The 576,716-nt window shown below is 42.8% G+C and overlaps 1 protein-coding gene and 1 long non-coding RNA gene across 4 annotated transcripts; one reads left to right on the top strand and one right to left on the bottom strand.

The window, feature by feature from the left end:
* Positions 1-116,528: 116,528 nt before the first annotated feature.
* LOC133230258 (uncharacterized) lies at positions 116,529-384,777 on the bottom strand. Of its 2 annotated transcripts, none has more exons than XR_009730801.1 (4): positions 384,647-384,777; positions 206,009-206,119; positions 201,243-201,349; positions 116,529-117,183 (listed from the first exon to the last, which is right to left on the bottom strand). It is a non-coding gene; the product is annotated as an uncharacterized LOC133230258 (long non-coding RNA). The 2 variants fall into 2 exon arrangements; XR_009730802.1 differs by lacking the exon at positions 384,647-384,777 and adding an exon at positions 277,223-277,288.
* Positions 384,778-421,786: 37,009 nt separating this feature from the next.
* Positions 421,787-576,094, top strand: CDH11 (cadherin 11). 2 transcript variants are annotated; one of them, XM_061387410.1, is made up of 13 exons: positions 421,787-421,878; positions 486,377-486,504; positions 524,786-525,186; positions 529,756-530,050; positions 533,053-533,172; positions 535,155-535,322; positions 538,802-538,989; positions 545,750-546,003; positions 554,611-554,747; positions 555,774-555,907; positions 556,133-556,250; positions 571,987-572,238; positions 574,768-576,094. In XM_061387410.1, exons 3-13 carry the CDS (start codon positions 524,959-524,961, stop codon positions 575,262-575,264), a joined length of 2,391 nt encoding a protein of 796 aa, XP_061243394.1. In that variant the 5' UTR covers positions 421,787-421,878; positions 486,377-486,504; positions 524,786-524,958; the 3' UTR covers positions 575,265-576,094. The 2 variants fall into 2 exon arrangements, with proteins under 2 accessions (XP_061243394.1, XP_061243395.1); XM_061387411.1 differs by lacking the exon at positions 421,787-421,878 and adding an exon at positions 465,998-466,223.
* Positions 576,095-576,716: the final 622 nt, after the last annotated feature.

The raw sequence follows: 576,716 nt of genomic DNA, 5'->3' as shown, positions 1-576,716 counted from the left end.
TTAATTCTCATAACTATCATGAGCCCCATTTTACAGAAGAGGAAGATGAAGCAAAGAGAGGTTATCCTGTTCAAAATCAGAGCTGGAAAGTGGGAGAGCCGGGATTTAGTGCCATCTGATAAACTGTTCTTGCCTGGAGAATCCCAGGGATGGGGGAGCCTGGTGGGCTGCCATCTATGGGATTGCACAGAGTCCGACACGACTGAAGTGACTTAGCAGTAGCAGTAGCAGATAAACCGTTAAATGTGCAAATTCCCCACCCCAGTGGCTGAATCAGAATCTCTGAGAATGGGTCCCAGCAACCTGTGATGGAACAAGCTTTCCAGACATCAGGTCAGAGAGGCCCTGCTCTAAGCCAGTTTGCTTCCCCAGGCACACTATTTCTAAAGGAAACACAAAACTCTATTAGCTGTTGAGAGACTGTGCTTAGAAGAGGGGGTGGGGAAGATGGTCACTTTAACTTTGTTACTTACTGAACTCCTCAGATTGTCTAGACCTACCTGTATTGTATTACTTCCATTTTGATTGGTTTTAAAGGTCAAATGAACTCACTGGGTAGGCGGATTATGAGCCATTTTTATGTCTACTTCTCTTTATTGAGACAATAAGAAAACAAAGTTAACCAATATATGCTTTAAGAAATTTTTTTTTTTTTTTTTTTTACAAAGTCCCCCTTGGAAACATCCCAGGGAAGATGCCAGGAGAACTCTCCCACCGGAGATCCGAACCTTGCATCTGCCTAAGGGAAAGCATCTCCTGGCAAAACAAATGATTCTTTCACCACCTGAGGAGCTGCCCTCCACCCCTTAAATTGGTCGCATCCATCACCGTCAGCCCAGACGTGGTTGCTGTTCAATCCTGAGCCCCTGTGTGATAATTGGCATAATTTCCCCGAGATAATGTGGAGGTTAATGAGCTACAGGAAGCTTCAGGCCATCCACTGTCATTTTCAGCTCAGGCAACTGGGGTTTGATGAGAGTGGGGGGAAATCTACCAAAAACAAGAATGAAGAGGTCACAGGAGAATGTGGGTGCAGAGTGGAGACCAGAGTGGGAGAGAGGGGTCCTCCCAGCCCATCAGTGATGACACTGCTCTGGATGGAAGCCCCCCCTCCTCTCAGCTTTGTGGGAGAGTCTCCATCCAGGAGGCAGTGCGGTGCACCCCAGCATATTCCAACCCTGTACGAGGCTTAGTATTTTTTGTTGTTGTTTGCTCATTAAGTCATATCTGACTCTTTGCGACTCCATGGACTGTAGCCTGCCAGGCTCGTCTGTCCATAGGATTTTCCAGGCAAGAACACTGGAGTGGGTTGCCATTTCCTTCTCCAGGGGCTCTTCCCAACCCAGGAATTGAACCCGTGTCTCCCATGCTGGCAGGTGGATTCTTTACCATTGAGCCATCAGGGAAGCCCTAGTATTTTTTAGGACTGTTCAAAAAATTAAAAAATAAAAATGAAATATCCAGAAGATGATCTACCTTCTTAGAATTTCTGAAGCACATGAGAATGTTTAAGGCTCTGTGAAATTCAGCAGTAAGGAAGTAGGTTTAGTGTTGATTAATCTAGAGTAGTAATCTAGCTTAGAGTCATCCAGGCTAAATTCACTATGGAAAAATATTTTAAAATTTTTAAGTTCAGCTTCCGGTTGCTTCTAAGAGAGTCAGAGAGTTGTATTGTATTCACTGCAGTATAACCTGGGAAATTCTAATACAAACAACAGTAAGGTCTCTAGACTAGACTGTTAAAACCATGAATGCATTCATTTATTTAACAATCGACAGGCTGTGTGTGCCCTGCAGGTAGGTATTGGGGCTGGGAACCCAGAGATGAAAGCAACTCTCTATCTACCCTGAAAGCCTTCACCGTCTAGAAGGAGAAGGGGATATAAGCAAACAGGAAGGATGCCAGAGAAAAGGCTGTGGGAGAGGCAAGTGCCTCCAGCTATGAGAGCACAGGGCGGAGCTCCTGCCACAAGAACTAAGGACAGGCACTGGCAGCTCAGTAAGGGGTGGGGGAGTCCCCAGGGAACAGGAGCTAAGCACGGCTTTCCCCTCAGATGACCAGGCTCTGTCATCTATCAGCTCTGTACTTTAAGGCACTGTATTTATCCTTCTGAACTCAGGTTTCTTTAACTGGAAATGGATCAGTAAGAATACGGAGCTTATAGGTCTGGCCCAAGGACTGAACACACATCACTCAATTAAATATGGTGCTGTGGGGTAGAGGAGAAGGTTTCGAGTGCAAAGGTGGATTCCTCAGGTCAAGTACTGAGGAGGCACAGGTGGCTGACATGGCTGTGCAGGGGGCGAGGGACCACTAACGAGTGTCTGATGAGTGCCCGGACAACGGGGAGGGGAGAGAGAAGAGGGCATACGGCAGGTTCCTTTGCCCCTTTCTACTTTTGGGGGTAATGTGTATGAATATGGGGCTTCCACGGAGTGTATGAATATAATTAACTTTCCATCAAACCAGGGTAAAGTAGGTTGAATAAAGTGCAAAGTGAAAGTTCTCAGTCACATGGTCATTAATTTGACTCTTTGCAACCCTATGGACTGTAGCCCACCAGGCTTCTCTGTCCATGGGATTCTCCAGGCAAGAATACTGACATGGGTAGCAATCCCCTTCTTCAGGGGATCTTCCTGACCCAGGTCACCTGCATTGCATGTAGATTGTTAGGTTGAACAGTGTCTCCTAAAAAGATATGTCCCAGGAGTGCAAAGTGGGCCTTCGGAAGCATCACTACAGACAAAGCTAGTGGGAGTGATGGAATTCCAGCTGGGCTATTTCAAATCCTAAAAGATAATGCTGTGAAAGTGCTTCACTTAATATGCCAGCAAATTTGGAAAACTCAGCAGTGGCCACAGGACTGGAATAGGCCTGTTTTCATTCCAATCCCAAAGAAAGGCAATGCCAAAGAATGCTCAAACTACTGCACAATTGCACTCTTCTCACGTGCTTGCAAAGTAATGCTCGAAATTCTCCAAACTAGACTTCAAAACTGTATGAACTGAGAACTTCCAGATGTTCAAGCTGGATTTAGAAAAGGCAGAAGAACCAGAGATCAAATCGCCAACATCCACTGGGTCATAGAGAATTCCAGAAAAGCATCTACTTCTGTCTCATTGACTCTGCTAAAGCCTTTGACTGTGCAGAACACAACAAAGAGTGGAAAATTCTGAAAGAGATGGGAATACCAGACCACCTTACCTGCCTCCTGAGAAACCTGTATGCAGGTCAAGAAGCAACAGTTAGAACTGGACATGGAACAATGGACTGGTTCCATATTAGGAAAGGAGTACATCAAGGCTGTATATTGTCACCCTGCTTATTTAAGTTATATGCAGAGTACATCATGCAAAATGCCAGGCTGGATGAAGCACAAGCTGGAATTAAGATTGCAGGGAGAACTATCAATAACCTCAGATATGCAGATGACACCACCCTTATGGCAGAAAATGAAGAGGAACTAAAGAGCCTTTTGATGAAAATTAAAGAGGGGAGTGAAAATGTTGGTTTAAAACACAACATTTAAAAAACTAAGATCATGGCATCTGGTCCCATCACTTCATGGCAAATAAATGGGAAAACAATGAAAACAGTGACAGTTTCTTTTCTTGGGCTCCAAAATCACTGCAGATGGTGACTGCAGCCATGAAATTAAGACACTTGCTTCTTGGAAGAAAAGCTATGACCAACCTAGACAGCATACTAAAAAGCAGAGACAGTACTTCACTGACAAAGGTCCATCTAGTCAAAGCTATAGTTTTTCCAGTAGTCATGTATGGATGTGAGAGTTGGACTACAAAGAAAGCTGAGGGCTGAAGAATTGATGCTTTTCAACTGTGGTGTTGGAGAAGACTCTTGAGAGTCCCTTGGACTGCAAGGAGATCCAACCAGTCCATCCTAAAGGAGATCAGTCCTGAATATTCATTGGAATATTGGATCTGAACCTCCAATACTTTGGCCACCTGATGCAAAGAACTGACTCATTAGCAAAGACCTGATGCTGGGAAAGAGTGAAGGCAGGAGGAGAAGGGGACGATAGAGGATGAGATGGTTGGATGCCATCACTGACTCAACGGACATGAGTTTGGGCAAGCCCCAGTAGTTGGTGATGGACAGGGGGCCTGACATGCTGCAGTCCATGGGGTTGCAAAGAGTCAGACAGGACTGAGTGACTGAACTGAACTGAGTTTGAACCCCAGTACCTGTGAAGGTAACAGTATTCAGAAATAGGGCCTTTGCAGTTGTAGTAACTAATTAAGATGAAGTCATTAAGTTAGGCCCCAAATCCAATGTCTGGTACCCTTATAGGAAGAGGAGAAAAATAGACACCTTGGGAAGGAGGCTGTATGAAGATAAGAGGCAGAGATCAGAGAGGCAGGCAGCTGTGAGCCAAGAACACTCAAGACTCTCTGCCACCAGCAGAAGCCACCAGAGAATCAAGGAACTGACTTCTTCTCAGGCCTTCTAGAGGGGACCAGCCCTACCAACACCTTGATTTTGGACTCCTGGCTTCTTCAACTGTACTCAACTCCATTTCTGTTGTTTTAAATCACTCAGTTTGTAGTGCTTTGTTCAGCAGCCCTAGGAAAGAACTTTCTAGGGTTTCTCAACTTCGACACTGTTGACATTTGGGTGGAACACACTCTCTGCTGGGAGGTGGGGGCCGCTGCTCTGTGCAGGTTATCTGACAGCACCCCAGCCTCTCTCCACTGAATGCCAGTAGCACCACCATGGCATGACGAGTGAGAATGTCTCAAAATATTGCCAATATATCCTGGGAAGGGGGAGCTCGAGGGGCAAATCTCCCCTGGGTGAGAACCATGGCTTGCTTGCTCACTCATTTATCTATTTGTCCATTCATTCATTCATGCATTCACTTATATTTGATTATTTTCTATAATATTTACATAGAAATGAGTATGGACCAGGTTATCTCTTTAGGCTCTGGGAATGCAATGGAAACAACAGTCTTTATGTTCATGAAGCTTACAGTGGAGTACAGAGTCTAAGCAAATAATCCACAAACCCTTACAAAGTGGGATAAATACCCCAAATCAAGTGACCATGGTTCTAGACAAAGGAGCCTGACTTAGATGGTGGGCCCAGGGGGTTTGATGGAGGTCTGAGAAATGAAAGGTTGCCTAGGCACAGATGACAGGGGCAGATGAGATTCCCACGTAGAGCTAAGGCCCTGGGGTAGAAGGAGCATGGGGAAGGGCAGGAAGATGGTGGCTGAGGGAAGGTGAGGGCAGGGCCCAGGATCTGGTCGGTATCCCAGAATCAGATCTGGTTACAGGGCAGAAGGAAAGAAATGCCCCAGCAAAAGACAGAAAAGGCCCCCTGGGAACTACGTCATTGATCTCCAAGGTAATTCTGAGACAACTGGCCGTTGATTTCCACCCACTCCCCACCCCCTGCAACGAAGTGGGGCCCTTTCTGCCATACGGCTGCAATCCCCCACGTCTATATGGGACACAGGTAGACGCACAGTTTCTGGGAAGGGCTGTCTGGCTTTTTATGGTTTAAAGAAGAGATGTGCAGGGACCATCAAGTCAGGTAATAAAAAATGCTCAGAAATCTATATTTATGCCCTGTAGCTCTCTGGCAAAAATAGCATATTGTCCTACAAGAAGGATGCAGCCCGCTCCTTCCAGGAAGTACCATGTTCCCTAGAAGGCCCTTCGGAGATGGATGTGCTGCCTGGTGGCCCGGAGCTGAGCTCTGGGGAGGAGCCCTGCTCAGCAGGCACTGGATCTGGAACAGCGTGCACCCCCGTTCCTACCACCCCCATCTCCACTGCCCTCATTCTGCACTGTTGAACGGACACAAGTCTGACCACAAGGCTCCTGGGCAGAGGACTTAGCATGAAACACTGGTGCCCGTCCTCTGGGTCTGCAGCTCATGAGGAAGGACCCACCACTCCTTGGATTCTTAGCTTTCTTTTCTGTAAAATGGCGTGAACAATCTCTGCCCTAGATTTGCCAAACCTCTGCTCTAGGTCAGAGAAGAGTCCAGTGTATGAACTACTCCAGAAATCATGACATGCTTCACAATACAGGTGGCCACGGACCCTGGTGTATGTGTGGACATGGCATCCAGAGTCCATATAGATTCAGGGGTAAAGCTTAATCTCCTCAGCTACCAGCTTTGAGACTCAACTCATCTATAAAAAGGGAATAATCATGCTGTCATAAGAATGTGTCCAAAGGAGTACATATTTAAATATGGAGGCCTCCTAGCACATTCTTGACTCAATGCCTAGCTGCAATTACTAATGTAACTGTGGACTTTGGGAAGTTGTAAAGGATGGGAAGGGCTTCCCAGGTGGCCCCATGGTAAAGAATCTGCCTGCCAATGCAGGAGATGTGGGTTCAGTCCTTGAGTTGGGAAGATCCCCTAGAGGAGGAAATGGCAACTTGCTCTAGTACTCTTGCCTGAAGAATCCCATGGACAAAGAAACCTGGTGGACTACAGTCCATGGGGTCGCAAGGAGTCGGACACAACTAAGCAACTGAGCACACACATAGAGGATGGAAAGGAATATAGATTAACCTCCTGGAGGCTGCGGAACTGGTGTCCAGGGCCCTGTACACTGAGGGCCTCTGATGGTCACCTGGGCAGGCTCCCAGCTTGAAGCCCCTGCAGCCTCTTCCATCCCCAGCACACACAGCAGCATCCCCCACCCGTCCATGGGCCTTCCCCATGACGCCTCTCATACCTGCTCCATCCTCTCCTCCTTCCCTTACTGTCTCTCACGAAGGCTGTGCCATGGAGCGGGCCTCCTCCCCTCCATTCAGGGGACTTGGTCACAGCTGTCCCCCTGGGCAGAATCTCCCCATCCCTGCCAGCGGACGTCAGCTCCTGCATTTCTCTGCTCCCTGAGGATGCTGTCTGCCTTTTCTTACAATTTCTTACACGTCCTTCTTAACCCTTCCATCCGTGTGGTACAGCCTCCCCAGAACCTTCTCCATTTACCTGTCCACCTGCCTAGACTGTGAGCTGGTGGGGGCTGGGTCTGAGCGGGTTCTCACCACATCCCTCTCAGGGTCTCTCCTCCTTTCTCCCTTCCTCTAAGATCATCTCATCATCTCGGCACCCTTACCTGCCAAGAGCTGTGCTGGGGATAGATTCAGAAGTAAGCCTGGCTGTCAGCCCTGCCCTCACGGAGCTCACATCCCCTTATGTATGGGTGGTGAGGAGTGGCGGTGGTGGGGAGTTACTACAGGAAAAGATGAGATATTATCAGGTCACTACAGGCTCCATGCTGAAAAATAAAGCAGGATAATCCTGTAGGGACTTCCGTTGGTGGTCTAGTGGCTAAGACTCTGAGTTCCCAATACAGGGGGCCCGGATTCGATCCCTGGTCGGGGAACTAGATCTCCCATGCTGCAACTAAGACCCAGTGCAGCCTAATAATCAAATCTTTAAAAAAAAAAAAAAGAAAAAAAAGAATAAGCCTGCAGAGAGTATCATGAGACGCTACTTCAGAAAAGGGAAACCAGGGCCCACCCAGTGTGTTGGGGACCTGGCAGGGCGTCCTGGATGGGCTGTCCAATCTCTTTTCAAATCCCAGACTCTGCCCCTGGCCCAGGAAGTCAATTCAAGGCAACCTGTGCCTCTTCAGCAAGAGTGTTTGTTTCCTGTGTGTTAGTCACTCAGTTGTGTCTAAATGTTTGAGACCCCATGGACTGTAGCCTGCCAGGCTTCTCTGTCCAGGGAATTCTCCAGGCAGGAATACTGGAGTGGCTTGCAATTTCCTTGTCAGGGGATCTTCCTGACCCAGGGATCAACCCTAGGTCTTCCGCATTGCAGGCAGATTCTTTACCTGCTGAGCCACCAGGGAAGCCCTTTGTTTCCTAGCCTGCTGTAATAATTACCACCATCTTCATGGCTCAAAACAAGACAAGGTAACAAAGGTCTGACATGCCCTGATCCTGGAGCTATTATTATCCTGGAGCTGGACCTGGGCCAGCCCAGCAGTTCAGTCGCTCAGTCATGTATGCCTCTTTGAGTCTGCAGCACACCAGGCTTCCCTGTCCATAGCCAACTCCTGGAGCTTGCCCAAACTCATGTCCATTGAGTCAGTGATGGTATACAATCATCTCATCCTCTGTCGTCCCCTTCTCCTCCTGCCTTCACTCTTTTCCAGCATCAGGGTCTTTTCTAAATGAGTCAGTTCATCACATCAGGTGGCCAAAGGATTGGAGTTTCAATTTCAGCATCAGTCCTTCCAATAAATATTCAGGACTCATTTCCTTGAGAATGGACTGCTTGGATCTCTTTGCAGTCCAAGGACTCTCAAGAGTCTTCTCCAGCACCATAGTTCAAAAGCATCAATTCTTTGGCACTAAGCTTTCTTTATGGTCCAACTCTCACATCCATACATGACTACTAGAAAAACCATAGCTTTGACTAGACGAACCTTTGTTGGCAAAGTAATGTCTCCGCTTGGAAAATCCCATGGATGGAGGGGCCTGGTGGGCTGCAGTCCATGGGGTCGCTAGGAGTCAGACACGACTGAGCGACTTCACTTTATTTTTTCACTTTCATGCATTGGAGAGGGAAATGGCAACCTCCTCCAGTGTTCTTGCCTGGAGAATCCCAAGGACGGGGGAGCCTGGTGGGCTGCCGTCTATGGGGTTGCACAGGGTCGGACACGACTGAAGTGACTTAGCAGCAGCAGCAGGTTGATAATAGCTTTTCTTCCAAGGAGCAAGCATCTTTTAATTTCATGGCTGCAGTCACCATCTGCAGTGATTTTTGAGCCCAGGAAAATAAATTCTATTACTATTTCCATTGTTTTCCCATTTATTTGCCATGAAGTGATGGGACTGGATGCCATGATCTTAGTTTTTTGAATGTTGAGTTTTAAGCCTGCTTTTTCACTCTCCTTTCACTTTCATCAAGCGGTTCTTCAGTTCCTCTTCACTTTCTGCCATAAGGGTGTTGTTATCTGCTTTTCAGGTTATTGTTATTTCTCCTGGCATCTTGATTCCAGCTTGTGCTTCATCCAGCCTGGCATTTTGCATGATGTACTCTGCATATAAGTTAAATAAACAGGGTGACAATATACAGCCTTGACATACTCCTTTCCCAATTTGGAACCAGTTCATTGTTCCATGTCCCATTCTAACTATTGCTTCTTGACCTGCATGCAGGTTTCTCAGGAGGCAGGTAAGGTGATCTGGTATTCCCACCTCTTTAAGAATTTTCCACCGTTTGTGGTGATCTATATAGTCAAAGGCTTTGGCATAGTCAATAAAGCAGATGTTTTTCTGAAATTCTTTTGCTTTTTCTATGATCCAGTGGATGCTGGCAATTTGATCTCTGGTTCTTCTGCCTTTTCTAAATCCAGCTTGAATATTTGGAAGTTCACAGTTCACATACTGTTGAAGCCTGGCTTGGAGAATTTTGAGCATTACTTTGCTAGCATATGAGATACATGCAATTGTGCGGTAGTTTGAGCATTCTTTGGCACTGCCCTTCTTTGGAATTGGAATGAAAACTGACCTTTTCCAGTCCTGTGGCCCCTGCTGAGTTTTCCAAATTTTCTGGCATTTTGAGTGCAGCATTTTAACAGCGTCATCCTTTAGGGTTTAAAATAGCTCAACTGGCATTCCATCACCTCTGCTAGCTTTGTTTGTAGTGATGCTTCCTAAGGCAAATTTGACTTTGCATTCCAGGAAGTCTGGCTCTACATGGGTGATCACACCATCATGATATCTGGGTCATGAAAATCTTTTTTGTATAGTTCTGTGTATTCTTGCCACCTGTTCTTAATATCTTCTGCTTCTGTTAGGTCCATACCATTTCTGTCCTTTATTGTGCCCATCTTTGCATGAAATGTTCCCTTGGTATCCCTAATTTTCTTGAAGTGATCTCTAGAGTTTCCATTGTATTATTTTCCTCTATTTTTTTGCATTGATCAGTGAGGAAAGCTTTCTTATCTTTCCTTGCTAGTCTTTGGAACTCTGCTTTCAAATAGGTGTAGCTTTCCTTTTCTCCTTTGCCTTTGTTTTTCCAGCTGGGAATCATTTCATCCTCTTGCCCTAAATCCTGGGAGAGCCCAGATCCAGCAGGAACTGACAAGGGCCTGGTCTGAGGCAGGACAGCCACCCCCTCCTTGTCTAGCGGTGTTTTTAAATATGAGCACACTGGTGAGTGTATCTGGGGAGTGCTGGGGAGGAGCTGAACAAGGCTTCAGAGGAGGAGGATAAACTGGTGTTAAGGAAACCCACATGGTCTGGCACTAAAGTTTCAAATGCTGTAAAAGAAAACCAGAAGTAAACTTAATTCTAAGTGAAAGGCTGCTATAAATCTGTGCAGGGAAGCAGGAATCCTCTGGGTGAATGGATACCAACTTTGGGGCTGGTTCTTCTCACCTGCTGTAAGGTACTAAACCCCCAAACATACATTAATATCCGAACCCCAGAACCTGTGAACACAACCTTATTTGGGATGAGGTCTTTGTGAATGTCAATAAGGATTTCCAAATGAGATTATCGTGGATAACCCAGATGGGCCCTGAACCCGATGGCAAGTGTTCTCATGAGACATTTCTAAAAGATTGAAGGGGAGAGGACAATGGCCTCCCAGTTCTAGAGGTCAGCAGTCTGAAGTTTAGGTACTGGCAGAGCTGGGCCCCTCCAAAGGCTCTGGGGGAGTGTCCTCTTTTGCTTCTTTAGGCTTCTGGTGACTCCAGGTGTTTCTTTTTTTTAATTTAACTTTACAATATTGTATTGGTTTTGCCATATATCAGAATGAATCTGCCACAGGTATACTTGTGTTCCCCATCCTGAACCCTCCTCCCTCCCCATACCATCCCTCTGGGTCGTCCCAGTGCACCAGCCCCAAGCATCCAGTATCGTGCATCGAACCTGGACTGGCGACTCGTTTCATATATGATATTATACGTATTTCAATGCCAAGGTGTTCCTTAGGTTGCGGCTGCAGCCCTGTAGCCTCTGTCTCCATTTTTCACGTATCTCCTCCTTTGTGTCTGTGTCCTCTCCCCTCCTGTCTTACAGAAATATCTCATGAGAGCACTCGCCATTGGATTCAGGGCCCATCTGGATAATTCAGGATAATCTCATTTGGAAATCCTTATTCACATTCACAAAGACCTGTTCCCAAATAAGGTTGTGTTCACAGGTTCTGGCTGGTGGCTCAGGTGGTAAAGAATCTGCCTGCAATGCAGGAGACCTAAGTTCAACCCCTCAGGGGTTGGGAAGATCCCCTGGAAAAGGGAATGGCAACCCACTCCAGTATTCTTGCCTGGAAAATCCCATGGACAGAGAAGCCTGGTGGGTTACAGTTCATGGGGTCACAAAGATTCGGCACAACTGAGTGACTTTCACTCATAGGTTCTGGGGTTAGGGTTAGGTATCTTTGGGAATGGTCGTTTAGTACCTTATAGCAGGTGAGGGGAAGAACCAGTCTCAAAATTGGTATCCATTCACCCAGAGGATTTCTGCTTCCTTGCATGGATTTAAAGCAGCCTTTACTTTGATTTAAATTTATTTCTGGTTTTCTTTTACAGCATTTGAAACTTTAGTGTCAGACATGTGGGTTTCCTTATTAGGCACGTCACTTTCTCCTCCTCCTCCTCTGAAGCCTCGTTCAGCTCCTCCCTACCACTCCCCAGACACACCCACCAGTGTGCTCATACTTAAAAACACCAACAGACATGGAGAGGTGGCTGACCGGCCTGGGACCAGGCCTTTGTCAACTCCCACTGGATCTGGGTTCGCACAGGATTTAGGGAGAGAGGATGAAATGATTCCCAGCTGGAAAAACAACCCTGTCTGCTGGGCTGGCCCAGATTACAGAGAAAGAACTGGAGTCTCAGGGCGAGTTCTGCTTTTGTTTTCTTTTCCATTTTAACTCAAACTCCTTGTTTCTGTTACTGAAACTCAGACACACACACAGACACACATGCAAACAAGTTCAGCTGAGTATGAAATAAGTAGAAAATATAAAATGAAATGAAAAATCTTCTTCCCTTTTCCTTTTGCCAAATTCCACCTTTCTAACTTTCTCCAGAAATGCATTTTCTTCAGAAGAGAAGCACGTCCCCACAAGGATATGCACTTGTGCATGCCCAGCTAGAGTCGGTTTCTATTTTTACACTTTATATATGTACTTATTTATATGTAAATGCTTTTCATTATGTAAAAGGGCTATCCTTTCTCACGCCTCTGCACTTGGCTCTTCCTCCTGGTGGTCTATCTTGGACAGCTTTGCTTATTGGGTTACGTGGATTTATCTCATTTTTAACAGCTGCAAAGTACTCCATTCAATGGATGTACCATCAAGTACTCCAACGGGCTACTGACTTGAATTACCAAGAGCTTAGCCTCTGACTCAGCCTGGTGCTCGCTCACTGTAGCTGTGCATAAAACAAATACACATATCAATAATAGGATATATAAAATAATATTTATACACGAAATACTGGGTTGGCCAAAAAGTTGTATTTCTCAATAACATCTTATGGAAAAACCCAAGTGAAATATTCGGCCCACCCAATATTATAATATTACAGCATATATTATTTTATATATAATTTGAATAATTATATATTAATATAACATATATCATAGGGCTTCCCAGGTGGCTCTAGTGGTAAAGAACCCATGTGCCCATGCAGGAGATGCATGCAGGTTTGATCCCTGCGACAGGAAGATCCCCTGGAGGAGGGCATGGTAACCCACTCCAGTATTCTTGCCTGGAGAGTTCCATGGACAGAGTAGCCTGGCAGGCTACAGTCTATAGGTTCATAAAGACTCAGACACAACTGAATAGACTTGGCATGCATACATAATATATACCATACTTATATCATAAATTACATATCATTTAATTATCACAATTATAGGTGATTGTTATCCTTACTCTAGAGATCAGGGCCTGAAGTTTTCATCTCCGACATGAAGCTTGGTTAGCTAAGGCTGAAGGAGGTAAGGCGCTTTATGCAGAGTCCAGGGGAGTGAGATTCCAAATGCTTTATTCTTTACACTGTGCCACATTCCCCACTGTTTTCCTTTCTTTGGACCATCTGGCACAAGCCCCACCCTTTGGTTTCCTTCCTGCCCTTCCGAGTCAGTTCACAGTTCCTAAAGCCCAGCGGGAATGTAGACCGGCTTGTGTCTGAGTAGGGCAGCGGGAAGGACCCTGTATGGAGCCTGGCTGGCTCCTTGATGGGCTGTGAACCCTACGCCCTCCAGGGCCCGTGTGTATCTGCATTACTTCCCCTGCAGTCTTCTCCAGTGATCACACTCGACAAGAAAGAAAAATAAACTTGGCCTGGAGTCAGCCCATCCTGATTCTTGGGTGGGCCTGAGAGCTGTGGGGTCAAGTCACTTTGCTCAGGGCCCCAATGACAACACCCTGCTCTTTGAAGTGGGCCCAGGAGAAGGGTGTGCTGGGTGAGTGTAATGGGTGCAGCAGCTGCCAACCTGCTTAAGCCCCAGGCTGGCCTATGGTGGCCTCACTGTCGAATTAAGTCCCATTTTGCAACATTTACTGACTCACTGTGATATAATGCTGGCTTTGGAACATGTAACCTTCTAGCCCGAGACTTTGTGCTCCTGGGAAAGCCCTGAGCTCTTTGAGCCTCTGTTTCAATCACCACTAATGTCCTCATGGTTGGGTTGCTGGTGAGCAACTGGGAATGAGAGACAAGAAGTTTTCAGTGCTGAGCTTCTCAATTCACTCTGCTGTGAATTCAGTGCACCTGGGGCGGGGCGGGGTGGTGGTGGCTTGCAAACCCCAATGCACAGGCCATACTCTCGATCAATTAAGTCAGGCTACCTGGGCTGGGGCCCAGGAACCAGCGCTTAAAAAACAACCAACAAACCAACCACCCAGAGCTTCCAAGTGTAGCCACTTCTGAGAACCAGAGAGCAAGTGGCAAGGCCCACCCCATACATAGTCATCACTCAGCAAATGCTCACGGCCGCCTCCTCTTCCCTAAAATCTAAAGACAACATAAATCTCCAAATGCTTTTGAAGAAACCTCTGGAACTTTAAGCCAAACAGCCAAGGTAAGGCCAGGGCCACCGTGTCCATGAAGCTCCCTGACTCGCTGTCTACTTTCTTAAAGAGCAAGGGCAGTTTGAGGTCAGGGTGTAATGTTTGGAAAACTTCTGGGAAGTGAAGCAATGGCATTTCTGAAATTCCTGCCCTCCCTTCTTATCACCTTCTCTTTATCAGCTTTGCCCTGAGCCACTGTTGGTGCCTCAGGAGGGAGTGCTGAACCAGAGCGCCTCTAACAAAGCCTGGTGGGGTGGGGTGAGGCGGGTGTGTGGGGGCAGGGACCTTGTGCAATCCTCCGTGAGACTCAGAACCCAATGGACTCCAGGCCCCACTAAATCTGTTTGGACTCACCTCCGAAAGTCAACTTTCCTTGGTTGCTTAATTTGGGGCCTGTGCATTAAGATACTGAAATTAATCATAAACATGGGCAAAGCTATAAGGACTCATGGCCAACCACCCCACTTAGAGAAATTACCCAGACCACCAAGTCCTCGAAGAACATCTTGGTCACACCTGAGTGGGCCACCATGGTCCCCCCAGTTGACGCATCCCCCCATCAACAGCCCCCCGCCATTCCAGTGTCCACCAGGCCTTCACAAGGTTTTCTCCAACTACGGCCCACTGGCATACAACCACGTCAGGGCTGACCCAGCCAACTGGGCTTAACACAGGCCCTCGAGGCAGCCGTGGGCTCGCTCACACATGAAAATCCTTCTCTAAGGCTTTCTCAGAGCTTGCTGCCTGGTGTTTCTGTTTCTCTGCTTTTCAAGAAGCAAAGACCAGGAAAGGAAGCTGAGTGGCGTTCTCTGTGATTTATGGTACCCTTCTCTGTTTTGTTCTGGATACCCAAGTGTCTGCTCCACTAAGCCACGAATGCCCACCCAAAGGCACACAGGCAACCTACCTGGATAGAGCAGCGGGGACTCGAGCTTGGCGTGGGCGAGTTCCTGAACTGAACTGCTTACAGGAAGGAGGTGACTACCCACAGAGGATCTCCTGACTTGCCTTGAACCACCTGGAATTACTTCAACCTGTGTGAAAACTTTGCTTAAAGGCCCAGAATCTGTTCTCTCTTCCTCTTTGCAAGTTCTTTTCCCCAAAGTGTGGTACAGAACCTTGTTTCCTGGGATGTTGATAGAGGGAGAAAAACATCCTGTTGTCAAAAGAGCATGTTAATTACAAGATACCAAATTTATCTTTCACATAGTCAAAATGCACATTAGTCTCTTAAAGGTGCCGAGAAATTCTGCAGTTAAAAAAAAAATGTTGAAAAAATAATTTTTAACATTGTTTATGCCAAGATTTCCCAGAATTATTTGACGAAGGAATGCTTTTTCTTTTCTTTTCTCTCCTTCCAACTCTCTTTCCAGTCTAACTCACTAGCAGACCATAGAAATAATGCTCTTCAGAGAAAACTTCAGGAGATGCTATCCTGAAAGAGGGAGTCCTTCATTCAATGTGCGGATGGAGTAATGAGCCCCTAGCAATTCCCCTTTCAACAGGTACACCCTCCTCTCCTAAGCCAGCGACCTCCACCTCTGCAGAGTCTCTGCTCCTGCCTAAAGCACCAGAAAGCTAACCTGACCGGAAGGAGTTTCCCAGGCTTGGTGTCAAATGTTTTCACGTGACCACCATTGGTCAGGGCAGGGAGCCTCAGGATTCGGATCCACATGTTTCTTCTGCCAATGCAGTGAATGCTTATGGGATTAACGTGGTGTGTGTGAGTGGTGGTGAGAAAAGTTGGTGCTTCAGCTGTAGGCCTGGAAAATTCAGACTATTTGATTTAGGGCGCCAGCGACCAGGTGCCAGCCATTTGTTTATATTAGTGGTGATTGACTGGAGACTCATCCCAGGATGCTCAGGGGTCTCTGTGATGTGAGAAAAACCAGGCAGGATTGGAATGTCTTTCTGGCGCCAGGTCCCTCAGAAAGCTGTGCCTCCATGCTCTCTGAGATGGGCCCCCAACTTACTGATGGGGAACCCAGGGCGCAGGGATGAGAGGTAACAGGCCAAGGTCACTTGAAAATGACACATCTGAAGCATCTGCCGGTTCTGGGGTGGGTCCCATTGTGACTGCCAGCTGCCAGAACCCCACATGCCTGCCACTCCTCCTCCCCATGGGCGCTGGAGCTGGGATGCAAAGCCATGCATACCTCATAAAAAATAACAATAACAGTCTGCGTGTGTGCGCACACACACGTGCACGCGCGAGCATGCAGGAGCCTGTTTCTGCAGGCATTTAACAAATATTTGCAAGTATGTGCCAGAGACTAGGGACATGAGAGGGAACAAGGCAGGCAGCCCTCTTGTCCTGAAGGTGAAGCATCTGGGTAAAATAGTGAAAGACAAACCACTGCGTTTGAAATCCACAAGTGACTCTGGCTCAAAATGAGCAAAATGATGTGTGGAATTAAACAGGAAAATCCTTCCCCTTGCTTCTGTCACATTCTTACAGGTCACATCAACCTCAGCTGCCTTAAGGGAAAGATTCCAGCAGAAGAGAATGAGAAAAAGAAAAGAATCTCCTAAGAATCAAAACTAATTTACAACTTCTGCCAGACACCCCGAGAGGGACTTTAACAGATCTGGTGACTATTGGGTAAAAGTGGGAGGTGTGGTTTTCACAAGTGCACACATCAGTCACAAACACACACACCTAAACACATACACACTCAGCCGGCCTGATGCGTGCTCCAGGCAGTCCCCAAATTTTTAACGCAGACCATCCTCTTTAACATTGTTCGTCAACTCAACAATCCACTGTTAATATGCCCATTTCACAAATCAGGAAAACGGAGTTTCAGTAACTTAGCTCAGGTCAGACTCTAACCGACAGCAGCCGGGGTCAAGCCTGGACTCCTCACTCTTGGTTCCATTGCTATAAGGGACTCCAGCAAACTTCATAAGCCACAAAGAAGACAGGGGCAAACTTGGAAACCTGGTGGCTGGAGGGTCAGGAAGCCTGGCTTCCATTCTCCTCTTCCCGTCAGCCCTGTGCCTCCCAGGGCATCTCAAGTCAGAGAACTAATTCGAGAAAGTGGGGCTGAGTGCGAAAGCGCCAAAACCAAAGCCACTCCCAGACTGTGGGATGCTTCCCTTTTGTCCTTCTCTTTCTTTCCAACCAAGGCGCCCCATCCTTGAGAAAGGTTTTACTTTCTTTGGCTGGAGAGCAACGTCTGCGGGAAGTCAACAATCCCAAGACGAGGGAGACAGCCAGGCAGAAGAAGACAAACAAAACTGACACCGAGCAAAAATGCAAAGGTATTCACAATGCGAGCTCTAATGCGCTCTCCCCTGCCTGAAGCCTGCCAGACACAGGGCTTTGAGAAAGAAAGAAAGAAAGAAAACAATCTGATTTGTATGAAAGGGGCCAAAAATAACCTTGCATTCTCCTGCAGAAGAAAACAGAAAACTCGGCGGTTTCCTCCTATTTGGATGTTCTTTTCCTTGGGTTGCGGTCAGCAGGGTGAACCTCTTAGCTCAAGACCTGCAAAGAGACAAGAGGCCAAGACACTCAGGCAGGAGGGAGACAATGGGAATCCGGCTGAGAAGGGGACTCCTAGAGTCTGATTTAAAGCCCTGGCTTCTCCAGGGGCAAGTGGGGCTGGAGGTGGGGGAAAAAGGCCTTCATTTGCATATGTTAATTTAAAGCTATTTTTAATCAGTAATAGGCCTGTTTTTTCAGCCTTCTAAAAAAAATTACACTGTGTCCCTACTTCCCATCCCTATTTCCTCTGTATGCTTCTGACTTGTTTTGGTAGAAGCCTAATCCCTGTTGCTTCCAGGCTATTCCTTTCTGCCCCACATTTTCTAAAATACAACTGTGATGTCCATCCTTGCTTCAAAGCGTCCAGTGATGTCTCATCAACCACAGAGAGCCATCTATATCAGGTCCCAAGCTTATTTTATCCCTGTCTCCCTCTAACCTCCGCCAGCTCCCTGAGTAGTCCATGCTTTCCCGACTCTTGCTTCCCTCGGTCAATAAATCTCGTTCACTCCTCCTTCCTGAGTCCTTGCCTTTGTCCATTCTTTACAGCAGAACTCCTGTGTCTCCTCCTCTAGCCCCAAGCGGTCCCTTTTCTCGAAGGAAGAACTCTTTCCACAAATGCTCTTTCAGTGGGTTGTTGCATTTGCCCTAAAAACAAAGTACAGTTTTCCCCAACCTATTCATGGGGATGGCTTCCCTGGTGGCTCAGCAGTGAAGAATCAACCTGCCAATGCAGGAGAACTTGGGATCAATTTCTGGGTCAGGAAAATCCTCCGGAGAAGGAAATAGCAACCCACTCCTGTATTCTTGCCTGGAAAAATCCCATGGACAGAGGAACCTGGCAGGCTACAATCCATGGGGTCACGAAGGGTAGGTCACGACTTAGTGACTAAACAACAGCTGATGAGGAACCAGGGCCCAGAGAGGAGAGAGAACATGCCCAAGGTCACATAGCTCATAAGTGATGAACTTGACACACCTCAGCTTCTGGGCTGGATCCCGTGGTGATTGGCAGCTGCCAAAACCACACTTGAGGCCCCTGACGTTATTCCTGAAACGTCTAAATTGCACCATTGCTTCTGAAATAATTAAATAGTGATTCCAGGTGTTTCTGCTGCTGGAGAGATAACTGATGTTGCTCTGGACTCTTTTGGCCTCTGGTTTCTCCACAATGCAGAGAAGCTATTTTTAGCTCAGAAATCAAGCAGGGTATGATTATCCCTGCCAAGTTTTTTTTCTTTTCAAGTGCATACCCCACTGCCAAACACACTGGAGAACTCTGAGCAGGCCAAAGAGAACACAAATGCAGACACGGAAAACCCAGGACAGAGCAAGGGGACCCATGATGAGCAGGTCCAGGGATTATGTGAGGGCTGTTGAAGGTCTGTTGGAATGCTTTGATGGATGAAGACTCTGTCAGTGATGGTGAGAACAGAGACCCAAGGTGGGGAGTCCTAAAGTTGGAAATGAGTGTCTCCAGTGCTCAGACTCCCTGGGCCCCCACCTTGCAGCCTTGAACTTGCAGAGGAGGGGCCACTGCTCTAGGTACTCCCCCAGCCTCATGGATAGTGAGTCTTGCCAGCTCCCTTGAGAAAGCACTGGCCCTAAGCACTGTCTCCCCCAGGCTCACAGTCTACCCAGAGACCTGGTGAAGGGGTCAGCCTCCTTTCAGAGAGACGTGGGCTGACTTGGTCCTTCCCAGCAGTCCTCAGGAGTGAATTGCTGAGATAGAGAATCCAGAACCTTGGCGGTCTGTGTTAGAAACTGGACCTTCCCTAAGACCAGGTGGCTGTGGTCAATGAGCTATGATGCAGATATACTGGAAAGCTTTCTCATAAGAGACACATGGAGGGAGGCAAAAGCTCCTTTCTGCCTGTTTCAAATGCCTGGGACTGCAGCAGCCATCTAGGCACAAGCTAACCCCTTGGGGATGGTGGAGTGGAGGCTGGGAAGAGCTTAGGTCACAGAAGATGTTGTGAGTCCCTAATTATTCAACTCTGAACACCCCCTTCCATGTTTACCATTTTTGTGGCTTTGGGCATACCAACTAAGTCTCATTTGCTTTTTTCTTTTTTGTAAAGTAAGGATAAAAACCCCATCTCATAGTGGAGATTGATGAAATATGAATTAATTCATCTGATATGCTTAGCAGAAGGCTTTACACTAAAAAACGATGACTATAGTAATAATACCATAGTTAATAGTAACAATAATGCTGCTGGTGATGCCATTTATCCTGGGGAGAGTGTACTCATCACCTGAAAGTGAAAGTCACTCAGTTGTGTCTGACTCTCTGTGACCCTATGGACTATACAATCCGTGGAATTCTCCAGGCCAGAATACTGGAATGGGTGGCCTTTTCTCTTCTCCAGGGTATCTTCCCAACCCAGGGATTGAACCCAGGTCTCCCTCACTGCAGGTGGGTTCTTTTACCAGCTGAGCCACTACGGAAGCGCAAGGAAATTAGAGTGTGTAGCCTATCCCTTCTCCAGAGGATCTTTCTGACGCAGGACTTGAACTGGGGTCCACTGAATTGTAGGCGGATTCTTTACCAGCTGAGCTACCAGGGAAGCGCAAAGAAACTAGAGTGTGTAGCCTATCCCTTCTCCAGCAGATCTTCCCAACCCAGGAATCGAACCAGGGTCTCCTGAATTGTAGGCAGATTCTTTACCAACTGAGCTACCAGGGAAGCCCCAATCATCATCACCTATCATATCCCTACTTTGGATACTCTGATTTTCTTAGTGCACTTTGAGACTATGTTAGGGTTTTGCTTGTCTGTGGTTTTGTCCTTTAAAGTTTTAACAATGATCCCTAGAATATATCCATGTCCATTTTTTTTTTCTAGTGAATTATACCATAGATATGTCTCTAGGGTAAGGTCGAGTTAGGTCTTTCTCCTATGAGCTGCTGTTGGGCCAGCTCTCCTCTGCATTCTGCTTCCTCGGTGGGTTTGTGAGCAGAACCAGGACTGGGCGCCAGTGGTCCACCCGGGCTGGACTGCACTGGATGCTGTGACTGATGGTGCCCCCAGGCGTTGGCAGCCTCATCCCCTGCCTGTGCCACTTTAACCAGACACACTGATGCTCAGTTGTAATGACCATGACCATGAGATATGAACCCCCAGAAGATAGTTCAGGACAACTCCCCTTCAGAGGCGTCTCCAGCTCCCTCAGGGGTAGGCTCAGCCAGTGAGGGTTCTGGCAGGTCCTCTCATCTGCGTGGTCTAGAGCATCTCAGGGCGACTGGCAAACTTCTCAACATGGCCCAGAAGGTGAGACTTACACAACGCTGTGGTTGTGGAGAAGGCTCTGGAGACAGATCCTCTGGGTCTGAATTCACCCATTCGTATTTGGTGACCTTAAGTGAGGTATGTGACCTCCTGGGTCCTTTCATTGGCACTTCCACTTTTAAAATGAGGCTGTCAGACTCTGGGGCTTCGAGACTTGAAACTGCTGGAAACATCTATTTCTTATGAGGCATGTATTAATTTATTTATTTTCCCATAAAGAGGCTTCTTCTAGGGTGAAGGTTCTTAGAGTTTGAATAAAATAATTCTTCTCAATTTTTTTTTTAGTAATATTCAATTGTTTTCATTTCTGGATGAAAAGGCCCCAAATTTTACACAGTAAAATTTCACATCAATCTTTTATTTCTACCAGATAGCTCAAGGTTATGATGTTCTCTTGTCTCTGAAAGAAAACAAGGCCAGACGAAGCAGAATACGTGAATCGGCTCAGCGTTCCCCTCGCAGGAGCGGGAGGGGCAGACGGACGCTGCAGCCCTTTTCCTGTAGTTCATAATTCATTACTGTAGAGATTTATAAAAGCCTTTTCAGAAGCGCTTCTCAAAACCTACTGGAACAGAAACTCCATATACCATAGTTAAACCTACTAAATTGCTGTTACAAGGGGACAGCTGGGTTGGGTTTGAGGAACCAAATGTGACCAGTGATATGATCCTCCGAGACACAAGACTCTACCTTGGCAGGGGCTGATGGGCACCATCCTGAACTCCTGGCGTTCAGAAGACCAGCAGGGAACCCAAGATTCTTTTTGATGGCTTCCCCTTTCAGGAGTCTTTCAGTGGGAACCCCTCCACTCCTGCCTCCATTCCCCTTGCTAAATTGCTGAGTGTGCTTCTCAACCCTCATTTCCGATTCTTTCTAGGCTGTTCCCTCCATGCCTTACTTCTTCCAGAAATCAACCCTTGACCAGGTCAGGAGCCCCTCCTCTGTGCCCGCACTGTGCTGTACTCGACCTGCTGGTCACTGCTGGAATCACCCATTTGTTCGTCTGAATCCTTCCTTAGCCCGGGAGCGTCAAACAAAGGAGGTCTCACCTCCTGGCTTCCCACTGGATGTTCAGCACCTAGCGCAAGGACCAGCATTCTGAAAAGTGCAAGTGTTGGTCTTCCAGTCGAGTCTGATTCTTTGCGACCCCATGGAGTATAGCCCTTCAGGCTCCTCTGTCTATGGAATTCTCCAGGCAAGAATACTGGAGTGGGTAGCCATTCCCTTCTCCAGGGGATCTTCCTGACCGAAGCATCGAACCCAGGTCTCCTGCATTGCAGGAAGATTCTTTACTGTCTGAGTCACCAGGGTAGCCCCTGGCACTCTGTGGAGATGTTAAATAAATAGTTCTTAATGGACTTCCCTGGCAGTCCAGTGGTTAAGAATCTGCCGGCCAATGCAGGGGGCACAGGTTCAAGCCCTGATCCGGGAAGATTCTACATGCTGTAGGCAACTAAGCTTGTGTGCCACAACCACTGAACCCCATGCGCCTAGAGCCCACGGTCCTCAACAAGTGAAGCCGCTGCAGTGAGAAGCCCGCACCCTGCAACTGGAGAGCAGCCTTTCACTCACCGCAGCCAGAGAACTCCTGTGTGTAGCAATGAAGATCTAGTGCAGCCCAAAATAAATATACATAGGAAACCAGCTCTTGAAAAAACAAATGGATTTCTACTCCTCATTTTCACTGGAAAAAGTAAAAGTGAAACTCGTTCAGTCATGTCTGACTCTTTGTGACCCCATGGACTATACAGCCCATAGAACTCTCCAGGCCAGAATACCGGAGTGGGTAGCTTTTCCCTTCTCCAGGGGATCTTCCCGACTCAGGAATCAAACCAGGGTCTCCTGCATTTTGGGTGGATTCTTTACCAACTGAGCTATCAGGAAAGCCCCACTTGCACTGGGGTGATTTAACTCAAATCCTGTTTTCCACCAGACACATCCAGAAACCTCCACTCACCCACTTCCACCCAATTCACCTCACACCCATCGATCAGGTCTCTGAAATCCTCATTATGCACACTACAGTGTAGGGTTTAAGATGATGAATTCTGGACTGACATTTTCTGAGTTCAAATTCAGAATTCCTCAAATACTATCTGTGAGATCTTGGGCAAGTAAAATGGAAATGTTAGTACCTATCCCTCAGTATTGTTGGGAGGATTAAATGAGGTAATATCTGTAAAGCACTTTGCCTGACTCAATCCAAGGGTTTTTTGAAATGAAATAACCAACAACTTAACTGTAACTTGGGGTTTCTGGAATGTTCACTCAATGTTCATTCTGCTACTGGGAAGAATCTGGGCTCTTGGAACTTTTTCTCAAAAGACCGGACATCCAGACCACCATCCTGGAGGCACTGAGTCTTGACATCCAGACCACCATCCTGGAGGCACTGAGTCTCGTACTGAGACTTTGCCCACACTACCCTTAGAGCTGGTGCTGGCCTGGCCTGTAATGGTGTTTGAATGTCTTTCTCCCAGTTAGGGAAGAAGTTCTCCCAAGACAGGCTTCACGGCATTGTATCTCTGTGTCTCAACATTTCACAAAATGTTTGGACCAAAGCTAGTGCCCAGTAACTGTTTGTTGAATGGATAAATGAAAACAATAGACACATAGCCACCTAAGATTGGTACCCATTGCTCCTTAGTGAGCTCTGAGCATCACACAGCTTTCACTGTCCTAGGATGCTGGCTTTTACTCTAGGACTAGTTCACATAGCTGGCTTTTTTTCTCGGAGGCCTGCCTCAGGTTTCCAACCATGTACTAAACCCAAGCCCACAAAAGCTGATGTTCCATCTGGGGCCTGACACTGGTTGCATCCTCTCTCCACCCACAATTTGGCAAGTATTTCTAGAAAACCAGTGTTCTGGGCTCTGTGCTGGACACTGTGGACATAGGTGTGGGTCTTGTCCATGAACCACATCTCAAGTGTGACTGCTCCCTGGAGAATTCTGATGTTTGGTTACTGTGGATATAAGCACTGGGCTGAGACCAGATTTGAGTACATCATGCCTGCTAGGACACCAAGCCTCTGCAGGTTAGTTCTCTAACCTGGACTCAGCCCAATCCCATCTCCATTCTGCCTCTTCTCGGCAGCCGGCAGCCAACACCCACTCATTATGCTCTGCACTCGAGTCTCCTGCCATCTCTCAGAAAATAAATTCAAGTAGCATTGCTGTCAGCTCTCCCTAACCCTGGACTTTCGTGGAAATTGGTCACCTACTAGGCTAAAGGGAGTTTCTAGATGTAAACATTCATCACTCCCCACACTATTCTAAAATAATTTCCTCTTAAATTCCAACAGTACTGTATGATGATGATACCCCCTTACACACAAAAAATTAATATGGTCCAACTGGTTATAAATTTTGTACTCACTTCCTCCATATTTACAGGTAGTCATAAAAAATGGACAAGTCTCATGAGCTATATAGATGGGTCGCTGTATAATTGCCTACAAAGAGAGAGAAAAGCGTATTAAGGATATAGAAGTAAAAGAATAATATATAATTCATAATATGGAGATGAAAGGTGGGTGAATATGAAGTGGCCCTTCTCTTGAAAATGTTTAATCGTTTTTTAAATACCAACACACCTTACTATAAAGACAACATGGCTTATACAAATACAATCAGTAAAATCCTACAGTCTTTAATCAAAAGATTATGAAATTCTCAAATAGTCCCTAGGATAGGGCATTTATGAATTTGGTCTGAATATATCAGTTAAATACAGATTTCTTAATAGTTTATCCATTATGTAATGAAATAATATTTATATAATGACAATTGCATACTCCATAAGTGTAAGTTAGATTTAATGAGACGTTTATTGGCACAAATGATTAATAATAAAACTCTCCCTGTGGAAGGTAATTCATACACATGCAATATGGCCAAGAAGAAAAGCTCCTTTTAATGCTTACCTTGTGTGCCATGTCCAATTGAAATCAATTCCTTGTTAAAAAACATCAGCCTAAGACTCCAGGGCAACAGTCGTTTGGAGTGAGACAATGGACAAAGGCACCCTTTTAAACATGTTGAACTTACAGCAGATTTGTGTCAAGATTTAAACTTTATTTTGCCAGTAAATTGGTACTTTTTCTTCAGTAATTTATGGAAATGTCTCAGGGGCCAAAATAAGCATTTAAAATTTTTTTGGGGTGCACACTTGAAAAGTAGACAGTGTGGTAATTATGTGATCATCATCTCAAAGGTGACAAGTGCAGGATTACATGATATATGTCAAGCTCTTGTCAAGTGCCAAACACTGTGCTAGGCGCTCTACCCCACAATTTCAGAGAAAAGAAAAAAGAGTTTGTTTGGGGCTTATAGCTAGAAGAACATCCTGGCTGCTAACTGTCATGACGATCCTGAAGCAAGTAATCAGGAAAGCAGTACTAGGCAGACTGGGACTTGCAGCGTTTAAGGTATAATGTGTCTAAATGCCCATGTATAGCTACTTACGTTGCCCTGTTTACATTAGGCGCATCATAAACATGGGTTTGAGTTCTAGACTGACTCCTTTCTACTTGTGCTTCACCCTCAATTAAGCCACAAAATGCTTTAAAGTCTCTGTTTTCCTTCTCAGCAAACTGGTGACATTGAGGTGTCCCTTTTACTTCCCATACTTAAGAGAAACAAACCACTTATTGTCCAAGGGCTGGACTCCCATTGTCCCTTTCCCGACTCCAAAGAGAAAGCACACCAGAAGATACAGTTTTATATGTGTGGTATCCTTCATACCTGCTACAGCAACTTGTGCAGAGAACACACTAATTAATATTGGAGGAATGAATGGGTGTGTCTATTGAACTCTACTTAAAATTTCCTCAATTATTTCTTTTATTCCATAGTAAGATAAAAAGGAGAGATGTCACAATACTTGAATTCAATGTACATGTGTTAATAACAGTGTACTTAGAGCACCCAACTGCCATGATTTTGGTCCCTCCTGGAGAACTGCTGTATCACTGGGAAACTGTCATGGGCCAGACCGCCTTTCCTGAAATGAATCTCTTATGAGCAGTGTCATCCCTCAGCCTGTAGTTTTCAAAATTGCTATTCTGCATTGGAAAACATACTTCTCAAGAAAAACACAATCTGGACTAACCCTGAGGTTTATTTGATTTCTCTAAGTCCAAGCTTACAGAAGATACTAAGGATGATTCAAAAGTACAAAGAAGGGACTTCCCCGGTTCTCCGGTGGTTAAGAATCTGCCTGCCAATGCAGGGGACATGGGTTTGAGCCCTGTTCTGGGAAGATTCTACATGCCCATGTGATAGCTAAGCCAGTGAGCCAAAACTACTGAAGCCCACGCACCGCTGAGCCCTTCTCCACAAGAGAAACCACCGCAGTGAGAAGCCTGCGTACCGCAACTAGAGTGGCCCCAACTTGCTGCAGCTAGAGAAAACCTGCACACAGCAACGAAGACCCAGTGCAGCCAAATATAGATAAACAAATACACCAAAAAGTGTAAGGAAGAAAGACTGAACAGAGTTAGTCATTTACCAAGAACAATTTTGAGGAGTGAGGTGCTTAATACATATCTTCTGTTCTAATTTTTGCTACAATTTTAACCACGATTATAGTTGGGTAGAGGGGCTATGGATTTTGTTTATTCTGTGCGTGAGTGCTAAGTCGCTTCAGTCGTGTCCAACTCTATGCGACTCCATGGACTGTAGCCCGCCAGGCTCTTCTGTCCATGGGATTCTCCAGGCAAGAGTACTGGACTCGGTTGCCATGCCCTCCTCCAGGGGATCTTCCTGACCCAGGGATGGAACCCCATCTCTTATGTCTCCTTCATTGGCAGGCGGGTTCTTTACCACTGGGTGCCACCTGGGAAGCCCCTTTGTTTATTTCACTCCACTCCAAATTTTCAGGCAGTAACATGGAATGGTTATAAATGATTTATATGCATTTTTCCTAAAATGTGCAAATAACTGCAAGAGGTTTGGGAAACTCTGTGCTGAGCATAGGCTCTCATCGGATTTGGAGGGTGAGGATTTTCAATCCTACCTCCACCATTTAGTAGCTGCATAACCTTGAAAGGGAATTCTTAACACCTCTGAGTCTGGCTGACTTGCTGTTAAATGAAGATGATGATAATAACAATCTAATAAGATTCCTGACCTTGGAGACTCAACTTTGTTCTTAAGAAAGAGAAAATCACATCAGTTCCAACAACTCTACAGTACAGCCTTTCTAAGACACGGAAACTGAGGACATGCTATCACTTGTATCTCAAAATCGCCTCTTCCAAGGCTTTTGGGATGCACACACAGAGTGTGGACAAATAACACACACATACACACACACACACACACACACACGAGACACACAGTTTCTCTCTCTCTCTCTCTCTCTCTCTTTTTTTTTTTTTTGCCAAAGAGTAAGTCCATTCCTTGAACATCAGTAATTTTTGGACCTTATATTTCCTAAAGTGAGAAAGGTGTTTTGGATACACATTCTCCAGTAACTCCTAAAATGAACACATTTCTGTGAGTCAAATTCCAGTTCAATGTGTCCAACAGACTTTTCATTGTCAACTGAAAAGCAGAAAAGATGATCTTGCCCAGAAAAGTAAATTCAGACCACATTTCAGTAACCGATAGGGAAGGCCATCTTTGACTACCTTCTCACGCCCCCTATCCCCAAACCCCTGATCCTTTCAAATGTGCCTTGAAAAGTATGGGAGAAAAGTCTAGGTCTTCACAAAATCTTGTTATCTTTTCTGCCTGGGAACACAGCAGGACCACGGCTCTCAGGCTCCCTTGCATTTCAGTGGAGCATGGAGCTGAGTTATGACTGATGGTATGCGAGCAGAAACAGCAGACTTCCCTGGGGAGCCAGGCCAACCTCCCATGCAACCTGCAAGGCTTGTCCCCACTGCACTGGGAGGAAGGGTGCAGAGCATCCATGGGGGCTCTGGAAACTTAGGAGATGACAGGACCACTAGGTTGAAGAGCTCTGTGTCTCTGAATCACAGTATTGGAAGACCACCCCTCAAATGTCCAACTCCATACAACCTTAGCAGGGGATACACTTTTTGTAAATTAAGCCACTGAAGTTTTGGGGTTGTTAGTTACAGCACTCAGCCTCACCGTGATACAGGAAACAAATCTGAATCTCAGTCCATGATGACAGCTGATAGACAATTCCACAAATCCATCCCAGCGGTAAGGATATTTACAAATGAAAACAGAATCTGTTGACAATCAGAGGTACAGATCTTGAAGGACAGAAGTTGAGTTCAGAACTCAGGAGGCTCTGCTGGGGAGGCATCTGCTCTGTACCTGCCCCCCAGCCCCTGAGGACCAACACAACCTCAACAGACAAGAAACTCCCGGGCCATCCTCTTTCCCACCCCTGCCACCCTAATCCCCGCCTCCAGAAAATGAGAGAACCTCCACAGTATTTTTAGATCAGCCTAATTTCTAGAAGCAGCCACATGTGGGAACTGGACTTCCATGCTCCTGCTGATACCTTTACTATTTAGTGTGTGTGCTAAGTCACTTTAGTAGTGTCCGACTCTGTCCAACTCTATGGACTGTAACCTTCCAGACTCCTCTGTCCGTGGGATTCTCCAGGCAGGAATACTGGAGTGGGTTGCCATACCCTCTTCCAGGGGATCTTCCTGAGCCAGGGATTGAACCCACGTCTCTTACATCTCTGGCAGGCTGGTTCTTTACCACTGGAAAGCCCTGCTATTCAGTATTGCTATTCAAATAGTATTAGTATTTACAACAATATAATAAGTCTGTTTCTGAGCCTCCATCTTATAGGGCATTATAACTTTTCCAGCTATCAAGTCCAGGAAGTAGACCTTATATTCTGCCTCTCTCAATAATCCCACAGACTCCTGGGGTATGTGCACTCTTCCCTTGGGTTCTGTGTCCTTGATGATCAGGCTTTGGGATCACTCCCCTGGGAAGCTTTCCCGGGGTACCCTTTAGCTGGGTTCAGTGCCCTTTCCCATGCTCTCATAACATCCAATGCTACTGAATGACATTGATTTCAGTGAGAGTATATTAGAAATATTTCACTTTGATTCTCTCGGAATGTGAGGGTTGAGTCAAAACAGTTTCATTTCCAGCACTGGGGGGACACAGCCTGGTGTATCCTTTAGTTCACTTCAGAAAGATTCATTGAGCACCTGGCTGTGTACCAGGTGCTAGGTAGTCAATGGGGACTAACAGCTGTTAGGGTCCCTGCTCTTGTGGTGGTAATGGTCTAAAGATGGGAGACGGACAGTGAGCACAGACTGGCTCTAATAAACACACAGGCATGGGTGGTGGTGGTGATCTGCAAGAAGCAAGCATGTTTCTGTGACATTATCTTTGTCTTTCCCCAAACAGACCTTTTAGACAAGAGTTTGGGTGCAAGTTGTTTATTTGGGAGGTGATTTCTGGGAGAGCAGTGAGAGAGTGGAGAAGTGAGACAAGGAATTGAGGCATGTGAGTAAAAGTTCACAGCAGATGATTGCTGTAGGTGACAGTCACTCAGCCTTCCTGGCAGCTCTGAGACTGTATGGACCATGCCTGAGAACTGCACCCTGTGGGGCAAGACCACAGTCTTAGGAAAGATCAGAGGCAAAAATCAAACACAAATGGATGGATGGATGGATGGATGGGTCCTGTATTCTAGGATTAAACAAGAGGATTGAAGGAGGTAATGGATAAGAAAATAAGGAGCAGATGGGGAATAAATCATTGCTGGATGCATGGTGATATCCACTGGCCTCTGTGAGGGAATGCCTGATTGTCACCCACAGTGTATTTCTGCACTGGGAGCTTCGAGAGAATACGAATATGCTAGTTACACATGCAAGGAGATGGAAACCCAGCCTGAGTTTTCTCATGCGTGCCAGTGGACCTCTGAAGAAATTTCAAATGTATTCAGAATCAATTACCTTCAGCCGAATGATGCTGTGTCCCATAGACTCCTCATGGTCTGGAAACAAGTGGTTCTAACTCAACCTTCCTAGAAGTCTTTGATCCATCCCAGAAATGCTGACATGGCACAGCCAGGCCTGTAGACAGAAGCATCCTGACAAGTGAAGAAAGGAATGCAGGAGGTCCCTGGAGCAGCCTGAATATGGCGCAAGAGTGAGCTATTTACACAGATGTGAACACTTGAATATTTCTTTTACCTCTTGGAATTGTTCACATGTATACATTAACAAGCACACATTCATTTCTATTCACTCACTTATTCATTTAGTACATATTTATTGAGCATCTACTAGGAACTAGCTGCCAGCGATCCCATGGTGGATAGAGACACCATGTCTCCTTCTCAGAGATTTCCCTAGTGGAGGCTGAGGGTGTTCAGTGTGTGCATATGTGCTAAGTCGCTTTGGTGGTGTCCAACTCTTTGCGACCCCGGGGGCTGTAGCCCACCAGGCTCATCTGTCTATGGGATTCTCCAGGCAAGAATATTGGGGTGGGTTGCCATTTTCTTCTCCAGGGGATCTTCCCAACCCAGGGATCAAACTCAGATCTCCTGCATTGTAGGCACATTCTTTACTGCTGAGCCACCAGGGGAAGCCCAAAGATGTTCAGTACATATACAGAGTTATGATATGGTAAAGAAGGAAATCATACAGCCCCCCATGCGATGACATCTATGGACATACAATTTACCTCAAATGCCTCCTTGAAGAAAGGGTGGATGAGTAGGAAGTAGGAGGTAAAGGTGTGAGAGACGAGAAGAGTGTCCAGCCAGGGGGAAGAGCCCCTGTCAAGACCACGACCAGGCAAATGACTGTGGTCCATTCAAGGATAAGGTGAAATGCTGGGGAGGCAGGAACACAGAAAGACAGCGAGACCCCGGCAGAAGGCGAGGCCGTAGAAATGGGCAGGGGACAGATACACAAAGTTTCCTGCCCATACTGTCTTACATATTTCAAAACGTGTTTGTGGGCAGTAGATTAAGCAGATTTTACAGATTAACCAACTGAGGTTCAGAAAACATTTGCATAAAAGAAAGAGAAGCTGTATGACCCAAGGAGCTCAACCAAGTGCTCTGTGACAACCTAGAGGGGTGGGATGGGGTGGGAGTTGGGAGGAGGATTCACAAAGGAGGGGACATATGTATACCTGTGGCTGATTCAGTGTTGATGTGTGGCACAGGCCAACACAACATTGTAAAGCAATTACCCTCCAATTAAAAAAAAAAAAAGAAAAAGAGAAGACACCTCAAGGAATTTCCTTATTTCCCTTAGATCAGCAGCAGACACTTCTTTAGTGACTTCCCTAAGTAGCTCCACTGGTAAAGAATCTGCCTCCAATGCAGGAGAATCCGGTTCGATTCCTGTATCTGGATGATATGCTGGAAAAAGGATAGGCTACCCACTCCAGTATTCTTGGCCTTCGCTGGTGGTTCAGCTGGTGAAGAATCTGCCTGCAATGTGGAGACCTGGGTTTGATTCCTGGGTCAGGAAGATCCCCTGTTGAAGTGAACCTACTCCTGTATTCTGGCCTGAAGAATTCCACAGACTGTATAGTCCATGCGGTTGCAAAGAGTCGGACACAACTGAGCGAGCAGATTCTGCTGCCTCCTCAGATACTTCTCTAAAAAGTCTTTTGGTCATGCCACACACCATGTAAGATCTTAGTTCTCCGACCAGGGGACCAGGGATTGGACCCACACTCCCTGCATTGACAGCACTGAGTCTTAACCATCTGACCACCCAGGAAGTCCCAGCACATAATTCCTGAGTGCTCAGTATGTGCTAGGTCCTAGCAGGCACAGGATTAGAAGAGGGTGGGTGGCCAGATGAACACTAGAGTCTGGAGGCCACAGGACGCAGAGGCTCCCATGTGCCAGTCAGGGATTTCAGGGGACCCTGCAGATTAGAGAGACCACCCGCCTTCTCCTCATGCTCTGCAGTCTATGTAAGGGCCAGCAGGGGATACTGAGTCAGAGACCTATTTTGAACCTCATCTCTGTTGCTTACCATCAATGTGACCTACCTGTCCTAACTGAAGTCTCACTAATCTCTACAAAATGGGAATCTTGATAATTCCTGCCTGACATAATATGTGAGGGGAGGCCAAGCAGAAGAGGCTGCCTGACCTTGTAGATGGTATGTAGTCACTGCCATACAGGAGGAGCGGGGACTGGATCCCCACTTATCAGATCCACATTCCCCCACATCCACAGCCTCTCCATCTTCTCACTGTAACCACTGTGGAGATGCTAGACAATCTCATGCCTCAGCCCCTGGATCCTAAGATCCTTAAATGCTCCAGGTCTGCTCGAGCCCGCATCTTGGCCAGGGGTGGCTCCAGGCAGTCGCCACCAGCTGCTGTGGACTAAGCATGGATTCCCCACACTGGTTCCTCCTGCAGGCAGGGATCCAGCTCCAGGCAGGCAGACTCTCGCATCCCGCTGTGCTGAGAACACAGGGCCGTCTTCCTTGTGCTCCCTCGGGCCTTTCTCCTGAAGCTCTGATGCCTCTGAGCATCTGAGATGGCTCGGTCCAGCTGCCCATGTGGAAGCCGGGCCCTGTGGCTCTGAAGGAGGTTTTCCGGGTGGCAGCCTTGTACGTCTGGGAGCACCTGATTTTCTGCTGAGAATTTCAGGTCAGATGGATTCCCTGGGTGCTTTCCAGACTCATCCCCAAATGACTGAGATGATGAAAATGGTAACTGTGCCTCTTGTTCCTCTCTCCCACGATGGAGCACTATCCCCTCGCAGTGCCTGGAGCCCGAAGACTCCTTCAAAGCCTGCTCTGCCCCTCAAAGTCTCCTTGCTAAACCCCGGCTCAAGCTGCCCAGAGGGAGGCACCCGAGCAGCATTTCCTGCGACAATCACGTGACAGATGACGTCCCAGGAATGACAGAGCTATGGCAACAAAAGCCAGAGCCCTGGGGACATGTTCTTTGGAAGAAGTTGGCAGTGAGAAGGCGTGAGAAGGTGAAAGCTGATACCAATATCTATCTATCTATCTATCTATCTATCTATATATATTTCAAGTAAGTCTATACAGAGGTCTTGAAGAATTTTAGATATTTGGGATTCTCTTCTCTTCCATCGGGCTTCCCTCATGGCTCAAATGATAAAGAATCTGCCTGCAATAAGAGAGACCTGGGTTTGATCCCTGGGTTGGGACGATCCCCTGGAAAAGGACATGGCAACCCACTCCAGGATTCCTGCCTGGGAAATCCCATGGAAAGAGGAGCCTGGTGGGTTACAGTCCATAGGTTCGCAGAGTCAAACACAACTGAACGACTAACACTTTCACTTTTCTCTTCCAGCAGAACTAAAATTTCAGCCCAGATATTTACTACTTGTGTTAGCTGACTCCTCTGTTCTCCTGTTTCTTCACCTGAAAATAAGGAATCATATTTTAGCTTTCTGTATGAAGGGCTATTAGGGGAAATTCAATTAAAAAAAATTCAAAACATTTGACACATGGTAGGTGCTTCATAAACATAAGTTTACTTTGTATTACTTTATCTTTTGCTTGAATTTAGAATGTGTGCAGATCTGCTTTGACTGTTCATTTGTTTATTCATCAAATGTTAACCTCTCACCTCCAATGTTCTAAGCCACAAGCTGAGAACAAGGGGTAGAAAAACATGATCCTTGCCTGGGGCCCCAGGTCTATCGCTCACTTGAGCCTCTGGTTATGATGAAAAGTCTCAGGTGTCAGGCAGAGTTCAGAGATTCTATTTCCTCTGGTAGCTTTATGACTTTCGGGCTGTTCCCCTCCAAATTGCACTCAGTTTTAACTTCATTAACTTCCTGTTCTGTCACAACAGTTGAACAAGAATTTCTCCATGAGCAGTATTCAAATCAGCTTTTAATGAGCTATTTAATTAAAGGCTAATTGAGGTGAATTCATTAAAGATTTCTAAATTATGCTTATCAGGGTAGCTATGTTTTAAGATAAGTTTTAAATATTTGTTTTATATTGCATTGTTTGATCATAAAAGTATGTATAAAATTACTTTTTAAAATTACTAATTAGAATGTGGGTACATTTTTCTCCCTTAATACTTGAGTGGGGCAGTTAGCAAATCAATTTAATATATGTCCAGGGTTGGGCTGAGGCAATAAGAGATTACTAGTGATTACAGCTGAGGCTGTGTTTGGTCCATGAAGAATGCTCAAGACTCTTGAGAAGAGGTTTTGTTGGACTGTCTTTGATCTGGTGTTCCAACTGCAGTGTAAATCATAACTGCTTAGATGCAGGGTTCTCACCAAGCCCTGAGGACTCCTGGGTTTCAAGTTGACTCTGTAGAGAATGGGACTACATCTTTCTTATGCTCAGTACCACTTGCAAAATGAATATGTGAAACAAGTCACGGTCTCCCCAGACACACCAGGGCAGCCCTAACCTTTTGAATCCCATTCGCTGGGGCTGAAAGTTTAGCCCAATAAACATGCACTGAACATCTCCTCTGTGCTAGCTATGGCCCCAGACACCAACATACAGATGAATCAAGGTCCATGGTTCAGTGAGAGGGATACACATGTCAGCAGACAGCTACACTCCACTGTGATATGTCTGTGCTTTGAGACCAGGGAAAAGCCTCAGGAGAGAAGGACAGTGTGCTAGCCTGACTCAGGACTTCCCATGAGGGATAAGACTAATTCTTGATGGACAAGTAAATGCTGCCCCAGCAAAGAAGTGGAGAAGGTCATCACTGGCACAGCAAGTCCAACTAAGTGGAAGAGTCTGATGAGCATTAACATGGAATTCAAAATTGCTGAATGGAGATGGGAACGGGACAGAGGGTTAGCTAGGAAGTCAGGTGATGGACAGATCATGAAGTGCAGGGTAGGAATTTGAAGTTTGAACTTGAACTTTAAGGTGCGTAGCATGGAAGTGTGGAAGTGAAAGTCACTCGGTCATGTCCAGCTCTTTACCACCCAGTGGACTGTACCTCTCTCCATGGGATTCTCCAGGCAAGAATACTGGAGTGAGTTGCCATTCCCTTCTCCAGGGGATCTTCCCAACCCAGGGATCTAACCCAGGTCTCCTGCATCGCAGGCAGATTCTTTACTGTCTGAACCACTCTCTCTATGCATAAGGGTGTAGAGCCATAGAAAATCTGTCCCCCTCACCCCTCCCCCCTACACACTGAAGACTTTAAGAAAGGAAAGGGCAAGCACAGACTACAATTTATAGCCCCTGGGGCAGTGTTATAATGTCAGGGCAAGAGACGAAGATTTAAGGCAGGTATTATAGTTTCACTGGCGATTTTTGCACTCTTTAGGCGAGAGGGTGGATAGCTAGTGGGTTGTAAACAGATTAAGGAAGGAAAATCCAAGAAAAAACTAAGATATAAATATCCTGAGGCTGTGTAATTTGCATGGAGCAAGAGAATGGTCTTAGCTGAGCTGCTTTAAAAAAGTACCAGAGACTGGGTGGCTTATGAACAATAGATATTTATCTCTTACAGGTCTGGAAGCTGGAAGTCTGAGATCAGGGTGCCAGCATGGTTGTGTTCCTGTGTTGGGGGTGGGGGACTGCTTTGGGCTTGCAGGCTTCAGACTTATCTTCTTCTCCCACGAGGGTGGGAGAGCTTTCTGAGGTCTCTTTTATAAGAACACTAGTTTCATTATGATGGAGAAGGCAATGGCACCCCACTCCAGTACTCTTGCCTGGAAAATCCCATGGATGGAGGAGCCTGGTAGGCTGCAGTCCATGGGGTCGCTAGAGTCGGACGCGACTGAGTGACTTCACTTTCACTTTTCACTTTCATGCATTGGAGAAGGAAATGGCAACCCACTCCAGTGTTCTTGCCTGGAGAATCCCAGGGACAGGAAGCCTGGTGGGTTGCCGTCTACGGGTCACACAGAGTTGGACACGACTGAAGCGACTTAGCAGCAGTTTCATTATGAAGGCTCTACCCTCACAAATAATTGTGTCCCAAGGCCCCACCTCTAATACCATCACACTGGAGGTTAGGATTTCAGTATATGAAATTTAAGGCCAGGGGTGGGGCAGGGATCTCTTCGGTGGTCCAGTGGCTAAGACACTTCCAATGCAGGGGGCCTGGGTTCGATCCCTGGTCAGGGAACTAGATCCCACATACCGCAACTAAGAGTTCATGTGCTACAATTAAACATCCCCAGTACTGCAAAGAAAGTGGAAGACCTGGCACAGCCTAAATAAGTAAATACATATTTTTAAAAAAAGAAATGTAAGGGGACACAAATATTCATCTCTAACAACAGGGGAAAGGAGAACGGGAGGAAGTGCCCAGATTTAGGTCTTAGGTATCAGACTGAGTGGTGGTTCCAGGAGCCAAGACAGAGACTTTCAGTCAATACACACCTGGAACACTCTGATGCCTGCATTTCATTTTAGGAGAGATAATACCCAACTTCAGGAAGATATACAACCAGGCTGGTGGAGGATCTGAATCAGCTGCTGTGTGCAGCTGCTAAAGGAAATGGGGCTGCTGAATAAGGAGCCTCAAACTGGTGGGTGGCTGTCCCAGGATAGAAGGGGGCAAGCCATGTGCCTAAGGGGAGGACAACCTTATTTTCTTGTTTATATGGACACTAACAGAGTGAGTGAATCAACAGTGGAATGGAGGAGAGTGCTATTGAGTGGTGAGCTCCTTCTTCTAGGGAGGCTACAAGAATAAGCTGGGGTACCTGCCATAGCTTTTGTAAAGGAGATTCTTTGGAATCCGGATGGAGTGAGGGGGTGGCTGGTGGCACTAAGGCTGCAACTGAATGGCTCCCTGAATCCCTGATTGCACTAATTAATCAATCATTTGGCCCTCTCTTGCCAAGACTAGCTCCCTCATCCTGCGTGTGCACACGTGAGGTGAATGAAGAAAACTCCCACTATAAATACTGTGGAAAATGGTGCTTGGCTAATATCACAAACACTATTGAGTAAAACCACTTTCTTTTTAAAAAGTTACTTTGCAATTTACGTTGTAAAAGCATTCCCAAGGACGGGGTGGTCTAAGAAGTAGAAAGGCTGACATGAATCAGAAACGCCAATCCCAGGGTCCCTAGTAGGTTCAGCAAGGGGAAGGTAGGCCCTTTCCTTGCACGCTTCCTCCTGACACAGTGCCTGCGGACCACCTGGTGTGTGGCAGGCCAGGGGAGAGCAGTGTTTATCCCCTGGCACACAGATTAAGAGGCTCCCTTACACAAACTCACCAGCAGTTTAGAGAAGTCTCTCACCTACATAGGACAGACAAGAAAGATAAGTGTCACTCTACTGATGTTAGGGCAAAACCAGGGTTTTCACAGGGATTGGGGGAATGGATTGACTCATTCGTTGGTTTCATAAACATGCATGCATTCATTCACTCTTCTACTCATTCAGAACTGGCTTTCCCAGTTCCATCTTGATGTTCTCTCCTCTCCTCTAGACCTCACTTCCCCTGTCTTCTCCTGCTTGGGCAACCACCATAGCTCCTAACTGATCTCCCTACATTTATTTCTGCCACCCCATGAGCTCTTCTGCACCCTTCTCTCAAAGTGACAGCTTTGAAAGCCAAGCAGCCCTGTGCCTCACTAGTTTATTGCCTTCGATCGCTCTTCTACACTTTGAAAGATCCTATCCAACTGGCCTTCAACAAGTGCTGTGGGCTGAACTGTGCCCCTTTCCCCCAATTCATATGTTGCCGTCCTAACCCCCAGGATCTGAGGCTGTGACTGTACCTGGAATCAATGTCTTTAAAGAGACTTTAAAGAACCACCTTTAAAGGGGTGGTAAACTACAATGAGGTCATTTGAGGGAATTCCCTGGTGGTCTAGTGGTTAAGACTCCACACTTACACTACCAAGGGCCTGGGTTCAATATCTGGTTGGGGAACTAAGATTCCCACCTGTCGTAAAAAAAAAAAAAATTAACAAATAAAAATATGAATAGAAAATGAGGTCATGTGAGTGGCCCTGATCCATTATGACTGGTGTCTTTATAAGACAAGGACCTTTGGACACAGATGGTTACAGAGGAAAGACCACGTGGAGACACAGAGGGAAGACAACGGCCATGTGCAGGCCAGGGAGAGACGCACCAGAAGAAACCAACCCCGACACTCTCATCTCAGACTTCCAGCCTCCAGATCAGATCAGATCAGATCAGTGGCTCAGTCATGTCCAACTCTTTGCGACCCCATGAATTGTAGCACGCCAGGCCTCCCTGTCCATCACCAACTCCCGGAGTTCACCCAGACTCACGTCCATCCAGCCATCTCATCCTCTGTCGTCCCCTTCTCCTCTTGCCCACAATCCCTCCCAGCATCAGAGTCTTTTCCAATGAGTCAACTCTTCCCATGAGGTGGCCAAAGTACTGGAGTTTCAGCTTTAGCATCATTGCTTCCAAAGAAATCCCAGGGCTGATCTCCTTCAGAATGGACTGGTTGGATCTCCTTGCAGTCCAAGAGACTCTCAAGAGTCTTCTCCAACACCACAGTTCAAAAGCATCAATTCTTCGGCACTCAGCCTTCTTCACAGTCCAACTCTCACATCCATACATGACCACAGGAAAAACCATAGACTTGACTAGACGAACCTTTGCTGGCAAAGTAATGTCTCTATTTTGAATATGCTATCTAGGTTGGTCATAACTTTCCTTCCAAGGAGTAAGTGTCTTTTAATTTCATGGCTGCAGTCACCATCTGTAGTGATTTTGGAGCCCAGAAAAATAAAGTCTGACACTGTTTCCACTGTTTCCCCATCTATTTCCCATGAAGTGATGGGACCGGATGCCATGATCTTTGTTTTCTGAATGTTGAGTTTTAAGCCAACTTTTTCACTCTCCACTTTCACTTTCATCAAGAGGCTTTTTAGTTCCTCTACACTTTCTGCCATAAGGGTGGTGTCATCTGCATCCAGAATCCTGAGGAAATACCTTCCTGCTGTTGAAGCCTCCAGTCTGGGGTACTCTGTTATGCAGGCCCTGGTAAACTAACATGCAGAGAGTTTCCCAAACATGCAGAGTTCTGACAAAGCAGAGCCTTCTTGGTTTCAAGAGAGTTCGCTGCTCACCCTCTGTACACCTGAGTCCTTCTCAGTCCCTAGTGCCAACTGCGTGTGTGTGTGTGTGTGTGTGTGTGCGTGCTCCGTCACTAAGTGTGTCCAACTGTTTTGTGACTCCATGGACTGCAGCCTGCCAGGCTCCTCTGTCCATGGGTATTCTCCAGGCAAGGATACTAGAGTGGGTTGCCATAGCCTCCTCCAGGGGATCTTCCCGACGCAGGGATAGAATTTGTGTCTCAGGTTTCCTGCACTGGCAGGCAGGTTCTGCACCATGAGGACCACCTGAGATGACACCTTTTCAGAAATGCTTCCCTGCCCATATGGAAAGCAGCTCCCTCCTCTCATTCGTCTCTCAGGTACCTGTTCACTTCCTTTCTCCTGCTGTCTAGAATTACCAGCTAAGTCAAGCCTCCTCTACATAGTGTAAGCTCTCTGAGTGCAGAAGCCACACCTCCTTTGTTTATTGCTGGCTCCGAGTAGACCCTCAGCTGATTTGTCAAAGGAATGAATGAATGCAACAGTGATTGAGCAGCTCTCACAACCTGTCCTTTACCTGACATGCAGAAGAAAGAGACGAACACATCAGTCCTGGGCGCTCTCAGTGTGGGACATAAAATCCTACAGGTAAGACTGAAACCAACCAGGTAAATAGAATAAAGTACAGTAAGGTCGGGGCTTCCCTGGTGGCTCAGTTGGTAAAGAATCTGCCTGCAATGCACAAGACCCGGGTTCAAACCCTGGGTGGGGAAGATCCCCTGGAGAAGGGAATGGCAACTCACTCCAATACTCTTGCCTGGAGAATCCCATGGACATAAGAGCCTGGAAGGCCACAGTCCATGGGGTCGAAAAGAGTTGGACATGACTGAAGCATCTAAGCACAGCACACCATAGTAAGGTTGACATACAAGTAGCTCGCCCAAATTCTACAAACTCAGACATCTTTCTCATACGCCAGGGACTTTCCGCAGATGACTGGTGAAGAGGATGTCTTACTGAGTAATTTCTGGTGAGCTGCAATGGAATGAAACATCAGGACTTTCAATAAGCTGCTTTTTCACTGAGAAACAATTCAGCCTCAGATTGGTGGGCTTGCACTCAGGCGCCCCTCACTCTCCTAGCAGCAAACATGCAGATTCTATTTCCCAGGAGAGTCCCTAATGGAAGCAGCACGAGGCAGAGGATCCATCATGCTCCAGCTGGAGCAGAGTTGAGTGGAGAGAAGGCCAGGGAGAATTTACTACCTCTAGAGGCAGATTGATTAGAAAGAACTGCCAGGCAATTTCCATTTGCATTTTTGCCCTGGTAGGATTGGGGAAAGGGAGATGGTTCTGAATGAGCACAGCCCCATCATTTTCTCCTAAAACTTGTTCCAATTTGTCTCCCTGCTCCCAGAAGTTACTACCTTGCATAATCCAGGGAGCGAGGTAATCAGCACTTTGAGTTACATCAGTTTTGCCTGTTCCCTTGATAAAATGGCAAAATTCGCCTGTGAAATTCTGGAGTTCATTATGGTGTCACTTTCTCTCCCCTTAAATCAAAGCCATTTTATCAACCTTCGGTCGAACCAGGTTCCAGAAATGGCATCTTCGCTTCCTCTTGCTTTCAGTGATTCAAACTCGTTTGCTGATTAAAAAAAAAAACCCAGGCAGTACCATCTCTGGGTGAGATTTTAGCTCAGGCTTTGCCAACTGCTCACTAGAGGCGGACCTGAATTCCCACCACTCACCACCAAATGGAAAACAGTTGCCCAAAGGACAGTTGTGGCACCGCGAAGCCGCTACCGAGTTGGGGACACATGTGGACACAAACTCTCACACAGGCAGACCTTAATTGAAAAATAAAACAATTAGCTTTTACTACTTCTGAAATAACAGAGGGAAGCCCATTTATAGGATGACTGGGAAGAAACAGCCATACGCTGTTTCTTTTTTAATAACATTGAGTTGTGTTCACAGTTAAGCTTATTAAAACACGAGAGCGGAACAGAGCGGGGACGCCAGCATGCCAGTTCATTGATTATCCGGGAGCAGTCCCTGCTTCTTATTCTCTTCTCAAAAACAAAACAAAAGTCTTAAACTGGAGAAAAGACTTCCTGTCAGTAGGGGCTTGTGTTTCAATCTGTCCCAAGGGCAGGTCATGCAAGGCTGTGCACCGAGGGCTTTTGAGATCTGCAAGAAGAGAGTAAGGGTTCTGGCCGCTGTGTGTCGGCGGGTCTATGGGGGAGGTGGTTTACAGACGGGTCTGCAGTAACACTGCATGTCTGGTGGGGGTGCCCCCACGGGGCTCCAAACTCGAGGCGAGCCTCCAGCCAGTGAGCCTATTTCCACAGCAACTCTGCACCTGCCGGGTTTTCCTTTGTATTCATAGGTGCTCGTGTGAGGTACGGGGACCCTTATCGGGCTGTGAATGGGAAGATCTCTGCTCTCTCCTGGCACTTAGCCACCCACAGTGTATCCGGGGGCCCCGCAGCTCCTCAGTGTGGCTTACAAAGCCCTCTAAGAAATGGCCCCCAGAATCTGTCTTCCTTGCTAGCTACCCTCACCCACAATTCACACCTAAGCACACACATCGGCCTGTGCTGCTTCTACATCTCTATGCCTTTGCACACAGTTCCCCCCAAATTCAGCTATATCCTTCCTCTTCTGGTACATTCTACATTATCCTAACAGTTTCCACTTGGTTTAATCCTCCTTGGTGAAGCCCCTGACACAGTGTTTCCTCGTCTCAAATTCCGGCAGTTCTCTGCGGGTTCTTCTCTATAGCTATTATGGTTTCTGTCTTTTCACTCACTAGCGTATCTTAAGAGCAGAGAAAGTCTCAGCTCAGGCATCTGGCACATAGTAGGTGCCCAACAATATCTGCTGAATGAAGTGGAAACCAATGAGACACACTGGTGTGCCCTGCTGCGGGGAGGAGATGCTGGTGCAGGAGAAAGGAGTCTTGTGGGTAGTTTCATTGTTTTTCTCATCCAACCTGTAGAGCTCCATAGGGATATGACCACAGTGCAATATGCATCTCCATTTTATTATCATTTGCCTTTTTAAAATGATATGGATAAAATTATGAATCAGGTGAAAGAAGTTTTTAAGAGTTAAAGCTCCCCTTAACCAGAAACCAGTGATTTTATCTCTCTAATGTCTGTCCATACGGACATGTGCTTTGCATAACTGTGGTCAAAAGTCACAATCAGGCATTTTGCTTTTCTCAATTTTAAAATAACTGATTGAGTTTTCCCTTCTCATAGTTCTTCAAAGTGTCCAAGCAGACACTTGTATTTTCTTTTTCACAGATCAGTAAATGTCCCATTGCTGCATATTCTTCACACTTGCTTCCTAAAGAATGGGGAAATGTGTACAAATGTAGCTATCCAGTGTCCAACTACCTAGGTTAAAATCTCAGCTCTATCACTTTCCAGATCTGTGACATTAATGAAGCTATTTAACCTCTTGAAACTTCAGTTTCTTTTTTTCTGTAAAATGGTCATAATCGTAGCATTTAATAAATATTATTAACATTTTAAATATTAATGAGAAACTGTCTAAGCGTAATTCCTGGAACATAATAATAGATCAGTAAATGTTAACTGTCTTATCACTGCAGTTGTTATTGGTAGAAGAAGATGGTAATTTAAACTAAAATTTTACATCTATCATCTATAAAATAGAATTAACCCCTGAATAACATGTTTTTAATTGTTATTTTTGTTTCCAGAAGGATTAAAAAAAAGATGGTAATAGTTAAGATGTCTATATTTCTGAAAATAATTGAACAAATGTCTGGTAATCTGATTAGAGGTCTGTGCATATGCGTGTAATTAGAGAGAAATTTACACTAATTTTTAACCACTGTGTGACTCCACTTATATACATGTCTGAAGTTGAGAGTAACTGGGTAATTATGACATCAAATTACAGTTGATTGTTGGTTTAGTAGAATAGGGATGGTTCTATTAATAAACTGTTTTCTGATGATTCTATTAATAAAATTGTTTATTCTGTGGTGGCCAAGTCTTGGCCCTATTTGGGCTTTAGTTTTCTCACAGCTACATCAGGCTGGTAGACCAGATGATCGGCAGAGCCAATTATAGTTCTAAAAGTTATTTCTATTCCCTACACATCTGCCTTTGGCACATGAATGGATTTTCAATGAAGAGTCTTTTTGCTTTTGGTTGTTCCTTCTATTTTCTATACCTCTGTTGGCTCAGATGGTAAAGAATCCGCCTGCAATGCAGGAGACCTGAGTTCGATCACTGGGTTGGGCAGATCACTGGGAGGACATGACAACCCACTCCAGTATTCTTGCCTGGCAGGCTGCTGTCCATGGGGTTGCAAAGAATGGGACATGACTGAGCAACTAAGGACACATACATAGTGAATAGAAAGTTTTAGAAGGAACTGTTATCATGAAAGTATTTGATATTCTACTGAGTTGCCATATTGAAGAAATATGTAGTAATATATAAAAGAGTGAGCCACTTTGGGGAATAATGTTTATGTCTCCTAACAAATTCCACTAGGCATTATGGTGCCTTGGAGTCCCGGAGAAGATGCCTAAAGTATCCCATTGGGGTGGGCTTGATGACCCCGGAGGACACTTTTGTAAACTTAGAGTTTGTAAAAATGCATCTTCCGTACTCTAGAAAGACGCTTCACGTGAGGAACTGCAACAGTGAACTCTTATTTTCACTTAGTCAACTCCTTTTTTAAGCTAAAGGAAAGGTAGTGTCTGACTGCTTCTTCCCTGAAGCTGAGGCAGAGACCTGGGCGTACAGACACTGCGGGTTTGTTTCTCTGAAAAAATGCAGGGTATGCACAGTTCATAGATGGAATCCATACATTGGTCCCTCAGTCTGCCCCTTGCCAGGATTTATGTACCAGCCACCTGCCATGTAGACAACAGTGGGCCATTATGGTGCTAAAGTTAAGCCCCTCTCAGAGCCAAAGTAAAGAAAGGCAACTGTGTTTATTTGAAATACATAATCAATCATAACCTTGTGAATAGCCACTTTTCTATTAACGCCTTCATATATCATCTGAAGCCCTCTTGATTCTACATAATTCTCTTTTGTCTGGTTCCTTGTCTTACACTTCACTGTTCCATTCAGGGGGCAATGCAGAACTGCTACTCAGAACAAGTATTTCCTCTATATTCACTCTTTAGGTCCAGTGTTAGCAAGAGAAACATTTTCTGTAAATAACGTAGAGGGGAATGACTCATAAATACTTCACTTACAAGGGATTTGTGAGCAGGGAAAAGATCAAATGACTTTTGAGGACTGAGTCTCAGGGTTTAAATGCTAACTTGGCCATTTAGTATCTGCGTGAGCACAGGCTAATCATTACTTTTCTGAACCGCAGTTTCCTCAGCTGTAAAACAGGAGCCTCATAGGGCTGCGTGTAAGTCTACACACAGCCAAGTAGTTGGCTACCCAATGGTTCATGAGCATGATGCCCACAGGAGAATCTGTTGATGTTATTTCCCATCCGTGCATGCTCAGTCATTTAGTCACGTCCAACTCTTTGTGATCCCCCAGACTGTAGCCTGCCCGGCTCCTGTGTCCATGGGATTTCCCAGGCAAGAATACTGGAGTGAGAGTGAGTTGCCATTTTGTTCTCCAGGGGGTCTTCCTGACCCAGGGATCAAGCCCACGTCTCCTGCGTTGGCAGGTGATTCTTTCCTGCTGAACCACCTGGAAAGCCCATTCTGTTACTGTTGTTCAGTCGCTAAGTTGTGTCCGACTCTTTGAGACCCCGTGGACTGAAGGACGCCAGGCTCCTCTGTCCATGGAATTCTCCAGGCAAGAATACTGGAGTGGGTTGCCAGTCCCTTCTCCAGGGGATCTTCCAGACCCAGAGATCAAACCTGGGATTCCTGCATTGCAGGCAGATTCTTTACTGTCTGAGCCAGCAGGGAAGCTCTGATGATGTTGTTAATATCTTACTATTATTCAAATTACCTACATTCGTAAAGAAAGGAGGAAAGACTCTGCCATTTATTGAATTTATACTATGCACCAGATATTGGATATTTATGTCAAGCTAATAACATTTCGACCTCATAGCACATAGTACACAGCCAGGTACCAAACAGGCTATCAGCAAATATCTGTCAAAAGAATGAAGACATAAATAAACGACCCTCTAAAATGTATTATTGTCCACATGTACAAATGAGAAAAGGCAGTTTATGAAAAAGTAGCCTTTGCCAGTGGTCTCAACAAATATGCCCACAATTTTATAACATCTTTGAGGATGAGTTTTAATCAGCAATATTCAGAAAGTCAAGTTTTATTTCTTCTTAGTGGAGAATTTTGAGCTGCAAAATCAGCAGTTTAGAGAATCCTGCTGTTTATCAAATGTTAGAATGCCAGCCATCAGCAGACAGGACAACTGTACTAATGAAAATGTATGGCTTTTATTCTTAGGTCAATTTACACAATGCAACTGGAATTAAGCTGCAACAACTACAAGCCTTGTACAAAACACTAGGATAATTTTTAATGTTACAATTACCATAAACCTTCAATATCCTGTATTTACAAATAGGTCATGGAGAAAAAAAGTTTCCAGCAGGTGTAATGTTAATACCCTTCTATAAGTAACTTAAAAAGGCACCTAGACCAGATGCTAAACCAAATAAAATCCATAAGTTCATTTTCTACTTCCCATAACTAGGAGAGATTTTCTATGAACTCCTGTTGGTCTTCTCTGTAAGTCAGAAGAACAGGGTCTCCCACCCTTTACAGTGTTATCTTCAGAACAGTCTCTATCCTTAGGAGTCTACTCCAGTGATGATTTCCAGAATTACTCTCAAACAAACTTCAGATTAGAACTGCCTAGCCCTGTGAAGTGAAGTGAAGTGAAGTCGCTCAGTCATGTCTGACTCTTTGCGACCCCGTGGACTGCAGCCTACCAGGCTTCTCCATCCATGGGATTCTCCAGGCAAGAGTGCTGGAGTGGGTTACCATTTCCTTCTCAATAGCGAGATTAAAAACAGATGCAAAGACTGGAATTCACCATCCTTCCCCCGTCCCAAGTTTAGCAAACAGGGGAACACTCGCAGCTCCAGATGTTAAGGGGCTGCTGAGGCAGGAGCCTGTTGGCTTATCCCCAAACCATTTTCTTTTTTCATAAGTAGTTAACTTTGCTTATTATTGTTGTTTAGTCTCTAAGTCCTGTACAACTCTTGTGTGACCCCATGGACTGTAGCCTCCTCTGTCCAGGGGATTCCCCAGGCAAGAATACTGGAGTGGGTTGCCAGTCCCTTCTCCAGGGGATCTTCCAGACCCAGGGATTGAACCTGGGTCTCCTGCATTGCAGCTGGATTCTTTACCGTCTGAGCCATTGGGGAAGCCCAACTCTGTATACAACATGGGGTTAAAAAATGAAGAAAGCAGAAGGCAGCTCATGATGAAAAATGGATTTTCTTTTTTTTTTTTTTCCTATTGAAAGCCTGTGTAGCAATTTGGGCACTACTAGATTGAAAACTTGACAGTGAATTGGAGAAAAGTGGTTTTTGTGGGTCGTCTATTAATTTACTGAGTTGTACAAATGTGTAGCCTCTAATTGGGATGTTGAGTGCCTTTCAAAGGTCAGTGTTAAAGTCAAGAGTAAAACTGCAGTGACTCTCAACTTGCTGAATTCTGCCAAGTTGAGTAATCTACCAACAAGTTTAAATTTTTCTTGGATATCCCAAAAAGGCACATTGGACATTCAATTGTTGTCCTCAGTCACTAAGTCAGGAATTCTTAGCAGCAAATTAAAGAGAATTGAGCTTTTTTGGGTGTGTGTGGAATGTGTGAGTAGGGGTTGAGGGGAGTCCACTGCTTATATTTTCTCATTTCTTTTTTCAGTGAATATTCATGAGTATACTTAATATGTCCCATGCTCTGGAATTAAACACTGGGAATACAGAACTAAATAAGAAAAATATGTTGCCTTTTTGAAAGTGTTTATGGTCTATTTGGGAATGAGGACCATACAAACAAGTCAACATGAGTATTCATAGCTATGACCAACTTAGACAGCATATTAAAAAGCAGAAACATGACTTTGCTGACAAAGGTCAGTCTAGTCAAAGCTATGGTTTTTCCAGTAGTCATGTATGAATGTGAGCGTTGGACCATAAAGAAAGCTGAGTACCGAAGAACTGATGCTTTTGAACTGTGGTATTGGAGAAGACTCTTGAGAGCCCCTTGGACTTCAAGGAGATCAAACCAGTCAATCCTCAAGGAAATCAGCCCTGAATATTCATTTTAAGGACTGATGCTGAGGCTGAAGCTCCAATACTTTGGCCAACTGATGCGAAGAACTGACTCACTGGAAAAGACCCTGATGCTGGGAAAGACTGAAGGCAGGATGTGATGGGGACGACAGAGGATGAGATGGTGGGTGGCATCACTGACTCAATAGGCATGAGTTTGAGCAAGCTCTGGGAGTTGGTGATGGACAGGAGAGCCTGGCATGCTGCAGTCCATGGGGTCTCAAAGAGTCAGACACGACTGAGTGACTGAACTAAACTGAGTAGTGTAGTGAAAGTCACTCAGTCATGTCCAACTCTTTGCAACCCCATGGACTGTAGCCCACCAGGCTCCTCTGTCTATGGAATTTTCCAGGCAAGAATACTGGAGTGGATTACCCTGCCCTGCTCCAGGAGATCTCCCTGAACCAGGAATGAAACCTGGGTCTCCTGCATTGCAGGTAGATTCTTTACCATTTGAGCCACGAGGGAAGCTCTTAGTAAAGTAATTATAGATTATAATTATGATTTGTCCTTTGCAATTCATCAAATAGTTACTAAACTAATTGTCATTTCTTGATTTTAAAGTTTCACTTTGTATTTACCTAAGTATTCGTGAGAAGACCCCATGTGGAGAAAGTTGAGAGCCTGTGATGAATCTCATAGACAAAGATCCAGAGTAGAATGTTGATGGTATGAAGGTGCTGATGAAGGGTGCTGAGGGAATTAAAGGCACTTCCTGGAGGAAATGGCATTGAGTTGGGTCTTGAAAGCTAGTGCAGGGATCTGTGAGCAGAAAGTGAGGGTGAGGAGGCAATTGCAGGAAGAGGAGGTGCCTTTGGCAGAGGCATGATGTAAGAAAAAGAGCATGAAGCGTTATGAAATGAGGAGAAATTTGGAATGACAGTATCACCTTGCATGGGAGGATGATAATGGGGTGAGATAAGTCTGAACTGGTGAGTTAGAGGCTTTTGACAAAAAACTCCGGAATGTGTACTTTATAGTCTGGGTAACGGGGAGTCCAAAAGTTCCATGAGCAGCCAAGGACCCCACTGTCCAGACAGAGAGTAGTTCGGTCAGCTGCAGCTTTCAACTGAGGGTGGGGATTAGAGGATATCAATAATTGTCATGATCTGGCCCTAGTTGACTCTGTAGCTGCCTTCCTCACCATTGTCCCCCTGGATTCCAAGTACAAAAAATTCCCAGATTTCTTTCACTGCACTATTTTTGGTTTCTGGATCTTCAAACACTGGAGCGTGTGGGTGTCATACTCTCTCCTCCCTGGCTATCTGGCTCTTCACATACTCTTCAGGTTTCAACCCGGATACTAGTTCCTCCGAAAAGTATTATTTGATTCAGCAAATTTGAGTTAGGCCCTGCTGTGGGTTCCTCCAACTCTTGGTTCTTCTTTAATGAGGCTATGTGTCACATTTATGTCACTGCTTGGTTATTTATAAACAGTCTACCTCCCCTTCCCCTCAGCATCTACATATATAAGTGGTCTGTGAGCTCATATGGACAGGAACTCAGGGAATAAATTAATGAAGCATTCAATCTGGCTTATGTTCCTATGGTTCCAATGGCTTTAAAAGACTTAATTTTTTAAAATTACTTATATATTTACTGGAATACAATCCACGAAAGTCCTTGTTAAGGTAGACACATTACGAAATGTGGTCGTGCGGCCGCCTTTTAACCCATGTCCCCAGCTTTCTGATCCCAAAATGGTAACAGCTGTAGGACCACGGACTGCCCCATCCCTCCCCACCCTTGCTGTTTCTTGCATTCCTGCCATTATGAGAGGATTTACTAGGGTCCTTTTCAAAGGAAGGGGATCAGGGAGAGCTTTGGCAGAGGTGTAAAAATAGTGCTGGAGCTGAGTGAATAGAAGAAGCCTGATCCTGAGCTGCTGTGAAATAGAAGATGTGACGAGCGCAGAGCCGCAAGGGCGCAGGCCGCACACAGCTGCCACGCCTGCACCTCGGGCCGCCCGGCCCGTCATGAGTGACACCTGCTTTGGCTCAATCTTAGCTGTTGTGGGATTACAAGCAAACAGAGATCAATTAGAGTCTTTGGGTGAAGAAGTGGATTTTTTCAGCTGAAATGTCTGTCCAAATTCTAGATGTCCAGAAGGGGAAGGTGCAGAACCATCCAAATCTGAAGAGGGCTAAAAACAGAAATGGAAGCTGAAGTACGAAGTTGGGGGGCAGGTTGCAGGTGAGTGGCCAGACTGAAGATGGGGTGCAGGGAAGGGTGTCACGTGGGGTTATTTCATAGAAAAGTCATTATCTGGGTTGCTTTTCTGGCCTCATCTTTCCTGGGTAGTATGCGCCAGGCAAGACTAGGCTCCAATCATTTTGTTTTCCTGCATTGCCTTACCTTACTACCACCACCACTAATGCACATAGACATACTCACAGACACACAAACACACACACACCCTTCTCTTCTGTACCTGCATTTCCTGGATCATCCTGAGGTCAAGGTTGATCCCCAGGGCTGACAGAACAGTATGCTCTCCCAAGTCACATTTTACTGTAATCATTATCTAGGTCACCAGGAAGAGCAATCAATAGCCACAAAATATCAGAGAAAGGCTGCAGAGGTCCAGAGCAAGGAGTACATATGAAGCCCTGTCTAGGTCTGACTCAGGGATTGACTGCTCTGGTCTCAGGCACTTCCCACACTGAGTTTAAGAGAAAAGGGCCACTGCCTATTATAAGACCCCTAACCCAGCAGAACACAGAACACGATTCTTCACAGATGGGACACTAGAAACATCCTGAAGAGAACCTTTTCATTCCAGAAGAAACCCTCAGCACCTATGAAGCCTACATATAATTAGAAACTCACCTCATATAATTAGAAACGCTATTCATCTTTACTTAGAATTCAAGTCTACTTATTTTATGCTGCCAGATACTTGTTACATTTGATTACAAGTGAAGAACTCGTAAGTTGTAAGTCAGTGTTAAAGGAGGCATTCGTATTTCTCTGTTCTTCAAGTATTGTCCTGTGTGTTCCTTGGACCATTCATCTATCTCTTTTCTCTAATGTCTCTGAAGAAGGGACCGAGAAAGGAAAAAGTGAACCATGCCATTTGATTTCGGCGTGTTATACATTATAAAAAGAAAGTAGTTTTTATTTTGAACATACTTTATTAACTCTAATGCCTGGTGTAAATGTACAAATCATAAGATTCTGCCACGTAGGGACTTTTCCTAAATGCCTACTATATTCCCTCACCCGAGGGATCATCAGCTCCTTCAATCCAAATGACCTGCTTCTTCCTCTCATGGGCTGGAAGATGGAGCTCTTGATCAAGGACTAGCCACTGGGCAGAGCTGATGGTAAAGAAGTGGGAGGCAGAGTTATAAAATATGGGATGCTGGGATTGGGAACTAGGAATGTGCCCCTGAGAAATGGGAGACTCTTGGGGCAACAGCAAACAAAGCTGAAATCTTATGATAAAGCTGAGAGAAGTTCTAGAGGGGGAAAAAAAAAAATATATATATATATGCATATATATACACATATGCATACACACACACACACATACACACACACACACACATATATATATATATATATATATATATATATATATATATATATATATAAAAGAATGCCCAACTCCGCATCAGGTAAAAACAGACAGGGAGAGGAGGGGTTTAAGAGTACATCTACGATGGTTGTCTTGGACATCTGCCCTTCATCAGATATTTACAGACCATATGCTTTGAATCCGGTCCTATACTAGATGATGGGACTTCCCAGGTGGCACAGTGGGAAAGAATCTGCCTACCAGTGCAGGAGACACAAGAGACCTCCGCTTGATCCCTGTCTTGGGAACATGCCCAGTAGGAAATGGCAACCCACTCCAGTATTCTTGCCAGGAGAACCCCATGGACAGAGGAGCCTGGTGGGCTACAGTCCATGGGGTCGCGGAGAGTGGGACACAACTGAGCGACTGAGCGCAATACAACGCCTCCACTGGATGGTGAGGTTACAGCAGTGAGCAGAAAAGACTCTCACTCCCTGACTGGCATTTATATTCCGACATCGGTGCTCAGGAGGCAGAATGCAACTGGGGTTTAGCTAGTTTCAAGCCTTGGTTTAGCTGCTCACTGGCCATGTGCCTTAGGGCAAATCACTTAATCTCTCTGAATCTGTTTTTTTTTCTTTTTTTCATCTGCGAAGTGGGAGTGGAATCATATGATGCACGAGCCATGCATGCAGCATGCACTGCACTGTCAGAAGCTATGCTCCCAGTACGTGGAAGCTCACAGATGTGTCTTTGGGCTCCCAAGGGTGGCTCAGCCTCTGGAGTAAAGCAGACACTTATGCTCAAGGGCCGACTGATTTAACATTCTTTGATGGTACATTAGCATATGGTGCTATCCATTAAGATCTTCCTATTCCCCACTTGCCATCATAAGAGGAAACTCAATTCCTGGTCACCAAGGTATATTTGGGACCCAAAAGCACCCAGAAAACCCTTCACAGCTTCCATATGAAAACTGATAAACATTATCGGACAAGCATTTAACTGAGTCATTTTTAGTAGTTGATGTTAATCTTAGTAGCAGCCAACTACCTTGTCTTCCTTATGGTAAATATGTTCCCAACCTTTGGGACTCAAGGGGAGAGAATGTCTACAGGGCATGTGGGCCAGAACCGAATAAAGCAAAGCTCTGGGTCTGTAAATAGCAGATCAATGGGAATGAATTCTCCTTTAGAAATTTCTTGAGAAAACACGATCCTACCCATTTTTTACTTGGCTGCCTGTTTTTCCAGTATCAATCATTCACCCTTCAGTGAAGATATTAAGGGATTCATAAGTGCTGAGATGCCTATGGGGTCACAGTTGTTTATTGACTTAAGGTTATTTCCTTCAGTCAATGTTTTTTGCTGTTTTTACATGAAAAATGCATCACAAACTGATAATATCCAGCATGGTAACATCAGCATAGGATGCTGGGAGGCCCATTGTTGGCTCCTGGCCCTATTCTTTCTCCCCAGCTCCCGTTCCTTTGGCATTCTGACCCTTTAACAATATGACAACAGGAACTGGAAAAGTGATTCCTGCTTCTGATGCAGGCAGATCCCTTCTGATCTGATGGTACCAGTTTGAGTATAGAACCAGCATTACAAGCTGTCCTGACTGAATTGCTGAACTTTCAGTTGTATTATTTTATGTGTATATTGTAAGCCTTCATCTGTATGTGGTCTTTATCACAAATGTTTCTTTGGGAATTTTCAAATTGAAAGAATTAACTACTCAACTCAAGATTAGATTCTATCCTGTACATTTTAAGACATTTTTCTATGAATTAAACTATTTAATATTGTTTTGACAACATCCTACGTGTATGAGTGAGTGTTACTTTCTCAGGTGGGTCTAACTCTTTGCGAACCCATGGACTGTAGCCAGTCAAAGTATTCTGTCCTCTGTCCATGGGATTCTCCAGGCCAGAATACTGGAGTGGGTTGCCATTTCCTTCTCCAGGGGATCTTCCTGACCCAGGAATTGAACCTGGGTGTCCCGCATCGCAGGCAGATTCTTTACCATCGAAGCCACCGGGAAAGCTCTACCACATGGGTAGCAGATATTAAAATAGCAACCCAACACAGGCAGATAATATTATGGCTACTTTCTGATGAGAAAAAGGAACCTCAGACACTGTCACCAAATGCATGGTGAACAGATCCAATCCAAGCCAACCTGGAATTCCTTTTAATCCAAGCCAATCCAAGACAAGGTACCTCTTGTCTTTTGTTTCAAGTTTCTGCATGTGGATAACTTGAAGCCTGCAAAGGGGTGTCATCAGTCTCTTCTTGTGCTGTGGGTTTCTAATCAGTTCTGAGTCAACGTCGGGATGGTGTTGATCTGTATCGGAAGCTGAGAGCTTGAGCCAGCTGGAGTCCCCATGGCGATGAATGATGGGACCAACCTTCGAACTTGCCATTAATAAACTGAGCTGTTCATGTTTCTCTGTGGCACAGCCTGACATTTAGACTGAAGGTTTGTAATTCCAATAAACAGCTCAGGATGTGGTGTGTGTGTGTATTTGTCACACAATTAAAAGCTAAACTGAGGAGGCTAAGGCCTTCATTAAAAGCCATCCACTTTTATTTATTTAGTGTTTCGGGCACCTAGAGAGAGTAAAAATCAGGAATAGGCCTCCAGGGGACAGCTTTTTACGTACTAGCCGGTGATACCGGCCTAACTGTTGGACTGCAGACAACCTGATTGTTAGGTTTTTTAAAAATGAACCAAAGAATGTAGTCTTTTGAAGAAATCAGACATGCGATTATTTTCCCCGGATACAAAAAGACCTGAGAGATCTCCCAGCCCCTTCTTTGATTAATACTGCTTGCGGTGGTTACACACTGCTCAACTTGGCATTGCATTTATCAAAATTTGCCAGAGCAGACAGGCATTGCCGCATGAGAAGGATGATTATAATGGGCCCCTGTGCTCCGTAGGGAGTATCTGGGTCCCATGAATGCAAGAGGTGGGCAAGTCAGGATGAGTTTGTGTCTTGGGCTCTTGTTCCTTCTTCCCAAACTGAAATGGTCCCATATGCAGCTCTTAAGATGAAGGTTTGGGGACTTCCCTGGTGGTCTAGTGGGGCTAAAACTCTGTGCTCCCAATGAAAGGGACCAGGGAATGATCCCTGGTCTGGGAACTAGATCCCACATGCCACAACTAAAGATTCTCCCATACTACAGTGAAGATCGAAGATACCACATGCCACAGCTAAGACCTGGCATGGCCAAATAAAAACAAATCAAACTCTTTAAAAAAAAAAAGATGAAGATTTCATCCTCATCTTCCACATCTACGTGGCAGATGTTCCTCAGGGACCCCAGTCTCTTCTCCTTTGCCCCCTCGCTCCTGCCAAAGGCTGGAAGAGAGAGAAGGGCTTCAGGAGGTGCCACCTGGACCACCTGTTTCCAGATGCTGGCCCAAACTATCTGCTGGTGATTCATTTGGAGAGTGACATTTAAAACACATACACATTCCTGAGCACTATCCCCCCAGTGTTTCTGTTTCAGTGTATTAAATGGTGGATCCCAACCTTTTTGACACCAGGGACTGGTTTTGCAGAAGACAATTTTGCCACAGACCCAGGTGGGGTGATAGATTCACGATGATTCAAATACATTACATTGATTGTGCTAAGGATTACCTGTATTTGCAGCTACTCCATAGCGCTAGGCTTACCATCTCAGCTGCACCTATCAGCAGCCACTAGATTCTCATAAGGAGTGTGCAACCTAGATCCCTCGCATGTGCAGCTCATCATAGGGTTCACTCTCCTATGAGAATCTAACGCCACGGCTGATCTGACAGGAGGTGGAGCTCGGGCAGTAATGCCAGTGACGGGGAGCAGTTGTAAATATGGATGAAGTTTCATTTGCTCTCCTGTTGCTCACTGCCTGCTGTGTGGCCTGGTTTCTAACAGGCCACAGACCACTACTGCTTCATGGCCTGTGTGTTGGGGACCCTGGTATTAAAACACACACACACACACACACGATTCTGATGTTGAATCGGTTTTGTGAAACACTGATTTTTTTAATGCCATGCTGACCTTGACTTTCCATGCCCAACCTTTGTCTGCATAGACCCTGAGCTCAAAGGGCATTCCCTGGAAACTTGAACAGGAGAGAGGTCTTCGAGGTCCTCTTCTTACAAACCTGAAATATATCATCCTAGTCCTCACACAATTGCCATCGCTGAACTGGATGGCAGCCAACTCCTCTAACTTTAATTGAAGGTTGTGCTAAAAGCTGAAAGAATGAATTCAACTTTGGCGTTTGCAGTAAAATTTTGGCAGATAATGTTGACCTTCATATTATTCCATGGCCCTTTCAAAATGGCCCAGAAAAGAAGTTTCACTCAGAAATCAAGGTTCTCTTTGACTCAGTTACAGAGTCAGGAGGATTTCTCACGTCACAGGAAAAGCATCGCGTTTCCTTCTTTATCTTGGATGCCAGGGAGCTCATAGCGCCAGCATTTGGTGACTCACAGAAACACTTTAACCCTTATTATGCTATATCTGTTTCCTTCTTACCCAATTATTCTCCTTTTAAAATTTCTACACTGTCTGTCATTTTAATAAAAATTTGAAAATATTTTGAGAAAAAAAAACAAACATTAAAATTGAGGATTTAGAGAGTACAATATGACACCTGTGGGAAGAAGAGTGCAGGTTTTTGAAGTCCCCACTGGAGGCAAATACAGAAAATGAGATGGCAACATCCCTTCTTCCTTTCTTTGTCTGTTGCAAAATTTCCCTGCCTTAAACTCTTTCTTGTGCCCTTCAAGAAAATCGTTGTGCTATTGGACAAGTCTTTCTCCACACCCAGGCCACATCATAGATCTTCTTAGACTGCGAGTATTATTCATCAGCATGAGCTACGTTTTTAATATTTCCAGGTTCACACACATAAAACTTTAAAATTATATAGGTCTATAGATTTCTCTTATTACTTTTTATATTCAAATCCATTAATATGAAAAATTTCAAAGCCATTTTAGATTGGAAGTAATTCAGCCAGATACGATTTGAATATGAAGTCTGATTTTAGCTGGTTTAGAAATAGTGAGAGGGTGTTGCATATGGCTGCCCCTATTTCAAGAGCCTGGCTAAGCTCAAAACCATAAAGTTCACCTTCCATAGAACTGCCTCTCTCTCTGAATCCAAAGTGCTCGCATAGGCCAGAGCTAGGCATGAGGGACAAAGCTTTCCTGACCTTTCCCCAAATAACCTTGCAACACACACACACACACACACACACACACACTCACACACATAGAGGAATGAATAAAAGAAAAGAAAAGAACAACAAGCTAAAAATAATCTCTGGAAGTGAAATTTCTAATTTTTAAAAGGAAGAACTTGGGAAGCATTTTTCACAGGGCTTAAACATGTCCAAATCTGTATACCTAGTTATTCTATTTATAGAAATTAATTCCACTAACTTACTGGAGATATTCCAAAAAGAGAGGGGAAAAAAAAAGACTATGTTCAAACATCTCACTGTAATGATATTTATAGCATTAAAAGTTAGAAAAAATCCAGCATCAGTGGAGTAGGAGTGATTACAAAATTCAACATACGTCCATTAATGGATGCTTAAAGACAACAGCTTCACTAACTAGCACAGAGGTGTCATGAGCGAGCAATTTCTCATTCAGTTTAATAGTCATTAATATTATATTAATATTGTTTTGGCAGGGAAGGGCATTTTAATTTAAATAATTTGCTTCTGGAAGCAAAAGTGGAAGTGTATCCACAGAACAGAAATTTAGATTCTTTAACTGTATTACCGGAGAAGGCAATGGCACCCCGCTCCAGTACTCTCGCCTGGAAAATCCCATGGACGGAGCAGCCTTTGAGGAGATCATTTTATTGTTTCTCAATGGCTTCAACTTGGCATGAGGAGAGGAGTATGAATATTCCTTAATCACTTCTTGTCCACAATTTCTTACAAGTGTTTTGGGATAAAGTCATCATAAAACATGTCAAAATATGTTTCTTTGTTGTCACCAGCTTGAGGGGGGAAGCGGGATTACGGCAACTTTTAAAATATGGTTTAATTTTCTAAGTGCACTAACCGCATTTTGTAGTAGGGCCAGGGTGTCCCAAACTCTCCCTAAAATTTTCCTGAGGATCTTTAGATGAGAGATGCTCACACACGTGGGCTCCAATGAGTGGTTCATGGCCTCACATACAGTCTCCCAGTGTCTGGGCTTCTGTGGCCTGGGAGGAACTTGTACCCCTGCTGCCGCCCAGTGAAGACCCCCTGGGGTGGGGGGTTCTGAGGGTTCTGGTGCCAGGGCACAATGGTCCACGTCTGCTGAAGCCACACACTCTGAATCCGCTCAACGCCTCACAGAGACATGGGAAGTCAGTGCTTTAGACTTAAGTAAACTATTTTGGGGGAAAGAATAACATATATACAGAAAAGTGCATGGATCATAAATTTAGAGCCCAAAGGAGTTTTGTAAAATGAAAACACCTGTGTATCCACCACTTGGATCAAGAAATAGAACATTCCAGCACTACAACACGGAAGGACCTAGAGATTATCAAACTAAGTGAAATAAGCCACAGAAAGACAAATATCATATGATATTGCTTATACGAGGAATCTAAAAAACATGATGCACATGAACTTATATACAAAACAGAAACAGACTCACAGACATAGAAAACAAACCTACAGCTACCAAAGGGGAAAGAGAGAGGAATAAATTAGGAATACAGGATTAATACACACAACTTCATATCGTGTTCCCTGGTGGCTCAGATGGTAAAGAATCCCCCTGCAATGCCGGAGACCTAGGTTCAGTCCCTGGGTTGGGAAGATCCCCTGGAGGAGATCTTCCAAACCACCCCAGTATTTTTGCCTAGAAAAGCCCCACAAACAGAGGAGCCTGGCGGGTTACAGTGCATGGGGTTGCAGAGTCGGATACGACTGAACAGCTGAGCGCAGCATACAACTTCATATAAAATAGATAACCAATACAGACCTCCTGTATAGCACAGGGATATAAACTCAGTATTGTGTAATAAACTATAAGGGATATAATTTGAAAAACATCTGAAAAAAGTTATCATTTTGCTATACACCTGAAACTAACACACCATTGTAAGTCAAATATACTTCAACGAAAAAAAAAAGAAAGAAATAGAACATTCCAGGACCCCTTTTCTACCTTGTCCCAGTCACTCCCCTCACACGGTAACTAATATTCTCATATGTATACCCATCAACTTGTTTGGCTGAATTTTGAACTTTACATAAGTGAAATCATATGTAGCACATTCATCATTGTACTGTTGATGGACATTTAGACATTTCCAGTTTGAATCCATTGTGAATCAAATCAGATCAGATCAGTCACTCAGTCGTGTCTGACTCTTTGCGACCCCATGAATCGCAGCACGCCAGGCCTCCCTGTCCATCACCAACTCCCGGAGTTCACTGAGACTCATGTCCATCGAGTCAATGATGCCATCCAGCCATCTCATCCTCTGTCGTCCCCTTCTCCTCCTGCCCCCGATCCCTCCCAGCATCAGAGTCTTTTCCAATGAGTCAACTCTTCGCATGAGGTGGCCAAAGTACTGGAGTTTCAGCTTTACCATCATTCCTTCCAAAGAAATCCCAGGGCTGATCTCCTTCAGAATGGACTGGTTGGATCTCCTTGCAGTCCAAGGGACTCTCAAGAGTCTTCTCCAACACCACAGTTCAAAGCATCAATTCTTCCGTGCTCAGCCTTCTTCACAGTCCAACTCTCACATCCATACATGACCACAGGAAAAACCATAGCCTTGACTAACCTTTGTTGGCAAAGTAATGTCTCTGCTTTTGAATATGCTATCTAGGTTGGTCATAACTTTCCTTCCAAGGAGTAAGCGTCTTTTAATTTCATGGCTGCAGTCACCATCTGCAGTGATTTTGGAGCCCAGAAAAATAAAGTCTGACACTGTTTCCACTGTTTCCCCATCTATTTCCCATGAAGTGATGGGACTGGATGCCATGATCTTCGTTTTCTGAATGTTGAACTTTAAGCCAACTTTTTCACTCTTCACTTTCACTTTCATCAAGAGGCTTTTGAGTTCCTCTTCACTTTCTGCCATAAGGGTGGTGTCATCTGCATATCTGAGGTTATTGATATTTCTCCCGGCAATCTTGATTCCAGCTTGTGTTTCTTCCAGTCCAGCGTTTCTCATGATGTACTCTGCATATAAGTTAAATGAATCAGATAGGTATGAATATTCTTTTCTTGTCTCAGCCTTTAGGTTTTCCTTGCCATAAAAGCTTTCTTTAAATTCCTGGCCTTAGTGACATGGCTCCCAACCTCCCTCCAGCCCACCTCTGCCATCCAGAACAAAGTCACAAGTCATCACTGTCACTGAAATAATCAGTGCTTTCTAGAGCAAGGAGTCTCAAATGCAGGGAGGACACCTCACTAGGCATGTCCTTTGAAAGCGTCTCCTGGGAAGGCACCCTTAACCTGCACAGTGAATCAGACACTCAAGGGACCCATGCTGGAGGCACCCAGATTCTCTCCAAACCCCCTTCCTTTCTCCTCCCACAAGCACCCATGGGTGGACCTCATTTCTGTCTCCTCTGGGTGGTATACATTCTCCAGGGCTTTGGAGTACTCTCCCTGCTACAACTGGGATAAATACAGCTTCGATTCAAGCCAGGACTCCAGATCAGTACTGGAAGTGGGTCCTGATGAGAAAAAGGTTAAGAAAAAGTAAGTTAGCTGTTGACAGTCGTTAGCATTTGCTCCCCTCCTCCTGGGGGAGATCAGTACAGCAATGGAATTCTCTGCTTTGCATAAGACAGTGATTCCAGTAAGAATAAGAGTTGAAAAATATTGAACATTCGCTGTCTGCAGGTACTGTGTTATTGCAGAACTTCCCAAACACCCAGGCCATACCTTAGTTCTTAACACACATATACCATATACTCCCCAGTGGCTTTATGACATAAATATTGTTATGTCCACTTTCCAGACAGGAAGGCTGAGGGCCTCACTCTCCAAGTCACTTTCCTAAGGTCACTCAATTAGGAAGTCTTGGAGGAAAGGCTAAACTTGGGTTTGTGTGGCTTCAGAGAATACGGTCTTTTTCTCCTTGCTACTTTGCTTCCTACTGAGGGATGTCTATAAAATGCTTTTCTTAGGGAACTCTCTTGCACTGGGTTGGTGAGAATTTAAACTGATATAGCCACTGTGGAAGACAGTATTGAGAGTCCTTAAAAATCTAGGAATAAAACTACCATATGACCTACCTGTGGTGTTGGAGAAGACTCTTGAGAGTCCCTGGGACTACAAGGAGATCCAACCAGTCTATCCTAAAGTAAATCGGTCCTGAATATTCATTGGAAGGACTGATGCTGAAGTTGAAAGTCCAATATTTTGGCCACATGATTCAAAGAACTGACTCCTTGGAAAAGACCCTGATGCTGGGAAAGATTGAAGGCAGGAGGAAGCCTGGCATACTGCAGTCCATGGGGTCGCAAAGAGTTGGACACGACTGAGTGATTGAACTGAACTGATGACCTAACAGTCCCACTACTGGGCATATATCCTGAGAAAACCATAATGAAAAAAGGCACATATACCCCAATGTTCATTGCAGCACTATTTACAATAGCTAGGATATGGAAGCAACCTATATGTCCTTGACAGATGAATGGATAAAGAAACTGCGGTACATATATACAATGGAATATTACCCGACCATAAAGATGAAGGCATTTGAGTCAGTTCTATTGAGATGGATGAGCCTAGAATGTATTATGGGACTTTCCTGTTAGCTCAGCTGGTAAAGAATCTGCCTGCAATGCAGGAGACCCCAGTTTGATTACTGGATCGGGAGATCCCCTAGAGAAGGGACAGGCTGCTCATTACGGTATTCTTGGACTTTCCTGGTGGCTCAGACAGTAAAGATCTACCTGCAGTGCTGGAGACCTGGGTTCAGTCCCTGGGCTGGGCAGACTCCCTGGAGGAGGGCATGGCAACCCACTCCAGTATTCTTGCCTGGAGAATCCCCATGGACAGAGGAGCCTGGCGGGCTAAAGTCCATGAGATCACAAAGAGTCAGACACAACTGAGTGACTAAGCACAGCACAGCACAGAGCCTATTATACAAAGTGAAGTAAGTCAGAAAGTGAAAAACAAATATCACATATTAATGCATACATATGAAATTTAGAAAGATGGTACTGATGACCTATTTGCAGGGCAGCAATGGAGACGCAGACATGGAGAACAGGCTTGTGGACACGGGGGCAAAGAAGAGGGTGGGACTAATGGAGGGAGAGACATATACCTACCATATTTAAAATAGATAGCCAGGTAGGTATTTGCTGTATGGTGCAGGGAGCTCAAATTGGGGTTCTGTGATAACCTAGAGGTGTGGGATGATGTGGGAGGTGGGACGGAGGTTCAAGAGGGAGGGGATACATGTATACCTATGGCTGATTCACGTTTACATTTGGCAGAAATTAACACACTATCGTAAAGCAATTGTCTTCCAATTAAAAATAAATAAATGTTTTGTTTTGTTTTAAAGAAACAAAGAAAGCTTTTCTTTTTAGTAATGACAGGTAACGATGCCCAGCACTGGGCTCCATAGTAACTGACTTGCAGGATAGTATTATTGGAGATGAGAATACAAAGAATGCTGCTTGCCTAAGTCTGCTGTGTTTATTTATCATGGTTCTGAGCCCTCCTTCTTGTACTGGATCTTTGTGCAAGTGGATGGCAGCGGTGCTTATCCGTGTGAGGGTCAGAGGAAGCAGAGCCCACATTAATGGGATCAGAGCACCTTCTCCGCAAAGCCACACCAACAGGCCTGGCCCGTGTTGACCCCACAGCACATAACGTCAAGCTGTTAATAGGAAACAGTGCGATTTCCAACTTGCTTTCAAGTCGACTGTCATCCAGCGTGGAAGGATCCTCATTACCTTCTCAGCAACAGAGCTCTGGGATTGTAACTCTTTCTCCCTCCTGCGGATACAGGAAGTAGACTCAAGTCTCCCTTCCCTGGGATTGATGACTGCAATTTGTCTTTCTGGGGCTTCCACCAGGCTCCGGCAGGCAGTAGCCTGGCCGGAGAAGCCCTCCCCATGCTTCCGAGTCAGCAGATTGTTTCTTGGCTGGCCACGCTTCAGCACCTTCCTGATAAATATTGTATTGATTTCAGGGCCTTTTTCCTTCCATGTGGCTGACAATCCTTGGTTGGCTGAGGTAGGAGAATGGGGAAGATGGTGTAATGATAGCCACTCAGCAGGTCCACACACACAGCCTTAAGCCACCTGATGCTACTCATTTATTTATTTAACAAATGTAATAAGACACGGATACCTCTGGTACCAAAGAGGACTCAGCAGGAGGAGAGGCCTAGAGATGAATCAGTGGGTACAAGGATATTGATGGGAAAAGGCAAAAGAGGTAGCGTGAAGGACCGACAAGGCATCCACTGAACGGAATTCCATTCCTCTTTGAATGACATCTCTGGTTCCTTCCTCTCAGAGTCTCCTTCTACTGAAGATGTCATCTCCTTCTTCAGTCTCCTTCTTAACTATTAATAATTCTCCATCAATTGTTAGGCATTCTTTTTTATTGCAATAGAAGACAGACAATATAAAACTGACCATTTTAGCCATCAGGTGCATTAAATATTGATGCATTCACATGAGTGTAGAACCATCACCGCTACCTAGTTCCAGAGTTTAGGTTGAGAGCTCTAATTCATCACGCCCAAAGGAAACCTTGCACCTGTCAAGAAGTCCTTCCCCATTTCCCCTACTCCTCAACCATTGACGACCACCAGTCTGCCTTCTGTCTGTATGGATTTTTACCTGTCCTGGAGATTTCATATAAACATAGCCATATGATTAAAGGACTTTTGTGCCTGAGTTTTTCATTAGCATACTATATTCAAGCTTCATCCTTGCTATAGCATGTAGAGGATGTGGAGAGATTAGAATTCTCATACATAGATGTGGGAAGGCAGAACAATGCAGCTACTGGGGGAGATTTTGGCAGTCCCTTGAGAAGCTTAATGTTTAATTAATATACAATCCAGCAATTCCACTCCTAGGTATATATATTCCAAAGAACTGAAAATAGGTGTTCAAACAAAAACTTGTCTGTGACTGTTCATAACAGTACTATTCACAATAAACAAAAGATAGAAACAACCCAAATATCTATCAACTGATGAAAGGATGAAAAATGTGGTACTGTAGCCATACACCAGGGATCCAACGGGGATCACTCTCCTGCTTCAATCCTTCCTCGGCTTTCCATCACCTCCCATGTGAAACTGCAACGCACCATCCACGGCCACAAGGTACCAGGTCATGAAGCCCATCCTGCCTTTCCAACTCGGTCTCACATTACTCCTCCCCTTTCTCATCACCTTCTCACTTTGATCTGTGGCTTCATGAAGACGCCAAGCCCTTCCGTGACTCAGGGTCTTTGGGGGATTCTTTGTCCTTGGTTTTCAGGTTTTTTAGATTCATGTATGCTAACACCTCTGTTATTTTCCCAATTTCAGGTCCTGTTAGTTTCCTTTCAAAACACTTCCTAGCATTACTTACTTATATTTTTAATGGCTGTCTCCCCAAGCTCTGCCTGAGTAGCAGATTATGTATGCTCTTGTTCCATCACAGGGTACGAGCACCTAGAACAGAGCTGGGTGCCCAGCAGGTGCTCAGTAAATGCCTAACGTTGTTGTTCAGTTGCTCAGTCCTGTCTGTCTGTGACCTCATGGACTGCAGCACACCAGGCTTCTCTGTCCTTCACTATCTCCCAGAGATTACTCAAACTCATGGAATCATTGATGCCATCCAACCATTTCATCCTCTCTTGTCCCTTTTTCCTCCTGCCCTCGATCTTTCCCAGAATCCGGGTGTTTTTCCAGCAAGTCGGCTCTTTGCATAACATGGCAAAAGTATAGAGCTTCAGCTTCAGCATGAATGAATAATTTTTTTAAGTTTTTGGTGAATGACGCGTGACCAGTTAGGCAATAGCTACCATGTGATATGTGGACATCTAGGAGCAAAAAAAATCAAGAGATTTGAGACTAGTTCATACCTGAGGAGGCAGTGCCAGCATCTAGGTGGAGGAGCAATGAAAGTTCAATGGAGCAAAAAAATATTTATTTTCATCATGGCACTTAAGACTCAGTGTGACTGTGGACTCCTCTGAAGCATTAGAGGTGTGAAGGCAGCAGTGGCTGCTGGCCTTGCATGGGCACCTACAGAAGCACCATGGGGGTAGGAGGGACTGGGTTTCTTACCAACTCAGATTTGGAGCCTAAAACTTCATTTTGCACAGAACCAGATGACTCTTTTGGGAGCCCCGTGAGGAATCTCGACCTGCGCACTCTGCCTCCCTGCTACCTCCCCCATTTTTTTTTCTTCCAGATTTTACTTTAGTAGCATGAGAATCCCCCTCACTTTCTTTTTAACTTGCTGCCGCAGAGCTTTGGTGATAGCCATCCATTTGTATTTATGCCTAAGTCTTCCTGCTTTAATTTGGTCTTTACCTCGTTTTCAAGTTCATGTGATTATGTTCTCAGCTCCAGGTTGGTTTTGTTGTTGTTTTCCCAGGGCCCCTCGTGAGCAGTGCAGGGGGTGAGGAAACAAGCCGCTGGCTCCTCTCCCTGGAGCCACAGCAAAAAGACTACAGGGTATCCCTCTGCTCCTCTTCCTGCAGCACCCCCTTTTTCTCTCTCCCTGAGACTTGTGTCTAGAGAGAGTTTGCTTTCATCATTAATGTTCAAACTAGGTGATTTCAGTTTGAAATCAGATATCAGTTGAGTTCAGTTCAGTTGCTCAGTCGTGTCTGACTCTGCAACCCCATGAACTGCAGCATGCCAGGCTTCCCTGTCCATCACCAACTCCCAAGGCTTACTCAAACTTGTGTCCATCAAGTCAATGATGCCATCCAACCATCTCATCCTCTGTTGTCCCCTTCTCCTCCCACCTTCAATCTTTCCCAGCATCAGGGTCTTTTCCAGTGAGTCAGTTCTTCACATGAGGTGGCCAAAGTATTGGAATTTCAGCTTCAGCATCAGTCCTTCCAATGAATAGTCAGGACTGATTTCCTTTAGGACGGACTGGTTGGATCTCGTTGCAGTCCAAGGGACTCTCAAGAATCTTCAAAACCACAGTTCAAAAGCATCAGTTCTTCGGTGCTCAGCTTTCTTTATGGTTCAACTCTCACATCCATACATGACTCCTGGAAAAACCATAGCTTTGACTAGACGATCTTTGTTGGCAAAGTAATGTCTCTGCTTTTTAATATGCTGTCTAGGTATATGAAAGAATCTAATTTGAAATGTCTACAAGATGGTGGCTTTATGTGTCTTGTTGTAGCTTCTCTGCAGTGGGCAAGCACACGAGAGTGGGAATTAAGAAAGAAACTGGGCAGCCTGGCAAGCCATGGGATGGGAGACAGGGCTCATTCAAAGGTCACACAGTGACCTGGTAGCTAACTGGATTTCATATCTCTGGGTTCAGTATGCCTGATGCTGTGAGAGGCCTGGTGATTTCTAGCCTAGGTTGCGTGGAGTACAGGGAAGAGTGAAAAGGGGTTGAAAGAAGAATATTCAAACTATAGCTCTGCCACTTATCGACTATACAGGCAAGCCACTGAACTTTCTGACCCTTAGTATTTGCATCAGTAGAGTAATAGTTTCTACATGGTAAGATCACGGTGAGAATTAAATGACTTCTTATGAGATTTAGATAAAATTATATGTGTGAGGGCTTATAGCATCATATACAGTCAGCCCTCCATATCCACAGAGTCAACCAACTACAGATTGAAAATATTTGGGGGGAAAAAAAGTTTCAGAATGTTCTAAAAAGCAAAACTTGAATTTGCCACATGCTGGTAACTATTTACATAGCATTTACATTGTATCAGGTTTCATAAGTAATCTCGAGGTTATTTAAAGCACACAAGAGGGGCCTTCCTTGGTGGTCCAGGACTAAGATTCTGAGCTTCCAATGCAGGGTACATTGATCCCTGGTCAGGGAAGTAGATCCCACATGCTGCAACTAAGGGTTCACATGTCACAGCTAAGAGTTCACATGTCACAGCTAAGAGTTCACATGTCACAACTAGAGATCCTGCATGCTGCACCTAAGACCTGGCACAGCCAAATCAATCAACATTTTTTTTTTTAAGGCACACAGAAGGATGTGCTTAGGTTATACGCAAATAATGTGCCATTTGATGTAAGGGAGCATCTGTGAATTTTGGTATCAATGGGGGTCCTGAAACCAATCCTCCTACCCCCAAAAATTGACGACTCTACTTCCCTGGTAGCTCAGATGGTAAAGAATCTGCCTGCAATGCCGGAGACTTGGGTTTGATCCCTGGGTGAAGAAGAGCCCCTGAAATAGGAAATGGCCACCCACTCCACTATTCTTGCCTGGAAAACTTCATGGATGGAGGAGCCTGGAGGGCTACAGTCTAGGGGATTGCAAGGAGTCAGACATGATTGAGCAACTTTCACTTTCAATATTAAAAAAAATATTATTACTAATATTAACCATATTATTATTACTGTTATTCATATTATTATTAACACAGAGAGAGGCAATGCAGTATGAATTATGCTTTGCCTGGGTTTGAATCTCAGCTCTGATATCAGTAACGGAGGGATCTTTGGCAAGTTGCAGATTCCTCTTCTCTCATGTGAAAACAACTCTTGTCATCAGAGCAAAGCTCAATGAAAATGATGGGTACTGAAAGCAAATTATTGTTCTTGAAAGCAAGTACCCCCTGCGCCTCAATCACTCTTTAAGATCAAATGCTAGTCGGGTAAAGACTGATACCCAACCTCAGCCATGGCTGCCTAGACTTAGCCTTCTCTGATACCAATACTGGATATGATTATTTTATTGTGGTAGCAAGAGAGTAAAAGCTGACTCTCTGGTGCACTTAAAGCCAATGCAATGTTATTTGCAGGTGCATTTCCATTGTCAGAAAACAATGGAGAGGGAGAAAAATATTACCGTTCCCCGACACCTAACAGCTATTTCCCAAAGAGCTGACACAGGTGACTCATTGTTATCAACATAAGTGTTACTGCTTCTGCCGGCAGAGGGCTGGCCTGGTCCTCTGTGTCTCCTCCAGGGCACGCTGTGGGCTGGGGGTCAGCCCAGCTCATGGCCCTCCATTATTGATAACAACGAGAACTGACTGAAGAAGGTGAACCACCATCTGATTATTCCAATTTTCAAAGAATGTGTCTCCCACAGTTATACCAGGCACCACGTTCTTCCACAGGGCCCGCTTCCATTTGGTTTTTAATGAAAGGCCTGAGCAGAGAAATTAGCTGTCTGAACATTCCTTTTTTTTTTTTTTTTTCTTCTCCTCTAGCATGGTGTAATAAATGGTTTAGGGTCTGGAAGCATAATTTACTGACTTCATTTAAACTGGACTGGAGGTGATGCTATTTACACAGCTGGTCTTGTACTGTGCCTACTCACGTACTCCTTGCACATCACAGAAGGTAAACTCCTATCACCAAGTTTCAGGTTCCTTATTAGGAACGGTATGTTTTTTTTCTAACCTTATGTGTTTAAACATGTATGAACAGAGTGAAAGCAGAAATGGTCAATTCGAAGGTATTATAAAAACTGATGAATCTTGAATCCAAACATTGGGGTTCAAATATTAATATCAATATTAATACACTTATATGGCTGAGGATTTATCACCTTAACCCTCTGAGTTTATTCAATCTCCTCCATTCATTTATTCCAGCAATATTTGTTGAAACAGATACCCTTCCAAACACTGAAGATATGGTAGCGAAGAATCGTATGCTGTCTGGGCCCTTCATTTAAATGGTGTTAAGACCAACAAAACACACATTTCAGCAAATATATAATCACAGTTGTAAAACATGCTTCCAAAGAGATAAAGCAAAGAGATCAGTGAGGATGACACTGAGAATCACTTCAGATGACGAGGCCAAAGATGTGCCGTTAGAAGAGGAAACATTTGGGCTGAGACCTGAAGGGTGCTACCGGGTCAACCACATGAAAAGTTGCTAAAAGAAGCATCTGGGGGACTTCCCTGGTAGTCCAGTAGTTAAGAATCCACCTGGCAAGATAGGGGACACAGGTTCAATTCGTAGTTGGGGAACTAAGATCCCATGTGCTTCAGGGTAATTAAGTCCGAGGGCGGCAACTGCTAAGCCCGTGTGCTCTGGGGTCCATGCACAGCAACTGGGGGTCCAGGTGCCACACAGCCAAATAAATGAATATGTAAAAGTAAGGAAAGAAGCGTCCTGGCAGGAGGAACAACAATTGCAAAGGCCTGGAAGTGATGAAGCCATTGAAATACAGCTGAGGAACAGAAAGAGACCAGGATGCTAAGCCCTGGAAAGAAGGAACAGGACATGTTTCAACAAGTAGGTAGGAGCCAGAGCATTTAAGCGTTTGTAGGCGACACTAAGGAGACCGGAGTGTGATTGTCCAAATGGAATGTGCATTGGAACCATCTGGAAGACTTTAAAAAACACCAGGCCCATCCCCCCAGGGATTCTAACTGGTCTGGGGTCAGGGCTGAACATCAGGATTTTAAATCCCCCAGGTGTTCTAATGCGCAACCACAGCTGAGACACACTGTTATAGATTGATGGACATTAACTGAAAGATTTGAAGCAAGAGAGTGACCATGACCATGATTACATGAGAAACTAAGTTTTCCTCCTTGAGCAAAATGAGAAGGAAAAAACCAAGTCTGTACCTTTGTTATGAGGATTGAATGCAATAACGTATGGAAAATAGTGTTGACAGTACATTCGATGATGTTTATCAAAAGGGTTGTGATTCTTACATTTTAAATAGTTCTTTATTGTTTAAAAAATCCTTGCCTATTTTATCTGTGTGCATAATTTTTTAAATGGGGCAACATCCCTAATGGGTCAAAAGTCTACTAGGACACCCTCACTGGTTTCCAACTGAAGCCAGGTGAATTGTGCTGAATATATTTTCTCATAGCAGTTAGGGTCATGCAAGTCATCGCTTTGAATGTCTGTCCTGTGGCTTGTCACAGAGCGGGAGAATGCTCAGAGTAGAGGTGGCAAAGATGTCTTTTCTTTCTCTTGAGGGTTTGGGGTCTCACAGGGACCACATGAGATGGTGGGAGGCACATCCTACTCAAAGAAAGTGGGCTGTCCCACAGAGGCAACTGACCTGGACCTGCATGCTGGAAATCGCATCCCTTGGTACCCCTAATACCCTCAAATGCACTGTGCGTGCAAGAAAGATGTATTTGGGGTTTCCAGGGAGAACCACTGTGATAATGACTCTGAGAGGGCTTTGCAGGCTTCCAATCAGTGCATTAAACATGCATTTGAATCATATGAAAGACTTGTGAAAACATATTTCTGGCCCCACTTCCAGTTTCTGATTAGGTAGGTTGCAATGCAGGAGACCTGGGTTTGATCCCTGGGTGGGGAAGATCCCCTGGAGGAGGGAAACCCCCTCCAGTATTTTTACCTGAAGGATCCCCACGGACAGAAGGAACCTGGTGGGATACAGTCCATGGGGTTTTGAAGAGTCAGACACGACTGAGCGATTAAGCACAGCACAGCACAGGTTGGAGTGGAGCCCAAGAATCTGTATTTCTAACAAGTTCTCAGATGATGCTGATGGTCCTGAGACCACACTTTGAGACCCACAACTTTGGAGTATAGATAATTAGAACACTTGCTAAGTCAAAGAAGGCTACAGGGTCCTGAGAGCACTACGGGCTTTTTAATTTTTGACCTTTCTGTTTTCAGGCTTTCAATTATTACAAACTTTTTTTTTCTTTTCCCAAATGAAGCTGTCAAGGCAAGCTCTGGCCCCTGTGACCATGGTTCCTAAGAAACCTCGGTTTTATGAACTAACTGGGCAGAGGAGCCTATGATGAAGCCACACCAGCCACCCTCTGCCTGCAGCTCATACTCTTCTGGCCTCAGGAAGTGACGCAAAAGCATTTTGGAGGCACTTCCTTATCTCCCCATGTTCATCCATGAATTCCAAGCTAGAAACTGCTGCATGTCCTCGTCACCTGTCCTTCTCACCTTCCACCCATCCCTCCCGGTTTCCAACCTCCCCCAGCGCAGGTCTTTAGTCAGTTTCTCTAACACATGATGCTCCACTCGATCCACCTCTTCCCAGCCCGCCACCAGATCTTTTCTCATGCTGTTTTTCTGCCCAGACACCCTCACCCTCTCTCTCCATCTAGGAAGTTAATCCCAGATGCCCTTCCGATTCCACTCTGATACGTTATGTCAAGTCACAGACACGTGGACAGGGTGCTGGAGGAGCCCAGGCAGGGCTGGAGAAACAGCTTCTCCAGAGGATGTGGCATTTGATGAGGGCCTTGATGAACAGGATTTTGTTAGGTGGATCTAAAGAAGGAGAGAGTAAATAATAAGAACCAACAACACAGCATAGGGAACTCTATCAATACTCTGTAATGACTTCTATGGCGGTAGAATCTTAAAAAAAAAAGTGGATATATGTATATGTGTAGCTAATTCATTCTGCTGTACAGCAGAAACTAACACAACACTGTAAATTAACTGCACACCAATAAAAAAGTAATTATAATATCTTTTTAGATTCCATATACATGTGTTAATATGCAATATTTATTTTTTTCCTTCTGACTTACTTCAGTCTGTACAATAGACTCTAGAAAGATGGTACAGATGGGCCTGTTTGCAGGGAAGGAATAGAGATGCAGACCTAGGGAATGGAACGTGGACAAACAGGGGAAAGGGAGGGTGAGGCATATTGGGACAGCAGCCTTGACATGTATACAGCAGTGTGTAAAACAGACAGCTCGTGGGAACCTTCTGTGTAGCACAGGGAGCTCAGCTCAGCTGTGGTGACCTAGGGGGTGGGCTGGGGGGATATATGAATGGGGATATATCCCTATTCATATATGAGTAGGGGATATATCCCCCAACAAGGAGGAGATATATGAAAACATATAACTGATTCCCCTGTACAGCAGAACATTGTAAAGCAATTATACTCCAACACAAAAAGTAATTATAAAAATAAAAATAATAAAGGAGCTTACAAAAAATAAAATAAAGTAGGGGAGAATCTTTCATTCAGTCCAAGAATCACAGGTAAAGGGACAACACTGAGCAAGTGCCTGCGTGGATGGGGGCTGTGATGACGTTAAGTGGTCGCAGGAAATGAAGGTGTCTGCGCCCGAGGTGGGAGATGAAGTGGGACATGTATAATGAGGTGACCGGGTCAAGGGCCCTAAATCAGCCTTCCCTGGTGGACAGCCCATAGGTCAGGGGTTAAACCCTCAAATGCCTTCACGGATAGGGCAGAGAAGGTCAGTAAACAAAACAGGATGAAAATAAACCAGAAGGAAGTGGTAAAAACCAAGTCACATTAGTAAATGCAGTTTAAAAATACTCAGTTTGAAATTTAAATATGACAAGCAATATTTGAAATCTAAATTTGGCAAAGTGGAGTGTCTTAGGTCAGGCCTCAAGAAGTAAATCCTGAGATGAGGATTCGTATGCAAGGTGTTTATTTAGAAGGTGCTGCACCCAGAAGACAATCTGGAAATGGAGGAAGCAGGGCGGGCCCGGCAAGAATCCAAGCAGGGGAGGGATTACAACAGCTTCCAGCTCACCTGCAGGAGCTTTGGGAGTGGAAGTGACGTCTCAGTTATCCTGACCTGAAGCGAGGGGGCTTGCTTTTAGCGTTCTTGCTCTCATGTCCATCAGTCATGGTTTAGGGCCACCCTACACAATGGAAACCTCTAGGCACTTTGAACTCCCTGTGCAAGTAGGTGACGACAGCCCAGTCACCAACTGCAGGACGCCAAGAGAGGGTCAAGCAGAGACTGCAAACAGATACACAAAAATCTGTGAGGAGTCTCATCCATATCCTTTACAGGGGTCTCACTTATAACCTCTGCTTCAAATAACAAGGCAACTGCTCAGGAGTTTTAAACCAAGGAGGTCAAGCCAAGCTCACCTCCAATGCAGACCCCTGATTCTGGACAATGTAGAGGATGGCCTGGAAGCGGACAAGAATGAAGGCAAGATCAGGTTGCTTTCTCCTTGAATATGGACATTTATATTTATTAGATATGGATACTTATGTAAATACTTATATTTATATGTAGATATCCTCCATTTAGGGCTTCCCAGGTGGAGCTGGTGGTAAAGAACATGCCTGCCAATGCAGGAGGCATAAGAGATGTGGGTTTGATCCCTGGGTCTGTGAGATCCCCTGGAGGAGGGCATGGCAACCAACTCCAGTATTCTTGCCTGGAGAATGCCATCAACAGAGGTGCCTGGTGAGCTACAGTTCATAGGCTCGTAAAGAGCTGGGCACAACTGAAGCAACTTGGTATGCACGCATCCTCCATTTAATTATGACTCCCTTAATTTCTCTCAAAAAATCTGAATTATGATGAATTTTCCAAATTTTTGTCCCTGGAACACAATTTGCTTTTACATTTTGACCTTGTATTCAGAAACCTTACTAATTTCACTAACTAGTAGTTTATGTGTTGAGTCCTTTGGTTTTTCTATATATCTAATCATGTCATTTGTGAATAAAAACAACAATAAAATTTACTTTTCTAATGGTATGTCTTTCATTTATTTTTTCTTGCCTTCGTTTCCCTGACTAGAGCCTCCAGCGCAATGTTGACTGGATGAAATAAGAGTGAATATATTTCTCTTGTTTCTATGCATAGAGGGTAAAACATTAAATATTTAGTAAAAAGTTATTATGGTTATTATGTTAGTTGTACTTTGTTTAATGTCCTTTATCAGATTAAAGAGCTTACCTCTATTCCTAATATACTGAATGTTTTTCCCCACTTATCACAAATAGTTATTGACTTTAACAGAAGCTTTCTCTGCATTTATTGAAATGTTCATATGTTTTTTTCCCCTCTCCTTTATTCTGCTTAAGTGGTGAGTTCAGTGGATAAATACATGTTGACTGACCTGTCCATTATAGTAATTGCTTTTTTTCCCTCCTAAATTATAGGCTATTTCAATATACAGAAAAGTACAAAAAGTTACAAAAAGATATTACAATACCTATTGACCACATTATTAAACTGTTTGTATTTTGCCATGTTTCTTATTTTTTTGCAAAGAGATAGAATATTAGAGATACAGCTAAAGACCTCCCATATCCTCCCTTCCACAATCCTAAAATGGATGAGAAATCTTCCCATGAATGTTTTTACACTGTAAGTTCATATATGTGTCCCTGTACTACTTTTAGGCAGAGAAGGCAATGGCACCCCACTCCAGTACTCTTGCCTGGAAAATCCCATGGGTGGAGGAGCCTGGTGGGCTGCAGTCCATGGGGTCTCGAAGAGTCAGACACAACTGAGCAACTTTCCTTTCACTTTTCACTTTCATGCATTGGAGAGGGAAATGGCAACTCACTCCAGTGTTCTTGCCTGGAGAATCTCAGGGACGGGGAGCCTGGTGATTGCTTCTTGTGTTTGTAACATGTAGATTGGTGGCATCCAACTGTATTGTTACTTTTGTGTGTCCAGTATAAAACAAGTATCTAAATGTATTTGATTTTGTAAAGGAATGATCACTTTCACCTCCTCAAACTCAGTATCATTATTGAAGTGTCTACCATCACTCACTGATTATACATATGTGAAATACAGAAAGTACTCATTTATATGCAACCATGTTTTGGGACTCTCATTCCAACAATGTAACAATGGTACATAGAAAGACTGACCTATTTGACTATCTGCACCAATACCACTCTGAAATAATTATTATAGATTCCAATTAAATGTTGCTACTTGTTAGAGTAATCTTTACCTTTTTTCTCTCACCTTTACTCATCTGTAATAATTTCAGGTTAAACTTATCCAGTGCTCAAAAGAAATCCTTTGGGATTTTGATAATATATGAGAGTAAACTTTGACTATGCCAACACCTTTGACTATGTGGATCACAAAAAACTGTGGAAAATTCTGAAAGAGATGGGAATGCCAGACCACTTGACCTGCCTCTTGAGAAACCTGTATACAGGTCAGGAAGCAACAGTTAGCACTGGACATGGAACAACAGACTGGTTCCAGATAGGAAAAGGAGTACGTCAAGGGTGTATATTGTCACCCTGCTTATTTAACTTATATGCGGAGTACATCATGAGACACGCTGGGCTGGAAGAAGCACAAGCTGGAATCAAGATTGCCAGGAGAAATATCAATAACCTCAGATATGCAGATGATACCACCTTTATGGCAGAAAGTGAAGAAGAACTAAAGAGCCTCTTGATGAAAGTGAAAGTGGAGAGTGAAAAAGTTGGCTTAAAGCTAGCTCAACATTCAGAAAACTAAGATCATGGTATCTGGTCCCATCACTTCATGGGAAATAGATGGGGAAACAGTGGAAACAGTGGCTGACTTTACTTTTCTGGGCTCCAAAATCACTGCGGATGGTGATTGCTGCCATGAAATTAAAAGATGCTTGCTCCTTGGAAGGAAAGTTATGACCAACCTAGATAGCATATTCAAAAGCAGAGACATTACTTTGCCAACAAAGGTCCGTCCAGTCAAGGTTATGGTTTTTCCAGTAGTCATGTATGGATGTGAGAGTTGGACTATAAAGAAACCTGAGCGCCAAAGAATTGATGCTTTTGAACTGTGGTGTTGGAGAAGACTCTTGAGAGCCCCTTGGACTGCAATGAGATCCAACCAGTCCATCCTAAAGGAGGTCAGTCCTGGGTGTTCTTTGGAAGGAATGATGCTAAAGCTGAAACTCCAATATTTTGGCCACCTCATGTGGAGAGCTGACTCATTGTAAAAGACCCTGATGCTGGGAAAGATTGAGGGCAGGAGGAGAAGGGGATGACAGAGGATGAGATGGCTGGATGGCATCACCGACACAATGGATATGGGTTTTGGTGGACTCCGGGAGTTGGTGATGGACAGGGAGGCCTGGCGTGCTACGGTTCATGGGGTCACAAAGAGTCAGACACAACTGAGCGACTGAACTGAACTGATAGAGTAAACAATCTATTTTAGCATAAGTAAAAATTCACATCAGATTAATTGAAGTATATATGGTATATTTGAAATAGTAAAGCCTCCCATTCATCAATATGGTCTATTTCATCTTTTATGTAGGTCTTATTTTATATCTTCCTGTACATTTTAAGAAATTTCTTATAATATTTTATATAACTTTTGCTATTGTGAGTCTTTAAAAATTACACCTCCTAATTTGTTTTTACTAGTTATAGGACACTGTTGCCTTAAATATTTTGTGTATTCTCAAATTGATCTATTACCTAACAGTACTGATAAACATTCTCGTTATTTCTAATACAACACCTGTCAATATTCATGCCCTTTCATTTGCAACAAGGGCACTATGATTTGTGAAGACTTTTGATTTTTTTCCTTGTGGCTCAGCTGGTAAAGAATCCACCTGCAATGTGGTAGACCTGGGTTCAATCCCTAGGTTGGGAAGATCCCCTGGCAAAGGGAAAGACTACCCACTCCAGTATGCTGGCCTGGAGAATTTCATGGACTATATAATCCATGGTGTTGCAAAGAGTTGGAAATGACTGAGTGACTTTCACTTTCACTTTTTCACTTTGATTCTTTCCTTACAGTTGTTTTTCTTCCTTCTTTTCCCCTTTCTTCCTTCCCTCCTTCCTTAGCTTGCTAGTTAAGATCTGCAGAGTAGAGTTAAATACAAGATATAATAATGGAATCCATACCTTGATCCTGAGTTTAATAGAAAAGGTACTAAATCTTCATCATTTACAGGTAAATTTTGTTAGGGTAAGGATATTTCTTTTCATGGCTAGTTTCCCAAAAGTTCGTTTGTTTCAAAATCATAACTTGGTGCTAAATTTTCCTATATTTTTGAGAGGATTATATAATTGTTTTTACATTAGGTTTTCTAATATTTGACTATTGTTCAAATTCTTCCATAAGTCCTATTTAGTCATAACAGTCCTGAATTCCTTTTGCTAACACATAAGGCAGGGTGCTATTACTCAATAACATCTATATTATTGAGTAAGACCAGTCTATAATTTCCCTCTGAATTGTTGGAAACAGAAATTTTTACAAATTACAAATATGAAGTAAGAGGTGTGTCATATAAGTAGGTACCCTGTGACTGAACTGTTACTATATTTCTAAAATGTTGATGGCTGCAAATGGGATCAGATTTAATTTAAAAACCAGGGGCACCATTAAAACTTTTGCTTTGCAGTTCTTGAGAAGGACTGCCAGGGAGATCCCCCTGTCTAAGGGCTTCAGGAAAATGTGGGTTAGATTCTTGGGGGTGTGGGCAACATGTGCAAAACCTTAATCCAACAAGGGGTCTCATATGGCCCCTGCAGCATGATGGCAGACCAGGGGCTGAGTGGGAGGACCTGAAGAGCTCAGAGTCCACAACTGAGCTCTTAGATTTACATGCCTTTATTATATTACCTTTGTAAAGTCCTGAAGCTCATTTTTGAACAGCCTGGTTTCAGCTGTGCTTTAAGGGGATTAAGGGAGAGCCTAACACCCACTCCTTGGGCTCAGAGGAATGGGTAGCTCAGTAGCACGAAGAAGCACTGAGATGAGGCAACAGGTGATTGGTGAGAACAGAAAACAGCTGTCACCAGAGTGGTAACCAGAGATTGACATGTGTCAGCTGGCCCAGAACTGAGCAGAAAATATGAGTATGCCCATTAGACCTCTGAAAGAAAATCCAACTTGAGGAATCTTAAACAAAAAATAGAATTGACTTTATCACATTAGTTGAAAGATCTAAGGACGAAAGGCAAGGCCAGCTATAGAATATGCAGGATCTGCTGCTGCTGCTACTGCTAAGTCGCTTCAGTCGTGTCTGATTCTGTGCAACCCCATAGATGGCAGCCCACCAGGCTCCCCGTCCCTGGGATTCTCCAGGCAAGAACACTGGAATGGGTTGCCATTGCCTTCTCCAATGTGTGAAAGTGAAAAGTGAAAGTGAAGTCTCTCAGTCGTGTCCGACTCTTCGCGACCCCATGGACTGCAGCCTACTAGGCTCCTCCGTCCATGGGATTTTCCAGGCAAGAGTACTGGAGTGGGGTGCCATCGCCTTCTCTAATGCAGGATCTAGTGAAAAATACATTAGGAGTCCTCTGGAGGAGGCAAAATCAACCTCTTTTTCCACTGCCCCATCCATGGTGAACATGTTTACCAACCCCCGATGCAAGAACTGCAACTTCCACTCTGGGACCCCACTTAGGTCCTGCTGAGTTGAATGACTGCTGAACACACTTTGGTGCTCCCAGCCTGGGGTAGAATGCCCACCACTTAGCCCCACTCTAGGATATTTCAGGGCGCCTGCCAACACAACCCTCTTCCTAATTGCATCCAGGTCCTTGCTGGGGGTTAAGGGTAATGGTGTATTGAGACCCCCATTCTGTCTCACTTCCATGCTACCCCAAGATGGAACATGGCAGAGGACAACAGCTATTGAAGAAGGGCCAAAGAGTATAGGGGTCAGGGGACCTCCCTGGTGGTCAGGTGGTTAAGAATCTGCCTGCTAATGCAGGGGACACGAGTTTGATCCTTGGTCTGGGAACTAAGATCCCACATGCTGCAGGGCAACTAAACCTGTGCACCGCAACTATTGAGCCTGCGCTCTAAAGCTTGTGAGCAGCAACTACAGAAGCCTGCATACCTGAGAGCCCCCACTCTGCAATAAGAGAAGCCACTGCAATGAGAAGCTCGTGCACGACAACTAGAGAGTAGCCCCTGCCCTCCCCAACTAGAGAAAGCTGGCACACAGCAATGAAGAGACTGTACTCCGCAACAAAGACTCAGTGCAGCAAAAAAAAAAAAAAAAAAAGTACAGGGATCAGGAACTGGGGTGGTGCCCAAGGCATAGGAACCCGGGAGCAAGCAGGTGAGAGCTTGCCCTAGGGAGGGAAGGAGCTGGCAGGAGGCAGAACCACTCATGGGCTTCTACACTTGCTCTACTGTCCCACTGGACTTCACTCACACTTTGAAGATACAATCATTAACAATTCAAAAGAGTGATTTCAAAGCATTAAACTTTGTAGGGCCCTGTGTGATTGCACTAATGCTCTGGCTTGTGAACCACTCCTGGTAATGAGATGCAAAGGCAATATTATCTGTCTGTTGTGGCTCATCCCTCTCTCCTAGGCGGGATGAATTCTCACATAACACTCAGTGACAGAGTGGCTGCCAGCACCTGAGCACTTGCATCTCTCCAGATTCCAGTTCAGGAGGAAAGAGCCACCTCACCCCACAAAATGTGAAAAAATTCCTAAGACTGATGAGAGTTCTAGAACTGCCCACTTTTGAACTAATCACTGTGCCCAAGGAGTTCAACTTCAGCAGATCCTGGAGACCTGAGTTTATCCTCAAGAGATGAGAAGGAGGAAACTTCACCAAAACCATGTAGACCTTGGCTTCTCATCCTCAAGAGATGAGAAGGAGGAAACTTCACCAAAACCATGTAGACCACAATAGAGGAAGTGATTGGTATCCAAGGAAAGCTGACTTTTAAAATCTGAGAATGGTGTCATTAGGATGTTTAAAAAGTTTTATTGCTAAAGACATGAAATAAAGTCAAAAGATTATAAAAGTGTAGAAGACTAGGTACAAAGAGGTGGGTAGGATCAAGTGTTTAAAAAAAAAAAAAAAAGCCATAATGTAACTGAAGTCTAAGAAGAAACTATTACATTTGGGAAAGAAAGAATGACTTGTGATCCTTGAGATACAGAATTTAAAAGTTACAAAGTTAGCATATATCACATTGAAAAGGTTGTTCAGTAATAATAAACTATTGCTATTTCAGATTCTGTTGATTTCCTGGGGATAATTCCAGTATGAAAATAATTCCACTAAGGGCATGGGATTCATCCACCAAGGCCAGTAGAGATGAAAACTGAAAACATTTCACCACTGAGACTGTGAACAGAAAAGTAACATCGAATTAAGCCCGTATGAATGGCAGGCTGTAGAAACAAGACCCTTCTTTTGAGAATAAGTTTCCAAACTCTGCATGAGTGTGTGCTTAGTTACTCAGCCATGTCTGAGTCTTTGTGATCCTACGGACTGTAGCCCACCAGTCTCCTCTTAACATGGGATTCCTCAGGCAAGAATACTGGAGTGCATAGTCATTCCCTTGTCCACTGGATCTTTGCAACTGTGCTCTTTCTAAAAGAATGCAACTTAACTCATATCGTGTACTACTCACAAAGAAGGCTTACATGTAAGTCCTAAGACCTTGAAACTCCTAGAAGAAATCAGAGGAAAAAAGCTTCCGTAATGTGGGTCTTTTTTAGAGCTTTTTGGAAATCACACCTAAAGCACAGCAACAAAATAAAAAATAAACAAGTGGAACTAAACCAAACTAAAAAACTTCTGCATAGCAAAGAAACTACCAAAAAAGTGGAAAGATAACCTATGGAATGGGAAAAAATATTAATATTTGTAAACCACATATCAGATAAGGAGTTAACACTGAAACTATGCAGATAACTCATTCAACTCAACAGAAAAGAAAATCCAATTAAGACTAGGAAGAGGATTTGAATAGACATTTTTCCAAGAAGATATTCATATGATCAACAGATATATGAAAAGATGTTCGATATTACAAGTTACTAGGGAAGTGCAAATTAAAACCACAAAGAGATATCACTCTATGCCGGTTAGAATGGCCATCAATGAACAGACAAGAGACAACAAATTCTGGCATGGATGTTGAGAAAAGGGAAACTTTGTGCACTGGTGGTGGGATTGTAAGTTGGTACAGCTACTATGGAAAACAATATGCAGGTTCTACCTAATAACTCAGCAATTTCACTACTGGATATATATGCAGAGGAAATGAAAATACTAACTCAAAAAGATATCTGCACTCCCTTGTTTATAATAGCCAAGACATAGAAACAGCCTAAGTGTTCATCAATGAATAAATGGACAAAGAAATTGCAGTGATTATATCAGTGGAATATTATTTAGCCATAAAAAATGAGGGAATCCTATCATTTGCAGCAACATGGCATTACACTAAGTGAAATTAGTCAAAGACAAATACTGAGTGATCTCACTTAAATGTAGAATCTAAAAACAAAAAGAAACACCCAACTCATAGAAAAAGAGAACATATTTCCAATCACCAGAGGCATGTGTGAGGTCAGAGGAGAGATTGCAAGAAGGTACAAACTTTCATTTAAAAGATAACTAAGTACTGTGGAAAATTCTGAAAGAGATGGGAATACCAGACCACCTGACCTGCCTCTTGAGAAATTTGTATGCAGGTCAGGAAGCAACAGTTAGAACTGGACATGGAACAACAGACTGGTTCCAAATAGGAAAAGGAGTACGTCAAGGCTGTATATTGTCACCCTACTTATTTAACTTATATGCAGAGTACATCATGAGAAATGCTGGGCTGGAAGAAGCACAAGCTGGAATAAAGATTTCTGGGAGAAATATCAATAATCTCAGATATGCAGATGACACCACCCTTATGGCAGAAAGTGAAGAAAAACTAAAGAGCTTCTTGATGAAAGTGAAAGTGGAGAGTGAAAAAGTTGGCTTAAAGCCCAACATTCAAAAAACAAAGATCATGGCATCCGGTCCCATCACTTCATGGGAAATAGATGGGGAAACAGTGGAAACAGTGTCAGACTTTATTTTTTGGGGCTCCAAAATCACTGCAGATGGTGATTGCAGCCATGAAATTAAAAGATGCTTACTCCTTGGAAGGAAAGTTATGACCAACCTAGATAGCATATTCAAAAGCAGAGACATTACTTTGCCAACAAAGGTTCGTCTAGTCAAGGCTATGGTTTTTCCTGTGGTCATGTATGGATGTGAGAGTTGGACTGTGAAGAAGGCTGAGCACTGAAGAATTGATGCCTTTGAACTGTGGTGTTGGAGAAGACTCTTGAGAGTCCCTTGGACTGCAAGGAGATCCAACCAGTGCATTCTGAAGGAGATCAGCCCTGGGATTTCTTTGGAAGGAATGATGCTAAAGCTGAAACTCCAGTACTTTGGCCACCTCATGTGAAGAGTTGACTCATTGGAAAAGACTCTGATGCTGGGAGGGATTGGGGGCAAGAGGAGAAGGGGATGACAGAGGATGAGATGGCTGGATGGCATCACTGACTCGATGGACGTGAGTCCGGGTGAACTCCGGGAGTTGGTGATGGACAGGGAGGCCTGGCATGCTGCGATTTATGGGGTCGCAAAGAGTTGGACATGACTGAGCGACTGAACTGAAGTACTAGACATGCAATGTATAATGGGAGGATTATAGTTAACACTACTATATGATAGGATACGTGGAAAAGTTGTTGAAAGAGTAGATCCGAAGAGTTCTAACTACAAGGAGAAGTTTTTTCTTTTCTTTTTATTGTATCTATATGAGAAGATGGATATTAACTAAATCAATTCTGGTAATTATTTCATAATATATTTAAATCAAACCACAGTAATGCATAATTAAACTTATATAATGATGTATGTCAATAATTTCTCAATAAAACTGGAAAAATGTGTATAAGATCATAAAAATGTACATGCATATATGCTTATGTATATATGCATATTTATGTGCGTATGTTCAGAAACACAAAAGAATTAGTATGTTTTATAAAGAATAGTTTCTATTAAAATTTCTTCCCCTTTGTTTCTATGTCTTTAGTCTTTGTCTCTCTCTTTCTTCGTGACTTTTCCCCATCTCTGTTTATAGTATGTTTTTCTTTTCTTCTGGGTAGGATAAATTTAAGATGGAGCATATGAGCTGGAGAAAGTTCATTCTGGATTTGAATTTTTGCTAGCTACTTGCTAATTGTTATGACTTTGGACAATCGGCTTCAGGGTTGCTAAGATCTCTGTCTCCTCCTCTGTAAAGTGAAGATCAGTAGGTTTCCACCTCCAGTGCTTGTTCTGAGGATTAAACAAATTTCTATATATGAAATTCTTAGCACACTGACTTTCATGTAAGAACTGAATCTGTATATGATACTGTGTATAAGCTCCCTCTCATTCTATATTTTTAAAGCTGTTTGGACCATTATTTTTCTGAATGACAGTGTATTGCTCTCAGCTTTGACTTATGAAGTATCTTACTCCTTGATGGCTAAGGGAGGAACCTACGTGAGGACAGAATCCTCAAATGGACTCTGTGGAGTTCACAAGAGCATCCCTATTGTTGACGGAGAGTGAGTCCCAATGGTTCTAGGGCATAATGCTGGTGTGTGTGGGAGAAAAGAACTGGAACAAGCCTGACTCATCAGTTTGCAGTACCATCTTCCTCTCCTTAAAACTCTTCAAAATTACTCAGCTCGCTTTGGGATCATGAAAATAGATATGGGAACCAGCATGTATTAGAAGTCAACCATGTGCTGGAAAATACATGCAGGGCATTTTTTTAAATAATACTTTCACATACCCCCTCCATCTCTATGAACTTGCATAACCTACACATTATGTATAGTTAGCTTCCTTTTCTAGATAAGAAATGATCTACTCAAGGTTATTGAGTCAGAAAGAGATCAGGATATGTGAGTCTTGGGCTGGCTGACTGCCAAGTCTCTGCTTTCTCTACTTCCATTGTTGTACGTGATGCTGTTGTTGTTATTACTGTTACTATCATCATGATAATGTTTTGTCATGGTGGTTGCTGAAGGAGGTGATGATTCATACTGGTACAATGTACCAGTACTACTTTTTCCATCATGATGCTGACAGACATTTCTTCAAGATATTAAACGTTGCCATACCAACGGGCTCAATTGACAGGAAAACTATGCTTCATGTCAATGTGAATAGTATTAAAAATGTCACAAAGAAAACAGGGATGGGAGAAGTAGATTTTAGTTTATCAAATTATTATATAAAAGATTGACAAGAATGCCTCCTCTTACAAAAGTGTAAAAAAAGCACAGCATATCAGTGTAACATTTATCCTTCTCACGGGCAGAGAAATGGGCCTAATAACCTTTCAATGACATTTCAGTCTTTCACTGAATATTTTTTTGAGAAATATGCATATGGTACTTCCCTACAGGCTCCTTTCCATGCCAACATTGTGCTTTGCCACCAGACCGACCCATTCATAGCCCACTCATTCATCAGCCAGGACAACGGAACTCTGGACCCCCCAGGACATGTCCAAGTGCACATCTAGAACATGTGATTTTATTTATTACCTTTCCTTACTTGATTCTACAGCCCAGTGACCCCTGAGTACTTGCTTGGCTTCTTTTCCCTGTTACTCACCTGCCCTTGGAACCAAAGCCTACACTGAGTTCTCTGATTTGACAGCCGGTATTGCAAATTTGGAAGAGGAAACGCCAGTTACTAGACCTCTCTGGCCATTCTTAGTTTAAAAAATGTAACACAATTCTAGTGATTTCTGAGCATCACTTTGTGATACTGTGTGTAGCTGTGTAGCAAATGCCCACGTTCAGGTCAGGACTGACTCACCATTCTTCCTTCCCTTCCATATTCCCGAAGGAGAATCTGAGCGCTGTCTCAGTGGAAGAAATGTTTGTGAACAGCACAAGGGTAAGTGCTGATATTTCGAACAGTGCTTTCATATCAGTTCAGGCTAAACACAGCAGGTGGTTTGGTTGTGGTGGAAGCACTGTGAACATTAATACATGTCTGTGTGTGTGCCTGCATACTCTGCCTCACGTGATTTTTATCCCTTGAAAATCCAGAGGGTGAATTGTTGTTGTTCAGTCGCTCAGTCGTGTCTGACTCTTTGTGACCCCATGGACTGCAGCATGCCAGGATTCCTATCCTTCACCATCTCTCAGAGCTTGTTCAAACTCATGTGCATTGAGTCAGTGATGCCATCCAACCATCTCATCCTCTGTCATCCCCTTCTCCTGTTGCCTTCAGTCTTTCCCAGCATCAGGTCTTTTCTAATGAGTCAGCTCTTCACATCAGGTGGCCAAAGTATTGAAGCTTCAGCATCAGTCCTTCTAATGAATATTCAGGACTGATTTCCTTTAGGATTGACTGGTTTGATCTCCTTGCAGTCCAAGGGACTCTCAAGAATATTCTCCAACACCACAGTTCAAAAGCATCAATTCTTCAGTGCTCAGCTTTCTTTATGGTCCAAATCTCTCATATATACATGACTACTGGGAAAACCATAGCTTTGACTATATGGACTTTTGTCGGCAAAGCAATGTCTCTGCTTTTTAATATGCTATCTAGGTTTGTCATGGCTCTTCTTTCAAGGAGCAAGCGTCTTTTAATTTCTTGGCTGCAGTCACCATCTGCAGTGAGTTTGGAGTCCAAGAAAATAAATTTTGTCACTGTTTCCATTGTTTCCCCATCTATTTGCCATAAAGTTATAGGTCCAGATGCCATGATCTTAGTTTTTGAATGTTGAGTTTTAAGCCAGTTTTTTCACTCTCCTCTTTCATTTTCATCAAGAGGCTCTTTAGTTCTTCGCTTTCTGCCATAAGGGTGGTGTCATCTGTGTATCTGAGGTTATTGATATTTCTCCCGCAATCTTGATTCCAGCTTGTGCTTCATCTAGTCTGCTATTTCACATGATGTACTCTGTATATTTGTTAAATAAGCAGGGTGACAATATACAGCCTTGATGTACTTCTTTCCTGATTTGGAACCAGTCTGTTGTTCCATGTTTGGTTTTAATTGTTGCTTCTTGACCTTCATCTGGATTTTTTAGGAGGCAGGTAAGGTGGTCTGGTATTCCCATCTCTTTGAGAATTTTCCACAGCTTGTTGTGGATCTCTCTAAAACATGATTTTCATTTCCTTACTATTTTGTACAATTGTATGGAATGGCAGCCCACTCCAGCATTCTTGCCTGGAGAATCTCACGGACAAAGGAGCCGGGCAGGCTTCAGTCCATGGGGTGGCAAAGAGTCGGACATGACTGAGCGACTAACAGTTTCAAATCTTCACTTTCATGTCATTACTAGGGGTTTTCTGAGGTTATAGATACTCATTTCTCTCTAACTAGTGTTTAAAAGACAAGGTCTGAAAGAATGCTGACTTGTAAGTTAAAGAGGACTCACATTTTCTTTCCATTTCTCACTTTCTGTCTGTCACATTTCTCAATCTCCAAACTATGTTGAAATGTAGTTTGTTCATACTCAACGCATAGAAGTCAAATAAAGCAGAGACACAAGATTCTGATGATTAGAAATGAAGTTGTCCCATACCTACTTTAGAAAGTTTGGTTTGTGCTCTGTTTCTCTGCAGAGCCATTTCAATGTGGAGTTATGGACATTGACCCTGCAGCTGATAATCTTACAGTTCAGTTCATTTCAGTCGCTCAGTCGTGTCTGACTCTTTGCGACCCCATGAATTGCAGCACGCCAGGCCTCACTGTCCATCACCAACACCCGGAGTTCACTCAAACTCACATCCATCGAGTCGGTGATGCCATCCAGCCATCTCATCCTCTGTCGTCCCCTTTTCCCTCCCAGCATCAGAGTCTTTTCCAATGAGTCAACTCTTCGCATGAGGTGGTAGGGGGTTCCCAAATGGATTGTCAAAATCTCGAGGGTAATGGCAAAACTTGTTTTCCCATTATATCACCAGAAGAGGGTTTGAAACATTTTTATTTGAGATATCGACAGAAAAATTGACCCTGAAGTCTAGAGAATTTGGGGACCTCAGCCAGTCAAATAGTAAATTTGTAAATAAATGGTGAAATTAAAAGGTACCCATTATTCAAGACACAGACACTCAGGCAGTAAGGAGCTTCACGAAGAGAGGGATGAGTAGTTGACATCAAATGGTTCAGCAACTTACAGGAAAATGATGGCTGAGAAGAGACCATTAGTTTTGGATGAGTAAAGGATCATCTGTGATTTCTGAAAAAGGAATTTCAAGGTCGTGGTGGGAACAGATAAACAATTGCAAGTGATTGCAGAATGATTGCATGCAATCTGTACTCACAGCTTTGCTGAACTCTTGGTAGGAGATTCCAGGACAAGAAATGATTGCATTAGTAGGGCTACTTTGAATGCTAAGGCTAGCGTTATATACAGATCTATTCATAAATCTAAACAGAAAACATCCTACAGAGATGAAAGAGGCGTCACGGTCTGCCATGCCGCCATGGCAGTGCAATTAAGAATATTGTTTTGAAACTAAAAGCTTGAACAAACATTAAAGTAAATTCTTATATTGTAAATTACACATAATTTGTCACTAAGCAGGGGGTTAGTCTTTTCTCAGGTTTTTTTTTTTTTTTTTTTTTTAAGTACTTAACATCTCAAGGCACTTTGAATAGATATTATTGAAACAATGAGCCTTAAGGAAAAGTTGGGATATAGAGCAGCCTAATTATTTAAACTACTCAGGAAATTATGTCCCTTCCTGCTTTCTCTGTATCTGCCTCATTCTCTCCTCATTTAGTGTGTTCTCTCTATCTGTCTGTTAGCAGAGAAGACATAAAATGCCAGTTGAATTTTGAGGGCTCTGGGGAAAGCCTCCATGGCTCTGAACACCAGATTCATCACTTCCCAGCTAGGTCACCTTGGGTAAGCTTTCTTCTTTTTTTTTTTTAATTTTATTTTATTTTTAAAGTTTACATAATTGTATTAGTTTTGCCAAATATCAAAATGAATCCATCACAGGTATACATGTGCTCCCCATCCTGAACCCTCCTCCCTCCTCCCTCCCCATACCATCCCTCTGGGTCGTCCCAGTGCACTAGCCCCAAGCATCCAGTATCGTGCATTGAACCTGGACTGGCATCTCATTTCATACATGATATTTTACATCTTTCAATGCCATTCTCCCAAATCTTCCCACCCTCTCCCTCTCCCACAGAGTCCATAAGACTGTTCCATACATCAGCGTCACTTTTGCTGTCTCGTACACAGGGTTATTGTTATCATCTTTCTAAATTCCATATGTATGCATTAATATACTGTATTGGTGTTTTTCCTTCTGGCTTACTTCACTCTGTATAATAGGCTCCAGTTTCATCCACCTCATTAGAACTGATTCAAATGTATTCTTTTTAATGGCTGAGTAAAGTCAGAATGGCTGCGATCCAAAAGTCTACAAATAATAAATGTTGGGTAAGCTTCTTAACATCTCGGACGCCTGGTTTTTCTGCGCCTTTAAAATTGAGTAACAAGTGTCCTTTTCTCACAGGGTAAGTTTTAGTGAGGCAATCTATGTAAAGTGAATGTTGGAGTGCCTGATATATATTCACCATCTAGTGACAGTCCCTTGAATGGCACCAAAACCCATAGTGAATCCACATCTGAATGACAAATGTAGGTGGTCAAGCAGGAACCACTTGTGTGAACCTGTGCACTCAGCTGTGTTCGACTTTTTGTAATCCCATGACTGTAGCTTGCCAGGCTCCTCTGTCTATGGGATTTTCCAGGCAAGAATACTGGAGTGGGTTGCTTTTTCCTTTTCCAGGGATCTTCCTGACCCAGGGATCGAATCTGCATCTCTTGTGTCTCCTGCATTGGCAGTGGGATTCTCTACCTCTGCACCACCTGGACATCAGGATTATGCTATTTTGTGATGATCAGATTAAACCTATAATTTCTGAGTTGCATTATTGATTCATTTCATCCTTCTTTTAGTATCTGTTTTGTACCTCTCTGATAGGCACTGACTAAACTTCGTGGTATTAGTACCCCTTCAAACCAAGGGGAGCTCATTGCCAAGGTATGTGTGTGCTTAGTCACTCAGTCATGTCCTACTCTTTTTGACTCCAAAAAGACTGGTGGACTATAGCTCACCAGTTTCCTCTGTCCATGGAATTCTTCAGGCAAGAATACTGAAGTGGGTTGCCATTCCTTTCTCCAGGGGATCTTCCCAAGCCAGAGATTGAACCTGGGTCTCCCGCTTTGCAGGTAGATTCTTTACTATCTGAGCCACCAGGGAAGCCCTTGCCAAGGTGTGTGCTAAGTTGTTTCAGTCATGTATGACTCTTTGTGACCCCATGGGCTATAGCCCACCAGGCTCCTCTGTCCGTGAGGATTCTCCAGGCAAGAATACTGGAGTGTGTATAAATGGAGTGACCCATAAATGACCTCTCTGTGCCTCAGTTTCTCCTTTAAAATAGAGGCAATAACAGTAGCTTCTTCCTGGGATTACTATGAGGACCAAATGTTTAATACACGTGACATGCTTGGCAAAGTGCCTAGTCATAGTGAGTACTTGTCAAACAACATCTATTTATTGTCATTGTTATTCTTGCTATTGTTATTTTTAAAGACTAAAATAAAATGTGACAAGAGGTAGTGAATATATACGTACAAAGTATCAAGTGAATAAATAGGCAGAAACACCTAATTCAGGATCAGACATTTGAGAACATTTTTCAGACAATGGTACTTTTGGATTAAGATTTTGACAACAAGAAGAAATTTTCCTGATAGAAAAGGATATTCCAGGGTTGGTAACAGCAAGATCAAAAGTATGAATGCTAGATGTTGGATTTGGAGGCTGGAGAGACATTTGATGCTATTAAAACTGAGACCCTTAAAAATGAGTTCTGAAGCAAGAATCATATCCCTAGACAAATGAGGATTGACATATACACACTATGTGGAAAACAGATAACTAATGAGAATCTACTGCACAGCACAGGGAACTCGACTCAATGCTCTGTGGTGATCTAAATGGGAAGGAAATCTAAAACAGAAGGGAGATATTACCTGATTTACTTTGCTGTAGAGCAGACACTAAGACAACATTGCAAAGCAACTATAGTCCAATAAAAAATTTTTTAATGAGTTCCTCTGTCAAGTTTATGATTAACCTCTCTATCCAAAATGTTATTTTCTTTTTTTGTCTAACATCTGTTCCCCCTCAAGATTGAGGGGTATTGAAGAAAAGGGGGGGATTGAACCTGGATCCACGCCCCAGTGTCCCTGTCCTTTAAGGTAAAAGGCCTCTGCTAAGGTCCATCTAGTCAAGGCTATGGTTTTTCCAGTAGTCATGTATAGATGTAAGAGTTGAACTATAAAGAAGGCTGAGCGCCAAAGAATTGATGCTTTTGAACTGTGGTATTGTAGAAGACTCTTGAGAGGCCCTTGGACTACAAGGAGTTCCAATCAGTCCATCCTAAAGGAGATCAGTCCTGGGTGTTCATTGGAAGGAATGATGCTGAAGCTGAAACTCCAGTACTTTAGCTACCTGATGCAAAGAGCTGACTCATTTGAAAAGACTCTGATGCTGGGAAAGATTGAGGGCAGGAGGAGAAGTGGACGACAGAAGATGAGATGGTTGGATGGCATCACCACCTCAATGGACAGGGTTTGGGTGGACTCCGGGAGTTGGTGATGGGCATGGAGGCCTGGCATGCTGCGATTCATGGGGTCACAAAGAGTCGGACATGACTGAGCAACTGAACAAACCGAACTTAGTCTCCCAGGCCTCATCTGAGTCTCAAAAGGATGGCTCAAGAGTTCATTTTTAGGAAATGGGAAGATGTAGAAACAAATAATAGCTGTTGGTTGGGGAAACCAATAACAATTTAGATTATAAGCTAGCTGCATAGAACAGTCACCAAACTTCCTCCTCCCTGAAAGATACAGATAAAAAGTCTGATACATATTCGTAAGCTGTTTTTACAGGAAGCAAACCCCCACCAGATGAAAACTGCTGACCACAAGCAGAGACCCCAGACTGGCTAAAACCAGATTGGTGAAGCTTGAAACTTCACCTTGATGCCAGTCAATCTGAGAATTGTGCACAAGCTGATCATGTGCCCTGCAGCCTCTCTCTCACACTGCCTTGAAAACTTTTGTCTTCTAACCTCCAACATGGAGATGGTCTTATGATATTAATCCACCATCTTCCCAGGTTGTAGGCCCCCTGAATAATGCAACTTTTCCTTTTCCTCCAACACTGGTCTGTCAGTTATTAGCTTTTTGAGTGGCAAGCAGCTGAACTTGGGTTTGGCATCAACCTCTCTAGATATACCATGAAATAATTCTTTCATTTTGCTAATCCATGATTCTTAGCATAGTGTCTGATATGTAACGGTTGACTGGATGGATGGATGGGTGGAAAAGACGGATGAAAGGATGGAAGGGAAGAAGCAGGAACACATTGAGGGAAGGAAAAATGGCTCCAAGGGTGTGAGGAGGGAAGGAGGGATGGAGGGAGAGTTGGGTGGGTGGATGGATGGATAAATGGATGGAGGGTGAGATGGATGTTACTGTCGTCCCAGCCTCCTTTCCAATGATGGCTGTTAGTGGCACATTTGGGATGACTATTTTGTACTTTAGTCTGGTTTAAACATCCCCTCCCAGGGCTTCCTGCACTTTGCTCAAAAAGGCCAAGTCTAATCGATGAGCAAACTTGATCCTACCACCCTCAAAAGGCAGCTGTGTGAAGAGTGCCTTTGAATTTGTGGTAATACTACAGACCTCAAGATTCTCATAATGAATCTGGCTGTCAAATTTTAGAGGTTGCCAGAACACATGGCAGAAGAGAGTCCTTACTTGCAAAGAGTCTCACCTAAATATGTTTTCTACCTTCTAGGAGTCAGCCAAGCATTGACGATATAAAACCACAGACTCACATTCCTATTCTGGTACTGCCTCCAGCCTTAAACTGTCACCTCTGCTTACAAGAGCCATCAAGGAAAGGGTCCTAGTTTTGCTCCATTTTGGAGCATAAGCATCTGGAAACTGACTACAGTGGACAGTGCTAAATTCCTCAATTGGGTGCATGTTTTCTCTTTTTCTTTCCCATTTTGATTTTTTTTTAAACTGCCTTTTGGATGTTTGGTGCCAAGTTAAAAAAAAAAATCAATAAACCCAACATTAGAGCAGCAAGTTTAATATAGCTCACCTTCCTGGAACACAGACCTCAGGGAAAGCAAGAAACATCATGTTGAAATGGTGCTGAGCTCAGACCGCGAAAGATGTTTGGGATGGAGAGGACTTGCTCAGCAAGATTTTGATACCTTCAGATGCAAATGAGACAACTCCTGCAGGAGCAGTCTTGGCATGAGAGCATGTTGAGATATTTGTGGGAGACGATAGCCCAGTGAGCTTCATCGGCCGTGCTGGGAGTACAAAGGCAGCACGCAATGCAAGAAGATCACAGCTCTGCCGTCACTGGAGGTCTGCTGGAAGGTTAAAGGCAGAACTCGTCATTTGAGTCCTGTGGAGACCGGTCTCGCCACAGAGAACAGATTGCTGCAATTCTTACCACCCCCAACAGTTCATTTCATGAGAAACAGATGATCATTTGAGTTCGGGTTTTTAGAACACACATTCAGAGGCCCAAATACATTGGGCAATTTGAACAACCAACATCAATGACTTCACTCATCCGTTCACAGGTTAAACAAATGTTTGCTGAAGGTCAGCACTGAGATACATTGGTGAGCAAAACCGGCTTCTGGTCCTGCCTTTGTCAGGTCTGCAGTCTGGGGTGGGGAAGAAAGACAGTGGTCAGACAACTGCCCAAATCAATGTGAAATTACAATTGTGATAGAAGGGCTGTGGCCAACGACTGTTGGATATTTAGGCCCCCCAGCCCTTCATACGTAAGCTGTCATTTAAGTCTCAACAACAGCACTTTCATTTGATACGTTCATCCAGACTGTCAATCAACAAAACACAAAGTTCACAGCAGCCAACTTTAGCAGCAAGGGGACTTTGAACAGGAACTGAGATGACTTAGATATTACAGACTTCACAGACCCTGTCACCTTCTCATCCTTGTGCTTCTCCCATTAGCTCCCACTCTGTCTTTGTAGTAAGTAATGATTCTCTAGTTGCTGACTATGTGAAAAGAGCTAGGGAGGCAAATGCCTGTGTTCCTCCTTGGTCCAGCCCTCTTGCCTGTGAGCCCAGTAGAGGTGGTACTTAGAGTCCAGACAAAAATCAAGCAAGTCATTACCCTTTCCTATTCCATCTGACTCTCTGGGTGTCTACTAAGTAAAAATGAAATGTTATGAATAAAGTGCCATGACCACAGTGTTTAAAAAAAGCCAATCACTAAAGCCCATAATTGATTATTAATTTTTACTAAAACGGTACGAGGCTATCTTACTGCAATAAGATATTGACATAATGCGAAAGAAGAGACACTTTATAAATAGGAGGCTCCATCACTACACTGATTAGTTGGACCAGCACTTCATGCAATACGATTTTTGTTTAATAAGTCACATTATAAATCATCTTCTGAAATGTTAATTAAGTGGTAAAACATTTGCTGAAAGTTAAAAGTTACCAAGAATTTAATTATAACCTTGTGGATGCCATTTCCAGTCAATTATGGATCCTTCTTATAGTCTTGATAAACCACAAAATGCATCCCATTAATGATCAATTGGTACTAAATTAGCTAGAATTAGTTTTTATTAAATCTAAATTAGATTTTTATTTGTGATACAATAAAATAGTGCACCCAGCCCTTTCCACTATGACTGGGGATATTTCTGTAGAGAGTGATCACCAGATGTCTAATTGGGCCATTAATAGATACAGTTCCCAAATTAACATAATCGGGGGACCTGAAAAGAAAACAAAATGATTATTCAGCCAGCAGACCATCTTTTTTGCATCCTGCCTTTCAGTTGTGGATGTCAACCAACCCCTCATTCTTCTGGAAAACCATGCTTGTCAGGGCTGGATTCCTACCAAAAATGGTCATTGCGACCCCAAAACCACCAGCTTCAAAGTTCGCCAGCACAGAGATGGCAGTCACGGAGACTGCCCAGAAGTTCCCTCTCCCACAGGCGGCTCTTCCAGGCTGTGCTGCGCCTTCAGGCAGGTATATCGAGCCTGTGCGGGGCGTACAGAACACAGAGGTAACGGGGTGCTTACACAGCTGAACGGGAGTCCAAACGCTCAAGCCCATCTCCTTCCAAAACCAATTTTCCAGATGAGTTTAGTTTGCTGTTCCAAAGCTTTTTCACTTCACTGTTTAATATACCACAGAAGGGATTGCAACTTAACCTCTCCATTTATGCCATCTACTTAAAACACTTTATAATTTCTTTCCCAACATGTTCAGTTCATAGTCTCAAAGTGTGTCCGCTGCCATCTGTGTTCTCTTAAGAGATAGTTCTGCGCCCCCTCATATAAATAGGCTCTGTTCAGCTTTCATCTGTAGAAGGGGATGAGGGGTGTCAGCTACACTGCTCACTCTGGTACCCAAGCTTCACTCTCTGATTCCTGTTCGTCCAATAGTTTTCTTAAAACTCAGGAAACTATACCAACAAACAAGCAAAAATAGGTGAAATATAAAATAAAATTAAAAAGTAAGAGCTCTTTATATATAGTTCTTAAAACTTACTTTTAATTGGAGAGTAATTGCTTTCCAATGTTGTGTTGGTTTCTGCCATACAACAACATAAATCAGCCATACGGATACCTACGTCCCCTCCCTCCCCACCCCCATCCCACTCTAGATCATCACAGAGCACCAGGCTGAGCTCCCTATGTTATACAGCAACTTCCCATTAGCTCTCTATTTTCCATAGGATAATGCATATGCATCAATGCTACTTTCAAGAGAGACTACCCATGAATGAATTATATAAAGCTTATAAGAAGGCAGTGAGGAGTGCGTCAGCTTCCATCAGCATCTGCAGTCTTCTTAGTGATGCCGTGCCATCCACCTCCTCCAGGAGCAATGGGGAAGCTCTGTACAGGATGGACCATAGCTGTTCAGGACTGCTTTTATTATTGGCATCGTTCTCTTAACTGCTTCCTGAGTGTAGGCTGGCCCATCCCAACCCTCACTCAGTCAAGGAATCTGTATTTCCAATCACTCTTTCTTTAGGAACTCATTCATTTAGCAAACAGTCAGGAACTGCTTTTCTGCAGAGCTGGGCACTTAGACACCAGGATGCAATGGTAAAATTGACTGACAACGGTCCCTGTTCTCGAGGGGTGCCATCCAAGTGGGAGAAACAGACTATAAGTGGAACTATATATAATTGCAAATTGCCACAAATGCTATGCAAGGCAAGAAAGAGTGAGAGCTGTAAGGAAAATAATGGGCTTTCCTGTGCTTCAGATGGTAAAGAATCTGCCTGCAATGCAGGAGATCCGGGTTCGACCCCTGGCTGGGAACAGCCCCTGGAGAAAGGAATGGCAACCCACTCCAGTATTCTTGCCTGGGGAATTCCATGGACAGAGGAACCTGGCAGGCTACAGTCCATGGAATCACAAAGAGTCAGACATGACTGAGCAAAAATAATGGAGGCTTCTTTAATTAGGTGGACAAGATGGGTATCTTTGAAGACTGGTGATTTAAACTGAAACCCGAGTGGGATTAAGTCCAGAGGAAAAACACTGAAACAGATCTTGCAGGGGAAGGAGTTGGGTTATTGAAAAAATGTAGGAGGCCTGGAAGAAGAGCAATCATGGCATGGTGAATGAGGGGGAAGGTGGCATGGGCAGAGAACTAGGAGGCCATAGGAGGTGGTAGTCAACACAGGCCATTAAGGAGCGTGAGAAGAGATGAGGCAGTTGGAGAAATCAGGCAAGAGAACAAGCTGATACGCTTGGGCTCTCAGGTCATCACTCTTGCTGATTGATGGAGAATGCATAGGAAGAGGCTGAGATAAGGGAAGCATGAATGGAGGCTGCTGAAATTCTCCAGACAAGAGAGTTGGGGGGATGGAGGGATAGGAGGTGGAAGGGAGAGAGGTGATAGATGGAGATGCATTTTAAGAAAGAACCAGAGGGAGGGGTTGGTTATGAAGCTGAGGCTAGAGAAGACTCAAGAAGGCGCCTAGGTTTCTGGCCCGAGCACCTGAGTTTACTAGTTCATTCAGCTTGTAGTCCTTGAGCACTTAAAGCACTTAGTATACGCCAGACCTGGATATGACAGAGGCGGGCCCGACAGCAAAGGTTCATGCTCTCATGGAGTTAACATCCCTTGAGAGGAGAGCTGACAAGCTAATTGCAGAGAATTCCTTCCCTTTCCAGTCATTCAGAATCTGGTTTTTGGAGGACAGGACATTCGTCAGCTACAATTCTAAGACAATTTGCTTTGGCGATGACTGTGACTTGCTCTCATCCAATATAAATTCAGTTTCTTCCAAAATGACTTTGCTTGTCTCCTGCTGGGTCAGGACAGATTTCAGAGACCTCTTTGGTGCTGTTATATTACAAATGATTACTAGGTCTAGGGTTTCCTCTATGGGTGTGATTCAAGAGGCACCATGAAATGCCTTTCGCTTTACCCCCAACCTGCTGAAGACACGTGGAAGTCTATATTTGGGGCTTCATCCATGATTTATCATATAATGACCTCACAATCAATTCCATTTTTTTATATAAGGTCTCCTCCTAATTATTACAGTAATATGGATTACCTATATAAAATCTGGGAAAGAAAAAGGAAAAGGAAAAAAGTATAATCAGTCATGATGCTATTCAAGTTTTATAAAGCAGTTTTATAATTCTGGTGCTCTCTTTATATGCATACTTCAATGAAGCTTTTATTATGAAATTTTTTATTTTGAATTTAACAATAAGACAAATCTGTTTTTCAACTGTTTTTCAGAGCTACGACTCTAATACCCCGGACGCATAGGTTGTTTCAGTGTATCACTAATCTAAGCATAATTTCCATAAAGTGTGCATGCACTTCTTGTGCTAGTCAGGATTAGTTCATCTCTGTTTGTATCCTGGAAGTAGAATTAATGGGCCAAAACGTAGGAATGTTTTAAAGGCCCGTGATACATACTGTTAAAATGCTTCTAAAAGGTTTGTGCTAATTAATGCTCCCTAGAGAAATGCAGGAAAGAAAGTTAAGCCAAACTCTTTTAAGCATCATTTTCTCTTCTCTCCCGTCTATTAAATTTTTAATGTGTGTTAATTAGATGGGTGAAAAATTTCCTCTCGTTTTTGTAACAGCCTCCTTTTTAATTTTTATTAGAGGTTGGAACCTACCTACTACCCTACATGGTCCTATAAGTCATTTATAATTCCTTTTTTGTGAATTGTTTTGTTCATGTCCTTTACTCCTATACTGGGTCTTAGCTTTAAGTTTTTCTGTCCTTATTTATTTCTATGAAATCTGTATATCTGTACCACCACTGCGTTCTCTTCTCCTTTGCTGGCTTTTTCTTTCCTAGCCTACCCCCTGGCAAGAAGAGAGTCTTTAAATATTCATCACATACATAGATTTTTAAAAAAATGATCACTATAATCAAGAGAAAGTTTTTTTTTTTTTTTCCCAATTAATCACTCCCCTATTTTAAAAACCCTAAAAATCAGAAGTCTACACCACAGAGAACTGTAGGGAAGCACAAACAGTGAGCTTCCTCCTATTACTGATTCCCTGTGGGATCCAGGTGGACCCTGCTCTGGAATTCAGTCTCTCCTGCACTGACCATGGAAGGACACTGATGGAGCTGAGTCAGGGCTCGAGATGGAACCAGAGAAGCAGAAAGAGGAGGAGAGGGTGTGGCTTCAGAAAGTACACTCCCCTAAAGCCGTGAAAACCAACAAGCAAGCAAACACCACCAACAAAATGCGTGCATACATAGTGAAAGTGAAAGTATTACACCCTCAGTTACGTCTGACTTTAACAAAATGCATGCATACATAGTGAAAGCAAAAGTATTACACCCTCAGTCACGTCTGACTTTAACAAAATGCATGCATACATAGTGAAAGTGAAAGTATTACACCCTCAGTCACGTCTGACTTTTTGTGACCCCATGGACTGCAGCCCGCCAGATCCTCGGTGCATGGAATTCTACTGGCAAGAAAACTGGAGTGGGTAGCCATTCCCTTCTCCGGGGTATCTTTCCAATCCAGGGATTGAACTCGGGTCTCCTTCACTGCAGACAGATTCTTTACAGTCTGAGCCACCAGAGAAGCCCCATGCATACATAAGCTAAGAGCTATCTGCAACTGTCTTCTAATCACAAAGCCATTTCATGATTGGCTACTGGCCATTAGTATTTTCTCCAGGAATGGATGAATCTAAATATCCTTCCAATCATGCTGCCCATAGTAGCTCCTCTTTGTCCAAATCAAGCAAAAGCTGCTACTGTTGATTGCAATTTTCTTTTATATATATATATATATATATATATATATATATATATATATATTTCTACACAGAGAGATAGAGTCACAGTTCTCTAGTAAAACTTATATATAAGTTTTACTTATATATATGCAATATATATATATATATATGTTTACTTATATATAAACATATAAGAGAGAGAACTGTGACTCTGTCTCTCTGTCATGAGTGTATTTAACCATGCCACTACTCCTCAGCCACAACCATATTGATTCATTTATTGATCTCAGCACAATCTGTTCAACCTTCCTTATTGACAGGTCACTCTATTTTGTTGATGATTTATTCATAAATGTCATATTCATAAAGGTGTGTGCTCTGAGTGTTTATGTTCCAGATGTGGTGTCATTTAGGTTAAAACCCAATGTTATTTATACCCTAGCTCCAAGGAGAGAACCCTGACTCTTGTGAGGGTAACTGGCTGCTGCCATATGGCAGGGCTGGAATCACGGTTTCACAGCCTCCTAAACCCTGTGTCAAATGATTCCTACTAAGCCCACCATGCAACTTCAAATGCATTGTTCTTACAAAATGTATTATCACAAATATGGTGACTCCACATGAATTTTTTTAATCTTACAGTTTCATACACTAGAAGTCCAACACAGGTCTATCTGAGCTAAAAGCATGATGTTAGCAAGGCAGTGTTCCTTCTGGAGCTGCAGGAGAGAATCTGTTTCCTTGACTCTTCCAGATTCTATGACTGCTCACATTGTTTGGCTCCTAGCTCCCTTCCTGTGTCTGCAAAGACAGTTAACACGGCAACCCTCTGACCATACTTCCATTGTCACATCTCTGTCTGCCCACAGCCAGAAAAGATTCTTCACTTCCAAAAGCTCATGTCATTAGACTGAACTTACCCAGATAATCCCAATGATCTCTGTCTCGAAGTCTTTCATCACATTTGCCAAGTCCCTTCTGCCATGTAAGGTAATGTATTCAGAGTTCCCTGGAATTACGATGTGGACTTTTCAGGGGGAGGTGTGTTTCATTCTTCCTATTTGTCTTAGTCGGTTCTAGCTGCTATAACAAAATGCCACAGACTGGGTGGCTATAGACAATGGGAATTATTCTCTCACAATTCTGGAGGCTAGAACATCAGGGTGCCACTGTGGTCAGTTCTGGAGAGGGTCTTCTTCTGGACTGCAGACTGCTGACCTCTTGTTGTGTCCTCACATGGCAGAGGGCAGACAGAAGCAACAGGCATTCCACTGACACTTACAAAGGCACTAATCCCATTCATGAGAGCTCCACCCTCATGATCTCATTTAATTATAATTACCAAAGCCCCAGCTCCTAATAACATCATCACACTGGGGACTAGAGTTTTGACATGTGGATATTTGGACAGATACTACTGCAGGAGAACTTGTCAATTCCAGAAAAATAAACAACCCAGTCAAAAAATGGGCCAAAGAACTAAACAGACATTTCTCCAAAGAAGACATACAGATGGCTAACAAACACATGAAAAGATGCTCAACATCACTCATTATCAGAGAAATGCAAATCAAACCCACAATGAGATACCACTTCACGCCAGTCAGAATGGTTGCTATCCAAAAGTCTATAGGCAATAAATGCTGGAGAGGGTGTGGAGAAAAGGGAACCCTCTTACACTGTTAGTGGGAATGCAAACTAGTACAGCCACTATGGAGAACAGTTGTGGAGATTCCTTAAAAAAACTGGCCATATGACCCAGCAATCCCACTGCTGGGCATACACACTGAGGAAACCAGAAGGGAAAGAGACACGTGTACCCCAATGTTCATCGCAGCACTGTTTATAATAGCCAGGACATGGAAGCAACCTAGATGTCCATCAGCAGACGAATGGATAAGAAAGCTGTGGTACATATACACAATGGAGTATTACTCAGCCATTAAAAAGAATACATTTGAATCAGTTCTAATGAGGTGGATGAAATGGAGCCTATTATACAGAGTGAAGTAAACCAGAAAGAAAAACACCAATACAGTATACTAATGCATATATATGGAATTTAGAAAGATGGTAACTATAACCCTGTATGCGAGACAGCAAAAGAGACACAGATGTATAGAACAGTCTTTTGGACTCTGTGGGAGAGGGTGAGGGTGGGATGATTTGGGAGAATGGCAATGAAACATGTATATTATCATATGTGAAACGAATCGCCAGTCCAGGTTTGATGCATGATACAGGGTGCTCAGGGCTGGTGCACTGGGATGACCCAGAGGGATGGGATGGGGAGGGAGGTGGGAGGAGGGTTCAGGATGGGGAACACGTGTACACCTGTGGCAGATTCATGTTGATGTATAGCAAAACCAATACAATATTGTAAAGTAATTAGCCTCCAATTAAAATAAATAAATAAAAGCACATTTAAAAAAAGAAAAGAAAAACAAACGCAGTCTAAACTTAGGGTGAATTCTTGGTTGTAAGCTCATCAACTTCCCATCCTGGGCAAGACTTCTGGTCTCCTAAGGTTATATGTACTAGAGGTCTAAATATGATAGAGAAGAAAAGTATAGAGATGATTCATAAGCCACTCTGGAAATTTTTTTCTGGGTGGCGTTAGAAGTGAGGCATCACCATCATCAGCTTCTGGTCTTCCCTGCAGTCGGGGAATCGACCTGCTCATACAAGCTTCCTAGGAAGCCAGAGTCTCAGAACTGTGATGCAGCCCCCCACTTATCCCACAGGACTCCATTCCCCTTCCAGCAACCCTGGATCATAGGCAAAGATGCTCCTACATTACTGCCTATACACTTACACCCTCCTTAATCTCCCAGAGAAGAGACAACCTTGGGAACTTGGATTATCTCAACTCAATGATTACAATTTATACATACTTTGAAATATCATTTATTTACCTGGCATTCTACTCAGTATATCAAATCCACCTCAAGTCTCCATGTTCAAAATTAAATTCATCATCTTCCTCACATTACTTGCCTAGAACTTGTCTCCTTTTGGCGTTTCCTATTACAGCTAATGGCACTAGCGATCACCTTTAACTCCCATGGGTCAACTGACCTCCTAAGTAATAGTTGAATTCTTCCCCTTCACCAACAATACCTGGTTTAAGCACAACCACCATCTGCTATCTTCAGTGGTCACCCAGCAGATGCCTTATGCACTCTCTTTAGAATTTAGGTGTAAGTCACTCAGTTGTGTCTGACTCTTTGCAACCCCATGGACTGTAGCCTGCCAGGCTCTCTGTCCATGGAATTCTGCAGGCAAGAAACTCTTCTCAAACCAATTTTTTTTTTTTCAGGGGAAAAAAAAAAAAAAACTACAGGACAATCTTTTCAAAATAATCAACCGGTTGCGCTATCCTGTCTCGTCTTCACCATGAGGAGCTGTGCTTGGTCCACCCCGGCCCTGGACTCATCTTCAGCAAGCATCCCTTCACTTAAAACTTTCACCCACCCAGAACCTGGTGTGCAGCTCACAGAATGTCCTGTGTTTCTCACTAAGAAAAGGCTTCTGAATGGGTTCTTCCCTCTGTCTGATACACATGTCCACTACCCTCATCTTCTGCCAACTCTGTTTATCTAAAGAGCTCATTTGCCCTTCAAGTTTTGAGTCAGATACCTAGTTCTCACCAAAGCCTTTCTTCACCCCACTCAGCCACATCAGATTTCACTGCCTTTCCTGCAGTTTGTGATGTATATCATCTGCCTAATAAATGCATGAAATCTACAATTTCAACTAAGGTTGCCCTATTTCAGCTTCACATATATTACTGCACATTCATTATTTCAATAGTTTGGTAACTGATTTCCCTTTCTCCAGCTTTCTCTTCCTCTTCCACTTTCCACAGTATCACAAGTATGATCCCTCACACGTGTAACTCTGATGATGCCAGGCCCCTGTTACTTATTTATTTATTAGTTTATTTATTTAATTGGTATGCCCATTGCCTACTGAGAGAATTCCAACACTCTTTAGCTTTATTCATAGCCCTTCCAAATTTAGGCATCTCCTACTGGACTCCCCTCCTTTCTCCTCCACATCTTCACACTTACGGTCAATCTGAGCTGGTCACTGTGGTTGGGATTTGAGGCTCTATTTGCAGGCTTGCTGTCCCCTCAATTGCTGTTTTCCAGCTCTGCTTGCCTTGGGCTTGCTCAGCCCAAGCTGCTGGCTGGCTTCGATACCAGTCTTTATTCATCCCGTCCAGGTAGTCATGCTCTCTCCACCCCGTCAATGCTCACTCCTCTCTCCACCACTCACATAGCACAGCAAGACTAGAGCTGTAACACACAGATGTCCTCCTCATGCGTGTCTTCTTCCAGTTAATACCTTTTCATTGTTGTTGTTGTTCAGTCGCTCAGTCACGTCCAACTCTTTGTGACCCCATGGACTGCAGCACACCAGGCTTCCCTGTCCTTCACCATTTCCCAGAGCTTGCTCAAACTCATGTCCATTGAGTTGGTGATGCTCTCCAACCACCTTGTCCTCTGCTGTCCCCTTCTCTTCTTGCCTTCTATCTTTCCCAGCATGAGGGTCTTTTCCAGAGTTGGCTCTTTGCATCAGGTGGCCAAAGTATTGGAGCTTCAGCTTCAGCATCAGCCCTTCCAATGAAAATTTAGGTTTTATTTCCTTTACGATTGACTGGCTTGATCTCCTTGCATTTTGACTGAGCTTCTATTATACTCCAGGCACTATGGACATGAGGATGAATAAGACATAATGTCTGCCCTCTGGGAGTTTGTACTCTGATGAGCAAGAGACAGGAGAGTAGTAACTGAATGTAGCCTTCAAAGTATTATGGTCAGCCCAAATGATCTATAAACTCCAGAAGGAAAAAAAAAATCCTATCTTTGACATCCTTTTAACTCTCATATATTTTAATGAAAACGTGTTGTTCCAACAATCATCAAGGCCTCTAGGGCTTGGGGTAGAAAATGTGACTGTCCGTGTCTAAACACAAGAAGATGTAGCAAAGACCATAGCATTCTATAAATCCTGCCTATTAAGAGTATTTTCTGCATCAGGAATGGAGCCAGATCGAGTCTCTGCAGACCCATCCCATGTCTGTCATTAAGAGCCAAATGACTACACTCTTTACCCAGAATAATGAGCAGCAGTGCTGTTTGCCATTATAACTTATGACAGCCAACACCATTCAGAGAGGCACTTTGAGAATACAGCCTTAATGTGGTGTTGTCTTAATCAAATACTTCTTTATCGATTGCTTATGGTTCAAAAAAAGAGAGATAGGTTTGCATAACTGCCCCTAAGGAGAGGTATTAGCTGCAGCAGCTTTATTATGTCTTTGCACAAATCGACCATGATGACCCAGATCCTGCTGGATTCATTTTTAGAGAAATAGTAATAACTCCAAAACATGGTCAACCAATTTGGTTACATATATGCTTTTAAAAATATTAAATATTGGGTTTCCTTAGTGGCCCAGTGGTTAAGAATCAGCCTGCTAAACATAGGGGACATGGGTTCAATCCCTGGTCTGGGAAGATCCCACACGCCTCAGAGCCACTAAGCCTGAGCGTCACAACTACCAAACCCTCATGCAAAAATTAATGAAGCCCATGTACCCTAGAGCCCGTGCTCTGCAACAAGAGAAGTGAAGTGAAGTGAAGTAGCTCAGTCGTGTCCAACTCTTTTCGACCCCACGGACTGTAGCCTACCAGGCTCTTCCCTCCATGGGATTCTCCAGGCAAGAGTACTGGAGTGGGTTGCCATTTCCTTCTCCAGGGGATCTTCCCAACCCAGGGATCAAACCCAGGTCTCCTGCATTGCAGGCAGACCCTTTAACCTCTGAGCCACCAGGGAAGCCACCGCAATGAGAAGCCCAGGCATCACAAAGAAGCGCGGCGCCTACTGGCTGCAACTAAAAGCTTGCGGGCATCAACGAAGACCCAGTGCAGTCAAAAATAAATAAATGAATAAATAAATACAAGAAAAAATAAAACATTGAGTTGTCTTTAAAAACATATTAAGTATTTTTAAGGGCAAAAGTGAGAAAAGCTGTTTGCACCAAAAATGGGAGATAAGACAATAAATATCTCTGTTTCTTGAATTTTCTAAATATTTGCCTCCCTGCCTTTGATTCTCCTGTTCCATCTATCTAGACTTTCTCTCTATACTGTTCCCCAGGCAAGCGTATGGCTTCCTCAGCCATGCCCTCCTCCTGACAGCATCACATGCTGAGCTCATTACAGCCTAACCCCCACTAGCTTGTGAACCCAAAGAAGGCAAAGGTTGGGTCCCATTCTGGGTGTCTGTCCAGTGAAGGAAGAGTTCATTCCAGTTGGTTAGAAAACTATTAACTAAGTGGTTAAAGAAGAGAAAATCTAAATACATCCTACAATAGATGATGTGATTTCATAGTAAACATCGTCAATAAAATACTTAAAGTCATCAATAAAAAATAACTAAAACTCATCACTACTAAATAAACATATTTTTAAAAATGATAATGCCAAATGCAGTAATAACTTGTAGTAAAACCGGAATAGACCACCCACAGCAGTAGCTCAATGATATGCACAGAATTTTATTTATGCTAGGGAAGCAACTGGGAATGAATTAGTAAGCTATGGTGTATCAATCCAATAGGAAATTCCACAGCAATTAAAAGTGATAGTTACGAAGACAATTCAGACATGAAACTGTTATGAAATTGTATGTTTTATAATAAACAAAAGCTGCAAAGAAAACAGAAACAGTTTGACTTTGGATGTCACAGTGAGGGTGAATCTTTAGTATGTTTTATTTTTATTTTTATTAGTGTGCTCTACTGCTTCAGCAGCATAAAAATTGATCATCTTTTTTAGGGCCATGTTCTAAAGTTCTGTATTAAAATGCAATATGATCTCTAGCAATTTCAGTTTTGTATAACACTGTGACTCAACACCTTTTTTATTACAATTTGAAAATATCCCTTTCACCTCCTCACACAAATACTGTATTGATATGTTTGGGCATCTGGGTGACTGTTTTGACATTCTTGCATTTATGTAAAAAAAAAGTCACAGGAGGAGTCTAGGTAAAGGTGATAAACTGAAGACACACACATTTTCTCTCCGTCTCAGAATCTCCTTTAAACAACAATATAGGGTTTCTTTTTGTTTGTTTGTTTCATTTCCATTATGGTTTATTACAGGATATTGAATATAGTTCCCCATGCTATATGGTAAGATCTTATTATTTATCTATTTATATAGCATATATATATGCTATATATATCTATATAGCAGTGTTTTTATCTACTAGTCTCAAACTACCAATCCTTCCCTCCCCTACTCAGGGTTTCTTTAAAAAGCCTGAACAACAAGAACGGAGAATGAAAGAGCGGGGAACGTCTACAAAATTTGGGAAGTTCAAAAGCAGATGGATAAATTACCTGACTAGTACTGAGAAAAATGAAACAAGCTGGTAGTAGGGAAAGTTGACAAGCAACTCTATGGCAGAAACCAACACAATATTGTGAAGCAAATATACTCCAATTAAATTTTTTTTTTAAATCAAAGGAGAAGCAACCCAATTGAGACCATAGGACCCCTGAGTGGATCAGGATTAGACATCACCTCTGAAAGTGAGGGTGAAGGTGAAGATGGTGCTTTCTGTTTTTTTCTTTGGCTGCAACATATTGCTCGTGGGATCTTAGTTCCCCGACCGCAGACTGAACCCAGGTCCTTGGCAGTAAAAGCATAGAGTTCTAACCACTGGACCACTATGGTATTCCCAAAGATGGTGCTTTTAAGGAGCAGGACCCCTGTGGAATGCATACCCGAGAAACATTTTGATTTCCAGAACTGCTGCCCCCACTCAGCTGGACAACCTTCTTTCTTGAACGCCAACATGTAACTGGAGGTTTTTTTCTCTACAGAAGATAAAGCTTGTGCTTTGTAATGTAAGGAACTTTATCAAATAAATGTGTCTATCTGTCTTTTAGAACCATCACACTGGTCCCTGGAGTGAAGGGTATGAAGGGTGAGATAGAGCCAGAAGGCAGGGAAACCAGTGAGTCAACTTGTGAAAACTGGGTAGGAGATCGCTGGCAGCAGAAGCACTGGAGAGAGATGTTTTTGGGAAACAGAAATCACAAGGCTTAGTTAAGTGATTTGATGTAGAGGAGAGGCAGAGGAGAGTAAGTCAAGGACGATTCCCAGTTCTTCCTACTGGATGACTTCTATATGGTCTCTATATGGCTCTGTCTCCTCCCTGCTCATTGTTTTATTTATCTCAGGATTTTTGTCATAAACCCTGGTAGCTCACGGGGGCTTCCCTGTGGCTCAGACTTTAAAGAACCTGCCTGCAAGGTGGGAGACCTGGGTTCGATCCCTGGGTCAGGAAGATCCCCTAGAGAAGGAAATGGCAATCCACTCTAGTATGCTTGCCTGGAGAATTCCATGGACAGACAACTTGGTGAGCTATAGCCCATGGGGTTGCACAGAGTCGGATACGACTGAGCCACAAACACACTGGTAACTCAAATCTTTGGGGAAGGAAGTGGAGAAAACCTTCCTCAGCAATGATTTCTCCATCCTTCTTCTACTCCATGCTCCAGAGCAGAAGCAAGTTTTAAGGAAACTGGGGATAAAAAGCAGGCTGCCATTTGTGTGAGGTGCTTACAAACCAGGTAGTAGTAATTTAGGTGTCCACACAGTAGATGTGTAAATGCAGAATGATGTCATTTTCTGTGCAAACTAGCCATCATCTGGAGCAACGATTCTATTTGTCTTTGCCATTCAAATCATTTGGGGAATAACAACTCACCCTAGCATCACTGGGCTTCCCTGGTGGCTCAAACAGTAAAGAATCTGCCTGCAATGCAGGAGACCCAGGTTTGATCCCTGGGTAGCGAAGTACCCTGGAGAAGGGAGTGGCTACCCACTCCAGTATTCTTGCCTGAAGAATTCCATAGACAGAGGAGCCTGGCAGGCTACAGCCCATGGGGTTGCATAGAATCGGACACAACTGAGCAACAAATACTAGCATCAAACCTGTCCCAATACACGTCTCCATCTAAGCTGTTGATAATTCTTGGATGATATTGTGGAAAAGTTGTGCATAGGAAAAGGGTGAGATGAAATGAATTCTTGCTTTTCTTTATCTGGGCAATGCTTCTTTTAAGTGATACCTACTGGTGTTTGACAGTAGAATGAAGCACATTTTAATGTCATGCAACCTTTTAAAAAACCCTATTCTCTTCTTTTTCCTGTCTTACTGTAATTGTAGAAGGAATCAATAAATAAAGACATTGACCTTGACAATGGATAAATATGGCACCTAGACTCAGTTTAGCCATTACAAAGTTACATGTCTCATTATCCTGGCAAGTTCCTGGAAGCCACATGCAGTTGAGCCTAAAAAAATCCTATAAAATCCTTTTCATTATGACCAAGGAACAACTGCAGAGTATCTGCGTGGATAATACTGCCACATCTTTTTTAGGAGAACAGCTGGTAGCTCAATGGCCTTCTTTCTTTAAAAAAAAAAAAAGTGCCTCTTGCTCTGAAGTTTCAGCAGGAAACTGCTGCTTCATCATCGAGTCATGTCACATATTTTATGGTGCTAAACTTTGCCGTAGGAGTTGAGAAACAAAAATGAAAGAAAATTGATGCACTGTATGAATCGGTGCCAGTGAACAGAGAGTAATGGGTGAGCATAAAACTCAGCATCTACCGAGAGTGAAGGGTACACAGTCCGTTGACATTCGGAACTTGAACATGAGCACCCTTTCAGATGCCTGGAGGGAAGATAACGCTCAGCGGAGGGTTTATCGGTGGTGGTGCAATCTGATCGTGGGTTCTGGTACAATTTCAGGGGGAAGAAGTGTGTAGGAGAATGGACTCAGATGAAAAGGCTCTGACTCTGAAAGATCAGAAATGATGTGACAGACTCCTTAGAAATGAGGAACAAGAGTTGGCTAGAATACTTCCCACATGGACACAGGCATGGATGCAAAAAAATGCACCTGCCCTTGGCGTGTAAGAGGAGAAATAACTCGTTTCCTGATTTTCAAAGGGAGACAGTACACCAGAGTAATTAATGAAAAATAGTATTAATGCAGTTTATATACAGAGTCCTCAATAAATCATTAAGAAAGAACATCCCAATTACACATAAAGAAATGACACCAACACTGAGCATTATGCAAGAAGAAATCCATCCAGTGAACAAGCATTTAAAAGGTTTATCCTGAATAATAAACAGACTGCTAAGAACAGCCATGACATATTATTTTGCATCTTTTATTTTGATAGAAAAAGATAACACAAAAGATGCATTGACATGGCCATACTTTTATATTGCTGATGGCACTAAATTTTTATAAGTCTCTTTTTGGAAGCAATCTGTCAATAGGTATAAATACATTCCTATCTGGTAAACAACATTCTTGAAAGCTTTTCTGGGTTTAACAGTCTGAAATGCAGGAGAAAGTGCATATATGAAGATGTTAATTTGTGTGTGTGTTTCAAGTTGGAATTCTCCAGGCAAGAATACTGGAGTGGGTAGCTATTAGCTTCTCCAGGGGATCTTCCTGACTCAATGATTGACTCTGGGTTTCCTGTGTTACAGGCAGATTCCTTGCTCTCTGAGCCACCAGGGAAGCCCCTTTAAATGGAGGCAGTCTTAACGTCCAACGTAGGGCAAGTTAAATAAATAGTGACATATCCATTGCCTACATGACTTACTAAACATTCTAATTATGATAACTTCATAGCAATGTAGAATATATAGTAAGCAATTATATATTCAATTAAAGGGAAAATAAATAAGAGGAATATTTAATGGGAAATATACTGTATTAGAAACATGAAAAATAATAGCTAACATTTAAATAGCATTCTTCATTGCTATCCACTTTGTTAAGCACTTTGCATTGATTATCCTATTGAATCTCCATAACAGCCCCATGAGGTTAGCATCCCGTTCACAGATGTGCAAACTTTGACTTGGAGATATAAAGTTACTTGTCTAAAGTGACAGAGCTGGTAAGCAGACTTAGATATTCTGGCCTCTGCTCTGGAGCTCTTAACCAATGCTCCGTAGCACCCTTTCTGAAGGAATGAAAGAAAAGAACTGGACAAGAACATGAAAAAAATCAACATAAGTATATTCAGCGAGTGGGATTACCACCCACAGTTTCTGGATATTAGAGTTTTGTTTCAATAATATAAACTATTCTCTAAAACCTCTATTTCTGATGAAAAGGAGATGGATACAAATGACTATACTAAATAGATATCATGAAGGGAAATGGCAACGTGGTCTCTCATTCAATCTTCCTTCTTCAATCTTTACTGGGGAAAAAGAGGCTCTAACCATCCGCCTTCACCATATGTTATAGTGAGGACAGGTGGGTCAGCTTATTACCCCACTGCTGGGATCTTGGGGTCAGCATTATGACATTTTGAGTTGGCTATTTCTTTGTTGTGGGCACTGTCCTGTGGATTACAGGATATCTAGCAGCATTCTCAGCCTCTATCCATCAAATACCACCAGCACACTCCCTCCAAGTTGTGATGACCAAAAATGTCTCCAGACATTGCCAAGTGTCTCCTGGGGGGCAAAATTGTCCTAGGTTGAGAACCAGTGCCTAAAGAATTCATTTCCTTTCATTTGGGTTCCATGGTCTTCCTATGAAGATGTGAAAATGTTAGTCACTCAGTTGTGTCCAACTCTGTGTGATCCAATGGACTGTAGCCTGCCAGACTCCTCTGTCCATGGGATTCTCCAGGCAAGAATACTGGAGTGGGTTGCTATGCCCTCCTCCAGGGGATCTTCTAGGTCCAGGGATTGAACCCAGGTCTCCCACATTGTAGACAGATTCTTTAATATCTGAGCAACAAGGGTCTTCCTATAGCCTTTTGATATTAATTGGATATTAATATGACTGTCCTAGAGTGCTTTTCCTACTGAGAAGAGGAATCCAATCAACCGACACGAGAATAACTCTTGGGACCAGGATGGTTCTATTTCAGCTTTCTAATGAAAGCTGACCACTTGACATTTACACGGATCAGTCAGCCTCTTGGGAATTCTTCAATTTTTAAGTCCATACTCCAGGGACAACAGGGGGCACTACAGAGTGCTTAGAATTTGGCATCAAGCAGACAGACCAAGTCTTCTTTTATTGACTAAGTAGGACTGATCTTACCTCTCTGAACCTTGATTTTTATCATATTTAAAGGGAAATACTAGTACCTACTCTGAAGAACTGCATTGAGGATTTGAAAAGAAAGAATACATAATCAATAAGAAATTTTAGGATAACCCTAAGGAGTTTACAAGGTGGAGTGGGGGTACAGAAACATACGAACATAAATTCAGTGTTGGGTGAGGGGTTCCATGAGTATGTCTTTGCTCCAGGTTAGACTGGCCTTTCCCAGTGGATGTTTTCTAGCTCCCTTACCTCTCTCATCATTGCATTCATCACAGTTCAAGAGATCTTCCACCAGACTATAGGTTAAGAGGGCATGGATTAGGTTACCTCAGTACCCCTACTACCTGCATGGTGTCTGGCTTACATTAGGCACTGAAAAAAGAATTTTTAAAATAATTAAGTGAAGAAATAACTGTTGAATGTATGTGCTAAGTCGCCTCAGTCGTGTCTGACTCTTTGTGACCCTGTGGACTGTAGCCCACCAGGCTCTTCTGTCCCTGGGACTCTCCAGGCAAGAATCCTGGAGCAGGTTGTCATGCTCTCCTCCATGAAATGTTCATTATCCAAGGACCGAACCCATGTCTCTTTTGTCTCCTGCACTGGCAGGCAGGTCCTTTACCACTAGCACCGCCTTGGGAAGCCCACTGAATGTACAGGGTGTGATGAAAAGAGAGAGAGATGAATGAATTCTGCCTAAATCAGGGGCAGAAATACAGTCAAGAAAGTGGCTACATTTGTGTTGCCTCTTGAAAGAGGAACAGAGTTTCTCTAGGCAGAAATAAATACGAAGGATGTTCCAGACAATGGTGAGTACATACTAAGGTCTGACTGTGAAAAGCCATGTTAAACAGTATGGAATTCAACCTGAAAAGCACAGAGGGTCCCACTGGGACGTTTAAAAGTAGAACTGTCATTCTTAAACTCATAAATGTTGCCATGAAATCTCTGAATACTTTTTAAAACTGTGATTTAAATATGGAAAATATCAAGCACACATGAAAGTATAAGGAAGAGTATAATGAACCCCCATGATTCTATCAGTCAATTTCAGAATATATTAGCTCATAGCAATCTCTGCCTCATCTATAACCCTATCCACTTTCCTTATCTTGGGTAATTTTGAGGCAGGTTCCAGACACCAAAGTATTTCATCTGTAAATATCTCCTTTTCTATCTCTAAAAGCAAAAGACTATGATGCCAACACAACCATGATCCTACAATCAAACTTCCCTCTTTCTCTCTCTTCCCCTCCCACCCATTCTGTATCCTCCTTCTTCACCCTCCCCTCTTTGTCTTCCTGAGTCTCTCACCTATTTGGTGAAAAAAACAGATCCTTTGTCCTAAAGAATTTCTCACGTTTTAGATTATGTTGATTTGGTGTCGTTGAACATGCTGCTCTCCCTCTTCTATTTTCTCTAAGCTGGAAATTAGATTCAGAGGCTTGACCAGACTCAGGTTTGATTTTGGCTTTTTGGCAAGACAATTTCATAGGTATCCTGTACATCCACTGGAAGGTACTTAATGTCTGCTTGTCTCTCTGTGACATTAACAAATATTGATCATTTCTTGGATGTATTATTTCACACAGTGTACAAATTGCTACTATTGCATCATTCCATCTTCAGCGACTAACTGGGTGACTAATTGGGATCTGATCTGATAAAAAGAAACCGTCCCTTATCAACTACTCTGTTACTATGAGGTACAATTTATACAGGAAAGGCTTCATTCCTTTCCTATATTAACCAGTATTCAAAATGAAGAAACCAGTTCCCTAAAATTATCCAAAAGTAACCAATGTGCTGTTGTTCTTAAATCTAATTCTGACCTCATGGATGGGTTCAAGTGTATGTGATGAGTTTCATTCCATTGCAGATATGATCCTTATTATCTCACTGCCTTTGGGCTCAATTTGGCTCTTGAGTTCTTCTGATCCTACTAAACTTTGACAGCCACTTTGTTTTCTGGCACAACGTGATGATAAAGAGCTTATCTTGTACCAAAAGTTCTTAAAAATTTTTTTCTTCTTTAATGGGAGAAGGCAATGGCACCCCACTCCAGTACTCTTGCCTGGAAAATCCCATGGATGGAGGAGCCTGGAAGGCTGTAGTCCATGGGGTTGCTAAGAGTCAGACATGACTGAACGACTTCACTTTCACTTTCATGCATTGGAGAAGGAAATGGCAACCCACTCCAGTATTCTTGCCTGGAGAATCCCAGGGACGGGGGAGCCTGGTGGGCTGCCATCTATGGGGTCGCATAGAGTTGGACACGACTGAAGCGACTTAGCAGCAGCAGCAGCAGCAGCAGTACCTAGAGACCACATTTCTTACACCAAAAGCCCTCATTGCTATTGCTGCTGCAACTCATTGCTATTGAGTTGCCCATTACTTCTAGTTGTTTGCAAATAATAGAACTAAGATAAATGCAAGCAACAGAACTAAGATATACACTGTTTTATAGGTGAAATACACTATGAATTTTAATTTAGGACTACTATTTTAATTATTTTAAAACTTGATTTCTTCAATAGTGTGTCTTTGTTCCCATACTCTTATGTCAAAAATCCTAGTTCCCAATGTTGTTGCTAACATCACTGTATATTAGATCAGTTCACTTCAGTTCAGTTCAGTCGTGTTTGACTCTTTGCGACCTCATGAATTGCAGCATGCCAGGCATATTTGATGCCCATCCTCAAATACAACAGTCTCATAATAACAGCACCAACATTACCACAAAAAACAATTACCAAAAGAAAGTTGAGGATTTTTTGGAGTTAACTTTGTATATCTTATCAGAGATGTACAGTAAAACCGTGTGTTTTAAAGTTATTTGAAATAATCCCCATCTGTGCTTATGTCAGGCTTCCCAGCTGTCTCAGTGGTAAAGAATCTACCTGCCAATGCAGGAGACACAGAAGATGTGGGTTCAATTCCTGGGTCAGAAAGATCCCTTGGAGGAGGAAATGACAACCTACTCCCAGTATTCTTGCCTGGAGAATGCTATGGACAGAGGAGCCTGGCGGGCTACAGTCCATGGGGCTGCAGAGTTGAACACGACTGCACGTACTAGTGTCAAAAATTTAATAGGCAGTTAATTTGTTTTAGTCTTCATGCTGATTTTAGGAAGTCCTTTTAAAAAGTTAATTTTGTTTTATAAGTATTAAGACTGTGATGTTTAGAGAGTCAAGCCTATAACACAAGGCATATAATCCAGAGAGCTGAGATTCTATGCTTCTCTCATGTTTCTCCCCTTTTGGAGCTTTTAAAAATATGTCAAATTATGTGTGTATCTGTGTATTTGTATCTATTCCTTTTCTTATGTACTATAGACCTTGATTTTTGTCACCTTAGAGTACATTTTATGTATCACATATTTCTCATACTTGCATTACACCTGCATTATATGACGTTAGTATTTAAAGTCTAATCTTAATGGCCATTTTCCCCCAAGCTTTGCTATTACAAATAGTGTTACAAAAATGTTTTTCTACATATTTCTTTTTATATTTTTGTTTGTGTATCTTTGAGGTAAGACACTTAGAGAGGGCTTGCTGTGTCAATGTTAAATACCTAAGTAATTTGCTAGATATTGCCAATTTCTCTTCCATATTCATTATATTTTTGCATTTCCCCCAACAATGCATGGGAATACCTATGTCTCCAGAGAGCTGCCAATAGAGAATGTCATTATTTGGATTTTTGCCAACTTGAAAGGTGAGAACTAGCATCTCACTGTAGTTTTAATCTGCATTTCTGTTATGATCAAGGTTAAGCACCTTTTCGTATACTTACAGGATTTTGCATTTCTTTTTTGAACTGTCTAATTATCTTTCCTTCGCATATTTCTATAGAATTCTTACTTCTATTTTCTATTTTTAGAAGATTGTTTTCATATGAGGGATACTATTCCTGCCTGATTTAAGTTACAAATATTTTTTCCAATTTGGAATCTGATCTGTGACTACCTTTTAAAACAGAGATCTATCCATGGTTTGCAATTTGCAAGCCACGTTTAGATTATGGATTTCATATTGATGTAGAGTTGAAATGTGCAAGGTCATCTTCTTAAATCCTTGAAAAACAAGTGTCCTTTAGAGACTATTGCATTACTTGGAACATCATTTGAGTTTTCTACCAGTTGTAATGTATTTATAAGACAAGAGCATAAAAAAAGCCGAGTTTTACCAACCCCTCCATGATAATTTTGTATGGATACCATCAGAAATATAGTGATTTACCCATCTATATTTTCATGTCTTTCAAATCATTAACATTTAAACACCTGGAAACTGATTTTTGGTAATTAACCTTTTAAAAACGAGTAGTCTATTTATCCGTGTGTTTCAAAGGTTTTGGCACATCACAATAGCTCCAAAAATGTTTAAAGATATACCATAAGGGGAAAAATAAAAACAAAAGGACAAAAAAATAAATGAACAGAAAGTGGACAGAAACTAGAGACTCAGCCAAATTCTCTCACATAGCATGACATCTTCCACCAAGATATCTATAGTAAAGACGAATTTTATCTTTCAAATCTCTGAATTCTCTCCCTAAGAAAACTGCATCAAAAGAAGTCCATATTTAAGGCATCCCTATACCTAGTCCAGTTCAGTCACTCAGTCGTGTCCAACTCTTTGTGACCCCATGAATCACAGTATGCCAGGCCTCCCTATCCATCACCAACTCCTGGAGTCCACCCAAACCCATGTCCATTGAGTCGGTGATGCCATCCAACCATCTCATCCTCTGTCATCCCATTCTCTTGCCCTCAATCTTTCCCAGCATCAGGGTCTTTTCAAATGAGTCAGCTCTTCTCATCAGGTGGTCAAAGTATTGGAGTTTCGGCTTCGGCATCTGTCCTTCCAATGAACACCCAGGACTGATCTCTTTAGGATGGACTGGCTGGGTCTCCTTACAGTCCAAGGGACTCTCAAGAGTCTTCTCCAACACCACAGCTCAAAAGCATCAATTATTTGGTGCTCAGCTTTCTTCACAGTCCAACTCTCACATCCATACATGAACAATGGAAAAACCATAGCCTTGACTAGACAGACTTTTGTTGACAAAGTAATATCTCTGCTTTTTAATATGCTGTCCAAGTTGGTCATAAGTTTCCTTCCAAAGAGTGAGCGCCTTTTAATTTCATGGCCGCAATCACTATCTGCAGTGATCTTGGAGCCCCCAAAAATAAAGTCAGCCACTGTTCCCTCTGTTTCTCCATCTATTTTCCATGAAGTGATGGGACCGGATGTCATGATCTTAGTTTATATAAAAGTTATTAATAATATTTATTTTATGCCAGCAGTGTCCAGAAGTATGATTCCAGAGGAATCATAGCTTTTTTAAATGGAGTCAATATAAATGTGAGGTTGGACACACCATCTGTGCTTGAGAAGGTTTGTCTCTCTTTGTCAAGGATGCAAGCAGTGGATTAATTATGGGAAGGACTTTGCTGGGCCTGGGAAGGTGAAAAAGAGGACAACCAATGATTCATCCACGGTTTGCTCATGTGAGTTATGGAAGAATATTATTCAGGTTGAACTGTTATAAATAGAGGGAAAGAGAAAGATTGTAAAAAACATTAAATTTGAAAGCGAAAAACTTACAAATTCTGTGGGAAGTAGAACTCTACAAACACATTACCTGTAATATATGTTTGGATATATGTATTGTATGTGGACAAATACATAGATAAGAGTGACAAATTCCTCTTCAAAAATCTACTAGCAAATTGTAATATTACAGCTCAGAAAGCTAGAGAAAGAAAGAGTATTTACTGGGTACTATCATAGGCAGAATATTTGGCATACTTGAACTTCAATCTTTCCAAAAAACCCTATGAGGATTACAGCCAAGGAGACGAAGGCCCCGTGCAGTTACATAATTTTCCAAAGTTTGCTCACAAGAAGTAAGGAGGCTAGAACCCAAGGCTGAATCTGTAACTCTTCATTACTTTTTTCCCCACTATACCTGCTGACTTTAAAATACATTGATGGTTTCCCCCATTACCACCATAGATCTGTGTCTCAAGTCCATTTGCTCTCAACAAAGAGTCACAGGACTCTGAGAGTCTGGGCCAAATTTTGTTTTTCATTAAATGGAATTATGAGAATAAACAAGAAATATTGCTAACATAAAATGTAATGCACCCTTCTGCTCAGGAATGAGTTAGAAATCCAAGAGAAAACCAAATCAAGCCCACAACTAATAACTAGGTGTTTTTCTGGCTGAAGCAATGATACAAGGATTTCTTACTATTGATGTTCTATTCACTGGGTTGAGGCAGAGCCTGGAGAACTCTTGGATCTTTTATTGGAACAGTAATTATCTCCTAGTAGAGACAGAAAGATCTCCTTTGTTTGTAACACAAACTACTTGGGTTACCTTATCATGACTCTATCAGGCTCTAGGAAGTATAATCGTAATGTAATTGTGAAATGAAGATGTAATTTGAGGATAGTCCATTATGTTGTAGAGTTTCCTCTACATTACTTAAAGTATTTTGTGAACAGTAAGTTATTTAATAATTGACAGAAATCCTGTCTCCATCTATCCTCTGACAAATAACCCTAGCCAATATATATACTTAAAAATCTTTGGACATAAACTGATAAAGATATTTTGCACAGAAAAACTGAGCACTTCCCAAATGCTTCTAGGTCCTTTCAAAGAACAGAACTGATAAATTAAGTCTATTGGATATGTTATAAGTCTAATTCTGTACCACAAGATTTTAACTTGACTTCTTCAGCCTACAGTCTTCATGTTCTTTCTTTTATTCAGAAAACCCTGCTTCCTGACATAACCAACATTCCAACTCCTTTATTTTTCTATAACATTTGCCAATCTGCATGAGGACATCAGCTCCACCTTCACATTATTTGACTTGGTGAAAGTCAGAGGCAAACGTTCTGATCCTCAAAAATAAGAACATCACTCCCAGATGTTTGGGGATAGTCTTTGGGGTTTGGACTCAGCAGACTTTAGCAGACCCATATGGGACTCCCAGATCTCCCAGGTCTACTGAGGCTGCACAATTCTTCTCTAGTGTTTTAGCTTCAGTGAGAGATCGCACCGGAAGATGTGGACAGTGCACTGTCACCTCCCTGCAAGGCAGCTAATGGTACAGCCATACTCAATGGAATTCTGACTCACTCACCGGCTGAAGTCACTTAACCTCTCTGAATGTCAGTGTCTTCACCTGCGGGGTCATGCCCACCACACACATATGTGTGGATTAACTATGATTTTTAAAGTAGAAGCAGTTCTGTTCGTGAGGAAGCTAAGGAACTGTAGGTGAGAAGTTGCATTCATCCAGAAATCTTTCTATAAACTATCTATGTGCATGCCTGTGTGCTAAGTCACTTTCATCATGTCCAGTTCTGTGCGACCCTATGGACTGCAGCCTGCCAGGCTCCTCTGTTCATGGATTCTCCAGGCAAGAATACTGGAGTGGGTTGCCATGCCCTCTTCCAGGAGATCTTCCCTCCCCAGGGGTCAAACCTGTGTCTTTTATGTCTGCCTGCATTGGCAAGCAGGTTCTTTACCACTAGCGCCACCTGGGAAGCCCGTAAAGTAAATGAGTGACTTAGCTCTAAGCTTCCTGAGCATGGGCACTGTTTATGTTTTGTTCACCCCAGAAATTTAAGGGTTTAGCACCTTGCCTGGCACAGCACAGGATCTCAAAATCATTATTTTTGAGCAAGAAGAGACATTAATCAATCATCAGGTACTTCTTGATTGCTTTCAATGCACATGTGTGTGGAGCAGATGGGAAATACATGGCTGTTCTATCACAAGCTTTATGACAACAGTGACCCCATCTAACTGGCTCAGCTCTTTCTCTATAGATCTATAGTGTTTCAAACTGTTTCTGGTACTATTACAGATGCTCAATAAATATGGGTGAAGTGAGTGAGTCCCTCTGTCAAGTATACATGGAATTTTAGGGAGAAAGCATATATACATTAAGATTTTGAGAACCACTCAGCCCCAATCTGTGGGCGCTGGAGATGGGCAGGGCTCTCCAGGGGAGAAGGGGGGCTTCTTTGAGGAGGGGGGAACCCATTCCTGTGATGCATGAATGGGCTGTGAGGAAGCGGAAAAGCGGCAGGATGGCCGTCTCCGAGGGGAACAGCAGGCGCAAACACAGAGAAGTCGGATGCAAGACGCTTGTGGGTGGAGAGAGATGCATAGGAACAGGGTCACCCCACAGCATTTCCCGAAGCAGCCTTCAGCACTGATGGAGATCTCACTCTCTTCTGTCCTGGGTTGATGGATGGGACCAGCCATTTACATTCTCTCAATCTCAGGCAGTCCTGTGACATCCTGGTTGCAGCACTTATCGCAGAGGACCCTGGAGCTGACAGTGTCTCTCAAGATTTCTGAAACATGAAAATTGCCATTTGAAATCCTTTAACTGTTTTCTGTCTCTCAGACTTAAATTTGCATTTATCATTGTAGAAGAGTGTCTCGTTCTCCACGGAAATCACTTCAAGGGTTTCCTAGATACTAAAACATTGAACAAAGTTCCACCCCAAGTCCCTGGAGAAAATGGAAACCTTGACCTACTTGAATGCAGGTGATTTAGGCAGAGAGTAAGTTCTACAAGCCTGTGCAGTTGACCATTCTGCACATAGCTCTGGGGGCAGAAATTATGTTTTCATTATATATATATATATATATATATATATATATATATATATATATATACACACACACACACATAAATGAATCTACTTTAGAGTTATGGGTGGTCTTCTTTGGTATCTATTGCTAGAGACAGAATACTGTACCAAAAATAGGTAGGCATATGGATGTGAGGGGAGTTTTGGAAAGAATAGATACAGGTATATGTACGGCTAAGTCCCTTCACTATTCCCCGGAAACTATCAGGCATTGTTTGTTAATCAGTTATACCTCAATACAAAATAAAAAAGTTTTTTTTTAAAGGAACAGGTAGGCACATGCTTATTAACCTCTTTCCATTGAAATAAAGTCACTGAAATTCAGATGTCTGGGTTGATGTGACAACACAGATTTAATTTTTTGTGATGCAAAATGTGACATTATTTAACACCAAAGTATGGAGGTTGTGCAATTCTTTTTTAATGTGTTTCCAATTCTGTAGGTGACTCTAAGCTCCATGAGACTAGACAACCATGACATTTTCACCTGTACTTGGGGCCTGGGTCCCTGAAGGGCAAGCATGCTCAGGATACTGTCTATGGAAGGAGGTGGGCTGCCTTGTCCTTCCAGCACTCAAGCAAGGCAAGGTGGCCAGCTGGTGCCATGGTTGTCCATGCACTGCGGTTAAGAGCGTGGACTCTGACAGCATATGGCCTGAATTCCCGTTCTGACGCGATCCTTCCCTACTAGATCAAGTTGGGCAAGTCACTTTACCTCTCTATGCTGTGTTTTTTTTTTAATGTATTAGGTAATACACTTTAGTCTCCTTTACTATGCTCTATTTCTTCTCACTACAGAACATATCGTGTTACAATCTATAGTTTTTTATGCCATTTTTCATCTCTTTCTCCCCTCAGGAGTGTAAACAAAATGCAAGGATTTTTGATTAATCACGAGTATAAATTATTTTTTTATTACTCATAGCACAGTACCTGGCCCACAGTAGGTGCTTAGTAAAAGTTACCTGACCAAATAAAGCACTTAGAAGGATGCTCAATAAATGTCAGTCGTCGTTAACATTTCTCTTTCTTCCCTTCTATTACTCACAGTGTCCAGGAAAGTCTTCACATGTAAGCCTGGTCTCTAGTGTATGGGGAACAACACAGAGCAACCTGTTTCAGGGCTGAGACATGATGGCCCTACCACCTCCATGGTTGGTAGCTAACCTACCAACCATGGAGGTTGCCTGTATTGCAGGAGCCCCATAAGGGAATTTTCTCCGGTTATAAGGCAGCAAAGTCTGGACATTTATCTGATACAAGGTAAGAGGTGGGGAAAGAAAGCTAATGCTCCTTTATTTATTTTTTTCTACCAGGCGTGTTGAGCTTATCTCAGTAGAGTTACAAGGAGAGAAGTTCTACATGACTTCTCATCTCTGTTGGCAGATGTTCTGTCTCACCTTTGAGATAACAAGATAACAGATATGATAATATTAATAACAACAAAGGTGTCGCTGATACCATACTCTTCTAAGCCGTTCACATGCGTTATCACATTTAATCCCAACAAATCGGAGTTAGGTAGTCACATGAGCATTTTAGATGAGGAAACTGAGGCCCAGGAGGTGAAGCCAGGTGCCCACTGTCACTTAGTGAGGAAGCCACAGGAAGCGGAAGCGGACTGTGTGTATCTGAGCTCATCAGCACAGTACTACACTGACTTCAGATGTGGGCATGGGTCCAGCTTTTGAAGGCGGGTGACAGTGAGGAAAAGTCATGGAAATCACCATTCACAGAACAGGACTTCAGGATGAGGGGTAAGAGGCCCTGAGTGAGGGGGGACTGAACACGCCTAAGAAACCTAAGAGGTTTTCTAGAAGTGGTGACATTTCCAAGAGACAGCAGGAGCAAAGCAAAGGTATTTCATAGGCCAAGAGCATGCAGACACGGAAGAGAAGAGGCTTCACAGGCAGTGGCATGTGCAAAGACAGAGACAAGAAAGATGCCGCCGCCGCCAAGGGGTGCTGAAATCGGCAACTGGCCTTTACTGAGGTCTAAATGTTTGTGTGCATAGAAATCACCCTTGAAGCTATTACAAAGTGCAGGTTCCTGGGACTCCTCACAGACAAGGACAGAGCTCAGGAGTTCCACTTTAGCAAGAACTCCAAGTGCTTCTGATGATACCGTGTGGATCGCATTTCAGGAAATGTGGCTATTTATGGCTTTTAAGAAAGGAAACATGAAGAATGTGACCAGATCCCTCTTTCATAAAATCTCTCTCATGGGGCAGGAAGGAGGGCCTGGAAGAGAAGAGCTGAGTCATAGGGGTCTCTTAGAAGGCTGACCCAACAGTCCAGTTGAGAGAGGCAAGGGCCTGAACCCAGGCATGGCTGAGGCGGTAGGGGTTCTCCTGCAAGCAGGCTCAGAGCTACCGGTGGCTTCCCTTATCTGAGCATCTTCCTTCGATTGAGTCATGACCCACTGTCTGGGACAATGATAGTAGAAAGGTCAGCTTCTGCTAAAGGAAAACTCCATGTCAACAGCAGAAATGAAACATGCTCTGGAATTAAAGGAGGCTGACATACATACAGAGTAATTCAATCAGAAATATTTTGAGAAGTAGGGTTTTTCAACTATCATGACATTTCAGCATCCAGGTAACATTCTGAGATATTTCACAGACACCCTTAATTAACTCAGCAGTAAGTAATGCCAAAGAGGTGGCACCACATCAGAAATGAGTTGTATTTATTACTCAACATCTACAGAGGACATACTATGGTGGTTAGAGACAGTGACGGGGCGGACTTCCCTGGTGGCTCAGAGGTAAAGAATCTGTCTGCCAATGCAGGAAACAGGGGTTCCATCTCTGGTCCAAGAAGATCCCACATGCTGTGGAACAACTAAGCCTGTGCACCACAGCTACTGAGCCTGTGTTCTAGAGCCTGGGAGCCGAAACTACTGAGCCCACGTGCTGCAGTTATTGAAGATCGCATGCCCCAGGGCCTGTGCTCCGCAACAGGAGAAGCTGCCATAATGAGAAGCCTGAACACTGCAACTAGAGAGCAGCCCCCACTTGCCACAACTAGAGAAAAGCCCACACAGCAACGAAGATCCAATGCAGCATGAATAAATAAATAAAACTATTAGAAAATAAGCAAAAGAAAGAGTGACAGGGGCAAGAATGGCATGGGTTCAGCATGCTGCTTGGGGTGGCCATGATGGAAGAGAGTCACACAATGATGCCACTGGGTTCTAAGTGAGGCCCAGGTACAAGTCTACAAGGGTGCAGAGGTGGGGGAGAGAGAGATGGCTCCTGGCTGAGATGACAAGCCGAGAGGCAGTAGGCCTTGGAAGAGGTGCCTGGTTGTACATGCAGAGATTGACAGGGAAGAGATTTTTAGGCTGAGGCAATAGCTTAAGAACATGGCTATGGAGAGGCAGATGGAGATTGAAGACATAGGGCATAGACACGCACATAAACGGAAGCTTAGGGTTCACAAATGGGTGAAGGATTGGAAATAACAAGTAAAACAAACTACACTTACTGAGCACTCACCACGTGCTGGGCGTACTCTAAGTGCCTTGAGTGTATTGACTCCAAGTCTTATGGGATGACTCTTAGGCCTACCAGACAGAAGGGGTGAAGGGCCTTGAACACTGGGCTAATAAGCTGGGATTTATTCTTCAGGCTGGCAATCTCAAATTGCTCTGTCCTGCCCTCGTGTTCCATGGAGAAGCTTTGGCGGTGCTCTGGGGCATGACATGAGGAATCCAAGGGGCGAAGTACCCCCCTCCCAAACTTCTAAAGTCTAAGTGAAAGATGACCTGCTTTCAGCTATTTGATTTTCTAGGCTTCTAAGTGAGGTTTTGCTTGGAGAAAATATTACTTTCATAATTTTTTGTCTGTAAATTATTTGGAACATCATGATAAAAGTTGAACATATAAACACAAGGTGAATCTGGAAGTAAGTAGAGGATGATATAAAGAGGAAAGCCAGCTTAAAAGTTGTTTAAGTACTCCAGGCAAGAGACACTGGAACCTGGGACTTCCCTGGTGGTCTAGTGGCTAAGACTCCATGCTCCCAATGCAGGGGGCCCGGGTTCCATTCCTGCACAGGGAAGTAGATCCCACATGCCTCAACTAAGAGTTCACTTGCATACCACAATGAAGGTCCCATGTGCCACAAGTGAAACCTGAAACAACCAAACAAATAGGTAAATATTTTCAAAAAGAGAGAGACAGAGAAATACTAGAACCCAGTGCTGGAGCGATGACAGTGATTATGGACGGATCTAGAAGGAGGGCATAGGTGAGCTCCAGATGACTTGAGAACTGAGTGGGGAGTGAAGAGGAGGAGAGAAGAAGACAGGATGGTTCTGATGTGAGCAGAGCAAGGAGGGTGCAAGGGATGCAGGGAGGAGCTCAGGTCTGGGTGTAATCAGGTTCTGTTTCATCAGGCTTCCAATCTTCTCTCTGCAGAGGAGTCAGCTTTCCCACCGGGAAGGACGCTGAAGTTATTCTATACCCAACGAGGCATTTCCAATGAAGTAAGACCTTGATAAATCTGTACTGATTTAATTTGACTATCCCATGACATCATCTCAAGTTCAAGTTTTAGACAAGGTGGCGACAGAAGGTGCCTTTGCTTTGGACTCAAAATAGATGGAGGAAATGAGACAAGCTTCCAGGCAGCTCTTGGGGTGTGGGCTCATAAGGCAGAGTGATAGATCAGAGAAAGCAATGGTTTTTGCAACTAGAAGGACTCAGTTTCCAGTCTTGCCTTGTGCATTTTCAGATGTGCCATCTGGAAAGGTTTCTTAACTGTTTTGCATTTGTTTTTGCATTTCCTAAATGAGAGAAATAAGTCCTTCTAAAATGTTGTGATAATGCACCATGATAATTTATGGAATACTCAGAATACTGTTTAGGTATTCAACAAGTTCCATGCAAATATTCACACTGCCAGCCCCCACCCAACCATTCTAGAAGTAGTTCCTTCCCTCTCATACCACAAGGTCATACATCTTAACATAGTTAGGGAACGTTTGTGCATATGGAAGACTACTAGGTAAATTAATAACACCATCCATGATATTCTTTCAAGTGCATCCAAAGGTGATCAATTCACTAGGCCAGGCTGTGAATGAGGGTTACACTTAGCTCAGTACTAGAAAGAGGTAAAACCCTCAGTTAGAGATAAGAGAACCTTGCCAAGGGCATGGCATTTTATTATAAGTACATGGGAGGTCAGAAATCTCAGAGAACTGACGTCCTTTCATACAGTACTTTGTCTTTTTTTTTTTTAATAAGCTTTTAGGATTTTTAGTATACTTCAGATGTGACTATTTTTCCTACATACACACACATAACTTGATTTTACAAGATAAAAGTCCAGCTTCTTGAATTAAGAACAGTAATTGTGAAGCACTGGGAGGTGAAGTCAAATACTGAGGATTAATATCAATGCCATTTGTAATTTGCATAGACTACAAAAGTAATCAATCTTGCATTGTTTTAAGTTCAATGAGTACACAGCAGTTGATGACTTTGCCTGGGATAATCCTTTTCAAATGTTATTTTCAATTCAAAAGTGCCTGCTGAATAATACTGGATTTCGCTGGCAGGACAATGGTATGCTGCCCACGGAGGGCAGGTCTGCCGTGGAGATGAAGGGATGCTGTGGAAGCAGGGAGCACCTGCAGTACCACCAGGCATCCCACATGAATGAGGAGGAGGCAGGCATCTCCTGAGGTTTGTGTTTCCTGCTTCTCCAGGCACAATGAAGGCCTGGCACCAACCCAGAAGGAGGGCAGATTTAGGATATGAATGCCTCCTTGTAGTTTGTTGAAACTAGCTTGTATTGTCTTGCAGGATTCAATCGTTACACACTGAAACATTTTAGGAGCTAGTCATTGAATTGTTGGTAGCCAGAAACAGAACATGTAGGGATATTTACACCAGGGAAATTGGCAAACTCTCCAGTAAGTAGGAAAGACTTGAAACCTAGCATTGCCTCAGCACATACCCTCTGGACCAGAGATTATCTTGAGAAGTATTTGTTGTCAGTGAGATGGCTTTAAGCAAAGGAGTCCCTTACCAACCTCTGCACATGCTAAGAGTCGGACACGACTGAGTGACTTCACTTCTACTTTTCACTTTCACCCACTGGAGAAGGAAATGGCAACCCACTCCAGTGTCCTTGCCTGGAGAATCCCAGGGACGGGGGAGCCTGGTGGGCTGCCGTCTATGGGGTCACACAGAGTCGGACACGACTGAAGCGACTTAGCAGCAGCAGCAGCAGCACATGCCTAAACTTTCCATGTCTCTCAACTGTTGAAAACAGAGGAAAGAAATAGCTCTTCCTCCTTCTTTCTCTTACTCCATTTCCTTCCACTCTGGTCTGCATCACCAGACTCTGCTTCCCAACGAAGAGCAGCTAGGTTCTAACATGGCCATTTTGATGAGTTATTTCTACATTTTTGACAGATTTTCGCAGACTATGATCTACCTCTGAAGTGCAATAACATCCCAGATGGCATCTTCAATGAGGTATCTGAATGGCCGTTAATTCCGAATCAATATGATTACTCAGAGCGAGCTGTGTGTGTGTGTACAGAGCGCATCTGTGGGTGTTCCCAGCAGCAGGCATGCGCGACTTAAGAGCAGAGAGCTGGGGATTCTTTGAGGAAGCAGCTGCAGGGTGGGGAAACAGCAGGATGGGCAGGGTAGAATGATGGACATTTAGTTATCTTGTATTCTACAGGATGTGTTTAATCTCCAAAGCAGAAACCAAGGAATCATTATTCATTTATTCATTCACTTATTCCTTTTCTTTTGTCCAACAAGTATTGTTGAGCATCCATGGCACCACATCACGTGCTGAAAAGAGAAGAGTGAAAAAGACAACTGCCCTGGGGAGTTGCCACATAGGGGATAAGTGGTAGGACAAAGTCAGAGCAACAGGCAGGGGGCAATCCTGCAAGGCCAGGTAAGTACTTTCTTATGGGGAATTTATCCTAAGTTCAAACAGCTAGAGGTGATGTGTTGAGGGTTTTTGTTTTTTAAGTATACCTTAGGCTACTGGGGAAAACTGGAAAGAAACAGGAGAGGAACATGAGAAGACCCTGTGTCCCTGACTCTCATTCATTTATTTGCAAATCCCTAGACATTCCTTAATGTCTCTAAAGCCTGTGCCCACTCTGCCATACTGATACATTCTATAAGAGAGTGGTGCGCAGAAGTGTAGGCACTGACCAAACAATAGATGGGTATACAACTTTAGAAAAGAACTTCTAAACCTGTTTATGAAATCCTGATTTCTCTTTTCCTTATACTGCATGCCACACTGATGCAGGTTTGCAGTGCCTTCCACAGACTGTTCCTGAACTTGTTTCTGTTAAGTGTTTGGAGCATTAGTTGTGCAAGTTTTAGTAAAGGGGCCTTCCATTAGTTTCTTCCTCATATGCTCCTCCACTTAAAATATTTCAATGGTGGCTATTCATGTAGAAAAGTAAAGAATCTCTGCTTACAGAAGGGACAAATAATTCTTAGCAGTCCACACGATCCATGTATTCAGTCAATAGACCTGCATCAGTGCTAGGTTTGAGGATCTAATGATGAAAAAGCTGTTTCCTGCCTTGGGGAGCTCTCTGTCTGATGGCACATCCGATAATCCAAGATGCAATGATATAAATGCAATGATAAAGAGAAGCACGATGTCTTAGGGGAGCCAAGAGAAGGAAGCCAGGAATTCAGCCTTAGAATGTTTCTGGAAGTACCAATGCCCATGCTGAAGCTTACTTCAGGAGTGGGAGTCAACCATAGAGAAAGTGATAGGAGGTTATAGAGAGGACCATCCAGCCACAGGCAGACATGTGCAGGCAAGAGAGCCCCAGGGCCCATATCTGCACTGAAGCACTCTTTCAACTACATTTGACCATGTGTCTTTATATTGTTCTTTTCCCTGAGAGTACCAGTTTTGGAAAAGCATGATGCCATTTCCTCCATGGTTGTACCCAAAATAATGTCTTATGACAGAAAGAGAGCAATCTGTGGGTCGCACAGAACTTGATTTGGCTCCCACCTGCCCCACTAGCTGTGTGACCTCGGACAGAGTACCGTAAACTTTCAGCTTCAGTTTCCTCATCTGTGAAGTCGGGCAGTAGGGCTTGTGAGTGTTCGCTTACATGAGGTTCTCACGGCAAGAGGACACTCAGTGGATGCTGAAATGGACTGAGGCGTCATTTGATGGTCTATGATCCAGCTGATATTTATGTTCAGATCTTTTTGTTTCGTGCGTCTGGTTGTGTAAGCACAGTCCTAGACTGAAAACAACCATGTAAGTGGATTTAAGCCTGAGAACCAGCCTTGAGGCAGTTGCTTCCTCTGTAAATGGAGAGCTCTGTTTAGGTGCGCTTCCACCTTTGAAACCTGAACACCAAGATTCAAAGCCAACTCTAGTTAATGGGGCCACCTGCTACTTCTCCCAGCAGAGGGGTAAATCCACGTGGTCAGGGGACAAGGGGGATGTATTCACCAGGTAGCTATTTAGCTTTTTATTGGGATCTTCAAGGTAACACAGGTAATTTCCATTTTTGTCATATGTCATTTGAATTTCTATTTTCTATAGCAATGAGACCTTAAAAGTTTCTCTCTAAATATTGTATATTGACAGTAATTGTTTGCAGAAAGGGGTTTTAGGTCATTCTCCTAATTGGTTTTGCATAATTGATTTGGGAGTGTTTTATAAACTTGAATTCTGACAGTTGTATCTAGAATGCAATTTATCTCATTGTATCCAGGAACTATCCATTTTAAAGTGTATCATTATTACATGTAATACTAAAGAAGAAATATTGCTGCCAATTAAACTATGACACAGTGATTCCTTATGACTGAGTTTTTAAAAACTACTTTGAGATGTATTTAGACACAGATTTTTGTCACATGGAACTCTTGCTAAAATTTCTCTTTTAAAAATAAACTTTTTTATAAAGAGAAATAAATTGGTCATGTGGGCTTAGTCACTCAGTCGTGTCTGACCCTTTGTGACCCCATGGACTGTAGCCCACTAGGATCCTTTGTCCATGGGGTTTCTCCAGGCAAGAATACTAGAGTGGGTTGCTATGCCCTACCTCCAGGGGATCTTCCCAACCCAGGGATCAAACCCAGGTCTCCCACATTGCAGGCAGATTCTTTACCATTTGATCCACCGGGGTCAAGGTATTAATAAAACTGCTTCATATTCAAACAGAATATCTTCAGGGTCGCTTGTGAATTCACAGCTATTAACAGCTGGTCTTTCCCATGTCAAGACCACTGGTGATATAGCCTTTCTTGAAAGAGGGTACTGTTATTGTGATGGGGATTCCCCCCTAAACTAAAGATACTTATTCTGCGACTTGTAACACATATGCATAGGCAATGACAGCTAATATCAAGATTTCTGCCTACCAGACTGATAGCATTCTGATTTCAGAGATGTTAACATGTGAAATAAAAAACAACTAAGTCAAATGTGTCTGAGAATTGCTAAAAAACAGTACAACTATAAGGTAGAATTACTTGGGATTCATCAACTGGCTGGGCTTATTTTAATCACTCTGGACCTAGATGATTATTCAGTGATGAGCCAGGAGCCACATTTTCAACTTCATGATCAATATTTCACTTCATGAAGTTAGAAAAGGTCCATCATGACTGTTTTACAGTTCCTGCTAAAAAATTCCATTCTGGACCCCAAAGTCTATAGCATCACTTCATTCTGCTCAAATGGTACCTTGGTGACATGCCCAGTGCCACATGACTCTTCCAAGAAAATGGGAACATTCATTTGGCAATAACACTAACTGCCCACAGTGCACATGATACAAAGGGAAACTTTTTTCCCTCCAATTTTATATTTTATCTCATCAATTTTCCCCTTCTATTTCACTTCGAAAATTGCTGCACAAATCTCTGGTGGAGCTATGTGTGTTAGAAAGGCTTTTTACTTACTTTCTGCTCCTACCATCTGTACTTCCCATTGTGTACCTGACATGCCAGGTAACTGGAATAACCTGCAGAAAGGGACCCTGGGAACAGCCCTGGGCATCACACAGCAAACCAGAGCAACACTTCCCTGTGTTTCCGTGATGAATCAGCCCCTGTTTCTAACTAGCAAGATATTCATCAGAGCTTGCTCATCTATTCTTCTATGTGCATGTACATCTGAGTCGCTTCAGTCGAGTCCAGCTCTTTTCGACCCCATGGACTGCAGCTGGTCAGGCTCCTCTGTCCATGGGATTCTCCAGGCAAGAATATTGGAATGGGTTGCCATGCCCGCCTCTAGGGGATCTTCCCGACCCAGGGATCGAACCCACGTTTCTTACATCTCCTGCACTGGCAGGCAGGTTCATTACCACTAGCGCCACCTAGGGAGCCCTTTCGTCTATATATTAAGCCAAAATGTATCAGCTAGACTTTGTACACTACCGGGGATATATTGACATAAAGAAATACCCGTGCCTTCCATGAGTTCAGAATCTAGCAAGAGGACGTACAGATCATCAAAGAAGCCAAAGGAGTGCTTTAAGTACTAACGCCAAAGTAACTATCGGGGACTATGAGAGTGATGAAGTGGGCTGGGACACTCAGATAATAATCAGAGGGGGAAGGGGATCAGTCTTAAGAGGGAAAATGTAACATGAAACAGAAGTGTACTTATTAGGTTCAAAAACAGAACAGAGAGACTTCATGTGTGCTTCAACCAGTTCCCCATATGGTGGCAGCTTCTGTAACCACTGTTCATTATCAAAACCAGGAAGCTGATATTGTTACAATACAATACCCAGTCTATAGACCTGCTCAACTTTCACCAACTTTTACATGGATTCATTTTGCCTTTATATATAACGAATGCATTTTAAACCTGAGGGTTTTAATGTAGCTCTTTGCAGGGCATGTAGGAAGAAAGAAAGTTTAGAATTCAAGCAGAAATTGTCCTTCCTTGTCTAATGTCCTTGTTAGTGTCCAGTGAGCAGAGGTGACCTCACTGCAAAGGGTGGTGATGAGACAGGAGACAGACAAGTCAAGAGCGATCAATCCCAATCCCTGTCTGAGTGGAATGCCACAGTCAGGCAGTGAGCCAGCTGTTGAGCACTGCCAGTAGCACCCAGCATCGTTTGCTTCATAATATGTGCCTAGTGTCAGGTGGCATTGCTTTCTATTTGAATTTGTATGAAAATGCTAATGTGGTATATTGGAAAGGTGCCTGGGTCTCCTCAGGGTCAGACCCACTAAGATGTGAATCCTAATTGATATTTACCAGCTCTGCAACCATGAGGAAACCACCGTATCTGAGCAGTAGCCTTTCCATTTGTGAAATGGGCATGCAAAACAGCACCTCCCTGGACATCCCTGGTGGTGCAGTGGTTAAGAATATGCCTGCCAATCCAGTGGACATGGGTTCGGTCCCTGGTCCCAGAAGATCCCGCGTGCCTGTGCACCACAGCTACTGAGCCTGCACGCTCTACAGCCCATGCTTTGAAACAAAAGAAGCCACTGAACTAAGAAGCCCCTGAACTACAAACTAAAGAGGAGCCTTTGCCTGCTGCAGCTAGAGAAGAGCCTGTGTGCCATGACAGAAGCACAGTGCCGCCAAAAATCAGTGAATCAATAGAAGAAACACCACCACCCTGCAAGGAGGCGAGACTTCGGGCCTCACCTAGGAATTAGTAGGCGCTTAATGAAGGTGGAGTGCGATTCTACTAAACACCAACATTCTAATGTGTCTTTTGCATTCTATACCCTAATGACCGACCCAACACTTTTACTCTTTTCTTTTAAACTATGGAGAAATGCCTGAGAGTTTGCAAAATGCTTACACATACATATTTCCTGTTTGTTCTTCTCAACAGTCTTGTAAGACTCCTAAGGATGCCTGGCCTGAGGTTACAGAAGTAGTAAGTGGCAGGGCCAGATCTAATCTTGCATCTAATGATTTCAAATTCCATGTTCTTCCTGCTGTATCCAGCCGTCTCCCAGCTGCCAAAGGGGTTGTCAAGATTCTTCTGCAGAAGAGAGATGAAACAGCTCTGGATAATTTAGGGGCGAAGGAAGGAAAGCTTTCAAGTTTATCACACAGTCAAAGCTGGAGTGTGAGTTCATTCCTTCGAGGGAGCACCCCGGAGCATCTGACATGATATTGAGTTTTGTTTTGGTTTATGTGTTTCCTGTGGCATCGAGAGGATATTTTTTGTCCCTTCTCCTGTTCTCTGCCAAGTCGACTGTTTGGTTGCCCATTAAGGGAGGATATATGGTGTGTTTCTCTTTCCTGCTCTAACCTGAAGTGTTAGAGTGAAAAGGTACCGAGAAAATAGATTGCTTTTTTATTTCTGTTGAGAACCTATTGTTTCTAGGGTAATTAGCAAACAGCTTGGCAAATGTTATTGGGTGGAGGACAAAGAGGGAATACACATAATTATTTCTCCTAGTTAGAGACCAGAAGTCATGTTTATCCCTTCGGGAAGGGAATATAAAACATTTCCAATAAACATATCTGGTCAGGTAGCTGTTCTCTACTAGGGAAAAGTGTCCACAGCTCCTGGTACAGAAACACGGAGAGACATAGCCGATCCACCATCATTATTAGCCTCCCAGCCAGCCCTGTTTTCACTCATAAAAGTGTGCTTTATGCCTCGCAGAGTCAGTTCCAGTTGGAGTCTGGTATGAATGTGCTCTGGTGTGAGGGGGCACTGTGAGGTGTGAACTGGAGTGGGATCCTGACTCCTTGACTGCTAGTGAGACCCTGGACAAACTTGGTTATTTCCTGAAGCTCCTCTGCATTCTCCTTTATATAATGTGGATTCCAATACATATTATATAACTATATTAAAGTGTTAATGTGACGATCAGATAAGAACATATGTTAAAAGCCTAAAATAATAGTTTGGCATATAGTAGGTGCTCGATAAATATCAACTTCAACTCTTTCCTCCCATGATGTTTCTGTTCATTCCCTAGAGGCAAGCAGTCAAACAGAGTCTATCACGAGCCGATGCAGTCTCAGCTGATTACCTACCTCACCCATTTTTGCACCTCTCACGGCTCCGGCCCTGTTGGCTACAAGGTTCAGACTCTCTCTGCCTGGAACTTCCCTGCTGGTACAGTGGTTAAAAATCTGTCTTTCAACGAAGAGGACACCAGTTCAATCCTTGGTTGGGGAACACAGACCCCATATGTCATGAGGCCACGACCAGAGAGTCCACACGCCAAATCAACAGAGATGGAGTGCCACAACTAAGACCTGAGGCAGCCAAAATAAATAAATGAAAAAACAAAACAAAACAAAACCTCTCTCTGTGCCTGTTGACAATGGGGCTGCCATCTTGGGGAGTGGGGCACTTGGAGACACTCCTGGTTACTATGTCCTAAGCATTTGCCCCCACCCACAACGAGATGAATGGGAGCAATTCTCCAGCCAATTTTCCAGTTACATGGAAGAATGTTTCGCAGTTGACAAAGCTGTTGAGACTAAATGGGTAATGACCACATGCAGATTTCCAAAGTGTTCATTTGTTTGTACCCAACACGGACTGAGGGACTGGGATTCTGAGTGGCCTTCAAGTCATATTTAGATTGTGGTAGATGTGGATAAACATTGAGACTAGAGAGAAGTTATCAGTGATGACATGGTCCTCAGCCATGGGATGTGGGGAATGTCAAGCAGGGCCACAGACCTTGGAATGAAGATCCTTTCTTCCTATGCCTGAAGCCTGTCACCCTCCCACACCCAACAAAGACATTTTCCTCACAAAGTCTGACTGATTCCCTTTCTCACACTCAAGCTAGATTAACTGCTCCAGATCTGCACACTGATGGCATCCACAGGGCTCTTCACACCCTGTGACAATTTCTGATGAATAGATGAGCTGTCTGCTTCCATCAGCCAGGGGTTAACTGAGACGGAGGATCACAATCCTTGGTTCCTATCCTGGTACCCGTCACATGGCAGGTATTCAATGATGGTTGCAAAGGAGAGAAGGAGACTGGAAGGAAGAGACTTCTGAATAAGCCCCATAGTTTCTCTCCTATGAGCAGGAATTTTTGTTCTTTTCTGTGACACAGAACTAAACCACCAGCACACCCCCACCTGTCTGTGTGTCCCATACTCCGCTCTCAGTAACCTCCTAGAGGAAAGCTGCCCGACTCCTCCAGAGGGAGATTATCAGGAACCTTCCTTTTCAAGAGCCTTCTCCCTGGGTTCCTTCCTACGTTTCTTATTGAGGTTAGGAGGAGGAAGGGGCAACAGAGGATGAGATGGTTGGATGGCATCACTGACTCAATGGAGATGAGTTTGAGCAAACTCTGGGAGATAGTGAAGGACAAGGAGGCCTGGTGTGCTGCAGTCCATGGGGTTGCGAAGAGTTGGACATGACTGAGCGACTGAACACCAACAAAGAAGGAAAAACAATGGTGGCTTAACCCAAGAAAGAGCCTTATTTATCTCCCAAGTGAAAGATGTGTGGTACCGGAGAGTCCAAAATATCATGGTGCCTCCTTCCTTTGGGTCCATAGAGACCAAGGGTCTTGATTTCTGCTCTAGCTCATCGTCAGGGTCACCTTAGGATCCATATTTGTACTGACTCCGCAGCTGCAAGGACAAGTTTCAGGCTGGAAGAAGGAAGGAAGGCAGGGTGGCAAACTGGAGGAATCACCTAACTGAGTTGACTCTTGCAAGTGCAGACCATTCTACATCACTTCCACACACACCTCTTTGGCCAGAGCATAAGCACATGGCAGTGCTTGACTACAGCCACCTTTTTATTTAAGAGGGGAATTATTCTCCTGCCTCAAAAAATCAGGGTTTCAGTATTAAGCAGTTCAGAAAGACTACTCCTTGCGATGGACAACCAACAGCCACAGCATCCAGGGTAAACATGAGTGGGAAAACAATGCGAGTGAATGGAGTTGTATTTCCCTCTTCTGTAAAGACTTACGCCCCTAAATGCCATTTCTCCTGACAGGCACAATTCAGACATCTATCTCAGGGAGAGAGAAAAAGACAGAGAAAAATGATGCCTCCTCCTCAGTTTCATGGGAACAGCCCAGAGAAATCAACCAGCAGGAAAGAAACAAGTATGTATTAATTTCCTACTTGCTCCAGGCACCAGCACACAGTTTATCTTATTTAATTCTCACAACAGCCCAAGAAGGGAATTATTATTATTTCTATTTTGCATACCGAGACTCAAGTTCAGAGAGGTTAAGTGACTTGCTCAAGGTTGCAGAGTTCATAAGGGATGAAGCTGAAATTCAAACTAAAAGCCCTTTACAGTTAGCTCCTGTTTCTTGTTTAACAGTAACTCTCGACACAAAAGTAAAAGAAGAAGGAGGAACCATGACAACATCTCTGATTCAAAGAACAAAATGCCCTTGAATTTTGGCTTCACATTGGTGTAGAATATTAAATGTTCACTGTCCCTTTCATGTACAAGCATTTGTCTGATAGACAACATTTTCTGCATATATGAATTCTGAAAATATTTTAAATCTCAACCAAGATTCTCTATGATGTTGGAGAGCTGAACACAAAACTTCAGAGTCTGAATGTGAATGGTCCACGGGCCACTTAACTCATGAGGTTCTGTCCTCTGCTGAAGCAATGCTTATGCTTACTGGTGTGAGAACTGGGCCTTACTGGGCTTCTAGGATACACAGGGAATTAAAGAGAGATAAGACTGGTGCTGCAGAAGGATCCCTCAGGGATCTAAGTGCAATCCCTTAAGGATCAAAGGGAAGTTAGAGGTCACTGTGGCCAGCCTCCCACACATGGTGGAATGCTCCCTATCATCATTCTTAAGTAATCATCCAGCCTAAGGAAGAAGTCTTTAAGATGATCTATTTTCCAAAGTCAAGCATTTTATTGATGGGAAAGCCCTTTTAAGATGTCTGTCTTTAGTCCGTTTCTGGCTGTGCTGTCTTCATTGCTGTGTGGGCTTTCTCCAGTTACGATGAGTGGGGGCTACTCTTCATGGTAGTGAGCAGGTTTCTCACCGTGGTGGCTTCTCTTGGTGCAGAGCACGGGCTCTAGACGGGCTTCAGTAGATGTGGCACATGGACTTAGTTGCTCTGAGGCATGACAGATCTTCCCAGACCAGGGATTGAACCCACGTCCCCTGGATTGGCAGGTGGATTCTTAACCACTGGACCACCAGGGAAGTCCAACAACCCCTTTTAAAATAAAGCCTAATACCATACTCCTGAGTTTAACAGCAAAGAAGTACTGAGGGTCTCACATATACCATGCTTTTATATAAATTACCTTCAATAGTCCTAACACTGTGCCTATAAGCCTATGAGGGAGCTAGAGATTACCCTTCACCTTTTGTAACTGAGTGAAGGGTCTGGGAGTGCAAGATTCTCCAGAGATCACACAGCTAAGCCTATCAGCCAGCCCTGCTGGCTTCAAAGTGGATGTTTTTCTCATGCACAGTCACTGCAATTTGCTCTTGGTCCTTGTCCTTAACCTCTGGTCCCTTCTTCCATGATTCTGGCTGGCCGGATGTTAATAGTACCATAGCCTCCTCCATATGGGACCTGACTTACAGACTATTCATCATTTAATTGACCTTTGCAGGATACCTGTCAACTTTTTCAATGATTTTCCTGACCATGGCTCTGCAAACTGAGCAAAATCCGCTGGCTGTGGTGGGAATGGGACGGAGTTTCCACTCTTTGCCTTTGAAGACCCTTGTGTCTGTTCAGCTGAGCCTGTTCTTCAGTTGATTTCAATCACAAATGCTCTGGAGTCACTGGGTTATTCCAGTTAACCTATCACAACTGTGGACTCAACTGAGAAATCCCAGTAAAAGGCCCAAACCCTGTTTGCCTAGAGCTCAGTCTCAGGGAATTGACGGTGGACACTCAGGCCTTTACATGCACTCCCATCACTGCGAACCATCCTTCAAAACTGCGGCCACCCTGTCTTTAACACACTGTCTCTCTGGGAATCAATAGGACATACAGAAAGGGCACCAGCGCTGATGTCCAGTTATCTATGCTGCATGACAAACCACGTCCACACTTAGCAGCTTAAAACAACAGCAATCACTTACTTTGCTCCTGAATCTGCCGTGTGGGCAGGGCACAGGAGGGACAGTTCATCTGCTTCATGTGCCTCTGGTGGGGCACATTCAACAAGGTATTGGAGAATCCACTTTCAGGACAGCTTGCTCACATAGCTGGCACATTGGTGCTGTTAGCTGAGAGCCCTGCTGGAGCTGCAGATCAGGGCCAGGGGCCCTAGTTCTACTCAACCTGTATTTCTCCATGAGCTTCTCTGGTTTCACCACAGCATGGTAACTGGGTTCCAAGAGCGAGTGTCCCGGAGGGACCAGACGGAGGGTGCAGGGCCTTGGCTAACTGAGCCTGGGGAGTTGTGTAGTATCACTTCCATTACACTGCATGAACTGAGAGCTCACTACACTTGGCCTAGAGTCAAGGTGGGGAGTGGGAGATAGACCTGCCTATCAACGCAAGGTGTGTCAAAGAATCTGTGGTCTACAGACCCAGCATGGAAGGTGTTCAGCTCTAATATGTACTTTTGTACGATCTGGAGCAAGTTGCTTTACTACCCTAAACCCTCCCCTGACCCTTTTTTTGGTTTGTTTGTTTTTTAAAGGCAGAGTTTTATTTATTTCTTGTTTTTGGTTGCACAGGGTCTTAGCTGTGGCACGTGGGATCTTCACCGAGGCACGCGCTATCTTTTGCTGCAGTGCTCAGGCTTCTCTCTAGTTGTGGCACACAGGCTTAGTTGCCCCACGGCATGTGGGATACTAGCTCCCTGCCTAGGGATTGAACCCATCCATGTCCCCTGCATTGGAAGGCAGACTCTCAACCACTGGACTACCAGGGAAATGCCTCCTTTCTTTTTTCTATGATGGGAAAGAGTAGAATCTCTGAAAAGGTACCTCTCAGACGTGTGAGTTGGCTTCCTCCTCTCCACTCGGTGTCATACTGTTATTCAGTTCATATTATCTGAATAAATCAGCTCATCCGAAATGATCAGTTCATCCTCGCCAGCGTCTCCCAAATTTTTGATAAAACTTTCAGATAGGTTAGAGGGCTGGGGCACGCCACTGGAGGCCTCTCTTTAAACTGGCCAACTCACGCTCTTCTAAGGCAGTCACTCAGTCCACAGTGAATCCTAGCTAGCCCCTGGGAGTTTGTGAAGTCTTCCTAATTATTCTCTTCCACATGTGCCATCGTCCAGGAAGCGGTGAGGAAGGAAGGGACAGGCAAGGGAACGACGGAGCCGACATGGATAAGCACGTTCAACACTAGCTTCATGCTGATGTATTCAAATCATAAATTCAAGATGCAGGTTAACAATCCATTTTCTGAATAGTCACATTAGATGAGTTTAGCTAGGAAGATTTTTTAGAGAAAAAAAACAATCCTGGGGGAAAAAAAGGATTTAGAAATCCCGAACAAAGGGAATTTTTTAAACAAAAAATTATATTGGGATTTTGGGGGGGCAGCACAATTTGGTCCCAAGTCCCTTTTATACTAGGCCACCTAGTCTTACCCCAGTGGAAGTGATTGCCATGGAGAACCCTCTCTTGATAAAATATTTGCAAAAAATCCATTTTCCTTTGTCTGCTGATATCTTGACATCACATCATTTGATTCTTGGAGAACTTAAAGTGGTTAGAAATCTTCAAGGAATTATTTTATATATTTGAATAAAACTGTTAATTATTGCATTCTGTTGTGAAGGCATGAACCAGGGAAAAGATAAAAGCATCTTTCACATTTAATGTCCCAATTAATTAATTTTTACTTATAAAATTGGAGCCTTTGCCAAGGCTTCTGGAAGCATTATAAAAGATTGATGTCATAAAGATAAGAATTTAACTGGGTCAAGCCCAACCATCAGACTATTCTTAATTAGGAATGAATCTCTCTATAATTTCTATAAAATTGGCTGAATAACAGATGACATACTAAATTACTAATGTAATTCAAGGGGTATATGATTTGGAAATGGGTTGCTCCTTTATGCCAATGTCATCCATGGTGCTTTCTGCCCTGATTCACTCTGCAGGTTGTTGTTTATTTTCCAACTTCAGAAAAAGGTCATTTTTAAGTACAGATGTTGCCCAGGACATGTATGCCTGCCCCCTCCATGCCAGCTCCTGGTACTGAATGTAAAATACTGGCCTTATAGATAGGAAAACCTGTGCTTGTGTCAGAAGCAGCGTCGTTTCAGAAAGGTCACATTTGAAACTTGTTCAGTAAGTTAGCTTGGAAAACATGGACTGTGTGCTGTGGTGGTTAAGAATCAGAAAGTCTGGTCCCTCAAGGAGATTCCAGATACTGCCTAGGAAGGTAGCTTTCATGGGAAAAAGGGAGAAAGGATGTTTGAGAGATCTGAAACACATCATATCACAGCATCATGGATGAATCTCATAAAAGTAATGTTGATAATATGTATCATTTTATTCCATTTATGTGAAGTCCAATAACAGTTAAAAACTCGACTCTGATAATAAATGTGAAATTAGTGGTTACCTATGAGATGGATTTTACCAGAAAAAGGCATACGGAAACTTTCTGGATTGATGGAAATGTTCTATGTCTTGATCTGGGTGGTAGCTAGACATGCACACACACATAATTTTATATACATATATGTAAATTTTAGGCTGGTACATTTTGCTTCATATGAGCTACACATCAATACAATCACATACAAATATAAAGATTCAGTACAATAATAACAGTGTATATGTCACACAATCCTAAATATGGTGACTTGAATTTCCAATCTTAGAATGTAAGATTGTCTCTACTAGGTCATGTTTGTCAAAGAGTGGTCCCTAGATTTCTGCAACAGAATCAGCTAGAATTTTGTTAAAAATACAGATCCCTGGACTTAGGCTACTCCAACTTACACACACACTACCAGTGGAAATGAAGGATTGAGAAAGCTGCCTTTTCAGTAAGCTTCCCATACAATCCTCACATCTCCTAAGAAGAAACCCAACAAAATGTATCTTGGAAAAGTTATCCGTGAACCAGTCACTCTGCATTTCTTGTTAGCACAGATGGGCTCGTCAGAAGAATCAGTGAATTCTGAGGAACCTCCCTTTAGAATCAGTAGGTAAACTCAGGACAAAGAGTGATGAGTCCTTCTACTAGGCACTTGCCATGAGTCTTTATTTATATCTCTTTTAATTTTCACAACTATGATGTGAGACTTAGGTTAACATCATCTCATATTCAAGAGGTGTGAACTGAGGTTATACTGGATAGTCAGCACCCTCATGGTCACTATAGCAGAAAGGGAGGAGTCACCCAGATGTGGATGGCTCCTTAGCTCAGATATTCAGCCACTCCTGTGGAGTGTGACTTCCGTAGATATGTGACAATCATGGAGTCCCAGTCCTTCAGCTGGGAGGGTCCAGGGCAAGACAGTTCTCAAACTACAGAGGGCTGGTTCTGAGCCTTAGAGGACAGTTAATAAGGAGCTAAGATAGACAAGAAGATGAGAAGAGGCAGTGGAGTAGACTTGATCAGTTCTTTGATGGTGGTTTTGTCCCTAAGTTGTACCTGACTCTTGCGACCCCATGGAGTGTAGCCTGCCAGGCTCCTCTGTCCATTGGATTCTCCAGGCAAGAATATTGGAGTGGGTTGCAATTTCCTTCTCCAGGGGATCTTCCTGACCCAGGGATTGAACCTGGGTCTCCTGCATTGCAGGCAGATTCTTTACTGACTGAGCTCTGAAGGAAGCCCCTTGATCAGTTTTGTGGGAGACAAGTTTCAAGAATGATTGGATGGGGACTTCCCTGGTGGCCCAGTGGTAAAGTATCCACCTTGCAATGCAGGGAACGTGACTTGGATCCCTGGTTGGGGAACTAAGACCCCACCTGCCTCGGAGCAAATAAGCCCGTATGCCACAGCTAGAGAGTCTGTGCCCCACATCAAAAGACCCACAAGACGCAATGAAGATCCCTCATGCTGCAACTAAGACCCTACGCAGCCAAATAAGTAGATAAATAAATACATTTTTTTAAAAGAATGATTGAGTGAGTCTCGGACTTTCAGGGGAAAGAATGAATAACAAATATGGATCGGGAGGCTGGGGCAGACTGGGGAGGGTCTCAAATGTCCAGTTCCCATGCTGGCCTTTCCTTTGAGGTTATAAGGAAATAATGAAAGTAACTGAGCCAGGCCTTCCAGGATCTAATACCTGATGATCTGAGGTGAGCTGACATAATAATTATAAGAATAAAGTGCACAATAAATGTAATAAGTCATCCCAGAACCATTCCTCCTCGGTCCGTGGAAAAACCACCCTCCACGAAACCAATCCCTGGGGCCAAAAATGTCGGGGACCACTGTCTTACAAGATGACTCCAGATGCCAGCGAAGTCACTCTGACCTCAGCGCCAAGAGTGAACTGATGAACCACTGCCCATGAACACGCATGCTCCCCTCGTCTTTCCAGTAGACTCTCTTCCTGCTTTTCTTAATCTCTCTCTTTCGTTTTCAGCTTTTGGGCCAGCCCTTTATTTAACGATATGGTTAGTCTAGTCTTCGCAGAGCAAAAGTTTGTATTGCTTGACTAAATCCTACTTCACAGAAAGTATATTCAGCCATTTTACTAAGGATTGAACTGATGTATGCATATTGCATATAATTTGATTTTGTACATTTCTCTTCATATGGCTTACTTTTTTGTAATGTACTTTTAAGGCTATTTGTAATTATGTTCAGATCTTTAGGTAGGTGAGATTAGCCCATTTCGTGGTATATATATGAGTTTAGTCATTCATACATTCATTTCACTTGAAAATGGCAAATATCTGAAAGGGCTGGTGGAAAACTGACTTTGATTTGGAGTTAGCTAGGGCACATTTAATTTTTCCAAAGCTGAGGGCAAATTTAGAATCTCTTACACTGCTGAATTGTAATGCTGCACCTCAAGAGTGTGACAGGCCACACAGAACTAGGGGAGAAGAGAAAGCACGTCTTGGAAAGAATTATCTACCGAGCTAAAGGGGTGACCTATGCAAAATTTGTAATTGTAAAATTTGACCTTATGAATCACACAGCATCATGGCCACTGGGAACACACGCTGTTGCTTATGCCTACCTCTGTCCAAATACCTTCTTTTTTTCTTTTAATCCTAAGTGAAATACATTTCAGCTCTGTTTCATTTTTCTGTTCTTAAATGCAAATGAAATTTTGTTCAGCTGTAAACTGAGTACAGCATGTGGACTTCAGCATGTACAGATTTTTGCTCTGTTTTCAAAAGAACTCTTTATTTCTGGAAATCACCTTTATAAACAATGTGGGAAAATTACACAACTCAGCCTGACTTCACTGTTTATTTTGCAAGACCACGTTTCTCCAGGCTGAGGTTAGGATAACTATAGCTCTTGCCCCATCAGTATGGTTTACTGAGCCCAAGGCTAGTCACAAGATTTGTGGTAGAATGGTAAATAAATCTCTCTTGAAAACTGGGCTGGATTCTTTACATGCATTTTCTTCTATAGTCAACCAGCCCTTTTGGATTATTTCTATCTTAAAACGGAAGCAAATGAGGCTGAGACACTTGAGTGCAGAATAGGAAAGGAGAATTTTGCACCAGAGAATTAAGAATGGTGAGACAAAAATGAGCGACAACTGAAAAGGAGCCACAAGGTCCAAACAAATGCAAGCTTAGCAGCCAAGACAGTAGAGTGGGATAAAACTGAAAAAGAAAAACCTGAAATTATTACAGAAATCTGAATATGGAAAACAGTCATAACTTCAGTAATAACCATAACCATTACCTCCAGGACATCCCTGCCAGGGATCAAGCAATGAACTGTTTGGGGAGTGACCAGGAACAAAACAAATTTACTCTCTGCCCTTGCAGAGTTCACAGCCTCGAAGGGAAACGGTGCTTTAAAAAAAGAAAAAAGGCTGTCAGTCAATTTTAAACTCTGAATGTTGCCTTGAAGACAGCCCCAAAGGAGACAGGAGCCAGTGGCAACAAGCCTGCTTGCAAAAACTTGGTGAGTGTCACCAGGGGCAACCCCCTTCTGCCCCATCTTGCCTCCACCAGTCATGGACTCATCCATAAGTCATGATAGTTCCCCCCCTCATAAGGAAAGTTACCCACGAGTACCTATTAAGCATCTCTTCTAAATGCATAATGGCTACAATGTTTGATCTTTCTCCTTTGAAACTAACTTTTGCCAAGTCTCTGGTTTCAGTTTGAGGACACTTGGCATCTCAGCTGGGTGAGCAGCTGAACTAGAACTAAAATTCTTTTCTTTAGAATCTGGTCTGTCCTGGGCCTCCCCTAGGACAGGGAGCAGGAATGCATTTACATCTCCCATCTATCTCAGTTCCAGTACTTTAAGAAAGGCAGCTTTCTCTCATCCAAGAATTCACCTCTCCAGTTTTGTACACAGCTGTACTTGTTTTAATAAGCAGATAAATAAATGCATGAATAAGCAAAAACTGCAACAAGTCATGTTCATGGAATTTTTTTTTTTTTTTTGCATCTTAGGAAAATAAATGGATTGGGTGAACTTGGCCCCAAGCGCTGGAACTCAGTAGTTGCTCCATTACAATTAAGCAGCCCTGGAAGAGAAGTTTGGCTTTTGACTCTGGAGAGTAATTTAGCTTTGGAAGTGTCCCAAAGTGCTTTATATCAACATCACAACATTGGTCATTTCAGTGAGATCTTTGTGTAATGCCTAGAAATCTTGCTTTGATACTTGAAATTGAAGACCCAGAGGCTCCAAGTGGAAATAAGTGTTTCTCCTTTCATATGTGGTCCTTAAATTCTGATTGGTTATTGCATTTGATCAATATGGGCTTCAGAGCAGAAGGGATACTGTACAGAGGGAGGGAGTCAACAGAACTGTTAGGGCAGATCCTGGCTATAGGTCTTTGGGCCAGAAGAGGCATCGGGGTATCATAAAGACTGTGAGGGACTTCGACTTAGAATGACTTGGTTTCAAATCTCTGCCTGAACCTCACTACTGTGTGATATCACAAGCAATGTGACATCTCCAAGTCTCACCTGACATAAAGTACAGATGATAATACAGATACTATGGCTTGTGTTGAATAACTAGAACAAAGGAGGCACGTTAGGAAAGTTGTGACACACCCAGACTTTTTCAGAATTCGTTCTGATATCAGCACTATTTGCTGTCAGCCCCCAGGCTAGGACTGTGGTTGACCAAGAGCAGAAAGGAACACAGCACACAGGTAAGACCTTCTTCTGAGAAAGATCCTTTCCAGATGCTACTGACATTCTCCCAATAAGAACCTTAGATGACTATGCCAGAGACAAGTCAACAGTGAGCACTTGGTGGGGAGTCAAGGACACCCGAGCTCCCCCAGGGCTGTCATTGGGGGCACAACTTAGAGTAAGTCACCTGAACCATCTGGGTCTCAAGTTCATGAGAACAGAAATGGCGGCAGTGGGGTGGGGGCAGAATGGAGCCGAGAGAGACCATAAGCTTCTCTCAGGTTCCACTCTCAGTAATGAATAGAACACAACCCAAGGTCGTCAATTTCTTTAGGAGGCTGATTCTCAACATATACATCGATCCAGGAAAATAACAAATAAATAAAATTAATGAAATAAATAAATAACACAGACTGTTGAACAATGTACTATTTTTCACAAAGAATAAATTGGTATCTCCGTGGATTGGCGTAATAGGATGATTTTTTTTCCTTTTATGGAAAAAAAATGGTTTTCAGGGGCATAAGTAGATGGTCTTTGTCAAACCTATATGTCTGTATTTTCATTTAAATGTAAATGCAGCTGTGAGTCTTAACAAATCCACACATACACCCCACAGCCTTTGCAGAGAAACCCCAGGAACAGTGAGCTCTTCAAATTGAAATTCCTTCTTAAATTATTTTTTAAGTCTCTCAAGATCATCTTGATAATTAATTTCTTTTATATTTCAAACATCTTTTTTTTTTTTCCCCCCTGCGAAGCGGAAGAAAGCACCAACATCGGTGGAAGAACTCTGATTGTCAAGACGACACCATGTGCTTCCAGCTGGGGAGACATTTGTGCAACTTACACAGAGATATAAATATATTAGTTTGGGGATTGCTGCTTTCAGAGCAAATATTCCATTGTCACAAATACCGTACCCTCAAGCCTAGGTGCATGTATTAATGGCTTCATTATTACGATTTGGTTACTGTTTCAGAACCGTAAATCCATCAGTTATGATAATTTTATAAAATGAAGCCACAAATATTAATAAAAGTTTTCAGTTCAATAGAGCATCAACAATAATCAGATTTTATAATGCAGGGAAAGTTGGGAAACAGGATTTTTAAGGTATAAGAAAATATTCCCTAATTCAAAATGTTTGCCTGCATGTTCAAGCATTAGCCTGGGCAGTATGTTTTTCCTACTCCCCTCCCTACCAATAGGCATCATTTCTCATTGTCTACTGAATAAAGCCCATGCGTTCTTGCCTGGCATTCAAGAGCCTTCCCCTCCTGCTCTCGATGAACTTTAAACTGCTTTCCCAATACTTCCCTTGGTGAACACTGCATCTGTCAGGACAGGCGCATCCTCAGATCCTGCCTCCTCTTTGACATCACACCGTCTTTATTCAAAATGAAAGTGAAAAAAGTCAAAGTGTTACTCACTCAACCTGTCCAACTCTTTGTGACCCCATGGACTGTGGCCCACCTGGCTCCTTTGTCCTTAGGATTCTCCAGGCAAGAATACTGGAGTAGGTGGCCATTCCCTTCTCCAGGGGATCTTCCTGATCCAGGGATGGAAACCAGGTCTCTTGCAGCGCAGGCGGGTTCTTTACTGTCTGAGCCACAAGGGAAGTCCAAGTCTTTATTTAAGGCAGCCCTCAACTGATATGCCTTTCCTTTCAATTATTTTTCTCTAACATCCAAATTAAATTTTGGTTGGACTTCAAGAACTTTCCTCTCTGTCTTTTTTTTTTAAGATTTTTTTTTTGATATGGACTATTTTTAAAGTCTTTATTGAATCTGCTACAATATTGCTTCTGCTCTGCGTTTCAGTTTTTTGGCCTTGAGGCTTGTGGGCTCTTAGCTCCCCAACCCCCTGCACTGGAAGGCGAATCTCAACCACTGGACGACCAAGGAAGTCCCTCTTTCCTCCTTGTCTTGCACAGAGTAGGTTCTTACTACTTTATCTATGATGAAAGATTGCATAAAATAAATTTGTTTCTGCTGCCTATATAAGAACTGTAGATTTCATAGCTCTAAGGTGGGCAAAAAAAAAGTTTTAGAAATAAAAGAATATTAAAGCTCATTAGGGCAATTTTGCCAAAAGGAAATCTGGAGAACAGGCAGCTCTGATTTATGCCAGGAAATTGTTTTTCTTTTTAATCAAGTGTATAGCCATTTATGTAGTTATTAAGCAGTCAGACTGTTTAAAGGGAGTTGGCTGGCCTCCTTCAGGTTAAAAACCCTTGATCATAATGCACAAGATTGAACTAGATTCACAGAATGAAATGCCGACCTATTTTCTTTTCTAAATTTCAGAGGAGTCATCGGTCTTTCCACTTTTTTACCTCCCTTCTCTCTCCAGTCATTCTCTTAGTCTCATTTGCCAACTTTACACAGAGACCCACAACAATCCTACACACCAACTATGCCCAGGCTTCACCATAAGTATTTCAAAGTGCACTATTAAGGCAAAAAGAAATCAAATCTTATTAACAGGATCAACTTCTGAACAACAAGTCTAAAAATCCATTAGACATAGAAGTGACAGTGTCAGCAATACGACTTGGAGAAATCATTTAATTAAAACTCTTTTACTTTTGAAAGCAGATTACTTGCATTCTGGTGGCTTTTAGCATTAAAACCTTGACGAGTGTACACTCCACAGTGGGCTATAATCCCCTCAGAGTTTGTTTGCCAAAGACTATTGGGTACTCTGTCTGTCTTGTCCTACCAAGTTGATTTATCCTCTGAAGAAAACACATATAAAGACCATGCACCCAAGAGGAGGAAATTAATGCCATAAACCTGTCATGAAACATTTCGAGTCAAAATAAGATCTGGTGAAACTGGAGTTCTTTATAGTGGATGATGGAAACTGTGTTACAAAACCAAGTCATCCAGTCCCAACTCCTTCAAAAGAAAAATGCCTAAATCTTTCAGAGAAAGAATTGCTTTATTTTTTGTTTCTGTAACTTCCACGGTTGCAACTGAATTTAAGGGAATTCACTCATTCATTCACTTATTTTTTTGCTTTACAAACTTTTAACACGTGGAAGGAGCTGAGGATACAGCAAATGACAGGACGAAGTCCCCATTGCCAGAGAATGGAGGCATTCTTTAAACACAGGAGGATCCAATTTCACAACCATTTGTCAGGAGAGCAACCCTGACTGAGGACGTCCAGTCTGGAAGTGGGATGGCTGGTGAAGGTTTGCAATTAGTAAACAGCTTACAACCTTGCTATTGTAAATATGCTAATAAGATAGGCCCCAATATTTTGACTTCTTGTGGGGGGAATTCCCTGAGCTCTCCCTTATGAAATACCAATTTTGTTAAAAAAAAAAAAAAGTTAGTTACTTGGTTCATATATACAGCATTATACAAAACGGAGACATCATTTTGCCAACAAAGGTTTGTACAGTCAAAGCTATGGTTTTTCCGGTAGTCATGTAAGGATGTGAGAGCTGGACTATAAAGAAAGCTGAGTGCCAAAGAATTGATGCTTTCAAACTATGCTATTGGAGAAGACTCTTGACAGTCCCTTGGACTATAAGGAGATCCAACCAGTCAATCCTAAAATAAACCAACTCTGAATACTCACTGGTAGGACTGACGCTGAAGCTGAAGCTCCAATACTTTGGCCATCTGATGTGAAGAGCTGACTCATTGGTAAAGACTCTGATGCTGGGAAAGACTGAAGGCAGGAGGAGAATAGGGCAGCAGAGGATGAGATGGTTAGATAGCATCACCGACTCAATGGACATGAATTTGAGCAAATTCTGGAAGTGGAGGATAGAGGAGCCTGGCATGCTGCGGTCCATGGGGTCACAAAGGGTTGGACGCAGCTTAGCAACTGAACAACAGCAACAAGGCAACATTTCTAGAGAGAAAGCAGTTAAGTGGTTCCAAGCTGACTTTGCTCCTTGCGTTAGATCTGAGTCAGGGATGTTTTGATCATCTTAGAGGTGCACTGAAACACAGCCCACAGCCTCCTAAGTAGGGACAGAGCCGCTCAAGGCTGACTGGACTGACTCAGGTAAGTCCGACCCAAAGTCAGCGGCCTCTCCCAACCTCCTGAACGCGCAGAGCCTTTGAGAGTGAGGTCTTTGGACATGAGTGACTGTCTTTTACTTTGATTTCTAGACCTTATTTGAAGAAGAAAACTGTTTCAAGCAGCCTAAGAACTACTATAATTTTTAAGTATTTTGTATTGCAATTCACAGTAACCTATTTTTGAGTTCTATGGGAATAAATATTTAATATTTTTCCTCTACGTAGCTATCTATATTGCTCTTAATATTATATTGGCATCTCACTTTCAACCATGGACTGTTTTATTTGTTGATACTATTTGTACTGTAACAGTTTTTCTACTTCTATTTTTGAGGATATGCATGGATAATAAGGTCTCTTTTTATTTTTAGGTTTTATGAAGTTAGATTTTTTTTTCTTGTTATGTATATTTTTATTTTATTTTTTCTTTTTCTTTTTTAAATTTAATTTTATTTTTTAAAAGATAATAAGGTCTCTTAGAGCAGAGCTCTGCAACCATCAATAGTATCTTTTAAATATAGTACAGAAAAGAAAGAAAAATCTATTTAATAATGAACTGTGTTTTTGGATACATATGTTTCAAGGAATTATTAATAGACTGTGATGATGTGTTTCCAATTCGGTTACGAATAATGTATGAGGGCTTCCCTGGTGGCTCAGTGGTAAAGAATCCACCTGCCAATGCAGAAGACACGGGTTTGATCCCTATTCTGGGAAGATTCTGCATGCCGCGGAGCAACTAAGCCCCTGCCCCCCCACAACTACTGAGCCTGTGCTCTGGAGCCCGGGCGCTACAATTGCTGAAGCCCTCACACCACAATCACTGAAGCCCTTGCTCCCTAGAGCCTATGCTCCGGAACAGGGACCACTGCAGTGAGAAGCCTGCTCGCCGCAAGAAGAGAGCAGCCTCTGTTCGCCACAACTAGAGAAAAGCCTGTGCAGCAACAAAAACCCAGCACAGCCAAAAATAAATAAGTAAATGAATTTATAAAAAGAATAATGTATGAGAAGAATATAGTAGTATCCATTATGAACAAGCTGTCTCTCTGCCTTTCTCTTCCTGGAGCTGCACCTCCCCACCCCCTACCCCAACTACACACACATTAACCAGCACTGAAGTTCCACCCATATTCCAGAAAAGCTACTTTCATAGAGGTAATAGTTGAGTCCCAGTACCTACTATTTCAATGAAATATTGAAATAATACAATATTTCAATATTATTCACCGAAATATTGAATATTTCAAATAATTAAAATGTTTGAATTAGCAAATTTTCATTAGCATATTTCAATTAACTGATCATTCTACATTTGTTAGTTTTATGGGGCACTAATATTAGGTCCGTCTGTCTGTCTCTTTCCTCTTAAACGCATGAGAGGAGAGTAGGAAGCTAGGCCATGATCTCTTTCTCACTCTTCTGTCTTTTCTTCCCATGCGGCTGAATGGAAGATGGTAAAAATTAAAGCTAGGTTTGGACTTGGTAGGAAAGTCAGCTCTTTAGTGCTGATTATCAACCCTGAACCAAAACCCTGCTCACTCGCGTTTTCTGTGCTGAGATTTGGGGCTCAAGCCCACCTGACAATTAAGGCTCTTCCCCTTTCCTTTGTTCCTGTTTTCCATGTGTTCACTGTCCCTGGACAGGGTACGGAAAAAGGAGGGTGTCTGGTGAATGAGCCCAGAAACTTGGGGTGCAAATACCATCTGAACATCATTAGTAAGACTGACTCTTCACATGTTCCTTGTATCTGCTAACCTCCCTAAACCAATGCCACAAGGTCTCCTGGATGCAAAGCAGCCCTTGAACTGGGCTTTGAGCTGGTAACACAACATATATGGTGTCAATTCTGGTCTTGGGTTTTTACTGGATGCTGATCATAGTAGACCCTTTTGATTCTCAGCAGGAGACCCAGTGGACTCAGATTTTAAAAGCAAAAGATCAGAGAGCAGGAGATAGAATGGCTCTGGGCCATGAGAAGGAATTAGCTTCATGTGGAAAAGTGATTCTGACCTCACAAAATTGTTTGGGTGCCAACCACCGCTCTCTTTTGAGCATTTCCCTCGAATTTGATCTTGCTTATTGGGTTGTGTGATGAAAGACTTTTATTGATTAGCACTGAGCACTTGAAAGTTAAGTGGCTCTGTGGAAAATGGGGAATTAGATGATCATTATTTTTTATCTTTTCTGAAAAGTGCAATTTCTAGTTAGACATCTGACTAAATAAAACCCAGGGTGTCTTTATATACCTGAAAGTAAGTGAAAAGTGGACTCTCAAACACAGCATTTCTACATGATGGGATTTAATTAAATAGTACACATGAACCGAGGGAGAGGAAGGGTTTCACACCAGAAGTGAGGTGGCACTTCTTTTTATGAACTGGTTTAATGTGGAATGGGTATACCTGTTGACTGTCAAGATGCCCTTGACCCTATCAAGTTCCAGACAGGTCTCAGCCCATGCTTAGTCACTCTGTTTTTATCCCCCGGATACCCTCTACAGACATTAGGAAGCTTCCCTAAAGCATGCCTTGGCCCACCTGGTCTCTAAGCCCATCCTCAGAGAAAACCACTGAGAACTGCACGCAGGTGAGGCCAGTACACCCCAGCATGTGAGCCTCGCACCCGCCATGTCTGCTAACCTTTAAAAAAAATCGTTATCACTGTCTGATGCTCCCTCACCAGTATCTCTGCTGCTTTCAGTGGCCTTGACCGTGTCACTTCAGAGCTGAGAAGACTGACAACAGCAGAGACTCTTTACCTGGACTCCAACATGAGTGGATGGGCTGGCATATTGTGGGTAAAACGGTTTCCATGTTTCCATGCACAAGATGGGCAGGGTCTTTGCTTTCCTGGGGGCTTGCACTTTAGTTGCATGAAGCAAACCATGAAGTAAATAGACCAGTACACTACATAAAGGCAGATTGTGACAAATGCTACAACCAAAAAATCTATAGGGCCCTTTGACAGAATTGCATCCGGGTTTGTAGGGGCAGGTGGGCAACATCAAGGCTCTGAAATGACCAAGTGTTCTGAAGCCTCATTCCACCCCCCACCCCGCCAATGATTCATGCAGTTTTCATTACCACTTCTTTCTATACTCATATTCATTTCAATAGGGAATTTATTTTACAGCTGGTCAATTAAAGTTCAGAATGGAGAGGTATGTGCCATACTTTCCCTCCTGTTTTGTGTCTTCACATATAACGTTTTCTAACCTGAGAAGAAATCTGGGAATCCTACTGTACCCCTCCCCAAAACAAAGAAATCTGTTGAGCATTAACAATAATGGAATCAAATCCCAGGCTGCCCCACCCCAGTAGATACTGTGACCTGGGTTTGCTGGACCCATTTCACTCTGCGTTTGTGCGTGCTAAGTTGCTTTGGTCATGACGGACTCTTTGCCACCCTATGGACTGTAGCCCACCAGGCTCCTCTGTCCATGGGATTCTCCAGGCAAGAAACTGGAGTGGGCTGCCATACTCTTTTCCAGGGGATCTTCCCGACCCAAGGATCAAACCTGCATGTCTTATGCTTCCTGCATTGGCAGGTGGGCTCTTTACCGTTAATGTCACATGGACTTGGATTGTTGGAACCACACTTTATTGCCTGGCTAGTCTGACCATCCCCAGCTCCTCCATGGTTCTCTTATCTTGACCTGTGTAGCAAATAACACTGAGGTCCACAGTGTTACAACTGAACTCAAACAGGTTATGATCCTGAGAGTTCCCTTCTAACCCTGGTTAACTAAATGTTTAAAGACATGGGCAAAAGTCTGCTGGTTCTCCTGTTCTACTGGCTTCATCTGCGTCGTAGAGTGTCTGGCTCCATGGGCTGCTGGGTGTGAGTGAGGGCTCCCTTGGCCCCCTTCATTCCCAGGTAATCTCTTTAGAAAATCGCTTCCAAAGAACAGAAGTTACTTTCCTTGGGATCAAATACAGCCCCTTAGAAATAGAAGATTCAGAAAGAGTAACTTGGTTAAATTTTTGTTTCTCATATATAGTCAATAAAACAAGGTTATTTAAGATTTCTGGTAAATCACACGGGGCCCAGAAGAGTCCACCCACGCTTATGGGTTGAGGTCATGAATAGACGGAGGAGGAGACACGGGTCCCGGGCAAGACGACTGTCAGGATCTCTGCTCACTTCTCCCAGTGGACCAGCAGGGTGATGGCAGGAGGGGTAGAACTGGGCAGAGACTGGATGAGATGCTGAGATTAACTTAAAGCCTCCCATTCTGATCCAACGTAAATGAGAGCAGAGTCTGACTCCCTGACAAAAACCAAGCAGCTAACATAATACCTTGCATTTCAGTGAAAACAAACATACATGAAAATAAAGGCATGGCATTTTGAGCCACTGCTGTTGCTAAGTCGCTTCAGTCGTGTCCGACTCTGTGCAACCCCATAGATAGCAGCCCACCAGGCTCCCCTGTCCCTGGGATTCTCCAGGCAAAAACACTGGAGTGGGTTGCCATTTCCTTCTCGAATGCTTGAAAGTGAAAATTGAAGTCGCTCAGTCGCTCAGTCGTGTCCGACTCTTAGCGACCCCATGGACTGTAGCCTACCAGGCTCCTCCATCCATGGGATTTTCCAGGCAAGAGTACTGGAGTGGGGTGCCATTGCCTTCTCCGTTGAGCCACTGAGTAAGGTTCAAATCTAAATTCTTCCATAAACAGGACAAACTGCTTGGCTTCTTCAATTCTCACCCTCCTATTCGGCTAAGTGGACATAAATGGGAACCAAAACCCCTGTCCTGTGAGGTTCCTGTGAGCAGTAAAGGAGAATGTGGGGCACAAGGAGCCACGCCTAGTGTGCTCCTCTGTGTGGGGACAAGTATCTTTGGGAGGAAATGTGCTGGTCCCAGATGCCAGGAGTGAATGGGAAGCTCAGTCTGCAATGAAGTCTCCCTGGAGGATGCTTGAAAAGGTGCCAAGGCAAACGGACACTAAGTGGCAAACAAAACGCCTTGTCAGCCTCAGCCCAGAGGATGCTGGTAAGGAAGGTACTAATTAATCGCCAGGCAGCCATAAGGTGTTACGGAGCCTGCTAAGTTTAAATATGCTTTATTAACTGACATCCAACATATGGTGCACGGCTATGAGGTGGATGAGACTAGTCTTAAAGGTCACTGTCACCCAGATGAGCAGATCTGAAGTGGAGAAATTAGTTAATGCTTTCTTCTGCTGATTTAGTGTGAACACATCCCAGGGAGCTGAGGCACTCCAGATGGCGGGCTGCAAAAATAGCGAAGAAAGATGATGTGTGCTAACTGTTTCCTAATGACACCAGGGGCTCAGCGGGGGCAAGAGAGAGAAGGCGTCTTCTCTAAGGGGTGACTGAACTCACGGGCAAGACAGAGGTCTCTCTACCTGGTTCTCAGGAGATTAAATCCCACCTGCACCAAACGGAAAAACTTCCATCCATATTATTAGCATTATGTCTTCTCCTTTCTCTTCTTCCTCCCCCTCCTCTTCTTCCCCTCCTCTTTCTTCTTTTTCACTTATTATTATTAGTTTCAGCTATTTTTTAATTTTTAACTTTATTTTTAAATTAATTTATTAAACCATAGTTGGTTTACCACATTCCAACAGTCAGGCACCATTTTGTGTTTAATGTTCATCATTTCACTTATTTCTCTTAACAACTCATTGAGGTAGTTGTGGTTAAGAATGCTGGCTTGGCATCATCCAAATGTCTACCAATAATAAATGCTGGAGAGGGCATGGTGGAAAGGGAATCCTACACTGTGGAAATGTAGTTTGGTATAGTCACTGTGAAAAACAATAGGGAGTTTCCTTAAAAAAACTAAAAAGAGTTATCACATGATCCAGCAATCCTTCTCCTGGACACAAATATGGAGAAAACTCTAATTCAAAAAGATACAGCAAAAGAGACACAGATGTATAGAACAGTCTTTTGGACTCTGTGGGAGAGGGCGAGGGTGGGATGATTTGGGAGAATGGCATTGAAACATGTATATTATCATATGTGAAACGAATTGCCAGTCCAGGTTCAATGCATGATACAGGGTGCTTGGGGCTGGTGCACAGGGATGATCCAGAGGGATGGGATGGGGAGAGAGGTGGGAGGGGGGTTCAGGATGGGGAACACATGTACACCCATGCTGGATTCATGTCAATGTATGGCAAAACCAATACAATATTGTAAAGTAAAAATAAATAAATAAATAAATAAATAAAAAAAACTGAAAAAAAAAAACAAAAGCGAAAAAACCAAAAAGATATATGCATCCCGATGTTCACGGCAGCACTATTTACAACAGGCAAGATGTGGAAGTAATCTAACTCTTTATCAACAGAGGAACATATAAAGAATATGTGGCATATATGTAAAATATATGTGAAATATTACTTGGACCTAAAACGGAATGAAATAATGCCATTTTCAGGAACACGGATGGACCCAGAGATTATGAAGTAAGTCTGACAGAGAAAGACAAGTATCATATGATATCACTTAAATGGAGAATCTAGAAAAAAAAAAGATATAAATTTATAAAACAGAAGCAAACTCACGGATATAGAAAACAAACTTACCGCTACCAAAGAGGAAAGTTGGGGGGATAAATTAGGAGTTTGGGATTAGCAGACCACATACATATAAAATAAACTACTACTACATATAAAACCACTACATATAAAATAAAAAACAAGGTCTTACCGTATAGCACAGGAGATTATTGATATTTTCAGTACCTTATAATAAAATGTAATCAAAAGGATCTAGGAAAGAATACACACATACACACACACATAACTGAATCACTTTGCTGAGTACCAAAAACTAACATAACATTGTAAATCAACTATATCCCAATAAAAAAAGAGAAAAAAGAACGCCAGCTTGAGGGCTCAGACTTTATGGATCCCAAACCTATTTGTGTGACTTCCAAGAAGTGAGCGCTCTGTGACAGCTCCTTGTGAAGATGATGCTGCCACCGACCGCGCAGGTAACTCAGGCTCATATGAGTAATGCACATGAAGCACTTAGAATAATGCCTGGGACACGGCAAGTACTCAATAAATATTACTGTCCCCTCCTGAGATGATTTTCCACCTTTTCATATAAGGAAAAGTAAGATTCCAGATGTTAAGGAGCATACCCCAGGTCATATGACTCATGCTTGCAGACAGATTCCAGTCTTACTCCTGAGATCTACTACCCCACCCCAGGCAGCAGATTCTTCTTCGGGGGAAGAACACACCTTTCAGGAAAGGGGAGGCAATTTGGGAGAAGACAACTGTCAATCCCCAGAAGAGTGATGTAGCACAAGAAGGGAAATTTGGAAACCTAACCAAGGCCAGGCCTGAGTGATTTTTCCCTTCTATTAGAGAAAAATCTTGGTGCAGCAACTAAGGAAAACTGTATGGAGGTTATTAAAAAAACTAAAACATAGAGTTTCCATACGATCCAGCAATCCCACTCCTGGACACGCATCCAGAGAAAACTATAATTTGAACAGATACAGGCACTCCACTGTTCAGTGACACTATTTGCAATCACCAAGACACGGAAACAATCTAAATGGCCACTGAAAGAGGAATGGATAAATAAGATGCAGCAATATATACAATGGAATATTACTGAGCCATAAATGGGGTGAAATAATGCCATTTGCAGCAACATGGATGCAACTAGAGATAATTATATTAAGTAAAAAATCAGAAAGAGAAAGACAACTACCATATAATATCACTGACATGTGGAATCTAAAAAGTGTGACACAAACGAAATTATGTAAAACAGATACACAGACATAGAGAACAGACTTGCGGCTGCCAAGAGGGAGGCGGTGGGGGAGAGGCGTGGACCTGGAGTCTGGGGTTAGCAGACGCAGACGATCGCACGCAGCATGGATAAACAACCATGTCCTGCTGTGCAGCACATCGAGCTACATTCAATACCCTGTGTTAAGCCATAACGGAAAAGAACATAAATGTGTATATGTGGACAGCTGCATCACTGCCGTACTGCAGAAATTAACACAACATTGTAAATAAACTATGCTTCAATTAAAAAAATAAGTCAAACAAACTCATTCAGAATTTGGGCAGGAAGGTGAAGAAATATTGTGAAAAAACAATCTTAAATGTTAAATAATAATAATGGCAAATAAGGCTTCCCTGGTGGCTAGTAGTAAAGAATCCACCTACAATGCAGGAGACACAGGAGATTCGGGTTTGATCCCTGAGTTGGGAAGATCCCCTGGAGGAGAGCATGGCAACCCACTCCAGTATTCTTGTCTGGAGAATCCCATGGACAGAAGAGTCTGGCGAGCTAAGGTCTATGGGATCACAAAAAGTGGGACATGACTGAAGTGACCAGACATGACTGAAGTGACCGAGCATGCACTCTGACAAATAATACTTACCAAGTCCCTACTAAGTGCCAGGTATTAGTTAAGTGTCTTGTACCATTTATCAATATCATGTCTTGTATCATTTTCTGTCTCCACAGTGACTAGAAGTTTGTCCTGTCATTATCCCTGCTTTATCCATAAGGGAAATGGGGTACAGAAACGATTAATATGGTACCCAGAGGCACATGGTTAGAAAGTGGAGGCGCTCAGCTTTGAACCCAGGCAGTCGGGAGCCAGAGCTCCTGCAGCCCACCATTGCTCCCTCCTGGTCCCAGTGAACGACACTGTGGCTTCCAGGGCAGGAGTCCTCAACCTGAGCAAGCACACAGGTCACCTGGACTGGCTTGTTAGACAAAGACTGTCAGAGACTACCTCCAGAGTTCTGACTCCAGGTCTGGGGTGAGGCCCAAGAACCTGCATTTCTAAAAACCTCCTGTGTCATGCTGATGCTACTATTTTGGGGTCACACTTTAAGAGCCATTGGTTAACCATATTTCAGAGCTTGAGTCAGAATCACAGAAAAGTGGTTTGGGTCCCAGATCTACCACATGGTAGCTCTGTGACATCCAGCTAGTCACTCAATCCCTCCTAGCTTCGGTATCCTTATCTTGCTCAGTAGGGGTCTAAGTCATTATAATCTTATTGACTATATAAATAGTCATTAAAAGGATGCAGTTAATAAAACCCATCTCCTAGTGCTGTGATGGAGATTAAATAAAATACCAAGTATAAAGCACCTAGTAAGTAGCCTGGAACAGAATAATAGCTCTCACATGGTGGTAAATAAATAAACTTGTCACAAAATTATTAAGTCTTCCTGTGTACACAGCGTGGGGAGACAGAGAGAGATTACGCCACATTTCCTGTCTGGGACAAGTCAATTTAAGGACTGAAAAATGTCCAAGAAGCAGCACAGATGCCTGTACAGATGTACACACAGTCACCAGGACACACATACACACTCATGTACACATACATACACCCACACATACAAATAGTACAAATGCAAAGTCAGCCAATGCTGTGTCCACCCAGGAGTCTGCAGAGCACTAAAGAGAGCCCTGGAGAACGAGCACCAACTTCCACAGGGACATTCACGAAGACAGGACCATCTCCACGGGCTCCTACAGTATCCAGGCATGCAACTACTGTTCTTACTTATTTTTTTAAAGAGAAAGACTGAGTGCCGACTCTGGATCAGGTAATCCCCATCTGGCTGGAGGCTGAGCACCATGCATCTCCTTTCAACGGGCAGGCAAACAGATCTGAGATGCTTAAGCAATTTGCCTTAAGTCTCACAGTGTGTGTGTGTGTGTGTGTGTGTGTGGTGGTGTTTGTGTGTGGTGCTGTGTGTGTTGCTGTTTGTGTGTGTGTGTGTGTGTGTGTGGTGTTGTGTGCGTGTACGTGTGGTGCTGTGTGTTGGGGCTGAGAGCGGGGTGAGCAGGAAGGCTTGTCTTCTTTTCCTTAAACCCCAGGGAGTGATCCTGTCACTCTGCCACACGATTTCGTCTAGTGCAGTGTTAGCCAGCTGAGCTCTGAAACTTCAAATTCACAATCCCCTGGCTTTAAAGCACGTCCCCCGAGGAAGGCAGAAAAGATGTAAATGCATGTACCAAAATGAGCTTGGAACATCTGAAGCAAACTGGGCGAGTTCCAGGGCATCTTGATGAGACACTGTCTGGAGCCCCTGGGACAGCTGCCTCCTTTGATGACTCCCACCCCGGCTCCCTCTGCAACCACCCGTGCCTCTCCGCCGCCCTCCTCAGAACACACGGGCTCTCTGGCGGCTCATCTGAGCAATGATGAGCTGAGGGCAGGTTGCTCTTCTCCCCAGATCCACCCAGAACACCCTTGTGCCTCTGAAAGACAAGAGCCAGCTGTATCTCTCTTTGGCAAATAATTCATTGTGTGAGAGAAGAGGGGATGTACTTCTCCCTGGATGCAGGAACAACTCATTTGGGCCCCCAATCTGTTCCCCAGACACATCCGCTAGTCACTGAAGAGATGCAGAATGAGGGGGTTCAAGGATACTTGATGTCTCTTTAAGAACAGTTATGCTCCATTTACTCAGATGCCAGACTTCTAGTAACTTAACCAAAATTTAGTCCTGAAATTAGATAAATGAGAAGGCCTTAGATAGCGAGGAATGGCTTTCCAAAAGCCCCTTAAACACACATACACACTTTCTCTCACTCACTCATTTTAGAACTCAGCGGGCTCTAACTTTGTACATGTTTCTAATAAGTCTGCTTATGTGGTTTCCAACCTATAGGAGACAGTTAGAAAGGTGCCATTTATTGGTTGGCCCAGGGAAGGTGATAAAGCAGATCACTTGCTAGTTCAATGAAAGATCCAAATACAAAGAACCAGGAACCCTGTCCTCCAAAGCAATCACACAAACTACCAGCGGTAAAGAAATACACAAATGACAGTCTCGGGGAAGGAAATTTTGCAATTGGTGTTAATATCGGCCCAAGAGAGAGAGCTGGCAGGCAGCAGGGTGAGGAGTATGCAAGCCTGGCTGAGCCGGTACCCACAGGCCTTGGAACAGCATCTCCGACTCAGGAAGTAAGATCTACTTCCTGTGAGGTTGTGGTTTGGAACGGAATTATCAGGAGAAGAGATGAGTCACCAAGGAACAGAGGGGCATGCCCTGCATGTACTACAAATCTGAGCCTCCCGTAAGGCCAGTTAATGTTTTCCCTGGCAAAAGAATGCTAGTCAGTCCGCAGCTTCATGAACGTGTACCCGGAAGAATATCTTTGCACTTATATGGATAGGAGCTCTTTTAAATATGCCTAGAAACAGCAGCCCAAGTTGGGGAACGTGGCTTCCTTGGCATTGCTCAGATCTCTGGATTCTTAGAGTCCCTTTTGTCTTGTCCAAGTATTCCTCTGAGAGGGTATGAACCTCCGTTCCCTGCTATGGGTATGAGATCCGGGACATTTCATTTGTTTATTTTCATTGCTGCTTGTTAGTTCTGAATCCTGGCAAAGGCGGACTGCCCAGACCCCAACGGAATCAAGTTGATGATTGTGAGATGAAGAGAAACAAACAACTGTGTGAGTGCTCAGCCTGGGGAACGCGAGGCTAACTTCAGAAGGTTGGGACTAGAGCGCCTTAAAATTCTACACTTCTAAGTCAGGTATTCTGTGGTTCTCTGATTCAGACACCACCAAGTGAGAGAAAACTCTGGCATCAGTTTAAGGGAAACCTGAGTTTAAAGAACACTGGTTCTTCTTTCCTACTGTCTTCCTGCCTCCTGTTGTATTACAGAACTTGAGAATCACATAAGCAGCCATGTTTCCGGCTTTGTTTTGGCCACTGGGAAGCCTACGTGAAAATCTGGATGACATTTCATGTGAAATGTTCATGTAGTGACTGTTGCTTTTGTGTGAGTAGAACCTTTTTTCCATAAAGGATAACAGACTCATTTTCCCAAGCATATAGGCAATAGAGTGAGACTGGTTTGATCATAATAAAAATCCCCTAGCAAGAGAGATTTGTCCAAGTATGTTCCTGTGACCCAAGCTGGGCCAATCAGAGTCCTGTTCCAAGATTTTTCTACCAGAAGAGGTGGAGAAATGCATGCTTTCCTGTAAGCCATACCACCACACCCCCTTTACATGGTACACAGAGAAACAAAGATGAGACACCTACAGAGAGGGTTCTGACAGTACTCGGGAGCTAATTCTGGTCAGCCTCAAGGCCACTTCCACCACTCCTCACTCCTGCAGTAAATTTCAATACAGCAGTGACTTCCATGTTGGTCTTCAAGTCACTCCACACTGGATTTCCAGCACTTGCAACCAGAACCTGAAGACAGGGTCTCTCACCCGGATCTTTTCCCTGGCTTTCCTATTTTCCCTTCAGCTTGATTCCTTCAATTATTTTCTCTTTTCCTGTTGTATTACATATAATTTTCTAAACTGCCTCCAATTCTTTGTGAAGAGCAGCCGAGTATAAACATGTATGTCGTATCAGATAATTTCAAATACAGTATTTTCTCTCTCTGTCACAACTGTTGATAATGCTTGTCTGTGACATTAAGGAAAGGTTAACCTGGTTTCTATATTTTCTGCTTCAAAAAGCAAAGAGGAATGTGATACATTAAATAATGGTCTCCCTTTAAACAAACAGGTACCCAATGGGGGAAACACTGTCTCAGTTATCTGGAGAATTCACCTACAAGGAAAAGCACGCACCCTAACTTGACCAGACACATGCAATATCACCATATTAAAAAGGTATTAAAAGGTGACAACTCCTAGGACAACCCAAAGTGTCTTGGTAGCTGTTATTTTAGTATTGGTAGTTGGTATCTTTTTGAGAAATGATTCTCTCGGCTACAGAGACTTCCTAAAGCATAACCATCTTTCATCCCAGACTCTAATTTCCTGGAGACCATTGTGTATGATGATTTTGTGTGTGTGCCTCTATGTACTTTGCCTAGTCAAATACACCCCTCTGTGCAATGATGTCTTCCTTGATAGAGGAAAGTAAATGATAACAGGACCCATTTCTTTGGTGAGCAAAGGCTTAAAATACAAAACCTTCTGGTTTTTAGTTTAAATTACATTCTTTTATAAAGAAGTCATCTCGGAGGTGTACTTATTCTGAAAGGGAATGCTGCAACTGAGCCAACCCGCTAATGGGCATGCAGTGATGAGATTGTCACACCCACAGGGTACCTGCTGAGCCTGGTGATAGGGGGTATTTAATGAGGCTGAAGAGGAAAGAAAGGTTATGGTGGCTGTATTTGTCCAGTGGATAATCTAGTTTGGGCATAATCCTCCAAATGGATTAACTGTTCCCTCAGAAGAAGATTTAAAATGCCCCTCCTTAAGCCACAGTGGTCAGAATAAATGGACCCCATCCTCTCCCAACACATTCACCACCACCACCGCCAGGACCATGGGAGGGACAGTGATGTCCCTCTGAAGACACCAGAAGTGCATCCAGTAGTAGGTACAGCATCTTGGCAAACAGAAATTAATGGGGATACCTCCTTACTAATGCAGTCTGACTTCAGACTGAAGGACAAGGAGTCTGGGGGTGCTCAGTGCTCATGGCATAGAGTGATACACGTGAATGTGCACACACGCATTACACGCACACTGGCTTTCTCCAAGTGAGCCAGACCTTTCCCACCAAACACAGTGGCTGAAGGTTTCTATGAGCATCTCTGGGAGGAGGAAGGAGAGGTCAAGATTAGAACTCCCTGTCTGTCTAGATCCAGGAGCCCTGTATTTAATTATACCCATTCTCATTCCAAATAAGAGTTAAAGATGCTTTGTCTCTACATGTGTGCCTTTTACAAAGTTCTCAGTACGGAATATAGGTTCAGTCACGCTTAATAATACAAACCATCACAACAAGTGAGGGGAAGAACATGGCTTCGGCATCCAGACCAGCCAGTTCTGTTCTTTGCCTTCCTGCGCAACCTTGACAAGTGCCTTAACCTTTAAAAGGTTTCGAGTTCTTCACATTTAAAATAGAGATATTAACACTACCCATTAGAGTTGTGAGGATTTATGAGATTAGATGTATGAAAGGGGCTTGGTTCAATGCCTGGCACATTTAAATGTTCAATAAATGCTAGCTATGATTATTTTATTATCATCATAATGATTATTAGTATCATTACTAGGATTATCATGTTCATAAATTCCTTGAAGGATTGTACTCCTCTTATAGATATTGAGGTAGGAAGGATGGAAAGAGTAAAGATGGGAGAGAAGGCAGAAAGGACAGAAAAAAGTATGGAAGGAAGGATGGAAGGAATGAAGGGAGGGAGGGAGGGAAGAACTAATGTTTTAATTGGGATTGTTATGACCAGTGCATTTTCTTGGCAAAACTCTATTAGTCTTTGCCCTGCTTCATTCCGTATTCCAAGGCCAAATTTGCCTGTTACTCCAGGTGTTTCTTGACTTCCTACTTTTGCATTCCAGTCCCCTATAATGAAAAGGACATCTTTTTTGGGTGTTAGTTCTAAAGGGTCTTGTAGGTCTTCATAGAACCATTCAGCTTCAGCTTCTTCAGCGTTACTGGTTGGGACATAGACTTGGATTACTGTGATATTGAATGGTTTGCCTTGGAAACGAACAGAGATCATTCTGTCGTTTTTGAGATTGCATCCAAGTACTGCATTTTGGACTCTTTTGTTGACCATGATGGCTACTCCATTTCTTCTGAGGGATTCCTGCCCGCAGTAGTAGATATAATGGTCATCTGAGTTAAATTCACCCATTCCAGTCCATTTCAGTTCGCTGATTCCTAGAATGTCGACATTCACTCTTGCCATCTCTTGTTTGACCACTTCCAATTTGCCTTGATTCATGGACCTGACATTCCAGGTTCCTATGCAATATTGCTCTTTACAGCATTGGACCTTGCTTCTATCACCAGTCACATCCACAGCTGGGTATTGTTTTTGCTTTGGCTCCATCCCTTCATTCTTTCTGGAGTTATTTGTCCACTGATCTCCAGTAGCATATTGGGCACCTACTGACCTGGGGAGTTTCTCTTTCAGTATCCTATCATTTTGCCTATTCATACTGTTCGTGGGGTTCTCAAGGCAAGAATACTGAAGTGGTTTGCCATTCCCTTCTCCAGTGGACCACATTCTGTCAAATCTCTCCACCATGACCCGCCCATCTTGGGTTGCCCCACGGGCATGGCTTAGTTTCATTGAGTTAGACAAGGCTGTGATCCTAGTGTGATTAGATTGACTAGTTTTCTGTGAGTATGGTTTCAGTGTGTTCGCCCTCTGATGCCCTCTTGCAACACCTACCATCTTACTTGGATTTCTCTTACCTTGGGCGTGGGGTATCTCTTCACGGCTGCTCCAGCAAAGTGCAGCCATTTCTTCCAACAACACAAGAGAAGACTCTATACATAGACATCACCAGATGGCCAACACTGAAATCAGATTGATTATATTCTTTGCAGCCAAAGATGGAGAAGCTCTATACAGTCAGCAAAAACAAGACCAGGAGCTGACTGTGGCTCAGACCATGAACTCCTTATTGCCAAATTCAGACTTAAATTGAAGAAAGTAGGGAAAACCACTAGACCATTCAGGTATGACTTAAATCAAATCCCTTATGATTACAGAGTGGAAGTGAGAAATAGATTTAAGGGCCTAGATCTGATAGATAGAGTGCCTGATGAACTATGGAATGAGGTTCATGACATTGTACAGGAGACAGGGATCAAGACCATCCCCATGGAAAAGAAATGCAAAAAAGCAAAATGGCTGTCTGGGGAGGTCTTACAAATAGCTATGAAAAGAAGAGAAGTGAAAAGCAAAGGAGAAAAGGAAATACATAAACATCTGAATGCAGAGTTTTAAAGAATAGCAAGAAGAGATAAGAAAGCCTTCTTCAGTGATCAATGCAAAGATATAGAGGCAAACAACAGAATGGCAAAGACTAGGGGTCTCTTCAAGAAAATCAGAGATACCAAGGGAACATTTCATGCAAAAATGGGCTCAATAAAGGACAGAAATGGTATGGACCTAAAAGAAGCAGAAGATATTAAGAAGAGATGGCAAGAATACACAGAAGAACTGTACAAAAAAGATCTACACAACCCAGATAATCATGATGGTGTGATCACTGACCTACAGCCAGACATCCTGGAATGTGAAGTCAAGTGGGCCTTAGAAAGCATCACTATGAACAAAGCTAGTGGAGGTGATGGAATTCCAGTTGAGCTATTCCAAATCCCGAAAGATGATGCTATGAAAGTGCTGCACCCAATATGCCAGCAAATTTGGAAAACTCAGCAGTGGTCACAGGACTGGAAAAGGTCAGTTTTCATTCCAATCCCAAAGAAAGGCAATGCCAAAGAATGCTCAAACTACCACACAATTGAACTCATCTCACACGCTAGTAAAATAATGCTCAAAATTCTCCAAGCCAGGCTTCAGCAATATGTGAACCGTGAACTTCCTGATGTTCACGCTGGTTTTAGAAAAGGCAGAGGAACGAGAGATCAAATTGCCAACATCCACTGGAGCATGGAAAAAGCAAGAGAGTTCCAGAAAAACATCTATTTCTGCTTTATTGACTATGCCAAAGCCTTTGACTTGTGTGGATCACAATAAACTGTGGAAAATTCTGAAAGAGACGGGAATACCAGACCACCTGATCTGCCTCTTGAGAAATTTGTATGCAGGTCAGGAAGCAACAGTTAGAACTGGACATGGAACAACAGACTGGTTCCAAATAGGAAAAGGAGTTCGTCAAGGCTGTATATTGTCACCCTGTTTATTTAACTTATATGCAGAGTACATCATGAGAAACGCTGGACTGGAAGAAACACAAGCTGGAATCAAGATTGCCGGGAGAAATATCAATAACCTCAGATATGCAGATGACACCACCCTTATGGCAGAAAGTGAAGAGGAACTCAAAAGCCTCTTGATGAAAGTGAAAGTGGAGAGTGAAAAAGTTGGCTTAAAGCTCAACATTCAGAAAACAAAGATCATGGCATCAGGTCCCATCGCTTCATGGGAAATAGATGGGGAAACAGTGGAAACAGTGTCAGACTTTATTTTTCTGGGCTCCAAAATCACTACAGATGGTGACTGCAGCCATGAAATTAAAAGACGCTTACTCCTTGGAAGAAAAGTTATGACCAACCTAGATAGCATATTCAAAAGCAGAGACATTACTTTGCCAACAAAGGTTCGTCTAGTCAAGGCTATGGTTTTTCCTGTGGTCATGTATGGATGTGAGAGTTGGACTGTGAAGAAGGCTGAGCTCATACAGGGGTGAGCAGAGTACCTTCCAGTGAGAAGGAAAAGGAAATGCAAGGGCCGTAAGATGAGGGGGAAGTTGGCATGGCTGAGGAACTGCAGCAGGTAGGCGAGTAGACAGGGTTCAACTCCAGTGTCGTCTCCTTATAGATCCCCACCGCTAACCGTCTGTCGTATCACCAGTAACCCTCTACCATATCACCATATTTACTCCCTTGAGAGCATGTATCACAATCAAAAATCACCTTGCTTGGGTATTCCTTGTCCAGGCTTATCATCTGTCGCTCTCCCATGGTCTCCACGGGCCATGTCTGTCTTGCTGCATTCCATAATGCTGCATCCCCAGCACCAAGAGTGAGGTCAGGCAGCAGACAGGTGCACCAGAAGTCTCTGTTGTTTGGGTGCATGAATCTTAGGGTGTAATATGACAGCCCAGACCTCTCCTGTCATTAACCATCCATGGTCAATGCTGTAGCCTGGCCACCAATGCTTCAACCTGACTGGGGCAAAACACAACCAGCCAGGCAAGCAAGCTGTCAACTCGTAATAAGTCCATTCTCAGTATGGCTACATGATGAAACTTAGAACATATGAAAAAAAAGTGAAAGTGTTAGTCACTCGGTCGTGTCTGACACTTTGTGACCGCATGGACTATAGCCCACCAGCCTCTTCTGTCCATGGAATTCTCCAGACAAAAATACTGAAGTGGATAGCCATTCTCTCCTCCTGGGAATCTTCTCCACCCAGGGATCAAACATGGGTCTCCCACATTGCAGGCAGATTCTTTACCATTTGAGCCACCAGGGAAGCCCTAAGAACATATGGCTGGGGGAAAAAGAAGCAGAAGATTACGTACATGCTGTTTAAGGACAAAAGGGCACGGCATGCAGGATACAGAAGCAAGAATTCAGCTTCTTTTCTAACTCGCGCAAAGAACAGAGGACCTTCATTTCCCATGTCACACTGAAGGTAATGCCATCAAATTCGAAGAGTGGAATAAGGCCACTACCTGCTAACTTACAGATGATGTCCAGAAGGGGATTTGAACACAGTTTCTTCCATGGACACTGCATCATTTGGAATGGTCTTTAAAAATAGTTTTAGATATGCACTGACGTTGTTTGATATTGCCACGCTGAATTCCTTTTGATACTACATAATATTCACAAAAGAACCCTTTAAAGCTCGATTTTAATGCCTGAGATGCCTGTTTGCAAACCAGCTTCAATTCTATTCTGAGTCAAAAAAGAAAAACTTCTATGAGAATTCAGGACCTGAGAAATATGGTTCCGAGTCACACAAATGAGCTGTAAAAATGGAAAACATGTGGGGTAAATAATATACCCTGTGGACAAGACAAAATATGTGAAAAACTTATATCTCTACTTTTGTTTTTGCTGTGCAGTTTACACAAATCACTGCCTAAGCATTAATATTTATACTCTGAAGCAGTTTTTTTTTCCTACCATGCCCATCAAACTGTCACATAATCAGGGTAGTCAGTATATCACATAGCACAGGGGAGAGCAACTTGCTGGCCTCAGTTCCTGTAAATATTTTTCTTTTGTGCTGGATTAAGATTATTCTCATGGTAGGGGTCCTTGCAGAAGTGAAGTTTGCCAGCATATTTTATGATTTTAAAAAATATGGACACTTCAAGTTTCCACAAAGTTGGTGTTAATGTTCTGCCCGGGAGAGACCTTTCTGACCTAGCCCCTGAAGTTTTTGAGGTTAGTTCATCCTGCATTTATTTTTAAGCTAAAGAGAGGTCCATTTTCTGCAGAGAGAGATTTTTCTTGGCAGAAAACACAAAATACCAAATTCATTCTTGGGTTATGGCTTATTTGAAAGTACCCCTGCTGTTTCTTAAACTTCCTGACAGAGACGCCTGCTCTCTCTCTGCTCCCTGTTCAAATAATCGTAGGAACTGCTTAACATCTCAGAACAGAGGTAAAGCTCTTTTGGCTTGATGTCCACAAGCCTGCACGCTCTGACCTCAACCTTCCTGCACTGTAAGATGTGTGTCTCTGTGCTTTCCTTTGTGGGAGGGGCCTGTGTGGCAGAAAGAGTGAGAAAGGGCTGTAGTCAGGTGGGTCTGGCTTTGCAGCTTGCTTTCTGTTCTTGAGTCTCTGCTTGACTCTGCCTAGTCTAGCAAAATGGTTAAGGGTTCTGGCTCTAGAAAAAGGCTGTCTGAATATAAATCCTTGCTCTTATGCTTTCTTGTTCTATGGGACTTAGCACAAGCAATGTGATTTTTCCAAGTTTCAGTAACCTGTAAAATGGGGATGAAGACAAGTATTGGTTTTCACAGCCTGTTGTGAAGAGTACGTGCATATAAGATAACTATTGCTGTATATCAACTTACCAATGGCATTTTTCACGGATCTAGAACAAAACATTTACAACTTGTATGGAACAACAAAAGGCCCCAAATAGACTCCTTGGCAACCTTGAGTAAGGAAAATGGAGCTTAAGGAATCAGGCTCCCTGACTTAAGACTATACTACAAAGCGATAGTAATCCAGACAGAATGGTACAGACACAAAAATGGAAATATAGATCAATGAAACAACAGAAAGGCCAGAGATAAACTTACAATATATTTTAAAAATACACATAGCTTGTAGACTTTTTTTACTGACTAAATTTTGTGGGTGCTGATTCCTTCAGCCCAGATTTTTTTGATCTCGCTGATCTTTGTCTCCAGAAATACAGACCCTGCATGTGACTTTGGCAAGTGTGGGAACTGGCTGTGTTGCTGCCTCTCAGACTAGTAATTCTGCCCACCATAGTGAACTCCTCCCCACCATCATCAGGTATATGAGTTTATGAATATTCTGCCAGGGCCCACATAGAAGTTTCTCACCTAATTGATGCTTATTCAGGGGAATAAGTGGAGAAGGCAATGGCAACCCACTCCAGTGGTCTTGCCTGGAAAATCCCATGGATGGAGGAGGCTGGTAGGCTGCAGTCCATGGGGTCGCAAAGAGTCGGACACGACTGAGCGACTACACTTTCACTTTTCACTTTCATGCGTTGGAGAAGGAAATGGCAACCCACTCCAGTGTTCTTGCCTGGAGAATCCCAGGCACAACAGAGCCTGGTGGGATGCAGTCTATGGGGCCGCACAGAGTTGGACATGACTGAAGCGACTTAGCAGCAGCAGTAGCAGCATTGCTGTATAACAAACTAACAAAACTCAATGGCTTCAAATAGAAACCCTTTATTATTGCTCATGAGCCCACAAGGTTAGCTGGGCAGTTCTGTCTTAGCTGGGCTCACATATGCTTGATTGTTATGCTACAAGATGGGTAGGAAGCTTTGCTGGTCTTGGCTGTGTCCTTTCATACCCTCTCATGTCCTTTGCTTCCACAAGGACCCTGACCATGAAAATAATCTTAATCCAGCACAATAGAAAAATATTTACAGGAACTGGGGCCAGCAAGTTGCTCTCCCCTGTGCTATGTGAGAGATTACTCAAGGTTGGTCTAGTGTGGTGTTGGCGGGAACAACTGGGTTCTCTTCTTCATGGTGTCTTATTTCCCAGCAGGCTCTCCTGGACTGGTTCTCATAGTAGATGGACCAAATAGAGAGAATGAAAGGGGAGCCCTGAGAAGGAAAGTGGTAAGGGCAGAGAAAGTGACTCAAAACCTACTGAGTCCTTGGCTCTGACTGAGTATAACATCACTTCTGCCACAGAGCAAACCCAAAGTCAAAGAGAAGGGGGTCTGAGACTTACAGAAAGGGACCTGGCTAAGGGGAGGCCAATAACTGGGGCCGGCATTTATGATCAACCCAGGACAAAGTGTAAAGTACTTAGCATGAACATAACCATATAGCAACTGCTTAATAAAAGTTAGCTATAATGACAGATTGAATATTGCCAGATAGTATCATTGTGAGGATTAAAACTCAAAGAGACAGCTATGAGTACACTGGCATTATTTACCATGGAACGTGCCATTGAACACTGGTAGTCACACTGCCTGTATTCTAGACCAGCAGGACTCTATCTTCTGTTCTTTTCAGGTATCTTTGCTGTGGATGTTTCTATAGCTGAGGATGCTCTTTCTGTGTCTTCAAGATCTCGTTCCTGATTGATCCCACTCCCCAATGAGACTGTCCTTCCAATGACTCTAGAGAGTCCTGTGTGTTCACATTGTGTCATCAGGCCCCTTTCTCCTTAGACTTTGGTTATTGATGTTGGTGCAATATCTCCCTGATGATTCTACCGGTTCCTTGACAGCAGAGACTGTTTAGGAATCGTATGTTTATTTCTTTCTATACTTGTTGCTGTTGTTGTTCAGTTGCTAACTCATGTCCAACCTTTTTCGACCCCAAGGACTGCAGCACACTAGGCTTCCCTGTCCTTCACCATCTCCCAGAGTTTGCCCATATTCATGTTCATTGTATTGGTGATGCTCCCTAATGCTGCCCCCTTCACTTAAGTGCTAGACAAATTTGGGAGTTGGGGCAGTTGAGAGTGAGTGAGGGAGAAAATAAAATCTTATTTTATTTTCTGACTTTAGGAATAGTGGTTAATTTTTTAATATATTATATTATTTTTGCACCAATAACTCCACGGTTTACTTGCATAGATAGAAAGACATAATTAAGTTCTATACTTTATTTTCTCTCAGTTTGGTCTGCTGTTTATGTTTAAAACGTTACCATTAGAACTTCGTTCCTTGTGCTTAAGGCATGATTACTCCTTAAAATGGCTCATCTATAAATTACTTTTATGGTAATTGATGCAGTGTTTCAGACGAGGTGTTTACATATACTAATTTATGCCTAATAACTCTCTTCTGCAGATGTCAGCTCTTCCCTTAATCCTGCTGTTTTCCGCAGTCTTAACCTGATTCCACTGATATCTGTGGGACATGGTAACTGGTTTCATTCCCCAGAAATCATTACTTTATGTCCAAAGCCCTGGAGACTCATGTCTGTATTACCTGCACCTTTAGAAAGGAGAGATGCACCATGGCTTTGCACCCTCATAGAAAGGCAGGCTGAGTCTCAAAATTCACTTTCAATGTGTCCCTTCTCCTCTGTTCAGGCAGCCAACCTGCTGCTCTCAGCTTCTTTTCTCCCAGATGGCAAGCTTGCCCAAACTTCACTGTTTTTTATGCCTTTCACTTCTTTACTTTTCTCCAAAGTCAAAATTAAACCAACACCCACCCTGAGGGTAGGAGGTAGAACCAGTCGCCAGTGACATATTACTTTCTTGTCATTCTACAGGCCAAATTTTCATGCTTGCAAAACCATTCATTTCCAGGCTGTCAGAGAGCCTTGTATTATGCTTTCTGGTTTGGGGTGGTGGTGGTGTCATGCTGGTGTTAATTCAGGGGTTTATTTTCTAATATCGATGTTAGATTTACTTTACCTCTGCCAACGTCTATGAAGGAAAGACAGTGGATAAATACAAAGCATCATTATTAACTATTATTATGCTGACATGTAAAACATAATGCACTCCTGACAGCTTGGTTGAGTGGAATCAGATGATGTTTATATATTTCAGACCAGTTCTTAGTACCTGTGATTTTTGCTCATGCTTTTGAAATTTTCAACATTTAGAACCCTAATGAAGCAGGCAAACTATTCTGGGGAGGCAGAGCGTGGCAGGGTGGAAACTTCGTGGGCTTATGTAGATCATGTTTAAATTCTACTCTCCAACGGAGAAGGCAATGGCACCCCACTCCAGTACTCTTGCCTGGAAAATCCATGGACGGAGGAGCCTGGTGGGCTGCAGTCCATGGGATCGCTGAGAGTCAGACACGACTGAGCGACTTCCCCTTCACTTTTCACTTTCATGCTTTGGAGAAGGAAATGGCAACCCACTCCAGTGTTCTTGCCTGGAGAATCCCAGGGACGGGGGAGCCTGGTGGGCTGCCGTCTATGGGGTCGCACAGAGTTGGACACGACTGAAGCGACTTAGCAGCAGCAGCAGCAGCAAGCACTGGCTAGAGAGGGTTTGTCTAAGAGGCAGTCTCTGCAGAAAGAGTGGGCTCTTCCAGTGATTGTGGTCCCAGAAGTGCTAAAAGGAAATAGCTGTTAAAAAACACAATTATGAACTTAGTCTGCATAGTAAAGTCAAAGAAGAAGAGGAGAGATAGATGAGCCACCTTCCATAAAAAGGACTGCGCTGAGGTTTCTATGCTGCCCTGGGGTACTGTGTGTGAATGCAGCACTCAGAGAGCCCAGCATTTCCCCAGGAGGAGTGAAGGCGTTGAGAAATTCAGGGTGGAGGAGAGATCCGAGCAACACGATGAGGGTAGAAGAGTGGCTGCCTTCAGTCATGTGAAGGGTAGGAGATGAAAAGATGAAAATGTGATAGCATTGTTCTTCTCTTCCACAAGGGGGACCAGAACCAGTGGGAAGGTTGTTCCATAGAATTAACTGGGATGCCCAAAAAGAAATTTCTAGAGATGAGACTAATTCAACAATGAGTGCACCTACCTGAAAATACTGGGGTCATTCTCTACCGAATATTGAATGGAGATGGTATTACTCATCATCTCAGCGATGAGCAGTGAAAACTACCAAACTCGGGTGCATGTGAGCACAGATGATTCAGAAAACTCTGATATTTCATGAGTTCAGTGGGGGAAGATCTAGAAGGGGTTGAGTCCAGAGCTAGGGCTTCAGTGAAGTTTAAGGATTGACAGCTGGAGGACATGTGAGACGAAAGCAGCAGCAAAAGCAAAGATTATGAGTGAGAATGAGTTTTCCAGTGAGCATGAGGACAGTGATGAAACCAAGCTTGTGCGGAAGGCAGAGCTGGAGGGGATGGTGGGAGATAAGACTTGGTGCAGAGCATGGGCCTCGAGCATCCAGGACACCCTTAGATCTGTTCTTGATTCTACAGGTAATAGAGAACCCTTGACAACTTCTGAATTAGTAGGTTGGGAGAGGTTGGCAAAAAAAAAAAAAAAAAAATATATATATATATATATATATATATATATACACACACGTGGTACAGTATTTAATTTAAGGAAGATAAGTCAGTTGTAGAATGAACTGAAATGTGAAATGTGACAGAAAGATAAAATGTTGAATGACATGAACTGAAGATGCAATGCTCATGTCCCTCCCACCAGAAGAGGTGGTGGTGACTCTTTACAATACACGGTGTTAGTCTATTTTCCACATCTGTCCTTCATGCCACAAACTTGCAGTTGGCAGAGCCTCTCTTCCACTTATCACTCTATCTGGCCCTTAGAAGGTGCTTAATTTTTGATTATGAAAGAAACAGTCCAGTTACAGTATAAAATGAGAAGAGTATATGCATCTGGCAAGGACTAGCATGCATGAAAATAGGGAGAGATAATTTTAGAATTATGGATATAACATTTGAAGAGACTCCTGTGAGTGGTTCTGATCTGGTGATGGGAACTATCTCCACCTTTAACCCACATTTATTTATTCACAAACTATTTGAGCCCTCCTCTTTCCAGAAAAGGGTACGAGACGCTTCGGTTTGGTTTTCTTTTACAATAAATGATTTGCCTAAAAAGGAAAAGAAATAGAATATAGTAACAAAAGAGGATGCCAAAAACAGCCTGCCTTTTAAAGGAGGACTCAACCCAGTGTAGCAGAGGTAGACAGTGGTCACAATTGTTTGCTTAGGTCAAGTCATCAGGCTTCCCTGGCAGGAAATCATAGCCAGAAAAGTGGAGCTGTAGTCAAATGGGAGCTGGAAAATTTGTGTAGCAGGTGTCTGGCTAACAAGCCACATTTTTAAGGCAGGTGGGATGGTTGGTGATGGACTACCTCATTCTACTTCTGAGAATGGAAACAAATGCTGTATCTGAAGCCGGTGACTGCTTGTCCCACTCTTCTTGGGCACCTTCAAGTTCAGGGAACCCCTGGAAGCCCAAGACCTCTATCCATTCGCCTGGCTGTGTACACCAGTGACAGACAAGCACCTCTGAAATTTAATTGTCCTTGACAGAGACCCCATTAGAAGGCTGGATCATCTACTGAGCTTCCTCTAGATTCAACTTCAAGTTTTATGTTGCATCAATATGAATCATGGTAAAATCTTTCGAATGAGCCTGCTGCTACTGCTGCTGCTGCTAAGTCACTTCACCGCATAGACGGCAGCCCACCAGGCTCCCCCACCCCTGGGATTCTCCAGGCAAGAACACTGGAGTGGGTTGCTATTTCCTTCTCCAATGCATGAAAGGGAAAAGTGAAAGTGAAGTCGCTCAGTCATGTCTGACTCTTAGCAACCCCATGGACTGCAGCCTTCCAGGCTCCTCCATCCATGGGATTTTCCAGGCAAGAGTACTGGAGTGGGTTGCCATTGCCTTCTCCGCAAATGAGCCTAGATGGAGGGATATATATTGTAGAAGGAATATGGATTTAAAGTCAGACACTCATGAGCTAAGTTTGTAACTTCCCCATTGTGGGACTATGGAAATTCTTTTAATCTCTGTGACATACAATCATCTTAATTGTTAAATAAGAATACTTTTAGTACTTGAAGTCCATAGGAGCTGTGGGACATAAGCTGATTTTTAATAGGGTTCCAATAATTATTGACTGTAATAATTAAACCTATTAATACTTATACAACATATAGGGGGAGGCACACATGCATTCAGGCTTCCCTGGTGGCTCGGACTGTAAAGAATCTACCTGCAATGCAGGAGACCCAGGTTTGATCCCTGGTCAGAAAGATCCCCTGGAGGAGGAAATGGCAACCCACTCCAGTATCCTTGCCTGGAGAATCCCATGGACAGAGGAGCCTGGTGGGCTACAGTCCATGGGGTCTCAAAGAGTCAGATTTAACTGAGCAATTAACATTAGCTCTACATGTGCATTCACTCATGTGCTCTTAAATAGCATACCCATTTTTTTTTTTTTTTACTCATTTTACAAACGGCATCTTGTGACTTGAGTGAGTTGCTAAAGGTCATACAAACAAGCAAAGACTGGAGGAGAACACAGAGCTCAGCTTTCACTATCCACAGGCTGTGCTTTTTCCAGCCCACCACTCTCCGTCAGAAGCTAAATGCCAGCCAAGGCCATAAGACTCTAGTTGTCGGATTTTCAAGTTTTCTTCATGGAGAAGATTACATTCACAGAACTTCTCCTTGAAGAGTCTAAAGTGAGTAACAGTAAACCTCATCCTGAATGAGGGAAAATCTAACAAAGAGTCATCAAACTTCTGGGACTATATCTCTTCTAGGTTTCTCGATAGAACTGATCCATTTCATCATGGTTAAAGTAAATTATTTTAGAAGCACAAAGGCAGTAACTAGTCACCAGACTTATGAATAAGCGTGTATAGGTTAATATGAACATCCGTTAATGAGTGGGATCACAGTGGAGTAGAAAAAATCAGTCTGTCTGGGTTTGAATCTATGCTTTGGAGCCTAAATGAGTTGCACAAATTAAGACAAAATTATTTAATTCCCCTGAACCTCTATTTTCTCATCAGCAAAATGGGTATACAAAACCTAATTCAAAATCTAGGTATAATATGAAACAGCTCAAACTATATATCAGGCCACCAGTGTGTATGCTCAGTTGCTAAGTCATGTCTGACTCTTGTGATCCCATGGACTATAGCCCATCAGGCTCCTCTGTCCATGGGATTTCCCAGGCAAGAATACTGGAGTGGGTTGCCATTCCCTTTTCCAAGAAATCTTCCAGACCCAGGGACTGAATCCAGGTCTCGTGCCCTGCAGGAGGATTCTTTACTAACTGAGCCACCAGGGATGCCTAGGCCACCAGTAACTGGCACATAAAAACAAAGACATTTTATTCTTCTACCTTTGAATGATGTGGTTACAAACTCTAATGCTGACAACTTTTTCTGCAGACAAAACCCAGCTGCTCTGAAGGCAGCCTTTATTAGGAAGTCAAGTCCAATCACCTATTTTCCATTGATTTGGAAAGGAAAGCACCAATGATAACCCAGGCTACTCAATATCTTCGGTATTTCTGGTGTCAAGGGCTAGCCAGGGCTGTGATTGATAATGTTGGTGAGAAGTCTCCCATTGTATTCTTCACTTTTCAAACCAAGACCACAAGAGCCAAACAAATCAATTAATTAATAAGCAAGAAGAGAAGGAAATGATGGCCTGGACATCCTACGAGACCCAGGAGGCCAGGGCAGCTCTGAGCCCCAGGGCTGGTGCAATGGGCAGACAGCAGCACCGTGCATTGCGTGAGCGTGCTTTGATGCTGGCTCAGTGAACTGGGCTGTGGTTTTTCTGCATCACTGAAGTCGCATCAGAGTTTGACAAATCCCTTTATATCCCTCACTGAAAGTGGACTCATAAACATCACCCCCTTTGAAGGGAATTTTAAAGATAGCCCTTTTTTGTGTTCACACATCAAAGCAAGATGACATTCCCCTTGTTCTTATGTGAACTGTTATTAGCCTCACAAACTAAGCCTGTGGAAGGTCTTAGTGGGGAAATTAACATTTCATTTTCAGGAGGCAAGAAAACGACAGCTTTGGCAGTCATATAGGTTCACTGCCTGGAAGGTAAGTAGGCCTTGGATCTCTTTTATTGCCGGGTCTGCCAGGGCTCCGCAAAACTGATTTTAAGTTAATATTGGGGGAATCTGGAAGACTTTGCCCAACCCCTAATGGATTGAGCACTAAAATCGCAGAAGCTCTTCCTCTGCTTGAGATTCTGCTCATCTCATGAAAGAAGCATGAAACATCTGGACATGATGGGATAAAAACAGGCATTAGGATTTTGGGGTACCCTATGCAATGAAGATGTCCCAAATCCCTCGGTTGGCTGACATGATGCAAGTAGCTTCGCCTCTGTGGGCCTCACTTCTTTTTTCTATACACAGTGGGACTGCTGACCGCATCTTTCTAATGCCTCAGGAGTCACATACAGCAGGGCTAAGAAAGATCCAGTTTCCCCTGTGGTGAAAAGGGGTTATAGACTGAACTGTGTTCCCCTAAAATTCACCCATTGAAGTCCTACCCCATCACCTCTGAATGTGATCTGATTTGGAGATAAGGCCTTCACAGATGTCATCACGTTAAAATGAAGTCATGAGGGTGGACCCTAATCCAATCTGACTGGTATCCTTGTGTTCCAAATCCTTGGAATTTGGACAGAGATGCATATAGAGGGCAGGCTTCCAGGTGACTCAGCAGTAAAGAATCTGCCTGCCAGTGCAGGAGAGGCAGAAGAAGCAGGTTCCATCCCTGGGTCGGGAAGATCCTCTGGAGGAGGAAGTGGCTACCCACTGCAGAATTCTTGCCTGGAGAATCCCAAGGACAGAGGAGCCTGGCAGGCTACAGTCCATATGGGGTTGCGGAGAGTCAGACACAACTGAGCACGCAGCACACAGACTGCAGACAATGGGCGGAAGGGAGACGGTGATGGAGACACAGGATATCAGGGATATCCCTGGTGATGGAGACCAGGGATAAACCCGAGAGAGGCCTGCAGCAGCCCTTCCCTCACAGACCGTAGAGAGAGCCCAGCTTGCTGACACAGTGACTTTGGACATCAAGCTTCCAGAAAAGAAAGACAATACATTTCTGTTGTGTTTAGGCCATGAAGCTTGTGGTCTTTTGTTATGATAGTGCTAACAAACTAATACAGAAGGGCTGATGGGTTCTGGCTCTCCTTCTGAAAGGGGTGACTGGGAGGGAGAGGATCTGAAGTTCAACAGCAATCTCTTTTTCCAATTGAAGTCCTCTCTAGAAATGACTGGCCCTTGCTAACACTCAGGTTAGTATCTAATTATCTCAATAACACAGTTGCCATGACAACTGAGTATAAAGTTTAGTTTCAGAATTTGAATCTAACATGCTAAAATCTCCACAGGATATTTTCTTTGACTGAGAGTAAATTAAGCAAAGCACATGCATGCATACACAACATGATCTCTCAAAAACCATTAAAAAAAGGGCCTACAGCCTCTGACTCATCTCTCAGTGTTTGAGAATATGAGACATGCGTTGCCATTAACCATCTCTGCCTTAAATTGACATTTACTCATTCAATTGGCATTTACTGAGCAACTATTATGTGCCAAGCACAGAAGGAGAACTCTTGGCAGCCTAATTGCTCATATCAGAGAAAGCTTGAGACTGTTTGAATATCTAGATTGAAAAATGACATATTTGTCTGTGGTGGATTAAGGTAAGCTCCATGAGAAGAGGGGCTGTGCTTTGTCCATCATCACGTCCTCCTCTGTGATGTAGCAGAGCTCCATGCAGCTTGTAGATGCTTAACAAACATGCAAACATGCATTGAACACATGAACGAATGGAAAAAAAAAAGAAAATTCAAAAGAACACTGAAATTGGACTAGAAATCATGAAATGCTGAAACATCTGGCTGTGGAAATGAAAACGATGTTAGCTAATATTTACTGAGTGCTTCCTTTACTTCTGGTACCAAGCACTCTGAATCAAACTATGAACCATTTTGTGTAACATTCACAATTGTTTCTGCTGGAGTGAGGCATGTGTCCATTTTATGCATGGAGAAGACAAGTCTTTGGGAGACTAGGTAAATTCCTTGGAAGAAAAGCTGTGACAAACCTCCTGGAATTCTCCAGGCAAGAATACTGGAGTGGGTTGCCCATTCCCTTCTCCAGGGGATCTTCTTCATCCAGGGATTGAACCTGGATCTCCTACATTACAAGCAAATTCTTTACCATCTGAGCCATCTGGGAAGCCTATGACAAACCTTGACAGTGTGTTAAAAAGCAGAGACATCACTGTGCCTGCAAAGGTCCGTATAGTCAAAGCTATGTTTTTTCCAGTAGCTATGTATGAAAGTTACGGCCAACCTAGATAGCATATTAAAAAGCTAAGACACTACTTTGCCAACAAAGGTCTGTCTAGTCAAGGCTATGGTTTTTCCAGTGGTCACGTATGGATGTGGGAGTTGGACTGTGAAGAAAGCTGAGTGCCGAAGAATTGATGCTTTTGAACTGTGGTGTTGGAAAAGACTCTTGAGAGTCCCTTGGACTGAAAGGAGATCCAACCAGTCCATTCTGAAGGAGATCAGCCCTGGGATTTCTTTGGAAGGAATGATACTCAAGCTGAAACTCCAGTACTTTGGCCACCTCATGCGAAGAGTTGACTCATTGGAAAAGACTGTGATGCTGGGAGGGATTGTGGGCAAGAGGAGAAGGGGACGACAGAGGATGAGATGGCTGGATGGCATCACTGACTCGATGGACATGAGTTTGAGTAAACTCCAGGAGATGGTGATGGACAGGGAGGCCTGGCATGCTGCAATTCATGGGGTTGTGAAGAGTCAGACACGACTGAGCTACTGAACTGAACTGAACTGATGTATGAATGTGAGAGTTGGATCATAAAGAAGGCTGAATGCTGAAGAATTGATGCTTTTGAAGTGTGGTGCTGTAGAAGACTCTTGAGAGTCCCTTAAACTGCAAGGAGATCACACCAGTCAATCCTAAAGGAAGTCAACCCCCTGAGTATTCATTGGAAGGACTGATGCTGAAGCTGAAGCTCCAATACTTTGGCCACCTGATGGGAAGAGTCAACTCATTTGAAAAGACCCTGATGCTGGGAAAGATTGAGGGTGGCAGGAGAAGGGGTGACAGAGGATGAGATGGTTGGATGGCATCACTAACTCAATGGATAAGAGTTTGAGAAAACTCCGGGAGATAGTGAAGGACAGGGAAGCTTGGCATGCTGTAGTTGCCAGCATGGGGCTGCAGAAAGTCAGGCATGACTTAGCAACGGAGCAACAACAAAATTCCTTGCGATTATACAGAAATAGACCTGCATTTAGATCCAAGTTCAAAGTTGTGCCCCTCAGACTGCTGCCCACCCTCCCATTTTCCACGGAACCCTGGGTGTGTTGCCTGCTCTCTCCAGGCTGGAAACTCCCACTGAGAAATAGGAGGGTTTGTGGCTTATATATCCTCTCTTAAATATTTTTCACTATTTTTTCATAAAAAAACAGCCCTAAGGGGCAACTTGAAGAATCCAGACATGTATTTTGTCTTTGTCCCACTTTCAGTAAACCATGGAGGGATTTTTATTCAATCTTACAAAACAGAACAGAAACAAAATATGACCACTTGGCAACATCTCCTTCCAGGAGGATAACGCGGGTCCGGATGACATCTCACTCGGCAGGATTTCAATACTGATTCCAAAAATTGCCAAGGGTCGTCATTGGTTTGCATTTACATAATTGATAAAGTATCAATTCATGTTAGTAAACGAGAAGGCTTGACCTTAACACATGGGTTATTTGGGGTTAAACGGTGTCATCCCTTGATGGAGAGTGGTCTTTTAAGGGGATTCTGCTGGACTCTGCAGATTGGTTGAGTTGCAGCAAGTTGCTGCCTTTGTAGTCCCCTTTCAGATAAGAGGGGGCTTACCTTCTGGAATTGCTAAGCAGAGTCAGACTGAAGAAAAAAGGGAGGATGCCAGTGTCCTTAACTAAAATAATGAGAGCAAGACAACTTGACCTGCCTCCATAATAGTGAGGTTTCTCAAATAAAGGAGAAATTGAAAATGATGTTGCTTTGAAACTGAGATGTGAGTGTGCTGGGGGTGGGGGTTGGGGAGGAGGAGTAGAAAATATCTGAAAAGGGCTGACCTGCTTTTAATGCATAATATAAACTTTCCTGTGAGCAACTTTCCAGGCATGGTAAACCTGGCCCACAGCCATGAGGTGTGCGTGTTCTTATTCATTTATTCATACATGTGTTCAGCGTTGCTTATCTGCTGAGCCTGACGCTGTGCTGGGCAACTGCAATGGTGGCTGAGAATGCTGAACAAAGTGTGCCAGTACCCAAAGGGCTCCAATTCTAATACAATATAGAGATGTAAATACAGCGATCAGAGAAGACCAGTGTACCAGGGGAGCATGGCAGTGAGTGCAACTAACTCAGCTTGGGGAGCTGGAGTTGGAGGCAAATTTTAAGGGAAAGGGCTCATCCATGGGACCATTCAGTGTGGGAAGCTGGAGTCAACCAGAATGTGAGGAGCAGGCAGAGGGCTCAGCATGGGAAACTAAGGCTGTGTTGGGTCCTATATAATGTCTAGTGTGACTGGAGTATAAAGCAAACATCAACCCACAGTGCTCTGCCCTACACCTTCCTAGCTTTTGTCAAACATGTAAGTCATTTGCTGCTGGTGAGTGTTTTTAATAGTATCCTCACCAGGCTGAAAGCTCTACAAAGATAGGAATTCTAACTGACTTATTCTCCGAAGCTGGGATGGCCACTGGCACACTCTGGATTGTCACTATTCATGGAATATTCACTGAACAGATGAATGGATGTGTATGGACACATATCATAAGATGAGACCAGGATCTTATCTCGATCATGTCAGACCACAGAGAGCCTTGAATGCCACCTTGGAGGTGCTCACAGGATATTTATTAAATGAATGAAGAAATGAAAGAAAATTTACAAAAGCACTGAAACCAAGCTTGGAATCATAAAGTCTACAGTGAGAGGGAAAGACTGAAGTATCCTAAAGAGGGTATTGGAAAAGAATTTATTCTACCCAAAGAATAAAGAATCCACCCAAAGAATCCTTTATGAGATGCTGATTATATGGGCTTGGTGGTTTGCCACGTATCAGTGATTTAAAGACAAATAAAACATGGTACTCTTTTGAAGAGGACCCTGATGGCGCTAGTGGTAAAGAACCTGTCTGCCAATGCAGGAGATGCAACAGACGCAGGTTCCATCCTTGGGTTGGGAAGATCACCTGGAGAAGTGCACAGCAACCCACTCCAGTTTTCATACCTGGGGAATGCTATGGATAGAGGGGCCCAGTGGGCTACTGTCCAGAGGGTTGCAAAGAGTCAAACGTGACTGAAGTGACTTGGCACACATGCAAGGTCACTGGAAGCTAAAGGCAAATAATCTAGGAGGGAAAGAAGACATTTACTCTGTACCTTTAAATATTTTGGAGATTTCCCTAAAAGGGAACATCTAGATTTTATTTTTCATGGAATCCAATGAAAAACAGGACTTGTGCGTAAAAGAATTCTTCAGTAGCCACATGTAAATTTCCTAATAGCACAAACCATACTGAGGAAGACTTACAGCCATCTCACTCTGCACCGTGGACCAGCCAGCTATGGTGCAAAGGACAAACCCAGTCCACCATCTGGTTTTGGATAGCTGTGAGCTAAGAAAAATTTTTACATCTTTAATTGCTTTAAAAAAAAAAAAAAAGAACAAGATTTTGTTGTCATGTGAAAAGTATATGAAATTCAAATTTCAGTGTCTATGAATAGTTCTTTTGGAACATGGGCTTCCCTGGTAACACAGTCAGTAAAGAATCTGCCTGTAGTTCAGAGAACCAGGTTCAATCCCTGGGTTGGGAAGATCCCCTGGAGAAGGAAATGGCAATCCACTCCAGTATTCTTGCCTGGAAAGTCCAATGGACAGAGGAGCCTGGTGGGCCACAGTCCATGGGGTTGCAAGAGTCAGACACGAGTTAGCAACTAAACCACTACTGGAACATAGCCACAGCCATTCCTTTATGTATTGTCTATGGCAGCTTTCTTGCTATAACAGCAGTTGTGTCATTGCTGTAATACAGTTCACAAAGCCTAAGATGTTTACTTTCTGGACTTATAAAGAGAAAAGGTTGCAGACCACTGCTCTAGACTCACTGTGAGTTTGCGAAGCAGGGTTGACTCCCAGCATGCATTTTGGTGACCTTTTTCTTTAGAGGTCCTGCTTCCCAAATCTGTGGTTCCTGGCAAATTAAAATTGTAACGACATTGGGGAATTTCATTTCCTACTTCTTAAAATGAGTGCCTTGCAAATGATGATGGATTATGCCTTTGATGAGGAAGGAAGGGGACCTACAGCCTAAGTATGAAATGCACATCTATTTTAGATCAATGCTACATAGCTGGAACAACAGTGGCTTGAGGTCTGGAAGTCAGTGTTTTCATCCTGCAAGTGTGGACACCTCACATGCCTCCCCGCTCCATCTGGACCCAAGACCCCTTATGAATCAAAACAACAGGGCCTGGAGGATGGTCTTCAAGATCACTTCCAGGGCTGAACGTCTGAAGTTTTGCCTCACAAGTCACTGTTTGTACTCAGGGCTCTGCCACCTCCTTGTAGGGGTGCGTTTTACAGAGAGCGAGCTCATGGACCGCCATATACCTCTGATTGATTACATATGTGTGGCGTGAACAAGAAACACACGGGAATGAACCACAGGCTGGAATTCCAAATCTGCAGGAAGCATGGGAACAATTCGGGTCCTGCGCTTTGTCCAGCAGTTTCAGGATGTGTTTGTCTCTTCACTTGGAAGTAACTAGGTAGAGACAGGCTTACATTGTTTGAGAAGGGCCTAAGGGGGCTGAATTTCAGAAGAAAAGGTAAAGTTGCAGCCTGAAGTCAGAATACTCCTGCCCTCTCTCCCCACCCACAGCCAACCTCTCGGCTTTAAAAGCTGCAATCTCTTCCCTGCTTCACTCAGTGATTGTTCTGCCTCAGAATTTGCTAACAGGGGCCTGGTGGCCCTTAACCAGGGCAGGACTAAAGTTCCAACACTGACCACTGGGCACATCCACATGGTTTATCTGGACCCCTAAGTGGTCCCCCTTGTTCTCCCTTACGAGTCCAGATCGGAAGCTGGGAAGGTGCTTGCAAAATATCCATGCTTACGTGACTGTTTCAGTTGTTAAATCGTAATACAGTGTGATTTCGCTGAGATGAAGTAATTACAGGGGGAGAGAAGGAAAGTCAAATGATACACAAACACGTCCTTTCTGATTGTCTAAGTACTGATGTGCTCTCTGACGCACATGCATTACTCCTCTCTGATGCTGCCATCACACAAAAGGCTCCACCGCTTTGAGAGCAGAGATGAGTGCTACTTTGGCTAACGGTCTCATCCATAGATTTGGGCAAAGATGCTGCACTTATGGGCCCTCGGAAATTTCTCAAAGAGGTTGTCATCATTCTAAACCAACACAGCTCATGTTTTAATATTTTAATATGAAATTTACAATTTAAGCTCCCTGCCTCCAGCGCTTACTCTAAAGCACAGGGCATTTTGTCCAAATCATGACTCTCCCATGTTCCAGGTGTATAATCTTAAAAAGAAAAAAAAAAATTGCTTAAACTTCATGATGCTCAGTTTCTGCATCTTTTGTGGTTGTTCATTGTTCAGTCACTCAGTTGCGTGCAGCTCTTTGCGACGCCGTGGAAGCACCAGGCTTCCCTGTCCTTCACTATCTCCCTGTTTGCTCAAACTCATGTCCATTGAGTCAGTGATGCCTTCAACCATCTCATCCTCTGTCATCCCCTTCTCCTGCCTTCAGTCTTTCCCAGCATCAGGGTCTTCTCCAATGAGTCAGCTCTTCATATCAGGTGGCCAAAGTATTGAAACTCCAGCTCAGCATCAGTCCTTCCCATGAATATTCAAAGGAGGAGAATAAAAGAACATACCTTGTATGGCTTTTGTTTTCTTAAATATATTTGAAAAGCACTTATCTGAGTGCCTGGCACAGAGTAAGCACTAAATATATATTAGCTATGTATTTTAGGAAACTTCCACTTGTCCTTTGGGCTCAGGTGTTATACACCTGGAAATCTGTCCTCACCCCTGAGGTTTGGTGAGGAGCCTATCCCTATTAGCCCCTTCCAGCTTTCTCTCCCTACCAATGTCAACACTGTTTCATAATTATCTGGTTACTTGCCTCTCTTGTAAACCATAGGTTTCTGGAGAGCTGCAAATCTCTCTAATTTATTTCTCTATCTCTGGCTTTCTCCTGACTCAGATATGTAGCTCTGATCAAAAAATATTGTTGTGAAGTGTTAGAAAATGAAAGTAATATGCACACTGAAGCAACAAATTACAGGGACTTCCCTGGTGGTTTAGGGGCTGTATGACTCCAGGCTCCCAACACAGGGGGCCCAGTTTCGATCCCTCATCAGGAACTAGATCCCACATGCTGCACCTAAAGATACCATGTGCTGCAACTAAGACCTGGCGTAGCCAAATAAATAAATATTAAAAAAAAAGAGAAGAAAACAAAAATACCCACACAAAATCATGGAGCGTACTGGTGAACAGAAACTCACTGCTCTTAGAATGATAATGAAAGAAAAAGCCTAAAATCTTAGCAAGAACTCTATACAGCCCCTTTCTTGAATTTTAGCCTCTTCTCAAAGTCATGACCCTTTCTCCTTTTACCTGTTCTCTGTACTCTCAGCTGCAAGAGAAAATTTTCAGCACTTTGGGCCATAGGACGTTTGCACAGGCAAAGGTTCCTTCTGTCTGGGACTCTGACATAGTCTCATCTACTTTAGATCACAACTCAAGTCCCACTCTCTTGGGGGAGCCTTACCCACCCCTCAGTCTAGGTTACATATGCTAGTTACATGCACTTGCAGAAATCTGTTCTGTCCTTTTTGAGATCTAATTTCAATTTTAATTCATTATTTAGTTTGTGATTATTCAATTAATGTCTATCGTTCCTTAGTAGACTATAAATTCCATGGGAACAGGGGTCAAATCTGTTTTTGCTCGCTCTCTTGTATCCTCAGTGACATGGTCAGCATCTGACACCCAGTAGGTACTCAATAAATAACTGCTAACATATTAATGAATGTAAAGCAAGCAGCCGTGCTTCAGAAGCGGCAGCAGAACACTTTTAGTTTTCTGCTGAGAATTAGAAATCTTTATTCATTATGTTCAACCAGTGGCAGGTATTTACACGTGTTTCATAAGAGGCAGGGGCTTCCCTGGTGGCTCAGTGGCAAAGAATCCACCTGCCAATGCAGGAGACCTGGGTTTGAACCCTGGGTTGAGAAGATCCCTTGGAGAAGGGGATGGCAACCCACTCCAGTATCCTTGCCTGGGAAATCCCATGGACAGAGGAGCCTGGTGGACGATAATCTATGGGGTTGCAAAAAGAGTCAGACTTGACTTAGTGACCAAGCAACAGCAACTAAGAGGCAGTTCCCCCGCCTCATTATTCAAGGCTCATTTAAGATGCTGTATTATAACTTTCCTGCAAACACTGGACAGCACATAGATGGAACAATGGTTAAAGGCAGACCAATCTTGTTTCCAGTCCCTGTAGCCCAGGCTATCTTCCCTACCCACACCGCCTCACCCCATATTTTTTATCTGTCAATTTGTAATTATCCTATTATCTTTGGTTTCAATATGTCCATTTGAAATGAACTGGGCTATGTTCCCAGCTTTCGGGAAATTACATAACTAATTTCATGAAAAACTGTGTTAACCCTATTCAATCATCCTTTACTCCTCACCTTCAATCTCCTGTCCACCTTTTCATGCATTTAACAGCCTCAGAAGGATGTTGATCACCTTCAACAGGCTGACCTTTCTACATCCCATTCCACAGCCGTGGGTTGAAACTCTCATCATTTCACTCATTGCAAAGAAATGACTAAGAGCTCCCTGTGCTCTTTCTCCCCATTCTACTACCCAAGAGACTGATAGGATCAACTTACAACACAAACACTTAACCTGTAATGTAAGGTTCTTAGCAGTAGGTACTTCCGATTTCTCTAGTCTTAGCTACTTTATCCCTCACCGTGAATTAGATACCCTAGCAGAATGGAATTTTCCATAAATGCCATCCACAACGCCAGATCCTTGAAATGACTGCTAGATTCTTCTGATCAGCTCCAGCTGCCTTTCTGCCACTGGAAAAATATCTCTTCGTGTATCCCTTAAAAATCAGATTAAGAATCATCTCCTCCCTGAAGCGGATTCTAACTTTCCAGAGAGAATCAGTCACCATACCTTCTGCAAAACCGTAACTCTATTCATACATTAAGGATTAAAAAATATGTATTTTAAAACAATTATCTCATTACATCTTTCACCTTTGCTGGACTATAAGGTCCATGAGTGTGAGATCTATCTTACAATCAAAACTTTTCCTTTATTATTGCCCTGCTATCAGGAACATAATACCATTATAATATATTCAGTGAATAAAGACTTTAGCTTAAAATATATATCTTTTTCCTTTGATAACAAGCATTTACTCCACAAAAGAAATATGTTCTCCTCTGACATTGAAGTGGTATTTTGTTGAGGCAGCAGCCAGTTGAGAAATATAAAAAGTGGGTAACATCTGCATTTTGATGTGTGTATGCCTGTAGTAAATTTTCATTTATGATGATCAAAAAGAAAGGGAGTTTAAGGAGTTTATGTTTTAAGAGAGACTGTAAAAATAACCTAGATTGTGATACTGCCATTTTTAATTTTATCTCAGTTCTGATGAATGTTTCTCTTTAAAATGCTTGCCTTCGTAAAGAATACTGATAACCACCCCCCAAAACAGATTCCCCCAACTTCCTGCATTTCTAATCCTTTGATTGGGTTCTTAATAAATACCAATGGTAAAACAAATAGTGAATGATGGTTTTGAGGTTTTGGGGATGTTATTTTCATCTACTTTTGGGTTTCATAGATTTAATACATATTGCTGCTGCTGTTGTTCAGTCGCTAAGTCAAGTCCAACTCTTTGGGACCCCATGGATGACAGCACACCAGGTTTCCCTGCCCTTCACTATCTCCTGGGGCTTGCTCAGATTCATGTCCATTGTGTTGGTGATGCTATCCAATTCTTTACTTTCAATATGTGCTTTATTTATTTCAAGAATTCAAGTCATTTCAATTCCATGAGCATTTATAGAATGTCTACTGTATTCCAGGCTCTGTGTTAGGGGCTGGTGGTTCTGAAACATGAAACAGAGTGCCTAACTTTAAGTAGTTCTAAGTCTGAGCCCGCGATTTCAAGGAGTAAGATCTCAGGAATGATGGCAATAAAGGAAGGGTGTTTACATAAGGGGTAAGTTTAGACTGACTCTGTTGGGAAGGTGGCTGGCAGAATTGACTTCAAAATGTGGTGACTTTTGAGCTGGGCTTTGAAGGCTGAATAGGAGTTGGCCATTATCTGGGAGAAGAAGCAAATCAAAGGATTTTAAACTATTTTTATAAAATAACATTGCAGTTAATTTCAATCAAGTTCAGAATACAGATATTAGAGTAGAGAAGAAAAATAGTAGAAATGATATGATTTGAAACAGCTTTCCCCTTCTGGCCTTTTTGCTGTTGTTTCATTGTCTTTGAGGCTGCAGGAAAAAATAATTTCTGAGGGCTGCTTTGATGTATATAAATTATTCATCATTAAGAAGTCAAGCAGCTGACACTAGCCTTTGTTAGAGCTCTCGAGGGTGTGCTAGCCCCCCTGGAAAAGCAGTGTGGTTTTTAATCCTCTGCCCCATGTGAGGGTCATCTGCATGTGGAGGAAGGTCTTGGTCAGTTTTTCTCTGACTGATGCAAATCAGGGAATGTTGTGAGCCTTCACATTCTCTCGTTTTTTTCCCACTCTTTTTAGGATGAAAACCGTTTGTCATTGGAGACACAGGTGCACGCACACACATACACTCACCCCAAAACCGTCTGGGTGTGTGGCCTGCTTGCTTCATTAAAAATCCAGAGCCCAGACTGACGGGGAGGCACGGCCACCTAATCCATTAGTGCTCTTGCTCCAACACAGGCAGCTTGACCTGGAGCAGTCAGTGCTAACGGGATGTCTCATTAAAGCAGATTTTGTCAGAGTTTTCCCCTGCCATTTAACATTCTCTGGAGCGTTGTGCGGGATGTGGGGCCGAGGAGTCTCTTGTCTCACCCAGGGTGGAACAGAATCCGCAGTGGAAAGACTGAGGGGTGTGGAGGGTCCACCGTGTGCCGGCGCGGGCATTCCCGAGCACTCTCAGTAACTCTGCAAGGCTCACGTGTGTGGTCTCACACGTGTGCTAGTAGTATGAATCATAGTGTAACATTTCATGTGAGCTTCTGAGGTCTTAGCAGCTATAGGAAATGCTTCAGGTGCATTACTCCATTTAACCCTTGAAAACTCTAAGACAAATGCATTATTATTATTCCCATTTGCAAAATGAAAAAAGCAAGACTGATGCAGACCAGTTAACTTATTCAGAGGTTGAGACAGTTTTTTACATAATCAGGCTCCAAAGTATAAGTTCTTTCTACTGTGTCATTCTACTTCTGCTTTTATCTCCACAGAAGACTAAGAAGCAAGACTAAATTCAACAAGAAGAATGACTAGGGTGAAACTGGCTGTACTTGTTGCTATTATTGAAACCAGCATCTGTTGGTTTGCTATGTGTCATGTCCTGGATACATTACTCCATTTGCCTATCGTATTTAATTCTCTTTACGACCCCATGAGGTAGGCACTCTATCTCTTTCCATTTTACCAACGTAGAAATAAGGGTTTAAACTAGCTAAGTAACAAATGCCAGCCAGACTTTGATCCCAGATCTGTCTGATTTCAAATCAGAAGGAAGAAATGGTAACTTGAACTAGGGTGATACATGGAGATGAACAAACAAATATGAAAGGTATTAATGGCTTAAAACTGATAAAACTTGTTATCTTTGTTGAAATATAATTCAATTTACCAGCCTTTTATTGGAAACCTGCTGCTATGAGGCATTATGCTAAGACCTAAGTATATTAAGGTGAATATCACACTACTTTATCCTTATAAACCAGATGCTTACAAACAAGAGAATCAATGGACATGGACAAAAACAATGATATTGCTAACATGCATTTATTAGAGGAACAGGCAAATAATATACTGGCAAACACTCAGTCCTTATCATACACCAGGCATGCAGGTAAGTGTGATACCTATGAAATTTGATGTTTTTCCTGTTACTATCATCCCCATATTACAGATGAGAAAAACAGAGGCTGAGTGAAGACAAATAACTTCTTCTAGATCACAGAGCTAGCCAGACACTCAGAGAACAAAGATAAGGTCAATATTATTTCCAAAATAATTCCATTAGTCCTGGGCTAAAATGAATTCTACCGAGAAATGGAATCTGCAAGGGAGGAAAGTTGAACCAATCCCCAAGTAAAAAGGGAAGAGCTAGCTCTTCAGGGAAGACCTAGAAAGAGTGGATAGTTTGTTTCAGCTGACTCTCAGCTCACTGCAAACCCTCAGATTCGTGCAAATTAATTCTTGCAAATTAATAACTCGATTGCCAGTTGCACAACTTACTGGTTCTTAGACTTTGAGACTCCTTTTCACAATGTGACTAACAGGCATCCTAACATCTATCTGACAGGGTTGCAGTAAGATCAAATGTGATAAAGCAGACACCAGCCCTGGCAGAGTTTGTCTGGGATGGAGTAAAGGCTCAACAAATATGACAGGCCACCCAGTGCCCCCTTCAGTGAAGGACTGGTGACCACTGCAGCTAGGAGTGCTGTCTGCCAATGACCTTCAGCTCTCAGCCCCTTCAAGGATTCTCTCAGGTCAAGGTCATGACACTGCCTGGGGCAGCTCACATCCTGTGATTGGTCACTGCAGGGGCATAAGGACACTGGCCACAGATCCTGAATCAGAACTATTCTGCTGGGGTCATTTCAGCTCCAGTCTCAACTTCAGGTCAGCCACGTCTGTCACCGTGCTTTCCATTTCTTTTCTCCCTGCTGATTCCTGCTTCTTTCTCCTCTCTGACACACGAGTTGGTTCTCAGGGCACCCCTTGATAAAGCTTATGCTAAATCCCAATCTAGAAACCACGCCCCAGCTATCTCTGTGGTTCATACTGTCAACATCAACGGCAATGGGACTAGAACAGGCAAAGTGCAAGGAACATCATGGATCTAGGTTAGTGTCAGGATGTGTAAGAAGTGCTCATCTGGAAGACAGCTTTATGTGATGCTGACTGCGTGATAAGAGAGCTCACCTTTTGCCCTGTGCTAGCCCACAGGACTCTTCATTCAAAATATTAATTGCTGATATCTACTTTAAAGATGAAGGAAGTTGGTTGGGTTCACATGGGTAAAGACTTGACCAAAGCCACACAGGTTTAAACAGTAGAGCTGGCTGACTCTGGTCTGCAGTAATCCCTAGTAGAGTGAAAACATCTCACCAGGATGGCCCATGCATGCATTTTCTTCTTATTTGTGACTCTCTGGGGCTGCATCGTATCTGTGACAGCTCCACACAAAAGTGGTGTTCTCTACCTAACAGGACCTCGGGAGTCCAAACAAAGCTCTGCTCACCATCAGCATTCTGTCCTGTCTCCCAGGGCTGTCAGCCAGAGTTGGCCAGGGAAGCAGTGGAGCTTTAAAAGGTTAATTACCATTAATCATTATGAGAAGGGGGCTTATTATCAATTCATAAATTCAGAATAAAATTATTTTGCTGACAAGCAAAATGTCCCAGTTGCCCTGTTGACCTGGTTTCTATTCTGAAAAATAAATAATTTTTTCCTAGATTATGGTCTTTGTGTAAACTACTATCTTTTCCAACATGCCATGTGGAGAAAGCTTAATTAAATTCATAAAGTTGACTAAATTATTACAAACTTATCAAAAGCCTTTTAGAGTACATGCGTATGAGTATTTGTACAGGCCCAGATGTAGACATGGACATCACCAGATGGTGGACACTGAAATCAGATTGATTATGTTCTTCACAGCCAAAGATGGAGAAGCTCTATACAGTCGGCAAAAACAAGACCGGGAGCTGACTGTTGCTCAGATCATGAACTCCTTTTTGCCAAATTCAGACTGAAGTTGAAGAAAGTGGAGAAAACCATTAGACCATTGAGGTATGACCTAAAGCAAATCCCTTATGACTATACAATGGAAGTGAGAAATAGATTCAAGGGACTAGATCTGATAGACAGAGTGCCTGATGAACTATGGATGGAGGGTCATGACATTGTACAGGAGACAGGAATCAAGACCATCCCCAAGAAAAGGAAATGCAAAAAAGCAAAATGGCTGTCTGAGGAGGCCTTACAAATAGCTGTGAAAAGAAGGGAAGTGAAAAGCAAAGGAGAAAAGGAAAGATATACCCATATGAATGCAGAGTTCCAAAGAATAGCAAGGAGACTTAAGAAAGCCTTCTTCAGTGATCAATGCAAAGATATAGAGGAAAACAATAGAAAGGGAAAGACTAGAGATCCCTTCAAGAAAATTAGAGATACCAAGGGAACATTTCATGCAAAGATGGGCTCAATAAAGGACAGAAATGATAGAGACCTAACAGAAGCAGAAGATATTAAGAAGAGATGGCAAGAATACACAGAAGAACTGTACAAAAAAGATCCTTATGACCTAGATAATCATGATAGTGTGATGACTCACCTAGAGCCAGACATCCTGGAATGTGAAGTCAAGTGGGCCTTAGAAATTCTAGCATCACTATGAACAAAGCTAGTGGAGGTGATGGAATTCCAGTTGAGCTATTCCAAATCCTGAAAGATGATGCTGTGAAAGTGCTGCACTCAATATGCCAAGAAATTTGGAAAACTCAGCATTGGCCACAGGACTGGAAAAGGTCAGTTTTCATTCCAATCCCAAAGAAAGGCAATGCCAAAGAACGCTCAAACTACCACACCATTGCACTCATCTCACACGCTAGTAAAGTGATACTTAAAATTCTCCAAGCCAGGCTTCAGCAATACTTGAACCGTGAACTTCCAGATGTTCAAGCTGGTTTTAAAAAAGGCAGAGGAACCAGAGATCAAATGGCCAACATCCACTGGATCATTGAAAAAGCAAGAGAGTTCCAGAAAAACATCTATTTCTGCTTTATTGACTATGCCAAAGCCTTTGACCGTGTGGATCACAAAAAATTGTGGAAAATTCTGAAAGAGATGGGAATACCAGACCACCTGACCTATATGCAGGTCAGGAAGCAACAGTTAGAACTGGACATGGAACAACAGACTGGTTCCAAATAGGAAAAGGGATACATCAAGTCTGTATATCCCTTGGACTGCAAGGAGATCCAACCAGTCCATTCTGAAGGAGATCAGCCCTGGGATTTCTTTGGAAGGAATGATGCTAAAGCTGAAACTCCAGTACTTTGGCCACCTCATGCGAAGAGTAGACTCATTGGAAAAGACTCTGATGCTGGGAGGGATTGGGGGCAGGAGGAGAAGGGGACGACAGAGGATGAGATTGCTGGATGGCATCACTGACTCGATGGACGTGAGTCTGGGTGAACTCCGGGAGTTGGTGATGGACAGGGAGGCCTGGCGTGCTGCGACTCATGGGGTCCCAAAGAGTCGGACACGACTGAGCGACTGATCTGATCTGATCTGAAGGCTGTATATTGTCACCCTGTTTATTTAACTTATATACAGAGTACATCATGAGAAACGCTGGGCTGGAGGAAGCACAAGCTGGAATCAAGATTGCTGGGAGAAATATCAATAACCTCAGATATGCAGATGACTCCACCCTTATAGCAGAACGTGAAGAAGAACTAAAAAGCCTCTTGATGAAAGTGAAAGAGGAGAGTGAGAAAGTTGGCTTAAAGCTCAACATTCAGAAAATGAAGATCATGGCATCCAGTCCCATCACTTCATGGCAAATAGATGGGGAAATAATGGAAACAGTGGCTGACTTTATTTTTCTGGGCTCCAAAATCACTGCTGATGGTGATTGCAGCCATGAAATTAAAAGACACTTACTCCTTGGAAGGAAAGTTATGACCAACCTAGACAGCATATTAAAAAGCAAAGACATTACTTTGTCAACAAAGGTCCATCTAGTCAAGGCTATGGTTTTTCCAGTAGTCATGTATGGATGTGAGAGTTGGACTATGAAGAAAGCTGAGTGCCAAAGAATTGATGCTTTTGAACTGTGGTGTTGGAGAAGACTCTTGGGAGTCTCTAGGACTGCAAGGAGCTCCAACCTGTCCATCCTAAAGGAGATCAGTCCTGGGTATTCACTGGAAGGATTGATGTTGAAGCTGAAACTCCAATACTTTGGCCACCTGATGCAAAGAGATGACTCATTTGAAAAGACCCTGATGCTGGGAAAGATTGAGGGCAGGAGGAGAAGGGGACGACAGAGGATGAGAGTGCACTCTGGGAGTCAGTGATGGACAGGGAGGCCTGGTGTGCTGCAATTCATGGGGTCGCAAAGAGTCGGACACGACTGAGTGACTGAACTGAACTGAGCTGTGGAGTTACATGTCTATAGATAGAGATGCATAGAGAGTATTACCAACACCTTAAAAGGGTGTTTTACAGGTCACTCCTAGATGAGTCTTATGATAAAAGTTCTCCAAAACTTTTCTTGTCAGATATTTTAGTCAACAAAATGTTTAAGCTTTCAAGGTTGCAACCTGCAAGACTCAATCTGGCCAGACTTCAGGTTGCAATTAAGGTATTATTAAAACCATGCCTCTCCATCATAATTCAGAATTTGTTTGTTTGTATTTTCCTTAAAGGAAGTATGAAGCAAGATAAAATAATCGAAACTATTAAAAATCACAAGAACACTCAATATTCACCATTTTAGAGTTCTTAGAATGTGTCTGAGTGTTAATATTATGTGGCAACTTGACTGGCCACAAGGTACCCAGATATTTGGTCAAACAGTAACCTGAATGTATTTGTAAGAATGTTTTTCAATGAGATAAACATTTAAATCAGTACACTGAGTAAAGTAGATTGCTCTCCCTAATGTGGGTGGGTTTCGTCCAATCAGTTGAAGCTCTAGGTAGAACAAAAGGCTGACCATCCCCTGAGTAACAGAGAACTCTTCCTGTCCAACTCCCTTTGGACTGAGACATCCTCTATTTTTCCTTACATGGGACCTCAACTGAAACACCAGCTTTTCCTTCACTTCAAGCCTGCTAGTCTTTGGATGGGAACTATGCCATTGGGTCTCCTGGGCCTCAGACTGAGACTGAACCAAACAATCAACAATCCATTGTCTCAAGCTTGCTGATGCATCCTGCTGGTCTTAGGACTCACTGTCCTCCATAACTGTGTGAGCCAATTATTTAAAATATATCTCTCTAGAACACTGACTCATGCACATCTTATGCATAATGTTAAGTGAAAGTCACTCAGTCGTATCTGACTCTTTGTGACCCCATAGACTATACAGTCCATGGGATTCTCCAGGCCAGAATACTGGACTGGGCAGCCTTTCCCTTCTCCAGGAGCTCTTTCCAACCCAGGGATTGAATTCAGGTCTCCCGCATTGCAGGTGGATTCTTTACCAGTTGGGCCACAAGGGAAACCTGCATAATGCTAAATATCACACTAAATATTTTATTTCACTCAATTTAGTATTAAAATAAACTTAAGAAAAAGTCACATTATCCCTATTTCACAGATGAGGAAAGTGATGTGTTTTGTGGCACCCCCCCCAAAGCTTGGCCACTTCTCCATCTCAACGATCTTCTTCAAGTAACTCTTTTCCTTACCCTCTTACACACTTGACAAGGTTTTAAGATTGGGAAGTGTGTTATTTTGCTTGAATACCACAGTGAGGACTCTTAGGTATGATGCATGAGAGGTCGAGGATGTTTCAGAACACGGGGTCACTGATACTCTCTCTGATGTTGGCACCTGAAACTTTTTGAAGCCCATTATCCCAGGTGTTCTCAGAGCATCATTCTGATTTGGTTTGGCAGAAGATCTTGTTTAAAGCCTGAAATAACAACAGGTGTCCTGTGCTGGCTCATCATTTAGGCCCATCTTTAGTTCTTGTGGGGCCCTGGGTGCTGGTTCCCTAAGTAATCCTTCTCAAAGAGTAGACCAGGGCATCGCCTTTCTGGAAGGAAAATGCCTTCCACAAGGAAGGGTGAGACCTGGGAGGATGATCCCTGGATTTAGTTCCAATCTTCCCTCCGCTGCTCATTCACAGCGTCACTCTAGAAAAGTCTCCTCTCTCTGGATTGGGATTCTCAGATCTCTAAAACAGACAAGGTGGTTGGGCACTTGCGCTTCCAAATGTCTTTTAGCTTTAAAAATTCTATGATTTCGGGGTCTTCTCTGGTGGTCCAGTGGTTAGAAATCCATCTTCCAATGCAGAGGATGACATGGGTTCGATCCCTGCTCTGGGAAGAACCACATGCCTCAGAACAACTAAGCCCAAGCACCACAACTACAGAGCCTGTGCTCTAAAGCCCACACACTGCAGCCACTGAGCCTGTGTGCCTGAGCCTGTGCGTGGCAACGAGTTCCACCACCAGGAGAAGCCCACACACTGCAACGAAGAGTCGGCCCCACTCACCACAACTAGAGACCCCATGTGCAATGATGAAGACCACCACAGCCAAAAGCAAAAATAAAACACATCTTTTTAAAAAATTCTATGATTTCGTACATTCTTCTTGCAAATTATTAATAAATTCAAATTCACTTTGCTGATATCCTGCTTTCATTAAGAAATGCATTCAAAGAACCCAAAATCACAACATAAGGGAATAAAGGTAGCTATATCATAAAACACTGAATTGCTTTTAAAATGTTTATGAAGATTTTTATCAACATGGGGAAGCAAGTATCAGGGAGTCTTAAAAGGAATATGAGAACATATATAAAGTTCTACAGGCACTATGATACCTGACAAGTGGGAAAAATGATAAATGAAGTTAACACATAAAGAGAGAACTTACCAAATTATTAACAACTACTTCTGAGAAGTGAGATTCTGTGCGTTTTTTGTTTTCTTTGCTTTTTGCGTTAGTTCCCCAGATTCCTCAAAGTGACTGTGTATTCTCATCAGGGGGGAGGAAAAAGGCAATTTTTTCAAAGAAGTTACTTTTAAATTTTGAATTGGGTGTGATTTTGAATCAAATTAGAGTATCATAAAAAGTCTACTATATCATCTTTTCTATATCATTCCTTTGAGATCAACCTCATGTAAGAAACATATTCCATGTTTTAAGAAAAGCAGCATGTGCCCATCAGATGTGGACATTTAAGTATCTATCTATCTACCTACCTGACTGTGCTGGGTCTTCGTTGCGGCACTCAGAATTTTAGTGGCGGGGCATGTAGGATCTAGTTTCCTGACTAGGGATGGAACCCAGATCCCCTGCCTTGGGAGAGCAGAGTTTTAACCACTGGACCACCAGGGGAGTTCCTAGGCATTTATTTCTGAAGTTGCTCATGCAGCTGCTTTTCAGATGTCCAGTGAGCTTGTGTATGAAATCTCATGGCACTAAGGGAATGGTCTGGCATAAGCTTGTGTATGAAATCTCATGGCACTAAGGGAATGGTCTGGCATAAGGCTATATTAATAAGATTGTTTTATTCCATCTAATGGGAAAGAATACAAAAAAATCAGTAACCTCAATCTTTAAAATTCATTTTTCAAAACAATTGTACTAAAATTATAATCTGCTCTAATTCCTCTACTCTTGGAAAACATCAGCAATTAGTGGTCTAGCACCTGAAATTCCTCACAGCCATCATCCTCTTGCTTGTTATTTGTGCCAGTAATGCCCACACTTCCGTTCCTGCCTTTGGCCATGACTTCAATCTCATCCTGTTTCCACAGAAGGTGAACTGTGTTTGATAAGGGTGTACACATGCAGGAAGGAATCTGAGGGAGATATTAGGGTCAAAGTAGAATCTTGCTTTGCAAGCCCATTTTTTAATTTAATATATTCCTTTAAATTCATTCCTTGTGCTGAGGGGAAAAAATTATTTGGAAGAAGCTGCTAAGGCAATAGGAAAATATAAATCTTTTGACTGATTGTGGAGATTTTTAGATGATGCAGAGAGAAAAGCTGAGCTCAGGCTGCCAGGTAAGCTAGGAATCAGGACGCAGGGAATCATTCCCAAGTCCCACACCTGCTTCCTCCATAGAAGTGTCATATTTCTCATTTTTGCCCATCTGTAAAGGATGCAGGATGTTTCCTCTACTAGAGAGTGTAAGGAAGCTTAATGGAGTCATGGTCATAAAGAACTATCAACAAAAGCCTCCTCCTAACAGAATGTGGTATTGCAACTAACAACTATTATCCTGTCTGAAGCCCAGAAACAATGTTCTTCTTAGGCAGGTGCAGACACATGATGCAGTGGGTCTTATTCATCTCTGCATACCTGGACTAACTGCTTTGGAAAGTGGTTTTCATCTGGTGTAAACTCTCCAGGAGGTGAAATGTCTACCTCCAGGAGGATGGTGGCTGATAAGGGGCTCTTCTCTGTGGCTGCCTCTTGCTGCCACCAAAGGTGTCAATTTCAGGTAGGTCTTAAACATCTCACTTTGAGAAAAAGCATCCTTGAGAATAGGTGCCCTTCTGAAATGGGTGGATGGGTCTGTCTCCCCCTACCCCTCAACTGGTAAAAACATCTGGCACAGAGTTAGCTGGAACCCACAGCCCTATTCCCACATCTGGGAGATGAAGCTCACCAACCTGTGTCTCCTTTCTGACATCATCCACTCCCACTCTGCTCCATCTTTTACCTTGCTTGAGAAGACTGAAAATCAGGTCAAGAATGAAAGGTTTTTCCCTCCCCCTTAAACCACTGCACCCTAAAGCAAAACTTCCCTGAAACTTATTCTCTTTCCCACTACTCCCCAAACTGTCCACACAAATTGGCTCCTGACTATGCAGCTGTCGGGAGGCATTATTGGAGGAGATGTGTTCATAGAAGAAGCACACCGTTGGATGGGCTGATGGGCTCTTGATGGACTGCGGATCTGAACTGTGAGTAGTGTGTGAGGAACAGCCAGGGGGCTGGGAATGATCAGATGTGCCTTGGAGACCGGAAAAGCTTCCACTGGCCTTTCCAGAATAAGCCCTCCACTCACCCATTCATTCATTTTTTTTCATTCAGTAAATATTTACTCCCTCCCTAAAGTGAATCAAACCCTCCTCGAAGCATGGGGGGAAGAGCTGCTTGAGCCACTGTCTCTGTCTTGGAGGTAACTGCAGACTTACAGACTCAGTCGCAGGCAATTACAAACCTGTGTGCTGAGTAGATGGTGGGGTGGGTACAGGACACGAAGAAACAAAAACCTATCTCTGTTACACTGGGTTTAGAAACTCTTAACACAGGAGGTGATGGTTGAGGAAGTTTCTACTCACCCGTGTATGGTGGAGTCCCATAGAACATCATGCAGAGTCAGGAGTGGTGTTGATGATGGGGCAAGGCACCATGAAAGCCAGGGCAAGCGTGGCAGCTTTCTAAGCAAGGGAGCGACATGGTGGAGGTGGGGCTCTAGACCATTATGTATGCAGATATTTGCAGAAGTCAAAGATTCTCCAAAGGATCCTGAATTTTCAAGGGTTGAAATTTCAGGTGAGTACTCAGTTTTGAAGGAAGCCCTGACTGCCTTGTTTCCAAGAGTAGTGCATCACTCTGGGCAAGATAATAGAAGACCCAGGGGGACACACGGACTCTGAGGATGTGCAGATCTTTTAAGCCTTGCTCGACACATGGTATCTTGCTATAACACTCGCAGTCAGTGAGGCAGGAAGGTCACCTCCCTGCATAACCCCCTGTTTTAAAAGATCATTTAGAAGCATCCTTAGGGATCTGAGTGTAATTTTGTTCAACCTTTATTTAAAAATCCACCTCTATGACGACCAATTTTTACCGGCCCCTCAGGTGATAACTTAAGACAGATTTCTCTTTAATAGTTTTATAACAATTTAAGTCTCCGACTCATTCATCTCATTTTATTTCCCACATCCATAAAAAGGAATCTGGGTTTCTTATCAGGCAAGAGAGAGGAAATCAGGTAGCCAGAAGGGAGCGGCTGATTTTGAAGCCTCTCTGATGGATCATGACTCTACCTAGAGACCCACTTCTTAGAGGGTCCCGAGCCCCAGAATCCTGGGCTAATGGCTTGTCAACCATACATGTATACTTTAATTCTGCTAGTCAAAGATGACGTGACTCTAAAAAATCATGAAAATGCTGAAATTCAGTTAAAAAACGGAGGTATGGCAGGTACGTGGTATGACTCAAAGGAAACCACTTATAAAAGAGCCACAGGAAGGTGGGTAACTCAAAAACACAGACCTTCTTCAGGCACTGAGAAATGATTATATACCAGCAAGACCATCATCAGCATTGCCTATCCCCTCTCCTTTCCGGTCCACCAATTCTCATTCCTCTACTCTCTAGCCATCTTAAGAAAGAAGTGGTTTCTCTATATTCCAGTTCCTACAATTTGCAAAGTCACTATATTCCAGGGAGACTAGCTTCACTGAGCTAGTCCATAAACACCACCTCCTACAACTTGGATTCATTTGTAGAGACACATCTGTGTGTTCTGCAAGTCAAAGACCTCTAAACTCATTCCCAACATGAGATCTCTGAGGAAACACACACCCGTGTTCAGGAGAGCCAATGGGCCAAAAGGAAGAAAAAAAAAAATTAAACTTCTTCGCAGTCGCATGATTTTCTGTTAACAGAAGAGATGGTGTGTCTTTTCATCAGTGATCAAGACACAATTACTGTTTACAAAGTCAAGGGTAAACCTGTGTCCTTGTAGCCCCAACTGTGGGGCACATACTTGGTTAAGAAAAAGAGACTGGAGTCAAGTTCTGAGAGTTTTAGAATCTAGAAATGAGGCAGAAAGTGAATACAAGACGCTGATCTTCTGCCAGTAAACCTAGCTCAAGGCTGAATTTTCAAACTCTTTCAACCTTAGCCAAACGTAACTCAGAGGTTTGAATTTCTATAAACTCAGAGTACATTTATCCACAGGATGAGGGTCACACACTAAGTGCTTTTCCAAACGTTTTAAAAAAAAAAAAGACATTGCAGGCCATGAATTCATTCTTTTTTTTTCACCTGTGTTCCTTTGGTTGTAAATAGCAGTGATATTTCTATTAAATTCATTTTCTCACACGGTGGCATACCTACTCTGAATACAATCTCATTATCTGCAAGGAGGTAGATCCCTGCTGGACCCTCCGAATGAGGCCATCAGACTCCCTTGTTTATGCCTTTTAAACTCATTCATACAGGGGGCAATACTGTCCTTCGGAGAGCCCTCTGCAGAAGGGAAAGAAAAATGAAGCTAATATTTCTCTGCACTACGCCCATATTTACTGCCTCATGACACAGCTTTTTTTGCTACCCCCTCTGATGGGTGCAAACGCAGAGCCAATGCACTCTGTTCCAAGCACGGCTTAATGTGCCCACAGATAAATCTTTTGCCCTGCCCTGTATCAAAAACATCTCGCAACTCTAGGTAAATTATATGCCACGGCCCCAGTTTTGTCTACTAATTTTTTTAATGTATATGAAATATTCAGGGTGATTTGTGAGGCATGAAACACCTCTCGTGAATCCGTCCTGACACCTCCCTTGCTGAGAACACATTTCTAAGCGCTGCCCGCATCCATGGGGGCTGAAGTTTCTAACTAAATTAAAGGTCTGCTGACTGAGCTGATAGAAAGATGGAGCACAGGAGTCCCCTCAGGGCTCTCTGTCTTTGGTCCTTTCCTTTCCTGCTTCGCTGCCATTGGCTTTTGGGGGTCTTTGTAAGTCTTCCGTGTGCCTTCTACTGCTGGCATGTTTACTGGGATGGAGAAAGTGGAGCTGGTGTAATTTTTCAAACTCACGGACTCCTAAGACACCTCGTATACTGAAGGTCCTTTGCCCACTCAAGGGATTGGAGGTGAAAACAAATCTCTTTGAAGTTAAGGAGAAAAAACAGGACTCCAAACAGTAAGACTCCAAAAGTCACAGCTTTTAGGCATCTGAGCTAGACGGATCTGAATGGTTCATATAATTTAATTGGTATTGGCTGATGTGACGCAAAGAATAAGAATTCCATGTTCAGAAATTTGGGCTTGGTTTCCAGATTGATCAATCATTAGCAGAGAGACCTAAGACATTTCATTTAAGCTTTCTGCACCTCCATTTGTGCTTCTGAAGTTTGGGGAAGTTAATGTCATTGTCATAAGGTTATTGTGAGGAATCAGAGTATTAATGTGTGTATGTGCCCAGAATACTGCAAGGGTTCAGTCAAGCTGAATTTCCTGCCTTCTCTCCTGTTCATCTGTGGGATAGCTCTTTCCACTCTACCATCTGACTTTGCAATCAGAATAGCTGTCATGCGGGTGGCTCTTTTGTAGGCCACTGACACGCATTCTTCATATCAGATGCTCACAACAGTACACCCATTGTAAGGACTAATAATTTCCGCTCAACAGAGAAAACATAAGGTTATAGAGGTTAGGAAAAGTGACAAAGGGCATATCATCTCCACAGTATAATGCCAAGACTCTAACCCCAATGGTATGATCCCCAAATTCATCTGTGCTCTTTCAGATATGCCTCCCCATTCTTCCCACACCACTTCCCAGCGGGAAGAAAAACAAATCCCTACATTATAACACCTCCCTCTTTCTCTCCTACTTTACTGCACCACCCCGGCTTTCTCAGGATGTCTAACCAGTGGTTTTGGAGCTTCCTTATTTCCACTCTACTTTCATAAGAGTTTTATGAGCTACATGCCTCTCACCCATTAATTAAGAGATTTCTTATATTGTTTGAAAAAGACATTTCTTATCCCCACTTTTGCCTTATGCATTCTGTTCTTGTCTTTTTTTATCTTTTATATATCCATCCCCATATTTTTTATTGTCTTTGATGGCAGCTTAGGCTTTTAGTATTTCGCATTATGGGCTATTTATCCTTTGCTTTATTTATTCGTTTATTTTCTTCTACTTCTATTTATCACTGCAGAGCTCTCTTACTTTTCCAGATGAATTGTTATTAATTCCATCCATTTCTTTCCTGTCTTCACCTACAATAATATGCCTTCCCATATCCATTCCTCTTCAACTCTGTCTACTGGAAATCCAATATATGCAGCTCATGTTTTCCCTCAGCTGCCATATGCTCTTATTTTTAGCCTAATTATGAGCATCATGAAGTTTTTATTGTGATTTTCCAGGTTTTGCCTTCAATGGCTTCAGTCATAAGCCCCTGGTTGCTAAGTCTGGTACTTCTACCCCTAAGAAACATGAATAAAATACTTAAGAGAGCCAACCAGCCCTATATTACAAATACTCTGCCACTATTATTACTCTGGGTTTCCCTGGTGGCTCAGTGGTAAAGAATTCACCTGCAGGAGACATGGGAGATGCAGGTTCGATCCACAGGTCAGGAAAATTCCCTGAAGGAGGGCATGGCAACCCACTCCAACATTCTTGCCTGGAAAATCCCATGGACAGGGGAGCCTGACAGGCTATAGTCCATAGGGCTGCAAGTTGGAAATGACCACAGCCACTGAGCACACTCACACATTACTACCCTACTTCATTCTCTGTAGTCTCAGCTACATCTGGTCATTAGAAATGACCCAGTTTGAAGACTTTGTCTTTTTGTTCAGTTGTGGCCAGGGGTCATCACTGTGGCCAGGTTTCTAAGTGTGCTGGCCATTTTGGCCTCAAGCTCAGTATGGTAGAATTAGAGCTCATGAGCCCTGGAACGGCCTCAAAGTGTAACTTTGAAAAAGCAAAACGGGACTGTGGGACTTTGAAAAAGAAGAACCACTGGAAAAGTATCATTTCCCAGGACATCCCTGGTGGTCCAGTGGTCGAGAATCTGACTTCCAATGCAGAGGAAGCAGGTTCGATACCTGATCCAGGAACTAAGATCCCACATGCCGTGGGGCAACTAAGCCCATGCCATCTAGAGCCCGTGCTCCACAACAAAAGAAACTGGAGAACAGCAACAATGAGCCTGCCTGTGCTACTGTGAAAGACCCCACGTGCCACAACTAAGACCTCATGCAGCCAAACAAACTGTAAATAAATAACTGGAAAAAAAAAAAACTTTTAGAAAAAGGATCATTAGCATATTTTGAAAAGGTCTCTTTTCTTTTCTAAGTTTCACTTTCATTACCTGCAAAACGGGATTTCAAAAGTGTATTATGTATCTTATGGAGCTGTGGTGTGGCACTAATAAGTCAGCTTTGTGAACAAGCCCAGCACAATTTCAGGCACACAGCATCTTCTCAAATAAAAAAGTGAAAGTGTTAATCATCAGTTGTGTCCAACTCATTGTGACCCCACGGACTGCAGCCTGTGGGATTCTCCAGGCAAGAATAATGGAGTGGGTTGCCGTTCCCTTCTCCAAGGGATCTTCCCAACCCAGCGACTGAACCCAGGTTTCCCCAATTGCAGGCAGATTCTTTACCATCTGAGCCACCAGGAAAGCCCCTCAAATAAATGCCAGTTAACTAGGAAACCGGTATGGCCACATGCCAACTCCCAACAAGCCTTGACTGTCAGCACCACGTGACCAGCCAGTCTACACTGGACCAAATCAAGAGGCAGACGTCTTACAACTTTCTGGGTTTGCCCATTCCACCTCCTGAGAAAGCTGACACCTTGCACACTCTTTCGGTCTAGGGTGGAACCTATATTACAGTCCAGGATGTTTAATCAAAACTGTTCTCCATACAGACAGCCATCATCTGGCTCTACCCGAGATTCACCCAAGCACTCCTGCCGCTCTTTCTCTTTTAGGTTATGTAGGACATTTTCATCACAAACATGAGAGTTCTTCAGATTTTTGAACAGAGTACCTCCCCAAGTACTTCCCCAAGAACTTCGACAATACCTCCTGGTTACCATGGTTCCCCGTCCTCCTCAGCATCCTCTTCTCTCACCTCTGGACTGTTCAAATATGTAAAGTCCCAGGTCTGACCAGAATATTGCAGGGATATCCTACACAGTGCAGAGTGGAACAGAAGTACCGCGTTTATTGTCCCAGATAATCTACTTCTCTTTATAAAACCACTTCTTTAACAATTGCATCCAGGAGTATTTTATTTTAATTACATGTCTAGTTAACCAGAATCTTCAGTTCCCTTTCCTCCATATACTCATGGGAAGTTGATTTTGAGGATGTGGGCTCAGAACTTCATATTAATTTTGGATCCATGTGGTTTATCAGTACCACTCATTGTGATGCCAATAAACCAAAGATCACTCATGGAATTCATTGGGTCATTTTACAAATGCTTTTTTTTAGGACTTTTTTTCAGTTTGAGATGCTATTTCAATCTCTGGGGATATGCTGGTTAACAGCACACATCTTTTCTTGCATTAATGGAACTTACAGTTCCAGCAGGGTCCATAGTTATTAAACAACTAATTTCAACAACAACAATAAAAGTGACATCAAACAGGCTTAAAGCAGGGGACTGATTCAGTCCAGGGGGTCTGGGAAAACTTCCTGTGAGTGTACCTTTAAGCTCTAAGTGATACAGAAATCACTTTAAGTTTTAAGAAATGAATAGAGTTCCATGTAATGGGAAAGACATATGGGAAGGCTTTGAAGGCAAGCTTGAGGCAAACTGAAGGACCTATGTATAGAACAGATACTAATACAGATAGGAATAAAGACACAGATAAATCCAGGGATAAGTCAGGGTCTAATGAAGGAATATGCAGGTCCATTCAGGATTTTGTTTTTTTTCAAGAGCAATGAGAAGTGGTTGCTGGTTAGTCACTAAATCGTGTCTGACCCTTTTGTGACCCCATGGACTGTAGCCTGCCAGACTCCTCTGACAATGGGATTTCCCAGGCAAGAGCACTGGAGGGAGTTGCCATTTCCTTTTCCAGGGTATCTTCCTGACCCAAGGATCAAACTCGTGTCTCCTGCATTGGCAGGTAGATTCTTTACCACTGAGCCACTAGGGAAGCCCCAGGGAGAAGCTAACAGTTTTTAAGCAACGGGGCAGGTTGGGGTACATGATTAAGTTTACATTTTAAAAGGCTCATGGGACAGCTGTCCTGTGAGGATATGGATTCAACTGGGAACAAGAAGAAGGTGTGGTAACAGATGGTTGGCAGCCAGTCCAGTTTAATGACAATGGTGCCTTCGACATGGGTAGTGGCAGTGGGAGCGGGTGGTGGTTAGATTTGCGAAATCATTCAGGACCACAGAACATAGACACTGCTTTTAAAAGAGGGGAGAAGGGAAATGTTATAAAGAATGATACCCAGGTCTCTAATCTGCACATAGGGGTGGATTTAGTGCTATTTACCAAATCTGGGGAAATAGGAAGTGAAAAGAGTTGCAAGGGGAGAACACAAGAGTTAAGTCCTAAAGGTGATGGGTTTGAAGGTCTCACTAGTTGATCCAGGTGGGACAATACCCTTTAGCTTCCTTGTATGGGTCTTGGTGCTCGGTGACTAGTTACCGTAGCAAAGCTGAAATGCTCTCCTGACAGTACGTGTTCATGTGTGGAGTGTTTGTGTGTATCTGTGTGTGTTTATATGTGGAGACAGAGAGAGAGAGAAAGAGAGTGAGAGAGAATGTATGTTGATTTGCTTCCCTCCTGGTTTTCTTTCATGAACTTGTGCTTTATAATCACAACACAAGAATCTGATTTTCTTGTCCTAAATATGCATTTAAAATCTTATTTAGTGAGTTTATGCTCAAAACCAAGCTCCCAGATTTTCACCTGCTCAGCTGATTTAACCAGTTATCTTGACAAAGTAACTGTCCAATTACCTGATTTTTCTAATTGCCACAGTGGGACATTAAGCCTGAAAGATATGCATGCTCATGACCTCAGCGCCTCCTATATTTTCATCCCTCCATTTTGAGTTTGAAAAATTGGCATGAAAATTGTTTTCTGACACTTCTTTTGAACCCTTAAATTATGTATCTATGACTAATAGCGATGTCTCAGGATGTTCTTTCAGAGAGGAAATCTAGTTTGAAAATCTGTCCTTTGTTTTTCACTCTGCAATTTCCTAAAAAGATCAGTTCAGGGATGTTCTTTGCCCTCTATGTTCCTTGCAGCACACGAAAGGCTACCCTTCCCCCATCACACACACATCACTAATAGGCACTTCCTTCATATAATCAGCTGATTTTTGTCTAACATATTCAACATTTTCAAAAGAAAAACAGTAGCAGGAAAATAAGAGGGACCTCCACACTGAAAGAATTTGCCCTGGGGTTTAAAGTTAAACCAAGGCCTGGGTGTAGTCAAATATCAGCCAAGGTGCCAGGAACTGTCAGCTCCCTATAGGGAAAGGCCGACCCCGAGCCCACTGCATTGCATAGGAAGCCACTAGCAAATGTTGAACTGTGAACCCAAATGATGCTTCGTGGCTCTGATTCATCCAGGCTTTCTCCAGGCTCACTTGTTTCTTTAAAACCCTGTGCCTTCACTCTGTAGACCTCATTCATAAGACCGTGCTCTGATGAATCGCACGGCTTCATGGTCTTTTTCCTGAGCTTTTTCCCTGAACCAGTCCTGTACCTGCCATCCCCCTTGTGATCCATCTGCAGTGACCAGCCCCCATTCTTACCCTGTGCTTCAGATAATGCTGATTCAACCAGCCCATGAGTCCTACCACTTGACTTCTTCACTTCCTAGCTTTTGCCTCTGAATCCCAGTGTAGATTCTGCTCAGAATGTGACTCCCACTGTGAAGACACAAAACCCCTCCATGAACGGAGATCTTCACAAGTCCCCCAGGCTCTAAGTACAGTGGTCACTTAACCACCTGGACACACTTGCCCATCACTGTGTTCCAATCCCTCATGTCCCCACTGGTTTGATTAGCACTTTTATTTGGGCAGAAGGTGAGTTTCCTATCACTCTAAATAATCAGAGACTGAGCAACCTCTGACAGAAGTTTTATAGAAGTGATTCAAGCATCAGCTGAAAGATCAAATTAAATTATCTTTGATGCCTCTTTACTCTTAGACTTCTGACAATACAAAATAGCCCTATAAAATATGTAGAACTTTAAGTTTGCCCAAGCTGTGCTATTTTGTGTGACTCAAAACTCTACTAAAGGACCTGAGATGTTATGCAAAGTTTTCATGTGGTGGATTTTCTCTTACTGAATGGACAGCACATCGTTCTTCCCAGAGGGCGGGTTTCGGTGAGGATGGCTGCATGTGCATGCGGATGCCTGAGGGACCCTTTCTGACTCCTCTGTGGTGTCTCTTTATCTCATGAAATGGTTTACCCCGGCACAGCGATGCTGAAGTGGTCTTCTATGTGATGGGCATTCATTCTTGTCTTGCTTAAGTCCTTCTGTGGATTTCTGTTCCCCGTAAGATAATATCCAAAGCCCATGAGGACCAGGTTCCTCCGCACCCAACAGGTTCAGCTCAAATGGTGCCTCACCAGGGACACAGGCGGCTTTGAGCATTCCAAGCTGGCTGTGCCTCATGGAGTACATCAACCCACCTCACACCTTCTTGGCTTTGCCCTGCAAGTTCCCCCTGCTTTAGGTTTTCTTTGCCTTCATCTCCCAGTCAAAATCCTACCCTCCCTCAACATTTAACTGGAACATCACATCCTTTTGGAAATTTTAATACAAATTATCTTCCTCTATAAAAATTAGCACTTTCTCTCCCTAGGCTCCCAATGCAAATGATCTTCTCTTGGAGCTCATTTCACTTACTATGACTTTTGCATTTCTTTCTCTCAGTGAGCTTCATGCAGACGTCCAAGTCTGTTGTCTTCTTTTTTTGGCCAAAACATGTGGCTTGTAGGATCTTAGTTCCCTGACCAAGGACTAGACCTGGGCCCTCAGCAGTGAAAGGGTGGCATCCTAACCACTGGACCACCAAGGAATTCCCTAGACCTGTTGTCTTTATATCGTCTTTATATGTCCCAATTCCAGCATCAGTACTTACATGGTAGACATAAGTTGAATAAATACATGTTAATTGATTAAATAAGATGAACATAGCTGTAGTATATTTATGTAAACCAACTTTCCAGATTATTTCCTGTTATACTTATGGATAAAGATGTCCAAAATACAGATTTCTTGCCTATTTAACATGACACCACTCTATATATTCAAAGATAACTATTTTGTCACTTTCCAAAATTATTTAAACTCAAGGTCTGCAAAACTCTTATTTAAAATCATTCCCAACTTCAAACTGTGGTCAAAGTATGATTTCCTCATCGTCAACTTGAATATCCTAACATATTACTGACCAGAGACGTATTAATATGCTTTTAGAGAGTGATACAATAAACATCACCATGCAAAGTTGTTAGAGCTTAAGATTGATCAAGGGTTCATTACACAACCCATGACTGTCACTGTCATTCACATATTGCTCCATCAGGTTTTTGTTGCAACCTTGTGTGTATCATAAACATAAAATTTTTAAAAATGACACATCATGAAATTTTTAGTGAATAACAATTTTTTATGAACTTTATGCAGATACTTTCTATGACTGTCCAAGCGGCATATGTATTAGGGTCTCAGAAGATGATTAGTTCTTCAGAATGTAGTTCTGATTCAGATGATGTGAATATTAGACCAACAAAAAGACAAAAAGTCCTTAGTGACCGATTCTGATACAGAAAGTGAAAATGAAACTCACGGTGCTGGAGAATGCTCCTTTGTCTCCACAGAAGAGAGGTTTGAAGATGACATTTCACAAAAATCAGAAGACATTACAGATGTGTCAGATGTAACTGTTGAATGTGATAACCTGCGAAGTGATAGTGAAATAACAGAATTAATTTTTGGCTAGCCAAAATAAAAATTGCCAGTCACAGGCCTTAATTTCTGTAAAAATCCTCCAGTCAATAATGAGTTAAATGTTAATTGGCTCTTGTAAACCTCTCACCTTTACTGACAGATTTTCATAGAGGTCTAAATTATAACCCACAATGGAAAAATGAGAGGACCTTTTGATGTTACTGGGACAAAAGTCTAGGGGAATTTCTACCATTTCTTGTATACGCACGATAGACAACATCTTGGCAAACAGAATAGTATTTTAATCTATATTAAACACTGTGAACTTTACATTGCCTAATGAGGCATGACATTTGCCAGGCTCTGACAGATTCACAATACTTTGCAGAATTCTGCCAAACAATGACGCCACAGAGTCACCTGAGAACCTCCTTGGCTGTCAGACACGGCCCAGTTGGCCCAAGTCTCTTTCACATTCTGGCTCCTTTTCTGCTTTTTTATTTATCTTTCTACTTATTTTCCTTTTTTCCTCATTCTCTTCCTTTCAAGCTCTCTTTTCATGACTGGTTGTTGATCCGGTCCTTGGAAGTTTAAGAACAAGTTCTTGGGGACAAGAACAAGTTCCCTGGTGGTCCAGTGGGTAAGAATCCACCTTGCAATGGAGGGGACGTGGTTTCGGTTCCTGGTTGGGAAACGAATATCCCACATGCCGAGGGGCAACTAAGCCCGTGCACTGCGACTGCTGAAACGCATGTGCTTTGGAGCCCATGAGCCTCAACCAGAGAGCAGGAGCACCATGAGGAAAGGTCTCACATGGCACAACAAAGATTCCGTGTGCCACACAAGGCTCAAAGATCCAAATACATAAATATTGTTTAAAAAGAACATATTCTTAGTGATAAGTGATAACCTAGTGGTTATTAATGGCAGATTGTTTAAATGAGATAATACTAAGTTTATTGCCCACTTCTCCAGCCCCGGATGTGTGATTTTAGACAGTTATCTCTAGCAGACCTAGTTCTCCCATTCAAAATGCTCACTTCATGGGATTGCTCTGATGATGAAACAAGGCACAGCACAGTACATCATCTGACATATAGTGAGTCCTCATTTAAGGTGAGAGCCCCATGACAGGCTTCCCAAAATGTCTATTCAGAAGGCCACATAAAACAGAGACCAGTCTTTCACTGAGAAAAATCTACAATTCTGCTAAGTAGGAACCATCTTATTTATGGCTGCACTTCCAGCATTCTAGAGACTGCATAAAATAGGAGAAAGACACTAATATGGATTTAAACCTACTATGTGCCAGACACCTCTCTGCTAATTTCGCATATATGTTCTCACTTAAACCCCTCAGCAATCGAAAACGTATGTTTTCAAAAGGTAAAAGCAAGGCTCAGAGAGCTGAAATAGCTTCCGCTGTGAGAGCTCAATGTTTGCAAGTGCCAGACGGAAGCCTAGTTGTGTCTGTCTCCAAATTTATGTTGTATTTTTTCAAAGAAAAACTGATATTGGATATAGGCTAATGTTCTCTTTCATGAGGTATATTCTGAAGGATGTAAAAAAGTGTTACAAGGTAGGATGGGTTCTATGATTGAAGTTTAAGAAGCACAGATTACAGCAAACAAAATATATCTTCATTTTACAGGACTTTTCAGAGGTTTGAATGAATGAAGTAAACCCTAAATCTCTTATAGTGTAAAGGAGCTACTTACCACATTTGATCATCTTTCATAGAAAATTCTGGGGTATCCTGCCTGGTCTTAGGTCTTTAGTGGTCAGTATTTCAATATATTCTGCATTATTTAGACTAATTATGTTCTTTGGGTGCCTATACAATGTACACTATTAAATCTTATTAGGCAGAAGGACATCCTCAGCAAATATTATCCTGGTGCTTAATGAGGGCAGATCTAAACAAAACATACATTTTCCAGAAGTATCTTCTGGTTTATTGTACAGTGCATGGCTCCTAGGTACCTGAGCCCCAGACATCCAGTTGCTGTAAATCACCTGAGAAAGGTGATCATTAAATAGATTAAAATGCATGAAAATTACCTAAATGTGGGCCATTAGATTAAATGAAGCAGCTACAGTATAATGCCCTGATGGCTCCAGGAACTTTATTTAGATTATAACTGTACCAGTGTTGTGCAAATCACATGATTAAGGAGAATATTACAAATCTTACTGCTCCCCTTGCTTTCCACTGAGGGTTTGCAATTGAAATTCCTCCAAGGCTTAATAAACAGTTACCTCCAAGAAGGCACTTTGAAACTGACTTTCTAGACCAATCTGCATTTCGATGTGGTTCAGAGCAAAACCTTATCTCTGGGTGGCATGTTTGCAGGAATAACAATGTTTAAATAATGTCTGAAATGGAGCATAAAAATTCTTTGTAACTGAAATGGACATATTGAGAAATCTTAAGCTTCAGCTCACATTACCTTTTTGATATTTCTTTCAAAGACTGACAGTAAGACATCATCACTTGCAGAAAGTAACTCTCCAAGAGCCCTGTGCATATTTTTGATGTAGTTCCTGCTTGCAAACTCTCCTCATAACTTTAATAAATGCCAATTTGGGGAGCAGGAATGGTTAGAGTTTAAATTTTTTATAAAACTCTGTGTGAAACTGAAGTAGTCTATTTCTTTCCATCTAACCTGATCATTGGAGAAAGAGGGAATAAAAACAGCATACATGTGTATGCCTTCAAAAAATGCCTCTTAATTGGAGTCATTTAGGAAGCTCTGGGTAAGATCTTTTTGGCAGAGAAAACCATCAGCCAAGGTGTTTTTTTTTTTTTTTTCCCTCCTTCATGTCAAGTGCATTTTTGTTCTTATTAGATCATTTTATTTCATTGAGGCTGAAAGCCGGAAAGGGTGGGGGAGAGAAGACAGCTTATATTGGATGAGTGTCTCTTCACAATGCCCAGTACCGGGCTTGGTGTTTTCCCTATTATCATGACTCACAACATTCAATTCTCATAACAGCATTTCCAGGCAAAAATGCTAATCATTGATCAATTAATAAAACTGAACGCCAAAGGGGCTGACTAGTAAGCTATTACGGTAGAATCAGGCTTTGAACCTAACTCTACCTTGAAGAAGTCCATGCTCTTCCCTCTGGGGATGGACAGTAAACACGGTCATAAAGCAGAGAGACTGCTGCTCGGGTGGGAGCCTTGCTGGCAGGTACTAGGAAATGGTTGCAGCGACTAAACCTGGAGACTTTATGGTAAAATGGGAGAACTGAGGGGAGACGGGAAAAGCAATGTCTGACAAAGCACTTAGGTATATCAGGCACTCTCTAAGCATTTTACATACATTATCTCCTTTAATCCTCATGACAATCCAATGAGATGAAAACTCTTTGTTCTACTTTACAGATGAGAAACAGTGAGGCTTACCGAGAGAGAAGCTCCCAAAAAGTCATAGAGGTAATTACCAGGGAAGACCCTAAATGGTTTTATTGACATACAATTCACTTGCTATGCCCAAACATTTAAAGTATAAAATTTAAAGTTTTTAGTAAATTCACAGGGAAATCCAATCCTGTGAAAAACCACAATCTAATTTTAAAGCATGTATATCCTCTGAAAAGAAATCCTATACCTGTTAGTCTACATCCCAGTCACATCTCAACCGCCTGTTACAGGCAACCACTACTTACCTTCTATCTCTACTGATTAGTCTATTCTGGACATTTCAGATAAACAGGATCATACCACAGATGGTCTTTCATGACTGGTACCTTTGTTGATGATAACACTTTCAAGATTCACCTATGTTGTAATGTGTATCAGTACTTCGTTAATTTTATTGCTAAGTAACAGTCTTTTGTACGGATATACCACATTTTATATATCCAATTTATAACTGATAAGTATTTGGGTTTTTTTCCACATTTGGCTATTATGAATAATGCTACTACATACATTTATGTCCAAGTCCTCTTGTATATATATATATGCTCTCTGTTCCTTAAGGATATCCATAAGAGTGGAATTGTTGGGTAATATGAAAACTCTATGCTTAACATTTTGAAGAACTTTCAAACTGTTTCCCAAAGGGACCCTGCCATTTTACATGCCTACTAAATTGTTTCAATCATGTCTGACTCTTTGCAACCCTATGGACTGAAGCCCACCAGGCTCCTCTGTCCATGGGATTCTCACAGGCAAGAATACTGGAGTGGGTTGCCATGCCCTCCTCTGGGATATTTCCAACCCAGGGATCGAACCAGAGTTTCTTATATCTCCTGCATTGGCAGACGGGTTCTTTACCACTAGCACCACCCGGGAAGCCCCAGGATTGTTATCAGGGTTCCAAATTCTTTACATTCTTTCCAACACTTACTATTTTCTGTCCTTTTAGTTTGAACTATCCTAGTGGGTATGCAATGGTATTTCATTGCACAGTAACACTCCTTATCCTCAGAGGATAAGTTCCTCTGTGGATCCTCTGTGGATGCCTAAAACTGCAGACTAGCACTGAATCAGATATATACCAAATATATACTATGTTTTCTCCTACACATACATGGAAGCAGAAGATATTAAGAATAGGTGGCAAGAATACACAGAAGAACCTTACAAAAAAGATCTTAATGACACAGATAACCCCGATAGTGTGGTCACTCACCTAGAGCCAGACAGCTTGGAGTGCAAAGTCAAGTCAGCCTTAGGAAGCATCACTACGAACAAAGCTAGTGGAGGTGATGAAATTCCAATTGAGCTATTGCAAATCCTGAAAGATGATGCTGTGAAAGTGCCGCACTCAATATGTCAGCAAATTTGAAAACTCAGCAGTGGCCACAGAACTGGAAAAGGTCCGTTTTCATTCCAATCCCAAAGAAAGGCAATGCCAAAGAATGTTCAAACTACCACACAATTGCACTCATCTCACACGCTAGCAAAGTGATACTCAAAATTGTCTAAGCCAGGCTTCAACAGTACATGAACTGAGAACTTCTAGATGTTCAAGCTGGATTTAGAAAAGACAGAGGAACCACAGATCAAGTTGTCAACATCTGTTGGATCATAGAAAAAACAAGAGCATTGCAGAAAAACATCTATTTCTGCTTTATTGACTATGCCAAAGCTTTTGACTGGGTGGATCACAACAAACTGTGGAAAATTCTTAAAGATATGGGAATATCAGACCACCTGACCTGCCTCCTGAGAAATCTGTAAGCAGCTCAAGAAGCAACAGTTAGAATTGGACATGAAACAATGGACTGGTTCCAAATTGGGAAAGGAGTATGTCAAGGCTGTATATTGTCACCCTGCTTATTTAACTTATATGCAGAGTACATCATGTGAAATGCCGGGCTGGAAGAAGCACAAACTGGAATCATGATTGCCAGGAGAAATATCAATAACCTCAGATATGCAGATGACACCACCCCTATGGCAGAAAGTGAAGAGTAACTAAAAAGCCTCTTGACCAAAGTGAAAGGGGAAGGTGAAAAAGTTGGCTTCAAATTCAACATTCAAAAAGCGAAGATCATGGCATCTGGGCCCCATCACTTCATGGCAAGTATGTGGGGAGATAATGGAAGCAGGGATGGACTTTCTTTTCTTGGGCTTCAAAATCACTGCAGATGGTGACTGCAGCCATGAAATTAAAAGACGCTTGCTGCTTGGAAAAAAAGTTATGACAAACCTAGACAGCATATTAAAAAGTAGAGGCATTATTTTGCTGACAAACGTCCGTATAGTCAAAGCTATGGTTTTTTTCACTTGTCATGTATGGATGTGAGAATTGGGCCATAAAGAAAGCTTAGTGTCAAAAAATGGATGCTTTTGAACTGTGGTGTTGGAGAAGACTCTTCAGAGTCCCTTGGACTGCAAGGAGATCAAACCAGTCCATCCTAAAGGAAATCAGTCCTGAATATTCATTGGAAGGACTGATGCTGAGGTTCTAATACTTTGGCCACCTGATGTGAAGAACTGACACATTAGTAAAGACCCTTAATGCTGGGAAAGATTGAAGGCAGGAGGAGAAGGGGATGACAAAGAATGAGATGGTTGGATGGCATCACCAACTCGATGGACATGAGTCTGAGCAGGCTCCAGGTGATGGTGATGGACAGGGCAGCCTGGCATACTGCAGTCAATGGCGTCACAAAGTGTAAGACAAAACTGAGTGACTAAACTGAACTGACTGATACATATTTATTGTAAAAGTTGATTTACAAAGTAGGCACTGTTAGAGATTAACAATAATACCTAGTAATAAAATAGAACAATTTTAACAATATATTATAATATGTTTAGTGGATATGGTCTCTCTCTCTTGCCTTTTCTCTCAAAATACCTTACTGTATAAATTTAATGCCTTTTCCATCTTCACTAAGTATTTATCATGTACCATAGCCATAACTTTCACAGCTTGAGGTGCTGCAGCAAAACTAGCATTGATTTCTTTTATTTTCTTCACAATTTCACAAATAGAAGATTCTTTCTTACCATAGATCTTAGCAAATTCAACATATCCCTTTTTTTTTCTTTCCTTATTAAGTTGAGAACTTTTACCTTGTCACTGAAAGGAAGCACTTTACAGCTTCTCTTTGGCGTATCTGAACTGTCAGCATCACTGCTCTTGCACTTTGGGGCCATCATTAAGTAAAATAAGGGTTACTTGAACACAAGTGCTGAGATAACTTGACAGTTGATTTAATAACCAAGAAGGCTACTAAGCGACTAACAGACGTGCTAGACAAAGGGATGATTCACTTCCTGGAACGGAAGGAGTGGGACAGTGAGAGATTTCATCATACTAATTGGAAAAGCATGCAATTTAAAATTTATGAATTGGTTTATTTCTAGAATTTTCCTTTTGATATTTTAGGAACAAGGTTGATTGTGAGTAATTGAAAGCATAGAAAGTAAAACCATGGATAAGTGGGAACTATTGTAATTTTGATTTGCATTGCCCTAATGACTAAGATGGAGAAGGCAATGGCACCCCACTCCAGTACTCTTGCCTGGAAAATCCCACCGACAGAGGAGCCTGGTAGGCTGCAGTCCATGGGGTCGCTAAGAGTTGGACAGGACTGAGCGACTTCACTTTCACTTTTCACTTTCATGCACTGGAGAAGGAAATGGCAACCCACTCCAGTGTTCTTGCTTGGAGAATCTCAGGGACGGGGGAGCCTGGTGGGCTGCCGTCTATGGGGTCGCACAGAGTCGGACACGACTGAAGCAACTTAGCATTGGCAGCAGAATGACTAAGAATACTGAATACCTTTTCATGTGCTTATTAGTCATTTATATACCTTTTGGGAAAGATGTCTATTCAAATCCTTTCCCTGTTTTTCAATGGGCTGTCTTTATTATTGAGTCATAGCTGTCTCCTCATACTTAATGGTAATACAAAAATTTTTAAGTTTGATGTCATCCAATTTATCTATTTTTTCACATGTGCTTTTACTGTCATAATAAACTATTGCCTTAAACTAAACTAAAATATGAATATTATATATATATATATAATGGGATATTACTCAGCCATAAAGAGGAATGAAATAATGTCATCTGCAGCAATATGGATAGACCCAGAGAGTATCATACTAAGTGCAGTGAGTCAGACATAGAAAGACAAATATCACGTGATATCACTTACATGCTGAATCTGATTTTTAAAAAATGAAAATGATACAAATGAACTTATTTACAAAACAGAAAAAGACTTACAGATATCAAAAACAAACTTACAATTACCAAAGGAGAAATGGTAGGAGGAGGGATAAATCAGGAGGTGGGATGAACATACACACACTACTAGTTAGAAGATAAAGACAACCAACAAAGACCTACTATATAGCACACAGAAATCTACTTGATATTCTGTGATAACCTACATGAGAAAGAATGAATACAGATAAATGGATACAGATAAATGCATAACTGAATCACTTTATTGTACACCTGAAACCAACACAACATTGTAAATCAACTATGTAGGTAGGTAGGTTGAGTTGCTTAGTTGCCCTACTCTTGCGACCCCATGGACTGTAGCCCACCGGGCTCCTCCATCCATGGGATTATCCAGGCAAGAACACTGGAGTGGGTTGCCATTTCTCTCCTCAGGGAATCATCCCAACTCAGGGATCAAACCTGGGTTTCCTGCATTGCAGGCACACTCTTTACCAACTGAATCACCAACTGCCTAACCTGTGGGTTCCTAGAATCACCCTTTTGCCTTCTTTAAAGTTATGAAGAATGATTCTTACATTTTCTAAGAGTTTTAGCTCTTACATTTAAGCATGATCTGTTTTGAGCTGATTTTTGTTTGTGGTGTGAAGTAGGGGGCCCATCTTGATTCTTTAGCCTGTAACTATCCAGTTGTCCCTGCACCATTTTTTGAAAAGAGCATGAGTTTTTGACAAACAACAGCACAGGCCATTGATTTTTCTTTTGGCTGTCAGTAGCAACGGGAGCTAAGGAAAATTAATCAAACTCAGTTTACTCATCTGTGAGGCTAGTAATACACCTACATCTCAATGCTGATGTTGAGAAGAGATAATAATCTCCACTTGACTTCCTTCTACCATCCCCAGCACACAGTCATTATTCAACAGATATGCAACATCCCACACCTCTGGCCAGTACATCCTGCTGAAATAAACTGATTCATTCCAACACTGTGAGCTTAAAAAAACAGAGACCTAGTACATGGATTTGATATTCTCCAGACCCCCACAGGGAACCCATTAGCCATTGTACATTCTTTAGCTGTTACTCAGAGAACATACATATGGAGAAGTTACTGGGTGTCAGATATTTGGGAAGGAAAACGTTTTCAGTAAACAGATCCCTCTGTGATATATAACATTGTTACCCTGTTTTGCAAGTAAGCATCCCAGCTCTTCTTCTCATATTTGGACCTACCGTATGTTAATGTTTCTGCTTGTGGGGGAGATACTGGAGAGGATTCAATTTCTTGAGTGGCATTTAGCCTCTGATCTCTGTACTCTGTTTCATCCCCAAGATCTGATGATTCTGAGTGTATGCTTTTGTGTTGTGTTTCAATTACCGCCCCCCTTGTTTTCAAAAAGTAACTTGTGTATTTTTACTTTGCTCCTCAAATGGCTGATTCTCCTGGCCATCAAGACAGATAAACTCACATCATTCTTAGACAAGATTCTTGAGTCAGGATGGTTTATCAATAAGAAGAGAGAATCACATGTCCATTAATGCTTCCAGACCTTGGGACAGCGTGTTCAATCTAGCCTCATGTCCTCTCCTGGGGACAGGAGACTTCATCTTCAAACTGAGGGAGGCATGCCTTGGCTTGATTTGTATATGAGAGAAAAATACCTCTTGCTAGTAACCCTTCAGTCCACATCCCTGGGCCCTTTCTCAGACCCCAAAAAGTATTTCACACACCACACCTGTTCTTGCCTTCTGATGAGTTTCATTGTATAGCTTGCCTGCTTATCTTTTATTTTGGTGTGCCTGGACCCATCTCCCCTAGGGAAGTCCATATCTCAGCCTGTGCAGGATCTCCCCGCAGTTTCTTTGTTTTTTACTTCTCTTGGAAAAAAAACAAAAACCAAAAAAAGCTCAAAGTTACACATTCCTGTGAAGGTCTCACTGATTGTTGTTTTGAGGAAACACACAGGGTAATGACTGTGCATGGGAAAGTAACAGAAATTCTGGAATCTGAGTCTTTACCCACCTGGGTCCTTATCTTTTGATAATTTCACTGAGCTCCTGTCCTTCCTGCTAGCTGAGGATGGAGTGCACTAAATGCCATGTTTTCTTCTCTTTGAGGAGAAGATCCTGTTGCTGGCTTTCTGCAGAGCTGACTTCACTGCTTGCTTACACACAAATTTATGTTCTACCAATATCAAACTATTTTTTTTATAACACGCCAGACATTTCCCACTTTCATGCCTTGCAAATGTGGCTGCTGCTTCCTCTTTGTTCAAACTGCAAACAAATTTTCTTCCCTTCTTCAAAAATGAGCTAAAATCTTAAGCATTTAAAATAGCCTTCCCTGTGTGATGCCATGACTATATATAGCTAAATTTTTCTCTTTGCTATACATAATACATTGATCTAGGGCTATACTTCTCACTGTACATGATGATGCCTTTGTATGTCCACCTTCTACTCTAGACCATATCTCTTTAGAGCGTGACCTACTTTACTTCTCTTTTAGCAGCCATAGTTACTTGGCACAGAGCAGCAGTTAATTAATATTCAGTATTTGGTTTAAATTGAAAGGAAAGAAGACAAGTGTTTGTGGCTACACTTATTAATGAAGAAAACAGAAACTTTCTGCTGATGTGAATGAAGATAAGCCTCTGAAAAGTTCCAAATGGTAATGCTTACCTGGCTCTCGAAAGTTACTTTAGCTACGCACACCTGTTCAGCTCACCAACACTCCATGACCGTACACACAATATTCAGTGAAATGGCCTTAAATAAATGAACATTACTATCTCTACTGATTTCTTTGGCAGAAAAAAGTTCACAAGTTAATGGGGATAAAGAGAGGATGTATGAAGAGAGGAAGAGAGAGGGGCACTTCATTATTTATCAAGACGTGAGCCCTGACACCTCATTTATTTTACAAAAAGGACTGCTGATGTTCATATTTTTATGAGCTAGGACTTAAAACAGGATTCTTGTTCCCCTTCCACCCATCAGCAGTCTTGCAACCTGTGGAAAAGTTGCTTTTTCACTAGTTGGGTCCCTAGAATAACCCTGTGCCCTTAAGCTGTCAGCGGGGGCCACCCTGTTCCCCATGACCACTGCAGCAGTGAAGAAAGGCTCTTTCCTCCCAGGACACTGGGTCGGATCCTCCTTAATCAATACTGAGCACAACACTGAGGAAATGGCATGGAGTACCCACAAACTTCCTCTGCAGCGCATCATCCTATTTAGAATGAATTAACATCCAATCAGCAAGCAATCATGCCTAATAATTTGTAGATATGCTGATTCTTCAGAGTCACCTCTCTTAAAACACTGTCCATAGAACAATTACCTAGGATTATCTTCTTACTGGAAGGCACCTAGAGGGGTATCCTGTTTTGTGCCTGTAACTATTACTCAAGGCAAGTCTTTCTCGTTCAGCTCTCTGCGGCAATAATAATAATGGTAAATAAAATTGGGAAAACAAATCTTTTTAGCCAAGTGTGTCTGACTATACGCTAGCATTTTTTTTTTTTTTTTTTCCTGCCAAATCTCAATCTCTCTCTCCCAGTCTATGCCCTGAAGGGCCAGAACAGCAGACTTTTCAAAACAATCCTTGGGCCACTGTTGTCCTTTGCGAGAAATCCCCTGGGGTCTCTCCTTTCCGTGTCAGCCATCCATTCCATTTTTTAAAAAACAATATTTTTAATATATTAAATCTGAAGACACAAAAGACAGAACAGAGGAATATGTCAGATGCAGAAAGATTAGACCAGACCCACCTAGGCTTGGAAAACAGCAGAAGTTGCAGGGACTTTTCTGAAGTGCTGGTTTTGTTCAAAATATCTTTGCATCCCATGTGGTATGCTGTTTTAGTTTTGCTTTGCAAGGAACAATGGCATAGGGAGGGCCCTGGCTCTCCTAGACTGCAACAGCATCCAAGATGTGTCTATGGTTTATAACAGGGCTACCAATGGTCATTTGTACTGAAGGAGTCTTTGGGCCTAGAAAAGAAAACAATGGTCTCAAATGCCCTTGCTGAATCATCTAACTTGGGGGAAAACAAAACCGAACTTTAGGTCCCGCCCTGATGCTCCAGGACAGCTGCATCTACCTAGGACTTATCACCCTCTGTCCAGAAACCTTCCACCCCCTACATCTGCCAGGGACTTATCATCCCCTGCCCAAAACCTCCCACCCCCTGTTCAACTACAAATGCCATCTCAACTAAAGAATACCCAAAACATCCCACCTGACTAACGTTTCCCTTATTGCTTCCACAAACCTCCCTTTAAATATGAAGCCTCCCTGATCCCTCTTGAGCTCAGCCTGGTCGTTAGGCCAACTGTCGTCCCCTCCTTGCCTGAATGAAGGTAACCTACCTCCGTTGAGGTCATCTCCTATACCTTACATGTACCACCTTGGTTCAGAGATAAATCTCAGGGATCTCAAGGATCCCAAGTCCCGTCTTTGTCCTAGAAGTACCTGAGAATCCTGGAGCATGCTATTGGGCTGATTTTATTGGAAATACCCTCTACCTACTCATCACGTATTCTTGCTCTCCCTGCACAAAGCAGTGCTGGCCACCTGACAACTCGGGGGTAAGTGTCACTGTGATGGCTGCTGGTGCCAGGCCTTGGGGCACCCGGGGCTTTTCACACTGACCCGACTGAGTCTGAAGAGTCCCTTTCCTCACTACCACTAGGCGTTAGTCCCAGCAATAAGTGTCAGTGACTTTTCAGCTTTTTGGCTCAACTTTCATAAGAAATTTAGAAAAATTACTCCAGGTCTGAATTGGAAGTCAACTGCATGTAAATTGACATACAAGGCATATACATACAGTTACATACATACATACAGTCTACATATACATAGGATACATACATACAGGATACATACATACATACTATCTCTATATCCTGACATACAGGCATTGCAAAGATTTCAGTTCTTTGTCTTACAGTGAATTTCTGTATCTCAGAGTTCTTCTTCCAAAGACAATTTCTGCTGTTTCATTATCTAATGCTCCAAAGTTTTAGGTCACGAATAGTGGCTTTGTTGTCATTGTTTTCATATATACTTAGTGACTTTATTTTCCAAACTTCAAATTACAAAACATGATCAAACATACATTGAGTACTTACTCTAATGCTGGGTGCTTGGACTCCAGAGATTATGAAGTCACCTTGCCTTCTCCATCAAGAAACTATAGGAGAAGACTGAATAGTGGTTTTAAGAGCTTCTTTAACATGTCTTCAAGAAGAAATGGTAGATATTCATGATATCTGGATTCCTTTCTGGATATCTTTGCATGTCAGATTTCCCAAAGTGGTAGGGGAAAGATGAAAAGCCCACCCCTTGAATCTTTAGTAAGGTGTGTGTTTATGTTTAAAAGAAACACAGGGGAAAAGGACAAGGAGGAGGGGAAGGAGAGGGAAGACGGGGAGAAAGAACAGGAGGAGAAGGAACATATGGAGGAAGAGAAGGAGGGGAGGAGAGGGAGAGGAAGACAAGGACAGAAGTGTCCATGCTCTGCTAAAGCATCTATAAGTTTAGCCAAGAATCTATTGTCTCACTTCTTTTCCTCTGGATACATAATTTCAACAAACAATTCATCTGATTTTCTTGGCACAGGAAAGAGGTATTTTTGTGATTGGATTTTCCAATGGTTTTTGTCCTTGTGTAGAAAAGGTACTGTCCCTTGTTCCCTGCCCTTTTAAACACGACTTCAGTAAAAATCTCCAAGAAAAATATCTCATTGGCTACTTTCCACATTCACTTTTAAACATTTGGTACATCTTTGTGATCTCTACCACTGCCGGATGGAAACCTAGATGTCCCCAGATCCTATTGTTTGAATGAGCACTCCTTTCTCAAAAAACAAAACAAAACAAAAAAAACCACGTTTATTTCATTAAAAAAAAAAAATCACCATTTTCTTCTTACCCCTAAGGAAAAACATGGTATTAATAATAAGAGTCAGTGTTAAGATCTGTGATCAATACAGATTACTATTTTTTCTCCTTTCTTTTCTTTATTTATATTTTCTCTCCCTTTCTTCCTTCCCTCACTCACTCCTTCCTTCCATCCTTCCTTTTCGCTTCAGTCCCTTTTTTTTTTTCTTTAGAGTACTTGCCTAAGAGTTACTTTGGCAAAAATCAGTCTTCCTGGGCTTCATTTTTTCTGAGATAAAAACATTGTGTTTGAGGCAATATTCAGTGTGCCAAAGTATTTACAGTTTCTTACAGCCCATGTTTGTTTCAAACTTCTTTCTCTGTGATTGACTTCTTTCTCATTTTACTATATTCTTTTTTGAGGTTTTAGTAACTATTTTGTACCAACAATCTATTCTTTTTATTTTTGGTTTACATGAATTTTATTATAATGCATTTGGTCATAACTTCATTTGAGTTTATTCTGTTAGATGTTTCCAGAGCTTCTTAAACCTGTAAATTTACATCTTTCACCACATTTGGGATATTCCCAGCCATTATTTTTTCAAAATTATTTTTGCACCCAATCTCTTTCTCTTGTCCTCTGGGATACCAATGACATGAGTATTATACCTTTTTGCTTATTTCATACATTTCTGGGGCTCTGTTTCCCCCCTTTCCAATCTTTTCCTCTGTTCTTCAGTTTAGATAATTTTATTGGTTTATATTTAAGTTCAGTGACTTTTCCTCTGTCATGTCCATTCTGCTACAAAGTCCATCTAGGGAATTCTTTATTTCAGATGTATTTTTCAGTTCTAAAATTTCCATTTGGTTTTATTTTTATAGTTGCAGTTTCTCTTTGGAGAACTTACATCCTTCTATTCATTTCAAGAGTACTAATCTTCAGCTTATTAAGAGTGGCTATGATTATCTGCCTTAAAAGACTTTGTTTTATAATTCCAACATCTAGGTCATCTCAATAATTGGTATTTCTTTGGATTCCCTTTTCCCTCAGCAGAAGTCAGAACATTTTTTTTTTTTCTGTAAAGATCAACCAATAATTGTTTCAGGCTTTGTGGCTTAGCCCTATGCTCTGTGTTGCAATGACTCATTTGACATCTCAGCATGAAAATTGCTAGAGACAACAGAGAAATGAATGGGTGTGGCTATATTCTAATAAAACTTTCAGTATGGAGAGCCAACTATGAATTACATAAAACTTCACATTTTACAAATATTCATCTGTTTTATGCCAACTGTTTATAAATGCAAAATCTCTTCCAACTTTATGAGCGCTCCTGATACCAGTGGTGGGGCAGACTTAGCCTCTGGGCCACAGTGCGCCAATGCCTACCTGGAGAATCAGCCACTGTTCTCTGGTTCTTTTCATGTCATTCACTTTGGATCGTATCCTGGACTGGTGAAATATGCTGGGAGACTCTGATGGCTCTTACAATCCTCTGGAGAATATGGATGTTATTTCATTTATTTTAACAGGTTCGGTTAGATACGGATCACAAATTTTGGCTTGTCTTCTTTGAGCAGAGGTGTCAAGATCAGTTCAGTCTCCAAAGTCCTTACTATGTGCCTTATTTTCACTCATGCCCCAGTCAGAAGTTAGTGTGAACATACAAGCCTCATCAAACATGAGTCATGGTTCTTGTTCTAGTTTAGTTCTCTAAGCCTTTGCTCTGCTTTTCTGGGTCTGTTCTGCATATGTGCAGCTCCGGGGTGAGCTTGGCATTTCTGACACACCCAGAACAAGGAAATGTCCTTCTCTGGCTGTCTTCTTCTTGGGATTCCCTTTTAACCCTTAGCTCTCAAGAGTCCCTTTCCCTGTTCCTCTCCATCTGATCAGAAAGAAAAAAACATTTTTCTCAGTTTATCTACTGTTGGCCACTTCAGTACACCTGGGGCTGACCTCAGTGAGAGAAAATAGAAAGAAAATAGAGAGAAAATAATAAAACAATGTGGCTGCCCCGAGTACACTGCCTTCACAGTACAGGTTCTGTGACCATACAAACAGGATTTTCTCTTGGGGCTTTAACTGCCCACACCTCTGCCCTGCTGCCACCATCACGCAGAATACAAGCTGACCTCTGGGCACAGCCAGGAGAGAGAAAAGGTAAATGAAAGTTGCTAGGAGAGGAAATTTTAAATGGTATCATTACAACAAAAATTTGAATTATGTGAGGAGATAGAGGTGCTAACATTGTGATAATCATTTTGTATTATATGTATCAAATCATCATATGTCAATAATATCTCAATAAAACTAGGGGGAAAAGATGCTCACAGTGACCCCACACTTTCTTGTTCACTGTATGAACCCTCTTCTAACTAGAGAGAATTTATCTCAGAATTTTGCTGTCAACACCTGACATGCTGTTCTGTCCTTAGGTCAATGCTGAGAGATGAAGGGGAAAAAAGTTTCACTGCCATATTGGTATTCCTCAAATTCTCACTTCCCTCCCCAATCCACCTGCAAGGTTTTACTTTTTGGAGATTTCAGGTATGGCTTTTTGCATTCAATTTATAGATTTTAGTTATAATCAGTAGAAAATATAGAGACATAATGAGTTTACTGCATCTTGGCTCAAACTAGAAGCCCCCATTCTGTTTGAAGAATCAGGTGCTTAACGCTCCAGGAAGAGCAGTGATTTGCACAAGGTCACAGAGTAAGGCAATGGGGAAGAGGTGGAACCAGGACACAGGATTTCCAGGTCTTTCTGACTGCCTTCTTTTGAGAGTAAATGTGGCCATTTCTATTGAGGGAGGGAAAAAAGGGTATGTGGGTCCCAATGCATGCTGACACTCTCCCCCCACGGTTCTGATGCTCACCACCGTCGCTCCTACATCTGCGTACCCACTGGGGTGTTCCGGCAATGCCCTATCAGTGTGTCTTAGCCCTGGGATGAGTCCTGCTAAAAATGATGTTACAAGGCTGTGTAAAAACTCATTAATTCAGTCAATAGTGGTGGTGACAGTGACAGTGGAGAACACGTTTTGGATGTGTAAAGGTGCATGTGTATGTGTGTTTACATGCGTACTTGGGTATATATTTGTGTGTGGTTATTTATACAGGTGGATTTCTGTTTCTTTATGTGTGTGTCACATGTAAGTGTTAAAACTCTGAATGGAATTTAAGAAATGAAGTTGCCTAACCCCATCTTGGCAGACGAAGAAACACCGAAACTCAGATAATCTAAATAATTACTTTGCTATTGGCTCGGAATTTGAAAACCATCCCATTTTCCCAATATGTCATGATACATAGTGAGCTGCATTCAATTAGTCAGTTTGGAAACTGTGACATCTAAATAGCATGTGTGAGAGAGAAAAGATTTAAGGGTTAATCAACAATGACAGTGTACCGATCCAACCTGTCTTAAATGCTCTTCTTCAACCAAGATTAAACGCAGAAATTTTCTACACAACTTGTCTTCCAACAGAAGGAGCAGATTTCTGGGCCTCTGTCCCTGCCCCGGCCATGTGTACTCTTCTGCAGTGCCTGCTTTCTGCGCTCCATGTGCACAGATCCCTTCTTTCCTTTCAAGGCACAGAGTTACATTCTGGCATTGTCTACAAAGCACAGTTGGACATCCAGGATTCTTTCAAGGTGCTGAGAAACCAGGGGAAAAGCTAGATTTGGCTTCAAATTGATGTCTAGAGTCCTATGCATTTATAAGTCCATATCTAAATGGCATTGGAAGGCCATATCAGAATGTCCCAACAAGCACTTAGGCAGTATACCTCATGACTGAGTTCTTCAGGATGGAGCGCTGGTTCATGATACCCTTTCTACTGGATCAAATGAGCCTACTTAGCCATGTTATTTATTGCAAAGGGACTCTGTTTAGTTAACATCATGTTGGAGAAAGGGATAAATATTCTGTGACTTTGCTTTAGTAAAATGGGTGAGGCAGAGGGAGCTTTGGTGAAAGCCAGTTCTGTCTTCCAGTCCTGGGTGGGATTCTCAATCAGCACAATCTCATTTGGTGTCATGATCAATTTGATGAGCAGAAAGAGGTACAATTTTTTCCCACCCAGTAGATGGATAATGGAAGTTTAGGGAGTTAAAACAATAAGCTGAAAAACTAATATACGTTATCCATATGGGTTTGAAGCCAACTTCTGGTATAGATCTGATAAAGAGTCATCTTTTTCAACATAAGAAACTATCCCAAATATATCAGATTATAAATGCACTTTTTGTTCCCCTCATAGTTTTGTATTTTGGCCTGAGCTTAGCAGGGTCGTTCCTCTTTTAGACTCTCCCCAGGTCTAGAGGGTACATGACTGCAGATGCGTGTGTGAACAGTCATCAGGTGGCCCGGGGAGGCTGGCTATTTCAGTATGGCTGCACGTACATGGCCAGTGGGCTGCAGCTGTCAGCTAGGTGTGGGTTTCTTCCATAGGTCCTTCTTAGCAGGAAAGCCCCAGATTCTTACACAGTGGAAACAGAATTCCAAGAGTGCAAGCCTGTGTGCAAGCTCTTATCAAGTCTTTCTTATATCAAGTTAGCTTACACCCCATTAGCCAAAGTTCATTGTCAAGCCTAGATTCTATCTGTGAAGGGGCGTAATCTTCATAAGGCATGGAGCTTAGGAAACGTGATTTATTGAGGTCATTAAGGTAATAATCTCTCATAGTGATTTTGAAACTCTGGTCTGTCTGATTTCAAGGAAAGGGTTTTTTCCCCATCAAATAAAGTTGATGTCATATTGTTTTAGGCTTTCTTATATACTTTTTTCTGTCTAAACTATTATCAACATTAATAAGATAACAACTTAAAACACACACATTACAATAGTTGTATTCACTGACATGTACACAGATAGATAGCCAAAGTTAAAAAGTAAGAAAACTGACAATGATGGAAATATATTAAAAATATACATAAGCCAACTGAAAGAGCCTCCAATAGCTAAACCTGGAACAAACTCAGCAACAACATAAAGTAGTATTAGATTATAACCTAAAGTATAAAACAAATATTCATTAGTTCAAGCAGATATAAATGTCTGAATAAGTAAATAGATGGGAAGCAAGACATAAGTCTCTCATACATACCAATTCCAAATAATTTCTGTAGATATTTCAACTTCAGGGAGGTGGATAAAGCACAACTCTCCAGCCCTTAACTGTGGGTTGGACAGTGATTCTTCCACAGAATATGGTATGGACAAGGGTTTGGAGGACAATAAATCAACAGGGGGAGCAAGCTCACAAACACTACCTCAACCAGGCGGATCAATAGCCACATCAACAGCAACAAGCTGAGTCATATTAACAGTATGTATCCTTGATATGATGTGATGAAAATGCCACTTCATCTCTGTGTTCTTCCTCCCCAAGGCCACAACTCCAGGTGGGTCACGAGAAAAAATTAGGCAAATTCCAGTTGAGCATCACTTTAGAAAATACCTGAAAATACTTCCCAATACTCTCAAAATCATCAGAATCAAGGGAAGTCTGAGAAATTGTCACAGACAACTGAGTTGAATTGTAGGATTTGGTACCCCAGCTGGTACCAAATAATTGCTTAGAAATCCTACTGATATCCCCACAAACTGGAATTGGGTTCTGAACCCATTTAAGGATATATGGGAACCCTACAATCTTTGCAACTTATCTGTAATCTAAAACTTCTGTAAAAATAAAGTTTATTAAAAATAAAAGCAAGACTCAGGCTAGAAAAACCTTTGTAATATATACAGTAGTCAAAGAGTGGATATTTTAGCACATAAATACCTTAAGTAAGCTAATGAAAAGAATAGGGCTCTGGTACACAAATGAGCAAGGGAAAGGGACAGACAATATGTAGCTAAAAATAAGAGGACCAAGGTGGTCCAATGGTTAGGACTCAGGGCTTCTACTGCAGGGGGCGCAGGTTCAACTCTGGTCAAAGAACGAAGATCTTATAAGCTGTTCAGCACTGCCAAAATAATAACAGGACACAGGCACGTAGAAAGCAAAGTTCAACAGAACAGTCAGTGAAGTGTGAATCATTGAAACATGTAAAATATCATGTATGAAACAAGTTGCCAGTCCAGGTTCGATGCACGATACTGGATGCTTGGGGCTAGTGCACTGGGACGACCCAGAGGGATGGTATGGGGAGGGAGGAGGGAGGAGGGTTCAGGATGGGGAACACATGTATACCTGTGGCGGATTCATTTTGAAATTTGGCAAAACTAATACAATTACGTAAAGTTTAAAAATAAAATAAAATTTAAAAAAAGCAGATAGGAATCAAGATACCAATAAAATATAAAAATATAGCTCAAAGCTTCAAAAAAAAAAAAATAAAATAAGAAGTATCCTGTGCTTATTAGGAAGTCTTACAAAAGTCATTCTTTTAACAGTTGTTGGTCTTAAATCAGTAAAATCCACTCGCAAGTTAATTTGAAACTCTTTCTATAATTTAAATATGTTCATTCATCTCTTCACAATAATTCTATTCCTGGTACACTTCTCTTGGAAAGCAATATATGTGTAAAATATTTTCCATAGAAATATAACCATCATAGAATTATTTGTAAACACGGAAACTTAGGAGCTACTTATATTTTCTGCAATAGGGGAGTGGTTAAACAGCCCTGAGTCATCTATTTGATGAAACAATATGAGGTAATGAAAATGATATTAAAAGATAATGTAATAACATGGAACAGTGACTACATAAAAAAATATTGAGAAGTGGCTATATCTTAAAAGTCAGTAGTATTTTAATGTTCAGATTAGACAATGCCTAGAGCTAGAAACAAATATATCAACACTTTCAACAGCTTTACTTATTTGCATTTTTAAACAACTTACTAATTGGTTTAAACTAATTCTTGAACTCTTATTTCAACTTACAGATAAATATTTTATTTGAGCCAAGAAAAAAAAAAAAGGATTAAAAAGGAGATGAAGAAGAAATTGCAATTTCTCATAAGAGCAAAGTCTGTTGAATTTGGCACCTGGGCTTTTGAGATGTTTGTTTCTGCTTATGTGTAGTTTCCCTATTGTCTTTAATCAAACTGAATACATATAAATGTTATCTGTAAAAGTAAACACCCAAAAAACCGATATGTTTAATGTGTCTACAAAACCCAATGTGTACAAAAGGGGACAAGCTTATAGAAGTGGGAAAAAAAAAAAATGATCATCTGTCAACGTGAGATCCAGTGAGCTAATGTGCAAATTAGCATGAGCACAAGTAAAGGAATACAGAGCAACCTTGTGGAAACCATAAAAAAATTCTTTCTTAAAAATTGTCCTTTGGGGGACTTCCCTGATGGTCCAGTGGCTAAGACTTCACTCTCCCAATTCAGGAGGCTTGGGTTCCAACCCTGGTCAGGAAATCAGATCCCACATGCTGCAATGAAGACTCGGCATAGCCAAACAAATAAGATATTTTCTAAAACTTCATTGTGCAATCTTTAAAAAAAAAAAATTGTCCTTTTGAAATTTCCTATGTTGCTTTCCAATTCACTGTTGTCAGTTCGTAGTTTCTCTAATTATTAAAGAAATTATAAACTGTTGGTTTTCTTGGCCTGCAAAAAATGTTTGCTTTGCAATGTAACAAAAGCTACAGCATTCTCCTTTTGTGTCTTAAAGCTAAATGCTACCTCATGACTAGACCCTGAACCCCTTAACAGGTAACTGTATGTTGAGGGACAGGTTGATGGATGAGGTCTGCCCCCGCCTGAAGGCAAAGGGCGGGACCAGCTGCTCCTTGGAAGGCCCTGCAGCTCAAGGTCTGAGAGCCCAGCTCCGCCAATCTTGACGCTGTCAGCGAGAATCACCAGCGGACAGTTTCCCCTTTTAAGACACTGGTTGTCACCAGAGCCCAAGCAGCAGCAGACAAGCGGTTGATAAGACGTTTTTTCTTCCTCATCCTGATAAGATTTTCTAGACTCTCAGAAATTTCTCCTTCCATGTGCAAGTGCTTTTTCCAAACTACAAGAGAAAAGCTGTCTTTCAAGGGCCACAATTTGATCCATAGCCCAAACTATTTGGGTCCAGATTTAAGCCACTGTGGATGGCGAGAGAGAACTTGGGGGCCAGCAGACCCCTTGGACAGTTTTTCAGCACCAGCACAGATTTCAGGCAAAGGGAGCCAATTTCGGTTTATTGGGAGGGTTGGGTGAGTCGGTTATGACCCTAGTCCATCAAATGGGAAGTATCAGTTACTCAGTTGTGTCTACTCTTCCAACCCCATGCACTGCAGCCGTCCAGGCTCCTCTATCCGTGGGATTTCCCAGGCAAGAATACTGGAGTGGGTTGCCATTTCCTTCTCCAGGGGATCTTCCCAATCCTGAACCTGGGTCTCCTGCATTGCAGGCAGATTCTTTACTATCTGAGCCACCAGGGAATGCCACAGCATTTCCTGCATAAAGCTGCTATAAATATTTAGGTGCTTCTTTCTTAAGTAGAAAAAAAGGTGATACTTATACACATTTCTTGATGAAATGCCTGGCAGATAATAAGTACTTAAAGAATATGAGACATTATTAGTCAGAAGCACAACTCTGGCTTAGTTAAGAATTGATCTACCTTTTCTGAACTTCAGAAATTTTCCATGGAATACAGACCACGCTAACCTCAGACAGACAACCACTGCATTTGGTTTTTTTTTTTTTTTTTTTTTTTAAATTAGTGGGTGTTTATTTTCTTATCTTGGTTATAGAGGGGTTAAAGAGAGAGAGAGAAAAAAAAGAAATAGTATTTAAAATATTGAATTGTCCACAGAGTAGCTGGAATGATTTGAAAAATAAATAAATAGGAAAATAACACTTTTCTGCATAAAACTCTACAAACATGTAAAGTCCCTAACAGATCCTACAGGGCTTTCATCTCTGGCTACCCCTCTAACTGCGGGAGAAACTCCAACCACAGGGACCAGACTTTCTGATCTTCCAAAGCACTCTGCTCCCTCCAGCTTCCAGTCTTTGTTCATGACATTCTCTGCCCACTGGAATCCCTTCTTCGTCTCCCTGACAGCCTGGTTCCTACTCAGTCTTCAGATTTCCCTTAAATGTCACAGTGTCAATGGGCCATCCCTGCTCTGTTATTCTCTCTTACGGAACACTATTATTTTCCTCCTTTACACTTAGCACTTATGCATGATTTAATTATGTAATTATCTCTGTGTTGAAAGTCTGACTCTGCCACTAGGTTGTCAACTTCATGGGGACAAGACCGAGCCATCATCACAAGCCAGCACCAGGGAAGCTCCTGGCACATGGCAGGCCTGCGACAAAAACTGGCAAAAGAAAGATCTTCAGAAAGACGGGGAAGAAGGAAGGGAGGAAGGAGGGGGAGAGAGAGAAAGAGAGAAAGGAAGAAGGGAGGGAGGGAGAAAAAGGGAAGAAGAGCAAAAGAAGGGAGGGAGGGAGGGAGGAAGGAGAGAGTGACGGGAGCGATGGAAGGATGGGAGGAAAGGAAATACAAACAGCAGTATCATCACCCCATTTTTAACACTAACAAGTGGTCTGCCTGGAAGGTAGCATTGGGGGCCAGCTAGGTCTTGTGGCTTCCTTTTTCTCTCTCCTCTCCATTCTCTCGGGCTGCACCTCCCCCAGCGTCTGAGCTCAGTCCTTCCTGTAGCTCACTCACCTCTCCCTGCTTGGCCCCCTGCCCCTGGGAGGAGCAGTGTTGAGCTCTCTGCTTTCCCGCCTTCCTCCCCGAGACACACACACTGCAGCCCTTTCCCTCATCCTTCCTCCCTCCTGCTAGAAACCTCCTCTCTGTCTGCTGCAGAGTAGGATCCAGTCAGCAGGCTGGGGCTACGATCTCAATTACTGAAAAAGGGCTCATGTCATATCTCTCTCTGGGCATCTACATGCTAATCCACGCAGCAACACGGCTGCCTAATGGAGCCCCTGGCATCGGCAGGAGATGGGGAAGGGATATTCTGGGGCTGCAAGGAGAACAAAGTTCTTTTGTTCTCCTCCAGTCACCTCTGCGAAACCCAGAGACTTTTACCAGCAAGGTTAGACATATGGTTAAGTGGGTTAAAACAAATAAAACAAACAAAACAGACTACCTAATAATATGAACAGTCTGCTCTTATTATAGTAACATAGAAAATACAGGTATGCATGGATAGTATCTGGAAGGCTCTATCCCTGGGAGTTTGATCAGACTAGTCCTTATCTGTTAGTGGGAATTAGGGTTTTGATATATACTATATATATTTATATAGTTAAACATGTGTCTATATTATACTATCAAAAAAATCTTACTGTCCATAAGAAAAAGAATAAGAATTGAAAAGTAACTTAAAAGCAGGAAATTTGCTTCTTTCTCTCCTTGCAAACACCTCTGAACTCTCAACAGCTCCACCTTGCAAGATCCAACCCCTTTATTACTCTGCTTTCTCTTTTCTTCCTTTATGATGGGCCACATCCTTTTAAGGACCACACTTACACAGAGATAGCAGGAAGATAGAAGACTGGAGTCCAGAAAACTTATTGTCCCATATCTGTCGTTTCGAGTTGAACCTTCTTTGAGTCAGCTCCTCTCCCTGGGTCTCACTTCTCATCTGTAAACAAAGCTGGCCCAGATCATCTCCTAAGAGCCCTTTAGAAGCCGTAACCTTCCATGTCTCTGAGTAATGACTTCCACCTCCTATTCCAACTCTTTCGGTCAGCAAATAGTTTACTGCAGAAAAAAATGTTAAGCCTCTGCTGGACTAAAATGCTTTGGCAGATGTCCTGACCTGGTTTCATCTGGGTGTCCTAAAAATATTATCCAGCTATAAGTCTCAGATGGAACCCTGGGCTCATTGGTAGTGTAAACATATAATTTATAATCCATGACCTATGACCTATGAATAATTATGCTTGAAGATCAGCTGTCAACTGGGACTGTCCTGGACACAGGAGGACACCAGGAAGAGCCTAAACTACAGTCCCAGGGGTCCTGGATACCCAGTCCAGAGGCACACATTTTAGCTGTGCGATCTCAGTCATTAGGGCTTTCCCGGTGCCTCAGCAGTAAAGACTCCGCTTGCAGTATAGGAGTTGCAGGAGACTCAGGTTCAGTCCCTGGGTAGGGAAGATCCCCTGGAGAAAGGCATGGCAACCCACTCCAGTATTCTTGCCTGGAGAATCCCACAGAGAGAGGAAACTGGTGGGCTACAGTCTATAGGGTCACAGAGAGTGGGACACGCCTGAAGCGACTTGGCCCTCATGCATGCACACTTAGTCACTAGACTATAGGGTCCATGAAGAATGGGGGTGGGACTGCCACTTTGATAATGGCATCTTCTCTTAGTGTCACTAATATGTCTCAACTGGAAAAGCTTTGACTTTGCCAGGTAGAAAACTGAGCTAATGACGTATTGTCTTAAGTTTCCTTTGCAGTCTGTCACATGGCTACCTAAGTATCAATTTGGGTGGTTGTTTCTTTTTCATCCAATTGTGTAGATTGAAAACTCCGAGGTTTAGAGAAACTAGGTGACGTGCCTAAGCTCTGTACGGGATATATTATTTTTGTCATTTTTCCTTTTCCTTTTTAAAAAATTTTCCACTCAATTTTTAACTTCATACTGTTTTACACACACATATATATTGAATTTATAAGATCATGCTACCAGTTGTTGGTTAGATTTGGACTAGAATCCATGGCCACTACTGATGTGCATGCCAAGGCCTTCACAATTGTCTCTTGGGCCATATTTCTTTTCCATCTCAAAGAGATCCTTTCCATAATCTTAATCTCTTCGAGAGACAGAGAAACGTGGCTCCAGTAATGCCTTCTTCCCCATTCTCTCTCTCTCTTTCTTTTTCTCACACACAGACACAGACACATATCCCTTCAATACCAGTGCAGACCTGTCTCCTGCAAATACTACTTTGGACTCTGAAATAAGTTCCCTCCCCTCCCTTCAAAAAGGAAAAACTGAATGTTTCCTGAAAAATGAATGCAAATGTTTTCCTGAATGACATTTCTATTGTCTGTGACTTATGTGGCTTTAATGAAAGTATTTATATCAGAAAAATGAGAGAGGGAAGCATAAGGTAACCCAAATCTCTTTCTGGCTGGAAAAGCTCTCGAGTCATTGAAGACAGTTTTGCCAAAAAGGCTTGGCAAGAAGCAGTGATATTTGCAAATCGTTCCATGAAACTGCTTTTATTTAGTCAATTTCATTCTGGTGTCCAGTGGGTTCCCTGAACAGGGATATGTTTCTTAGACAATGACAGGCTTTACACGAAATTATGAGCTATAGCTGAAAATACAGAATGCCACTCCTGATTTGTTTTTTAAGCTGGAGCTACATGGTTAGAAATATCACAGGAGTGATCCATGGGAGAGTAAATGCTCATTTTGGGGAGAGGAAAGACTTGAAATGGCTATGGAATTGGGCACCAGAGCAGGCAAGTATGGCCAGACGCAACATCACTTACTCCAGAAAAGGGAAAAGAGAAAAGAGACGATTCTCTGAGCCAGCTGGCGTCTAACCAACGAACTCCCCACCACCCCCCAGAAGCGTTACTGCCTCCCTCGTACGTGGATCCAGCTTTGCGGTGGAACCGTGCATCTGAGATCCAAGAAAGGACTCCTCCCAGAGAGTGAAAATGAGCTCTGCAGCGTTTACGCCCAGCTTGCCAGAGGAAAGCCACTCTGCACTGGCTTGGGACACCAAAAGGACCCTGTGCACTAAATGCAAACAGAGAGGCAAGAACACCGCTGGGAAGAGAAGACTGGTTTTGGAGGCAGGCAGGCAGGTTCAGAATCTCAGACTCAGGAGAAACCATGCAGAATGCATTGCTACGTCTAATCCTCACTTTGCTGCTCTGTAAAATGGCTGTATTAAGCTGTTCTGAGATGTGCTTCACATGGATGAAGAGCCAACAGGTGCCATCACGCCCCCTCCTCTGGCCTGGAATATGGGAGTGTTTCCTTAGTGGTGGCCCTCCCAGAATGGAAGGCTATCTGCCCAGACTGACCCCGCAGCTAGCTGCCCAGAACCTGAAAATGCTGGTGTTGTTCAGTCACTCATTTATGTCCAACTCTTTGTGACCCCATGGACTGTAGCCCACCAGGCTCCTCTGTCCCTGGGATTCTGTAGGCAAAAATACTCAAGTGGGTAGCTATGCCCTTCTCCAGGGAATCTTCCCAACCCAGGGATCGAATCCACATCTCCTGCATTGGCATGCAGGGAAGCCTTAGGAACATTACCTAACCTTCCTGAGCCTTATTATCCTCATTAAGTAGGCTTGAGATAGGGACTTCCCTGTGGTCCAGTGGTTAAAAATCTACCTTCCAATGCAGGGGACACATGTTTGATCTCCGGTCAGGGAACTAAGATCCCACATGTCCCACAGCAGACACACCTGTGTGCTACAACTAGAAAGGAGCCAGTGAACTGCAAAGAAAGATCCCGCATGCCGCAACTAAAACCCAATGCAGCTGAAAAAACAAATAGATACTTAAAAACAAAAAAAACTTGTGATAGTAACCCCTACTTCATAGTGTTGCCGTGATAGTCAAGTACAGTAGTGTGTATATAGCCTGAACAGAGTGCCGGGCACATAAAGGGGCTTGACAAATGACAGCCATGCTTACTGGTGTTGTGTGTTCCTCCAGAAATGCTTAGTTCCTTTGTGATTCTTAGATGCTGTCAGGAATAAACGATGGAACAAAGAGAAATCATTTGGTAAATTCTGCATCTAGGAAACCACTTAATGCCAGGCAAATTGGCCTGCCGTTGATGACTGTTGGAAACATGATTCATTTTTAAAACTTTGAACTATTTTGAGAAGTTAACTGTATCATGCATTTTTAAACAATTATAGCAGCACAGCTTTTGCCAAAGAATGACATAATTTGACCTTCTTTGAGTAAAGGATGGGGACATAAAGATAATAAAAAAGAGAAAAATGGAAAAGCTTTAAAACAAAGGGACCAATCCCAAAGATGTTTAATGAGGATCATTTAGGAATTCTGTGACTCTGCTGTTTTGCTAATTCATCCCTATTTCCTCATGCATGTTAGCAATCAAGTGTACAAAACTTGACTTCTTGATAGTTGTGTAACACTAGGCAACTCATTTCCCCTTTTGGTACTTCACTTGATAGATGAGGAATAAAATAATGTTTACTTACAGAGTTATTAGGAATATAAGTAAAATAATTCATACAAAGATTTAGCAACGAATGCTTTAGTCATTTGAAAAAATTGAGATCAATTCATCATAGTTAAGTTTTCTCTTCCTCTGAGTTTTTAACCACTAGGGAAGCCCATTTTAACTTCAAAAACAAATAAAGAAACAAAAAAATGAGCCCATGAATTTAACTAAGAGAAGAAGGGAAATAAAGAGATAGTGATGAACTTAGCCATGAGAAACTGGGATAACGGGGATGTGGCAGTTTCGAAGTGGAGGAGACTGGGGGAGGACTGGCTCCCTGGATCTTTAAGAAAGAAGCAGAGACAAAGAAGAGACTCCCAAGGCTGGCTTTCAAGCAGGATGACCCAAGCCTATAAATAAACCCCCTCAGTGATGCAAGGACCCCCCAAAAGACATGCTGGACCATTTCCTCTTCACAATGACTGTCATCAAAACCACCAAAGGATGCTTTACTCAAACTCCTTATAAATTCACTGTCTTCTCTACTTAACACATATCCTTCCCTGAGAACATTGACCCCATCCCAGGTAAACATTTGATGCATTATCTCACAAGGGCGCACCGTGCGCTTACTGACAGTTAAAGGTGTGTGTGTGAGGGGAAGGGGGCGTTTTAGGAACATGCTCCAGAATAAAGGGCAATGCTCCACGAATCGACGCCTCCACAACACACACCCACACATCTACATACACACACACAAGCAGGAAGTGTTTCTTATCTAAGACCTGGACCTTTTAGAAGAGAGCTTATTTTAAGACATGGGCTTCTAGGCAAGTAAGTTTTATCACTCATCAAGCGACAAATCTTCATAGATAAGAAATATCCTCAACCATGACAACCTGACTACAGTCAGGTCCATTATAATCTACTATCTTAGAGTGTTGTCTTTAAAAAGGGTGGTACCCCTTCTATCAGGTTGTTAAAGATCTCAAGATTTAGGTAACATCCATGCTCTCTAAGTCCCTCCCTCCCCAAATGCCCCTAGGATAGTGAACTTCATGACAACAAAGGCCAGTTCATCTTAGCAGCTCTTAAAATGCTTGAATCAAGGCTTGTCATTCAGTCGCTCAGTCGTGTCTGACTCTTTGCGACCCCATGAACCGCAGCATGCCAGGCCTCCCTGTCCATCACCAACTCCCGGAGTCCAACCAAACCTATGTCCATCGAGTCGGTGATGCCATCCAACCATCTCATCCTCTGTCGCCCCCTTCCCCTCCTGCCCTCAATCTTCCCCAGAATCAGGGTCTTTTCCAATGAGTAGGCTCTTTGCATCAGGTGGCCAAAGTACTAGAGCCTCAGCTTCAGCATAAGTCCTTCCAGTGAATATTCAGGACTGATGTCCTTTAGGATTGACTGCTTTGACCTCTTTGCAGTCCAATTAACTCTCAAGAGTTTTCATCAACACCCAGTTCAAAAGCATCAGTTCTTCAGCACTCAGCCTTCTTTATGCTCCAGCTCTCACATCCATACATGAATACCGGAAAAACTATAGCTTTGACTATACAGACCTTTATTGGCAAAGTAATGTCTCTGCATTTTATTTATTTATTTATTTTTAATTTTGGGCCGGGGCTGCCCGTGAAGCCTCTCAGGAAACTCAAGCCCTCCAAGGCAGACAAGACCCTCCCTGACTGAAAACTCAGAGGATGTCTCTGCATTTTAATACGCATCTAGGTTTGTCAAGGCTACTGTAGAGTAAATGTTTGAAGGTGGGAAGAAAAGAAGTTAGTGGAGGTAGTAGCCTGAATGCTGCAATTCTAATAGTTGCAAAAATTTGACCAGGTAACCCTCCCCAAGCAGCTCATGTCTGTTAATACCTGCTACAAAGAAAGGCTAAGACTGGGTGATGATATCTGACTTCTCAGGGTGTACTGGGCACAGCATCCAGTTAGTAGTGCTGTCTCAAGGGTGAAAAGCTCTTCTTTATCATGTTCATAGAATCTCAGCTCACTGGAAACACAATATTAGGGACCCAGAACCTGATCAGAGCAGATCCAGCACTAAGACCCAAAGTCCGGAGCTGGAGGGATGATGTTTCACCCTGTTTTATGTATGTCACAGCACATAGGTATTGCCAGGCATATAGTGAGTATCCTATACATATTGGTTGAATGAATCACAGAGGTGAAATTATTAAGCCAGTGCAAATGTAACTGCAGTTTTTGCATTGTTGACATTTACAGTTTGATACTGGAATACTTTCTCAATAAATGTGGTTATGTTATGCATCATTTTAATGCATATTTCTTGCTTCATATGTTTTGCTAATGACTTATTACTTGCTGTTTATTTTATATTTATTTTAGACTATAAAAATGATGTAAGACAAAAAATAAATTCGAGCGGTTTTCTTATTTAAGTTCAAAATGGGTCCTAAAGCAGAAGAGACAACTCCAACATCAACAATGCATTTGGCCCAGGAACTGCTAATGAAAGTATGGTACAGTGGAGGTTCAAGAAGTTTTGAGAAGGAAAAAAGGCCCTTGAAGATAAGTACAGTGCCGGCCATTGGAAGTTGACAACGACCACCTGAGAGGATCATCGAAGCTGATCCTCTTACAGCTAAATGAGAAGTTCCTGAAGCACTCACCATTGACCATTCTACGGCTGTTCAACATTTGAAGCAAATTGTAAAGGTGAGAAAGCTTGATAAGTGTGTGCCTCATGAGCTGACCGAAAATAAAATTTAAAAAAAGTCCTTGTTTTGAAGTATTGTCTTCTCTTATGTTACTCAACAACAATGAACCATTTTTAAAATCAGATTGTGATGTGCAATGAGAAGTGGGTTTTATACCACAAGCGGTGACCATCAGTTCAGTGGTTAGACTGAGAAGCAGTTCCAAAATCCTTCCCAAGGCTAAACTTGCACCAAAAAAGGGTCACGGTCACTGTTTGGTGGTCTGCTGCCTGTCTGATCCATTACAGCTTTCTAAATCCTGATGAAGCCATTACATCTGAGAATTATGCTCAGCAAATCAATGAGATGCACCGAAAACTGCCAATGCCTCCAGCCAGCACTTGTCAAAAGAAGAGGGCCAATTCTTTCTCCATGGCAATGCCTGTCTACGTGTCACGCAACCAGCACTTCAAAGGTTGAATGAATTGGGCTATGAAGTTCTACCTCATCCACCATATTCACCTGACCTATCGCCAACTGACTACCCCTTCTCCAAGCATCTGGACAACTTTTTGCATGGAAAACACTTCCACAACCAGCAGGAGGCAGAAAATGCTTTCCAAGAGTTCAGTGAATCCCAAAGCATGGATATTTATGCTACAGGAACAAGCAAACTTCTTTCTCGCTGGCAAAAATGTGTTGATTGTAATGGTTCCTATTTTGATTAATGAAGATGTGTTTGAGCCTAGTTATAATGATTTAAAATACACAGTCCAAAACCACAATTACTTTTGAATCAATCTAATAAGTCTTAGATTGGAGAAAACTACTGTCATTAAATGTTTTACCTGTGAGGAAACCAAAGCTTGAGGAGGTTAAGTATTAATATATTCCCCTAGACGACAGCAAGAGTGTATAGCCAGTAGGACTCTAAGTACACTGTTATTTCAACTACATTTTGCTTTCCCAATGTGAATGAATGAAAGGCATCATGCCTGCAACAGATGTTCCAAGAATCAGATAGCTAGTGGAAAAGAGTTAGTGTTGAGTGGATGAGTGATATGTTCTTACTTATGACACCCTCAAGATCATACATAATTTGCATATTCATAAAATCAGAATCATGGTAATCCCCTAATGCATATGAGAGCATCATCGTTTCAGACCTCGATGCTCTTATCCCTTCTCCAAACTCTAATTTCTTGGGTGACCTTTACCATGACACTCCATCTTTTTCCCATCTGTAAAAGAGGGCACTGGGAATCAATGATCTCTTCAGTACCTCAGTTCACTTTAAAAGGTTTTGATTTGACAGCATAAGAGCATTTTTATCTCCTGGGATCACTATGACCTGAACTGCTTCAGAGATATCCAAACTTTACCCAAGACAAATGTCTCACCAGGTTACATGGGAAAGGCAGTAGATAGTTATATAAGGTGAGCCTCTAAACTTACTGCAAAGCAAAAGGAGGAGACACTTTGCAAATGTTATCAGGATAGTATCTATGCTGGCAAGAGCTTTCAAACAAAAATGTTTGAATTCAAGGCAAAAGATTCATAAAGTCAGTGAGGTGGGAGAAACTCTCTAGGAATTCAAAGTAAAACAACATGGACTATAATCTGGGTCTGGAGTTTTTTGTTCTTTTTTCTTTTTTTCCTGGGGAACTCTGTTCTGGTTTGATGCTGTTGTTTTCCCCGAGAGACAATGTCCTCACCCAGAACATATCATAAACTAATATTAATGTATCACTGCAAAGCTACTTGTCTCAATAAACACCCTATCCCCAAGTAGAGATAAAAAGTCCAGCAGGCAGATGCTGGAATTTATAATCCTCACTTTTTCTGCTCCCCACTTCTCTAAGGATGGTGTCCAGTATCCGAGTTTGTCCCATGGATACTGTAGGGCACAGAGCCCTCTCCCTAAGCAGGAGCTGATCCTAAGGCTGCCTCAATATTTCTATACCTCATTCTTCACCACCTTATAATGTCTGTGAGTGTTGTTGTTGTTCAGCCACTCAGCTGTGTCCAATTCTTTGCGACCCCATGGACTGCAGCATGCCAAGCTTCCCTGTCCTTCACCATCTTCCAGAGCTTGCCTAACTCATGTTCATTGAGTCAGTGACATCACCCAACCATTTAATCCTCTGTTGTCCCCTTCTCCTCCTGCTTTCAAACTTTCCCAGCATCAGGGTCTTTTCAAACGAGTAGTGTCTTTGAATCAGGTGGCCAAAATACTGGAGCTTCAGCATCAGGATCAGTCCTTCCAGTAAAAATTCAGGGTTGATTTCCTTTGGGATTGACTGGCTTGATCTCCTTGCAGTCCAAGAGACTCTTAAGAGTCTTCTAGAGCAATACAATTTGAGAGCATCAATTTTTTGGTGCTCAGCCTTCTTTATGGACCAATTCTCATATTTGTACGTGACTACTGAAAAAACCATAGCTTTGACTAGAGGAACCTTTATGACAAAGCAATGGCTCTGTTTTTATTATGCTGTCTAGGTTTGTTATAACTTTTCTCCCAATGAGCAAGCATCTTTTAATGTCATGGCTGCAGTCACCATCTGCAGTGATCTGGGAGCCCAAGAAAAGAAAGTCCACCACTCTTTCCATTGTTTTCCCATCTCTTTGACTGCCCTCTATTGAGATCCTGAGCTACTCTCATGACATTGCAGTCCCCTTGAAGGCAAGGGAGTGCGGACATCTGTACTAGAGCTAGGTTAGTGATGCAAATGTAGTATGCCAGTAATTTTCATTCAAATCAGTCTTGTTACTCACATTTTAATCCCCATTATACAGATGAAGAAACAGGGTTGGAATTCAGAGAAGATACCCAAGTTACACAGCTCATCATGGGCAAAGATGGGATTTGATGTTGGCTTAGAGGAAAATGCACTTTCTTAGAACCGTGCTTCCCCTGTGCCTGTTTAGGAGAAAGCAGCATCCATCCTTAGTCCTCAAGGAAATAAAAGGTGAAACTCAAATTCCCTAGGTATCCAGGTGCCCTTGAAGGAAATCACTCCTCTATTTCTCTGTGAGCCACTCCCAGAGACAGCCAGTGTTGTGCAAAGGAGTTCTTGTAAAAATAGGCATCGCTCACCAGGCTCCATTTCCGCAACCACAGGAGGATGAAAAACCCCGAGTGGTCATAAGAAAACTGAACAATTTTACTGACAAATTAAAGGCTTGGGAGGCAGCAGGAGAAACTGGTCAGCTTCAACTTCAGAGAAAGCCGCACTGAACATTTCAAAGCCTCCACTTCAATTACGAAGGGAGAAGCTGAGGTCTGGGAAGTGGTCCCCAATGGGTGTGCGCCCAGCATAAAATATGCCCTCTTGTTCTCAGCAGGACTTGAAGCCTTTTAAGGAGGGGCTGGACAGCAGGAGAGGGAGTGGTGGGCAAGAGCAAGAGGGAGCTACAGAGGGAGGGAGAGAGGGAGGCAGGCTTGTCAGAGAGAAGCCTTGCTCTGTTCATCAGACTGTAAAGCATAAGAACAGGATTTTAGGAACTGCTGTTTGCAAAGCAAAGACCAGAGTGGGTGAGTAACTGGCTCAAACTCCTCAGCTTGGCAATGAAAGCTGGAACTGGCTGGAAAAAAAAAAATATATATATATAGATAGATAGATAGATAGATAGATATAGATAGATAGATATATAGATGAATCACCTATTAAAATATCTGTCTGTGTTAGTTGCTCAGTCATGTCCGACTCTTTGTGACCTCATGGACTGTAGCCCCCCAGCCTCCTCTGTCCATGGGATTCTCCAGACAAGAATACTGGAGTGGTTTGCCATTTCCTTCTCCAGGGGATCTTCCTCCCCCAGGGATCGAACCTGGGTCTCCTGCATTGCAGGCAGATTCTTTGCCACCTGAGCCACCAAATATACATGTGATATAAATATAGGACTTCCATGGTGGCTCAGATGGTAAAGAATCTGCCTGCAACACAGGAGTGAAAGTTGCTCAGCCATGTCTGACTCTTTGTGATCCCATGGACTGTAGCTTGCCACAATCCTCTGTCCATGGAATTCTCCAGGCCAGAAGACTGGAGTGGGTAGCTGTTCCATTCTCCAGGGGATCTTCCCAACACAAGGATCGAACCCAGTTCTCCTGCATTGCAGGCAGATTCTTTAACATCTGAGCCACCAGGGAAGCAATGCAGGAGACCCAGGTTCAATCCCTGGGTTGGGAAGAACACCTGGAGAAGGGAGTAGCTACCTACTCCAGTATTCTTGACTGGAGAATTCCATGTGTAATATAGAATATGTGTATATGATCACAGTCCATATTATCTTACCTATATTTTATAGAAAAAGAGACCAAAGTTCAAAAAGTTTAAGCAAGATAGCTCATAAGTGGCAGAGGAATTGCCAACTTTTCCTGAGTCCTCCTGTTTATTTAACTTATATGCAGAGTACATCATGAGAAACGCTGGAGTGGAAGAAACACAAGCTGGAATCAAGATTGCCGGGAGAAATATCAATAACCTCAGATATGCAGATGACACCACCCTTATGGCAGAAAGTGAGGAGGAACTAAAAAGCCTCTTGACGAAAGTGAAAGTGGAGAGTGAAAAAGTTGGCTTAAAACTCAACATTCAGAAAATGAAGATCATGGCATCCGGTCCCATCACTTCATGGGAAATAGATGGGGAAACAGTGGAAACAGTGTCAGACTTTATTTTTGTGGGCTCCAAAATCACTGCAGATGGTGACTGCAGCCATGAAATTAAAAGACGCTTACTCCTTGGAAGGAAAGTTATGACTAACCTAGATAGCATATTCAAAAGCAAAGACATTACTTTGCCAACAAAGGTCCGTCTAGTCAGGGCTATGGTTTTTCCTGTGATCATGTATGGATGTGAGAGTTGGACTGTGAAGAAGGCTGAGTGCCGAAGAATTGATACTTTTGAACTGTGGTGTTGGAGAAGACTCTTGAGAGTCCCTTGGACTGCAAGGAGATCCAACCAGTCCATTGTGAAGGAGATCAGCCCTGGGATTTCTTTGGAAGGAATGATGCTAAAGCTGAAACTCCAGTACTTTGGCCACCTCATGCGAAGAGTTGACTCATTGGAAAAGACTCTGATGCTGGGAGGGATTGGGGGCAGGAGGAGAAGGGGACAACAGAGGATGAGATGGCTGGATGGCATCACTGACTCGATGGATGTGAGTCTGAGTGAACTCCGGGAGTTGGTGATGGACAGGGAGGCCTGGCATGCTGCGATTCATGGGGTCGCAAAGAGTTGGACATGACTGAGCGACTGATCTGATCTGATCTGATAAATCCTTTAGAAGTTTCCAAGATGTACTTTCCTCCAGGAAGTCCTCCCAGTTGCTTCAGGTCTGGGTTGAGGGCCATGATCTCTGAATCTCTACTTCACCCTACTACCCACCACTGTATTCTAAAGGTCCACTTTCTCCTCTAGTAGACCTTATGTTCCCTAACCAGGCACCGTGTCAACCTTGTTTGCTGTTTCACCCCCAAACCCCAGCACAGTTCATGTTCAGTACAGAAGTGAGACTTCGAATGTATCCTCCCGGACCTCCATTCTTACCCCTCCAGGGAACCATGAGTGCTACTCAGATTCCCCTTCTCACCCAAGGGCCACACATAGGGTTTTTATCACCAACCTCTTACTCTTTATTTTCTTTCCTCTTTTTTGTCGTTGCTGTTCAGTCACTAAGTCGTGTCCGACTCCCCAAGACCCCATGGATTGCAGCATGCCAGGCTTCCCTGAACTTCTCTATCTCCGGGAGTTTGCTCAAATTCATGTCCATTGAACTGAGTGATGCTATCTAGACATCTCACCCACTGCCACCCCTTTCTCCTTTTGTCTTCAGTCTTTCCCAGCTTCAGGGTCTTTTCCAATGAGTTGGCTCTTTGCATCAGGTGGCCAAAGTACTGGAGCTTTAGCTTCAGCATCAGTCCTTCCAGTGAGTACTCAGAGTTGATTTCCTTTAGGATTGACTGCTTTGATCTCCATGCAGTCCAAGGGACCCTCAAATTCTCCTTAAAACTCTACTGTCAAGAGGAAAATGACTCAATATGTGACATCACTACTAGGCAAAAGTAATAAGGAAGAATACCATTCATCTTCCATCCCATTGATGTCGGCAATTTCAGTAATAGAAGTGACTGTCCTCCATTGAGATGTAAATGGTATCACTAGAGGTGTTGATAATAGTACCTGATTCTTACCGAGAATTTACTATGTCCCTCACTGCAAGTATTTCCTCACTTACTTCTCATAAGAGTCAAAAAACATACCAAGAATCATCAACCATGTTTTCTAAATGAGGGTACTAAGGCCCATGGATGCTAAATCCTTAACTAAGACCATGCAATGATGATTTGAACATAATTCTGTCTAATTCTGAACTTGATAAAGTTTCTTTTATATCAACTGCCTTTCAAAAAATAGTAAATACAGAAACAGTGAAACTGGTCATATACTGAGCAGGTATTATGTGCCAGCCACTATTATACACTCCATATGCATACCTCATTTAATGAGTTAATGCACCGAGAAATAAAGTTAGTACCCTTTTATGGATTGATATTGAAGTAACTTATGGAGGTAAATTGATGAGAGAGGTTAAGGCAGGCAGCCGGACCTAATGACCTCTTGAGTTCCATTCCGGAATTAACAGACAATATTCTAAAGATATATGAGGACACATGACAAACTAGCATGAAAAACAGACAGGTGGGGCTTTAAGAACCGTGTTATCACAGAGCGGAGGCAGAGACGCCTCCGTCGTTGTCCAAGGGCTGTCCCCATGGGGCTCCACGGGCAACCTGGTGGATCCTGTCCCAAAGGAAAGCCTTGCTCGCTGTGGTTGATGGGCCGTGTCTCAACACAATCTCTTTGGACTCATGGTGGAATGGCAATTATTTACAATTGGCCCAGGTCTGCATACTCCACTGGATTCTTTTTTATCCCACTTTAAGTCTTTCCCTTGGGACAGCTTAAACAGCTCTATCTTTTTAATGACAAACTATCCATCGATAGCACTGGAAATGAAACCAAGCTTTTGTTTAGCAACCAGTCTGCTTATTTATTTTCCAAGTTCATGAGTTTATGTGTATGCTGCTTTTAATGGGCAGTGCATAAAAATGCCTCTTTTTATTTTCTTTTCATTTGCATTGTTGCCGATAATGGCTATTATCAAGCCATTAGAGGCAGGAAAGTACCTTTTTTTTTTTTTTGCCTTCCAAGATGGGCTGCATTTGTGTATGTGTGTTCTATGCAGATTGGCCAATATGTTAAATTTTCTTTTTTACTTTCACAGCATATATATGGCTTTATGTCAGCCACATATTTTTTCTCACTGATACATGAAATTATCTATATACACACACGTGTGCATGATATGTAGACACACATATACATTCACGTACATAAATATATGCTCACACACAAATACATATATACATAAACATATTCACACATATACACACAGAAAAAAACTTGCTTTCTTTCAGTCAAAATGGAAAGTCTGAGTCAGGGATGTGAAATGAATTCTACTCCCCATCAAAATATAAAGCATTGTTATATAAATCTATGACACCATGGTCTTATTTTAGATAAAGCACTTGATGGACTGAGACTGAACTGAACTGTTTTAAACAAAAGATTTGAGTCCATACAGGGCCCATTTAGCTTTCATAATCAACTAAAGTCAGCTAGGTTGTATCTGAGAGGCACAGCCATATGGATAAAAAATAAGGAAAGTCATTCTTTATCCAGATGTTCCCAAATGTCTACTTAATATATACACACAGAACAGTCCAATTTGGGGACTGATTTTTTAAAAGATTCCATGGATTCGCGAGGGTGGTGTGGGTTATTAGGTTCTTTCATGGGAGGCAGGAACAAAGTTCAATTTTGGTTTCTTTAGTACAGTGGGTGAGATGGGCAAAAGGAAATTAACTAGCATTTGTTAAGTATCATCATGTTCTAGGTCCTTTAATAAGTACTATTTGACATTACCATTTATAAGGAAGGTCACATTACTTCTCTAAGTGTTCTCTTCATTTTATTGTTGCACAAGCAGGGACAAAGAGTGATGGCTGGCAATGGGGAAAGGTCAGACTGACAAGAAAACAAACCGTGAAGGAAGGCCCAGCAGCTAAAGAATGTCCAGATTGGTCCTGCGATGGACACCAAAGCCTGGAGGGACAGAATATATTAGGCTCTCAACTGGGACAAATCTGCATCCAAGGGACATGTCTGGAGACATTTTTGGTTGTCACACTGGAGGTGGGGGAGTGGATGCTACAAACATCTTATGATGGGTATAAAAGCCCTCTGTAACAGAGAAGTAAGTATCCAGCCCAAATTGCAAGAGTGCATAGGCGAAGACATCTTCCAGCTGCCAGTTAGAACTCCTGGTGCTTGTCTGCATTTTTTTAAATTTTATTTATTTGTGTGTGTATTTATTCTTGGCTGCCCTGGGTCTTCATTGCTCGTGTGGGCTTTCTCTGGTTGCGGTAAGTGAGTTCTGCTCTCTAGTTGCGGTGCACAGGCTTCTCATTGCGGTGGCTCCGCTTTCTGTGGGCTTCAGTCGTTGCAGTGCATGAGCTCAACAGTTGCGGCACATGGGCCCAGTTGCCTTGTGGCATGCGGAATCTTCTTGGACCAAGGATGGGACTGTGTCCCCTGCGCTGGCAGGCAAATTCTTGACCACTGGACCACCAGGGAAGTCCAACTTGTCTGCATTTTATCATCCCTGACACTTTTACATCATCAGCATTCTAACTGAGATCTGAGAAGTAAATATTGTGACATCAGCATGTGCTTGGGAAAGAAGAATAAGGCAGAGGAGCTGAATGCAAATCCTGACTCTGCTTCCTACAACCTGTGCATCTTGTGGGAGAGCCTTACCCCCTTGATAACTCAGTTTTCTCATCTGCAAATTTAGGGAAATACTAGCACAAACCGCACGAGGTCCTTCTAAGGATTAAATGAGATAACGCGCATAAGAGTTTAGAGAAACACTAGGTGCTGAGTAAAGGTGCAACCACTTAGGCGTTATTTTTATTTTCACTCCTGTTCTCATTACTTTGTCTTCTATTTCTGTTTTCTGGAGAGCACTCAGTTTTTAATACTATCTTTTCTTTTTTAAGAAAGCTTTTATGTCAAGGTTAGGTGGACCTGCTTTCACTTGTTGATTACAGAGTACAGCAGAATCAGAATGCAGGGGAGAGGGCCAGGCTGCAGGAGAGCGCTGTGGGCTGTTAAGACATGTTCTGGGGTCACAAAGAGTGGGACACAACTTAGTGACTAAACAACAACTTCTAGGAACAACTCCACAAACTACTCAACGTGGTCTGCTCTGTGTCTTGCCGACATATCCAGAGCCCCTTGAAAGTCCTGTCCTGTCAACAACAGAGCCGCATCTCTACAGCTAGAACACACCAGCATGTGTGATCAGAACTCATCCTTCATCCCAGAGCTGTTCTCAGCCAGCTAAGGAGAGCAACAGACATCCCAAGGGAGCTCACTGGAAACATCTCTGGTGACTTAAAATCACTGTCATCGATGCGAGAAATACTGAACTAGAGAGAGGAAGGATATGACGATGGAGGAAAGCAGACAAACAGCATGACACTGGTATCATGGAACTCAGAGTTTCAAGAAGCTTGCCAAAGGCCACAGGGCAAACACATGAGGAAGACAACATTCAAACTCTAGAGATCCCTTCCTCTCAGGCCCTCTGCTACTCTTCCTCAGACTAAAAGGAGTCTTCCGATGAGAGAAGCTATAAACAGGACCCTGAATCCAGGTACTTACAAGAAAGGCAGAGAGAGGCAATCTTGTTATTGATAAAAACACTGTAAAGAATGAAATGGAATGTGTTGTTTACTGCCTAGTACAGAAAACAGAGAAATAAGAAATATCCATCAAACTCTGCACATAGAAAATCAGCTTTCTACTGAAAGACAAGAGGGGATTCTTGTGTTGGATGTCAAATCCCTCTGTTAGCTGTCTGTCTTCTGCCTGTGGGTGGCTGGACAGGAACACCCGTGGGCTGGGGTGGCTCAGCCAACTGGGAACTGTCACTCCATCATTTGGGACCGCATGGATAACTGGACAATTCCTTGGGCAAATTGTCACTCTAACCAGTGTACCTCAATGGCTGGCGAGAACAGTGGAGTAACTTTAGAACTCTGGAGCATGTTTGAAGGTTATAATGATGATTATGAAAGCGGTGTAGTTCAGCGTTTCCATCATCATCACCACCATCACCACAAAACCATTATCCGTATACTCCTCATCACCAACACCAACACTACCATCATCACCACTGTCTCAACACCATCATCACCACAGCCGTCGTCATCATCATCACCACCTCCACCATCATCATCACCACCACTACACCCAACACCCTTTTCTACATCATCAATACTGGGATTAACACCAGCAGCAGCATCATCATCATTATTACTATGCAACAGGGACTGGGTTTGCATTAAAGCTTTCATTTGGCACAGCATGAGGTAGGTAGGTAGGTCTTATTAATTAACCTCTTTCTTTATAGTTGAGGAAACTCAGTGGCCACAGGGCGAATAGCTTATCCAGGATGATACGCGGCAGGACATTCTGCAGCACACAGCCCTCTGTCAACACTGTGCCCACTCTTCCAGGACTGAGGCAAAGGTTCTGTCTTCCACTAAGCCATCCCTCACTACTGTTACATCTCCAGTGACAGTGTGTTCTAAGTTGTACTATGCCTGCTGGTACATAACTCATCAGACACCATATGTAACTGAGAACCAAGAGGGGAGAGTCCGATATTTCCCAGCACATCGTCAGCACTTAATATGGTAACTAGTTGCAATATCTTTTCCTGGATCCAAACTAAAGCACTAAAATATACATTTATCTGCCTAATACGGTAGTAATTGAAATACTCTTGCCTTGAAAAACACAAGATAGGGAGAAAACATTGTGTTCAACTCCAAGGCTGACCAAGTTAGATGCTTTTGGAAAAAATACTTTGTAAGAGAGATAGAACTTTTGATTCAGCCTCTCTAAGAGCCTTGGGCCCAGGGCCAGGCCGCTCTGGACTCTCTCCCTATGAGCTATCAGTACCTTGCAAGGTTAGAGCTCTCCCCAGGCTCTGGTTAATTCCCTTGTTTACCAGACAGAGAGCTTCCTCAGCAGCAAAGACTTGACTCATGTTTCTCTGATTCCCTAACTTAGCACAAAGCCTACGATACAAAGAAAGGGTGCTGTGTACAGATTTTTGGATGAATGAATGAATGTGTTCTTTGTTTATTAACTTTCCCAACTGTAAAATTCAAGAAGCTATGCTAGGTGAGCCCAGGGAATGACTCTAGAGCTCGAAGGATAAAAGGGAATGGAACTCTACTGCTAGATTCTGGTTCAGAGCAGTGATGGCTGAGGTGGCCTTTGCTCCTCTGCAGTTTTAGAGAAGATAAAAAAGGCTTAATCAGGCTGGCAGAGCCATCAATTGGGCATTCTCTCTGCTGGTGTGATACACAACCCCTGGTTAGGAGAGAAATCAGAGGATGCTCTGCTGTCTTTTTTTCTCCCTTTCTTCAATTCAGTATTAAGAGATGAAGGTTAACTGCTCTAATCACCACTCCAGTCTCTAGCTCCATTGCATGATAGTAGGAGTGTGCTGGTGGTGGTAGAGGAGACGGAGGAGGAAGAGGAGGGGCCTCCCTGCACATCAGCTCTGCATGTTGAGCAGGCAAGACAAAGCACAGAAACACTTGTGTTGAAGGCAGCCTGGCCCTCTATCTGAGACACAAGCCAGGTGGAGAATTGGGTCTCTACTGGGCTCCAGACAGTAGCTAAGTCAACTGGCCATTCAGGAGATTCCCAAACATAGGCCTCTCAAACTCAGGTCATCAGCAGCTCTGCGGAGGACAGGCTTGGGCACAGACAGGGAAATGTGAAGTTGGTGGAGGAAAAAAGCGTTGTAGCATCTAGACTTTCTTCGACACACACAGACCCTAAGAAGCCCCGCATCCAGTTTTCCGACAGTGTGTAACTTTAGAGGACACTTGGGAGGATTCTGTAGGACAATTAGAACAACATTCTTTGGAGAGAAATTTTTAATGATTTATGGTCAAAACCAGAAGACTGACTGAACTTTCTCCTTTCTCTAGAGAGAGACAAAAATAGATGACTCTGGTGATTTACAGAATATTCAGACATGCTGTTATCTCTCCCCTGACCACATCAGGAGTTCATAACTGGCCTCCCAACATCCATCCTTATCTCCTTCCAACTCACTCTCACAACAGGGAAAGAAGCTCGAGACTGCCTATATGAGTCTCCAGCTGAAACTTGTCAGTGCCCTTACAGTGCTTTTAGAGTAAGGGGCAGAATATCAATCATCTTCCCAGGGTCCTGCGTGCCCTGGCCACTGTACGTCTGCAGAGTCACATAGCTCTTTCTCCTGATCCCTGGGTTGCAGCATTGTCAGCCCCCTTTCAGTTCCACGCATGTCTCATGGGTGCCTAGCCCCTCATCTGTCTACTTCAGACATAAATCTTGTCTCTCCTTTAGCTCTCAGATCTGCCTTCACTCCTCCAGGGATGCTCGCTCTGAAGGACCAGCCCAGGTCAAGGCTTTCTATCTCCCGTTCTCGGAGCATACTGTACTCTTCATACCACTGAAATTCAGATTAGTAAATTTATATGTTTGTGTATCCCCTCCATCTGTGACATTGCCTGCAACATGGTAATAAGCACTCCATAAATCTTCGTTGAATGAAAGTTGTGCAATGGTGGAATGTTATCTCAGAAAAGAAATGAGAACCAGGATCATCAGGCAGGCTAGTTGGAGAAATACCATGTTAACGGTAAATTAATCTGCATTTCTCTACATATGTGCATGTGTGCACACACGCACACATACACACAGACGCAACTTTCTGAGTCTGCCTCGGTAGTCCAGTGTAATATCTTCAGAGGCATCATAAAAATGTTATTAATTCCATTTCCATATAGTGAAAAATAGCTATATATTTGCAGTAAGGAGAGAGAGATTTCAGATTCTGATTTCAAAGTGACAGCTACGTGACCTCTGCTTATTGTATCATGTTTCCGAGTTCCCCCCTATTTCTTATGTATAAATGATGATGCACTGATCACTCAATGACTTTAAGAAGTTTCTACTGGGGCACTTCCCTGGTGGCACAGTGGATAAGAGTCTGCCTGCCAATGCAGGGGACACTCATCCAATCCCTGGTCCAGGAAGATTCTACGTGCCATGGAGCGACTAAGCCCACGTGCCACAACTACTGAGCCTGCGTTCTGTGACCACCGAAGCCCGAGCACTCTAGAGGCTGTGCTCTGCCACAAAAGAAGCCACCTCAATGAGAAGCCCGTGTGCACTGCAACTAGAGAGCAGCCCTTGCTCTTCTCAACTAGAGAAAAGCCCATGCAGCAAGGAAAACCCAGCACACCCCAAAATAAATAAATAATTATTGTTTTAAAAAAAAGAAGCCCCACTGTGTGCAGAACAGGCCTAGATATTTAGTGAAAACAGAAGGCAAGAGCTTCATCTCTGCCCTTGGGAACCTTCCAGTTTGATGGGAATACAGGCACATAAATTAACCCTTACAGCATCAAGGTAAGTGCCATTTGCAAGATTTGGACAAGAGGTTTTGGGAGCGAGGGAAGGAAACAACTGCAGGGCACCGTTTGGAGGGGTCTCAAAAAGCTCTACCGGAAAGACTGCTCCGAGAATTAAAAGATGGACTTACCTACCACATAAAACAACAGCAATGGGCACCAGCCCTGGAGCCGAAACGTACTTGGTGGAAATGCTACTCCAGGTCTTGCTGAAGGAGAGCAGGGTTTCTACTTAACCCTTCTCTCTCTCTCATTCTTCCTCACCCACAGAATGCAAGCAATAACCTCTCCCTTGCCATTTTGGGGTGAAATTTAGAGATACTATACACAAAGTACTTTTAATCAAAAGATCCACCTCACAGGAGGTGCTCAGTGAATGGCAGCTGGATGCAACTTTCTTCCCAGTGACTGGCAGGCCAGGGCTCTGAATGGATTCCTCATGTTTCTGCCAGGTGAGGTTTGCATAACTAAGCTGAGGGGCAAGGTAAAGACAGCTGAGTGTTGTCTTTTGATGTGTTTTTCCCAAGGCAATCCTCACAGGCTCCTCAATATCAGTCTCCTTGCAATATCAGGAAATTACAGAATGCCAAGAGGGTTTTGCAGGGGAAAGCAGCCTCTGACAGCAATGGCGAACCTGGGAAAGATTAGATGCAAGCAGAGTCCTGCTGGGTCTCACGCCAGGACCTAAGGAAAGCAATGTGGCAGGCCTCCTTTATTATCTTCAATGGCTTGAATGAACCGCCTCGACCCTTTGGGGAAAACAGGGGAGGGCTGAATGTCATGGAGAATATGAAATGCTTTCAGGCAGAAGGAGAGGAGAGAATCAAGCAGAGATGATGAGTGCAGATATAAAGTATTTTATGCTCAGCAGCATCAAACTCTTTGTGGCCCCATGGACTGTAGCCTGCCAGGCTCCTCTGTCCATGGGATTCTCCAGGCAAGAATATTGGAGTGGGTTGCCATGCCCTCCTCCAGGGGATCTTCCCGACCCAGGGATCGAACACACATCTCTTTGTGTCTTCTGCGTTGGCAGGCGGATTCTTTACCACTAGTGCCACCTGGCAAGATGGATACAAAGGGTGCAAGTAAATTTGTAAGTTCCTGGCCTCAGATTTCCGAGTCATCTCAGGAGGCGAGAATTTGGGCTCCAGATGCTTCTGTATTAAGAACAATCAGACCTCAACAGTCTATCAACCTCCACTTATCTGTCAACACTCATCTCAGGCATTTCTCCATCTAAGACACTTTCTCTGACCCCTCAGGTCAGATTAGACCCTTTTCCCACCCTCTGTAAATCCTCTACGACTCTGTGTCATGTGCAGCCGTTGCCTAGAATGAGGAGGACTCGTAGGGGACCTTCACCTTTGCCTCTCTTGGTTCCTCCAAACCTGTCACCCTTCGCACAGCCTCATTCTCTGACATTGGATAAATATGACAAACAGCTCTGTCTCTCTTGGTGGTGTTAGCCCATGCAAACAGTTACCAGGTCAATCCAATTCTCTCTCTCTCTCACACACACACACACACATACAATTTCATGTTAGCAAGTGTAATATCCAGTCCTATGGAATAATCAAACCTTGATGGCTTTTTAAGCCATTTCTCTCCTTCCCCAGCTGCTCCCAGTGCAGACATGAACACTAGTTTCAGGAGAGCAGGTCGCCAGTCTCTCTCCTCTCCTCCTCCCACTGTTTGGACTCCTTCTCCCTTAACTTGCCCGCTGAGGATTCTGAGCCTCAGCAAGAGGGGATGACGGAAAGGGGCATGGCCCAGATGCTGTCTGACTTCCGATCTTGTAGAGTGGTACAGCGTGTGATGGCCTACTTGAAGCTGAATTTCTCCACGAGAGCTTTGTGGATCCTTCAAAGACACCCAGCGCTCTTTGGTAGGACTCTCTCAGCCAGTCTCCTGTGCCAGACACAATGCTTACCTGCTGTGGTTGGACACTGACCTTGTCCTCAGTCCTAAGATATCTAGATTATGTGCTGAGAGCTGTTCAACTCTATTTGGAGGCAACATAAGAAGATCCCATGCCAGATCTTCCTCTCTGTCGTGTGTGTGATGGGGGGAGGGGTGGTGGTGGTGGTGGGAAAGCAGGATGGCTTGCTTTTCTAGATTCTGGTAAATACTCATTCTGCAGCTGCAGGGTCAACACTAGGGGCACAGGCCATCCAACACACAGTTCTCCCCTGTGCGCCACTGCTGAAGCTTCTCATAAACTTTTATTGTTTCTGTTGCTGTGTTCAAGGCAGGTGCCACACACCAAGCTGTTATGCCACCAAACTTTCAAGAGAGGGCATCTATATTTTCAGAGTAGTCCTGCCAAGACCTTCTACTGTGGAGACTTGAAAGAAGGAAATATTCCTCTCCCCTTTCTATTCATGGAAGCTATAGAGACTTACGACACACCAATCAGATCAGATCAGTCGCTCAGTCGTGTCCGACTCTTTGCAACCCCGTGAATTGCAGCACGCCAGGCCTCCCTGTCCATCACCAACTCCCGGAGTTCACCCAGACTCACATCCATCGAGTCAGTGATGCCATCCAGCCATCTCATCCTCTGTCGTCCCCTTCTCCTCCTGCCCCCAATCCCTCCCAGCATCAGAGTCTTTTCCAATGAGTCAACTCTTTGCATGACACACCAATAGCTCTCTCCAAAGATGCCTCCTCCCCACCACTTTCAGTATTGTTGTTGTTATTGTTCAGTCACTCAGTCGTGTCCAACTCTTTGCATCCCATGGACTGCAGCATGCCAGGTTTCCCCGTCCTTCACTATTTCCCAGAGTTTGCTCAAACTCATGTCCATTAAGTTTATGATGCCATCCAACCATCTCATCTCCTGTTGCTCCCTTCTCCTCCTGCCCTCAATCTTTCCCAGTATCTGGGTTTTTCCAATGAGCTGGCTTTTTGCATCAGGTGGCCAAAGTACTAGAGCTTCAGCTTCAGCATCAGTCCTTCCAATGAATATTAGAACTGATTTCCTTTAGGATTGACTGGTTTGATCTCCTTGCAGTCCAAGAGACTTCCAAGGGTCTTCTATAGCAATACAATTTGAGAGCACCAATTCTTTGGTGCTCAGCCTTCTTTATGGACCAATTCTCATATCTGTAAATAACTACCAGAAAAACCACAGCTTTGACTATATGAACCTTTGTCAGCAAAGTGATGTCTCTGCTTTTTAATACACTGTCTAGGTTTATCATAGCTTTTCTTCCAAGGAGCAAGCGTCTTTTAATTTCATGGCTGCAGTCATGATCTGCAGTGATTTTGGAGCCCAAGAAAATAAAGTCTGTCGCTGTTTCCACTTTTTCCCCATCTATTAGACATGAACTGATGGGACCGGATGTCATGATCTTAGTTTTTTGAATGTTGAGTTAATTTAAGCCAGTTTTTCACTCTCCTCTTTCACCTTCATCAAGAGGCTCCTTAGTTCCCCTTCCTTTCTGCCGCTAGGGTGGTGTGATCTGCATATCTGAGGTTATTGACTAACTTTCAGTGTAATGGAACCATTTAATAACTCTCACCCAGTTCTTCAAGTCTAGTGTATCTCTTCTCTAAAGATCTCAGCCAGTACCCACTTTGGCATTCCCTTTTTACCGAGATCATCGATTAGTAGGAATGGCTCCACACTGGGTTTGGGATTCTTCTTATAAGCAGTTATACTATGACACTGTTCCTCTTATAAGGAATCACAGTATATAAAGTTGCACTCTATAAACTGCTTCCTTATTTCTCAAACTGGAGAATGCAAGATTTAATTCCTTTGGATGATAATCATATTGAAAGATAAGGAAAAACAGGAAAGTAGGGCTCAAAATGAATAAAAGTGTACAAGGGGTTTGAGAAATACTTCTAAAAATTTGTTAAATATACACTACAAAGCATTCTAATTATTCCATAATTGGCCAAGGCTGTGGTAGTCAACCATGTTCGCTACAATCAAAGCGAAATAGATATTTGGCTGATGGACTAGACACACCCTTTAATCCTCTCAATAAGCATGCCAACAGCAACAAAGCAACATAAATTCAAAAGCTTCTCAGTCACACTCTATGGAAGGGACTGTAAATGGAAAATAAATGTCAGTTAAGTACCTGAAATGAGAAAAATATCACTGATACCACTTCTATTTAGTTTTTAAATCTTATATAGGAGCTTCTGCACATGAAACAGTACTAATTAATCTATTAGCATACCCCTCGAGCATGAATCATGGGGGGAGGTTTCAGGGACTCATTCATTCTTGGGGACTTTGGAATAGAATTTCTCTGCTTTTTGGACTAAACTAGGCACTGTTGTGTCTGTACCACCCCCACTCCCACCCCCTGCTGCCCAGTGCCTGGGAAAAATATGCTTGATAGAAACTTGGTGAAGAAGTGATAAGTAAGGGACGGACGGGAGAGTGGATCTTTATGCTGGCACAGAGTGATGTGCACACAGAGACCTTGAAGTCAAGAAGCTTAAGTCTAAAGGAAAAGAGAAGTAAATGTTTTCAAATGCTGCAAAGCTAAGGTAGACAAAGGTGAGTGCTCCACACAAGGAGCCTGCAGGTGGGTAAAATCTCATTTCTCCTGGGGTTGTTTCTTGGGGCTCAGGTCTGGGGCTGCAGAAGGAGCACTGGGGAGGCTTCCTGTACTTTTCTGCCAAGGAATTGAAGGATACTTTCCTATAAGGCTTAGCATGAGGATGTAAGGGTCAGGGGGATGGAGCATAGATGACACCTGCTCTCCAGCTCTCACTATACCCAAGGAGGAGAAATACAGGCACTGGAGCAAGCATGCCAAACATCAGGATGGACAGAAAGTCATCACCCACCCATTTGTCCAACAAGCATTAATTGAGCATCATCTATATGCCAAACTCAGTTCTAAACTTGAGGAACATAGAGTAAACAAAAGCAGACATAATTTTTGCCCTTATGGAGTTTTTGGTCTAGCTGGGGAGACAGCCACTGTGGTGCTTCAGCCGCTTAGTTGTGTCCGACTCTAGTGACCACATGAACTGTGGCCCACCAGGCTTCTCTGTCCATGGATTTCCCAGGCAAGAACACTGAAGTCGGTTGCCATTTCCTTCTCCAGGGGATCTTCCCCACCCAGGGACTGAACCACATCTACTGCATTGCAGGCTGTCTCCTGCATTGCAAGCGGATTCTTTACTGCTGAACCACAAGGGAAGCCAATAAATAAGACACGCACTAAGTAAGTACAAAAATCAGTGTAAAATCGCAACTGAGATAAATGCCATAAAGTCATTTTTTGGAGTCTTAAGAGGATGACCAATTGGGTGGCTTTGAATTAGAGTACAGAAAATACAGGAAGTAGAGGGCAGTAAGTTTTCTGACCCCCTCAAGTCTGAACTATTTCTAAGGCACGATTTAGCAAAATTGATACCATCTATAGCACATTGCTCATTTTTTTCCTTCATTGTTTTCTTTTATATCCTCCTATTCCCCCATTCACATACTATCTTCTGGTTCTAAGTAAAAAGTTTTTACAAATACTTTGTGCCAAATGTTGTGATGGTTAACCTCATTTCATAGGAATGCTATAAAGTAGAGATTAGAATGGCTTTCCAGATGGCTCAGTGGTAAAGAGTCCGCCTGCCAATGCAGGAGATTTAAGTTCAACCCCTGGGTCGGAAAGATCCGCTGGAGGAGGAAATGGCAACCCACTTCAGTATTGTTGCCTGGGAAATCCCATGGACAGAGGAGCCTGGCAAGCTGCAGTCCATGGGGGCACAAAGAGTCAGACATGACTGAGGGTATGTGCCCACACACACACACAGGGATTAGAAAGAGGGTGGAGTCAGAGGAACCCTAACTTGAATCCTAGCTCTGTGTCTTACCTTCTGTGTGTTTGAGGTGGGGGAGGGGGCAGTTGCTAAAACTCCCTGAATGCATTTCCACACTTAAAATCACCTTTTAAAATATGTATTTTTATGTATTTGGCTGTGCTGGGTCTTAGTTGCAGCATGTGAACTCTTAGTTGAGGCATGTGAATCTAGTTCCCCGACCAGGGATCAAACCCAGGCCCCTTGCATTGGGAACATAGAGTCTTAGCCACTGGACCACCAGGAAAGCCCCAAGAATCAGTCTTTTATGGCATGATTATATCATGTAAGCCACGTTAGAGGGACTTCTAATAAAATCATGAAAACCAGAAAGGGAATGCACAGTCTCATCTCTCTAAAGCCTCTGTCTGTATTCCTACCTCTCTTCTGTAGATGTGGAATACATCTGCATAGAGAACTGGAGTCTCGATAATCCGAGTGTACTTGGAAGTTTGAATTCTATATCCAGCATTCTTGTCTAATTTGTCCAATTAACATGGACCTCAGTCCATGTGACTTGAATCTTTCTAATGTTTACACTTGGATGGAAGAGAAACAATTCCGGAATCTCAGCGTGAGTCCCTGGAATGCCAAGATGGTGACCTGAGTTCTGCCTGAATCGCTGAGGGGTGTGAGGGGGACTCAGGTGGAGGCGGTTCTGGGGGCCTTTCAGTTCCACAAGAAGGACAGGGCACAAGTCCGGTCAGTTACTTCAGCTCAAAATTGATCTGGGATTCTTCCCTGATGTCCCTGCTCTCTCAACAGGGGGACTTCTGTAAGAAAGAGAGAGGGGAGAGAAAGCAAAAGAGGTAGAGATGGGAAGATAGAAAAGGACAGAAGATGGACAGTCCAGCTGTCAGGGCATGGAAAAGAAGACCAGCTTGGGGAGGGGCGGGGCAGGACGTGATGAGAGCATCTGCAGGGACAACGGGGTCTCAGCTGGTTATTTCAGGTCTTTCTCCAGCTGAGAAATGCTTTATTCATTGAAAACAAATCTCATATTTATGTATCTTGGTTTAATAATATGACTGATATATTTGTTTACTAGTGTATAATACGAAAATTGGAAATTAGAATTTAAATTAAATTTTGCCAATGAAAATAGTGGTTTCTCATTTCAAAAGTAATACATCATTATTAGGAAGAACATGAAGAAGTCGAAAAACATTAATAGAAAATGAATTACATATATATACTTATATACACATATATATAAGATTTGCAAATATTCAATATTTATCATAATTATGGGTACTGACAATTTTACTTCTATGTTTGTATGCTTTTGATGTAATTATTGTATATAGATATGCTTTATTTGAAAACTTGGGAAACTGCATATATGTATGTACATTTTATTTCTTTTTTACAACTTGACATTACATGGAGAGCATTTTCTTCTGACATTAAATATTCTTAGAGTACAATCTCTTTCATGGATGACTCTAGATGCATTATTCTTTATTGAAACATTTACTGAATTTTCCCCTATTGTCAGGGATTTCAGATATTACCAACAGTTGTCTAATATAAGCAATACAGTGTTCAACAGTCTTGTACATGTTAACTGCCTGCAACTTATTCACTGGATAAATTCCAAACAGATTAGTCAATCAAAAAACATGAACATTTTAAGGCTCTTGTACTTGATGATAATTTTTTAGAAAAAATTTATAGTTGTACCAGGAACATATGAGTATCATCTCATGGGGCCTTTACCTGCCCTGGGTGTGTGTGTAAGTGTGTGTGTGTGTGTGTGTGTGTGTGTAATTATCATCAGTTTGATTCTTAAAGTAGCATCTCTTATGAGTGGGCTAATTCTCATTGTTCTTATATAATTTTACCACTTATACATTTTTTTCTTTTGTGAATTTTCTGCTAATGCTACATGCTCATTTGTAAACTATCCTTATCTAATTTCTTTTTCCACCTATATCATTTATATTCCACATGCTTTCAAAAGGACTGTAACTTACAGCAAAAACAAAGATGCCACCAAAACATTAAAACCTGGCCAAAGAAATCACGCTGCACATACATTGCAGGTATATTGCTGTTTAGTAACACTTTCACCTGCAGCCTCCCATGCAGTCTTGACAAGATTTCTGAGAGGTCTAGGTATTTACAACCCTCCTTGCATAGATGCAGAAACTGAGGCTCTTAGAAGGGAGGAGTTGGAGCTGGAACAGACTGCCCTCCATTATTAGCCCCAGAATTGTCCCTGTGGTCTGCTTAATCTCAAGCCCACAGTGTCATCAAGTCCACCCATCTATTCCATAAATATTTACTGAGGGCCTGCTATATACCAGGCAAGGTTCCCAGCACTGGGAATACAGCAGGAGGCAAGAGAGAAAGCACACTGCCTTAAATCTCAGAGTGGACAAGAGACAGGCAACCAGGAAAGATGTGGACTGCGTTAAGCAAATGAGAGCTAGGAAGGTAAATAAAGGAGGACGGGGCGCTAGAAAGTGAGAGGTTCGGGGTGGTGAATGCAGCCATCGCTGCTTAGTGCGTGCTCTGGCCTGCTCCTCCAGCAGGTGCAAGATCACCAGGCATTAAGAATCCCCAGTGCAGCCAGGCTAAGGGCTCTTTAAACGAAGTCAGGGTAGAGCTTGGTCGCTGGCTGCAGACCACCGCCGCCCCTCACCCTCCCGTGGTGTCCTGCAGCCAAAATGTATTCGGAAGTCAGGAGTGAAATTGTGCAAGTCCATCATTAGCACTGCCTTCAAGGTCACCTTGAGGGGAGCCGAGTGCATCCCCACAGGGGGTTGAGTACAGGCGAGCTGGATGTATGATGATGGGGACAGAAATTCTGGTGAAGTTGCACACGACAGCGGCTGCTGCTACAGGAAACCCAAAGGGAACTCGGCAGAGGAAGAGAAGGCGAGAGCTGAGCAGCCTCTGCCCTTTCAGAGGGTTCAATGTCACTTCTAGGACACAAGCAAATAACTTTCCTGCTCTTTCGTATGAAACGACAGCCCCTCTGCTTGCTTCTTCCTTGATGGTGCAACTGTGATGACAAACACAGCCAGGAGAATCCTGGGGTGTTACCACCAAGCTATGGAGTCGCTGAAAAACCAACGGGTCAGCTCCGCAAAATTCTCAATCCCTGGCTTCAAACGGAGAAGGAAAGCCAAAGGGGCCCAGGAAATGCATGTGCATGCGTGTCACATAGCTCTGACTGAGCCCGGAGCTGGGTCTGGAGGCTGCGGGATCACGTCTGCAGATGCTGAATGGTTCCTTAACGACAGCCCAGGCGTGGAGGGCAGGGAGGCCAGTCTCCACAGTCAGAGACAGTGGTCACCCCCAGGAGGAGTCCTGAGAGGTTGTCTGGCATTCTTGAAAAACAGCAGGTAGCCATGTGGTCCTCACTGGGAAGACCTGGTGCAGGGGCAGGGCCTTCACTAAACCTTTCCAAATTTGACCCACACAAAACAAAAGAGATTCTCTTTTAATTAAAAACATGTAACATGAGATCTACCCGCTTAACAGTTTAACCAATTTTCTTGTGTACAGTACAGTGTAGTAACTATAAGCACAGTGCAGGGCAGATCTCTGGAACATTCTCGTCTTGCACAACCGAGACTTTAAACCCACTGAACAACCATTTCCCTCTTCCCCCAGTTCCTGCCACAATTCCATTTATATGAGGCCTCCAAGGTTGTCAGTCATCAAACCAGGGCTTCCCTGGTGGCTCAGATGGTAAAGAATCTACCTGCAATGCGGGAGACCTGGGTTCGATCTCTGGGTTGGGAAGATTGCTTGTAGAAGGGCATGGCAACCCACTCTAATATTCTTGCCTGGAGGATCCCCATGGACAAAGGAGCCTGGAGGGCTACAGTCCATGGGGTCACAAAGAGTCAGACATGACTGAGCGACTAAGTACAGCACAAGCACAAACCAGAAAGTGAATTAAGTAGGTCTTGAAGCTTCCAGCTTTGAGTTTCCAAGTCTTCTTTGTGTGCTCAGATATTTTAAGAAGTGGCAAGCCTTAGCTGCGCACTGACCGCATGCCAGACACTGAACAGAACACTGCAGAAACGCACAGTACGTGCTGGGGCGGGGGGTGGGGGGAACAGCATCAGTGAGGACTTCGTTACAGAGACCATCATCTGCATTATGGCAGCTCAAAGTCTCTCTGAGTGCACACGGACACATGTGCAAAGATGACGAAGAGGCAGGGCCCTGAGCTGCACACCTCTTATCAGGCTGGAAGGAATATGTGGCATGTGGACTGTTGAATCCTCAGCCAGTCTTGTCTCTTCCATTGGCATCACTCTCACTGCTGCTCTAGCACCTGCAACTCCAAACTGTACCTGGCAGGGACTCCCACATTCACTTAGGGCTTCCAGACTGGTAAATCCATTCATGTTATGCATCTGAACCTTAAACTACCATGCCAGACCTAGTGCTGTGGATACAATGTCAAATAAGTCAGAGAAAACCCCTGTCTGGGTGACATTTTCACCAGGTTGAGGAAGCCAGTATTATTTCAGATATTTTGAAATAAGATCCATTTCACAGTAGAAAAGTACATGGTGCTGTGGGAATGGTAGTGAGAGTTCTTGGGATTAGCTGAGGCCCAAGAAAGGCTCAGAAAAAGAGAGAGAAAGAGAGAGAGAGAGAGGGTGAACTTCAGTGAAGCCAGAACACAGTCCCTATTGCCAATGCAAATTTCCAGGCCTGGACCCTGCTTAGCTGTTTGCTTAGCAAAGGGCAGAACCCAGGGTCCTTAGTCCAGGTGTCCTGACTTCATTCTGATCTCCTTCTCAACCTTGCTCAGAGTTTTTCTAATATAGACGGGGAATCTGCTGTCCATCAGCGGTCCCCAGTCTTTTTGGCAGCAGGGACTTGTTCCACAGAATACAATTTTTCCATGGATTGGCCGGGGGTGGTTAGGGGATGATTCAAGAGCATTACATTTATTATGCACTTTATGTCTATTACTATTACATCAGCTGCACCTCAGATCATCAGGCATTGGATCCCAGAGGTTGGGGATCCCCGGTCTAAATTTCACACTTAAAAACATTTGGTTGCTCTAGCCAGATTGTTATCAACATCAAAGAGGAAAAGCTGAAAATGAAACCTGGTGGGGTAAGAGGGCAAAGGTGAGTGTTGAATGAACACAGATGGTCAGTGTGGAGACTGGCTCCAGGAGCTCTCTGTTTGTTTGTAAAAAGAGATAGGGCCAGCCCATGACTGCCAGACCCCCACTCAGCACCAGACAGCTCTGGACCCAATCCCACCCTCTGTCAGTAAAGCCCAACTCCCTCTGTGGCTTCTGCCCTTTTTCTCCCCTCACATTACTTTCTATTTTAACAGCAAGACACAATAAACTATAATATTATCCACTGTACTGAACGAGTTACATGCATTTTCTGTTTGAACCTTCACAGCCTTCCTGTGCTGGGGGACATTAGCACTCGACTTACTTTACACAAGAGGAAAATCAGAGCTAGAGAAGTGAGCACCTTACCCAATGCCCTGAGTCTTGGGAATATCCGAACCTGGATTCAACCCCCAGTCTTAAAGCAATGTGCTGCACTACACTGAAATGCCAAAGTTTACAAAGAGAGACATTAAGAAATAACCCAGAGGATTAACTCTTAACAGAATGATGGATTTCTTTCCAGTCTTTTTCTTTTTGCCTAGTTTTTTTTTTCACATATTTGCTATCTGTTTGTATAAGGATATACTTCTGCATCTTGCTGTGATATTCTGAATATATTTGTGTCAGAAACTCTTGGTAACCATAACCATAAATGATGCCACAGTCTGCACGGCACTGACAAATAGTATGATGCTTGCATCCTAATTTATTCACACCAATAAAGCCGTGGGCATATATTTGGATTATTTTCTCTCATTGTATTTACAGCATCAGGACTATGAATAATGCAGGCAATGGGCATCTTTCCATGTGCAACATGGTTCACTTATCAGAGTTCAAAAGTAACAAGTTAAATTTCTTAGAGTGGCTTCAAGCAGGATCCAATTCCCTTCTTAATAAAAACCACACCTTAGCAATTGTTTCCTCAAGCAAGGAAAATAACAGGACCAAGCTTATATGTTTCATATCATTGTTGGGGCATGAACATGCTCGTGCGTGTGCGTGAGTGTGTACCTGACGCATTGTAAAACTGAATCACGTTAGCTGCTGGAGTGACAATGTTGATCATGGTGAAGGAAGTTACACAACAAAGCTCCCAATGCTCCACTGTTCTCCTCCTACTTAGGAGAAAAGGCAGAGGCTTGCGGTGAGTCAGTACCGTTTATGCACAGCCTCTACCCTAGACACTCTGTACACATCAACTTGTGACTTCTCCCGTGACCTTGAAAGTAAGATCTTGAGAAGAAACTGGAGCTCAGCGGGAAGGGACTGCTCCAAGATTATATAGTCAGGAAGTGTTAAGCTGCCTTTAAACGCAGATCTGATAGCCGAAGCCCCCTTTCCTTCTCCCACTTGTCACCAACCTTTCGTGTTTGAGTTGCACGCGTGAACCTGTACTGTATACAATACCAACACATTTTTCACTCCTTTTGTTTCATGTCTGACACAATTCTTTCTGCATGACTTTTCTTGAGCATCTCCATCACATGTCAGGGATGCTTCCTCTTAGTACCCACCCTTTTTTGACTTTTCTGAACTTTGGGTGTCCCCAGCCCCCACTTCACGTTTCCCTGCAGAGATACAGGAAAGGGTGAGCAGCCTGCTGTGCTTGGCTGTGGTTTATGGGGAGGGAGGTTAAGCCAAGAGGCGCCAGGCACTACTTCAATTACACTTTGCCTGTTCCGAGGGCTTTAATCATGACCCCTTTCTCAATGGATCCTTTCAGAAAGGCCAGGGGGGAAATAGGCAATTGGAAATACTGGTAGTAATCAGGGTGCCAGACCTCCAACTCTACTGAGAAACATAGCTGGGACATAAGATTCATTAAAGGCAAAAAGAAAACTAAGAGAGACTAGCCATTCCTGAAGGATCTACGTCTGTCGGGGACAGGGTGGAGGGTTTCTTGGAGATCATAAACAATAAGTGGAAAGAGTAGGTGACAATAATTAGTTTCTGGTTTTAATTAGGAGGTCTCTGAGGCCAGATGTTCACTGAGAAAGAATGAAGACCCCTCCTGAGATATGTAATGAAACTTAGACCCCATGGCTGGGGAAGTGGGTGGAGGCGCTGGGTTTGGAAGCATTAAGGGCTCCATAGGTTTTTGGCCTGAAGCATCCTGTGAATGGGGGGAGGGAGGCTCAGGCATTTGTATTCTCTCCTGAGCAGTCTGTTCAGCCCAGTCGAGCACGCCTGCTTCTGATTAACATAAGGAGGAGAGCCCGGAGACCTGACTCCCTGCCTGGGCTGTCTGTGTCAGGAATCTGGACCTCTGTGCGCTGTCTGGGTCTCACTGTCATGAGAAAACAATGGGTGGAGGCATCGCACGAGTCTTCCTTGGTTGGCATTTCTCACCACCAGGCTCCTGTCCCAAGAAGGGTGGGATACATGGCTAGCTTTCACCATGGGAAGGGGGGTGGTGCGGAGGGGGGCTACAAGTAAACTTTTACCAGCCCTCTCATTTCCCAGACACATTCCCATCCTGTAATTTATTTGCTGTCGACCAGATCAATTATTGCACCATGAGCTACCAGCTATTAAAGAGCCAAACTCCTAAATAAAGAAACATGGAGATGGACATCTGCCCAGAGGGATGAAGAAAGAAAATAACAGCCATTGTAGCAGTAGCTAAAGAACATCCACTGGGCACTTTCTAAACAGTTTCCATGGAGTATCCCATTAAAGTCCCAGGAGAACAGCGTGGGGTAGTTCTATCCACCCTCCTTTCCCAGAGAAGAAAACTGAAGTTTGGATAATTTACAGAACGTGCCCAAGCTCACACCGTGAGTGAGCGCCAGGGCCAGGATCTGATCCCTGGCAGAATATATTCAGAGAGTGGTCGCCAAGTTGTCGTAAAAGGAGCTGAAGAAGGACAAAGTCACAGGGAGGTGAGAACTGGGCGAAAGACCGAGGGTGCTGGAGGTAGAAAAAATTACTTTCCACTGGGCCAGACGTAGGCAAACTTGTAAAGGGCCGGAGAGTAAATATTTTAAGTTTTGCCGGTTATCCAGTCTCTGCTGGAACTATCCGGCTCCACAGCTGTCGCGCAAAAGCAGCCACAGATGATGCGTAAAGGAATGAGTGACACGGTGTTGCACTAAATCTCCCATTTCCTCCTCCAGGGGATCTTTTCGACCCAGGGACCAACTATGTCTCTTGTGTCCCCCGCGCTGGCAGGCAGATTCTTTACCACTAGCGCCATCTGGGAAGCCCCACTAAATCTCCCCCTATAGAAATAGATGGCATGCACAACCACAGGATGTAGTCTGCCAATCCCAACTCCAGGCTGTCATCAGAAACTGAGACATGGAGGGGCTTTGAAAGAGAATATACATCAATATCTTCATTTACAGATTCATACATTGAGATTCCTAGACTCCAGGGACTGAGATCTCAGAACCAGTATTTTGTTCACTTCCTGATAAACTTGCCCAAGATCTCACAGTTGGCAAGAGGCAGTTTCTAGGGCTTGAACCTACATCAGTCTAACTATGAAAGTCATCATCGCCTGTTGGATTCTACTGACTCTGTTAATACCAAGTGAAATGAATGCCTGGATGGACCCTTTCCCAGCATGCTCCAAAGTTGAGCAGAGTTATCTATGGCGACCAACACCCCTGTCTTCTTCCCACTAACCTTACGACTGTGGACGAGAGACAATCTTCTTGGAGAGCCAACGTTATCCTTTACTACTAGGTGTGCTGGGAAGATCAGTAAGGTCTTGCAGATTAGTAAGGTCTGTCCAGACAGACCTTGTTCTGACTATCGGCTCTGAGATCTGAAGCTATGAGATCTGAAGCAACTGGCACATTCTCCCAGTGATGCTGGCCATTGCCGCCTACTCATGCCTCTCTAAGAGAACGCCAGCACACCCCACCAGCCACCCCACAGCTCGCACACACTGTAGAACAAGGTGCTTCACAGGAATCATTTCGTACAGCCCTCATCATAGTTCAATGGACTTGACCCAAGATAAACCATTTCACAGAATCAACTAAACTGATCAGTTTCTCTCTCATAAAAACTTGCATTAAGTGGGTATCTTGAGAGTTGGTAGCTGAATCTTCTTAACAGGGGAACAGGAGTGTAAGGACTTAGTAGTTCCTGCTCCTGAGGTCCCGGGAGGCACACCAGCCCCAACTTGTGCTAAGGATGCTTGTAGTTCAGTTTTTTAAACGTTTGTATTTTGGACCAGTTTGGTTCTATTGTTACTTTTTTAGGAGTAAATGTGTCCTAAGACTTCCATGTGTAGTACAGAGGCAACTGATACATACTTAGCGAAGTGAGTCCTGATGAGAGCTGATGCAAAGGGGCTGAGAGCATAGATCTGACACACGGCAGGCATGGGGAAAAAATGTCAGTTCACTCTTGCCAGTCACATTCTGAAATGATGATTCAAAGCCAGTTTCCAAGAAAGGAAATACAACGGCTATATTGGAATCACAGACCCGTGCACATTTAAGAGCAGGAAGGGAGCATGAAAGCTCTCCCGACCACCTGTGGACTTGATCTAGGAAGTTCCCGGCAGCCTTATTAAGACTCTCTTCCAGTTGATGCTGGAATAACCCCAGGGGAGAAGAGCTTTTCCGCAGCATGGTGTCTGGCTGCATTGTCAGATGGCTTTGATTCTGAGGACCCTGTTAATTGCAACGTGCAGCACACGTGGACCCTCTTATTAGTAATGTGCTACACACGGCCTCCCGGCAGTTCTCCCCGTGGCTCCTCAGAGTGAGAGCTGGAGCTACAAAGAAGGAAGTACATGTGGTTACAACGAAACAAACCACATGTGCCGGAGTACAAAGGGGATATGCAAAAGACACAAATAGGCCTCAGGATGGGATGCTGAAGCCATGAACACTCACCATCTCGCTTCTCAAATGCTTTTAAACTTGGTCAAGGAGTCTCTCATGCTTTGCAATGACAGAAATATTTTAAGACTGAAACATTTGAAGATAGGAGAGTTTGTACCCCATCTTTCTTAATCTATTTATTCCTCAGTCAAAACATCTCCAAGTCCTGCCATTGTCTCTCATGAGATAGAGTTTCCGTCTCTGGATTACATTCAGCTTATCAGCATCTTTTTAAAACATGGAATTCAGAATGAACACAACAGTGAATAGTGAACTGGCCAGGGTTATCACTTTATTTTTCTATCTACCTTGCGCTAAGTCCAGAGGACATGGGAAAGAGTCATTAATCCAGTGCAACACCCTCACCCTGTGATTCCAGTGGGTTGCACTGGTAGATACATAACAACTTGTGAAAAGAGTACAGTCTTTATTTTACCAAGCATCCAGGAACCAGGCCTAGGGCACAACTATAACTTCATCTCTTGTGACCATCTCCACAAGGCCTCACTGTCTTCATGGAATATCATCCTATAGTATCTCCTTATGTCTCAAACTGTGCAGTGACTCCATAACTTACATTTTCTCTGTAAGGATTTGGTTCCCACCATTGTTAGATACCAGCTAGTATCCTGGGACTGCCTGAGCTGTTTTTAACTCAAATTCCTGGTTTCTTAATTTTATGCTTTTTCTTTTTGCAACACTCAGGAAGAGATTTTGAACTTTTAAGCAACAAATATTCTATGTCTGGTTATGAAAATTGCCAACTTCCATGTCTCAGAGTTGGGTTTTTAAAAATTTGTTTATTTTTTGGCTGTGCTGTGTGACTTGTGGGATCTTAGTTCCCCAACCAGAGATTGAACCCAGACCCCAAGCACCAAGACCTAACCATTGGACCACAAGGGAATTCCCTAGAGTTGGGATTTTAATGAAGGCCTAAAATAGGTATAAGAAAGTAAGTTACTAATCAGAAGTGTACTTCCTGACTTTAGCTGGGTCCATCACCATGCTAAGAATGACCCATACCACTGGTCAGTGAATGCTTGCTTATTCACAGATTATGGTCCATGAGGGACAGCTTGCCTTTGGATGGCAAAAGATTATTGGTGGTTTGGTTTCCTTGAGATTCAAGCCCTAGGGTCATCCTTGGTGCCTGCCAAGAGGCCAGCTTAGTGCGTAAGGAACTCAGGAACCCGAGACCGGGTTTCAGTCCCCTGAGAGCATTTTGTGTTTCCGCTCCCTTGCCTATTTGCATCTCACCACCTGCAGTCATTGAACCAAATAAGTCAGGCTGAGCCATGCGAAACATTATTTCACTAGGATTTAATTTTCACTGAAGACAGCCCAATCTCACAATGCCTAGTCCGGAAGATTCCTTCAGGGTTGTTTCTCTGTTTCTAAAAACTATAGAGCTTTAATTGAAAGGGAATGGAAGAGACTACAAAATCTCTAGAGACCAGTATCAGGGACTCCTCCAAAAAACTGTAGCATGGTGTTGTTGGGGTCATGATTCTCAAACTTGAGTGTGAGTCCAAATCACCTACATGGCTCATGAAGCTCGGATCTTGGGGTATTTAGTACATCTGGAGTGAGGCCTGGGGATCTGCAAGTGTAACAGATTCTCAGGTGCTGCTGATACAGTTGATCCTGGGACCCGACTGAGAAGCAAGCAATCGTGTAAAGGGGAGAAATGGTTCAAAGTGAAGACTGCATGTGCGCAAGACCTATCAGGTGGCCTTGGCCAACTCACTTCACCTCTGTGAGTTGCAAGGAATTACTGTCGCTATTGCAGCAGCTGCTGCAGCTACTGTTAGCAAAGTGCTCAACAGTCCCGAGATCAGTATGTTGTCCTTGCATGCAGGCATGCTCAGTCACTCAGTTGTGTCTGACTCTTTGGGACCCCGTGGACTGTAGCCTGCCAGGCCCCTCTGTCCATGGGATTTCCCAAGCAAGAATACTGGAGTGGGTTGCCATGCCCTCCTCCAGAAGATCTTTAGAGCCAGGGATCGAACCATGTCTCTTAAGTCTCCGCCACTGGCAGGTGGGTTCTATACCACTAGTGCCACCTGGGAAGTCCATCTTGTCCCCAGGAATCAGTAAGATAACGGGTGTCAAAGCACGGTGGTGGACACAGTAGAGCTTCAAGCCTTGTTAGGTCCCTCTAGTTTCTCTGTGTCCCTTCACACCTGCATAGGTGGGACTCAAGGAAATGATGCTATTGTGAAGCTCACAGCCACTTCCCCTGACTTCTGATTCAACAGAACTTCTTAATGTGATTTTCACCCTATGAAGGAAGAAGAACACATTGTTCACCACAGCAAAGAGCAAGCAAAGCCGCCAGCCCGGCCAGTGGAGACAGGATGTCCCTGTTGTCCCCACATCTGGCTCTCCAGCACAAGCCTCTAATTTTCTGCGGCTCTCTGCTGGCCTCCCTCCACTGCAGGAGAGTGGTGTGGATAACCAGCCCCATCTGTGAGGCAGCTGGGTTCCAAGTCCCCCCTCCTCCAGGCCTTTGAAGAGTCTGTCCATGTTCTGTTGAGGTCCCTTATTGTGGCCAGCACCTCTGGTCTCTATTAGCAGTGGGGACAGCACTGATACTTTAAAAGGAGGAAGCAAATGAATATCCCGTCCTAAGATGTGCTGAAAAATGGAGGATGGAGGAAGCTGCCACAGATGAGAGTGTCTTGGACACAGATATTAGCTGAAGTTGGATCCAGAACGGCACTCGTTTCTCTCCAGTCAGTGCAGAGCAGGCCAGCGTGATGGATGAAAATCAAGTGGTTTAGAACTAAACACGGGGCTTGAATTCAAGCTCTGTTAAGTCATGGTGACTCAGCCTGAGGCCAGGTGGAGAAGTTGCAGAAAGGTCTACAGAGGCATTCGAGTAAGATCTTGGCCCTAAATTGCCCTATTATTTTTAAAAGTACAAATAATTAAGAAAACTTAACTAATCCAGTATACTGTAGGATATTAAAACCAATTGAGCATTGTAGACATACGGGCTCAAGCATTTCGAAGAAGAAGCACACAAGTTAATTTCTGTTTTTTTCCCCCATCTTTACATTCATCTGTAAAGTGACTGCCTCTAAAATCCCAAAGGGGCTCACCTGAACTCTTCTCTGAATCTATCTGCAGTATCCATGGAAAGGTTCTGAGTGGACTTTGCATGAAATCAAGAACCTTTCACTGCATTCTACACCTGTAGCATTTGCTGAATGGGGCAAAAGCAGTGCCAACCTTTCAGATCATTTTTGAGCAGTGAGGTTCTACCACTGACATTGCTAGGAGTTTGGGTAAGTTGATTCATCTTGTTGAGCCTCTATTTCCTCATATGTAAAATGGGAATAACACCTTCCTTTAAAGCTGCAGCAAGGGCTGCTTAAGAAAAAATATTCCTGGTACACAGAAAATGCTGAAAACCTATCCGTTAATCCCAATCCAACACACATACATCTTGCTTGAACATGAGTGTTATTCAAATATGGAGTTTTGGTGAGTTCTTTCAAAGCTGGATGATCAGACTTGTTTCCTTCATGGTTATTTTAACTAAGAGAAGGTTATTTATTCCAAGGCTCTGTTCAGAAAGTGGTCACAGCAGTGGTGTGCTGGAATTATTCAACAACTGACTCCTTGCAGATGGGGTGATTTGCCACCTTTGCTGAATTCCATAGTGTAAATATTCCCACTGTGGCCAATTTCAAGCTGCCAAGGAGACATCACTGACCACAGAGTTGAGAAGAGGTGAGCAAATTTGGCTTTTCCAAGCTGCTGACAGAGGACGAGATGGTTGGATGTCATCACCGACTCAATGGACATGAGATTGAGCAAGCTCTGGGAGATGGTGAAGGAGAGGGAACCTGGTGTGCTGTAGTCCATGCAGTCACGAAGAGTCAGACAGGATTGAACAACTGAACGCAACAACAAAGCTGGTAAGGGCTAGCTTCCATATACCAGGATGAGGATGTGATCATTTGAAGCCAGTTACAAGGGAAGGCAGGAAGTAGGAAAGGGTGAGACAAGATACCCATGAACGAACAAATGAACAAACAAACAAACAAAACATAAAAGAGGGAAGGAAAAAACAGAAAGGAAAAGAAAAGGGAGAAACACAGATCTTAGATATCATCCCTTCCGATTCTTCCATTATACAGAAAAGGAGACTGGCGGCCAGAGAGGAGAAATAAAGTCCCAGGGTCACCCTTAAAATCAATGGAGAACTTGGGACACCAGGCCAGGAGCTTAACATTTGTGATTAGAGACCAAACATCCCAGAGGGGAACTAGAATTAACATTTGTAACTGGGCAAATAACATGATGGTTTGAACCAAATAAAACACCGGCCCACAGTTAAATCTATAATGTTATAATGACCTCCCTAGGGAAACCCAATCACTCTGTCACTTCAAATTCCACTAGGCAAAAAGACGTGAAGACTGGCCCTCAAGAAGAGCCCATGTGGGTGGAGAATGGGCAGAATGACCTGGCGGGTATCTCCAGCCCCCGATGTCTGTAATTCTCTGATTGAAGGGCCTGCCATTTGGTGTTTAGCTGCCACACAGGAACTCGCAGTACTAACCTACAGCTATAAGCAATTAACATGCACAATCTTGTGAGAATTGCTAAGAAAATCTGGCGGAATGACTCTGTGATTTCTCCCTCTAGCATGCATTTTGCAAAGGGAATAATTTCTGTTGTGTTTCAGGTTTTATTCCTTGTGATGTCAACATGCATTTAGACCAGATGTTCTAACCGTCTTAGAAAATTCAGGGCTGCAGATCCCTCTTTCCCAAATTGAAAAGCTCAGCATTCCAGTTAATGACACCAGACTCCTGTCTGTCATGATGGTGTGCAATTATTCTGAGACTGAAAGAAAGAACATAGTTTTAGGGATCCTCAAGGGTCAGATCCCCTAGTTGGCCTCCGCTCTCACAGAATTCATGACTCTGTCACTTACAAGCAGTTTATTTTACACCTCTCCTAAATTATCTAAATTTTCTCCCACTCATTTATAAAATAATGATATTAAACTCATCAGAAAATTGTTTAAAATAAGAATCTCGAGATAAAAATATGAGAATTTGAATCCTGGCTCTGGCTGTAGATAATGGACTTAATATCTCTAAGCCTCAGTTTGTCATCTGCAAACAAAACAAAACAGCAACAAAAACAAAGGAAGGGGAAAGATACTATAAAAGAGGGTTTGTGTAAGTCACATAATAGCCACAAAGTACTGAACATCAGGCCCAGCACAGAGTGAGCGCTTAATAAATGCTGGCTTTTAAATCTTATCAATATATTTAATTAAACTAAGAATGTGTGATTTCATCATATGGATGAGAACACTGATGCTCCACAAGGAGAAGTGGCTTGCCCAAAGACATACAGCTAGGATTCAAGCTGGTCTCTCTTACTTCAAGTGTAGAACTTTGCAACGATTCTCTCACAGGAAATTGCAAGCACATATCCTTAATAATTATTACAACTATTCTTCTGCCAAACCTTTATAACTGGAAATTCCCTGTACCAGATTGTAAGTAGCAGAGCAAGAAGAACCTTGCAAGTTCTGAGACAAGCTCCTTAAACATATTCCAGGCAGCAAAACTTCAGGGAAGCTGGGAGCCAGTTTCATCACTGTTATTTTGTCTTTCTCAAAGAGAAAGGGCAAAAGCCAGGGACTGGGGAGAATTCTCAGGCTTAAACCGATTTCCAGCCATCAAATGACTGATCTCATATTACAGACAAGTAAAAAAAAATGGTAACAAGCACTTTGTGAAACCACTTGGACTTGTGTTTTCTCCCACAGCCTGTGAAGTTCTTGAACTGGTCTAAGCCATTTATTTATAGGGGAGAAAAAATATTCTGATGAGAACCATTTTCCAGTTTGACAATTTTATTTTAGTGTTACTTGATCTACTTGGAAGCCTCCTGGGAAATCAATGCTACATTTGACTTCTCTACATGTCATCTTGTGAGCTATTAGATGGCTAATTTGCTTCACAAGATATGCCAATATGAGAGGTACTCGGCTCATATTAGGAGTAGAATTTCACCACTCAATGGTCAGATCTTTTACGATTAAGACAGAAGAGCAATCCAAACACAGCGGCCAATGAAAATGCTCTCCAATCACCTGTAGTCACTGCTCTTGGGTTTCTAAATGGAAGTGGTCTCACTTAGCACTGATCATGCAGCTCTAATTTATCCTAAAAATAATAATGTGGTTTGATTTGGAAGTTGAGACTACGGGAAGCACACACACTTTCTCTCTTTCTCCTTCCCTCAATTTTTTCTATATTTTAAGTGCCATAAGGAAGACACAAAATTAAAGTAGACCGTGAAAATAGCAAAATGTGAAAATGAAAACACTATTTTCTAAGGAAGCTCAGTGAAGCATGCTAACTTTTGGGTCATATTGTCATCCTGGATTCTAAATTTTTTTTTTATTAGCCATGTCAGTAAATGTACCTAAGGCTTAGTGTCCTTATGTGTCAAATGAAGATACATCTTGAGAGTTTTTGCAGGGGACAACTGGAATGATGAGTGAATAGCATCACAAGCATGATAGGAATTGCTATCGAATCCCTAAGGGAATATACTGCCTTCACTATCCTGCAGTTAAACAGAACGATGTAGCAACCAGAACAAGGTGAAACTTAACTAAAAGTTCGTTTTCAGACTGTAAGATCTTGGGGACAGAACAACATGTATTTTTGAACTTCTCATCCCATTATTTAAGAATCAGGATTAGCAAGGGTGGGACAAACCTCAACTCTGTGGTCATAAAACACTCTTCCAGAGACTGAAATAGAGGAGAGTTCTGTGTTTGTGTGTGCGTGCGTGGATTTGACTCTACCACAGAGGAAGTATTTGAATAAATAATACTGGACTCCACTGTTGCCACAGGACAGAGAAAAAAAAAAAAAAGAGAGAGAAAGAAATCCAAAAAAGGGAGAAGTCCTCGTGTTCTTAAATTACCCAATTCTTATGGGACCAGAGATGAACTGTCTAACTTTAGTTGGCCTTTTGTATCCATTTCATAAAATCTTAAGAATCTCCCTGCGTCCTTCCCAACTGTCCAAATACTCGCTCTAGCTATCCTAGAAAAGGTGAGAAAAATGTACAGCAAGTATTACGCATCTTGAATACTTTTCAAAGCAAATTCCTTCAAGTCCCTGGTGAAGAATTCAAGGAGGCAAATTAGGATGATCCAGACCCTTCTCCCAAGTCTTTATCCTGTCTCCCCCAAGCTTTGCCTGGAGATAGTCTTTGGGGAGGAAAAAAATATCAAGTGACGGAGACTTTTGATGAACACAAAGAGGCCATCCCCATTAAAAAGGAAAAGATGGGTGTGTTTCACAGGTAGTCCAGTCTACAGTTTTTGAAAAGATTTAACCCTTCAAGTGTGAGTCAGGGCCCTGGGATACAGACATAAAATAAGACCCAGAGTGGCAATGGCAGAACAGAAGAGGGAGAGAAATCAGAAGGTTAAAAGGCATTTGGAATAGATGCCTAGGTGCACCTGTAGGGGCTAATTTAATTTATGGGAAACATATAAAAAAGGGCTTCCCTGGTGGCTCAGTGGTAAAGAATCTGCCTGCAATGCAGGAGACATAAGAGACTTGGGTTCAATCCCTGGGTTGGGAAGATCCCCTGGAGAAGGGAAGGGAAACCCACTCTAGTATTCTTGCCTGGAGAATCCAATGGACAGAGGAGCCTGGTGGGCTACAGTCCATGGCGTCACAGAGTCTGACACGACTGAGCGACTAACATGTTCACATTCATATTATAAAAGGGCATATTTTATCAACATTCTTCAGATACTTTGTGGATGAAAAATATATCTTCACTGTTACTAAGATTTTTACTCTGCTAATCAAACATAGCAGCAATGTCCACCCAAATGTTTGGCACCATGAAGGGATTTATCTGAATTTATCATGATAGCTGCTGGCTCAGACACCAAACAGGTAGGCAACTGGGAGAGGGGAGAGGCCAGGTGGGCAGAACTGAGCCAATGGTAAGGCAGACTCCTTAAAACATGACCAGCAGAAGCAAATGAAATATTGGTGGTTGGGAAGGTGCCTGTTCTCTGAGTGGGGTGTTCCAAGCAAAGCTGGATTTGTATTCACATGTTACAGTAGTATAACAGCTATCATTGGGCAGGCAATGTGGGTACGGTGGCATCCATCCGTGCCTCATCTATTAATCACTTACTCAATTTTCTACTAAATGAAATGGAGTACTTACAGTTAACCAGGATGTGGGATGGATGGAAGGGATATCAGAGTTTGGTAACTGCTAAGGAGTTTGAGCATCAACCCAGCAGCCCTGTATTCAGGGAGGGAGAAAACTGGGATTGTGAAAAAGCAGATGCAGATGAGTGCTGAAATGTGCTCCTATCCTGAAGTGGAGATACATACTCCAGGGTAGCAAGACTAATTCCAGATTCCCTTTGAAGGTGGCAATCAGTTTCATAGGACAGTCTCAGCCTTGATCAGCACTGGTATAAAAAGTGGGTGGGACAGGACTTCAGGGCAGACTGAAGGTGATGGTCTTCAGTCCTTGAACCTAGATGATCTTTGGCTGGGCCATGAAGTCAGTGACGAAATGATACACCCTGAAGCATAAGCCCTGTGAGAACATCCTCATGCCTCCAAACAACTACCAGAGCAGAGGCAGAAAAGAGAATAAAAAAGTGATGTGTTTACATCACAGAGTGATGTGTTTACAAAGGGAAGTTGTGTGATTAACTATGCTTGCACTTCATTTGCATGGCCTTTTGCTTACAGGGGGAAGAAATTGGCTGGTGGTCTAGAGCTGACTAGAGGAAGAAGCCTTGGTACCTAACTGGTGAGACGCTCCAAAGAAGCTGTGAGGCAGAAACAAAGTGGACTGACAGCATCCAGCCCACTCTGAGTGGTGAGGCTGTGAGGAGGAGGATAGACCGATTAGTGTCATTTGAGAGGTGTTCACTCTCTCCATTCAGCCGCATAATGCAATTATTTAGTAGTTCAGGATTCTTTTAATTCTGTTTGAAGAACTTAAGAGGTTAAGGGCTTGAAATGATAAATGCATTATTAATGTCGCCTCACAGAAACATCCAAGTCTATAATTTCTGAAGCAGAAAAAAAAGAAAAGACTAATAGGTTTTTACTCACTTTTTCCCCCCTGGTAAATTAACCTACAAGACCTGTGAGAAATGTATAAATTAGACATTATTAGAGAAAGTAATAATGGACCAAAAGCCATCAACTGAAGGTCTGATTCATTAGCAAGAGTGATGTACACAACTTAAGTGTTTGGCCCTCATCTTGTACCAAACTCTGCAGATCTGGGAAGAAAGGAACTATCGGCACAGGAAGTGGGTAAGTTCACACCTGGAAGGGTATCTTTGTCTTTATGACCTGATGTGGTCTCTATAAGACCATGTGATACTTAACGGAAGACAAAGGCTGTGGAAATAGAGGAAGGGTCTGCATTTCGGGAACCCAGAACACCTGGGTTCAACTATAAGCCCCACCAACAGTGAATCGTGTGGCCTGGTAAACCCAGATAGATTGAAAATAAAAAGATGCAGAGAAGACGTGTGAAAAAAATGCTAGTCATAAAAACAAAGCTGGATTGGCTGTGTTAATCCAGAAGTCAACTTCAAGACAAGGAGTATTACTAGGGATAAGATGTCTGAAAACCTGTTTGCAAGTCTTAGGTGCTGTTGCTTTGTTCAGTCTCACAACCTTAAAGTGTTCCCACATTTAGGATATCACATGTCTATGTAAAATCTGCATCTACTCTAAGCCACTCTGAATCTGATCGTTCATGGCGCAAGAGATTTGTATTAATAGCTGAGAATGAGCCCCGCATAGAATCGCCCTGAGCCCTCCACAGGTGAGAGGACCGAGAAACAACACTGATACAATTTCTCAGCGTGAAAGACAGCTTTGGTACAATTATGGGTCTTATGAATCATCTATGCAAATTTCCTTTATCTCAAATTCTTCAAGCACCATCTGTGTACCAGATATTGAGATAGATGCTATACACACAGAAGGGAATTTGGTCAAGATCACTGCCTTCAGAAAGTCTACGAGAGCCACCGTAAGGTGACACTGAAACATATTGTACACCAAACTTATGACAAATTTTGGGGAGATTTTACTTTGACTACTTCCAAAGGAAAACTTTCTCTAAATCAGTATGGGGAATGATACCTCTTTTAAGGTTTTAATGTCTGGGTATGAATCAAACTACCTTACAAGCTTTTTTTTTCTTGAGCTGTGCCCTTTACAGTTTGGTTTGGGCCACTCTTTTTTTTATATAAATTTATTTAATTGGAGGCTACTTACTTTACAATATTGTATTGGTTTTGCCATACACCACTAGGCCATTCTTATAGGATGATTCTCAGCTACTCTGACCGGTCAACTTCATAAGTAGCCCCATTAGGTACTTTTCGTGTTCTTATGTCTACATCTTTGTTCTTATTCTTTGATTCTTCATTCTGTTCTTTAATTATATCTTAGATTTCCACATCTGTGCCCATCACAATCCCATAAATTTACCAAGGCCTAAGGCGATTGCCACCACCTGACTCTAATACTTTCTGCTGCTGCTGCTGCTGGGTCGCTTTAGTCGTGTCCGACTCTGTGCGACCCCATTGACGGCAGCCCACCAGGCTCCCCCGTCCCTGGGATTCTCCAGGCAAGAACACTGGAGTGGGTTGCCATTTCCTTCTCCAGTGCGTGAAAGTGAAGTCGCTCAGTCGTGTTCGACTCTAGCAACCCCATGGTCTGCAGCCTACTAGGCTCCTCCGTCCATGGGATTTTCTAGGCAAAAGTACTGGAGTGGGGTGCCATTGCCTTCTCCGAATACTTTCTATACCCTGCCTATATCCTCTCAACACTCCCCATCTCCATGTGGATGGAGCCAACTACAAGCAGTTCCAAATCTTTGCCCAAAGATTTTCTCCAGTCAGCAGAGCATGCTTAGCAAGCCAGAAGTGTTGGGAAATTAACCACCTGAGGGAGAAACCCTAAACCATCAACGGACAGGAGATGGGGGGAAGTATCCCCCGTCTTGCTCCTTAGGAACATAACATAGAAGGCTATCTTACATGGTATCTGAGATTTCTCCAGGTAGAATGAGTACTGATTTCTCTCAGCAGCAAGTTGGGGAATAACACTATTGTATTCTTCCCCAACCCTGACTTATTTGCCTCTCCAACAGGGCTTCCTGAATCATCCTAAATTGATCCCTGGGCGGAGACAACATAAAGCTGGACTTAACTGCAGAAGAAGTGAAGAGGGTGACCAGAGGCTGACAACATCAAAATGAGAAAGCCAAGGCTGTGCCTTTCCCGTCTCACCCCAAAGCAAGATACTTGCAACAGAGATTCTCAGCAGTACCATCTCTCGAAGCCAAGGTCTGGGAGCGAAAGAGCTCCCAGACTCTATGAGAACCCGAGGGCAGCAGCGTCTCTGATGCGCCTGTGCACTGGGATAGTGACCCAGGCACCCAGGACAGTGCTGACCCAGGAGGAGATGGATGTAGAGCTGAGCACCTGTGAGTCTGTGTCAGAACCGTTGTCCACCACGCACGGAATGTGATCAGATCTTTACATCAGGGTTTGTTTCAGGAGTAACTCACCTAAGAGAATCCGCCTCTAGACACAGAAGCACTTGCTTTTTATCTGTTAGTTCACCTGAGAAAATTTGAGTCTTTGTGTCAAATGCATTTAGATTATGGTCCAGTCTCTAGAGACAGGTGACTTTCTACTGCAAGTGACTGCTATACAGCTCAATGCAGTTTCAACCCAAAGGGGGCATTTATTTACTCCCATTCTCAAGAAGTCACGGAATTTCATGTGGCTTCAGACAGGGCTTCAGAGGATGCTGTTTCTTACTCTTCTGTTGGTTCTGATATCCTCTTTGGTGGCTGCATTTCCACCTGGACTCTATAAAGTAGCCAAGATGGCATGTGGTTTAGCGATTATTTATGTGCCCAGACTCTGTAGAGGGTAGAGTGTCTCTTCTCTGTTTTAGCAATGTTTTGACTTATAGGGAGAAACCCTGAGTGAAATATCAAAACCAGGGTGATATTCTGTATTTTAGGCCATGACTGGATCATGCCTCTATTTCTGGTGTCTTCTGTGATGTCAGACCCACAGAAATAAGATAGACTAAGAATGAGGGAGAGGGTGTTCCAAATGCTAAGAAGGATCTCTGTAACCAGAAGAAAACAGACGGTGGTCAGAGCGAGTTCTACTGATGACAATATTATTTAGCCTTATTGCTTAATGCAAAGCAGAGAAAAATGGAGAAACACGAAGAAGTGACATGGGGCGTGGGGCTGACTTCTCACTGGGGCTACCTTTCAAATCTGATTTCAATGCCACATTACGTGACCACACAGTATTGTGTTTCACAAACTTCTCTGGTTAGAGAAGCACACATAAGTGTGATACAATTAAAGGTTTAGGAGCCAAACTAAAATAAGCACAAATTCATATTCCTGTGACAATAAAATATAAAATAATGAAACAGTAGCTGTTATGGACTGAATTGTGCCCCCCACTAAAAAAGTTAATATGCTGAAGACCTAAGCCCAGGACCTCAGAATGTGACTGGGTTTGGCGATAAGGCCTTTAGACAGACAGTTAAGTTAAAATGAGGCCCTAATCCAATCCGACCAATGCCCTTATAAGAACTGGAAATTTGGAAGCAAAAAAAGGACACCACAGGTGTGTGCACAGAGAGAGGACCATATGAAGATACAGAGAGAAGGTGGTCACCTGCAAGCCCAAGTAGAGAGGCCTCAAAAGAAACTAAACTTGCCGACACATTGATCCCAGATTTCTAGCCCCTACAGCCAGGAGAAAATAAACTTATGTTGTTTAATCCCAGTTTATGTTATAGCAGCAAACTAATACAATAGCTACTTGTATTATGAATATTATTGAGGATTTACAGGATTCTAGTCACTATATGCACACTTTTATAGCAAGAGTATTGAAGCCCAGCAGCAGTCTCAAGAAGTGTGATTAGTTTATGTATTTTATAGATGGAGAAATTGACTTTCAGGAATATTAAGGAACCTACCTGAGGTCATACTGGCTCTAATCAATGTCTACTTGAAACCTGCCCTTGATCGTTTAAACAATACTAAAACTAAACTCAAGGTCCATTCCCCAGATCCAGTTTTCCCATCTGGCATTTTTTTCCACCAAACATCTTGATTTATAAGCCAGGGTCTGAAGAATCATTTTTAACCAAACCCTGCCCTATCCTTCCAATTCATTACGCAGTCTTGTTTATTTGACTTCATCTTCCTACACTCTGGTACAGTAAACACCCAATAAGAAATTATTAACACCATGGGGGAGAACTGATATGCTTAGTAATGGAATAGATAAGCATCAGTGTACATCAGAAGAAAGATCAAAGATTATGCTAAGATTTGAATTGAAGGCACAAAAGGGAGTCTTGTTCAGTTAGGTCAGCCCTGTAGGAACTCACCCATCCCTACACTCTTTCTCCCTCTGCTCCCATCCAGGCCTGTCTCCTGTTCTCCATGCCCAGCGTGCCTGCCATGGTCCAGACCATTCTCTCTCACGTGGATTAGCTCAGCATCTCTCTGTGCACCTTTTCTCATTGTCTGCCCTAGTGTATCTTCCATCCTAGCCAATATAACAGACAAGTTTCCTTTAAATCCCTTAATGGGCTCCACCACTGAATAAATGTTAGGCTCATGACCCATGAAACTTTACTGACTCTCACTATGACCCTAAATAGTGCCTTGATGGGGACAATGGCCAAAGAACTAACATAGTCTGGCTAAAGCTGCAACCCAAATTATAGCCCAGTCACAAATCCATAGGCTCTTATTTTTCAGTCACACCAAATCACTTCTCAGGAAGCCTGGTTTACTCTAACAGTGATCTATAGAACAGACATCTCTTCATCTGGGCATGCAGAAAACAGCCTTCCCAGAGATCAAGTCCTGCCTCTGCTGTGAACTAAAGGGTCACTTTGCAGATAAGCCAGGCCTCCCTAACTGGGCAGCTTCATCTGTAAAACATTAGGCTTTGGGTACTGAACTCTGTGACCCTCTCACGTTTCACAAATAATTATAAAATCACAGGCCATGTTGTTGAGAAGAAACAAAAAGATCTCAAGATGAACTAGAGACAGAAGAAAACAACATGCACTCAATTTGAGAGAAACATTGGTCCTGACAAAGGAACACGTGGATGCGCTGCCTCAGGAACCAGTGATTAAACAAATCCTGGGTTTTCCCATGCCCTCTGAGTTCTCTCTATGCTTGCCCAAGGGAAGCAAAAAATAAGAGCTAGCTTTTCCCCAGAAACAAAAGGGGTAGAAACCAGGCCTCAGACACACCTCTCCCCACCCAGATTGAGCCTGGATCCACTCAGGAGGTTGTAACTATGAGGGTAGGAAGCTGGGGCCAGATTCTCTCCCTTTTTATGAACATGGCTGCCCTCTGAAATCACACTAGGCATGACTTGTAAGAAAAAAAAAATCAGTAACTAAAGTAAAAACAAAAAAAGAAAAAACTGGAATCAGATTATGAGCAACAAATTATCTTGGAAAGCACCTGCAACTACACACTTCTCAAATGAGAAAATTAAGGGGAAAGAAGTTCAGAGAACATAACCAGCTCACACAATCAGGAGAAGATATTCAAACCCTTGTCATTCTGACTCTAAAATCTGTGCTCTTACCATGATACACCTTCTTCCTAATCATGAATGCTGTGAGAATGTCTGACGGACATCTCTGGACTGCTTAGAGTGGAGACAGATCGTGTTTATTGTTGCCATAGATTTCCTCTTCAGGCAAAGGCAACTCTTGACCTCTTTGGTATTGAGATGCCATATGGAGAATTCCAGGATCTCTTGTTCTAGCATATGTGTGAGTTATTTTTGGTGTCCACATCTAATTCCCTATACTGCTTCAGTTCTTTCATCAGGATGCTGGGGTTCAAGATTAATCACCTCCTAGTTGGGAAGAGCCATTTTCTCATTCAGTAGCAGATATTGGTCACATCAGTAGGTAGGCATTTAGTTTGCAGCAGAAAAAAAATAACCAGGAAATAAAAAGTAAAAAAATAATAATTTAGCAATTGGATGTATGAACTCTATTCAGCATGTCTCCTCTCTGGGTGTCAGTTCACCCATCTGGAACTAGGACAAGTGTGACTGGATGATCCTTAAGGACCCTTCTGGCTCCAACCATCTTCAATCCTGTCTTTGACTGAGAACAGGAAAGGAAGAGTCTCATGGCAGCTTCGTGGGGCAGCCAGGAACCTAGATGGCCATGGACCCTGGGCAGCTCTGAGAATGAAGAGCCTGACCACTGCATTTCTAGAACATTTCCCTCTCCTCATTTACCCAAGCCATGTGCTGTCCCTCTAGCCTAAGGGACACAGCCAAGATTCTGGACCTGAGATGGAGAAGAAATCAATCCTTGACATTCTTGTCCAACAAGCTTAGGATAACAATGAAGTTACCCATTGTGACTTTGTAATGATCCACCAGTGAATAAATCAACCTTCCCAATCTACCCTTAGTGGGCACTGACACAATTCTTTACCAGTTATTAGGGATAAAGTTTCACCTTTCTCTGCTAAATAAAAAATTAAAACTTTATAAATATGAATACATTAATAATCAACACAGCTTGACAATCACTAACAGCTCAGTTATTGTAGTCTGTCATGGTCCTCTGTCCATGGAATTCTCCAGGCAAGAATACTGGAGTGGGTAGCCATTCCCTTCTCCAGGGGATCTTCCCAACCCAGGGATCAAACCCAGGTCTCCTGCATCTGAACCACCAGGGAAGCCCATCATAACAATAGCTGTAATTTATTAGGCACTTTACTAGACACAAAATACTTTGTCAGGTGCTTTGCATGTATTGTTTCATTGAGTCTGTTTCAACCTTATGAATTAGGTTCTTCTATGATTTCCATTTAACACATGAGGTAACTAAGGCTGAGAAAGGTTAAGTAATCGCCCACAGTAACACAACTAGGAGGTGATGGAGCCAATATTCAAACTTGAATTGACCTGACTTCAGAGACTATTGTCTAAACCACTCTGCCTTTTAAACTACCTTAAAGGTTGCAGGACTTTAGGATGAAAAGACAACTCTCCTCTTTGGTATGCCCAGGTTTGTTGGAATAAAATTATCTATTGAGTCTTTCCATTTGCTTTGACAAAGTTGGTAAGCCATTGCATTTCCTGATCTAGCTCTTCCACTAGTAACCATGCAAAAGAAATCCTTGCCATGTTACTCTCTCAGAGTTTGGGGTCAGGTCACACAGGATGACAACTCCAGCAGCTGGTAAGACAGGACCTCAGACCTTTAAGAGGCTGAATTCTAGCTGAAAGGCCAAGAAGTTCCCAAAGGCAGAGGAATGAGTCTGGAACACTCCAGGTCACAACATGGATTCCAGTTCTATAGATTTGATTCACTAATGGGTATAGGGCCACACCAATCTATGTAGTTCAGAGGAGAGGAAGCAGGAAGTGTGAAGGATTTCATTGGGCAGGACAGTGCTTCATTGGGCAGAGACTGGAAAATCTGTCTACACTAGATGAAGTCAAAATGGAGAAGGGAGCCACAAGGAAGGTTGAGGAAACCAACCTATCACTCCTGCCTCTCTCTCTGACAGTTACCCTGATAAGATCCTCAAATAATGAATGATATCATGCACATGTAAACATGCTCAACCCACAAAAAGTCAGGAAATGGGAGGGCTATGGGAATGTGGGAAGGTATGAGTTTATCATGATGACCAGGGTGTATCTGAGAATGACGCTACTGTGTTGGCGTACCCAAACCTTAATACCAGCTACAGGGAGAGTTGATCACTGGAAACAGCTGCCTAACTCAATCAATGACAATGAAAAGGGGCAGAAAACATTGACCTGGTTTATTCTATGTTGCAATGAAGGGATTCCCAGGGGGCTCAGTGGTAAAGAATCCACCTTCAAATGCAGGAGATGCAGGTTTGATATCTGGGTCAGGAAGACCCCCTGGAGGAAGAAATAGCAACCCACTCCTATATTCCCGTCTGGGGAGTCCCATGGATAGAGGAGCCTGGTGGGCTACAGTCCATGGGGTCACAAAATAGTCAGACATGACTTAGCGACTGAGCATGCACTGAATATAAAAAACTTCCATGTCCTGCAACAGAGATAACGTGGTCTATACCAGAGCAGAAAAGGGAGGCTAAAGGCCATTTATATAGCGAATCTCTTTCATGAAAGAGAATTTGGCCTGGAGGATGCTCCTCATCCCATCCTCTGAGAGGTACCCTCTGATGTGGTGGATGTCATCTCATCCACCTCTCATGATATCAGAGTTACCACAGTAAGCGAACTTCTGAGGTTCTAGCTGACTTCCCACATGCCTAGAATAGCACATAGATGTACTCTGGCAATGTAAAAAGAAGGTTCTACAGTTGAATGAACAAATTATGACCCCATACTGATATCCTGTAAACTTGGTTAGCATGAACTACTTTTCTAGGTCTGCTCAGCTCTGACTGCTATCACAAAGTAAACACAGTTCTTTGGGCCTTGCGGGTCCCATCATATGGGACGTCCCCTAAACACATGCACACACACGGTGGCTTTGCCTGTCTGGCCATCTGTAGCCTAGAGGTGCTAAGTCTATACACCTGTCACCTCACATTGCAGCAGAAGACAGATGCAGGTGTAGTAACAGAAGAAAGGCCTCTCTTACAGTCATAGTTTCCCCAAAGTGAAAAGCATGACCTTGTGGCACTGAGCCCTCCATCCCCTGACACAGACAAGCATGGTTGGAATACTGGAAAGAGTCTCAGCGTCAGAAGAGCAGTAGATCATAACTCTCTGTGGTCTCTAGGGTCCTCCAGTGCCCAGAAAAATTTTACCTGCATATCCTTTGGGTGCATGTAAACATGAGGAGCAATCAGAGGTGTGTGCTCATTCATTCATTGACTCCTTCACTTATTCTTTTATTTATTCTACTCATAAATCCACGCACATAACTCACCGTGGGCCCTGCCGTGTGACTGGGGCTGAGAACACAGAGAAAGAAAAAGAAGCACTCTCCCTCCATAAAAGAGGCCATGGGGGTCCCTGGTGCCATAAGGGCTCTGAGGGCTGAAAATCCACATACACAGACTCTGCCGGACTGAGAGAAAAGGTGCTAGAGGGAAAGCTTTAGAGAAATTTAGGCGAGAAAAAGCAGCTGTTATCTAATCTGAAACTCTCCAGGTATTTAGTAATGTTGATTGCTATTATGTTTTTACACAAAACTACTGTCAAGGTGCTTTAAGGGTCTGCACTGTTAAATCTACAAAGTAAGCCTAGAAGGTACGTATAATGGTCCTCATTTTACAAACGAGGAAACTTAAAGACCAAATAAGTTACTTTGTGAAAACACAGCTAGGAAGTGGCAGAGGCAGGATATGAACCCTAGGTCTGCCTGACTCTCAAAGCCCATAATCAGGCATTACAGCACATGACCTTGTCATCTGCTCTGATGGACTGCCAGTTGATTTTTCCTGGGCATCCAGGATCACAAGGAGTCAAACACAAGCCTTAGACCTCAGCTTACAGCAGGCTAATGTTTGCTCATGACGGCTCAGTGAGAGGGAAAGAAGGTTCAATGATACTCAGTAGCATTCCCATCCTCTTCACCCCAGTCCAGCCAACTGAAACAACACTGAGAAATGGAGCAGAGATAACTAATCTGGAGGCATGTCCCACCCCACTGAGATGTTCAGGCGTTGCCATAACAAGAGCAAGAGCTGTGATAAGGAGCTGGGAAAATCTGTTACAAAGAAGGCTACACCCAAATCAGGCAGTAGACACAAACCAGAATCAGCCCTGGGACTCTGCCAGCATGAAGAACCGGCACGGATCCCAGGGTGCAAATGGTGGTTCCCTTTCCAAAAGGCTCGTGAGTGCTGGCTGAGGCGTGGTCTTCGTAAAGCCAATCACTCATGGTTGCGAGGGCCAGTCTTCCTTTTGGATTTAGCCCCCAGCTCACTCTCTCACTATAGCTCCTGTTCCTCCAACCCCTGCATCCTAGCTGTCAGCCACAAAGAACTGTGTCTGCAGCTGCCAGGACACTCTATACTATTTCTGAGCTCTGGGCTATTGGTGTGCTTCCTTTTGCCACTTCCTTTCTCCTTACTTTGTTTAATTTGAGAATATCTATTCATTCTCCAAGATAGATTCAGTATGGCACCTTACCTGGAAAGTCCTCTATGTTCTGTGATCTATAACACCCCTCTCATTCAAATGAGAATAATTTAGTTCCTCTCTTGAAGGCAATCATTCTCCCTCAGGAATATCTATTTAAGAACATACCCAGACACCCAGGAGATGAAACCAGTCAATCCTAAAGGAAATCAACCCTGAACATTCATTGGAAGGACTGATGCTGGAGATGAAGCTCCAATACTTTGGCCACCTGATGCAAAGAGCAGGCTCATTGGAAAAGACCTTGATGCTGGGAAAGATTGAAGACAGGAGGAGAAGGGGACAACAGAGGATGAGATAGGTGGGTGGCATCACTGGCTCAACGGACATGAGTTTGAGCAAGCTCTGGGAGATGGTGAAGGACAGGGAAGCCTGGTGTGCTGCAGTCCATGGGGGTCACAAAGAGTCAGACATGACTGAGCGACTTTGCAACAACAACACACTACACTCAAGTTGTAGGTTCATATTTTTGTCTTCCTCCATAGAGTGCTGCCTTTTGCAGAGTAGGGACTGAGCTGTATTCCTCTTTGTATTTACAAGATGTAGTAAAATAAACACGACACTGCAGATTCTCAATAAATACTGCATGAATGAATGTGTGAATGTATAAATGAATAAACTGATGAGCTCAAATTAATTTCGTAAAAACAAACCCCAGTCTAGTAGATGGAGGCAGAAATAATTTATCTTTTACACCAAGAATAGTTCTTGAGTCATCTTGATTCAGAGATGAGGCAGAGGATCCACAGAGATGGTCCAACTCAACTCCACATGGTCCACATAGGAACTGAGGTTCCGATGACTCACCAACAGCCATCATCTTGGGGTGAAGACTTTCACATGGGCATCAGGCCCTTTCCCATCAGTCAGAGAGGCAGTGATGATGCAAGTCTGGGACTGAATATTTAGGATGGGCCAGGCTCTGTATTGGAGCTGGGGATCCAGTGGGAAATGCGACGAACAGGGTGCCTGCCCCACCATGTTCACAGCCTGGGCAGGAGGGCAGACGGATGAAGAAACACAGGTACAGCGTATATGAAGGAGGGACACTGAACCTGGAGCTGGAGAGCGTACGTTTCCCGCAGGAAGATCCAGGCTGGAATTCGGGGCATTCACAACTGGATCAGTGTGGCTCCTCCCGGATTTAGTAATGGCTCTTTTTATTATCAGTTCTTCCTAACCCATTTGTTGGGACCTACTAACTGCCAGGTCTGTACAGAGAGTTTTACAAACTTAGTCTTTTTAAATCCTCCAGTTTCTCCTAAAGTTAAGTTTACTCTTTCCATTTAACAGATGAGGAGACTGAGACTCCAAGCAGGTAAGTAGTGATAAAGTCCCCCTTCACCAGCTAGTAAGGGGCAGAGTCAGACTGTGGACTTGGAACAACTTAGACTAATTCTGCACCTCCCCGTCTAGGGATGGCTTGCTTTGACTATGCAAGCTAGGTGTTGAAAAGCCACAATTCCCACATTTCAGCAAAATCTCTGTCTTCCCAATAGTTACTGAATATCAACTAGGTCCTGAAATTGGTCCTGGACTCTAGGAAGAGATATGAGGGAGACCGAGAAGGACCAAGAAGGACTCTGCTAACAGCTGCCAGTCCTGAGTATTAAGGGGAAGGGAGGGAGGAGAGGAAGGAGGGGAAAAAGGAGGGCGATGATTAAAACGCAGAAATGCCAAGAGTGATATCCCAAGCACTGTGGGAAACAGAAAAGGAAGTGACTCACGCTTCCTAAAGATGTCAGAGAGGTGAATTCTATCACGATTGCTTATATGTTGATAGCCAACTTCTAGACGCTTAACTTCAGAGTAATAACCAAGTCCTCCTGGTGAGCGATGGTTTAGGAAGAATTATACACAACAGCATCCCACTGGTAAGTTTTAACAAGACTGATTGCTGGCAGCGTCTACGTTTCAAGATCCTGAGCAGCTAAACTATTTGAGAACTGGGTGATATGATCACCTACTGGCTGGTGGCTCTCAAGCTGCTCACTGGAAGCACCTTACAGGGGCTTTTAAAATATCACCAATACCCAGGCCACACATTTGACCAATCGAATCAGAATCATTGGGAGAGGAGTTACAAATTGGTAGCTTTACAACGGACACACACAGCCCTTGAATGCAGGCATGTTAAGGTGCTTCAGTCGTGTCTGATCCCTTGAAACTCTATGGACTGTAGCTCCTCTGTCCATGAGATTTCCCAGACAAGAATACTGGAGTGGGTTGCCATTTCCTCCTCTGGGGAATTTTCCAGACCCAGGGATCAAACCCAAGTCTCTTATGTCTCCTGTGCTGACAGGTGGGTCCTTTACCACTAGTGCCATCTGGGAAGCCCCCACATAGCCCTTACTGATTCTAATCTGCAGCCAGTTGGGGAATCCACTGCTATATGGGGGGGTAGTTTTGGCAGCACTAAGTGACAGACTTTCAAAAACCCCTGAGATAAACGAGGTAGCCCTCTCTGTCCCCACAGGGCTCTGCACACACTTTCCTTCTGGCTCTATTATCATTCCCCATTTCCACCACTCTTCCTCATTTAGCAAGCTGGCTCTCATTTCAGGGTCTCTTCTCCTATGGAAGCCACCACATTACGTTTCTTTGTCAGCTGTCCTCAAACAGCATGTTTCCTTACTCCACAGCCCTGACCTCAGCTTATAATTGTACAGGCAGGAGGGTAAAATACTGAGTGAGATTCATCTTGTCCACCAGACTGGAAGCAGAGACTCTAAAAATTGTGATTTCCTCCCTGTGATCAGGACTTAACTCAGTGACTAGCACAGAGGGAGAGCTCCATAGACACATGTTGTGTGAATGAACAGATGAATGAATAAGGAAAGGAAAGAACTCCCCTATATCCCAGGCCATAAAACCTGATCAAATCTAGTGTTTTTTGTTGTCCCTGTTACTGCTGCTGTTTTTCTCAGCATTTCAACCTTAACTAGCCTCTCCCATATCTGCATTTCAAACCCCACTCATCTTTCAGAGCCTCATTCCACACTCTTCTCCTGCATCCTGCCTTTCCAAATCACCAGCAGGAAGTGAATTTCCTCTTCTCTATACAACTCAGAATCCTAATTGGAATGTGCTACTCCATGTCATCCTGAACACACACATATCACCACTTTCAAGAGATTATAAGCAACTTGGAGGTGATAATTGCTTAATTCATTTCTGCCCTTTCCCCCTCGGTGCTGGCTAAAGCACCTTCCACATAGTAGGTATCCTGTAATTACTGGTTTCAATGCCTGTCTGAATGAATGAATATATATCATGGGTAAGTGGGAAACAGACTTCTGCATTCATTTTTCAAACATAAGCAAAGGGACAATCACATAGATTTTTAAGCTCATATGTATTCCAAGGATTGAGTCTAGAAAAAATTACTAATCAGGGTTCTTTTCTCTTTTCCTTTGTAGACCATACTCTAATTTTTTTTTTTTTTCAAACCGGAAGAGAGAATGAAGATAAGACAGTGATTCTGGTTGAGTTTGGATAATTATATTTTTCACACTGCTTAGCAGTTAAGATTGACAACTACTGATTATCTAAGACACTATGTATTTTTCAAAATAATTCACAAAACAAGAGTAATAATTGGATATAATTGCAAAACCAATGGACAGTTTCAGCACACTCCTGAATTTACAGACCTCAGTTTCCCCAACCATAAAATAAAAGGTATGGAATTGATCGGTGTTTCTCAGTGTTTGTTTCCTCAAGACATACAACATAATTCATACAGGGTTCATTCATTCACGAGGTCAAGCCCTCATCTCCCGCATTGTAGGCAGACGCTTTACTGTCTGAGCTACTAGGGAAGCCCAAATATATAGTGAGCATCTACTTCGGTAAACCAAAACCATGTTGAGTAAAGGAGATATGCATTCGTCAACAGTCATATATATAAATGTCTGCACCACTGCCATGCCTGGGGGGTAAAAGTATTTTAACTGAGTGCAGTGTGGAAGTTTGAGACAGTCATAGAGGTCAGAAATAAATAAGAAAATGGAAAAAGCTCCTCCTGGAGTATGGGTACATGTTAGGGATTTTCAGAGAAACAATGAATAAAAGAGATATATTTAAAGGAATTGACTCGCAAGATTGTAAGGGCTGATGATTCTGAAATCTGTAGGACAGGCTGATAGGCTGGAGACCTGGAAAGCGTTGATATTTCAGCTTGAGTTCAAAAGCAGTCTGGAGGGAGAACACCTCTTCCTCAGGGGACCTCAGTCTTTTCTCTTAAAGCCTTCAACTGATCAGATGAGGTCCACCCACATTATGGAGAGCAATCTGCTGCACTCAAGTCTACTGATTTAAGTGTAAATCTTATCTAGAAAAAAAAAAAAAACCTTTATAGCAACATTGAGACTGATATTGACCAAATACCTGAGTACTGTGGCCTATCCAAGTTGACATATAAAATTAACCATCACAGGGCACATATGAAGGACAAAAATAGGCCAGAGTGATGACAGGGGTGCCTGGGGAGAAGATGGTGGGAAAGAAGAGCAAGGGCAGGCAGCGGCACAGGCATGCTGGGCCTCATGGACCATATAATGGATGTGTGTCTTCTTCCCACAAGTAGTGTGAAGTCTCGCAGGTGTTTGAAGCAGAGGTCTGACATGATCAGACGTGCTCTCCCAAACCAGCAGTGCTGTGAAGTCACAAGCATAGATTATAGGGTTATGGAGACTAGTCTGTTAAGGAGAGCAGCAGAGAAGTGAGGGACTAAGATGGTGGCAGGGCAGATGGGAAATGCAACATAAAGTTTTTGCACTGGATGACAGATTCAACAAGTAGGATGACCAACCAACAGTCCCAGCTTTAGCACTGAGAGTCCTGCCTCCCAGGAAACTCCTCAGTCCTAGGAAACTTGTTTGCAAGGTCAACCTAGAGAAAATGTCAATGATGAGATTCATGTTTCTGGATACATAAGAATTATCCCAAATACTCTCTAATTTGCTAAGGTAAGTGTTTTATAAAGAAAAGCATGTATGATGAGCCCACAGAACGTGGAGGCAACATGTTGGGCAACATGTCCTCCAAGTCCCCATTTAGCTCTCATATGCTGGACTGCTCCTAATCCAGAGGAATGCCTGCAAAGGCAGCATCTCCAAAAATACCATTATTACACCTGGATCTTCACTCAACAAAGCTCCTCCATCTGAGATACAAATTACAAATGCCCCCTGATTTCATTAAACTCTTCAATAGCTGCCTCCACCCTGTCCTTAGCTAGTATCAGAAATGTGCATTTAATTAGTTTATTGTATACATAATTAGTGCTAGGGAAGTACCAATATATCTTTGTCTTCACTTAAGGAAGGATTTTCTTTACCTTACATGATCCCACTTGTACTCTGTCAGTTGGAGACAACTTGCTTCTTTACCCCTAGATCTTTGACATGTATTTCCTAAGGGCAAATAACATTCAAAATTGTCACAATACTACTGTCTAATCTATAGCCCACATTCAAATTCCCTCAGGGGTTCCAATAATGTCAAGTATGTGTCACCTCCCATCATGCCTGCCACTTCCTGGATCCATAAAACATAATTTATAAATTAATTGATATAGTTGTTCATTCTTTGTCAATTTCTCCTCTGAAGTAGTTTTTCATTATAAAGTAAATTATGCTCATAAGAGAATGAGAAAATAGAGATGGAAAAGAAGCATGAACTCACCACCTGAGCTCAAGAACAGCTCAGTTGCATTCATTTTTTAAGTATCATAATACATCACTACAAAGTCAATATAAAACAATACTACACATGTACAATACTGCATATATTGTTTAACTTCATATCTTAATTTTGTCTTTCAAAATGGGAACACTAATATTTCCTGTGTACTTCAAACTCTAAAACTTGATAACTGTATGACAGCTCAGCAAATAGGCATTCCACAATTTACATAACCATTGGCCACCGATGATCATTCACACTTTCAATTTTTTTGTATACAAATGAGAAAATTTAAATATTTGTGCATAAAGCTGTTTTGTATTTCTGCTGATTCCCTTATGCTGGATTCCTGAAAGTGGAATTTCTGGGTTCAAGAGCATTGGCAGTTTAACATCCCAGATACACATTGCAAAATTGCCTTCCAAAAGGGCTGTCGGTATTTCTACACCTGCCAGAGTTTAAGGAAATGCTTGTGGAACATGTAAGACATAGACTGGACAGCACTGTTGTTACAGGGAATTGCCTGAGGACCTCCTCACATGCCTTGGCCAAAACAGAGTTCTAGGATTTGCATTTTCCAGCGAGGTGGGTTCTCACCATTAAAGCATCCCTTTAGGACAATTCCTAAAATGGATATTTTATAACAGTAACTGAGATGTACAGACAAGTTTCATGGAGTCTTTGAATATTTGGTGTTTGGTTTTATGTTTGTGTATTTGCTTATTTTCTAAGGAAATACTAAATTCTTGGAAATATTTGTGGTTAAGCATGGCTGGATTTTTGCTGCCTGTAATTCAACATTCTTCTACTAAAAGAGTACCCAGAATTTTCTCTGGGAAACAACCATTCCCCACACTCAACCCCTTGGTTTGAATGGAGTTGACATTTTCTCCTGGGAACACCATGATTGGAAAAGGTTATTTTCCAGTTTTCAGTTTTCCTAGACCCAGTGATTGAATCAGACTAGCCATGTTACCCAATTCAAGACAATGAGATTCATTCACAGGGTGCTTGTTCAACTACTGACAGAGAGAAGCCCTTTTTCACAGATGGCAGCTCTGAATCTCACATACTTAACTGGCCCTCCCATGGCATTTACAGCAGAAGTGAAAGTCACTCAGTTGTGTCCTACTTTTGCGACGCTATGGGCTACATACTCCATGGAATTCTCCAGGCCAGAATACTGGAGTGGGTAGCCTTTCCCTTTTCCAAGGGATCTTCCCAACCCAGGGATCGAACCCAGGTCTCCCATATTGCAGGTGGATTCTTTACCAGCTGAGCCACAAGGGAAGCCCAAGAATACTGGAGTGGGTAGCCTATCCCTTCTCCAGTGGATCCTCCTGACCCAGAAATCGAACTGGGGTCTCCTGCATTGCAGGCAGATTCTTTACCAACTGAGCTATCAGGCAGCAGAAACCTATATATTAATAACTTACAGAAGGGCTTACAGATGGGTGGGAGACGCTACGCTCTGAGGACATCATCTTTGACCTCTAGACCAACCATGCCTGAAAGGGAATCTACCCATTGGCCAATGATCATTGGGTCAACTACTTTGTTTCACTTAGTAGCTTAGGTTGTGTCACTCACCAATGAAAGAGCCTTAACTAATCTAAGATATATGAAAGAAATAAAGTTCAGTTCGGTTCAGTTCAGTCGCTCAGTTGTGTCCAACTCTTTGCAACCTCATGAGTTGCAGCATGCCAAGCTTCCCTGTCCATCACCAACTCCTGGAGTTTACTCAAACTCATGTCCATCAAGTCAATGATGCCATCCAGCCACCTCATCCTCTGTCATCCCCTTTTCCTCCTGCCTCCAATCCCTCCCAGCATCAGAGTCTTTTCCAATGAGTCAACACTTTGCTTGAGGTGGCCAAAGTACTGGAGTTTCAGCTTTAGCATCATTCCTTCCAAAGAACACCCAGGACCAATCTCCTTTAGAATGGACTGGTTGGATCTCCTTGCAGTCCAAGGGACTCTCAAGACTCTTCTCCAACACCACAGTTCAAAAGCATCAGTTCTTTGGCACTCAGCTTTCTTCACAGTCCAACTTTCACATTCATACTTGACCACTGGAAAAACCATAGCCTTGACTAGATGGACCTTTGTTGGCAAAGTAATGACTCTGCTTTTGAATATGCTATCTAGGTTGGTCATAACTTTCCTTCTAAGGAGTAAGCATCTTTTAATTTCATGGCTGCAATCACCGTAAAGTTAAGACACACTGAATATCGATTTCTTCATTTTACATCTAGGGGTACGTAAAGAGTGTCACTGACTTTAGCCAAAGTCAGCCCAGAGACAGACTCAGGATGCGTAGTCTCCTCCTTTCCAGGATAATGCTCTTATCAAATACCTGATTCCTGCTGCATTTTAAGGAAAGATCAATAGTTATACAGGAACTTATTTCTGTCATCTACATTGTAGAGTGGTCACTGACTGAAGACTCTGGTAAGCCAGAAAACATTCTATGTGTACTACAATTATTAGAAATGCAGTATTTTTAATTTTTTGTGTCCTTTATATAATCATAAAGTTTTCTTTAAAAAAAAAGAAAGAAAGAAATTATTTCATCTGTTCCAGGAACCTAATTTAGGATACCTACCGTTATGGACTTATCTTGACCTGAAGAAAGATTTTTAAAGGGAAGCCCAGTATTTTCCTTATGTCTTTAGCAAGAACCAGGCATTTTCAGGCAGCTAGCTTGGTTAAGAATGGAGACAGTCCCTGGGGAATCCCAGGTCTGCCCCATTTCAGCTCATGTTAAACAGCTTCTAGCACATGATTGAAGTTTTAGGAGCTCTCCAGTATCTGGTGCCATGACTTAGAGCTTACTGACTGTGGGAACTTTAATTTTCAGTATAATCTGGAAAATCTCAGTAGCTGCATAACTCAGAATGACTTTTTAGAAGATATCCCTAGGGCAGAAAACTTGATCATACTTGTCCACACAGGTTTGCCTACACGCTCACAAACTGATAGAATTTTAGAGCTGGGAGGGCTGAGAAAATAGTATTAGTATAAGCCAGCAGTAGGAAGGGTTCCAAAATAAGAGACTGAGCTCCTCAAGGGCACCTTATGAGTCTGGGATAGAACTGGGGTGATGCCTTTTGTCTGACAGTCTTGTAAAAGAGAGACTCTCCATTGGCTTCCTAAGATGCAGTTACAGTGTTTACTGTCATTTTCTCCTATGTTATTGGTCTAAGAGTGTCATCCCTTCTTACTACAACTCTCTGAAACATGAGTTAGCCGTTGAAGATTATAACCACTGTTCCATCCTTTATTCCCAAGCCCGTGTGAGCACCATTTGAAATGGTGCTACCACGATCCTACACAGTCAGCCTACCATGATCCTCACTAGCCAACCCTTTGGAGGCAGACTTCTGCCAGCCTACACTTCTAGTCTGTTGTGATGATCAGACTGGAACATAGTAGGGCCTTTTGGCAATTGCTACTCACACTTAAGAGGCCCTTTGGGGATAGTCTCTGCTGCTGTTCCTGTTGCTTCTGCTTCAAATGCCAAGACTGAAAATATCAGTGCTACACCCCAATTGGTATAGCTATGCATCCTTCATTTGCCTAGATACAGTTGAGACTGGTTTAAAAACACAGAGCCAGAATTAGAGAAGTCACAGGTGAGAATTTGGCCTGCAAATTTTATTTATTTAACATTAAAATAGCTTTGCCTAGTGATGCTTTTTCAGTGATTCCTAAATCACTGGGGCTCCAGGATCCCCGAGGTCAAGACAACTGATAGGCCAGTGTCTACACCTCTTCATTCCTCTGAGCCTCCTCCATGCCTTTCTGACCAAGGCAGCTGCAGTGATGATGGTTCTCAGAACTTTAAACAGCTTCACCTAGACACCCTTTCTGAAAGTGCTGGTAGGAGACCAAACGACAGGAAGTGGAAGAGAAATACAAAATAGACTAATTTGTAAAAGCCCTTGCTGGACTGCAGAAGGCTTGAATTCATTTCCAGGTTTGTAGTGACTGAGATTTCATTGGGTAAAAACATTAGCCTCTCTGAGTTTTCCATTTCTCCATCTATATTGACAGGCTTTTGCTAAGGTTACGATAATTGGTTTTTTTGTTGTTATTTAATTTTTCCAGGAACAGTTAACATTTACTAGGCACCTAGTAGCCTCGGTTATTTGCACCTAAAGAGCAAAGCTAACTCACTCGTAGTCTGTGTTCTTTTGAATGGTTAGCCTTACTTCTTAGCTCTGTTAACCACTCTTCTACCATTAGCTTCAAGGTCAGTTTTAATAATCTAATCCATAATTGTCTACTGCTCCCTGCCACATGAATAATAACTGGGGGAGGGGGGCAAATAAGGCAAGCAGTTTACATTTTCTGTGGATAACTGATTTTTAAAGCTAGGAAGAACATTAAACTCTACTACCTCACTAAAACATAACCCTTAAAGTATCAGTATCATCAGTCTAATGCCAGAGTTTTGAGGCAATGTGTATCCCCAGAGGCCGGGGGGCTCGGAGTTGTCAGCAACAGGGGAAGACCAGCTCAGTCTTTGGGGGTTCAAAGCAGGGATGAGGCACTGGGCACCAGGATGCAATCTCAGTTGAAGAAGAGTAAGGATGGTGAAGATGGAAGATCTCAATCAAGGGAGGTGGGCATTCTGGTCTAGTCACTGCCCACTCAACTTTGGGGATATGGCTCCAGGCTTCTAGCCCCCTCAGCAAAACTCAGTCTCTCCCCAGACCTGGTCAGGCTCACATCTCATTTCTCTTCAGATACAGCTATGTTGGAGAAATTCAATATGGTTTACTGGAAGACACCTGTCCTCTGACATTGTGGGAGGTTGAGAGGATCCAGGTCTTAAGTTTGGTTGGAAAAGTGGAATCAAGTAATTCAGACCCAGTTTTTATACAGACCACTACAATCAAAACAGATAAGATAAAATGTAGATCTCAAAGGTCCAAAGTGTTAGTCACTCAGTGGTGTCTCACTCTCTGTGACCCCCTGGGGACTATAGCACTCACCAGGCTCCTCTGTCCATGGAATTGTCCAGGCAAGAATATTGGAGGCCATTCTCTTCTCCAGGGGATCTTCCTGACTCTGAATATTCATGGGAAGGATTGATACTGAAGCTCCAATACTTTGGCCACCTGATGAGAAGAGTCAACTCACTGGAAAAGACCCTGTTGCTGGGAAAGACTGAGAATAGGAGAAGGGGGAGACAGAGAATGAGATGGTTGGAGGGCATCACTGACTCAATGGACATGAGTTTGAGCAAACTCTGGGAGATGGTGAAGGACAGGGAAGCCTGGTGTGCTGCAGTCCAAGGGGTCACAAAGAGTCAGACATGATTTAGCCACTGAACAACAACAAAGGTTCAAGGTAGAGAGAGTGGGCATACCTATTCCTTATAGAAGGGGGCAGTCAACAGAACATTCCTGTAAGCCGGTGATGCTGTTTCTGCCCTAGTCACCATGTAGCAGATGTGTACAGGTCATTGAGTTCCCAACACCTCATATGGGAGAGTCACTGATCAGACTGTCTGGGACACTTGATAACTGAAACCTGGAAAACTCCATGAGAGATGTCATCAAGCAGAATCAGAGAATAAAATCTGCAACTCACTTGGGGGGAACAATCTGAGAGGGTGGAGAGAGATGAGTGTGTTAACCTGGTGTTGGTGAGCTCCAGCCACTGAAGGACAAGTCTGTTCCATTCTCCTAAATTTGCCATCAACTCAATACCAAGTCCCATTTGTGGTCTCCAGGCCAGTGTGAGACTCCCTCCCACTCCAGAGGAAGCCTCCTGTTCTTCCACCCTGATGCTCTGTGTGTCTGGCACCCCTGCCTCTCCCTCAGCACTTCCAGCCCTTTGGGGTTTGATTGCCCTGTGATTAAGGACGTCTGTTGGGGTCTAACATACTGAGAAAAGTTGGGGGGTGGAGAAGGCAATAAATATTTAATGAGAATTTTTGCTTCCAAGCCTTCCTCTTAGTGGGGGAAGTGGAAATCAAAAGTCTTCACAGGAACCCCTATGGTTGATGGACAAAGAAATGTTCTCCCACTGGCTGTGAAAATGAGCCGCTGGCACCTCAGCAAGAGGCAGCTCTGAGAGGGGAGTCTTAATGAATCACAGAGCAAAGAGCCCTTTCCTGGAAGGAATTATCCCTGGTGCTTTCTCTAATAACACTCACAGGCCTCAGCCTGATGGATGTGGAGTTATGGCTTAGAGTGGAGGCTCCGGCGGGTTATAAGGGTGAGATTTATGCAGCCTTCCCAATGAGTGCCCTTCACTGCATGGGAAAGCGGAGCCATAACACCAGACCCTGCAGCCGGCTGGGACCCCACAGAGGGGCTACCTGGGGCCTCAGACAGCGACAGCCAGAGGGACAAAACTTCCTCAGAGGAAGCCACAGAAACGGTGAGGAGCTGGGCATGTGACCTGGGATAAGGCAATGAGCCTCTCTGTTCCTTGAATTTCCAAACCATAGAAGAGAGGTAATACCTGCCTCACAGGACAATTTCTGAGAATTTCATGAGATGATACTTTTTAAGAGCCTTTAGAGTGACTGACATACAATAAGCATTCTATAAATGTCAGCTACCGACCAGCTTACTGCTGTCATTGTGGTGGTGATGACTTTAGAGGACCTTGGGGCTTAGAACCTACACGTGCTGGACAACAGCTGCCATATGAAGAGGCAGGAATGCAGTTGATCTAGGGAAGATTCCAGGTCTTCTTAGTAGTAACCGCTGACATTATTGACTGCTTACCAGGCTCAATGGATTCATTATGCATTATCTCACTTAACCCTCACAGTCACCAATGATAAAAACCTCACTAGTACCATCATTACCACCATCACCATCATCATGAGAGGTGGGAATGAAAACCACCTCTGACTGACATCAAAGCCTGTGTCTGGTCTTTGTCCCACAGTCATCTTTGCTGCCCACTCCAAGACCTCCTCTGACTTCAACACTGAGGCTTCTGTCTCTTATGCTGGCCTTCTTCCCACCACACCCCTGTTGGGCTTCCTCAACTGCCACCACTGATAAAACTGAACTGAAGCCTCAATTCTCCTCTTCTCTGGAGATCATCTGCCCTACTGTCCCGGCCCCACCAGCACATGTCTACTGCCGTAGGCCCCAGCTCTCCTAGGCCCTGGAAAAACACGGGACATCAAATCCTTGTCTTTACCCTTTCTCCTTAGAGCTAGCATCATCTTCAGTCTTCTGCCTCTGTTTCCCCTCTTAGTCTGTTCCTATTAGGACCTGGCCAAATCTTATCCTCTCAGCTAAGACCATATGTATCTTGACCTTATATACGAGAGCCAAATTTCTGCCTAGGATCCTATTCCCAACTATCTGCATTTATGGCGCTGCCATCTATCTTGCTATCTGCCCTTAGGTGCATGCCCAAGATCCTGACCTGGAGCCGCTGGATAATGGAATGGACTGGTAGAGCCTGAGGTCACTATTCATCAGGGACTACCAAGAGTGGGGCCTACTGTTGCCCCTCATTCATGGTTTCAGGCTTCCAAGCAAAGCTAGCTCCCAATAAAACACTTACTTCCTCTCTACCTCATTCAGATTTAGATAAGGAAGAGCTAATGCTTATCAAATGATAGGGTGGCCTTATCAAATTATGTCTGAGGCCTAACTTTCCTGTATCTAATTCTCATCTGACTTCCTTTACCCCAATTCAAGATGTGCTCCTGGGCTTCCCTGGTGGTCTAGTGGTTAAGAATCTTCCCGCCAATGCAAGGGATATGGGTTAGATCCCTGGTCCAGGAAAATCCCACATGCCACGGAGCAACTAAGCCGGTGCGCCACAGCTACTGAGCCTGTGTTCTGGAGACCAGGAGCCACAACTACTGAAGTCTGTGCACCTAGAACCCGTGCTATACACCAAGAGAAGCCACTGCAATGAGGAGCCCAAGCAACGTAACTAGGTAATAGCCCTCGCTCACTGCAACTAGAGAAATCCCATGTGCAGCAACAAAGACCCACAGCAGCCAAAAATAAAACAAAAAGTTAATCAAAGATATGATCCTGTGTTGCATGTCCATGTCCTCCTCATCTATCTGATTTTCTAAGATTTAATTGCCCAAAGTGGTCCTGCCCTTACTTGGTCATTTTTATGCTGGTAGAAATAACCTACTGCTCGGAGGAGATGCATTTGTACTTGGCCTCGGGTCAGTCCCTCCATGCTGTGTCTTTGCTGGTTCCCACCACTTCCCTCCTCAAATTCTGGGCTCTCGTTTGCTCCTCTTCCATGTTCAAAAGTTGATTTGATACGGGATGGCAGAATGCATTGATGGACGAAGAGTGTCTTCCTCCTCCATGTAGAAACCACTGCTCACAGAGCAGCATGTGTTGGACAGTGAACTAGTTAAGGACAAGGATTATTGATGGACTTCTCACTTCATCCCCAGCACCAAGGACAGTGCCTGTGGCTCACTGGGCTTCTGGTTCCTCATTTTTCCTTGGGTTCACCAATCTCTTTGGGAAGGGGCTGCCACCATATGCTGATAATCTGTTCCTAAGAGCCTGAGATAAATGAAAATTCCTGGCCATTTGGTCGCTGTCTGACTGCTCACAGGTAGCCTCCAACATTAAGACCCCTGATGAGGACTTCATCCCTAGTGATGTCCCTTTCCCTACAAAAATACCATGCTCACTGTAGATAAATGAATGAGCAAATGAATAAACCATAAGTAGAGGCCTGCATACAAAGTCTCTGATAGAATGGTCTGCTCAGTTCAGGGGTACCACTGAGTATCATCCTTTGGGGAGACATAACAGATTGAGGGTCTCACAAGTGAACAGATGGGAGATTTGGAGGAACAGATGCAAGGTCAGGAAGGTCAGAATTAAGAGGCTAAAGGCCTGTTGGCTGCTGGTGGCATTCAGGATGGTGGCAATCATCCTCCCTGGCCAGAAATTCTGTGAGGCCACAGGGCATGAATCTGAGTCCCCCTTCTCTTTTCCTTCTCACTGATTTCCAGTTCTCTGAAGGGACAGATGGACCTAGTTCAGGTGAGCCAGGAGCCCATATTGTACTCTCCTTTCTTTCTACTACAACAGCTGGCTGATTGCTCTGGGTTGAAGGGCTTTATGGGGACCGTGTTAACTGACACACAAAACAACCCATCAAAAGGTAAACTGACCTCATTGCTCCCTGAAACCTAGTCCCTGCAGCCCGCCTTCTGTTGCCTGTTCTACACCTGAGGTATTGATACTAATGCATCCTCCGTAAACACCAGCAGGGAAACAGTTAAGCACGGTGTGGTGTATTCCATTCCAGGAGGGCAGTTCTGTGTGTGATTGAACATTCCATCATCATTTGCCATCTTCAAATTGCCCATAAGAAACCCCAACATCTAGATGCAGTGTTAGAACAAAGAGGGCTGGTTACTTTGCATTGTAGGCAGTGGGCAGGAAAATTTGAGCTAGGATAAATGGATGATTGGAGAGATGAGAGAAGGAGATATTTTTCATAGCCTGCTTTTGTTGGTGATTTTTCTTTTTAATGTAGAAAGGTCATATTTTGTGGGGAAAAGAGCAAAGAGTCAAGAGATGTGGCTTTAAATCCCAATTTCCTTTGATGAATCCAGCATTTACTACCCCCCAAACAGCACCTTTCTGCATGTATATGATAATGTGTAATACATATAGATATTTAAGAAATGATCTTTTCTCTCCCTGATAAGTTGAAGACAAACCTTCCTTTAATGGGAGAGAGAAAGCATTTCCAGTGATTTTCTTTTTTCTTTTTTTAGTCATGCTATGCACATGACCCAGTGCTATGGATTTCATAGCCATTAGTTCCTCTGATCCTAGCAAGCAATAGCTCAAAATAAATACAATAATGTTCATTTTATAAATGAGGAAACCGAGGCTCAGAAACTGATACTGTTTGCACTGGTCATAAAATCAGTATCCTTTAGAGCTGGGCTTCCAGACTGTGCTTATTTAACTCAACAGTTTGGCGAGGCAGAATGGGAGAAGGATCAAGAGCACTGGATACCTGACCAGGTTGACTCTTGCTGCCACTCAGTACTAACTCACTCATGTTAGGCAATTTACTCAACCTCTCCAAGGCTTAATTCCCATATCTGTAAAATCAGGATATGAAAGAGCCCTCCCCACAGAGTTCTGTAAATATTAAACGGGTTATATATGAAACTGGGCTTTCCTGGTGACTCAGACTGTAAAAGAATCTGCCTGCAATACAAGAGACCTGGGTTTGATCTCTGGATCAGTAAGATGCCCTGGAGAAGGGAATGGCAATCCACTCCAGTGGTCTTGCCTGGAGAATCCCATGGACAGAGGAGCCTGGTGGGCCACATGGGGTCAGACACAATTGAGAGACTAGAGAGACAGATAGGATATTGGCAGCACACTAAGTAAAAGGCCTGGCACGGAGTAAACCCTAACGACTGGTAGTTACACTCAGTTCATCACACCGTGGGACACCCGGAGCTCATTATTAGAAGAATCCCCTTCTCCATGGACCTGGTGATGGAAACTCTAAGTACCGGTGACCTGTTAGGAGACACAGGTCAATTTTCCAAGAGATATGGTAGGTCCTTGGTTGTTAAGAAATGAGAGAAGGGGATGGTGTCCAAGGAAACTTAGGTGAAACATGGGAAAGAATTATGACCTTCCAAATGGGGCAATGTCTGGAAGAGAGAAGAGCCAAGGACAGCTCCTGGCTGGGTCAAGCCAGGCCCTTGGCTCATTTGTTATAAACAATGTGGCTAAAAGAGCTGGAGGGGAGAGCAGTAGCTACCTCGTATCTAGAAGGCATCTATCTAAGAACCACAGTTGTGTGGAAGTCCTCATCAATAACTCTATCCCTTGCTGAACTGATGCTTTATTATAAATAGAGAACCATTTGCATCTGGCATCCAGCTAGGGCAGAAATAGAACTAGAGACTCAGGAGAAAGCAGCCATGGCTGAAGGAGCTTACTCCACCACTCTCTCTCCTTGTTCCTGGAGCCTACAGACTCAGTGCTCTTATTTAACATGAACCACAATTCACCACAAAGTTCTTAGACACTAGTTTGCAAAAGCCTCCGTGTAATTAAATTAGATTTGCTTTTGCCCTGGAAATTCAAGTCAGAACGAGGTCGAGGTGTAAACTGGGGCTTGATCAGAGCCGCCTTCTAACGAAAGCAACAGTTGTGTCCCTGACTCCTTTGTGTGGTGGGGAACATGAATCAAAGTCTTTTCTTTCAACCTGAAGCTTAAAAATGATGCTGAAGTCTGAGCAGGCAGACAGGATGCACGAGGACCCACAGGGCCATTTTTTCAGATGGAGTGTATCTCAAGAGAGGGTTTTCTGAGGAGCCCCTGTCTCACACACTGTTCCAGAAACGCACTTGATCTGAATCTTTCAGGCAAACGTGCTGGCCTCTGAAATTCTTAATTTTCCTTGAGCAGTAAAAAATACTGCAGATGTCAGCACACTGAGGACCACAGGGCTTCAGGGCACAGGGATTCTACCGAAGGACGGTGGGCTGACAGGCAAGAAGCACTGAGCGTGTGCCAGGCAGGAGCAGCGCTGGGCTCACGGAGACTCGTGGACTCAGCACCTGATTATCAATCCTCTACCGCACGCCAGGCATCCATACCTGAGCTGGAAACAGGGTCCCTACTCTCATGAAACTTACACAGTGGGGAAACATACGAGTGCCTCAAATACTGGAGATGTGGAGATGTCAGACGAGAGTAGAGAGAGGCCAGCCACCCTGACTGAGGGCCCGGCTTTGGAGGTAGACACGGCTTGTGTTCCTGGCCTGTCAATGATTTGCTAACTGGTCTTGGGGAAATTTCCCTTAATTCTCTGAGTCTCAGAGCTCTCACAAAGGGCTATTAGAAATGCACATGAGAGGATCTAGGCAACAAGTTCATGCACAATATACATCACATATAATGCACTGCATAAATTAGAGATGTCATTATTATTAATGACATAGCCTCAAGGAAGTTATTTAACCTTTCTGAACCTCAGTCTTCTAATCTGTCAAGTGGGAATAATACCTGATGCAGGGTTGTGAGAAGAATTAAATTGGATATTTCCTGTAAAGCACCTCGCCAGCATCAGAGTTCAATAAGTAGTCAATATCATTGCAAGTATTAAATAAAGCATAAATGCCGTGAGCTAAATACTATGGATTCAGTGTTATTTTGTCCCTCTACTGACTGTGGAAAGTGTAGAAGATTTTTGAAACTCTGCAAACTGGCAAAGTTCTTTTGAAAATCATCTCCCAGGGTGTCATTAGAGATATATTTTGATGAGGACATAAACAATTCACAGAGCAAGAAATTGTATTTCCCTGGAGGTAAGGGTTATCCAAAAATCTAATGGGAAAAGGATTACTGCTGACATTCAGAACACGTCCACTCAGAGAGTAGCAAGTTGTAATAAAAAACACCATCTTAGGCTGGAAGCGTTTGGGGTTTTCTTTTCGAGAATACAAAGGACGACTCTGTGAAACATATACCTATTTCTCAGAAAAGCAATATTAAGTAACTCCCACTTTCATTTCCAAGAAAGAAAAAGAGGCCCTTTTAGGAGAAACCATTTAAGAGTTGGAGACTTTTCATTAAATGAACCCTGTTACTGCAAACCCACATTGGCCCATCTCTAGTCCTGAGAACTCAGGGTCTCAGTGGCTGCCCACCCAGAGCACCTCACGCCATCTCTGGTCCCCAGTCACCACAGGGGTGATCTGGGGCCTCTCTGAGTGTGCATCCCTTTCTCCCTGCATCTGCCTGCTTCTCTTTGCCTCTTTTCTCTTTGTATCTCTCTCCCTTTCTGTCCACGTCTGCCCTCCCTCTCTCCTTCTCTGCCTCAGCTTCTTCCTTTCCATCCCAGTCTCTCTGGGATGGAAAGAGCCAGAGAGAGAGAGAGAGAGCCTTGGGCTCTGTAGCTCTGACTGTAATTTTCTCTGTTTCTCTCTCTCTCTCTCTCTCTCTCTGAGGAGTTGTCTGTCCTTTTTTTCCCTCCTGTTTTCTTTCCTTCATTCTTTCTCTGCCTCTTTTTTTTTTCACTTTAGGTGCACTTTTTGGGGATCCCCAGCCCCATCTGCCTGTGTTCTTTCTATCTCCATCTCTACCTCTCCGTCTACACCTCCCCCAATGCCTGGCTCACTCTCTCCACCCTTCTCTTTCTGTGTCTCTATATCTATCTTTGTTTCAGACTCCTCTTCTTTTTCCAGTTGCTTTTTCTCTCTCTTCTCTTCATCCCATGCTCACTGTATAGTACTCTTTTTCTCTCTTCCCCTGACTCTCAGATTCCTCATGTTTCTCTCTCTGATTCCTTGTGCTTCTCACAGTTTTACCCTGCCTCACTGACTCTCCCCTCTTAGAAAACACACACACACACACCATGCTTTCCCTTCCTGCATCCTGACCTGGCACCCCCCTCTACAGAGAGCAGGCTGTAAATTTAAAGGACTCCATAACACCACTGGGCGTTGTTTGGTTTATGGTGCCTCCATGAAATCACAGACACATATATCATCCTAGCAGCAACTTCTTTCTGCTTGAGTCAGCATCGTGCTCAGCACCCGGACGTCTGCTCGGGGGCTGCTCCTCTCTGCCCCGCATGTTCCCACGACCCCCAGGCCCAGACGTCCTCAGTCGGCTCTGGAGGGCTTTCTTCTCCCACATTCCTGCACAAGCCCCAAATCTAACCCAGCTCAGAGGCCTTCAGAGCTGCCTGGACTTACTCAAATCAGATTCAATTTAGGTTGCAAGAAACAAAGAGCAGACATAAAAAGGCTTTATTGTGAAGGGGGAAGCTGTTGTATCTACTCCAAGAAGGTGAGCTGCCTTGGGAAATGGCAATCCTTGGGAGATGGCACTTGAAAATATGAAATTGGGGTGGTATCCCAGTCCTTCCTGCCCCTTTGCTTTGCAACTTTGCCTCTGTCAACCTGTGTGACACAGTCCCAGGCAAGTGGCTCTATGGCTCTTGTGGCAAGAAGGTAGGATTTGGCTTTAAAAGAACCGGTCTGGAACCCTTTATCCAACCCCTCTATGAGCAATGAAGCCTGGACAATTCTCTCAGTCAATTCAGAGTCTCAGCTGGATCAGCTGTAAAATAAATTTTAGATTCAAATCCCCATTTATCCAGAAGGCTCCACGAGTCAGGAAGGGTGCTAGAGACTGTTACTGCACAGAGTGCCTCCTGCTGTGGGCCTGCCAGCCAGCCAGGACCATCCGACATTCCCTGGCAGTCTCTGTTTCCTCCCTCGTGTCTCAGTTTTAATACTGCCCTCTATGCTGGGGTGGAGAAGGAAATGGCAACCCACTCCAGTGTTCTTGCCTGGAGAATTCCAGGGACGGGGGAGCCTGGTGGGCTGCAGGACAGGGTCGCACAGAGTTGGACACAACTGAAGCGACTTCGCAGCAGCAGCAGCTATGCTGGGAGGAGGGGGGTGTCCTGGTGGCTCAGACAGTAAAGAATCTGCCTGCAATGCAGGAGACCCCAGGTTCGATCCCTGGGTTGGGAAGATCCCCTGGAGAAGGGAGTGGAGACCCATTCCAGTTATGCTTGCCTGGGAAATCCCATGGACAGAGGAGCCTAATGGGCTACAGTCTCCATGGGGTCGCAAAGAGCTGGACACCACTGAGCAACTAAGCACACACAACTGAGTGACTAACACTCACTTTTTTCTGTGCCGGAAGACCTTAACAGAATAGATCCTTTCTCCTTTACACTCCACCGTAGCAATCTGTTTAAAGCCTTTTTAAGTACTTTGACAACTTACAGGTGCGTATGTATGCATGTCTACTTATTTAGGACTCGTCTGCCCTCCTGAGACTATTAGCTTCATGTGGGGAGAAGTGACACCTGTTTTCATTTTCCATCGCACGCCTGCCACCAGGTATGGAAGCCGAGGGGTGGGGTGAATTAATTCACCTGAGGCCACCCCGTGAGAGTGGTGGCACTGCAGCAGAGACACCCATCAGGAGCATTCAGGGCCCCTCCTCCCCTCCTTGCCTGATAGTATTGCCACTCAGAATCCGTATGAGGAAAAATTGAGATGTTACATATGTCAAGGGCTTTGCAAACTGTGAAGCGTTGGAAAATGGTATTCTCTGTCAAGCAGAGAAGGGTAAGCCAGACTTTATCTTGCAACATCTATGATCCTTTGAAATATGCAGGAGTTTCTTTGACTCTTAAGGGAAAGTGAATGGAGAAGTTAACAAAGGCAAATTAAATATGTTTCACCCTAAAAACTGATGAGCGGTCAAACCCCGAAGGGGCTCCGCACATGCTCAGAGAACCCGCTCCCCTGGGTCTGCAGCCCTGAATTCTCTGAAACTGCTGAAGGATTTCCTGCAGCCAATGAGCTTGCTTCATACAAGACCCTGCAGCCAGATAGCAGGGTCCTCTGCACCCCCACTGCCATTTTAGGATACTGGAGACTATCAGGGAAAAGTCCTTTGGTCTCCGTCGTCAACAGGGTTGAAATTATTGTTTGATTTCGGGAATCTAAACCCCACACCAATTGCCCTCTGTCTTTCCTCCAGATCTTACTTAACCCAGTTCTCTCTACATCTAATGAGTCATGAAGGGCCCATATCTTTATCTCTTTTTCTTTAGGCCTCAGGAGGTTCCTTCTGCCCCTATGTTTTGCTTAGGACAGAGAGTTTCCAATTAGGTGTACATGAAAGGCAACTGAAAGTCGCTCAGTCATGTCTGACTCTGCGACTCCATGGACTCTACAGTCCATGGAATTCTCCAGGCCAAAATACTGGAGTGGGTAGCCTTTCCCTTCTCCATGGGATCTTCCCAACCTAGGGATCAAACCCAGGTCTCCCACATTGCAGGCGGATTCTTTACCAGCTGAGCTACCCAGGAAGCCCAATTAGTTGTACTGTCTGGCTAATGAGGAATAACTCAAATCTCTCTTGGTTCAAACTTTGTTAGAAACAACACTACCAACTGTTATACTCCTGATGCAATGTATCTAATGATACTATGCTAGACATATTTATATTAGGTATAATATAGTATACTACTGGAGAAGGCAGTGGCACCCCACTCCAGTACTCTTGTCTGGAAAATCCCATGGATGGAGGAGCCTGGTGCGCTGCAGTCCATGGGGTCGCTAGGAGTCGGACACGACTGAGCGACTTCACTTTCACTTTTCACTTCCATGCATTGGAGAAGGAAATGGCAACCCACTCCAGTATTCTTGCCTGGAGAATCCCAGGGACGGGGGAGCCTGGTGGGCTGCCATCTATGGGGTCGCACAGATTCGGACATGACTGAAGCGACTTAGCAGCAGCAGTATACTACTATATAATATATACATACACTATATAAAATGCATACTAATTCAGCAGTAAAGAATCTGCCTGCCATTGGAGGAAACACAGATTAGATCCCTGGGTTGGGAAGATCCCCTGGAGAATGGAATGGTAACCCACTCCAGTATTCTTGCTTGGGCAATCACATGGTCAGAGGAACCTGGCAGGCTATAGTCCATGAAGTCAAAAAACAGTTGGACACGACTTTGTGATTAAACAACAACAACAACAATTAAATATATGTAATATAGCATAAGGCTATATAAAGATACATGTATATATACTATATTAGGTCTATTGAGTATAATTAGAATTATAAATGTTGACTTTACTGATTGTTGAATAGTTTGCTTGGGGTATTTTTTAAGGCTCCCAGCAGCCTCATGACACATGTGTCATTGTTAATCCCATTTTTGAAATGAGGAATCTGAGGCTTAAGGCGGTACAGTGACTCACCTAAGGTAACACACCTAATAGAAAGCAGGGAGGGACCCCAAGCCCTGGCTGATTTCCAGTTACCTTTTTTAACTTTTACTTACTGGCTTATAGCTGATTAACAGTGTTGAGACAGTTTCAGGCAAACAGCAAAGGGACTCAGCATACACACATGTGTATCCGTTCTACCCCAGACTCCCCTCTCATCCAGCCTGGAACATAACACTAAGCAGAGTTCCATGTGCTATACAGTAGGTCCTGGTTGGTTATTCGTTTTAAATATAGCAGTGTGTCCAGTTCATTATTATCTCAACAACAATCCATTCCCATTGTTCTTACTTTTTCCATTGGCACTCTAGGCCATACTGACATCCCAACTGGACCCCTGTCATACCCCTGAGGGGTCCCCACTTTCCTCCTCCAGTCTCTTGTGTTTCCTCAAAGGTTTGTTTCAGCTTCAAACTGCTGATTCTAAATGACGTTTCACAACTGTACCTGTGAGCATTAAGGGATGTTCTCTTTAATACGTGCCTGGTTTTCCTTTATGGGACTAGAGCCGCTAGCCAGACTCCTGGTCTTCAGCCATGCTCCAGCAGATCGGCCCTCTCTATTCTCTGCTAATCTCACTAAGTCTCACTCACCAACAAGAGATCATCCCTGCCAGGAGGCTGAGAGCAGCATCTCCCCTTCCTTCGTAAAATCAATGACTCTCAGATTGTATGAGGTTTAACATGGGTTGGGAAATACCATTAAGGATCTTCTCTATGACTTAACTCTAGTCTCTGCTTAAATAGCTGCATGGATAGCTTCCTGAATAGTACAATTATCTGGAGACTCCAATGTATATTAACACGAACACTTAGCTAGCAAATCTGTAATGTTCTCAGTGTGCTAGCTGCTCTCTGAATACTGTATTTCCTTTTGCCCTTCCCCAAGTCCAGCAAGTTACTGTAAATAAACCCATTTTACAGGTAAAGTGTGTGCTAGTCGCTCAGTCATATCCTAACTCTTTGGGATCCCATGGACTGTAGTCCACCAGGCTCCTCTGTCCATGGAATACTCCAGACAAGGACATGGAGTGGGTTGCCATTCCTTTCTCCAGGGTATCTTCCCAACCCAGGGATCAAATCCAGGTCTCCTGCATTGCGGGCAGATATTCACCACCCGAGTCATCAGGGAAGTCCATTTTACAGATAAGGAAATTGACATGCAGGCAAAGTAAGTTGGCCAAGGCCCCAGGGTTATTAAATGGGAGTCCTCGAACTCAAACCTGGGTCCAGCACAAGCCCTTTATTCTTAAAGACTATGCAAATGAACACTGACCTCTCGCTACAAGTGGCTCCCAGGAAGGGCTCTCCCTCTCTGTGCTTCCACAGCCCCTTCAGCTGACCTCCTCAGCAGTCACAGGGTCAGGTCTGCCTTCTCTTTAGCACAAGCATTCCCCAAGCAGAGTCTGATCAGACCTGTCCCCAGTAAGCAGAGGACATTCCCAGAGCAGGTAAAATATATACATGCTCACTGATACATGCTACACTAGCACTGAGGTCAGCTCGATCTAGTCCATGCGGATTATCTTCTTCAACCCTTGCAAGAGGTACGGAGACTGCCCTTAGCTTACAGATGATGAAACTGTGGCTCGGCATTCTGCCTATGGCAGTAAAACTGCACTTGCCTCCAGGAGTCAGATCACCACAGGACTTGCCTTGTAGGTCAGCAAAGAAGCAACGTGCCTCTTTTTTGCCTTTCACCGTCAACTCTAGCTGAGAATGGGGCCCAAGAAGACCTGGACTTGTTTGTACTGAGCAACACGACTCTGGGTTGTTGCTTTCTTCTCTCTGTCTGACGGTAGGTCACACCTGTACCTTTCCACTCCCACCCGCAACGTAACAGTTCCCATTATTTCTCCTGACTGTTGAGTTGGACTCATTCTACATTTGCCAAATGCTCAATCTCTACACATATTGTCACACTTAAAACCTGCGAAATTCCTGAAAGGCAAATGTTACAGTGACACTTTATGCATATGGAAACACAGGCTAAGACAAAACTCAGTTGTCCAAGGTCACACGGCTAATGCCAAATGAAACCTGAGTTGAACCAGGACATGTTGACTCCTGAGACTGTCAAACCCCCTGTGACTTTCTGTAAAACATCTCTTTTTCTGCTGTCCCTGCTGCCTTGTAGAAACACTCAAGTTGGCCCTGAGAAATCCCAAAAGGTATTTCAAACTCTGATTAGAAAAGTAGAACTCTGAAGACCTGAATTCAAGTCTGGATTCTGCCACTATTTGCAACATGAGATTTCAGTTCAGGTTGGCTTTCCAGGGTTCCGATCCCACAGACATATAACTGAACAGCTCATATATATTATAAATATCCCCATTCAATCCTTTCAACAGTCCTGTGAAATAGGGATTATTATTCCTATTATATAAATCAAATCAAATAAAAATAACTGGGTGACAGGCATGTGAGGAAAGACACCTCTCTCTCAGCATTGCTGTTTCTACTAATGAGATATTGAATAGGGATGCATTTCATACACAGAATGGGCAGTGCAGATGTTACTGTCATACAGAACCTGTAATTAGAAGAGTGGATGTTTGTGACCTTGGTCTCCCAATATTTTAATTAGAATTTAACCACTGTGGCTTTCTGAGATGTATTTGGATGCTGGAGTATGGGTCGGGGGTATGGACGTGTGTAGGCTTGGTTCCAGGGAAGCCATTCCAGGGCACAGGCTCCAGTCACCTGAGGCTATGAGCTGCCTGTCCTCCAACAATGAGGTGGGGACCCTGGGGTTTGAGCTGGAACCCCCATCTCCATCTGCTTTGCTCTAGTTTGGGCAGGGATCAAAGTAGCAGCTCCTGAAGCTCTCTGGAAGCCACTTGCCTCTCGCTTAATGCACGAGAAACCAATGAGCCTTCCCGGGGTGTTTTTCTTGCAGATTTCCAAGCCTGGCTATTGGCTTTCTGTCACTTCTTTCAGGCCTGATTAACACAGTATAAAATTGAGGGGGTTTCAGCTATTCTTCAAAGAGAAGCAGTAAGTTTTCTTCTCTCTCATTCTGAAATAAGCAACTGCATAACCTCCCTATGAATGGAGGCCAGGGAGGCAAGGAGATGGGATCAATGCACAGTGAGAGGAAGGCAGATGCTGAAACAGCAGTGGATGCGGGGCACTGCCCAGGCTGAGCCGCTGAGCCCCGGCATCCAGGGAAGATCAGAGGGGTAATGGGTGATCTGTTTCCCTGCCTGCAGGCAGAAAGCAAAGCGGTGACCCGGGCGCTACCGGATGGGGAGTGTGACAGCAGCGACTGTTAACATCTATTGGGCACTTACACCTGCTGTGCTAAGTCTGGCGTGAGCATTTCATTTGGTCCTCACAACATCCTTATGTGACAGGTCCTCTCATAGCCCCTACCTGACAGACGGTGGAAACTGAGGCTCTGAGGGGCTAGTGAGTTGCCTATGGTAGCACAGCTGGTGAGTGATGCCATGCCATGCCAAGTCGCTTCAGTCGTGTCTGACTCTTTGCAACCCTATGGACTGTAGCCTGACAGGCTCCTCTGTCCATGGGATTTTTTAGGCAAGAACACTGGAGTGGCTTGCTACGCCCTCCTCCAAGGGATTTTCCTAACCCAGGGGTTGACATCTCTTATGTCTGCTGCACAGGCAGGTGGGTTCTTTACCACTAGCACCACCTGGGAAGCCCCTGGTGAGTGAGGGAGGTGTATTAAATCCCAGACTAGCTCAGGTCAGAGCTTCTCTCTTGATCAGCATACTCTAATACACCCAGGGATGGAGCCAGAAGAGTCTCCTAATTGGGCCTATTAGCTCAGCCTATCCTTTGTGGGAGACAGATGGAGGAAGTTTCCAACACTCAATAAAAGTGGCTTCCTTTGGGGCCAAGAAGCATTCTGTCTTGCTGATGAAAGTCTAAATTTGGAAGGTCCCGCAGGGGTTGGCGCAATGTAGGAGAAACGGCTTAGAGAGATGGAGGACTCAATTGAACCCCAGCTCCATTCACTGCCTTGGGACTGTGAGTCAATAACTTGACCTCTCCCAGCCCGACTTTCCTGACACGTGGAATGAGGATGTTGATACCTATCTTTCAGCAAAGTGCCTGGCCCATTACTGATGATTCCTATCTCTTGGCTCTCTTCTCTCCTTCTGGGGGGCCGAATCCCCTGGGGTCTCCAAACACATCCACAAGTCCATCCCTCACTTTCCATTTTGCTGAGAGACTTGGCTGAAGGCATGCACCCGTGTGAACACCTGTGGCAGGTCAAACTCAAAGGTGAGGTTCTTTGCTTCGGGTTGTAATTATATCAGTTATGCCATCTTGCTAAAGAGACACTCCATGCTTAGCAGATAGAAAGGCTTCCAGTGAAATATTTTGGCATGAAAATGCGTTCATTTGGAAAGAAAAACTTCCAACATCAAATGTATGGGGCATATACTAGGGAAGAAAAAAAAAAAAAGATTCCTGGTGAAAAGTGAACTTTTAGACTGGAGATTTCTCAGCCTCTTCATGGACATCACAGATCAGCATCCTTCTGCTCTTCCCATGCTCCCCACTCCTTCTCCTCTGGCCATGTCTCCCTTCTGCAGAGCTGGACACAGGTTATAGACACGACACAGCTCTATCCACTCCTCCTGAGGGTAGCCATCCTGCCTCCCTACATTCTTCCCTGGACAAATTTACCTGTGAAGTAAGTAACTTGGGAAACCTTACCATCTCTGCAATTTAAATATAGATACATTGACCAGTTGGTCTTAAAAATGGTCAAAATGGGGACTTCCCTAATGCTCCCGTGGTTAAGATTTTTGCCTTCCAATGCAGGGACTATGGGTTCGATCCCTGGTCGAGGAGCTAAGATCACAAATGCCTCTCAGCCAAAAAACTAAAATATAAGAAGCAGTATTGTTAAAAAAAAAAAAATTCAGTTAAGACTTTAAAAATAGTCCACATAAAAAAAATCTTTAAAAAATGTTTAAGATATAAAAATAGACAAATGGTCAAAATGGTTTCACGAGAACAGATTATATAAGATCTGCCTGTTGACTGGTTGAATTAATCTTTTGTGAAGGCTGAGACGGCATGACTGACACGCAGCTCTAAAATATTTGACCTCTGCCCCACACCTAAGTTGTTCATCACTATCACGCCTCCCTCCAGAGACGCAGTTCTCAATACTGACAGGACATTAGGACCACCTGGGAAGCTCTGATGAATCCTCATGCTCAGGGTTCTCAGCACATCCCATAAATCACACCCTCCAGGGGTGGGACTCAGGCATCAGCATTTTCATTTAACTCCCCAAATGATACCGACATGTTGCCAAGGTTGAGAACTGCTGTTTTTATGGGGAAAGGACTAGAACAATTCAGGAGAAAGTCTGTCCTAAGCCCCACTATTTTCCCCTTCCCCACGGCTCTACAATCCTCTGCCAACACCAGCTTCCTGAGAACCTTTTCACGTGGCTTCGTGTCTGAGGTCCTGGGCATGTCAGGCTGAGGGCTGGCTGGCCAATGGTATGTGTGCTTGCTGACAATTCAACAGCTTTTCCTGGCATATTTGAGCTCAAAAAGCTGAAAGATAAACACCTCACGTTAGGCAAGGGGTCTTGCTCTCTCCTCCAATCTCCCCAGGCTGATAAATAATAGATAATGAAGAACAGTGCTATTGCATGCATTAAAGCACTTGGCATCTGCCTCCAAGATAGCACTTTCCATCTAATCGGAGGTCCAGTTCAGCATAAGATTGTTTGGTGGTAAGGCCAGGTCCTTTCAGAGGGTTCTTTGATGCTGCCAAGTTATTCAGTGGAAAAAGGAAATAATTCAACCCTAGAATCAATTGCAATGTCAGTTTCTAAAAGGGCTAGGTTAGTATGAATGAAATTTCTTTCTCTTTCAGAGCATAACATCCAGTATTTACCTATTTTGAGGGGCAGAGCCCCAAAGCTTCTCAGAGAGGTCCATCTAAAATTGAGCTCCTTAGTAGTCTTCTATTGTGTTTTCTTCTTTACAAAACACACCACAACCAGCAGAGCCCGCATGTGTACTTGTTGTTTGTTAGTGGAGTTCAAATTCCACACAAGTGACGCCATTTCTGTTTTGTATCTCTCCTGCCTAAAGCACAAGCTGACAAAGAGTCGGAACTCAAACGCTGTCAGCCGAATGGGTGCTGAAGGCGCAACGTGAAACACCTGCTTTGCAGAGCAATTCCGGGCATACTCTGCTTTATGAGGCAAATGCTCTTTATACCTTTTGGGGAAACTGAGGCCTATCAAACGGTGAAGAGGTGGCATGGAGTGAGAGGCCGTCTTTCCTCTTCATTGGGAATGCAAACAGTGGAACAGCCCAGCTCCCATTTGGGCATGTGGTTGTGCAGTCCTGGAGAAGTCACATCCTCAGCTTTGTCAGGAAAAGAGAGATTTCACTCCAAGCTCTCTGATCACACTGCCGTTTCAGGAAGACAATGTGCCAAGGGAGGCAGGCTCGCCAGTGAGCCTGGCATTTGGCAGTGGGCCTTCTCTGCGTGGTGGCACAGACTGATGTGAGAGAACTAAGGGTGCAAATTCCTAAACCTTCAAGTGCACTGTGGACATTTAGATCAATTACTTAACCTCCCTGGATCTTAGTTTCCTCATTTTAAAAAGTCTGTGTTTATACTAATATTTGCATGGCTCAGATGGTAGAGAATCTGCCTGCAATACAGGAGATCTGGGTTTGATCCTTGCTTCAGGAAGATGCCCTGGAATGGCAATTTACTCCAGTATTCTTGCCTGGAGAATCCCATGGACAGAGGAGCCTGGCCAGCCATAGTCCATGGTGGTCACAGAGCCAGATGCGACAGAGTGAAAGACGAACACTTTCACTTTCACTTCAAGATCATTATAATCACAGTGTTTCTTTCACAAAGTATGCTCCGGAGAACTAATCCTTCCAATGCCTTATAGATAAAGGATTCTATTTCAAAAGGAGCTTAAAGAACACCACACTCTATGCTTCCTGATCTAGTTAAGATTCAACAAGTATTTACTGAGCATATACTATATGTCATACACTGGATGCACCAGTGAACAGAAAAGACATAAATTCCTGCCGTCATAGAGTTTATATGTTACTGAGGGGAGACAAAAATTAAACAAAATAAACAAGAAAAAAGCATACTAAGGCTAGATGTTGGTAAATGTTACGGAGAAAAACACAGAAAGGAAAGAGGATGTAAAGGAGAGGAAGGGGATATTTCTTTCTCTCGTTACTTCTACAAAATCCCAGGGAAGGTTCTCATTGGCTGACATGATTCATAAGTCCACCCCTTGAACTAACTGCTGTTGAAGAAACTATTTCAAATCTGTCATTGGCCATGCAAGGTCATGTGTTCATTCCTATGGATCAGGAGTCAGAAGTGACTCCCCAAGAAGGAGAAAGACAAGAAAGTCAAAGTGAAAGTCACTCAGTCGTGTCTGACTCTTTGCAACCCCATGGACTATATAGTCCATGGAATTCTCCAGGTCAGAACACCAGAGTGGGTAGTCGTTCCCTTCTCCAGGGGATCTTCCCAACCCAGGGATCAAACTCAGGTCTCCCACATTGCAGGTGGATTCTTTACCAGCTGAGCCACCAGGGAAGCCCAAGAATACTGGGTAGGATAGCCTATCCCTTTTCCAGAGGATCTTCCTAACCCAGGAATTGAACCAGGGTCTCCTGCACTGAAAGCAGATTCTTTACCAGGTGAGCTACCAGGGAATCCCCAGGAAGACAAGAAGACAACATCAACTGTTATCACAGGACACAGAAGATCTGGAAGGCCAAACATCTTCTTTAAGGAATTAATGTCATTGTAGCATTATTTGCAATAGCCAAGACATAGAAATAACCTAAATGTCCATGGACAGAGGAATGGATAATGGATAAAGAAGATGTGTACATACACACATATACACAATTAAATATTACTCGGCCATAAAAAAAGAATGAAAATATGTCTTTTGCAGCAATATAAATGGACCTAGAAATCATCATACTAGTCAAATAGAGAAAGACAAATGTCATATCATGACAATCATATGTGGAATCTGATTTGTTTTTAATGGTACAAATGACCTTATTTACAAAACAGAACAGACTTACAGATATCAAAAACTTATTGCCAAAGGGGAGACATGGAGAGTGAACGATAAATCAGGAGCTTGGGATGAACATACTATATATAAGACAGATAACTTACAAGGGCCTAACGTATAGCACAGGGAATTCTACTCAATATACTGTGATAACCTATATGAGAAAAGAACCTGAAAAAGATTCTTTGCTGTATACCTGAAACTAACACAACATTGTAAATCAATTATAACCCAATAAAACAATTTTTTAAAAAATTAAAGAAAAAAAGAATTGTGAGAAAGCCTGCCTTGGTAAACATGCAAATCTTCACTTAACCCAGTAGTTCTCCAATGCTGTTAACCACATACCTTTGTTTGTGAATACCTACTAATACACTTTGATAAATGCCTAGTTGTAAACTTCTGATTTCATATAATCTCACTATCAGTAAATCTAGATTTTGAGCAGATTCTTAAATTTTTAAAAAATTTTCTAGGTTGAAGAATTTCATATTTCTTTGTGTTTTTTACTTTAATGAACATCCATCTTGGCTGAGTGTCTTTCATCAAATGTAATGAAAAATTTGAAGGAATAAGCTTTGGAGGCAGAGATGCCTCCACAGTTTAGCAAAGGATCTGCAAACAATAAATGAACAAATCCAAAGCTGGAGCACCTAGTTTTGATGCAAGAAGAAATCTTCCAAACCACCAACTGTCCTGGTCAACTCAGTCTAGTTTAATGAGAAACTTTCATGATGTTTTATAGAAATGTTTGCAAAATCACAACCCTGTAAAATGTCATGTCATATTCCTTGTGACTTTGTGAAATGTCATGAGGTAAGCTATATCAGTAGGGTTCTTATCTCAATGCTTCCCATAAAAGTCTGCCATGGAGAGGGAGGTAGATATTTACAATAGCTGTTGAGCCACAGGTCACAAAACATAATACAGTTGGTTGAATGACAGAAGCAGAAGACCCCAAACTATTCACAGCAGATGTCAGTATCTGTGGACAGATCCAGGACCAACCTCATCACTAAGTCACTGTTCATTCTAGCAAGTCATTTCAGCATCTAGGGAAACTGGATTCATTTTTAGTACATGCTGGAATAACAATAATAAACCCTGGAAGTTTAGGGAAAAAGGGCAGCACATTTGATGACTAAGGGACCACCTCGTATTCTTTTCCTTCAGACAAGCTTTTTTTGTTTGTTTTTAAATGGCTTTGATTTTCTTTCATTTTAAAATTCGGTGCATACCCATCTTAAAAATATTAAAACATATGAATTAAAAAGTGCCCATAATTTTTCAGCTCAAAATAATAACTTTTAAACTTTTGATGAAGTGTTAAGTTTTATGTTACTCTATTATGACTCCATTTATACAAGTATGCAAATAAGTGTACATGTATTTTGTGTATTGGTAAATATGTAGTTCTGTGTATTGATTTATCTTAGCTTTAGAATTAGAAACATTTCCTCATATCAGAAAGTCTTCATATATATCATTTTAATGTCTACATAATATTCCATATATTACATGCACTGTAATTTATTCCCTGCTCTATATTTGGAGTTATGCTACACACACATCTCCATGTTTTTGACACTATAAATAAAATTGATATAAAATTGGCATGTAAGACTTCGGTAATTATATGCTCAGTCCTCTCAGGAATGTAGAAATTTTAGAAGAACATGAGTTAATTGGTGATTTTTATAAGAGGATTAAAAGAGCAAGAGGACAGTGTTCCCCAAAGCTATGTCTATTGTTGATGCAACACAAATTTACTTTCATGCTGGGGAAGACAGTCTTCTTTAAATTGTTGGAGGGAGAAGATTTCAAGAGGATTCAAACTAAAAATTATTGTTTTCCTGCCAAAACACAAAGGAAAAAACCAACAGTCAGACAAAATCATTAGGAGGGATCAGACCAGAGGCATCATAAGAAAAAAAAAAAAAAATGACAGCATTTAGGGGGCTGACGAAGGCAACAGTAGCAGTCAACTACCGATGGTTTTGAAGGTCCTCTAATAAGAGAAAACAGTAGAGAAATGAGGAATAACCAGTCCCCAAACAACAGGCTTCTTCATATCTTTGATTTGTTTTTTTTCAATGATGCTAAAAATATAGCATATACACAATGATAATGGAGACTCTGTGACGCTTATCACATCAGAATACAATCATTCACATGTGTGCTGTACACAAGCACATATTCTCTTTTAAGTCATAGTTTTCCCTCAGTAAACTTCTAATGGGACTTTAGTAAAAACAGGAGAGTGCAGTTCCTTTGTCTACTCACAAGTGTAGCAACTTGGCTAATCCTGCCAGCAGCATGGTAGTGCAGTGGTAAAGAATCCGCCTGCCAATGCAGGAGGCGCAAGAGATGCAGGTTCCATCCCTGGGTCAGGAAGGTCCCTTGGAGGAGGAAGTGGCAACCCACTCCAGTATTCTTGCCTGGAGAATTCAATGGACAGAGGAGGCTGGTGGGCTACAGTCCATGGGGTCACAGAGTGGGATATGGATACGTAACTGAGTGACAGAACACACGCACACACCAGTAACATATGCTTATTTCCAAGACCAGGCTAAGCTAAGCTGTCGATCCTAAGGAAATTAAGCAAGGAACCTCATAGGAAAGGCACACTGGGTGGGTGGGGTGGGGGTGGCGGGGGACTCTGCACAGTAGGTCATTGAGTTGGCTTTGCAAGCAGATGAAACCTGTCCAATTAACTGTCTGGTTCTCTGGCATGTCCCATATCTTAGCATGGAAGCAACGGCCTTTTTAACCTCTGCATCTTCAATAAATTCTGCACAGCTCCTTTCATTCTGCATCATCCACCTGGTGTTTTTTATGGAGAATATGCCACCAGACTTTAAGGTCAGGACTTTTTGCCCACGATTTCCAATTTAGCCAGAGTGGAACCAGTTAATTATCATGGAGAAACAATTCCCAGATTTTTCTTTTTTCAGCAAAGATATTTTCTTCCCCTGGTGGAGGTGATTTTGATGGGTGGCCGCACATTTATGTGCACACTGCAATCTAATTTTAGTCCCTACTGTTGGGATAACGTAAGCTCATTTTCTCTGCACGGAGGATGGAAGGCGTCAGAGTGGCGACCTGGCTGGCTTCCCGTGGATCCCACCTTCGTCAGCAGGATGGAGTGGGGAGGCAGAACTGACCTCTGGAAGCCTTTGGCTTGGTGCCCTCAGAAGTCGGGGTGTCAGTTTTCAGGCTGTGCCAGACACCGTGGCCAAGGCCAAGGGTGCTCCGTCAAACCTATCCATTTCAATTAAAGGCGAGACAGTGGAGAAGTAAAATAATCAATTTTGCAAGCTGAACTCCATCATCCTGTCGACACTTTATCTTTGCTCCGGATATACTTGTGCAGGATATGTTTCCTACGACTCTCATGGCATTACTCACCGATGACACTTCTGGTTAGAGATGGATCAGAGCTACTTTGTAAAAAGTGATCAAGATAAGGGGAAAGTGGAAAGTTTCATATGTACTTTATAGGGCTGTGTGTGTGGGGTGCCCCAAACTTCTTTATGCCAAAATACTTCTTACTTACTGGAAGATCTCCATGATCCAATGCCAATTTCTACAGCCAAGCCAGCTAAATTGTTTGTTAACGTATAGTCAATGCTTCAATCGAATATGATGCCCAACACTCTCACATATCCTGCAAAGATACAGACCTTTGCTAATGCCCTTTCCTTCAACAGTGATGCTTTCAACCATTTATTACCTCTCAATTCGATGTGCTAGTCATTTATTGAACATTAGGGTACCGGGCAGTTCATTTAGAGATGTTCACACATTATTGGTTTGATCCTTAAATCTTTGGAATAAACATAAAATCTAATAGACAACTGTGCTCAACTTATCTGTTTATTTATCTCACTCTATTGTCATTACATCTTTTATCGTATTCATTGAGAAGTGAGCAATTCAGTGAAAGCAAGAACTGGATCTCTCTTCATCTCCACTCTCTCTTCAGCATCTAGTAGTGGATATGAAACTGAGTAACCACGCAATATTTTGAGTCAATTGGTGAATTATAATACCATTATCAACCCATCATAGGAATCAAGTCCCTAACCTTAATGAGTTTATGTAACTTGACCAAAAGTCACAGAGCTTGTCTGGGAGAGCTGGGACTTGAATCTGGCTTTGTCTGACCCCTCCCTTCTTCTACCTAAACCCATTACTGATTGAGATCTCCATGACCAGATTGTACCAAACAAGATCCACAGCCTGGTCTGCAATTGTTCTCTGCCCACTCTGAACACATGACTCAGATGATACAAACAAAACTGAGATTCTGACAATGAGGAAGAATGGAAGTAGAGAAACAGCTGTGGGTGGACAGCCAATAGTTCCTGCTACCAAAAAGGAATAGTAAAATAGTTCACGGGAGCTACACGGTGAGGGGTATTATTCAGTGTATAACCTCCCCTGACATGTTCATCTAACAATCCTGAAACTTTATTTCTAATCAATGCCTCTCTCTTCAGTTCTCCATCATAAGTAACCAACAGATACTACACACTTACAGGTATTCCACAGGGTTCTTCAGCTCAGTAAGTCTCAGATTGAATTAATCATCTTCTCCGCAACATGTATTCCCTATCCTGTGGTCCCTCTTCACTTCTCTTGGGCCTCTGCTGCCACTCTATCAGTTAACCCAAGGCTTAAACCTAAACGGCTTCTTAACATCTTCACTCCTACTGCCACCCCTCATGCAAACACATGGATTGTGCCATCGGGTTCTGCTACTGCCGAGCTCCAAATGAGATCAGTCCACTCAGCTGGAGGCACCATCATCGTCTAGGATTATATCCTCATAGAGTCTCATCTTGGCTATTTCCAGAACCTCTATTCTAGATTTCCAATATCTGGTTCCCCCAAAGACAGCATAGGCTTGACTACATCACTCTACCATATTTCTTAATTATAAATCTGCTCACAACTCATCATGATAGAAAGGACCTTTGTTGTACAACTTCTCTTCAGCTATCCAGACTTACCTCTTGTTCCTCCACCCTTTTCATTTTACCAGTGAGAAATCCTGAACTCTATGAATTCCAATAACACCCCATGGACAACTTGTGCTTCCAGCTTACTTTTTAGCAATTAACCAGACCAAGTATATATATATATATATATGGTTTCCCTGGTGGCTCAGTCAATAAAGAATCTGCCTGTAATGCAGGAGACCAGGGTTTGATCTCTGGGTTGGGAAGATCCCCTGGAGGAGAGCATGGCTACTCCCTCCACTATTCTTGCCTGGAGAATTCCATGGACAGAGGAGTCTTGGCGGGCTACAGTCCATAGTGTCACACAGAGTTGAACACAACTGAAGTGACTAAGCAGCATATATATATGCTTATATATGCTCCTTGAATATATACATATATATACACACACACACACACATATATATACACATTTAAAATAAAATTTGGCTGCACCCAGTCTTAGTTATGGCACACAGGATCTCCATTGCTGTATGCATGCTCTTAGTTGTAGCAATGGGATCTAGTTCCCTGACCAGGAATGGGGTCCCTGCATTGGGAGCAAACAGTCTTAATCACTGGACACCAGGGAAGTACCCAGACGCAAAATATTAAAAAATACTTCACAGACATTAGACAAAAGTTCAGGAAAGTGATGGCTGAGAAGACCACATCACCAAAGAAATAAGCCCTGCAACTGTGTGAAGTTTACTATCTGAAGGGCTTCCAGGCCACAGTGAAGGGAGGGAGATCAAATGGACTCCTGGCTTCCCTGGGTGGAGGAGTGTGGGGAGGAAAAGACAGTCAGAATTCACAGGGCTTTACCAAAGAACATGGAACAGGGCAATGAACACCTGGAAAGGAGAAAGTTGCACAAAGAGAGGTCTGGAGATGTGCTGAGATTTCTCCCAGAGCCTCCACCTCAGTCCTCATCAATGTATGAATGTGAGGAAACTGCAGGAGACTGGGGAAAGGATCCTCTGAAAGGAACATTTAGAACAATCCCTGGAGTCCACACAGGGCCAGAAATAGTGTCTGCTCCCACAAGCCAGAATAAAATAAATAAGTAAGTAAAAGTAAAACCTTGAGAATACACGTGATATCAGGTATGGTACACAGAAAGGATTTACCCCCAAAGTGGGATAAAATTAGTCCCACAGTCTAAACACTACTCTGAACCTAGATCAGATCAGATCAGTCGCTCAGTCCTGTCCAACTCTTTGCGACCCCATGAATCGCAGCATGCCAGGCCTCCCTGTCCATCACCAACTCCTGGAGTTCACTCAAACTCACGTCCATCAAGTCAGTGATGCCATCCAGCCATCTCATCCTCTGTCGTCCCCTTCTCCTCCTGCCCACAATCCCTCCCAGCATCAGAGTCTTTTCCAATGAGTCAACTCTTCACATGAGGTGGCCAAAGTACTGGAGTTTCAGCTTTACCATCATTCCTTCCAAAGAAATCCCAGGGCTTATCTCCTTCAGAATGCACTGGTTGGATCTCCTTGCAGTCCAAGGGACTCTCAAGAGTCTTCTCCAACACCACAGTTCAGAGGCATCAATTCTTCGGCGCTAAGCCTTCTTCACAGTCCAACTCTCACATCCATACATGATCACAGGAAAAACCACAGCCTTGACTAGACAGATCTTTGTTGGCAAAGTCATGTCTCTGCTTTTGAATATGCTATCTAGGTTGGTCATAACTTTCCTTCCAAGGAGTAAGCGTCTTTTAATTTCATGGCTGCAGTCACCATCTGCAGTGATTTTGGAGTCCAGAAAAATAAAGTCTGACACTGTTTCCACTGTTTCCCCATCTAATTGCCATGAAGTGATGGGACTGGATGCCATGATCTTCGTTTTCTGAATGTTGAGCTTTAAGCCAACTTTTTCACTCTCCTCTTTCACTTTCATCAAGAGGCTTTTTAGTTCCTCTTCACTTTCTGCTATAAGGGTGGTGTCATCTGCATATCTGAGGTTATTGATATTTCTCCCGGCAATCTTGATTCCAGCTTGTGTTTCTTCCAGTCCAGCGTTTCTCATGATGTACTCTGCATATAAGTTAAATAAACAGGGTGACAGTATACAGCCTTGACGTACTCCTTTTCCTATTTGGAACCAGTCTGTTGTTCTGAACCTAACAAAGCTAAAAAGCAAGCCTTGGAAGCATGAAATTGTTTTCAGGTAAATTATCTGTATTCCAGAACAAAGGTTAAATGTATTTGAAAGATAAAGTGTTAGTCACTCAGTTGTGTCCAATTCTTTTGCCACCCCAAGGACTGTAGCCCACCAGGCTCCTCTGTCCATGGGATTCTCCAGGCAAGAATACTGGAGTGGGTTGCCATGCCCTCCTCCAGGGGATCTTCCCTGGAGGGAGGATCCCTGGATTCAGGGACTGAACCCAGGTCTCCTGCATTGCAGGCAGATTCTTTCCTGTCTAAGCCACCAGAGAAACCCCTAAATAATATTTAAAGGAATACAAAAGTAGCCAGCACGCAACAAGTTAAAATTTGTGGTGACATTCTTCCAATAAATATTACTACACATTAAAAGAGGCAGGAAAGTGCCATCTGCAATGAGAAGCAAAATCAATGAACAGAAGTAGACCTAGATGCCATAATTAGTAGATAAGGTCATGAAAACAGATCATAAAAAATATATTTTGCATGTTCAAGAAGCTAAGGAGAGTATGCACATGTTAAGAAAAAAGTGTGGAAGATATAAAAAAAGAGACCCAAATGGAACTTTCACTGGGAAAAAACAACAAAACAGAATTTGAGATTAAGGGTACACTGAATGAGATGAACATCAATTAGACATTTAAGAAGAAAAGATTAGTACACTTAAAGATGTAGCCAACAGATATATCCAAAATGAAATAAAGAGAAAAATTACTGAGCAGAACAAAATACAGCTCTGCTGTATATCTGTATACAACAGAGCAGAAATAACAGAGCTGTGAGACTATTTTAAGTGGCATAATGTACATGTAATTGAAGTCTTTGTAAAGAGGGGACAGAGGGTCATATTTGCAGAAATAATTGCTAAAAAATTTCCAAATTTGATGAATATTTTAAAACTACACATTTAGGAAGCTCAACAAACCACAAGTATAAGAATCATAAAGAATATTACACTAAGGCCATCACAATCAGATTGCTTAAAGATGTAGAGAAAATCTGAAAGCATCCACAGGAGAAAAGAGCATGTACATAGAATTGAAAGTAAGAATGACATTGGAACAGTGCAAGCTAGAAGATACTGATGCAACACTGCTGAGTTACTTGGGGTGGGGGGAGGGCCATGTCAACCAAGAATGCTATACTTGGTGGAAATATCTTTCAAACATAAAGACAGAATGAAGCCTTTTTCAGAGAGACAAAAATCTGAAATAGTCCATCAACAGTGGATCTGCATTAGAAGAAATGTTAAAGGAATTCCTTCAAGCAGAAAGAATATGATATCAGAGGGAAAGTGAAATCTATACAGGGAATTAAAGAACCTCTGAAATGAATGGTATGTGTGTGTATATGTATATATGAGTGTGTATATATATGGTGTATATGTATGTATATATATGTAGGCTTTCTAGGTGATGCTAGTGGTAAAGAACCTGTTTGCCAATGCTGGAGACTGGGGTTCGATTTCTGGGTTGGCAAGATCCCCTGGAGAAAGGCATGGTAACCTACTCCAGTATTCTTGCCTGGAAATTCTCATGGACAGAGGAGCCTAGAGGGATACAGTCCATGGGGTCGCAAAGAGTCGGACATGGGTGAAGTGATTTAGCATGTGTGCACACTTATATGTGCGCACACACACACACACATATATATATATAATTTTTTTATTTAAAAATTCTCTTTAAAGTTTTTTTTTAATTTTAAAAGCAGAATTAAAAAAAAAACTTCTATGATTTATAAATAAACAGAATCAAAATGTATGGCAATCTTAACACAAAAGCCAGGGGAGGAAAATGGTAAAATACTTTTGTAAGGTAAAGACAACCAATGTAAACACTGAAGCAACCACAAAAGAAAATGAAAAGTGTTATTTCCCATAAGGAAGTAAAGGAGATCACTTGAAACTTTAAAAATAATTCAACAACACACTGTGTTCTCCGTTTCTGTGCCTATTAATACGTGGTGTCTCTGTTTATTTCTGCTCCAAAGTAACTGGCGGACACCTCATCTCTCAAGGATCAGTTCAACTAACACCTACTTTGCGGAGCTTCCTACAACACTCATAGTCATGTATACTTTTAGAAAAATAATTGTGATCTTATTATCATCTGCTACCATGGCTGACTCCTCACTGGACTTGAAGCTTTCAGCAAATAGTATATCACTGCTATACAGCACATCTTCAGTAAATATTTACTGAATGAATGAAGTGTCTATATTCAATGCTTTTCTTAATTCTCATCACTCTCTGGGCCATTTGATCCAGAGTAGATTTACCTTGCTAACACAGCAACATTCTTAAGTCTAATTTGTTGAAAGACTAACAACTTAGATTAAACAATATTTATCCTCATTACTCCTGAGGTCATTAAGTCCAAACAGTTCTATAGTAAAAATTATAAGACAAACTCCAAGCAGAGTCGATGATGTTATCTTGAATGAAAAAAACTCCAGAATATCTTTGAGAATTTCTACCATTAACATGATACATGAACTCCTTTCCTGTCAATAGTCTGTAGGGTTTCAATCAAATGATTCTTTTCCACAAAGTTTTCCCCATTTCCCCAAATGAGAATACGTTTTTACCTCTTCTGAATTCCCCTGGCCCTTTGCGTACCCGTTTGGCCATTGGGTATAGTTAGGACTGGTATTTTTGGATATGAACTAATTCTGTGTGTTTATTTCTCTTACTAGTCTATGAACTCCTTAATTTTACTCATCTGTTCATCCTTCCCTGGAGCATAATGATAGATTTAGCATACATTCAATTACTGTCTTAAAGAAATGAATGAAGAATTCACAATATAATATGGAAAATTTTGATAAAGACTGTCACAATTCTATGGAATGGAAGAGCAGGGATCCAGTGAACTATGATTCATGTAGGGGAAAACTGAGATTTACAGAACAGCAACAAAGTGTCTTTGCAAAAACAATTTTTTATCAATAATCTATAATTCCATATCTAAATTATGAAAGTTTACAAGGATATATTTCACTTGAGACTTCTCAGCAAGAGGGCAAAACTCTATTTTTACTTTTTGCTTTGTTTTCTTCTTGAAAAACATTTACAGAAATAATATTAGAGATATATAACCTGTATCAATCCAAAAATCATTTAGTTATGTATTTACTCATTTATTCTTTAAATAAGTTCATCGCAGGCTATATCCAGGTGCAAGGATGAATATACACAGATTGATAAAACCACCATCTCTGATCTAAATGGGCTTCCAGTAATGGAAAGACTGACATAAACAGAATATCAGCAACTCTAAGAACTGAAAGATAGAGACGTGCACAGCAAAAGGGCATCTTCCCAGAAAAAAGTGCGAGGCAGAAAAGGTGTGACACCTGAAATGAAACCTGCAGAAAGAGAAGACAAAGGCCAAGGCAGAGGAAAGTGCGGAGGAGAGCAGAGTGTTCGGCAGCAGAACAAGTAGATTTATAACAGGAGAACCTCAAGAGATGTCCCTGCAAAAGTAAGGACAAGACAAATAACAAAATCATCTTTATTCTGAAGACGGAGAATCACTGAAGTGTTTTAAGTGAATGACATGTTTGTATCTGCATTAAAATCAGTGGGTTGTAGGGAGAATGGGTTGGGTTGGATTCCAATGAGAAAGGTAGTCAGTTTACATTGAGTTTCATTTCCTTATCTAGAGAATGAGAGGAAAGGAAAAGACGATCCCCAATGCTAGTAATTTATGCTTTTCTAAATGTGGCATTTCCTCTTTGGCACTGTCTGAGGGATTGCAGGTATGGTACTTGGCTTCTCAGGGCTTCTAAATTTCACTATCTCTAAAATGAGGAATTTGGCCAAGGCCATCTCTGAGGTCTCCTTTCGTATGCACAATCCGTGGTCCTAAGACCATTTTCTCTCTCTCAGGTAATAACAAAAATGTCAGAGTGTGTAAAACAATGCCCAATAATTTCACAAGTAAAAAAAAATACTGGAATATTGCACTCAGATGGCTACTCATCTCCAGCAATTAGAAAGTAATTGTACTGCACGTTTTTAAAAAGTCTCCCCAAACTTGATGGCTCAGCAAAAATTATTAATTGAAACTAAAAATAAACATGCAACCCTCTTCACGTTCCCCTTCTCTTGCACCCCGGTGTGATAACCCCAGTGAGCCCCTCCCCATTTCAGCATATGAGAAAATACGCAGTGGCCTTTGTGTTATTGATTCTTTATTAGAATCATGTGTCTTATTTGAATATAAGACTCGGCGGGAGACTGAGGGCTTCTGGTGCCCACTGGGCAATTAAAGCCTGGGATTATGAAAGCTGGAATTGCTTACTACTGCCCTGGAGAACCTGGAAGACCACCACAGCTGATTCTAAATGCAGACAGTGTACACACACACACACACACACACATAATTTGGCAATGGGGCACACAAACTAGAACTTTCAGAAGTCCATGAAATTTAGAACTCTCTGCCATGAGACCACTCGGATTTGAATCCAGCTCCAACACTTACTACGAGTGTGACCCTGGTAAAACTCACAGACTTGTATAAAACTCAGTCTACTACTCTAATAAACAGGAATAATAACAATAAACCTATATGACTTGATGACTAGAAAATAAGGTATTTATTTTCCTATTTAATATTATAACCTTCACCATCAATTTTGATCATTTCACCTAGCTCAAGGTATTTTCTTTTTACTATGACACAGATCACCTTCTAACATACTCTATAATGCACTTATTTATTAGTTTTAGACATAGAAGTCATATTAAAAAGCAGAGACATCACTTGGCCAACAAAGTTCCCTCTAGTCAAAGCTATGGTTTTTCCTATAGTCATGTATGGATGTGAGAGATGGACCAGAAAGAAAGCTGAGTGCCAAAGAATTGATGCTTTCGAATTGTGGTGTTGGAGAAGACTGCTGGGAGTCCCCAGGACAGGAAGGAGATCACCAGTTAATCCTAAAGGAATTCAACTCCAAATATTCATTAGAAGTACTGATGCAGAAGCGCACATACTTTGGCCACCTGATGTGAAGGAAGAGCCGCCTCATTGGAAAAGACCCTGACACTGGGAAAGATTGAGGGCAGGAGGAGAAGAGGGCGACAGAGGATGAGATGGTTAGACGGCATCACTGACTCAATGGACATGAGTTTGAGCAAACTCTGGGATATAGTGAAGAACAGGGAAGCCTGGCATGCTGCAGTCCATGAGGTCACAAAGAGTCAGACACAACTTAGCTACTAAACAACAGCATTTTCTTAGCGACTGAACAACAACAACATTTCTCCACCACCCCAAAGAACATGACATCGATGAGGGCAGGACTCTTTGCACTGATTGATGCTCATCTCAAATGGTCAGAAATGTTTTGTGACATGTTGTAGGTACTCAATAAACAGTTATTGATTAAATATATTAATACTAAATTTTAAATTGGCTATTTGCACTCAATGAATGTTAGATGGAACTACTGTCATTCAAATCACTATCATCATCATCAAATTCCATGTAATTTGGTGTGATTTTTTTAAAGTTATCAAGTACTGCCTTATTGACTTTGATATTTCTTCACCATTGATAGCATCTAGGTTACATTTGTCAGAGATGATGAAGTCACATTCGGTTTAGTTTCCACTGGACAAAGCCTGGTTGACAACATGCTGTACCAGGCACTCTGCCACAGCCTAGGGAAACAAAGAGAAGAAAACCTAACTCCCAGCCTTAGAAGCTCACAAACACCATACTGCCATACTGATTATTATCTTGCCATTAATGAACTGATCCGAGGTCTCTAATGAGTGTATTCCTTATCTAATTATATCCCCTGTGATCCTCACAGGCGTGCATGCATACTAGGTTGCTTCAGTTGTGTCTGATTCTTTGTGACCCTGTGGACTGTAGCGTGTCAGGCTTCTCTGTCCATAGAATTCTCCAGACAAGAATACTGGAGTGGGTTGCCATGGCCTCCTCCAAGGGATCTTCCAGACGTAAGGACTGATCCCCATACTCCTACTTTCCAGGTGGGATTTTTACCACTGAGCCATCAACGAAGCCCATGATCCTCACACACACAGATAAAAGGTCTTTTCCTCCTTTGCTTTTCCAACCCTCAACTTGGGAACTTCAAGGAGACCAAAGACAATGGCCATGGCTTGGGAAGCAGGAATAAACAAGAGCTGTAAAAATCCTCTGGGGAACTTGTTAACTAGGAAGGGACCTGGCCTAAGAAATTCTGGCTCAGTAGGTCTGAATAAGGCCCTAAATTTTGCATTTTATTTGTTGAATATTTACTTGTTTGGCTGCACCAGGCTTTAGATGCAGCATGCAAGATCATCACTGCATCCATCCTGTGGGATATTTTGTGGTGCTGCAGGGACGCTCTGACTGTGATGTGCGGGCTCAGCTGCCCCATGGCGTGTAGGATCTTAGTTCCCCGAACAGGGATCAAACCCACAGTTCTTGCACTGCAAGGCAGATTCTTAACCACTGGACCACCAGGGAAGTCCCTGCATTTTGAAAAGCATCTCTGGGGATTTTGTCCCAAGTGGGTTACAGGTTACATGTGGAGAAACACTGACTTAGAGGGTGGACTTTATATGAGAAACAATTATAAGAGCGTATGATGCTTTGGGATTTTGTGTATGGTGCTGGGATCATGAGTAGTGTTTGCCAAGGGACAGCAAGGCTAAAACGTGAATCACTGGGTTGGTGGGTGCCGCGGCTAAAGAACTAACTGGGGAAAAGGCAGGGGACAGACCTGAGGGCAAGGCTCAGCGCAGGTGGAGGAAACCAAGCAGACGCAGCAGTGGTCTGGAGTCCAGGCTAGAAGGTCTTTTCCTTCCAACTCCAGTGCTCTTTCCAACCCATTTCAGGGTCCTCTTTTTCACTCCTCTTCTACCATCCCTATTAAATATAGGATAACCTACAGTCTGTCCTTTACCATCCCTATTAAGTATAGGATAACCTACAGTTCTGTCCTTTACCATCCCTATTAAATATAGGATAACCTACAGTTCTGTACTTTACCATCCCTATTAAATATAGGATAACCTACAGTTCTGTCCTTTGCCTCTTCACTTCCAGGCTGTTTCAACTCCACTGTAAAAACTCCTTCTGGGTTTCTCTGCTTTCCTCATGTTTGCTGTCGTGCATGCCCAGCCAGCCGCCAGAGGAGAATGAGACTCTCAGGACGCGGGACCATACTCTTAGGTCAACAAGCCTGCTCTGAACGCCAGCTCTGGAAATCCCGGGCTTGTGGCGGAGGTTGTCACGGGCTGCAGCCCCGTGCCCTCACTCGGTGCTCCCTGAGAAGCAGAGACATGGACTGGGGCAAACCTAGGTACCAAGGTAGGTGAAATGGCTTTCTGTTTGTTTCATTGATGACTGATTTTCGTCTACCTGTTTGAGAAGCTGCAGGCAGAAATGGGCCTTTCAGAGATAGACACTGGTAAGAATTAGACAGACTTTCTTCCTAAGAGACCTCATATGAAAATAGTATAGACTGATATTTCCTGAAAGATGCAGACATAAAGGCCTCCATTTACAAATGAGAAAGAAGCTACATCCAGGGAGACAAAGAGACAGTCCTGGGGGTGAGGGAGGGAAGGACTGAGAGTGTGGGATGAGCAGATGCAAACTATAGCATATAGAATGGATAAAGAACAAGGCCCCACTGTGTAGCACAGGGAACTGTCTTCAGCGTCTTGCGATAAACCATGATGGACAAGAATATTTATAAATAGAACATCTATATGTGTATAACAAGTCACTTTTCTATAGAGCAGAGCTACAACACTATAAATCAACTATAGTTCAATCAAAAAATAATAAAATTTAAAAAGAGAGAGAAACAGTCTCTATTTCTAGCAGATGGTCTCAGACCTTTGTCTTCTAATAAGGACCCTGGAATTTTTTCTCCCTCAGCCAGTCACAAAGAAAAAGATATTAAAAGAACATATTTAAATTATGGAAATATTAACTGTAAACTTGTAAGTTATCAACGTTTTGATCCTTTCAAATGTAAAAATATTCAGCTTTCAACACAGACCTGCAGTTTTCAGGGGGGAAAAAAAAACAACTCAGAGACACTCAAGTGGCCTCAAAAACTCTACCTGCTGGAGTCTATTTGACCAACAATTAAAGAGCAAACCTCTCATTCCAACCAGAAAAAGGGTACTACTGCTAGATTCATTTTCAATGATCATAATTATTATCATTTCTAAAATGCACAGATTAAAATATCAAATGTGTCATAAAATATTCTTGCTGTGCTGTGCTCAGTTGCTGCAGTTGTGTCCAACTCTCTGCTTCAGTTGTGTCCAGCCCTATGGACTGTAGCCCACCAGGCTCCTCCCCCATGGAGAGTGCATAGGATTCTCCAGGCGAGAAGCCTGGAGTGAGCTGCCATTTCCTCCTCCAGGGGATTTTCCTGACCCAGGGATAGTGTCTCCTGCATCTCCTGCATTGCAGGTGGATTCTCTATTGCTGAGCCACCGGGGAAGCCCCAAAATACGCTTGATAATTTAGTCCTTTCACTGTTCCTGGGACCAGCAGGGAAAGAGTAAGGGCATATTAAGAAAGAACATGACTCTCTCATAGGGAACCAAGCAGAAGGGTTCTGGACCAGGAGTACTGGATCAGGGCATGATAATTTTAAAATTCTCTGTGAACACACTACACAAATCAATCTATTTATTTGTTCTGTGTTTATTGAGTACATAATATTGAGTACTGAGTGGCAGAACTATTATAAACTCCAGGGACATAATCTTGAACAAGAAAGATAAAGTCTGGCTTCCAAGGCCTTCATTCTAGTGGAGAAGAGGGATAAAAAACAAGTAGAAAAATGAATAATGCCAGATGATGGTAAGCACTAAGAAAACACATGAAGCAAGTGAAGGCACTAAAGAGTGATGAAACGCTACTTTTTTATCCTTATTGAATTTGTTACAATATTTTTTCTTTTTTTTTTTTTTGGCTTCTGCTGCTGCTGCTGCTAAGTCACTTCAGTCATGTCCGACTCTGCGAGACCCCATAGATGGCAGCCTACCTCGCTCCCCCGTCCCTGGGATTCTCCAGGCAAGAACACTGGAGTGGGTTGCCATTTCCTTCTCCAATGCATGAAAATGAAAAGTGAAAGTGAAGTCGCTCAGTAGTGTCCAATTCTTCTTGACCCATAGACTGCAGCCTGCCAGGCTCCTCCGTCCATGGGATTTTCCAGGCAAGAGTACTGGAGTGGGGTGCCATTGCCTTCTCCGGCCATGTGGAATTCTTAGCTCAGTGACCAGGGATCGAAACCTGCACCCCCTGCTCTGGAAGGAGAAGTCTTAACTACTGAACCACCAAGGAAGTTCCTGAAGTGGTATTTTTCAATTTTATTTTATTTTAAACTTTACATAATTGTATTAGTTTTGCAAATATCAAAATGAATCTGCCACAGGTATACATGTGTTCCCCATCCCGCTGGGCCGTCCCAGTGCACCAGCCCCAAGCATCCAGCATCATGCATCGAACCTGGACTGGCAACTCGTTTCCTACATGATATTTTACATGTTTCATTGCCATTCTCCCACATCTTCCCACCCTCTCCCTCTCCCACAGAGTCCATAAGACTGTTCTATACATCAGTGTCTCTTTTGCTGAAGTGGTATTTTTTAAACAGGAGTTAAGGAAGGCCTCTGGGAGGATGCTGGTTGCTCAATACAGAGTCAACCGCAGGGAGGCAAGACTCAATGGGAGACTAGTTAGCTGTTTGTTTTTTGTAGCAATCCACAAGAGACACTGGTGGGTTGAAAGAAGGGAGGTGATGAGACATGGCCAAGAATGGGATGCATTTTGGGAGGCAGAGCTCACAGAGGCTTGTTGATAAATGGAATGCAAGGGTGAGGGAAACTCACAGATATCTGTACAGACCAAGGTGGTGGACTGCAGGGTCATTCACTGAGCTGAGGAAGTTGGGAAGGGAGGCCCAAGAATCATGTTTTAGATGTGAACGCTTTGCTGTTCACACCTTGACTTGACACCAATCAGGTACGTTTTACACACACATATCCACACCCCCCCACACAGAGGTCCTACCTGCAACATTCCTTCCCCAGCTTTTATTCCCTTATCATTATTTGCATGTTCACATTTGTACTATTCTATGGTTTTCACTCCAAATCTAACTCTAAAGATATGAGGGGCCCCAGAGCCTCAACATTCTTCTCTCTCATTTTTTTACCTTTTTAGTTTATATTGGAGTGTAGATGACTAAGAGTGTCGGGACAGTCTCAGGTGACCATGAAAGGACTCAGCCATACGCACACACGTATCCCTTGTCCCTCAGACTCCCCTCCCATCCAGGCCGCCACACAAGGCTGAGCAGTGTTCCCTATGCTACACAGTAGGTCCTTATCCACCTTAAGTAGAGCAGTGCAAACTCCCTAACTATCCCTTCTCTTATTTGCCTTTTTTTAAGAAGAGAGAGAAGTACGTCAGAGAGAATGATGCCTGTACCACGGGGGACCAGGAACACAGTGCCCATCAGGCAGGGAAAGAGCAAGGGCGTATTAAGAAAGAACATGACTCTTTCATAGGGAACCAAGCAGAAGGGTTCTGGACCAGGAGTACTGAATGAGGAGTCACCATTTCTCCATCCAAAATGAAATCTGCTATCCGCATTCTGCACGGTCTTGGGACATCTACCTATAATCCTATCACAGTCTTTATCCTCCCCATTTTCACAGGTGGAGTCCCGGAGTAGACTGCAGAGCTGTGTCAACCTACGTGATTACAGTGTTCAGCTAACATGTGAAGACACGGTGTGTATGCGATTTCTCCCTGGGACACATCGAACAAAGACAACTCCAGGTGTTCACATAAAGTTCAAATGTTTCATTTCTGAAAAGCTCTGTCAAACTCTCCACAGCCTGCCAGATCAGAGCGTGCTCACAGCTGTGAGATGGTTTCATTTCACTGTCTCTCACCCTCTGCTCCCCTTCCCCAGCCCACTCTGGGCCATGAGCGAACATGTCTTGCCATAACTTCCCTCATGCACAGATTTAAAAACTCCCGGGCCAAATGACATTTGGGGGACTGTGTTACCCTTCCTCAAGAAAGGGAAAGGAGTGGTGCTTCCATCTGCAGTGCTGACAGTGTTCAGCCAGACCCAAGGATGCTAATGGCGCAAGGGAGCAGGCCCCTTTCCAGCATTTTCTGTGTGACATCTACTGTGGTTGGCAGTTCTCTTGGAAGAATTCTGATGCAATGGGTTTTCATGGAGGCTTACAAAGGAGACATTTAGTGAAATCGATATGAACTACATTGTGTTCTTACTTTCCTGAAGCAAGGTGATGGCTAGCATATCCAGGCAAGTGTTTCTTTGTCCTATTGATCTTCAAGTGAGGATCTTGTACAACTTGCACGTCCTTCCATTTCCTAATTGGCGAAAAGACCACTCATGATAAACGCCATTCTCCTTTGTCTTACAACAGTTTGCCTTTCCCTTTCCTCCATTATATGTAGAAATTATATAACCAGAACAGATGTTTTGTTCAACTGATGTTGGCCAGTGGGAAGTCCATACAACAGGGATTTAAGCACGTCTTCCTTAGAGTCAAGGTTTCAGGATAACCTGCATTCACCTGAAAGGATTTCAGTGTTTCTGGGTCAGTGACTGCAGCCATGAAATTAAAAGACACTTGCTCCTTGGAAGAAAAGCTATGACAAACCTAGACAGCATGTTAAAAGCAGAGACATTACTTTGCTGACAAAGGTCCATCTAGTCAAATCTATGGTGTTTTTTTTTTCCAGTAGTCATGTATGGATGTGAGAGTTGGACCATAAAGAAAGTTGAGTGCCAAAGAATTGATGCTTTTGAATTGTGGTGTTGGAGAAAATTCTTGCGAGTCCCTTGGATAGCAAGGAGATCAAGCCAGTCCATCCTAAAGGAAATCAGTCCTGAATATTCATTGGAAGGACTGATGCTGCAGCTGAAGCTCCAATACTTTGGCCACCTGATGCGAAGAATTAACTCATTTGAAAAGACCCTGATGCTGGGAAAGACTGAAGGCAGGAGGAGAAGGGGACAACAGAGGATGAGATGGTTGGATGGCATCACCAACTTGATGACTGTAAGTTTGAAATAACTCCACAACTTGGTGATGGACAGAGAAGCCTGGGATGCTGCAGTCCATGGGGTTGCAAAAAGTCGGACATGATTGAGAGACTGAATTTAACTGGGTCAGTGCTGTACCAATCACAGGATTCATGAATTAATCATGCCACAGCAAGAAGATTAAATCACTGAGGACTGAGACCTCCAGATTGTGGATAAGGCTGCACTGGGTGCCTCTCCCACTTTCCTCAGGGTGGTCTGATTCCTTGGCACAGAAGTGAGATTACTATGTGTTGGATGGGAACCAGAATCAGAGAAATCTTATGCAAATCTTGCTTTGGGACAGAGGATATTGAAAAGTGTGCTCCTCTGAGTCCATGTTAGGGCACTGCATGGTCTGCTTCCATACCATCAGTGACACCCATGAGGCAAATATGTCTGAGATTCTATGAGCCAAATACATCTCTGTTTCAAAACCAAAAATGTGTTTAATCACTGCTATTGATGCTTTTTAGTGATATCCAGGAGTGTTCAATACTATGGTGGAAATAAAGGAAATTAATCTGTTAGTGATAAATTTGGGCTGGGCTTAGTTGCTCAGTTGTGTCTGACTCTTTGGGATCCTGTGGACTGTAGCCCACCAGGTTTCTCTGTCCACAGGGATTCTCCAAGCAAGAATAGTGGAGTGGGTTGCCATGCCCTCCTCTGAAAAATGATTATGTGATCTTAAATAACACACCTAATACACAACAGACTTTAGCTCACAGTAAATCTGGATCTCAACAGAAATGAGTCATTTTCTTCTTAAAGACACTGAGGCACAGACTACTTTGGGGAAGCAGAACAACATCGTAACTTGCTTATTACAAAGCCTGTCATCCGTCTCTGACGAATCGAGAGCTCATGGGAAAATTTCCATTAATACACAAGAGGGCAAATAACATCAATCATAACTGTCCCTCAGAGGAAATATTTAAATATAACAATTTCCAGGTAGAAACATTTGGGTTTGGTAAAACAATGACATTTTAAAATGACAGTGTGCCAGAATGCCAGCGGCCAAGAATTCTGAGCCAGTCCTCTCACTGTTGGACACAGAAATCCAAGAGAATCAAATTAGCTTTATTTTCAATCAAGGTGAATCAAGCTGTAGGAATATAAGGGTTGATCCAAAGGAGAGTTTTTGGAAGTGTTAACTGATTATGGAATAAAAACATGACTGATACAGAGATGTAGGGTTTTTCTTGTATTTAGGAAATAGCTCACCTCCTTCCCCAGGGCACAGGCTGCCTCTGATCTGCAGTTTTGAACCAGAGAATATACAGAAACACTCTTTGTAAGTGAAACCTGTATGCAAACATGAAGTGGTGTTTGTAGTGGTAGAAAGAGCTGCAGAAACAGTAGTAGTAGTAACAGTGCTGAGGGCAGTAGTGGCGGTCATATTAGTAGCAGTAACAACAGGAGTGAAGGTAAAAGCAGATGTAGCAGCTTGTATCACAGAACCATAGCTGGGAAGATTGGGAGGGACCTTCCAGTTTCGCCCTCCTACTGCACAGATTAAGAAACTAAAGTGTTAGGAGAGAACAAACGATTTATATAAGTAAACAGGACACCCAGGAACAGAACTCAGATTTTGAAATTCTCAGTCATATACAATAGAACATAAATATATAAATCTATGATTTTTGAAGCTGCTCAAGAGGTAGAAATCTGGGACTCCTGGTAGTCTTTGTAGAACCTCAAGATACATCACCACCGCTATGCCCACCCATACGCTAAGAATGTTGTTGTTGCTGCTCAGTTGCTCAGTCGTATCTGACTCTTTGCGACCCCATGGACTGTAACCCTCCAGGCTTCTCTGTCCATGGGATTTTCCAGGCAAGAATACTGGAGTGGGTTGCCATTTCCTATTCCAAGGCATCTTCCCATCCCAGGAATCAAACCTGTGACTCCTGTGGCTCCTGCACTGGCAGGTAGGTTCTTTACCGCTAAGTCAGGAGGGAAGCAAAAGAAAACCAAACAAACCAAGTTGTGCTCTTAGCCTACAATGCATTCATGAAAGGGAAGGAAAAGCTGCTAAAGTAAGCCTAATTAGGTTTTTGTGCTGTGTTAAGTCACTTCAGACCCTATGAATTGTAGCCCACTGGGCTCCTCTGTCCATGGGATTCTCCAGGCAAGAAAATTAGAGCAGGTTGCCATGCCCTTCTCCAGGGGAACTTAATATTTGTTTCATTAATGTGCCTTTATTTGGATATTTTTTAAAGAGTTCATGGGACAATGGGTTGTTGAATCGAAGACTATCTTGAGAGGTCACAGTTGGAAGGATTATTTGAGTCAAAAGTCATGTGTCCACTGGAAGATATATTTTCAGCTTGAATCCAATCTTAAAATTATTCTTTGGGTCAAAGTTTTGAGGTTGCCGCTGGAAGAAGAACCCAGAGGCCAGAGAATTCAGAGTTCTCTGATGTGAGACGGAACCCTCAAGACTGAAAGAATAGAGAAGAGATATCTCTTAAGAAGACGGGAAGGCAGCAGTCTCCTCTGCAAAGCATGTGAGACAAAGACACCTCAGCAGTGTAACTGACAAAAGAGGTGTTTTAAAATGAGTCCCTAAAAAAAATATAATAAAATAAAATGAGTCCTTAAACAGGGATTTAAAATATATATAATTATTATTATAATATATATAATTATATTATTATATATTTATTTTATATATATTATATATTATATATATTATTGTTTATTATTTATAATAATAATAAATATTTATTTATTAAACAATAAATAAATATTTATTAAATAATATTTATAATATATATAAATTATATATATTTTTATATAATTTATAAATTATATAAAATATAAATAAATAAATAAATATTTGTTAAATAATAAATAAATATATTATATATTATTTATAATAATAAATATTTATTTATTAAATAATAAATAAATATTTATTATTTATTTTATAATATATATATATATATATATATATATAAAAATAAAGTCAACCACTGCAACTCCAACAAACGTGGGAGGATCTGCCTGGAATACACAGGAAGGAATCCTCCAAAGATAGACAACAGAAGGAACTCAATCTTCAGACTTTTGCTTTAAGCAATTCCAGGGTGAAGAGGGATTTGAATTCAGTATGTAAAGAACCCAGAATGCAGTCTATAGCATGTGGTGTGTAATTCCGCTTCAGTTAACAGTGTGCTATGTGCTACATAATGTCTGGTTCTCATTCCAGAGTGTGTTTCAATCTTCCCTCAGCTAATCCTGCCATCTTTATGAGTCCTGAATTAAAGAATTCCTCCAGTGATGATCACAGACAGGGAGTTAGGAGTGGTGAACCTTCACTGACCCTCAGTGTTGATTCCCGTGTGCAGTCCGGTGAGCCCACGCTGACAGAATGTTTGGGATCTCCTTCCTAAATGTGTAATAATATAATAATACAGTATTATCAATAGATAAGCAATGGCAGGTGCAAACATTCAAGGGGAAAAAACGGAAGTAGGACAAGGAAAATAAATCTATTCTTTATCCTGGTAAGTTTGCAGTGGGAAAAAAAACACTTTTACTCCAAATTAGCTCTCAGATGCCAAGACCTGCGCATTACATGACCTGATCATTTGGAGAAACTTTCTCCAACTCTTCAAGTGATGGCTTCCTCCCTCTCCTCTCCACTGTTCCATATCCCACACTCCTTTCCACTTCTTCTTTTTCCTTTCTTCACCTCCCACTCATTCTATAACCCACTGTCTTATAGCTTGATTTGCTCACCAGGGTCCATGTCTCCACCAAGAATGAAAATACACTAGAGCAAGGTTGCTCCCAAGCTTTTGCAAAAAGCAGCACCAGAGAAATGATCACCTTGAAAGGTAAATCCAACATTTAAGCATTTGAATAAAGATCGCCTCTGCAGCCTTGCGAAATGAGGAGAGGTCACTTTTTGCCTTGTTTTAATGAGTGGGTCAGACAGAGAGGAGAGGGTTTGCCATCACCAAAGGTTGACAACAAAGGCTTTATCAGTAACCATTTGCAGCTGACAAACAACGGTATCAGAGACAATTTAGGGACTGTAGTTCTGCCCCAGGCTCTGCAGGAGGCTCCAGTAGAAGGCTCTTGCTCAGAGCGAACTCTACGTTTTTGGCCTCAGGAAAAGTTTCCCAGCCAAGTTTAAACCCCTGGAGATTAGGGGTGTATAATTTAAGCACCATTACAAGCTAAGAGGGAGAGCAACAATACTAGTGCTCCCATAATGGAAAGATCATTATTTTTAGGTTTGTATAGAAAGCAGAGCTGGCAGCTGTGAGGGAAAATGCACCCTTTGAAAAGAACCTACCATTGTTATATTTAAGCTGTTGGGATATAAGGCTTCTGACTCAGAAGCAATTGTAATATGCTCAGAATTACGCTATGAACAGTCACAGGCTTAATGATTTTGAAAGTAGCAATATACAAACAATGAAAGGTGAGGGTCCAGGGCGGATAAGTGTTTTATGGCCATTATTTCTTTTGCCAGCTAAAGAATTTGTAACCGTACTCAGAGCTGATGGAGAATGATAATGCTAAGGGCTCTTTTTTTTTTCCCTTTGCTCATAAATATTTACCTGTCTTTCTTTAGGCAGCATAACAGAGGTTAAGTACTTGGTCAAATGGAATTCATTTAAAACACGAGGCCTGCTACTTACTAACTATGAGACTATGAGTTAAGTTAGTAACCTCTCTCGATTTCCAGTTTTTCATTGAATAGATGCAAAAGAGATAATAAAAAGCATCTGTTTCAGATGCTGCATAATGTTTCTTTCATTCTACATGTACTTATTGGCAGCTACACTTCGTCTGGCAATATTTAGGTGCTAGGATGCCAATTATTTTTCTTCCTCTATGGGAGGGTCAGGCTGACCACAAAAGAATGACCTGGCCGGGGGTAAGGTAAGTTACCTCTTGGAGTTTGTTTTCTTGCTTGGAAATTGAAAGCAGTAACACCTACTTCCAAGGGTTGGGGTAAGGATGACATGAGATAACTCACAGTCCTGGCATTCAGGAGAGGTTTTGTGAATCAAGAACCCCTCAGACTGAGATATTGACAAGTTGACAATGGCAAGACAGAACCAAAAAACTGACCAGATCTGAAAGCCAAGTTAAACAGCTGGTCATTCTGGCCTGAGTCCCACGTCATTACCCTTTCTTAACATCTCCTATATTCCAGGTATCACACTGCAGGCTGTGGAGAAGTGAAAAGCACAGTTTCCCTGTCTGGGGGGTGAGGGGAGAGGCAGTTTCATAAGTTTCACCAGGCATGTGAGTCCACGACTGGGAGAATTCAGTAAGTGCTATGGGACAGACATAGATGAAGGGCTGTGAGGGGCCCTGTGGGAATGCAGTCAGGTCTGAGACCTGGGAAGAATGTCTGCCACACAGGCAACCGGACCTCTAGAGCACTGGCTGCATTGGGAACACAAGGTTTTGTCATTCTGCAATCACGGATGCCTACCTGGAGGCGACCATCACAGCTGCCTCTGAGTGCCACACTAAATGGGTGGTGGGAGGGGAAAGCAAGAAGAAGAGCATCTACAGAGAACCCACTGGGGCCCAAGCAGTGGATCAGGTATATTAAACATCATGTCTCTTGATCTTCCCAACCATTCTGTGAAAGATATGTGTTTGCACTCCTTCTAAAGGTGAGAAAACTAAATTTCAGAGGTTTTAACTCACTCGAGCAAGATGATACAATCCATAAGAGACAGTGCAATATGTGCATCCCTGGGTTTTATTGATTCAAGTCTTCTCTTTCCTGCCATACTATGATGCTCCTCAGTACTCATATACAGATCACAGTTTTCCTTAGGGGGAATAAAAGTAAGATCAGGAAGGTAGAAACAATTCAATGGATTGATTCAGCGTCATCCAAGCATAATTATTGTCAAAGGCCCAAAAGGAACTGGATTTACCCAGGCAGAGTAATTTTCCAAAGACAGTAAGGTCTGTTTAGGTCCAGCATTCAAGATATTTTTATCTGTTGATTTTGGCCTGATCTCTGGATAGGACATAATCTACTGTGATCACAGGCAGTGGACTTCTAAGGGCATGAATATACACCTTGAGTTAGGACGCCAAGACATGATCTTGAAGTCATTATGGTGGTTAATGAGCATGTTAAAATGCTTATATCATCTAGAACTATCCATGAACTATAATGTAATTGGGTCAGTTGGTAGACATTATAAGGAAATATGGATTTGGAGAGAGATTCAAGGTAACTAAGCAATGTATGATCAAGGATCAGAGTCCCCAAAAGTGGAGCTTTATTTGTCCTGTGAGAGGTCAACTTACAAATTCATGAGATTAGTCACTGAAGGAATTTTCTTTAGAGACCAGATTTATCCCAATTTGAAAGCAAGAACAGATGTGCTTAGAAATTCAGTCAAGGTTTGGAAGGATGTAAAAGAATTCTGTAGTCTAGTCATTTGGTTGTATTAAATCTGGTGGGAGAGTATATTTAAAAAAAAAGGAGGAGTAGGGTATTTCTGTGTCCAAGAAGAAAAATGGTAGAACAACACTTCATCAGAGTTGACTCAGAACTGTCCAGAGAAAGAGATACCAAACAGAGTACAGACCATATTCTGAACACTAAGGGACAGTCCACGAGCCATCCCCATACCTAATATACTGAGAATAGTAATATATACTGAGAATACACTTGTCACTATTATTCATTGCTTTTTGTCTAATTGCTGTTCAAATTCAAACAACTGAAAACTCTGACATGAATTACTTGGGATCTGATTATTTGCAAGGTGTAAACCACAAATACATAGTTGGGAACTAACACCTTGGCCTCTGAATTGCTACTCTCATCTCTTGTGATGTTGGCCAATGTGACTCAGTCCCAAGTAGCCACTTACCTTTGAACACCCTGACACTGTTTTTGAGCCTTGGTGCTGAGGCAACACCCTGGCTCTGGATGGTCATACCCAGGCTTACAGCCCAGAGACACCCTGTGTGGACATTTGATCATCACCTTCATTCACCTTCAACACCTTCACTCCCATTTCAGCACATCATGAGTACTGAATAATTCAGAATTATTATTTTTTTTTTATGTAGAAAGTTGTTCAACTAGGTCTCAAGCTGGAAGACAATAGTTGTAGCTTCTTTTTTTTTTTTCCAACAGTGTTTGGGTGACCGTGTCACATGTGACATTCCCATTTACTCATTACTGCCTTCACTGTGTTAGCAGGTACAAATACAAGTAAGACTGAGGCACTGCCTATCCAACACTAAGTCAGGTTGAGGAAACCATTCGTACATTCACACATGAATTCACTTATACTTGCAGTCATTCATTCATTCATAAACACTGCGTGCCTACTATATGCCAGGCTCTAAGGAACCAGCAGTGATTAAATTCTTTTACCTCATCAGTCAATAAAGAAAGAAATCTGTAGCATTTCAGATGATGATCACTGCTGTGGAAAATATTACATCAGGATAACTTGGAAAGAGAGTGCTAGGCTGAGGGCAGGGAGAGAAGTGGTCACTATTTTATATAGAGTGGTAATGGAAGGCTTCTACATTGAGGAAGCATTTGAGAAAAGACCTAAAGGAAGTGAAGGAATGAGGTAGGTATATAAATGGAGAACAGCATTCCTGGATGAAAGAAAAACTGAATGTAACGGGACATTCAGCACGACCAAGGAGCAACATGGAGTGAAGACATAAGAAACAATAGCAGGTATGGTTACCAAGATGGGAGGGAGGGGTGGACTGAGACACTCAATGGCACCCCACTCCAGTACTCTTGCCTGGAAAATCCCATGGGTGGAGGAGCCTGGTAGGTTGCAGTCCATGGGGTCACGAAGAGTCGGACACGACTGGGCGACTTGACTTTCATTTTTCACTTTCATGCATTGGAGAAGGAAATGGCAACCCACTCCAGTGTTCTTGCCTGGAGAATCCCAGGGACAGGGGAGCCTGGTGGGCTGCCGTCTATGGGGCTGCACAGAGTCGGACACGACTGAAGTGACTTAGCAGCATGTATAAAATGGACAACTAATAAGAACCTACTGTACAGCACAGGGAACTCAATACTCTGTAATGGCCTACATGAGAGAAGAAGGTAAAAAAGAGTAGATACATGTATATGTATAACTGATTCACTTTGCTGTATGGTAGAAACACTGTAAGTCAGCTATACTCTAGTAAAAATTAATTTAAAAAGAAAAAACAGTAAAGCCCTGTACCACCCTAAAAGAAAAAAGGAACAAGAGCAGGAGGTAATTTCAAAGAGTTAATGGGGACAACATTATGTAGGACTTTGTAGGTGGTGAGGAAGACTTTCACTTTTCCTTGAAGTGAAAGGAGAAGCTGGTGGAGGGGTTTCAGGAGAGGAGTGATGCAATCCGACATTTTGCAAAGATTACTCTAATTGCTGTGCAAAAAACATGTCATTGGAAAGCAAGGGTGAACATAAAGATATCACAGGAAAACTGCAGCCACTTTTATAAGCACTGACTCAGCAATTCAGGGATAATTAGTCCATGTAAAGAAATCTATACCTGTCTTCAGAGGCCACACCCGTGGGCCAGGGAATACAACCTTTCTGTGAGAGACTGGACTGTAAGAGGCTGAAAGAAAATATTACAACATGATCTATGGAAAGAGCACCATAGAGCGTTTGCCTGGAATTGACTTGAGGCTGAATAAATTCCCACTCATAAGCAAGGTAGAAATAAAAGAGTAAAGATTCTGTCTAATACACACAAGGAAACTCAAGTGACTTGTTTCTTACCCGATTCCTGATCCTACTCTAGTAGGGAACCCTATGAACACCCTCAAGTAGAAATAAAAAAGATGGGAACTCCCAAGATGCCTTTAATAGGCAAGAAACTGAGAAGGAGCAATAGGAAAGGAATGGCAAGAGTTTCTGGAGTGTCCCACATGCCGCCTCATTTTTAATCTTTCTCCAAAGATTGAAATGGAAGCATCAATACCACCTTTGGGAGAGAAAGGCATTGATGGTGACATTGGCAAAGGTGACTAGGCCAGCCCAGATGCCAACGTTTCTGAATACAGTGGCCTTGGGCACAGGCTAGGAGAAACTGTGATATGGTGGACACACGGTAAAAGCAGCTCAGTAGCAAAATAGTGACTCAGGGGAACACAAGTACAATCAAGAAAGAGACAAGTCAGCAAGACCCTGAGTGGGGGCCCTGAGGCCATTCCCTTCGGGTATCACTGCCAGACAGTGTGGCAGAAGCCATAATGGAGGTGACGAGATTGACAGATACACAGGCAGCAGGCAGGGTGACAAGCTGACCAGATACTGACGGGAGGTAACGGCAGCGGAATTTGGAACACAGCAGGAAACTGATGGCGGCTGACTCCATCCCCTCTCAGTGAGCACATCACACATTTGCATGTGTTGCTTCCTTCTGGCTTCACGTGGGAGACATCTAAATGGGTTTGCATGCATGTTAAGTCTGTTCAGTTGTGTTCAACTCTTTGAAACACTATGGGCTGCAACCTGCCAGGCTCCTCTGTCATGGGATTTTCCAGGCAAGAATACTGGAGTGGGTTGCCATGCCTTCCCCCACGGGATCTTCCTGACCTACAGATCGAACCCGAGTCTCACGTCTCCTGCAATGGCATGCAGATTCTTTACCACTAGCACTGCCTGGGAAGCTCCTAAATGGGTTTAGGGCTTACCTAAGTGTTAAACCAACAAAAAAGACACTTGCTCCACAATCTCCCCAAGGTTTATTTTTCCATTATAATTTATGGTGCACTAAAACAGATGCTAAAGCTGAAACTCCCATACTTTGGCCACCTCATGTGAATAGTTGACTCATTGGAAAAGACCCTGATGCTGGGAGGGATCAGGGGCAGGAGGAGAAGGGAATGACAGAGGATGAGATGGCTGGATGGCATCACCAACTCGATGGACGTGAGTCTGAGTGAACTCCGGGAGTTGGTGATGGACAGGGAGGCCTGGCGTGCTGCAATTCATGGGGTCGCAAAGAGTCGGACACGACTGAGCGACTGAACTGAACTGAAACAGATGCATAATAAGGTCTGCACAATAATAAACGCGGCAACTGTCAACTTCTAGAAGTGGAAAACAGGAAAGGGTACACTAAGGCACTATGAATAGCTCTGACCACAGGAGGATACATGGCCTCAAGTGGGACACAGGGATACAGAGAATGAACTGGGCTTCTTCTGACTGAAAAGCAAGTGAGAATGCGAGGTCTGCTGCTGGAGGAGAGCAGAAACCAAAATTCCTGGGACAGAAAAGGGTGGTGAAAGAGATACCTAGGAGAGGAAGGGCTTGGAGAAACTTCCTCATGTGTCAGGTGCTTGCCTAGTAGCTCAGACGGTAAAGAATCTGCTTGCAATGCAGGAAACCCAGGCTCAATCCCTGGGTCAGAAAGATCTTCTGGAGGAGGGCATGGCAAACCATTCCAGTATTCTTCTCTGGAGAATCCCATGGATACAGGAGCCTGGTGTCACAAAGAGTCAGACATGACTAAGCAACTAACACTTTTGCTTTTATATGTCAGGTAATAGAGAAGGTCAAGTTCATGTCCAGGGCTGAAAACATGCTCAGGGAAAGCCCAAGAAGACCTAAACTTTCTCCTCTAGCCGACCTCCAGACTCTGCACAGTAGGCAGTGAAGACTGACGTAGGGCTGTGTATGGACTGCCTAAGCCCTGAAGGGGTACTCCAGCACAAAGTCTATTGAAGAGGACTGCAAATGCGTCTTTTTCTTTTTTTTTCCCTTTTCTGTAGTGCCAGGTGTTTAAAGAAACTCTATCAAAACACTAGCTGACCAGTAAGCAAATGGAACCCAGACTTCAGTGTGCACACGTAAGAAATAATATAGAAGTTACAAAAATATAGTCTAGAAAATCACAAAACAACCACCATCCACAACAAAGTAGCTACAAGAAACTGCCATTGGAGGGGGAGTGTCTGATTCTAGAATGCCCATATTATACTATTCAAAACGCCCAGCCAGTTTTAACAAAATATATATACATATGAGGAATGTAAAGAAACAAGAAACTATTGTGCTCTTATACCCCGTGGTACCCTGCTGTTGTCCAGTCACAGTCGTGTCTGATTCCCAGTAACTCCACGGACTGCAGCACACCAGGATTCCCTGTCTGTCTCACTATCTCCCAAAATTTGCTTAAATTCATGTCCATTGAGTCAGTGATGCTATCTAACCATCCTCTGCCAACTCCTTCTCCTCCTGCCTTTAAACTTTCCCAGCATCAGGGTCTTTTCAAATGAGTCAGTTCTTCGCATCAGGTAGCTAAAGTGTTGGAGTTTCAGGTCAGCATCAGTCCTTCTAATGAATATTCAGGATTGATTTCCTTTAGGATTGACTGGTTTGATCTCCTTGCAGTCCAAGGGACTCTCAGGAGTCTTCTCCAGCAACACGGTTTCAAAGTGTCAATTCTTTGGCACTCAGCCTTCTTTATGGTCCAATTCTCATATTCATACATGACTACTGGAAAAACCATAGCTTTGACTATATGGACCTTTGTCGGTAAAGTGATGTCTCTTCTTTTTAACATGCTGTCTAGGTTTGTCATAGCTCTTCTTCCAAGGAGCAAGCATCTTTTAATTTCCTGGCTGCAGTCACCTTCCTCAGTGATTTTGGAGCCCTAGGAAAGAAAATCTGTCACTGTTTCCCCCTTTTCCCCTTTTATTTGCCATAAAGTAATGGAACTGGATGCCATGATCTTTGTTATTTTATTGTTGAGTTTTAAGCCAGCTTTTTCACTCTCCTCTTTTACCTTCATCAGGAGGCTCTTTTGTTCCTCTTTGCTTTCTGCCATTCAGTTCAGTTCAGTTCAGTCGCTCAGTCGTGTCCAACTCTTTGCGACCCCATGAACTGCAGCACACCAGGCCTCCCTGTCCATCATCAACTCCTGGAGTTTACTCAAACTCATGTTCATCTAGTCGGTGATGCCATCCAGCCATCTCATCCTCTGTCGTCCCCTTCTCCTCCTGCCGCCAATCCCTCCCAGCATCAGAGTCTTTTCCAATGAGTCAACTCTTCACATGAGGTGGCCAAAGTATTGGAGTTTCAGTCTCAGCATCAGTCCTTCCAATGAACACCCAGGACTGGTCTCCTTTAGGATGGACTGGTTGGATCTCCTTGCAGTCCAAGGGACTCTCAAGAGTCTTCTCCAACACCACAGTTCAAAAGCATCAATTCTTCGGTGCTCAGCTTTCTTTACAGTCCAACTCTCACATCCATACATGACCACTGGAAAAACCATAGCCTTGACTAGACGGACCTTTGTTGGCAAAGTAATATCTCTGTTTTTTAATATGCTATCTAGGTTGGTCATAACTTTCCTTCCAAGGAGTACAAGCGTCTTTTAATTTCTGCCATTAGAGTGGTATTATTTGCATATCTGAGGTTCTTAATCTTTCTCCCAGCTATCTTGATTCTAGCTTGTGATTCATCCAGTCTAGCATTTTGCATGATGTACTCTTCATAGAAAATAAATAAGCAAGATGACAATATACAACCTTGTCTTACCCCTTTCCCTATTTGGAACCAGTCCATTGTTTCATGTCTGGTTCTAACTGTTGCTTCTTTACCTGCATACAGCTTTCTCAGGACACAGGTAATGTGGTATAAAAAATAAATTAGTAGGGACTAGAGTGTGTGCCATTTCCTCAAAACCAGTATGCCCCTTAGTAGATAAATGGACAAAAACTTTAACTGTGGTAAATCCATACAATGTAATATTATTCCACATTAAAAGGAAATGAATTAAAAAGTTACAAAAATAGAAATGAATCTAAATACATATTGTTTGGTAAAAGAAGCTGGTCTAAAAGGGCTATATGCTGTATGAGTCCAAGTATACAATATTCTGTAAAAGGCAACACCATTGAAAAAGGACATAATCTGCGGTTGCCAGAGGTGTGGGTGAAAGGGATACTGTTGAGTAGGGGAAGAACAAGACTTCCTAAAGTGGTAAAATTCTTTTGTGTGATCCTGTAATGGTAGATACAAGATATGATGCATTTGTCAAAACCGAGAGAACTTTACAGCACAGAAATGAACTTTAGCATATGTGAATTTTTAAAATACCACTTAGGAGTTCAAGGGATCCTAGAATGAAATACATAATGAGCTAAAAAGAATCTAATCACTTTATAAATATATGAACTAACCTCATTTGACAGGGGTAGAGAAAAAGTGGGTGACCTAAGTAACTGAAAAGGAGTGGAGTCTGTAAGATAGAGATAAAAAGAGCTGTACACAAGCACTGTACTTTCTCATCAATAAAGCTATTTTTCATGGGGGAGAGGCTGATTGATCGCGTAGCATGATACATGTGAACTGAACAGTTAAGATGTCAGACGATGCCAACAGTTAAGATGGCAAACAACAGACAGGCTTCTCACTGTTGAGTGGGAGGTAACACAGAAGCAAAGGGAAGAGGCCAGAAGATCTATGGAGTGATGGATTACAGCCAGGGACGTAAGTGGGCATTCATGCTTAGCTTTACACGCAGGTAGTTATACAGAGAAATATGTATAGATACGTGTATACACACAGTTTTAGGATACTCGCGTATTTTCCCCTGCTCTGTTGGCTGAGAGCCTGGAAGCGATGACACCCTAGTGACAGTGAGAACACACCAAACCCCTAGATCTTAATTTCTGATACCATTTCCCAGTGAAAAGAAATAGGGCTTCTTGGTAAAATGAATGATTCTAGGGCAGCAACAGAAAATATTCAGGATACACTGGAAACTTCAGAAAGTAAAGGAGTGCTGAAAATAAATATCTGCAACAGGGGTGTGTCAAAGGGACACGGGGACCAACTGAAAGAGCTCCCAGCGACCAAAGCTGACACAGTCTGAGCACAAAACAATCTTGGATTAAAATTCTGAGTATGAAGGGAGCATTGATGAGTCCACAATGATACCAATAAGTCAATGGATACATACACCAGGGTGAGAAAACAGACACACCTCTCCATGTGTAAGAATCCCAGGCTGTTTACACAGCACTCCTCACTCCCGAAGTGTGGTCTGTGCACAGTGGCTTCCATCAGAAGGTTGTGATTTGGAAAGAAGGGTGCAAAGAATGACTTCACAGTAGAGAAACCCAACGAACACTATCTCAGCCAGGTGACCAGAGGTAATATCAACAGGGATAAGTCATCTGGAGAACATGCGGTCTCAATGTGGCGTGATGTGATGTGAGAAAAATGGTAACTTGTCTCTGAAGTCTTCCTTCCCCAAACACATAATGTCAATGTAATCTTGAGAAAAAAATATCAGATAATTCTCAACTGAGGAATATTTTTGAAAGCATCTAAATGGGACTTCTCCAAGATATGAAGATCATCAAAAATAAGAAAATTTTGAAAAATGGTCACTGCCAGGAGAAGCCAAGGAGAAGCAATAAGTAAATACAGTGTGGTATTCTAAGTGACCCTGGGACATGTGAAAGACTTATGTTTAAAAAAAATTAAGGAAATCGTAAAAAAACACGGACTTCAGTTAATAATATCATATCAATATTGCTTCCTTAATTCTCACACATGTACCACACCAATGTGAAATTTTCACATTTAGGAAAACCGGATAGGGGTATAGAAGTCAATATACTCAATAGGGCAGCAGAACTCAATACCACCCTAACAAAGTCTGAGTGAATATGAAACTGTTCTAAAGTGAAAATCTCATTTAGAAAAAGAACAATGGTTAAAATCATTTTATATTTTCCTCAAGATTGTTTTCCTATTTATTTTATATACATTTAAATTTATTTCATAAGTACTTATATAATCTGTATTTTTTCAATTATTTTAAACATATGCATTTACTCTTATTCATAAAAAAGCTTATTTAAAACATTTCAATTGCAGCAAAAATTATGTATGGACGTACCATAATTTACTCCAATTCTATTACTGAACACTTTGTGTCAAAAGTCTCTGTTTAAAAATATATGTCCCACATAGAAGAGTATTTTGAAGGACTAGATACAGGAATGGCAGCCCATTCCAGTATCCTTGCCTGGAAAATCCCATGGAGAGAGGAGCCTGGTGGGCTACAGTCCATGGGGTCGCAAAGAGTTGGACACAACTGAGTGACTAAACACACACACACACACACACACACACACACACACAGATACAGACGAGCTTTTTTCCCCTGGTTTTCAAAGTTGAGTATCAGTCTTGTGATCATTCCACGGGCACAGAGTAGGAAACAGAGCTATAAGCTAAACGCGATACTTCTCACACTCTCACATATTCAAGACTGGCCTGCAGATCCTGTTAGTAAAACCACAGATTTTGATTCAGTGGATCTGGAGTGTGGCTTGAGATTCTCCATCTCCAACAAGCTTCCAGGTGTGGTAGTGCTACTGAGCCATGGACCACACACTCGGAATGGCCAGGCTGTAAACAGCACTGTGCCTGGATCCAGGTCACCCGCATTTTCTGCTTTAGCATTTCTCTCTCTCCTGTGATCTTCAAGAAACCACCTACTATCTGAAAAACACACACCCACCACCCCCCCAACCTCATTCTGCTTTTCTCCATTGGCTGCTATGAATCAGATCATGGGTGTAACAGCTCCCCATGAACTATGAGACACCTAGGGTAAGGAAGAGCTCTCTCTTTCTCTCTCTTTCAATGGGAAGCTCACTGTACAAAGGCCCTCACACTGTACTTTTGTCAAAGTGTCTCAATCACAAAAATGGCAACATTAGCGACTAAGACATGCACGAAATGGCTGTAGCACCATTAAGGTTCCTACAGTCCTCGCTGCCAGGAGTCAGACCGTTTAATCCTCATTAGGACCGATATCATTAACGGAAGGAGTTAGGAGACATAAGTGGCAATAAAACCTGAGCCTTGTTTTCAAGGAAATTGACATTGTTAGCAGAGCTGGGCAGGGTATGGGTCGTTAGGAATGGTGGAATCATTATTAAGCAAGAGCAAGTCAATCGCACTTGCAGATGGCAGGCGAACCTCATGTTTTCCCAGAAACGGATGCACCCAGCAGCATGTTCCCATCAGGGCCCACGGCGACACTCTCACCAAAATAAACAGGCATGTGGGGGGTTGCATTCTGGTCCCTGGGATGTGATCACTAAGTTGTCAAGTAACATGAGATCCAAGAGACAGAAATTCAAGACAGACAGATCCAGGGTAATAATCTCACAATGAGAAAACTTACTTGATTTCATTTATTTAATTGACTGGAAATTAATCAAATAAATTAATAAGACTATCTCATTATCTTATTATGAAGGCTTTGTCGGCACTGATGGATGGATGGGTGGATGGATGGATGGGTGGATTGATGAATAGGTGGATGGGTGGATAGATGGATGATTAATAAATAAGTGAAAAAATAAGTGAACTATAAGTGAAAAAATGTGTGAATAAGGGTTTGACAGACCCAATCACTCTGAATTTGGTGAATAATGTAATTACATTTTTAACATGCCAGCAGGTCCCATTAAACATAAGGCTTCTAAAAAGTACGTGAAGAACTCTAAAGCTAACAAAAAGTAGGCAAATCAAATCTACTTACATGTGGAATGTGAAAATGGGAAAGGAAAGAGAAAAACAGCTAAAGACTAGATGAAAAAAGTCTGTGAGGGCAGGAACCAAGCCTATCTTATTTATGTCTATACATTCAGCACCAAGGACAATTCCTGACACACAATGGGTGCTGAGTAAATATTGCTAAATGAGGGGATGAGCAGGTGACTGAGGCAATTGTGCTAAGACATTTCAAGTGGGTGAGAATCACCTGCGGGGTACACATGACGCCTTCATTTCTAAAGATTCTGATTCTATATGTATGAGGTGAGTCCAGGATATTTACTTCTTCAATAACCATCCCTAGATGACTCAGACACAGGTGAACCTCTGAGAAACCCCAACCAATTCTTTAAAAAATTATTTCCAGGTGTCTAAAGAGGCACTAGACATGCCATATGACATCCTGATGTGAACAGTTTAATAGCACAGCAGTGAAACCAGAGCTTTGATTTCCAGTTCAAGACTTGGCGTCTGTAATGCTAAATTTGTCAGGCCGCTGGCTGAACATATAATTCTGCAAACATCTTTTTTCCAAGATACTGGCTGATGAACATTAGGAGCACCGAATGGAGAGATTCTAAAGAAGACGGATGCCTGAGGCATAGCGTAAGCCAGCAAATTCAGAGATCTGAAGACAAGGCTCAGGGATCAGTAGGTAGGACAGGTGTCCTCAATATAACCAGCTTGAAGACTTGGCCTCATCTGTACCCGCACCAGTTTCAATAAAACTTCACAGAACCCCTCTCACCTCCCTCCTCACCCCTGTCTACTTTATTTTCTGAAATATGCTGGACTCAAAACATTTTATGTCCCGATTTCTGGTTAAAATCAAGGGAAAAGTCCACTGCAGTAAAATAAACCAGAATAGAAACAAACCGGGAAAGAATCTGTTTTTGAAACTGTAGTTTCATGTCATTTACTTTTATTCAATAATTTAGCTTGGGAAGGCCATGGTATGTTTCGTCATTGTGTAGCTTGAACTTGGGAGGGGGAAAAGCTTTTGAAAATCCAGTAAGTGACCACTGTCTTAGTAGCTTGCCCTTGAGATGACCCTGCTGGCTGAGCTCATATCCTCAGGTGAGAGAGGCTCATTTCCAAATATATATTCCCTTTGTGAATTAAAAAAAAAATCTGTGTGCTTTATATATTGCCTATGCTTCAAAACAGATGAAGAAAAGGTCTTAAATGCAATTCTGCCTATGAGAGAAACATGCATTGGAAATAGGTGAAGACAACGAAACAAAGGGGAGCAAGGCTGCGGACATCAAGTGAAGCCAAGGATGAGTCTAGGTCATATCTTCTCTCCCCAGAACTCCCTGAGGCTCCCAGGGCCTCCTCAGCCTCCCCAGCACTATCAGCCTTGTGCTCTTCTCCTGAAGCTGACTTCATCATGCCCACGCCACCCCTCCCCACTGACTCCCCGAATCCAGGTTCCTGACTAGCGTTTCTGCCCTGGAGGTCTTTCTCCAGCTTTGGCATGCACAGAAATCTCCCAGAGAGCTTGTTCAAGATTGCTGGGTGCTTCTTCCCTAGTTTTTCATTCAGCAGGTCTGGAGTGGAGCCTGAGAAGTTGCCTTTCCCATGAGTTTGCAGGTAATGCAGAAGCTGCAGGTCTGGGACCACACTGTTGAGATCCACTGCTCTTGTGGTGTCCAACTAACACACGCTCTTTGGATAAAGACAAAGTACTACCCCTGAATTACAAGGCCATGCTGGCCTCTCCCTTCTTTTCTAGGTCTGTCTAACAACATTCTCTCTTGAGCCTCTAAGCTCCTACTACAAGGCGCTTCACCCAGCTTCTTTAAGGGAGCCATTCTTCCTGCTGCCACAGCCACCCATGCATGCAGTACCATCTGACCCCCATTTCCCACCTGCATCTCCAAAGTCCTCTTTGTCTAGTTAATTCACATGTCATTTCCACAGGGAATCCTGTCATTCAAAAATCAGGTTTTATTGTTCTCTACTCACACATAAGCCTGTTTCTTCCCTCCACAATATTTATCTCAATTGGTAACTATTCATTCATGAGTGTGATATGTAGATTAATGCCTTTTTCATCCTCTAGACTCAAAGCCCCATGAGATTGGGAGCCCTATTTGGTTTCATGCAGTTTCCTACACCAATTTATCCTGAGCTCCTAGTGTTACTGAGCTAGGTTCCTTTAGCCCCATGTTTTTGTTGTTGTTGTTTGGTTGCTCAGTCGTGTCTGACTCTTTGCAACCCCATGGACTGCAACATGTCAGGCTATCCTGTCCTTCACCATCTCCTGGAGCTTGCTCAAATTCATGTCCATTGAGTTGGTGATGCCATCCAACCATCTCATCCTTTGTCATCCCCTTCTCCTCCTGCTTTTAATCTTTCTCAGCATCAGGGTCTTCTTTAATGAGTTGGTTCTTTGCATCAGGTGGCCAAAGTATTGGAGCTTCAGCTTCAGCATCTGTCCTTGTAATGAATATTCAGGTTGATTTCCTTTAGGATTGATTAATTTGATCTCCTTGCTGTCCAAGGGACTCTCAAGAGTCTTCTCCAACATCACAGTTCAAAAACATGAATTTTTCTGTGTTCAGCCTTCTTTATGGTACAGCTCTCACACCCATACATAACTAATGGAAAAAACATAGCTTTGACTAGACAGACCTTTGTTGGCAAAGTATTGCCTCTACTTTTTAATATGCTGTCTCAGTTTGTCATGGCTTTTCTTCCAAGGAGCAATCACCATGTGCAACAAACCGAAACACTGAGATGCCAAAGTTTGTGGCAAAGAGAGGGCTAATTCACAAGGCAGCCAAAAGAGGAGATGGGGAACAAGTTTCAGCTCTGCCTCCCGGAAGGCAAGGGGCTCAGGATATTTCTGGGATAAAGAATAAAGAAGTGGGGGGGGGGGTCTGGGGTATGGGGAATCTGGGGAAAGATGGCTGGAAAAAGGTGTGGTAACTCTCATTCTTCACTGATGTAACTAAGCTATGGGTCCCTGCACATTCAAAAGCCGAGGTGCTTAGCACGATGTGAGGCTGGTGTTTTCAGCCTCTGACAGCATAAGGTCACACAAGAGACCTTGGCAAGCTCAGAAGGAGCTTGGTGGTCTTAACCAGTCTTTACCAACTCAGCTTTAACTAAACAGCCAACTCCCAAGTTTCTGGAAGACTTGGACAATCATCCTATTGTTTAGGCTACCTGCTGCTTGGAGGACATGCAAGTTTTACAGCAATGTTTTAAAAGGACCTTGATTAGTGAGAGCAGGTTAAAATCAAAATGGATTTAATTAATGATAGCCCACCATTTCATCAGCACACTATTTGGGACAGAGGAAAGCCATTTATTTTCAGTGGAATAAGACTGCATACATTTGCTAAAGTTGATCTCATATTTAGTTCTTTCTAGCCACAATATAAAAAAATTAATTACATAATTCACATTCCATATTACCCATAAGCTGTAAGGAAATTAACTGTTCAGAATTATTATAAATATCATCTCTGATTCTTACACTGGTGTGGGGGTTGTATGTAATCCAAGCCTGCTGGTCAGTCCAAAGTAACAAACATGCATTGCGGTCATCCCAGCTGCAAACTGCTAACCAGGGTCTTGGCTCCTGCCTCTCACTGAGTGCCCAGCGTGGGTCTGGGGATGACTTCCAGAACATACCATGGTGCTGATGGGTGGGCAGGAATTCTGCAGGTATACTACTGGTGCCTGAAGCCCTGGTTTAATCCAGAGTCCACAGAGTAATAGATGGATTCTACATACTCCAGGCTATAGCCCAAGAAGAATATTGTTTTTCTCGGCAAAACCTTTGAAAACTTGATATCACCAGTGTGCTTAAGGTTTCAATCCCTGACAAGGATAGTTTGGGTGGGTTTCTTTAAACAGTGAAACCTGATGCTTTATAAGCCTACCTAGATGAGGAGCCTGAACCCTGGACAAGCTGCCGGGCTTCTTGGGATAGCCAGGGTCACATTATTTAAATACTCATATTCTGGCCTCTGATCTGCAAGCCTAAAGCTTTCAGGCTCCAAATTTGCTACAGGAAACTTCAGTTTTGTGCAGATTTGTGCAGTGGGAACCATGTGGGCTGAACTTGGATCAACCTGGAGCAACCCTTGTTCAAACCCTGCCTGTGATGATGGCCAGCTATATACCCCAGAGTCAATTATGTAAACCTTCTCTAACCACCAGCTTCCTCCATTGAAAATGCTAATATTTTTAAAAGATTAGGGATAAATAAGATAACGTATGTAAAGTACCCAGCTTACAAGGCATAATAAATGCTACTTTTTTTGTCTTCTAATGAAGTATAAATAAATGCTAGTGCTTTTTCTTTTCTGGTCTTCTATGACTCATGATTTTAATCAGCTATTATTTTAAGAAACCCATCACCACAAAGTGATGTCACAGGAATTTTCATTTGTAAAGCAAAGCAGATTTGAGGTCGGGCTAAGCTGGGCCATCAGCCTTTATTCTCGTTCCCTCTAAGGCCTTGAGAAAGACCGAGTAGATGCTTTTTTTAAAACACTAAAATAGAAAAAAGTGACTCCCCAGGGCCCAGTGGATGACGGAGCCTAAAGGAATCAGTCTGCCTACTGCTCTCAGCCAGGTGGTGGCAAGGCAAGGGGCCCTAGAGCCACCCTCAGAGGCTTTTGTTCACATCTGAGTCCTGCAACCAAGGGTGCTCATGAACACCTTGTAACTCAGGTATTAACCTGGCATGCTCAGCTGCCAGATCCTCTCCCCAGAGGTTTCTGCAAAGAGTTTTAAGTTTGTCAGCTCATTTTTCACTTGCAGCATCTAACTCTGGAAATTGCAAATGGGCTTGGGCTGCCCCCAAACTCTGATTAGCACACAGAACATTTCTTAACAGAATCTTTCATTTTTAATACTGCCTGGAGCACCATAGTCAAGCAGCACTCACTTTGCATCAGGAGACATAGCTTGGTCCTGACTCTGCCCATAAAAGGGTATCCAAGGAGAGGGAATAGCAAAATTGCAGAGACAACCAAATGACCTGGGGTATGTTGAGAATATTTGGAAACCCAGTGTAGCTGGACTGTTCCAGTTCACGGGGTGGTGATAGAGAGTAAGGACAGACAGGGATGTTTGGAAGAGTCATTAAAGGCCCCTGTTGTTCCAGAGTTCTTCTTACTTTCATAAGCCACAAGAAATCAACATACGTAGGTTAGACACAGAGTTGTGGGTGCAATCAGATTATGAAATGCCACTATCATTCTGGCTGGCTTTGTGAAGGATGGAAAGAAGATAATGTATATATAAGAAAACAAAACACCAACTATGGAGTTGGTGAAATGATCCACACTTCTAATATATACACACACACAACCCCTGTATGAATATCTTAATCACCTCCTAACCATGCATGAACACACACACATTCACAGTTTAAGTAGAGAAAGTACAGTGAAGATAGATAGTAATCATTAAATTGAAGTGATTCTAAGGAAAAATCAACTGGATGTAGGAAGAAATGGGAAAAAGAGCAAGTTTTCAGTCTGCTGGCTTAATTAACCTGTCTAAGTGGATAAAGAGGTTATCATGAGGGAAGCTCTAAACAAATGCCTTCCCCTCCAGGTTCTGGTTTTGCCATTTGTAAGATTAGCAGACTGGAAGACAGAACCTTATTGAAACACAGGGGAAATGAGCAATCTTTGTTGGAACCACAGTCCTGTCCAAGGTGGCCTTCCGGTCAGTAAGCAGTGGCTCTATTTTTGGAAGGAAGCTGGTGATCTGAATCTGCAGCATCAAGATCCACATGCAAATAATTAACAACAGGGTTAATGGTTCAGGCCATACTGCACCTTTGAATTCTAGAATAAGAACTTGTACTTGATGAAATAATTCCGTAAACCGGAGGCAGATGAAAGTGGGCCTGGGCTAGTTCATTGAAAATTCAACCCAAGACAACATTTCTCAAAATGCTGAGTTCTCTGCAACAGGCATCCACGGGTAGGCTCTCTATTTTTAGATAATTTACATAAGTTGTTTCAGCCTTCACTGTGCTGTGCTGTGCTTAGTCTCTCAGTCATGTCTGACTCTTTGCAATCCCATGGACTGCAGCCCACCAGGCTCCTCTGTCCATTGGGATGCTCCAGGCAAGAATACGGGAGTGGGTTGCCATGCCCTCCTCCAGGCTCAGCCTTCACTATCTTAATTCTAAACAGGATAATTAGTACTGATTTCATCAGACTTTAGTGAGCTAGAATGAGAGAAAGTGGGCAGAATAACCACCACACCATTTGATATTCAGAAGGGCTCACTTGAAGTTATTCATTCCATCCTTCTGTTTAGAGGATGCAGCCTCATGTGATGGAGTATCTGATGATCTGTAAGCAAATAAACTTAGAGTCTGTCTTATGAATGTAAGTAATTTGACTTCCCTGAGTCTCAACTCTCTTGTCTGTAAAATGGAGATGGGAGTAGCTACTTTACATGCTTGATGAAATATAGCCAATGACGTGTTTCATCTAACACTGTTCAGTGTGTGGTAGCAATAAATTGTATCAGCTGTTACTGAATGAGCTTCAACAAGAAGCAGGGTGTGGTTATGACAGGTCTGCTCAGACAATTACAACCAATCCGGAAAAAGAACTGGAACATGCTCCCTTTTAAACCAAGTTTAATGGCGATGAAAATGTGAGAAAGATGAGCTTCGTAGGTGGCTCAGAGGTAAAGAATCCATCTGCCGGTGCAGGAGACACAGGAGACGTTGGTTTCAACCCCTGGGTTGGGAAGATCCCCTGGAGTAGAAAACAGCAACTCACTCCAGTATTCTTGCCTGGAGAATCCCATGGACAGAGGAGCCTGGCAGGCTACAGTCCATGGGGTCACAAAGAGTTGGACACAACTGAGCGACTAACACACACATGTGGGAAAGATGGAATCCTAAGCTCTAAGTAAGTCACTGAGAAAGAAGCAATGTCTAAATTTTGTTCTTTTTGCACAATTTATTATATAATAAGATAATTCAATTAGCAGCAAACAATTCATTTGAGCACTGATCAAATACTATGCGACAGACACAGTACTTGGTTTTGAAAGTAACAGCAAAAGAAGAAAGAAAATACAAGATCTCATCAGTTTCCCAGAGTGAGCCACAAGCAAATAAAAATAGGCTATGGAGTCAGTTTTTCAGGTAATAGTGGCCATATTTGCAGCAATTTACAGACTTATTTCTCAGCTTGTTTTCTTTTCCTTAGGCAACCAACGTTTTCCTTTGCAAGGAGTTAATTCCTCAATTAGGAATGCACCCAACTATTCTGACTGAAGGACCTCATCACTAAGGTAACGGAAGGTTGTACTCTCCAAGAGAGGCTCACACACAGACACCAAGAGACCTTTGTTGTTGGTTTTTAGTCACGAAAATCATCCTGACTCTGTTATGGCCCCATGGACAAGAGCCCACCAGGTTCCTCTGTTCATGGGATTTCCCAGGCAAGAAGACTAGAGTCGGTTGCCATTTCCTTCTCCAGAGAATCTTTCCTGACCCATGGATCTGCCTCTCCTGCATTGGTTTCAGAGCCACCAGAGAAGCCCAGCATATAAGAGAGACTCACATAGAGACATGAAGAGATTTTGAACATCCATAAAACATGGGCCCCCTTCAAGGGAAAGAGAATGTATTTTCTATTTCTAAACAAACTTAATATTTTTCATCTGGAGTTAGTCCTGTACTGTCAGCAGAAAAAAAAAAAAATCTTTGCATGTGGTTGTGTATTTATGAGTGAGTTTTATCTCTAAACAGATTTGTAACTAAAAACAGAAATATCTTTTTATGGGAGACAGCTGGTTGGGAGATTAAAGATAAACATGGAGAGAGAAAGGGGCTCAAATTAACAAACATTCCTAGACATAGAATGTCTGTGAGTATTAGGAATCTTTTAACTTGTGACCTAAAAAATATCTAATCCCTACCAGTTTCCCAGGATAGATGTCAGCCTCTTTGGCACTTAAAAGAAAAAAAAAAGTATCTTGGAAAGCCTTGTGCAGAGCTATAACTATCCAAAATCTCAAGGAATCATAGATAACCTATAAATATTTTGTGGGGCATAAAATTCCTAAATATTCAGTTCCATTTATGGGATTCAGGGAAAAAAAACAAAACAACTAACCAGTCAAATCAGGCCAATTCTGGGATTACTCCCTCCTTCCTGAAATACAGAAAAAGATGTGCTTCTGAAATTTTGGATTTGATCTCCAAATTTCAAGCATCTGCCACATGTTTGTTCTGGGAGTGTGCTGTAGTTGCAATAAAACTATTCTTGGGTTTATGTTTCAAAGGGCAGTTACAAACTTGAATTTTTAAACCTTTTTCTTGAGGCTGAGTGAAACACTCTGAATATGGTAAACTAATCCCCAAATTGGATTTATAAGATATCAATGATTAAAACATTTCTAGTTTTTTTTTTTTTTTCCTAGTCCAGCAATGGCTTTTAAAGTAAATGGCCAGAACTCGGGCTAAATTCTTTGGAGACTGTGGTCACTGCCGTGAGAATGTTGGTAAGAGATGGTTAGAGGAAAACCACTTTCATGTGATGAGCTCCATGCCTCAACTGAAGAATCATACGTGCTTTAAGTTGATTTAATTTTTGAAATCATCTGAATAAGACCAAGGCATAGAATTGGCTACTGTAACAGCAATCATCAGGGTTGGCTGATACAGAAGAAATTAAGCAAAATCTATTTCCCACATTCCTCTCAGTCTAGCTCCATGTTTCTCCAAATTCCATTTTTAAAATGGATTTACACATTTAACCTATTTGAAAAGAACATGTATGCCTTTCTCATATATGGAAAAACAATAGCAACTGTCATAAGTAGAGGTTATGTACAAATAAATACAATGAAAATAAAATAGTGCTGGGAACGGTTCTCCCTGTAGACTCTCAGCCCAATGCCTACTCTTTGGTGGTGGCAGTTGTTAAACAGGAGATTAAGCAAGTTTTAATAGATGTTAAAGATAAATTGGGCTTCCCAAGTGGCATTAGTGGTAAAGAACCTGCCTGCCAATGTAGGAGACATAAGAGACACGGGTTCGATCCCTGGGTTGGGAAGGTCCCCTCGAGGAAGGCGTGGCAACCCACTCCAGTATTCTTGCCTGGAGAATCCCATGGACAGAGGAGCCTGGAAGGCTAAAGACCATAGAGTTGCAAAAGAATCAGACACGACTTAATGACTGAACAAAAGCAGTATTTATTGTTGTGTGTTCATACTACCATGAACAGTCATCTGTGGTTTGTATTTCATGCCTCCAGAAACCCTTCTCTAGCGGACAGCTGCTGCTCTATTTAGAAGCCTTGTCACTTGGTAGTACACAACTCTTTAAGAGCTTACAAGTCATTAGCACCTGAGGGTGAATAAAGTTTAGATTCCCTCTTGATCTCCTTCCTGGTCATCAATCCTGCCTGCCTCATATTCCCCATTCTAGGGTTCAGACAGGGACTGAACCCTTCCTTTACTCATGCAGTTCTTCATGTAAATTTTACATGCACTGCTTCTAGGACCTAGAAAAGTTTCTTCAAGGTAGTCGTTCCTCTCACAAACACATCTTTCTCCACTTAGACAACTTTCACTCAACTACTAAGACTCAAAAGCCATTAGAGGACAAATGGATAATAAGTAATAAGTGCGCTACACTTTGAGGAATTAATCAGAAATATTTTCTTAAAGGTATAAGGATATGAGTACATGAGTGATTATTTTAGCACTGTTTGGAAAGACAAAAATAAAAGCTATAGTAATATCCATTATTATAAGACTGAATCAATAACCATGCTCCCTCCATAAAATATAATATTTTGAAGTGATTTTATTTTTAAAAATTTTGAGGCCTGAGAATTGATTTTCTTAATATTTATTTAGTTGGCTGCACTGGGTCTTAGTTGCTGCACACGGGATCTTCGATCTTCACTGTGGCATAAGGAATCTTTAGCTGTGGCATGTGGGATCTAGTTCCTGGACCAGGGATCAAACCCCAACCCCCTGACTGGGAGCACAAAGTCTTAGACACTGGACAACAAGGAAAGTCCCTGAAGTGGTGTTAAAAATGGGGTCATCTACATACTTACATGGGAAGAGAGCCCTTTTTTCTATATAATTTATTGAATGCCTCCTTGGTCCTTGTCTGGATTGATTAATTCATTTATTGACTCTTCACAGAATCATTTAGGGGTTGCAGTATTAGCCCATATTACAGCTGAGGAACTTGATATAGGAAGACGAGGTTGTTTGCCCAACATTACTCTGGTAGTGTAGAATCAAGATAACCCCAGGAATTTTAATGCCTTAGATAGTTCTTAAGTTTTAGACTGTATTGTAGGTCTTGAAGAATATGTGTTAAATTGTCAATTTCATTTAACCTTTGAAGGAAGTAGCAGATCCACAAGGGATGTCTCTGCATCCCTACCTGAGCTCATGGTGTTTGTTCTCATTGCCTAAAAGGCTGACACCTTTAAACCCTAGTTAGAAAATAGACACATGAGAGGAGACATTTCCATTTACGCTCTGGGTCCAATACCAGGCTCACAATATTACTCTCTGAGCTCCACTGTCTGGGTTAAAGACCTTCCAAAATGACTCGCCCTTACAGGACTGGTTTATTAGAACCATATCCCTATGAATCTCACTTGGGGTCACTAGTTGCCAGTCATAATTCCCCACCACTTCCCAGCTCCAAGACCTTTCAGTCTGCAAGTGCTCAGTTGTGTCCAGTTCTTTGTGACCCTGTGGACTGTAGACTGCCAGGCTCCTCGGTCCACAGGATTTTGTCCAGGCAAGAATTCTGAAGTGGGTTGCCATGCCCTCCTCCAAGGGATGTTCCCTGGGATCCAACCTGAATCTCTTATGTCTCCTGCATCGGCAAATGGGTTCTTTACCACTAGCGCCACCTGGGAAACCCTTAGTCTGGCAGTTCTTGTACCTTACTTGCCTAGTTCTCTTAAACTTCACCTCTTCTAAGATTTAAGATTCTTCTTAACGATTCCTGAATGTCAGAGATCAACTTATTCCCCCTTTTATGGTGGGGGGATCTTAATTTCCAGAGTAATGCCAAGCTGCAAATTGTCCCCACATTAGGATGGGTAGGGCTGAAGGTGTGCATAGGCTACGCTTGTCATCCTTGGATGCCATCCATCTTTTCAAGGTGAAGTACAAAGACACATTCTAGGGAGCTGTCGATGGAATCACTGAGGCAGAAGCTGGCTTGTTTCTAAGTACATTATAATCACTATTGGCAAATCTATTCTGATAATCTCTCTTTGAAAATGAAAGTTCTGGGCAGTATGACAAGTATTGTGAAGTACCACCTTGCTACTGACAACCACATAATTATTATTATCATTGTTATTATCCCACAGAGATTTATTTGCAAACTTTAAATGGCAAGTGTTTTTATCTGGTTTCCTGCCAGACACCAGGTGTCCCTCCCTGTCTTGGTTAATAATGCCTATAAACATCCACTGGAAATAAGCCTGCTCTTCTGTGAACATTTACGTGATACCAAGTGGAGGAGACAACTGAACGCTGGGGACTGAACTATGACAGCAAGATCATCATCTGGGTCTGGGATGGGACAGACACTATCAAGTTGTTCATATTCAGAATCTCTTATCTCGTCAAGATAACATCACGGTTACTTTATGACACCCTATTTCAGAGGCTGGGATATTGAGGATTTAAGAGGTCATGTGATTTGACCACAGTCATCAGTAAGTTGTAGTAGAACCGTGATTCAGATACACACCTTCCTGACCTAAAACCCCATCACATTGTCCAATTCCGGCTTCCATGGCCAAACCACAGACTTGCTTTAGTGATGCCCCATCTTTGAAAGGAGTTCCTTCCACAAATCTCAATGCCTAGGGAAGTCCTCTCTGACCTCTGGGTTGTGGCCACTGTGCGGGTGTGGGGACACATGGGCAGAGGCTGACTTTTCTCCTTCCTACCCAGAACTACACATTTTGGAAGCTCCCAACTCTTGGCACTGTGCTGCATCAGTACACAGCTGTGGGATGTCTTCCAGGGAAGATGTTTATTTTTGCTGACCCTTTTTCTCCCATGCTTTCGTTTTATTTATTTATTTTTCCCCCGTGGGTTTCAGTGTGAACATTCACCATCCACATGAGATCTTCCAGCTGCTTCGGAAGCTCTTTGGAGACTAAGGTCTGAAAGCCACAGTCTATGACCCTGCCCTGTGAGAGGTGCTCTGAGGGAAGAATGCTGGGACAGGGGTGAGGCTGGGAGGGAGCAGAGGACCGGGGAGACCCAAGCCAAGGATGCCTATGGTCCCTCAGTGGCTGAGGTGGGGTGGGCTTTTGGGATGACTGGCAGAAGTGGAAAATCCCTCCAGCACTGCCCTTTTTTCTTTGCCCACTGGTCCTTTTTGAGGATTTCAGGACTTGCTTCTAAGTAATTTTTATTTGGTCTAAAGCAAAAGGCCCTAAGCTTGCTGTCAGGATCTGTAACTTTTTCCAGATCAGAAGGTGATCTACCGGATCCATTCCAAGTATGTGATGTTGCATTTTGTTCTTGTTCAGTCACTTAGTTGTGACCGACTCTTTGCAACCTAATGGACCCCACGAACTGCCAGGCTTCCCTGTTTTTCACTATCTCCTGGAGATTGCTCAGACTCATGTCTGTTGATCCCGTGATGCTATCCAACCATCTCATCCTCTGTCTCCCCCTTCTCCTCATGCCCTCAATCTTTCCCAGCATCAGGGTCTTTTCCAATGAGTCAGTGCTTTGCATCAGTTGGCCAAAGTAATAGAGCTTTAGCTTTAGCATCAGTTCTTCCAATGAATATTGAGGACTAATCTCTTTTAGGATTGACTGGTTTGATCTCCTTGCTGTCCAAGGGACTCTCAAGAGTCTTCTCTAACATCACAGTTTGAAAGCATCAATTCTTTGGTGCTCAGTCTTTTTTATGGTTCACCTCTCACATCCATATATAACTATTGGAAAAACCATAGCTTTGACTAGATGAACCTTTGTTGGCAAAGTTGTATCTCTGCTTTTTAATATACTGTCTACATTTGTCACAGCTTTCCTCCCAAAGAACAAGCATCTTTTAATTTCATGGGGGTTCTGACTCACATATAAATAGAGCAGAGGGTATAAAAGAAAAAACAAACAACAAAACAATAAAAGTACGTATTTTCAACAAAAAGTTGTCCTTGAGTATCTGCAGGGGATTGTTTCCTGAACCACCCCCCACCCCCTGCACCTTGAATCTGCTGCTGCTGCTAAGTTGCTTCAGTTGTGTCCAACTCTGTGCGACCTCATGGACAGCAGCCCACCATGCTCCTCTGTCCATGGGATTCTCCAGGCAAGAACACTGGAGTGGGTTGCCATGTCCTTCTCCAATGCATGCATGCATGCTAAGTCACTTCAGTCATGTCCGACTCTGTTCAACCCCATGGACAGCAGCCCACAAGGCTCCTCTGTTCACAGGATTCTCTAAGCAAGAATACTGGAGTGGGTTACCATTTCCTGCTCCTATCTGCAGATGCTTAAGTCCCTTATATAAAATATCAAATAATCTAGACACATCCTCGTGTATCCTTTAAATCATCTCTAGGTTACTCTGATACCTAATACAATGGAAGCACCATGTAAATAGCCATAAATACAATGTAAATGCTATGTTAATAGCTGCTTGTGTATGGAAAATTCAAGTTCTACTTTTTGGAGATTTCTGGACGTTTTGATCTTCAGTTGGTTGAATATGCTAATGCAGAACCTGTGGCTACAGAGGGCCCATTGTATGTTGCGTCAGTATCTCCCTATTTCAGCCATGACAGGCACAACTCTTCAGCACGTTACTCTAATGAACGAAGGTATTCTTATCCAGCTATCAATAATTTAGGCAACAAGCCAAGCAGCTTGTGTAGGGCAGGACTGGGTTAGTTTAGATGGAAACTGTGACATAGGACAAACATGTACAAGACTGAGGAGAGGTCATGTCAGACACTTGATCACTCAGCACTGGGTGCAGATCAACTTGGGCAGGAAAGACAGCTGGATAGATGGTGCCAACCTGCATCAGAGAGGAAGGGCTTCAGACAGAATCCCAGAAGAGAAGGGATACAGAGCTGGTCCTGAGGCCACACCCAAAGCTTTCATTCCTCCATTAGGAGGCCTCCCTGTGGCTTTCTCTCTTCCCCTGTACCATTCTCTCTCTCAGAGATGCTATGGGTCCCCAGAGTAATCCTCATCTCCTCTTCTTGCTGGGCTGGAGGTGAAAACTGGATGCAGTCTTCCAGATGGATTTATGTCACCCTTTGATCTAGAGAACTAGATTTAAGGTTAGGGGTGTGGCTTCCTCCTTCTCACTGCTCATCACTGAAGAACTCTCTGGGGTTCTCTTTCCTCCAGTTTATGTTGGTTTGGGGATCTGTGGTTTGTAGTCAAGCCTTATTTTCTGAGCCCTGATCTTCAACTCTCTTTTTCCTCAATGACTCCACTTCAACATGATGCATCACCCCTTTTTAATTCCTTACCCTGAAATTGCTGAAAATTCCCTATTCAAAACACAATATTTAAAAGTATTCCCTTGAAGAGTCAGCACAGCAAAGAGGTCAGTCCTCTCCAAATTTATCCCTAAGTTCTGCTTATGAAATTCCTATCAAAATCCCAGCACGATTTCTTTGTAGACATAGAGAAACTTATTCTAATGTTTATATGAAAAAAGCAAAGGATGAGAACAAGTAAAGTATTTTGAAAAAGAAGAACAAAGGAGTCACTCTATCTGATGTTAAGGGTTACTATATAGATTCAGTAACTGAGACAGTGTGGTATTGGCAGAGGGAAAGACACAGAGCAATGGACAGAATAGAGAACCTAGATATAGACCCATGTAAATACACCCAACTGATTTTTGACAAAGACACAAAAGGACAGCCTTTTCAAAAAAATGGTACTGGGGCAACTGGACATCCATAGGCAAAATAAAAGGAAACTTGACCTAAAACTGAACTCAAAACTTACACAAAACTTAACTCAAAATAACTTGCAAACTTAAATATTTAAAACTATAAAATTTGTAGAAAAAAGTAAAGACAGGATAAAATCATCAGGATCAAGGGCTAGACAAAACAACTTTAGACTTGACATTAAAAGCATGAACCACAAAAGGAAAATACAATAAATTGGACCTCATCAAGATTTTCTAAATTTGCCCAATGAAAACTCTGATAGAAGGAAGAAAAGAGGAGCTCCAGGCCAGGAGAAAATATTTGCAAGCCACATATCTGGCAAAGGATTAATTTCTATTCGTAGAATATAAAAAGAACGCTTGATACTCGAGAGAAAAAACAACAAAGTATTCAGTTAGAAAATGTACAAAAGACATGGAAAGCTATTTCACCAAAGAGGATATATTCATGGCAAATAAATACATAAAAAGATGCTCAGCATCATTAGCTATTATGGAAATGCAAATTAAAACCACAATATCATTACATGTCTATCAAAACAACAAACAAAAAGTAGAGAAGACACCAAATACTGGCAACAATGAAGAGCAACTGAACCACTCACACATTTCTAATGGGAATGCAAAATAGTACCACCACTCTGGAAAAGAGTTTGGCAGCTTCCTATAAAACTGAGTATGCAACTATCATGTAACCCAGGAACTGCACTCTGGTATATATCCTAAGGCAAAGAAAACTGATGTTCACACACAGACCTGTATATAAGTGTTCACAGAAGCTTTATTTATTTATTTATTGACTATAGGCAAAACTTCTAAACAACTCAAATATTCTTCAACAGGTGAACTGGTAAGCTACCTGTGGTACATCTATACCACTAAATACTATGCAGCAATGAAAAAGACATGAAATACTGATACACACCCAACTGAATGGATCTCAAGGTAACTGTGCTGAGTGAAAATAAGACAGTCTCAAAACATCAAATACTGTACAATTCCATTTATATATTATTCTTGAAATAATCGAATTGGAGAGATAGAGAGCAGACAGTAGTTGCTAGACCTTACTGTGGTGGAGAATTGGTGGGTGTGGTCACAAAGATGAAAAGAAGCCTTGTGATGATTGAACAATTCTTCATCTTGACTTAATTGTGGTGGTGGTAATAAAATTAACATGGGACAAAATTGTATATAACTATAAACACATACCAGCATCCCCAGTGGTTCAGTGGTAAAGCAACCACCTGCCATGCAGGAGACAGGGGTTTGATCTTGGGAACCCCCTAGAGAAGGAAATGGCAACCTACTCCAGTATTCTTGCCTGGATAATCCCTTGGGCAGAGGAGCCTGGTGCTCTATAGTCTATGGGGTCCCAAAGAGTTGGACACAACTTGAAGACTAAATAACAACAACAACATATATTAATACAAATGAGTGCATATAATTAGCACAACCTGAATAAGCCCTGTGACTTGTACCAATGACAATTTCCTAGTATCACTGTTTTATATAGTTACAGAAGGTGTCATCACTGGGGGAAACTGTGCAAAGGATACGTGGGAACTTCCCAAACAATCTTTAAAACTTCCTGTTAGTCAATGACTACTTCAAAGTAAAAAGTGAAAACAAAAAAATTTACTTTAGCACAGTATGTCTACAAATTATCCCCCTTTTATTCCTCCAATTAAAAAAGCCTATATTTGCCTCTCATACTTCTCTTTCATTAACTCTATCACTCACGGTCTCATTGAACCTCCTACCAATTCATTCTAATTGCTTTCCTTGATGTCCCTGCCAATGCTTTGGTCTCTTCTCAGTCTCTTAGAGAGGTTTGATCATGCGGTGACTATTCACTAAACTCTGTCCTGAAGAACACTAATTTGATTAAAGATATTTGAGTAGGAAAATGCTAACTGAGTCTGTTATTCAAATACATTTCTGAAATGCTGAGCAAAATGACTTGCTTTACTGCTCAATTTCTAAGAGTCTTTAATGAAGTGATTTACTTTATGAACCTCTAAGAATCTGTCAGAGCTTGAAACAATCTCTTAAGTATCCTTCCACATAACCTTTCTTTCAGGGAGTGAATTCATGGGACTGGTGTTCCATGTGAGGCAGCTCTTGGAAATGCAATATGTAGCCCCACACCTCTATACTCCCACACACATTTACACATCATTCTTTTTATATATTCTTTCTCTGACCTGTGTGTTTCTTCGTGATTCATGTTGTCAGTTCTATTAATGTATCCCTGAAGACGCATTATATTCCTTTCTTGCACCTTCCCATCCAGTTTCCCAAACTATATTTATTGTCTCACAACATTCAGTATTTGGGACACATATCTTTTTATTCTGCCTCCCTACACTTGGTGTCAATTCTCATGGTTCCATTTATCTCTTTGGAGCATCTTCTTAATCTGTCTCATTAGTCAAATTGTTGCCTCTCTAATCCCTACACACATGCCCAATCTCTATCTGGGTACTGTGAGAGCAACTCTAAACCAATCTATCTGGAGCTGAATTGCAATTTCTCAATCCTGACTGTTATGAACTGAATGTCTGTGTCCGCCTACAATTCATCATTTGAAGCCCTAACCCTCGATGCGGTGGTATTTAGAGGTGGGGCCTCCGGGAAGTGATTAGGTTTAGATGAGGTCATGAGGGTAGAGGAGTCCCATGATGTGATTAGTGTCATTTATAAAGAGGAAAAGAGACTGGAGCTCTCACTCTCTCTGCGGTGGGAGGAAGGACACATCAAGGAAGCAGCACCTTCAAGCCAAGAAGAGGGAACTCACCAAGAACCACATCTGTAAGCACCTCAATCTAGAACTGCCTTGCCTCCAAAATCAAGAGAAATCAAAATTTGCTGCTGAAGACTGTTGTGGTATTTTATTAGGGCAGCCTGAGCTAACACACTGGTCTTCTTAGTCTCCTCATTTCAGGAAAAGCCACCTCCACAAACCCAATCAACTAAGGGAGAAAACTGGAAGTGGTCCTACCACTTCCCCTTCCAAACCATAGATTCAGAATTAGCACTTGCAGAGTACCAGAACCCACATATGAATTAGGTCATATGTACCCTTGCCTTAAGGAAAATGTGATTTAGATGTTAAGTTTATACCAAAAGTAATACACTTATGTCATAAACCCCCTATCTGCCAGACATCAAAATCCAGAATCTTCTCACTTAACCACTCCACCTCCGTTAAATTCAGTATTTCAACAGCCTTTAATATTCATTCTCCCTTTTCCATATTCTCTGCAGTTTGCCATGGCTTCTTTTCTAAACATTCTGACAGTCTCCTTAGCTGACTTTTCACCTCCAATCTTCCCTTTCTCTATTTAATATTTCATAGCACCATTATATTTTCAGAATCTTCAGTAATAATTGTTGGCTTACACTGGATGCTGAATGAAGTTTACAATTTTTAATCCCCAAAGTAATAATGACTTACAATATGTCTCATCTTCTATCTCCATCTGTATATAAAAAATTACACTATTTTAAACAAATCTAACCCTCCTCTTTTAAACTACTTATTTCTATTTCTGTCTTTGATTTAATGCATTTATTTACTGGTATCAGAACTTCTGGATTGGAAGCCCTGGATCCAGTCTCTATACTGTTAGTATCTGTCAGTAACTTATATAAAACAACCTAACGAACTTTGAGGAGAAAAGCATATGGGAAATGTGATAAAAAGAAAAGATAGATGTTAATTCAAGCCACTTCCCACCTTCATATCTAGACGACTTGAAAAATGGTAAGTGGAAGGATGGATACACAGATACAAGGCTACATGGATGAGCAGGTAGCAGATCACAGTGTGTGTTAGAGTATGACTTAAATATGTGGAAAAAATAGCTAACTTCCTACGTCACTCAGCTTACGACAACAATAGGGAGAACTGGCTTTGCTAATCCTCTATTGGTAAAAGCAGGGAGACCTCAGTGCCACTCAATTCTCAGACTCCCCCATATTCCTGTAATCCCAGTAGTCACTCTCCTACCTACTTACTCCCCAAGAAATGAAAAGATACATTGAAAGACCATGAAACCAACGGCAGGATACATTGTCCTGCCTGATCAGTGGATTTCCTATGGTCATGAGTTTGCTCATCAGTAAACTGAAGACACTGGGTAAAGTAATGTGGTAGGATCAGCCTAGCCTTGGTCATTCCTTGCAAATCAGCCATAAGTGAAGCTCTTTCCTAGTATGGCTTCCAGTATGGTGGCCTCAGAGAACCAAGAATCACTTCCTGCATGGGCAGGATGGGACTATGGGGTCTCAGTAGACCACCTGCCTCCGTCTGAGCTTCCCCTGGATAACTTGCCTGTCTGACTTCATTTCACTCTAGGCTTAGTTGCCTGAGATGAAGATTAATGCTGTAAGAATTTATTATGGAATATTCTTGGGATTAACAACTATGGAAAGATAGAGAAGGGAGTAGAATTGGGAGCAGATAGAGAAGTCAGGTGCAGTGTGGTCTCAAAAAGTTTTCAGTTGGCTTCATAAGGAACTCTGAAACCTGGATGCCTTAGAGTTATCCCCAGGTGTGATAGAGAGATGGGCTGTAACATCTCTGTGTCAACTAGACTTTGGAAACAGGATGCCTCAGTTGAGCAAAGCAGTTCTCTTTAGGCAAGGAATGTCTAGAAGGGGATTGACTGCCTGAGCACTATCTTCCAGCTGAACAATAGGCTCATTATTCCTATGATGGGTCTGGGGTCCATTTTAATGATGTGTTCTGTTCCTAGGTAAAATATGGTCTCTGAAAACCAGTATTTCCTGGACAAGAAGTAGGAAGACTATGTGTTGGCAGAGTTGTCTTCAGTTCAGTTCAGTTCAGTCGCTCAGTCGTGTCTGACTCTTTGCGACCCCATGAATCACAGCATGCCAGACCTCCCTGTTCATCACCAACTCCCGGAGTTCACTCAGACTCACGTCCATTGAGTCAGTGATGCCATCCAGCCATCTCATCTTCTGTCGTCCCCTTCTCTTCCTTCCCCCAATCCCTCCCAGCATCAGAGTCCTTTCTAATGAGTCAACTCCTCCCATGAGTACTGGAGTTTCAGCTTTAGCATCATTCCTTCCAAAGAAATCCCAGGGCTGATCTCCTTCAGAATGCACTGGTTGGATCTCCTTGCAGTCCAAGGGACTCTCAAGAGTCTTCTCCAACACCACAGTTCAAAGGCATCAATTCTTTGGCGCTCAGCCTTCTTCACAGTCCAACTCTCACATCCATACATGACCACAGGAAAAACCATAGCCTTGACTAGACAAACCTTTGTTGGCAAAGTAATGTCTATGCTTTTGAATATGCTATCTAGGTTGGTCATAACTTTCCTTCCAAGGAGTAAGCGTCTTTTAATTTCATGGCTGCAGTCACCATCTGCAGTGATTTTGGAGCCCCAAAAAATAAAGTCTGACACCGTTTCCACTGTTTCTCCATCTATTTCCCATGAAGTGATGGGACCGGATGCCATGATCTTCGTTTTCTGAATGTTGAGCCTTGATGTACTCCTTTTCCTATTTGGAACCAGTCTGTTGTCTTACAGAGCTGGAATTCTTGTGTCTTTCTCACTGTATGGAGGATAATCTGGAATGAGTTATAACTACCTACAAATTCCTCAACAGGCACACTGCCACTGATACTGGTAGAGTAATTTACTGCCTGGCTTGATCTCTTTCACCCAAACATTTATATCTGACTAATTTTACTCTCCCTTTCTCAATTCACCTTCTTGCCAGATGTCATTTTCAGTCCTTTCTGATAAGTCTCCGCTGTTCTTTTGGATGGGTTGCTTGGAATAGGTTTCTTCATATAAGGCTGACTAGATGGGTAAGTAATCTGATGGAAGTTTGAGGAAAATGGACGGATTAATGGATGAGTGGATGGGTATATTTGATGGAAATAGGTTCCCATTGGCCAGTTTATCTTAAATTCCTTCCTCTTTTCCTTGTTGCAGTATCAGAAGAGAAATGAATGAACTGGAACTCTGGGGACTTCCCTGGTGATCCAGTAGTTAAGAATCCACCTGTCAATGCAGGGAACATGGGTTTGATCCCTGGTCTGTGAAGATCCCCCCACATGCTGCAAGGCAACTAGCCTGTGCGCTACAGCTGCTGAGCCTCTGCTCTAGAGCCCATGAGCTGAAACTGCTGAAGCTCTCACCTTAAGCCCGTGCTCTGCAACAAGAGAAGCCACTATGATGAGAAGCCCACACACTGAAACTAGAGAAAGCTTGTGTGCAGCAAGGAAGACCCAGGACAGCCAAAAGTAAATAAAAATTAAAAACAAATAACCCAAACCTAGAACTTTGGTTGGAAAGAAAGGAAGAACGTAAAATAAAGTACAGCAGTGTCTGGAGGACATCAGTCTTACAGATCTCAAAGGCACCAGGCTCATGTCTGTCTCTGTTTCTTTGCCTATGTGCAATTCTCTCCATCTGTGATTTCCTGGCCTCAATTCTGGTTTCGTTCATCCTTCATGACCCCAAAGCATTCCTCCAGACAACTGTGTCTTCATCAACCTACCTCATTTTATGAATCAAATTAGATTGAATAACAGAACCCAAGGTAAGAAACATTCATTGATCACCTATTCTGTGTGGCGACTGTCTTATGACTTCAAGATTAAAGCAAAATGGAAAAAACTCAGTTCTTCTTTCAAAAAGCTTGTTTTCCTTTTATACATATTTTGTAGCAGCACAACAGTAGTCATTACCACAAGTAAGATGTGTTAAGAATAGAAGATGCATGATAAATGCTCCCTGATTTCTTTTTAAAGGAATGAATGAATGAATAGGTTTGCATTTTGGCAAATCATTCAGGTTGGATGGATAGTTATGATGCAGGAAGGCAAGGTATAGGGTGCTGCCTGAAAATGAGATCCTGAATGAGGACAGTGGCACAGAGGTCAGAAAATTAACTGGGTAGTCAAGAAAATGTTGCCTTGCTTAGGGACATACACACAGCCTTTCTTAGGGATCTATCAACAAAGCAAGTTGGGTCAATGAATAAATGATAATGAGGTTGGTACCCTGTCACATCCAAAGTCATAAATTCACTAAAGAGAGCTTATTTTCTTTTTCTTACTATTTTAAGTTTTTTCTTGAAAAGTCACATTTCTCCTTCTTCACCAGCTTGCAGCAAATTCATTTATAGTTCAATTTAACTAATGAAGCATTTTACATAGTGATCTTTTCACATTTAGAATAATCACTCAGTTGTTTTCCCCAAACATATTTATATTAAGGCATTTTGGAAGCTAATTTGTAGTCTGCCAGCCATCAAACATATATTAAAGCTGAATCTTAGCAGTTTACCAATGAAATAAAATAGACTAAAACCTGAGTTGTCACGTTGTCGCTTTGGGCTCGGGAGTGACCAAGTGAGGAAGTGCGGGCTTTCTCCTGAGCTCAGTGCATAGTACAAAGCACCCCATTTTTTTCTGATTTGTTTAATACATGTATTTTTGAATTTCTGACTCAAAAAAATTAGGCCTCTTATCCACCACCCTACCACATATGCATATACTGACTAGGCTCAAGCTATAAAAAGCAACTAATTTCCACCTGCCCTCCAAATATATTTTTTTTAATTTCTTGTGTTTTTGTTATGGGTTTCTTCACTGATAAATGTTGTCTGAAACTCTTCTCTCTCAGATTTCCATTGTGAGAATTAGCCACTGTCTTCTCTGTCTTGCATACATCATATTAATATGTGTCATTGTTGATGTTTGGCACAAGAAAGGCATGTTTGATAAACATCTATTGAATTAGATAAATGCCAGGACCACAAGAGAAAATAAAAGACCAAAAAGGAAACACATTTGTAAAATCTCAGTGAATACATACTTCAGATTTTTGCATTTCATTGTCTATAAACTATTACATTTAAAGAAAAAAATGGTAAATAAATATTAACTCTAGTTAGTAATGTGCCTACTGAAACAATCAGGAGGAGTGTACAGGTGTCTACCATCTACTTGGTGTAAAAAAACAGATGGATCAGTGATGGATAGAGGGACAGACAGACGGATAGATGTGTGATTTACAAAGAAAGTAAAATCTACATGGCAGAATTTAGATGGTAGGTATGTGGTGGGGCTTCCCTGGTGGCTCAGCTGTTAAAGAATCCACCTGCAACGTGGGAGACCTGAGTTCTATCCCTGGGCTGGGAAGATCCCCTGGAGAAGAGAAAAGCTACCCACTTCAGTATTCTGGCCTGAAGAATTCCATGGACAGTATAGTTTATGCGGTTGCAAAGAGTCGGACATGACTGAGCGGCTTTCACACATGTGGATGCTGACTGTAAAATTCTTTTGACTTTGCTCTATATTTGAAAATTTTTATAATAAAATTCTGAGGCTAGAAGATGAAAGAAAAGACTAACCAAGGAATATATAAATGCAACTAAAGTAATCAGCATGATCTCTCTTGACTCTGATAATCAGCATTATCTTAATTTTTTTTTCATTAACTTATATTTTAAGCACCTACTATGGTTCACATAACAATGCTTTAAGATAGGTAGGAAGGAACCTTTGCAAAATATTTCCATGGAAGGAAGAAACTGCCAAAGGTCACCCAGGGGGCCCCTCCTTTTCTGTATACTTACCCCCGAATTTATCCATCAGTCTGAGATGAAAATACAACTCCTAGGTTTCAAGATTAATGACGGTATATGTGTGGTTTTGAGGTATGGGCAGGGGCATTTTATGGAAACAGCCAACACAAGATTTGTAGAGGGGTCACAGGAGCTCTGGCCTGAAGCTATTACATCATTCACATACAATATTTTATTTACTTGGATTTCAAGGAAATAAATTAAGGACACATTTGAGGGGTGAGAATGACGCTTTGGAAATCACATATATCTTTCTTTAGAGTTTAGAGTAGACTAATAAATAAAGGCTGGGGTTGGCTGATTAGATCTAAGGAGGTTGGAGAAAACATTGCAGTAATGGGCACCCAGGTTAGCTGGTTCCTTGGGATGAGCACCTAATTCGTAAGTTAGTTCACCTACTTTATGACTGTCAGCGTTCTTCAAACTCTCCATACTTTAATTGCCTCATCTGTGAAATACAGCAAGAGTCTCTTCCTGGACATCCTGCTCAACATAGCAGACTGAACACATTGGTTTGTCTCTGATCCCTAAAGAGTTCACTAAAATGAGAGTAAAAGTCTAAAAGCACAGGAGAACAAAGGAGGAAATACAAGAAGAAAATGAATGAAACACAGAAAGCAGATGAATAAGTGAAAACTGACTTCGTTGAAGGGAAACAGCTGAGGCCGCCAACCAAGGCAGGCCACTCTGTGTCTGTTTTGAGAAATGATCTGAAATCAGACACTCCAGCTATCTCTGAAGGAAGAATGAGCTGGAAGACTGAACTCAAAGAGGGCTTCTTAAATGACTATATAAGGCTGCTTAGATGCTGAGGTCAGCTCCTCCATGCTATGGGATCAGGGTCACCACCATTTCCCAACTTCAGTAGAAGATTGTGAATGTAACACTTAGAGAAAGAGAACCAGAAACTCTAGCCCCAGATCATGAGGTATGGATGAAGGTTTAAACGAGACAACAAATCAAATAAAGAGAGATTAAGACTGAAAGATGTCTACAGACTGAAAGATGAGACTCCACCTGAAGCTTCCTTTCCTTTTTTTGGCTCCTGGAATTCTGGTGAGCAGACTTAGGAATTCTAGGAAATGTGAGGATTCATTACTGGGAAACCTGACCAACTCAACAAAAATTGAAAAAAAAAAATTAGACTAGGGGATGGATGGATAGAGGGAGATATTATATAAAGCTTTTTTGAAATAAAAAGAGAGAGGAAAAAGAAGATGAATTGTTTGACAAGAGGAAGTGGATATAAAAGAACTGAATCTCATCTTCATGCTAGGAAGTAATAGATGGTATCTAAAAATGAAAAAAAAAATATGACCTTGGGCATATTACTTAGAAACATGAATGTAAATACTTGATGATGACAACCAAAGGATTTGAGAGCAGTTGTTTTGGGGTAGAAGACATAAGGCCGAGCAAAGTTTGGGGGGGGAAGACGGCTGATTTTTGTTACCTGTTACAGAAGAATGTTATTACAAAAAAAAAAAAAAAAACTATGCTCATATTTCACCTCTACAAAAAACTAATTTACCTTTACAAAAGCTAGCTAACTTAGCCCTGGGGTAACGCAGGCTGCTGCACATGGTAGGTGGGTCCCAGAGGTTGAGATGTAAGCTCTGAGCTAAGTGGTCTAGTTTTCCTCTGGCTCCATGGCCTTACAAGCTGTGTGGCCTTGAGAAACTTATTTATGCTCTCATTGCCTTAATTCTTCTATCTGTAAATTGAAGACAATTTCATAATAAACATGAAGGACCTATTTCACAGCTTGCTATGGGGGTTAGAGGAATAGTAAATTTTTGGTGAGTTAGTTTTCAGCTAAGTAGGAAATGCTAAAAATGTATATTATCATTGTTATACACAGCTGATTATCATCATTATACAGTGACTGAATAATGATGTTCATATGCTATATATATATATATATGTAAAATATATAGCAAATAATAAAAAGATAGATCTCTATTGAGATGGATGTTTGGCATATTTTTAAAAATAGGAAAATCCTAGTAATATAAGCAACATATGAAGAGCAATTTCCTCTTAGTTGTGAACTTTTCTGCATTTTCAAATTTTTATACAGTAAACATATCTCATTTTTATAATCAGAAACCAAACCTTGATTTTAAAATGCAAATGAGCTTTGGAAGATAAATCTGGCTGTCTCAGGGAGAAATGATGTGAAGATTAAATGAGAAATGGTAACATCTGGTGCAGTCAGACAAGGTATTAGCTTTGTCCAAAGGTAATATTCCAAAAGGAGGTGATTTTACTAGTTTTGTCCCATCTGGGCTCCAGTTGTGACCTGGGGTCCTGGCAACACACATACCCATCTCCACCAGTATCTACAGAAGTTCTTTTAATCACATGCATGTGCAACAGTGATAAAATGTTAAATCAAAAATAACAAACTATTAGTCTTAAGAACTGCTATACATCAGTGTTTAACTGGCCTCTAAACACTTCAGTTCAGACGGTAAAGCGTCTGCCTCCAATGTGGGAGACCTGGGTTCAATCCCTGGGTCGAGAAGATCCCCTGGAGAAGGAAATGGCAACCCACTCCAGTATTCTTGCCTGGAGAATCCTATGGACGGAGGAGCCTGGGGGGCTACAGTCCATGAGGTCACAAAGAGTTGGACACAACTGAGTGACTTCACTCACTCACTCACTCAAACAATTTAAAATATTTATTGATTGAACGGATAAAATCTATTGGGATAAGAACTACATTCAGCTTACTGTGTCATTATCTCAACTGTAATATTGTAAAACAACCTACAAGGGTTGCTGACTGTATTCCTGATAAAAACTTTTAATTCCCTGTCCATCAGGAAACTATCCAACCCTGCTATCAATCACTGCTGTGGGGGCCAGCGTATTGATGAAGTTTCTTCTGGACTTTTCCCCAGTGCTGCCCACATTCTGTTGATTTGCTTCTATCTAGTCCTCTCTGTTCCTTTGCACATTTACTGCATTCCACTCTCTTTTATCCAAGTTCTTGCATAAAATCCCCAGCTTTTGTTGACATTCTCACTGATGTTCACTTTATGTAACAACACGGCAAAGGAAACTTGCTTCCCTCCAAAATGTGTGCCACATGCTTTCATTCATTCATTTGCTCATTCACTCATTCCTTCTGTCAACAAATGAGTATTGAGACGGTACTATGTTCCTGATGTGTGTTGAGCAAGACATAGTTCCAGAGCTTGAAACCTGGAAGTCTAGTGGAGGCAACACACATTTCACTTTATATCCACAAGGGAGGGCATGCATGCCTTCAGTAGAGGTAATCACAGGGTGCTAAAAGGCATGTATAAGGAAGCACCTGGTTCAGAGCAGGCGAGTCAGGCTGGACTTCTTGGGGCAGGGAAACTGTTAATTACCTCTGTTCCACTTCTCTATGGAAAGTTTTTCATTCTTCCCAACTGGTGCTCCATTACATTCTTCAGTTATTTCTGGGACAGGTACAGTTTCCTAATACTACAAATGGATCTCCAGTTAGTCTGAAAAATGACACATCAGTGTAATGTCATCAGATAAACCCCACATTGACAACAGCTCAGAGAACTCCTGCTTAACTTCTTCTCATCCTGCTACTCTAAGCAAAGTTCTGAGTTCCACAGAGCTTAGGAGCAAATCTGTCCTGCTCATGTTCTAACAAAAGTGTTCAGCACTGTTTCTCACATAGCAGGTGTTTCATGAGTAAATAAGTGAACGGACTGTAGGGGATAGTCAATGTCCATTCATCTTTCAAATTAAAGGGCTGGATGAGATGCTCACCAAGTCCTGTTTCAGCTCGGAAACGCTTTAGTTAATATGTCCACTGGATCTTTTCATAAGAATGTGGCTTCTCTGGGCTTGCTTTCAACTGCCTCAAAGAAAAAGACACAAACAGCAAACCAAGAGGCTTGGAATCAAATGCTTAGGGACCAAAGGTATGACATAATGGACTTAGACCCTGGAAAGAGACACTCCTGCATTCAGATCCTGGTGCTGCCAGTCATTAATTATGAATCCCAGGGTCGATTCAAACCCTTCTGTGGGTCTTGGCTTTTACCACCCTCAAAAGAGAAATGGCAGTGTGTGGGACATGCAGAAGATACTTAATACAAATTCGTTGAGTGAATGAACTCAACAGGAAACTAAATGAAATAACCTATCTGTATCACCTGGCATAGGCATTCAGGGGTTCATTTCCTCCTTCCACACACTTTACAGTCAAATGCAAGTAGACAGGAAGATGGCAGGAGTAATGATTCCTCTGGATTTGAAGGAAAGTATACATTATGTCAAATTAAAAAAAAATAAAACTGCACCATTTTCCTACTTTCCAATGGAATTTAAATAGAAAAGAACAAGTGAAATGAGACAAGCAATTTATTAATCCATTTCACCATAGGCCCCCTATTACATTATCTTTAAGGTCCTTTAACAAACAAAAATTAATTTTCAGACCCACAAGTTGTTGGCACATTGATAGACTCCTTAATTACAGGGTCTTTGGTTTAGAAAATAATGATTGATTACTTTAGACTGCATTTCACTTAGTTATGGATGAGACCCTGAATATTTGCACAGAGAAATTATTTCAAAGTTATTATGATTAATAAGTGTTATGGACAGGATGTCTGAGTTACTGCAAAATCTGAGACAATGAAAATATTTTCTAGGGTATCTGAAAGGATTGTTCTGAGGTAGATGACAGGAAATTGGGAAAATGAATTGTGCTTGTTTATGCAACAAATATTTATTTGCTTCTTTCTAAATACCAAATCCTGTGTTGGCCCTGGGAGGTCCAAAGTAGGACTAGACATGATTTCTGCCCCAAGAAGATAACAACATAATGGAGGAAACCAAATCTTACACAGATAGATTCAATGAGGTAATAGAAGTGTCATGATAGAGTTCAGAGAGGACTCTCAAATGTACACTTTTATCTGATGTGCTAGATAAACAAACACACAGCACCTCATACACAATAGGACCCGAGCTAAAGTTGCAGAGATGAGGAAGGGCTTCCTGGGTGGACAAGGGCAGGGAAGAAGTGCCCAGTAGTGGAACTAGCCTGAGCAAAGGCAGCACTGTGCTTCCAGGCCCCTTCCAGGAGCTTGACTGTGGAGTGGAAGGTATCACTACCTCATCCAAGCCAGGATGAGGTCAGGAAGGTGAACTGTCCATTGGAGGTTCGCAAACGAGTACGGAAAATGATGACAGCCACATTTTAAGGAGATTATTCTGGTGTTAACACGGAAGTCTGAAGATGGCTAAAACTGGCCCTCTGAGAAACAACATGGATAAAGAGGGGGAGGGCAATGCTGGAATCCAAAACGACTGTGGGATGCAGTAAAGGTTAAGGTGAGCCTCAGGTTTCTAACTCAGGGTACTAAGTTGTGAGGTAAAGAGTGAGGTCACTCAGGGAGGTAGGCAACTCAGACAGAGAAATAAAGTTTGATGGGCTGGATAGATTTTAAAAAAGAAATGTTTACAGAGATCTGAACTAGAGGTGTTTTTCATTCATTAGAGACATATTCTTAACTAGATATGATAAAGTATTTGACATAGTTAAGTCTTGGTTTTACAAGTAAGGATCCAAGCTCTTGTAACCCTCTAGCTACCATAACGCTGAACAATGTGGAATTGCTTTATGCTTTAGCCTTGCCAATGGAATCTAAGTGGAAACACCATTCATGGTCATTTTTGTGGCGGCTGTTCTTGGTTTGAGATTCATCGCCTGCTTGTAAAAATGGAAAAAAGACCCCTACTTGATTCACAAGGTTAGGATATTAGGTGAAGGTGTGGCTAAAGGTGATAAAAAATATAGAAATTCATAGCTTCTCTCAAGCCAGGTTCCAAGCCTATATCTGTGTGTTTAGTTACATAAGAATAAAAATTATAGGAGAATAAAATCTAACTTCAGGGCAACCTGAAGTGACTTCGATCTTTTTCCTGTGGGTAGTCCATGAGATGAGGTTCTGCTCCTAATTTGTCCCTTTTTGTTCCATCTGAATCATATCCCTTGGCAGGAGAGTTGAAGGAAACAGCAGTGTTGACAGACAGAAGATATCACTGGATCACCAGCTAAGGGGGAGCCAGGACCAACACACTGCAAACAAGTTTTATGTGTATGACGCTGCTGCTGCTGCTAATTCTCTTCAGTCATGTCCGACTCTGTGCAACCCCATAAACGGCAGCCCACCAGGCTCTGCCATCCCTGGGATTCTCCAGGCAAGAACACTGGAGTGGGTTGCCATTTCCTTCTCCAATGCATGAAAGTGAAAAGTGAAAGAGAAGTCGCTCAGTCATGTCCGACTCTTCATAACCCCATGGACTGTAGCCTACCAGGCTCCTCCGTCCATGGGATTTTCCAGGCAAGAGTACTGGAGTGGGGTGCCATTGCCTTCTCCATTCTATGTGTATAGACTGTGTGAAATAGGGATTGTTTCATGAATTATGAAAAAGCAAACATTCAGAGAAGGGAATATAAAGTCCTGAACAGGCAGAGATCTTTTCACGTCCAATCTTTTGATGTAACATCTCTTAGACCAAATCCCCACATAAGCAGGCAGTCTTATGTAATAGTGTTAGTCACTCAGTTGTGTTCGACTATTTGCGACCCCATGGATGGTAACCCACCAGGCTTCTCTGTCCATGGAATTCTCCAGGCAGGAATACTAGAGTGGGTATTCCCCATTCCCTTCTCCAGGGCGATCTTCCCAACCCAAGGATTGAACCCAGTCTCCTGCACTGCAGGCAGATTCTTTACCATCTGAGCCACCAGGGAAGCACTGTCCTATGTATAAGAACCTCCCAAAAAAAAAAAAAAATGGGTTGGAACTCTGACTCAGTCGCTCTGTATATGACCTGGGGGAAACCTGCTGAATCATGTATTTGGCAGTGATTATAAGAATATATAACAATTATAAGAATAATTCACATTTTACAGGTGAGGAAACTAAGGTGAAAAAAAAGAGGTTAGAGGAGGCTCATAAAGGAGCTCAGGCTTCATCCTGTCTCCTGATCACTATCATGAATATTTTCTATAGGAGATAGTAAAGGAGAACACTATTCTGCTAGAGATGGTAGCAAGACTATGAACTTGCATTGAGTTCTTCGGAATCGTATCAGTATTTTTCCTCTCTTCTCAAGTCTGTTTAGGGTTGTGGGGCTTCCAGGGTAATTTGGGCAAAAATATTTACATAATTTATCAATCCTGTGCTTTGCTTAGGCTGTTTAGCTCTGCCCTAAGGGCTCAAACCAGGAGCCTCACTTACCAGTAAAGGCTATCAATCATTCAATCCATCCTTGTCCCCAGCCCACTGAGAAGAGCTGGAATAGCTAAAGGGAAGTTTGCTATCACTTATGGAACAGCCAGCATATAAATATGGTCATTCAACATGCATGCCTTTTAAAAACAGAATTTTTTTTTTCTGTAATAAAGACAGGTAATGATTATCAGGGCAAGACCCACAAAATAGCAGATAAGAAATAAAATATGCTTTTATTAGGTCTCCATTTCTACATGGTGGAAAAGGAAACAAATAACAGAAGGCAGAGCTAGTTGCTGAGGAAATATTGCCAAGGGTGGAGTCTAAATACTTGACTATGAAGCAAAGAAGAATCAGTGAGTTAAATACGTTGGTGAAATCAGAATAAATTTTCAAGTTCTCCACTGACCTTATGTGCAGTGTTTCTTTGTTCCCATTTTAAGCTCAAGGTGGACCCTTTAAGTCCTTTTTTTTTTTTTGCTTTTTCTAATCTCTCTTGATTTCATTTTAAGAAGTATTTAGCCGTTGTTAGGCTCAAATAAATCCTCTGATTCATTAGGATTCATTGAGATTTTATAATATGCTATTTTAAATAATACTGTAATTAATATTCTTTGTGCTCTGTGTTTTTATTCTCTGGTAATCTCTCTTTTGTCTCACCTCTGTGTGCTGACTTAAAGCTATTATACTCAATTTCATATGCGTGTGTGTAGCTATAGATATACATAAAATTTCATGTGTGTGTGTGTGTGTGTGTATATAATGTTGCTGGTAGGTTGCCTAGGCTAGATTCTGATTGCTTTTATTTTGCAGGTCACTACAATGTCATATTCTTATTGAAGTCTTTAGTAAACTGCTCTCTGTTCTAGGAGGAAAGTAGAAACATGCTAATTTTCCTTCTCTTCTATCCTTAGGGGAAAAAAATCATTTTTTGGCAGCTTGATGAATTTAAAAATCAGGCTTTACAGTTTTATTAAGTTCAGGTAAGAGTAAATTAAAATCTCATTCACTGATGCCTCATTAATTTCACTTGTTACCAATAAATGCATCTACATTTCTTGATACATTTGAATGTGTCCTATAAATATATATTAATAATGAATTCCCAGCAAGAAATATAACACATTGTTGTGTAAAGCATATTATAATGGCAAGTATTTTTAAAGTATGTGTTTAATACATAATTCAAATGATCAAGATGTGGGTGTAATAAATCATAGCAGTTTAGAAATGAACTTTTCAAATTTGTATATGTAAATTTCTAGCAAGAATCTATTTCTTTCTCTTTTTTTGTGAATGTGTGGGTTTGAATAATTACTTGATAGGAATCCACACATATTAATGGTTTCTAAGCATGTCATAATTAATTTGTCCTCCTAAATGTAGTACAAAGGTAATTTTTTTCTTTAAATTACTTTAACTGAAACAGTAAAAATGCCATGGCTTATGTATACCACATAGAATATCTTAAATGCGGCTTTCCTCTTAGTTCAGTGAGTTCAGATACTGAATAGGATGGGTAACTTTTTTGACTTTTGTGTGGTTTAGAGTGAGAGCTGAGGAACTTGGAATGCAGACTGAAGAAAAAAGAGCCAGGAACATCCAAACTGTCTCCTCTCCCTGGCAACTGTAGCTTCAAATTTTCTCCTGTTGCTGTCAAAAATAAGGATCGTCGGCAGGAAAGGGGGCTCACACTGGCTTTAAGGGGATGACATTACTACCTCACTCTCATCACCAAGAATTAAATTAGAAACTATGCCTGAGCACAGTTGGTCCAACTTTAGAAAGCAGGTCTGATCATCCCCAAGTATCACACCATAAGGAAGACTGCCTTAGCGCTAGTGTGTCTCCGGCTGTGCTGCGCTCAGACACTCAGTTGTGTCCAACTCTCTGTGACCCAGTGGACTGCAGCCCACCAGGCTCCTCTGTCTATGGGATTCTCCTAGGAAGAATACTGGAGCAGGTTACCATTTCCTCCTCCAGGGAGCCTTCCCAAACCAGGGATTGAACCCATGTCTCTTAGGCCTCCTGCACCGAGAGGCAGATTCCTTACCACCATCTGCAAAGCTTGCATTTCTGGCTCCTGAAGGTGTCTCTGCAAACCAGAAAACCACTTGACAAGGAAGGTGGCTTCCTCTACATGACTGTGAAAGAAAGTGTCTTTCGACTCGGTTATTTTATGATTCTCTCTCTAGGTCAAAGTCTTGTGAGAGAAAACAACAGCTCTTGTGGATTCTTACCTCAGCAAGGCAAATACTTTCAGGCCACCTCGCTTGGTTTTCTCCTCCACGAGATTAATTCAGAGTCTGGTATCTCACAATCTTAGAGGGTTGAAACAGAGGCTGCTTCTTGACATTTTCCTGCAAAGAGATGTCAAGTTAAAGAAACCAGTGTTGAAGGACAGAAGAGTGAAATGCTCCAATTAAAATCATACAGCAAATTAAGTTAGGCCTTGTTATAGCTTGAATAGTGTCCCCAGAAATTCATATATTGATGTCCTAACCCTCTGTACCTCAGGATGTCACCTTATTTGGAAATATATCATTGTAGATACAATTAGTTATGATGAGTTCATTAGAGGGGGGCGCTAATACAGTATGACTGCATTTGTGCTCAGTCGCTCAGTTGTGTCTGACTCTTTGTGACCCCATACATTGTAGCCCACCAGGCTCCTCTGTCCATGGGATTATACCAGCAAGAATACTGGAGGGGGCTGCCATTTCCTCCCCCAGGGGATCTTCCTGACCTAGGGATCAAAGCGGTATCTCCTGAGGCTCCTGCACTGGCAGACAGATTCTTTACCACTGAGACACTTGGGAAGCCCCTACAGTATGACTGGTGTCTTTATAAAAAAAAGGAGAAATTTGGGGCACAGATAGAAATGCACACATGGAAAACACCATGTAAAGATTGGAGTTATGCTGCCACAAGTCAGGGAGCTACCTGAATCTAGGAGAAAGACCTGCAGCAGATCTTTCTCCTGCACCTTTAGAGGGAGCATGGCTCTGGGGACACTTTGATTTCACCTAGAGGTGAGATTTCTTTTCAACAATATGTCCAGTTCGTACCTGTGTCTGAAGATTGATCATAACAGAGAAGACTTCCTCTACATTTAAAGTGGTGTTGGACATCTCTTTAAAATCAATTCTGTAAACTAGAATTCTTCCATGATGAAGCAAATCTTCACTTATTTTCTTACTCTGTGCTACAGATATTGCCAGGTTATAGGACAGTGGGTCTCCCTGTCTAAGATAACTTCTGATCTGTGGGGGTGAATAAACACAGTGGCATCTGATACCCAGATCCCACTGAAATTTTATTTAGGTTTCACCTGATTTGCACAACACTTTGACACTTTTATTACCCTATCTCTTCCTACTATCAATTTCAGAAAGTAAGCAAAAATAAAACCCTAATATTCTGCTTTAAACTTTTAAATGTCCCCATTCATAGAAAGAGTATGTGGACTGTTTAGGACCACAGAGTAAATTAATGATAGGGTAGGGACCAGTGTATTGGTATTTTGTGCAAACTGCTTTTCATCTATTGGATGACTGCCTTTGTTTTATGTCCTTTGATATGGAGCTCTCACGTATCTACTTGGTAAGCATTAAATACTCTGGCTTCACTGCCTTTTGGTTGGCCATGTGATTTGCACAGTGAGTGCAATGTGAGTGAAAATGACATGTTTAAAATGAAGGAGAAATCTATACTTCATCATGTGGTCCCAAGATGCACAGTCCCTCTGGCATAAGACTGCCAACACTCCCAACAGAAACTCTTCTTTCAGCTTGAGTTTCGGCATAAAAGTGGCATAGTGCAGGCCACGTTGAACACATGATGACCATGTAAAATGAATGATAACAATCCTTGGTTGTAAACTGCTGAGGTTTGAGAGCACTTCCTCAGCATCACATCATGTAAGCTACCTGACCAACACAGACTTCATAGAAGTTATCTTCTCTATCCTGCCTCTGGAGGGAAGAAAAGGTTTTACAGTTTTTCAAAAACCAATACAATAAAAATAGATAGTAAATGTATTATTCAGATTTTAATTTGATACATTAATACAGATAAATTAGATACTTGTGTATAATAAAACCTAAAGCTTACTATCTAGTACGTTTTTAAGGCTTTTATACCTTATTTTCTCTAACTCTCTCACATCAAACCTGAGTTGTAATGTGGTAGATTATAGAAGTGTTGACAAAATTCCTTCCTGTAACACAGCAGGTCTGGAATGTAATATGAGAGCTGCTGCTGCTGCTGCTAAGTCACTTCAGTCATGTCTGACTCTGTGCGACCCCAGAGATGGCAGCCCACCAGGCTCCCCCATCCCTGTGATTCCCCGGGCAAGAACACTGGAGTGGGTTGCCATTTCCTTCTCCAATGCATGAAAGTGAAAAGTGAAAGTGAAGTCACTCAGTCATGTCTGACTCTTAGCGACCCCATGGACTGCAGCCTACCAGACTCCTCCGCCCATGGGATTTTCCAGGCAAGAGTACTGGAAATATTAAAAAAACAACAATAGCCACACCCCATTTCCTTTTAAAAAAAAATTTTTAAACATGCAAATTAAATCTCAAAGAAAGGAAGAAACATATTTAATACTTCTCAAGGTTTGTGAGAGAGGCAGTACTATGACCCAGTACACTCTATATCCTTGTTAGCATAATTGACTACCTCAAAAAAAAAGAATTTTCTCGAGAAGTATTGGGTTTCTGTTATTTCCCTTTAATCTATAACAACATTTATCTAGAGCTCCTCCCAGTCTAGAAGGTTGAACTGCTCCTGCTTGGCATAAACTTTTAATTTGGAATCATTTTCATGACTGGTATCAGCAGGGCTTAAATTCATACACCCACCATATGATATATGGACAAAAAGGGCCTAGCACCTCCAGGCATTCAAGTAAATTCTTAGCTGTAAGGGTATCTGTGAAGATCATAATCTACATGTGGGACTGACTATCACGATAGAAACCAAATATACTAGACCAGAGATCAAGGGTAGAAGTTAAAATCTGTTGGAGTTCCCTAAGGGTCAAGAGGGTCGTCATAGTGTACTGTTTTAAAAAGTCCTAATCTGTGAATGTGGCCATGGATGGAGCTGTTCCAGGGGTTGACTTGGCCTGCCCATCCAGAGGTGGAGGATGTGCCCGTCAGCAATTCAGGGGCGAAGAAAGTGCTAGATCCGGTGGATTCTTAGTGGCATCAATTAAAAAGTCACTATATAAGATGGTCTCATGCAATGGACATGCCCATAGAAGGTTGCAAAATAAACCAAGAAATGAATGTAGTATGTATCAACAACTCACCACCATACATTTGAGAGTGGAGAAGAGGCCAGAGGAAATAAGTGGTATATGTCCTCATGTCTTACAGAGGTAAAAGCAATACTTATGGAAAACAGGAGATAACTGTAAAAAGTTCTCAAGATCAACTACATATATTGCCAACATAAATCACTGTCAAATTGTTTTGGCATCAGTATAAGACTTAAATGGTCTTAACAAGAATGAAAAAGGGGGGAAAAAAATCTGTAATGGCCAGGAGACAGAAGAGTAGAGTAAGGGGGAAAAACATATATGTCTTAGGCTTAGGAACAACATGGAGGGATTTCTCTGGTAGGCCAGTGGTTAAGAATTCACCTGTCAATGCAGAGGACACAGGCTCAATCCCTGGTCTGGTAAGATTCCACACGCAGCAGAGCAGCTAAGCTGTTCACACGCCACAACTCCTGAAGCCCGTGCCCCTAGAGCCTGTGCTCGGGAACACGAGAAACCACCACAGTGAGAAGCCTGAGCACCACAACTAGACCAAGCTCTGCTCTCTGCAGCGAGAGAAAGCCCGCAGGCAGCAATGAAGACCCAGTTTAGCCAAACATAAATAAATAAACACCTTAAAATTATTTTAAAAAGAACAACCTGGACAAACATGTGAAAAAGTTGGCAACAGATGAACAAGAACGCTTGTGAGGGTGGGGTTTGCCAGGGGATGAGGAAGGCCTCGCAAATGTGTTAGCTCACTTAAGCCTATGACCTTTCATTATAACCACTTGCCCCTGCATCTCCTCTAGCCAAAGTCAGACTATTAACAGATAAGCCTCTAGGGAAGATCTGTGTGTTGTGATACAATGAGGAGGCACTGGCAGGAATGCTCTCTGCCCCCTGTGGTGTGCCTTGCAATGACGCTCACCCACATTCCCTAAGTAGACTCCTAATGACTCAGGCCTTTTGACTCTTTCTTTGAACATTTTAAAGCTTTGCTGAAGTGTTTGAAAACTCATTATACTTTATTTGACTTCCTTTTATCGTACAGAAATAAAAAGTCCCTGATGGAGTTCTGGAATCGTTTCAGATATTGCACCCAGCAAAGTAGAGGAAAATCTTAAAAAAAAAAAAAAAAGCACTCCCTGAAAGTCAATTAAGTATTAATGTACACATCTGTGTTCACACACACATGCAAGCATGTGGATTCACACCCTCACATGTGTATCACTCATGATACAGTCACACATTTCCTGTGAAGCCAACCCACCACCCCTTGAAAGTGAGGTCTACCCATCTCTGAAATAAAGTACACATGTGGCAAATTACATGGGAAAAGGAAAAAAAAAAAAAAGTAAAAAGGAAGGCAATTCAAAAGGGTAATAGAACAGAGAGTAGTAGTTAATTATGATTTATAAACTTATTAAGTTGCTAAGCATTGTAACGAACCAAAGAACAAATTTAATTTTAAATAACATTAAAGTAGCAAAGTTGCCTAGATGAAAACACAAGCTCAGGAAATGTATTTAAAGACTGAGAAATCACATTTTTTTAGGAAATGGCCCAAATGTCACCTTTTAATTCTGCTTTCATCCATTTAACATGAAGGCAAGTAGAACTAATACAGAATAACAACAACACAACATTTCCCAGATAATTGTTATTAAGTGAAATAATGTGTGCGTTTTTTCCTTCCCTTTACACAAGTTGTGTATTATTGGCAAAAACAAATCATCGTGGGTGTATAGTTTTGAACTCTGATGCTCTTTGTGTACCTACTCTGCAAATCACGGACTCAGAGTCTTGATAGTATGCATGTACAACTAAGAAGAAGAAAGCATCATATCCTCTACTTTAAAAGCAAAAAAAAAAAAAAATTAAAATGATGTAGAAATTTTGATATTACAGAAGTCACCTATACACCACATGATGACAAAGGTAACTTCGTTACATTTGATTACATAATATTATGTTGAATTGTAATTCTGAACTTCCCTGTTTTTGCCTTCTTAGCATGTGAAACAAAAGGAAAATTACTTAGTTGCTCAGATCAGATAAGTCTCTCAGTCGTGTCCGACTCTTTGTGACCCCATGAATTGCAGCACGCCAGGCCTCCCTGTCCATCACCAACTCCCAGAGTTCACTCAGACTCACTTCCATCGAGTCAGTGATCTCATCCAGCCATCTCATCCTCTGTCGTCCCCTTCTCCTCCTGCCCCCAATCCCTCCCAGCATCAGAGTCTTTTCCAATGAGTCAACTCTTCGCATGAGGTGGTCAAAGTACTGGAGTTTCAGCTTTAGCATCATTCCTTCCAAAGAAATCCCAGGGCTGATCTCCTTCAGAATGCACTGGTTGGATCTCCTTGCAGTCCAAGGGACTCTCAAGAGTCTTCTCCAACACCACAGTTGAAAAGCATCATTCTTCGGCGCTCAGCCTTCTTCACAGTCCAACTCTCACATCCATACACGATCACAGGAAAAACCATAGCCCTGACTAGATGAACCTTTGTTGGCAAAGTAATGTCTCTGCTTTTGAATATGCTATCTAGGTTGGTCATAACTTTCCTTCCAAGGAGTAAGCGTCTTTTAATTTCATGGCTGCAGTCACCATCTGTAGTGATTTTGGAGCCCAGAAAAATAAAGTCTGATACTGTTTCCACTGTTTCCCCACCTATTTCCCATGAAGTGGTGGGATCGGATGCCATGATCTTCATTTTCTGAATGTTGAGCTTTAAGCCAACTTTTTCACTCTCCACTTTCCCTTTCATCAAGAGGCTTTTGAGTTCCTCTTCACTTTCTGCCATAAGGGTGGGGTCATCTGTATATGTGAGGATATTGATATTTAGTTGCTCAGTCATGTCCAACTCTTTGCGACCCCACCAGGTTTTCTGTCCATGGAATTCTCCAGGTAAGAATATTGGAGTGGATAGCCATTTCCTTCTCCAGGGGAATCTTCCTGACCCAGGGATTAAACCTGGGTCTCCTGCATTGCAGGCAGATTCCTAACTGTTTGAGACACCAGGGAAGCCCCTGAAAAAATTACAGTAGAAAGTAAATGTAAATGTGCTTCTTTAAGCGTATCCCACTTGCTAGTTCTTTAGCACCTGGCAAGTGATTTTGTTCCTGTACCAATCACTTAAGTTTAACCTGGATTGATGATCAGAGATAAAGAGGAATAATGGTGTGTCTCCCTATACTAAAAAGTTTCAAGGGACTAAAAACTTAACATACTCACCCTTTTTAAAATGGGCATACATGACTACCAAGCTCCTGAGTTTTAGGTTCATATGCTCCTTGTTTTCCTGAACTGTTCACACAGAGCTCACCAGTGCCCCCACAGAATCTAGCTCTTTTTTCTATTTATAAAACTGCACATGTATCAAGCACTTATTCTACATCAAGCACTGTGTTAAGGATTTTACAGAGATTATTTAATTCCTCAAAAAAAAAAAAAAATCCATTCACATATGGGAAAACTGAGGATGAAAGAGTTTAATAATACACCCCAAAACATCAGGCTAAACTGGTGAGCTGGAAGGGGGTCTCAGGGAGCCAAGCTTTGCAGGATGTTCTTAAGACTCAAGCGGTGGGACCCATTTGGTGGATGGTTAGATGGCTGCTGTGTTCATCAGTTACTCAATTAGCCATCTGTTTTGCTGGTTTGCATGCCTTTTCCAATAAACAGGAAGCTTCTTGAAAATAAGGATTACAATTTACTTATTTATTCCTAAAGCATTGATTTTCTACCACAGACTAGATACTGTTCTGGGTAACTGGGATATAACAAGGAATAAATTAGAAGAAGAAGAAGAAGAAAAAAAGCAGCCTATTGGAGCTTACTTTCTGGAGGGGGAAGAAAGAAGAATATAACTTTACAAATACTGTGCCCCGTGCTGAAAAGTCCTTAGAGTCGGGGGTGGGGGGTGGGGAGGGGCTGGGGGGTTGCTAATTGACAAAATGGAAAAGGTTGTGTAAGTGTTTAGGAGGCAGGAGAGTGAAATTGTAAATGGAAGTCAAGGAAGGCTTCAAACTAAGGTGGTATTGATTCTAGACAAAAGATTGGTTACTACAAAGGCCACAGAGCATGACTACATGAACTGTGTAAAAGAAACACCAGTCGGAACAAGTGGTAGAAGATGAGATCAGAGAATTAGTAAGATGAGGGAGGGACCCATCAGATAGAACCTGAGACCATTTAAATTCTCTGCATACATAGAAGGATTCCCGTTCAATCAATTTGAATTAAAAGATAAACTTGACCTGACCTTGACCTTGCTCAAGTCACTCAGGGTATCACTGATGCAGAATCATCATCAGACATCCATGACCTCTTCAAATATGATTTTAAGTTTCACATGTAAATTTCCATCAGTATAAGGTCTATTTAATGACTTGATAAAATAATTAATTTGCAATCAAGATCAATAAAGTCCAAGATCAAAAAACCTAGAGATGACCCTAGACTAATCCTAGATGAACTACACTGTGCTCAGGCCATGTTTTTTTCAAAAATCTGGCCATCTACGGGATAATTTAAGGTACTTTGTGAGGAATTGCTACCTAACTGGCATTGGCTCCTGGACCACTCAGAACAAAAGTAGATGGGGTGGGAGGAGAAGGAGCGGAGTGAGAGAGAAAAAGGAGGAGGAAACAGAGGAGGAGGAAAAGACAAAAAGAAAGAGGTGGTGAAAGGGGAAAAGAAGGACAAGAAGAAAAAAAAAAGGAAAATGATAAGTAATTTTCTCAAGGACAGAAAATTGTGGACTCTTAAATCAGTCAAATCTAGGTTCCCAGCTCTTCCAGTTGGACATGAGAGATGACTAACTGCCCACCTGCAGACATTCCCATCTCCCTTCTTCCTTGATCACCTTGATCTTGTCTTCAGTATCCCCTACATGGCCATGTCACCAGAGTGACAGCCTACCTCAACCTCATGATCTGAATCTTTCTTGGTCTAAGGTCATATTATGGTAGTCTCATTTATCTTGCTAACTGAAAGATCTGGTGTATCTAGGTCCAACTACAGTCAGGCCCTGGGAGAACTTCTGGAAAAGCTCTGTTTGATCTTAAAGAGACACTAGACAGAAATGTTCCCTTAGTTGAGGCTCTAGCATTCCAGTTGCATGAGCCAACAGGCCTTATTCGGACAAGCTAAATTAAGGGTGGCAACATGTGGAGCTGTTGGAAACCTGATCCACTGGGATGATGTTGAGTGAATGAATTAAACTGTCTTGGACTTGAAACAGTAGTATCATTTAGGCCACTTTCAGACAGGTTTTCTGTTTGCTGTAACTCAACTGAAAGTCAGCGAAGTAATGAAATTCATAAGACAAGTGATCTCCTTTCATCTATCAAATATTTAGTGAGCCCTGTGAACCATGCTAGGAGCAAAAGGTAAAATGATGATGAAATTTCTTAATCTGGCTGAGTGGTGCTACTGATGCTGACCTTAATACTGATCTCCATAATCTTGCTATGAAAAATAGGTTATTATTATTATTAAGCTTTGGAAACTGTAGGAAATCAGTTAAAAGAGATAACTGTTGCATAATTAGAAAAGTTCAATGCATGCCTCTAGCCCATTAAAATGGTTCCAATATGAGCTTTGGTAATTGAATGATGACCTTTCTTTAGAATATTAACATTAAATGAGGATGTCTAAAACACAGGTAAGTTTTTGTTCCTTACTCTGAAAAAGGCTAGGTAATACCATTGTGGTGTCATGGAAAGAATAATTTAGAACTTGGCATCCAGACAGCTCTATGATTTATTGCTATTTGACTTGGGGAAAAAACATGATTTCTCTTGATTCACTGAAAACAAATAGAAGCTATATTCAGAAAAGAAGTTCTACTTGCACCCATCACCAAATATTCTGAAGTCTCTATCACTATTAGCAAAGGTGTGTCTTTGCTTCTGTATGGTGAGTGAAATCACAAGCTTTGCAGACCAGTTTTTCCTATATGACCTGGGCCCTCTCTCACCTAACTAAGGATCTCTCTTTTGCTGTTATCTTCTCTCTTTTTTGAATTATCAACTTTCCCCTATTTATTGCATTGTTGTCAGACTAGATCACTGTAACATTTCCCACTTCAACAAAAGCACTTCTTTTATCCCAGATCCTCCTTAAACTATTGTCCAATACCTCTGTTCCCCGTTGCAGAAGAACTCCTAGAACTAGATGTCCATTCACTGTCTTGACTTCTGTCCTTCCTGGTCCTCTTCCTTGCACCCATTCCAGTTTTTAATGTGACCACTCCCCTGGAACAACTGTCAATTACTTCTGTCACCAACACAATGGTCATTCATTAGTCCTCACTGCACTTAATCACATCAGTGCAACTGACAAACTCCCTTCATCTTTAAATATATAACTTCGTTTTGGAGAAAACCTTAATTTGAAAAGATACATGCATCCCAGTGTTCACTGCAGCACTATTTAATCCAAGACATGGAAGCAACCTAAGTGTTATCAACAGAAGAATGGATAAAGAAAATATGTTACATATATACTATGGAATATTACTCTGCCATAAAAAAGAACAAAACAATGCCATTTGCAGCAACATGGATAGACCTAGAGATTATCATACTAAGTGATGTAAGTCAGACAAAGGCAAACATCCTATGATATTGCTTGTATGTGGAATCTAAAAAAATAATACAAATGAATATATATATATATATATATATATATACACACACACAATAGAAATAGACATACACGCTGAAAACAAACTTTGGGTTACCAAGGTTACCTTTCCAGGAGGGAAGGGATAAATTAGGCATTTGGAATGAACATATATACACTACTCTATATAAAATAGATAACCAACAAGATCTACTGTATAACACAGGGAACCATACTCATTATTTTGTAATAACCTATAAAGAATCTGAAAAAGAATACATATGTAAGTATTCTTTTTCAGATTCCATACATATACATACATATACCTAAAATTAATCTAATATTATATTTCAATTATACTTCATTTTAAGTGTTTTTTTTTTTTTTTAATAAATACATAACTTGGCTTCTGGGATACCAGAAATTAGGTAAGGGAGCAGAGTGCTGTTGAATTGAGTTATTTTATATGTGTTGGTCATGAAAGGCCTGTTAAAAAAGATAAGGTTTGAGTAGAGGGATGTAGGAAGTGGGGCTGCAGGCAGATGACTGGAGAAAAGCATTCAGGCAGAGAACCCTAGATGCGAAGGCCTTCGGCGTACCTGGGGTCTTTAAGGAGAAAAGGAAGCACGTAAGAATTGAAATAAGTGAGGGAGGAGAAAAAGGTAGGAGAGGAGGTCAGAGCTTTGGTGGTTAGTGGCAGGGGAGTCTTGTGAACTTGGAAGACAATTTTCAGAACTGTGGCTTTTTTACTGTAAGAGCTCATGGACGTTTGGAAGATTCTGAGCTTAGGTGTGACATGATAGATCTTTAAAGGGTCATTCTGGCTGCTGTGATGGGGGAAGGGCTGGGAGCAGGTAGGCAAAACAGAGTCAGTTAAGAAATCAGTAGCCTGGACTCAAAGATAGCTGTGGGAACATGGAGAATGTTTGGATTTACAGTATTTCAGACATGACTCTGACAGCGTTTGCTTGTAAGTTGGAAATGTGAGGAGAGAAGAGGATTGGCTGAAAACAGAATGGGTGGGAGGGTGGTAAGTTCTCTGAGATTTGCAAGACTGTTTATACAGTCCCTGGAAAATCCATGGATGGAGGAGCCTGGTGGGCCACAGTACATGGGGTCGCTAAGAGTCGGACAAGACTCAGCGACTTCACTTTCACTTTTCACTTTCATGCATTGGAGAAGGCAATGGCAACCCACTCCAGTGTTCTTGCCTGGAGAATCCCAGGGACAGGGGAGCCTCGTGGGCTGCCGTCTATGGGGTCACACAGAGTCGGACACGACTGAAGCGACTTAGCAGCAGCAGCAGTAGTAGCAGCACAGAGGGGTTAAACCTAGCTGTACTCCAATACTGCATTTCCTTAGCCAGCCTTAACTTTAATATTTATGCGAAAGTATTATCTTCATAAACTCTTTTCTTGCACTATTAATAAATTTATTCTTATTAATTCTGTTACCATTTCTAGAAATACATGTTTTAGTCCTATGTCAAATACTCTAGAAATACAGTGATTTTTTAAAAAATTACTTTCCTTAAAGGAGTTGGATCACCCTTGTTTTGATGGTCAGTGAGGCCCAGATGTTTTTTTATATGGAAAATGCATGACATGGAGTAACTGCTATTTTTAATACCACTCTGCTTCCAGAATTTAATCTTTTCCACAAGTTTTTACAGGATATGCCTTCCATCTATTAATTTGAGTATTCATATTGGATTGCTTTAATAAAAAATGGTTTTCAAAATAGAGTTTCAGACGTCACTTTGTCCACACACAAGTGTGGGCTTCACTATGTTGTCTTTGGGAAGAGCATGGCCTTTGAGTTGGTTGGCCATGGATTCAAACACCAGCTCTAACTCATTCTAGCTCTAATGTGACCTGAAGCAGGTTGCCGAGTCAACCTGAACTCAGCTTTTTCACCTATAGGAACAACAGAAGGAACTCATATGGTTGTGGTCAAGCCTGAATGACAACTGAATGAGAACAGCATATAGAGTTCCTGGGAAACTATAGAGATATTAGCTCTCTTTTCCTTTGTTCAATCACCTGTAGATGATTCTTTTCTGCCATTTATGCCAGTAAATGTTGCTATGGTGTTGCTGCTGCAGGGACTGTCCCTAAAGGGAGATTACACAGGCCTACTCTGTTAAACTCTAAGGGCCATGTGAATTGTTTTGGCCAATGAACTGTGGAGAAAGCAACGTGTCACTTCTGAGCAGAAGCTTGGTCAGTCACACCATGTTGTCCTCGAAGTCATGACAACCAAAGGAAGACTGCTCTATTAGCCTGGGTCCCAGAGAAAAGATGACAGACAGCAGAGCTATAGCTGACCCTCAGTGGACTTGCAGCATATGAGAAAGCAGAATCTCCATGTTCTGAGTCACTAGCACTGGGGACATTTATTATCACTTTAATGTAGCCTACTCTGACAACACATCCCAACAATAAAAGAAACATCTAGAGTGTCTCTCCACCTCAACAACAAAAGCAGCAGCATCTAGTGTATCCAGGTGAAAAAAAAGTAAAGCAATCCAAAAACAAAAAACAAAAAAACAAAAAATGCCATGCTAAGTATGGCCAAGACTCTTTGTGAGTTGTTAAAATTATTTATAGATGATATTTGCCCTCAAAGAGATCACAGTACATTATTTCAGCATATGTTGTTATAAATTATCTCTCTTTTGTTCACACAAGGGAAGATGTTCTCTGACCTGGAAACATGAAGGAGATGTCAAAAAATGTCCTTCTGCCAAAAGGGTGTGGAGTGAAGAGACATTTTTCTTTTCTCATTGTATCCACGTCATATTCTACATATATCCCAAAGCGACGAGCTCACTGCGGTGTCTGTTATTGTAGAAGGACAAAAAGCAATTCCACGAGCTATTTTAGTTTTCCTAATGGAACAACTAGATGCTGCAGATGAAAGAGTTATTAGAAAAATAAGTCTTAGCTTTTCTATAAAAGCATCCAAAATGTGCTGCACATCCTGGCCAGTCCATCAGCACTGTGAAGGTGTACATTAACAGACAGGATCTCTATTTAGATCTTATATTTCAAGTCTTCTTTGCCCAAGACAGTTGCCAAAGAAGAAGAGCCAGAAAAAACACCTGAAGTTGAATGAATGTGCTTTGGTCCCATTTTTTATGCATATGTTTGATGCATTTGTTTCCAATGACAGACAGAAGCCCTTCGGCTGGTATTCATTCAGGCCACTCGCCCAACCTCTGTTTTCTTTCTTCCCTTTCCTGGCCTTATGGTTCCTTGTCCCCACTCTCAAGTTCAGCTTTTGATGACGTGGTTCTTCGCCCCTGACCTCTGCCATTTCTTCTTCTTTTGTTTAAATGTTCAACTGTGATAAAAACACACATAATATGAAATTTACCATTTTCACCATTTTTAGGTGTAAGATCAGTAATGTTAAGTATATTAATATTGCTGTCCAATCCATCTCCAGAACTTTTTAATTGTGCAAAACTGAAATTCTATACCCATTAAATAACAACTCCCAATTTCTCTTTCCCCAGTCCAGGCAATGACCGTGCTTAGCTTCTATTTCCATGAGTTTGACTACTCTTGACACCACATGGAAACGAAATCACATAGTATTTGTCTTCTCTGGGACTGATCATTTTACTTGGTATAATTATTTTACTTAGCTCAACTGTCCTCAATGGTATAGCATGTGAAAGAACTGCCTTCCTTTTTAAGGCTGAGTAATGTGGGCTACGGTAAATGGAGTCGCAAAGAGTCAGACATGACTGAAGCAACTTAGCACGCATGCACGCAATGTTCCCTTGTGTGTATATACGACATTTCACTTATCCATTCATCAGTTGATGGACACGTGGGTTCCTTGCACCTTCTGCCTATTGTAATTAGTGCTGCTGTGTACATGCATGTGCCACCCCTTCTTAATGCTGACCTTAAGAACCTCAACACAAGATAAAATGCTTTTGCTCTTCCATCCTTGGGTACATTGGGCAGGGATCAAACAGTGGAGCTGGAAGTGGAGCAAGGTGATGAGGCACTTGCCATTGGCATAAAGTCAAAAGGGCTCCCGAAAACTCAGCAATCAAGGCCTACAGTATTTCAACGCATGCAAAAAAACCCATGATAGACAAAACACCAAAATTTTAAGTGAAGAAAATAACAGTAATGGTACATACAGAGCCATATTAACACCAAAAGTAAAAGAAAAAAAATAATATTGATCCTGCCTTTATTTGAAATTTGCCACTCAGTCCATCACAGAATTTTTGCATTAAAAAAAAAATACTGCATTGAAATATGACCTGGATTACTGAGTTTTGTGGTACCTCCTTAAATGGTGGGATATCTACCTATGGCAAGGAGCTCTATTTCCTCACCCTAGTCCCAGCCCCGTCAACCAGATTAGAGTTACGTGTTTATGGTCCCCACTGGCTTTGGAAAATCAGATCAGACAAAGCAATAGCTTCTTTATTATTATCTTTTTAAACCTGAGAAACAGGCCAACTACCATAATTTATCAATCTTGCCCATAATCCTGCCAAATATCTTATTCTCTGAAACACCCCTTCTTGTGAAAATAAATTTTTCATGGCCAAATTAGTTTTGTAAGTGATCAGTTAAACACAGCTAAACAGATTATTACTTGAGAATGTCTAGGAATACATGCTGAATGTAACACTATATACTTCTTTGCCAATATATATATCATGAGCCTTTTGGATAGGTAGTGCTTGCATTATATTAGTATTTGAACAAGAAAGCACATTTTCAAGCACAAATCCAACCTGGACATCCAGGGAAATGCCTAGACAATCTTGGGGGAGAAATCTCAACCAACTGGAAGAAAATGCACACAGAGTGTGAAAAGGTAAATTGATAATAAGCATGCTGACACAATGTAAAAAATGGTGTCACAACAGAAAGATGAAAATAGCTCACTTGCTACTGGGGGAAGGAAGTTTACATTGTATGATTTAACATCCCCCTGTTGTTAGATAACACACAACTTCATGTAGGATGCGGTAGGAGAAATGTGAGTTATTGTTCATGCTTTTTCAGCTGACAGACTTTTCATTGACTGAAAAGTACCATTTTGCTAATTTCATTTTAACTTTTATAAAATCATCATTTTGAGTTGAAAGACAGGGCCAAAGCTGGCTTTACAAGAAGGTGGGGAAATGAACTGAAATTGATTAATCTGAAGGTATGTAAAAAGGCTTCTCTCTCAGCATAATAATGGTAAAATCCATTTCACTGGGTGAGGCAATGCAGAAGAGTTTTCTTTATTAGATATTGACAGATCGGCAGTCTTAAAGACATCCCATTACAAACAGTAGACAAAGCTTATTGGTTGCTCTCCACATGCCAGCTCCTGTGCTAAGTACTGAACATGGATTACATTTTTAGTACATATGATGGTCCCAAGAGGTAGATACTATACTTACCCTCATTTTACTGAAGATGGAAATTAGGTTCAAAGAGGTTAAGTCACTTACCTAACTGACATAGTACAGGATGGAGCTTGGAGCAGAAGCGAGGCAGTCTAACTCAACTCACCTCACAACCTCTAGAGGCTAGAACCTTAAAACCTTTGTCTTCTAAGTATCAGCAGGCATTAAGTTGGCCCCTAGCTGGGAATACAAACCATTCTGGCTATGAACAACATAAATAATGCTATCTTGAAGGAATTAAAGAGCAACGAAGGGAACTGGCAGCAGGACTGTCCGCAGTAATACAAGAGCTTCACATTTTCCATGAGTTCAACAGCCAAAGAGAAAACAAGAACAAGCACCCCGTGCCATAGTACAGCTGTCACAGTAAGGGTGTGACTTCCCAGGAAAATAGAAGATTAAATCTATCTATGTCACATCATAGCCACAAACTTCCAGAGAAAGAAACTTAGAGGTAAATGATTCTCAAAACCTGACCACTGGCAAAGACGTTCACTCTCGTCCCCAAACCTATGTCTCCATCCCTGATGCAGCCAAATAAATAAATAAATTTTAAAACATTTTAAAAAGGAAAATAGTAGCTATTATTATGTTTATATTACATGTTACATATTACTTATTATGAATCATTATCAGAATACCCTCTGAAGTTACACATAGCAAAAGCCATGGTAGATCTGAGAAGGTGAGAGAACTCAAGACTATTTTAAATTGTGAACTGTGTTCTTCTTACATGTATTTCTTCACATTTTAAGTGCATGAATTCTCTTTACCAAAAATATTTCAAAAGCAAATTTCATACTTGCTCTGTGAGCTTCTCACAGAACGTTTTGGATTCATACCTCAGCTTAACCATGACTTCTAATTCTGCAAATGGTACAATGTTCCAACACAATATATATATTTTGTTATGCCTCTGCTATAATTAATCAGGCAAAAAATGAGCATTATATTTCCTAATGACAACTTTGTGCCCGCAAAGCAAAACCCTGCCACAATGTTAATACATCTATATGGTCGCTTGCATCAAAATGCATGATCCTTAATTCTAATTTCAAGCTTTAATTGCTATAGGCCACACTAATAAAGGATTTTCAAATGAAAAAATACACTTTCTGTAGGCTTTTTCTTTAAGAAATGCTACATAGTATAATGATATATGACACCCAGAGAACAACTGGATAAAAAACACCAAGCATTACAAATGTGTTTGGAGAGAGAAAGATTAAGTTGCTACCAATTTTAATTTACTGGAACATAAGAAAATGCACCTAACAATAACAGATTTTAAGAATAAGGCAAAAGTTTTTGTAATAAGAAATGTGTGAAATGGAATACAGACTCTTCCTTCAAGCAGACTCCAGGAGATATTGGAGTGTTTACTGAGCTTCTCTTCTGTGCCTTGTTCTGCACCAGAAACTCCAGGGATAAAGACTATAAGGGAGGCAAGCTTCCTTTCCTAAGAACTTGAACTTCACATTGGGAAATTCACCCATCGTTGGGATTTTGGTAAGTTCCCACTATCCTGTCTTCAGAACTCAAAGCAGAAGCAACAAGGTTAAAAACCTTAAAACAAATGGTAGATGATCATCACAAAGGGATAAATGATTCTTGGGCAACAGAAAGGTTTGGCTGTAGCAGAACTGCTTATATTAATGTATTTGAAGACAAGTGTGGCTATCAAAAGAGAGAGGAGCAGGAAATGACAGACAGATTTACCATGTGTCTCAGCAAGGCCTGGAAGGTGAAACAGAGGCCAGACCTGCCCCCATGAACTGCCCTGCCCTTGGACAGGACCGACTGTATTGCAGGGAAGGTGCACAGGCTGTGAGTCTGAAGCCTGACAGCTTTGATCCTCCTGTGCTCTCCTTCTCCGTGTGTGTGTGTGTGTGCATGCTCAGCTGTGTCAAACTCTTGTGACCCCATGGATGGTAACTCATCAGGCTCCTTGAAATTTTCCAGGCAAGTATACTGGCTTGGGTTGCCATTCCCTCCTCCAGGGGATCCTTCCTACCCAGGGACTGAACCCATTTCCTGTACTAGTAGGTGGATTTTTTTTTTTTACCACAGAGTCAGCTAGGAAGTGACAATTATAACAGATCTTTTCATGCAATTCCCCCTTCCCTGAACACACATAAACACACACACACACACGCACACACATACTTCTTAGACTTCTCATTCTTATCAACTTCAATAACATGTTTAGTTTCTTATGAAGAGTGGCTATGAATTGGCTTTCCCATAAGAAGACAGTGGGTTTCCCTGATAGCTCAGTTGGTAAAGAATCCTCCTGCAATACAGGAGACCCCAGTTCAACCCCTGGGTTGGGAAGATCCCCTGGAGAAGGGAAAGGCTACCCACTCCAGTATTCTGGCCTGGAGAATTCCATGGACTAAACAGATCACGAAGAGTTGGACACGACTGAGCAACTTTCACTTTCACTTTTACTATAAGAAGATAGCAAACACATGTTGAGTATTTACTATTTTCGTACAATTTACATTTGCTTTTTGTTTAATCCCCTAAACAATCCTAACAGTTTGATGTCAGTATTCCACTGTTATCTGTAATCCAAATGTTTCCTCCACCTTTAGTTCATAAGCTACATGGAAAGTCATCTTTCTCTGTAGTGGGAACTTGCCAGGCTTCTCTACCAATGTCAACTCAGATCCTCAATCCTTTTCAATATCCTACTTCCCAAAACAACTCAGTGTCATAAAATCATTATCAAACATGACTTGGTAGGGGTGGCAGGTTTTGAAAGATGTCTGGAGAATATACGACATGTAAAGAGAACATCATACGTGAAAAAAAGGCATGAGAACTTCAGTTTACTTGCTCAGTCGTGTCCGACTCTTTGCAACCCCATGGACTGCAGCATGCCAGGCTTCCCTGTCCATCACCAACTCCTGGAGCTTGCTCAAACTCATGTCCGTTGGTTCAGTGATACATTTCCATATATTATTTCACTAAGGCTGGCATATGTGTCTGAATCAGCTCAACCAAATTGAGCTTCTAAGGTCCTTGGGAGAAGAGACTATTAAAATTTCTTAGAATTATGTTTTCAGATATCTGTTTAATTTTCCTATTCTTGAGGCACTGATATTATCTCCAAATCTTCTCACCATCTTTGACTTTCCAATTCCTATTCAAGTTCTTCTACCTGCCCTACCTAGAGAGAGAGAGAGATCAGTCGCTCAGTCATGTCCGACTCTCTGCGACCCCACGAATCGCAGCATGCCAGGCCTCCCTGTCCATCACCAACTCCTGGAGTTCCCTGAGACTCACGTCCATTGAGTCAGTGATGCCATCCAGCCATCTCATCCTCTGTCGTCCCCTTCTCCTCCTGCCCCCAATCCCTCCCAGCATCAGAGTCTTTTCCAATGAGTCAACTCTTCACATGAGGTGGCCAAAGTACTGGAGTTTCAGCTTTAGCATCATTCCTTCCAAAGAAATTCCAGGGCTGATCTCCTTCAGAATGCACTGGTTGGATCTCCTTGCAGTCCAAGGGACTCTCAAGAGTCTTCTCCAACACCACAGTTCAAAAGCATCAATTCTTCAGCGCTCAGCCTTCTTCACAGTCCAACTCTTACATCCACACATGTTCACAGGAAAAACCATAGCCTTGACTAGACGGACCTTTGTTGGCAAAGTAATGTCTTTGCTTTTGAATATGCTATCTAGGTTGGTCATAACTTTCCTTCCAAGGAGTAAGCGTCTTTTAATTTCATGGCTGCAGTCACCATCTGCAGTGATTTTGGAGCCCAGAAAAATAAAGTCTGACACTGTTTCTACTGTTTCTCCATCTATTTGCCATGAAGTGATGGGACCAGATGCCATGATCTTCGTTTTCTGAATGTTGAGCTTTAAGCCAAATTTTTGTAAGAGAAACCCAAGTAAGACGGTAGATGTTGCAAGAGGGCATCAGAGGGCAAACACATTGAAACCATACTCACAGAAAACTAGTCAATCTAATCACACAGCCTTGTCTAACTCAATGAAACTAAGCCATGCCCGTGGGGCAACCCAAGATGGGTGGGTCATGGTGGGGAGATCTGACAGAATGTGGTCCACTGGAGAAGGGAATGGCAAACCACTTCAGTATTCTTGCCTTGAGAACCCCATGAACAGTATGAAAAGGCAAAATGATAGCATACTGAAAGAGAAACTCCCCAGGTCAGTAGGTGCCCAATATGCTACTGGAGATCAGTGGAGAAATAACTCCAGAAAGAATGAAGGGATGGAGTCAAAGCAAAAACAATACCCAGCTGTGGATGTGACTGGTGATAGAAGCATGGTCCGATGCTGTAAAGAGTAATATTGCATAGGAACCTGGAATGTCAGGTCCATGAATCAAGGCAAATTGGAAGTGGTCAAACAAGAGATGGCAAGAATGAATGTCGACATTCTAGGAATCAGCGAACTGAAATGGACTGGAATGGGTGAATTTAACTCAAATGACCATTATATCTACTACTGTGGGCAGGAATCCCTCAGAAGAAATGGAGTGGCCATCATGGTCAACAAAAGAGTCTGAAATGCAGTACTTGGATGCAATCTCAAAAATGACAGAATGATCTCTGTTTGTTTCCAAGGCAAACCACTCAATATCACAGTAATCCAAGTCTATGCCCCAACCAGTAACGCTGAAGAAGCTGAAGTTGAACGGTTCTATGAAGACCTACAAGACCTTTTAGAACTAACACCCAAAAAAGATGTCCTTTTCATTATAGGGGACTGGAATGCAAAAGTAGGAAGTCAAGAAACACCTGGAGTAACAGGCAAATTTGGCCTTGGAATACGGAACGAAGCAGGGCAAAGACTAATAGAGTTTTGCCCTACCTAAGTCCCTTCTAATTCCTCCTTAGGAGAAGATGTGGATATGTCACACATGTAAATTGACCTTTCTCATACAATTATGAGCCAGTGCTTCCTTTGAAGGATGCAGTGGCCACAGAATTAAGTAGATTCATCACAGCAGGAATCAAACAAGCCTGTCTTTGATCATGGCAATGTACACAACCAGCAATATGCACTCAGACACTCGAGAAATTAGAACATTTTGGGAACAGAGTATCACCTTTTCCCAAATAAATCTGAGTGAAGGATAGGATTTTCATGTTATTCCTCTCCATTGACTTGCTCTTCTCACCTCTTCTTTCCTCCCTTTCCTTCTCCCCACCCTCTCTGTAAAGAAGAGAGGTAACTAATTTCACGGTAAGACATACATGGGCTGGAGCACTAGTATCTGGCTAAGCAGGAGTGGACTGTTCACTCTCCCAGGGCTTCAGTTCCTCACGACCGCAGAAGAGTTGAGAGCGTTGACCGTTCAGGACTGCTGTGCAGGTAAAAGAACATGGTGCATGCAACACTGAAAGTATCTAGCAAAGGAATATGTGCCTTTTACACAGTAGCTACCCTGCAAACAGCAGCTATTCTATGACAATTAATACTAATCATAATAGTGGTGGTAGCCGTAGTAGCAGAAAATAAAAAATAAAACTCTGTCTGAGGCATATGGGACTCCATATGGAGACTCTGTACAATTTCTATTAAAACTGGTATTTAGAGGAGATCATGGGGTTCCTGTAACATCCTCTCCTACCCACAGCAGAAGCCCCCTGTGCAATAATGACAGCACCTGTCAGAGAGATGTACAGTCTGAGTTCCTGCATCTGACACGGACTGAAGCTCTGTTCTGAGCATGAGATCCGCGACAGAGACTCTTTGGGCCACACATGTTTCCTTAGACGGAGCGGCACGCTCTCTCCCTCCCTGAGGTTTCTGTCCATTAGTCCCGGTTTTGTACCCCCTGGGGCCAACCAAGATGAATCCCATCACTCTTGTTCCTGACAGCGCTTTAGATATCTGAACAAAGTGGTCGTGTTCCCCCAGAGCATTCTCTTCTCCAAACAATCCGTGCTCAGATCATCTCTCCATGCGGTCTGCATCCTGGCTCTCCAGTGTCCTGACGGTAGTGTGACGCCCAATCTGATACAGTCTAGAGCAGAACAGAGAGAGCAGAGAGCCGCCTGTGATCCATACCGTGTGCACCAATACGGTAAACAAACTGGCGAGCTCTGTATGTGGAATCTCACCCAGTGTGTGATTAAGACATCCAGACCTGTGATATGTGTGTGTCTGTACTGGTAAGTTTATATGTGTATGTGCATTTATATGTATGTATATAATTTACATATGCATTTTTGTACATATTTCTTGCTCTCTCTCCCTCTCCTGCTAAGAATAATCCTAGTTAAACAGTTTTAGTCGCACATGCATATTATGACATTTAAATGAGTTTCCACATAACTGCTTCCATAGGTCAGGTGACTATAGGGGAATGACACCTATCCTTATTATATCTTCACATGTATAGATACAGACTACTTGCCAAAGTCTGTGACAGGTTCCAGGGATATGCATGTACCTGGGAATATGTATCCTTAAACTACATATAAAATATTGCCTCTGCCCTTTAAGAAATAAGAGCCTGGGAGAAATTATTTTTAATGATGGGTCAATTACTGAATACTGTCCCCAACTTACAATGTTTTGACTTTACAATGGTGCAAAAGTAATACACATCCAGTAGAAACTGTACCTGGAATTCTTAATTTTTGACATTTTCTAGGGTTAGTGATATATGGTCTGATAGTCCCCTGTGACACTGGGCAGGGCAGCAAGTCTCAGCTCGCAATCAGCCACCTGAAAGTAGCCTAAATGACCAATACACAACAACCATTCTGTGCTTCACTTTCAGAATAGCATTCAATAAATTAGGGATATTCAACACTTTATTATAAAATAAGTTTTGTGTTAAATGATTTTACCCAGCTGTAGGCTAAATGTGTAAGGTAGGGTAGGCTCAATTATTATGTTCTGTAGGTTAGGTTGAAGTGAAAGCGTTAGTCGCTCAGTTATGTCTGACTTTTGCAACCCCCATGGACGGTAGCCCACCAGGCTTCTCTGTCCATGGGATTTCCAAAGCAAGGATACTGGAGAGGGTTGCCATTCCCTTCTCTAGGGGATCTTCCTGACCCAGAGATTGAACCCAGGTCCCCTGCATTGCAGGCAAATTCTTTACCATCTGAGCCACCCAGGGAAGGTTATTTATTAAAAGCATTTTTGACCTAACACTACTTTCAAGTTAGGACAGGCTGTAGGCGACATAACCTCATTGTATGGTGAGGAAGATCTTGGGAATTAGGCACATGGCGGGTGCACAGGACACAAAGGAAGAATGCTGAGTTTATACTGGCAGCAGGGGAGAAAGGGGCAGTGAGGGGTATCAGGAAAATGTTTCTGGAGGGTAGGACACTTGAGCATGAAATTTTCAAAAAATAAACTGGAATTAAGAGTATGAAAGGGCACACGTGTTCTAAGCAGCGGGAGGAATACATGCAAAGCAGATGATGCTATGCGCATGCAGACATGGGCAGAGCTGAACAGGTTTCCATGCATTTGGCTTCAGGATACAGATACATTAGAAGATGTTCAATGTCCAGTTTACAGGAAGTTATCACCTCAGCAGACAGAAAGCTTGTCAGCTTACATCTGAGAGATACCAGGGTGTACTGGAACGAGAAGGCTCTAGGGACACACCCAAGCTCCACAATGTCTAAGCTGTACCAACTTGGACATACAGTTTACCACCTGGCATACGACTTCCTCATCCGTAAAATGAGTGTAATTATATTCAGTAATAATATAGGGAAGGCACCTCCCTTCTAGTAACTACTTAGGATGCTGCTGCTGCTTCTGCTCACTTATGACTTGATATTTAAGACAGACATGGGCCAAATGAAATGTATAACTATTCCAGAAGCCTCCCTGTTAACAAAAGGAAAGGAAAAGATGTTTATCGTGGAGAAGCAATTACTAGGTGGTGGGCATGGGGATGAGAAACAGGGTTATTAGGAAGGGGCTGGAAAGGACTGGCTGCTATTTTCAGTTGCCTTTCTGCTTTGAAATCCTACCTACTTAAAAGTGCTGGTCTGGCTACATCTCTATTTGTTCCACCAGACTTTTTTGTAAATATGCAAACTTTTAGCTAGAAAAAAGCTGCCACATCCCAAACTGCTTTTTCTGATGACTGAGTATTTTACAGCACATCTTCCGATGTCTGCTGCTGTGACTCAACTGACATAAAGAAATTAAGACTGTCTGGGTGCATTTCGCTATTTTTCCATAGATATAAGCAAAGCTACAGAAGGAGAGCAAATCAGACTGCAAATACGCACCATAAATTTTGCTTCTTCTGATAAACATTTCTTAGTCAATCAAGAATTGCTTGTACTGAAGACTACATGATGATTGTATGCCACATAACAGAGAACTACTAATGCAATTGGGGCCATTTAATGGATTCTGCTTTTACCCTATTTTCCCTTCATCAGTTCAGTTCAGTCGCTCAGTCGTGTCTGACTCTTTGCTAACCCATGAATCACAGCACGCCAGGCCTCCCTGCCCATCACCAACTCCCGGAGTTTACTCAGACTCACGTCTATCGAGTCAGTGATGCCATCCAGCCATCTCATCCTCTGTCGTCCCCTTCTCCTGCCCCCGATCCCCCCAACATCAGAGTCTTTTCCAATGAGTCAGCTTTTCGCATGAGATGGCCAAAGTACGGGAGTTTCAGCTTCAGCATCATTCCCTCCAAAGAAATCCCAGGGCTGATCTCCTTCAGAATGGACTGGTTGGATTTTCCCTTCATATTCTATGCCAAAATCTCTTTAGAGGAGCGGGCATAGGTGATTTTTTCTCTCCCTCCTCTTTGGTCATCATCTCTCTTTGAGGATGCCTTCCTTAAACATCCTCATTGGCAGTAAATGTTAGCAAACATTTATTGAACACCTACTGTATGCCTGTGTGCTTGAGAGACAATGATGAAGTATCAGTGGTTGTTGGTCTCTAGACCTCTCCTACAAAGGGACTGGGTGGGACAGGTGAGCTCGGGGGATATGATACACTGTGGCGAGAGCAAATTAGAGACAAGACTCTTTGTGGGAAAGGAAAGGTCAGGAAATACTTTCCTGAAATGTTTGATGTCTTAGTTCAATTCTGAGAAACGAAAGATAATGACAAGTAGGAGTGAGTTGAGGGGGGAAGGGAGGGGAAGGAAAAAACATTCACTGTGCATGTACTGTATTCCAGGCACTCTGATTTATCACCTTTCCAACTCAACAATTCTCCGCAGGAGGTACAGATGTTATTACCATTTTATAGATGAGGAAAATGAGGGTCATGGAGAAAAAGATCTGCCAACAGCGAGTAAGGGTTACAGCTAGGATTCAGACTAAGGCAGCTCCATGTCTAAGTGCATTGTCTGTGTCGTGGAATTCTGCTCCTCCCCTGCCAGCAACAGAGAAGGAGATGAGTAATGGCATGGACACTTCAGGTGAGAAAGTGAACAGGTAAAAATCTCTGGAGGCCATGAACAAGGGATTGTTGACAAACGGCCCTGAGTGGCAGCAGCAGGGGAGCTGGATGAGCTTTGCCCTGAGCTCTGGAGTGGACTGAATGCCCCTGAGTGTCCTCTAGCCATTACTGCTGCTCTGCGTCCTATATCACCTGTTTCTCAGGACAGGACTCTTGACTGACACAGAATTACTATAAAAATATTCTTTGGACATACTTTTGAAAAACCGTGCCTAGAGTGAACGTATTCAGAAATTATGGGCTTTTAGAGGGAAACATCCCAGGGACGGGGGAGCCTGGTGGGCTGCCTTCTATGGGGTCGCACAGAGTCGGACACGATTGAAGCGACTTAGCAGCAACAGCAGCAGCAGAGGGAAACAGAAATGTAGAAGTCTTTGGGCCAAACTCCTCCTTTGAGACAAGAAGTGGCTCAGAGCAGGGCAAGCATTTGTCCAAAGTCCGAGTCTGGTCAGAGCTAAGGAGTCTCTCTTTTTAACTGGTTAACCATCAGGTGACACTGTCTTCCTGACCCAGGAGGGTATTTATGGGTACTGGAAGGTGAGCAGCCTACTGTCCAAAATGGTCTCATAAAGCTGCAGCTTGGGGCACCTTACCTCCTACCTGTTCCCAAACTCACACACCTGGTCATTCTCCAGACTCTTTCTGGTCAATAATAAGCACCTTTATCCAACTGCTTGAGTTAGTCTCATGAGAATGACTCATGGGAGTTGTCTCACCCACCACAACCAATTCAACACAAAGCCCTGCTTCCAATCCAAAACACACCTAGAACTTGCACCATGGCCTTAGTCCAAGCCAGCAGCCCCTGTCTACAGGTAAACTGCAACAATCTGGATGCATCCATTCTTTATTTTTCTATACTGAAACATAGTTGACTTACAATATTATACTAGCTTCAGGTGTAACAACATAACAAGTCAGCATTTTTATAGATTATGTTTCATATAAAGTTATTATAAAACATTGGCTGTATTTGCTGTGTGGCACAGTATATTCTGGTACTTACTTAATTTAAACCTAGTAGTGTGTACTTCTAAATCCCCTCCTCTAGCTTGCCCCTTCCCCTACTCCTTTCTCCACTGATAACCACTAGTTTGCGCTCTGCATCTAGGAGTCTGTTTCTGTTTTGTTATGTTCATTTCTTTTCTTTTGTTTAAATTCCACATATAAGTAAAAACATACAGTACTTGTCTTCTCTAACTTATTTTACTAAGCATAATCATCTCTGGCCCATCCATGGGAAAGTGGCAAAATTTCATTATTTTTTATGGCTGAGTAATATTTCATGTGCATGTGTGTGTGTGTGTGTGTGTGTGTGTGTGGGTGGGTGTGGGTGTGTGTGCGTGCGTATACATCTCACATCTTCTTTATTCATTAACCTATCAATGGACACAAGTTGCTTCCATACCCTGGCTACTGTATGTAATGGTATGAACATGGGGGTTCACATGAAAAGAACCTCAACATTGCTAATCATCAGGGAAATGCAAATGAGATATCACCTCATATCTGTCAGAATGACTTTCAACAAAAAGACAGACACAAAAAGTGGTAACAAACATGTGGAGAAAAGGGAACCCTTGTGCACTGTGGTGGGAATGTGAACTGGAGCCCCCACCATGGAAAACAGTATGGCGCTTGCTCAAAATATTAACAATGGAATTATGATATGACCATCAGATCAGATCAGTCGCTCAGTTGTGTCCGACTCTTTGCGACCCCATGAATCGCAGCACGCCAGGCCTCCCCATCCATCACCAACTCCCGGAGTTCACTCAGACTCACGTCCATCGAGTCAGTGATGCCATCCAGCCATCTCATCCTCTGTCGTCCCCTTCTCCTCCTGCCCCCAATCCCTCCCAGCATCAGAGTCTTTTCCAATGAGTCAACTCTTCGCATGAGGTGGCCAAAGTACTGGAGTTTCAGCTTTAGCATCATTCTTTCCAAAGAAATTCCAGGGCTGATCTCCTTCAGAATGGACTGGTTGGATCTCCTTGCAGTCCAAGGGACTCTCAAGAGTCTTCTCCAACACCACAGTTCAAAAGCATCAATTCTTTGGCGCTCAGCTTTCTTCACAGTCCAACTCTCACATCCATACATGACCACAGGAAAAACCATAGCCTTGACTAGACGAACCTTTGTTGGCAAAGTAATGTCTCTGCTTTTCAATATGCTATCTAGGTTGGTCATAACTTTCCTTCCAAGGAGTAAGCGTCATTTAATTTCATGGCTGCAGTCACCATCTGCAATATGATCCAGCAATTCCACTCTTGGATATATATCCAAAGAAAATGAAAACATTCATTTGAAAAGACCCATGCATCCCCTCTGTCTCTCATCCACTAGCAGCCAAAATGCTCTTCATTAACTAATACAACAGATCACCTCTACTTAAGTAAAAACAAATCAACAACTGCCCAGTGCATTTGAGACACAATTCAGGATTCTTTCCCTGTCCTGCAACACCCTGGGTAATCTATCTCTTATTTCCTCAAATCTCATTAAACATCAGTTTTACAGATATTTTTTAGGTCCTCAAAACCTCCAAATTCCATCTTGTTTCAATGCCCTTCTGTAGTCTATGCCTTCCAGTAACAGTATCTCCCTACAATAATCCTAACTAGCCCATCTGCATATTTTAATTCTCAGCTTGAAAAGAATACCATTAAGAAGGCCTCCACTCACCTCTCTTTCCCACCTCTCCCATATAAATTAGTTCCCAGTTATATTCTCTTGTAGACTCTGAGCAATTAAATCACATTTAATTATTCATCTATTAAAAAACAATTTGACTTTGAGTAAGTGGTTCAATTTTCCAAGCTTCCCTGTTCTTACCTCTAAAATGGGCATAAGAATACTTACTCTGAAGAACAGTTGTAAAGACTGAAATTAAAGTACTTAATAAGCATTGAATGAATAGGAATGCAAACTAGTACAGCCACTACGGAGAACAGTGTAGAGATTCCTTAAAAAACTGGAAATAGAATTGCCATATGACCCAGCAATCCCACTGCTGGGCATACACACCAAGGAAACCAGAATTGAAAGAGACACGTGTACCCCAATGTTCATCGCAGCACTGCTTATAGTAGCCAGGACATGGAAGCAACCTAGATGTCCATCAGCAGACGAATGGATAAGAAAGCTGTGGTACATATACACAACGGAGTATTGCTGCTGCTGCTACTGCTAAGTCACTTCAGTCGTGTCCGACTCTGTGCGACCCCATAGACGGCAGCCAACCAGGCTCCCCCGTCCCTGGGATTCTCCAGGCAAGAACACTGGATTGGGTTGTCATTTCCTTCTCCAATGCATGAAAGTGAAAAGTGAAAGTGAAGTCACTCAGTTGTGTCCGACTCTAGCAAACCCATGGACTGCAGCCTACCAGGCTTCTCCGTCCATGGGATTTTCCAGGCAAGAGTACTGGAGTGGGGTGCCATTGCCTTCTCCACAATGGAGTATTACTCAGCCATTAAAAAGAATACATTTGAATCAGTTCTAACGAGGTGGATGAAACTGGAGCCTATTATACAGAGTGAAGTAAGCCAGAAAGAAAAACACCAATACAGTATACTAATACATATATGTGGAATTTAGAAAGATGGTAACGATACCCTGTATGAGAGACAGCAAAAGAGACACAGATGTATAGAACAGTCTTTTGGACTCTGTGGGAGGGAGGGGGGATGATTTGGGAGAATGGCATTGAAACATGTATAATATCATATACGAAACGAATTGCCAGTCCAGGTTCAATGCAGGATACAGGATGCTTGGGGCTGGTGCACTGGGATAACCCAGAGGGATGGTATGGGGAGGGAGGTGGGAGGGGGGTTCAGGATTGGGAACACGTGTACACCCGTGGCAGATTCATGGTGATGTATGGCAAAACCAATAAAATATGTAAAGTAATTAGCCTCTAATTAAAATAAATAAATTTAAATTTAAAAAAAAGTTTATTCTTTAATTCTACCCCTGCCCAGAACAATACTCTTTGCAATGGGGAATCCATCATGGCTTAAGACCCAGGACTAAAGTGACTGTCAATCAGAATAGAGAAACTTCTCTGATATAGTGTTTCCAAGAAGAAGGCTCTTGAGCCACCTGAATAAAATACTGCCTTCTATTGTGACCCACCTGTGCTCTACAGAAACATCACTATTATCTCTGAGCCACCAGAGGGGCAACTGAATAGGGAAGGGGAAACGCACACAACAAGGAGCTAAAGTACTGACATACTCACAGTCTGTGCTGCGTACATTCATCTATCTTAAGCCAAGGACACTCGAGAAGGTTTTTTTAAGCCTTCTCCATTCAAGGATCATTTCTGCCTTCCCCTTTGCAGCACTGATAGCCAACATTTCAACGTTCATGCAAATTGGAACCCAGAACTCTCAAATTTTGTAGCCTAAACCAACCTTAGACTGTTTGCAAAGCCAGCTGATTTGCAAAGTACCAATCTTAAGAACACTTCCAGGGATTCTCCAGGAGCACAAACTTATTTAAATGCACCTATTCACAAGCTGAAAAAGTAATGTAAATGTATGCACATACGAACATTGAAATAGCCCTCTGTGAGGAGTTTTAATAAACCACTCTCTTTGTCCACACAACAAACAAACCAGAATTAGAAATCAGAATCAGAACCATCATTATGCATACCTGCAATTCATTTTAAGAAATTCATATGTTCTAGAAAAGGTGTTTGCACACCACTATTTTGTACATTGGATTATATTTTTAAAATCACTAAATGAGGAAGCTATTTTAACTAGCTTTCAAATGAAACCTTTGGTAAACTGAAGAATCATTTTGTAGTGTGAATAATTGGCATCATTACATTCGTTTTGTAAATAAGGGACACTTGCACCACGTTTAGATTCAAGCAGATGATTCATTTGCTCTTGGTTTGGGGATTCATCCGTTCCGTTAGCATTTTTCATCCATACATTATTCATGTGTTCATTCTGCAAATATTTACTGAGTGCTTACCATATGTCTGGCACAGTATTAGATGCTCCAGATACAGGACTGAACAAGAGAGAACGAGAGAGGAGTGAACAAGTACTTTGCCCTTCCAAAGAAGTTTGTCTCCTAGTGGAGCAAGATAGCCAATAAAACAGGTAAATTAAAATGTGTCATATGATGTGAAGTAAATAAGTATGTTATAAACAAGAATAAAGCAGTCTAAAGGGATAAAATGTGGGTAGCCTACAATGGATTAGACTACAGAATGGGTGCTTCTGCTGATAAGACAGGCAGGTAAATCCTGAGTAAACAGGCAAAATGAGGGAGCAAACCATGGAAAGGGGCCAGGGTGCTTCAGGCAGAGGAAATGTAAGTGTCTTGAATCTGAAGTACAACTGACTTTGAACAAGAAAATGAGTGTGTCTTGATGATCAAGGCAGAGACTGGTAGATGAGCAAAATAGTTGAGGGCTGGCTCAGGCTGCACCCTCTAGGCTGCAGCATAGAGGCAGGAATGGGGCCACTATTCTCAGCATGAGTAGGGGCAGAGGACAAATGACACTCAGAATCCACAGATTTCTGCCCATGATGGAAAACTGTGGTTTTTCCAAATGGATCAACATACTTATATCATCTCTTATTCTCCTTCTTCCTCTTGTCTTTTCTCCACTTCTATTGACCTTCCCTTCCTCTTTCTCTTACTTCCTCTCACTCTTTCATCTTTTACCCTTTCATAAAAGTATTTTTTGTGCACCTATTGTCTTCCAGGCACTGTGCCTAGGGATCCAATGGATGTTCTCTGTCTCGGGTGTAGAGCCAAGATCGTCTCTCTCTTCCCCCAACCCCCTCAAAGATGTCAAGATTAGACTCTGCTGCCTGAGCTCCTCCACTGAAAGGGCAAGCCTGCGAGTCAAACATACAGAGGTTGGACTTCCAGCTCCATTACTTATCAGTTGCATTTATATTGAGCAATGTATGTAATTTCCTTGCCTCAATTCTCTCATCTGTAAAATAAGGATAATAATACATACTTTGAAGGAATGTTTTGAGAATTTCTAGTTTTATATATAAGTGGGTGATTAATATTTTACATTATTATTTCTGCTTGCTTTCTTCCTTTCCAACTTGAACCTCAGAATAAAGGGGACATAATCCCATGGATGGAGGAGCCTGGTAGGCTGAAGTCCATGGGATCTCTAAGAGTCAGACAGGACTGAGCAACTTCACTTTCACTTTTCACTTTCATGCATTGGAGAAGGAAATGGCAACCCACTCCAGTATTCTTGCCTGGAGAATCCCAGGGACCGAGCAGCTGGTGGGCTGCCGTCTATGGGGTAGCACAGAGTTGGACACGACTGAAGTGACTTAGCAGCAGCAGCAGTGACGACAGTTTGGTAGGATACTGCAATCTACTTCTGATTTTCTGTCTCCTCTAATGTTGTATTCTGTAGAGGAGATATTCTGTCTCCTCTAGACTACTGTATTCGTTATTATAGAATATAACCCACGGGCCCTGACAACCCAAGATGTCCCAGGATGGTGGCATGATGGAAATCTGGTTTTACTTACAGGAGAGGGCATTAATACTCCAACTCTTTACCTTTCTTTGAATTGAGACTCTTTTATGCAACTTCTCAAATTTCTTCCATTAAAAAATCAGATTATATTTCTCCACCCCTTTGCTTTCAGTGGGGCCAAATGGTGTGCTTAGGCCAACAAAATGAGACAGAAAAGATAGTTTCCAGTTTTAAGCCTATACCTCAAGACATTATGCATAATTCTGCTTGATGTCTTGTGCAGTTGCCATCGCCAGGAGAGTACGCCCAAGATAGCGCCAAGAAGGAGGATGAGAAACACAGGAAGCTGAGCAGAGTTGCCACAGCTCAGCCCAATCTAGACCAGGCAACCCCAGCCAACCCACAGATGTAAGAAAATATATAATTGTTATTTTAAGCCACTGAATGCTGGGGTCATTCATACTCTAATATTTGACTGATAGACTGGCCTTAGTAAACAATATTGCTTAACATTATCAATTAATCAAATATATTGATCGGATTTTTAATGCACTAGATGCTGGGGATATAAACAAAACCGAAAACTATCATACCTGCCCTGAAGGAACTTACAGTCTAGGTGAGAGGGAAAGAAAAAGAAGCACTGCTAACAGAGTTAAAGAGGGTCTGTTTGAGACAGAGAATGCCTGGTCAGGGCTTAGCCCGAGATGACTGTCTGACTGCTCCTAGTGGCAGAAAGGGGAATTGCATTTAAGAGATGTAGGCAGGTTCTTCACCATCTGTGGCTTCCCTGGCGCCACCAGGGAAGTGAAGTGAAGTGAAGTCGCTCAGTCATGTCCGACTCTTTGTGACCCCGTGGACTGTAGCCTATCAGGCTCCTCCGTCCATGGGATTTTCCAGGCAAGAGTGCTGGAGTAGATTGCCATTTCCTTCTCCAGAGGATCTTCCCGACCTAGGAATCGAACCCGGGTCTCCCACATTGCAGGCAGATGCTTTACTGTCTGAGCCACCAGGGAAGCCCCTTTTAATTTTCACGTGCTGTGCTCTGGTAAGCTGCTTAGTCTTGTCTAGGTCTTTGCAACCCCATGAGCTGAAGCCCACTAGGCTCCTCTGTCCATGGGGATTCTCAATAGTCTGACTTTCAGCACTGGGAGGGTCCTCCTCAGAACTTACTTTGGATAAGTTCTCATTTACATCTATGGAAACTAAAGCTCAGACTAAGAGAATGATTTACCCAAGGTAATTCAGTGAATTTGCAGATCTAGGACATGAATCCAGGGCCTGGCCCCCAAGGTTGGCACATCTGATCTATATGACCCATGACAGGCCTCACAGTGTCAGTTAATTCTGAACTGCTAAATATTCTTGACCAAAAGTTTTATTATTAGTATCATTTATGATAAGATGAAACTCCACATTGTTATAATTCATAACTATAACATGACTTCTTTCTTGCCCAGGTGATTTAAGGTGTGATAATAATCAGACCTCGTAATTAATAATAATAATTAATAACTTCCATCTATTGAGCCCCTGCTTGAAGCACAGTGCTCACTGCTGTAGGTATATGGGCACGTTTAATCCCTGCAACAATCCAGGCACAGATACCAAACCCTATTTTATGGAACTGTAAACTGAATCTCACAGAAACTTACTAGAAAGCAGCAAAACCAAGAATCAGACTCAGATACAAGGCCTGCAGTCTCCCCACCTATCTCTGTGGGCTCAGCTGTGAGAATCTCCATCTAAAACATCCGGTTCGGAAAAGGCATACCTGTTCAATCTTCCTCAGCATACTCCCTCTGCCTGGGGAAGGCATAATGGGAGCCTACCACAAGGTGATAACGCCATCTCCCTATTTGGATCTTGCCTCTCTTTTTATACCATTTACCAAAGGCTGTCTCTAGAGCAGGAAGCTTTGAGAAGGCCTGGGGTAGCCTAGGGCTTCTAAGTGAAAACAAGGAACTGACTCAGCAGGGTCTGGCTATCTTCAGAGTCTGAGGACAGACACATCAAAGGGACGACAGCCTGGTACCTTTGATGAAGGAACCAACAGGAAATTATCAGCTTCTTGCTGACAAGGACAAAGACAAGAAAAGGCCCATTTGAGCCTCATCTCTGTCTGGATTGGAAGAGTCAGGAAGCAGAGGGGACTGTTTAATCCTGCCTCCAGAGCAACTATGAACCCTGGCTTCCTCCCGTGAAGAACAAGGTGAAGGAAAGGTGAGGCAAGTTAAGATAAACACCCAAACTTTCGGCTGCCTGGATGAACCGAACCTTTTAATTTAAACTGTCAAAAAAGAGGTTGTTTTTTTTTTTTTCTCTTTTCCTTTTTTAATCCAAACTGTAATCACACAATACTCCACCCAAGAGCTTGATATGGATTTCTAAGACAGAACCTAACATAGTCATAAAAAAATCCCCTCGGAAATGTGCACTTTGTACTGTGCCTATGTGTAGGTGTGTTTAAAATGTCACGAACTGGAATGCCTAACTCTGGTTCTCAGGAATTAATCACTTAAGAGTGAAAGGGGGGAATTAACTTGCTTTAACACTTATAAAATTCTCCAAAGCATTTGCCAAAATAGAACTTGCTGAATAGAAGCATGGTTATCTTTCCACAAGAACTAACTTTTTTTTTTTTTTTTACATTTCTCTAGAAAACTGCCTTGCAAAAAGTTTCCCCCTGGGGCTCAGCTGCAGGTCATAGATACTCTGGGAATAAAGGTGTAAAATAAAATTTTTGCCTTTCTTTTTGATTGTGACTCAATGAATTTTAGTAAATGTATAGATTTGTGCAACCATCATCATCATCCAATTTTAGAACATTTTCATCATCCAACACAGTTCCCTCAAGCCCATTTTCATCAGTTTTTATTCACACCCTTGGGACAACCACTGATCTGTTTTCTGTCTCTATTATAAATTTTCCTTTTTGGAACATTTCATATAAATGGAATCAGAAAATATAGGGTTTCCGCCTCTGGCTCTTCACATGTTTTTTAGGTTCACTCATTGTAACATGCACCTGTATTTATTTTCTTTTTAATGCCAAATACTATTCCGTTATATGGATATACCACATTTTATTTATTCACTCACTAGTACATGGACACTTGGACAGTTTCCAGCTTTGGGCTATAATGGCTAATTCTGCTATTCAGGTACATGTGTGTGGACTGACATCAGTTTCTAGTTGTCTTAAGTAGATACCCAGGCATAAAACTGCTGGTTTGCGCAAAGGAATACTGACAGCCCTTATACACGGAGTTCCGTCTGATTCAGGTGTGCAATGTCAGTAAAAATCTACCAACCGATTTTTAACATACTTTTTAAAACCCAATATGTGATCATTCACAGAAGAGTCCGAAACCTCTGTGGCACCAGGGGCCGTTTTACGGAACACATATTTCCACGGCGGGGGGCGGGGTCAGCGAGAGCAGGGACTGGCTGGTTATGCCAGAGATGGGGAGCAACTGTGAAGTGGCAGGTGAAGCTTGGTTCTCTCCCCAGTCCCAGTCAGCTGCTCACCTCCTGTTCTGCTGCCTGGTTCCTAACAGGCCATGGACCATGGGACCCCTGGTCTAAAAAAAAAAATCTCACCACCACCACCACCAAACTGCTGTCGCTTGACGAATTCTGAAACAAAGGCAAAGGATATATTCTGGATAACGTCAGGTCACATGTGACGAGGCCCATCCTTGGTTGTACCTCCAAAATGGAAATAATGACTTTTCTCACGGATCAAGTCATATCCTAACCATCGTGAATGATCCTCGACATTTTTGTATACCTGCAATTAGACCGAAGAGTCCTTCACATTCCCTTCCTGTTCCCACTTACACTTGCGTGGAAAGCCTGAGAAAATTCAGACCACAGTCAGGAGACAAAGAGCTAAACGCACGTTATCTCTGAGGGAGAGCAGGCCCCCCTTCCCTCCTGCCCTGGAACTGAGAGCCCCCATCACCGTGCTCTGCCCCGTTAGAGGGTGGGGACCTTGGCCGAGGCCTGGGAGACATTCCAGGTTTTAGGGCTTAGAACGCAGAAGTGGAAGGTGAACAGACAGGACCAGAGACGCTAAGACGGGACGCAGGTAGGGTGTGGAAGGGGCTCCGTGGCGTAAGGGACCAACCTGAGGAGGGAGAAGAGACAGGCACCGCGGCCCGCTACTGCGCTCCCGGAAAGCGTTCCGCCTCCTCAGCCTCACGCGGGCCTCGCGTGGGCACCTGTGCGGCGAGAGTGGGTACCTGGCGCCCTGAGCCCTGTCTCCTTGCAACCTTCGGGAAGTAAAGGGGAGGGGGGTGCACTTAAGAGCAAAAGAAATGAGAAATGGCAAACTCAGCGGCCTCACCCCCAGCCCAGGAACCAGCAGTTTAAGGGCCACCGGGACACGGAGAGCGAAGGACTCGGCAGCTCTGCCCTGGACGCGGGCGGGGGCGGCCTCCGGCGCCTCGGGAATCCCGGAATCGCCGAGGAGCCCGCGGGCGCCCGGGGGGCGAGGGCGTGGTACCGGATGGCCCCGCCCCGCCGCCAGCCCCCGCGCGCATCCCGGGCGCCGCGTGCGAACGCTGAGGCTCCTTGTGCTACGCGGACTCGGGAGCCCAGGGCGAGGAGCCCGGGGGCGGGCTTTGGTCGCCCCCCTCGGTCCCGCCACCTCTCCAATTCAGTTCCCCGTTCGCGCGCTGTCCGAGGCGCTCTCTTCCTTTTTCGACCTCTTTTAATGTTAATTCCTCGGCCCGACTGCACGCCTCTCGCCCCCTCCCTCTTCTTGGAGAGCCCGTCACTCCTTTTCGGTCCTCATCGTTGTCCCTCCTGGGATTCCAGTTATCCTTTTGCTGCTTCATCTTCCCTCCACCTCAGCTTTTTCTGCCACCTCCCACTCGAGAAACTTGCTCCGGCCAGGGGTCCCCCTCCGGTCACAGTTGTCCCCCTTCCTCCCTAGGGACGGCAGCGTGTGCGGGTCCCAATACCGTTCCCCGAGGCACGAGCGCCCCGCCCAGTCCCTGGCGTGATTCCGAAGCCCAGGCCCGGCCAGCGTTTTCTCCCGGCGACTCCACAAGGGCAGGAAGCAGGCCCGGGGCCCCTTCTTCCAAGGCGTCTTCTTAGAGGGGTATAGGGCAGGACTCAGGAAGGATGCGGGCACTGAATCCTTAGGCCGGGTCTCCCGCAGAACCGCACTCTCTACGGAGCCTGGGGTGGGGGGCGCAGCGAAGGGGCCTGAGGCAACAAGTGACCCATCGTGCGGGCGGGGGCCGGGCCGACCCTGGTTAAGCGATCCTGGCCCCCTCCCCGGCCCCGTTACCCTTACGCACACTAGGCTTTGGAGATGGGTAGCGGGAGGGAGACCTGGGAGAGAAGGAGACGTGGCTCTTCCCGAGTCCAAAGTCTCCCTCCTCCAGGTTTCACCATCCTCACCCTTAGCAGAGTTTGCTAGGGATGGAGAGAGGGGGCAGGGCAGAAGCCGCCGACGTGGAGGGATCTTTGGAACGTGGGGTGGTGGAGAACGTGGGGTGGTGGAGTGAGGAGGAACAGTTCCCGATTGCCTACCCGACTTGGGCGATGCTTTTCCCCCTACCCACCACCCAAGCCTCCTGGGCCAGGGCCCAGCCTGACCAGCTGGAGCGGATTTGGGCGAAGGAGGAAAGAGGGGCCCCGGCGCCCTCCCCAGCTTTCCTCTGCCGCCCTCCCTGATTGGCTGTGCGTCCCTGGAGCCCAACTTCAGCCGCTCCAGACTCCATCTGAGACCCAGGGGATCCGGAGTGCGGCGACCCAGAGCGGGGTAGGGGGGTGGCCACGAATCCCCGGGCTGACATCCCGGGGGTCCCTGGGGGGAGGGGCGCGGACGGGCCGGCCCCCGCAGCCTCTGCGAGGCCGAGCTAGCCGCGTCTTGCGGCCTCAGCTCCTCTCCGCCCCCCCGCCCTTTCCTTCCCTCCCAGCGGCGGCCTCCCTCCTTCTCCGCCCCCCCCACCCCCCGCCCGCCCGCCACCTCCCCCCGGTTTCTCATTCCTGCCACTAGCGCGCTCGGCGGCTCATTCCGCGGCCGCCGCCAGCCGAGGGGAGCGTCGCGAGCAGATGCCGCGGGGGCCGCTCGCAGCCGCCGCCGACTTGTGAATGGGACCCGGACACGGGCCGGGGCTGACACCGCTGCGCTCGCCTTGCGCCAGGGACCGACGGCCGGCATCCCGCGCCCACCCTCCGGGGCCCCAGGTGAGGCGCGCCGCCAGTGCCTTCCTCTCGCCTGGATGGGGCTTCTTTGGGGTGGGTGCGGGGGGGGGGGGGGCTGATCTCTGGATGAGAATGTCTGGCGAGCGGGGTGGGGGGTGGAGGACTGACTCGACAAGGTTTCACAAATGCTAAGCGGACTGGGGAGGGCGGAGGTTAAGAGAAGATTTGTTTAAAAATCGAAAAGGAAGAAGGGAGCCAGTTGTGGGCGCGGGCAGCTCAGGGGACAGAGGCGCCAGATGTGCGCTCCAGTCTCTCCCCGCAGCTCCGGTCTCTGAGCGGGTCTGCGCCGAGGCCTCGAGAAAGGGGCTTTACACCCGGCTGGAGCTGGAAGCTGCAGAGCTGCGCCCCGGACGCGCCGACCGCCCCCGGTCAGGTCTCCCGGGGAAAGTCGCCCCCAGCGCGGTGCCCGCCCGCCCTCCCGCCGGCGCTGCGCCTCTTTCCGAAAGCGACGACGTGACCGTGCTCTGCAGGGTCCCTACCCCTTCCTCCTCTATCCCGACCGGGCGCTCCCGGGGACTCAGTTCCTCCATCGAGATCGCCGGGGAAGCCCCGGAAAACGGCAGGAACCCAGCTCGGGTCGGCGATTTCCCCGCACTTTCAGAGCGTGGGTTTGGGTCCGCTGACTGCGGCTCGGGGGGGCTGCTGACTGCGGTGCGCGCTCCAGCCTTCAAGCCAGAGTGTCTTCGGGGGTCTCCGGGGGAAGTGTGTCAGCTCCCGCCAGCTTCAGGGGCGATACGTGAGCGGCTCAGACTCGGGCTCGCTCTGGCTGAGGCTTGGCGCAGCCTGCCCAGGTCAACGTTAACTTTGCGAAGCGAGCCTTCCCCGCAGCCTGCGCCTCCTCCCGAAGTGCGCCGAGCCTTTCCAGCTCCGCGCGCATGGCCTCCCTCCCGCATCTTTGCCCCGAACCCTAGCGGCGAGTGAGGAGCCTGGAGAAACCCGCAGGATGTGGGGGCGGCGAGGAGACCAACCCTCTCCCCCTACACCCGGGTGTAGCTATAGGAGGCCCGCCTGGTGCTGTGAAGAAAAGAGTCCCCAGAGAAAGTGGGGTCAGAGAGCGTCACCTCCCCACCTCCCGGGTCGCGCTTCTTCATCCCTTTCTTGCCAAGGCCTTGTTCCTCGTTTTCTGGGGGTGAGGGTGGAAGTGGGGATGGGGTGGGGTAGGGAGCGGTGGTGTCCGCACGCCTTCTTCTCCCGCGTGAAAGGTTTTCTAAATGCTTGAAAAAGAAAAGCCCTGTTGCTTTGCTGATAATGCAGCAGGGATTTCACGGGCCATCGCACTGCTATTAAGAAATTGCATCTTCTCATCGTTTAATAACGCCACCTCTGCATGGCGACGGGTCGTTCCTAAGGGGTGGGGGTGGAAGGTTGTTTCTAAAACCCTGCTGCATGAAGGTATAGACATGCCTGTAAAGTCTTCCCTCCCTAAACAAATCTTTGTCGGGTGGCTCTGAAATCGTGCCTTGTTTTCCTCTTCCGATCATTCCTATCGTTTTTATATGAGGCAGAGTAAGTTTTCAGTTTAATCACTGGGAAGCCACAATGATTAATCTGGTGAGAGGACACGGGTCGATGTCTTTATCACTTGGGCTTGCGGCAGGCATCGATGATTTTGCGGGGTGTCTGGATTTCCCGGGGAAGGGGACGTAGAAGTGTTCTCAGGAGCGAGGATCCGCCAGCATCATCGCATCAGCACATTTGCCACGCGGGGCTCCGAGAGCTAGAGTCTAATACGATGAGAGAGAGGAGACGAGGCTGACCTTCATTTCATTAATCCTGGAATTCTTTTTCCTACAAATACAGAGATGCAGACAGCAGAATCCAGAAGTAATCTGCCCAAACCCCAGCTGCAGGAGAGCCTGGTCTTAGTCCAGCAGAACAAAGGAATAAAAGTTGCAAAACAAAGAGACAGAGGGTTGGGGCCAAGGCCTGTGGGACCCTGAAGCTCCTGCTCACTGAAGTTCCTTAGTCATGAGCTCTGATTCAAAGTTTCAGAGTTGGCCAGTGGGCCCTAAAATTCAAACCTTTCCGCAAGACTGAAATCCTGCCTAGTACAATGGAATGTGAGTAGTTTTCAAGTACAGACCAAGGAAAAGCATCTGAGAGGACAGGAAAGTTTCCTTGAGTGAGAATTAGCTCTACATGCTGTTTTTGAAACAATGCAAATTAATACATTTAAAATGTCTTGCAGTCACATTTTCTTATTCATAATTATTATTATGATCTTTTTTTCCATGTTGTTTTGGAGTCTGTATAAGTTGGTTATTTTATTACGTAGTTAGGGAAAAACAAAACAACACCCCCCCCAACCCTTGGGGGAGGGAACTGCATTGGGAGGACTGAGATAGGATAATCTGTTGAGGCCCAGGCATGTGGGTTTACTCAAACTGAGCTTACTGCTTACTAGAAAAATAGGCTTTGGAAGTAGCTCTAATTGAAGCAGTGGACCATCTTGATAGCACTTCAGAACTTTCATTATGTTCTGCATTCTTATCTGAAGGCTAGACAGTAAAATTACTAGAAATGCAAATTCTGTTTTCAATTAAGATGTAATCTTTTGTTAATTTGAGAATTTTTTTTTAAGTTACAACTGTTTTTTTTTTTTTTTTTGACCCAGAACTCAAGGTTCCTCTTTGCAGTGGTGGCTGTGGATGTGTGTGTATGTTTGTTCTTGAAAAGGGGTGGGGGCAGGGTTGGAGAGCCATGCCGTGATTTGGGGGAATACGGATCAATTTCATGCTCCTTTAATGCACTTGTCTTCATAATTCATGGTTTTTCTTCCACTTTGAATAGAATTACACGGCTGCTTTGTAAAGATTCTGGTTTGGGGATCCTCATATGGGAAATGCCATGACTTTGACCTCAAAGCTTGATTTACAATGCCAGAGCTACACTCCCTTGAGCCTAGTGTGTCTCAGAACCTTGCCTGTGAACGTCTGTGACTTATGAAGTTGACAGTTAACATAAACTTTGGTCTGTGATATTCAAAGCTATTTTCGGAACCATCTAAAGGAGATCTGCAAATCTGATTTTACTCTGCCTTCATTTTCTACACATTTATGTAGGCAGATGTTCCAGAAACATGATCATTTTTGTTTATTTTCAATATTGATTTCTTTCACTTTGATCATAGGAATACTTTATCATTAAATAATAATGATAAGACAGTGGTCTAAAGAGTTTAAAAGAGGGTAACCAACCTTTTTTTTTTTTTTTAACTGTCAAATTTGCAGAATAACTACTATCTTGTACATTTTTTTTCCTCACTAGAAAATCTCACTATTGTGTAAATTCACCAGCCAGTGATTAAAGAGACTGAAATGTGCTTGGGATATTTCCCCCCTTATGCAATTGGTCATTGTTTCATACAAAGTTACCTGATACGTCAGGAACCCCTGTCCTAGATTTACCAGCCACTGTAGTTGTCAGTCTTTTTGGTTCAAAGTTATTGTCCCTGAAATATGTAAATGTATTTGGTCCTGTGTGTGTGTGTGTGTGTGTGTGTGTGTGTGTGTGATTCAAGGGACTAGGGGAAAAACATCAACAGGTCTGGTTAAAAAAAAAGATTTTTTTTAAAAGCTGGAGAAAGTTGGACAAATTCTGTTGTACCAGTATGAGTAACAGTGAGGTTTCCATCAGTATTACTATGATAGCCATCCACAGCCTCCTCTATGGGCAAAGAAGAACTAAAGAAAACACTTGAGGAGGATAATTAGACATCTTCTGCTATAATTTTACCCTGACATTGAGAGCCTTGTGCGTCTCTGGAAATGGGTTCCTTCGCGGAAGATTGCATGTCTGGCCACTAGAGGGCAATGGCGCCCTGCTCCAGCTGTGTGCCTGGGGCCCATCTGCTTTTGAGGGCACCATGAAAAGCAGTTTTGTTACCACCGGCCTTGTCTGCACCTCTCAGGAGAGACCGAATTCAATCTAGCTGTGGTTCAGGCTACTGCTTCAGCAGTTTGTCAGGATTAACATCTTTCTAGTCCGTGGATCCCGTTACCTTCAGTCTCTTCTTCCCACCTTGGAGTTTACTAGAAAGTTGCAAAATCTGAATCTTGAAATCCTCTGAGCAGGAGATGAGGGGGGCTGGACTGTATAATAAACAAGGTCAGTTCTCACTGAGGCAGTGATCTGGAGGGTTTTCTGGTTCTTTTTTTTTTTTCCTGCAAAAAAAGCATCATTTCAGACTCCGAGGGGGGAGGGAAGGAGTATAAGAAGGGAAATATTAGTGAGATTGCTGTGATAACATTGCCTATTCTTTCAAGAGGTTTTGAAGATGTCTGCAAGGCATTTTTAATTTGCAAAAAAGAACAGCAGTTTGATCTTTGGTAAATACTTTGGGGCATGGAGTTTTAATATAACAGTCAATGTTTTACTATTACCTTTAAACCATTCCTGATATTGCTGTACAAAACCTAACTTTAGCAGAGTAAAATTTAATTCAAGATTGGTCCTCATGCACTGGAGTTTAATCATCTGACTTTTTTTTCCCTCCTCTGTGATATGGAAATTACTGCTTATGATTAAATTGCATATTCCAGGCTGCACAAATTTATATTTGTTACTGTTTGATAGTATCATTATGAATTTAGAAGAAGAATGAGACAAAAAAAAACCCTGATGCTATATTATAATTAAGAGGAAAGCTCTATTTTAAAAAAATTACTGGCTTAAGTGGATTCTTATTTGTATCTTTCTTTTTTTCTTTAAAACTGAATATAGTCGCCTCCCTGGTGAATCAGCAGTGGAGTTCTTTGCAGCTCTGAGTATGTTGGAATGCATGAGCAGTTGATGAAGGAGGAATCAATGGAAATGGATCATGGGAGGGAGTATTAAGTAACTCAGTTGAAAGTAAGACAAAGTGTTTTGTAAACCAAAGCTCACTTACCGCCCGGACAGTTTATTTAACTTTAAAAAGGAAGGCACTTTTACATTCTAAGTGCTTGTGAATAATGCACGTTTGTTAGAACTGGAGGCAAAATTTCACTGTTATTTGGTTTAATTAGTCGTCTGACTGTTGCAGAGTTCTGAGATGCTTATTGAGATAAAGCATTGTTCTCAGAGTTTCTATGGTCAAGGTTTTTGCTCAGGCGAGAAGCTAGTACGAAGGATGTTAAATGAGATGGGAGTTTAAGAGAGAAGAAAGGAAGAAAGAGGAGGGGGGAGAAAAGAGTGTGGGAGAGACTACGGATGCCCTTTCTCATGGCAGGTCAGGCTCTGGTGTCTCTCTCTTCTTTCCTCTCTTTTTTCACTCATTTAGACCATGCGAGGTGCCGAATCCAGAAAGCTGGCATAAACAGCCCCACAGGCCACGGTAAACAGTGGCCAGAGCCTTATTCTCTTGCCTTCTGGCACTGAATACTTGTCAAAGGATCCTGTGAATAAGCACTGCCTTTTCCTGCCTTTCCCCTGGTTGTTCCAGTTGAAGAAAAACCCTCACTTCCTCCATGAACTTCTTTATTTGCCAGAAATCCTCCTGACACGGTCCTCTGTGCTGGCATGATTTCACAAATTAAGATTACTTCTCCACGTTCACTTTTCCCTGAAGAAAATGTCTTCGGATGCAGCGTCTTCTCCACCACGATGACCACCTGACTCGGAAACTGGAGCAGTGGAAGCCCTGCCCTGGATTTAGTTTAAGACACACAGAGATCTCTTCTCAGCCGTCATTAGGCTCCACCGGTGGGAGGAGTGGGAGTTCAGAGCAACATCCTGGCCATGGATTCTCAGGAAGAACAAGCACGGATGAAGGCCGGGACAGACAGAGCGTATCTAATTACAGTGCATTCACCCCCACCGTGATCTCTGGGTGTGTGTTACCAATTGTCACATACCGAACAGTCAGCCCTATTTCCATCATTCCTGAGGCCTGGACCACCTATTCAGACTCAGAGTTGGTATTGCTGAGCAATCAGGCCAAGATCAGGGTGAGGAGAGTGAGGTAAAGACAGGCAAGTGCAGACTTAGATCCCGACTGTATTTAAAATGTTGGTATTTTGCTCATCATAGAGTTTTTTCCCCTAGTGATCTTGATTTTTGAAATGTTTCCTAAAAATACTATTTATCTTGATTTACTGAGTTTTGGGGGTTTCCCAGGTGGTGCAAGTGGTAAAGAACCTGCCTGCTAAAGCAGGAGACATCAGAGACGCAGGTTTGATCCCTGAATCTGGAAGATGCCCTGGAGGAGGGCATGGTAAGCCACTCCAGTATTCTTGCCTAGAGAATCCCATGGACAGAGGAGCCTGGTGGGCTACAGTCCATGGGGTTGAAAAGAGTCGGACACGATGAAGTGACTTAGCAGTAACTGCAACTGAGTTTATTGGCACCCCCTTACATTTGGTGCTCACGGACGGAGCCCCACCTGACTCACCCTGGTTCCAGCCATGCCCAGCAGTCTGATTCTTCTCAGTTCCAGCTCCACCGCTTGCAAAGTAGGAACCCAAGACTGAGCTAAGTAACTTCTTTCAGACTCAGCTACCTCATCTGTAAAAATGGACCTAGTCATAATATCCATGTCCTGGCATTGCTATAAAATAACAGAAGAATTGGGTACAATGTCTGGTTCATGAGTTCTCAGTAACTGCTTGAGACTTTTTGTCCTCTGAGAAAGAGACCTGGGCTTCACTTTTATAGACTAACCATAGCAGGTAGAAGTTCTTCCCCATGATTATTTGGCCAAAATCCTGCACTAAACTTTCCCTTTGGCTTGAGGGCCCTCCCAATTAGTGATGAATTGTTTATTAGAACCTGCCTTTTTAAAAAAATATATATTTCAGAAGTTTAAGTGATACATCCCTCTTCCATTTAAAATATTCAAGAGGCAGTCAAGATTTTAGAGATAATTATGGCTTTTGAAAAGTGCCTGCCTCCTCGATACCTTTGCATTTTCCCCTGCTAATTTTTACATACGGGCTGCTGTGGAAAGTTGCCCTGAAGTTATATCTTACTGGGAAAGTTGGCTAAGCCTGTGATGTTGAGATATTCATCACAAGGTCTGCCTCTTTTTAAAAGGGACTCATTACTATTCCAGACTAGCTGAAATGATAATTAGTCTCTTGATAAATTGTCACCATTTTCCAGAATATTCCTGTTTGTTTTTCAGGTAAATGTAGTTTGGGGTTTTCAGGAGGATGAGCTGTGACAGTCTTGACTCCTGGAAAGACTGCGGCTTGAAGAAGCGCTTGCCCTGTCTGTGGTCTTCCTCAGGCCCAGGCAGAAGCACAGTGATTTGGCACTGGATTAAAGATAACAGGAATCCCTGCCCCCATGTAGCCCTCCATGGCATTCCAGCTGTTCTCACCCCAGTGTCACCATCAGGCTGCAGCTTCCAAAGCTCCTAGTCCTTCCAGGTTGCCCTGCTGTGCTCCATCTGCAGCTTTCCTGTGTCATCTGTCCCTACCCCAGGCCCTCCTGCCTTCCCTCCTGAGTACGTGGCACCATGAGAGCGAGGCACTCGCTGCCTGTGTTTGCCTGGAAAGGGCCAGGGGAGAGGGCCACCTTGATGAGATAGGACCGTGCTCCAGGTACCTCCTGTATTGTGTGCAGTCGCCCTGTGAGGAAGGTACTGTCATCTCCACTTTACAAATCGGGAGAATGACCCCCAGGAGGATTTGAGACACTCGTCCTAGCTCCGCAGGCTGGAGGAAGCAAAGGCAGGTGTCCAAGCCCGTTCTGACCCCAAGGCCAGCAGCTCCCTGTCATGTGTGACGTGTGTTGCAATCCCGGCCTCCTCGGCTTCCTGGAGAAGAGCAGCGGGACAGAGCTGAGTTGACGGCTCGACCCTGTGCCCCTACAAGCTCCCAGATGTTGTCCATTAAAGGAGCCTCTGAGATCTTACGGTCCAACTCGCCTCTCTGCAGGGTTTCTGCTTGTCATTGATCCTGCAGCTTCCTAAATGTCCTGATGACAGCCCGCTAACGACATCTCAGGAAACCCATGACACCAGAGGCGACTCATTAACTCTGTTCATTAAAATATCCCATCATATAAGGAGCTAAGATATCTTCTGCTGTAACTTTCTCCCAGTAGTCTCTTTGCCCTGCTCCCTGGCACTTTTTCCTTCTGAAAGCCCTACAAATACTGGAAAATGGCATCTGATAACAGTTAAAATCCATCATGTATTGAGCACTAAGCTAGACTCAGGCACTATGCTAAGGACATTCTATAACGTGAGAATTATCTGCAGCAACCTATGAGCTGGTTAAGATTATTGCTAGCATCTTATAGAGGAAAAAAAAACCCCAGAAATTTCCAGGGTTCCATCACTGTTAATTGGCAAAGCTGAGATTAAAAGCCAGGCATCCGACAGCCAGCTTAACCTGCGTCAGGGTGCTCTGCCATTCAGGGCTTCAGCTAACCTGATGAGATTACAGACCTCTCACCATCCTCATCTCTCATGTTTGCTTCCATTCTGTTTCATCATTGTCCCCCCTAAACATGTGGCATTTTAAATCAGAGTCCCTATTGTGGTCTAACCACTGTAGAGTGACTGGACCTCCTGTTTCCTGTAATGAAAATTGGACATTTCACTTTAAAGCAGAATTCTCAGGAATCAGGTGTCTGAAGTCACTTAACTGAGCTGTTGGCTACTGTCATCAACAGTCTTTCAGAGATGAGGGTCCAGGGGCCCATAGAAGAACCACGACTCGCCTAATATCACATGCTGATCTAGCAGCAGGTGGAATAAGAAGTGGGTGGTCTTGGCTCTTAATCCTATCTCTTACCACTATCTAAAAGCAAAAGCCTTTTTATTTATTTTTTTAGAGTTGATATACCTGTGGCCTGATTGTGATTTAAAACATATCACTAGTTCAAGTATATATATATAAAAGATTCACCCTATAATATTATTTGGCAGTTAAGTTGTAACATCTAAATACGGAACTTTGTATGAATCTTTAATATTTTGAAGTCATGGTTAGCCAATCCAGTGTCATTTGGTAATATTTTGCAGTATGTACCATTTGATTTCACCCTTCAGCTCTGTCCTACTTTATAGATATCTACCACTAATATCTCTATTCCGAGTTTCCATAACTAACAGTAAGAATGGCATCACCACTTTGCCACCCCTAAGCTTTCACAGGGCCCGCTGGCAGGGTTTGGTTTGCACTCCATCTGAAACTCATTTCATTGTCCCCTACTTTAATGAAAGGCCTGGGCTGGGAACACTGAAATGCTCAAATCACAGGGCCTTTCCTCAGAGAGCTGACAACATCGCTGGTGAAGAACATACTCAAATCTCAAGGCTGCGTACAGTCAGTGCCCAAAGGAAGTAGAAGCAAGGAGGACCACAGTAAAGACAAGCCACATGCAGTTCAGTGATCAAGGATGGTTTGGGGAAGGGGAAAAAAAACATTGCACTCCTGCACGGGGGGAAGGGACCCAAGAGACCAACTGGAGGAACACATCATGCCACCAGGCCCTCCAGTCCTGGCTCCGTGTGCCAGTGATAGCCAGGGCGTCACTAGTCACAGGGAGCTCCTCACCCCTGGGCACAGACCACCAAGGCGTTAGGGACTTCCACATTTAGAAACACTTCCTTTGGGTTGATCCAAACTCTGTGTCCCCAGAGGTTGTACTCTTGGGTATGAGCCTTTGATGTCAACGAGGGATAGACAGAATTCTCCCTCCCCGTTGCAGCTGTTCAGTATCTGAGTGGTCTTCCAGGATGCCGTCTCTGTCTCCCATCTCCAGAATGGACACTTGTCTCCTTTTTGCCCTCCTCGGACAGCGGGACTGAGCACAGAAATCTAGAGGCAGCTTAGACTGTCAACTCCCTCTGCGCTTCTTTTATTGCAGCCCGAGGCTACATTAGCTTTTATTGCCAGCCACATCACCCAGAGGACTTATGCTCCACAGTTTATTTCTTTGTTTTTCCTGGTGTGCTGCTGTTAAGCCCCATTTTCCCACCTGTCCCTGTATACAGAAGACATAATACGGCACCTTCAGCAGTGTGAGGGCGTCAGGCTGCCTGGCTTCAAAGCTTGGCCCTGCTGCTTCCCGGCTGTGCAAGCCACCGTATCTGTCTCTCGATGTCCTCATCGGTAACACTGGGTTAATAATACCAACCTTGCAGGTGTGGTTCTGATATTAAATGATATTAATATATGAAAGTGTTTAAAGAGTACACTGAATGAGGTTGCTGTTTTTATTATCTCTGTTACATTACATACCAATAGTCTGGATCCACTGATTCCCAAAATGTTTTTAAATTTAAACCTTTAGTCTCTTGTGCAGAATATCTGTCATCCCTCTAACCATGCAATAGTTTGGTTTACTTACATACCTACCTTTCTTATGAAAAACAGCAAAAACAGCAAAACTGATAGACGCAGGGACAGCACCTTGTTAACCACAGAAGACACTCCTTTTGAGTGATTCTACCCAGGTGGTGCTAGTGGGTAAAGAACCCGCCCACCAGTGCAGGAGACATACGACATGTGGGTTCGATCCTTGGGTTGGGAAATCCCTGGGAGGAGGGCATGGCAACCCACTCCAGTATTCTTGCCTGGAGAATCCCAAGGACAGAGGAGCCTGGTGGGCATAGTCATAGGGTTGTGAAGAGTCAAACACAACTGAAGTGACTTGGCACGCACACGTGCCCTGGAATACAATATTCTTCATGTTACTCATTCCTGGTGATGCATAGTTGCCATTTTGTTTGCTTGTTTGTGTGGCTTCATAGCACCCGCATCACCTTCCTAAGTTTGGAGATAACCCACAATAAGACTCTCTGTAGAAAGACTGCCTTCTTTCTACTCCACAGGCTTCAAGGGCCAGAGTCTCTGTCCTCTCTTTCCTGGAAGGTGGAAGGATGACTCAGCACCTACTTCCCAGTGTGTTTTAAACTTGGAATCAGTATCTTACACTTATGTGCCTGTGTGTGTGTGCACACCCACACAAGCACACACAGAAGCCCTGGCCATGAAGTAGCCCATGGATGCTGACCATAAAGAATCCACTCTGGTCACTGTGGAGTGGCTGCTGCATCATCCAACATCCAGGAGTAACCAGAGTGGAAGGGAAAGCTGTCACTACCCATGTTCAGTGGGGACCGTGGCAGTGCCCTCTGTGCTGTGTGCTGTGCTTAGTCACTCGTTGTATCTGACTCTTTGCAACCCCATGGACCAACCATGGACCTGCCAGGCTCCTCTGTCCATGGAATTCTCCAGGCAAGAATACTGGAATGGGTTTCCATGCTCTCCTCCAGGTTTGTGGCAGGATCTGGTCTGCGGTTCTGACTGTCGGGGCACCTGACGTTCCTGACCACTTCTCTAGTCTTCCTGCAAGCCATGTGCTACTCAGAGTTGCTTTGAACTAATAAACCCAAAAAGGCTTCATAGCCCTGGATATCCTTGCAAGACTGCTGCAAGAAAACTTATGCACTGCAATGGTGAGGGGAGATCTGGCTTTTGGGTTCCTCTCAAATGCTGAATAGAACGTGGATAGATGGTTAGATGTTCAGGTGTGAGGAGAGAGCAGAGGAAACCTTTATTAAACATTGGATGGTCCGATTTGGGTTGAGCAAGAACTGGGCAGGATATCAGAACCTGGGTGGAAGCTAAGTGATACGGCTCAGTAGATGAAGTGGAATTTACACAGGCAGCTATGGCAAACGGCACAACTGTTAGGCATGTGGATGGCAAACGGTCTCTTGGAAAGAACAGGGCAGGTTGTGTGGGAAAGTGGCCCATGGATGCTGGCTCTGGAGCCAATGCAAAATTCCCCCCAAAAGTATTATGCAGAGGAGACTAAGGCCAGATTCAGGGACGAGAGTCCAAATTGTATTCCTAATCTAAGGGCAGCCAGATAGAAAAGACTAGTCTGAATTCAGAGCCAAACATCTTGGAGAAGCCAGGATCAAATACATGCAGGCTTTCCAGGCATTGATGGGAGCACAAAGGATGCCCCTCCTCACCACAAATGACTTCATCACATCCCAGGTTCTAGGGGTAGGGGGCAGCTCCCACACCCTCCCAGCTCCCTGGCCCCGGTGTTGGCCCCAGGATTGGATGGCAGTGCTTAAAGCAGGGAGAGTTGGGGATGGGGCAGCAAAGAAAGAAAAGTTTCCTCTGCTGTTGGTCCCTTGTCATCCCAGGGCAGTCCAACCCTTGTTGAAAGGAATCTGAATCACACTTCTAGGGAGTGGAGCCTTCAGGGCAAGGTCAGGGTTTCTAAGCATCTAAGACTTGCTGGCCTGTCTGCTGGGCCTGGTAGTTAAACCACTGAATGGCTTGATTTTGTGTTGATGGTGCCCCTTGCCCAGACCTGACCCAGGCATCACTGTGCCATGCAGAGCTCTTGGAGCCATGCCTCTCAATTTCTATGTGGCACTCCCCAACTGGTCACCATGGACATAAATCCAGACCACAAACCAAGAAGGACTAACCAAATACAGGTGAGGCTGGTTGGGCAGCTGTATCAATACTTAGCATCTTTCCAGTGTCTAACTTATGGAAGCATGAATGTTTAAAGGTTTTAAATATTTAACAACATATTTAAAGGTTTTTAAAACAATATTTCTTTGACAATAGCAGCAAAACTGTGTTTAAATTCCAAATCCAAATTGAAAATTAGGAGTACCTTATGCAAACAATTCCAGTCCACAACACTTTGTCCTAAAGTAACCCAATAGGGAAGGGAGTTGGCTCTTGAACTGTCTCACTCCAGTATATGTTTCATATATAGACATAGCTGTAGTATAAGATGTAGTTTTCATTTTCATTATTATTCTCGGGAACTTAAGAAGCACTATATAAATGAAGTGTCACTATTAGTATTATTATCTTAGAGTGGAAATTGCAATTTAGCAGTTAGAACTGGGCACACTCGCCTTCGAAGTAATGCATTGGCGATTCTTGTGTTTTATTCATCACCGTTCCTCCTTGCAAACCTCAGAGAATCTTCAGCTTCAGCAAATCTCCATGGTGCGTTTGGGAGCATTAGTCAGGAGACTAATACAGCCTGAGAGAACATGTCTTTGAAGTGAGGGATGGAGCCTGCCGAATAATCTCAGCTGCCCTCATCCCAGCAACCCCCTCCTGCCGTGCCCGCATCGCAAGCCCGGGAGGGACCTGGCTTTCACTTAGAGAGAGGCATACCTTGTGTGCTTTTCTTATTGGCGCTTAGCTTCTGTCTCATTTCTCATGAATGGAGAAAGATCTCCATTCCTGCCTCCATTCCGCAGGCAAGCCTGCGGCCAATTGCCGACAGATTTTTCCCTAATAGGCTGTCCTGTGGTTCCCTCCTTCCAGGCAGACCAGCCTGGTGAAACCCTGGCATTCTGATAAATAGCTGTGTGGCCTTGGGCAAGCCACTTAACCTCAGTTTCCTCATCTGTAAAGTGGCCTGTTGGGTACTTTCCAGCTCTAAAATGGTCTGGCTCTCAAACCTTCTTCCACAAATCACCTGGCGTTGTGCCTTCTGACCATTGAATCTCAGCATTCTGGAAAAGGTGCCCTCCATGTGGACAAAAATGCCAGGGTGGAAATGCACAGATGATTTGTGTGAGCAGAGTGCACACGCAGGGTGGTGAGTTTGGGACTCTGTGAAGTATGTTGCGTATCAAATTTAGGACTTTGGACTTCATTCCCCAGGTCCTAAGGAGCCTTTGCCAGTTTAGAGCGGTGGTGGTGGGGAGGCTGTGTTCAATACTTTATTAAATGATATCTGGACCAACATTGAGAAGAACTGATAGTAGCAAGGGGCAAAGACTCTAAACAGGAAGACTGGCAGGAAGCTGGGACTAGGCGGCAGCATTTTTATTAGTAGAATCGCAGATATGTACTGAGTCTTTACTGGCTGCACACACAGTGCTCAGCCTTTCCTACAAATTATCTCAATCCATCCTCCCTACAACCTTAATGAGTTGGAAGCTATAATTATCCCCATTTATAAAACATGGACACCAAGACTCAGGGTAGTCGAACAACTTTCCCCAGCGTTATACATCTGGTAAGGGGGCAACTGGGGATTCAAACAGGAAGATTTTGCATTCTTCACTGCTCTGTTATCACAGGACCGATTTAAGAGGCTTCCAGGATAGGTTCATGAAACTTGCTCCTGGCTGTCAGTGAGGAATGGGGGTGGATGCTCTGTGAAGTGCTTACTGAGTGCCTGGGACTGAGCCTTCTAGAGATTATCTCGTTGAATCTTAGCAATAAACTCCATGAATAGAAGCCCCAACTTCACACTGATAGGCAGTTGCAAAGCATTTGAACTCAGGACATGAAAGAACCAGAAAGCTTTTCCTGAGACTTTTCTAATGTATCCCAAATTGCCGGGTTCTTGGCTTTTTCTCCGCCCAGGCTGATTTAAAGATGACACCGAATATTATGTCTAATGTCATGTGCTCATGACTTAGATATTTTAAAAGATGTGTTAAGCATGGAACAACAGACTGGTTCCAAATAGGAAAAGGAGTACGTCAAGGCTGTATATTGTCACCCTGCTTATTTAACTTATATGCAGAGTACATCATGAGAAATGCTGGACTGGAAGAAGCACAAGCTGGAATCAAGATTGCTGAGAGAAATATCAATAACCTCAGATATGCAGATGACACCACCCTTATGGCAGAAAGTGAAGAGGAACTAAAAAGCCTCTTGATGAAAGTAAAAGTGGAGAGTGAAAAAGTTGGCTTAAAGCTCAACATTCAGAAAACGAAGATCACGGCATCCGGTCCCATCACTTCATGGGAAATAGATGGGGAAACAGTGCAAACAGTGTCAGACTTTACTTTTTTGGTTTCCAAAATCACTGCAGATGGTGACTGCAGCCATGAAATTAAAAGACACTTACTCCTTGGAAGGAAAGTTATGACCAACCTAGATAGCATATTCAAAAGCAGAGACATTACTTTGCCAACAAAGGTTTGTCTAGTCAAGGCTATGGTTTTTCCTGTGGTCATGTATGGATGTGAGAGTTGGACTGTGCAGAAGGCTGAGGGCCGAAGAATTGATGCTTTTGAACTGTGGTGTTGGAGAAGACTCTTGAGAGTCCCTTGGACTGCAAGGAGATCCAACCAGTCCATTCTGAAGGAGATCAGCCCTGGAATTTCTTTGGAAGGAATGATGCTAAAGCTGAAACTCCAGTACTTTGGCCACCTCATGTGAAGAGTTGACTCATTGGAAAAGACTCTGATGCTGGGAGGGATTGGGGGCAGGAGGAGAAGGGGACGACAGAGGATGAGATGGCTGGATGGCATCACTGACTCGATGGACATGAGTCTCAGTGAACTCCAGGAGTTGGTGATGGACAGGGAGGCCTGGTGTGCTGTGATTCATGGGGTCGCAAAGAGTCAGATATGACTGAGCGACTGAACTGAACTGAAGCAGGAAAGAAGCTGTGATTCCACGATCCACGTTCTCTCTTGATATTTTGGTTCCCGTCCAGCCCTGGCATAGCTGAAGGGAAGATGCCACCAAGGGTGTCACATCAGAACATTTATTTGACACTCAGGGTTCACAGTGTATTTCTAGGAGGTGTTGAGAGAAGACGTGTAAGCCCATCAATGGGCCCGCTCCGCTTTCTGATAGCAAAGGTGGGAGAAGATAGCAAAGTCAAATTGCAGCTGCCATCATGCATATTAATAAGGACCCAGGTTTCTGAGAGATAAAAGAATCATCTACACAGGATTTGAAGAGGACTCAAAGAGGCATCAGATTTGACACTCCAAGCTAGGATGGGAAAACAAATGCAATCGCAAACACCAACCTGGCAAAATCTTGTTCAAAGAGACGAAGTCCACAGGGTCTCTGTGTTTTGTATTTCTTTATCTGTTCTCATATCCTTGGAGCATTCTCATCTGTATTCCCCTTGACCCATCTTTTTTTCTAGTCCGTAATTTGTTCGTCAACTCACCTTTGGACAAGAGGGAACGTGCTTCCTTTGTCTGGATTTGTTTCCTCTTATGTAGAGTAAGAAGGTTCCAATGGAAAATTGCTTCCCACACAGGAGGGATCTGGGAGACCAGCTGAGATCTGTTTGAAAAGTTAAAAAAAAAAAAAAGTCAGTCACTCTACTTGACCCAGAGAATACTTGTATTTTTCTCCTCTGAACCCAGCTCCTGGACTTAAGATTTTCACTGGGACAATTAATACCAAATGGGTGGTGGGCTACTGGGGACTCAGAATTTAGTTCTCAGCTAAATGGCAGCCCACTCCAGTATTTTTGCCTGGAAAATCCCATGGATCACGGAGCCTGGTAGGCTCCATGGAGTCGCAAAGAGTTGGACAGGACTGAGGGACTTCACTTTCACTTTCACTTTCTGGCAAAGAGCCGCCAAAACGTGTCTCCTGCCTCATTTAAAGCAATGCTTCCAAAAAAAAAAAAAAAAAATGAAGTAAGAAAAGCTTTTTGGGCAAGAATATGAATTAATTTCATGAAAATGGCATCCCTTTTCAAAGATTGCCTATCTTTGCCTAAGTTGAAGATATTGATACTACCTCTGGTATTGTTTCCCCTGTTTTTGTATTTGCATGGGAAATGATTTGATGAATATTTCTTCTGAAGATGGTTTTCCTTCTCTGAGAAAGTTACATTCATCATATTGGCTTGGTCCACTGATCACACGTCCCCATGAGGGGCCTATTTGGATGGAAAAGAGAGCTGTTTTGGAAACAGTAACTTTACCTGCTTTGATGTGCCTCCTTTCAGGGCTCTGTTGGGCTTGCTACAGGAGATTGTTGAGAATGCTGTTCACATGCTGTCAAATGCAAGAAATTGTGCTAATACGACTTTAATTTTCATATCAAATTGAACAAGAAATGAGTTTGTCGGAAATAATCATGACTCTTGCAGAGGTGCCAGGTTGGCTAGTTACTGAGGTGTGACCGTTCCTCCGTGTCTGTCCGAGCGGTGACATGTGGGTGTGTAGATGGAGGTCATCCAGTGTGCTGGAGCCAGCTACACCCTCGGGGGACCTCCTCAGGACCATTCCTGGCAGTGGCTCACTCCAGCTACGAGTATTCCCTCATCTCCCACTGTACTTGGCTCCCCCTCAGCCTTATTCCCAGTGCCCTGGTGGGTCTCTTACAAAAAACAAGACAAAACAAAGCAACCCTTGATGTAAATAGTTCAGTCTCTGTGACATTCGTGGTGGTAGTTCAGTGGCTAAGTCCTGTTCAACTCTTACAATCCCTGTTTCTTCACCTTGAATAAAGATAGTGATGGGATGCTGTACTTACAAAGGTGAGCCTGGGGGTGCAGTGCAGTTCAGGAAAGAACTGGGAAGACGCACTTATTGCATTGAACATGTAGAGACGGGTTTTAAATCTTTTATCTGTGGGGCCACAAATCTTCTGGCTTCATATTTCATAGGTTAACTTCTGAATGTTATTTATCCAAAGCACTCAATAATTTTTGCAGCATACTTCTGAGTTTCTCCAGTCAACGTAGGTTCCGCCTCTTTTTGGGTCTCTTTTGGGTTCAATCCCTGGGTCAGGAACAGCCCCTGGAGAATGAAATGGCAGCCCACTCCAGTATATATATATGTCTCTGAGCTAATGGGCACAGAGTGATTTACATGCAGTATCCTCTCCGTGCTCTGTCATGCCTTCACAACAATGAAAACATGCCCCCTTCCTTGCTGGTCTTGACAGTGTAAGTCCACTGTCTGCCTCAGTTCTCATGACAACAGTGAAAGTCTGATCTGGGTTTAGAGGAGTGAGTAAAAGCTCACATGTGGAGGGGGTTCAGACTAAGAAGGTTGAGATTTCGCTGCTACTATTTTTTATTTTTTAGCTATCTGGCCATGGGTATATACCTTATGAATTTGTGTGTTTGTCGGTTTCCTCATCTGCACCATTGCATTGATCAGAGTATCTACAGAGATCCAAATGAGCACTTAGTCCTTGGTAGCTGATAAGCCTATGAATGAGAAGTGTATTATTATTTCCGTTCTGCAGAGAGGCAGCGGAGGCACTGCGAGTTTACACACTCTTGCCTTGGGTTATATGGCAAGTGAGTGACACTGTGGAATTTGCATCCAAGTTCAAGTACTTAAAATCCATTTGTTCCTTTCCATTCTTCTACTAAAGTTCGCTAAGTGTTATTGTTTCTCTCTTCCGCACCAAACTCTAATCGGAATTTGATGGGAACTAGTTTTCTATTGTCTATGAAGGTTTCATGCTGTACTTTCTTTAAAAAAAATTGACATAATGCTCTCTTTCTCAGTATGAATCATATTTGCATAGCTCTGAGGATGTTAAGAACTCAATTTTCTCCCGGAAATCCTTTGTTTTTGAGCTTTTGTATGTTTATCATTGAAATTTCAGGAATGATAGTTCTATCCATGCCCATGCTCTTCAATAGACGAGTAACACAGGCCACCAGTGTTAGCCACAGATGAAATTAAAAATGTTCTAGAAGTCCAATTAAAACAGTGAAAAGGAAATATGTGGCAATTTTAATAATGTATTTTATTTAAGCCAACGTAGCCAAAATATTATGGTGTTTAATTAATATAAAATGACTGATATGATATTTCTCATTCTTTTTTTCACACTGAATCTTTGAAACCTCCTGAGTATTATATCGGAGAAGGCGATGGCACCCCACTCCAGTACTCTTGCCTGGAAAATCCCATGGATGGAGGAGCCTGGTAGGCTGCAGTCCATGGGGTCTCGAAGAGTTGGACACGACTGAGCGACTTCACTTTCACTTTTCACTTTCATGTATTGGAGAAGGAAATGGCAACCCACTCCAGTGTTCTTGCCTGGAGAATCCCAGGGACGGGGGAGCCTAGTGGGCTGCCATCTATGGGATCGCACAGAGTCGGACACGACTGAAGCAACTTAGCAGCAGCAGCAGAGTATTATATATACAAAACACATCTCAGTTGGAACTAGACACATTTTAAGAGCTCAGTAGTCACTTGTAGCTAATGGATACTGTGTAGATAGAACAGGTCTTAATTTTTCAAAGGATAATGTATACAACAAAAAATGTTAAACACCTGTGGGTGAGGGAGGTACTCTGTAAGGTATGTTATTATGTTATCTGATTTTATTCCCAAAACAACCTTGTGCTTTCACCCTTATTTTCAGGCTAAGAAACTAAAGGCTGAGATTACATAACATGCTTATCATTGCACAGCTGGCAAGATGCAGAACTTGAATTTAGACTTCACAGATTTTGTCTCCTTCTCCAGGGCTCTTCCTACAATACTGTAACCACATGATGGTGATGATACGATGGTGAAATGTTAATAATATCAGCATAAGGATCCTGATAACCCCTGGTACTGGTGAATTTATAACTTTAACTTAAGGTTGTGTTTATTCACCTTTGATACACAGTCCTTTAAAATAAGTATTTACATCCTAAATAAGCCCTGAGCAGGTTGCAGACAGACAGGTCCAAAGCTAACCCAAAAGATGTGATAACTCAGCAAACCCAGTTGCTTCCAATGCCAAGTTTATCCAGGAAATCACATTCATGTGAGGATTAGAGAGGGTTTCATGTAAAGTATGAACTGCAGGGAGATGCAGTGTGGTGCTTGAGCCACGTGGTCACACACATATGTGAACATGCTTGTGCAAGACCCAGGCAGAGGGAGACAAGAGAGGCCCAGGAGATGGGCTCATGGCCACGTGTCTGTCTTGGCACCTTTTGAACCACAACTTCCTGAGACCCCTTCTTTAACAATTCCTGCCTCCACTGTAGCTCTCCCAAGTTTCCACCCCAGAGCTGGGTCTAACAGAGGTATCCATAGAAAGGGGCTGGCCAAGACAGAGCCATTTTACCTCCAACCAGAGGTAATCCTGGCTTCCCGAAGTACAAGCGAGCTAATGTTGATGCACGCTTCAGACCTTGCATTGTGGGCTACCTGTGAGTAAAAGCAAAATACATTAGATTAAAGATGTGTCACCCATCAGTTCCATACATTTAGCAAGTATTCATGATACAGTGATAGTCAGGCTGGAGATAAAAGAAAGGATGGACAAAACAGGCATAGTTTCTACTCTAATGGGCCTTATATTTTAGTTTGAGGGAAAAGACAATAAAATATAAACAAGTAAACAGTATTTTCAGTAGTGATGAGTGCCATCAGTAAACATATCTGTGGGATGGGTTAAGAAGTGACTGACGTTTGAGAATGACAGCCACTCTCTGCCCATCCGGCTGAGGACTGCAGCTGATGAAAATGAGGAAGATGATTGCCAGGTTAGTTACCATTATTGGAGGCCTGCAAAGCAATGAGTAGAAGGGAAGAAGGAAAACAGATAAAAGAAGAAGAAAAGTGAAAAGGAGGGGAGGGAGAAGAGGAGGACAAGACATCAGTATCATGGCTGAGATTTTTCATGAATGATTACTGGGAATCCTGACACTTGTCCTGAGATTTGGGTCCCCTTCATGTTGAAGGACAGCCCCAGAGAGGTAAAGGAGCTTGATCAGCAACACAGGTGAGGTCAGGGCTCGGCCGGGAGTGGACTCTGGGCCTCTTTGTCACAGCACATGAATCCATGCCTGCCTCTCCTCATCTCTACGCCTTCTCCCTGGCTTTCATGCCCGGGATGGTCTGTCTTAGCAGTGATGTGTTGGGAAGGTGGTACACATCTCTTTGGGGTTCTGAGAGGTGGATGAATGGGTAGAACAAGTTTGCTCAAGTAAATGGTTGAAATGGATACATTTATTAGAATATAGTTCCTCTGAGTAATGGAAAGAAGCTTTGAGATGATGCCTGGAAGAATATAGCCCACGCACATTTGCAGGATTGCTTTGAGGGAGAAAGTTATTAGATTTTCACTGCTGACAACATAAAAAAAGCAACTAAATATCCATGTTACCAAAATACATTTACATTAAATTTGAACTTCTGCCTTCATAAGAGGGGTTAACTGTTAGTGGAAGTACAGGGGATTGTTCACTCAAAGGGCATTAAACACAGCACTTGTCCACCCATCTTGGCTATCACCAATAAATGCCATTCTGCTGGAGACACCCTGGTTGCTCCTTTAATCCAGCTTCCTTAAATTCAGTGTTTCTTAGGTTTTCTTAAGGAATCTGAAATTTGGCCTTTGGATACGGGTAAGGCAACAGCTGTCTTTCGGGGGAGTTAAAATGTGTCCTTGGCTGTTGCATAATGGAGATTGCATAACCCTCTCCATTTCTTTGCATCTGAAATCTTCTGTAGTTTCCCATCTGTAAATATTGATGTACACATAGAGCCTCAGCCAGGATTCTATGAGGGGAACAGAATCAATAGGATATACATATATTAAGAGATTTATTGAGAGGAATTGACTTAAGCTATTGTGAAGGTTGGCGAAGCGTGTCTGAAACCCACAGGGCAGGTGGGCAGGACGGGCAGACAGGTGCTGTAGGGTGTGAGCACACACTGTGCTTCTCTTCATCAGGAAGCTTCCATTCTCCTCTTAAAGCCTTTCAACTGGTCGAATCAAGCCCATCCAGATTATCTAGGATAATCTTCCTTACTTATAGAAAATTAATTCTAGACTTTAATTACATCAACTAAATGCCTTATAGCCACTATGGAGAACAGTATGGAGGGTCCTTAAAAAACTAAAAAAATAGAGCTACCATATGACCCTGCAGTCCCACTCCTGGGCTTATATCTGGAGAAAAACATGATCCGAAAGTATGCATGCACCCCAATGTTCACTACAGCTCTGTTTACAATAGCCAAGATATGGAAGCAACCTAAATGTCCATGGACAGAGGAATGGATAAAGAAGATGTGGTACATATATACACAAAGGAATATTGCTCAGCTATTAAAAAGAATGAAATAATGCCATTTGTAGCACCATAGACGGACCTAGAGAATGTCATACTGAATGAAGTAAGTCAGAGAAGGAAATATCATATAATATCCGTTATATGTGAAATCTGAAAATAAATGATGCAAATGAACTTACTTACAAAATAGAGACTCACAGACTTAGAAAATGAACTTATGGTTCCCAGAGGAAAGGGATAGTTAGGGAGTCTGGGAAGGTCATGTACACACTACTATATTCAAAATGGATAACCAACAGGGACCTCTTGTATAGCACATGGGACTCTACTCAATCGTATGTGCCAGCCTGGATGGGAGGGGTGTTTGAAGGATAATGGATATATGTATATGTATGGTGAGTCCCTTTGCTCCTCCCTGAAATTACCAGATTATTAACTGGCTATACCCCAATACAAAATAAAAAGCTTAAAGTTTGAAAAAAAAAGCCACAAAATACCTTTACTGCAATACCTCAATTAGTGTTTGACACATAGCTGGAAACTACAACCTAGCCAAGCTGACACATAAAACTGACCATCACATGTAGTAACTACATATTTTTTTTCTAAAACCTATATTTTAGCTGGTGCAGTCTAGTTATAAAAATGCATAATAAGTGTGAAGGAATGTAAAATGCGGTATTTTTCCTAACAGCATGAGAGTACGGTTAGCCATGCCCAGCTACCTAGAGCTCATCAGTCTTCCATGTTTGGAGATACCTTTGTATACAACACACTAGTTGTGATTCCGCCTTGCAACTCACTGTGATGTCACACGGAGAAGCAGTGCAGCAGGCTGTCAGAGCTAGGAGTAAAGCCAGCCTGGACTCAGAGCCTGACTGTGCTGTGTAAGAGCCACGTGAGTGCCTCTGTGACTTAACTGCACAAGAGGTAAAAACACACTGCCTCGTAGGTTCTGGTGAGATTAGCTTGAGAGACGCTTGTGCAGTGGAAGGCAATACAGATACATTCATGCAGAGATATGTGCATGTATGTGGACAAACACACGTGCACACATAAGCTATTTTAACAAGCATCCATTTATATACAAAAAGATTCATAGCCACAGTGCTTAGTACTAGGCACACCGAGGTAAAGCTATCATAGTCTCATATCAAAGTGCTGGTAGTCTGGAGGAGGAAGCTGTCATTAAATTGGTAATTTCAGTGTGTTCTATACAGGCTGTAATGCAACACGTTTAAAACCATAAAAAGGTCTCCTAAATGTTGAGTAACTGAAAGCAATATTAATTAGCTAGAAGTCTGTTCTTTGAGTATATGCTCCTTGGATGACCGTGAGGACCAACTCTGCTTTCATAAGGAATTACTGTGTGTTAGGGTTTAAAGCTCTGGGCAGGCAGCCAGGAGAAAGGTGATCGGATTCCTGGAGGTTGGTCAGGTGAAGAGCTCAGACAGTATGGTTTATTTACTTTTTCTATTTATTTATGGCTGTTCCTGTTCTTAAGACAAGTTGAAATGGCCTTTATAAACACCAGCTCTGCAATAAAATTTCAAAAAAATTAAGTTTAAAAGAAATGAGGATGAGGGGAGAGAAAAAGTAAGGTTATAAAGTGGAGCAAGGAACTTCACTGGGAAACACACTGTAATTTATGAAGTATGGCATTGTTTCCTGGTAACCAAAGCAGCTGGAGAAACACCAAGAGTTAGACAACCACCACAAAGGAAAAATGCATTTGTTTCCAGGTGAGACAAAATTTTCCTTGGAACTGATGCCAGTAGAATTTCTTTCAAAGAGCCCTGTGAAGAGACCAGTGCCTTTAACAGTACAACAGTAAGCCCAAGCACAAACAGAAAGCTGCATGCACAGCACATATGCATTTACATATCGATGTGTACACGCACACACACACATACTCACACACGTACAGTGAGGAAGACATCTCTGAGGAAAAGACATGTTCTGACGCTCCTCTTCCTCCTTGCAAACCGAACAGTTAAAATGACATTTGAAAGAATAGCATTGTCCTTTGCAAATTCATCTCAGCAGTAGCATAAGATGACAGAACTGATTTAGAGAGAGGTCTCCTGCCCTAAATTCTCTGTGGAATGCGCCAGGATATAAATAAAGGAAAAAATAAGTAGAAAAAGATCTTTGTATCTTGGGCAAGAGATGCTTTGATAGCTGTGGGACAAGGATGGGACTCCATAAGTAATTTTCAAGGTGCATTAATTTAGTGAATGTTTATTGGACAACTACTATGCGCCTGACTTTAAGCAAGGGACTGGGGCTAGGATGCCTAGTCATCTAGAATCTTCCTGCAGAAGGCTTAGTCTTGAGGAGGAGGAGGTATATAGAAATAAAAATCTCTCTTGCACTGTAACATTGGTAGAGGGAAGGGATATGGGACACTTAGGACATTGGTAATGGTGCTGGTTAGCTGAGATAGGATCAAAACAGATCACAGAAAATGCTCAGAAGGAGTGTTTAAGTGGGAAAAAAAATAAGCTGCTACAGTTATTTTGGAGTAATGATATTATTTCTGCTGAGATTTTTACAATATTCATTTCACATTTTGGGGAATTAATACTAAAGTAGCTTAAAGTGCTAACAGTTAGATGCACAAAATATTCATCATAGCAACAACAGCAAAAAAAAAAAAAAAAAGGAAAACAGTGCTTAAATATCTACAAAAGAGGCGATCTGTAAAATGATGGTGTATTTTTATGGTGGGCTGTAATTGTCACTGGAAGCGTTCACAAAGAAGACGTAACTACATGGACATATGCTTAGAATCAAATGTTAAGAAGAGCAAAGTATGCCATTGAATTATCGGCTCAGTGTGATTTCAACTTCCTACACGCACACGCTGGAGGATGGAAAGGTATCATCCTGAAATACCAGTGGCCGTTATATAGGGGAGGTGTGATGAATTACTTTATTTTCTTTTAAAGTTTTACCATGTTCAGTTTTTCATTACCATACATTAGTACTTGAGAAAGAAATACATTGAAAGCCACTCCAAACCTGGGGTGTTTGGAGAAGGATGGAAGAGTGGTTCCTTCAAGTTCAGTCTGTTTCTGATGAATTAGTCATTATTCCTCTGGAACAGAAGCTGAACCTTGAATTTAAAAATAAACTTTACATTTTGTTTTAAATTCTAAGCTTTTGCAATCTCACAGTTCATTTCTACTGTCCACATCCTGCCCCGCCCCACTGCAAATTTAAATGAAGCGAGAGTAGAAAGCATATGAGTTTAGAAAATCTGGTTTTATTATCTGTTTCTGTTGGCACTCAGGGAAGAGCTGAGAGAAAGGGCAGATCTTATTGGAGATAAAAAGGACCTCAGCATAGCCATTTTAGAGCTGAGAGCGCTAAGGCTTAGTTAGGAGGGGTGGTTTGTCTGTGGTCATGTGGCTAGTTTATAGGGTCATTAGACATCATCATGGTACAAGTGGGGAGAGTAAGGCAGAAAGGATATGGCCCAGGATTCAGTATTGTTTTGGTGCTGATGGTGGTGGTGTTTATAGTGATAATCATGCTCAATTAGAAGCTCAGTGTACATAAGAGAGTAACTTCAGGATGCTTTCTTTTAAAACCAGAAGCACAATGTCACAAAGGGATTTATAAACTCAATACTAAATCAGATGGAACTTAAGGTCTAGATTTAAGCATTGCTGTTCCATGAAAACTCAGAACATGTCAATTTTCAGAATAGAAATGTTTATCTCCATATCTGAATTTTAAAATTCATTGTGCATATGTTCTGTGATTTAAAAGTAACAGTCTCTTCCATTTTTCTTATTCTATTGCAAATTGCAATTGCACCATGCCATCAAAAAGTTATTTAGTGACAACTTCTGGGGAGCCAAAAAGTTTCCTATAATTTGCATATATTTTCCACATTTGGAATGTTGGTGATTACGTTTTTTTTGTGTGTGTTCACTTAAAATAATATATTATTATTGAAAATAAATATAATAATAAATGCAAAATGTTGGCTCTAACGACATATGCTAAACATTTTCACAGTGCAGCACAGCATATGCTTAGTTCTTCATTAAGAGATTTTAAAATAACTCGTATTTAGCAAGAATACATTATCTTTTATTCAGAATTAATTATATGCTGTTTTGTGTACCATAATTTAAAGTGCTACCCACTTCTAATATGTAATATGCAAAGGAAACTATGGTTACAATTCATTAGAATTGGCTTCTTTCCTTTGCAATTTAGTGGCATAATGAATACATAGAGCTGAAATGCTATTTGTTACTTGAATCAAAAGTTACATGAAATGCTGATAACTAACAGTTACAAATTCTTCATTTTTTTAATCACAGCATGCCTCAAGAGAATGGAATAAGTCATGAGAGTAATTCAGGAATAATTAGTTATTTTGCCATTCTTTGATAGTTTTAAGAACAAAATTTTAGCAGGGCTAGAAGAACATTTAGAAATCATTTTGTATTCTTCAGACACAGAGTATTATTAATGTTTGGCATGCCCAGGCAGACACTTTTGAAAGCAAACTATGACTTTTATAAAGAATTTGATTCTAGGTATATATTAAATAAATGTAACATATCTTCTTAAAAATGAGACTCCTTGTCCCAGGCAATGACTTGGAGATGTTTTAGTTGTCTGGTTAAGTGTCTGCAAACTTCGTTTGATCATCTTCTGTTTTCTAGTAGTAAGGAAGATGATGCTGAGAGGTTAAATCCTTAGTGAGGGTAATACAGCTCATGACTGGGATCCCAGAGATGGAGTTGATGTCTCTTTGCTTAGGTAAAGTTGCTACCTGGGTTGCATGCAACTTACTCTTATTATCACTCAGCATTAATTATTACCAAGAAGTTCAATAAGCGAAGCCCATATGAATACCATGTTACAGAAAACTAGCTAAAGGATAGCTAAAGAGAACCTACTGTAGAGGACAGGAAACTCTACTTAGTGTTCTGTGGGGAACCGAATGGAAGAAAATCTATAAAAGGGGGGATGTATACTTCCCAGGTGGCTCAGTGGATAAAGAATCTGCCTACAGTGCAGGAAATACAGGAGATGCGGGTTCAATCCTAGGTTGGAAAGATCCCCTGGAGGAGGGCATGGCAAGCCACACCAGTATTCTTGCCTGGATAATTCCATGGACAGGTGGGCTACAGTCCATTGGGTCGCAAAGAGTTGGACTCAACTGAAGTGACTGAGCACACACACATATACGTGTAACTGACTGACTTCACTGCAGAAACTAACACAGCATTGTAACGCAACTATACTTCCCCAAAAAATTAACTAAAAAAAAACTAAACAGACTAGGACAAAAGCAAAGTATATCAAAAGTGAAAATGAAAATTCCTAAATGCATTTTCCATTTTTGAACTATATGATGACATCCTGACTTTTTCATTAAAAGTGACAGGACCTTAAATAATACTACTACTGCACATGCTGACCAGGGTAGAATAAGATGAGCACTCTAATAATTTGCTGATGGGAGTATCAGTTAATACTGGAGGGCATTTGGCAAAGTGTTTCTTGAGCTTAAACATATACTGACCCTTTGTCTTAACTGTTTTACTTCTGGATATCTAGACATATGAAACACTCTGAAACACAAAAGATTGAGTCACACAGAAAGGTTCTTGCAGATGATTTCTTAAGGTCTGTAAATCATACCTCAATAAAGCTGTTAAAAATTGCTCACTACATTTTTTTTTATTGGAGTCAAAAGTGAAAACATGCTAAATGACTAGCCCTAGGAGGAAATCTTTAAATAGTAACAGTTCATACAATTTAGATTTGAGAAGTCATTTGTTACATATATGAGGATATTTTTAATAATATGGGAAATACTATGGAAATGTGATATAGTTTTATCAGAAGATGAGTAATAAAAATTGCATGCAAACTGCAATCTCTACTTTGAAAACTAAATTTTAAAAAGCATGGCTAAAATAATTAGGTATCAATAATAAACTGGATGAAAGTAATAATGATTATCATTGGGTGATAAAATTATCAGTAGTTCATTTTTCAGTCATTTGTTTGTTTATTCAGTCAACTTGAATTTGTTTTAAACCTCTGCATTTTAAAAATGTCCTTCCATGAAAATGCATTACTGTTAAAAATTAGTAAAAGGATGGTTTGAAAAGATCAAAGTGAGTTGGCCTCACACAGAGGCATCTTGGTGCTATCAAAGGATACATGTGTGGCATACTTTAGAATAGATTCAGCTGTGATCCAAAGATAGTCCTTACCTGTGAGGAGGACCCAGTTAAACAGGATCGGCAAAATCCATTATCATTTCACTTTTTCAGTCATTGTAATAGCGTATCATCCCTGAGATATCACTTGGGACATGTTATATCACAATCAATTCACTGAATGCAATCAATTTAAATAAATCCTCCCTTTTACCTTTAGCCAACAGTGGGGTTTTTAATTTCCATTCTTTGTATAAGTTATAATCAAAAGTGTTAAGAGCCTGGAATTCAGAATTTGCTCACTACAGCAGCGTATGGTGAATGATTGGCATTAATACGCCAGCCCGTGCTGCTTGATACCTTCTCCTGGTCAGGCCATCGGTTCCAGTCCAGGATGTAAACGTATTTCTTGCAACTTGTTAACTCAATTACACAGTCCTCTGAATTGCTGCAAACATTTCTTATACAAAGCCACTTGCAGAGTCTCTATGGTAGCTGACACTTCGTAACTCCTAAGGGAAGGTATGAAGAATTACACTAAATTCCCTGGATTCTGAAAGAAAGGGAAAGTGATTAACATGTTGAAATTGCTTGGGCTGCACCGCTGTCATTGTTGGAGGAAGCGATCCTGTGTCAGGTGCAAAATGTAATAGCTCTGATTACCCCATACCTATCTTCCAGGACATTTCCAATTCACACCTAACTCTGAAGCCTGCTCTCAGTCAAAAGATTCCAGAGTGTGCTGGTCTAGAGCTTCCTTTCATCTCAAATGATACCATATTTTTCTCATTCAAAATTCACTCTGAAGGTCCTAAAGTCAAATATTTGACTTAGAAGTTTTCACACACACACACACACAAATTAAATGGACTTTCTCTTTCTCTCTGTCATGGAATATCTAAGAGCATATAGTTCTGTGGGATGCCCAATATCGAGGCCAAACCCTGGCCTTCAGAGTGAAAAGTCTTAGGACCTATTTCCTTAAAAGCCCTGGGACTTGTCTATTTTACAAGAGTTTGCACACCCTCTCCTTCTACGTTTCTGGGAACCTTGTTTCAAAAGAAGCTTCTAGGGCTCTAAGCCAGGCCTTGTGTGGCTGGATGGGGTGTAGGCTCTGAGAAGCTCTATTTTTAATAAGTCTCCAGATGATGGTGAAGCTTTAGAAAATTTGAGAAGACCTGCATTAGCGCTTGTCCATTTTCAGAAAGCACCCACCCCCACTATCTCATTCTTTACTTCTAAAGGCTATCTTGACAGAGGCACATGGATACTCAGAAAGGGAGAATAAGCATTCTAGTATTCCCACACCAGCAGGAATGAGTCTAAGACTTGACTTTCAAAATGTGCTCCCTGGGGGACTTCCTTGGTGATCTCGTGGTTAAGACTACTCCTCCACTGCAAGAGGCATGGGCTCGATCCCTGGTTGGGGAACTAAGATCCCATATACTGCACAGTGCGGCTCAAAAATTTAAAAAAATAAAATTAAAGAAAATGTGCAGCATCCATATCACTGGGGTGGTATTAGAAATGCATTTAGGATGATCCACTTGGGGACTTTCTGAGTCAGGAATACGTGTGCGGTGGGGGTGCATTCTGAAGATTCATAAGGTTTGAGAACCACCGGTCTAGAGTGTGGGTTCCCAGGCTCCTTGCACTAGCTGCATGCTTCATTTATGAAAAGTGTTCACCTTTGTGATTTTTGTAAAGCATGAGACAGGGCTTTCCTTCAGAACACAGTTTCTTTTAGAGAAGCTCACAGACTTAAAGATGCAGAAGAGATTTTAGAATCAATGTCTAGGCAAATGATGTGATGCCTTTAAAACAGAGAATGGTCCTACCAAGAAGGGAATAGTTTGATCTTTTAAAAGTAGCCCCCAGCTAGTCTGACAAGACCCACTGGGTTTGAAATTAAAAGACGGGCTCCTAAGTTGAAGCTGGTTCAGCTGAATCTGGGTATTGACATGTACCAGCTGTGCAGCTTTTGGGAACACTCAAGATTATCTGGCAGCCTTACTTTTTCATATCTGAAAAAGATATAATGAGAGTTCCTTTCTTTCACATGGCGATTCCGAGCATTAACTCAGGCAGCAAGTGAAAAGGGCTTTGCTGAGGGCCCGGTAATCAGCAAGTGCCCAAAGAATGTTAGAAGACCTGTAACCATGGATATGCATTGCAGTTTTCTGACCTTTTCTTCCCTCATTTTAAATTGGAAGTAATTGTAGGACCTAAAAGTGGTGAGTTTCAGTAATAAAACGGAACTGAGTGAATCTTTGCAGCAATGGAATCTCAGGTCTTCCTATGAAAGATGAAGGGCAGAGACTGGACCTGTCTGTGTCCTCAGCCTCAGAGGGTTTCAGCACATGTTCAGCACTCGCTGAATAGACATGTATATGATTAATCAAGGCTCAGTTTTTAAAGAGCTAAATATTTTCAGAATCTAGTTATATACTGTAAGTTATTTTGTCTACGATAATATTGTTTATGGTAATTATGCTTATTATCATGAACAAAATCCTTCCTCTGATGCTCCCAACAACTCCATGAAGAAGGTAGAGTTACTTACCTTGTTTTACAGAGAAGGGACCCAAGTCAGAGAGCTTGGGTAAACTATGGTGGAATGGAGTGACAGTTTGGGTTATCTGACCTCAGGGCTGCTGCTGTTGAGTCACTTCAGTCGTGTCCGACTCTGTGCAACCCCATAGACGGCAGCCTACCACGCTCCCCCGTCCCTGGGATTCTCCAGGCAAGAACACTGGAGTGGGTTGCCATTTCCTTCTCCAGCGCATGAAAGTGAAAAGTCAAAGTGAAGTCACTCAGTCATGTCTGACCCTCAGCAACCTCATGGACTGCAGCCTTCCAGGCTCCTCCACCCATGGGGTTTTCCAGGCAAGAGTACTGGAGTGGGGTGCCATTGCCTTCTCCGGACCTCAGGGCACCCATGCTTGATTATTCTACTTGCTGCTTCAGCCTGCTGTGCGACTTTGGTGTTCTCTAGAAATAAGCAACAGGGGTGGGCAAGGTTAGAAACAAGGTTTTCAGTACCTGTGGGAAACATGGAGAAAGAAATTATGCACTTGGATGAATAAGTGATGCTTTAAAAAAAAAATTCTGTAGCTATAAGCCAATTAACTCCTAGCCAAAGTGAGAAAAGAAAAGCTTTTTAATTTTGTTGTTAATATAATTTTAAACTCTGTTCCTGTTAGCTATAATAGATAAAACACAAAGACAGCTGTGCAGCTGAGTGTACTGTCCAAAGAGAGGACCTCTAAACCATCACTCCCCAGGGGGAGGGAGAAACTTAACTGGCAGTCCCTCTGCAGAAGTGTGACTGCTTTTCTGACTTGTATGGTGATCGCCATCTCATCTCCAGACACTGCAATTTAGTTTTGCCTGTTTTCCTTGTTTTATCTTTAGATAGTCCTTCTCCATTTACTTCCGTCTGTAGGTGCTTCCATCATTCCCTGTCACTGAAGAAATGGAATCATTTATCCTATGATACAGGGTTTCTCAGCCTCAGCATTATTGATATGTGGAGAAGGATAATTTTTTTCTTGGGGGTGTTGTCCTGTGCATCCTAGGATGTTTAGTAGCTTCCCTCTACTCATTAGATGCCCACAGCAGCCCCTTGCCAGTTGTAACAACCAAAGATGTCTCTAGATACTGCTCAGTGTCCCTTGGGGCTAAAACTGCTACCAGTTGAGAACCATTGCTCTGGAGTTTGGCTCTGTCCTCTTAATCTTCTGAAAACTGGATCTTGGATGAATCTTAATCACACCCATATTCAATTTTTGTGTTTATTTTGTTCATTGCTAAGACTACTTTCTAGGTGTGAAACTCCCCCCCGGAGGCACACAGAGTCTGTAATTTCTTTCCATGATGCTAGTGACCACTGGCACCCAGTGCCTAAGGGGGCTGAGGGTGTTGATATTCCAGTTCTGTCATCGCCTTGCCATTGATTTACGGGAATCTTTGTATGAAGAGAAGCCTGCCTCAGCTACAATTCAGTTGCCATTATGGCTTGCGTGGGAAAGGTGTGGGATTTCCATTGTCCTGGATTTTCCATTGTCCTGGGATGTCTTTCACCATTAGCCAGCCTTTACCATTCTTACCATTTAGACATACCCATCTCAGCTTTTCAGTTCCATTCAGTTCAGTCCCTCAGTCGTGTCCGACTCTTTGTGACCCCAAGGACTACAGTACACCAGGCATCCCTGTCCATCTCCAACTCCCAGAGCTTGCTCAAACTCATGTTCATTGAGTTGGTGATGCCAACGACTCAGCTTTTAAGGCCCAACTTATCAAATGAGTCAGGACTTAGAGTGACCCCTGGCCTGGCCTGTAAGATCAGCTGGTGCCACTGTGATGCTTGGGCTCAGTGTCAGACACACCATGTTGGGCGTGATCATTGGTCACGATTGGTCCCTATGTCCTCTCTCTCTTTCTGCATCTCGCTGCCAAGATTTGAACCACGAAGCCAGGTACGTTGGAAAGAGCACAGGCTTGGCAGTGAGACAAACCTGGACCCAAACTCCAATTATGAGAAGTTGCTGCTGGGTGATTCAAGTGGATCCTCAAAGTTCAGAGGCTTTGGTGTCTTACTTGTCAAAATAGAAACAGTAAGCTCTCAGGGACCTGTTTTTAAGGATCAAGTCATTTGGAGCAGTGCTCATGAGAGACACGTTCAAAACACATGTATGGTGTTCTTTCCTGTTAAAAGAGGATCTTCTAGGGACTTCTCTAGCACTCCAGTGGTTAAGACTTCCAAGGCGGGGGGCACAGATTTGATCCCTGGTCGGGGAACTAAGATCCCACATGCCGCATGATGCGGCCAAAAAAATGTAAAAAGAAAAAAATTTTAAAAAGTACCTCCTGTTTAGGGAGCAGTCGTCTGGGCCATGCTTACTACATGTGCCCTTGTGTGCCCTCTCATTTGACCCCCCTGCAGTGCTCCTACCCTGTGTGGCAGGGAAGAGGAGGTTTACAGCAGTTAAGGGGCCTGCCCAAACCTTCAAGCCGACATGGTTGACTCTTGACTAAATTCAGACCTCCCTAGTGCCAAAATCCATTCTAATATCCCCTGTACAGCCTGCTTTTAATTGGGTGCTTAAGTTTTGAATGAATGGATGGATAAATGATTGACTAAATAAATGGTTATAAGAAGGTGATGCTAGAAGTTTATTATCAAATGGTTCTTTCCTCCCAGAGGGCCTGTTTTTCCTGGAATTTAGTTGAATCTGGACTTTTTATTTCACATTTGGATTGAGGCAAGAAAAAGAAGGCGGCTTGTCTTGTGGCTCAGGCAGTAAAGAATCCGACTGCAGTACAGAAGATCTAGTTCGATCCCTGGGTCTGGAAGATCCCCTGGAAAAGAGGATGGCTATCCACTCCAGTATTCTTGCCTGGAGAATTCCACGGACAGGGAGCCAAGCAGGTTGCAGTTCATGGGGTCTGAAAGAGTCGGACATGACGGAGCAACTGGCATGGATGCACACAAGGAAAAACGCGGGTTTTGGATGTGGATGTTGGGGCAAAGGGGAAGCCAGTGTGGCTCTGTGACTGTCCAGTGCTGCAGTCTGCATGCTCCTCACCTCTGCTCAGACACTGCCTGGGACTTGTTTCTAGCTGTTCCCCCTTTTATGATGAGGGGCTCACTGGTCTACACCATCCTACTGGCAGCAGAGCACACTGGGAGAGGCCCGCGTTCCTGCCTATTCCTGTCTACATAGCTATTACCTACTAAAGGGTGAGTTTCCTAGCTGTCACCCAGAGCTCAGTGCAGCTGGGAACCGGGCCAGATGTCTGGATGCCACTGGGAGGCATGTAAGCTGGCACAGCCCAGGAAGCTGAACCTTCCTGAAAAGGATGTGGGTGGACAAGCAGCCCTGTGGTTTCCTGCAGGGGGTGGGGACCTCCTGTCCACAGCCTCTGAGTGGAATGTTGCCCAGGTGGGAAGGGAAGGGGAGAGTCTGGGAGCTGAACTCAGACTGAAATGAGCAGCAGCACTGAGGAAGCCCTGGGTGTGGTGCGTGGACCAGAGTGGGTCACCAGCACCACCATCTCCTTTGCTCCCCTCACTCTCGGGAATGCTATGTAGGCTTTCTGTGACATTTATTTGAACTTATTTTGTATTCACACTACAAGTCACATCTACGTTTTCAACACGAATTGATTTTAGGTTTTATTTACGAATATATTCAGGGTGAAGATATTTGAGTGATAAGATTGTGTGATTTAGAGAATCCAAAATACATGCCCAGGCTCCCTTTGGGGACGTTCTGGGGTTTTATCTGGCAAACACCAGTCTACTCCGATAGACAAAGTCATCCACAATTTAAATCGGCTCTATTATATTGCAGTCGATAGTGGACACTCACCCTCCCTATCTTGTGTGACCCATCCTAGCACTACCGTTACACTGAGTGCTCATCCTTGCAATGCCATTAAATTTTCATACCAATTTTAAGTATTTAAGAGAAATAATAGAGAAGTGAATATAGAGAGGTGCATATATGTGCAGTATTATCCAATATGATATATATTCAGTATAAATTATATATGTATATTCAATATGAAATATACTCAGTATATATAAATTGTAAACATGTGCACTTTCCTATATAATAGCAAATCATTTGAGGGACGAGTTTTACTAAGAAAATACAATTCTATCTGGCAATGATTTATGGGTTGATTATGTCCTGGACTCTGTCATTCCATAAAATGCTGGAGACAAAAAGATGCATAAAGTAGGACACTTGTCCTAATGGAGGTCATGGTACATCAGGGAGCAAGGCATGTGAAGAAACAATCGTAAAGGAAAAAATCACAGGGTAAAGAATGGACAGGTTAAACTGCCAACTTTTGTACATCAAAGATATCACAAGCAAAATTTTGACCCAAGAGCAAATCTGGGAAATACTCAAAATTGATATGATCTAAAGAAGTATTTTAATATTTGAATGAATAACTCTTGCAAAGGGATAAGAAAAAAATACCATCACCCCTAATCATACAACTCCCAGAATTGTACGTGTGATGGTACACACACATACACACAAACTCTCACATGAAAAATTCAACTGTGTTTGCTATTTAAAGAAAGAGAAACTCAAGCAACATTGCATTTGCACCTTTTAAAAAATATATATGGGTGGAGCAGTTGCTACCAAGAAGGGACAGGGGAGTGTAATGGGCATTTCCACCCTACTTGTGGTGTGTTAATTGAAACATCTTTTCTGGAGAATAATCCACAGTGTGTACATAGAGCTTTAAAATAGAACCTCTTTTGTACCAGTAATGTTACTTGTAAGCATTTCTTCTAATAGAATACACAGGTATATAGACAGAGATTAATGCACAATTGTTTGCTGCCTTGTTATTTATAATAAGAAAAAATTAAAACTACCAAATAGTCCACGAGTAGGATGTTGAATGGTTACATAGTTTGTTGAACATCCTAACTGGCAATAGCAGTTACCTTTAATAGCAGAGTTCCTGAAGAATCTTTAGAAGTGCTGAGGTCAGGTGCAGTAGAAGAAAGCTTTCACTTGTGTTTAATAAGGGGGGGATAGTGGAAGGAAATATTTATTTTCTCATTTATACATTTTATTTCTCAAAATTTTGACACTAAATATGCATTCTCTGGTGGGTTTCCCAGGTGGTGCTAGTGGTAATGAACCTTGCCAATGCAGGAGACATAAGAAACGCAGGTTCGATCCCCGGGTTGATCCCCAGGGATCGAACCCACGGGTTGATCCCCTGGAGAAGGCAATGGCAACCCACTCCAGTATTCTTGCCTGGAGAATTCCATGGACAGAGGAACCTGGCGGGCTACAGTCCAGAGTGTTGCCAAGAGTTGGACATGACTAAAGTGACTTCACAGGCACGTGTTATTTGGTAATTACAAAAATATCAATAAATAAAACCTAAGAAATGAATTGATAATCATAATGCAATGTGAGTCGAGAATTACACAAAGGAAAGAGAGGTTTACAGGAGATTGATAAATTAATTCCACTTGATGAGTCGGGCAGCGAAAGCTGGAGAAAAGAGGTGGATTTTAAAGACTGAGACATAATTTGCCCTGTGGAAAAGGGAAAGGTTGTTTCAGGCCCTTCAGGAGTGCGTGTTGTGCAGATGACAGAAGCATAAACACACCTGGAAGGCTGAAGGGATGGAGGTGATCTGGTGTGACGGGACCACGCACTCTGCAGGGCACAGGACTCAGCTGAATCAAGAAAGGTGAGAGATGCCAGGCTGTGAAAGGCTTTCCACTTTCAGACCATGCACAAAGGAGTTTAAGCGTCAGAATGTAATCGCCGAGTCTGGAAGACTTGGAGCTGAATGCCGTTTGGGGAAGACACGCATGCATACACAGAGTAAGATACATTTCATAACACAAAGTAAAAGCATGTACAATTACTTTTCAGAAAACATCTTGGAGAGGACTAAAAAAAAATGGTAGTTCAAAAAATTACCATACTTAAAAATACTCTTCTCCCCACCACTACCACGGTTAACTCTTCTCGTCCTTCAAGTCTTCCTCGTCTTTAATAAATATGTTGGGGAGGCTATTCCTGACCAACTGTTCCTACAGCAGCAGTTCTTTCCTCCTGGTTATCTATTAATGATCACTAATTATTAATAGACTGTAGACTTTGTGCAGACAGTGAAGAGACCTATTGTATACGCCTCGGTACCCCCAGCAACTAGTAAATAAATCATGCTCAGTTGGAGTGTCTACCTGAATGACGTTACCATCCCTCTGCAAGTGAAAGGCTCTGTCAGAATTCATGCAGTGGCCTACTTTTGTAACTTTGCATGACTCAGACCACGCCTAGTTTAGGAATAATGTAGGCATATTGGGCTGGAGTAATGTCACTTTTAACACACATGTGGGTGTTCGTTTTGAAACTGTTGTTCAGCTTGGAGACAAAAAATGGCTGAATAACACATTGTTTGAGGTCAGGCAGTCAGCTGCCACAGATTTCCCAAATGTTAGTTTGGCTTTATTCCTTCAGTTTCTGCCCTGTGCTAAGAGGCTCTGAACTCTTCTGAGTGACTGATTTCTGGATCCCATCATGGAAGCATCTGCTGTTACCTGCCTCATGATCACCAGTGCAAAGTCCTAGAGGAAGCAGCACCTGATAAATGCCTGATGGGCTGTTCATCAAAATGATTATTAGACTAGAATTCTGTACGTTTTCAGACTGATAACACCATCCTATAAAGTTTCTGGGAAGTTCTGGAAGAAAATATCCATTTCTTACAGTGTGACAGGGCATTTTTTAAACTGTATTTTAATCGGAGAGTCCATGGTTTCCTTTGGGGACTCTCAATGCCTTTATTACAGTCATAGTATAATATGAAATACAGTTAGCCCTCTGTATCCACAGGTTCTGCATCCATGGATTCAAACAACTGCAGATCAAAAATACTTGGAGGAAAATTCCAGAAACTTCCAAAAAGCAAAACTTGAATTTGCTGCATGCCAGCCACTATTTACATAGCATTTACATTATATTATTATAAATAATCTAGAGATGATTTGAAGTATATAGAAGGATGTATGTAGATTATATGTCAAGATTGCACCATTTTATGTAAGGAACTGGAGTATCCATGGATTTTGGTATCTGTAGGCCAGGGGACGGAGAAGGCGATGGCACCCCACTCCAGTACTCTTGCCTGGAAAATCCCATGGACGGAGGAGCCTGGTAGGTTGCAGTCCATGGGGTCGCTAAGAGTAGGACACGACTGAGCGACTTCACTTTCACTTTTCACTTTCATGCGCTGGAGAAGGAAATGGCAACCCACTCCAGTGTTCTTGCCTGGAGAATCCCAGGGACGGGGGAGCCTGGTGGGCTGCCGTCTATGGGGTCGCAGAGTTCGACACGACTGAAGTGACTTAGCAGCAGCAGCAGCAGGCCAGGGGAATCAATCCCCCTCGGATACTAAGGGACAGTGTTGTTGCTGATGCTAATACTAAAGATATTCTGTCCCTGGTGGCTCAGATGGTTAAGTGTCTGCCTGCAGTGTGGGAGACCCAGGTTTGATCCCTGGGTTGGGACGATCCCCTGGAGAAGGAAATGGCAACCCACTCCAGTAGTCTTGCCTGGAAAATTCCATGGACAGAGGAGCCTGGTAGGCTACAGTCCATGGAGTCACAAAGAGTTGGACACAACTGAGTGACTTCACTTTCACTTTCTTTCACATTCTGTCCCACTGCTATCGTAAATGCTCCTGTTCCCATCAGGAAAGCTAATGTATCACATGTCTCAAGCAGAAGGCAGAGGTTTTGAGCTCAATAAATACATGTGTATTTACTCCCTAGTAGGGATCTGTGAATTGTTTTTCTACACATGGAAACAGCAGAGTGAGGGCAAGAAACTGCAAAGTCTTGTAGACAAACACCATCACACAATTTAGCTCTCTTGATTTCACTCTCAGTGTTGGGGACGTTTCTTTGACTTTTATATTTTGTCGGAATATATATCTGTATTTATATCTAGATATAGATATGGACGAGATTTCCAGAAGAATGAACAGACGATGCCATGATTTTGCCTTCAGTGATGATGTATCTCCTGGGGGAGGGGTGGGGTTTTCTCAAGCCAGTGATCATAGTCCGAGAATCAGAGGATCAACATAATTGCCACCTTCTGCTTCAGAAGCACTTGAACTAAATGTCTCTGTGTTTCCATGTCTGTGAATGGTGTGAATGTGGGTGTTAAGCACACAGAGAACGTACAGATGCATTTCTGGCTAACATGAATTGAAGCGAAAATATTTGGAAAGAGTCGGCTTTATCCTTGATACGAAGAGGTAAGATGCTGCAAAGTCTTGAAGATGAACAGAATAGTGAATGATATAATGTTAAAGCCGTTTTATCAATCGATCCCATCAAATGCTTGGGAAACTTGATATTGCTGAGTTTTATAGCTGTGCAATGACTTAATATTTAAAAGGATTTCCCCCTTTAAGCACACTGTGTTGATTGCAAAAACCTGTACAGTTCCTTTTATGGTACCTCATAATTCACTTTTTCATTGTCTTGACTGTGAGAAACGTGTTAGGATATGTTGGGCATGAGATGGAGCATTTGCTAATTTTATTTTTCCTTTCTTTTCTCTGTTGGCATTGTGTTTCTGCATTCGAGTACCATGTGTATAATTAGCCTATGCGATAGCTTCAGTTTCATTGTTATTAATTATCCTTTTTACATTAAATTTTCACGTTTCTGCCACAGGCACCTTATGGTAACAAATATTTTCTTCTGGAGCCAAGGAAGAAAGTACACACATGTAATGAGCTTCTATATCATGCCAGGCTCTTTGCCCCATCACCTCATTTTACCCCTGTGTAACCATCAACAAAAGTGCTTATACACATTTTTTCTTAAACTGACATTTAAAGAGATTAAGTGATTTTCAGGTTTTCATATATTGGGATGGTAGAGTCAGAAGTTACACCTGCTGGTGTCTTGGCTTCATCATGACCTTTGCATAGGGTGTTTGCTGAGGAATAAGAACCTTGGGGATATTTTTTCCACTTAGAAATAACCTGGAATTATGGAAAGTGCATGGAATGTGCAGTCAGGCAGGTCTGCGTCACATTTATGCTCCTGATACCACTTAGATGCCTGTTGGAGATTGATTAGACTCTCTTGAGGCTTAGTTGCCCCTTAAGAAACAGGGTTGACCAGACTTCTCTTCCCAAGTGTCTGCAGGATTAGAAATACCATGCTCTCCCAGAATGAGCTGGATCACAGGGAGCTAGTAGTCTCCCTTTCTTATTTCTCCTCCCATCCTTCATTTTCCCAGGCTGTGAGCCACTGACGGAGGTTATTGATGGCTTCTGCAGGTGGAAAAACAGCTCAGTGAGCCCCAGAGAAGGACAGTTCTCTTTTTCGGTCTGTTTGCATCACCCTGTAAAAAGAGAAAAGAACAAGTGAAGACAGCCATGCCTTTCAAGCTGGGATGCAGGAGTTGGAAGAGGGGTTTGTAGGAGATAAATCAAAGAAAATTGTCTAGAATTGGTACAAACGAAATTTGAGCTTAATAAGTGCTGGAGTGGTGAGGCAGGATTTGTGCTCCTCTATCTGAAAGACAATTTACCGCACCTCCAGGGGAAGGCATCTTGTTGGCAAATGCTCGGAGGCACAGGAGCACTAATCTCATCCTGCTGAGGACCTGAGACTCACAGCCTTTCTCAAAGGCAGAGCTCTAGGCAGTCAGTCAATGCCCCTTCTTTCTTGGCATACCTCCTTTACTGAAAATATTAGGTACTGCTGCCCTGGTGACTCAGTGGTAAAGAATCCACCTGCCAATGCAGGAGATGCAGGGTTCAATCCCTGGGTCAGGAAGATCCTGGAGAGGAGGAAATAGCAACCCACTCCAATATTCTTGCCTGGAAAATCCCATGGACAGAAGTGCCTTGTGGGCTACAGTCCGTAGGGTCTCATAGGGTCAGAACTGAGCACACACACATACACACATTCAAAGCTCCCTCCCCGCCCCCACCATGAACTAGGTGTGGGGTAAACCAAGTGCTCAATTACACCAGGAGAAAATGACAAATATGTGTATATCCAGCGAGTTTCTTATTCATGTTCAACTTCTTGGGTGCTTTTTTTTTGGACTTTGGGAAAGATAATGTTATTGTTCATGTGTCATATTAAAGTATGTGTTTATGAATGATCTCACTGCCACAATTTAACCTTGGTGACAGCTCTGTGAAGAAGACCTAACCATTTCCATTTTACAGACAAGACTGCTTGTTCAGAGAAGTTCAGTGGCTGCCTCGGGGTCACACAGCTATTTGGGACAGAGCTGTTCCATTCGATGCCATGTGGTTTCACTGGCTTTTCAGTAGCACCTTGTCCAGGGACAGTATCATGGGAGGATACGGCTGTGCCTGTTCCATCAAAAGAGATAAATCTGTAGGGCTATATTTCTTGTTAGAGGTAGATTCTCCTGAAATACCCTTTTGGCTATACTGTGAAAGCCAGTGATTCAAAGATCCTTGCCAAAGGATCACCATAAATCCTGTTTAGACACAGAAATCCCTGAAGGAAGAAAGGTTCTTTGCAGTGGCCCACAGCCTGGAGCAAGTGTCCAGAAGAGGGAAATTTGCAGCCACGCTTGAATGAGAGCTGAGGGGCTTGTTTACATGGGCAGGGACACAGATGGTCCCATAAGTAGGATTTGATGAAGAGTCCCCCTCCCCCGACATGGAGAGCGGGTGAGGGCTTTTGGACAGTGTTGTCTGAGTGGCCACTGTCACATGTGGATTCTTATAATCCCCATCCTGAGTTGTTACGTCTCATTCAGAGACAAGCAAGCTTGTCTGATATTCTGTTCCAGACCTTGGTGAAAACTGAAGGCATGGCTGACAGCCATTTCTTCCAGTCCTCTCTCCCTCCATCCCTTTAGTCAAGTCAGGTTGGCAGACCAGTCTGGCAGTACACACCCCCAAATGGTGGAGAGAGGAGCAGATCACCAGGCAGGCAAGCTTATCCTTCTGTCGAGTCAGTCTGCTCATGTTTGCCAGGATCCACCATGTGTAGGACACAGTGCTCTGTGTTCGAGGGTGTGAGATGTGAGGGAGGAGAATGGTAAGTGTGTGTGTGTGGTTAGGGGTGCTTTCTTCCTTTTGAAAGGATATTCCCAGGCATCAGCATTTTAATAAAGAATATTAACCGTTTCTTCCACCCCAGGATGGAAGGCACTTTAATATCACCACAATAAGTTCTGCATTATTTTGTATAACAGTTAGGAAGAATATTATTTGGAACACACACACTCTGAGGAAGGCTTGGGCTTGGAAACAGAGGTGAAAATTACAAGGGTATGTCCATGGGAGCGTCTTACTAATGTTTATGTGCTTGGGTGCTTTTTTTTGGACTTCAGGAAAGGTAATGTTATTCTTCATGTATCATGCATAAATCTATATGAATTATCTCACTGCAACAATCCTGTAAGGTAGACACTGTTAGGATCACTTTCCAAATAAAAAAGAAGGTTCAGAGAGGTTAAGTCACATGCCCGAGGTCACAGGGCTAACATGTGAGGGGACGGTCCTCTGAACCCAGGTTGTTGTTCATTCAGCACTCAGTCATGTCCGACTCTGCGACCCCAGGGACTGCAGCATGCCAGGCTTTCCTGAACCCCAGGTTACTAAGTCCAAACCAGCTGTATTCCTGTCCCTCCCTGGAGTTTTACTGCAGGGCATTGAAAGACAGTTAATGTGGGTATGTTGAACAAGCGCTGTTTTATTACGCTTATCACAGCTTAATCCCTTTGGAGCCTTGGTGTTTTTGCAGTGCTAACTGATGCACAGCCCTGTCCTGTCCTCAGTGACATTCCTGTCCCTGCTTCCACATCCAGGCAGAGGAACCAGGGGAAGAGAAACTTAAATGAACGCCCCAAAGGGCAGTCACTGGGAGTCAGTGTGTATTTGCTTTATTCTGTTTGTTTGATTTAGAACAAAACAACGAGTGTTCCCTGCCTCTGGGTCCAAGGACTTAGCTTCAGATTTTACAACAGTGGTTCCTATGAATAATGCAAGAATTTCCAAGTTGTCTGAAAATAACCATGGCATCGAAGAGACACACGGAAATGAAGCTCAGGTGTTTACTTCCTCTTCCCCATGTCCCAAGCTCAGCAGCCTCAGGAGGCCTCAGTCCTCTCCCCACACCTACTGGAGGAGAATCTGCATTTTAATAATATCCCTTGTTCCTATAATTAATGTGACTTCCCCAGTACCTCCCAGCCAAGACCAGGGCCAGGATGAAGTGAGTGAGTCACTCAGCAGGGTCTAAAGTTTGCTCCAAATGCAGTGATCAATGTGAGCAATATTTAATACAATATTTTAAATATATATACATATTTAAATTAAAGGTACCTGGACATCCTCAGTCTTCTCCCTTCTAGATCCTTGGGAGAGAGGGTGGGAGAAAAGGCTAGAGAAGTTCTGGGAGCTTTGATTTATTGTGAAATTGCATTGAGTTGTTTCTATTTTGGTCTGCATACCTCTATATTATTGGATTTTCCATAACTGTGATTATACACAAAGAATGGACTATTATAACCCAAACATTTAAACTCCGAGTTCAGTTTGACTCCTGAACATGGATCATACTAATGATGCTGATAACGATCAAAGTAGTAGGTAAGGTTCATCTAGGGCTTGCAGTATGCTAAATGCTTTACATGAATGAACTTATTTCATCTATACAGGAACCCTATGAGAGAGGTTCCATTTTTATTTCCACTTTAGAGATGAAGAGATGGAGGGGTACAGAGGATAAGGCAGCTTGTCTGAGGTTGTCCAGTTAGTAGTAACTAGCAGGGGTTGAATTCAGATCCAGACAACTTGCTCCAGAGCTTGCTCTCCTGCTGCTGCTGCTGCTAAGTCGCTTCAGTTGTGTCAGACTCTTCGACCCCATAGACGGCAGCCCCCTGGCTCCCCCGTCCCTGGGATTCTCCAGGCAAGAACACTAGTGTGGGTTGCCATTTCCTTCTCCAATGCATGAAAGTGAAAAGTGAAAGTGAAGTCGCTCAGTCGTGTCTGACTCTTAGTGACCCCATGGACTGCAGCCCACCAGGCTCCTCAGTCCATGGGATTTTCCAGGCAAGAGTACTGGAGTGGGGTGCCATTGCCTTCTCCTTGCTCTCCTTACTACTTAACAAATCTACAAAGAAAATAGTGGCAGGGTGGGGGGGGAGGGAGATGAATTTACATGGTATTCAAAGTTCTAAAGCAAATTTATGCAGGTTTCTTTTCCTTCAGTGTTCAACTATTAGATTGCCAAGTGTCTTTTTAGCCTGGAAAATCTGTCCCTTTTTACATTTTTTATGTTAAAACGCTCTTTAAAACAATGAAACAAGAGCAATAGACGATAGTAGTTGCCTTTCAAAAATGTGCCTAAAATTTTGGCTGCCATTTTCTTTTTAATTAGGCCAGGAGTGGGGCGGGGCAAAGATGCTTTTCCTTGGAGGGGAGGACACGTGTTTCAGTCTCCCCTGCCATGCTGGCCGCACCTGTGAGCCCAGGTGGGCCCCCCGGTGGCCCTGCCCCGCCCCTGTCTTTGCTTGCTCCGGCCTCCCTGGCTGGTGTCTGTGTGGGACTCATTAGCAGTGGGTGTGTGTCTCGCCACAGTGGTTTATTCACAAGGCTGCCGGCGGTGCCAGGGATAGTGGCCGCCTCTCTGGCTGCCCGGGCCAGCCGCCGCTCCCCACTGTCCAGTACAGAGCTGGGCCGCACCCTCTCACGGCCCTTCAGCCTCTGGAGTCCCCGTGGGAGGTGCCCTGGGATCGAGGAGGGAAGGTACCTTGGAGATGGACTGTTGCGGCCGGCTCCTGCCTCTCAAGGAAGACTCTAGGCGGCCAGCGCCTGCGCGGTGACCTCTGCGATGGTGCAGTGAGTAGGCACTGAATTTAACGCGCCTGGCCTCTCCATCAGCCAGCTCCCGTGCAGGTGCCGGCCGCAGTGGCTGGCCCGGACGTGGGACGGGAATGATGGCACAGGGATCCCGGCAAAGGGAACAGGCTCTGGCGGACACAAGCTTAGTGCGGGTTTTATTTACGCCCCGCCCGGGCTATCGCAGCTGTCCCCTCCGGACCGCTCTGTACGATGTGCGCTTTTTCTGTACCTGCTACTCCCGACCTCCAGCTGATTTGAGGTTGGTTTTTAATTCCGGCTTGGGCGCTCCTGCTGTCAGAGCCAGGGCCCGAGGCTCAGCCTGAACTGATGATCCTATTTTAGGAGTTTAGGGAAGTTTGTTCTGGCCCATCGGTGAGAGAGCTGGTGTGAGCTGGGACCCGTTGCCAGATTGTGGTGCCTGGGGACATGCACTTGGGGCACTCCTTCCATCTTTGTCTTTGTCTGGTCTCCTGCTCATTAAACCTTCCTGGGCCTGTGGAGTTGACTACCAATTGGTGCCTGACCTACTTACAGGGAGCCACTACATTCGCCCTCGCTCATCATAATAAATGGATCATAAAGGCTGGTTCACTGTGATTCAAAGTGGACTCATTTTAGAATCCTTTCTACTTCCTGAGGTGTGTATTTGTGCATGTGGATACATGTGTGATGCATGTGTGTGGATTCATGTACGCCTGTGTGTGTGTGTGTGTGTGTTGTGCAGCTACCTGAATGCAGGCTGGCATGTTCCTCGTTGCTATGCTGGTGCTTTGCTTATGGGAGCAGTCCTGTGCTGTGTATCAGGGTATTGTTAACAGGCTTGCTGTTTTCCCTGCATCCATCTCCTTTCATTTTCTACTTGGAGCACTTTCTCGTGAGCAAGGGTGCTCACATTTTCTGCTCTTGGTGCCAGCTCTGTTTGCCTCTCTTCTGCCAAAGGGCACCATGGCATTACTCAAAGGACCTTTTGAACTGTGTGTTCAAATGAGTGAAGAGCTCATTCGGGACGGTTACTGGGACAGCACACGCTTCCAGCGGGTCCCGGTTGCCTCATTGCTGGGCCGTGACTCATGCCTTTGGCGTCTGCCTCTGCTGATCTCAGAAGCCATGTGGGAGGTTGGTTTTGTTGGTGCATCCCGGGGTCTGTGACCTTTTCAGCACCGTTTTATCTCACATTTTGAAAGATACTCCCCCCCCCACCCGCCCAACAAACTGCAGTTATAAAGTAATAACCGATCTGTGTTCTCATTTTTAATTAATCATATATACATAATTGCCAATCAGAGTTTCCAATCAGTATGAGTTAATCAGCCTTAACATTTATTTATTCACCCAGCACCTTCTCTGTGGCTGACCTATGCCAGGTGCTGGGAATAGAAAAGGGAACACAAATCAGTCTTAGTGGGAGTTTCCAGTATATTCTGTTCTTGTTAACTCATCATTTTAACTTGGGGTAGAGTTGATTGAGCTCCCTCTGTGTGTCCAGAGTGGCACCAGTTTCCTTGAGTATACCACCCCGTTTCCTGCTCAGAGCACTCCAGTGAGGTAGGCATTCGACACACCACTTTTCACATCAGGCAACTGACAGAGTTACAGAGTTGAGTCATTCACTCCAAGTCACATTTAATCACAAAGCAGAGGATTTGAACTCAGGATTGCAATACTCCAAAACTTTTCCATGGATATTACAATCACTAACTCCCTGAATTCCTTCCTTCTCTTCCCTACTGGGTAGGTGTTTGCTTTCATGGGCACGAGAGTGCCGTATGTTTTCTCCATGTTCTAGTGTTTCTGGCTTAGGGTTCTCCCTCCCCCTTTTTCTGAGATATAATTGAAATATAACGCTGTCCTAGCCCAGGGTGCACCATATAATGATTTGATATATAGATACACCACAAAATGATCACCACACTCAGTTAACATGGATCGCTTCACATAGTTACATATTTTGTTCTTGTGATAAGAACTTTTAAGATCTACTCTCTTGGCAACTTTCAAATATATAAAACATGATTGTTTGAAGTCTTTGTTTGTAGTTAAGTTTGAGGTCTCTGAAAACCCTAAGTACAGATGAGTGTGTTGCCTCATAGAATAAATGGAGCTGCAGGCTTCCTAAGACATTCAGCTTACTCACCTCCTGCTTAGATGAGGAAACAGAGTAGCAAAGGGGTTTGCCCGTGGTCACACAGCCTCAGAGTCTGGACATGTACTCAGGACCCCTGACGTGTTGCTCACAGCACATTTCCTTGTTACTGGCTCATCTGTTCTCTCAAGAGGTCTTCTGGGTAATTCTCTCCAGGCTGGCGGTAAGAGCAGCCAGCATTAGAGGAGGACATGGGCTCATTAAGGGTGGAGTCTAAGTTTGTCCGCCCCTCTGTTCCCAGTCTCCAACACAGCCCCACATCCACCTAGGTGGTCAGTAGGTGCGTGTTGGATGAAGGAACTGGATGAAATGAAGGGGGGCCTCCAGGGATAATCCTCTAATCCAATCGTGCTACCTTTTTGGTACTTGTTGAACTCCCTTCTTGCATCCTCCCACACCAAAGGGTACTTTAGAACCAAATTGGTGATATCAATATTTAATTGGACACTTTGATGATTCAGTCATTTAGCATCATAAACTATTTTCCTGTTTCTATTTTGGAATAAATTGGCTGGTTCTTTTGGTATCTCTTGGCAGAATTTTTTTTTTTTTTTTGGCTGTACGGGAAATTGATGGAGGGATTTCAGTATCAGACTCCTGGTTCCCTTTGGGTGTGGCCACCTCATGTATCTTCTGTGCAAGAGAGATGCTGCCAGTTGCCTAATGAGACTTTATACAATTGCAAATTTATGTCTAAGACAGATAATATCTTTTTTTTTTACATTATATAAGAAGTGAGGAAGAAGAGAGGGGAAAAACCACCCACGGTTCCTCCACTCTGACTCATAAATTGTCCTTATTTTTCTCCTCCTTTCCAGTACTCAAGAATATTTTTACATCATCGTAATTGGAGTGAAGATTTTGTTTCATAATGAACCACGTTGAGAAATTCCAACATGTTCTTCCACATTGCTTTACAATTCGCATAATTTCAGTTTGGGGAAGGACTGCAATTTCATGCAGGGTGTGTACTGTGTCTTACTTTAAAATCGTCCTATTACAACAAGGCAATTTTGGCTTTAGGTGAGCAGAAAGATATAGTTATTATTGAGAATCTGGGTGAAATAGAATAGGATTAGAAAAGATTTGCCATACCTAGAAGGTCCTGTACTTCAAGTCAGTTATTCCATATCAGCCAGCTTGTTAAAAGCTCAAGTGCTCTGTTTCCTTAATGAAAAAAGGAACACTTGAAACATGCACAGAGAAGCCGAGAACTGGCCAATATCAGAATTTTTTGGTCCTTTTCTCTATTTTTAATAATTTAGAATGTTAAAATGCCATTAGAAGCAAGCATCATTCCTAATTGCCAGAAGCATTTTCCTCATTTCTGAAAATGGGTAGCATTTTAACTGGCAGCCAAAACAACCAAAGCAATAAACAGTGAAAGCTGAGTACTTAGGAAAGCCAACTTGGTCTTCAAACTTCTTCAGGAGAAACAATTAGAAAGGCAGAAAATGGCTGAAATAAATCCATCCACTCACATTCAGTTCAAACGTGTTAGAATTTGTCCTTGTAGGAGGCTATGGGGTTTGAGGGGATGTGGCTGCAGAAGTGACCTGGTGATGAGCTGACCTGGAAGAGAAGGTCGGGAGGCTAATTCTGTTTGCATTGTAATCCAGCGGGGTCGTGGAGGGGATCTTCTTTAGGCCACTAAAAATAGACAGTCTAGTAGATCCAAGTAAGCTGCCATTTCTCCTTTCTTTTCGTCCTATCTTATTTTGGGAGCTGTCTCCCTTCTCGCCCTCCCGCCTCCCCTGTAACTCGGTGTTTGCTTTGGATAAGCCATGGGTGTCTGTGTGCTGGGGACGAGAGGGAGGGCAGGAGATGTCAGGACCCCCACTCACCCTGCAGTTACCATACCATCCACATTTGCTTCCTCCTTTCCTTCTTCCCCCTCCCTCCCCGTTCCTTTCTGTCCCACCTTAACTTGGTCCTCAGTACTAGTGTTTATGTCTGCAAAAAGACTGGCACATAGAACTACTTGACACGTTATTATTGAATAAGTGAAGGAATGAATGGTGAGAGCTGTAGAGAAGAAAGCCTTGTAGTGAGGGGATCGTGGGTCTAGGAAGACGTCTGCCTCCCTTGAATGCACACCCATTACTGTTGTGATACCCTCCTGTTTCCTCTTCCTGCGTGTACCCGCTGCGTCCTATGTAATATCTAACCTGTTCACATATATGTTCTCTCTGGCTGCCTGGATGCCTCTCTCATCTGTCTGTTGTATGCTCTAATGAGCATACAAATAGAAATAATTTTCTATTTTCCCCCTTGTGATTCTGTGAATTTCCTGCAGATTTTTGTGAATAAAACCTTACTCTCTTGTACACCCATAGCTGATTCATGTCAAGATATAGCAAAAACCACCACAATATTGTAAAGTAATTAGCCTCCAATTAAATAAATTAATTTAAAAAAACCCCTTACTCTCACCCCTGCTATGTATAAAATGGACAAAACAGAGCTCCCGTGGATTAAACAGAGAAGAGGAAGATGTGGGGATCCCAGAACCCCACCCACCCACGCTGCCCTCACCCACCACAGCCCCGTCAGTAGCCTCTGGGGAATCTGGGAATTTCCTAGTCTCTGCTAAACACAGTTAGAAGAATCGCTGGATTAGAGCACCACTGAGTTTCCAGTTGGCTCTTACATCCTGAGATTTGTGATGACCTTCAACCTTCAAGTCTGCATCTCTATGCTTAAAGTTTATAACAAATGCAGATAATTATACACTAGGTGCTACAGGAGATTTAAGGGATGCAGAGCTTCTGCTCTCTGTAAGTTCACAGAGATGGGGGGTGGCAGGTAAATGTAATGGTTCCCTAAAACAACGAGGTACCCTAGGGCGTAAGGCCAGAATGGCTGAGCAGTCGATATTGCCCCGTGCCTGCATGCTAAGTCATTTCAGTTGTGTCTGAAATGTGACCTAATGGACTGTAGCCCACCAGGATTCTCTGTAGCCCATGGGATTCTCCAGGCAAGAATACTGGAGAGGATTGTCATGCCCTCCTGCAGGGAATCTTCCCAACCCAGGGATCGAACCCGTGTCTCTTATGTCTTCTGCATTGAGAGGCGGGTCCTTTACCACTAGCACCACCTGAGAAGCCCTCGATATTGCCTCTCATTCCATCAAATACTGGTTGAGCATCACAGTTGATTTAAAGGGGTCCCAAGAAAAAGACGTGATCCATTCTGTTTCATTAACCATTTAAAATTTTCTATGTCACTCATCATTAATTGTTTGCTGCTTATTTTTTATGCTCGCTTCCTAACTCTGCCACTGGATATAAGCTCTGCAGAGATAGCAGCCCTGATGTTTGGACTATAGTGTCCTGAGCAGGATCTGACACATAGTAGATGCTCAAGAAGCAGTGGGGGTCGGGTTGAATGGTTGGTAGTGATGATGCCCTAAGGAGCTGGTGTGTATGTGTGTGTGTAGAGGTGGGAAAGGAAGGTGAATTATCATGAGGTCATCATTTTGTTAGGGCCTTGGAGGACAAAGAAAAGTTTAAAAAGATGAAAAGAGTTTAATGCATTCTATGAGAGACAAAAGTGGGATCGAAGGTCGAGAAGGGTGAGATCATATGGTAGGTGGGGCCAAAAACGATCATTTCCTGGAAGGAGCTGCCCCTAGTGAGGCCGAAAGTTGGCTGAGCTCGCTCATGCAGGGCGTTCTGTGGGGGTCAGAGTGGGGTGAGAATGAAAGTCAGATCGCCAGGGTTTGAAGCCCTATAAGTTAGGGGCCGGGGTGCATTAACTCAGCCTCTCTGGGGTACATTTCTCCATTTTCTAATTCATGTGGTGATCCATGTAAGCACAGGCCCTCGAAGAAAGCCATCTTGCTTGCGACAGCCAGAAGAGGCCAACCCAAGGAGGACTTCTATTCTTTGAAACCAGGAGCGGCAGAAGCCGACTCACAGTGCAGAGTAGGACTGTACCAGCCTGTGCAGGATGGACGGGCCCTCACATCCTCCAGGGAGAGAGGTGCTGCCGGCATCCTCCCACAACCCCTTCCTTCCCTCACCTGCTAGAGACTCTGCGTGTCCTCCACACCCGCTCTGCTCTAAGCTGCCAAATAATTCCAGCTCCACTGTGTTTACTCTCAGGATGTTGCTCGTTGCCTGAGGCAGGGTCGTCCATGTGAGAACCAATGGGGTAAATAACTGTCTGGCCTCAGTGTCTGGAATGACTGTGATCTGAGGACGGGCTCTCCTTTCGTGGGCTCGTGGCCCTGCACCTGAACGTGGTTTCCGTCCCCACGTGTGGTGCAGCCTGGGCGAGTGTATGAGTTCTTAGCCAGAGCTCTGCCTGTGAACCTTCGTTCAAATTATTCTGTGCTGCCATTTCTCCTCTTCTCGCTTTTATCGTGTGAAGCAATACTACATGTTTTCTGTGCTGTAGGCCTCCTCGCAGGCAGCCTTAGGTCCCCTTTGGGATAAAACAGGGTGTACATAAGATGTGTGACATGAATTCTAAAGAGAGGCAGGGTGGATTCTGTGTCCAGTGAGTTTACAACCTAGTTTCTTCTCCAGGAAGACCTATGTTCCTGGAGATTTCTGGACTCTAGCTCTCGCCTCCACCACCAGGTAGGGACTGAGGTTTGTCTCTTCCTTGTCATTCTGTCTCTACTCTTGCAAGGGAGCCATGGTCATTCCTTGCAGTCCCCTCATGCACAGGATCTGAGGGGTCACTCTGGTCACTCTGAGGCTCCTGCAGAGAAACCATGGGATGCTGGGGGCAGGGTCTTCGTGAGCCCTGCGCCTTACCACCTCCTACTTGGGGCCTCGGTCTCTCCTTCTAGGGCCCCCCACCACCAATTTCAGTCAGTCATTCATGCTGGTCTTCACAAATCTGGTGTGAATATCTGGTCTTCACCCTCATTGCTATTTACTTCATATTTTCTTTTGGCTCATTCTGCTTTTCTTCAATATTTTTGAAGAAAATTATGTCATTTATCATCAATGGCAAACTAGTACCTCATCATGAATAGAAAGTGTTAAATGCTCAGTCCTGTCCCACTCTTTGGGATCCCATAGACTATAGCCCACCAGGCTCCTCTTGTCCATAGGATTTTCCAGGCGAAAGTACTGCAGTGGGTTGCTCTGCCCTTCTACAGGGGACCTTTCTGACCCAGTGATTAAACCTGGGTTCCCTGCATTGCAGATTCTTTACTATCTGAGCCACAAGGGAAGCCGCCATCCTAAATAGAAATGCTGAGTGCTGCTGAGTGCTAGGTCGCTTCATTCATGTCCAGTTCTTTGCGACCCTATGGACTGTAGCCCGCCAGGCTCCTCTGTCCATGGGATTCTCCAGGCAGTATTCTGGAGTGGGTTGCCATGCCCTCCTCCAGGGGATCTTCCCAACCCAGGGATTGAACCCATGTCTCTTGTCTCCTGCATTGGCAGCCAGGTTCTTTACCATGATCACCACCTAGGAAGCCCTCCTAAATAGAAGGTAGCCTTCAACTAAATAAAATAAAAAGGAAACAATATAGTCAGTCTACTCTGAACCTGAGACTACCTTCTCAGTTAAAAGAGATATTTGTTCAGGGATCACCGCAAGTAGAGACATTACTTTTGCTGAGATCAGGACAGAAAGATAATTGAAAAGGTACTTCTCCACTTCCTGATTCATTGTCATTTAATGGCAATAATAATAACAGTAATTTGTTGGGCCCCTATTGTGTCAGGCATTGCACTAATTGTTCATCTTTACATAGAGTCGGTGTAACAGAAATGTGATAGATTTTTGATCATGATGATGTGGACTAACATTTAGTGAACAATTAATTTGTCCCAGAAAATAATAGTGTACTTTGCATGTATTAACTCATTTGCCCTCACCACCAGAGGTTCCGAAGGGTGTTGAGATGCCTGTTTTACAGATAAGGAAACAACCCTTAGTCATGGAGCTGGTGAGGAGTCAAGTCCCAAATGCCAACAGGCAGGGCCGCTATTTCCTACCCTAGCAGGGGCTGCGCTTCTTTCCAAGGTCTGTCTAATCCACAGCATGGCCTCCCTACCCTCTTGCTGCTTGCTGGGTGACACGCCTACTTGGTCTGGTTCCTGGCTGTCCCTGAGGTAACCAGACCATCTTGTCAGGGGCTGTGAAATCTGGCTGTGTTTACATGTCTCCCCGAGAACTAAAGGAAGACTTTGTTTGCCCTCACGGTCTCCTGCATATGCAGTGTCCTCTTAAAGATGGCTTCATCCTGGTATCAGGTTTGCCCCATGAAATCAAAGACTCAGAGTGACTATCAGGGAGGGAAAGAGCCTAGAGATCTTCTAGCTCAGTATTTTCCCAACTGTGGTCAGAACTCTGTTGGAAGGAGCTGGGCTGCTGTTAGCTGGGGAACTGATTGCTTCAACTGCAGAATTTTGTAGACTCAGAACAAGAAAGAACCTTACTGACCATCAAATCCAGTCCAGTGCCCCGGGTCAAAATGTATAAGTTGCTGGATATGGAATGTGGTTTAAATATTTTAAGAAGTAAGAAATCAGCATGTTCATAGTGTGTGTGTGTGTGTAACTCACACACTTACAGTATCAGATAACTGAAGATATCAAAGCCTGGAAAGCATACAGAAACCCTGTTTCAAAATTCAGCCTGATTTTCCCGGCTGAAACCTTAAGATGGCGATTTAGCTAGTGAACATTACGGTGGAAGGGGCTTCCCAGGTGGCAATAGTGATAAAGAACTAGCCTGCCCATGCAGGAGACACAAGAGATGTGGGTTTGATCCCTGAGTTGGAAAGATCCCCTGGGGGAGGGCATGGCCATCTACTCCAGTATTCTTGCTTGCAGAATCCAGTGGACAGAGGAGGCTGACAGATTATGTTCCATAGAATCACAAAGACTCAGACACAACGGAAGTGACTTAGCACGCACCCAGCACAGTGGAAGACCTCACAGAGCCTCTGATTTGAGTACAGAAAGGCCATTTGCCTGTCACTTCCACATTAATGATCTAAGCTCAGTCTAATAAGATGACCCAACTCTACACAACTGTGATCAATGCCATTTTATCTTCAGTTTCAGTTCTTATCATTGAAGTTGGTAAAAGTAGCCTTCACTTGTTATTTGAAGAATTTCTTTTTAAAGATGAAAAGAAAGAAATGGACGATGGTGTGTGTGTGTGTGTGTGTGTATGTGTGTGTACTTCTGCCTGGGAGGGAAGTCCAGGGGGAACAGCCTAGAAAATGCTTCTTATGAGGATATTAGATTCTTGATATTGGCATGCCATTCTTTAAGAATCTCAAAATTGATGCACACAGTGGAGAATATTATTCTACCAATAAAGTGCAGCAAAGTATAGCTGAAACCTTTTAATGGCCTACTTCCCCTGCCGACCCTGAATGAATCCAGCATACTTAGTGAGGTGTGATAAGGATGCAGAGTGCCCACTAGACCAGCCTGCTGTCTCATATAGTCTCTCTGTGGCCAAATTCATATTTATTCCTAAAGAAAAACTGCAAGTCACCACCCACAGTGGGCCTTCTTTGTACCTGTGCACAGGTGGGACTTTGGTGTTAGGGACTTACTTCTTTATTTATTTTTGATCATTTGTTCAGAAATCACTTGGGAGCATTAGTTTATGCCTCTGTCCACCTGATTTACAATAAAGAAGAAAACATTCATGATTCCTGACCTTGTGGAGCTTGTCGACACTTTGAATTTGTGCAGCTTGTATCTTCAGAGTAAGTGTCTAAGAAGAGATGAATAACAAAATGGCATTTTCTTTTTCTTAATTTTACATTGCAGAAGGACACTCCTATTTACTTTTGAGAAGCCTTGGGCTCAAGAGAGAACCCTCTCCTACTACATCATATATCAGCCATATTGCTATGGCCAGTGCAGTTTGCTCTTCTTCCTAAGAGAAGTCTGAGACTGTGACTGTTTCTGCTGCTGCTGCTGCTAAGTTGCTTCAGTTGCATCCGACTCTGTGCGACCCCATAGACGGCAGCCCACCAGGCTCCTCCGTCCCTGGGATTCTCCAGGCAAGAACACTGGAGTGGGTTGCCATTGCCTTCTCCAATGCAGGAAAGTGAGAAGTGCACGTAGCAAAAACTCTCAGAGAGTGTGTATGGCCATGTATGTGTGTGTGTGTAAAGACCAAGACATTTGCAAATAAGTGGCTTTCTTGGCTGTATGGAGGCTGCTCAGATTTGATGAAACTACTGTTTCAGGCCTCGGGTCATGGTCAGAGGTCTTTGCTGTTCATCATTTCATTTGGGGGGTGGTGCTTCATCAATGTCTGTTCTCTCTCTCTCTCTCTGGATACTTCAGTAGCCTAGTAAGGTGATGTAGTAGTCCTTGATCTTTTTATTTTTTATTTTTTCAATCACTGCATTATTTCCCTAAATCAGTGCCCTAATTTATGTCTGAAGAAAATAGTTGAATGTCGTGGTTGGATGGATTGCCATAGGTTCAAACTGCTTGTGTCCCAATCATGGCTTTGTTGTTTAGTGACTTTTTGAATAAGGGGCAACTTTATTCAGCCTTTCTGTGCCTCGATTCCTGGTTATGAAATAAAATAGCACCTGACATATAGGACGGTTATGGGATTAAATTCTACATGATAGCCCAGGGCCTGGCACTTTGTGAGCTCTCAGTAACTGTTAGAAATCGTCTTAGCTGTTTTGATTACGGTGTGTCTGGGTGCCCCCCAGCTCCAGGGGGTGCGGGAGAGCTGAAAGAGCTAGCATCACGTGTACGTGACTGTAACCATACCCTCGAGTCCTCGGAGATGATTAAGTGCTTCACTTGGCTTTGAAAGTATTTGGGAAGTATTGATCACACTTTTTCAAACTCAGTACTTGTACAAACACATGGATTTACTGTCAGTCACTAAGGAAGTACCTATTGGTTACCCAGTGTTGTTAATAGCCAATTGCTTACAAAATGATAGTCCATTTTACTGATCTTAACTATTTTAGAAAACAAACTGAACAGCTCCACATAGCTGTTATCAAGGCTCAGTAATTTGGGCCAAGGGAGTGTCTTATTATTGTCCTTAAAAGATTATGAATTTTACCATCAGGTAGGTAAGAAAGCAATAGGTTTTCAGTGGTCTAAAATTTAAAAACTAAACACTTTTATGGTGGTTCTCTATTTCACCTCTACATTTTCTGCATTTCTTCCATAGGCCAAGCCCTTTAGAGGGTTAGCAGGCTGACCCAGGACAGACAGAAAATGAGTGTAAGACTTGATTTCTGTCTTCTAGGATCTCAAAGCTTTCTTGGATGCAATGTTGGAAGAGGCAGACAGCCATAATAACAAAGAACTCTACCCGTGGGAGAAATCAAGACGTAATAGGGTATACCAAGGGAATCTGCACGCCCAAGTCTGCAACAGGGAGCAGGGAAAGTTCCACCACAGTTATACCAGCAATGAATGGGAGGGGAATTCAGCTGAGGGAACAGTATGTGCGGGGAGGAATGGAGGTGCATAGCCTGCTGGGAATAGCAGGCCCTACCTGGGCAGGAGGTGAAGCTGGGACAGACCAGGGAGAATTGTGTCAGCTGTGTTGCACAGTGTGGATGTTTCTTCACCTGGTAGGGAACTGTTTACAGTTTAAATATTCTCAGAATCATTACGTAAAGATTGCTCTTCAGGCTTCCCTAGTGGTTCAGTGGTTCAGAATCCACCTGCCAATGCAGGGGACACGGGTTCCATCCCTGGTCTGGGATGATCCCCATGCCTTAAGGCAAGTAAACTCGTGCACCACAACTCCTAAGGCTGTGCTTAGAGCCTGGGAACCACAGTTAATGAAGCACACTCGCCCTAGAGCCTGCACTGCGCAAGAGAAGCTACCACAAGGAGAAGCCTATGAACCACAGCTAGAGAGCAGCTGCTGCTTGCCACAACTAGAGAAAGCCCTCCAAGCAGCAATGAAGACCCAGTGCAACCAAAAATAAAATACTAAGATTGCTGTCCAAGGAGGTTTCTGTTTTGTCATGTGCATTACTGTCAAATGTTGGATGTTTGTTCATTCACGACAAGGAGACAAGCTAAATAAACTTCAGAAGAAGGAGCAGATATTGTTCTGAGGCAGGTGTGATCACGTGTGCCCGGCTTGCTTTGTTTACCCCAGCAATGCTTTCTACAACTTTTCCAGTTGATCTGATGGACATCCCCAAGATTCTCCTGAGGCTGCTGCTGCTGCTGCTAAGTTGCTTCAGTCGTGTCCGACTCTGTGCGACCCCATAGAGGGCAGCCCACCAGGCTCCCCCGTCTCTGGGATTCTCCAGGCAAAAACACTGGAGTGGGTTGCCATTTCCTTCTCCAATGCATGAAAGTGGAAAGTGAAAGTGAAGTCGCTCAGTCGTGTCTGACTCCTAAGGACCTCATGGACTGCAGACCACCAGGCTCCTCTGTCTATGGGATTTTCCAGGCAAGAGTACTGAAGCTAGATTATATTTATTTTTATTTGCTTTCCATCTCCTCTTCACCATGGCCCCCCAAAACTTAAAAATAAACTTGCTGCTATTTTAGGGCAAAATATATATGTATGTATTCTCTTGGAGAAAGGCTTTTCATTTTCTTTCTAAGTGCTCCCAGGTTCTATAACAATAGACTCATGTATGTATGTGACTTTTATAGTGGATGTGTTTAGCTTTTCCTCTTTCTCTGACATTGTATTCCTTTTTTATTCAGTAGAGAAGTCATGGCGAAGTGGGAAGGCAGATCCTTGGGAGCATGGGAAGTGTGGATTTGAATTCTTATTCTACTGCTAATTAGCTTTGTTATCTTGGGCAAGTTATTTAACTTCTCTGAGGTTTGATTCCTTTCTCTTTTAGGAGGTAGGAACAGAATAAAACAAGCCCCGACCAGTGCTGTCGGGAAGATTAATTAAAGGAAAAATGCATGTAGAGGCACCAAGGCTATATATATTGGGGCTATGTAGTAGGTACAAGTAAAACTGGAGCATCCTCTATTGCACTTGTTAATATGGTAAAGGGTAGAAAGAGAAACTCCATCATTTGGGCAAGAAATAGGGATAAAATGTAGAGTAGCAGGAGGTTTGCTCATATGCTAGGAGACTGTTTGTTTATTCATTTCCCAAAGATATTACAAAGGCTGTGAATATTTATTTAGTTCTGCTCCCAATAGCCCTTCTAATAGGGAATTATTTGGGTACAACGAAAGACATTTGTAAATGCGGCTGATAAGACTGACACTGGACAAGGAGTGTTTTGTTGGACACAAGAATTCTATTGTCCCTGGCTTCAGTTGTCAAGTGCCCGGGGAACCCAGAATTTATGGTGACAGCACAATGGGCCTTTCAGGGCCCAGCGAAAGAGCTGTGAGATCCTGCTCCCCGGCTTTTCAGGGCTTCTAATCTTTTTATCGGGCCCGGACAATGCCGGATTCAGCTGCTGCCTGCGCCTCCTGACTGTCCATTGGCCGTCAGGTATTGTGCGGTAATTACCATGGTGACAATGGGCGCTCTCTACGCCAGTCCATCGGTGGTTTGGAAAACGGCAAAGGTTGTCACTTTGTATTAGGTGCCTCTAAAGGCATGGCTTACTTAGAAAAACTACCAAAGAGAAATCAAGATAATCGTGTTAAGAGTTTGATTTAAAGGGCCACTGTGTCAAATCCATTTGGAGCCCAGGAACTCTATGGATGTTTCCTTGTAATTACAGCCAGACGTTGGGCATCGTCCCGCACAAGCAGCAAGTAGCCGGCCATGGCGAGTTTGCAGGGAGCCCTGAGCTGTGGGCAGCTGGCAGCCTTTAACGTCTTATGGAACAGAGGTCTCAGCTGAGCCTTTGAACTCTGAGGGGTCCCTGAACTTCTCTGAGAATTCAGTTCCTCATATGAAAAGGAATGGGGTGGAAAATGCTTATGGATGAATAATAATTATATATTCCATGAGTATGTATTAATGTATGCAAATATAGTCCTATACAGATGTGACAGTTGGACCATAAAGAAGGCTGAGTGCCGAAGAAGTGATGTGTGTGAATTGTGGTGCTGGAGAAGACTCTTTAGAGTCCCTTGGACAGCAAGGAGATCAAACCAGTCAATCCTAAAGGAAATCAAGGCTGAATATTCACTGGAAGGACTGATGCTTAAGCCAAAGCTCCAAGACATTGGCCACCTGATTCGAAGAACAGACACAGTGGGGAAAAACCCTGATGCTGGCAAAGTTTGAGGGCAGGAGGAGAAGGGGGCAACAAAGAATGAGATGGTTGGATGGCATCACCAACTCAAAGGACATAAGTTTGGGCATACTCCAGGAGAGAGTGAAGGACAGGGAAGGCTGGTGTGCTACAGTCCGTGGGGTTGCGAAGAATCAGATATAATTTAGCAACTGAACAATGACAACAAATATATGAAAGTTATCCACCTACCATAGAGCTCTGTAAATAGCAAATATACAATGGAAGGTAAAGCGATTTAATCATACACAATTGAAAAAGCATAACCTAAGTGTTTTTGTAATTGCAGCTACTAATTATCAAGTGTCTATTCTAAGTGAGGTATTTATTCTCACTATTCTTTATGATAATCAATAATCCCACAAAAATTATTGATATCCCCATTTTATAGTGAAGAAAGTGAGGCTCAAAGAGTTCTTTCCAAAGTCAAATTAGCTTGGAAGAGGTAAAGCCTGTATTTTAAGTCCTGCCCCCTCACATTTAATAACTTACTTCTTCCCTCATTTTTTAAAAAATCATAATCTGCAAACCTGTCTATCTTACAAAATATGCTTCATCATGTGGCTTTGGACCTTGGGTGATAAAAGGAAAGAAAAACACCCAGTGCTGAGTATTGTTTTGGTTTATTCATCCCTTCCACAATGTCAGGAACATGTGACCCCTGTACAAGGAAATAGCCCCCACCTACAGACACCCAGTCTCAACTTCCTCTGCACCTTCTCCTGCCTGAAGAGCAAGAACACACAGCAGCATCAGCAGCACAGCCTGGTATTCCTAGACCACCAGGAAAGGATATGGCCTTTGCTTGAATTCTTTGCCTAATAAAAGTTTCAAAAAGCTGATATTTTATTTATTCAATAATAATGTATTTAATCATAGTTCGTATTACTCAGTTCCCTACCAAAATATCTCAGATTCACTGTTGTGTTGTTAGACCAAAAAGTAGAAATGAACGATCACTTTTCAGAGGAACAGGCATGATTTACCCTGGCAAGTAGGTCTTGTCATGGATTCTTAAAGCTGGCGGGAACGGAGTGGATTTTTTTTAGCAATTTGATCTGTTGCTTCATTGCACTATACGTTTGGATGTTTACCACTCAGCCTGTTTCTTCACCTGTAAAATGGAGCTGTCACTCTATCCGTTGGCAACCCTCCCCCACTCAGTGGCAGTTCTTCCCCTTTTATACCCACCACTGCTGTGGCATACTTACACACAGTAAGTGACTTGAGGATCCTGAAGCAGGCGCTGATGGAGTACGTGGGGTGGAGACTCTTTTAATCTAACTCACGTATGCTTTCAGCGCTTACCCTCCCCCACAGCACTATATGTTGTTGGTGGTGGTGGGGTGCTGTTGACAATGATCCAGGAACACACCTGGCCTGGCTGAGCCCACATTCTAGAAGAAGACCCACACATGGAGAGCTAGGAGCTGGGCATTTGATCTGGAGCAGAAACCTTAAGAGAGGGATGGCAGTTTGACTCAGGAGTCAGAGGGGAGGATGTGGCCCTGTGTGTACCAAGCCTTCCATATGGTCAGAGTGCAGCGAAGGAAATCTGCCTCCATCGCCGAGTTTCCTCCTCGATTTTGACACCCGTGCCAAGTATGTTCTCCATCCCAGTTTACACCCTTGGCTTCATGGATTTCTTTTTCCTGTTTCTCAATCTCTCTGAACTAGTAGATGGTGTGGAGAGTCTGATTCTAAGAGGCTCAGTGTGGGTGGCCAAGCACGGCAATGGGAGGGGCTGGTAGAGGGCAGGGCAGTAGATGAAGAGGGCCCATGATGGTACACAGGACTTGGGGGACTAAAGGATGGTGCCCTGAGAGTAGGTAGGAATGGGTGCTGCAGCGCCAGGTTGTATTTCCCTGTCACAGAAGGGAATACATGATTCCAGGTCTTGGAGAGTCATGAGATGTGGGGGACAGGCAGGGAAAGGAACATCCCAACCCAGAACACCAACAGTGCAAAAAGAGAACATCTCTAGTACACTGCCCAGCCCTCTAGTACACTGCCCGGCCCTCTAGTACACTGCCCGGCCCTCTAGTACACTGCCCAGCCCTCTAGTACACTGCCCAGCCCTCTAGTACACTGCCCAGCCCTCTCAGACCCAGTCAACTCTTTTTTTCCCCCCATCAACTCTGAAAAAGTACAAAAACAACTTAGATTTTTTTCTGTTTATTTTTTTTCCTCTAAGAAACACAGTGTAATTATATGCAACATTGTCCATAGAACCTAAATCCTCTCTTTCTCAAAAGTTTGCAGTAATCAGAATTCATAGACAACTTACTCATTTATTTTTGCTTTCCTTCCAAAGCTCTTAATGATCAGTGCAGGCTTTGGGTGAGAGGAGTTTTATATGAGATATTTTACAGGGAAGAGCCCCTGGAGAAGGAAATGGCAACCCAATCCAGTATTCTTGCCTGCAGAATCTCATGGACAGAGGAGCCTGGGTGGCTACAGTCCATGGGGTCACAAAGAGTCGGACACGACTGAGCGACTGACACTAACTAGAGAATGCAAGGCAAAGTGGGAGTTCAATTCATTTTTATAGATAACAACTAAAGTTTTGAAAACACACTGGCCACGGATATAGACATGTCATGAACTGATTGGAGACAGCAGGAGAAAAACACAGGAAACACAGGCTCTGAAGTCAGTGCTGCTGGATTCTGATCCCACTGTGGGTGTTATGGGCTAGATGCCCAGGGCAAAAGTTTGATCTTTTTGGGGGTTGGGGTGAGATGAACCCTGATGGGTTCATGCTACCCAGCGTGGTTATACGCATTTAAAGAGAATATATTGGTAAGGACAGCACCAAATGCCTGTTCCATCCCTGTTCATGGTGTTCTATTTATCCATTTCTGGGTAACATACCATCCCCAAATTTAGTGTCTTTTAACAACTGTCTATCCTTACCTCTTACAACTGAGTGAACTCATCTGGGCAGTTGTTGCTTGGGGTCTCATGGTGTAAAGTCAGATGGCTGGAGTCACGTGAAGGTCCAGGTGGGTTGGATGTCTAAGATGGCATCTTCACTCACCACTTGACTCTTCAGCTTAGATGCCCACAGCAGCTGGGGATGGCTGGGCATTTCTCTCACTATCTGTGCACCTTCTCCACATGGCTAGCTGGAGCTTCCTCTCAGCATGGGGATCTAGAGCATTCAGACTCCAGACATGGCAGCTGACTTCTCTTAGAGCAACCTTTCTAAGAACACAAGACAGGTTACCAGGTTTTTAGAACTCAGCTTCTGAAATCATATATTAATAGTATCTCTTTTGCTATGTTTCATTGGCTCAGTTCAGTTCAGTCATGTCCTACTCTTTGTAACCCCATGGACTGCAGCATGCCAGGCCTCTCTGGCCATCACCAACTCCCAGAGCTTACTCAAACTCGTGTCCATTGAGTTAGTGATGCCATCCAACCATCTCATCCTCTGTCCAACCCCTTCTCCTCCTGCCTTCAATCTTTCCCAGCATCAGGGTCTTTTCAAATGAGTCAGTTCTTCCCATCAGGTGGCCAGAGTATTGGAGTTTCAGCTTCAGCATCATCCCTCCAATGAATATTCAGGACTGACTTCCTTTAGGATGGACTGGTTGGAACTACTTGCTGTCCAAGGGACTCTCAAGAATCTTCTCCAACACCACAGTTCAAAAGCATCAGTTCTTTGGTGCTCAGCTTTCTTTATAGTCCAACTCTCACATCCATACATGACTACTGGAAAAACCATAGCTTTGACTAGATGGACCTTTGTTGGCAAAGTAATGTCTCTGCTTTTTACTATGCTGTCTAGGTTGGTCATAACTTTTCTTCCAGGGAGCAAGTGTCTTTTAATTTCATGGCTGCAGTCACCATCTGCAGTGATTTTGGAGACCAAAAAAATAAAATCTGTCACTGTTTCCCCATCTATTTGCCATGAAGTGATGGGACCAGATGCCGTGATCTTAGTTTTCTGAATGTTGAGTTTTAAGCCAACTTTTTCACTCTCCTCTTTCACTTTCATCAAGAGACTCTTTAGTTCTTCGCTTTCTGCCCTAAGTGTGGTGTCATCTGCATATCTGAGGTTATTGATATTTCATTGGTTACCCCAGGGCAATTTGGAGTCACATGGAAGGGGATCACAGAAGGGTATGGTTCTCTGGGCATGTGGTTCATCCAGGGAGGGCTGTTGGAGAGTGGCTGTGACATGGTTGCGAGCTGGGTCCTTCCTCTGGGATTATGAACAGGTCCTTCCCCTGTGGCTTTTTCTCCATGACTCCAGGTACATCTGGGAATGACCCCAGCCCTGCTCCATTGTTGACATCCTGGAAATAGCACACATGGTAGGAGCCAAAGGAGATACAGGTTCTATCCCTGGGTTGGGAACATGCCCTGGAGGAGGGCATGGCAACCCACTCTAGTATTCTTGCCTAGACAAGCCCTTGAACAGAAGAACCTGGCGGGCTACAGTCCATGGGGTTGCAGAGTCTGATGGACTGAGCACGCATGCACAGGACAGTTCTGCTGTTCTTGCTACAGTCACCAAATTAAGGTGCTGTGAACAGATTTCAGTAGATGTACAGTCCATCCTCAGCCCTGTGCAGATGGGTTTTCCCATGTTGCTGTTGTCCCTGTTGTTTTGGAAAAGGCATTGTATGTGAAGAGTTGATAGGTAGAGCCAAGATGAAACAAGGAAAAGTGGGTCTGGGAGAATGAAGGATAATAGAGTCAAAGTGGGCGTCCCTTGTGGCTCAGATGGTAAAGAAACCACCTGCAATGCAGGAGAGCCTGGATTCGATCCCTGGGTCGGGAAGATACCCCGGAGAAGGGCATGGCAACCTACTCCAGTATTCTTGCCTGGAGAATCCCCATGGGAAGAGGAGCCTGGCGGTCTGCAGTTTATGGGGTTGCAAAAAAGTCAGACACGACACAAAGTCAAAGTAAGAAGCTGTTTAAGCCCTTAGTGCAGCCCGGGTTGATCCTCGAAAGTAGATGTTCTAGAGAGGAAGGACATTCAAGAACTCCTTTCTGCTGTCGTGTTTGGGAAGTTATGCCAGCGGCACCTTCCTTGGTTCAGTGCCTTGGTTTTTTGAAGACGGCAGCTGTTCAGACACTCCATATTCCTCTCTTCATTCATTCAGCAAATATACATTGAACAGCTGCTCTGGGCTAGGAAAAGTGGTAGACACTTCGGGAGATATGAAGATGAATCAGACCAGCATCCAGGCAGAACACAGCCCCCACACACAGAAACTTGAGAATGTGATGTGGAGCAGGAGGGGGAACACAGAGGAATGTAGTCCTGATAAAGAATCGCAGCTCTGTCAGCCCAGTGCTCTGCTCTGCCAGCGTGGGGATGACATCTCCTGTCACGACTGCCACCGCTGTCACTCTTTGCCCTTGAGTCTGTCACTCCACCAGGATTTGACAGCACCAGGATGGTGCTTCTCTCTTTAGAAGGGAGGAAACTAGCTTTGGAGGCCAGTAAAATGTGGATTCTATCAGCAACTGAGTCTACGATTTCCTATCTCCCCCACAGGTTTGTCGTTCGTGCTAGAGCAAATACGTGTGAAGTATGTAGAATAGTTCACGACGTTGGATACATGACTGCTTTTATCTTTGTTATCAAAGAACCGAATGCATAACATTCATTGAACCATCCTGTGGTACCTCATGACAAGTTTTTCCCACTTTGCACACCATTGTGGTCATTTATTTACATCTCTCACTGTATACATGGACCCTTATTGTCAAAGAGAAAAGCGTATCCTGTGCAACTGTGTACCCCCAGCGTTTAGGAGAGTATCATTCTGTTGATTCATGTCACCTCCAGGTTACTAATGATCCTTTCACTTTTTGCAGAAATCGCTGTGTATTCGGCTCAGAGGTCTCCTGACGATCCTTCCGGTTGCCATTTGTTGAATGACCAATCAGATGGGTGGAGTTTTGTGTTACAGAAACTGGCAGCAAGTATCCAATGGGTGAAGAAGGTAAGATGGACCAGCGTTACTGAGTGTATCATTACTTTATTTGCGGGGACAGAAATGATGGTTTCCAGGACCATCCCGCAAATGTGCCTGCCCTCACAGATCCCAAGTAGAATTTGACAGGGAAGTTATCCTGAGCCTTGAGGAATGTGATTATTCCTGTTATTATTGGGTTATCTTTAGGGGGCACCTATTATGTGCCTGTACGAAGATGATAATAGTTTTTTGTTTTGGGTGTTTTTCTTTTTGGACCATAGAAGGTTGATAGGAGATAGAAGGAACTAAAGGGGTTATATAATTCCATAGCAAAAACTTGGCTGGAGAGACTAACACGACTACCATGTTGTTCTTTATCCCCTTTTCTTCTTTTGAAAAGAATTCTTTAAATGTGTACAAGGTGGCTTATATCCCTCAAGGAAAAGAGATTGCTAGGAGGCTGAATCTTTTAGCTCTCAAAAGACAGAGCACTAGATCCTAAGCTGGGAGACTGACTTGAGCTCCAAACCTGGCTCTATCATTCACTGTCTGTGTGCCCCTGGGTTAACAAACTCTTCTCTGGGCCACAAAGGTGGTTGGGTCCAGAGTAACTAATGGTCCATAAGTTTTAGGATTCTATGAATACATTTACCTCCTTTATCGGGTCACTAGGAACTGAAGCTATTTTTATAGGATGTTGAAATATTCCGATGAAACTTTAAGAATTAATTCTAGCAGCATGACTTGCCACACGGTCCCATCGTAGAACTCACCCTTGCGTGTGTCAGTGGCTCATCTCGCTGTGAGTGTCCACCAAGTGACCTAGATGCAGAGGCCAAATGCAAGTCATGACCTCTCCCCCTAAGCCTTTGCCTTGTCCTGTGTGCCACATTTCAGTGCCAGCATCAAAACTCACTGAATCTGAAACATGATGCATCCTATATACCTCCTAGCCTCTTATCTCCAGGAGTAATTGATTCCGATTGGTTTGCTCTCTGATTATCTCTGAAACACTTTATTCTGTCTACCCACATTGCCACCATCAAATGCAAGCCAGAATCCCTTTCTCCAAGATTTTGCTGCAGTTGCCACCTCACAGATCTTTATGCTTCCAGGGTTACTTTTCCCTCTGTCAACTCCAGCACGATCCGTTTTTCATACATATCCTGAACAGTGTCCCTAAATCCAGATAGTATGTTACTTTGCTACTAATCCTTTCCCTTTGAGGCATCTGAATTCCTTTTCAAGCTTTCAGGACCCTCTAGTAATGGGCCCACTGTTGTGCTGTTTAGACCCCCACTCAGCTGTTGTCTCTGCACACCTAGCCTTCACTGTACTCATCCACTCTAGGTCTACTGTAAGGCACAACCTTTATTTCACAGAGCCCAGTGAGCTCCCTTTCCTCACAAGCTAGCTTTTACTCATTTTATACCTTCACTTGGACCTCACTACCTGTAAGGATTTCTTTCTAATTGCTGAAGACTGAGCTATGGGTGTCTCCTGGGCTTTAGTCATCAAGATTATACCATTTACTATGATTCCCACTGTTTAGGTGTCTGTCTTCCTAGCTAGACCTGGAGGTTCTTGAGGATTGGCTTTATTTTGGGACCACCAGGTTCCTGGTTGTAAGCACTATTCTGGCCCCAAGTAGGTTCTCAATAAATATTTACTGAACATATGAATAGAGACTTTAAGATAAGAAAGGGAGTCTGATGTTACCACACAGAGAAAAGTCACAGCACTGGCAGCTAACAGGTATTGAGTGCTTATGCTATGTCAGGAACATAAGGTCTTTAAAGGTATCACTTCCCTTAATCTTTGCAAAAACCTACTGTGATAGGCACTATTAATATCCAAAGATTCTATAAATGAGAAAACTGAATTTTAGAAAAGGTAAGTTGCCTGTAGCCATATTGCTGTACTTTTCTTATCTTTGGAAGTTTGACTTTAGCCAGAGCTTTTATCTTTGAGCACTCCTCTCTTTTGTTTTCCCCGTGAGTGAATCTGGTCCATTATGGACAAAAGACATGTCCTTTATGGCAGGCTGAAGACTTTTTCGGCAGTCCACACCAACTATTTTTACTTAGATGGTCAGCCCCTGTGACTGGGACATGTAAATATTTGGTGATTTTCCAGATGTTTTTCACTCATGTTTTAATGTGGGTTTGTTTGGGGACAAAATTTCAATTTGGAGAGCCCTACCCCATCTCCTTCTCTCATGTTCTGGTCGACATTTGTCATGGGAATAAACCACTAAATGAAAACACTCTTAGTGGAAGCAGGGCCATACTTCCCTGCAAATGTATCAATATGATTTGGAAATTATATAGTTGGCTCCTCTCACATTAGCATATTTTGCTCTGAAGCCTGGCTCAGCAGAGGAAACACATCCCTCCTGTGGAAATGCCTGTGAATGATGATCATCTCATTTCTGTGAAGCCAAATAGGTCTCTTCATTTCAGCAGCCCTTCGAATTTTTCAATAGGACATGCGACTGACATTTTCTATTTTTCTTGATAATATTGACAATTAGAATGAGGTATCAGTGAAACAGAGTCAGAAGTTAAATAGAAAGTACTTCAATTTAATTTCTCGTCTAGGAAATTATTTAGGCTTTTTTCTTCCACTTTGAAATTAAGAACAGCCTGTTTCGAAGAGTTCTGCATCGCTTTTATTCCAAGGAGAGGAAGGTAAACTATTCTGATGTTTGCAGCACCCTTAAAAAAACACAGCATAGTACAGATGGAACAGTCCTTAACAGTCCTTTGATCTTTCAGAACAATCTTCTTGTTTTAGACAGAGGATTTTTTTTTTTGCCTAGAGAGAGGAAAGGGTTTATTCATGATCACGCTATAAGGTTTTGGAAGAACAAAATGAAACTAACCTACAACTTTGGCTCAAGACCCAGATTCTTGATCCTCAATCCGTTCATGATGCCAGCATTTCTTAAACAGGTGCCTATGATGTACTGGGATGCAGGCAGGGATAAAGTAGCTTTCACTTTCTTCAAGGAGCTTACAGTCAAGGAGCTCCGTATAAAGTACCCAGAATCCTAATAGGAAGAGAAAAGAGGGATATGGGGGTTGCGTAGAGAGAGAGAAACACGTTTCACAAATGGTGGTGAAGTGGTTTGGACTTATAGGAGCAGCTCTCCAGCTGACTTCTAGGGAAATCCACTTGAACTTCTGTTCTTGGGACATCTGACTGACTCGGGCATCTTCCCGGAGCAGGGGAGGGGTGACCTAAGCAGCTACAGGACAGAGCTTCCCGGCCGCGCTACCTCACTGAGCTTTTAGTAGGGCAGTGGGGCACAGATCGAAAGTCTTAAAGTGAAAAATATTTGCTCTTAGACTCATGAAAAGTGTACACATACTGAGACCCTCCCGACTGATTACTCAGCAGGGGCTGCTCCTCACAGGTCACTGATTCTCTTTCATTTGCATAAAAATCAATCCTGAAAAGCTTCCTGGGGCCGGGGCAACTCACCTGTGCTGGAGCATCCTCCAGGCTCTGCCCTGTCCCTGACAGTTTGAAATGTTGGCAGCCTGCCTCCTAACCCCCTCTGCCTGCTGGGTCTGTCTGTGAAGGCATTTCCTATTTTGGGATGTAGGCCACTGTGGAGAAAGAGGCCAAGTTTCTGTCTGTAGCCGGTGCCATGAGAATCATAAACAGTCAGTTCACTTGCTGACTCCTTTGCAGATCTTCAGTGTGTACCGTGTGACTGTCACTAACGTGATCGACCAAGAGCTAGGAAGCTCGCATGTGCCAGGCAGTGGAAATGTCCTACCTTTGCCAGAATCAGTACTGAAAGGACAAACTTCAACCAAAGTTGTGGTTCTCTGATCTTGCTTTATTTTAGGACGGATGAACACAATGCAGAGACCCTCCTGATTTAATGAGATGCCCGTATGCAAACACTGGGCTGCATGATTTACGTTCATTGTCTTGTGTGACATCACCAGTGCTTTGGTATGTGCCGTCATCCTGCTTCTTTTATGATGAGGATGCTGAGGTTTGGAGAGGTTAATGAGCTTGTCGAGGGCCATACAGTGAACTCTGTAGAGTCGGGGCCTCCACGCCCAGTACCCACAGTGTGTCTCTTCTTTTATGATGAGGATGCTGAGGTTCGGAGAGGTTAATGAACTCATCGAGGGCCATACAGTGAACTCTGTAGAGTCGGGGCCTCCACGCCGTAGTGCCCCCAGTGTGTCTCTTCTGATTCTTTGGTATCATGCTTTCTGATCTTAACCAAATTGGAGGGTGGGGTTATATTACAGTTCTTTTGGTGGTCATGTCCTAAATCTCCATGTGGGCCAAGTGCTTCTGGCTAATACAGCAGTGTGCTGCTGAATGTGTGTACTGCGTGAGAGATAACCCATGGGGAGAGGAAAAAAGAATCCCAAGTGTGTTCATTCATAAATCATCTCTTGGAAAGCATTCCTGTTTTAGGCTGTGGACTAGGTGCAGCTACAACGAATGAACCTGATGCATATGTATCTACACAACAGTTGTATCAAAGCCATGTCTTTAAAGAGCACCCCTTCTTCTGATGGAGACAGGCCAGCAGACAATAACCATGGTGTAGAGTTTTTTGGAGGTAGCTCCATGGGTTTGTAGGAGCACAGAGGGATGGAATCTGATAGAGGAAATCAGCAAAGGCTTCAGGGAAGAGGTGACTTGTGGGTTGAGATATGAAGCGTAAGTCAGAATTTACCAGGAGACAATCATGAAGGATTTTTTAAACAAAGAGAACAGCGCAGAGGTTCTTGAGCCAAAATTTTCCTGACTAGGTGGTTTGTTTATATATATAGCGAAAGTGGAAGTCGCTCAGTCGTGTCCAACTCTTTGCAACCCCATGAGCTATACAGTCCATGGAATTCCAGGCCAAAATACTGGAGTGGGTAGCTTATCCCTTCTCCAGCAGGTGTCCTGACCCAGGAATCAAACCCGGGGGTTTCCTGCATTGCAGGTGGATTCTTTACCAACTGAGCAACTGAGCTACCAGGGAAGCCCAACTATATGTATATATATATATATATATACACATGCCAATATATATACACTCAAAGATACATATAAAGATATATATATATATATAAATAGACAAGACAGTTACAAAGTCTACAGAAAATTAAGTACCCTTCAATCCTATTTCTAGTCCCTCCCTCCTTTTGTGGAGGCAACTTCTAGGTTCAGTTTTCTATGTGACCATTCAGAGTTTCCAAGCAGTCATGAAGCTACAGCCACACACACCCATGTACTTGTTTCCTGCGCATTTGGATACACTGGCGGCATCCAGCTCTAAGCACTAGTATGTACACTGTTCCGCACTTTATATTTTAATAAAAAAGAGAACTTTAAATAGTCCCCCTTGTTTTTGTTGCTTGTTCTCTGATTTTAAACTTTCTTGAAGTTTTAAAACATTTCAAACCTACAGAAAAGCTGCAAAAATATTGATAGTACAATTAATTCCTATAAACCTTTCATCTAGAGTCATTGATTTTTTAAAGAAATCATATTACTCACGTTCCACGCAACAACTGTATGAATTTAATGCCTGACCGAGATACAGCTTGACATCAGTTACCCAGATACTTCGGTGAGCTTCCTATTTCCCCCCAGCACTTATTTAGTAAGATGACCAAGATGTACTTGAAACCAAGAACACATTCCTGTCTGTGTCATTTTCCCTGATATTCCAGAAACAGCAAATGCACCCTCAGGATGGAGACAGCAGGAAGGGCCCTTCTTTCGGCCATGGACTGCCCCTCTGATGCTCATCTTTGGGAAAGGATCAGTTCCCATCTCACTGAGCACTGGAGTCTCGGCCAGGTGATCGCACTCTCTGCACACTTGCCTTCAGGACCCAGGGGTCCAGGGTGGGAGCAGACAGTCCCGTTGAAATCTAATCACTTCATTTCCGACAACCACTCATTTAGATAGTGTGACTTTTCTTTTTTGCTTGTTGGAGTCAACACGGCATCTCAAAGGCTGGTGTAGGATTCCCTCCTTTTAAAGATCAAAGCGCTTGAGCTGCTCAGGTTTATCTGTGCATTTCCTCTGTGCATTTCATGGCAAGAAATAGTTTGTATTCCATGTGAGAGGGACTTTGAATACTGTGACAGACGGTAAGTAATCCAAGAAGACGGAATAATATATGGTTTTGCAGTCAAGTGCTCTGGGCCCAGGGGGATTGTTTTCAGGGGTTCATTCATTCACTCATCAAATAGTTCTTGAAAGACACCGTGACATTCTTTCATGCTTTGTGCCAAGACCTAGGCATGCTCTGTGCAGGCTGGATGCTCATTGTCTATAGGGTGATAGATGAATCTGGCCTGAAGAAAACAGGTGGACCTGAGAGGGGTGGGGTGAAATCTCCAGGGAATGACTTCCTGGCCATTCAGTAACTGATTCATTCATACATCAGACACATTTACTGACTGCTTGTTTTCGCTCAGTTGCTCAGTCATATCCGACTCTTTTGTGACCCCATGGACTATAGCCCGCCAGGCTCCTCTGTCCATGGGATTTTCCAGGCAAGAATACTGGAGTGAGTAGCCATTTCCTCCTTCAGGAGATCTTCCTGACCCAGGGATTGAACCTGCGTCTCCTGCATTGGCGGGTGGATTCTTTACCACTGAGCCATCTGGGAAGCCCTGTGCTAAATCCATATGTGCATCTATGACTCACTGCACTTCCTGTTCTCATGGAATCATGTGCCAGTGATGGGGCTCCCCGACCCTCTTCTAAGTCTACCTGTTTCCTTCAGTTGGGTCCATTAGGAAGGTTCAGCTGCTCCCAGAATGTTTCAGGACAAAAATCAGGCCACTGCCTGACAGCCCTCCCAGCTCCACATGCTTTCTAAGCCAGAGACTCATCGTTTCCTCTGGAGGCTACTAACCCAAATTACCCTGCGCCCTGTGGGGGACTCAGAGCTCAAGGCAGTTTGAGAGAGCGGAGAAGGAAGGGTAACAGGACAAAATCTGCCACCAACTAATTGTGTCTGCTGAGGATCTAGAAGGCTGCAACTGGACACCTGGCAGGCACCTCTGTGTGCAAGCTTCAGAAAAACCGTGGAGGGGCCAGTGAGTTCATCTTCTCAGGAGGCTCTGAATTTTAGTCTCTGAGCACCATTGGAAATGATGTTAGGTTGTCATAGCAACCATTTTTGTTGAAAGAAAACAGATGTTTAAAAGTTTGGCCACACACTTGCAAGGACTGGTGAGAAGGAACCTCTCTAAAGGAATGTCTAGCAAGTTTCCTTAAGGATCACATTTCTGTCCATAACTGATGCTATTTTGGACCTCTCGACACTCCCAAACTCTCTTCAGAATTTCCGCTTGAGAAATGGACTCAGGAGAATTGTTATTCATTGCCCCTAAACCATTTACATCATGCTTTGGGCAAAGAAAAGGCCTTGGATGCTTGCATGGCCACACTCCTGTCCAGGGCTTGTGCTGGACACCACAGTGGCAGGGAGCAGCCTGTGCTCACATGGGAAGGGCCAGGGTAACTGTGACTGGGTTCATGAGAGCACATCCGGCTCCCTGATCTCTTCCCCAGTCCTTTTCTGCCGAGCTTCAGAAGGATGGGCTTTTCTAAAGTCTAAATTGTATTGAGTTCCTTTCAGTGAAAAGCCCCAAGCTTCAGAAGTTTGTGGCCCTTAGCAGGATAAACTGCAGGGTCCTCTGCCTGGCTCCTAAGGCAGGATCCAGCCCCCACCCCCTCCCATCTCCTGAAACCTCATTCCCTCCTCCCAGTTAACTCTCCATCCGTACCATGTTACTGTGAGTCCCGCATATCATGATGCTTAACCCTCCATGCTCTTGGGCTGGTTCTCCTTCTCAGGCTCCATTTGTCTGAAGAGGTTGAGAAGGACCCTATCTTCCAGCTGGGGTTCTGGACTGGAGTCCTTGGTTCCTTAGGGATCTTGATATGTCTTCATGGGCCTGGGGCATCTTTGCCTTTATGAACTCTTTTTTTTCTATTAAAAGAAAAAATTAAATACTGTATTTATGACTGCTTCGGTATGAAGATGAATATAATCTTCACCCTCAAAGATCAGTTTTTCTTCCGACTTGAAAAGAAACTGAAACGTTCCTTGAGCCCCTAGAAATATTGTGGACTCCAGGCACTCTGTCTAATGGAGGAGCCTTGGGGCCTTGGCCCTTTCTCTTCCCTCAGTCTCAGTCTCTTCATACCCCTGATTCTTCATTGTTTAGGGTCTTTCCTGACATCACCACCTGTAAAGCCACACCCACTGCTTTGTTATTCGTTACTTCATCCTGCTGTCTTATCCCTCACAGGAGTCATCATAATGTGTGAATATCATGTCTAGTTCCCTTCATGGTTTACTTGTTTATTTTCTGTGTTCCCCCGTGAGAGTCTAAGCCCCCTGAGGTTCAGAGATGTGGCCTGCCTTGCCCACCCCTATATCCTCAACATCAGGAGCAGTGTGGTCCAGGCTAATTGTAGCTCAGTAAATAGTTCCCAACTGAATGACTTCAGCCGATACCTAATTCTTGAACGTCTCTTTTATGGGTCGGCAGGAAGATGATGGTGGGTTGCCGGCCTTAGAAAATCGCGTGGGGCCGAGGGCTGGAGTGTGGGCCTCTCCATATCGCTGGCTTGTTCAGAATCTTCAAGCCTCTCTCCTCTATTCCTCATATTCTCTCTCTCCCGCTCTGGGCTCCTCCTGGGCCATCATTCAGATTTGAGTGACACCGGTTCCCAGAGCACTCCACTCTGAGGATGCCAACAGCTGCATAATGGCTTTCCCGCACGTGCATCTGTGCATTAACACAGGCCTTTCGGGCCTGCGCTGGCTTGCCTGACCCTTCTCCCGCCAGGAAAGAATGTGCATCTGTAATACTCTGGAAAATTGGGGCTGACATGTAGCTTGGTACCCAAAGTGGTTTCACTCAAGCAAACATAGAATAATAGCCAAGCACTTAAATGCTTGAGCGGATATCAATTGGAAGAACGTTCCAATAATCCGTGTTTATGAAGCCTGTAGTATGAATTTTTGAAATAGCACTTAAACCCCACTTTATTCTTGACAAATGATGTTTGTAGCTGTTGAGATATTTTTATTTCAATTATGTGCCGGTGTTGTGGGAAGAAGGTTTCTGACAATAGCAAAGACATAAGCCATTTTTATTGTGCCTCTATCACTATTCCCATTGCTAAACTCGACTGGACAGTTCATTAAGATGAAAAATTAACAGCACATGCTTTGGGGAGAATAATCATGGAACATGACAGCTTGTGGAGGCATTGGCATTCAGAGAAGCAGACAGATGACAAACGTGCTGGTCTTCTGAAGAAGCGGCGATTGGTCAGTCGGTCGGGAGCCAGGCATTTACTGAGCGCCTACGTGTGTGTTCATCCCTGAGCAGAGGTGCTGGGGGAAAGAGAGTGCAGGCAACACGGCCTTTGCACTCCAAGAACATACCATCAATTTGGGCAGGCTGGGCAGATTTCCGCTGTCAACCTGGAAGCGCCAGAGGGGTGTACATCAAATGCCTAACGCTTTGGTGCTGACTGTAAGTTGAGGAGTAATTCATTGTGGACGTTGGTGAAGAGTTTTTACACCTTGAGGAAGAACAGGATGTTAAATAGGAAAGTTTATTCTAAATATAATAGCTGCTAGTGGCTATAATTTTGTTTTTGGGAATTGATGAAATGTTCTAGAAATAGATATATGTGGATTGATGTACAACTTGGAAGATTTACTAAAAACACTGAACTATATATTCTTTACAAGGGTAGACTTTATGTGAATTATATCTCAGGAAATCTCTTATTTTTTAAGTGTTAAATTTCAGTAAATCTTGTATACGTTCAGAGAGAGTTGGGCATAGTTCCGAAAGAAAGAAGGGGTGAGACAGACTAGCTTGGATAGGAAGGAAGCACATACCCATTTTTCAGATGAGCAAATGAAGAGTCAGATCAGTTTGTCCTTTGCCCATGAAGCCACAGTAAATATTCAGGCCACGACTTCACTTCTAGCCCTTCTTGGCTCCAGTGTTTAGATGCTTTCCCCACCACACTGCCGGTGCCCAGAAAAAAACCAGCCCCTGGAATGTAACAATAACACAAATGACAAATAACACAAATAACACGGTAACAGTGACTTCCCTCTGCAGAGCACCCTCGCCTCTCTTTTCTCTCGTCTGTTCTTACGGCATCCCTGTGAGAGTGATGGGTACAGGTGTGCCTGCATCTGGGGAGGTGGGGTGTGTTTAAGAAGAAGGAGATCACGTCTGCTTTCCAGTCCGCATAAAGAACACTGGCTTCTCTTCTCTAGGCATTCAGGGTGCTTCCACCTCCACTTAGGGCTCTGTCTCTCCCTGGACCTGGATATGCATCCTGTTTCTCCAGTGCAAGCAGAGTTTCTAAGTGAAACCATAGAGATGTGGGATCCACAGATATTTAGAAACAAGGCCTGGAATTGGGTGTCGTGTGAGTGTAACGTAGAAGTCAGTGCTGTTCTTTGGAAAGAGCGGATACACGTTTCCATTGTAAAGCACATGTCTAGATTAAAGTCACTTACATCATTATCTCCCCTGCAGTTCATAAGAGAGCTTTTGATGTCATTCTCAGCTTACTAGTGTAAATAATGGCTCTCATTCTCATCCTGTTGGACAGGATGGAAACCTGACTCGGGATTTGTAAATACTGCTGCACTGCATTTACTTTCACGGGGACATTTTCTCCCCCAGCAGACACTGGAATAAACAGCATCCTGGGAAACAGCTGGTGGGGGAATCACGAGGCATTAACCTAAGGAGTGAGATCAAAACAAAAGCTCTGTTTGCGATCTCCCGCCAGAGCTCACATCCCGGTAGTCCCCACTGTTCAGCTGCGTTCAGGATGCGTAAATAAAATAAGATCTTTGCAGAGTAAAAAGGAGCTGAGCTTTAGGAAACGAGTGCCTTTGTCAAGCAGAAGAATCCTCTTTCCCAATTTCATTACAGTTTTCTTAGCTTTTAAAGAAGTTAAAAGAATTTTTTAAAAATAAAAGATTAGTACTTCCTGAAATATACCCCTGTCTGTTTCAGAGGGTTTGCTTTTTTCCTCTCATCGAAGGGTCTGGACTGGTGGCCTGACTCAGGGCTGAGAATGCTCGGGTTCTAATCTTGTTTTGTACTGGAAAGTGACTGCTCTGGGTGCCTCTTTACTAATTTGTCAAATGTGGTCAACAGTGGGGTGATTATTGTAATCGCCCGACGATCAGCATCTACTCTGTAGGGATTTTGTGACAGTGGATGGAGGTATTACCTCTAAAGCACTTAGAACAATGCCTGTCACGTGAAGAGGGCTTCCTCAACAGGACTCAGGGTGGAGGTGATGGTAGTGTCTGAGTCTATACAGTTCCAAATATCCAGGTATTTCCAGATTCAGGTCCATGTAGACAGAAATCTGCAGTGGTTGATGGAATCCAGATCATAGTCAGGTTTGTATAGCACGTGCACGCAGGCTTACCCTGGAGGGCTGGCGCGCTCTTGAACTGGCCTGAGTGTTAGCCTGTGAAGGTAGCAAAATTAGTTCCCATGGATGGGGTGCTCCTCTTTGCAGAAGGGTAGTGCCAATTAAAGTGTCCCAGAAGATACAGGACAGCAGTGCCTGGGTCGGGGGTGGGGGTGGGGGGTGGGAGTGGGAGTGGTGTCACTAAAGGGACCTGGGTTGGAATTTCGCGTATTCCTCTAACTGTGACTTTGAACAGATCAGTGACTCTCTCCTGTGCTCATGATTCTTTGTTTCTGTTTTTAATGGAAACAAAACAGACTGTCTTCCAGGGTTGAAGAAGGACTTGCATGATTAAATTGTGAGACTGTGCATTCTTCCTCCTTCCCCAGCAAGATGCAGCTCAGTAAGAGGAGCAGGAGTGATGGCCTCCCCCTTCCCGCCACCCACACATCATCTCAGCTCCCTTGTGAACTGACAACTGCGACTTCTGCCAAGAGCTTTAACTCCACAAAGCACCCACTTTCTCATCTGTTAAAAGGGTGTATAGATTCCTGTTGCTGCTGTAACAAACTGCCACAAACCTAGTGGCTTAAAACAACCCAACTTTATTGTCTTACAATTTTAGAGATCAGCAGCCCAGCATGGGTCCTGAGGGCTAGAAACGAAATGTTGATAGGACTGCGTTCCTTCTGGAGATCCGAGGGGAGAATCTCGTTTCTTGTCTTTATCGGATTGGGGGAGGCCTCTTGCATACTTCGGCTCATGGGCTCTTCTTCTGTCTTCAGAGTTCATCACCTCATCCTCTGCTCCTCTAACCCATTCTCTTTCTGTCTCTGTCCTTCCTGCCTCTCTTTTATAAGGACTCTTTTGATTACATTGAGTCCACGTGAATAATCCAGGATGCTATGCCCATCTCAAGACCTTTACTTTAACCACTTCTGCAGAGTCCTCTTTTCTACACAACTCAATGCATTCATAGGTTCTGAGAATTAGCACGTGGACATTTTTGTGAAACCGGAGCATTGTTTGTACTCAGAGGGCAACTGCAAGGATCGAATGAGATAAAGCGTGTAAAACACTGAGCACGATTCCCAGCTCATAGGAGTAACTCACTAAGTGTGTCTTCTCCTGCTCAGAATCACTGATAATGACATTTGCTTGCATACCTCCCAGAGACAGCTAGGGACGGCCACAGTTGTAACTGCCCTGCTCTGCATGCTGGCAGGGACAGTGGCCTTGTTTGGCAGTGACTGGAGGCTTCCACTCATCTCAGCCTTGGAAGGAAGCCAGTCTGCAGAGACAGTTCTATCTGATTAATGCTCCCTCCAACTGTGTTAGCCTGGCCAAATTTCACCTCTTTCTAAGTGTCCCCTTTCTTATTTGCACACTGAGGTTAGGAGGAGGGGCTTGGCTCAGGAGCTCTGGGGTTCAGCAGCTCTTCTGCTGAAAATCTATAGACTATAAGAAATGGTCACACGTGAACCCGCAAAGGTGCAGGTTGATGTTAAGGGATGTTCCCTGGCTTCTCAGAGAAAACGGCGCATTGCAAAACAACAGCAATAAAAACAGCTCTCGTCTTCTCCTGCCTTTCATGGGCCTTCAAGAGGGTTGCTGACTGGGTGCTCCTGGCTCAGGTTGGGCCACATGATGGGGTAGACAGGAGCCTGGCACTGGGCGCTTTCTGTAATGACTGGATCCCAGACAAGTGAGGATCTGAGCTCAGGCTTCCACGCTTAAGGTGAGGGTGGTGGTGGTGAATTCTTCTATTTAGAAGATACATCAGTCATGGATACAGTGTTGAGGAGGAAGAAAGCAGAAAGAGGAGGATGCCTAGTAGGTGTCAGACATGTAAGGGTGCTCTCTTTATATCACTGAATGCCCATCACTTGGCCCGGGTAGGGGGAGCGTTTTATCTTCCTTTTTCAAATGAGAAAACAGAGCCTTAGAAAAGACTGACTAATTTGCCTGAGGCCTCACAGCTGGCAAGTGACTGGAGAAGAAGGAAACTGAATGAATACTTCAAATTCCAGAAACGGGGCTTCTTAGCTGTAGCAGGGAGCCTGCTTCAGCCCGGGTGGTCCACTTTCCCGGATGCGCATCGCACTCTGTGAGGCGACTCGGTCAGCCCCGGTGGTCTCCACTCTCCCTCCCTAATGGTCAGAAAGCCAAGGCCGCGGTATATTTCACTCCATCATTTCCTTTTACCCAAACTCCCTGAGAAAAACATCTCCATCGGCCCTGTTGTCTCCTTTTCAGCCTTCTGTCTTCCTACCTCAGATCCCTTTTTTCCGAGTTATTTTAGGTGAAGTTGAGTGATGGGAGTTTGCAAACAAGTTGAGACCCCACATCTGAAGGACCCACGTAGCCTTCAGAGCTCACTTCCCCGCACACATTGGAAGCTGTCTTGGGAGAGTACTGGAAGTTTGTCAGAGTCATCCAGAGATAAGAGGGGTGCAGGCAGTGAGGAGGTCCTGCCACTTAGTGGGGATTGTGGTGAGCTGTGACTTGTGCCTTTGATGAGGTGGGTCTGTGTGTCTTCTGTGACTCAGAAGCTGTCTCCATAAGGACATTTGGATGCATGCATTCAGGTGTTGGGCTTCCCTGATAGCACAGTTGGTAAAGAATCTGCCAGCAATGCAGGAGACCCCAGTTTGATTCCTGGGTCAGAAAGATCCCCTGGAGGAAGAAAAGGCTACCCATTACAGTATTCTTGGGCTTCCCTTGTGGCTCAGCTGGTAAAGAATCCACCTGCAGTGCGGAAGACCTGGGTTTGATCCCTGGGTTGGGAAGATCCCCTAGAGACGGGAAAGGTTACCCACTCCAGTATTCTGGCCTGGAGAATTACATGGACTATATAGTCCATGGGGTCACACAGAGTTGGACATGACTGAGTGACTTCCACTTTTATTCAGGTGTTTACACAGAATTAAACTCCTTAGTTGAAAACCACAGTCTGTACAGAGGAGGAACACAGCAGGCACCTTCCAAGTGGGTGAAGTATCAGACCCAGTGCCTGTAAGAGTCCTGAGCAGAATGAAGCCAACACTTGAATCAAACACAGATCTAGCCTTGAATCCGACCTGGTGCAAAGTGCAGTGAAAGTCAGAAGGCTCTGGGAGTGGGAAAAAAGAAAACAGATCCTATGTTTTGTTATTTTTTCTCTTTACAAGAAAGGCTATACTAATTGAGCAATCCTTAAAGTTGAATTGTTAAAAGCCAGGCCTCTAAGGTCAGATGGTCAGGGTGGTATTAGTTATGTAACCTTCGGTGAGTCATTTTACCTTTCAGAGTTTCCATGTTTTCACCTATAAAATGGGGTTGTTTTGCTAACTTGTGTCTGACTCTTTGTGATCCCATGGACTGCAGCATGCCAGGCTTCCCTGTCCTTCATTAGCTCTCAAAGTTTGCTCAAACTCCTGTCCGTTGAGTCAGTGATGCCCATGCCATCCAACAATCTCATCCTCTGCCGCCCCCTTCTCCTCCTGTCCTCCATCTTTCCCAGCATCAGAGTCTTTTCCAATGAATTGGCTCTTCACATCAGGTAGGCAAAGTATTGGAGCTTCAGCATCAGTCTTTCCAATGAATATTCAGGGTTGATTTCCTTTAGGATTGACTGATTTGATCTTCTGGGAGTCCAAGGACTCTCAAGGGTCTTCTCCAGGTTCCTCTGTCCATGGAATACTCCAGGCAAGAATACTGGAATGTGTAGCCATTCCCTTCCCCAAGGGGTATTCCCAACCCAGGGATCAAACCGGGGTCTACTGCATTGCAGGCAGATTCTTTACTGTCTGAGCCCCCAGGGAAGCCCTATAAAATGGGGAGAACAGTAGTATAAACCCTCAGAGTTGTGTGCAGATTATCAAAATGAAGCATGCATGCAGAGTGCAGGGCTCGATATTCAGCATGGAGTAAGCACCCTGGGATTGTGAGCCCCCTCATCACCGGCTGCTGTTAATCAGCTCTGTCTTGGATGAGAAGAAGGCCAATTGGGAGCTGATTTTGAAAACTCTGTTCACCCTCAGGGAAATTCTTTCGTTTCTTGGAGCAGGATTTTCAGCCTAAGCCCTACTCGCAGATAGCAGCCTTCACCTTCACTGGTGTCTGTGCACATTAAAGAGTCTGACTTATCCTTTCACTCTCCATCAATTAAACGAGGGTGATAATAATAACCCTTACTTTTGTTGGATGATGAGTAACACGAGCTAATGTGTGTGAAAACCCTTTGTAAGTTACAAAGTGCTCTAAATATGAATTATTATTGTGATTGCTCTACTCCAGGCATCTTATAAACAATGCAGAAAATTAAGGAGGAGAACCAGTGCTATTCAGAAAGCATTTATGCCTCTTTAAGTGTGTGGCTATAAACTATGAGCAGATGGATTTGACACTGCAGTCTTCAGTACCGCTGAACTGTCAGTAACTGCTCAGTGCCAGCAGCATTCTAGCAGGGGCAACACTTCAGATGCCAGCAAGCAGTGGAGCATGATGGTCAGCGGGGGCAGCTCTGGGATTCCACTGGGTTTGAACACCAGCCACTGCTGTGCTTTGTGACTTTGCCCAGAATCACCAAAGGACTCCTGAACCTCACTTTCCTCATTTGTAAAATATGGATAGTATTCTTACCTCATGAGTGGCTGTGAAGAGTAAATAAGATAATGATCTGAAAGCTCTGGACATTACCTAGTGCGGTAATGTGGAGGACTTAGACAGTCCCTCAGGACTTCCCTGGTAGCTTAGCAGCTTGCAGCACAAGCTGGGTGGCTTAAACAACAGAAATTTATTGCCTCACAGTTTGGGAGCCCCAAAGTCCAAAATCAATGTGCTGGCAGAGTGTGCTTCTTCTTGAGGCCTGGCAGGGAGACTCTGTGCCCCCCTTTCTCCTAGCTTCTGGTGGCCTTGGGCAGTTTTTGGCTTATTGATGGTGTTTCCCAGAATCCTAATGTCCTCTTCTAATAAGGAAGATGATCCTTATGAGAGACTATCCTGATGACTTTATCATCATCTTAACTTGATCATCTGCAAAGACCCTGTTTGCAAATACAATCACCTTTCCTTCACAGTTCCTGGGAGTCAGGAGTCAAGCCTTTGTTAGAGAAACACAGTTTGGGCTATAACACCTCCAAGCTTATTTCTAGGGTTACCACTTAAGACACAAATGTGTCCACTCCGAGTCTTTTTCTCACAAACTCAGTCAACAAGTATTCATTGACTGCTGCCCATGTGCCCAATATCAAGCTACCGACTGGAGATAGGATGATGAACAAAACACATATGACCCCCATTGTCATGGAGCATTGATGATGCACTCTTAGAGAATTTCAGTCCTAGACACTCACAGTCCTACAGCTAAGCCCTTTTATCAGTAATTCCAAATGGCTCATCTTAGCAGATAAGTGAATGTTAGTGGCAAAGAATCTGCCTGCAATGCAGGAGATGCAGGTTCGATCATTGGGTTGGGAAGATCCCCTGGAAAAGGAAATGACAACCCACTCCAGTATTCTTGCCTGGGAAATCCCATGGACAAACGAAACTGGTGGGCTGCAGTCCAGGGGGTCTCAAAGAGTTGGACACGACTTACTAACTAGACAACAAGACACCTCCCTCCCTGCAGCCCCCTTGCCCTGGGGATAAGCTTCATTATTCTGAGAAAATCTAGAGAGAGTAACCAGAGAAAAATATTAATATTTGATTAACTTCATTTGCACATGCACATCTCCAATTCATCCATTGCTTTGCAGCGTGGCATGTGATTTCTTCAAAGTCTCTGTGTGTGTGTTTTCCCCTAGTTCACTGGTGGGGTGTCATCACAGGCCTCCCAGACCAAGCACTGAAAATAGGATGATTTTAGCCATAGCGTACCACTTATTAGATGGAAGAACGATTTGCCTGTGCTCTGTTTAATTAAGCCTCACTTAATGGGCAAATGTTTTCTTTAACGGATTTGCTGTCACCTCATCAGTTATTTAAGGCAGTTCATTTCACAGCAGGGGGGCAAAAAAAAAGAGAGATAGGAAAAAAAAAATTTTCTCATTTGCTCCTAGTCGTTTGGTCTGAGGAAAAGCTTGGCTGTCTAGAAGATGCCTAATTGCCGTTGTGATCGTCTGCTTAGTCTCTATTTAGTCTTAGGCTTCTTATTGAAACGCTAATCAGGGTTAGGTCTCACCTCTTGATGAATGATTTTGTAAAAACTTGATATTCCTCCGCTTAGCTAGGAACGTCTGCGTGCAAGTATAATGCCACTCCAACTGAATGGAAAGATAACTAAGGCCCTTAATTTTGCAAAGAGGGCTCTGATTTGATACATACAGAGCAGATCAGGGAAAATCAGAATGAAATGAATCTCCTTCTTTGCATGGGCACCACCTCTGTTATATCATGAGCCACTTTTCTTTGGCTGATTTTGTTGGGGATTGGTAGAATGCTGAACACATGTATTTGAGCTTATTTCCTGTAGTTGGGGTGAAATGGAAGTTATGCCATTTTATCTGGCGACAGAACTTGGGAAACTGAAGTTCTGTGATTCTTTGTTTCATCTGTCAAGTAGGAATAGTTATCCCTACATCACAAGACTGTAAGGAATTCAAGTATCATTCATGCTTCTAGCTTGACGTCTAATATCTTCGTAGGCAAGGGATACAATATTATGCGCCTTTCCCTTTGTTCTCCTTCCCTTCCCCCACCCACCAATCCTTGAAGGGTGGAGCAGAGTTGGTTGCTTTTTTGGTTTTCTTTTCTCCCCATGGCCATAACACACTCACCTTAAATCTGAGTGTTGGGCACTCTGCTGCTTCTGAGTTCTCAGGTCTTAATGCATCCAGATGGAAAATGAATAATTGAAGCAGACACCCATTTATGTTGACAGAGAAGAACCACAGCGTTGGACATTTGGCTATTTTTGCATAGTCAACTGACTCACTGCTGACTTTCCCTCTTTGCACTGCTGCAGTATAGATATGAAGCCAAGCATCTCCTTCACCTGCACTGGCCAAAGAGTAAATGCTATTAGTATTATAGTAATTAGCGATTATTTTTGCTTGTGGTCTGCCTTGTGCCCACCTCTGCTGCCTCACCCGCTTCCTCCTCTTGAGCAGACCCTGTGCTTTCATTGTTCCTGCTGCTGCTGCTGCTAAGTCACTTCAGTTGTGTCCGACTCTGTGCGACCCCATAGACGGCAGCCCACCAGGCTCCCCTGTCCCTGGGATTCTCCAGGCAAGAACACTGGAGTGGGTTGCCATTTCCTTCTCCTTCGTTGTTCCTACTGTTACCCAAAGACAGCATCTAATTTCATGCCATAGATTTTTATTCCTACTGGTCCAACCCTGAACATCTGATTCATTCATATATTTCAAGACTTAATTCTGCTTTATCAAGTAAGTCTTCCCTGCCCAACCTCATCCTCATGCCCTCATTTACGTGAGTCTCCTATGAACTCTTTCTGCTCTCTCATATCCCCAGCAAAGCTCCTTCCACATCCTATTTCCCAATTTTCTAGGCTGCTGCCCAGTCTGCCACCACCACGAGACACTCGTGACTGGAGGACCATGACAACATCCTCTTGTTATTCCCTCTGCTTGACTCAACACTGGTTTCCCAGTTCATGCTGAGGGCATTTTTGGCTAATTCATTTTTATTAATGTGTGTGTGTGTGTGTGTGTGTGTGTGTGTGTGTGTGTGAAAGAATAGGGATCCATGAATGCTGCCTTCTGAAAATGACCTTGGAAGTTGCCTGCTAATCTGGCATGGTACATGTTCCTACTATAAATGATCTTGACTCTCAGACCTAGGTATTGGGTTGTTTCCTCAGAGCCAGTGTCAAGTCAGAGGATGAAAGAGAACATTATTCCTAATTCCTCAATCAATTAGCGCTATAGATAATCCTTTCATCCTTAGGCTTTCTACGTTGCAGGTCACCTGTCAATATCTGATGGCCTATTCTACCTTCTCTGGGGAAATCTAAATTCCTGCTTTGGATTTCTCTGACCTCAGTTACGCTGTTGTTAAAAGTTCCCAAACTGTCAACATTTCCCCAAATGCAATCTTTTCTGCCCAGTCTGTGATGTTGCTTCTGTGGGCAGGAGTGTAATGAGTTCACAGAAAAGGTATTTGAAGATAAGATGATTTGGGGATTTAGGATAAAAATAATTTGAAGCTTGAAGATTGGCTTACCTAGTCTGGTTCTTTATTTATACAAATGTTTCGGCTTTGTCAGGCAAAATACTGGGCTTCCAGTTAAACTTGAATTTCAGATAAACAAAGACATGTTTTAGTATAACTATATCCCCCAACATTGTGTAAGACATGCTTGTACTAAAAATAGTTGTTCCTTTGAAACTCAAATTTATTTAGACGTCCTGTATTTTCATTTGCTAAGTCTAGCTCCTCTGTGTGTGTATGTTTTAAGTTGCTTCAGTTATGTCTGACCCATGGACAGTAGCCCACCAGGCTTTTCTGTCCACAGGATTCTCCAGGCAAGAATACTGGAGAGGGTTGCCTTTCCCTCCTCCAGGGGACCTTTCCGACCCAGGGATCCAACCTGAATCCCTTCTATCTCCTGCATTGGCAAGTGATTTTTTTTTTTTTTTTAAACCAGTAGCACCACTTGGGAAGCCTGGAGCTCCTCTACTTTTCATTAAATTTAATCACCTGCCCATTATGATTTGATAGGCCTCACATCAGCATGACAAAGTTGGAAACAGGCAGATTTTCTGAGTCCTAAACCAGTATTCATTCCTAAATCATGTGATTGCAACTGGAAATTTTTCTACTCTGACACACATTGCTTTTTGCAAATTTGTGATGATTATTCCTAGAAATCTGCCCATTTTAGTAAAGAGTTGTTTCAACACACAATCCAACTCAGTAGAAGTGAGCCATATTAAAACAGTTTCCTCCAGGGTAATTGCAACATGGTTTCGTCATTTCAGCCCACAAGCCTGACTGCACATGCCAGGTGTGTGCACATTGAGGCTAGGTTCTCTCTTTTAAAAAATGCTGTTTTCTGTTATGCGAGATGTTGAGAAAGGAACTGTACTGAGGATAACCAGAGTCATACAATAGCATATTGGCAAACAGTTTCCTCTGAAGCCATCCATTTAGCCAGTATACATGATGTCTCGTTGTCTCCAAAATAAACTCCAGTTCTCCATGCTTACTAAGGAACTGATTTAAAATTCTTTAACCAGTCATAAGTGAAATAACTGTCACTCTTCTGCTGTAATCTGAGTTTCTCCTCTTTGTCATGCTTTTTTGTTCCAAGATGACTTCACTGGGGAAAAAAAAATCACGTCTTTGTATTAAGGTCTTCCTTACTCTTTGCAGGGGGAAAAATGTATCTGCTCAAAGTGCAAACTCAGCGCCAAGTCTGTGACTTGTAACGATTTGAAGGAGATGGCTTCTTTTAAGTATGTTCAACAAAATGTCTGCCTGCTTTTTCTTATGACCCCGGAAAAAATTTTTTCTGGCTTTTGGTTTAGATATCACTGATATTTCACTGTGGGTTTTCTCATAGTGAAACCTCCATCCCCTCCTCACCCTCAAGAAACCTATACTCCTCTGCTCATTTTATGGTTAAGAGTCACTTTTCAATCTGGAAACAATCTGAAAAGCAGAGTCCCTCTTTCTGTGGAAACATAGTTGCCAGGCTGTATCCTGTGTAACACTTAAACTTTTCCTCTTCAGTGGGAAGGTATTACCCAAGCACTGAAGATTGACCATCTGTTGAAGTGGATGTGCAAGCTGGTGAAATCTGACAGAAGACAAAGATTTAAATTTTGTAGCAGCTGAAGGTTCAGTTCACTCCCTGTAGGGTGAAACAGCAGCAAGGTGCAAAAACTCTGTCACCCAGCCTGGTGGGAAGGCCTCAGCGGCAGGGTGGGGAAGGGTGGGAAGGGGAGACACAGGTGTGTGTGTGTGTGTGTGTGTGTGTGTGTGTGTGTGTGTGTATTTGGTGGGAGCCATTAGCTAGAACAACTTTAACGGAATAGGAAGTAATAAGACCCCAGGACCCCAGAGTCCTTGCCATGGGTTGGTCTAAAGGGTATATATCCGGGAAAGAAGCATAGTCCTTGGCAGAGATACACAGCAGATACAGGCAGGAGGCAGCATCATTTGTTGTCTCCTCTGCACAAATAGAAGGGAGACCCCAAGAAGTAAAATGTCAGAGGCAGGGGGCAGACCCCAGAGAGAAAAACCTAGCATCGCCTAGGTAGAACCTCAAAGCTCTAGGCAGTCCAGCTGGGCACATCAGCAGAGCAACAGTCACGGTGAGGACTAGGCAGTGGGTTTCCCATCAGCTCCTGTTGTGGAGAGCATGTCTTTGGAGGAGGAATAAGAAACAGGCTACAGTACCATCCTTCCATTTTCTGCCTTTCAAAATTCTACCAATTTGTTTCCAGATCTAGGTCTTATCTCCTTTCTTGGTAAAGCGGCTGTGCCATCCTGAGTGTATTTTGACCTCTCTGAATGTTTATCTCTACTGTTCATTTAAATGAGCTGACTTGATCTGGGGTTGTTGGTGTTTTCTGAATAGGTGTATCTGTCAAATCAACTAGCTTTCAAATTCTGAATCTTCATTCCCCACCTTTCCCCCCCCACAAACATACACCCAACTTATAAGTTCTGGGTGAGCATTATTAGGTTGCTGGGATTTAGATCTTAAAATATCTATACATAGAAGAGATGGAGGATGGGAACTTAAATGTTGGGGATGCAGAGGGCCCCAGTCTGGGATACCCAATGTCATGGTTGGATCCACATTCATAGGAGCACACTGAATGAGGAGATGAGGCCATGTTTCTATGACCCTCTGGGCAGCCATCCTTGAGAGGCAAGAGTGGGCATCTCTGTTATGGGTATCTTTCAGGGAGGGCTTAACTAAGCCCTTGATGGTAAAGTTCATGACTTATACAATAACCGGTTTGTTGTTCTGTCTTCATCTACTCCTTGTGAGATTGGGGCAGCTCTGGTCCAAAGGCACATCCCCTTACTGGGTGACACTGAAGCACCCTTTTTACATTATCACGGATTGCAAGTTTCCCTTCCAATAACATCTTTTTGGAAAGAGGTACTTGCTTAAAGGATGTAAGACTCTTGAGAGCAAGGGCAGTGCCCATCCCCTGCTGCACATGCTTCCCCTGGGGAGCTGTCATACATGTCTGGGGAAATGTCACCATAGTGCTCTATATACTGATGAAAGTTTTTATACTTTTATTTGTTTATGTAATTTTATTTTTTAAAAAACTTATTGTCATTCCCCTACCCACCATGTTTCCATTTGCTGTTAAAAACTGAATTGAATCTCCTTTGCGGTGTGGGTACTGTGATGGTCTTCCTGTCTGAGAGGAAGGCATACGTCTGGGTCTCACCTTGAATGTCCTTGGGTGAACCATTGATGTGTGGGACTTGCCTCCATCAAAGCATAATCCCTCCTTCCAAGAGCGACATACCTAATCTTTTCAACGATGTTAGCACGTGAGATCTCACGGAGCTGTCTCATGTTGTTGGGCTCGTTCCTTTTGTTGGAAGGTATTTATTGTCTGGCTGTCTTCCTACAGCTAGTTCCCTGTGCCGCTTGTATCTTATTACTCATTAGCACCTTCTTTGAGGCTGAGGCAGTGAAGGGTGTAGAGCAAAATTTTGTTCTAAAGTGGAAAATGTTGTGTGTGAGAGAGAGAGGGGAGTTTGGAAATCATGATTCATTCCTTCGAGGACTGTTCTGAAGAGCGGGGCAGGCTGGAGAACATCTAGGGAAGGGCTGGGGCAGTTGCTCTAAGGAAATGTTAACAGACTGGTACTGTTCAAAGTGGAGAATTAATTGCAAGACTCTTAGAGGGAATGCACACTCTAAAAAGATAGTAACCTGAGTTCCTTGAGAGCAAAGAATATGTTTCACCTAAGTTTGTAGCATTTAACAACTGTGGAAATCCTACAAATATTTATCAAATGGTTGCCATGTGGAATGAGATCTCACTGAACTCTGAACATCCCTGGAAGGAAAAATTAAGACCTTCAGAGAAGAATTGTAGAGAAGTTCATCATCAAAGGCAGAAAGATAAGAGCTTCTAAATGGGCCATATATGGCTTCAAATTCCACTGCAGGTTTCAGAATGCTCTGAAAATGAAGTGCCCCTAGCCCTTGCTTCCATATCTAGGCAAAGGAGGCAGTAATACAAAACTCTCAAAGGTGCTGGGGAGAGAGAGGCTGTAAAGAATCTACGTATAGCACCTAGCAAAGCACCTATCCCATAGTAGGTTCTCAGAAACACAGCAGCTAGTTTGTAGATGATAACTTTGTAACAGTAATGCCATGCGCCTCTTTTCCAGGGATAGGGCTCTTTCAAACGGAGGTTAAATGGTGAATAAAGGATCTGCTAAGGTGGCCTCCCAGAACTCATCCAGTTAAGGGAGCCAGCCCTCTCCTGTGATGAGCATTTGGCATCTTTGTCCACATTCCCCATGATCACTCTATACTCATCCATATCAAGGATAACTGAAAGACCCTTAGATTCTGCAGAGGGACTTCTGGTCTGTATCCCTATTGAGTCTGGGGGCCCTAATACACTGTCACACCTTTCCTTGTGGGAATCAGCCATCCCACTTTCCCCAACACACACACCATCCCCTAGACAAGGAGGACAGTGTTCTCACAAGTCACCACTATAGAATCCCATTGGGTCCGGGGGCAAACAGAAAGGATGCCCATGTCCATTGCAGCATCTGAAAGATTTTATATCCCTATCAGAGAAAAGGAGTGAAGTCACAAAAACAAGTCATTTACATTCATCTACAATCCACGCCACTGAAGGCTAAAAGCCAAAACTTTAAAAAATTACTCAAATAAATAGATGTTGCCACTGCTGTCAGCGTTTCACCAGGCTTGTCTTCACCCATGTAGCCCACATTATGCTTTGACAAAGAGCTCCCCAAACCATTATCTTATTCGACCCTCAGATTAACTTGGGAGCCAGGGAGGTCATGCATCCTTCGCCCTCCTTTTCATAACAGAAAACAGATTCAGAGAGGTGAAGTGAGTTGTCGGGTGTCAGTGGTCCCACAGTTTCCTAAGCCTGGACCTCCTTCCTGAACCGGGAGATTATGGGCACTGAAGCAGGAATTTACTAACCATCCCTGGACTGAGACAGCAAGTTCTGTGAAGTATGAAGATCTCAGAAGTGGTTTCTTTTTTTTTTTTCCTTTGTTTTTTTGTAATGCAGTTGAACTGCTTTTCAAGGAAACATTTTGGCCAGTTTAGCTGGATGTTCTGTTTCCTGTGGAGTATGGGGCCAGTTCACGTGGCTCAGCAGTATAAAATCTACCTGCAGCGCAGGAGTCTCAGGAGTTGCAGGTTTGATCCCAGGGTTGGGAAGTTCCCCTGGAGGAGGGCATGGCAACCCATTCCAGTATTCTTGCCTGGTTAATCCCATGGACAGAGGAGCCTGGTGCATTTAGTCCATGGGGTCGAAGAGTCGGTCCTGGGTAAAGCATGCACACTCACAAGGGGCCAGTTGGCTCAGTGGCCCCACCCATTGTAACCCTGTCCCTTGGTTTTTCTCAGGCATTCTGCTAATGTCACGTAGAGATTCACCAGCTTACTCAGCCCTTTGTTTCACAGAGAGGAAAACTGAGGTCTAGATGATAGGAATTAGGCAGTGAGTTCATGGCAGGTCTTTAAATGCAGTGTGCTTTGTCCACCTTCATCCTGCTTCATTTCTGCTTTAGATGAGGATGTTTTAGTGTCCAAGACCAGCACTGATGAATAACAGAACTTTTTTTTTTTTTTTTTTGATGACTGAAATCACCATTGAACACTTGAAATGGGACTAGGGCATGGAGGAAGTAAATTTTAACATTTATATAATTTGTGTGCTAAGGCGCTTCAGTCCTGTCTGACTTTGTGACCCCATGGACTATAGCCCACCAGATTCCTCTGTCCAGGAGATTCTCCAGGTGAGAATACTGGAGTGGGTTGCATGCCCTCCTCCAGGGGATCTTCCCGACCCAGGGATTGAGCCTGTGTCTCCTAGGAGTCCTGCATTGCAAGCAGATCTTTTACTGCTGAGCCCCTGGGGACGCCCTTCACTTAATTTACATGAAGTTAAATTTAAAAAGCTATATGTGTCTAGATTGCTACCATATTGGATAGTATTACTCTTGACGAGTGGTTCTCATCTTGAATGTACACTGGAACCACCCAGGGAACTTCAAAAAATATTGATTGCTAGTTTCTTTGTTTTTAATTAGTTTAGAGTAAGGCCTTGGCAATGGGATTTTTAAGACACCCCCCTCCCCAATCCCAAGCTTCCCTGGTGGCTCAGATGGTAACAAATCCACCTGCAATGCAGGAGACCTGGGTTCAATCCCTGGGTTGGGAAGATCCCCTGGAGAAGGGAAAGGCTACCCACTCCAGTATTCTGGCCTGGAGAATTCCATGGACTATACAGTCAGAGGGGTCACAAAGAGTCAGACATGACTGAGTGACTTTCACTTTCACTTTTCCCCCATTCTTGGTTAATTCTAATATGCAGTCAAGTTCTAGAGACACTAGTCTATATTTTAAGTTCCACGAGGGACAGAAGGCCTCCTGGGCCCTCATGTCAGCATATACATCACTGTAGTCAGGGGCAAGGTATTCAGTGAGAAGTTAACTGTTGTGTCCCCAACTCGTAGGGAACTTAATCCTAGGGAAAAAAGAAAAGAAGTGAAGTCGCTCAGTCGTGACCCACTCTTTGCAACCCCATGGACTGTAGCCCTCCAGGCTTCTCTGTTCGTGGGATTTTCCAGGCAAGAATACTGGAGTGGGTTGCCATTTCCTTCTCCAGGAGATCCTCCCCACCCAGGGATTGAACCTGGGTCTTTCGCATTGTAGGTAGACGCTTTACCGTCTTGAGCCACCGGGGAAGTACTTAGGTAAAAGGAAGACATAATTAAATTGTTTTAAAGGACATTGTGATCCAAAGGAATGGGAAAGGGTTTCTTCTACCTGGTGGAGGGAGAAAATGAAGTAGGTCTCTTTGCAAAAATGACTCTGCTAATGAATTATAAGTAAGGTATATATTTTTTCCAGAAATGCATTTGTAGCAGTAGATGTTTCTGCCAGGCAAGTGAACTCACGTCTGTAATTCACAATAGGATTAACCTGGGATTATAGAAAATCTAATTAAGTGAACCACATTATCTGAGACCCACAAAAGACACTTAACGTTGCCTTTGAAAGTCCTGCCTGTCTGAGCGTTGGGTATATGCTTCAGAAAATGCTCCGTGCACGTCTGTACAAGGCACTTGACTAGTTTGCTGTATCCCATTACTTTTCTTTTATGCTTAACTTTTTTTCAAAAAAATCCCCTTCCTTTTGATAAATGACATTAATGCACTTGAAAAGAAAGAAGTGGGTTTCAGAGATTGGATTAGTTGGAACCACAATGCAATCATTATGAGGCTATTGTTGGTGTCTGCTTTCTGAGAACAAGGAGGGGGACCCTCTATGGGGTATATAAAGATACAAAATAATAATAATAATAAAAAGCCATTTAAAAACATGGCAGAGTTTAGTCTACTCTTAGCATGATAGCATAGTTTGAGGAGGTCCGTTGGAAAGAGACCTCCAGAACAGCCCACCCACGCTGGGATAAAAAAAAAAATTGTGCCTCTGATAATTGGAAGCAGCTTGAGTCTGTGCTTTCCTCACTCCGGTTTGGTGGCTGATTAAGCTGGACGGATGCACACGGACTGAGGTGGATTGGGGTCACAGGCTGGCCTTCTCAGAATTCTAAAGGCTCTTGGAGGTGCTGATTGGAGGCACTCTCTCTCCTCGCCTTAGTAATTATTTCAGAAAAACCACATCAGGCCCTTGTCAGTTATTAAGGCCACCGTGGGATAATTCCTCCTCTTATTGTTTGTGCTTAAGAAACAGACTTTGTGGACAGTGGCTCTCTGCAGGATGTCACAGTCGAGTGAGAATATGTAGATTGTTTTTCCTCTTCCAGTTCTCCACAGATCATCTTTAAAGAGCTCCCAGGTCCTTATTTCTGACTGTCTGTTCCCTTATGGAACCTGGACTGGCTGTTTCCATAGAAATCTTTTGAAAAGGAGGGTTGCTTTTAAGCCGGGTTTTGTGAGGAAAGGGCACGGTAGATGCTATAAAAATTTCCTTTCACTGTTGATACTTGTTCCTCCCCCTGCATTTTCCCTCTGTGCAGCAAGGGCTTTCAGGTTTTGTTCATGTTGTCTCCTATTTTGCAAGTTACTTCTCACTTCTGTATCTCAGTTTCCCATTTGTCTGTGGAATAAGGACTAATAGTGGAAAGTCTACCTAGGGCTTCCCCCAGTTCTGAGATTCTAGGATTGATTAAGGCAACAAGGTGTCCAAACTTGAAACAGAAATGCTGACGTTGACAGTACCTGCTTTCGGAAGTACTTGGAAACCGAACTTGGACTTGGCTCGCCGCTTGAGCATCAATCCACTGGCTTTACAAGCTTAATAGGTTTAAAACCAAACTCATGCTTGTTATCCCCAAACCAGTCTGTTCTTCTGTTGAGGCCAGGAACAGCACCGCTGTCTTCTCTCTCTCTGCTCAGACTGCAGTCTCATCCTTTATCCTCAACCTGTCCAGGTCCCAGAGCCCTTCACACCTGCGTGGTTTCTAGAAAGTCCCCTTTGCCTCCATGTGGGCCTTATTTTCTAGTTCAGAACCATACTACCTCTCACCTGAACTACTGCAGTGACTCCAGGAGTCTCCCTGGACTCATGTAGCAGCGTCAGTGCACTCAGCAGTCCTGTTGTAAGTGTTATTGTGTTTATGTCCTTTTAATGGACAGCCTCCTGGAGCCCTTTGTAAGGCTTGTACTGTACGGCATGCTGCTGTATGTATATTATGCGTCACATTCATGCATCCAGGGCTTACAGTCCATATTTATGTATTCTTGTTCAAGGAACAGAACTCCTAACGTACCCTCTTTATCACTTTCTGTGTGCCAGCCAGTGTCAAGTACTACACAGAGCTCTCTCTGGGAACCATCTCATTTCCTTTTAGATCTCCCCTGTTAAGAACTGTCCTCGTGTTTTTCACATTTTCAGTAAGGCAGCGTGGAAACTCCCAGAGGCTGAGTCACACAGCTAGTGAGTAGAAACTCTTGAGCTGTAATCCTCTAACCCCATCAGACTCCTGAGCCCATGCTCTCAACCATTTTGTTAGAAATGCCATTTCTCACGCTGGTTTATCCTGCATACCTCTGACAGCTTGGGCTCCAGCAATCTCCTGACCAGAGTTTTTAATGATGCCCACTGTCCCTCAGGTGAAGTCTGGATCCCTGATGCTGGGTTTCCAGGCCTGTCACATTATCAGGGCTCTGCATTGCCGGCACCATTCACATTCTATCTGATGTAAGTGGGGCCTCCTGGACTTGTGTGTGGAGCAGTCCTGCCAGCACATTGGGATCCAGACCTTCTAAACCTTCTAAAGAGATCTTCACCTCTCTCCACCCCAGGAAAGTTGCTCTGTCGCAGCCCAGCACAGACTCACAGGCTCCTGTAGATGTGGAAGACCCTTCATAGGCTGTTACCAGTTTATAGCAGGGGAAACTTAGTCCCAAATGAAAAGTGTCTTTTCTAAGGTTACACAACTGTTCAGTGGCAGAACCTTTCCTACAACAAAACTGTCTTGACTTTTATTCTAGAGCTCTCCCTATTGCTCAGAGGGTAAAGTGTCTCCTGCAACGCGGGAGACCTGGGTTCAATCCCTGGGTCGGAAAGATCCCCGGAGAAGGAAATGGCAACCCACTCAGGTACTCTTTGCCTGGAAAATCCCATGGACAGAGAAGCCTGGTAGGCTACAGTCCACGGGGTCGCAAAAGAGTCGGACACAACTGAATGACTTCACTTTCTCCCTATTGCTCAATATGCCTTGGGAATTCAGAGAGAGAGAAAAAAAAAAGGCATTTTGTACATCTGAACAAATGATCTCCATAGCTATGTTACTTCACCTTCTACCAGAGGAAGAACCACCTAACTTTTCCTCTGGATTATTATAGTTAACTAGGTTTGCTGTTTGATGATAAAAAAGCACCTAAGGTGGCTCATGTATAAGGGGCTTAATGTTACCTATGCATGGGGAGGCAGTGCAAAGAACCTCACAGAAATTCCGAAACGGACTATCATTAAGGCTGGGCCCCATGGAGACAGCAGCCGGAGGGCAGTCCTTGATTGCCAAAATCTTCAGAGACCAGGAAGGGCCATGCATTCTGCCATTTACATGGCTGAGGGACAGAGGCCATGCTTGTTTCTGTTTGGTTTCTCATACCTTGTTCATACCTTGATTTTACCAAAACATTGGCCATCAGATATCACTTTGTTGCTATTCCATCGCCTGTATGCCTCTTGACCTTTCTGTTTCAGCTCCCTTCATTGTTTAGACACTAGGTCGTGTCTGACTCTTTGCAACCCCATGGACTGTAGCTCACCAGGCTCCTCTGTCCATGGGATTTCAGCTCCCTTACTAACTGGCAAATGGTTCTGTTTCCTTTCATTCAAGTTCCCCAGTGAATCTAACTCACCCAGGTTATCATTTTGACCAGGTTACACAGTTTGAAACAATCTGTGGTTGGTTTATGGTCTGGTTGTGTCACTGGACTACATGTGGTTCAATCAGCCGTGGCTCAGGGTGAGAGCAGAAATTCCAGATGTGGGAGATTGTTAATATACATATTTGTTAACACTTGGAAGAGGCAGGAGTAGGCAAGTTCCAAAAGGCAGGAGGGATATGTTACAGATTCATCTGCAGAGAGTGGCCACTGATGCCTCTGTGTTCTGATACCCAGTCCTGTCTGCACGTGTCATGGCATACCATCATCTATCTGCTCAGACAACTGTCTCACCATCATTTGAGTCTACAGATCAGAGACGCATTGCAGCTATGTTTCCCCAGAGACCAACTCAGGTGTGACACTGAGAAAAGTTACTGCTGATTGAAGGAACCAGCAAATAAAGAAAACTTTATATATAGATTTTCACAGCTCTGAGACAAAGAGGGATTTACACATAGGCCTTTGATACCACCAATGACATTACATTATGTTGAGGATCTGTTTATCATTACCATTTTTGCCCTGATCTTCCCTCTGATACTTTCACTCATGCAAAAGAAAAATGGAAAATAAGATCGCTCTCTTTCCACACATTCATATGGGGTGTTTCATAGCCCAAGATGACACTGGTGACAATGTTATTTCCTGTATGGGTCAATGTATTTCATTCATCTTAATGATTAACATTTAAAAATATTACAGTGAGGAAAAGACGATCTTAAGGATTGAGTAGAGCAAAAATAATAAGGTCTTCACAGCACACATTGCATTTAGTCATCTTATCATTTGGAGATGATTTAATTACTTGAAAAGATAAATAAATAATCAGCAAGGGATTCTGTGTGTTTGAGGTCTGGGGACTTAAGCTGGATTTCTGTGATACTCTGTGGCCTAAGAATATAAAAGCTGATTGTACATACTTAAAATAAATGAAATTCACCTCTAACAAAAATTCTTTTCAATGTCAAATACTATATGGAGTTTAGATTATCCTTGGAAATGGATCCTGCCTCTCCATGTGTTGAAGATCTTAGTGTTTGGGAGCCAGGTATTGCCAGAGCATGGGTTTTGCGGTCATATAAATTTGAATTTGAAGTGCAGCCTTGCCAGTGTTTCAGGGTGTACCCTTGAGTAATTTATTTAATTGCCTAGAGCCTTGGTTTCCTTGCAGATAATATCATGGGTGATATTTACATATAGTTGTAGTGGAAATGCAATTAAATGCTGTACACCAAGCCCTGAGTATACTGCCCCGCAGTACAGAAAAAGCAAGTACCTCATCGAGGATAATTCCAGCTCTCATTACCTAATTTTATATCTCCCACAAGTGATGAGCGATTTGGACCCGGGCCTTCCCAACACCAGGCAGGGAGTGATCTTTTCACTTTCAAAGCTGACACTCCTGTGGTTCTCTATCTCTAGAAGCAGAGAATCAAATTTACATTGGAGCGGGTTTAAACATTCCACTTGCCCTTACAGAACATCATGGTCATTGATAAGGGTCCCCATTTGCTTCCTATTTTAACATTTGAATTTGGTATTGGAGATAGAGTAACATACGCAATGCCTATTTTTGCATCTCTGCTGTGTATTTTGCACCTAAGCAGAAGTGATTACTACTACAAGCTTATGCTTTGCTCCAAGTGTAGAAATGGGGGAAGAAATGTGATTCAGTAGTTCCTGTACTACTTCCTGTCTCCATTCTCTGTGATTTCCACAGACATGGCATAATTCCTGTGATTTGATTTGAAACTAGAGACCAGCTCAGTGCTGAGTGATGAGATCTGAACTGGGAATAAAATATGCTTGAATTAATTTGCATAATGGAATCCGATTGGTTACAAAGCTGTGTTTGTTGCAGTGGGGACCAGAGCCCCTGAGCTCCTGACAGGAGGACAGAGCACTTGCAGAATAAGGTTTTGAGCTCTCGTGGGCTAAGTAATATTCTTAATGTAATGATAACCTGCCTTTAACTGTAAATTAACTCCCTGGAAATGAAAAGAACAGGTCAGCCGTCTGATCTTTCCAGCTCCGTGGGGGAGGAGAACGCTAAAAAACCAAAGCCGCTTGCTTTGTGCTAAGCGCTTTCGTCTTTCTTTCTCTACCCGATAACAATTTCCAGCAGGAGTCCAAATATACTTAAACACCCGTCTATGTCATTTTCTTTTACGGAGACAAAAGCAAGCACAGCGAGAGAGTTTTATGCTCAAGGCGCAGTAGCTCATGACGGGCTATCTGCTCTCAAGATAGAGGGGCGAGCCTTCCACTTAAGAGCTGGTGGTTTTGCAAATCCATTTTCCTGTCATGTTATTACTTCTGTGACTTTCAACAACATTTATTTTTCCTTCCAAGCAATATGCTTCTATCATAAAGTCCTCCTATATGTTTTAGTAGAACTTCAATGCTTAGACATTTCTGGCATACTGCTAGAAAGTGCTTTAATAGGACTGTTCAAGAACTGCCTTGTGGGGGGGTCTTTATTAAAACCAATTAGAACATTGATATATTTCCCTAGTTGTTGCCAATGTCAAGGTCTTCTTAGGAGGGCTGTCCCCTGCTTTTATGCATGATTCCTGCAAACTCTGTACCACTGCATATATCAACCAGATCTCTAGATTTTAGAAGCATTTCTAAATAATACTAATAATAATCTTTCTGAACACATCTTTTTAACCTATACATTTGAAAATTCTGAAACTGTGTTTAAAAATAAGAAGTCAAAGATTTACTTTTGTGTAGTGGTGCTGTTCAAGGATCTGGTTATACTATTCAAGGACTTGTTATAACCTGTATACTGGTTAACTGGTTATACTGTTAACTGGCCAACTGTTTATATAACCTGGTTATATTGGTATATACTGGTACCACAGAATCAGATAACCGATATAATTACCTCCTATTCATCTTCACTTTGATCACTGCTATAAAATGTTTTATCTTCCTCTTTCTGGTTTGGTTTTAACATTTTAGTTACCATATTACCCCTTACCACCAAAACTTAAATTGTTTTCATCGTGAGACTGTTGTCTTATGATATGTGTATATATGTGGCTTCCTGTCTTTTCTTAGAGAGGCAATATCACGTGCATTGTGGGGGATAACAATGCAGGTCTTGGAACTAACCATCCAGTATTCATATCTCAGCTCCTCCATTTGCTGTCTCTGTAACTATGAGCAACTTACTTCATGTTGGTATGCCTCAGACTACCTATCTGTAAAATGGGGATTACAATAATACTGCAGTGTAGAGTTATTATGAACATTTATGACTCAACTCATTGAAAGCACTTGGAAGAATGATAGCCAAACAATGAAAGAGGTGAAAGTGAAAGTGTTAGTCACTCAGCCATGGCTAACTCTTTGTGACCCCATGGACTGTAGCCCTCCAAGCTCCTCTGTCCATGGGATTCTCCAGGCAGGAATGCTGGAGTGGGTTGCCATTCCCTTCTCCAGGGGATCTTCCCAACCCAGGGATCGAATCCAGGTCTCCCACTTTGCAGGCAGATTCTTTACCATCTGTGCCACCAGGGAAGCCCAGGCAAACAATAAGACTGGGCAAATGTTAACTGTTATTACCATTTTCATCATAATCATATTAGGAGCATAAACCTAGTTCTCCTATTGGTTCACTGCATCTGGGTTTCTATTTCTGTCACAGTGTCCGTATCATTCCCTTACGAACCTCAGAAGCCAACAAGTGGTGACAGCCGGTATTGCTCACTGGTTAAAGACAGACTCCAGAGCCAGCTGTCATGGGCTCAGACTCAGTGCTGTGATTTATCAGAAGCATAACTTTGCATAAATTGCTTAACCTACCCAGATCTTAGTTTCCATCCTTTAAAATAAGAATATTCACAGTCCCCCATTCATAAGTTTGTTATAGAAATTAATAGATGAGTTACTATTTATAAAGATTTTAGAGCAATGGCTAGAAAAGATTTTGCTCAGTAAATTTTCATTCCAAAATTGAATTAAAAAACAATGTCTTAAAAATTCATCTTAACATACCTGAGATTTACCATTAAAATAACTTTATATAATACACACAGTCATATAAGCACTTATAAATAATGGTTTCAAGGAACTACTTTTAAAAGCAAGTTGATCTTGCTATTCTTTCCAACAGAAGAAAATAGATAATTTCATCTTTTTAACAAAGGGTGAAATGTATCACCTTTTTAACAAAGGGTGACATTTATCGTTTATTGGTCACATGAAAACTTAAATCTGTTAGTATCAATCTAGAAATTTTTTATAAAGAAAAAAAAAGTTGTCATCTAGTTTCAACACATTTAGTGTCAGAAATAATTGTGCTTTACAGCAAAATGGCAGCCAGAAGAAAGAGGTGCAGAAATATCAACTTTAATTAAACCCTTTCTTTCAAATACTCTTCACAGTATATGCAAGAATAATTTATCACTGTGTGAATGAACACTTAATACTTGGTGTGGTGTGAAATGGGCAGAGATCTTGTTGCACCATATGCTTTTACTTTTCTATTTCTTCCTCTTGAGATTCTATGGAGGCATTATCAAGTTTGTACTTGAAGTATGGGGTTCAAATCATATATTTAGCTTTTACTGGTGTCCTGCTCAGGCACTGGCCACCCAGTTGTGAATAAGATATCATCCCAACCATTAAGAAGCAACCAGTCTAGTAAGGAGATGGTGCTATGAATCAGAAATGCCTCCAAAATCTTTCACCCAAATGAGAATTGAACCTGGAAACCACCTGTAGAAAATGTCACCCAATGGCTTCCCTTTACAGAGAATGAGGCACAGCTGCCACTCTCGGAGCTGAGGCATGCCCCACCGCGAGCTAAGTGGAAGATGCTTAATCATATCTTTGGCTTTCTGACTTAAATGCAGGCATCTTCCTATGACTTCACATTACCTCACTATAGGATTTAACTCCTCCTGGTCCCTTCCATGCAGTCAGTTTGCTTTACAAGAAGCAGAATTTGATGTAGTATTGATACGCCCAAGTCGCGGGAGAAGCTGTTAAGTGACCACACTGCCTCCTGAATCTTTCTCTCGTTTCTACACAGCCTTTAACATATCCTGGAGTCTGTCTACAACAAATACTGAAGTCCTTATTCCTTGAAAAGGGACTTACATAATACATCACAAAATAGTATTCAGGGCAGTGATGGATACTTGGAATTACTGTACATGTGTGACCTCTCCAGATACCATTTTGCCATATTACATACAAAGCATCAGAAAGGCTTGGGTCAGTGAAATGAAAGAGCCTCAGAAGAAAAGGAGTTGTTCACCAGCAAAGTAGAATTCACCAGTTCCCTTATTTCTGAGACTTCTAAGGACAGATGGCTCTGGTATCTCCATGTAACTCTTATTCCTCAATTCCTCTCTTAGAGAAAGCACTTCACCCCTGTCTTCAGGGCATCTCCACCTGCAGATCAGAGCACTTCCTTCTGCTGAGTGAGGCCCACAGACTTGGACTGTGGAGCTCTGGAAAGAGAGGAGGAGACCCAGTGTGTGCCCAGTTCTCTCTCTGTCTTTAGCCCCACATGTGTGCACCAGTTCTCGTCATCCCCGTTGTTCAGATTAGACCTTGAAGCCTCAGAGTGCCTGGCCAATGTGCGCAAGGCCACCCAGACTGAAGTATACAATAATATTTCAGTTCAGGTCAACCCAACCTCGAAATCTAGATATATTCCACTCTGCCAAGATGCATACTGTCTCCTTTCTGTTCACCTCTCTCCCCATCCAACCACTTTGTCCAAATCAGATAGCAAAGAATTAGGTGATGGTTTTTATTCATACAACATTCAAGAATCTTACCAATTTCACTGGTACAGCTACTATGGAGAACAGTATGGAAGTTCCTTACAAAAACAAAAAATAAGACTACCTGCAATCCTATTCCTGGGCCTATATCTGGAGAAAACCATCACTGAAAAGATACCTGCACCCCAGTGTTCATTGCAGCACTATTTACAATACCCAAGACTTGGAAGCAACCTAAAGAAACGTCCAGAGACAGAGAAATAAAGAAGATGTGGCATATAAATGGAATACTACTTGGCCATTAAAAAGAATAAAATAAAGCCCTTTGCCGCAACATGGTTGGGCCTAGAGATTATCATACCAAGTGAAGTAAAGCAGACAGAGAAAGACAAACCTCATGATACTGCTTATATGTGGAATCTAAAATAAATGATACAAATGAACTTACTTAATGTACAGAAATACACCCACAGGCACAGAAAACAAATTTATAGTTTCTTCCCCTTATAGGGGAAATGGAGTTCCCTTAAAGGAGAAATGGAGTGAGGGAGATAAATTAGGAGTTTGGGATTAACATCGACACACTACTATATATAAAACAGATAAACTAACAAGGACCTACTGTATAGCACAGGGAACTATATTCAGTTTTATAATAGCTTATAAGGGAAAATAATATGAAAAAGAACATTAATATGTGCACACACAGCTACATATAACTGAATTGCTTTGCGATACACCTGAAATGGACACAATTGTAAATCAACTATACCTCTCAATTAAAAAAAAAAAAGAAGAAGCTCACCAATTTCATTTAGACCCATGGGGGTTGAAATATAGTTGCAGCCTCCATGCCCAGCAACTTTCTGAGAGCCCCTCAGGTTACAGGTAAGGGTGGTAGTGAGGACCATCTGGTTCTGGGAACTCAGGCTCCAACTTGTGTCTGAGAGGTGTTGCAAGAGGAGATGATGATTGTTCAAAAGAAGGTGTGGGATTCTAAGACAGGAGAATGAGGACTGGAAGTTCCTTGGGGAAGAATAAGTTTCTGGCACCAGAAAGACAGTCCCATAAAGAAGCCAAGAAACCTGAGGCAGGAGTTAAAGATCAGAGAGAAGAACCTGAGTGCTGGAGAGAGGACTAGAATGACTATAAGGGAGAAACCACAGAGGCATGGAAATGTGTTAGTGGCTCATCCTTACTGTCGATGAGCAGCAGAGTTATGGCCCAGTGCCAGGAACATGACCTTTGGACCAGTTGGTGGGGAATGCTGTTTTATTTTGTTTTTCCTTGTTAAGGGAGCCTACAGAGTATGCTTAGAAAGACTGTCAGGTTAAGGTGGGATTTTCATCTTCTTGGGTGGACATGTGACCAGACAAAAGCAAATTGTGCTTATTGAATTGACACTATATTGACCCAACAATGCAAATTTGACCCATTATTTCAATGACAAATGTTTTAGTGGCCATCACTGACCATCTCAGGGTCTACCTTGACCTCTTATATCCTAGGAGTCATTGCTGGCTTCCTCCTTCCGTAATACCATCCAGTAAGCTGAACAGTCTTGGGAGGTACTGTGCTTGTGAACAGCTCTGTGCTTTGGGGCACGCCGTTCCTTCTACCTGGACATCCGATCCATCCCACTCTTATCACAGTAACTCATCTGACAGTCGAGCCCTTCCATCCCATCCTTCTGGAAGTCTTCCTTAACAGTCCCCACTCTCTGCCATCTCCATTCTCAATCCCCATCAACTATGTGTTCCTCTGTGGAAGGCCCATAGTGCCCTAGGCCTCCCTACTACAAAAACACAGCCAAGAATGATCATTATCATTAATATAATGAAAAGAAAGAAAGTGAAGTCGCTCAGTCATGTCTGAGACTCTGCGACCCCATGGACTGTCAGCCCACCAGGCTCCTCCGTCCATGGGATTTTCCAGGCAAGAATACTAGAGTGGGTTGCCATTTCCTTCTGCAGGGGATCTTCCCAACCCAGGGTTTGAACCCGGGGCTCCCACATTGTAGGCAGACGCTTTACCATCTGAGCCACCAGGGGAAGTCCCACGATCATTAATATAATAATAACAGATAAATATGAAGTGCTGACCACATAGGAGGTCTGGGCTAAGAGACTTAGGGCTATGACTCAGATCTGTACCTTTTACTGAGTAGGATTCCCCGGCCCATTTCATAAATGAGCAGGCTGGGCTCAGTGTTGGCTTACCCTAAACCCAGAGCTAAGTAACTGGTAAAACTGACTCTCAGACTTGGGCAGCTGGACTCCACAGCACACACGTTTTATCCTCATATAGACTTTGAGGGGTTTCTTCCTGTACCTTTATCTTATTCTGCGTGGTGAACTGGCTAGAGCCTGGAGACTATTTCTCACTGGCATCTGCCTCCTCAGTACCCAGCGCAAAGCCCTCACGGCGTCCAGCGTGGGTCAGTGTTTACAGAATAGAATGGAAGTGGGGATGGAACCTGTGACTAATCTGACCTTTCCTGCTCCCTGCAGAGGCCGACCGGGGACGTGGGCAGCCCTGACGTGATGTGCTCGGCGAGGAGAGACCTTCCAGCCCGAGTGAGGTCTGCGTGACGCGTCTGGGGAGGCCGCCATCCGCCAGGCAGCCGCACGGTCGGCGGACGGGGTGACAGCCGCATTCTCCTGTGCCTACCACGTAACCAAAAATGAAGGAGAACTACTGTTTACAAGCCGCCCTGGTGTGCCTGGGCATGCTGTGCCACAGCCAGGCCTTCGCCACGGACCGGAGGAGCCACCTGCGACCCTCGTTCCACGGGCACCACGAGAAGGGCAAGGAGGGCCAGGTGCTGCAGCGCTCCAAGAGGGGTTGGGTCTGGAACCAGTTCTTCGTGATAGAGGAATACACGGGACCCGACCCTGTGCTCGTGGGCAGGGTAAGGCTGCTCTAACTGCATGCTCACTTCTCACTCCCCACCCTCTCCAGACAGGGGTCCTGGCAAAACAAAAATCTAGGAGGGAAGGTAGCAGTGGTCTGATCATCACTAAAAGCCACCACATCCTCTTCATTCATCCTTCCAGCTTTTTTTTTTTTTTAATTCCTAGGCATCCATGTTAAGAACACTTCTGTTTCCACTTGATATTATACCCTAAAAACTATATTTTTAATGGCTACCCAGTAGTCTCTTGAATAGAAATGATGATTATTTATTTAACCATTCTCCAACTGGGGGCATTTCCCCCACGACGTCCAAACCCCAGCGAGGATGCCTTCCTTTGTGTTCTTACAATGCTCTGTACTATTTTCCTCATGGCTTTTCCCCTGTAGTACACACGTCTGTGTATCCCTCTGTCTCCCTCATTGGACCCTGAGCCACTTCCATCAGGAACTGGGTCAGTTTTGTATCCCCAGGTTCTGACACCAAAGCCCACTTCTGGGGACACCTCTGTGAATATTTGACAAGATGAATGGATGCGTCATGGGAATGGGTGGGATTCTATCCAGTTGGGCTCAGGGATGGAAAAACCCATTTCAGAAGGCTTGAGAGTCCTAGTACTGCTGAGAAATCCTGCATTCTCTGAGTATCCCCTCCAAAAGTGCAAGGGTAGAAAGAGTCCAAAATATGTTTGAGGGCGTGTTCCCTGGTGATCTAGGGGTTAGGATTTGGCACCTTCCCTGAGGAGCCCCTGATGGGGGATTTGGTTCAGTCCCTAATAGGGGACCTGAGATCCTGCAAGCCATGCAGCCGAATTTCAAAACCCAAAATAAAAACAAACAAAATAACAAAATATGTTTGAAAAACTGACTGCCAGCTATCACTTGTGGTAAAACATACAGCCATCTTTCAGATACATAACACATAAGAGCAGAAAGCCTGCTATGTGAAGGTAAGAGGGAGGCAAATGGTAAACTGCAGTAGAATAGTCCCTGGCCCCAAAGAGTTCAGGGGCTAGTGGAAAAAGAGACACTTATCTAAGCAATTAAAAAAAAAAAAAAACTAAGATAAGGAGTAGAATAATAAAGAAATTCACTAAAAGTGATTATGAATTTACGTGGCAAAGTTTAGGAAGCATGAAGGGAAGCTTCATGGAGATGATAGTAATAACTTGTGACCTGAAAGATGAGCAGGAGTTATCTAGTGAAAGGGGAGAGGGACAAGAGCAGATTTGTGGGGTTCTCATTTCTGAGCCTCATAGATTCCAACGAAGTTATCTTAGTTGCTGCTTAACATGGAACTACCATTCCATATTTATGGAATTGACATCTTTGGAAGAGGTTCATATTAGTGTCCTGATAATATTGTTAAGGGTTGGAAAAGGGTCTTTCTGAAGAGATGTACCAGAGCAGTTTCATCATTTATATCCAAAATGGAAAGATCACACCCAAAGTAGAAGTACCCTTGAGAAATGGAGCACAGGGAAATGATTGGCACATAGAATTCCTTCCATCAAGGAGATAGTCTCTATGCCCAGAGAGGAAGAAGAGACTTGAGCCACAGCAGGAGCTGTGTGGCTTGAACAATGTGGAGAGTGTCTGTGAATTGTTCTGAGAAAATAGAACTTTGGCCACAGGGACTTTCTCCGTAGGGAGCAGGATGTGTGTTAGGGTGGGGAGGGCAAAAGACACAGGACCTAGAGGGCATCTCTATGGAGCAAGCAGGTATTGTATCTACTAAAAGGCAGCGGCAGATACAAGAGGAGGGGAAAATCTAGGCATGTGAGAATGAACCAGATGTCAGATTGGATGGGGAAAGAAAGAAAAAGAAAGAAAGTGGTTAGAGCCTATGGAACTTCCCTTTGAGATAATGCTGATCTCTAGTTCTCCATGAATAGGAGGATTAGACTAGATGACTTGTTCCCTAAAAACCTTGATTTGGTGTCATTTGAAATTGAGTGATTTAGGATGTTCTGATGGAGAAGGCCATGGCACCCCACTCCAGTACTCTTGCCTGGAAAATCCCATGGATGGAGGAGCCTGGTAGGCTGCAGTCCATGGGATCGCGAAGAGTCGGACACGACTGAGCAACTTCCCTTTCACTTTTCACTTTCATGCATTGGAGAAGGAAATGGCAACCCACTCCAATGTTCTTGCCTGGAGAATCCCAGGGACGGGGGAGCCTGGTGGGCTGCCGTCTATGGGGTCACACAGAGTCGGACATGACTGAAGCGACTTAGCAGCAGCAGCAGCAGGATGTTCTGAAAATGTGGAATTTGGCAAACTATGGACTTTTAGATCTGCAGGGAGCAGAGTCTGCATCATGCTGTGCTCTGCTGAGGGGATGGCCTCAGTCTTGGGAGTTAGGAATTGGCTGTGTCTGCCTCAGCAACTGATCCCTTGATAGAACTGAATGGGTTTCCAAACTGCTTTTTGTGTCCAAACTAATAAACGTCATTGTTAGTTGTGTGGTTAGTTGTTGTTGGAGAGGGCAAAAGGGAATCTATATCCAACTTTGAACTCTGAAAACAAGATAAAAAATATAAATGAGCACTATATTTAAATGTTTCAGTTACTTGGTTGATCATGAAATTTAATTCCCAAGAGTCTTCCCAAATTCATATGTAATATATAAAGGTCCCTAGAAACATTCCTTGTCTAGACTCCCATTAAAGGAAGTGTTGCATTGACTTCCTTGTTCCATATTCCACAGTCATGGCTGAGCTCCTGACTTTTGCCAAGTCTGAGGCAGAGAAAACAAACAAATATAAACAATTATGGGGGGTTAGGAGGACAGCCAGAAGACTGTCTGCCTCTACTGTGGAAACTTGTATGAAGATTGGGGCAATTTGAGTCATCCTTTGGAGCTTCTGTATATTCAGATAACTTTGTATGTTATAAACTGCATTATTCATAAGAAGTGTTTAGCCATAATTTCATGACAACACATAGCTTGTCATGAATAACAAGTTCTGAAGGAAAGTATTTTTTTCCCCCTAATAAGCACTGTAGACTAAAATCAAAATGTAATTTGTACCTACAGGTATCCCTCTGTGCTGAAATAATTGGTGTTTCACTGAGGCAATGCAAATCCATTAGATATTTTGGGGAAAATTGAAACAATGCAAAAAAATTTAAAAAGCAATGTATTCTATCCTGCTTTGTGATTCTGGGCAAGCTTTCTAGGTCTTGGTTTCATGATAATAATAATAATTAAAATCACATTAATAATAATATTAAAATGGCACTATAATAAACATTAAGATAATAATTTTAAGTAATAAGTATTATTATCATTATTACTTCCCTGAGAATAAAGCTTTTTAGTTTACACTAGGTTTTCTTAGGTAGTAGGTAGAACCAAGGGCTTTTTATCCAACTGCCTATTCTTGAAGCCTATGAGAACAGTGAAAGTAATGCTTATCTTTTCCCATAAAGGGTAAAATGAGGGCAGAAGAACTCAGATTAAGATGATAGCTGCAGAAATTTAGGTTGGACAACAAAGTACAATAAAGACTTTATTGCTATGGGAAAATTGGATGTGGTCTTTAGGGGAGTTCCATGTTACAAAACACAGCAGAGTAAGGCAGAAGGCACAAGTGGGTGGTCAGGTGACCTGGATGACTTCCTGGCCCTGCCAAGTGTGGATTTAGGTGAGTTCCATCATTTTGCTGGGCTTTGTCAAAGGAGGGGAAAATCTCAAGGAACTAGTCTTTCTTTAGTCTAAGAAGCTGCATGTCTATCCGCCCTCTCCATGCACTCCGTGCTTATGAGGAGAATGGGGGAGGTCCTCCAGGCAGAGTCCATCCCCAGAGCCTCATACTTTCTGTGCCACACAGCCGGTCATCCAGAAATCCTGATCAGTGAATTGTTTGCGGTAACAAAAGCCTGGCGTCCTTTGGAACCTTAGTGTCCTTTGGAAGAAAACTGAAATAATGACCTCTATACAATGGATGAGATCAATACATATATACCAGTTTGGAAGGGTCCTCTGAATTTACTGTGGTAGGAAAACAGAGTTGAGAGTGGTGTGTGCACTGTGCACTTTATTGTGTAAAAATAAACCGGAGCACATGTATTTGTATAGATAGTCTGGCATATGCATAGAATATGTCTTAGAGGACTCATGAGACACTGATAACAAGAGCTGTCTTTTACAGGGAAAATGAAGGCGTGGCAATCAGAACTTACAAGATTTACTTCTTGCTCAAATGTGTGTCTTTTACTTTCTATAATATGCATATATTTCATTCAAAATAGCTCTACTAATGTGTATTATATGTGTTTCATATGTGTGCATATGTAATAGGAAAGGGAGATGGAAAGCATCAGTCTTAAAATTCAAATCTTCTGGACTCTGGCTTCACTGCTCCCCATATGTGCCCTTAGCCAAGACATCTTCTCTAAGATTACATTTCTTCATTTGTAAATGGGTTGAGAGTGTCTCCCTCTCAGTGTGTGTGTATGTCTGCGTGTAAACAGTGTATTCTAGCAAACAGCATGTGAGTGTGTCTCTACCTCCCCAGAGCATCCGTCATGGAATTACAAGTCTCCATTTCTCTTTTCCTAGCTTCATTCCGATATTGACTCTGGTGATGGGAACATTAAATACATTCTCTCAGGTGAAGGAGCCGGAACCATTTTTGTGATTGATGACAAATCAGGGAACATTCATGCCACCAAGACATTGGACCGAGAGGAGAGAGCCCAGTACACGCTGATGGCTCAGGCGGTGGACAGGGACACCAACCGGCCCCTGGAGCCACCGTCGGAATTCATTGTCAAGGTCCAGGACATTAATGACAACCCTCCTGAGTTCTTACACGAGACCTATCACGCCAACGTGCCCGAGAGGTCCAACGTGGGTGCGTAAGGGAGGGGGGACGGACCTGCTCCACCTGCAGGCGCGCTGTCTCTGCGGGAGGGTGGGCTGGGCCCATTCTCCCAAGTCGGGATGTAGGATGTATGCTGTAGCTTCTATGTTCAAAATAACAAACAAAAAACATTTCATGTATATAGTTGAAGTTTCAAATATTTTAAATTGCCCTGATGTTTTAAACTGTAACCTTACAAAAGATGAGGAGGCATAGAAGAATAGGAAAAATGGGATGGAACTCAGGCCATCCTGGCCCTGGTGCTTGTTAACCTTTTGACTTGGAATCAGTTCCATCTGTTCTCTTAGCCTGAGTTTCTCCTCTGTAAAATGGGACTAAAAGTTTCGACTCATGTAGGATTATAAATAATAGACGTCTGGTCACTAGCGCATGTTGGTGTTCAGTAAGTAATAGCGGCAGAGTTTGTCGCATGTCAGCACAGTGCTCATTAATGATTTACATGCCCTGTTGCATTTAATCTTTTCAGTGACTCATCTTTGCAATGAGGTAGGTCCTATTTGACATATTTTGTAAATGGGAAACCAAAGCTAGAAACAAGTTAATTATAATTTATTCAAGGTCATCTGAGCTATTAAGTGGATCCAGGATATACACCTCACCATGACACTGTGTCACCATCTGTTAGAATAATTCAGAAGCAGCTATGTCTCTCATCATGCATACAGACACCTAACATTGTTAGTGGACAGTTCTCCTGGCAATAATGCTTGTTTGACTTTATAGAATGCAGATTGTTGTGCTTGCTTTTTAGAAGCATGCCTCATAGTAAGAAGGGTTTGCTTTTCAGACAGTGACCAGGGCTGTTCTGATCAGGGAGTAAGTATGGTTATGAAATCAGAGATTTAAAGTTCTGATGAGCTTAAGGATCATCAGGGCCTAACTGCCCGTTTTACAGATGAGAAAACCAAGCACTGAGACTGAGAATCAATTTGCCCAAGAAAGTTAGATACAGAAGTAACTCTAAAACCCTACCCCTCGGGACTTCCCTGGTGGTCCAGTGGTTAAGAATCTGCCTTGCAATGCAGGGGATGTGGGTTCAATCACTGGTCAGGGAACTCATATCCCACATGCCTTGGAGCAACTAAACCTATGAGCCGCAACCAGAGAGTCTGCACACCGCAACGACAGATCCTGCATGAAGCACCTAAGACTGGGGGCAGCCAAATAAAGATTTAAAAAACTACTCCTTCCACTTTGCATATAGAGCTTGTGGTGCAAAAAAAAAAAAAAAAGCCCTCTTCTCCTCCAACTAACGTGAAACCCTTCTCATACTTTATAAAAACTCACCTGGGCCTATTCTGTCTTGTCTTTGCCTTGCCCAATTCTTTAGTTTCTCAGTAGTAACCTGGGGACTTTTAATGAGAAGCAGCAGACATCAAAGAAATCATTACATAGAGGACAACAGTGTCAGCAGCTGAGCCAGGGGGAAAAGGCCAGTCACCAAAAAGGATGCTCCAGGGGAATTTTCATTGACCCCATGTCTTGGGGCAGCTTAGTGCTTAAGGATTAATATCAGACTTTGCATCGTGGCCTATGAGAGTTGTCTGCTGTCAGAAAGTACTGGATTGGAATCATGGCTGTACCTCTGACCAACCAGGTCAACCCAGACAACAGCTTACATCTTTCTCAGTTTTCATTTTGTCATCTATAACATGAGGATAATGTAAACTCTGATGAGGGTTAAATAAACATAGATGTAAAATACAAAGAGTTTTAATGAACTTAGTGGATTTCTTGAAGCAAATTAAGCATAAAAAATAATACTTTCACAAGCTCTACCATGAAAATAGAAAATAGAGCTTATTAATGCCATTACAAATGTCCATGATTTAGAATAGTACCTAGTTTTGTGGGATGAATCCTCCCCCAAAAGTTGTTTGTATGAAAAAATGAATTACAGAATTTTTTTAAAAAGTAAAATTTGTTCTTACACTGTGTGAAAATCACCAGCAAACTTGTAGATCAGAGGGCTGACGGGCTGTATAAATGGGCTGCCTTGCCTCTCACATGGAACCTGGCTCCTCGGTTGAAACTGTCACGGAAAGAACTTGGGCTTGGTTGTTTGCTGGGTAGAGGTTAGAATCCTGACTCTGACAGTGGCCCACTTTGCAAAACAGCCTGCAGAACTTCCTACCTGTCACACTCAGTACCTCACAAGCGCAATGAACGTAGAAAGCACCTAGCAGAGGGGCGGAATACTTGGAACATGCCCCAAACAGTGCTTGGCACAGAGGGATTCTATAATTACCAGCTCTCTCCCTTGACCGTCTCCCCTGCCCCATTCTGAACCGTAAAGGAATAAAGGGTTTTCCTACGAAAAACAGAATCCCCGCTTCTTTCAATTCCCTGGTTTCTTTCCACTGTGGCTCGCAATTGCTGGCCTTAGATCTCACCAGATGTCTACTGGTGATTTCTGTTGTGTGACTACTAGACCCATTGCAGGTGGGAAGATGCAATTTTCATGCCAGTAGGGAACAACATTCTGTACAATATTTATGGCCATAAATTAATTAAAATGTAGTATTAGCAGCCATTTTATTACATGCAAAGCAACAATAAAATGATGTATTTATTGCTCTGCTACAGATGGAAGACTGCACTCTGTCCTTTCATGAAAAGCAATTCATCATTAATTATCCTTTATTATACTCTTTGGGAAGATTTTTATTTAATTATTTCATATACTGAACATTCCAGTTGCATGGGCCTTAGAATGTTTTTGCAATAATGTTCACATTATTATTTTAACTACTAAGCATAGTAGGATGCACTATGAATATAGAAAGTTCATTTTTAAACTATGGGGATTAAAAAGGGAGGGGGGAGGAAGGGAAATTACTTTTGCATCTCAGTCTGGAAAATCAAAGCATATTGGGGCTCTCGTTAGTTTTTAATCTTAAGACAAAATTTGCAAACTAGCATATAATTTGAAAAGCGGAGGGATTGTCTCTAATGAATATTTCACTTTTAAGGAACGTCAGTGATCCAGGTGACAGCTTCAGACGCAGATGACCCCACCTATGGAAACAGTGCCAAGTTAGTGTACAGCATCCTGGAAGGACAACCCTACTTTTCAGTAGAAGCACAGACAGGTACCATGGAATGGCGTTGTGATTTGTGACACATTGTAAATAAGGAGTCCAGGCCTGCTGGCTGAAACCTTTTTGAGTCTCAGTTTTCTAAAATATAAAATGGGCCACCTAACAAGACTATTGTGCAGTGTAGACACTGTGCATTGCCTGGCCTGTAGTTAGCATTCAATGAACTATGCTTATGACTGCTTTTATTTGTATTGCAGCATGTCACATACTGCACATGGCCTGGCCTGTAGTTAGCACCCAATGAATTATACTTGTGACTGCTTTTGTTTGTATTGCGCCATGTCACAGCAATAAATATAATCCTAGACTGCAACTTTCCTCTTGATATCAGTTCTTAAAACTCAACTTCAACTTAAAAATGTATCTTCAAATATGTTTTATCATAAAATTCAACTGTGGATCCAAATTAAGAGACCATAGGACTTGAGGACTTTTAAAAACTGGCAGCTCTCAAAGCTTGAAGACCTCTGTGCAGGGTTGGGGGTGGTGGGGGTGGGAACTGATGAGGCTCAGGTATGTCTGGGAGGTGGCACATCCCCACCTCCTCTGCTGAGCTTCGAGGTTCCCAACAGGCATTAACATCCAAAAAGGAGGTTCTGCAAATCCTTACAGAAAACAAATAGCAAACAAAAAGAGTGAACGAATATGCCAGCCAAAACCTACACCAAATATTTCACTCCATGTGTACCAAATTTGATTCTAGGATCCTTTTATTAGAATAAACACTAAAATCCTATGAAACTGTCAGTCCACAGTATTATACCTCAAACTCCCTTCTTTTTTCCATAGTATACCCCCATATGTTTGCAAAATATTTACAAAAAATCCACTTATATTAATACAGTTGAAATTTATCAAATATATGCATATATGTGTGTGTGTGTGTATAATATTATATTGCATAGCCTGCCAATCAGATATTTTGCCTGCTTACCGAATATAATTTCCACTTACCTATGTGATCATTTGTTTGTAGACACTATGCTTTGGATCACAATTTAGGGGGCTACTTGCTATGATTTCATCAAAGGCATTTACCAATTAATTTTGCCAAGGATAAATGTGGAGTTGCATCTAAGTTTTTGAGATACTAAAATTGCTGGAGGGACTCTAGTTGCAATATTCGTTATCTCAAGGACTCATGTTAGGAAGGACAAATTTGAACCTACCAAATTATTTAACAGACAAGAAAAACGAGGCTCAGCGAGTTGAAGAATATTGCTGAAAAAAATACAAACATCGGGGTCAGAAAAGGATAAGGGCTTAAAGCTTCCACGACACTCTCTTAGATTTCCAGTGTAAATGTTGCTACATCTACAGACAGAAAAAGCTTGCACGTGTTCCCAAAAGATTTTAAGGGAACATGGTTTCCACACGAGTAATGCACTAATATACAGAGATCATGTAGAATTTAATTATTAATGTATCCTTGTCAGTGATAGGTGATAGTAAACAACTAGAGTTGACATAAGCATTGTGTATATTTCTAACCCATTTGTTATACACTTAAAAAGCTAATATTAACATTTTAGTGTATTGCCATTTACTTTTAACTTAAAATAGACCGGAGTAATGTTTCTAAGAATTATATGCAGGCATTGATAGTCAAAGGATTCTGCTGACAGTCCAGAAGCATGGGTTTATGCTATGGATGCTCATGTAGTGGGTCCTCAAATGTATCAGTCTTTAGCATCTTTAATTGTTATACCTGAGAAGGATGAGATTATAATTTGCATTTATAGTACAACATATAAAACATAAAATTTTAATGCTACATTAATAACGATGGCAGTTTGCTGGAAAATATGTCTATATGATGCTCCAAGTATGGCTACTTTTGATGATAAATATGTTGGAGTGACTCTTCTGTGCGGACAGCTGCTGTTTTATTTATCTCTGCTTCCTGTGCCTAGACCTTTCTTGTTATAATGTAATTAATGAAGATCTGTGGTGTTCCCTGCTCGCCTGTCCAGGTATCATCAGAACTGCCCTTCCCAACATGGATAGGGAAGCCAAGGAGGAGTACCATGTGGTGATCCAGGCCAAGGACATGGGTGGACACATGGGTGGACTCTCAGGGACAACCAAAGTGACGATCACACTGACCGACGTCAACGACAACCCACCAAAGTTTCCGCAGAGTAAGTCAGTGGGCTTGGTTTTCACTTTCCAATGGTGCCACAGCCAACTCTCTTCTCTGACCCATCCCTGCTATACTCAACTTTCCAGAAGGAATCTAGAGTAACGGAGGCTCTTTATAACATTCTTGATAAAAAAAAAAAAAACAAAACACAGAAGACAGCAGTAATAACAACAGAAATCTTAAGTGGAGGAGAGGTAGTGGGAGAAAGTGGGAGAAAGGCATGGAATGTTTCACAACCCTGGAAAGAGAAAAATCCATTTTGCTAGGCACTCATAATGTGATGTAGTAATTAATTAACTTTTCTGCCTCAGTGTTCTCATTTCTAACCTGAATATGTAATCGTAGCTGGATCAGTTCTCTATTGCTACCTAACAAACTACTTCGGATCTTGTGCTTTAAAACAATAATAATTGTTTATTTTGTCATGAGTCTGAAATGTGGGCAAAACCTGAAAGAGGCAGCTTGTTTCTGTTTCACAGCATCAGTTGGCAGAGTTTGACTGAGGCTAGAAGATCCACTTCCAAGCTGGTTCAATCACGAGGCTGGCAAGTTAATGTCAGCTGTTGCTTCCCGTCCGTGTCAGCCTCTCCAAGGAGTGGCTTGGATGGGTTCTGAAAGTGAGAAGAGCCCCAAGGACACCAAGTAGAAACTGTATTGCCTGTTGTAACCGAGCTTCAGAAATCACATAGCATCATTTCCACTGTAGTCATAAGACTGCTCAAATTTAAGTGGAGTTCTTACAGACCCCACCTTTCAAGGGAAGGACTGTTAAAGCCTCTTTGAAAGAGAAGCATATGGGTTGGGAGATACTGTTTGGACTATTTTTGCAAAATAAAATCTTCCACAAGACTCAGTTAATAGGATACTGGGACTCCCCCGGTGGTCCAGTGATTAAGAATTTGTCTTGCAGTGCAGGAGACACAGGTTCAATCCCTGGTCGGGGCATTAGGATCCTACATGCTCTGGGGAAACTGGGCCCACGTGCTGCAACTACTGAGCCCGAGCCACAGCTAGAGAGTCCATGTGCCAAGATCTTGCGTGCTGCAGCTAAGACCCAGCAGAGCAAAACAGACAAATAAATATTAAAAAAAAAACATTTAAATTAGTTGGATATTGTTAGAACTACATGAGCTACTGTAGAATCTTACAATGATGTCTGGCATAAGCTCTCAACAAAGGTTAGCCATTGTTATAATCTAGGTGATTATGGTCCTACAAAATTAATAGGATTGCAGCAGGAAATAAAAGAAAAATAATTTGAAAGGTCATTATTAACAATCATAATTACAACAACTACAACCTTTCAATGAATAGTTACTACTATTGCAAATCTCTATGAGAGCCTCTATTTCACAGATAAAACTGGGTTCCATGGAAGGTGCTGTAAGTTGCCTGAAGAATTACAGCATAGCCAGATTTTGAACACAAATCTGGTTATATGTATAGTGCAGGTATAGACAGAGGTACAGTATAACCATAATGATGCTGGTGCTGATAGATCATGGGGAGTTCAGCATGAAAGCTTCTTTATTAGATTAGCTGGTAGAGCCTATGAGTTTATTGCCAGAGAGATGGCACTTTTTACAAATGAGAAAACAGGGAAGGCCACCAAGTATGGTCCCAGAAAGGACCATGGTCACTCAAAGGAATTCAAAGACAACAATCTCTGGAAGGGAGACATTAAGGTGGAGGATTACAGGGTGACAGCCAATTCTCATAAAGTCCCCAAAGAGATGAAGATTACTTTGCTTGGTCAGGCACAAGATTCAGCATCCCCAATAAGCTTAAGCCTCATAGAGTACTCTAAGAAGCTGCATGCTCCATTATCCACACTCTGAAACTGTCTGGTATGGATGCTGGATGGAAAGGACCATGCGGGGCTATTAGCAGGCGGTGATCAATGTCCTTGCTCACCTGCCGGCATAGAGTGAAGGTACATCACTGCTGTGAAGATAACCAGTTTTATAGCTGTGGACTTGAATGAGATTTAGAGAAAATTACCTGAGAGCAAGTTTTTCTAAACCTTGATGTAAATTGGTAATTATCTACAGAGACTCCCATCTCCTTCTTGTGCTTTATCATGGAGGACATGGTGTGTTTAAGTTGAATATGGGTCTGAACAGAAAGCAGTCACAGCCAAACAATATAGATAAATGTACACAGAGTATGAAAATTGATAAAATCCACGTAAGGAGAAACTAAAGCTTAAATTGCTTAAGTAGCTTGTCCCAAACTACTAGGTTTGGCGGTGACAGAGGCAGAGATATCCAACCCTTGCTTCTCTACGTTGTTTCGCAGAGAATATTTTTTTAATTCTGATGATACAGTTGAGATGATCTCAAGTCTTATTTCTTTAATGAAACCTTTCAGCAACTTCCTACACGTTTTTAAAGAAACTCGGACATCTTTTCCGGCTCCTGCAGTGCCCTTTGTGCACAGTTAGGCCCCAGCCCATTTACACTGATTTCCTACCAGAAGGCTGCAATCACACCTGTGGTCTTACTCTTCTGTATATATTCACTGTTTTCACTTTAGGGTTTTTGCAATTTGCTGTTTGCTTTGTTTGTACTTTCATCCCCAGATATTTACATGATTTATCCGGCCCAGTCCTTTCAGGAGATATTCACACACACTCACATGAACACACTCACACACAACATACACTTATACACAGTCACACTTATACACTTTCATTATCCTTTGTCCCTTACTGTATTTTTCTCCTTCTTAGCAATGATATCAGAGTATGTATACATATGATTTTTTTTTCTCTGTAGAAGGAGGGAAGAATCTTGACTCTTTCATTTACTACTGAGTTCCCAAAGGCTAGGACAGTGCTCAGCATATAGTAGGTTCCCAATACATATTAAATCTATGTGGAAATGTCACACTGTGAGAAACCTTTCCATATAAGATATTCATTCATCAAATGGTGAAGGAGGTAAAGTAAGAAGAGAGTCAAATATAGAGCTGGAAGGGTCATGACCTTGAAAGACAAAATTTGCATTTGACTTTAAAATAAATATGGAGCTACAGAAGGCTTTTAAACAGAGAAGACATCCTCTTTCTGGGCACCTGGGAGTGCCATATGTGAGCCTGAGAATGAACTCTGGGCCATTCCAAAGACGTAAAGAGAGGTTTTGATTTTTTTTGAATGTGTGAAGATATGCATGGGCCTCCATCAGTTCCTGATGGGAAATGTAACTGGGCATTGTTTTCCTTTCTCACGTGTGGCACGTGCCCCCACCCTACCACCCTGGACCCTGATATTATTTCATCATTCTTTACAGAAAACATTTCTTTGACAAGCAAGCTGTGTGGGATCTTCCTTGCATCCATTCACTTCTTTTCATGTTTTCAATCAATAGGAAGCTCAGTGTCAAACCCTTTGAGAAATTTATTGGGATTCAATGAAATCTAAAGTCTTACAGCTGCCAAATAAAAGGGAAAATAAAAATAGATATCTTCTTCTTCTAGGCGTATACCAGATGTCTGTGTCAGAAGCAGCTGTCCCAGGGGAGGAAGTGGGAAGAGTGAAGGCTAAAGATCCAGACATTGGAGAAAATGGCTTAGTCACGTACAATATTGTTGATGGAGATGGGATGGAATTGTTTGAAATCACAACGGACTATGAAACACAGGAGGGCGTGGTGAAACTGAAAAAGGTGAGTTAGGGTGAGGAGTCAGATGTGGCAGCAGTGTGGCCTGCTTTGCCAGGACAACGCTGCAGGAAACAAAGAGTTGAAGGCTAAAAACTGAGAATATGGACAACTGAGGGCTGGACTTCAGACTTTGCAGCTGAGCTTTGAGCTTTTGGGAGAGAACAGAACTGTATTTCAGAGGGAGCTGGCAGAAGGGACTGATGATGCCTACCTGAGATTGATAGTTTTTATACAACTTGGGGACTATAGTCAATAATAATGTAATATCTTGCTATTGTGACAGATGACAATCAGACTTGCCATTTTGAAATGTATACAAATATCAAATCACTGTGTTGTACACCAGGAACTAGCATGGTACTGTAGGTCAATTATTCTTCAAAAACAAACCAAAAAACAGACTCATGGACAAAGAGATCAGATGTATGGTTATCAGAGGTGGAGGATGGGGAAAGGGGAAGTTGGATGAAGGCAGTCAAAAGGGAAAAACTCCCATTTATAAGACGAATAAGTATTAGGGATATAATTAATACTGCTGAATGTTATATATGAAAGTTGTTCAGTGAGTAAATCCTTAAGAGTTTTCATCAAAAAGAAATTTTTGCTTTTTCTTTTGTATCTATATGAGATGATGAATGTTCACTAAACTTACTGTGGTAATGATTTCATGATGTATGAAAGTCAGATTTTATACTGTATATCTTAAGCTTATACAGTACTGTATGTCAATTATATCTCAGTAAAACTGGAAGAAAGAGAGGGGGTGATAATACTTGCCCTGAGATTACTGATTAGTTCTTTTATGCCTTGGCACAGTTTCCTCAGGGAAAGAAAGATGTTTACATAAATCTAGATTTTGGAGCAGCCCTCAGCATGCATGAGGTTTCCTTGTTGGATCTGCCAAGCTGAGTCTATTAATATAGATTCTCCAGAACTTTTCCCATCTCAAACATCCAAGGTCTGTTACATTATTAGGCCTTCTATGAAACGTGAACCAAACCCTCTGCTCAATTTTCTCTCAGAACTGAGCCTGAGAAACAAAAATAATGGATCTTCCCTCATAGTCAACTAAATTGGTGCTAAAAATGTGTTCCTGGGATTAATTCACTACAAAGATGAGCTTATTGTTTATTCTTATTTTGCTTTTTTAATTTATTCAATTCTAAATATTGGCCAGAGACAGCCTGTGACTCATACTAACCTTTGTTTGGTATATGATGAAAATCATATAAAATAGATGGTAGTATCCCTGTGGGCAATGATACCTTAGTTTAATTAGGAGGAGGCTGGGGCTCAGACAGGTTAAATAATTTAATCCTGTTGTAATCACACAGCTAGCAATTTAAAGACATGGAATTCAAAATTAATGTATTCTAAAACATCTTTCCACTTAAGGCATTTTGGAAATAGCTGGACCAAAAAGGTTTTATAAAAGAGAGCCAGATTGGTTTTGCTTTCAGTGTATATTCTAGTAAAACGATTACCACCCCCCCCACCGATTTACCACTTGAGAAATCAATATCTCTCCATCATTAAAGTATAAGGAGTATCAAATCTGAATTGGATGATGGAATTACCTTGGTTTTAATCAAACATTCATTTTCAACTTGATTTTGTAGCCTGAAGATTAAGCTCCTTGGTATGATAGGAAAGATTGGACTTGAACACTGATGAAAAAATTAATTTCAAGAACCAATAAAGAGTTTAGCTGCTGGAGAGGAGGCAAGGGTGGGATGGGAGGGAGATTCCTGGGAGGAATCTTTTAGTAAAGGGAGCAGGGAGAGATGTGTTCTCAGAAGCCCACTTTTCACAACATATGAAAGCAACGTTGTTGGGTTTGGGAGAAATATAAGGGGACCCAAAGACAAAGAAAGTAGGAGTGACTCTGTCATGAAAGAGTATGGAAGTTGGGGTAAACTTTGGATATATGGAAAAATCAACATTAGTGATGATGAATGGTATAGTCTCCGAAGCCTAATCACCAGCCACAAGGGGCTGGGATAATCACTCCCTCTGGTTTCTCCTCTGGAAAAGTAGCTGTGTGAATTGGCCTGTAGCATAGAGCTGTCAACTTGCTTTGTTAATTAATATGACTATCCCTCCTGCCTGACACTGACATACGAGCAGTGACATCAACGATTCCTGCCCGCATCCTTGGCTGTTCAAATAATTGGGTAGTTGGTTATACTAAGGTTGTCACCTGTTTTCAGTGTATTCAGGGTATGAACACACACTGTGTCTCTAAAATCTGAAACATTTAAGTCACCCCATGGGACTAACACATTGCAAATGAGCTCTCTGCATATGATTAATTTCACATTTCCCCCCAATTCAATGTGTTTATTTCAGGCAAAGGAATAATCTTCCATAAAGCACTGATGTTTAGGTTGAAAACAGTAGGATATTCTTTCATTTGTAAAAGAACATTTCCTTAAACTTATAGCATAAAGTTCTAACTGTCCAGGAGGAAAAAAAAATATTGAGAGGTGAATTTAATAGAGTAGATTGATGGAAGCATTATATATTATTTAATAATATAAAAAGATGTCGAGAGACCCACCAAACTATTTTTGCCTTTTAAAAATATTCTGTAATATAGTTGTTTTTTTTCACTTGTTTCTTAATTCATTCAACTTATTTTTCTACCAAGAGCGGTTGAGTTTTTATTATTTGTCAGGCAGGCCCTTTGTGAGAGGCTGGACATCTAAAATTGAAGAAACAGAGTTCTGGTCACAGGGAGATCAGAATTTAACAGGACAGTTAAGCAAAAAAGACAATTAAAATAGAGAGGGTGTTTCTGACCCTTGAGATTTTTAACATTTCAGGACAGAGACTTCTTTGTTGTAGGGGGCAGTTCTGTGCATTGTATGGTGTTTAGCAACATCCTGACCTCTCCTTACTTGATGTCAGAAAGCACACACCCAGCCCCACCAGCTGCGATGACAAAATATAGCTCCAGACAAAGCCTAATATTCGCTGGGGTGAGGCACAGCAAAATCACTTCCCGGTTGAGAAGCAACTGTGATAGCGCATGATAGTGTCTATGAATATGGGTCACGGATGACCACTTACAGGGAGCAGTTCTAGAGCTACGTCTTCATAGGTGAGTAGGAATTTATCAAGTGGATAAGGAGAGAAGGGTCAGAGAACACTAGTGCCTGAAGGACTGGTCTTGATGAAAACAGGACACATTTAAGAAACTTGAGTGAGTTCAGTCTTGAGGGTTTTGAGATGGATACAGTGGGACCAGTTGAAAAAATCTTGCTAGAATTCAAGAGAGAAATTACAAAGACTGGAAGAAGGCAGAAGAGATAAACGTAAAGAATTCAAGAGTTACTTAGGAGTTACTCATGTATTGAATGGGCTTCCCTGGTGGCTTAGACGGTAAAGAATCTGCCTGCAGTGCAGGAGACCCCGGGTTCAATGCCTAGGTTGGGAAGTTCCACTAGAGAAGGGAAAGGCTACCCACTCCAGTATTCTTGCCTGGAGAATTTCATGGACAGAAAAGAAGCCTGAAGGGCTCTAGCCTATGGGGTCACAAAGAGTTGGACCTGAGTGACTAACACTTTCACTTTCTTGTACTGAATAGCTTAGAAAATAATAAATATTTCTTGAATACCCTGTGTGAGACAGAGTAAGTGTCAGGCTTATAAAAGAGAGAGAGAAACGGAGGAGCTGCCTTCAGCATATTGAGATGATCTCTGTGTGACTAGCTGAAGAAGAACCAGTGCAAAGTAAAAATGAGACCTGTAGGTGGCTTGGTGGACTTAGGAAAATCCGATGCTGCAACAGCTTTGACTGAATGGGATTCCCAGTTATCACTGAGAGATCTCTTCATGGTCTCTGAGGTATTCGCTTTCAAACAAATAAACTCCTTGTAAAGCAGTGAGAGAGCAGTATTAGAAGGCATTTTAAATATTTTTAAAATAACAATTTTAGTAAAGCCACTTTTATGCCTGATTATGGCTTCCCCAGTGGCTCAGTGGTTAAAAAAAAAAAACAGTGCCTACAATGCAGAAGCCACAGGAGACGTGGGTTCAATCCTGGGTTTGGAAGATCCCCTGGAGGAGGAATGGAAACCCTCTCCAGTATTCTTGCCTGGAGAATCCCCTGGACAAAGGAATCTGGTAGTCTACAGTGCATGGGGTCACAGAGTCAGACACAACTGAAGCGACTTAGCATGCACTCATGCATGCCTGATTATTTCTTTATGTTCTCTGTCCACATATATATAGATGTGGATGTGTAACATTTAACACAGTTGCAGTCATTGAGTAATCAGATGTGTTAACTTAATAGCACATCATAAATGTCTTACATGCTGTTATATAATATACATAATCATTTTTAATGACTACATAACATCCCATCCTATTGATGGACCATTATTTCCTTAATAAAATCTCACAGTTGGATTTGGTGTTTTGTGTGTATGTTTCCCAGGATTAGATATAACCCCTCAATGATGTCTAAACAACATCATGCATTTTTGAATACTGTGTGTTTTGGTTTTATGTTGAATTAATCCCTCAGGCAGGATTTTTAGAGGTGGGATTAGTAAACTCGGGAGTATTGAGATTTTTATGGCTTATGTAGTATGTTGCTTCATATAGCTTCATTTCAACTACTCATAACATGGATAGGGAAACTACCTTAAATCTCTTTTGGAAGGAGGCAGGGAATAAATTAGAGGCAGATGCTTAAATGTTGTCCATCCATCAACTCTGCTTTCCTTTCAGCCACAGTGATTGGTGCATACTATCACTTGGTATAGTCATTCCTGGGTGCTGGGGAGGCAGAGGTCAGCAAAGATCAACGCAACTGCGTATAGTTCTTTGGGATGCTCCTCACCCAGCAGGGGTGGGGGACAAGGGACTGCAGATGGGCAATTAAGGGGCCAGACCAATCTGTCTGGGGGAGATGGGGAGGATTTCATAAGCCTGGGATGACCACCAGACGACAGTAAAGTTTCACCAAACTAGAAAGGGCATTCCAGACAAGCATTTGCAAAGATCTGGGGAGAATTGCTCTAGATTCAGCAGGTACCAGTCAAACTATACTATACCAACTTTAACATTAACAAGGTTTTCCAGTGGAAACAGTGCTCTGGGTCCTTAGGTGTGTACCTAAGTCAAGTTCAAAACATTCTGTTACCAGCTGAATCGATAGATTACCTGAGAGAAGAAAATTTCTTCTTGCCTGGTCTCAGAACTATCATATTCAGGTTTTTGATTTTGTCTAATAATCACAGAGATTTTTGAAGGATTGCAGCAGTCTCACACCTTCAGCCTATAAATACCATTCCTTCCTGCTGTTCAGTAACCCAGTGAAGGACAAAGAGACTGCTGGGGAACCTGAAACAGCTGGGGACAGATTTTGCTTCAAGAAAAGGGAGTGTTCTCTGAATCTGGCGAGAAAAGTTTCAAGGGTGTTGAATGCCTCTAACCTTCCTGAAACTGGAACCATCCTCAGTTAGAATTCTGTAGAATTAGGTTAGGACTAAGCCCTATGATTACATGCCCATTCAAAATAAAACTAGGCGGATGACAGCAACATGGCAGGCAGATGCTAGCCTTAAAAGACCCAACTCTTTGCAAACATTTGGGAGTTCAGCATCATTCAGAGTGCTAATTAGAAAGTTTGGTTTCCGGGCAGGAAGGCTTGTTTCTCCTCTGTGATTTTACTTTGCACCCGTTGCTGACTGATTCACAGAACCACCCCTCCTTCAGAATGTGGGAGTGCTTACTATCAGTTTCTTAATAATGACAGCCATTCAAATGTTACTTCATTTTTTTGTCACATGTGTGTAAAACCTATATTATTTATAATTGTTTTTCTCTCAATGGACTTCTGTACAAATATACATTCTTGTAACTGGGAAGTACTCACACTGTCCTATATCACTTGCCATAAATAGGAAGTAACCTAAAAAATGAATTCAGTCCAAACAAAGTGATGTCATTCCATTCTAGCTAGAGAGTTCTATCGTAATCTTTCAAAAGGGAGATTAGGAAGCATAACAGGTATGTTAAAAATTAGTACTGAGTAAGAAGCATAACAGGTATGTTAAAAATTAGTACTGAGATGTCCTTGATGTGTTTGAGAATGAAAGAATTGGAAAAAGGATAATAGTATCAGTAATGAGGATAATGTCATTCAAAAAACCCACCCACTCAAATTACCCATAAACCATGTTAAGTTGGTCCATAATCTGTTAAGTCAGATTATGGACCCCTGCTGGTAAGGTTTCTAGACTTTAAGAAATGCTCTGTGGTCAAAAAGTTTAAAAATGAGACTGTTAATATGATTAAGCCAGAGTGTGTGTGGGTAGAGGGGAGAGTCATCTAACAAGACATTGCTTTTTTCTCTAAAATTCATTGAGTATTTTTATTACCAAGATTCTTAGTACTTTTCAGAATGGGCTACAACATTTATTTTTGTAATGTTTTAATTCCTTTCCTTAAGTGATTTTAGTGACTGAATTGGGAAGCCTTAGTGTGTTCAGATAATGTGGTTCATTTTAGATGATGGGGTCCTTCGGAGTCTGCCGTGCTCCTAGAATTACCCATTAAACACATTCCAAGTTTTAACAATTGATTTGTCTGATTTTCTGACCAAATGGCTCAGGTAATTGGATATTGAATAGACACTGATTTTCTCTCTTTGAACAACTATTCACGCTGCCCTATAAAAACAATCAGGTCTTTCTTTTCCATTATTCTTTCAAGGAATTGGTTGTCAATCTTCTCTTCTTTTTTGCCAGCCTGTAGATTTTGAAACCAAAAGAGCATACAGCTTGAAGGTAGAGGCAGCCAACGTGCACATTGACCCAAAGTTCATCAGCAATGGGCCTTTCAAGGACACCGTGACAGTCAAGATTGCAGTAGAAGATGCTGATGAGCCCCCTATGTTCTTGGCCCCAAGTTATATCCACGAAGTCCAAGAAAATGCAGCCCCTGGCACTGTGGTGGGGAGAGTGCATGCCAAAGACCCTGATGCTGCCAACAGCCCAATAAGGTACAGATAAACTTATTTTTAAAGTCTGGATGGGGAATTCTAGAGGCAAGAGGTTTTAGGAAAGCCCTACAGGAGCCACATCCTTCAGTCTCAAGAAGGGTCCAAGATATCATTCAATGTAAACAAGATGAAGACTTAGGAGACATGAAAATTCTACTCCAGTTATTTGGATAGACTCATTCAGGCTCCATGATTTCTGGAGCAGATTTCCTGGTTATACTAGGTGATATAACCCTTATCTTCACCTGTCTGTCTCAGAGAATTGTGGTGAAGTATAAATAATGGTTGTAAAATAATAACTGTAATTCTAATTTATTGAATACCTTTCTATGTTCCCGTTACTTCACTAAGGGGAATCAGATACATAAATTAATTTATCCTGTCAACATTATTTTATAGGAATTATTATTCCTTAAGCTGAGACAAAAACAGGGTTCTGCAGGACAAAGTGACTTAACCAAAGAACCCAGACAGTGATCAGGGGGCTCAGAAAGCAAGCCCTGTCTATCTAACTGCTGAACATTTTGAAGAGACAATAAAGTGACCCTCAAATTTAAAGTGCTTTTCTTATCATGAATACATTTTTGTGACTTAGAAAAGAAAACTAGAAAACAGAACCCTGCCTCCCCTGTCTCCCCAACCTGAGCTAATAACCAGTGAGACTGATGATGAAGATGAGACAGTGTTGAGAAAGAAGCTGACCAGAAGGAAGCTTGAGTTATACAGTCAAGGCATGTCTATATAGGGCAGGAATGGAAAGTTGTCTGAAACCTGCCCTGGATTCTAGCAGGTGTTTGTACTTCCGTGGCCACTCCCCTAATTCTGTTCTTGCTTAGATTCCTTCCTCTGCCTGCTCATGGTCTCCCTACCCCCAGACTACCACCTACCTTTCCATCATCCTGTAGCAAGATCCAAACATCATATCGTGCTTCAGTTAAACAACAACAAAAAAGTCACTGATCAAATTGTTTCTCATTGTCTCATAGTCCAAAATAATGTCAAGTCTCTCACTCAGCTTAAGCTCTTCTTCAAGCCCCACCCCTCAGTTACTGCTGGTCTTTCTGCTTTCTTCCTCTCCCTTCTCACCAGACTCTCAGTTGCAGCTAGACTAGGCTATTTCCTGTCCTTTTCTAGTTCCTGACTTTTGTATGTTCTTCCTCCTGGTTGGAGCTCTCTACCTCATCCTTTCCAGCTTGCAACATGGTACTCATTTTTCCCATCTCCACTTAGGTGTCATTGTCCTCTAGGAGTTCTCCCAGGCACCCTAAGATAGATCGGATGCAGCTTCTACCTCACAGCTCTTACCATGCTGCATCGCAGTGACAGCTTACACTGTGTTGCCATTGGCATACTCAAAGAGGGCCAGGGATATGTCTGTCTAGGTCATGGGTTGATAAGTTACAGCCCACAGAACAAGCCACCGTCTGCATTTTGAGGAACCTCTATACTGCTTTCCATAACAGCTGTATCTTGAACAGATACCTGAACTCCCATGTTCACTGCAGTGTTATTCATGATAGACAGGCTATGGAAGTAATCTAAATTTCCATCGACAGATGAATGGACAAAGAAATCATGATATATCTATATAATAGAATATTATTTAGCCTGAAGAAAGAAAATTCTGCCAATGGTGATAACATATGTATATTTTGGGGATAAACTCCAGTACTTTGGCCACCTCATGCGAAGAGTTGACTCATTGGAAAAGACTCTGATGCTGGGAGTGATTGGGGGCAAGAGGAGAAGGGGATGACAGAGGATGAGATGGCTGGATGGCATCACTGACTTGATGGACGTGAGTTTGGGTGAACTCCGGGAGTTGGTGATGGACAGGGAGGCGTGGCGTGCTCCAATTCATGGGGTTGCAAAGAGTCGGACATGACTGAGCGACTGATCTGATCTGATCTGATGCTAAATGATGAATAAATACTATGCTAAATGACAAAGGTCTATATAGTCAAAGCTTTGGTTTTTCCAGTAGTCCTGTATGGATGTGAGAGCAGGACCATAAAGAAGGCTGAATGCTGAAGAATTGATGCTTTCAAATTGTGGTGCTGGAGAAGTCTTGAGAGTCCCTTGGACAGCAAGGAGATCAAACCAGTCAGTCCTAAAGGAAATCAACCCTGAATATTCATTGGAAGGACTGATGCTGAAGCTGAAGCTCCAATACTTTGGCCATCTGATGCAAATAAATGACTCACTGAAAAAGACCCTGACGCTGGGAAAGATTGAAGGCAAAAGGAGGAGGTGGCAGAGGATGAGATGGTTAGATTGCATCACTAACTCAATGGACATGAGTTTGAGAAAACTCCAGGAGATAGTGAAGGATAAGGAAGCCTGGCATGCTGCAGTCCATGGGGTAGCAAAGAGTTGAACATAATTTAGCAACTAAACAACAACAACTGCTAAATGAAATAAGCTGGACTCAGAAAGACATAAGATATAGCATGTTACTCCTATGTGGCATCTAAAAAAGTCTAATTGATAGAAACAGAGTAGAATAGTGGTTGCCAGGATCTAGAGAATAGGGGAAATGGGGGGGATATTGACCAGCATGGTAACTATAGTTAATAATAATGTATTGTGGACTTGACATTTACAAAGAGAGGAGATCTTAAGTGTTCTTGCCCCCACACACAGGCACAAACACACACAAGAATAGTAACTATGCGAGGAGGCAATGAATATGTTAATTAGTTTGATCATGGTAATCATTACACAAGGTATACTTATTTTGAAACATCATGTTGTTAGACATTAAATACAGATTTTTTTTATTATTAATCATATCTCAATAAAGCTGGGAAGAAAAGTAAATATATCTGAATATGAAAAAAAAAATCACAGACAGTGGAGTTTTTCTATTTATACCAAAAAAAAAAAAAATGCTGACAGAGCAGAAGGAAGTCCAAATGTAAATGTTGTTCAGTTGCCTTTAAGTCTTTAAAGGCAGACAGTTTTTAAAGGCAGAGAAACGAAGACAGTTTTCTTGGCTCCAGACAACCCTGCGCTAAGTTATAGAAGTTAATCCTCAAACAACCTTGAGACAGTGATCACTTTAGGATCCAATAGATGGAAATACTGGAGCTCAAAGTACTGACGTGAATTGCTCAAAGTTACATGACTAGTCAGTATTGGAGACTGGATTTTAATCCGTATCTGCCTTGGGTGGTTTACTCTGGCTGAGCAGGCACTAATGGAAAGATTTCCCAGGAAAGTTTGAGTACTGTGCTCTGTATGCAAGAAGATACATTACGTAATGACTGGAAAAGGTCAGTGTTCATTCCAATCCCAAAGAAAGGCAATGCCAAAGAATGCTCAAACTACCGCACAATTGCACTCATCTCACATGCTAGTAAAGTAATGCTCAAAATTCTCCAAGCCAGGCTTCAGCAATATGTGAACCGTGAACTTCCTGATGTTCAAGCTGGTTTTAGAAAAGGAAGAGGAACCAGAGATCAAATTGCCAACATCCGCTGGATCATGGAAAAAGCAAGAGAGTTGCAGAAAAACATCTATTTCTGCTTTATTGACTATGCCAAAGCCTTTGACTGTGTGGATCACAATAAACTGTGGGAAAATCTGAAAGAGATGGGAATACCAGACCACCTGACCTGCCTCTTGAGAAATCTGTATGCAGGTCAGGAAGCAACAGTTAGAACTGGACATGGAACAACAGACTGGTTCCAAATAGGAAAAGGAGTATGTCAAGCCTGTATATTGTCACCCTGCTTATTTAACTTATATGCAGAGTACATCATGAGAAACGCTGGACTGGAAGAGGCACAAGCTGGAATCAAGATTGCCGGGAGAAATATCAATAACCTCAGATATGCAGATGATACCACCCTTATGGCAGAAAGTGAAGAGGAACTAAAAAGCCTCTTGATGAAAGTAAAAGTGGAGAGTGAAAAAGTTGGCTTAAAGCTCAACATTCAGAGAACGAAGATCATGGCATCTGGTCCCACCACTTCATAGGAAATAGATGGGGAAACAGTGGAAACAGTGTCAGACTTTACTTTTTGGGCTCCAAAATCACTGCAGATGGTGACTGCAGCCATGAAATTAAAAGACGCTTACTCCTTGGAAGGAAAGTTATGACCAACCTAGATAGCATATTGAAAAGCAGAGACATTACTTTGCCAAAAAAGGTCCGTCTAGTCAAGGCTATGGTTTTTCCAGTGGTCATGTATGGATGTGAGAGTTGGACTGTGAAGAAGGCTGAGCGCTGAAGAATTGATGCTTTTGAACTGTGGTGTTGGAGAAGACTCTTGAGAGTCCCTTGGACTGCAAGGAGATCCAACCAGTGCATTCTGAAGGAGATCAGCCCTGGGATTTCTTTGGAAGGAATGATGGTAAAGCTGAAACTCCAGTACTTTGGCCACCTCATGCGAAGAGTTGACTCATTGGAAAAGACTCAGATGCTGGGAGGGATTGGGGGCAGGAGGAGAAGGGGACGACAAAGGATGAGATGGCTGGATGGCATCACTGACTTGATGGACGTGAGTCTCAGTGAACTCCAGGAGTTGGTGTTGGACAGGGAGGCCTGGGGTGCTGCAATTCATGGGGTTGCAAAGAGTCGGACACGACTGAGTGACTGATCTGATCTGAGGAGCTTGATAGCACCTTTAAACTACTCAAAAATTTTCATGGTGTTAATTTTAAACTAATTAGCTCTGCCCTAGGATATTGAGGTACATTAGCAGCATTTTCGGAGAAGGCAATGGCATCCCACTCCAGTACTCTTGCCTGGAAAATCCCATGGACAGAGGAGCCTGGTAGGCTGCAGTCCATGGGGTCGCTAAGAGTCAGGCACGACTGAGCGACTTCACTTTCACTTTTCACTTTCATGCATTGGAAAAGGAAATGGCAACCCACTCCAGTGTTCTTGCCTGGAGAATCCCAGGGATGGGGGAGCCTGGTGGGCTACAGGGTCGCACGGAGTTGGACACACCTGAAGCGACTTAGCAGCAGTAGCATTTTAGAAGTGGTGACGTAAAAACACATGAACAACCGCTCATTTCCTTGGCACCTCATTATTTCTGGGGATCCACATCTGTGATTGGTTATTTGGGTCATATTTTCATTTGAATGAAATGAATGAATGAAGGCATTGTTCATGTCTATAATTATCCAAAGATGCTCATTACTGCCCTTGAACCAACTTCCCTCAACCACTCAGGTCCTAGTTGTTAGAACTACCAAACAATGCATAGAAAAACTTTTAAAGTTTTTTATTCGGTAAGCTTTCTAGCCAGACTGCCTACTTTCCTGAGTGCTTATTTTTACCTTTAAGGGCGTTTGTGTCCTTGGACATACAGGTAGGGCCTTATAGTGTCACCCAAACTCTTAGCTGCTTAGAAATTTTTGCAAATCTTTCTTCTCAGACTCTGTAGCTTTAGAGACCCTTTCTTTACCATTGCCTTCCTAAAATATTCTTTCGTCTTAGCTTCATTGCCAGTAACCTCTTCATGCCTCAGACATACGTGGTGTCTTTGCTAGTTTTCCATCCCAGCCCAGTCACTGGGGCCTCCCTCAGACTCAACCTTTGACCTCAGGTTTTCTTTCTCCCTGTGTCCATTTATTTATAGTTTCATTCCATTCTGCTGTTTAAATTGAGTTAATGCTCCAGATTTTCTGCCGCTAGACTGGTCTTTCTCCCTGACTCTAATTCTGTACTTTTTCTGCTATCTGCTGTGCATTTTTACCCACTTCCTTTTCCCTTCCCTCGCTCATTCATTAGAAAGATATTTTTGAGCCTATGCTTCTTGTGACATACTTTAAAAAGAAGAAGAAGAAGAAGATCAGCTCTTCTCGTAACTTTGTGAAACCTATGATAGACTTGAATCTTTCCTCTCTGGCATGGCAGCGTAGGCCCTAGTAGAATTTAAGTCTCTCCTTCCTGCTAAGTTGACTTTGTTTTAGTATTTCCCAGTGCCTCCCTCTCTGTGACACTCATGCTAAAAATTCTCTAGGACTCTCCCAGCTTCCCACAGATCCCCAAATATCAACTCAATCTTACTGGTTCTGTCTTTATCACATGGCCTTTCATTCCCTCTGTCACTCCTACACCGAACTCTCTTATCACCTCATATTCCTTAAAAAGTACATCAACTCCTTAAGTTTCCACTGCTCCTTCCCCCACTCTCACTAGCTCAGCCCACCTTGCCCCCCGTATCGTGTTCATCATCCTGATGGTCTGATTCAGTCTGTTTTTCCTCTGATGGAAAGCCCTTCGTGATTTTTTCACTGGATGAAAGTCATACTCTGTAGACTGACATTCGAGAGCTTCCATGGTCTACCCAGTGCGCATTAGCGGTGACAACAGCAAAAATCATAGCAGCTGTATTTGTTGTTCTGTTGACTGTGTGAGGCACTGGGTTGTACATCTTCAACATCTGTTGTTTCATGTCATCCTCACAGAAGACCTGAGAGTTGGGAACTATTAATATTCTAGTTTAAATGATAAGTAAGCTGAGATTTAAAGAACTTAAGTGGCTTCTCCAATATCACTTGATGTATATACAGTGGGGACATGAACTTGTACCTAGGACTTTACAAAACCAAAATCCATGTGCTCCACTTGTATAGAATAACACTTTGTTAATTATCTTTCTTCCCATGAGCCTGTCTTGTCATGTCAAGTAGATAGTAAACTCCCTGGAGTCAGGGAAAATATGTTATTTTTTTCTCTTTTTTTCACATAGAGCTCTACTTAGGGTTCAGTCAGCTCAATCACTGAGCTTCTACTGACATTTATGAGGTGTGTGGTAGTTTATCTTCTGTTTTATCACCGGGGAAGGGGACTCATCATTCCATTCCCATAGGGAGCTGTGAAGTCAACGGTATCATGGATGAGCTCATGTTTTATGTTTTATGAAGTGCTGCTCCATACTTATTTCCTCTTTCTTGGAAATAACATGATCTAGAACTGGAAGATCCAGGTTCTAATATTGGCTCCCCAGAAACCAGGAGATAGGTCATTTGCAAATCCCATCATTTATAAATTGAAGAGATTAAACTCTGTGACACCCAGGGTCTTTGCTATCTCTTTGTAATATTATTTGGTTGTATGGCTCTCAGTGAATGCCTTTAGACATATGTACAGCTGGCCGTCTTTAGCCATGGATTCTGCATTGATGGGTTCCATATTGATGGATTCAATCAACTGCAGATCCAAAATATTTTGCAGGAAAAAAGCCCAGAAAGGTTCCAAAAAGCATAACTTGATTTGTGGAACACCAGCAACTACTTACATAGCATTTACATTATATAAAGTATTTTAGTAATCTAGAGATAATTTAAAGTGTACAGGAAGATATGTGTTGGTTATATGCACATATTACACCATTTTATATAAGAGACTTGAGCATCCATGGGTTTTGGTATCCTCAGGGATCCTGGATCCAGTCCCCCATGGAAGTCAATGGACAACTGTCAACACTTATTAGAGCCGCGTCTCTAGTACATTGGGAGAAGGCAATGGCACCCCACTCCAGTACTGTTGCCTGGAAAATCCCATGGATGGAGGAGCCTGGTAGGCTGCAGTCCATGGGGTCACTAAGAGTTGGACATGACTGAGTGACTTCACTTTCACTTTCCACTTTCATGCATTGGAGAAAGAAATGGCAACCCACTACAGTGTTCTTGCCTGGAGAATCCCGTGGATGGAGAAGCCTGGTGGGCTGCAGTCCATGGGGTTGCACAGAGTTGGACGAGACTGAAGCGACTTAGCAGCTTAGCAGCTCTAGTACATTATCCTGGGCAAGTTATTTTACCTTACTACACCTCAGTAAAGACCATTCCTCTTGACCATATTCTACCTCACCTTGCCCTGTAATATTCTAGAAATTACTCTGTCTTATTTTAGAAAAAAGCAAATTTTCTAGTGGACTGGAGTAGCTGAAACCTTCCAACTATGGTGTTAGGCTTAGTAGGGGGTCATTAAAGTGTGGGGAGGATGCTCTACAAATGAATGGCCAAGCCTGCTTTACATATTTCACAAAGGAATTCAGAACCAAGCTACCTGGAGAACCGCTAAAACCAAATACATTGAATACATTTACTCAAACTGTAGTTATCATTTTCCTTTAAGTATGGAGAAAACTGATTTTTTTCTAGACTGTGAATGATCTTTGATGATAACTTTAGGTAAACTTAAAAGTATTTAATATTTCATATGCAAAAATCTGGCAGAAGTTCCATACACTTGTGACTATTTGAGTAGTTTGGGAGCAAGGTAAACCCACTTCCCAAATGCAGATTCATAAATATTCAGATGGTGGATGATTGTAGTAAATATGAAGAAATATGCAGCCTGTTATTCCATTTCTCAATCAAATATGCAGCATGTTATTCTGTTTCTCAATCAAATATGCTAAACAGCTCTTTCATTCATTGTCCTGAATAAAGAATTCCAATGTGGCAAAATGATTTCTATAAAAGATTCATGTACGGAGTTTGAAAAGTAAATTTGATTAAAAAGAAAATCTAGCTCAAGCAAGTCATTGAAAAAGTTGCTTTAAATATAGCATGGAGAAAATATTCCAATATTAAGCTGCTTGGAATGTCTCAGTCTAATTGCCTCATTTGCATTCTGCTTAGGTATTCAATCGATCGTCATACTGACCTGGACAGGTTTTTCACTATTAATCCAGAGGATGGTTTTATTAAAACTACAAAACCTTTGGATAGAGAAGAAACTGCCTGGCTCAACATATCAGTTTTTGCAGCAGAAATCCGTAAGTATTATCCTAAGGGTTTTGATTCTACTTTGCCAAATAGTATTCCTTCAGACTCTCTATATTCTGGAAAATAGTAGATAGCTGAGATAGAACAAGCTTTTTTTTTTTTTTTCAGTCAAATGTATTTTTCAATCTTTAAAATTTATTTTTGGTCATCTATCTAGAAAGACATGTAAGCAAATAGAGTTGTTTTCATTTTCTTTGGCAGAACTGGGTACAGGCTTGGCACATGAGCTGATAGCCTGTAGCAGCTTGAAACTCTTCACCACCACCAAAAGATTCCCCACTTTATCCTCAGTTTTGTTTAAACCCAGAGCAGCAGAATCCTTAGAGCCAAGATTTATGGGTTTTTGTTTACCTATGGGGGCTTCCCTGGTAGCTTAGATTGTAAAGAATCTGTCTGCAGTGCAGGAGACCCAGGATCGATCCCTGGATCAGGAAGATTCCCTGGAAAAGGGAATGGCAACCCACTCCAGTATTCTTTCCTGACAGTTTCATGAACAAGGAGCCTGGCGGCTACAGTCCATGGGGTCGCAAAGAGTCGAGGACCAGAGATTCTCAAACTTGATCATGCAGTGGATTATCATGAAGGGCTTGTTGTAACAAAGATCTCTGGACCCCACCCTCAGAGCTTCTAACTCAGGTCTTGGGTTGGGTTTGAGAATTTTCATTTCTAACAAATTCCCATATCGTTTGATGCTGTCCTGGAACCCTCCTTTGAGAACTGCTGTTGTTGGACTACACTCTGGGGAGCCAGGCTACACTATAAGCTTTTGGAATTAAACCTCAGCAGAAAGGGAAAAGTGGTGTTATTTCCTACCGGTCTAATGATAGCCTTTATTCTAGGACATCACCCTCACGTTGGACTTGGCATGCTTCGGGGTTTAGGTGACTTTAGTGCCAACAGTGCATTTGCCTGCAGGGCCTGAGTGAAGCTGGAGCTCACTCTTTCCTGAGAGTAACCTTGGAGCAACATGGATTCTTCCCTTGCACATGTTTACCATCTGAATTCTCTCCTTCCAGACAACCGGCATCAGGAAGCCAAAGTCCCTGTGGCCATTAGGGTCCTTGACGTTAATGACAATGCTCCCAAGTTTGCTGCCCCCTATGAAGGCTTCATCTGTGAGAGTGACCAGACCAAGCCACATTCCAACCAGGTAATGCTGCCCTGCCCTGGCTAGGAGCAATCATTTAGGACCAGAGTTTGCTTTTGAGAGCATCCCTTGGAGAAACTTCCCAACTGCCCAAGAAGGCTTCAGAGCCCTGGTTTAGCTCAGAAGCTAAGTTCTCTAAAATCAGGCTTCTTAGCCAGACAGGAATTTTTAAATAAATGATGTGTCAATGTCAGCATGATTTATTTATGGGCCACCTTTCTCTTTCAGCCAATTGTTACAATTAGTGCAGATGACAAGGATGACACAGCCAATGGACCAAGATTTATCTTCAGCCTACCCCCTGAAATCATTCACAATCCAAATTTCACAGTCAGAGACAACAGAGGTTCGTACCAAGGTTCCTGTGTGTTCAGAGAAGTAGAAATGGAAAACAAATGGCTTTTGTATTGCAGAGCACAAGTATTTCCCCCTAATCTTAATAATGCCTTTCTGTTGAAGAACAAACAAGAAATAATAACGCCACCTTTATTTTGAGACACAGGCTCATTTGGTGCATAGGAATAAGTGAGTCTATTTTTATTTTACTCTTTGTTGTTGTTGTTGGCTTTGATATTCATGAAGTGCTGAGGAAACCAAGCGGGGATGCTTACAGGGTCAATATGCAAACAACTTCATTTATTTTTTTTAAGAGGTTGATAAACCCTTTGGGGACAGTATGGCTTTATGAATATTGATATCAAGAAAAGCATTAAAAGAGATTAGTTCAACTTTGTAAGGCAATGTAATCTTTCAGCTGTCTTTCCCTTTCCAGCACAGTTTTATTGTAGTATGGTTGGGTACAGAGCTTGATACCTAAAGGTGGCTGTAGAATTATTGCCTGAAGGGCATTAGTCTCTCTGCTGTAAACATGGCAAGATTTGATGTGATTTCTACTTCTTATTTCATTAGTCAAGGAGATTCTAGACTTGCAAATTGTTTGCAGTAGTTGTTTTTCAACGTTGTTGTGTAGGCCCAAACAGTTCAGTCCCTAGACAAAGCTGGCAGCAGAGCCAAGATCAAAAAATAAGTTTCTTGACTCCTCTCCAGACTATTTTCATCTGCACCTGCTCCTATAAGCCTGTGACAATGCAAGTCTGTAAAAACAGGAAGACAAATGCTGTGATTCAATATAGGAATAAAAGAAGGACGTGTGGTCCTTCTTCACACCTTTTCATTAGATACATGCTAGCTATGTGGGAGGTTATATATTGATTTCTTGGTGACTGAGATCAGGCTTATAGCTTGTTCAATTAAACTAATTATTATTACTTTCCCCATCACCGTTATCAGTGTTATCAATATTATAAATACCAGTTAGTATGTTCTAGGGGCTTCCCCAGTGACTCAGGGATAAGGAATCTATCTGTAATGCAGGAAATGTAGGCTCGTTCCCTGGGTCGAGAAGACACTCTGGATGGGGAGATGGCAACTCACTGTAGTGTTCTTGCCTGGGAAATCCCCTGGACAAAGGGGCCTGGTGGGCTACAGTCCATGGGGTCGCAAAGAGCCGGACATGACTTAGTGACTAAACAACCATCACGACAAACTATGTTCTAAACACCATGCCAAGATCCTTCCTGCACTCTGTTAAATTTTCTCAACAGTAAGAATTAGTATCATTCCCATTTTGAAGATAAGGAAAATGAGGGACAGGCCATTAAGTAAGTCAGCCACGTGGGAGCGAGACCTAGATTTTAAACCTGGACTTTCAGAAGGCTAGAGGTGACAGCTTGAACCATTGTGCCCTCCTGGGTAAATTATTAAAGCAGAGAAGTGCTTCCCATGCTCCTTGGATTTGAAGGGATATGGTACTTTATTATTACTTCTGGGGCTGATTTGAGCATTTCATTATGATCCTTATATCTGTGTATTCATATAATCCCCAGTTTATATCTGAGGTCTCACTCCTGGATGTATTCCTGGCAACATCCCTATTTATCACTGGACACGTCCTGAAACAGCTGGTGTTTCTAGGCTTTTCTTATTGTGCCAACTTCACCTCCATCACCTGCCTTGTCTTCATTTTATGTGTTCTTTAATATTTAGTTGCTATTAACCCTCTGAAAGCATTATACTAAGACCTATTGTTCTCTGATGCTGCTGCTGTTAAGTCGCTCAGTTGTGTCCGACTATAAATAGTTCACTTTGTTAATACTTTGGGGATGCCATCTATATGTTAAAGGAGATTATATTACCATGGAGAAGCCAACCTACTGCATGATTTGTTTCCCCTGCCCTTTCCTATAAGAAACTAATTCTATGTGGAGCCCCCACTTTTGCACGGAATTGCTACTTTTTAAGAAAAATGCCTTTATTAACTATGGCAAACAGTTAATGAAAACTCCCATGTTTAGAGCTATTACAAAACCTTAAAGCAAATACAGTCCTATAATTATCATTTAATAGAGTTTCTTTGTACCAGCTCCTAAAAGTAATTACATATTGAAGTAATCCAAAAAGAGTAATCACATTCCACATCCTATTAATAGCCTACTGAGTTACCAAATTTCCCGGCTGAGACTGTTTTCCATAGAAAACATGAGATAATGGTTTATAGCATGCTGAGTAAAAGCATCAGCTTTCTCTCTCCTTGAGTGTTTACCTCCATTATGCCATGTAAATAATCAGGATTGTGTTTGCCTAAACTCCGTGGAAGCATTCGGCCTCTTTAAAAATATAAGAGGGGAAGCCATCTTAATACACAGGAGCCTTTTATTTCATATTTTATCTTACTCCGTTCTACAGCACGGGAGCTTCAAAGACAACTCAGCAGGGAGCCGGGAAGTAGAGCACTGGTAACTCTTCGACATCCGAGTCCATCTTTGGCTATTAATATCAAGAGTGGTGCTGTTTGGGGAGATGAAGAGCTGATCCACCCAGGCTTTGAGATGCATTTAGTTTGAAAATACTAGACTTATGGCACCTTTTAAAAACATGAGGAACATGTAATGAATAAGAAAAGCACAAAGAAAAAAATACTGAGAATAGCACCTCTCGTGTATGTAGCTCTTCATTGGTTTATAAAGCTTTCTAATCGCCATTTAATTCCTAAACAGCCCCAGAAAGTAGGCATTTTGGATATTTTTGTCCCCATTTCCTAGATGAGGAAGGAATATGAAAAGTCAGAAGATTCAGAGACTTGCCTAAGGTCACCCTGCCAAGAAATAAATTGACCTAGAATGCTTGTGTGTTTACTGAGTTCTGTCAGGTGTAGTAACACTGTACGTTATGAATATAGAGCTTGTGTCTCTTCTAATTTCTGATTTTGGAATTATTGTTTAAAAAATCTTTGTTTACCCCGTAATCAAATAACAACAGTATTTTGAAGAGAAAAAGATCTAAAATTCAATTCATCAATCTAGGATTCCAGGGAAAGTATGAAGAGAAAAGGACAAACTGTAATTTTAATCAGCCATGGAAATTATAGTAAAATATATTTGTGAAGGACAAATTTTATAATTTTATTCTACTGCATAATTAACACATATTCCTTGTATGAAAATTAGAAAATACAAACAAGCAGAAATAAACTTAGAAATAATAAAATAACTTGGTAATATACAATCTAAAAATAATCACTGCTAATTTTTATAGCCTTCTAGCTGTTTTCTTGGCATATATTTTGATCTTTAAAAAAAGGCAGCCATAAAATAATGTTCTCTTTTTTCCCTACATAATAATACATGATGTGCATTTTTTAGCATCATTATACTTACGTCAACATATTTTTCCTAAATAACCTCCTGACCTCATTATGAGGGTATATGATATCAGTTGACTATTGTTGGGCAAGCACATTCTTTTCACACACTTTTCTTGTTCAGTTGCTCAGTCCTGTCTGACTCTTTGTGACCCCATGGACGGCAGCACGCCAGGCCTCACTGTCTCTCACCATCTCCTGGAGTTAGCTCAAACTCACGTCCATTGAAATGCCATCCAACCATCTCACCCTCCGTAAAGTGATGTCTTTGCTTTATAATATGCTCTCTAAGGTCTGTCATTGTCATAGCTTCCCTTCCAAGGAGCAAGCGTCTTTTACTTTCATGACTGCAGTCATCCTCCACAGTGATTTTGGAGCCCAAGAAAAGAAAATCTGTCACTGTTTCCACTTTCTCCACTTCTGTTTGCCATGAAGTGTTGGGATCAGATGCTGTGCCAGCTATTTCACTCTCCTCTTTCACCCTCATCAAGGGGCTCTTTAGTTCCTCTTCACTTTCTGGCATTAGAGTGGTATCATCTGAGGTTGTTGATATTTCTCCCAGCAATCTTGATTCCAGCTTATGCTTCACCCAGCCTGGCATTTCACATGATGTACTCTTCATATAAATTAAGTGAGCAGGGTGACAATATACAGCCTCGCCTCACTCCTTTCCCAATTTTGAACCAATCTGTTGTTGCATGTCCAGTTCTAACCGTTGCTTCCTGACCTGCATACAGGTTTCAGAGGAGGCAGTAAGGTGGTCTGATATTCCCATCTCTTTAATAATTTTCCGCAGTTTGTTGTGATCCACACAGTCAAAGACTTTCACATAGTCAATGAAACAGAAGTAGATGTTTTTCTGGAATTCCCTTGCTTTCTCTATGATCCAAGGAATATTGGCAATTGGATCTCTGGTTCCTTTGCCTTTTCTAAACCCAGCTTGTACATCTGGAAGTTCTTGGTTCACATACTGCTGAAGCTCTGCATAGAGAATTTTGAGCATAACCTTGATAGCATGTCTTATCATACCTACTGCATAATCTCCCCACTGTTTCAATGTTCTTTCAGTCCTGTTTATGCTGTGTTTTTTTTAAGTTTTTTTTTTCGTTTTAATTTTTTAAGACCAAAACCATTTTGTATTGGGGTGTAGCCAATTGACAGTGTTGTGACAGCTTCAGGTGAATGATGAAGAGATTCAGCCATACATATACGTGTATCCATTCTCCCCCAAACCCCGCTTCCATCCAGGCTGGCACATGTCACTGAGCAGAGTTCCATGTGCTGCACAATAGGTTTTTGTTGGCTATCCATTTTAAATATAGCAGTGTGTACATGACCTTTCAGTTTTTCTGTGTAATATTATTCTTAGCAAGATTTGCCTCATGAAAAATTGACATCAATATTCACTTAGCTTCTCTCTTATATATCACATTTCCCATTCCAACCTTTTATCCTTATGAGATAAATACACAGGCTCCCTTTGTTGGCCATTTTTAAAATGTTATTTAAGAAATAGTCATTTCTAGCTTCTTTGTAACACCATCCTTATTTTCACCTGCATTACATACTGCTAAATTTTATAGATTATCAACATTTCCTATTCTAGTTACTCTCATGAAAGCATCATATTTTTCATTAATGGTTTCACACATATTATGTTAAAATCTAAAATTTGTCCACATTGTTTTCCTTTTATTACTCTTCCTTAGATTTTGGTTTCTTTGTTCCTCCAGATATAATTTAGAACTTTTTTAGGTGCTTGATAAGTATCTTCATGAATTTTGTTGTGTTTACCTTAAATTTACAGATTAATTTAAAAACTAAGAATTTTAAAGTATTCTTCCTATCCAGAAGCATGATCTGAGTTTCCACTGAATCTGTTCTCTTTTTAATTACCATAAGGGATATTTTATAGTTTTCTTCATTTTTGTTCTTAGTATTTCTTATTAAGATAATGACTAGCTACTTTATATTTTGGATGCTGTCCTAGGATAGATTTTTAAAATTATGTATATTTTCTAAGTGACAATTTTTAGCATAAACTATAGCTATTTTACTTAGTTCATTTATTATTGGACACTGAGAAGTTATTAATATAACTTCTCAGCTATTTTCCTAGGTTTTCTAGGGAAACAACTACATAAAAATTAAATAATGACAATTTGCTTCATCTTTTTTAAAAAAAAATTGGGTTTTTTTGACAAACTGCATAGATTTGTGCTTTATGTGTTAAATAATAGCAATAATAATGGCTTTACTTGTTAATTTAATGGGTATATTATTTCTAGAGTTTTATTGTTAAGCATAATATTGATTGTTAGATTAAAATTAAGATTTGTGTTGTGTGTATTTTAGGAAGCTTCCTTTCCATTTTAATTTTATTTTAAAAAACAGATGTTCAGTTTTTAACACAATTTTTGGATACTAATAATAAGATAGTATGATTTTGACCCCTGACCTAATTGATAGATTAAATTGAAATATCCTGATTTTGAACTTCATATTTCTAATTTCCAAACCTCTATTCCACATAATGATAAAATGTAGAGGAAAGAGCAAGGGTTAAAGATTAAATGTTGGCTGTAGCAGCGAGTGAGATATAGTCCCATGTATCAGGAGATTCCTAAAGCACATGCAGCAAAGTTAGCTGTTTCGTGAAAGCGCAGGTGATTTTGGTAGTGACTGTCCATGACCTCCTGCAGAGGAGCTGTAACCATCACGGCGGCCTCCAAACAGGCTGACTCTAGTCGTGCCCCCATGTAACTTAACTTGCCCCCACTGATAATGTCTTTCTTTTTTAAATTCTCCTATGGGTCTCCATTTCCTATGGCTTTAACTGAAACTTTATAGCCTAGTGAGCAAGAAATGATATGACCTACTTCCCATAAACTTTGGGTCTATCATCTCCTTTCTCTTGTTACCGTAAACCATGCTCCAGAAACTTCAAACCATCTTTATTTTCCCAAATACGCTGTGTTCTCACATGCCCACGCTTTTGTTCTGTGGAAATGTATCCCCGTCCCTGCCTATTATACCTCCTCTTTCAAGTCGCGTAGTAAATGAAGTCTCTTAGGTGAAGCTCTGTTGGGCATCCCAGCCCATCCCTGGATGCTACGTCCTCTGTGCTCCAGGAACACTGCACTAACCTCTAGTGTTTTTTTAATCACTCTGCGTTCTAAGCATACGTTTCTCTGTCTCTCTCCCATTAGAATACGAGCTCTGGCATCCCAAAACTTAAAAAAAAAAAGTGGGTTGACCAAATGCATGAATTAAAGTGGAAAAAGTAGATAGAAAGGCATGCAATGTGCTTCAGTCATTTTGGGGGTTAGTTATTATTGTGGAAAAATGATTATGTTATGAGGTAAGCTTCAGGCTAAAAAAGACAACCCTTTCTCGGTTGGAAAGTTCTGAAGGAGTCAGTACCAGATCAGCCACCCCTTCCATCCCTTTATCCTTTCATCCTATATTATTGCACAAAATGATATTGGACATCTAAGGTCTGGATCCAGGAAGAGATGACTTTCAAATGTATTAAATTTGTAAGTATATTATCTAATATGTGCCAAGTTGCAGATCAAATGAGTTCTGATACATGATACATTCAGAGTTAAGTTTAAACTGCTAAAAAATCAAATTAAATCAAATTAAAAAAAAAAATAGAACTAGGAATAAAAGCACCATATGACCCAGCAATCCCACTCCTAGGCATATACCTCAAGGAAACGAAAATTGAAAGAGACACATGTATCTCATTGTTCATTGCAGCACTATTTCAATAGCTAGAACATGGAAGCAACCTAGATGTCCATCGACAGATGAATGGATGAAGAATTGTGGTATATAGACACAATGGAATGTTACTCAGCCATAAAATGGAATGCATTTGAGTCAGTTCTAATGAGGTGGATGAACCTAGGACCTATTATACAGAGTGAAGTGAGTCAGAAAGAGAAAGATAAATACCATATTCTAACACATATATATGGAATCTAGAAAAATGGTACTGAAGAATTTATTTACAGGGCAACAGTGGAGAGAAACAGACATAGAGAATAGACTTATGGACATAGGGAGAGGGGAGGAGAGGGTGAGATATATGGAAAGAGTAACATGGAAACTTACATTACCATATGTAAAATAGAGAGCCAATGGGAATTTGCTGCATGGCTCAGGAAACTCAAACAGGAACTCTGCATCAACCTAGGGGGATGGGGAGGAAGATGGGAGGGAGCTTCAAAACGGAGGGGACATATGTATGCCTATGGGTGATTCATGTTGAGGTTTGACAAAAAAAGAGCAAAATCCTATAAAGCAATTATCCTTCAATAAAAAATAAATTAATTAAAAATATTTTTAAAAATAGAACAAAAAAAGTTTGTATGGAAAGCAGGTTTGGCTGGGTAAGGAAAGATAGCCAAGACAGATTCATCCTGATTAGACCAGCTGGCAAACATCTTTCTTTCTTTCTTCTTCTTTTTTTTTTTTTTTTGGTCTAAACGAATGACAATTCTTTTTCTGATGAGCAGCACCAAAAAACATCCAAATATGCTTCTAGCTTTTCACTTTTATAATTTAAAGATAATCAAACAGATTTCTGTGGGACTTTTCCCCCCTTAATTGCTTCAATATGGAAGATTCTCTGTTGGCAGATCAAAATGGCAGATGGCTTTTAATGCCCTGCCATTTTCACTGTATAAATAATTATGTTCCTTTTCTGCCTGAAATTCACTGCTGTGGTTTGTCCAACACAGAACACAATTTGTCTGGAAACCCACCCCCTCCTCAACCTTAAAGAAGGAGAAATAGGTTTTTGGTGAATTAGATATATTATTCTTTCAAGGTTCACTCTGGTCAGTGACTTAACCCTTGGGATTTCTCAACTCATTAAAAGACCCTAAATGTTTATCTCCCACTGAATTCCTTGGTAGTTTTCCTTTTCTAAAACCAGGAAATACGTTCCTTTCTCCCTCCCTATCACCAAGAGAAAATTATCCTCTAACAAAAGTGGAAGGAGAGTTGATTCTCAGGAATGTGATAAACTACAACCTGAAAAGTCTGTTGACACCAACAAAGAGCGCACACTTAGATGCTCCTATACACATCAGGTCAGTTCAGTCCAGGTCAGTCATATCCAACTCTTCGTGACCCCATGGACTGTGGCATGCCAAGCCTCCCTGTCCATCACCAACTCCTTGCTCAAACTCGTGTCCATCAGGTCAGTGATGCCATCCAACCATCTCATCCTCTGTCATCCCCTTCTCTTCCTGGCTTCAATCTTTCCCAGCATCAGGGTCTTTTCCAATGAGTCAGCTCTTTGCATCAGGTGGCCAAAACATTGGAGCTTCAGCTTCAGCATCAGTCCTTCCAATGAATATTCAGGACTGATTTCCTTTAGGATTGACTGGTTTGATCTCTTTGCTGTCCAAGGGACTCTCAAGAGTTCTCTCCAACACCACAGTTCAAAAGCATCAAATCTATGTGCATATATACATGCACATAGGCAGTTATTCCCGTGTTATTTGTTGTGTTTTGAATTTTGAATCTCAGTATCAGAGATAAAATTAAAAGATCATAATCCCCCTTCCTCTGTAAGATGTAGGCCTTCATTTACAGGGGAGACATAGCCTTCTGAGTCTTGGATCAAACAATTTTCTACATTAATATTTTAAGGCTAGTCTCATAGAATTTACCTCACTGTAGCATTTCCATCATTCCAAAGTTTTAGAAAAATAATAGATTTCTTTTTACATCTGGATACTGGTTTGTTTTTGAAGGTGTGTGTGTTTCTGGAAATGCTATGGGAAGAGAAATGTTGCACATAGTTCAAAATTTCTTTGGGGTTAAGTAGGTGGAAGTAACAAAGAATAAGTTTTGCACATATTAGCAGCTCAATAAATGTTACTTAATTAAATCTGACTCACCCAAAATAATAAGAAAAAATTATGAGATAAAGAGATGATATTTTCCAGGAACAAAATCTATAATATATATAGAGGCAGTGATGATCAAGTTGGGTTCAAAAGTACAAAGTGGGAGAAGATAGGCAGTCTGGAAACTGATGGCAAGCTATTAAGTCAGTAAAATCTGACTGTGTGGAAAAGCCAAATGGATGCTGGATGTAATGACAGAAACCTCCTTCAACTGTTTATTTTTCTAGCTCACAAAACACTGCTGACCAAACAAAGATGAATAAGCAAGGTTCTTGCCTTCAAGGATGTTACTGTCCATTGGAGAAGACACACATTCAAATAGTTGTCATAGATTGTGAAATATTCAATATGAGCAATGACTACAGGTAGATAAGTGGCTCATACAGTGTTTAGAAAGACAATAAAAGATATATACAGAAGCTATTAAGTTTACCTTTAAGCATTAGTCATCTCAGAAAGTTAATGCTGCAAACTTTAAAAACATTATTTGAAATTTCTATTATTTCAGTCCCTCCCTCAGATTCAAGGTGTCACAAATACTGCCATCAAAAATTAAAATTATTTTTTCAAAAATCACAAATGTAAATGGGTACCAAAAACTCTAAATAACTAGACTTTTCAATGATGTCTTTTGTACAATAATTCTGTAGCATGTGTCTTTCTGAAATTTTAAAAGTTTGAAGCTTCACTAAATACTTTTGGGACACACTTTATATATATATATATATTTTTTTTTTTCATTATCCTGATAGAGCTATTGCCACATATATAAGGAAAGTAGAAAAGACCCTGCTGCTGCTGCTAAGTCACTTCAGTCGTGTCTGACTCTGTGCAACCCCATAGACGACAGCCCACCAGGCTCCCCCGTCCCTGGGATTCTCCAGGCAAGAACACTGGAGTGGGTTGCCATTTCCTTCTCCAATGCATGAAGGTGAAAAGTGAAAGTGAAGTCGCTCAGTTGTGTCTGACTCTTCGCGACCCCATGGACTGCAGCCTACCAGGCTCCTCCATCCATGGGATTTTCCAGGCAAGAGTAGAGGAACATAATCACATCATGATTATTCTGCTAGGGACTGCATAACTGTCTTCAAGTGTGTGGAAGCTTTTAATGGGGTGGATGGATTTAGTTTGTTGCTAAGGTTGGAGCAGAAAGGGTAAATTAGGTAGATTTAGGTCAGAAGTGAATTAAATAAGAGCAAGGCTTGGCCTAGATCTTTTGCAGTCTCAAGAGATGGGCTCTAGTAGGATGCAGACAGTGTCTGTCTGCACAGGCTAAGTATTAATATCTCTGATCAAGTTGATCAGTAGGGGGATCTTTAGCTTTGGAGCAGAGAGGGACAGAGGAAAAGAAGTGGTAAGGAAGAGTGTCTTAAGATGCTCTTTAGGGCACTATTCTCTCACTTTAGGCCAATCCTCTCTTCTGACATCATGATGAGAGCAGAAAGTACTAAATCCTTTGCTGCAGTGATTCCTCTTTTCAGGTTGCTATGCCCATATATGGCTTCCCTGGTGGCTCAGATGGTAAAGAGTCTCCCTGCAGTGCGGGAGACCCAGGTTCGATCCCTGGGTCAGGAAGATCCCCTGGAGAAGGAAATGGCAACCCACTCAGTATTCTTGCCTGGAAAATCCCATGGACAGAGGAGTCTGAAAGGCTATAGTCCATGGGGTCACAGAGTCAGACACGACTGAGTTTGCCATTTTGCCCTGGTTGTTTTTCTTTTGGCTAATACAAGACTGGCACCCAGTGCAGTTGACGTATCAAAGGCTGCTTCCCTATCATAATTTTCCCTTTTAATATCCTTTGTATATATCCCTCCCTTGGGTGATATCATCATCATGGCCCTTACGTTTGCATCTCCAAACCGGTACCATGGAGACCATCATTATGAAGAACTTTTACCTTTTGTTAATGTAATCACAAAGTATGCAGATAAAAGTAGCATCCAGTTAGGAGTCTAGGTTGTAGACATAAAAATTTGAAACCTGAATTTATTTACCATTAATAGAAATACTACAGTTTGTACAAGACATATACTAGTAATTAATGACCTCATTTGCAAGTTTTTGCCTAAGGTGGGGGCGGGGTGGAAAGGAAAGGCTTCCATGTTTGTGGACAGGGAGAAGAATATAAGGTGTCAGGATGAAACACCAAGGTGACTGAAAAACATTTTCTTACCATGGGAAATACCTTACCCAGAACTGAAGAGCATGAACTATCTTCCCACCTCTGAAGGAAGCGCCCTTCTCTGTAGGCAATTGCATTCAAGGCTGCAATGACATTTCTAAGAATTCACTTTCTTCTCTTTACCAATATGTTTCTCTTCCTCATTAGTCTACTGCACAAAGAGGAGAACTTCCAAAAAAGAATTGATATTTACTGGTCATCTGCAACAGCCTGGCACTGTGCTAAGTGCCTTTATGAATGGAATCAAATTTAACCCTAAAAACTATTAATTTCCTGGATGAGAATATAGCAACTTAAGACATTTACCTAATATGTCCAAATGTCAGGCAATTAATAGGTAGAAGAGTCATGATTCAAACCCAGATCTGTTGGAGCCCAAATACTGAGATTTGCTCTTTGGAAGCTTTATAAAAGAGAATACTTTGGCCACCTGATGTGAAGAGCTGACTCATTAGAAAAGACTGAAGGCAAAAGAAGAGGGTGGCGGAGGAGGGGAGGTTTAGATAGCATCACTGACTCAATGGACGTGAATACGAGCAAACTCCAGGAGACAGCAGGATAGAGGAGCCTGCAGTCCATGGGGTGGCAAAGAGTTGGACACGGCTTAGTGACTTAACAACAACAGTAATAAAGGAGAAGGATTTGAGAAATCTCTTGATGAAAACTTAAAAATTGACAGAACATTTGTCATTTTCTGCCTCATCTTATTAACCATGGAATCAATTTGACACTTCCCTGAAAATATGTCTTACAGAAGCTCTTATTTTTTTTCTTGTGTGACCCGTACATCTCAGAAATTGAGGGGACCCTCTCAAAGATGGATATAGAGTAGCTGGCTAATTAAAATAATGAGAGAATTTGTAGCCAAACCTAGGATACAAAAATGATTTCCTACAGAGGTTTTATTATTATTGTCAGTTTCATTTTCCATTTATTTTGCTAGAGTTGTTTTTCATGGACTCCCTGCCTATAGTGGTTCTTTTTGTTAACAAAGGATCAGTGACCAGAGTGGACAACAAGAAAGACCATCACAGACATGGTGCTGTCTCCTCCAATATGGCCCTCCCTGCAGCACCATCCCCCCATTGGTGCTGATGTCTAGATCTAAAGGGGGGATATTGTATGCATTCAAGCAACAGCAACCACCTAAGTGCCAAGCTAGTCTGGTTAGACATGCTTCTCGTCTAACTATGCCATATCCTACTCCACACCAGTTCACGAGCTCTGGAGGACCTGGATTCTGGTGCCGGGTTTTCCTATAGAAGGATTCCTGAGCTTCCTGGAAGCACAGCCCAGAGCACAACCAGAGGTTTTTATTATTTGGTCCTAATCGCAACCCCAGGTCTTCCCTGTAGCTCACAGGGTTAAGAGTTCTCCTGCAATGCAGGAGACCACGGTTCAATTCCTGGGTCAGAAAGATCCTCTGGAGAAGGGAATGGCAATCCACTCCAGTATTCTTGCCTGGAAAATCCCATGGACAGAGGAGACTGGCGGGGTCCGTGGGGTTGCAAAGAGTTGGACATGACTGAGCAACTATTACTACTAATTGGAACCCCATGAGGCATGCTTGCTGTCAACTTGTGTCCTCACTTTAAAGGTGAACAAGTAAGGCTCTGGCAGGACAAATGACTCCTTCTAAAGCATGTGTTTGGACCATGCCGAGGAACAGACATTCAGTCCATTTATTTTCCACCTCTCAAACTAACTTAAAATCCATATGTGAAACATTTTTTAAAAGTTCTTGAGATTCTACTGATGAATCACTCAGAGACAATAAACGATTCAGTCAGCTGGGTCCTTTGATGAGCTTTCATTTCATAGTCTCAGTGTGTCTGAGAGGACTCAGCTGTTCGGAATATGAAACATCTTGAATTCACAGGCTGGTGTCCTGCTCAGATACATGTTTTCCACTAGTGTTTGATTTTCAATTACCTCCATGTGTAAGCCAGCCTGCTGTCATCTGGAGGTACAGCTTTGCATGGATTGCACACTGAAGAGTAGATTTTTAAGCCATGGCCTCCACAGGTTTAAAGAAAAATAAAAACACTCAGGTCACGTTCCCACCAAACTTCTCCATGGGTAACAGGATGGGACTCAATAGATGACATCTCTTGGGGGTGTCATTCATATCAGAGAGGTATATTTGACCAAGCAATTTAATTAATTTCTTCATAAATTTTTTCATATTTATTTTTATTCATGATGGCATGGCATTTGTGATATTTCAGATCATTAAAATACAGTAAATGTTTTAACATTTAATTTGTGAAAGTCTTACTTGAATTCAAATAAAATTATGAGAAGGAAAAAGTAACATTTGAAGTAATTTATGTATATATGTCAGTTTTTTTGTGTTTGTTAAGCATAGAACAATGGTATAGCCTACAATAGGAAAGAACAGTTAGCAAATGGAATGTTAAGTTTACATTCTATTTGACCAGCTTTTAAAAAAAATCATGATTTTTCGTAGTACATATAATTTTTCTCCAGTGATAAGAGCAATATATGCTAATCACACAAACTTCAGAAAATATAGAGAAGAGGGCTGGCAGTTCTGCCCTGTTTTGATTGAGAGATTGGCAGCAAAGGGCAGAAGATCTGTCATTAATAAGATTTGCCAAAAACCAGCCAGCGCATACACCTTAGCTTCTGCAATACTCAAAATATCTATTCAGTCCTAAATGAGACTGAACCTGGTATAGATTTTTTTTTTTTTTTTACCTCACACAGACTATGTTACAATTTCTTTAACCTAAACATATGAATTCAGCTTTTAGGTTCTAGGATAATTTTTCCTACCACAAGAGCTAATTCATGGTACTATCAATTCATTCAAAGCAATGGGCCATCATCTTGGTCATAACCTTGCTATAAATTACTGATTCCAACCTCACAAAATGAGGCATGCCATATTGAGCGTGTGTGTGTGTGTGTGTCTGTGTAATTTGATGGAGCATATTCAAAACTTCCACTGTTTTATAATAGCAATGTTTTCCAAGTGCAGAGCATATGGTCTAGAAAAAATCTTTTTGGCGGGTAGAGATATGCAGAAAACATGATGAGGAAGCATTTGGGAATAGGTTACAAAAGATTGAGAAATACATGAAAACCAACATCTGGAACTTGGGTGAAACCTTTCCCAAAACATGGTTACGACATTTGTTCAACAAATATTTGTTGAATGTCTGCTGTGTGTCCAGCACTGGAGGGACTGAGATGCAGCAGATAACAGCCCCTGTTTTCCAGAAGTCCACAGTCTAGGGGAGAACCAAGTATTTTATGCCAACAAATAATGACAGAAGAGTGGGAGACTGATTTTTATAGGAATGTACAGCGTGCTGGGTCCCAATGGAGATGGGGGAGAGGTCTAGAAAGGAGACTTTGGATTCAGTTTTGAGGCTTGAGAAACTCACTTGTCATGATTAAAGGAACTTTGGGTGGATCGGAGGGCATTTTAAAGCAAAGGGTCAAAGTCAAGGAGTACAAAGAATATGGTGTGCTGGGGAACGATCATTAAGTTCTGCACAGCAGGCTGAACTGGGTGTGCGGGAAACAGCAGGCGTGAGGCTGGAAGGCAAGGTAAATCTAGATCAGGGAACTATCTGGTGATCCACTGTGTAGATGTGGGCTGTGTTGTGTAAGCAACAGAGAAAACATCATTGTTTTAAGCAGGAATGATATTTTCAACTGGGTGGCTGATGTTGCTTGAATTTCAGAGGAACTGTAAACCTGCTGCTAGGTTTATAAAATATTTTCATTTTAAAGATAACATTTCCCTTTAGGACTTATGAGTGGGTTTGTAGTTTGGGCAAGATTTGAGAGTGGATTAGAAATCTCTCAAAAAACTAACAAAAACTGGCCAAAGGCTTGTCATGAAGTTGGGAAAGTGCACACTCGCCTATCTATTTAATTGTATCCTTCACTAAGGATACAATGAAGCCCGTACGTCCTTGTATTTGAGGAAAAGGACACACACTCAAACAGAAAATGGTGCCCAGCCACTGAAAGCATTCATATTGACAAAATAAAAAAGAGCCAACTTCTGAATTTTGTTTCCAGATGGGACAAAACTCAGGGATCTTTGTCATGCCAAGTGGCAGTGGCTTCTATAGATGTCTAGACTAAAGAACAAGTGGGGCGGTTCTGGTTGTTAGCCTTGGTGGTGAGAAGAGCACGCTCAGATCAGCCAAGCTGAACGGAGCAGGGCGAAGGCTGTGACTCCCTGGCCTTGCTCTCCAAGTGAGCCTTGTCTCCCCTCTTCCCACAGATAATACCGCGGGGGTGTATGCCCGGCGCGGAGGGTTCAGTCGGCAGAAGCAGGACTTGTACCTCCTGCCCATCGTGATCAGTGACGGCGGGATCCCTCCCATGAGCAGCACCAACACCCTCACCATCAAAGTCTGTGGGTGTGATGTGAACGGGGCGCTGCTGTCCTGCAACGCAGAAGCCTACATCCTGAACGCCGGCCTGAGCACTGGGGCGCTGATCGCCATCCTTGCCTGCATCGTCATTCTCCTGGGTAAGGGATCTCCCCGGGCACCCGTGGGAAGGGCCTTTCAACCAGATGCCCATCCTTGACACACGTATATTTCCCAAGTTATATGTGCTATATACTGTGGGTGCAAGTTGGGACAAAAAGAGAAGTGGTGTCTGCCTGCTCATCTATTTCAGGGTATGGCAGGGGGAGCAGGTGACTAAACAAGCATTAGAGCAGAGTTGGGGGAACTTTGTATTGAGCAAACTGCTGGCATCACCAGACTGCTAGCAGAATACATCTGGGGGCATCAACAGAGGCCCAGGTAGAACATCAGAATACTTTTCAGGAGAGCAATTTAGGCAGAGATAGAGTATATGAACAACCATTTGCCTTACAAGAAGAATGAGAAGAGTTAGAAGTAGAAAGAGTAATTGTGACGTCAAAGACGGTCTATGGAGGACTCAAGGAACTGGATGAACATTGGCCCGGCTGAAGCTGGATCTTGGCTCCCCGCCACCCCCCACCCCAGTTGTCATATGTAATATCTGGGTATATGCCTCAGCTCAGAGGGACCTGGGAGAAGCTTTCCCTGCACTTGCCCACTGAGTTGTGCCCCTCTTCCGCACGTCATCCCATCTATAGTTTACTCTGTAATAGCAGGAAAGCCTCAGGAAGATTGCATCAGTAGTCGCAAAGTCTCAGAACTCATGCATGACAAAAAAGTCAGGATTCAAACCTAAGTATATCAGACATCAATTTATACTTGTTCCATCATGGTTAGTTGTCTACTGAATGAATTAATGGATCCTCGATGCATAGGGAAGAGCCAACGAGTCGAATTCAGCAAATAGTTAATGAGTATTTTCAGGATACCAGGCCCTGTGTTCAGCCTAGAGGGATAAAGAGCAGAATTATACAAGATCTCAGTGATCAAAAAGTTTATCGTCTATTGAGGAAAATAGGCATGAGCAGATAAATACAGAGGCACATGGTGAGCACCATGTTGGGGATATGAACATAACAGGCAGTGGGGGCACAAGAGTAGAAAGTGCCTGACATTGAGTGGGAAGGTAGAGACATCTTCCTGGAGGATGTAACACACCTATCAGATGCTGAGTGTTCTATCTGAGGAAAGGGGCTGGGATGGATGGATAGTCCAAGCAGAGGGGACAGAAAACAGAAATGTTCTGAAAAGTTCATCATCGAGTGGGAGAGGCAGATGTGTGAACAGGGTAACACGTGTCATGGTGATGGCCAGGTGGATACATAGAATGGATACCAGCAGTCCTGTCTGGTATCAGAATGGGATATGAGGAAGGATTTTTGTGATGAAAGATTAAAAGTTATCCAAGCAAAGAAAATGAAAAGGAGTGATCCTGGTGAAGGTGTTGTTAGGAACTAGGCACAGGGGAAAAACACTGCCTAGTGAGCACTGGAAGTCATTCAGAGTCTAGGCAAGTGCACACCCTCATTCTACATCTCACAGTGATGGTGGATCCAAAGAGGCTGTAAGGTCACTTGCCAAGTTCAGTCACAAACATTTTCTGCAGTCTTGCTGAGTATGTAGTTGCTGTTGTTTGGTTGCTAAGTGGTGACTAACTCTTTTATGACCCCATAGACACCATGTGACCCCATGCCAGGCTCCTCTCTCTATGGAGTTTTCCAGGCAAGAATACTGGAGTGGGTTGCCATTTCTTTTTCTGAGGCATCCTCCCGACCCATGTCTCCTGTACTGGCAGGTGGATTCTGTACCACTGAGCCACCAGGGAAGCCCATGTGTTCCAATGAAAGACTGTAGAAGCCTCTTATGGGGAAGTGGGGGGGATTGCCAGAGGAATGAAGCAGTGGCTGAGCTTTCTTTGTAAGCAACTCTGCTCACTTACCTAAATGGCCTGAGTTTGGTGGAATCCCCTCTCTCAGAGAAGAGACAATAACTGGTTTCATCTGGAGTTTCAGCTGACACTGTTTTCTGTTCAAACAAATAGAGAAAATTTGTCATTTGTCTGTTGGGGGTCTTTATAAGCTACCTCTCTTCTATATGGTGGTCTGAAGAGAATCTAGCCATGCTTATGATACAGTTTCTTATAAAGGTGTAGTGGGTTCAGTGCTGGCCTCACCTCAGAGCTCTTGCAACCTCTTTTAGAACAGGACCTCAAGTCTCTCGTGTCCTCATTTGTAAACTTTGGAGAGGCAGCTGCCTTCCTTTGCAAAAAGAGACAGGCATAACCCACATTTAAGAGGCTGCAGACGGACAGACATATTTAGAATCTTCCTAATTCTTTGGGAAATGACTTCCAAATAGTATCAGATTGATTTGTAAAAAGCTCACCATAGTTCCAACTTGCCACTTTGTTTGGATAATAATATTTTCCTGGCAGTGTTTTTGCAGAGGAAGAGACAGGTAGCTTTTGCAAATCTTTGAGGATTCTAGGTAAAGCACTCATTTCATAGACTGGTCCCTGTTCTGAAGCCTGTGTACGCCATGCTTTAAGGTAAGCAGAGTTCCCCTGGGAAGAGAACCCCAGAAGACTGGACTTAACCTTTGCTTCCTTTCTTTGTCTTTCCCTGTAGTTATTGTAGTGTTGTTCGTGACCCTGAGAAGGCAAAAGAAAGAACCACTCATCGTCTTCGAGGAAGAAGATGTCCGTGAGAACATCATCACCTATGATGACGAGGGCGGTGGGGAAGAAGACACAGAAGCCTTTGATATCGCCACCCTCCAGAACCCTGATGGTATCAATGGATTTATCCCTCGCAAAGACATCAAGCCTGAGTATCAGTACATGCCTAGACCTGGGCTGCGGCCAGCGCCCAACAGCGTGGATGTGGATGACTTCATCAACACGAGAATACAGGAGGCGGATAATGACCCGACTGCCCCTCCGTATGACTCCATCCAGATCTATGGTTACGAAGGCAGGGGCTCCGTGGCTGGGTCCCTGAGCTCCTTAGAGTCGGCTACCACAGATTCAGACTTGGACTATGACTACCTACAGAACTGGGGCCCTCGGTTTAAGAAACTAGCGGACTTGTACGGTTCCAAAGACACTTTTGATGACGACTCTTAACAATAACGATACAAATTTGGCCTTAAGAACTGTGTCTGGCGTTCTGAGGAATCTAGAAGATATGTAAACAGGTATTTTTTTAAATCAAGGAAAGGCTCATTTAAAACAAGCAAAGTTTTACAGAGAGGATACATTTAATAAAACTGCAAGGACATCAAAGTGGTAAATACTGTGAAGTACCTTTTCTCACAAAAAGGCAAATATTGAAGTTGTTTATCAACTTGGCTAGAGAAAAACCACTTGGCATACAAAATATTTAAGAGAAGGGGAAGTCTTAATGGTGAACTCACAATGAAGGGAAATTGTTTATGTGTCATGAACAATGAACTCTTTTTTTTTCTTCTTTTTGTTTTTAATCTGTCAAAGATGCTTCCACAAAATTAGAAAGGACAACAGTTCTGAGCTGTAATTTCGCCTTAAACTATGGACACTCTATATGTAGTGCATTTTTAAACTTGAAATATATAATATTCAGCCAGCTTAAACCCATACAATGTATGTACAATACAATGTACAATTATGTCTCTTGAGCATCAATCTTGTTACTGCTGATTCTTGTAAATCTTTTTGCTTCTACTTTCATCTTAAACTAATATGTGCCAGATATAACTGTCTTGTTTCAGTGAGAGGCGCCCTATTTCTATGTCATTTTTAATGTATCTATTTGTACAATTTTAAAGTTCTTATTTTAGTATACATACGAATATCAGTATTCTGACATGTAAGAAATGTTACGGCATCACACTTATATTTTATGAACATTGTACTGTTGCTTTAATATGAGCTTCAATATAAGAAGCAACCTTTGAAATAAAAAGATTCTTTTTTAATTCTGGGTTTGATTCTTAACATTGAAAACAATTAAGTATTTCTAATTACCCATTTATAATTCTAATTTAAGATATTTGTGATCTTTTCATAACCCTATTTATGATCTGTTATAGTCTGCTGATTTTATTGTTTATTTAAAATTGGATATGTTTTACAAATTTTTTTTCAGACAAGATTCTGTAACATTGTGTAATGCCTTTTTGTACATTCTTGGTGTTAGCTTCTTAGGTTTTCTTCATACACATCTTCTATCAAAGAAGGATGCTAAAGATCTGGGTCAGTCTATGATTTTGCAATACTTGTTATATAATACGGACTTATCTTGTATATCAGTAATTTGATGCTTATGAGAAATGAATCCATGTGGGAATGAATCTATTAGAACTCTAAAGTTCAAGATGTGGATGTTATTGCCCCATACCGAGCATTTGGGGGTTGGCGGGGGTGAAGAGTAAAAAATACACATCTGCCACGTGTAGTTATCAGATCAGACCTCCAGTGTTATTCTATTTTTCCTTACTTTGATCTTGCCAGGCTATCATAATGACTCTGACAGTTGAAACTGTTTCTTTTTCCTTTTATAATTGTAACTCCTTTTAAAATGTGGCATTTCAAAGTTTG

The sequence above is a fragment of the Bos javanicus genome, chromosome 18 (assembly GCF_032452875.1).
Source record: "Bos javanicus breed banteng chromosome 18, ARS-OSU_banteng_1.0, whole genome shotgun sequence".
Lineage (NCBI taxonomy): Eukaryota > Metazoa > Chordata > Mammalia > Artiodactyla > Bovidae > Bos > Bos javanicus.
The sequence above is the reverse complement of the archived record's forward strand: the minus strand, read 5'-3'. Positions and strand labels throughout refer to the sequence as shown.

What these genes read in the sequence shown, in the direction of transcription:
- CDH11 (XM_061387410.1), top strand. Translation starts at nt 524,959, where the DNA reads ATGAAGGAGAACTACTGTTTACAAGCCGCCCTGGTGTGCCTGGGCATG. An exon ending in GCCCGAGAGGTCCAACGTGG is followed by an intron (nt 530,051 to 533,052) that starts GTGCGTAAGGGA and finishes TTCACTTTTAAG; the next exon opens with GAACGTCAGTGATCCAGGTG. An exon ending in CCCACCAAAGTTTCCGCAGA is followed by an intron (nt 535,323 to 538,801) that starts GTAAGTCAGTGG and finishes TTCTTCTTCTAG; the next exon opens with GCGTATACCAGATGTCTGTG.